The following is a 560,665-nucleotide window of genomic DNA, read 5'->3' on the forward strand; positions in this document are numbered from 1 at the left end:
AAATTTCCTTACCGCCCACCAGCGCTCAATGGAAGGAGGATTCAGCTTGTGCCGTAGAACCCCCTACCACCCACCTAGACTCTGGAAATGCCCACTAGTGGGCAGTAGGGACCAGGTTGACAACCCCTGTTCTAAACTCAGCCAGTGGATCTTCAATGGGATCCTACAGTATCATTGTTGGCATTCATCCATCTCTGGAGAAATTGGAGTGCACCTCCAAGAATGAAGTGAAACCGCTACATTAGCAGCAGCAGCAGCAGCCCAGGGCGTTACGCCTCCCCTAACACTCCATACACCCCTACAGTATAGGAACAGGAGAAATCATAACATATCCCGATGCAACTCGATGAATCATTGCTGTGAGCCATCCTTACAGTGCTAGGAGTTAAATAACTGATTGAAATGTATGTTGCTTCTCGGAGGCACACCATCACGCAGGGCAATCCATCTCTACCTACACAAAGAAATCTCAAGCCATGGGCATCAATTGGTTGCAGAGGTTATTATTTATTCTGCAGATACTGTAAGGAGAAAATTACTTCATGCTGGAGAGCCCACATTTAATATACCACATCGTAATCAATTACTTGAACTTAAAGCAAGCAGTGCAATGAAGCTAAAGGATGAATTTGCCTGGATATAAGTGTTTTGATTACATTTAAGTGAAGCTAGTTTTCTTAGCTGTTCGCCAGACAGAAAACAGGATTTTATAAGGTAAGGAACTGAATAGATGTCTGCCCCCAGTTAAACGTCTGCACGCAATTGCACAGAACAGGGGTATCCAATATGGTTCTTGCCAGATGTTGTGGACTACAGCTTACATCAGGCCCAACTAGCGTGGCTAATGGACAGGCATGGTGAAAACTGTACTATACAACTTCTGGAGGGCAACGCTTTGGTACAGAAATTCCATTCATTTTCAGTTGAGTTCTTGCTGTGCCAAAGGTTATGCTTAAGTTACTGAAAGTTAATTGCACATCATGTATTCTGTGAACTTAACTGCTGCAAGGATGATGAAAAAGGGTGCAAGTGTGTTATGTCTAGAATATCCAACCAGAAGCCAAAATCTAAGAAACTGAATTTAACATATATGAGGAGAAGGGCTTAGCTGGAGAGGTGTCAGGGAAGCCCTGGAGTTGCAGTCCCCCATGTCCACCTTGTTACTGGGTAGATGTGGGGGAACAAGTGTGACAACTATTGCGGTATCCTTGTGTTTCCTCTGGAGGAGGGAAAAGGTGGGCTGGGAAGGAGAAGCAACACAACACCTGAGACTTAAAGCTAGCAGGAGTCTCAAGATGTGGGTTAGCTTGGAATGCTAGAGTGAGGCGTCAAGAACAGGTCAAGCAAACATGAGAGGACTAGGGAAATTGAGAGCCTTGTGTGAAGAGGAGATTGAGGTTATGTGAGGGAGGGAGAGCAAACTTAGACACAAGGTGTGTTGGGGTTGCCAATAATGCATGGTTATGGAGGAACCAGGAGAATCGGACTAGAAGACTCTTTCTGGAGAATGGAAGGAGGATGGAAGGAAATAGAAGTTGCTTGGCAAGGCAGGAGTCTGAACAATATGCTCCGTTAGTGAGACAGAGAAGTGTCTGTAAATGTAAAGAAGCCTACTGGCAGAAGAAGTCTGCTGATGAACTAGGTTCTGAGCTCCTTCAGGAACTAGGGACCCACCAGGTGAACTGTGAGGAAAGGGAACTGTTTACTAGAGACTTTTGAAATATACTGAATAATCCTGCTTTTGGAAAACAAAGAACAAGGGTGTGGCTCATCATGGCTCAATCCCTAAACAAAATTGCCTGCCAACAAATGTAACCAGGATTCCCTTCTCATCAATGAAAAAGTGCTTACTATTATTTTTTTCTTATTAAGTGAGCAAGATTTAACATCACTTCATTTATCTACACTATACACCTTCCATTCCAATTGGCTGCAGTGACACCTGCTGGAGAGGAATGCAATTTCACCAAGCAGATCACAAGCGGAGAGATAATGAGGATGTGTCCCAGCGACTCCAACAAACAACCCGTCAACCCTGGTAGCAGACACAAACATCAGCATGACCCCCGGGGCAGCCCAGAAGGCCACTGTCAGCTCAGTTCTTGCAGCAAAATAATGGCTCCACTTCAGTGTGTTTGAAAATTGCTGCAGCAATAAACTCAATGGGAAATGATAAACACAACACTAGAGAGCAAGTTAACAGTCATTCAGTGAACATTCATGTGTGTACAGACCAATGAAACTATAAAAGGAAATAATGTTGTATTACATGACTTGCACTGCAATGTCCTTTAGTAACAGTTTTTCTCTCTCATAAACCAAAAGAACCCAAATTCTTTAAATGTGTTTTTACATCTTGATAGTGTCAATAGCTATCCTCTCTGCTGTTCAGATGTCCATATGCTCTGGAAGATAGGAGCAGTACAAACTGCCTGTAACTGACCACCTCCAAATGCACAATTACCTTCTTGCAGTGATGGTAGTTATGCAGTCTGGGATAATGTATTATCCTACAGTCGGTACAAAGAGGCATGTGGTCCTGAGAATACTAAGCCTCTTGCTGTTCTCCTCAAGTATGGAGCTTTCCAAATGGCAGTTTCCCCTTTATGTTTTGCATACCTGGTCAAATAGCTCCTTCAGAAACAGGGCCTGGAAAGTAAATGCAGAACACAATGATTGTGACATGAACATTGGTGGATTAGAGCTTATTGCAATTGAATGTGTTATCCTGAGCTGGCAGATATATATCTATATCAGAGAGAGTAGGGGAGGATGAAGAGGGGAGCAGGTGGGGAGTTACAGCGGGTATAAAGAATTAAGTCGTAAATCATAAAAATAGTTTACCTGAACTGCAAGAGATATGGTCTGAGTCATTTGTTTGCAAAGCTTGAACAAAATGTAAGTAGTGCCTAGGAACTAACTTTCTTCTCTACAGTGGGTTGTAGTCAACTGTGACACCAATAGGAATTGGACACATTCAGCCACATTATTAATTACATTGCCTAGCAATTGCAGCTAAGCAAATCAAGTGGACCTAAGCAAGCTGTGGGTCTCTTCTGACACAGGTCATATTCAGAGATTCATCCACAGCTTCATAAACCATAGTCTGTGAATGTGAACAACCCCCCGAGACAACATGTGATGCCCTGGCCCACTCCCCTTCCTTCCTCCCTCCCATTGCACACCAGTGCGGGATCCTGGTTTGCATCAAGCCAGAGTTCACCATAACACCTGATCCTGACTTATTGCCCTGGGTTCTTAAGGAACATTAAGGCAGAGTTCACCGGTTTGGACACAGCAGAGAACTCTGGCTTTAACGCACTGCAGGATCTCTGCACTGCAGCTGCCAGGTGCCAGAAAGGTAGAGGAGGGAGACAGAAGGAGCACATAGCAATGGTCCAACCATAACCCTCCATGCAACCAATATCTCTTGTGTGTCTTTATAGGAAATGCTGTTTTGAAAACTGAAGGAGTCTCTTGAACATGCGGCTTTAAGAACAGCCACGGGAAATAAAGGAACAATTGATTCATCATAATTGTTGTGGAAAAAATATTGGGATTAATACCGTTAATTTTGCCCTAAAATTCTATGTACACACACACGACACATATTTATGTATAGACTAAAAGCTAGTCTGTAGGCTAGATATACCTGGCAGCCGCCTGGAACTTGATTTATGATCTCTTCAGAGTTAAGCAAATTGGGAACACTGAAGTTAATAATATACATGAAAGATTTCTCCCCGCCTGACCCTAATGTAGTAAATTTGACTGATAAAGTGGCTTCTGTATACTTCTGTTACATTGTTTGCCATAAAAAGTCCGATGATAAGATTAATCTTCATCTAAAGGAAGCCCCATGGACAAGGTTATGGTCACCCAGATCAAATTATAGAAGAGTGATATACCTGTGTGGCTCTGGAGCAGATAGATGGGAAGAAACTAAGCACTACAGACAGGGGACCAAAGCATTCTGTAAGTGGATGCACAGAGGGAAGCGGTTCCAGGAAAAACCAACACAACAGTCCTTTTAACTGTGTAGCAACTGTTGCACAATGCAGCAGAGTTATGTGCTAGTGATGGTCTGTCCCAGTTAACAGTATATCTGCTGGAAGTGTAGCAGAAAAGATCATTCAATTTGTAACTTAAGGATAACTTCTGTTAGTGTTAAAGTCAAACAGCCAAGAGGGGTGGGTAGAGGTGTTGCTTGTTGACCAAGCAGAGTGGAATGAGCTTCACTGAGGTAGCACATGCTCTGATAGGTTGTGTAGTTCTGAGGGAGTTGTCCTCTGTATGTTTGGTAGAATGTCTTCCTGCTATGTACAAGGCCTGAACAAAGAGAGTTCTGTTTATTTCTTCTCAAATTATACACTGTTCCACGTGCCCAGTAAAGTCTTATCAGGACTTCGCTCTCTGCATTTGCATTATTTTAGTGAGTTTGCTAACAAAAGCACTGTTGATGGAAACCATAAGCCCTGGAAAGGAAACTGGGAAGCCGTCCTTCTAGAATGTATGCTTGAATAAAAGGCCAATCCGTGTTCAAAATATAAGAGCAAAGGGTCAAGCTGCAGTAAAACTTCAAGGTTACAGCAACTGCTGATGGATGATGAAACAACTTTAGTGAAGGTTACTCAAGGGGTTTGGGTAGGATGCCAAAGAAGCCCAGGATAAAATTAGATAATTGGTGTACTGGAAGACAACTTAGATGAATGCAAGTAATTATATTGCAGAATCAGTTTAAAGTAAAGACTTTCCTGATAAATAATTTTGAAAGTTGCTTAAAAAAAAAACAACTTTCATGCCGGGCAGAATTACAATGACTTCTTGGGCTGGATTAACCCTCTCCTTGAGTGTATGGAAACTCAAGGGAAAAGGAATGCAAAAGGGGGCAGTTTTCCCACTTCATGGGGGCGGGTGCTGCTTCAGCAAAGTCGCTGGTCTTTGAATGGTTTCTTGGGGGGCTCGTGCCAGAAAGAGGGAGGCTGCATATTCAAAATCATTCTTGCATAAATCTCTCCCCAATTCCCCACATAGTACAGTGGGTATGAGGTTAATAATCACAACCCCATGCTAAAGAACATACAGTGATACCTCGGGTTACATACACTTCAGGTTACATACGCTTCAGGTTACAGACTCCGCTAACCCAGAAATAGTACCTCGGGTTAAGAACTTTGCTTCAGGATGAGAACAGAAATCACGCAGCGCAGCAGCAGCAGGAGGCCCCATTAGCTAAAGTGGTGCTTCAGGTTAAGAACAGTTTCAGGTTAAGAACAGACCTCCGGAACGAATTAAGTACGTAACCAGAGGTACCACTGTACTAGTACAAACTTATATGCAATGTACAAATCAAAACATCATTTTTCCAAATTCTGGTTTCCCTGCCTTGTGCCCTTCTAGTCACAACCAACTATAGACTGAGTTAAAGGTAAAGGTAAAGGTACCCCTGACCGTTAGGTCCAGTTGCGGACGACTCAGGGGTTGCGGCACTCATCTCGCTCTATAGGCCAAGGGAGCTGGCGTTTGTCCGCAGACAACTTCCAGGTCATGTGGGCAGCATGACTAAGCTGCTTCTGGCAAACCATAACAGTGCACGGAAACGCTGTTTACCTTTCCGCAGGAGTGGTACCTATTTATCTACTTGCACTTTGATGTGCTTTTGAACTGCTAGGTTGGCAGGAGCAGGGACTGAGCAATGGGAGCTCATCCCGTCGCGGGGATTCAAACCGCCGATCTTCTGATTGGCAAGCTCAAGGCTCAGTGGTTTAGACCACAGCGCCACAGAATAGACTGAGTTACAGTAGGGCAAAGGAACTATGCCTTGCAAAGGGTGCTCCCACAATTCCCTCAAAAATCTCACCAATGCCACACTCTACCAAACTGTGAAGACCCCTCTTTGATTTTGATCCTGGGTCTATTTTGATGAAGAAAATTAGCAGCATAAGGAAATACAGCTTGTTCATATCAACATTTCTTCCAGACCTTTAATAATATGGGATACTTTTCTCCTACTCTGTTGAGTCCTTAATGCAGGGGCCTCAGGAGGGCATGAATGTTATTTTAAATCCCAACATCAATCCCTACTCAAATCTATTTCACTACCTCTTCCCCTTCTGGAAAAAAACGCATTCAACTAACACCTGGTCTGACAGATCTGACAACCTAATTTGATGTTAGGCAATCCCAAAATACTCGTCGTAAGGGCTTCTGCAAATTATGTTTAGCAACTCTAGAATGTTCATGTGACTTTAGTGTCATATCAGCCTATTACTTCAGATAGTCAGTTTGTATTAATGTTAAAAAGAATATTATAATGTCTTCTTCTGGGCTTCCAGTACCAGCCCAAAACATTTTGATGTAGAGCCGCAATTGTCTGCCCCACCCAAGTCAAGGTGCACAGGATGCAGGAGGACCAGTCAAGTTATTTTGGCATGTGAGGTTAAAAAGGGGGGGTGCCTGTCCCCTTCTATGGCAGCCAATCATTTGTTGCCCTGTCCTAACACACAAAAATTAGCTGCCTCAGGTGGATGCTTCACCTTGCCTAATGGTGGAGCCGGCCCTCTTGTGTTACACAGAAATTCTCGGGAACAGGAACCATCAATGTGCAGACCTATTCATTTAAAGAAAGCTAGAATAAAAGTTCAAAATAAGGTTGGCTGGTTAAAAATAGTAATCCTAACCTGACACAGCCTCTTTTCACACTTAGCTTGAACTTCTTTAATTATTCTTCTTTCCTTTCAAAAGAGATCCCTTCTTTCACACCTGAGTTTTTAAACAGTACCTATTACTACCAGAAGAGCTGGGAGGGTTTCAAATTCAATAAACAACTTTAAGTGGCAAAATGACTTACACTCATGCAAGCTGCAGCTGAGTCACTGTGGGGTTGTTAACAGTAGCAATCCTCTCCTTATGCTGAAGGGCTTGAGAGCCATCCATTTTTCTAAATTATGCTGACAGCTAGGACTGCTTTTGCTTTTCTTCTTCAATTTGCTGTACAATAATCTAATCGTTAGCAATGTGCTAAGAGCGCTTTTTAAAAAAGTGTCAGGGAGGGGATGACATGGCTGTGATGTTTCGGGGAGATTTCCTTTTGCTGCTACCAAGGTGTTTTCTTTTCCTAGAGGCGTATCTTGAACACCAGATGATCTGATGTAAGTCCCTAAGGTGGAGGATAGCATTTTCCTATTCCTAGACATGGAATATGAATTGTGTGGATAAGATTCACCTACCCCAAATCCAGAGCTACGCATGACAGCCAGTGTGGCGTAGTGGTTAAAGTGTCAGACTAGGACTCAGGAGACCTGGGTTCAAATCCACACTTGGCCATGAAGCTCATTGGTGACCTTGGGCCAATCCCTAACCAACTTCACAGGTTTGTTGTAGGGATTAAATGGGGGGGGGGAGAGAGAACTATGTAGGATATAAATGCAATAAGTAGGATATAAATGCAATAAATATATAAATAAGCTCGTGTGTATGTGAGTTTCCTCATTCAGTCCTATGGAGGACAGGTACTTGAGCGTGGGCCTGCCGAGTCCGTCCCCCCCCCACTGAATTGCACTGAAAAGCCTCTTGCTCAGCCATAGCAAATCACATTGAAAGTAATGGTCTTTTCTGCTGGACTGGATGTGAGGCATACTGAGAGTAGACCCACTGAAAGCAATGGCTGTGACTAGAGTGGTTAGGAGACCCTTCACAGAGCTACAGGCCTCAGCATCCTTAACAAATGACAATTCTTGGGATTCTTTGGCGGAAGCGGGGGGGCGGTTTTTTTTTTTGCAAAATGGCAGAGGAAACCCTCAACCCAAAAACCATAATCCCTTTTTAAGTACATCCCTTGAAGGAGGAGGAGGAGGAGACGACATCACAAGGTGGTGGCTCTCCAGCATTTTGTCTAATTTGGCCCCTAGACAGGGTTACAGGGATTTCTCGGATATGGGCATTCGGAGCTTGCTGGTTTTGAGCTAGTTCCCATGTAAGGTCCATGATTCAGCAGCAGCAGCAGCAGCAGCGGTGGCGGAGGAGGAGGAGGAGGAGGAGGAGGAGGAGGAGAAGAAGAAGAAGAAGAAGAAGAAGAAGAAGAAGAAGAAGAAGAAGAAGAAGAAGAAGAAGCCAGTTTTAGCTTGTAGGGAGAGGGTGGTGGTGGAATCGTGTATTTCAATACTTTCCCCGTATGAAAAATACATGGACAACTAGGCAAGAACCACCTTTTCTGACCTGCTAGGTTTTGTTTTAATGTGTTTGATTTTATTTTTAATGGAGTAGCATTGCAGCATATCTTCTTCCACCTGCAGTTTAATACTGTGCACACCACATGCTTCTCCTGACCTTGTGTCTCCCAGGTCCAGGTTTACTAATTTCTGAGCTGTTTGTTCCATTATCACTGATATTTAATCTGTTGGTTGAGCTTCCCAGCCTTCAACCTCGAATGAACACATTTTCATTTATTTTCCCTAGGATCTTGGGAATTCACTCTTTCCTGAATTCTCTGCCTTGTACATATTTAGAGGGAATGTCCTTGCAGATGTGACTTCAAAAGTTTGCTGCTCTGCGCAGCCATGAAACAGATGATAATGCCCCCCTGTGCCCCCTTCTTTTCCAGCTATTAGATCGAAACTAGTGTCATGCTGGCTGGCCTCCTGTTCCTATTATAACTTCATTATAATGTGTGTGTGTGATCTGTATTTGGCAATGAGTACCAGACTTCTTTACAGGGTCAAATAGATTCTGTGTGTAGTATACCCAGTTATTTTCAGAATGATATTAATTTTTTTAAAAAAACATTTATTTAGTTTAAAAGATTCATTTTTGTATGACCCAACATATATATAAACGTCGCCCAGACACCCCTACTCTTACACGGGAAGACACCCGAAGACACCAAAACCTGCATATATATATATATATATATATATATATATATATATATGCAGGTTTTGGTGTCTTCGGGTGTCTTCCCGTGTAAGAGTCGGGGTGTCTGTGCGACGTTTCGACGAGGTCTCACTCGTCATCTTCAGGCTGGTGCTTTCGGCTTCTTGTTACTGGAACAGAGCAGAATCTGGTGTTTGAGTTCCTATAAATACTGTTGAGGGGTGTGGTGTATAGCCTCCAACGTTCTGGGCAGAGAGGAAGTTCCTAGATTAGTGTGCCTCTTCTTCTTTTGTTCCTTAATTACTTGAGGGATATCTTGAGTGATTTCATGAGTGATATTCTGAATACCACTCATGAAATCACTCAAGATATCCCTCAAGTAATTAAGGAACAAAAGAAGAAGAGGCACACTAATCTAGGAACTTCCTCTCTGCCCAGAACGTTGGAGGCTATACACCACACCCCTCAACAGTATTTATAGGAACTCAAACACCAGATTCTGCTCTGTTCCAGTAACAAGAAGCCGAAAGCACCAGCCTGAAGATGACGAGTGAGACCTCGTCGAAACGTCGCACAGACACCCCGACTCTTACACGGGAAGACACCCGAAGACACCAAAACCTGCATTCCTGTACCCGTGAAAATCTACGAAAGCATATATATATATATATATATGCAGGTTTTGGTGTCTTCGGGTGTCTTCCCGTGTAAGAGTAGGGGTGTCTGGGCGACGTTTCGACGAGGTCTCACTCGTCATCTTCAGGCTGGTGCTTTCGGCTTCTTGTTACTGGAACAGAGCAGAATCTGGTGTTTGAGTTCCTATAAATACTGTTGAGGGGTGTGGTGTATAGCCTCCAACGTTCTGGGCAGAGAGGAAGTTCCTAGATTAGTGTGCCTTTTCTTCTTTTGTTCCTTAATTACTTGAGGGATATCTTGAGTGATTTCATGAGTGATATTCTGAATACCCCTGGGTGGGTCATTAAGTGTAGATTAGTTGCTAAAGCTTTCGTGTCTTGACCTCTTGAGCTTGTGAAGAGTTTTTCTGAGAAGATGGCTGTGCTGCATTTAGTTGTGCTCTGGCTTGGCTTCGTGTATAGGGGCGAGCTGTGATTTTGTGCCTAGTGCCCGCCAGATCTGTGTAGGGATTGCAGGGGGGTGCAGCATCCGGAGGTGCCACTATAGTTTGGCTACTGGATGGAGTCTGTAATATGTCTGTGGAGAGGGTCTGGGTTTGGGTCTGGTGTGGTTGATTGGTGACGGCGTTCTGTGTGCCTCTGGTTCTGGTGTCGGTTTTTGTGGGGAGGGCTAATTTCCAGATGTCTGGCAGGCGGGACATGTCGTCACGCTTGTTCATGTTGTGAGGGTGTTTCTCTATCTCGATGGCTTCCATGATTATTCTCTTGTGGTGATGTTCCATGTTAAAGAGCAATTTGGAATCTGCAAAATTAATTTCGTGTCCTGTTTCTTTCATGTGTTGGAAAAGAGAGGAAGTTTTTTCTTCTTTTTTGACGGCATTCTTGTGTTCTGCGATACGTGCATTTATTCGTCTGTTTGTTTGTCCAATGTACGTGGCTGGGCAGACTTTGCAGGGTATTTCATAGACCCCTTGGTTTTCCAGCTGGATTTTGTCTTTTGGGTTTCTGAGGATATTGGCTATTTTTTGGTTGGTGCAGAAGGCTGTTTTGATATTGTGTTTATGGAGGATTTTGCTAATTTTGTCTGTAGTGCCCTTGATATAAGGAAGGAGGGCCATGCCATTGTTTTCTTCTGTGTCTTGGTTTTTGGGGGGTGTTTCTTTTTGGATTAGCTTCGTAACCTTGTTTTTCTGGTATCCATTGGCGATTAACACATTTAAGAGATTCTGTAACTCAGTTGTCAAGTGGTCTTTGTCAGCCAGGCGTTTGGTTCTGGAGATGAGAGTCTTGGCTACGGAGTTTATTTGTGCAGGGTGGTGGTGTGATTGTGCATGTAAGTAGCGGTTGGTGTGTGTTTTTTTCCGGTAGATAGTGTGTCCTAGGGAGCCATCAGGTTTTTTGTAGATTAGGACGTCAAGAAAGGGGAGTTGGTTGTTGTCTTCTATTTCCATAGTGAATTGTATTTTGGGGTGTAGGCTGTTGAGATGTGTGAGGAAGCTATCTAGTTTTTCTTTCCCGTGTGGCCAAATTACAAAGGTGTCGTCAACATATCTGAGCCAAAGTTTGGGTTTGTGTTCTGACTTGTCTAAAGCATTGGTTTCAAAGTGTTCCATGTACAAATTTGCGATGACCGGTGAGAGGGGTGATCCCATAGGTGCTCCTTCTATCTGTTTGTATCTTTGTCCATTGTGGATGAAGTACGTGTTGGTTAGGCAGTGGTTGGTCAGTTCCAGAATGTATTTGGGGGGATTGTATTTGTTTTGAATGGCTGTCAAGGCTTCATTAATGGGCACTTGAGTGAAGAGAGATACAACATCGAAGCTCACAAGTAGGTCATCGGGATGTAGGTATTGCTTCTTTATTGTTTCTATGAACTGGAAGGAGTTAGTAACGTGTGAAGCGATGGATTCTGCATAGGGCTGAAGTTGCTTAGCGAGAAATTTAGCAAGATTTTGTAGAGGTGAGCCTATGGAGCTGACTATTGGTCTGAGTGGTGTTCCTTCTTTGTGTATCTTGGGGAGACCGTAGAGTTTGGGGCATCTGGATGATTTTTCTCTGGGGATGATTCTTAGCTGGATTTCTTCACTGATAGGAGAGGCTTTTATTTTGGATTTGGTGGTTTTTTCCAGATAGGTGGTGGGATCTGTTTTTATAGGTTGGTAGGTAGGGTCTTGGAGTAGATTTGATAGTTTTGCTTGGTAGTCCGATGTGTTCATCACAACAGTGGCGTTGCCTTTGTCTGCTGGGAGAATGATTATGTTGTTGTCTTTCCTCAGGTTGGTGAGTGCTTTCTGTTCTTCTTTGTGTAAATTGCTTCTGGGTGGTTTGCTGGAGCAGAGGATGTTGGTGACTTCAAGTCTGATTTTATTGGCTTCATCTGGGTCGATTTTGGTCAGGCTAGCTTCGACTCCGCATATGATGTTTTCCGTGGGGATGCGTCTCGGGGCGACTGCAAAGTTGAAACCTTTGGAGAGTACTTTGGTTTCAGTTGGGGTGAGGATCCTGTCTGATATGTTATGTACAGTTTGTTTCATGGGTTGTTGTGGATGGTGGCTGGGCTTCTGGCGTTTCTCTAGTTTGTAGAGTTTGTTGGTGTGTCTGTCTGTCTTATGTGAGGTCTCAGTTTCAGCTCTCCAGACGGCTAGTTGTTTGCATTTGTCCCAGAGTGCAGGGTGGATTTTGTTACATAGTTTGAGGTGAAGAGTGAGCAGCTCTTTGTTGGTTTGGTTTAGTAGGTATCTTTTCTTATGTATTTCGTTTCTGATTAGGGATAGTTCAGTTCGTTTCAGGATCCTTTCGGTAGCTGGGGTTTTAGAGTGGAATTTATACACGAAGCCAAGCCAGAGCACAACTAAATGCAGCACAGCCATCTTCTCAGAAAAACTCTTCACAAGCTCAAGAGGTCAAGACACGAAAGCTTTAGCAACTAATCTACACTTAATGACCCACCCAGGGGTATTCAGAATATCACTCATGAAATCACTCAAGATATACCTCAAGTAATTAAGGAACAAAAGAAGAAAAGGCACACTAATCTAGGAACTTCCTCTCTGCCCAGAACGTTGGAGGCTATACACCACACCCCTCAACAGTATTTATAGGAACTCAAACACCAGATTCTGCTCTGTTCCAGTAACAAGAAGCCGAAAGCACCAGCCTGAAGATGACGAGTGAGACCTCGTCGAAACGTCGCCCAGACACCCCGACTCTTACACGGGAAGACACCCGAAGACACCAAAACCTGCATTCCTATACCCGTGAAAATCTACGAAAGCAAATATATATATATATATATATATATATATATATATAATTAAAGATTTTCGTGGGTCACATAAAAGTACATATATTGTCTCTATTTTCAGTTCATAAAGTCCTTGTTACAGATCAGTTATATTCGATGTGAGACTTTAATGTTGTATACAGTATAAGGCTGGGGGAGGAAGAAGGGAGAGAAGAATATAGTCTGTCAAGTTTATTGCTTATAGCCAAAGGCTGCTGCAATGCATACAATGTCATTCAATAAAATCTATACTAGTTTGATACAAAAGCTTGAAACATTTACATTGTCAAAACATGACCTAATCTGCACAAAGCTATAGAAACTCCTTAATACTGTATACAAATTGAAACATTAGACAATAAACATTTATTAGCTAAAATCACTGCAGGGCCACTAATATATTAAAAGTAATATTAAATAATACAATAGACAATTATGCACAAAGTTTAGTGAGAAAGAAACAGCTTGGTGTAGATGGGGTCAAATAAATTCGTCTCCTTTACAGTTGATAGCGATCTCGGCTATATAATGTTTTCTAATTTTCTTGGCGGCAGATGCAAAAAGTGCTACACGCCAGGTCACATACTTATCTATGTCTGCAGGGAGATATAGAATCATGTCAGAAGGATTCTGGCCTGGGGACCTTATTATTATAGGTGTCAAAAACCATTCTCATGCTTCAGTATATAAGGGGCAGTGCAAGATATAATGCATAAGGTCCTCTAATTCAGGGCATCTCCTAATACAAACACGATCAATTACTGGTATGCCTCTATGGAGAAGAATACACTATGTATTCTTTTACATAGTGTACATGCAAGGTTTTTGTGTCAGCATCACGTGGGTGGGTTCTCTTTCTTTTCATTAATTAATTTTCATTGGCATTGAGAGAGGTTGGGAGGCCCAGGGCATGGTTGGTTGCCTTCAGTTGACTACAGTGAGGTGTTGGTTTTTTTTTGGGGGGGGTAGCCCAGCACATTTTTATTCATCTTAATCACTAACCTCTTCCAACTGAGTTCAAGTTGAGTTCTCCTCTTCTCCTCTGTAACATCTAGGGATGCTCACCTCAAGAATCTAATACTATCAGGGCTCCCGTCCCAAACACTGCAACAAAGGCTGTTAGGTATAAGAAAGAAGGCTTTAGTCAAAGCTCGCTCCTGTACAAGTCGGGCTACAGGTAAGAGCAGGTCTGCATGGAAATAACCTAGAACAGGGTCCAAGATGAAGCCAATAGCTCACCTGTTCTGCTCACCTGGCTGCCACACCTGATGTTCCAAGTGCTTGCTCTTCTATAATGTTGAGAGGGCTTTGGTCTTGCTCATACTTTTTTTTGAACTTTGGTTAGATGCCCTTACCCATAGCTATTGTTTATGAGGTTCTGAAATTCTCCAAAGGATCATCAGAAATATATCTTCACTGATTTTTTGTGTTTTGGAAATTAATACTTATTTTCCCCATATTAATATTATTTATTTCAACACATTTCTAAACCACTGAAAAAAAAATTTACATTCCCTAAGCGGTATGCAAATATACGACATAAAAACAATGAAACAGCATTATAAAAGCAGATTGTTGTTGTGATTATCTGACAATTTGATAAAGCTAGGATAATTATTCAAACACCGTCAAATGCATTCGCTTTCTTGAGCATGGTCTGCTGTACTCTGCATTTTCCTAGGATGATCAGTGCTGAGTGAGGTGGAACAATCCCACAGAGATTTAGAACTGTGAATATGCTGGTGGTTCTCCGAGCATCTTTGGAAATTGAATGCTTTCCCTACAATAGGATTATAAGATTCAGTCACTTCTCCATGCACAGCTATCCCTCCAGGGCCGAGTATGCTATTAGGCTCACACAGCTTGATCACCGCCACTACAAAAGCAACAGATAAATCAGATAAAGCACATTGCGTCCATTTATCTAGGCTCCCAAACGGTTCCTTTTTTAAAATCTCACGTTTCGGAGAATCTGAAAGGGGGCCAGAAATCAGCTGGAGCTGCACATTTTAGAATATGTTTTTAGAATACAATTAATGTTAAGAACTCTCCATCAGGGATGTGTGAAATATATTGGAAAGGTCCCCCGTGGGGAAAGGTTTTCACAGTCACTCCTGCCAAGAGACAGGGGACCTCCTTATGTTTATGTGTGGGGCTTCCCCTGCTAAGGAAATGAATAGGGAGGATGTGCTAAAGATGAGGCTACATTTCTTTGCACAGACATTTAACCACAATCTGATTCTAACTTGGCCTGTATCCTTGATTCACAAGGAGCGCAGATGAAGTGTCGGTGGGTTCCCATGAGGCAAGACACAGTGATAACAGCAAGAACCATTATTGAATTAGCAGAACTCGACAACAGGGGCAAAGCAAATGCTTATATACATTTCTGAAGGCCTGGGCCACTCCCACTCCCAACGTGATTGGCTGTCTAAACGTCCAAGCTCCAAATCATAACTCAGAGTTTAAGGGCCAATGGCAGAGGCCCAAATCTTGAAATGTACTGTGGATATCATGTATTGAATCAGAACACAGGGGTTCAGAATCCTTAGTCCAGACTCAAGCTCAGGCAAACACAGACCACTGAATACATAACAGCAGAGTTTACCCTTTTACTAGTCAGCATAAAGCAACTGCCTCAGGCAGGAGATGGTGAGGGCAGCAGCAGACCTTGGCTTTTGTTCCTGAAACCCACCCCTATCCCCTTCTCCCAGCCATTCCCCTTTGCTGTCACACAACTTCTCCTGGAGGCCCTTATCTGGCCTGCTGCCTCAGTCTCCAGATTTGGAAGCCTCCAATGGTCCCCTGTGAAGAACCTGGAGAGCTGTTGTCAGTGAGAACATGTCACTTTGGGCTGGATGAACCAAGGGTCTGACCTAGCAATTATTTAGTGTCAGGAGCTGGAGGACTCTGAAGAGAGTGGGGTGGAGGCAGGGGGCCAGGAAAGTGACCCAGAAGAGGGGACCAATGATTCATGGGGTTTGACACTGCCCACAAAGCAGGAGCCAGTGGAGCAGGCAAGTTAGGACACTCTGAGATGGAGGAAGGTGTGCCAGATGTGGTGGAAGAAGAAGAGGCTGTTCAGCCGACAGATGGGGCAGTAGTCTCCCCACCTTCCCCTGCTCTGCTGTCTCCTAGAACCAGGAGGGGCCTGAAGTGGGAAGAGCAGTGGCAACTACTGTACGGGAGAAGTGTCAGGTTGCAGAAGCACAACCCGTCAGAGGAGGGTATGTAAGCTGGCAGGGGGCAACTGCTCTGCAGGGCCTAGACCTATGGACAGCTGCCAAAAATCTAGAAGTGTGCATGCGTGTGTATCTGGAGCACTGTGGAAGCTGCTGTAAGGGCTTTAAAGGTAAAGAGTAAAGGGGCCCCTGACCATTAGGTCCACTCGTGACCGACTCCGGGGTTGCGGTGCTCATCTGGCATTTTTGGCCGAGGGAGCCGGCATACAGCTTCCGGGTCATGTGGCCAGCATGACTAAGCCACTTCTGGCGAACCAGAGCAGCACACGGAAACACTGTTTACCTTTCCGCCAGAGCGGTACCTATTGATCTACTTGCACTTTGACGTGCTTTCGAACTGCTAGGTTGGCAGGAGCAGGGACCGAGCAACGGGAGCTCACCCCGTCACGGGGATTTGAACCGCCGACCTTCTGATCGGCAAGCCCTAGGCTCAGTGGTTTAACCCACAGTGCCACCCTCGGTCAATAAAGATGTTAACTATCAGAAGAGTGCCTTCCCTGGCCGGGGAGGGTCAAGACATTTACAGGTAAAACACACTCTGATTTCTATCAATGTCTAAAAAGTGTAGAATGGCAGTTCTCAGCAACAGGCAGAGAGAAGTTTTATTTTCAGCTTTTAAAATAAACCTTAACTACTATTTTTAACATAAAAACTATTATTATTCCTATTATCACTTCTGCTATAACTACTACTACTATTATTAGTGGGATCTGCAACAAAATGCCGGAGTACAACAGTTCCAACTCATCAGCCAGCCAACTCTTCCTGGATAGTCTGTTCCATTCCATTCCGTTCCACTACCCTCTAATTTTGGTCACCCCCAACAGTCAGTCAGCATTCTTTAGCCACTAAGCCCACTCAGTCCTCACTGGCCTGCCTCTCCCTGCTGTTTGTGTTTTTCTCCCACCTAAATGTGTTTTTGTAAAATCTTGGGGTTTCCCCAAGCCCCTCCTTTTGTGCCGGGGTGCTGCCATTTTGAATACATAAGGGCCAGAACTTGGAAAGCTGAGGTTGCTGTGGTGGAGTAATCCTGTCTACGGTTTGTGAATGAGATTCCATGATGGATTGCCCACTACATCCACCACAGCCTGGGATGGAAATGGAGAGGCACATATTTCCCCCTCCCTTGTGTTGACTCCAATGGAAGGGGAATAATCCTCGATCCAGGGCTGGCATAGGTTTGGGTCAGTTTGTTGGGTGCCCCAGGGAAACAAGTGGGCTTTGCATTCTGGTGACTATAGGTGCCCTTGACATGTCACTGGAATGCTCTTCCAGCCTCCCATTGACACCAGCAGAACTTTCAGCAGGTATACCACAGGAGAGGCCTCTGGCAGCAGCATCCTGCCCACAGACCTCACTCTTCACCAATGGAGCAACATCATCTAGCCATAATAAGATTGTGGTCTAATTATTATTATTCTGCTGCTTTTGTTATTTACTCATTTCGAAATTGTGTTCTACGCAAGATGAGGGTTTGTTTTTTTTCTGACAGTGAGTATAAATGTCAAGTTAATCAAATGGTATCTGGAAGAATTTAACATACTTGGCACCTTCTCCTCCAAGAAGGCCCAGCTCTTGAATAGAAAAGATATTTTAGCCTGGGACTGAAGTGCATTGGCAGAGCGATGTGTGGAAGCTTCCAGCCTTCTCACTGCTTCAAATGCTGCTTGTACTTAAAATAAAGAGACTTCATTTCTCAGAACTATAATTCCATTTCCTCTTTGCCAACAGCTTGCTTTTTGGGAGGAAGAAATGTCCGTGGGAGAAAGTGCTGACAATTCTGTACGATATGATTAAAACCAGGAGCATCGATATATTTTCACATGTTTGGAACAGACAGGACCTACAACACTTGAGCACGACGGGAAGAGGTCAGGCCGTTCAGCAAACGTGTTGCATCCATCAACTAACCAAGAAAGAAAAGTTCCAACAAAAATTATGAGAAACCTTCAAAAACTTACATAACAGATGCTACATAACTCTGAAAACCTCCAGTCTAGACACAGGCTGACTTCCACTCTTCTTATTGACATCTCTGAGCAAGTAGAGCTTTAAACTAGAAGTACGCATGCAGATGGCCTCTCAAAATTATCCACTCTATTTGCAAGCAGATAAATTGAGTGTCGGGGGGGGGGTAACATTTCACCAAATTTCCCTTTGGGTAACAGAAATTCTCCAACAGGATGGGACTCTCGATTAGCATTAGCATTAAGATAGTTGTAGTTTTTTAAAAATTATTTTACTAAGCTTTCCTCCCCACCCTTGGTAAGGCAGAATCACCTAGTGAATTTCATGACTTGCCAGATGTGAACGAGCAGCTTCTGGCTCACAATCTTATTCATATCACCTCTTAGTAAGCCCAAGACATTTTGTCACCTGAGGCAAAGTTCTCCATGTACAGAAGCTAATTGGAGTGGCAGCTGAATCTTTCTGGTGATAGAGCCATTGCCACATCTGAGAAAAACCAGACTGGTTTAGGAGCTGCAGGAACTGCAGTATGTCACACACAGCTCTGTCCTTCAACGGAAGAACATGACTGGTGGCTCAGGAGGAACAGCTGGGCCCGCTGCCCCCAACATTTCCTTTTTCTACCTACTGGTAGGGCTGGCCTTGATCATGGCGTTCATTGTTCATTTTCTGAAAAAAAAGAAGTGCTAAAGCTCAAGATTGTAGTGGCTACCTGTTCCTAACCTAGTACAGTGGTACCTCGGGTTAAGAACTTAATTCGTTCCAGAGGTCCGTTCTTAACCTGAAACTGTTCTTAACCTGAAGCACCACTTTAGCTAATGGGGCCTCCCACTGCTGCTGCGCCACTGGAGCACGATTTCTGTTCTCATCCTGAAGCAAAGTTCTTAACCCGAGGTACTATTTCTGGGTTAGCAGAGTCTGTAACCTGAAGCGTCTGTAACCTGAAGCGTCTGTAACCCGAGGTACCACTGCCGTGGTGAAAGCTCTCTGCAGATGCTCAGAGGCCCTAATTTAATTTTCATTTTTCACAGGGTTTAAGTTATTCTCTGACATTAATTTTCTTCTGCCTTTGATTACGGTTTTCTACCATTCTGCTGCAACATGTAAAAGTCCTTCATTATCACGTGACTCCTCATCATATAGACTGTTTTCTCATCAACAATATGTTCCAGTGAACAAGGCATCCCCCACTACAATGCATTTGTTCCAGCAGCTGCCCTGATGAAGTGACAAATACTTTCTAAGCACTGCACAGGAAGGAGGAAAGCAAGTACAACAGCAGCTGCTCCTTCACTGGCCAGTGGGCCAATACCAAGGTGGTCTCTCCCTTGCCATAACCTTCTTTGCTGAGAGGCAGAAGGTCTAATCTTTCTGTGGCCTCAGGTCTCCTGTCTGGTGGAGTCAGAGTGTGCCAGTTCTTTATCATATTCACAATCTCAATTCCAAATGACACTTTGGCTTTTGAAAGCCTTCATGCTTTGGGACCTTGGGACCAGCCTGGCTAGCTCAACTGGTTAGAGCATGGTGCTGATAACACCAAGCTTGCAGGTTCAATCCTTGTATGGGACAGCTGCATATTCCTGCATCACCTAGCTACCCCTGCCTTGAAATAAGCATCACAGTCCCTCAACAAGTATGCCCACCAAATGAGGTTTGGTGCACAGTCCCACTTGAGAGGGTCTATTTTTAGCAGCGGCCCCTCAGCTGCCCTCTCCAGAGAAGTCCACCAGGCACCCTCTTTAATGTAATTCTGACACAATGCAAAAATCACTTGGGTTTCCTTTTTCCCTTCTTTACAGAATTTATATCCTGTCCATCTGAGGGTGTATGAACTGAGGGTGAGTTCCAGCCATGTAAAATACAATAACCAATAAGTCAAATGATGAAATATGTTTGGAATCATAGCCACCAGTCCTTCTGTTAATATTGGAATACAGCGGTACCTCGGGTTACAAACACCTCAGGTTACAAACACTTTGATTTAAGAGACTCTGCTAACCCGGAAATAGTACCTCGGGTTAAGAACTTTACCTCAGGATGAGAACAGAAATTGCACAGCGGCGGCAGCAGGAGGCCCCATTAGCTAAAGTGGTACCTCAGGTTAAGGATGGTTTCAGGTTAAGAACGGACCTCCGGAACGAATTAAGTTCATAAGCAGAGGTACCACTGTATCCACAAGATGCCCCAACCCCCCCCCCAGGCATATTGTGGATATATATACACAACCAGTTCAGAAAGCTTGTTGGCAGAGGCCTTGGCTCCCTGCTTTCAACTTTAGAAAAAAGGGGAAAAAATATTATTTTGCCTTGTGCTTTTAATTGATTTGAGATGTGCTCATCTATTTTCTGTGTTTAGTGCTTCCAAACTAAAAAGTATCCCAACTATAATATGTCATAGTTTGCTAATTGTATGTCACCTTCAACTAATTCTCTGGCGGGGTTGCCATACAACCGGAATTTCCCGGATATATCTGGAATCCTGCTGTTGGCACCAGTGTCTGGACGAAAATCAGACAAATGGCTGGGGAAATCTGGACATATGGCAGCCCATGTTGGCAGTGCCATTTTTGCTGATTTCCCATTTTAAAAAATAGCTCAAAAACAGCAAAAATCAACAACTTTGCCAACAACATTTCTGTCTGGATTTTGAAATACTGTTTGAAATATGGCAACCCTACCTCTGGCTCCTGAGTTGTATTCTTTTGTAGAATGCTTTCCTTGCCTTTCAATGAATGATTTTTGCCAGGCTTTCATATACCACCTTGTACCATAAGCTTAGATGGGTCCAGAGAGCCTTCACTTTCTGAAGCACAGCTGGAAAATACCTGCTGATGCTGAGGCAATCAGAAATAGATCTCTTGGGAAATTCTCACCACTTTTTTTTTTTTAAAAAAAGATACTCATTATTCCTATCCTCCATTCAGTCCAACACCTAATTGTCAGTTTGTGACATCCCCAAATTTTGAAATAAGGTGTACATTTCTGAATTACATAATGCTTACCATAGTATTTTTCGTTCAGTGCATCTTAATATAAATTACATTGGAACAGCTTGAGTCCTCTGGATTCTGTGCCAGCAAATACAGTGAACATGAATATGTATGAGCCAAGCACATTTATATTTTTTAAAGGGTCATTTCTGTATCGCCGCTCTATCCCTTCCCGAGGATGTCCTCGTTCCTAAGGAAGCAAGTAGGTGATCCTTGAGATGCTGCAAGTTGTTTTTTGTTTGTTTTTAAATCTGTCGCTCATAATTATTATTTTATGCACTCAATTTCCTCAGGTATTAGGAAGTTTCACGGTGGCCTTTTGTGGGGCATGGGTTTCTGGTTTGTTTGTTTGTTTGTTTTAAAGAGAAAAGGCTGGAGACTTGTGTTTTTGTAGTATTTTGTAATTTACAAATATAGTAGCTGAGCAGAGAGACATAAAAAGAGGCAATTCTACCCCATCCACCCACCTCCAGCAATATCAAAGCTTTGTGACATCTTACAATTGCTGTTTGGGCAGCTAGTTCTAAAAACAGGCAGTCTTGTTTCACAAAATGTTTTAAATGTGTTCTAAAGTGCAACATACAAATGTGGCACTAGATGGTGACAGCGAGCTATGCGAAATTCAATGTATTTTTCAAAACGTTTTTTTAAAAGCATTTTCACAGCGTTTTTTATATGTGTGCAGATTCCACCTCTTTTTCTGAGGACTGCAACCTACACACACTTACTAGGGAGTAAGCTCTGTTGAACACAGTGGATTTAGTTCTAGGTAAACTTGCAAATGATTTCACTGCACAGTTGCAGAACTCTTTGGGGGGGGGTTGTTCTCTATGCATAATAGCAAATCTTTTCTAGGGCAAGAACAGAATTTTCTGAACCTGTCATCTTCTTGTAATTTTGTGGAGGTGTGCAAGTTTCCAGCATCTCTCCCAGTTCACAAAAAGGCGCCCCTGTCCTCTCTGACATGGCAGATGCAAGGCTCCAACAGCAGTGCAGCTTCTTGGGGCTGAAATGCAGGACCCCCAGTCTGGGGTTCCCCCACTGCTGCTGACCAAATGACCACCCAGTGTACATTGTCCTGATACGGTTGTTTAGAAGGCAATTAATAAATCGTTAAGGATGATAATAGCATGGTCATTTAAAGGCGTGGAATTGAGGGACACCCTCAGACTGTTCAAGTCCAGGGTCTAAAATTACTTCGCTGTATCCCTAGGCCCCAGCATGCTGCTGTTTCTCCTCACACAGGTCTGACTGCTTATTTAGAGGCGCACTGTGGTGTTGCGGTGATGATTTTCTCCTATGATGATGATGATGATGGTTTTGCCCTTCCACAAACCTTGCCTTGGGTAATCTTTTGTGTGTGTGTGAAAGGAATTGTAGCTTGTTGTTGTGTAGTCGTTTAGGACTCTTCGTGACCCCATGGACCAGAGCACGCCAGGCACTCCTGTCTTCCACTGTCTCCCGCAGTTTGGTCAAACTCATGTTTGTAGCTTCGAGAACACCATCCAACCATCTCGTCCTCTGTCGTCCCCTTCTCCTTGTGCCCTCCATCTTTCCCAACATCAGGGTCTTTTCCAGGGAGTCTTCTCTTCTCATGAGGTGGCCAAAGTATTGGAGCCTCAGCTTCACGATCTGTCCTTCCAGTGAGCACTCAGGGCTGATTTCCTTCAGAATGGAGATTTCCTTAAGAATGTGGCTACACTCATACAAAACATTCAGGTGGCATCAGGCACCATCTTCCTGCCAAGAGAAACAACTGATTGATAGGTGTCAAGGCAAGAGCAGAAAGGGCTTGCAACAAGGCTGCAACAAGAGGGTTGCAAATGCACCCTCCATTTGTCTTTGTGAAGGATCTGCTAGGTAAGTTTGGGCTCAATGTTTTTTTTTGTTGTTTGTTTTCTGGGGCGGGTACGGGCGGGGGGGTGCCATTGGCTCCATCTCCCCATGAAAGATGGCTGGTTTCTCCCCCCCAGTGTGATCAAGATCCTTTCATTCTGATCGGGTTGGAAAGGAAGCTCTGCAGAGAGCCAAGGTGGTTTCTGACTCGGGGAGAGGGGGTGGGGAGGCGCTTCACACGCGCTCAGAGGCTCTCCTTTTGTCTTTCTCCTTTGGTTTTGGACTTTTGGAAAGGGGGCGTCCCTCATTGCTGGGAATAACCGCGCTCCGGCTCTCGGCCCCCTCCTCTTCCCGAGGGAGCCCCCGCCCGTCTCGCCCCCGTGACGGCCGCTCGCCGAGCTCCTGCGCCATTTAGCGGCGCTCTCCCGTCGCCGAGCGTGCGGCTCCTTTAAAGCGCAAGCGGCGCCTGGCTTCTTTGGCTGGGGCCGGGGCGAGGAGGCGCTGCTCCTCCTTGGCTGCGCGCTGGCCGCTTGGTGGCTGGGCGTGCAAGCAGCTCGCTTGAGCCTGCAAGGGGCTGCCCAGTCTGCAGGAAGACCCGCTGGGCTTGATCTCTGCCCCTGGTCGGTCTTTGGGGCTGGAGGTTCCAAGGGTTGCTGGAAAGCTGCTGCTGCTGCTGCTACTGCTGGCAGTGGCGATTTCCCCCGCGCGCTCTCTTTGTATGGGATTTAAGGAACCAACTCGCGCCACGACCACTCGACTCTCGGCTTCCTAGGCGGGATTGCAACCAGCTGCTTCGGCGGGGAAGCGGAGAACACCGACTCGCTCCTGGCGGATCCATGAGAGCGGTGAGTCCTCGCAAGTTTTCGTTTATTTGGGGCGGAACTAATGTTGGGAAACGCCGGCGATGGGAGCCGCAAGCGGTCGCGCAGGAAAGAGGCGGTGGAGCAAATGGTAGTCTTCGGGTATCCCCAAAGCTGAAGACCGTTCTGCCTCAGCTTACCTGGTCGCACGAGGGCTCTTTAGTAGGGAGCGTGTTTCCCTTTTAGGAAGCTGGATCTGCAGCTATAAAGGAGATGTGGACGCTATCAAGATGCCTGGTGGATTCTCTAAGCCAGCCTTTCCCAGCCTGGCGATTTGGGAGTACAGTTCCCATCAGCATGGTCAGTGGTCAAGGCTGATGGGAGTTGTAGTCCTAAACATCTGGAGGGCACCAAATTTTTTTTTTGGGGGGGGACTCTTCTAAGGTCAGTTCCTAGAGGGGGGGGAGTTCTTGGTTAGCCACAGTTGCAGATCCATAGGCAGTCTTCTGTTGCAGATCCTGGCTGACCTTTTCCTCCTGGAAGTGGGGTGGGTGGATTTTGTTGAGGAAACTTATGCCTTGATGCCCAGACCTTGATGCTGATCTTCGGTGCCGCTCCCTTGAGTCTAACTTGGGTGAGGATTTCCCAGTGTTGATGTTAACTCTGATCCATCTGGGGAGATGATCTGTGGAGGCATGTGCCAATCATGTTGAAAACAACTTGATCTTTCTGTAATGCTTAATCAAGGGATGGCAGCCACAGTCTTGCGAGGCAGTCACCAATGTCGCACTGTTTGTAGAATGTAGATGGAAATATTAGCAAGCAACTGCTTGGTATGGTTGGACCTGTGTTAAATGTTGCTCATGAAAAGGAGTTAGAACTGCTCAATGACGAAGACTTCAGAGGCAGCAGCAAGGAAAGCAGTGGCTGCATTGACAGGTTGCAGGAAGGACATCCTAACTTAGGTGACGGGGAGACCCAGTTGAACCTTGCAGTTTTAATCTTGCTTTTCTGACACAGATGCAGAGCAAACTACAGGTGGAAGCAATCTCCAATCACAGGACATTTAAGTGGCACCAGGTTAATGCACAATGACTTGATATTTCACATCTCAGATTATTATTGTATTATTACATTTATTCCAGCCACTTAGCAAGCGTCAGTATGTTACCTTTTAAAAATAGTATCATTTTATTGTTCGGATCATTCTGCGTTTGGCATCTGGGTATTTCTCTGAATGGCAAATAGATTCCACATGTGTGTTTTGTTGCGTGTTCAAATTACAAGGAAAGCCCCTTTTGTGATCCTGGCTTCCTGTTGTTAGGCTTCTCCATTCCCACCTTCTTCCTAAATGGCATTTGAGCAGATTTCTAAGCAAGGGTGTGTGTATATATACAGTATTGATTTAGAAGGAGCAAGAATTGTGCAAGCAGTTGTGAGTTTTGCTCTTATATCGGATACAAAAACCTGGTTCAACAACAGACCACCAGATTTTTAGTTACTTGATTTGTTTTCTGCCTTTCCATCTGGACCAGACCCACTTGGCTGCTTACAGTGAAAATAACATATGAAGGACTTGCTCCATTGCATAGGCTCCTTATGTCAGTGCTCAGTAGTCAGCTTATCACATTTTTCTGTGTCTGATTACTGCTCTTTGTGTTTACACTCTGAATATGCTTGTTGGCATTCATGTCAATTAACATTAGTAGAGTCCCTGCTACTGTTACCAAAAATATTTGTTCTCTTTGTAGCTGTTTGCAAAATGACTTGAGTGAAATGAGGACAGAGTGGGTTTAACAATTGAATTTAACCATACATATTCCTCCCTAACACCTGCAGAAATGGCACAGAGCCTTCTTTTCCTGTGGCTAGGATATGGTGTGGAGGACTGTTCCAGTCTGTCAAAAACTGACTCATTTGTGGAAATCCATTCTTCTGGAGCTCTCTGCATTTGATGTTTTTATGCGGCGGCTGTTGATAACTTCAGCATAGCTGATCTTTCTTGCATTGTCTTGGTTTTTCCACTTGCTGGGAAAAAATAGTTTTATAGATGGTGACACTGAATAAACCCCATATTTTATGTCCAGAATTAATTCTTAAATAACATAGCTATTTTAATAAAGTTATCTTTCCTCTGTGAAAAGGCACTTAATACTTATTTCTATTCCAAAACTACTATAATGTCAGTAGATGGTATACAAACTTATTCATAAAGTTCTACAAAGTCTTCTTCTTTTTTTAAGAGTCCCGGTCAATAATTTTTCCCCCACTTTGGTTTCTTCTTGTTGCTAAGAAAATAAGTTCTGAAATTTACACTAGCTGCAGAAACAGCAAAGGTTGATCCTCAGAAATTATGCTACTTGCTACAACCGTAATTGTATTTCTGGGAGATCCAGCTGTGGGATGACTGTTTGTTACTATCTTTCTGAAAAAATAGTGGGAAAGAGATTATCCCTGCCTGCAAGAATTTATTAGATTAACTAGATGGGACAGAGAAGCAGACAGACAGGATACGTACTCAAGAAAAAACACCTAGATGAGAAACCTCTTCTTGAGAATACCAGTCTCTCTTTATAAAGTTACATGGGGCTTGGAGTGGCATTTCATCCAGGGGACTAAACACTCACTGCAACCTGACATCTCTAAATCACAGTATTGAATTATAATCCATCAAGAGGTTCAGCGCTGTTACCTGTGGCTTCAACTGGGACAAAGGTGCTTTGTTTTATCACAGTCTCTGTTAACTAGCTTTCCAATGCTAGGATGCCTTTGTTATTCACAAAACTCTTGTTGACTATGATCACTGTTTATGATTCAATTATCACGGTTAATGATTGTGCTTTCTGAATTTCCTTTCCTGCTGACCTCACTGTTTACAACCTTACTCCAGCCATGTTCCCATAATTCTGTATCTCAGGATACAGATTCTACACTTTCTATATCTGCTGAAGTGGACTCATGTCCATGAAAGCTTATGACATCATTCATTTGTTAGTCTTTAAGATGTTACAAGACTAACACTTATCCAAACTGAGCCTATCCGAATTGAGCCTTCAAATTTTCTACAAATTTAAGTACTGTAAATGTGATGTAGGCTAATGAGCACAGTGTGTTCCATTTGTCTATGTCAAGATGTGTCTCTGGTCTAGAACGGTATTTGTTTCTTAAATTTGCTAATTGCATTTCTATTAAAAGGAACTCAAGGCAACAGACATAATTTGTGTCTTTTTTAAAAAAGAATCTCATAACAAAACAGTGTTAAGAATAAAATGTGACAGCATAAAGGGACAGGGATCTTTGAAGTGATTTGCTTTGCACTAAGACGCTAATCATGAGGTCTCTTGGTGAGGCTGCCTGGGATAATTTCAAAGTAAGATGTCTAAACTCAGGATAGAAAACCAGCCTTCTTCAAATGGAGACCTTTTGCTCTGTGACTGGATATTGATTGGCTTTGGGACTTTTATTCAGACTTCAAACTTTGTTTGTGTGTGTGTGAGTGTTGGTGCTGCAGGAAGAGCCCAGACTGAGAAGAAGTTTTCATATCTGGAGGGGAAAAAGAGGTAGACAGCTATGTTCAGAAGAATATACTATGGGAATAAGATGTGCCTTTGTTTCATATCTGCCGCTTGATTGTGGCCTCTCTCCTTAAGAGACATGCCTAGTCTGTAGTAGAAACTCCCTTTCCTAGGTATAGTTCCTTCTAAAGCTGAGTGGAAATGGGCTGGAGTCTTAGTCTTGCCTGTGTAGCAATTCCTAGCTGCTGTGCTGAGTAGCTGATCTGTAGTTTACTAATAAATACAGCTACTTGACTGCCTCCTGGCTACTGACTGCTTTCTGGCTCCTGCTGCTTTCTGGTATTGGGGAAGGCTCACTGCAAGGCTTCCTCACACAGTGAGTACGCTTCCCAGCTCCACAGATACCACACTGACACTATAGGAAAACCTTCCCTGCTGCAACACCTTCTGGTGTTCCCCACACTCTTGGGATTCCCCCTGAAATTTTGAGGTTACACACTTCCTCTCCCATCCAAGAAAGCCCAGATCTTTGTGGCTTTCCTTAGAAGCATCTTGATATTCCACATTTGAGAATGTATGCAGTTTTATGGTGTGAAAGGCAGGGTAGGAAGAGTCAGGTGAAGCCAACAGAGTTTACTTTTGTCCCCATCCTCCCAGACCTTCCAAGTGTCCCTATTTTCCAGGGACAGTCCCAGATTTACAAATGCCACCTCAGTTTCTGATTTGATCCTGGGATGTCCCGCTTTCCCTTAGGACGTCCCTATTTTCACCAGAGAAAAGTTGGAGTATGGATCTCCCACTTGCACCACAGTCCCAACCACAGTACTGCGGCCACCACCTCCAGTGACTGCTTTAAAAAGGTAACAACACAGAGATGCAAGTGCAAAGACTCATTTAACGTAATGTGTAGTTTGGCTGTCAGGCAGCCATCTCCTGTTGCCTCATAACGGGGCTGCTAATGGGCCCAAGCAATTACTTGGAAGCACGTTCCAAGTATATTTAAAGCAAAGACCATTCTGCTTTTTTGTGTGCAAAAAGGTTCTTTTTATAATCTTGCCACACATTCTACCCAATAACTGCTTGGGCCCCATTAGCAGCCCCAAGCAATCATTTGGAAGCACGTGCAGCAAGATCATAAAAAGAACATTTAAAAATATGTAGAATGGCACATTCTTTGATTTAAATGCCCTTGTTTGCCTATAGCTATTGGGACAGTTAAATAATAGACTTAATTTGCCAATAGCAGTAGGTACAATTAAACAATATGGACTAATTTGGAGGAGATGGTATTTCTAAGGAAATGATTTACTCCTGAACATTCAAAGATAAATTTTCCCGCCAAAAAGACCTGGCAGGAGGAAGGCAGGAGAGAAAGAACAATACCATTAACTCAGAGGGGTGCTGCTTTAAAGCTTCTGTTCTCTGTGGATTTAACCTCCAATATTCCTCAATTACAGGGCCAGCCTAAAGACATTTCGGTACCTGAGGCGAACCACAAAATGGCTCCTCTCCTGCCACCTGCCAGGGAACAAGGAGAGAGAATCAAATCAACCTTTGAATCAAAGGCCATGGGTGGGGGGGGGAGGGAGTTGTCTCACTTTGCCTCATGGGTGAGCCGGCTCTGCTCAAATAGCAACAGTTTGTGAACAGAGCAAGTAGGGCTGCCATTTTGGTTTCCTTGTAGGAATCTTACGCCTTTTTAAAAAAAAACAAAAAAACAAAAACACCTTTATATTATCTAGAAGTGAGACACTGTAGCTTTTCTCACTAGGAGATACCAGTGGTAGAGAAAGTGGTGCCATTTAAAGTAGAAGTGACTAAGGCTGAATGTGGCCCTCAAGCCAAAAACTATGAGTCAACTTTCCAGGGTCTAGCATTGGGTGTTGCCACCCAACACACTTGCAGGCGTTCCCCTCCACAGGACCCCCACCCACTGCCCTATCTTCAAATAATCAAATGATCAACCTTATCAGAAGAAATGAGGCTACCCAATATTAGGTGGGGTGGGTGTGTTAACTTCTCTGGGCCTCCCAGTGCTGTGTTTACTTTATTCATTTTTCTTTTTACCACTGCTTCCAAAATTGGTAGGGTCTTGGCATTCCAGATAAAAAATTCTTGGAAGGGTGCATCAAACCCCTGGGCTGGGGTCTAGCACCCCCTGTTTTAGATTAATAATAATGACACACACACGTATAAAATACACATATGTATTAATTCTCTTGGATGAGCCTTGGGGGTTTTTCCTATATCTTTGAGGCCCATGGAGGAAATGAAGAGAAGTGCATTTTGGTGATAACAGCTATCTCTCTGTGATGCTTGAAATTTTGGCTGTGTGGCCTGTGAACTGCCCGACTTCATCACTGCAAATTCTTTCTTTTTTTAGATACAAGAAATTAGACTCTACCTCCACTCTCCATAAACAGCAGCAGAGCCAAAGGGCTGACCCACAAAATTAAGAGCCACATTGTGCCATATTAAAGCTACACCGTTGTGTAGCTTGCAGGAATTATAGGTTAAATATGGAAAAACACTTGTGGAAGAATCATGCTGAATTATAGGGCCTAATTAGTGGGAAAGCCATGATCAGGTATCCAGGTGTCTTTTTCATCTGTTAAGATCAGCTGTGGGGAGGAGGCTGAGCAAAAAAATTATTTCCAGGGCTGTGGCACAGTGATGGGTGAGGGCTAGGCAGAGCTGATGCTTAGACTGGTCTATCACCCTCTATTCAGTAGCTATTGAAATTATAGTAATGGAGGATGTTAAGTTTTCTAGAGCAGTAAACTACAATTACCAGTTAGTCCTAACCTTGCTGGTTGTCACTGTGGAAAAAAATGAAACATGTTCCCTTTTTCAAGCAGTGTTTTCAGAGCAACCCTGCGGTGATATTTGATCTCATTTGTTTGTGAGGGTGACATGAGTCAGATTCTACCAGGTATTGCAAAGAAATTAGGTTTTGCAGCACCACCCTAATCAACACTACTCAAAAGATCGCCCATTGAGTTCAATGGAACTTCTTCTCAAGAAAGTAGATACAGGATTGCAGCCTTAAGACACATTTGGCCACTTATGAATTATATTTTCTACTCACTGCCATGCCACAGAGGTTATAACATTGGTTATATTTATGCTCCTATTCTCCCATTCTATAAGTAGTTCAGGGAAATTCCTGCGCCTGGCAAAAAAAAAAAGTTATCCTCAAAACCACCATGTAAGATATGCTAAAGTGAGGGAAAGTAACTGACACATGGTTGAGTTTCATGGCTAAGCAGAGATTTGAAATTGTCTCCTTGATCTTTCTCCAACACAGTATCCGCAGTCATAAAAGGCAGTGGTTGGCATGAACAAGAACATATGGCAACAGCTTTATAGAGGTTAGCCAATCACCCAGTTTCGTGCCTCTGAAAGTGATAAAACAACTCAATAATGGTTAACGATACTCTATATTAAATACCCTCATTACCAACCTTTCATTCAGCCAGTTTGCACAGCTGGCTATCCTGGGATAATTACCTCTGAACTTACTTAAACCTCTGTATTTTCAAAGCAAGAATGAGATGCTGAATTGATAATATTAACTTTATTATCTTTCATCGTCGGGTAAGTGAACCCATAGTTCATGGATGAATTGTTTCTTTTGGGTGTGGGTAGTAGTCAGGACAAAGATGAGTGCTTCCTTGTCAGAAACAACCTTTTATTTATGATGGTTTAAGAAACTGAATTATGCACTCCAGATTAAAACGGACTTTCTTAAACATAAGTACTGTAGATTTTCATGGAATATGATTTCCAGTAAAAAAATGCATGTGATCACAGCCAGATGTCACTAAGGACATAATTTAAAGGTTAACAATATTGTAGGGATAAAGGTTAAAGGTAAAGGACCCCTGGACAGTTAAGTCCAGTCAAAGGCGACTATGGGGTTGTGGCGCTCATCTCACTTTCAGCCAGCCTTTGTCCACAGACAGCTTTCCGGGTAATGTGGCCAGCATGACTTCTGGCACAACAAAACACCGTGACAGAAGCCAGAGTGCACAGAAATGCCGTTTACCTTCCCGCCGGAGCGGTCCCTATTTATCTACTTGCATTGGTGTGCTTTCGAACTGCTTGGTTGGCAGGAGCTGGGACTGAGCAACAGGAGCTCACCCCGTTGCAGGGATTCGAACCGACAACCACCGATAAGAGGCTTGGTGGTTTAGACCACAGCGTCACCTGCATCCCATTGTAGGGATAATACTAGCAAGAACATCTACATTAGCAACAGTTCCCATCCAAGTAAATTTTATTGGGAATAAAGGAAGGTTAGATTCTCTGTATCTTCCATCCATCCATAATGAATATAGTACTGCTGAATCTAGCTCCCCAGCTAATCATCTACATTAAGAGCTGAGAACACACCAGATTTCACTTTTACAGGTGAAGAGATGGAGCTGAATACCTGGGTAATTCTCTGCATCGCTTGGTTAGTCACTGATGCTGAATATGTTTAATTATGTTTCAGGGAGTTTATTGGAGTTTTTGGTTTATTTCAAATGATAAATAAAACAGATGTTAAGAGAGTAGGCTGAGATTTTTGCCTCCCCACCTGAAACACCTCAATAGTGTGGCAATACTGAGAACATGCAACTATTAGGTATTTATTTAGATCTAGCTGATTTCTCAGTGGTTTTCCCAGTAGTGATGTATGGAAGTGAGAGCTGGACCATAAAGAAGGCTGATCGCTGAAGAATTGATGCTTTTGAATTATGGTGCTGGAGGAGACTCTTGAGAGTCCCATGGACTGCAAGAAGATCAAACCTATCCATTCTTCAGGAAATCAGTCCTGAGTGCTCACTGGAAGGACAGATCGTGAAGCTGAGGCTCCAGTACTTTGGCCACCTCATGAGAAGAGAAGACTCCCTGGAAAAGACCCTGATGTTTGGAAAGATTGAGGGCACAAGGAGAAGGGGACGAGAGAGGACGAGATGGTTGGACAGTGTTCTCGAAGCTACTAACATGAGTTTGACCAAACTGCGGGAGGCAGTGGAAGACAGGAGTGCCTGGCGTGCTCTGGTCCATGGAGTCACGAAGAGTCAGACACGACTAAACAACAACAGCTGATTTCTCAGTGCTGTGTAAGGCAGAAGTCACACAGACCTTTGCTAGAAGGCTATCATCAAGGTGGCAGCGAATTAAGGAGCACTGTTTTGAGAAGGTTGTGCTGGGTCTTCAACAGGATTTTGGAGGAAGAACTGGCGACAGAGAAAGGCATAGACACAAAAGTGAGCAAGAGCAACGAAGGGTAAGCTTGAGGTTTAAGAGAAGGAAGGCGTTTATGAAGATAGGAGTGAAGAGATGCTGTCAGAGATGAAGGAAAGCATTAAAAAAGAGGATTAGAAGAGCAGGAACCTTGAAGTTGACACAGGCGATAGGTATGGTGGTTGCAGCTGTTGAAGATGGTTTAGCAGAGGCATGCTGGAATGAAGTGGGCAGTGCGCTGTGGGGGCCTTTGAGAATATAAACATGAGTACTATACACTTTGCCTCTGTTCTGAATACAAGTTGCTGGCAACCAGAAGAGGGCAGAGTGCTCTTGTGCTCAGGACGTGTTTGGGAGTTTCCCAAAGGGATCTGGGTGGCCACTGTGAGAACAAGATGCTGTTCCAGATGGGTTGTTGATCTGCTCCAGCAGACTCTTCTTATCTTCTCATATTAAACCTGATACAGTTACTACCACAAACATTTTAGAGCATCTTTGGTCACTTTGAAAGCATATGGTATCAGGTGCGCGTGCAGGAGCCAGGCCCTGTGACCAATAGGACTTTGCAGGACTGGGGCCTTCCTAAGTTTGTTCTGAAGAGGCAAGGCACAGCCTCACAGGTGAGGCCGATTGGTAACTCACAGCACTTGGTGGCAAGAGCTGGGAAGGGATATAAGGGCAGCATTTCCCTTCGGCTCTTTGCCACAGCAACACGCTTCCTGCCTTGCTGCGTTTGGCTTCTTGCTTCCTGATCGTTGAACCTTGGCTTCTTGACTCCTTGCTTCTTGATCCTCAAACCCCTGACTTTGTGACTTCTAGCTTCTTGATCCTTGGACCCCTGACTTTGAGACTCCTTGCTTCCTGACCCTTGGACCCTTGGCTTCTTGACTCCCGGCTCTCTGACTCTTGGCTTCCTGACTCCTGGATTCTGGACCCCCATTCCTGCTCCCACCCCACCATCTTGCCCCCGGTCCTGACGTCCCCAGCTGGGACTTCGATCGCCTGTGAACCGGACCATGACATATGGCTTCCCCCCCTAAATCCTGGAAACTGTACCCCTTACAAAGCTACAAATATCAGTAGCCGTATCAGGCTACAGTTCCCTGGACTCTTTGGAAGGGAGGCCATGTGCATTAAATTGTTTGCCATATCATGTTTAGTCATGCAGCTCTCTTAGAGTCTCCTAACTGTTAGATTAAAAGAAGGTGGCCCACAATTTACATTAAAGCAAGTCTTGTCTGGTGACAAGATATTTCTCCCTTCAAGGATTGAGTGGCATGCATTGTTTTGGTAAGCATTCCATAGCAGATGGTGATTATGATAAGGATAAATATAAATCTGGCATATTTCAAAATACAAAATGGCATGCTGGGCCAAAAGAAGTATGTAGTGATGGCTGGAACATAATGAGTGATGAGTTGCCTACAGGCTTCTATAACTGAGATTCTTTTCAAGCAACAATAAGTACCATAAGCAAGCATAATTCTTGCAAAGGAGGGGTCTCACCATGTGAACATATCCTTTCATAACGTCTAAGATTGACTACTGTTGGGTGCCCCATGTAGGGCTCCTGCTCATAAAGACAACTTGGAACTACATTTGGTTCAATATGAATCTGGGTACTGGAGGGCAAAAGCATTATTATTATTATTATTATTATTATTATTATTATTATTCCTTTGCAGCAAGCATACTTTTGCAGCAAGCATTCCAGGATGAATTCAGAGGACTCGTGCTTCCTTTCACAGCCTGGGTCTGTTTATAGTTTGATTATAAAAGTACCTCTATACCATTCTCTCGCAAAACGCCAGGGCACCGTGTAACAATGTAAAAACATGTAAAAGCAAATTGAAGCCATTGTTAAAATAGTTGAGACTGCTTTTGCATGCATGACCCCCCTTGGTAGCTATTCTGGGTTGTGGTGGGGGGTTTTTGGACCAAGTAATTTCAGGTTTGGAGGTAACAACATTGTCTTCTGTGAGGACCAGGATCTTGATCACAGTTGCCTCAAAGTCCTGGAGCATTCTCCCCAAAGAGATGTGAGGTTGCTCCTTCCCCATGGACTTCCATAAAAGTTGTAAAAGGTATCTGTTTCAGAAGGCATGTGGCTACTGACTCTAGAATTTGTTGTGTTCATGTTTGTTTGTTGGTTCTGGTGGCTTATGCTTTTCTAACGTATCATTTAAACAGTGATTGAATATGTATTTGTGGCATGCATTATACTTACTGACCATCATCTTGAGCGCAGGAAATAATGTTCTAACAATAATTTAACAAACGGGCTGGATTTCAATATTTCTGCTTTCCTACTTCTATTTATTTATGCAAGGTGCTCTTGTCTGAAGTGTCCTTCAGCACAAGCTGTCTTGAAAGCTATAGAGAGTGAGCAGTGCTTGGTGCATTGTACTTGATTCATTTGTAGTTTCTAGTGCGATTCTTGTGTTTCCTTTTTGTTAGGCAATGCCTTGAGCTGAAGTAAATGTTGTACAGTGGTACCTCGGGTTACAGACGCTTCAGGTTACAGACTCCGCTAACCCAGAAATAGTATCTCGGGTTAAGAACTTTGCTTCAGGATGAGAACAGAAATCGTGCAGCGGTGGCAGCAGGAGGCCCCATTAGCTAAAGTGGTGCTTCAGGTTAAGAACAGTTTCAGGTTAAGAACGGACCTCCAGAACGAATTAAGTTCTTAATCTGAGGTACCACTGTATTTGGATAAATGGGAGAAAATGATTAAGTAAGGTGGTGTTGAGAAGAGGAGGAAACTGAGGTGGAATCTGCCTGCCTACTTGCTTTTAATTTAAAAATGGATAAAACACAGAGTGCATAACTAGAACTCTTCTAGCCTTATCCTAAAATTTGCCCACAAAGTTTAGGATGGAGCTGACTCAACAACAGTTATAACATGCAGAGGGGCCATAGCTCAGTGACAGAGGACATGATTTTCCTGCAGAAAGCTCCATGTTCCATTTATGATATCTCCTGTTAGAAGGATTAGATAGCAAGTGGTGCGAAAGACTTCTGCCTGAGAGAGCTGCTGAGAGCTACTACCAGTCAGAATAGACAATAAGGTTTTGAGAGAATTCCTACGAAAATAGAAACGGGAGCAGAAATCGACAATGTTTGCTTATTCTTTCTATGTCTGCAATGGAAATCAATCCAGGGATACAATTGACATTTGCTGCTATGGTTGCTTTTAATTTGCAAATGATATGTAATTAATTATACCCAGCTCATTGGCTTGGCTTTGCACTGAAATGAATGGGGTGGAATAACATAATGATAACCATAGTTTACACGATTAATTATACAAGCCACATAATTTTGCTCTAGCAGACAGTGAGAAAAACTGCAGTAGAATGAAAACAGGGCTGCGTTCGGCAAATACAGGACAGAATTGAAGATGATACCTGTACTATTAGAAATCCCTAGTAGACAAGACAAATGGACAAATAGGTGACCTGGTAAAAAACAACTTCCTATGTTCCTCTTGAGCTTCTCTGTCTTGTCAGTGCTGCTCTCCAATAACTTTTGATCTTTAAGAGTCAGCAGAAGCTCTTTGTATTGAGTGTGTGGACCAGTAATCTCTGTCCACCAGATGGATAATCATCACACATACGGCACTTGTTGCAGAAGGAAAGATTGGCCCCACCTTTTCTTTTGGAGTCATATCCGCATTTCAGGTTCTGTCTTGACAGTGTTAGCTTTACATATAGGCTTTTAAAAGAGTGTCAGGAAAGTTTAAAAAATACTCTTCATTAATAGGTGGGCTAGAATTGTGATGCCTATATCCCACACATCTTCCCCTCTGGGCAGTGGAGCTTTAATAATTGTATGGCGTTTTCTGAGTTGAACAGAACATTCTGTCCTGCAGTTTAATGCTGGGGCTCTCTTTTCTTGAAGTTTAAGTCTTGTGAAGGACTTAATTCCTTCCTCACTGGCACGTTCATTCTATGGTTTTCCTCATATGCTGAAGACATACCTCTTTAACCTGGTCATGAACACCCGAAATGTGTGTTTTTAGGACCCACTCTATTCTTTCGATTTCCGTACAGTGGTACCTCAGGTTACATACGCTTCAGGTTATATACACTTCAGATTACAGACTCCTCTAACTCAGAAATAGTGCTTCAGGTTAAGAACTTTGCTTCAGGATGAGAACAGAAATCGTGCTCCAGCGGCACGGCAGCAGCAGCAGCAGGCCCCATTAGCTAAAGTGGTGCTTCAGGTTAAGAACAGTTTCAGGTTAAGAACGGACCTCCGGAATGAATTAAGTACTTAACCCAAGGTACCACTGTATTGTATTTTTCACATTGCTATAACCAGCCCTGAGATCTTATGGTGAAGAGAGGGTGAGAAATTTAATAAACAGCAACAACGTTATAGTGGTACTTTGAAGTCGAACAGAATCCGTTCCAGAAGTCCATTCGAATTCCAAAACGTTCAGAAGCCAAGGTGCGTCTTCCAGTTGGCTGCAGGAGCTTCTTGCAGCCAATTGGAAGCTGCAGAAGCCCCATTGGACGTTTGGATTCCAAAAACAGTTTGCAAAGCGGAACACTCACTTCTGGGTTTGCAGCGTTCGGGAGCCAAAACATTCAACTCGCAAGGCGTTCAGGATCCAAGGTCTGACTGCATTATTAACAACAATAACCAGTGGTTAACTGAGTCTAGGCACCATAAGATAAACAACTTAGGTAACCTTTTCATTAAATGGCGTTCTTAGGCACAGGAGATGCCTGCTGCGCTGCATCTTCCAACTTCCAACTTGTATAGTATTGGCTGACCTGTATTGTACTTCTTTTTATTCTTTACAGCAGGGAAGGGGAACTTGTGACCTTCCAGGTGTCTTGGCACCACAACTCCCATCAGCAACAGCCAGCGTGGCCAATGATCAGGGATTATTGAAATTATAGTCTGGCATCTACTGAAGGGCCCACCAGTTCCCCACTTCTTTTTAAATCTGTTACTAAAGCTGGGCCAAGGCTTTGCCAGAGTAATTGCCTTATTTCATCCCACTGGTAGACAATTTGCTTATTCGCCTACGTTGTGCTTTTCTTTTTCTCCTCCAGGGAAAATACCAGCTTTTTTTCCCCTTTTTGGAGGGGAGGGATTATTTTGCACAAGGAAATGGTATTGTAGGGGAGTGTTAAATACATCACCTTCCTGTATACTGCTGCTTCAGTCAAAGCTGCTTTGATTGAAAAAAAGAAAAAGAAAAATATGACCTGACCACTTGGTCCTTATCGTTGTTTGCTCCAGAGCAATGCAATTTGATCTGTTTTCAACTGCAATATTCAGTGGTACCTAGAATAATTCCAAGATTATTATTTTTCTTAGGGCAGATGCTGTTGTCCCAGCTGCACTGGTTAATTGAAGGCAACTTGGCCAGCTGCATCAAAAGCATTTAAGACTGCAGTGGAGTTCTATTGGTAAATTCATAATGACTCAGAGCCCTTAAGTGCTACAATGCCACAAATAAGCAGAATCTTAAATGCTTCTAATTTAGTTGACCTTAGTTGGTCAGTTGCTTTCCTGCCAATTGTTACAGCTTAAAGAAAGAAAATAGGCTGGCCCCATAGAAAACAATACAGTGCCTGGTATATTGCTTTGCTTCCAAGCAGTGCCATTTGGAACTAGGCATTCAGCTGCTGTAAAAGGTGTGTATGACAACATGGATCCTGACATTATAGAAAGAGAGAACTTCTGATTTAGTTGGCTTTGAGGTTTTTAAAGAATGTCCCTTGCTGCTCAAGTTGATGGCAATTAGAAAATGGATGCAGTAGATACAGAAAGCTATAAAAGCTGCACTTAAGCAAATAGAAATTACAGGTGGCTTCTACAGCTGGGATGGGTAGCAGTATTCTGAAGATACATTAAAGTGGGTCAAATAATAGAGAATGGTTAAAACCCCTAAATCTAATACTGTGTCCTATTGTTTTTCATATGTCTAAGGGGGAGAGTCCTTGAATAGCTTGTTTCTCCATGAAACATTTAGTCCGTCATAAGAGATGCACGTTTCATTCTCATTTTCTCAATTAATAAACGCAGCTGAACAGAGAAGTGTTCCTCTTCTCTTCTTTTGATCACCATAAACGAATGTTTAATGTCTCATAAGAGTAGGACAGGTGAGAGGAGCACCTCCATTTTATGTGATGTTCATTTCCTAACAAACATTTAAAAATAAAACTCTGTGTGAATTGTCCCTGTCATACCCCAGTTAAATTACCTTTTGCTCCATTCACAGAAAGAGAGTGGCATTCATGGAAGAGGTCCTTCCCCTCACAAAAGGATCCCTTCCATGAAATCAAGTTGGAGCAAGAGCCTGAGATCTAAGCTATTGTCTGTATGGGATCGTAAATTCCACCGTAAGACTTCTATGGCTTCTGTTTTCATCCGCTGGGCTATGGAGTTTGGCTGATGGTTGCAACTGGATGACTATCCTTCCTTTGTCTGATCCTGACTCTTTCCTTGGTAAAAGGGGTGCTTTTGTCCTCTCCCATTGTCTTGCTGCTGATGGTGTTTGGGATTTAAACCCCTGTTTGAGGGAAAGCCATGAAAGCTTGTGACTGCAAACATCCATTGCTGTCCTTTTCACTACTAGGCTGTGGAGTCTTATGGATTGTGTGGTCTAATTCTGGCTATATGCCTGATTTGTGGATGGAACTACAGTCTGTGCAAAGGTAAAGGTAAAGGTACCCCTGCCCGTACGGGCCAGTCGTGACCGACTCTGGGGTTGCGTGCTCATCTCGCTTAAGACACTTCCGGGTCACGTGGCCAGCGTACCGAAGCTGCTCTGGCGGGCCAGCACCAGCGCAGCGCACAGAAATGCCGTTTACCTTCCCGCTATAAAGCGGTACCTATTTATCTACTTGCACTTAGGGGTGCTTTCAAACTGCTAGGTGGGCAGGAGCTGGGACCGAGCAACGGGAGCTCATCCCGTCGAGGGGATTCAAACCGCCGACCATACGATCGGCAAGTCCTAGGCACTGAGGTTTTACCCACAGCGCCACCCGCGTCCCTTACAGTCTGTGTAGGGAGGTTTTATTGAGGCATTTGGGGCATTGTTGTGTGTTGATGGGTGCCTTCCATGCAGGTGGTGCCATCGGTGTGCACTGTTTTGATTGACGGGTAGCAGCCAAGTTGCCTGGGATACTGTCAGAGAGTTGCTTTAAGAAGTGAGAGATGACATAACTGGTCTTGTGCTTTCTATTTTATTTCTTGCTGTATTTAGGATTGTAACTATGCTTCACTAACATCCTGGTATAGTGACTGTCAACTTAGCCAAATTTTACAATTCGTCTGCCAACCTCTCAGAATCCCAGTCTCCCCCTTTTTTCTAGTTTCTGCCAAATTATCACACGTATAACTAAAACATAAAGTTCTACGTTTATAAGAATAGAATCTTAGAATTGAGTGTTGAAAGGGACATTCAATCTACCCCCTTGCAATGCATAGGTACCCTTGGTTTAAACTGAGTAGAAGTCTAGTACTGTAATGTTCTCATGAATGAAAGAATGTGGGTTTGTGAATAATGTACTGTTTCATTGGTTTAGTTTTATTGATTTGCCTTGATCCTTGGAAGTTCACAGTGGCACAATTTTTAAGCTGCTTACAGAACAAAATATAGGCCTACTTATAGTGACTTTCTTGTCCATTCAGGGAGGGGTGAGAATAGAAAAGGTATGGATGTCAAAGCTTCAGTCCAGCCTGTTTAACCAGCTCTATTTGGCTGCTGCAAGCTCATCCTAATTTCACATCTCCTGATAATATATCACATCATATACTGATTTGGAATTAGATGCTTAGTTTCATACAGCATAGCAGGAAAGGGTTGCAAAGGTGGCCTTTTCATTGGAATTAATATTGTGTTGGCTATTCTATGCTGGCTTGATTCCCAAGCCTTATCCTAGATGTTGTCTAAGTTACTATGGTTGCTGGTGGCACACAAAAAATAACACACACTGTTCATTTCCCAGCAGCCTAGTGAGTGTGTGGAAGCTTGTTACTTAGCTTCATATAATGAAAGAGTTCTGGGATAAGCAACAGTCAGGCTCTAGGAGCCAGACCATGAGTTTATCTTCTGGTGTGGGAAAAAGGTCTGATAGTAATTTTGAACATAAGCTATTATTTGCCCGTGTTCACCAGTCTTAAACATCATATGTTATTGTACATCATAATGTAATTGTAATTACTCTGGCATTCATTCTCTCTCGTAACTCCAGTCTACAAGGCAGCCAAATCTGTAAGTCTATGCAAATGGATTTATATTTTTTGAACTTAAAAAATCAATAAAAAAGCACATTTTTAAAAAATATCTGATGGTTGCCTATTGTGGTCCTGTGGCATTGGCGAAAAGCAATATAACTCAAGGTGAACAGCATAGGCTCCCTCACAGGAGGCAGTTGTTGGGAGAGCACAGGTGAGATTAAACTTGTGGGCAACCTGCTCTTTAACAGTTTGGGCGGCATGGAAAAGAGTCCATTTATCACAAAAACATTATTTTTCCACTAGAAATAAGAACTGTGATGCTTATTATTGCAAATAAAAAAAAATCACACACACACATTCTGAGTTAGGTTTATAAATAATATGTAGTATTCTGAGCATGCTGCGACCAGTACATCACTCAATGTACTTCAGTGCTTTCTGTTTGGAGTCTAAACCTCAGTGTATGGATTTATGGAAGACATTATCTTGATTTTTTGTTGCTGTGGAAACTAGTAATATACACTCAAGATGTCCCTGACTGTACTATTCAGGTTAAAATCTCCAAAAAAAAAAAAAGTTGTCATGAAATGTGACTCTACCTCTGAAGGGTTTTGAAGTTCATGAGGTTTCTTGATGCGAGAAAGTATTCAAATGTGTTGCTCTAGGGTCAGTGGGAGGGTGGGCGTATGTCTGTATCCCGAAGTCTCAGGAAAGTAGTGCCAACTCGATGGGGCCCTGGTCCCTTCTCCACCCATAAAATATGTTGGTAATACATCTGTAGCCACAGTGCTATTTTTCTTGAAAAAGGGGTGCCAGAACTCACAACGAACACCTACCTTGTTCTTTTATTGTGGCAAAGGAGCCCAGCTGAAAAGTGCCAGAACTGAATTCCAGTAAGTTCCAGATTTGGGGTGGGGGGACTTGCATGGAGCTGAGGTGCTGCTCCCCCCTCTACTGCAATCAGGGCCATTGTGCCCCAAGGCACCCGAGCCCCAAAGTTCCCAGGAGAACAATAAATCACACTGACACAGAATATTTGGTTTATGGGTTCAAATAGGCCACAACTTGATTGGTTACAGATGTGAGTGGTTTGGCTTAGGCACTGTGGTGAAGCCAGGCTATATCTTGAATCCTGCCCATCTGCAGGGAGTCCACGTAAGGGTAAACCACCAATGGGGGTGCCCTATAACTTATGTCAGATAGTGACGCCCCGAGGGGTCTCCTTAGGGGCTGCGGCATGGCCCCAGCCCACACCCAGGCCATGGGTCAGGATTCACTCCCTGGATCCCTTTAGCGGGATACCCTTACTGAGAGGGGCAGGTGAGGCAACAACCCCCTCCAACCAAACGAAGGCTTACCCAATGCCTAACCTCACAAAAGTTGTGACAATTGCTACTAGGTAGGCGAAAACCCAAATGGCCATTGCCAGTTTGCCAAGTGGGAAAAATTCCTACCCGGCCGCAACAACATGGTGAGCGACAACTGGCATAGAAAGGTCATATCAGAGCATAGCTGTCAACTTTTCCCTTTTCTTGCTAGGAATCCTATTCGGAATAAGGGAATTTCCCTTAAAAAAAGGAAAACGTTGACAGCTATGTATCGGAGCAAAGCATGAAAAAGAGGGTGGGTGGGTGAGCTGTGTAATCTGATGAAGAGGCAAGGAGGAGAGAGCCAGCTGGTCAGGCCGAGTTTAAATGGCCCGCTGCTATACTCACTCTGCCAGCTGATAGGCTGGGGCCGCCTCAAAATGCCGCTAACACAGCTGGCGATGACGTAGGGCTGAGGTAGCATACCTCCCCCCCCCCACGGAGGAAGACTTTGAGGCTCGGCTGCCTGTGTGCAATGCCGCCCTCCCATATAGAGTAGAGCGGATTTACTTTTAAAAGTCTTGCTGCGCCATTCAAGTCCCAATCCCTTCCTCTATCTATCTGCATAATGCTGTCTGAAGCAGGTCTCTTCACCCTGCTGTATGACAGAGCCAGCCCTGATTCCAGCTAAGCTCAGTCTAGTCCTGGTTTGGATGCACCAGGGCTGCTACCATCCTGTATGTGACTGTGTTCTACAGGAGATGGGATGGACGCATTCAAACTTGTCAATGAAATACCAAGCCCAGGTGTGTGTGTGTGTGTGTGTGTGTGTGTATTTTTGATAGAGGATAACATTCTGCCTACTGCAAGTGTGGTTTATCTTATACACAAAGTTGATTTTTGTATTTTGTGTATTTTTAAAAAAACTTCTTTTAATATTTGCATCAAAGGAATTTTTAAAAGGGGCTTTTGGAACTCTTCCCAAGCCACAGCCTTTTGACCCTCTAGTGTTTTTACCTGGCTGGAATGTGTCCTTGAATTCTTGCCATATTACTTCTTTGTTTACCCCCCCCCCGCCCTCACTTCTTCCTCTTCCTCTGTTACTTCCCTTGTTGAATTTTATATTGGTTAGGTCCTATATAAAATTCTATAACTATAAATGCTACACACACACACACACACTGGTACCTCGCAAGACGAATGCCTCGCAAGACGGAAAACTCGCAAAACGAAAGGGTTTTTGGTTTTTTTAGTTGCTTCGCAAGACGATTTTCCCTATGGGCTTGCTTCGCAAGATGGAAACGTCTTGCAAGTTTGTTTCCTTTTTCTTAAAACCGTTAATACAGTTGCAACTTGACTTCGAGGAGCAATTCATAGCACGCGGTGTGGTAGCCTTTTTTGAGGTTTTTGAAGACTTTGGTATTTTTGAAGCTTTTCCAAAACTTTTCCGACACCGTGCTTCGCAAGACGGAAAAAACCGCGGAATGAATTAATTTCGTCTTGCGAGGCACCACTGTATATGTATGAATGAATGATAGATAGAAAGCAGTTACTGTTTTGGAGTAAAATTTTTGAAAGTATCCCTGCCTTAGAGGTTCAGGAGGACAACCAACATTCTTTTTTCTTCTTTTTATTCTCGCAAGAATTCACTCCAGCGGCTCATTATTTCAGCTTAGCAGATGGGGACACTGAGGTGAACAGCAATTTCTCCAAGGTCGGCCAACAAGAAAGTACCAGGCTGACATGGAATTTGAATCTAAGTTTCAGTCCTGGGCCTTTGGCAAAGCGTTTATGCATTTATCTATTTTGGCAGACCTATCAGTGTTTTGTTTGTGATGCCTTTATTTATGCTCCCTCCACAACATTTTGACTTCTCATTTACCCACATGCTGAACCCTGGAAAAGTTTCTCTCCCTTCATTTCTCCCCCTTCATTTTAACTAAGTCAAAACCCTCCTCACAGAACAGGAAGGAAGATGTTAAATGAATAAATTCAACCATGAATACATTCCCATAAATAACTACTGCAAGATTGAGAAAAGAGATATGTGTGAGAAAAGCTGCTGTGAAAATAATAGCTAACTCCAGACTCTAAGGAATCTCAGAGCAAGGAATACTGAGAGCTTCCTTAGAATATATATATATATAAATGCAATGCGTTTCTCTGCCAGACTTATTTAAAAAACCCTCCAACCCTCTCAAGTTTATTCCTAACCTCTTATAGGAGGGGGATGAAAATGTCCAGCAGGTGGCAATATATTAACACACTGTGTTTTTTGTATTATTTCAGAACTTTGGTTGAAGAATATTCAGGATCAGACTTAAAAAATTAGGCTTATTGATGCAAAAGGATGTTGATTATTTTGTATCAGATTTTTAAAAATAAACTTTATTACCAAAGTGTTTTAGAGCAATTTAACTTGCAGCTTGAAACTAGTGCTTGTACAGTGGTACCTTGGTTCCTGAACAGCTTAGTTGCTGAACAAATCGGCTCCTGAACACCGCAAACCCGGAAGTAAGTGTTCCGGTTTGTGAACATTTTTCAGAAGCCGAACGTCCAACGTGGCTTCCGCTTGAATGCAGGAAGCTCCTGCAGCCAATCGGAATCCGTGCCTTGGTTTTCGAACAGTTTCGGGAGTCGAACGGGCTCTTGGAGAACAAAGGTACCACTGTACTTGGATTTAAGTAGATTTAGTCTAAGTAAACTATAATTGATTTTAAAATTCCATGTTCTGGTTTTTGAAGTGGGCTATAAAGGACTGGACAAAAAAGGACTGGCACTCATACTGTGTTCTTTATTTCATTTCAAATTTGTTTGGACTATACTTTGGATACTGCATATTTTCAGATGCCGCATAGTAAATTTATGGCATTTCTTTTACATATAAAATATAACTATCAAGTTCTTTGGGAAGTATTGTCAAATATGTGGAAATTAAAATTGGGTGACTAAACCCAATATGTATCAGTCACCTAGCTCTGTATTCTTTTGCTAATCCCCTAAATCACTTCTGACATATTTGTGACTTCGTTTCCACTGTGGCTTGACATTGATAGCAATGAGCATGGATGCTGCCTCTCTAGACATTCTCTGCTGCATCTGAATTATTCTCAACCTTGCAAAAGTGATGTATCAGATTGTTTGGGAGTCTTATTGACTGTCTAGCCAGGTGTTTAATGCTGCTGGTGCACTTGGCAGGGGGAACTGATAGGAAGCAAAAGAAGTAAAATCTCAAAATAGTATTAAAAAATGTTAAAACCCTTGCTTAAAGTTCTGAGACTTTGCTTATTCTTCTTCGTGAAAAAATGAAATGCTCAGCGCAAGTGGTAAGGTCAGGTAGCCTGCTGTCTTTCCAGTTAATAACTCCACTGGACTACTCACAAGTGAAATTCAGATCTATCCCAAAGTATTAGGAGTATATAATATGGGGAATGGATTAATTGACTGTGAATATGCTGCAGCACAAGCTAGAAGATTGCAGATTCAAGTTTTTCCTTCCCTAACAACATGAAATTGGAAAGAGAAGCAGATATGGGGGGTGAAAGGAGTAATCAGACTTTCTTATATCAAAGTTCAACATTTTAAATGAAAACTGGGAATCTTGAGTATTATGGTTCATTGGCCGAGGGCAGACTGCCCTTTCCCCATGGATGCCCATGGCAGTGGATTGACCACAAGGAAGGTAATGAAGAGAGAGAGTTTGGATTTGATATCCAGCTTTATCACTACCCGAAGGAGTCTCTAAGTGGCTAACATTCTCCTTTCCCTTCCTCCCCCACAACAAACACTCTGTGAGGTGAGTGGGGCTGAGAGACTTTAAAGAAGTGTGACTGGCCCAAGGTCACCCAGCAGCTGCATGTGGAGGAGCGGAGACGTGAACCCAGTTCCCCAGATTGCGAGTCTATCGCTCTTAACCACTACACCACACTGGCTCTCCACACCACTCTGGCTCTCCAGTGAAGATATAGATATGAAGATAAAGACATATGAGGCAAGATACTTGAATATATAGCAGTAAAGATTTATTTGTGAAAAGGCATGCTTAGGATATGATAATATACAAGCCATCAATATTTTCAATACCATTTTGTTGCCTCTGTGTTGTGAGGAGAAAATCATAATAGACTCAAGTGATCTGTGGGCATACAAATCGAGTCAGTGGTTGCACCATGTGTGGAACTACAGACCCTCCAGCAGGGGTAGCACACATGGGGTCCTCCATATGTTTTTTAGACTACTCTCCCATCATTCCTACCATTTTATTGATATGAGTGGTATGCACATTTATACATAATATAAATAATGAGCTCTCATAAGGATGATTCTTTAAAACATGAGGCCACTGTAATACTGAAACTTCATTCCTTCTGATGACAGTATAAATATATACATTGGCTACAAACAATAAAATCTGACTGACAGGCTGACATAAATATATGAAGAAGGGAGGGTGAAACATGAATGTAAGATAATTGATCCTGACTGAAAACTGAAAGTATTGTCTCTTAGCTGCATGTATATATTTTCTAGCCCTGCCACTATGCAAGTAAGCATCCTTTTATGCTGTCTTCATATGAAAAACAGAACAAAGTCTTGGGAGGACAGAGAGAAAAGGTTCTAAGCAAATATAAATTGGTTCAAGGTTGAACTCCAGAACGAACCTGGGGAAGCAAGGGGCCAAGTGTGCTAATTTCTAAAGTTGTACTTCAATGCAAAATGGAACAAAAGCTTGAAAGGCAAGCAAGGGCTAAGTGTTAGAGGATCAAGTGAAGGACTTGTGCTTTGTTCCTATGGCGATATGACCTCTCCCAAGGTAAGATGTTTTAACTATTGCAGAGTTTAAAGTGCTACACTGAGCTCGTTAGGCTACCGTGTTGTGGAAAGCTGCTTTATGGAGTGAACATAAGGACATACGACAAGGCCTCCTGGAACAGACCAAAGGCCCACCACAGTCCAGGATCCTGTTCTCACAGTGGCCAGCCAGATCCCTGTGCGAAAGCAGGCAAGCAGGACACTGGAGGGAGATTTAGGGGAGCGCAACCAGTTCTCACTGGGCACTGAGTCAAGAGGACACTGCGAGGTACACCACTACAATGACAAACAATGGAAGTTGAGAGGTGATCGTGGTCTGCTGAATTTTGGCACCGCACAGAGCGCTGCTGGAATTTGAAAGCCCAAAGTCCACAACAACACCCTCCTACTTGTGCTGCCCAGCAAGTGGTATTTAGAGGCATACTGGTTTTTTTATAGTGGAGATTGTACATAGCCATCACAGCGAGTAGCAATTGGTAGCCTTATCTTCCATAAGTGTCATTTTAGAGGGATAGATGAGCACTAAGCCTGTAAATATATTCCCCCCCATTACTCTTCAGTGGCTCAAAATGGGCAGGTGGGGCACCAGTGATATCATAACCACCATGGGCCCATGAGATTCAGGCAAGCCACATCCCATACAGTCACAATTACAACAGGTGCTCTAGAATGGATAGGAGCAAATCACATTTTCCCATTGGCAAAACATTGCAGTTCAAGTGTTGGGAATATGCTGTTTTCCCTGTTATCAAAAAATGCTGCCTGGAGAAAAGACTTTTGTTTTTCAAAATTGAAAAACCTATTATCCGGAAAGGCCTTTAGGTGCAAGTTGGCTGCTGAAGGTGTTATGTCATTGCTCATCTTTTTTGATGCTACAGATCAACACTTGCTGCTCTCCTGGAACTTGCTGATATCTGTTGACCCCCAAAGTGCTTGGAAGCAGGCAGGTGGGCTGTCGATAACGTCAGGTTGGGCTAATCTCTGGAGAGCTGTGTTGCTGCATGGACAGAAGGTTTTGAGGACTGAATGTTTATGTAACTTGGCTCAAGTTCCAACTGCTGCAACAGTCCACTAGGACCTAGCAACTAGGAAATCCCATTTGGATTGAAGGGAGCTAGTGCAAGACAGTTAATCTCTTATATCCCTCTGGGACACCTATCTGTTTCAAGGGGATATTCAGAGGAGAAATTTGAGGTGCATTTGTTATGGCCAGAGGGCCTGGGATTTTTAGAATTTAGAACCTGGATGCAGAATATGCTTAATAGAGTTTATTGTTTCGATTCCTCCCTCATATATAGCCCACAAAAAGACTCCCGTACTTCCTTCTAGAATTATCCTTCCCATCTCTAGCACAGACTAGCTAGCTTCTGACTCTGAAGTACAGGTTTGGGTCAATGAATGGCTCTGTCACAAACATTGTGGTGATGCTGATTGTGACCACTACTGATGTGGTAATTGCTATTGATGCGGTAATTGGTACACAACGTTTAGAAGACATCTGAAAGCAGCCCTGTATTGGGAAGTTTTTAATGTTTGACGTTTTTATATGTACCGTAAGCCGTCCAGAGTGCCTGGGGAAACCCAGCCAGGTGGGCGGGGTATAAATAATAAAATTGTTATTGTTATTATTATTATTATTACTGGCTTTCTTACCTTTTGAGAAGCACAGGATTACCACACTGCTTTCTGTTCAGTTGTTGCACAGGATGTGACAGCCTGTTGTTTAGAAAAGTCGTCCATGGGAATAAGTCAGAGATTATTTTTATCACACCCCTAGTTGTGTATTATTTCAGATTCCTTGCAAAGCAACTCTGCATGGCAACCGCTGCATGGTGGCCTTTGAAAACCACTCCTTTTCTTTGGGAAATGTATCTCTGTGCTGAGCATTTAATTTGGAGTGACCTTCTTGCCATGCAAGAAAGCCTAGTGTGGAACCCTAACCCCTCAAGCCCTTCAAAAGCAACTGCCTGCCACAGCTTCTCTGTTTTGATCTTTACTGGCTTTCAATAAAACTGATGTCGGGTTTCCACTAGGCGTAAGGTAAAAGAGTCGGTTTCTATGGAAATCCATTCAGCACTATTATATTCCCTAACTACTGCTTTGTGGAACGTTTTGCAGAAATTTGAATAACTCTTAATTTAATAGCATTCGGGTTAAAAAATGAAGTGTTTCTGACTGCCATGCAGCTGCTATGGACTTCATGTTACCCAGTTAATAGCCTGTTTTCTTTCAGTGTAATTTAACAGCAGGATCAAGAGAACTGGAACATGGGAGAGGGAAGAGAGTTTAAGGCTTTTTAAATAGTTTACTGTTGTATTTGAATGAGCCCTTCGTTGGTGCATCCATCTCAAACCAGTTTACTCTGGGGAAAGAGGGAAGTGCATATTATTCATTTCAAATCCTAAGGCATTCATGGCAAGAAATATAAATGCCAACTTTTCCACGAAAATGCATTTGTCTCTAACCTCTCTCTTGGTTTATGTGAAAGGAATGAACAGCATATTGTTACTGCAGTTTTTAAATTTACTTTTTGCATATGGTGCTTTGTAGTTGGGATGGGCAATTGTCCTCCTGTTCACACCTAAATGAGTCAGTGCTTTGCATGTCTTCCAAGCAAATGCTTACCAAGCCTCAAAGGGACCCTTGAGAAGTGTCTTCTGCTCCCTCCAAGACAAAGAAACTTAACCCAGGTGCGGGGGACGGGGACGGGACGACAAAGACAATGGGCACTTACCTAATTCTCTGGTTACAGATAGGACAAAGACAATGGGCACTTACCTAATTCTCTGGTTACAGATAGGTAGCCGTGTTGGTCTGCCATAGTCAAAATAAAAAAAAAATCCTTCCAGTAGCACCTTAAAGACCAACTAAGGTAGTTTTTGGTATGAGCTTTCGTGTGCATGCACACTTCTTCAGATATGTATTTTTTTATTTTGACTAATTCTCTGGATCACCTTTTCCTGTCAGATAATTGCTTAGCCCAATCCTGCTCACAAATATTCAAGGAGGGGTATTCAAAAGTACATGGTCAAGAAACCCTATTTAAAAGTCAGGCTATCTATTCCTTATAAGGGTTCAGTTCATTGGCTTTCAGCCTTCTGTGGTGCAGATGTCAACAAGGAACAGAATGTGACTGATGGCCACAGGTGCTGGTGAATTTCCAGCTGTGAACACATATTGGAACAGAAAGATTCTGGAAAATGTTTCTTGGTGTGCCACCAGCACTGCAGTTTTTATACTGAGGCTTACCTAAAAAATAGGGCCTTAAGGTAAAGTCCAGGGGTTTTCATTTATGTGCTGCAGCATGACACTGTCACATCAAGTACCCAAAGGACTTAGACCATACATAATTCAGACCACAGCTGAATGTGTTTCTCAAGGATAATACACAATGTAGTTGCCTGTAAATAAATTGGACAAACTGGAGAGCATGTTATTCATTGGCAAGCTGTGTTGTCTGGCTTGACTTGGATATTCCACATTAAAATTAGTTTTCTGATGTGGCTGCACCCTTGTAAAAATTGATTTATTGTATTTCAGAGGTTTTTACAGTGTATTTTGTCTGTGGCCTCTCATTCTGCAGGGTGAATTTATAGCAGGGTGGGTTTAATTTATAACTGCTGCTATAGGAGGAATTCCAAACGGATGCCTAAGCAAGCCGTGCTTATTGGGGGTCAAAAAAGGACTTCTCTCACCCCCTTCCTGCTTTCTTTCCGAAATCAAAGAGCTCCACGAGTTAAATGTTTGGTTTTGTTGACATTTTTTACTTATCCCACTATACTTAGAGGAGACATGCAAATCAGTTGTGCAGCTCATCTCACCTCATTGATCCACTGCTTTTTCTAGGTATGTGAGGGTGTTTTATCAAACTCACTGGGTTTCTGGGATGCAGGTTCAGTCACACGTAGCTCAGTCTGCTGTTGCCTTACCTGCTGCAAGGGGGTGAGGTTTGCTAGCGACTGCTGGTCTGTAACAAGTAGAAGCACAAATTGCTCGTTCTGCAGTTGGCCAGTGGAGAGGTACACACACACACACACACACACACACACACACCTACACCTCAGAATTTGACCGACGAAGGCATGAAGCATCAACTCTTGAGGGCATGATGATTATTACTCCTGTGCAATTGCCATCCATTGCTTGTTCCTCCTCTTCCTCTTCCGGTCCACCTCCCCACCCAGACTGACCTGATAGTGCACAGCCACCAATAAAAGCACAGCATCCAGCTGCCCCACTGGGAGGAAAAGGCACAATGCACAGGTCTCCCAAAATCACAATTGCAACATTTGTGGGGCTTTGAGGAAAATATCTGGAATATGAACCCTGTTAGCCTATAGCTGTTGCTTTATGGGTGGGTGTAGAATGGTTAGAAAAGTGTTATGTACTGACGTTCTCACCCTGGGCCAGCAGGGGGATACTGTAGATAGTTTTCACTCAGGTCCACACATGCAAATAAGGGATTGAAAGTGACGTTCAGTAATTGGATAGTTACAGAAAGTTGTTACAATTGTGTTGTACTGGAGCTCTATATTAGCAGGCTGGCTGAACCCTTCAGCTCCGTTCTATCCTAGCATGTGAATAAACAAGAGCTGTTTGAAGAATCGCTGTGTCGTCTGATATGTTCACCCACAACATAACAAAAAGGAAGTCCCGATAGCCTATTTTCTTGCTATCTTAACAACAACAACAAAACAACAACAAAGATGCTCGGCTTAGGAAAAATGAGAGTTGTCCCCCCCACCCCCGTTCTTTATAAAAACTTGAATAAGGTAAAGCAAAACAAGAGCATCCGCCAAAATGTTCTTTTGTGGTTCTGCACTGCAATGATTCGTTTTATTTCCACTGACTATACTGTCTGTTTGGGTACACACAAATTAATGCCTCATTTGGGAGCACTTGCCTCCTGACAGCTGAGAGAGAAGAATATGTTCACAAGTGTTAGGACCTGAAATATGAGGAATGTGCAGGAACAATAAATGTCTGCAGATGCTGATAGCTCCTCTGGAGCATGTTTGGCTTAGGAAGCCTCTGTGAAATCAGGACTAGAGTTTCCCAAACTTAACATGTTGGTGTTCCCATGGAGCAAAATCTCCTCCTTACTTCCAGCTGCTCAGTTGCGATGCAGCTAAAAATATATCATCACCTCCCATAGTGTTCCCTTTCTTATGCCAGCGACTGATGGAGATGTTCCAGGGGAATGCGATCAGTAAGTGGGAAACTGTGGAAAGTATTGTATTATTGTGATGTACCTTGATAAGAAGGAGGCTGGTGCGGGAAGGGATCCCAGGCTCTTAAAATGTTTGCCGCTGTGATTTTGTATTATTATTGTTAATATTATTGTGTTTTTGCTTGTGTCAGTGAAGGAGGTGGGAGGAAGGAAACCATGCTGAGGAAGGGACACATAAAAATGCAGAGAGAAGCAGGGAGTTACTGAAGTCTGGAAGCATCTTGGGTTGCAGTGTGTCCCCTCTGGAAATCTGATGTAGGGTAGAGGATCTGCTGATAGAAGTGCCCTGTTGCTGTCTTCCACCTGTGCTCACCTTTGACTAAATCAAATAGTGCAAGCAAGCCATAAGTCTCCAGATCTTATCTCCTCCTAAGGAAATCAGGACCTGTTGCCCCTGGAATGTCTCACCATTCAGAAGTCAGGAGCACATAGCGACTGCAGCCAGAGAAGAGTTCCTCCATTATCGAGCTGATACTTGCTATGCTGCTTTAACCGTGACTGAGGTGCCAGGGACCCTGAGAAATACAATTTTCAGGGCATTTGGATCTTACAGCAGCTCTGAATATATGTGAGTGGCGTGCAATATCATTTCAGTTTCACTCAGAAAAGCGAAGCCATTTCCTCAGCTCGTATAGCTGAGCCCAACTGTGAATAAAGCCCATAATGTTTAACCCTTTAGTACATGGTGTCGTTATCTGAATAAGTGTGAGGCTAAATGAAATGTTATCAACGTCGGCCTACGGATTCGACATGCTCTGTGACTACTGAATAACAAGTGCGACCTGAGATAAGCAGTGTACAGTGCATTGTGCAAAAAAAAAAAGCTTGCCTTCCTTGCTTCCCAGCTTCATGTTACAGGGAAGGCCGTACACATGAGTGACGGGCCATGCTGACTGCTACTCCTGCAGTTGATCCCTTAAGCCTGGAGCTTCAGTAGGAAAGACTGTAGCCAGGGCTGTCTTAAACATATGCGCTGCCAGTGTGCAAAGGTCCACCCAACATCCCCAAATTTAGTGCTGCCCACATCTATACCCAAGATGTACTTCTCCGCGGTTGCAGGTAAGGCCATGGTGGTGCCGGCGCCCTAGTCTTCTGAGTCTTGCTGCTGTCGCCCCTCAAGAACCGGGCGCCCGAGCTCCACAAAGGTGCACAGCTTCACATCCAGACGCTTTTAAAAGCTCCCCAGGAGGAGGAGGAAGAAGAAGAAGAGGGATGCAGCAGCCGTGCCGATGGTGGGCGATGCATCTCCATGCAAGCATGACTCTGGGGAGGAGAAAGCAGCCAGGGTGGAGATGGCAGCGGTGGACGGCTTGGAATGTCAGCTTGATCAAAATGATTTATTATTTCATAACAGGTAGATAGTTAAGAGCTTAGGCGGCTTCAGTGGCAGGTGCCGGGCGCCCCCCCAGAATTCAGTGCCCGGATGCCGCGCACCCCTTGCACCCCCGGGTAAAGACGGCCGTGACTGTACCTCTGTGGGAGAGTATCTGCTTTGTGTGCAGATGATCCCAGGCAGGACAGGGAAAGGCACTGGTCTGAAACTTTGGAGACTGCTGCCAGTCAGTATAGAAGAAAAAGAATTTGGATTTAATAATAATATAATATAAATTTTATTTATATCCCGCCCTCCCCAGCTGAAGCCAGGCTCAGGGCAGCTAACAACAATAAAACAGTACAAAAGTACAGCACAAACAACACTCTAAAATCATTCATTATAAAATTAATTCAAATCAAGCCACTGGCAACCATTGGGCCAGAGCTCCACGAAGATTTCCGAAGGAGGGAGTCAGGCTGTGCCCTGGCCAAAGGCCTGGTGGAACAACTCTGTCTTGCAGGCCCTGCGGAAAGATGTCAAGTCCCGCAGGGCCCTAGTCTCTTGTGACAGAGTGTTCCACCAGATCGGAGCCACAGCCGAAAAAGCCCTGGCTCTAGTTGAGGCCAGCCTAACTTCTCTGTGGCCTGGGACCTTCAAGATGTTTTTATTTGAAGACCGTAAGTTTCTCTGTGGGGCATACCAGGAGAGGCGGTCCCGTAGGTACGAGGGTCCTAGGCAGTATAGGGCTTTAAAGGTTAAAACCAGCACCTTAAACCTGATCCTGTACTCCACCGGGAGCCAGTGCAGCTGGTATAGCACCGGGTGAATGTGATCTCGCAGCAAAGACCCCGTAAGGAGTCTCGCTGCAGCATTCTGCACCCGCTGGAGTTTCTGGGTCAGTCTCAAGGGCAGCCCCACGTAGAGCGAGTTACAATAATCCAGTCTGGAGGTGACCGTTGCGTGGATCACAGTGGCTAGGTCAGGGCGAGAGAGGTAAGGAGCCAACTGCTTAGCTTGGCGGAGATGGAAAAATGATACCACCCGAAGGAGTCTCAAAGTGGCTAACATTCTCCATTCCCTTCCTCCCCCACAACAAACACTCTGTGAGGTGAGTGAGGCTGAGAGGCTTCTGAGAAGTGTGACTAGCCCAAGGTCACCCAGCAGCTGCATGTGGAGGAGCGGAGACGCGAACCCGGTTCACCAGATTACGAGTCTACTGCTCTTAACCACTACACCACACTGTAGACAGCGCTGAGCTTGAGAGGCCTATGCTGTGACACAGAATAAGGCAACTTTGTATGTCTACATTCACTTGATTTTTTGGGCGTACAGCAGGTCAGATAGCCAGAGGTAAACCCCCAATTTAAACCAAACAGTGGTTTGCCTTTAAAGCAGTAAGAATGCTCTGAAGAAAATACTCAAGAAATCTTTGACGATGTACAGAGGTGTATTTATGGTGTCTGTCACTTCTGGACAGAATAGATTTGTTGCCACCACCCACTCTTCCAGAAGTCACTTTGCCTCCCCTTGCCCAGGAATCCAGTCTGCCTTTTCTTTTTCTTATAGCCCCCACAGGTCTGTTGGCCTTTTCTCCTTTCGTATTTCCTTCACCAATACCTTGCAATAAGAATCTCTTGTTGTCCCTTTCAATCTGACACTGCTCTCACCCATACGTGCATATAATCACTTATTGGATGCCGATTGCATTCTTGTGTATTGGCCAGGCAGTTGACCATCATTAAGCAACATAATTTGAAGAAGTAATTCAGGTGCAGATTGTAGCTTGAGTCATAAATATGATGAAACCCAACAACACAGATTGGTTTTCTCCCCCCCCCTTCCTTTTATTTTTACCAGGGCTTTGTTGGGAAGACAAAATAATTCACAAAAAGACAATAAAGGTCAAGAAGTACTCTTATGAGTAGAGTTGGAAAACTTCATTTATCTACAGTTTTGTACACGTTACCAAAAATTCAGCAAGTATAACTCTTGTTTGTTAGCTGGAGAACTTCTCTGGTCCAAATCTGGAAGATTGGCTCTGCTTCATTTCATAGACTTGGTTTTCATTCTGTCATGTCACATGTTTCCTTCCCCGATGGGGCCATTACCCCTTTTCAGTAGAAAACTCTGCCTTATTCCAGGTTACCATTCTGTTTGTCTGTCTAGGCCAGGCATGTCCAAAGTCCGTTTCGGGGGCCTAATCCAGCCCATCAATCGATTTAATCTGGCCCTCGTGGCAGTATATACCCTCCGGTGAAATCCTTAAGGAAGCTCAACAACTTTGGCAGTTATCTATCAGGGGATCTCCAGTATTTTAGGCAAAAGTCTTTCCCATCACCTTTCACCTGATCCTTCCTACCTGGAAGGACTAGCAGCTGAGCCTGAGACCTTCTGCATGCCAAGCATGTGCTCTTCCCACTGTATTACGGTTGGAGAGGATGCGTTATGGTAAGGAAGAGAGAAGAGCACAAGAATCTGGCAGAAGCTTTATATAGTACAGGCAGAAATAACACCTTTTCTCTTGCTTGCAGCCCCCCTGAATTAAAACCCCTAATTTTATTAGATGCCTGCCTACCAAAAATTCTCCCCAAATTTGACCTTTTATTTCAAAATGTTTATTAAAAATGTTTCTAAAAAGGCGCCATTTGTTTTTAACCCATTTGTGTTATTTGTCATCAACGCTGAATATTAATTAAAAAGCTAATGGGTGTTACTAAATGTCACCCACTAACCAGATGACCAGTGGCTGTTAGAGAGTCTATCCTTCCATGACAGCAAGAGATCCATCCCAGCTGGCAGCTCCTCTGCTTTGCATTCTTTTCTCTTTTTTCTCTCCTCCAAATGGAAATTGTAATTGTAAAAAGTGTGAGCCGCTCAAAGCCCCTGGGATAAGAATGAGAAAGGAATACAAATGGAAAAGATCAAGCTCTTAAAACCAGAATAGCTGGCTCTGTGCAATTTACATAAAGTTTTCAATTGATTCCATATTGGGTAGTAGGGAAGGATCCTGGATACAGAAATGCATATATGTAGTGCTACTGTGAGCATCCACAAGCACCTGCCTGCCCAACAGATTGTTGGTCTGTCAGCTTTTCAATTGGGGGAGCTTATGGGTCTGAAGCCAAGCCTCATTCCTGCACAAAAATGGAAAAGGTAGGGTTTAACAATAATTTTCCCCATGGGAACAGGTAACAGGATATCTTAATTATGACATGTTTTAGTGAATGTAGAGTTCCTTTTGCCAGAACAAAACATGCTCAAGAATTTTCCCAAAGTGTAACATTTCTCCTCTCTAGCTAGCCAAAGCTGTGATTATTTAAATAGGTGTAAATTACTGAGACAGGGATGTAACAGTGTTCTGCAAAGTTGTCAAGTGATTCTGCAGCTTTGCACACTCGATCTCCATGGATAGAGAATATTTCTTCAATAAAAAAAGGCTACTGCTTGCTGAAACTAGCTTTCCGCCAGATGGGAAATAACTCGGTGGTCGCATAAAGTGCACCTCAATATGTAGAGTGATGGTGCGATGCACAGATTTCCGTAGACTGTTCTTTCAGAAATTGATCCTTTCGCCCTTGACAGGGAGAATACAAACATCCTCAGCATTGGCACCAGTAATTTTGCAAGTTGAAACAGCATCTTGCCTTCCGTGATGGCAGGGCCAGCTCTACTATTACTAGGATGAAGTAGTTGCTTCAGGCGGTAGATGCTGGTGGGAGTAGCTGTGAGTCATTGGAGGGCAGAGCTGTGTGTGCCAAGTGTTAGGTTGTGGGTGAACATATGAGACGACACAGCGATTCTTCAAACAGCTCTTGTTTATTCACAGGCCAGGACAGAACTGAACTGAAGGTTTCAGTCAGCCTGCTTATATAGAGCTCCAGTACAATGTAGCTGTAACAATTTTCTAAAACTATCCAATCACTGAACATCACTTTCGATCCCTTATTTGCATAACTATCTACAGTATCCCCCTGCTGGCCCAGGGTGAGAACTTCAGTACATAACACCAAGTGGTCTGGTCCTTGCCCCTTAAGCTATAGGAGAAGGGCATTAGGTCAGTGGTAGAGGACCCATTTTAAGACTGTAAGAACCATATGATTCAGCCTTTTGATGAATCATGCAAAAGGCCCATCTAGTAGTCTATTATGGACACATGTCCATGGGGAGCCCACAAGCAGACCCTAAGCACAATGGCACACACACCGCCTCTGATTTCCAGCAGCTGGTGTTCAGAGAAATATGTTTTGCATGCAGAAGGTCCCAGGTTCAATTCTAAGCATCTCCAAATAGGACTGAGAGAGGCACCAGTCTAAAACTTTGGGGAGTCACTGCCAGTCAGCACTGAGCTAGATGGACTGGTGTTCTAAATCAGCATCAGGCAACCTCTGCTATGCACAATTTCTGCCTTAAACCAGTTAACTGTTGGATGAGATCAGCCCCATTAAAGTGGGATTCTGGGAAAATATCTATAATGAATTGAAAAAGATGTTTAGATTTTCATTTGGGGGAAAAACCAGAATCCTTTCTCCTAGGTATCATGTCAGAGGAAATAAAAAGAATGGTCAGACCAATATTTATGTAAACAACTATGGCGGCAAGCCAAAAACTGGAAAAGCAGCAGCGTCCCAACTAAAACAGACTGGTCATCCAAAATGATGGAATACTTCCATATTGCCAAACTAACAGGGGGGATAAAAGGAGATATGGTCCAAAAAGTGAATAAGGAGTGGGCTATCTTTAAGGAATACATCAAAATTTATGTGGAAAAAGTAGAATTTCTGACAGATATTGAGAGAATCCAGAAAATGATTAGAGTGAAAGGAGAGTAAAGTCAAGATAGAAGAAGAGATTGAAGAAATAATGAAATGTGTTTAAGCTAGTTGGAAAAATAAAGTAGCGTAACAAGAACGGCTGGAAGTCAAGTCACTTGGTGGGTGTCCGTGTGGGGTAGGTGTGTAGGTATGTTGATATGTATAGTATAGGTAGGTAGAGTAAAGTAGGTATGTTTTATGTTATGAAAATAAGGTAGTGTGTTGTATATGTGTATTGTGTTTTATATGTTAATAAAATTAAATAATTTTTTTTTAAAAAAAGGGAGATCAGCCCCATTAACTATTTAAAATAGGAGGCTCTTATAGAGCAGAATGCCAGAGACTAAACACACAGCTATATGCTTCAATCAATTCTTTATTCAATAACCTTTTTCATGAAAACAGTTCCCATATCATACCACTTCACCTTTGACAATCCCCAGATCCTTCCAATGCTCCCTGCTTTTCTATGGGATTTGTCCGAATCTAATGTACATCCCTGGCAACTATTACTGTGTGCAGCTGTTAATATCCCCAGTGGACGAGCCCATGCATACAATTGATCTGCCCAGTGGTTTAAAATCTGGCTCTGTGAATCTGCTTTCAACCTCCTTCCTAGTCTTCTTTGTTGTTCTTAAATTTATTACGCTAGCTCTCCCAAAATGGTTGGGCAGAAGCATATAGATGGTTCAGAAATCCAACTGAGCTTTGTAGCCAAGCATATTTTAGGATCCTGTTTGTTAAATGGCTGCCAATTCTCGTCCCTACACCAGAGATCCGTTGGTACAATTTAGTGCTAGCAATTCTCCTTACTAGGACTGCTTATCTGGAGGAGAGAGGACCTCCCATTGACCTTAGTGAGAACTTTGCTCAAATAAACCCTGCCGCATCAAGCCTCAGGGAATGCTACTCAATAAATCAATTTTAATGAATTCATCAGAGATGTGACACAAACTCTGATTCAGTTCATATCTCCCACAATCTAATTATAAATCATTAGCTATCTAATCATGAAGGTAATTAAAACAGAATTAATAGCATACATCACTGCAGTCCCCAAATCCTAGGGTTACTTTGTTAAGCTAAATTATGGATGGCAAAAATTGATGGAATAAATATTATTTATGGGCCACTAAAACAAGGGAGGGATATGTATATACACCGTTGCTGTATGTAGGTTTTATTTTATTTGTTTTTATCATATATTTTGGAAATGTACATCCACGTTTTTTTCCTTTACATTTTTTTGGCCACCCCCCCCCAAAAGAGTGGGGCCCTAGGCTATAGCTTGTTTAGCTCATATGTCAATCCGGCACTGGTTGCCAGTGTTAAATAAATGGTGAATTAAAAGTTTATAATGTCATATCTTGACTAGTTATATAAGCGACATTATTACCCTGAATATAAGATGACTGTGTTGAGTTTTGTTGTTTTTAGCCGGGACCCATTTGACTATGTATGCTGCAGGGACATTGATTTGTTTTTCTTAAGAGAGCAGCCTCCCTGTGCCCAGCCACAAGATGGTTTTTGACAAACCGCTTTCAGAATTAGTTTGTGTTGGTCCCGTGAGGTTTCTGCTGTTTAAAGTTTCAGAAGCGAAGACATTAAAATCCCACCTAAATTAGTTCTTTGGGTCTTAGCATATGCTTTCCATGAATCCTAAGATGGGATTCTTGACGCTTAATGTACCAGTATAGGTACTTTTGAATACTGCATAAGGCACTCGCCGTTTAAATCATGTAAAAGTTGTTTTCCTTATTGCTATTTTGCATTGTTGATGCAAATTTCTTTAGTGCCAGGGCTTTGTACAAAGCCGCAATGATGCATGCCAGATAAGGATTTGGCTCCACCTTCTCAGTATAATACTTTTTCCTTCAAACTAACCTTATATGTTAAATGATGAATAAATGTGGATAACTTTCTGAATTGAATGCACCGTGGTATGGGAATATAGTTACTTTTATTATGGAAATGAGAAAATGAATTATTTTCTATGGGGACTTGCATTGACTATTAAACTGGGAGTGTGATATTCACCCTAGAATAGTACACATAATTTATTCACACAAAACTTTGCTGAAATATGCAAAATGACAGCCCAGAAAGTATCTCCTTAATTAACATTTCTAATTCTTTTTTTTTTAAGGAGCAGTTTAGAATATAAGGGTGTTAGGACGGTTTTGATTCAGGCTTCTGTGACATGCTAGTAGAATTGTGTTTCCCCACAGTAATCTTACAGGATTACATTCAAAAAGTCTGAGCATTGAGGCAATTCAATATGAAATTTCAGGCTGCAACTGAATCTGCAAAACAAGTCTCTCAACTGACTGATTAGACATTTTAAGCATTGGGAATAGATTTATTTAAAAACGATTGAATAAATTGGATGTACATAGAGTGGTAACTTATTATACAGAATAAGGACTATTGATTTGTTAGAAAATTAACTTTCTCTTGGCTGTGCTCCTGTAATTCTGCCCTGTTTATGCAAAGCAAGATTCCCCCACTGTTGGCAACGGCTGAGAAACACATGTTGCATAGCCAGCAATGAGAACCATGAAGATATGGATATGGATATAAGATATACATATCTGAATGGCAGGTACTTGTTTTAGAGAACTTGATAACTACCTGTATACAGGTAAGACTAATTCAGATTTTGTCTGCTTGTTTGTTTATACAAGTCAAATTCTGTTTTCTGAAAATTATGTAGAAGAATAGCTAAAGGGACCCCTGACCATTAAGTCCATTCATGGCCGACTCTGGGGTTGCGGTGCTCATCTCGCTTTATTGGCCGAGGGAGCCAGTGTACAGTCATGTGGCCAGCATGACTAAGCCACTTCTGGCGAACCAGAGCAGCACACGGAAACACCGTTCATCTTCCCGCCAGAGCGGTACCTATTTATCTACTTGTACTTTGACGTGCTTTCGAACTGCTAGGTTGGCAGGAGCTGGGACCGAGCAATGGGAGCTCACCCTGTTGCGGGGATTCAAACGGCTGACCTTCTGATTGGCAAGTCCTAGGCTCTGTGGTTTAAACCACAGCGCCACGCACACACCTCAATGTAGAAGAATATCAGCATCTAAATGACAGCAAGAATCAACATGCAAATATTATTATAAAATGTGTAATTTTTAGGAGCTTGAATTAGACTTATGTAAACAGACAGAAATTTAAGTCTAATGCTTGAACCCTTTTCTAAAGCTGTTGCCTGTTATGTAGCTGGACACTCGTACTCTGCATGCTGCTATGGCTAGTTGGTCCATAGGTGCCAACTCCCTGGGGCCCTGGGTGCCCAAGCACCCACAAAATTCCCCATGAAGGGACTGTGTACCCACAAATTTTGGTGCCAGGGCCATGCACGCTGCCCCGGGCATCCACGGCAGTGTGACACACCTGCCAGTCACAAACCCCAAATGTCCCACTACATTCATATAATCGTAACTGACTCAGTTAATACTTGCCTACTATTAAAGTAAGGTATTGGAAGAGAAGACAAAGTTAGATGTTCAATGGTGGTACCTGGATGTTCCACCTACCTTTATTATGAGAGATGTGTTGATCTGTAAGAGATACAGTGGTACCTCTGTTTAAGAACTTAATTTGTTCTGGAGGTCTGTTCTTAACCTGAAACCATTCTTAACCTGAGGTACCAATTTAGCTAATGGGGATCTCCCGCTGCTGCTGCACCGCCGGCGCACGATTTCTGTTCTCATCCTGAGGTAAAGTTCTCAACCCGAGGTACTACTTCCAGGTTAGCGGAGTCTGTAACGCAGAGTGTTTGTAACCCGAGGTGTTTGTAACCCAGGGTACCACTGTAGTAAGGTAAGGACAGATTTGTTTTACAGGTTAAAGGGTCTTGGGAGGCAGGATTAGGAAGGACTTCTGCTCCTTGAGTCCTTGAAGAGCAACTGCTAGTCAGACTCGGCAGCATTGGGCTAGATCCAGAGTGGGGAACCTTTGGCCCTCTTGGTGTTGTTGAACTACAACTCCCATCGTTCATAGTCATTGGCCATGATGGCTGGAGCTGATGGGAGTTGTCATTCAGCAACATCTGGAGGACCAGAGGTTCCCCACACCTGAGTCTAGATGGAACATTTACCCAACACGGCATATGAAGCATCTTCAAACATTGGTTATCTGCAGAAACCAATAAGAAGTTTCTGGCATAAAGGTTTATTGTTGTACAGGTGCTTAATGTAAAGCTTACTGAAGAAGATGGAAAAAGGGTGTTGTTGTTGTTGCTTGTTAAAAAAAAGCCCTTATAGAAAATGGGTGAATAACCCCAGTAATCAAGACATCATAGTACTTAACAATCAAGTTGACCTCAGTTTCAAGAGATACTTACAACCTTTATCAAGATGTCTGTGATGATGTGTTAGTCCCTATGGCTTACTTAGAAAATAAGTTATGCAGAACATTTTTATAGAGAAAGCTGTTAAACAAAGAATGCTGAAGAGGCAACCGTTTCCCTTTTGGGTATTGCTAACAGCTGGAAGCTATGAATATTCTTCCTTGATTTACTAGAATTCTGTTGAAAACTTTAAACATTTATTCTTTTTTACCATTGTTTTGGTGCAAAATGAAACCTGCTTGAAAAAGTAACGGAGGAGGGAGAGGAAAATTTTTGGGAGGGGCTTCCTGCTTATTATTATTATTAATCTATAACATTTATTACCCGCCTTTCACAATGGGCAGAGCAACATCAATTCAGCAAAACAGATAAATTGTTATAATTACAAACCCATTTGGCAAAAGCTATACAATCAAAGTGCTAGACTCACTTTGTGGGGAGGGAGCTCCACAATTTAAGGGCTGCCACAGAGATAATTTTTTCATGGGCTGCCATTTCCCACACAGAGCCTCTGAAGTGGAGGTTAAACATAGCCGTTGTGGCAAATACTTCAAAAATTTGGAGACATTTCCTTTCTCCAAAAAAGAAGCAAAAAATAAATAAATTGGCTCTTGTTTTCACAGAGAATATTATAACTGTATTTAATATTTTGTTTCAAGGAGACCCCCTCATGTAGAATTAAGGCTTATGCAAAGAGCAGAGTAGGGTGAAACCCCTCACCTCATCCTATGACCTTTTTTGTGTCCCTTAAAGTAACGCTCGATTGGTCTGCCATTTTTTAAAGCCACTTCATTGCACTAGTTTTGGACTTCTGGTTTCAAGGACTAGTGGTGTGGAAGTATGTTGAAAGGGAAGGGAGGCACAGCACAGCACAGCCACCCAAGTAATAAGCAAAAGATAAGCACGATTCTGATTAACTACTGTATTTTTTTTATACTGCTGTCCCTAATAAATGTCACATTTGGCTAAGAATAAATCTGGAGACTTCTAATTTTTTCCCTTTACCCCAGTAAAATACTTATCACAGAGCAGCCAAAATAACTTTCTGACCTTTCATCAAATCAGTCCAATCAAATTTCTAATGGCATTTTAAAGCTTCTCATAGGAAAGATGTTTCTTCACAATTAAGTCTCAGCAATATTAATAAATCTGATATCACATTAGTATTCCAGAAAAATCAAAAATTCCTCCCCCATACTCTCTGTTCCTGTATGCATCATGCATTCATTAATTAATTGATGAAATGGATTTCTCTAACAAAATAATAATGATAACAAGCTTTCCCGTAAAACCAAAAGGGTGGCTGTAGCTCCCTCGCCCCCTCGTCTTGACCGTGCTACCACTCAGTGGATTTGTAACTGGCTGACTGACCGAACCCAAAGGGTGCTCATCAATGGTTCCTCTTCATCCTGGAGAAGAGTGACTAGTGGGGTGCCACAGGGTTCTGTCTTGGGCCCGGTCTTATTCAACATCTTTATCAAGGACTTGGATGATGGACTCAAGAGCATCCTGATCAAATTTGCAGATGACACCAAACTGGGAGGGGTGGCTAACACCCCAGAGGACAGGATCACACTTCAAAACGACCTTGACAGATTAGAGAACTGGGCAAAAATAAACAAGATGAATTTTAACAGGGAGAAATGTAAAGTATTGCACTTGGGCAAAAAAAATGAGAGGCACAAATCCAAGATGGGTGACACCTGGCTTGAGAGCAGTACATGTGAAAAGGATCTAGGAGTCTTGGTTGACCACAAACTTGACATGAGCCAACAGTGTGACGCGGCAGCTAAAAAAGCCAATGCAATTCTGGGCTGCATCAATAGGAGTATAGCATCTAGATCAAGGGAAGTAATAGTGCCACTGTATTCTGCTCTGGTCAGACCTCACCTGGAGTACTGTGTCCAGTTCTGGGCACCACAGTTCAAGAAGGACACTGACAAACTGGAACGTGTCCAGAGGAGGACAACCAAAATGGTCAAAGGCCTGGAAACGATGCCTTATGAGGAACGGCTAAGGGAGCTGGGCATGTTTAGCCTGGAGAAGAGGAGGTTAAGGGGTGATATGATAGCCATGTTCAAATATATAAAAGGATGTCACATAGAGGAGGGAGAAAGGTTGTTTTCTGCTGCTCCAGAGAAGCGGACATGGAGCAATGGATCCAAACTACAAGAAAGAAGATTCCACCTAAACATTAGGAAGAACTTCCTGACAGTAAGAGCTGTTTGACAGTGGAATTTGCTGCCAAGGAGTGTGGTGGAGTCTCCTTCTTTGGAGGTCTTTAAGCAGAGGCTTGACAACCATATGTCAGGAGTGCTCTGATGGTGTTTCCTGCTTGGCAGGGGGTTGGACTCGATGGCCCTTGTGGTCTCTTCCAACTCTATAATTCTATGATTCTATGATTCTAATTCTATGGGAGTTAAATTGTTTTTTAAAATATTCTTGTTTTATTTAGGAATGATGTCTGAGCCTTATTTGACCATTTTGAAAATTACAGCCAAGCCTTCTAGCTTTCTGGTGAACCTATGATGGGGAGAAGGGTGGTATTCAATTATGATTCAATGGGAGAGGGAGTTTAAAGTTCTTGCAGGAGCAGCCAGGTAGCCATATGTGATTTCACAGATGGTGTGGGTTGGCCGGCAGGCATTGCAAGTTTGCTGTTCGTGAGCTGCAAGACTCCAGATAACACCAAGGCTGAACTTGCTCCAGCTATAGTCAGAACTGGATATAATTTGGTTTGGGGGCAAGCTTCTTTCTCCCTGTCCCCCACATGCCAGTGGTGGGCAGGGCCAGGGGCAGAAGTGGGTGGAGCAAAGAATGTAAATTTTACCTTTATGCAGCAGGTTAGTTTCCACACACACACACACACACACACACCCACACACACCTACCTCTGTTCTCCATTCAGGCAAGCAGGAGTCATAACCACAGACACATTTCCAGCCAGGCAAAAATATTCAAGAAAGGTGTGAAACAAGGGCTGTGAGGGTTGTGGCTTGGGAATAGAGGGTAGGGCAGTAGTGGAGAGGGGTCAGATAGTAAGGCTTTAAGGACCACATTTGGACCTTGGGCCTGAGGTTGCCCAGCCCTGTTCTGTGGACTGGGCCACCCTAGTGACTGGTGCATGTGGGTTCATCCTTCCCTTAGCTTTCTCAGGATCTTTCTCAGGGATGAGCAATCTTTATGCCATCCTCCTGATGATGAGGTTGAACTTCAACTCTCATCTTTCCTGCCCATTGACCCTGCTTTTAGGGCACATAGTCCAACAACATCTGCAGGCGACAGTTTCCACACCCTTGATCTAGTGCCTCCCTACTCTATAAAGCCATGACAGGTTGTAAAAAAATTGCCAATGGCAAAGACTCCAGAATTTCCAAAGAGGACCACTACCCAATGGTATGAAGTTCTAGGAATTTGACATAAATGCTATAGGTTCCCTTCACACAAGCCCAAAGTGACCAGCTGTGTGTTATCAATACCAATTGATGCACAGGATAAATATTATATAAAATATCAGACGCACAAACATTCCAAGTCATCAAGGGTCACTTGGATTGACCGTAGATTGCGTTTCCTGACTTCTGGACTTTGCTTGTGTGGATTGACCTTCGGAGTTTGAACTTTGGACCTGGCATACTGACTTGCTGCCAGGTAGGCCAGGGTTTCAGGATATAGTGCTGGAAAACTTCCTAAGTTGCAAGGAAGCTTCATAGGTTGAGGAAGAGCCACATGCGACCTGGTGCTAGACAGTTCATTGACTGAGGCTGCAATCCTATACTCACTTACCTGTTCCATTCAGGGGCTGACCTCAAAAATATGACAGGACCCACAGACAATTTGGAAAAAAAAATGGGTTCCCTCTTTGTCATCCATTGTTAAGCACCCAGGCCAAGAGGTGAGCCAGACATACAACAACAAAAGCCTGAGGTTCTTGAGCCTATTGTTGTCTATTTGACCATGTGTGTGTGTATACACACATTGTTTACAATTTAAAATTTTATTAAATTTTCTAAATATTTCTATTTCTGTTAACCTAACACAAACAGAGCTAAAATACCGAGACACCAAGATAATAATAGCCAGATAGACTGGACTCATCCTGTAAAATAAGTAGATAGGCCAGGCTTGCCATACTGAACTTAGTGGGACTTAATTTTGAGTAAACATGCATAGAATTGCAAAGTAAAGAGGCAAAAAACCATCACGCAGAAACACTTGGCTCTGTTAATTCAACCCGTAGAGTGCCTCTTAGAGGTAATGATCTGTAATGACTCACCATAGAGCACCATTTTGGGCATACGGAGCTGATTTTCAACTGGTTGTGTAGCAATGCTCAGCTTGTATTCATTATTGCGTATGATGAAATAGTGGTTTGTGCATGAACACTCTGTTACTTTCTGGTTCTTCTTGCAACCTCCTGCAGTTTTTTAAGCACATTATTTATCTTGCTAGACCCTTTGAGCCATGAATCATGTCAAACTTTCAGCCGAAGCAATCTTAGTCTTCTAGTTTAAAAAGGAAAGGAGGAAAAAAAGAGCTCTTTGGATTGTTTATCCCTCTGACTGACCTTTTGCAAATGCTCGAAGGAGATTTCTTTCCCTTCCACCATTGACCAGAAAGCACCAGCAAACATCTGCTGAGGCAGCAGGACCTGAAATTCAGCCAATACATCTTCAGTTTATATTCTTCCATATATCGTACTTATATATCTGACAGGCCTTTGCACAGCAGCATAGCTGGAAATAATGCAATGTATTGTCAGTGAGCTGTGTCTTACCCTTGGAGCAAGCGCCAACTGAAGCATCCAGGGAAAGCTATTTTTAATAGCATCATTAGAAGGAGATTTATCTTGAGCACCCTTCAGTGTAAACAGGCTGCAGGATTATTTAAAAGGCAATTAAGCTCACCATAGTAATGCTGTTGTTGTGTTGTTGTTGTTTTTAAAAATAGAAAATATTAACCAGGTGTGTGGACATTTTTTGCATGTATATTGACACACAAACTAAGTGAGCTACAGTTTAGGGCAGGCATCCCCAAACTCGGCCCTCCAGATGTTTTGGGACTACAGCTCCCACCATCCCTAGCTAATAGGACCAGTGGTCAGGGATGATGGGATTTGTAGTCCCAAAACATCTGGAGGGCCGAGTTTGGGAGTGCCTGGTTTAGGGTCCCTTAATTTCTGCTTTTACAGAATTGGGTAAAAAAACCAAACAGGTTAAAAAAGACATCATTCTGATGTGATAAAAAATATACTTAGAGGCCACACAATTATTAGCCATATTGTACTGATTATTCTTTGTAGAAATAACTGTAATTTATATTTTAAAAATTCATTAAGCCAGGTATCTATATGCTGCCAAACAGCACTGATGGCAGGTGAGGTCTGGTTCAAGCTGTGGAGCATCTTAAACTTCATATAGGTGATGGCCTAAGCAAGTCTTAGTTCAGTCCTCCTTCTGTAGTGTGAATCTACACTGGGTGAGAATGCATAAAATATTGAATGTTAGAATGATGTCTGAATGAAGTTAAGTGGTTTTAGCAGCAATGTTATTAAGGTGTATGTAAAAATGGATTGTTAACGGATGAAAATTTAAAGTTATAATTTATTAAGTTAAAGGATTAAGATAAAAACAAAGAGGGAAAGGAATTGCTGAATTAATTAATAGAACTGGAATACAAAAAAGGGAGGTGTGAGGAGATCAGGGAAGTAAGGAATTGAAATGTAAGGTACGGAAAGATTGATGTGTTTTTTTAAAAAAATGTTTATTATCTTTTTCTGTATTTTGTATTTTTATTTTTTTATTTCTTTCTTTTCTCTTTTTCTCTTTTTATTCATGTAATCTTTTCTTTGAAACTTTAATAAATATCATATTAAAAAAAGAGAATGCATAAAATATTTCCTCCCCCTCCCCCCTTAACAACATTCACACATTACACAAATGGTATGAAAGAGACTCAGGCACAAGGCCACGTACCTGGGAGTAAGTTGTATTGAGCTGAATAGGCCATTTTCTGAGTTTGTCAATCACCCAGAGGACTTAGTTATATGGATAGTACAGTATATAAATAAAATACATTAAAATATAAATTAAAAGGAGACGTAGGATCATAGAATTGGAAGGGACCCATCTAGTAATCATCTAGTCCGGTGCAGGAATCTCAACTAAAGCATCCATGACAGATAGCCATCTAACCACTGCTTAAAAGAAGGAGAGTCTACCACTATTTGAGGGAGCTCTTTCAACTGTTGAGCAGCTCTTATTGTCAGGAGGTTATTACAGATGTTCAGTTGGAATCTCTTTTCTTATAACTCGAATCCATTGGTTTGGGTCCTAACCTTGGGAGCAGATGCTCTCAGGGGCTCTTGTGTGGCCCTAGCCCCTTGACAGGGGTTCGGACAAGAGCATGGCGAGTCCCTGGATTCCTCTAATGGAATACCCTTGCAGCAGCAGCAGCATTGAAGGGGCAGGCACAGCCAATCCTTACCCCTCCACCAACCAAATTTAACCAATGCCTAACCACAGCCTTACAAGTTGTGACGATTTTGCTACGCAGTAGCAAAAAACCAAATGGCACTGACCAATCATCCAAATGGAAAAATTCCTACCAGGCCCCTGCCCCAAAGCAGACGACCCCATGACAGGCATAGCAAGGTCAACGCAAACAGCCCTAAATATAGGGAGGGTGGGTGGGTGATCCGATGCGTGCAGTGAAAAGAGGCAGCTCAACACTGCGCGCAGGGAATAAATAGCCCCTTGGCCGTGAATCATAAATTGAGACATCAAATTCTCCCCAATGATCAAGATGTGCCCAATAAGATTCGTGGCCATCCAAACTAACCCATCCAGCAACAGAAGAATGTCTTGTTTGCATTCTGCCCATTAGCCCAGCTTGCATGCCTCCCCAGCTTTCAGACTCTATTCTCGTACATCCTCTTGCAATTTCAATATTACATTATGATTTGCAACACTGCACTCTAGCTGCACAGTTACATGCTCATCTCTTTTCCCAATATACCTGTTTGCTTGTACAATGACCTTTCTGCTGGAAAATGTTGGTTCAGCGGATGCATGGTGCATACAAAACAAGAAGTGTTGTGTCTTCATTCTATTTCTGTTTGAACGCTGTTATATAAAGGTAATCTTTTTAAAAATACAGTATTTTTGCAGTCCATGTATACTCCAGGCAGTGGGGAAGGAGGGAAGAGATTAAATGTCTTCCACCAGCTGCCTAAACATATTAGTCGCAGTGAGGATAATATTTAATTTCACCATAGACCTCCAGATGTTTGAATTTCACATTGTGACCTTTTACTAAAAGTTCATAGTTTTGGGGGGTTATATGGTATTCTTTACCACGGTTAATTTCCACAAATGATTTAATTTAAGCCATAAAACGTTGATCAGTAGGTCTACAGGAACGAAATGAGCAATCTTCCACCTGTTCCTACTGCATTCATTCCCAAAATACCAGCTTAATTGGTCCCCACTAGAGATCTGTCATTATATCTGAAGTGCAAATCACTTCCGGCCAGCGGTTTAGCCTTCCCCTTTACTCATTAAAAGAACTTATGTCAGTGTACTTTAGGAAATGCTGCAGGGACTGATCAAATATAATCTGAAGGTGCTATTGCTGCAAGACTCACCCCATAAACCCAAGGGAATGTAGTTTGATATCATGCATTGATGATGATGATAAATTGTTGTTGTTATTGTTATTATTTCTACCCCGCCCATCTGGCTGCAAAACATCTCATGGAGAGCCACATGGCAAAGCCCACACAGTTGTGACAGTCACTCACCCCAATTTATCTATGACAAATGCAAACAATGGAATATTGAAATGACAAATGGATCATAATTCCATTACTACAGCAGGGACGCTGAAAGAAGATCAAATGACTAAACATAGCTTTCACTTCTAAGTAGCATGCAGTTATCCAGAAGCTTAAATTCTATTTTGTAATATCCACCCCATCTGGCAGAGTAAGATGAAAACAATGCTAAACACAGTTCTTTATTAACACTGGCCCAATAGCGACCCAGTAGTGTAAACCTGTTTGTTTCGTGAGTCATATTATTGCACCCAGGTCGAGTCACACCAGTTGACCCAGTAAGGCAGTGGCGGAAAGCTCAGAAAGGTTCCTCACTGCCTGTGTCCTCACTCACTGCCCTCTCCAGATGACCCAGTGTATAGATCTATAAACATTTCATGGAACTATAGACCAGGGCATTGTATTTTAGGAAAATTAAACTGGGGAGCAGCCACCACAAATGGGAGTCAAGCTTGGCACCCATTTAAAAGTGGCTCTGCCACCCACCCAGCACTGAAATGGCACATGGAAGGCATCTAAGGGAAGAGGCGATGAGTTATGTTGTTGCAGTGGTGGCAGCTGTAAAAAAAATAAAAAATTCTGCACAATTGTAGATGTTGGAATGGATGAAAGCCTCATTCCAATGGCCCCCCGGAATCTGCTACTGGCCCTGATTGTACCACATGGTATCTAGTGCTTTACAGACTACGGTATGTTCAGACAACTTCATTTTAGTTTATTAAGCCCAGATATGATCAAGCCTTTTGCTTGCCCCTTCACTCCCCCCCTTTGCCAAAAACTGCTCTGAGCAGGACTAGGATTGAATGCCACCTACAGGTTTCTTATCTCTCAGATAAACTCTCTGCACCCGTTCCTAGAGTTTTATCCATTTCCTGTTCTCCTTGAAGTGTTTGTATTTTCTCCTCTTCTTTAACATAATTGATTGCATCTTGCATCCCCCCCCCTCCATTTTTCTCCATGGCTTGGTGGGGGGAATTCGGGAGGAAAAGTGGTTTAAAAATAAATGTTGGCTTTCTTCCGTTTATTCTTCTGCTAGCTTTTTATAGAGATATTTTTAATCACTTTTTGATGGATCGGAAGCCCGTTTTACATATTGTCTCAAGATGCCACTTAGCAAAATCTGAATTTTACTTTTCCTTCCTGATTCTTCACAGTGAGTAGCACCAACAGTTTGAATCTTACCCAGAAACTAATTGACAAAGGGCAAAGTTCTCTCAACCATGAATTAATACGGTTTTTATTATTTATGCCTGTTAGTGATTTAGCTGCTATGTTTTTTACTAGTTGAAGTTTAGGAGTGTCTTATTCCATATAGTGCATATTGCACTTTTCTAATCTGGAGTTTCTCTGGTATGTATGACAGAGACAAAGTCTCCCAGGAATGCAGCTATGAGCAAACCTATGCCAGTAAAATGCACTTAAGGGGTAGCCATTAGTGCAACTCTATTCATAACAGGCAAAACACGAACTACCTGTGGATTTTGCTACCTAGCAGGAACAATATTCTTTCAAAGAGTTTTTTAAAATAGAATTTTCTGTGAAATAACCTCACACTGACTTAATGGCCCAGAGAAGTTAACAAATTACAAACTCACAGAATCTTTGTACTAGCAGTTTCCTGTTTGTGTAAGTTTAGGGCCTAATAATGTCTGAAAGAGAATGCCTTGCTTTGTGCAGAAGCATCTTATCAGGTGGGGCGGAGCTGCTATGCGAGCTTACCCACAAATTGGTCACTGTTGCTTATCAGGAGGATAGCGCAGTGCAAGTGCACCAGCAGAACCAATCCGGCACTCGTGCCAGCGTGTTTGCACCACACTGATCTCCTTGTTGCCCAGCACTCTTCTTCCTCCTGGAAAGCAACAGTGACCCACCTGCTAGGAAACTAGCAATGTTGCTTTGCCTTAACCTGCAAGTTACTTCTCTGCCCCTATGCTACCCCTATTTGCTAGGGTGGCCATTTCTTCTGATTTACAGGGTCACTTCCTCTCTTCAAAATGCAGAATCTGCCATGTGTGCCTGTGCAGAATGCCTAGTCAGAAGACTCACTGCTGTGGGTTTTTCTGGAGCCCTCATTGACAGCTCTGGGTTTTAGGCATTACTATCAGTTGGATACTCCTTTCTTCACAAAAACACCATTCCAGGCATGTGGGCAGTACTGGGCACACTGTAATGTTTGGCCAATAACAACTATGTGTCCAGCTGTTACAGGCTGCTTGAGCACTTCAAGAATGCTGCTAGGATGATTTCCAGTGTTTAGGCTGGAGGATGTTATATCACTTGAACAAACTATTCTCCCGTTCTGAGTTGTGTTTTGGGCCAGCGATGATATGTCATGCAGAGCGGAAATTCCTATTTAAAGCGTGGAAGCTTCTGGAGAAGGCCCATTTCTAGGTTCTCACACAGATAAACCAGATTATTTTTGTGTTTATCTGCTATCACACTTTTTACAAGAGAGGTTTGTTCCCTCAGGCTGAACAATGTGTCCCTTTCAGCTTTATAATCTCATAGAGTCATAACCACCAAACCACTCAAGTCAGTTTTTAATAAGAGCTGTGGTGGCAAATGACATATATTTGTATCATGGGAGAATCATCAAATGCCTCTGTGGAGGAGAAAATTCAAAAATACTTTACAAAACACACACGGGACTTAGCAGCTGTAGGTCTTAAAATGAAGTGAAGGAATGCAAAACATTTCTAATAGCGGTGAATTAGAATAAACAAGTTGAAGCTGATGTACCAAGTGTAAAATTAGTAAATGTTTTATGCTGCGTTCAAGTTATTATTTCCCAGTGAAGTTTATTGAAACTGCTGGGTACAGGTGCTATTTATGGGAGATCAAGTTCCAATAGGAAGTTGTGTGCTTGGATTTAGCTTGTCAGCAACTTAGATGTAGTCAGCCTGATTATATATATATATATATATATATATATATATATATATATATGTATGTATGTTTTGGTGTCTTCGGGTGTCTTCCCGTGTAAGAGTCGGGGTGTCTGTGCGACGTTTCGACGAGGTCTCAGTTCCAGTAACAAGAAGCCGAAAGCACCAGCCTGAAGATGACGAGTGAGACCTCGTCGAAACGTCGCACAGACACCCCGACTCTTACACGGGAAGACACCCGAAGACACCAAAACCTGCATTCCTGTACCCGTGAAAACCTACGAAAGCATATATATATATATATATATATATATATATATATATATATATATATATATAAACTTCTCTGCCCCCCCCCCAACCTCTTTATTGTAGAAGAAAATGTTTTCAATTACGATTCTGACAGTAACCCAGATTGGATTATTTCAATGGACTCTACATGGAGCTACCTTTTGAAGAGGCTTTGAAGACTTCAGTTCATTCAGAATGTGACAGTAAGGGTCCTAGTGGTTTACCCACACACCCCAGAACGTATTAGATTACATTTATTTTACAGCAGCTCCATGGGTTGTCAATTCATTTCTGGACACAATTCAGTGTGTCAGTGATTACCTAAATGACTTGGTTGCAGGAGATTTCTCTGATAACCAGCCTGCCCACTCCCCAAGAACTCATGGCGAACCTCTCTCTCTCTTCTTTGTATATGTGGCCAAGACATAGCTGATTTGGATGCAGAAGATGGATTTAGTGGTGGACTTTGGCTCCCAAATATCAGTGGCACCCTGTATGATGCTAAAATTTGGCGCCTCCTTCCCTCCTTGTGTTCTATTATTGTTGTGGTGCCTCCAGTGGTGATAGCACCAAGTGCGGCCAAACCAGTCATGCTAGTCTAAAACTGCCTCTGATGGATTTGTCTGTGTCTCTGACTAAACGCCCTCACTCACTGTTAGGTGGTCCCTTTCTCCTTCCTCTGCCCTTCCATTCCCTTTTAGCTGTCTGGGCATGATTTTTCTGTTCCAGTAGGCTTGGTTGAGAATTCTTTTGTGTTTGATTTTGGTGTGTGAGAGACAAAGAATGCCCCCTCCCTCTGTTCATATTTGATTAATTTTTGCTGGATTTTATTGTTTTTCGATATTTTAGCAGCCGCCTTGAGAGCTGCAAGTGCAGTGACAGGGTGGGCTGTAAATGTTTCAACTAAAGAAATCCAAAAGTGACAGCCAAATATGTTGTTGATTTCCAGGGAATGCATGTCTAAAATGGAGGGGGTACATTCACCGATTATACGAGATGCTTTGGATCAATTGCAGATAGTTGCAAAAGATCAGCTATTCTATTTTTAGCTGCTGCAGCTTGGAAAGAAAATGGGATGGCTCCCCATTCTCCCTCTCCCTCACACACACCCTCTTGATATGTCTATTTCATATCTAATAAATTTGCTTCACTATTACAAAGGCATTGTAATTCACATTTTGCAAGAGGCAGTTTGTTTGCCACAGGCCATCATCCATCAGTAAACGTCTCTCTTAACTGTGCTTCTGCTATCAAGCTAAGCATCATTTTTTATCCAACTTCATACAATCACTCGAGACATCCAGAGATTGTTCTCTTTCTGTGGTGAAAAAATACACTTGGCTACATATCTGTTTTTGCTCAGGCTTGTATGAGAAATGGAGTGATTGTCCCCTGGCCATTTTATACATTGCAGGACTGATATTTGCATCCAGAAAATATTATTGGAAAATAAAGGTTTTTGTTTTTTTCTAAAATGTGGGGGGAAAGTTCTGGAAGGAAATTCTAGAATAAACAGCTTGAGAAATTGTCAAGCCAACATTTCTCACCTGTCTAGTTACTCACTATTAGTTATGATGAGCATGACATTCCCCCTTCCCCTGAGTAGGACAAGACATAAACATGGTGCTGAATTTTAGAATGTGGCTTTTGGGGGCGGGTATTGGGTTACTGCTTTTGGTTTGATTTTATATGTTGTGGTATTTTTGTGAACCACCCTGAGACCTCTGGGTATAGGGCGGTGTATAAGTTGAATTATTATTATTATTATTATTATTATTATTATTATTATTATTAATGATAGAGTGCCTTTACAGGCTGTGTTCAAAGAAGGTTTCAGTGGATTTCCTGTATTGCCAGTTAACAATTCCAAATCTATCATTTGAAGACTGGATAGACTGTTAGAGGGAATGATGAGTAGATAGGGTAGGTCCCAGCTTCAGATCATGAAGTTACTGCAGGTCAAACCACAGAATCCCTACCTGTATGCTTATCAGCACAGCAAAAGTATAAGTTCGGGCTGTTCAAGCACTATTAAATAAGACAGATTATCTGTGCTACCTGCACCCTGCTACAGGTAAAGGTAAAGGGACCCCTGACCATTAAGGTCCAGTCGTGACCGGCTCTGGGGTTGTGGCGCTCATCTCGCTTTATTGGCCGAGGGAGCCGGCATACAGCTTCCGGGTTTTGTGGCCAGCATGACTAAGCCGCTTCTGGTGAACCAGAGCAGTGCATGGAAACGCCGTTTACCTTCCCGCCAGAGCGGTACCTATTTATCTACTTGCACTTTGATGTGCTTTCGAACTGCTAGGTTGGCAGGAGCAGGGACCGAGCAACGGGAGCTCACCCCATCGCGGGAATTCAAACTGCCGACCTTCTGATCGGCAAGTCCTAGACTCTGTGGTTTAACCCACAGCGCCACCCGTGTCCCTTACCCTGCTACAGAAGTAACATTAAATTGTACATAATAAGGGAGCATATGAGTGTAACGATTGCATTCTTTAAAGAGGTCACAAGAAAATCAGAATTGTGCACCACAGGAGAAGAATAGTTGAGGAAAAACCAGCAATTCCCATTTGATAGACAAGTCTGTCCTGCATTTTATGTAGTTGTGTGACTGGATCCTTTAAGCGTGACCAATGGGTTCATGAACTGAGTGCGTTTGATGCTGCAAGTCAATGTTCTTTGGTGGAGTGTTTTTCACACATAAGTGGGTGTAAACTTTTGCCACATTTAGCCTAGTGTATTGATCGCTGCTTTACTCGACTCAGTAATGGAGAGGACAGCAAAACTGTTGCACATGGGTCTTAGCAACCCAGCAGCTTTGAGTACCTCAAAATACTTCCAAGCATTGAACTACATTTTTTTTTTTTAAAGGAGAATGTTCATTACATTAGAAACTGGAGTTCATACAGATGCTTGAAGCAAAACTTAACACTACAGAAACCACTTGGGCTGCTTTGTATTGCGTCTCCTTGACAGGACAGGAGATAGCTTTAATATGGGTGCACTGATATAGCTGATCATGGCCTGAAAGGTATTTTGTTTTCTTTCATTTTTCTGTTCATTTCAGACATCCATTCTGCAATGCTTAGAAAAGACCTTCTACACATGATCTGACACAGGAACATTTTTATTTGGCTTGGATTTTCTTCTTCTTCCACAGGTTTATGATTTCCAAGCTGCAGAAACAACCCAGTATGCCCTGGGCTGCTGACTTTAATACCACTAGAAAGCAAAGTTGGATCGTAGAAATTTTCTATAACATGGGTAGGCAAACCAAGCCCCAGGGGCCAGATCCGGCCCAATCGCTTTCGTAATCCAGCCTGCGGACGGTCCGGGAATCAGCATGTTTTTACACAAGTAGAATGTGTCCTTTTATTTAAAATGCATCTCTGAGTTATTTATGGGGCATAGGAATTCATTCTCCCCCCCCCTCAAAATATAGTCTGCCGCCCCACAGGGTCTGAGGGACAGTGGACCCGGCCCCCTGGTCCACTGGTCTATAAGGATGAAGCAGATATTGTTGTTGTGTGTGTTTTTGTGTGGTTCTCTTTCTCCCTGTAAACATTTGTAAGCATCTAAGGGTAAAAGACCCAATGAAATTAATGGAGCTAACTTATTCATATTCATAAATTTCAGTGGGTGCAAAATTTAGCTGCTCAGTCTTCCAGCTACAGCGTGCCTGACAGATGACCACCCAGCCTCAGCTTCAACACATCCAGTGAAGGAAAGCTCACAACCTCCTGCCGCAAGTCTGTTCCACTGTTGAACAGCTCTTACCATTAGAAATTTTCTCCTGGTGTTTAGCCAAAATCTGTTTCTTGAAAATTTGGCATGGAAATTCTAAGAATGCTTCTGAGGTCAATTATACATTGCCACACACTTTCAAGAAGCTGTTATGATAGCTAAGAGGTTGGTTTATATGTAATACTCTAAGAATACCCTGATCCTGGGAAGAGATTTGGCTCTTTAGCACTTCTCTTGCTAGAAAGGTAAACAGTAAGTCAGCATTGGACACATACCTTTTGCATAGCGTAGGCAAACGTGATAAAGCAACTTCCTGTTTTCTTTTGATATTGTCTCCCTCAGTATTATATGATCAGATTTAGTCATTGGAATCATTGGAAAACAGAGTTTGACAATACAGAAGCAGGACAAGGTAACAAAAAATGGAAAATAGATGTATTGTATGGGTAAGATAAGCTTTCATCAAGCTGTGTTATTTAAAAATCTTAGCTGGTTTATTGTGTATCAAAATAAAAAAAAACCCACATTGTGAAATCTGCCAGACACAGGAAAACTATTTTACTCATAATATAGCAATCAAAAAGGACAGTCTCTGAGAAGAATAGAAATTCCTTTTCTCAATTTGATTTTTGCTAGGGAGTTAATATTGTTTTCTTGAGTCATATTTTGTCTGTATACCATATTTGTAATTTTTTGCAAATGGGGGGTGGGGTGGTGGAGGGGAAAATCCATGCTTCCTTGGGAAGGCAAGAGCACAGAAGCTTTACAAAAAGCACAAGTTATTCAATGGCATTAACAGCCTTGAGATGTAATAATGATGGAAGGTTTGAAGAATCTTCCCTTCTTTGATGAGATATATTTGATATACATGTCGCCAGGAGCTACTAGTTCATAGTAGTATAAAGAATGGCAAGCTTTTAGAGATACATGATACCAAGTCAGGGCATTGAAATATCTAGCACAGGGGTCTGCAACCCGCATGTGGCTCTTTTACACCTTTGCCGCGGCTCCAGGGTGGATACTAGCGAGGGAGGAGGCGCATCGTGCGCCCCGACACTCCCCACTGTGGCGGGCGCTGTACTGGCTGTGTCGTCGTATGGAGGTGGTGCGTACGTTAGTCATGCACCGTCCCAACGTCACCTTCCCGCCCGCCTGCTACATTGTAAGGGGCATGTATGGTGGTCACTACTACATTGTAAGGGGCATGTATGCTGGTCACTACATTGTAAGGGGGCATGTACGCTGGTCACTGTTTTGAAGGGGAGTGAAGAACACACACACACACACACACACACACACACACACAAAGGTAACTTGTTAATTTAACGTTTATTTCTATGAGGAGGAGTAATTCTATTAAAGGCTTAGCGGATTAGCGACTAAAAGGCTATTAGCGGCTTAGCAGCTTAGAAAAAGGGGGGAGCGGAAAAAAATGGAACACTCGCAAGACATTTTCGTCTTGCAAAGCAAGCCCATAGGGAAATTCGTCTTGCGAAGCAGCTCAAAAACAGAAAACCCTTTCGTCTAGCGGGTTTTCCGTCTTGCGAGGCATTCGTCTTGCGGGGCACCACTGTATTTACATCAGGCACTGATTATGATTTATGGTACACTGGGGCCCTGATTAATTTTCTATGGCATTTTGGGGCATTGATTATTGGGCATAGCACATTTTTTAATTTGTTTTAAATGTCGCAATGGTTTTGCGGCTCCCTTTTTTTTTTCCTTCGGAAACGGGTCCAAGGGGCTCTTTTTGTCTTAAAGGTTGCAGACCCCTGATCTAGGACATTCCCATGAACTCTGATCTCAAGACATAGATATTTTCCAGCCATCTTCAAGTATCTGAAGGGCTTCAGAGGCTAAGACCAGATCCAGTGGGTTTAAATTGACAGAAAAAGAATTCAGGCTAAACTTTAGGAAGAACTTCCTGATGGTGTGAGTTGTCTGAAAGTAGGAACCGACTGCCTCACAAAATGGTGGGGGTCTTCTTCTTTTAGGGTGGCTGCCTATTTGGGGTGCTGTATTAGTGGGCTTCCTGCATCAGTACATAAATGATGTCATGGCCTTGCATCCGGGTCCCAGGGTTGCCCTGACGAGGACTCAGATTCAAGTCGCTCCACTTAGGAGGGAGCCATCAACACCCACTTCTATGCTATCCCAGCCTGAAGATGTGGTTCTTCCATAATCCTCAGATTTTGAGGTTGACTCCCCTGCAACTTCTCCTACTGCACAACCATGCAGGACTATGTGACTGCAGAATGGGTTACAGACCCTTTAAGGATTGCAGATCCAAGGGGGCTGAGTCATTGGAAGGCAAGGCTTTGAATGCCTACATAAACCTTCAGATGACTCTAGTTCTGCCAAGACAAGATCTTCCAAAGTTCAGCCAGTAGGCTCCAGTGGGAGCTATCCAGGGTCCTGATTTGGCTTCATTTGCCTTGCTTGAAGAGACTGGCAATTCCTAGTACAGTGGTACCTCAGTTTACGAACTTAATCCGTTCCGGAAGTCTGTTCTTAAACCGAAACCGTTCTTAAACCAAGGTTTGCTTTCCCTAATGAGGCCTGCTGCTGCCGCTGCCCTTCCACCGTTCAGATTCCGTTATTATACCAAGGTAAAGTTCACAAACTGGGACACTACTTCCGGTTTTGCAGAGTTCGTAAACCGAATAGTTTGTAAACAGGGCTGTTCTTAAACCGAGGTACCACTGTACTTATCCATCGGAACAGGAGCTAGATTAGGTCTCTACCAAGCCTTTTTCAACTGTAGGATTGAGCTGCCTATAAATGCAAAATCAGGGAAGGAACTTGATTAGAGAACTTCTTCTTGCACAATATGTTACTGAACACCAAAAACAAATTTCCACACATTTATGGATGCATAGTCAGTGACTTTGTGTAAAACAGTGCATTTTAAAACATAAAATTATGGGGAAATTGCTCCTCTGTCCATCTTCTGCCCCTCATCAGCAATCCCCTTAAGTGCCCTTTTCACATCACCCCCTCCAAACTATTGCTCAGTAGGCCTTTCTCATTACCCGACATGCTTTTCAAAGAAACAGCTTTTGTTTTCTGTTTCAGTTGTAGATGTCACACATTCAGGCCTCCATACATTTATATTTTGCCAGGTTTCTTTTTGCGTTAGGTGGCAACACTCCTATTTTCTTCACGAAGGCCAGAATCCAACAAACCCTTTTTAGTGCGTGGTAGAGAGTTTTCAGGCACTTGTATAGTTTTCTGTCTTTTTGTGTGTTGGGGTTTTTGGGTGGGTGAAACTTCCAAGGCTGCATTTGAAATTTCAATAGCAATTTGAGAAGTGAAGCAAACTATTATTTGCCCCCCCCCCAAAAAAAGAGAGTATTCCCAGAGTCACTAGTTTTCACTACATTGACATAGCTTGGATGCTGAACTTTGGGCTCACGGTGGTTTGTAAAATGCAGAAAGTTTTTCAGCTAATTTCATTCTGGACTTGCCTGCTATGAGATGATGCCATTTGGTTTAGCCCTATCAGATGCTGGAGGTGAGTTTTCGAGTAATATTAAAAAATCTAGAGGTTGACTGCGTTAGCATGTAACACTAAACAGTGGTTTAGGACTACTTGGATCACCTTGTTACCACTGGGAGAAGAGTAAGGACAAATTGACTGCATTCACACTAATGCTAAACTATAGGTTAGTTTTCTGTGGGTGAGCTGCAGCAAGTCTGAGCTTACGTGCAGACTTCCTTGGAAATTAGCTTCCATCTCAAAGAATGTCAGCTTTTCCTGTTACAGGGGCCAGGATCTCTGCCTTGCTAGAAAATCTGGTCAGTTTCATAACAAGCCAACTTCACACCATGGGTTATGAAGCTGGGTAGTTTCACTAACTGAGTCTGTTTTAATTCAGGGTTCCTGTTTCACAGGACACAACAGGTAAGCATTATTTGAAACTGAAACAGATCTCTGCGGAAGTCTTCCTCCAGTGCACACAGGGGAAAGGGGAAGAGGGCAGGCTCCAAGCTGAGCTTGCTGCAGCTCTTTGCATTGCATTGCAATAAACCTCAAGGACCACCTCTCCCCATATGGACCGACCCAGACCTGTGGTCATCATCAGAGGCCCTTCTTCATGTGCCTCCTTCACAAGCGGTTGGGAGGGTGGCAACATGAAAGTGGACCTTTTCTGCAGTGGCTCCCTGTTTGTGAAGTGGTCTCCCTAGGGACGCTCACCTGGCACAATCATTATATATCTTTAGGCTCTGGGCATTATATATCTTTAGTCTCTATAACCAGGCCTTTGCACTTTACCTATTTGTGGCCTTTTAGAAGTGGTTAGGATGTTTTTTAATGCATTGATTTTTCCTCTTGGTTTTAATGTATCTATTACAGGAGGGGTTGTCTGTTTGATTGATAGTCATCCTGGGCTGCCCTGGGCAAGATATGGTAAATAACTACTTCAATAAATAATGATACTGACTTGCATTACATGCAAATACAGCCACTGTTTCCATACTTTTCTCCCAGCAGTAACAAAAGCAAGCAGAAAGTAGGTTGAAGTGCTTAAAATGGGTATTACAAAGTTCAGATACCTGGAAAGACTTGTGCCCTTGACAGGCGTGCTTGAAAGACCAGATTAAGCCCTTCATTTCCAATTCATTAAACATGAGATGAAATGTCACACCTGAAAGCAGCAAGCATCCATCCATAATGAAGTGTTACTTGCATAGTATGTTCCTTGACCACTTTGATCTGCAGCAAATGCAGCTTAAAATTAGGGTAGTGTTCAACAGTAGCTCAACTCAGAGCAGACATGACTAACTTAGGTTCCTTATTTCAATGGGTCAGTGCAACTAGGTCCTGAGTTAGGACTTAGTTGAACACAACTTGTGTAATTTTTCTCTCTCTCATGTAAGGCACATGATGACTTGACGCTGCCCATTGCCCATGCTGACCATCTGAAGCGTTGGAAGGCAGAATAAGGAAGCATGCTGCTTTCCTTTTGCTGTGTAATACAGGGAATAGTTTAGCTGGATCACAGACAGACCACAGAACTAAAAAAGCCTAAAGATGAATTGCTAATTAATTGTGTGTGCTTGCAAGAAAAGAAAAGAAAGCTCTTAGCAGATTAAGTGAGTGTAAATTGGGTATATTTCATGTGGCATCCATAAAAGTTTGATGATTTCCTTTTCCTTTTTTTAATTAAAAAAATGTTATTTGCTTGCTAAAACTGTAGTGATATGCATACTGCATATCCATCTCTTTTAAATCTGAATACCAGTGGAAGCAGCAGTTAACCTACCTGTCATTTGTTTCTGCATTTGGGTTGTACTGCATGCTATATTAAACATGCACTTGAAAGTGTGTGCATGGTTACAACTGCCTGCTGTCTGTCTTTTACAGAAAGCAACCATGGGGAGCTAAACAAATCTGGGACCACAGCATGGCAATGGGAATGTTAACACTACTTTCCCCATATCATTTATATTTTTCAATTCCCCAAACAGTGGTCAGTAAAACATAGGCACCATAATCAATACCATAAAATAATGGTTTCCCTTACATTTTTTGTCTGCAGTTGGATGCCTTTTGGAATTGGTGTCTGTCCCATTCATGTTTACTCATGCAATTAATGGACCTAATTTAGCAATGCTCATTAATTTCAAGAGGTCTCCTTTGAGTTTGATGAGCATTGGATAAAACCCATTGATGGCGCTTGCTTCCAGGTAGATGGATAGAGGACTGCAATCTTATAATAGCTGAGAGTTCTTAACTTCCAGTAAAACCAGCAGGACTTGCAAGCACTTAACTTTGACAAAATCAGGCCCAAAATCATTTTAAAAAGGAAAGGCTATTAAATCTGTTGCTTCTGTTCTATTATTCAGCCGTCTCACAGGGCTAAATACAATACTAATGGTTTCTGCAGTGAAGCATTAATGTCTAACTTTTGGTGCTAATTTGCATTTGATTTTAATTATATACTGACAGGCTGCTCCAGTTGGCAACATTTCCCTTAATTTGTACTGCCTTCTTACTCCTATTGCCGTGCCCTGTTACCCCCCCCCCACTCCCCTACACCAGGCATAGTTTATAAAGGGTAGTTTCAGCATCCATAAAGAAATGATTATATCATAAATATTAGCATATAAATGGACATGAGCCTAGTATAAATGGGATTTAAATCCATAGTAAAACTGGAACTCAGCCATAAATTCTTAACAGCACCTGCTGAGTGGAGTCTAGAAATTAAACTGGATTCTTACTGCGCTCCGTTGTGTATTGCCGATCTTTTGCCCACTTCATAGATATGTCATAATAGTAAAACATCTGCCTATTATGGATCTGCCAGAATGACGGTGTAAGAAAGTGTTTTACATGCATAATATTTTCTTTGAAAATAACGTAGGCAATATGCTATAGAAATTTCAAACTGCAGAAGAACTTTAAATTATTGGAAGTACAGTGCGGAATGAGAACAGGCAAATGACTCCATGATTAAATGGGCTCAAGATGTAGGCAAAAGCACCCCAATGAATGCATGGGGAAAGCTTTGGAATAGTGCGCTTAGATTCTCTTTGAATATGGCGGTACATATTTGATTTGCTATACAATAATGTGCAGATGGCACAATTACCCCAGCGGTAATAAAATAAAAACTATCCAGCTACATGTTAGAATGCCAGTAAAAAGGCGAGGATTTTTACTGCATGTGGTAGGAAGGAAAAGAAGAAGAAAAAGTTCTGGGAAATTATGAGGAATCAAATAGTGAGGGTTGGGAATGGATGAGAAATCTGATTTTATTTGAATTTTAATGAGAAACTACTTAATTTACATTCTTGGAGCAGTGTGTAAACCAAAACACAATCTTCCTTCAAAATTCAGACTTCTCTGAAGTTATCTCATTGAATGACATGTTCAAAAATGCATATATCTGGACAAAGTGTGCACCTTTTTCTCCATGGAGATTCTCCCCTTCCCAGTGGCGTAGCGTGGGGGGTGCAGGGGGGGCCGGCCGCACTGGCCGCAACATCTGGCGCGCTCGCACTCGAGTGCTAAAATCCATGGGTTAGGGGGCTCCAATTACTTGCTTTGCCCCGGGTGCTGACAACCCATGCTACGCCACTGCCTCTTCCTCATTTAATCCCCACAATAACTTTGTGAGGTAGATTAATCTGAGAGTGAGTGACTGGCCCAAGGTCACCCAGTGAGCTTCAGGGCCAAGTGGGGATCCAAGGCCTTGTCTCCAAGGGCCTAGTCCGACACTCTACACTTGCTCTCAAATAATGCCTGAATAAGGCAGCATTGCCAAAGGCTTTACGCTCTCTACCCCTCTGAGATACCAAAATGAAGGGAGTTACAAATTTACATGCAGATCAGAAAGCAGCTGTTTATCTCGCACTCTGCCCTGCAGCTGGGAATCATATCTGCTGTGTTGTTATTGGGTTCTCATAGTTCATCTCACCTTCTCAGGAGGAAGCATATTGTTATCTCCAATACCAAACCCTGGAAAGCAGCCTGGTAACTAGGTCGGAGATTGCCTCCTGGAATCACATTTCAAGGAAGCGATAGCGTGGGCATTGGTGTAGACATAAGCCGTTCCTGCATTTGAAGTGACGTATAGTCACCAGGCGTGTACTGTTGATTGATTTAAAACCCTCTGGAGTGAGCAGAGCTCCATGTTGTATTTTGATGAGGAGGCCTCTCAAAATGAGTACAGTTCCCCACTCTCTGGGGTCTTGCAAGCTAACAGCTGCAGAAGTAAGAGTGCTTCTGAAGAAGAACCTTTTTTTTCCCTTTTGTCCATTGAGGAAATTGTCTACATTTTCTCTGCGGTAATATGAACACAGAGGGACACAGGGAGAAAGACACAAACCTGGATCATGGGTATATGGACACAGGTTGCCTCTAGATGGTCAGTATTTTTCAGGCAGGATTCAAATGCATAACGGAAATTTAGATTTGTACAATTAAATTGCTGTGGCACACAAATTCTGTGTGTGTGGTATTGTTGTTGTTATTGCAGATAGGAAAGTGACAAGGAAAGTATGGAATAAATGACTGTTTGATGGGAAGGTATATAACCTCAGCACAAGCAAATGCCCATGAATGTTCAGTGTTCCATAACGTTCCAACAAATAAATCACAGTGGATGCGCAGTTAAGAGAGGACTTCAAATAGCATCTCCTTAAGCTTTTTGCTAGCAAATCAGGATGAATGTTCAAGAAACAAGCCATCTTGATTTGCCCAGGGATGCTAGCAAAGGAGGCCTGGGAGAGCAAAATGCACAGAAAGGGTGTGTAGAAAACTCGCTTCCTGGTGTCGCTTCCCATGAGGCTGTCTACCACCCGCTCTTTCTTGTCCATTGGGGACACGTCTAGGCATTTGTGCCAGCCACGGAAAAGAGTGACAAAATCAGACTCAAGGTTGTGGCCGCACAGCAGCCGTGTAGTCATGGTAGTCATCACAGTTGGCATGCATATATTTCTTCATGGCAGAGCTCTTTGGGGATGTTCCCCATGGTGCATTCAAGACAGGTCATCTCTGTACCTGTGACATAAATAATTGAACTGAACAACTGTACAGTCATTCTCTTGCAATGTTCAAAGAGTGTACAGCTTGTGTACTGTGTACACAGTAGTTGAGCTGATCAACAGTCTTTCACAAAAACACACACATGTGCAGAGGCAACTTGTACCTGCCTTCTGTGTAATGTATGAGTAAGACTTTCATTTTGTTCCTTCCTTTCCCAAACCAGAGAGTGTTTGTTGTAGTAATGTCCTATGCAAGTACAGTGGTACCTCGAGTTACAGACTCTTCAGGTTATGCATTTTTGGGTTGCGCACTGCACCGAACCCAGAAGTACCAGAACGGGTTACTTCCGGGTTTCGGTGCATGCGCAGAAGTGCCAAATTGCAACCTGCGCATGCGCAGACGCAGTGCTGTGGGTTGCGAACGCTGTGGGTTGCGAATGTTCCTCCTGCACAGATCACGTTTGCAACCCAAGGTTCCACTGTAACAATGTATAACTCTAGTTTCCTGTGTTTTAGTTATGTTCTAGTTTAGTCAAAACATTTTAATCTGTCTTTCAGGGTGGAGTCCTCACAAGATGGGTTATCACAATAAATTAAAAAGCAACATAATAACAGAAACACCAGAGCAAATTTAAAATAAAACAAACAGGTTAATAAAACCAGATGCCAACTTAAAATACTCAGCAAAAGGCCGCCATGTGCTTTGATGGAGCGTGTGCATTTTCTAATTCTGCACAGTCAAGACATTACTTTCCCACTGCTTAAAAATTAGCACTCAAACACTGTGGAGCTAATTCACGGCAGACCACAGTATCTACAAAATAGTGTTTTATCAGGCAAGGCATAAACTCCAGGCCTTTTCAAATGTGCAGACATAGTCCATTGTTCTTGCTTTTCCTGCCCCTCTGTATTGTGTATGGAATATCAGGTATTGAATACCTCTTATGAACTACAAAGTAGAATTGATTCTGAATGCCCTTTTAGTGCCCCAAATTCAAGGGATCAGAGATTCCTAGTCGCAACAGCAGAGGTTCACCCTATGGCCCAGACAAATGGCTAAGGAAGGCTAGAGCATGAAATGGTGCTCAGTTTTAACCCAGCAACAAACAGAAAAGAGGGCAGCCAAATTTTCATAGCATAACTAGGGGGAGTGAAGCTGTGTGTCTGGGTCTGGCAGAACTAGCCTCTCCTTACATGCATTTAGTTGAATGTCTGTATTACAATAGCTCTCTCTACAGGATTATGAACCTCAGAAAAAAACAGGGGCCTTGATGAAGGAAAGGAAGAAGCTTTGTGGCAGAAAGCTCCACCCTACAATATTTCATAAAATAGGGGTAGTCAAAATGGTGCCCTCCAGGTGTTGTTGGGCAACAACTCCCATCATCCCTAACCATTGGCCATTGTAGCTGGGGCTGCTGGGAGTTGTAGTTCAGCAGCATCTGGGTGGAGGAGTGTGCTTGCCTGAGGCTCTCTGTGGTTCATCTGCTCTTGCATGCTGCACTAAACTATGGTTTAGCACAGGCCTAGGCAAACTCGGCCCTCCAGATGTTTTGGGACTACAACTCCCATCATCCCTAGCTAACAGGACCAGTGGTCAGGGATGATGGGAACTGTAGTCTCAAAACATCTGGCGGACTGAGTTTGCCTATGCCTGGTTTAGCATGATTGCAGCCAAAGCCTTTATTTGATTTTACCTTTAATTTTATTTTACGATCCATCTTCTTTTGTGAGCGGCAGAAATAGAAGGGGTGGGGGAGTTCCCTTATGGCTGTTGCAGAAAATTATATTCTAACTGAACATTACCAGTTGAAAAGAACTTTTTTTGATTACTGTCCTGCTGGCTTGCAATCAGAGACCATGTCTGCAATTAGTTTCATTCACAGCTGTGATACATTTCATTTGGATGTGTTTTTTAAGATAGCAATATAAAGTCACTAATATCTGGAGTTCCCCAGACTGAACTGTGTTTAGTCAGAAGAAGGTCACACTGATTACACTGAGACATATGTCCAAGTGTTATTAGGATATGAGCCTCATTTTTACATTTCTGGTTCCTGAAATCTGAAATAATTTATGAAGATCCTTAAATGCACTGAAGTGTGTGTCTCCTTCAGCTGCTGTCTTTAAAAATAAAATTTGAAGATCGAGCCTTGCCAAATGTGGTATGGTGCAAAGCAGTGGGGATAATAAATGCAACATCAACCTATGTATTGTGCTAAAAGCATTATATAAAGACATGCTAATGATTTATTACTTGAGGCCTTTCTTTGTTTCAAATGCCAAATTAATTTGAAATTCCCCTTCTGTTCTGACAGATACTATATGGAAGGGGGCTCTGCATAATCCTGATGCCAGAAGCCATGCCACACTCTGTCATTGGAGAGCCAACGCAAAACTTAAATGTTTTGAGGATGTAGAAAAGAGATTAGCAAAAAGCTAGAATCCCTGTTTAGCTAAGTAAATAATAGTAACAGCAGCCGTTTATAGTTATCATTATTTGCCCTTTAAATTGTACAGTTTGTATAGTTTAACAGTGTACTCCTCTGCATTGGTTTTTTGGGAACTGTTTGACACTTAAGGACAACAGAAAAACAACAACACACACACACATCCTCTCAGCCCTCATTCCCAGATGAGGTTAAGGCAAAAGCTGTCCAGGAAAGGTAGGAATTTGAAGGAAAGGCAAGGGGTGGCCCTATGTGCATCTTCAGAGATGGAGCTCCATATGTCAAGACATTTCACCTTGCTGACTTTTCTGTTCAGCAGCCAGTTGAAGACATATTTTCCCTGTACTGTACCTATTCCTCCTGTTTGCCTGCCTGCCTTGGCATACCTTTGGTTGCCATCCTTTGAAACCTGCCCTACCATTAGGCAAAGTGAGAAAACTGCCTCAGGCAGCAAGCCATCTGGGGCTGGCCCCTGCCACCTTTCAAGGTTAGGTATTGCTTGACGGGTGTGTGTGATGCTGATTAGCCTGATTTCTGCCTTTGCCGAACATCAGAGAACATCAGACTGCCGGTGGCAAATTGCTGCATACAAATTACCATATGGAAATACAAATTGTTGTCTTTTGAAATCCCTAGGAGTGGGACAACCTTGATTACTACTATTACGACATTTGAACATTTATAAAAGGGCAAACAGCATGCTAGGACTTAATGTATGGGCTGGGCAAAGCAGATCTTAGATTAGCCGCTTCTATATTTATCATGTATGAATGGCTGCGGCAGGATAGGATGAAGCCAAGGTAAGTGAGAGAATGTGAATTAGATCTGCAGGCAGGAGCAGCAAAAAGCCAAAGGGACTGATAAATTATCCTTTGGTGCATTTTCCCAGCATGTGAGAAAAAGCTCTTGGCATAGTGAACGGCAGTCAACCCTTCCCTCCTCGCTCTGTTTTTGTTTGTTTCTTTTTATTGTCAAAAGCAGCCTTGTTTCTCCATGAAGCACATTGTTAAGAAGATCAAATATGCTCCTCCACCTAGTCTTTCCCTTTGGTAAAGCAGTGCTAGGATAGGGGGGTTCTGGTAATGTTGATCCACTGCAATGTCTTTGTCCTCCTGGCTGGATATAGTTAATTGCCTCCTCTGTGTTGCCAGATGTAGAAGACATCTGTGCAGTGCATGTACTGCTGCTTTGTGCCCTTGATCTGTTTTCCTTTCCACTGTGCTACTTCTGAGGAAGGCCAATTTCACTTTGGCTTGTTGGCACACTTGTTCAATGTGCCCAGGCCTATTTTGGCAACCTGGGCATTGCACGTTTCTGAAATGGCAGGCAAGCCATTCATGGACTTGGCCAGAGCTCTTACACTACTGGAGAAGCTTATCTAGATCCCAAGAGTTTCTGCAGCTGATCAGCTATTGCACAGCACCTTATGGATGCCCAGTAATTATAGCTCAGTAAGGGACGCGGGTGGCACTGTGGGTTAAACCACAGAGCCTAGGACTTGCCATCAGAAGGTCGACGGTTCAAATCCCCGCAATGGGGTGAGCTCCCGTTGCTCGGTCCCTGCTCCTGCCAACCTAGCAGTTTGAAAGCACATCATAGGGCAAGTAGATAAATAGGTACCGCTCCGGCGGGAAGGTAAACGGCATTTCCGTGTGCTGCTCTGGTTCACCAGAAGCGGCTTAGTCACACTGGCCACATGACCCGGAGGCTGTCTGCGGACAAACGCCGGTTCCCTCGGCCAGTAAAGCGAGATGAGCTCCGCAACCCCAGAGTCGGTCACGACTGGACCTAATGGTCAGGGGTCCCTTTACCTTTACCTTTACCTTTAATTGTAGCTCAGCATCTTTAGCTAGTTGGGTTTCTGAGCAAGGTAAATTCCTTGTGAAGTGCATTTCTTGTGTGCTTGCTGCTGCTGCTTCAGTAGCCAGGGGGCTGGTATTACAGAAATGGCTTCTCAGGCCCAATCCTGATCAGGATCAGCATCATGGGCCAAATTTGATAGGTGAGCATGGCCATCCAACTGTTAATCACATGATGACATCATTGATGCATGAAGGTGAGGGCCTGTTTCTGTATATTGCAATACACTCCCTAGAGAGAGACTTGGTGGCCATCAACTTTACAATTCTTTCAGTGCCAGGTTAAATCTTTCCTTTTTTTTTTACCCAGGATTGTTAAAGGGGTTACATTTTGTCTGTGGTTTTTAAAAATGATTTTTAGCTGTTTATCATTGTCTCGTGATGGGTTATGTTTTGTCTTTTACAATCGTACCTTGGAAGTTGAAGGGAATCCGTTCCGGAAGTCCATTCAACTTCCAAAACATTCAGAAACCAAAGCACAGCTTTTGATTGGCTGCAGGAAGCTCCTGCAGCCAATCGGAAGCCTCGGAAGCCCCGTCAGATGTTCAGCTTCCAAAAATAGTTTGTAAACCAGAACAGCCACTAAACCAGAATGCCGGGTTTGCGGCATTCGGGAACCAAAACATTCGAGAACAAACCACTGTTTTGCTCTCCATTTTGATACAGCATTGCTGGAAAAGTTAATGGTTTTCTTTAGCATGTATTTCAAAGCTACCAATCACGTAAGAACCAAACCAAAGCAAAACAACCAGAATGGATAATATTAGTCTGCTTTTATATATTTTGTAAGATGTATGGTGCTAATTTCTGAGTCCACGGATTATGAAAGGCCCGGGGAAAACCTTAAAAGTGAGCAAAAAAATTATTTACCAAAAGGCCAACATAAATGGTCTCAGCAGTCCACATAGCTGCTGATGGTATTGTTCAGTTCATTAGGCATACATAACAACAAAATGAAATACAGTCATACCTTGGTTTCAAACAGCTTAGTTGTCAGGTGCTCAGGCCCAAGAGGCAGGAAGATAGACCTTAGGGCCAACAGGCAGATAACAGGAATCAGGCAGATAGGAACCATACAGGTAGCAGGTAGCTCTCAGGCAGGTGGTAGAACTCTGATTGTGTAGGGTACATAAGCAGACTGATTGAGTAATCAGTCATTTTTAAATGAACGTAAAAGCCAATCTATGTCCTTCCCCAACTCGTATAGATTTTAAAAAAAAGACCAAGCCAGAAAAAGACATGGCTTTAATATTGCCACTTCTCTATATAATTTAAAATCAGCTTTCCCATTCTGCTCCTGGGAAATTTAGCTGAGTTAAGGAAATCTTTTGATATCTGGCAAAACACTCAACCTTATATTCCTATCATTTAGCAGAGATGAAAGCAAGAACTCTAATTGGAGCAACACATCACAGATCTAGTTATTTCCGCCCATGCAGGCCCAGCCACTAAGAATTAAGACCTGCTTATTCTCAGAGCTTTGATCTAACATGACAGAAACAATTCCCAGTTTCAATTAGGACAAAATCATCACTTTGCTAAACAGCCCATTAAACATTTTTTACAGCTCCTGACATGGCTCGCTCTATTAATTTTTAAATTGTACACGCAGAAAAATATATGCCGCACTGAGGATAAAATTCACCATTTAATTTAAAAACAAAAACAAACAAACATTTATATAGAACCTTCCAAGCATAGATTGACTTTTGCTAATTTGTTGTAAATTAAATGTCAGGAAGTACTCTAAATGAATGCAATTATATTTCAAAATATACTGGAAGGATGCTATTACTAAATTTGAGATTGTCATCTTTATTTTGTATTGACCTTTGAAACAAGCTTCTTGACATCATGTCCATCCTTTTTTTTTTTTTTTTGGTCCCCTAAATATCCCCACTTAAGTGGACAACTTCTGCAAAACCACCAAAACTCTGGCCACCCCCAAGCGGTAGCAGAATTCTAGGGGGTCATAGGTGCATAATCAGGGTTATGTTTCTGTTAGGAATTCAGGCACAGTAGAGACTGTAGTATTGTAAGGTATATGGTTTATTTTACACCTATACAGTGGTACCTCTGGTTAAGAACTTAATTCGTTCTGGAGGTCCGTTCTTAACCTGAAATTGTTCTTAACCTGAGGTACCACTTTAGCTAATGGGGCCTCCCGCTGCCACCGCACGATTTCTGTTCTCATCCTGAAGCAAAGTTCTTAACCCGAGGTACTATTTCTGGGTTAGTGGAGCCTGTAACCTGGAGCGTTTGTAACCTGAGGTACCACTGTATACTCCTGGGTCTAGAGAGAAGAAGAGAGTTCACAGCATTACTTCTCGAGAGGGCTTCGTTCCCTGCAGCAGCACAGCATTCCCGTGCCTCTGTCCGAGCCCGCCAAGGTGGTTCTGCCATGCATGGCCTCTGCCTCGCATCAACTCTGCCTAGTTCCTCCTCCTTGTTCCCAGAACACCTTGCTCAAAGCCTCTGCAAAAGGACACTTTTGTTCCTGTGGGCATAGCCTCTCTCTCTCTCTCCCCCCCCCCCCGTTTTAAATCCTAAACTTTTATCCACCCACAATAACCACGGCAACTTTGTTTTGCACAGACCCAAGGATCCTTATTCTTTGAAAAGTCGATAACTAGCCATTGTTTCATGGCTTGCATTCAACCAGCCCTGCCAGGCTAGTTTGCATAGGCTAAACCTAGAAATTTCCATGTTTGGCACAGTTCAAGAGAACTGCTGCAGCGTGTATTTTTCCCTTCAATTCCCAAATATTATTTAAATTATACCGTTTATCAGTTTCTAACATTCATTAACTCAGTTATGGGTGCCCTTACCCCAAATCTGTAGCAAAATTTTTAATATAGGAGCTAATCTTACAGGGGTAATGACACTGAATTACTATTTTGAGCGTGCCTTCTTTTGACTACCCTGAGATTATTTTCATTGTAGATTTATCCCAAATTTTGCCCCTTTCAGTCACCTATGGCACCCCCATGCCATTTCTTCCAACTTTCTTTTAGGATTTGTAAATTGCCAGAATCTTTGCCAACATGGTGCCCTCCGGAAGTCTTGAACTACAACTCCCATTATCCTCAGCCGCCATGACCTGCTGCCTAAGGCTGATTACTATTGTAGTCTGAAGCAGCTAAAGGCCAGTTTGGTGAAGAGTGATTTTAGGACTGTGATGCTAGTATCAATCCCTGTTTGGATAGCCCGATGTGAATACAAATGTTTCATTCCTGCCCCTGCCCTGTTCACTTCCATGGAGAAAGTACTGGTGGCTGGAGGAATAGTAGGGTGATCTGATGCGCTAAGTGCTGCTGGCCAGTCAGCAGCCATGTATCTCATGACCCATGAGCTTTCATGCTTCTGCAACTGCTTCATCATGTCTGCCACTAAAAAGCACCAGGTCCCATAGACCTCAGTTCCTGCTCAGAGGTGGGGTGGGTGATATTTATTCCTCAGCATTCCATGTCATCAGCTGTCTTTGCATGCTTCTCTCAACTTCAGGGATGGGGAATCTGCAGCCTTCCAGATGTTGGTAGACTCCAACTCCCATCATCCCTGATCATGGACCATGCTGGCTGGGGCTGATGGGAACTGAAGTCCAACAACATCTGGAGAGTAACAGGTTCCCCTTCCTTGCTCTACATCAGGCATAGGCAAACTCTGGCCCTCCAGATGTTTGGGACTACAATTCCCATTCCCATCATCCCTGACCACTGGTCCTGTTAGCTAGGGATGATGGGAAGTGTAGTTCCAAACATCTGGGGGGCCATAGTTTGCCTATGCCTGCTCTACATCTTCTTCTGAAGTAAACAAGAGATCCAAAACATGCAGGAACTCCATGTGCACATCGCTGAATACACTTGACTGAATACACCTGCCTCGCTGCTGCAAATATATATATAAGTATTTGACAAGTAGTAGCTAGGGACACATCTGTTCAAAGTTAAGCACTTAAAAAAAAGAAAACCCCCATTGATTTCTCTGGATGTGTTATGCATGTGCTTTAAGCTGTCTCACAAATCATGGCGGCTTAGAAGTGCTTCACTTTGGCTGGACCATTCCCCCAGAACAGGTTATAAAAAGTGTTATGAAATATTACTGTGATTTAATTTAATAGTATCCTTAAAGGCTTAATAACTGAACATTAACTGTTATAAAAATTAAGTATGTGGAACATACTGCTTTAAAGACATAAAAACGTACATTACTAGACTATTTTATTGCACCAGTGATCTTAAAGAGCATGTAGCACAAATTTACTTATTTGTTTTTAAGAACAAAGCGGGGGTGGGGGTGAGGAGCAGCTTACCTTACTTGTGAGCCAATAAAAACGTATTATTTGGTTTCAAGATTATTCAGGTTGCAATCCTAACCACAGTTACTAAGGAGTGGTCTGCAGTGCATCCAGCCGAAGAAATGGATGGGACTATGCCGTCATGCACACCTACAAACTACATCAACGCTCTAGTCACTGTTGTGACAAAAACCAGCCCAGTGGGTCCCCAGCTCCCTAGGCTTGTGGTGGGATGGATTTTATTATGATTGCAGTTGGGGTATGAAGGGTTAAATGCCCCTCTCTGCATGCCATGATGAATACTAACCCTGCCTCTCGCACACCTGGTATTACATTATTATTTTTTGAAATCCCCAAATGTAGTTGCAAGTTACGCATTTAGGACATTGTAACTTGCATATTTTCCTCTCGCTTTGAAGTCAGGTGTTTGGTGGTACAATAAATTAAAAGCCACACTTAAAGCAATCGTGAAGCTGCGGCTCCAATACTTTGGCCACCTCATGAGAAGAGAAGACTCCCTGGAAAAGACCCTGATGTTGGGAAAGATGGAGGGCACAAGGAGAAGGGGACGACAGAGGACGAGATGGTTGGACGGTGTTCTCGAAGCTACAAACATGAGTCTGACCAAACTGCGGGAGGCAGTGGAAGACAGGAGTGCCTGGCGTGCTCTGGTCCATGGGGTCACGAAGAGTCGGACATGACTAAACGACTAAACAACAACAAAGCAATGTACAATACAAACTCAGAATTGTATATTAGGGCAGCAGAGAAATCTGCGTAATACCTCCACTAATACTGGGTTTCATGGCTACTGGGAACTGTATGGTACCCAAGTTATCCCATAGGGTGCAACCCGCAGAATATTCATGTGTTTGGGAGCTATGCAGTCTTTGAGCTTCTCTGATTAAACTTGGAAAAATCCTTGAGCAAAAGTTGTACAGACCTTTTTTATACTCTCTCTAAGCCCTTCCTCTCCTATAGCCGTAAGTCTGCAGAAAGCGGTTGGGATTGGGACTGTTTCTGGTCACTTTGGTGGTTGAGGCGGGTTCACAGAGAGTATATAAAAAGGCATACCAAAACTTTGGTATGGTGGAGTCAGATAAGTTCCCTGGGTACTGTGGCTTTCCCTGTTTTGGAATTAGCCCTGTGGGCCAATAGTTCAGTTTTAAAGATCCCCTTTCGGAGCATTTTCATTGCTGTGCCTGCACTATGATGTTTAGAACTAGGATAAAGAGGATTTTTATTATTAGTGTGCAATTTGCTTAGTCGCTTGACTAAAGGCTCTCCCTCATTGAACATGCAAATCTCATGCTGAAAATAGAAAGCCATGATAATTCAGCTCAACGCTAGCTTAAATGGCATTTCACATTCTGTGCTTCACTGACATATTTAGCAAATTACATATTTTGAAGAAAATTAATGAGAAAACTTTTAAGGTGCCATATTGGGACAATGTTCTTAGCACCTATATTGTCATTTTTTAAAATGTGCACACACGTTCAGGCTACCTGTTGACATTATGCTAAACCATAGTTTAGTGTGACAGTACCAATCCACAGAGACCCCTGGGTTTGTGTACTTCTGGCGCTGCTGTGAGGAGGAGTTTAGAATCTATTGCTTCCAGTTTAGATTAATGGTGGATGGTTGTGTCACCTGAAAGCAACAACAAACTGTGGTTAATCACTAAGGTTTCTTTGAAATTAATCAACTTCAGACCGTAGGTTATGAAGTCGGCATATTTAAACAAGCCATTATTAGCACACTTTAGAGTTCAAATTAACCACTGTTTAGCATGCAATATTAGGCAGAAGCAAAGGCTTCTGTTCTCCCACTCACAGCTGTGGTGAAGGAGGACAACAGGAGGGAGCCTGCAGGTCTGAAGTTTTCTTCCGCACATTTTCATCACACTCAGTTATAGTTTAGTGCAGGGGTAGAAAAGCCATGACTCATGGGCATGCCACTTGCAACGGAACACCCAAAACTGGATGCGTCCTCCTCATGCCCTTGGCTTGCACAGATACCTCTTCTCCCTCTGGGGCATCTGTAGGTTTCCTACTTCCTCAGCACTAATACCTCCTAGCTGTGATGCCCCACTAGAAGTAAAAGAGGCAACTTGGCACCATAAGCTGAGACTTCCCTCCTTGTATAAGGATAACTATGAGAAAATATGGAATGAAATTAAAAGAGATTTAGAGGTGTGGTCTAACTTAAAATTGTCATTAATGGGCCGGATTTCTGTGATTAAGATGAATATGCTGCCAAAGATGCTTTTTTTGTTTCAAGCCCTCCCAATTATAGAGAATGTGAAATGATTTAAAGAATGGCAAAAAGCTCTTTATAGATTTATCTGGCAGGGGAGGAAACCCAGAATTAAATACAAATTACTTACGGATTCTAAAGAAAGAGGGGGATTCTCTCTATTTTGAAGCTGCCGCACTTTGTTGGATTAAAGAATGGATGAAATTAGAAGATACAGATTTACTAGATTTGGAGGGATTTGATAATGTGTTTGGTTGGCATGCATATTTGTGGTATGATAAAGTAAAAGCCCATAAAGCATTTAAAAATCATATAATTAGGAAATCGTTGTATAATGTTTGGATAAAATACAAAGACCTTTTAGAAAGAAAGACGCCCAGATGGCTTTCACCAATGGAGGCAAAGGCCCAGAAAAAATTAAATATGGATACCAAATGGTTGAGATATTATGACTTATTAATAGAGGAAGAGGAAGGCTATAAATTAAGACCATTTGAGCAAATTAAAGATAAGCTAAATTGGCTACATTACCACCAGATTAACGAATTGTATAAACTGGATAAGAAAAATGGTTTTGCCTTGGAAAAATCTAAGTTGGAGATGGAGTTGTTAGATACTGAAGGTAAAAACTTATTGTACGAGCTTTTGCTGGACTGGCATATGAAAGATGAACAAGTTAAATCAGTGGTGAAAGATTGGGCAAGAGGTTTAGGACATAACATAATGTTTGAGGACTGGGAAAGACTGTGGAAGAAAGGGGTGTAGTTCACTGCATGTACTTTGTTAAAGGAAAATATTATGAAAATGATGTATAGATGGTATTTGACACCTATAAAATTAGCAAAGATGTATCATAATTGTGATAATACATGTTGGAAATGTAAAGAAAAGGAAGGATCGTTCTTTCATATGTGGTAGACCTGCTCCAAGGTGAAAGACTTCTGGGAAAAGATTTATAATGAATTGAAAAAAATGTTGAAATATACATTTATAAAGAAACCAGAGGCCTTTCTTCTTGGAATAACAGGTTCGGAATTACCCAAGAAAGATGTTAATCTATTTTTGTATGCCACAACTGCGGCTCGTATTTTGTTAGCTAAAAAGTGGAAAACTCAAGAATTACCAACAGTAGAAAAATGGCAGATGAAGATGATGGATTGTATGGAGCTAGCCGATCTAACCGGAAGAGTCTGCGACCAGAAGGAGGAGGAACATCACGAAGAATGGAAGAAATTTAATGATTATTTAGTTAAATTTGTTAAGCTAAAATAACTGGAAATAGCGTCCAGATACTTAAAGGGCTTAGGATTGTATCTATGTTAACTGATAAAATAATATGTTTAATACAAGAAGAAGATTTAAAGATGTTAATGTTCATGTTTAGTTTAAAGGGTATTAAAATTGGGATTTGGGAAACCGTAATAAGGATATGCAATGAAATTCAACTAAGGGGAAACGAGGAAGTCGTTTTACAAAGTAAATAACTGTTATTTTCAATAAGGTTATGATTTATGTTTGTTATGTTTTGTTTGTTTTATGTTTTTGTTTGTCATTGATATTGTAAAAACTAATAAAATTTTTGCAAAAAAAAAAAGCTGAGACTTCGCTCCCTATTGCAGTGCTGGGCTGGAAGGACAGCTATGGTCTCCTTGTTTGTATATGCATGTGTGGGTTATGTTTTGTGAGTGTGTTGCATGCTGGCTAATCCTCAGTGTATCCAAACAAACGCCTGTGTTGCGAAGTTTGGCACCTCGCTTCATTCAAAGACTTTCAGAGACTCTGAGTCTAAGATTTCATTTCGAACTTGTTATTGTTTGAAGGAATTCTATAAAGATTGTCTATTACGTATGTATATGGTCATCGTGTTGCCTAATCTTCAATGTGGCAGTTGGGATGAAAAGTGTTAGCCATTCCTGGTAACACCTGAATATGCACACTGTGTTTAAGAAAGAAACTTGTATGCATTTTAATGAGGATATTGTGTTGATAAATAAAATCTAATGATAGCTGTTGTTGTTTTTCTAATTCCCAGTAGGGCCTGGGAGATACATTGCTCCAGAAAGGATCTGCAATGGATAAAAAAAGCAAGGGTTGCTTCTTACTGATTATTCTACTAAATGTAAGTAAAAGCAAACTGTGTGACAAAATTACTTCTAGTTGCATACTAAAAACTAACAGAAGGCTTTTAGAATTGCATGTGTATTGTTGTGAAATGGATTGATACTGTTTGCATTGTGCTAGTTCACTTTGTTCTAAAATCGGGCTCACCAATTCAAATGACTATGAACAGAAGTGATCGGGGGTCTCCTGGGTTGTTGTTTTTTACCTTTCTTGGGAAATACTTGTAAGGCAATGGTCTGGTTCACTTGGGGAATAACCATGGCTCAGTGCAGAGCTTCTGCCTTGCAAGCAAAAGGTCCCAGGTTCAGCCAGTTATCGATGCAGAGGCACCAGCTTCCGAAGGAGAAATGCAGGGAGGGGTGTTGGGTCCTGAAGTCCCGATGCCTCTAAGATGTGCACATGTTGTCAGGATGTTGGAGGAGTCGGTGTCAGGGCTGAATGTGGCAGCAGCACTCAGTGGCCAGCAGGTTCGTGTCCTCCTGCCACCAGCTAAGGGCTGCTTCCCTGCTTCTTCTCCGTGGCAGGAGGAGTCAGCCACTGAAGCCACACCGTGCTTGGCTCTACACTCAACCTCATCCACCCCCTTATTTTGGGGACATGGGGGGCCCAAAAAGGCTCGGCCCCCATGAGTTAGCCCCCCGTATCTGTGTTTGAATACAGCAGTGGTGGCATGAGTGACAGCTGAGTGATTGTGTAAGCCTAACCATGTCTACTCAGAGGTAAGTGCTGTTGAAATTCAGTGGGTTTTACTCCCAAGTAAGTGAGGTTAGGATTACAACCTTAAGTTCACGAACCCCTCTTCCTTAAGGAAAGGCAAGAGCGTACATTACTTGTGGAAAGTCTTAGGTCCAATCCCTTATATTTTCAGATAGGGCAGGAAAAGAACCCCTAGCTAAAATTTAGACTCAGTTGCTTAATCATATGAGTGACAGGACTGAAGTGACATTGGGACATAAAATGAGTCTGAAAGGGTAGTTGGTTGGTTGGTTTTAGCAGACCTGATTAAAAGCAGTTACAGATGGGTAGCCGTGTTGGTCTGCCATAGTCAAAATAAAAAAATTCCTTCCTGTAGCACCTTAAAGACCAACTAAGTTACACTGTATCTGAAGAAGTGTGCATGCACACGAAAGCTTATACCAAGAACTAACTTAGTTGGTCTTTAAGGTGCTACAGGAAGGAATTTTTTTATTTTGACTATGGCAGACCAACACGGCTACCCATCTGTAACTCAGTGTATCTGAAGAAGTGTGCATGCACACGAAAGCTTATACCAAGAACTAACTTAGTTGGTCTTTAAGGTGCTACAGGAAGGAATTTTTTTATTCTGATTAAAAGCAGTTATTCAGTAGTGCAACAGCCTTCTTCATTCTTAGCCTGCTTTTTTCCATGGACAAATTACAAGATAAAGTAATATAATTATGCTTGAGGCTGGTGGTAGAGAACTAGATAATGTGCAGTGTAATTTTAAATTATAGCTAGCAATAATTGGTTAGAATTACTTGCAAAATATAATTCACATTTGTCAGGTAGCGCTTGTTGGACCCACATGTGATCTGTTTTCACTGCAGTAAAATTACCTAAACTGTATTTTTTAAAAAAAAAAATCAAAAATCAGCTGCACAGTGTTAAAACTAAGTAATCTTGATTTTTTTAAAAGAATGATAGTATTGTTACGAAGGTTGTGCACCAGCCCCAATCTCTGCCGAATGGTAACAAGCTCCATTGAGCTCAGTGAGGCTTACTTCCTAGTAAATGTGAGGATTCCCTGTGGTACAGGATTTTTAATAGTGTTTCATTTTAATATGTCTGCTGAGTGGTTCAGTATCTTTATCCTTCTTTTAAAAATTGACAGTGAGTTGTAGGCTTCTCTAATATGACTACCATACACTTAATATATTCACACATGTTCAGTACCTTTCAGCTGAAATAAGTTTCTTTTGTGTGGAGAAAATACTTATTTTTATTTATTAAACTGTATGGAGACACAAGTGCAAGTAGATAAATAGGTACCGCTCCGGTGGGAAGGTAAACAGCGTTTCCATGCACTTCTCTGGTTTCAGTGTCCCATTGCGCCAGAAGCAGCTTAATCATGCTGGCCACATGATCCAGAAAATCTGTCTGTGGACAAACGCTGGCTCCCTTGGCCTGTAAAGCGAGATGACCGCCGCAACCCCAGAGTTGTCCGCAGCTAGACTTAACTGTCAAGGGTCCTTTACCTTTACTTTTTATGGAGACACATAGAAGAACGGAAGGTTAGCTTGTAATCACTTTGTCAGAGCCAGCTGATCCGGCACCTGGGGTGGCGTGCATGCCCTGTGCCCAGGGGCAGGGCCAGCTGGGGCAGGACGATCCGCGGGGCCTCCAGACTCTGCCTACCTCCGCCCTCTCAGCTGCCCTACAGCTTGGGGGACAGCGGCAGACAGACTGTTTGGGGCAGTGCAGAGCCTGCGAGCGCCCAAGCCACTGTGTCACTCCCAGGACAGACGAGTGGCTCAGGCGCGCTGCAGGCCCTGCGGTGAGTGCCGCCCGGCATTTTGTCACCCCCTCAGTGGTGACCCCCCTTCCTCTGCCCCGGTCAGAGCTGGACTCCACCTTGCTTTTAGGCGGGGACTGGGCTCCTTGTGGAGTTTTCTATATACTTCCAGATGTGCTGTTCTCACTGCCTGAATCCCAGGCATTGTGGAGTGAAATTCCCCACGCCTGTGGCGCAGAAACTCTTGACTTGACATTCAGGATTCATTGACTATTCATTCCTGCTAAATATTATGGGGAGGAGGAGGGAGTAGTGACAAGATGCACAAAACGTACCAAGCTACAATTTGTATTTGAGATTTGCCTTCTGTTTGACATTAAGAGATTTTCTGCCTTGCTCTGTTTTTTTAAAAGGGTTGGAAGGAAAACTCACCTGATATGTGGCATCTGCTTTAAAGGTCACAAAAAAATGATATTCCATATTATGCTTGCATTATTGATGGAGGCGCCTTTTCGGATGCTTGCCCATCGTCTGAAGTATTGGGGGGGGGGATTTTCTTTTCCCAGGATTTGTGTGTGATATTTTCATCATCCAAAGAATTGGTCATAAAGACCATGCCCCCATGTTGGGCAAAAGATTCCTGCACTGTAGGGGTTTGGACTGGGTGACCCTCATGGTCCCTTCCAATTCTACCTTTTGCTGTTGATTGTTAGTTACGAATTATTCTGAGAGTATACAATTTAGCAAGTCTTAATATTAATTCGCGGTGCGGGCAGTTCCTTCAATCTAAAAGACACAACTATCATCTTTTAGGTATAAAGTGGTTGCCAGCATTCAAAGAAATCTGTTTTTTTTTTTTTTTTTTACTCCATAGTAATGCACCTTTTATAACAATCATTTAATGCGTGGTGGCTTGGTGGTCGTATGTATGACGTCATTTACTTGTACTTTTAGGAGTGACATCATATGTACGGCTGCTAAACTGCCACATGGGACATCATTTAATCTGTTCTCTTCAGGAAGATTATTGCTGACCCTTTTCATCACATTTAAAAAACCCACTACTGTTATGAAGCTGTGAATCATTTATTTTTAATAAATAATAATTGTCTATATGCTCAAGGTATTCTTCCACTTTCTTATATGCGGTAACACCATTCATTCCTCTATTGAAAATATTGCCCTGGATGGTCATTATTTCAGGGAGTAATTAATCTCTTCTTGTTCGATATTATATGCAGTGACTGGCATTCAAAGAACTGTACACCCGAAGTGGTATTTGTCTTTCTCAAATACTAGCACTCGAAACTGAAGAAATTCTCAAGGGTAATTTATGCTATGGCATGGGTATCTGCTATTCAGAGAAAATGTAAACAAAGAAACAAAATCAACTGGGCATTCTATGCTTCAGGCAGCTCTTTGGATCTCAGTGATGATACAGTATTTTATCCAACCTGACCTTAAAATGGGTATAGTTTTCTTGGGATGGGGGGGGGGACACTACAAGATACAGAAGATGTGAATATGTATGTTGAAGCTATGCACTTTACTTTGGACAAGAGACTGTAACACTACTTTCTTCTCAAAACCCAAAGTGATGCAAGGAATGTTCCTCCCACTGCATGTATGCCATCTCAAATTATGAACTTAGAGTGGGAAAACAAGAATGCCATATACTTCAACTTATTCCATCAATACACTCTATTAAAACCAATCTCAGATACTGGCTTTTTGGTCCCTAGTCCCTCAAAAGTTAGATGGATGGTGACCAGTGACAGGGTCTTTTCTGTTTTGGCTCCCCCAACTTTGAAAAGCAAAGTCTGCCTGGCATAACTTTGATGGGTTTTAGTGACAGGTGAAAACATTATTTATCATGGCCTTTTTGATGTTGAATTTGCCTAGGTTTTGCTCTGCACTGGCGAGTCTGTTTTATGCTTGCATTTTCATAAAGTGTTGTGGTGTTTTATGATTTATGGTGGTGTTTAACTGTTGACTGATTTGCCGAATGAATGAATAACATTTATTCAAAATCCTTAATAAAAGGAAGCTGAAACACTCATTACCTACATAGGTTTCTCTAGGCTTTGAATAAATATTATGAGTGCTGAATGTAATACTGGAAATACAACAGTTAATGCGATTCCATATCATGTTTCAATCCCCAGGATATTTTTGTGGTCATCTAAAAGTATTTAGTCAAACTGAATACAGAGTTAGCAAGTAGGATGATGACATAGAATGCTTATTCTTTTTGAAAAAAGCTAGTATTTAATTCTGTAAGTGTTAATGCTTCCTCCTTGCACAACTGCAAACCTCTGTTTAAATCATTAAATTTTATAAAACCGCAGAGGTGAAGTGAATGGCTTATGAAAGAGACAGATAACCATATTTCCAAGACTCCTCATAGGAGAGCTCTACTCTAGTTTAAGCCAAGACTAATATAATCAAAGAGAAATATTTTAACACTGGCGGTAGATTCACCTGCTCACTTTTGTTTCAAAAAAGGCAAGTGCCCAAAATATAAAAGTAAACATTAAAATCACCTGATCTTTCATAGGTTGTTTTCAATGTGCATTTGCCATTCAGTCCTTGAACCACTGCCACTGAGGAAAGCACATAAATTTGACAATATTTTTAAACCCTAAACATGCTTTGCTCAAAACAGAAGAAGATGGTTGAAACAGACAAGTCAGCGGTGAATGATTGTGTCCACTGAGTTAAGATGTGCTCAGATGTGCACGCAAAACTCTTGTGTGGACAAGATGTCCTAATATGAGGGAAAGAAAGGGAATAACAGGAATAACTTGGCACTTCAACAGACCAGTCCTAGGTATGTTTACTCGGTTGGAAGTAAGTCCCGCTGATTTGAATGGGACTCCTTCTCTGGTAAGTTCGCCTAGGATTGCAGCCTGAGAGCATGAAACACCCTGATGCATTCAGTAAAAATATTTCATTTAAAACAAATGAATCCTGTGTATTTCAGGAGAGTAAGATAATTCTCATGTGCAGAGCGTTGCACACATGAATCTACTTCTTCCACTGAATTTAATGGGATCTGTGGGTTGAAATGGAACATTATGAAAATATATACTTATCAATTCCTAGTGCCTAACTCTTCACTGGTTGTAGGTCATGGTGCTTGCTATACTTTCTTGGTCCTGACAGCGGAAGACCATTTCCAGTCAAGCCCTCTTTAGCTAGTACCGCTGCCAACCTCTCTCATTTTCCCTTGATCATCGGCCTTGAAAACCAAGGCAATGGGTGGCCAGTGTGGCTGAAATATGACTGCCTGCAGGTCTGAAAGTATCCTCCTTATTCAGGAACAGGGAACCTGTGGCCTTTCAGATGTTGCTGGGCTGCAACTACCATCACCCTGTTCATGGGGCATGCTGGCTGGGGCTGATGGGAGTTGGAGTCCAACAACATCTGGAGATCTATGGTCACGTCTGCCTTGTGTAATTTCAATTTACCATTCTATTACTGCCCAGCACAAATTATATTAAGCACAGCCAACGGAGTGGAGAGAAAAAACCTCCTACTTTATGCCAGCATTTAGCTAATTACGGTACACTTTGTGGAAACTCATAAAGGCTTGCAGTCATTTCTGTTTGAGCTCTTTATCATTGTAAACTGATGAACCATATCAGGTCCTCTTGCAATCAAATGGCAAGAGTCTTTGCCTCTTCTCTATCTGCTCCCCTTTCTCTGTTCTCAGTGTTTGTTAGCGGTACATTTGAGCCTACACAGTACAGTGGTACCTCAGGTTACATACGCTTCAGGTTACAGACTCCACTAACCCAGAAATAGTGCTTCAGGTTAAGAACTTTGCTTCAGAATGAGAACAGAAATCGTGCTCCGGCGGCACAGCAGCTGCAGGAGGCCCCATTAGCTAAAGTGGTGCTTCAGGTTAAGAACAGTTTCAGGTTAAGAACAGAGCTCCAGAACGAATTAAGTACTTAACCCGAGGTACCACTGTATCAGAAGAAAAGAGGGAGGGCTTAGGTTTGGGGTGTTAGCAGAATGGCTGGTATAAAGGTGATGGAGTCCAGAGAGAAAAGAAAGTGATAATAAACTTTACGGAGGTAAACTGAACAAAACAGTACTGTACTTAATATGAGGAGAAATAACGCAGAGAAAAAAGGCAGGAATTCAGGCTTACACAGGGGGGAAATACCTTCAGAACCACTCTTCCCTCCAACTCCTCCAGCTGTCAAATCTCAACTGCCATCCTCGCTGACAGCTAACTCCCAATTGTCTAGAACCTCCAGTCAATCCGAGTCTGCCTTGCCCAATAACAGAATTAATCCCTTAAGTCACATATGGAATGGTCCCTGCTATTTCACTTCCAGCCGCTTCTGAACAGCAGATTACTCATTCCACGAAGGCTAGGGTCCCTTAAGTTGTCGAATCCAATAGTGTGCTTGCCAACAATTTAAATGTGTACCAGTGGGCTTTAAATCACAACAGTTTTCATTAAATGTAACACACACGATGCAAATTCATTGTATGGACAGAAAGTGAAAGCTGAATTACTCACAGGAGGTTGTCCTCTCACAAAACCTCAGAGTAGTAACCCCTTCAGTGTGTAGCATGCCGTATGTCTTGGAGCTGTGTTCTTTAGCCTTGGGTCCCCAAATGTTGCTAGACTGCTGCTCCCATCATCCCTAACCATTGACTAGCCTGGCTGTAGCTGGGGACCCAAGGTTGGGGACCCAAGGTTGACGAGCACTGTCTTGGAGAATATGAAAACTGGTAATTTAGATAGTTCAGTCATTGGTGTTAGGGAAATACCTAATGACAACATTTAAATGTGTGAACTCAATTTTTGCCAATGGGAAGATTTGGAGAGTCACAGTGGGCTTCCCCTTCCCCCTAAAATGTATTCGCAGTATGGAATTGTGTGTGTGAAATTCACTATGCCTTACCACTGCTCAGCTTCCATTCCATTCAGCTGCAGTTGCCACGCAGATTGCTTCCCCATAGGGAGAAGCAATAAAAACTCTCATAATCAAAGCAAGCAGTCCTTTGCACAGCCATATTTAATCCTGTGTTTTGTATGTCCTGGAGAGAAGGTACAACATGTTTTTGCAAGCAAAACATCAAAATCTCCATAGCAACATTTAAGTATACAATGAGATAAAAGTAAGAATGATGGGCACCTCGTGTTTTTGATGTTGCTCTCCTGGTTTTACTCGCATCCATTAACAGTTTTTCCTCTTTGCACAGAGAATGGCTCCAAGTCTCTCTTCTACTGTAAGTTATACTGATCCCACATTAGAGCCTATAGAAACTGAACATTCAGCAATACGCCAGAAGATAGTAGATTCCCAGTTCAAATGCTATGAGAGGATGAACAGGCAGCCTCCTTACAAGAAAAAAGGTAAGGAAAAGACAGGTGCTTTAAAATTACTTTAATGCATTTCTGAAATACTACCATGAAAAAACAGAAAAATAACCTGTGTGAATACCCACAAAAGCAAATGGATATATCAGCTTCCAAAATGGGGATGGGGGGTGGGAGAGATTTGCAATAGCTTTCCTACAACACCTCCAAGAACTTAATTTTGGAACTGAGCTGGATACATCCAGTGAAGCAAGATGTCTTCAAAACAGGCTTGTTGACAAAACCATGTTATCTGCTGGCTCTTGCTTCTCCACTAGCCTTTTAAGGAGTTGACGTCATTAGTTCACCATGCTTTACAGAGAACGTGGGCGGCAAACTTGCCGGATCATTACATTCCTGTGTTTTCTGTGGGTTTTCCCCCTCAGTCCTGAGTTGTGGCAGGGTCTTTTGTTCAAAAAAAGAAAGAAAATGCAACTGCAGCGCTTACCTTGCTGAGGGTGGACATGCAAAGTTTGTTGAATGTGGGCAGGAATGAAAGGACTACTGTGCCTTTAATTAAAAGCTTCCTCTTAGCAAGTTTTAACCCCACTCAGCAGATTGCAGCAATAAAATAAAATGTCTGGCATCTTTAAAGGATAGCAGCCGAACTGCTTCAGGCAACATCAGACTGCCTCAGGGAAACCTGCATTTCTGATTATTCTGAGGCATGTGAAAAAAGGAACCACAAGAAGTGTGCTGTCTTTGGGCAGTTTAATTGTGCACATATGCCAAAAGAAGGCCTTTGAGCTTGACCGTGTCAGTCATATCCCCGCTCTCACACTAAGGGTTTGACAGCAAGTCAGTTTCTTAGAAGTAAATACCACTGAATATAAGGGACTTGTTTCCATTTGGTGTGTGTAGAATAGAGATACTAACTTCACATTCCCCTCACAGAGCTAGAGTTCGCACTATTGTTGAACAACCAATCCATCTTTCAAAGCAACTCTGAGAATTTTAGCTATGGGAGGGGAATAGGGGTCCCTCAAAAACTCTCAGCATCCTCGACAAACTACAGGCCCTTGGGTGTTTTGGGGGAAGGCCTTTATAATAATTTTTAATAATAATAATTTATTATTTATACCCCACCCATCTGGCTGGGTTTGATACTGTTTTAAATGCTCAGTGCATTTTGAGCCAGAGAATGAATTCTGTGTAACTAGAAGTGACCATTTAGTTTTATTACATCGCTGTCAATTTCAAATGCCACAGTCAAGACTGCATTGCATAAAACTAAACTGAAGAGACTTTGCCGGATAGGGGGGGGGAAAGCGTCAGAAAAACAGTGATTATTTTAATGAGACAAATAACTGGGGATAACAAATAAGAAAGTAATTCCTTCCCCAAATAACATTATATAGAAATAAACCTTGGTTTACTCTTTTTCATAAAACAAGTATAATATCCAGGGGAGGGGAGGGACAAATACTTATTTCCCCTGGGTGAGAAACTTGGTATAGTGTATTGAAAAATGCAACTGTTTCTCATTTTACAGAATGGCAAATGTTTGCAAAATTAAAAACAAGACCTCTAATGTATCTCCCACCCTGCCGTGTTTTCATTGCACGTGGGTTCTCCTGCTGATCTTTCCCACTGATTTCATCTCATAGAAAACACATCCCAAAGTGGAGTGAAAACTGAGTATTTGTTGGAAAGAAAGATTATTTTCTGGGGAAGGGTGTTGTTAGATTTGAAACCACAGTGCTGTTATTGAAATGCTGTTAGGATTTATTAATAATCTGAACAAGTATTTTAGAACCTCTGTATTTCTAAGGGGAAATCATATGATTACACATAATGAGAAAAATGCACTTGGAAAAGGGAAAACTTAACACAGCTACAAAGTTTTTTTTAAAAATATTGTTGTTTTCAAGTACAACAGTATCTGCCTCGGAATGTTTGCTTGTCTACAAGCAGAGAAGTTCAATTTTCTTCCGTAATCATTGCCAAGTTTCTGTACCTTTTGTCATCGCCTAAAATCTACAAGCAGCCGTTATTCTGACTGTTATGTTTCTTTATGAACTTTCAGAGAGGAGGCTGAGTTTGCGGCAATAAAAACAACAAAGAGCTTTGTGGCACCTTGGAAACTAATAGATTTTATTATGGAATAAGCTTTAAAGAAGTAGGGTCAACTTCATCAGATGCATGAAGTATTACCCCAAGTTACAGAATAATTATGTAACATGGTTTGGAGAAGGGGGTTGTAAAACTGTGTGAAGGAAATTATATGCAGAAAATACAGGCAGTGGCATTGATTTTATTTTATTTATTTATATACCACCCTTCATTGAAAGACCACATTATTTACATTATTCACAGTGGTCATTCACAAAAGCAGATGCTGATGATAACATGGCAATCCTGACATTGGTAAGCTTCTTGACACATATAATGTAATAATTAAAAAAAAACCTTTGTCACAGTTCAAGCCACAGGTGATAGCACTGAGCTTCTTGATGAATTTGGTTTCATGTTAGAGTCTCCATTTTGTTGGAGTTTGTATATATCACAGCAGAATGCAGAAATAAATACCCTATCTATGTGAATCTAATGTGCCATCGAATCTAATGCACACCTCGGTTTTCAAAACTTTGGAACCAAAAAAGGATTTGCTGGTGAATGTAAATGTGCCATCAAATCTAATGCGCACCCTAATTTTTGTGACATAATTTGTCCAAAAAAGGTGTGCATTACCTTTGTGTAAATACGGTAGTCTGATAAGGCAGCTAGTTGAAAAGATAAAGAAACCTAAGGCATATTAATCATAGTAAGCTCACATGAAGCCAGCATGGAGTCCAGAGGTTACCACTAACACATGCTATGAACTATCTCAACGTGGAGCAGAAAGAAGGAAAGCCCCCCAAAAGCAATTTAAATATCAATAAGCCCAGGGGCATAGGAAGGGGGGCGGGGGGTGGTCTACCCCAGGTTCCATCATGGAGGGGGGTGACAAATTATCAAGGAACAATTACTGCCCTATTAAAAAAATGCCTGCTCCAAAGGTCTTATCTTACTACACTAGGGATTATATAGCTATATATGAAATTTCATACATATCAGTTAATATCTTGACCCTCCACAAAAATAGCTGTTTACTTGGCCGTTTTCCTATGTTGTGAAGGCTGAAATTTCAATTCAGTGGAGCACTTACTGTTCCCAACCCTAACCCTGCTGAAAGCCATCTAATGAGACTTTAATTTGATTTTGACATGTTTTTAGGAGGTAATTTAATTCTAGTTTGATTTTATACCAATGTTATATATCTGATGTTAGCTGCCCTGAGCCCGACTTCGGCTGGGGAGGGCAGGATATAAATAAAAGTTGTTTATTATTATTATTCCTTTGTAAGAAAATATGAAATAACGTAAAACCATTTTTGCAGGCAAAAAATAAAATAAAAATAAAATCAGGGGGGAGTGACAAGAAATTTTCCGCACCGCGTACCACTTGACCTTCCTATGCCTATGAATAAGCCATTACTAAGGAGGAATCCGAGAGGGAAGAATAGATTGCCTTTCTCTCTGTCACCCCCAACTGGGTCATGTAACTTATTGCAAGTGTTGTAGCTTTAATCCCAACACCTTTGAAGTTACAGGCATAGATACAACTTGTGTATCTACACCTCTAAGCTTTCATGCATCTGATGAAGTGGACTCAGCCCCAAAGGTTCCAGCGTGAACTTGTCTTTCAGCCTAACCACCTCGTGAGATTGTTCTAAGGATGGAATTAGGTGTGCCCAAGTCATATTATTGCAGTCTAATTACCTCACAGGGTTGTAAAGAGGATAAAAAAACAGGTAATCCCCACGGGTGCTATCCTAACCTTTTTGGAGAAAAGGCAGGATACAACATGAGAAGTACCAATGAGAAATATGGTGCTTCTAAGTTTAAAAACACTAGCAGCACAAGATGTTTCTGTGAGTCTTACAAACATTTAACAAAAGAAAGAAAAAAGAGAAGGCCAGTGGTTTCCCCACCACCACCACCTTTAAATAATACAGCTTGATTCTTTCTGAATTTCTAGGACTATTCTGCAACCGGACATGGGATGGATGGCTTTGCTGGGATGACACACCTGCTGGAGAATTTGCTGATCAAAATTGCCCTGATTATTTCCCAGACTTTGATCCAACTGGTAGAGTGTTTACTTTTATCTTCATTGAATGCAGAATGTGTTTAGTGTTTGAAAGTGAAAGGTGAATGCTATCCAAAATAATGGTGGTGTTGTAACTTTTAAAAATGGACTATAATATAGTCTTACCTTGGATCTCGAATGCCTTGGCTCCCGAACCAATCGGCTCCCAAACATTGCAAACCCGGATGTGAATGTTCCGGTTTTCGAACGTTCTTTTGAAAGCTGAATGTCTGACGGGGCTTTTGCGGCTTCCGGTTGGCTGCAGGAGCTTACTGCAGCCAATCAGAATGCACGCTTCAGTTTTCGAATGTTTTGGAAATCAAACGGACTTCCGGAATGGCTTCCGTTCGACTTCCAAGGTATGACTGTAATTAACATATATTCATAGCTTTCCTGCCTACCAACGCAGTGCCTGGGCAAATTCCTTTGCTTTATAGTATATTGTCTGACTTATCCATGCCTTCCCTTGAAACCGGCATAATGGAAGTGGCACTGTTTGTTTTTATATGCTGGTCTGCTTTTTATAATCATTCCATTTTTAGGCGTAGTGATCTGAACAGCAGCTGCTAAAGAGCTGGTTCATTTTGGTAAAATGCATGTCGTTATTCCCAGGGTCTCTCTCCTATATTTTACAGTCCAAGACAGATTTTTAAAAAGTTATTGGAAGAACAGAAGCAAAAAAGAAAAAGAAACCCACTTTATTAAGTCACTGATGCCTATTTCCCCATATTGCTGCATGAGTCATTCATTGAGATACATATAACCAATTACATAGATTCTGGAGCCTTTGACAAACATGTGGGTGTGGACAGATAGATGTGTAAAAAAAAAGAAAGAGTGAGAGTATGGAGTAGTGGTTAGAGTGTTAGGCTAGGACCTGGGAGACCAGGGTTAAAATCCCTGCTGAGCCATCAGATTAACTGGGCGACTTTGGGCTAGTCACAGTCTCTTAGCCCTACCCTACTTCACTGGGTTGTTCTGGGGATAAAATGGGAAGAGAAACATATATGCCACCCTGCGCTCCTTGAACAAAAGATGGTCTACAAAAGTAATAAATAAATACATAGTGGTCAGCCAGATGTGCCAATCTGAAAGTAGCATTTTAAGGGGAAAGTCTGTATGGTTTTTCAGTGTTGCTACTGGGTTGTTCTGTCTGGGGCCTCGCATTCAGTGGGTGATACACCAGCACACTTGCATGGGAACGTCTATACCTCCACTGACGTAGCCTGAAACGCAAGCTGGGGGAGAGCAGGAATACTGTGACCAAAAAACACATGAAATCAAGGATTTTGATTATTAGCAGTTCTGTAGAGCTGGACAACAAGTATGGTACCCTCTAGACAATTGGCTATGTTGGCTGGGGTTGATGGGAGTTGGAGTCCTAAAACATCTGGACGGCACCACAGTGGCTACCCCTAAAGTAGGGAATTTGTAACAGTTTCAACTTGTTATTCAGAAACTGAACCAACCCCCAACCCCCCCCAAAGACAACCATTGCAGATCCAACCAAAATCTTCTCGTGTGTGTGTGTGTGTGTGTGAGAGAGAGAGAGAGAGAGGGAGAGAGATAAGGATGAGAAATTTGTTCAGTTTTGCATTTCAAGCTGAACTTACCAAATTTGCATTTTTTTAAAAAAACAAAAGATTGAGCAAACCAAAACACAGCTATTCTTTGAAATTCTCACTCATCCAAATCTTACAGGGGCATAAAAGTACAGTGGACCCTCTGGATACAAATGTAATTCATTCCAGGGGTCTGTATGCACCCTGAAAAATCCGTAAGCAGAGGCACTGCTTCTGTCCACATGTGTGGTGCGATAGAGCGCTTCTGCTCATACACGCGCGGCGAAACCCGGAAGAATATACTTCCGGGTTTGCTGCATTCGCAACCCGAAAGTTTCGTTCCCTGAAAGTAACGTAACCTAAGGGTCCACTGTATACAAAAATGCATGTACTGTGGTAAGGTATGCATACAGGAATGTGTATATTAGTGAAAATAACATTCAATAATGTATTATGTATGGGGAAACGGTTTTGCAAATATAAGAATATTAGGCAAAACTGCATATAAAAATGTATATATTAGAAGAAATTAGCACTAAAATATTGATAAGTTTTCATCAGGACTTAAAAAAAGGAAACGTGTAGAAATGTAGAGAACTGAACATAAGATTCCCATCCCTAACTCCCCATACACACCTGTGGATGAATAGATGATAGATACACGATAGATGATGATAGATAGATAGATGATAGATAGATAGATAGATAGATAGATAGATAGATAGATAGATAGATGATAGATAGATAGATGATAGATAGATAGATAGATAGATAGATGATAGATAGATAGATAGATAGATAGATAGATAGATGATAGATAGATAGATGATAGATAGATATTTGTTTTAGATAACTGTCAGCATTGTCCTTCTTTTTAGTTTAGTAACACTTATTTAGATTCTGGGGTCTACATGTATTATGCATTTATCAATTACAAAGCATTTTTCAACGCCTTACACTTTTCCATGCCCATGTGCACACATGTGTTCTCTGTTCCCCTGCATTTTCTCCATTTGACACTCTTCCCTTCCCTCCCTGGCCTGCTCATTAACTTTTGTTTCAAATGGAGAGGCTTCTCTGCAGGTCAGTTTATCAAGTTTCACAGGCACAGATCACAGTTGTTGGGCAAGTTAGCGTATGGCTAGAAATGGACTTCACAGGTGACTGATCTTCACTGGAAGATTTAATCAAAAGTGGGTGAATCGGGGAAACTTGAAGTTGATGGCAAGCCAGTCCTTGCTGATGGAGGTGGTCATCGCTTGATGGTGCAGGTTTCACTGTAGCAAAGAAATGTGTTAGGTACGGATGCACAGGTCTTCAACTCCAATTTCTTCGTGCTCTGGAAAAAAAGTCATAGATTTCAGGACGTGTGTTTCTATGGTTTCCTGCTTTTCATAACTAAAAACTTTTCAGGGCATTCTCCATCATAGCTTGGATGTGCTATGTGTTAAATTAGTGAGATCTAGGGGCATCTTCAGGGACGCGGGTGGCACTGTGGGTTAAACCACAGAGCCTAGGACTTGCCGATCAGAAGGTTGGCGGTTCGAATCCCCACGACGGCGTGATCTCCTGTTGCTCGGTCCCTGCTCCTGCCAACCTAGCAGTTCAAAAGCACATCAAAGTGCAAGTAGATAAATAGGCACCGCTCCGACGGGAAGGTAAACAGCATTTCTGTGCGCTGCTCTGGTTCACCAGAAGCGGCTTAGTCATGCTGGCCACATGACCTGGAAGCTGTACACCGGCTCCCTCGGCCAGTAAAGCGAGACGAGTGCCGCAACCCCAGAGTCGTCTGCAACAGGACCCAAAGCAGTCATAGTTCAAGGCTGCAACATCATGCCCTTTATTGCCTAGTCCTGGTATAGACCCACGACCTCCTTTCCCACAGAAGAAACAACAATAATATTAGAAGTCGACAGTTTAATACAAATGCACATACTGCCCCCACCAGACTTCCTTTCTACACAGTGTATTGGGACAAATCTTCCATACTGAGGCAGTTAAAGTTATCATATAGCTCCTTATTATAGTGCTACAGAGCAGAGGGTTGTCAGGAAAAATTTCGTCTGATTGATTATCCTTGCTCATTGCCAGTGAGACAGGCTTGTTGAATAGGGTCTGGGGAAAAGAGATATACTGCTTAGGCTTCATAATTACTAGACCAAAGATTTTCTCCCTCCCTCCTCCACCCACCCCCTGGAGTCACAGGCATTTTCAAAGTGGCTGGAGCAATATACCTCTCCAGCCATTGGAAGAGAAAAAATATATGTTGTTAATGTAATGATCCCTTGGATAACAGCGCAAGGACATTTAGGTGAAATGTTGGTACATTCTGTTCTATCACATAGTCACCTTTAATCTCTGTTTAAGACTTCAGATGCTTTCCAGCCCTAGATAGTATCTGGCAACAGATGCGATGGAGGAGATAGGAGGAAAGCAAGTCTAGGGTGATCTGCAAGTTAAATTGATAGGCAGCCGAAAGACAATGTTCTTTTCATTTCTTGTGTTTTGCTTGGGCACGTATTCGCATTTGAACACTGGGTCCGCAGAGCTGCTGTGCTGAAGCTGTAGTTAATCCAAAAGACTTTTCCTTTGGACTGCTTGGAGTGTGCTTATTCCAAGTGTTTCTATATAAAGTTGTGTTCCTGGTCATAGGAAGAGAACACGTCTCCCTCAGTTTTTGGCTCGCTTCTTTCGTTAAAAGCAGAGGATACCGTCATGAAAATGAAATGAAACCAACCCGATTTTTAGATGGATATAGTCAAAGGGGGGGGGGGATGAATAGAATCAAACAATTCTGCCAAAACGTGAACTGCTCTTTAATAGGTTAGTTGGTAAACAAATAAAATAAATAATAGGTTAGTTAGTTGATGTGACTGCTGGATAGTGTTATGTGTGGTGTTGCAATGTGCGGCTCTAACAATTCCCATTGAAATCGATGTGATCTGTAAAGATGAGCAAAGCTACGTAAATACTTAGACTCATGAAATTATGAGAGTGTAAAGAACCCAAAGGCATTTTTAAAAAAGCTATTAAAGTTACACACTCCCACTCCACCCGCACTCATAAATTTCCTAGAAAATAACCCAATGTGTTTCATTTATTTATTTTATTTATTCGTGTATTATGCTTGTATCCTCCCTCAACTCCAAGGAGCTCCAAGTGGCGTTGATGGTTTTCCTTTCCTATTAAGATTGGTTAAGCTAAGAGAGAGTGACTGGCTCATGGTCACTGAGTAAGCTTCATGTGCCAGTGGCAGCTTGAGCCTAGGTCTTCCCAATTCTAGTCTAGCACTAGAATCGTTAATCCATACGTCTTATATTTTCTGCCTGGTTAGGTATACAAGACAGGACACATAGTCATAACACAGATCTCGGCGCTATAAAACCGCCAGCAGTTAACGCATATTATCAACCGAAAAAGCAAATTTAAAAATATTAAATATTAAAATACTATTTAAATGTTATATACCAAAAACTTTTCCAAGAACACTAGCCCACCAGAGCTCTAGGCCTTCTTCTGTGTGCCTGCGGAACAAAAAAAATACTAGACGAATTTATATTCCTGTTCTGCAGATGAATTTATGTTCTGGGAGTATTTTAATAAATAGTTCCAACTATTTTAATAAATAGTCCTGGGGAATCAAATGGAGTGGCTTAGTATTCAGGATGCATTCATTGCCTACATTATATGTATTAAACTCAAATGTCAATTGCATATTATGATTTCTGAGGGAAATCAGGACCCATCTACCTTACAATTTCATACGGTGCTTGTTACTACGGTTATTAAATACTTATTTCTAAGGTTATATTATACTAGTTCCTTTATGCAGAAACAGCCCTTAACTGCTTCAATAGCTTTCAACAGCCGGTATTGTGAGAATAATTCCACCCCCTCCCAGCGCCATATTTCCTCACCCACCTCCTCTTAATTTTTTTAAGTTAATATATAGATGGCATTTAGCACTTGTAAGACTCAGTTATATAGATAAAGTATCCTCTTCGGCATGCTAGATAGGGTGCAGGGTAATTGGCATAACTTTTCATACGTGATGGACATGTGAATTAGTGCAACCATTTTGGGAGAGGGTCTTTACAGAAATAAGCAAAATCAGGAAACAAGATGTAATCTATGCCTAGGTTTATTAACAATCTTCAAAGATTCCCAAATTATTAGACAAGGAACTTGTCGTTTTTCTTTTGGTAGCTACACAATTACCTTTAGAAAGGATTTGATCGCCTATATATCACAAGATGGAAACAGAACGTATGGACAATTGCTTTATCTGAGAAGCTAAGAGATTTCATGCCAGATCTAGCATGGTTTGGTATCTGGGCGTAGGGTTCTGGTATGAATTACAAACTCTTGCCTTTTTAATTCACAGAAACAGCAACAAAATACTGTGACAAGACTGGAACCTGGTTCCGGCATCCTGAAAGTAATCGTACCTGGTCCAACTACACACGGTGCAATTCTTTCACAAATGAAAAGCGTAAGGTAAGCTTCTAAAGTTTGATGCAACGGCTGCCACTATCCAAATTTGACTCCTACACATTTGCTGCCTACAATTTAGGATGCAATATAAAATAGTGCGAGCCCCTTCCCTATGTTTCAGATGACATAGACCTCAGGGACACATTCTACGCACTAGGTAACTATTGTTTAAAATTAAAGTGGGTACTTAATTGTGGATGCCAATGGCAAATCCCTGTAGTATCTAGGCAAAGAGAGTCTTGAGCAAGCCCACTATTTTTCTCAGCTTTGGAATATCCCGGGTGTGGGGAAGGGGGTTGTTTTGTAATGTAGCCCATTTCTCAACTTTGCCATCCATACGATAAGAGATGGTAAATTTACACACCTGATCAAAATAATCTCTTGTCACATTGGCACTGATGCCGCACATTTTCCTGCAAATTTTCCTGCAACATGGCCATACAGGTCCATGCTTTTGCAACTGAAGATCAAATTGCTTATTTGGTGTATTTCAGCGGCTGAGTAGACCAGTTGAGCAGGTAACCCATAACAGGGGCCCACTGTGCCTCTTGCCATTGGCAGCTCCCTGGATCACCTGCTGATTAATCCAACCCTGTTGATAACATCATTGTAGTTATTATAAGGTATGAAAAAGTTGGCAATGGCAGTAGATAGAGCAGAATTTTGCCAAAGGGCTACAAACTTCTACCATTGAGCACCATTTCATGTGGTAGGAAGCACTAAGGCAATCAGCATGTGCTAGACAAGTCTACCTGCTCAGTAGCACTGTGTGTTAGGGTAGCAGCTCCAGGATCTCTGCCACCACCTAGTGCCAGCCTCCAGAATGGCACTCAGCAGTTGAAGTTTGTTGCCCATCACTGGATAGGGAATAATCCTTCCCACGCCCCCTTTTTCCCCATTCTGTAAACTTGTAGGCTGCTGTTGGTTAGAAGACTTTTCCATTTTGTTTGTGACATTTAGACCCAGCTGTGGCCTAATACTCAGCACATAATTCTGTGGAAAAGTCTAATTAGATTGATAAATATGGCTTTTAATATTCTAATGAAATCTGTGTCCCTTTGTAAGAAGTAATGATATTCTATTCTCGGCGAGAACTCTGGCAATCATTTATCCTAAATGCAGAGACAAATAAAATAGAAATGATGTGCAGTAGAGCATCAAAATAGTCCAGGCATCTGAAACCAACTGCAATTTATCCGGGGGGGGGGGAGAAAGAGAGCGATCCCTTTGTAGATCCCTGTTTCCGCTGTGGTTTTTAATTATTTAGTTTCAATGAGAGTGGCTGAAACAAATTCTTCCAGCTTCAACGTGGTTATATGAAGAATGACTAGAGTAATAGTAGTTGTCAGGCATCTCTTCCCCCTCCCCCGCCCCCAAAGTACCTTGAATGAAGCAGGAAGTGTTTTCCTCGGTTCACTTGGCTTCATGATGAGCCACATCATCCTTCAAAAGTGTACCGTGCTTATAGCTATCAGTACCATACTATAGGGGTTTATTTTAGTAATATAAAGTTTGTATGTTTTGATCCATTTCCTTCCAAAATGTTATAGAATTCTGTAACAATTCATGATGGGATAAGGCTCAGAAATGATTATGAAGGGGCGTGTTCTTCCAGACCCATGACTATATATGGTCTTATAGCTCTTTAACTAAATCTATGTACATTTAAATCTTCAACACATGGAGGGATGTCAACTTTAGCATTTTTCAAATGAGAATATATATATCTAATATCTATGTCTCAAAAGGATGTCTAAGCAAACAAAAATATTGCCATTTGTTGCTTCTCTTTAAATTTCAGATGGTATTCATCCTTTACTATATGACTATAGTAGGACACGCTTTGTCTATAACCTCCCTGTTGATTTCCTTGGGAATATTCTTCCATTTCAAGTAAGTATTCTTTTCTTTCTTTTCTTCAATGACAGCAACCAGTCATCCTCAGTTCCATGCAATGCAACAATTCGCTCATCAGCCTACAGTGACTAGAAATAACCTTATTCAAATTCCATTTTGTTCCATCTCACTGAAGGTACAGCACCATGCCTACCTGAAATTATGCAAAAAAATTCAAAACAAATTCTGATGTGCTATTCTGTGTAACTGAAGATTGCCTACTGCTTTCCTTACCAAAGTAGATCTACAGCGCCACCCTGTGCATGTTTACTTGGAAGTAAATCCCACTGTACTCTGTAGGACTTCCTTCCAGGTTACATATGTCTAGCTCAAATAAATTATCTTACCTGTTGTAAATTGCACAAGCAGAATGGAGACACAAAGAACCTAGAACTTGCATTCTCCCCTCTCCCCACACCTCCTTCTCCTGCAAGTCTGGTAGGAGGACTTTGACAGTGTTTCTTTTCAGTTTCTCTGAATCTCAGCTTGCCATGCTGCCTAGATGAGGAATCGTGTTTTATTCCTAACAATGATTAGTTTCAAAATAATCCATTCTGAAATAATTTGTTATGAAGCTTACTGGTTTGGAATGAATTGCGATTCCTTGTTCCAACAGACACAACAAGCCAAGATTCAAGGAAACTGAAATTAAACGCTGCCAAAATCCTCCTCCCAGCTGCAAAAGAGGGGGAGAGTACATGAGCCCAAAAGTCTCAGTTCTGTTTCACTAAACCATGGTTTTGTGTGACGTACAGATGCAACCGGCCGTTCCATTCATGCACAACATGGAATGCAGTTATAGTGCTTCAGTTTATTATTCTTAAATAATTCTTTCCTGATCCAAATGAGGACTAAATAAAAATGTCTCCTCCAAATTCACTAGCCTATTTGCAGGTATCTAATTTGCGTGGAGCATTTCAGTGATTTGAGGAGGGAAAAATTCACTGCAGTGTTCAGGGGCCACTCACCCATGGTTGCAGGCATGGTGTTTTCTTCTTAATGTTTTCTTCTTCTTCAACAACAACAACAACAACAACATTCTTTTATTGCCTCCACAAACAGCATACAGTCCTAAACATGGGACTTATTTTGATCATTGGGCTAAAAGGTGGTTCACTGCTTGTCTGTTGAGTTTGCTCCTCTGATGAAAATTGCTTCATAGTTTGTGAGAATAATAGTCTGGATATTTGTACGTTCCAGACTTGCCTCTGTCCCTCCACCTTCTGGTAAGCAACTGCAGTTCACCTGCTCAGAAGCTAGTGTTACATTTCCTCCCACCCAGTGAGCCACTTCTGGTATATTCCTGTTCATGCTTTCTGCAGTCATTACAGAAACAGAAATGAATGGCCTGAGCATGAATAAGAAAGGACATGGGTATGTCTCCCAATAGTCTATTTACAGAAATAGGAAGCAGGGGATAGAATTAAATGGTCATAATGGAAGGAAGTCAGCAGCTTCTATTTAGTGTACTGAAGGATCTGCAATCAGGATTGAGCAGTGAGTTGCCAAGTTGGGTGGGTACCCTAAATTATTTAGGCTAGCAACTTCCAATGCAGGTTGTAAAGAACTTCAGAAGGAACTCTTCATGCTGGGATGAATGGGCAACAAAATAGCAGATGAAATTCAATGTAAGCAATTCTATCACTTTGTCCACGTTCTAGTCTACATATAGGAGCATTTTTTTGGTTGTTCTACTATCCCAACTACTGATGGCTAGTTCAAACATACAATAGCACTGCTGTTCTCTGTGTCAATGAGTCTAGTGATTTAATGACACAATAATTTGTGATTAGTTCAAGTAAAATTTTGGCTTTGGAGTGTGGAAATCTTGAAAAATAGGTCACTTCCTTGATTATGTTGGCCACAATCAAGCAGGAAATAAGTCTCTCATTCTTGTGGGATCCAAGAAGGAATAAAAACCATGCAGAATATGAATACAAATCTCCCTGACATCCAGGGAAATTCCAGGTTAAAATTCCTTGCTTAGTTGATTACCCATTCCTACGGCATTATGTAATTTCCATCTAAGTGTTCTGAAGAACATCTCCTTATAGAATACCTCATTTGCTGTTTGCGATTTGTATGTACACATAAATGTCACTTGGTATCAGGGCACCTTTCTGCCTGTAGTGTACAGTTTGAGCAGGTTTGAGAGGTCCTTTTAAGTGTGATTTGGAAAGCATGCATCTTTAAGCAAAATGTTTGGCTCCCATGGGTTCATTGCCAGCCATGGGTTTCCAACTGCCTGTTGCCAGATTGCATTCTTCAGAGATAAAAAACTTGCCAGCATGTGCTTGTTAAAAAGTGACATAAGAATCAAAACACTAATTTACAATTTGTGGTGCGTATCTTTCAGGAGCCTCAGCTGTCAAAGGATAACACTGCACAAGAATTTGTTTCTTTCTTACGTTCTTAACTCTGTGTTTACACTCGCCCACCTCATTGCAGTAGTGTCTGATCGAAACCTGGTAAAAAAGGACCCAGTAAGTATTCTTTCCTTTACATTGCTAGGTGGAGAATCTGTTACAAACAGGAGGGTTTTGAACTCTTGGGTCTGAAAGCTAAGAGGACAAATGTCTTGCCATCACAAAATCTTCCTTTAAAGTAAGATCCTAGTTTATTGTTCAGGGGGGGAATTTCATATTGCAAAGAACGTTGGACTGATCCACAAAACAGCCTTGTATCAAATTTATCCAATTCCATAACTCCTCACAGACCCCTAATGGGAGTACACCCCTTATGGAGTACATTTTCCTTAGAATGTGCCCCATGTTGTTGATTGGTGGTGAAATGTATAGGACATGGGTGAGAGACTGATTGCTGTGGTGCTGGCCCATATTCTTAATTGTCTTGCAAAAAGAGCCACATAAGGTCATGATCATCTGCAGGAATTTTAGTGGTTCAGAAAGGAGAAAGAACACCTTCAATACAACCCGATCCAATGCCTATCTACTTCCACTTAAGTTCCACTCAGTTCAACGCAGCTTACTTCTAGGTAACTGTGCGTCGGATTGCAGCCTTAGGCTACAATCCTCTGTCTATTGGACTTCTGAGTAGATATGTGGTACCGCTATCTATGCCACATATGGTAGTTTGCTACTTAGTGCTCTACGCAGTCAGTTCCCTTTGCCTCTTGACACATTCCCTTATAGGATAAAGCTGTTAGGTGTCTCATTTTTCCTAAGCCTTTAGTTTAAGCCAACAAATGTTTGTACATCTTTGTTAATGCACAGGCCAGTGATTCATATTACATTTACTAGAGGTCCATTTGTATCTCTGCGTGTATTAAGCTACAGAAAATGTTATGTTTTAGGAGACATTTTCCTCCATTGAGAATTCTCTAAAAGTAGCTTGCATTTGTTCCTAGTACCATGTTTCCAGTTTTATGCAAATAGTTGGATCAAAGTACTTTTGATATCTGAAGATAAATATGCAAGGTAAAATTGAAGATATTCAAGGTGAATTGTTGGTTTCATTGTGAGAACCTTTTGTAAATTGCTTGAGGAGCCTCTTGGGGCTGCAAAGTGGGGTGTAAATATTCTAAATAAAGAGAATAATGTCAGGCTTCTGGCAGTAAATGGCACTTTAGGAAGGCAATTATTTCTGGATATATGTAAAAAAAAGAAATCTAAAAGACCTTCTCCAGATGACCTATTTATTAGCATTCATCCTGATTTACTTGCATAGAGTTTACACAGCAGTTTGCTTCCAGTATTTACACTGAAAAAGATATACCAAGAACTCTGGCCACAACTTTCAATTTAAGGAATAATTCCTACTCAAGAGTTGAGATGAAAAACGTGTATATTCTGCTAAGAATCACAGTTTGAAGCTAGTAGTAAATTTAATTATAACATGTAGGTACGATGGTTTTAAAGTAATAGTAAGTTTGGATACAACGTTTAAGTACAGAAGTAATGTAGTTTCAAATATGCAGTGAGACTTGTATAAAACAATTGTTGTGCACTGGTATTTCATGTACCTTTGTACCATATCACTGCATGAGTCTCCTCCAGCACCGTAATTCAAAAGCATCAATTCTTTGGTGATCAGCCTAGTTGTCTTTGTCCATGGAGTTTTCTTGGCAGGGATACTGGAGTGGCTTGCCGGTTCCTACTCCAGGTGGATCACGTTTGGTCAAAACTCTCCACTATGACCTGTTCATCTTGGGTGCCCTGCTCGGCGTAGTTCATAGCTTCAAGCCCCTTCGCCACGGCAAGGCAGTGATCCATGAAGGGGTTGAAAAGCTTATATATATATATATATATATATATATATATATATATATATATATGCTTTCGTAGATTTTCACGGGTACAGGAATGCAGGTTATGGTGTCTTCGGGTGTCTTCCCGTGTAAGAGTCGGGGTGTCTGTGCGACGTTTCGACGAGGTCTCACTCGTCATCTTCAGGCTGGTGCTTTCGGCTTCTTGTTACTGGAACAGAGCAGAGTCTGGTGTTTGAGTTCCTATAAATATAAAGGAACAAAAGAAGAAAAGGCACACTAATCTAGGAACTTCCTCTCTGCCCAGAACGTTGGAGGCTATACACCACACCCCTCAACAGTATTTACTCCAAGACCCTACCTACCAACCTATAAAAACAGATCCCACCACCTATCTGGAAAAAACCACCAAATCCAAAATAAAAGCCTCTCCTATCAGTGAAGAAATCCAGCTAAGAATCATCCCCAGAGAAAAATCATCCAGATGCCCCAAACTCTACGGTCTCCCCAAGATACACAAAGAAGGAACACCACTCAGACCAATAGTCAGCTCCATAGGCTCACCTCTACAAAATCTCGCTAAATTTCTCGCTAAGCAACTTCAGCCCTATGCAGAATCCATCGCTTCACACGTTACTAACTCCTTCCAGTTCATAGAAACAATAAAGAAGCAATACCTACATCCCGATGACCTACTTGTGAGCTTCGATGTTGTATCTCTCTTCACTCAAGTGCCCATTAATGAAGCCTTGACAGCCATTCAAAACAAATACAACCCCCCCAAATACATCCTGGACCTGACCAACCACTGCCTAACCAACACGTACTTCATCCACAATGGACAAAGATACAAACAGATAGAAGGAGCACCTATGGGATCACCCCTCTCACCGGTCATCGCAAATTTGTACATGGAACACTTTGAAACCAATGCTTTAGACAAGTCAGAACACAAACCCAAACTTTGGCTCAGATATGTTGACGACACCTTTGTAATTTGGCCACACGGGAAAGAAAAACTAGATAGCTTCCTCACACATCTCAACAGCCTACACCCCAAAATACAATTCACTATGGAAATAGAAGACAACAACCAACTCCCCTTTCTTGACGTCCTAATCTACAAAAAACCTGATGGCTCCCTAGGACACACTATCTACCGGAAAAAAACACACACCAACCGCTACTTACATGCACAATCACACCACCACCCTGCACAAATAAACTCCGTAGCCAAAACTCTCATCTCCAGAACCAAACGCCTGGCTGACAAAGACCACTTGACAACTGAGTTACAGAATCTCTCAAATGTGTTAATCACCAATGGATACCAGAAAAACAGGGTTACGAAGCTAATCCAAAAAGAAACACCCCCCAAAAACCAAGACACAGAAGAAAACAATGGCATGGCCCTCCTTCCTTATATCAAGGGCACTACAGACAAAATCAGCAAAATCCTCCATAAACACAATATCAAAACAGCCTTCTGCACCAACCAAAAAATAGCCAATATCCTCAGAAACCCAAAAGACAAAATCCAGCTGGAAAACCAAGGGGTCTATGAAATACCCTGCAAAGTCTGCCCAGCCACGTACATTGGACAAACAAACAGACGAATAAATGCACGTATCGCAGAACACAAGAATGCCGTCAAAAAAGAAGAAAAAACTTCCTCTCTTTTCCAACACATGAAAGAAACAGGACACGAAATTAATTTTGCAGATTCCAAATTGCTCTTTAACATGGAACATCACCACAAGAGAATAATCATGGAAGCCATCGAGATAGAGAAACACCCTCACAACATGAACAAGCGTGACGACACGTCCCGCCTGCCAGACATCTGGAAATTAGCCCTCCCCACAAAAACCGACACCAGAACCAGAGGCACACAGAACGCCGTCACCAATCAACCACACCAGACCCAAACCCAGACCCTCTCCACAGACATATTACAGACTCCATCCAGTAGCCAAACTATAGTGGCACCTCCGGATGCTGCACCCCCCTGCAATCCCTACACAGATCTGGCTGGCACAAAGCACAAAACCACAGCTCGCCCCTATACACGAAGCCAAGCCAGAGCACAACTAAATGCAGCACAGCCATCTTCTCAGAAAAACTCTTCACAAGCTCAAGAGGTCAAGACACGAAAGCTTTAGCAACTAATCTACACTTAATGACCCACCCAGTGGTATTCAGAATACCACTCATGAAATCACTCAAGATATCCCTCAAGTAATTAAGGAACAAAAGAAGAAAAGGCACACTAATCTAGGAACTTCCTCTCTGCCCAGAACGTTGGAGGCTATACACCACACCCCTCAACAGTATTTATAGGAACTCAAACACCAGATTCTGCTCTGTTCCAGTAACAAGAAGCCGAAAGCACCAGCCTGAAGATGACGAGTGAGACCTCGTCGAAACGTCGCACAGACACCCCGACTCTTACACGGGAAGACACCCGAAGACACCAAAACCTGCATACATATATATATATATATATATATATATATATATGCTTTCGTAGATTTTCACGGGTATAGGAATGCAGGTTTTGGTGTCTTCGGGTGTCTTCCCGTGTAAGAGTCGGGGTGTCTGTGCGACGTTTCGACGAGGTCTCACTCGTCATCTTCAGGCTGGTGCTTTCGGCTTCTTGTCGAAACGTCGCACAGACACCCCGACTCTTACACGGGAAGACACCCGAAGACACCAAAACCTGCATATATATATATATATATATATATTTGCCTTTCCATACCATAGGCCATCCAAATTTTAAATCATGCCATCCAAATAAAATTTAATCATCAATTTAAATTTTAAGACATAGCTCAGAGCGTGTTATAAATTTCAGGCAAATATGATGGATTGCGTCATTTCTCTGTTCCCACCCCTGCCAAAGAAGAGCAGTAATACATTGGTCAACTGATATACATTACCTTGAGTGAGCTTTGGACAGTCTTTCAGCCCAACCTCACAGGGTTGTTGTGAGGATAAAATAGGTAGCGGGAGAACCATGTGCGTCACTTTAGGCTCCTTAGAGGAAAGAAATGGAAATGTAAGAAATTAAATAAAACAACGATAGGAATGGCAGGTAGACACTGATAACAAATGAGCTAATCATTACAATTAGTATGTCACTGTAGCTCAATTCTAATGGAGTTTTTTGTACAAAGAGGTGAGAATGAGAGGACAGAGTTTCTCTGTCTGCAGTTTGTTCTGTTAAAGTGCAAAGAGAAATTCCTGTGTAATTTATGGAATAAAAGACAAAAATTGATTTTTCTCTATTACCTGAGGGTGCAGCTGAAATGAGTACACAGACGAGAAAGGGAAAAGACAGTGCTGTACAGGCAGAAATATGTACTTCCGTTTTTGTTTGTTTTTACTAGGTAAATGTTCACTTTTTCCAATTGAAATTCAGCAGGAAACATTTGTTACACTGCCTCACAATGCCTTCGAGAACGGTGTTTTTTTAAAAAAACAACAACAACCCTTTCCTCATAGCAAGGCTGAATTCTAGGCCTTTGAAAATAAACTGGGGATCTCAGTCTGAACTTCGTTTTTACTTCAGTGATTTAAAAACACTGTGGTGTTCTCCCTCCCCACCACCGACCCAACACTGGATGTAGCTGAAGCCAAACATCTTGCAAGGAGCTTGTTGCAATTCCTAAAGGGCAGCCAGGGCCACCTCAAATACCTGAATAATTCAGGTGTGAATTTCTGACATAGTGCTGACCTGCAGTCTACTGGCAGAAACCTTCAGCAGACAGGGCTGAGATGTGACCTTACTCTATCTTGGGAAATAGACAGGCATCTATAATAGATCATGGTGTACCCAGATTTTCCTCAGAGAAAGATAAAAAGAAGTTAAAGGTAATTGAAATTGATAGCATTTGTTTAAGGTTTTCAGACCAAGCTAGCCACAGCTAAGTCCTACCATGACCAGTGGAACAAATAGGTACCAGTTTGGATATCCTGATCAGCGGAAGAGGTCTTATTGGTAGTGCTGCAGCCCTCAGAGATCTGTGGGGAGTGCTGCAGCCCTCATCTGCAGGGGAGGCAGTAAAAAAGCTTTCTCTCTGTGGCAGCCCCAAAGCAGTGAACTCCTTCCCCATAGAGGTGCATGTGGCTATCTCTGTCCAGAGAGGGGTGCAACTGGGCCACCAGCCAAAGCTGATGGAAAGCACTTGGTAACCTGAGCCAAGCAACAGCAGAGGATCCAGGAATGCCCTCAAGTTTCATACTCACTCCTTTAGGGGGAGTGGGTAACTCCATCAAAAGGAGACCACCTCCCATCTATCTGGTGTAGGGAACCACCCACTAACAGGGCCTGAGTCTTATCTGAATTGAGCTTCAGTTTGTTGACTCTTGTCTAGTTCATTACCGAAACAAGACAAGGGTCCAGCACATCCACTGCCTCACCTGTAGATGAAAAGGAGAAGTAGGTCTGTGTGTCACCAGCATATTGCTGACCACATACTGCAAAACTCTGGATAAACCCACTTACCGGCTTCATGTAGATGTTAAACAGCATAGGGGATAAAATAGAACACAAAGGAACCACACATTGAAGGCTCCATGGGGCTGAAGAGCACTCCCCAAGCACCACCCTCCAAGTGGGACCGGAGCCACCACAAAACAGTGCCACCTGCCCCCAACTCAGACAGTCACTCCAGACGGGCCCATAGCCAATGGTATTGAAAGCCACTGAGAGGTTGAGGAGTATTAACAGGGACACATTCTCCCCCCAACTCTCTCCCAACTGAGGTTGCCGTACTGGGTGTTCACAGCAGTTTCTGTGCCAAAAGTGGACCTAAACTCCGATTGAAATGGATCTAGAAAACCAGTTTCCTCTTAGAGCGCCTGGATCCATGCATCTCTTTTAAGCGACTAGGTGTGGAGAGCTCTAAGACAGTACCTGCTCTCCTGCTCTCAAAAAAAGGGGCTTTGAAGTTTGCCTGACTTCATTAACACTTGTTAATTTGGCTAGGACTACATGCCTAGAATACTATGGTTCCTTCAATTCTAACCTCTAGGTAGTCTGACACGTAGATTTTAAAGCAAGCGTAATTAAACACCTCATGCAGGAGGCTAGTCTTGACTTAATTGACTTTTGACACTTAATTACATGCATGAATCTAACTATCACAGGCACTAGTGTGATCTGAAAGTTAGACGGTCTTGCACCCCCAAATTCATAACACATTTTTAGTTGTCCACCTTGCAAATGGTGTTTTTAGTTCCTTTATTAAAATAGTTGAATGGTTTGTTGACTATTCTTCTTTTATGGGATCTTAGTTTATGTAACCTGCCCAGCAGCCTTAGGGTGAAGGATGGGTAAGAAATGCCATAAGAAAATAAAGTTAGTCCTGGCTAGTTTAAGGAACGTTGTTTTCCATTGGACACAACTGACGTTGCCTGGATCAGAGCCTTTTCCGTACTATTATTTTTCCATATAACTTCTGCTCACATTCATTTGTTTGATGAGCTTCATACAGATATGTTTCCATCCTGCTCTTCAAAGTCCCCAAGTCAGAAAAGATCTCCAGCCATGCTGTTCTCAGCAAAAGCATTCTCTTGTCTCTGTGGCACGTCAGATAAGCTGAGCAAAGCCTTATCACTCTCCCACTGCTTCTGAGAGCTATTTTGATCTGTCCCCATTTGCAGTAAAGTGACTCCAGCTGAGAATTTAGGTTCAGCCAGAGAGCGGGAATTGGGGGGGGGGATTCCCACAAGACTTTCTGCTAATTATACATACCCTTCTCTGTTGTCACATCCTCTCTACAAAGGGAATTGCATTAATTAACTGCTCTTATCGCTCTTAACTGGAGGGAAGTTTTTCAACTTCTTTATCTAATCTGACACACCATCCTTTTTATTTTGTAATTCTGAGTTTGCCGGTGGACAGACTGAACACTCTTCCATCCTTGTTGCAATATTTCTGCTATATATAAAAAAGTTGCCCCTTCCATATTTTTTTAATTAGATAAAACATACCAGATCACTTTAGACTTCTATCACATAAAAATATATATATATTCTAAAACGTTTGTCACCTTGACAGTTCTATTCTGAGTCTTTGGCATGGGTGGGTGACCCTGTAGCCTTCCAAATGTTGTTGGGTGCTAGTTCCAGCCGCCATGGCCAGTGGTCAGGGATGATGGGAGTTGTAGTCCTGTAACAAATGAAAGGCCATAGGTTCTCCACCCCTGTTCTACTGCAATGCTGTCCATATGAGACTTTACTAGGCTTTTTAGTACATTGCTAATAATATTACCCCAGTCTTGGAAACTATGTTGCTGGTTCAACTTCCAGCTCTTTTTGATATTACTTGCAGATTTAATACACACTACACCCTAGCTCAGAATAACTTGAGCTATACTAGAACCAACCTAAAACTGTCTAGAAGACTGCTGAAATTGAAATAAATTTCAATTCGCTTTTTCTCATTGATCTATTTGCCCTTTTTTCAATGCAAGGGTTACGCGTATATTAGGGTTGTTTTGGGTTACAGTTTGCAAAGAAAAGCAACTAAAAAGTGTGATATAATGAACAATGATGGTAATAATAATAAGCAAATCTCCTGAGTGGCATTAAAAAGGAAATATTAAACAATCCCTCAGAGTGAAATTAGAAAAAGTGTAATATTTTTATATTCTTTTGAAAAGTGCCACACTGAGTCTTTTAGCACAACAGGCCATTATTTGAATCCATATAGGAGATATATCTATATCTATATCTATCTATCTATATCTATATCTATATCTATATCTATATCTATATCTATATCTATCTATCTATCTATCTATCTATCTATATATATTATTTGAAACCAGGTTGGTAATGAGGCATGACTCAGCAGGAATTTGATGTTCCCCAGTTACAGTTACTTTTGATCTGTTTTAGTGAATCCTTTGCAAGGCAAAGTTTAAAAGATAGTCCCTTTTATATCCCAGTTAACATTCATTAGCCTTCATACAATCCACTTGTATTTGAATGCAAAACTTTTAAGATTTAGTGTTCACATAGAAGTTAAAGTATAGATAATTGCCATAAGGTTTCTGCCAGTGAATAGCTGGTCGCAACCCTCACCTCTTGTGGATGACATCTGCCTGGCCATAAAGGAATCCAGCGGTTGGGGACTTAACTTCTCCACTGGGCAAAGAATCAGACTGACAAAACTGCAAACTTGTTAGATTTTCTACTCCTACTTTCCCCTCATTCCTCTTCACTTTGTTTTCTCTTCCTCTTGGTTCAATCTTCATATTGCCATAGCTTGTGGTAGTGAGGAGCTCTTAGATTCATTGCTCCAGCTTAGGTTGGCACCTGGCTATGCCTCTACTTGGGTGTGGATAACAAGTCTTCGGTGGTCTTGTGTTCCAGTAAACCCACAAATTGCTACAATGCATTTTACATGGAACTGCCTTTAGAACGGTCCAGCAACTGCAGCTGTGGCAGAATACTGTGGTCAGAAGGCTAAGAGGGGTGAGACAGTCTGAGCGTCCACCTGCATTGGCTTCTGATCAGTTTCTGGGCCCAGTTCAAAGTGCTGGTTTTAACTGATAGGCCTTACATGGCTCAAGACCCCAATACCTCTCTTCCTGTATGAGCCTATATGGTTCCAATGTCATCTTCAGAGGCCTTCCTCCAAGTTCACCCACAGGTAGAAGTAGGCTGATCAGTTTTAGTGGTGATTGTGTTTACGGTGCTTGGAGTGGGGAGTGGTTCTGATGCTCGTGATAATTATTTTTAGAGGTTTGGCTGAGTCTCTCTTTCACACACACATACACACATTTAACTGTTTGTTACTGGGCTGTATTAAGTGTTTTTTGTGTAACTAATGAATGAATGAATAATAGCAGCATCGATTTATAAAAAATTATCCCATTCATTCAAGTCGCTCAGGGTGGCACGCATGAAGTTATCCCATTCTAACCTCACAATAACTCTGTGGGGTAAACTGGAGAAAGCGACTTACCATTAAGTTACCGCCGGGAGTCTACCTACTACAACACAGTGGTGAAACTCAAAGGTCAAATTACACATTACATGCCCTGCCATATAGATTTCCTTTGCTTTTTAAATGAAAAGCAGCTAGTGGAGATTGCAGTCAGGAGCACAGGATGGGTGTCTGAAAAGAACATTACTTACTTTTGCCTGCCATCTCTTCCCCCACCCTCAGAATCACCCAAGCTGTTTCCTTCCACTACTACCCTCCAAGAAGAAAGATACAGAACCCCATATCTTTACTTGAGGAGGGTTATTGTGAGAAAATAAGAAGAACTTGCTGGATCAGGCCAATGGCTCATGTAGTCCAGCATCCTTTTTCTAACAGTGGCCAACCAGAGGTCTGTGGGTAATGCACAAGCAGAACCTGAGCACAAGACCACTGGTCCTTTCAGTGGCTTCCAGCACCTGGTGTTCAGAAGCATTATAGTCTCCAACCATGGAGGCAGAACATAGTTGTAATGGCTAGTAGCCATGGTAGTAGAGAAGACAATGACCAGCAGAAAACCGATTGAGTAACTCACCTTGCCACGGGCCTGTCCTCCTTCTGTTATAGGAATCTCTCTTATTTCCTCCATATTACCAGCAGCTCTGCATGGCGATAAGATCTTTGATGTTCATCTGCTGTCACTAAATGAGTCATAGAATTTAGGAAACAATCTGGCAGGCAGAAACCTGGAAGCTTAAGTGGATTTCTTGAATCTGTAAATCTACATTTAAGCTCAGTAAACACAATATGCGACCAGTGTTTTAAAGATCAGCACGCTTAATAAGGCAAGGGCAGACTGACCTGGCTTCTGTAGTGTTTGCCATTGTGTTTCTTCTGGCATCTTGATGGAGGCGGTATTTTCTTCCAATTTATCATCATTAGGCTTTCCATTTGCGTCGGACTTAATTTCCCCCTTCCATTAGGCTTGTATGCTAAGGGAACATAGTTCAAAGTAGCCTTCTGGAATCTCATCCAGTTTTGAACAGTCACCAAAAAATATAGTGATTACCATTAATGTTTTGTGGAGACTGAGTCTCTTGGGAGAAAAGAGGTGTTGTAACTGTTAAAATAGATTTTGACACTGATCCACCTTTTCTATACTGTGTTGACATACTTAACTGTCCTTTTCATCAGCCTCAGGTGCTGATAACTGTTGGATATGATTTCTGCTTCTTCTTGTTAGAATAAGAAGTATTGGTCATCTATAGCAAGAGGATCCAGTTGATAATGTTAAAAACTAGTAGCCCCGTACACAATGTTGCTTGGGAATTCTAAGAAACCAAAAAATCAGCACATTTTTAAAATAAATGGTTAAAGATCAAGCAGTTTTGAAAGGTTTAGCCTGCCCTCTTGATTCAAAATGGTGTCCATTCGTACCCAAACATAGAGGAAAACCTCTTTGGTCTCAGGAATCATCATTCAAAATGACCTTTTATAGACAAATTATTTTGCCCTCTTCAGGCATTACAGAACCCTGACTATGTAGGAGGTGCAGAACTTTTAAGTAGGGATGAGAGGAATCTTTCCATGACAGGGCTCTTTGTGTTCTTATGATGTAGATTGCATAGGCATGTACTATTCTAATTCAGCCTGTAGCATTTTGGATAATGTTGCGAATGGCTGTAAAGATCCGTGACACACTGGTCACATCCATACCATATATTTAAAGCATATGACTTGCCTCCAAGAATCCTGGGAACTGTAGTTTGTTGGTGCTGCTGGAAATTACAGCTCTGTGGTGGGTAAACTACAGATCCCAGGATTCTTTGGGTGAAACCATGTGCTTTAAATGTATGGTGTGGATGCGACCACTGGGGGGGGTGGGAGGTGTTTAACATGGATAAAAAGTAAATAAAATCATCACTCTTGGGAGGAGTCCTCAACTTTCACTTTGCTAACTGAAATAGGTTTTAGTGAACAGCTCAAAATCTGAAAACAGGTAATGACATATGAACGGGTATAATACGTTCTGACAGAAAACTGATTTAAAGCTGCACTGTTGAGCCTTGTTATTTTGGAAAAGGTCTGTTGCTTATTTATTAGAATCTATGGACACTTGGAATTTAAGCATGCTGTCATAGAGCGCTGATCTAATAAGCAGAGGGAGCTTAGCGATCCAAACCCAACACAAACTCATTTAAGACTGAATTATATTGTCTGCGGAAAATCTCCTGATGTCTTATGATCTGAAATCAAATGACAAATGTAATAAATTGATGAGCCATTTTCAATACTAACAGACAGAGGAGCAAATTTTTCAGCAGTTGTCCATCAACATAGCTCAGTTGCTAGAGCATGGGGCTCTTAATCTCAGGGTTGTGGGTTTGAGCCCCACATTGGGCAAAATATTCCTACATTGCACTAAGATGACCCTCCTGGTCTCTTCCAACTCCACAGCTCTATGATTCTATAATTTACTAGAACTTCAGCACGGTTGATTTTTGAGACAGGTCACCAGGGGCATGTGACTGTTGAGGGCTTAAACAGATGTCTCATGTGACAGCTCTTTGCAGCTAACCTGTGATTTCTAGCCTGGTCTACATATGCAGTAGAACGAAGTGAGATTTCTGGCATAGTAGAAGAGTCTGTCTGTGGGGGATTGCCTTTCTTTGTTTGTTATTGCTCTCCCATATAACAAGCTTCATCCAGTTAAGAACTAGCATGACAAGGGAAAAGGTTCTGTCCCAGCTCATTTCCTGCTGCATTAGTTTTCTGATTGTGGAGTGTCTTGTTAGAGTAATGGAGCATTCTTTTTCCCCCTTTTTAAAAAGTGATTCTCCATCCATAAATTGAAATAAATACAGTCCATTATACCACCTTAAAACTTTTCCACTGCATTTCCACCTCACTTTGCTGCATGTGCAGACAAGTCCCATTGGAACACAGAAGATCCTTACAATGTTTATAGACTTAAGTGGATTTGCAGTGAACCAGTGCATCTTGTCATGTTGTTTTTCAGCATACTAGATACATAAGTAGTGCTGGATTGGCTCTGTGCCAAGCAAAATTCATTCAGGATACTGCTTTTCCTACTCTTAATTCCGATAAATTAACTACCTAGACACTTCTTCACATACCTAGAGCCGCATAATAACATTATACTGCATCCAGTGGTGGTAGTCAGAAGGCATCTAGGACAGGGCTGGCCCAAGACATTTTGGCACTTGTGGCGAGCCACAAAATGGCACCTCCCTTCCTGCTAGGGAAGAAGGGTAAGTGAAGATCTACATCAGTAACAAGGGAGGAATAAATATCTACCTTGGGATTTGCTGCCCCTGTGGCTCCTGCCCCCTGAGGCTGCTGCCCCACCTTGCTTCATGGGTGGGCCACCCCTGATCTAGGAGCACCACTAAGCTATACTGCCTAGCCCACCATGAAGTCCTGGCTCTGCTCACATTACTCCCTTTTGCTGAATAGCAATGATGCAGCAGCTACTACATCTCACCCTAAATGCTTATATGTAATTCAGCAACTCACAGGGTTTATATAGGATGTACAGGGTGAGTCCTTTAAAAGAGGCCCCGTGGATACAGAGTACACATGTTCCACGGGGCCTCTTTTAAAAGACTCACGCTGTATAATTGCAGCATATCTTCATTGCAACTTTCTTGTTCCTCTGGGCTGTTAGAAGAAGACATCTTCTGCTGAAATATAGGTGGGTCAGTGGGTGAATGAGTGAGTCATAGCAGCAGCAGGCTCTGACACTGAGAAGACTGGAAATGGGTTCCTTTAGCTATTGATCTTCCTCGAACTCGGCCCTCCAGATGTTTTTGGCCTACAACTTCCATGATCCCTAGCTAGCAGGACCAGTGGTCAGGGATGATGGAAATTGTAGTCTCAAAACATCTGGAGGGCTGAGGTTGAGGAAGCCTGATCTGGAGGGCTGCCTCTACAGTCACTTGGAAGCTTATTAGTATATAGTGGCTGACTGAGAGAGGCTAATTAATTAAAATGAAATTCCTTTTAAACCACTTCAGCATGAATGAAAAATCCTGTAAATATTTGCAAGTGAAGACTGATGTTTACCATGTCCTCAACACGATTTCTTTCAACACAGTTCATCTTGATGTATTGCTAGGTCTGAACTCTTCATTCTAATATTTTCTAATATATTTTCAAATTGATGAGACGCGACTCTAAGCGCTAGCCAGAGGCATCCCTCATGCCCTGTCTAATAGCTTTCCCAAACCTATTACACATCAAGAGACTAAGCTTCTCAGAAAGCCATAAATAACTCAGAAGATGGATGCAGAATTTAAAACAGAAAACAAACTGCAATCGCTGCATGTGACCGAGAGTATGGAAATACAGAAGACATGTAGGAACATGGGGCAACATAATGAAATTAAGTGTCCTAAAAGCTCACAGTGTCTGGACACACACTGAACCGTATGACTGGAAAAGGCCATCACATTGAGCTCTGATCAGCAATAAATACATCAGCCTCCAACAAATCACACCATGGAATCTAAACAACTCTGTATCACAAGCAGAGAGCTTATCTTCCTAAAGGACATTCGGATTAAGTCCTTCTGAATGACATAAAACAGTAAATTAAGCCACAAGCAAAGAACCCCAGGATTAGAAATCATTCAGATTTTAGGAAAAATTTCTTCTTTTTCCACCCATTTTTTTTTTAAACTGATTTGGCTCAGATTATAATGGAGCTGCAGGCCAGTTGGCAGAAATTTAATAGGATCTCCTTTAAGAGACACTTTAGGATAGTCATATGTGACCCAACTCTACAGAAAGACCCAGTCTGGTATAGTGGTTAAGCTGTTCGGCTAGAAATCTAGTAGAGATCTGGGTTCAAATCCCCATTTGGCCTCACTGCATGGCGGCCTAATATACCTCAGCCCAATCCACTTCACCGCATTGTTCTGACAACCCGCTTCAGGAGATGCAGAGGAAATGCTTTTGAATAAGCAATACAACCCAACTCCACAGAGAAAGCCAGTGTTGTACAGTGGTTAATTGGACTGGGAATATAGAGATCTGGGTTCAGATTCAGTCTCACTGCATTACTGGTTTAGTCAGTCTGCCTCGGTGCAGCCCACCTCACCAGGTAGTTGTGAGGGCAAAGGGCAGTAGCCCACCTATGCCACTCTGTGCCCATTGGCAGAACAATGAGACGAAATACAAATAACAGTAACTCACATGATGTACCTCTCAGACAAAATGGACTCCTCCAGATAACTCCCTCTTTCTCTATTTCCACTGCTTCATTCAACTCTGCTCTCATGGCTGCATTCAACTATTGTTGCAAAAGGCTTTATCCATGCGGACAAAGTAACACTGGGGCTTCAGTAGCGAGCTTTCTTTTGCAATCTTGTTTTATCAAGAGCAAAGGACAAGTTGACAAAGGCGTCAAAGGCGTATATCAGAAGTGGCCTTTTGCAGTTCTTGAATTACTGGGGGCACCTGCTCTCAATACCTTTTGTAGTGGTCCTCTTAGCTACTGTTCTTAGAAGGCTACCAAGTGGCATGATTTTGGATAAAACCTGAGGAAGTCAAGGGCCCAGAGTCCCATAATTTGAGAACCGACCTGTTGTTGATTGCTGAGTCTCAATGCCACTTTTTGGATGAAAGTGCTCTATTTACTACATATGCAGTGTCCGGATGGATGTGTGTGTCTCTAAGAGCATTACCTTTAAGAAAGAAAGATGCAGACATTTTGATAAGATCAGATCACCTGCATGGGGTACTTCATATGGTATATACACTTTACGTTGTTCCTTTTTGACCACTTGCCATATCCCAGCTGGCATCCATTTGGCCTGTCCCATGGTACAGTTTTCAGAACCAGAAGTTTCGTAGTAGCACTAGGTGATGTTGCTATATCCCATCCATGCCTTACATTGCAAAGAGATTAAGAGAGAGATGGGGCCTAAATCATTTGACAGGTGGTTCTCCGCATCTGTGTATGGTGGCCATGTGTCCTTCTTTACAGAGGACATTCCTCTATATGGAGGGCTGTCTAAGAACAGTCCTCTATTTGAAGATGTCTTCTAGTTGAAGAGCCGTCTGGTTAAAATATAAAGAAGAGAGAGCAGGGGCATTGAAACTGACAATCGATATCACCGTGGTGAACATTCTGAGAAGGCACATAGGTTACCTGGTCTTCCTCATCATGGTAACGTGCATTTGTGTTTAAATTATAGTCATTCTTTATAAACTTGCTTCTATATATATATAAACCAACATATGTAAATTGTATACAAATCTGTGCCCTCTTTTGCTTCCCCCTCCCTTTTGATGATGTATAAGTGGCCATCCTAAATAGGTCCATGGAACGAACAAACACGTTTTTAGATAATTGCATGTCTCCTTAGACCCAAATTTTCTCTTGTAATGATTTTTGGAGCAGCTGGCTGTCAGTCAAATAGAAGAAACTAAAGTTATCTACTGAAAGGCACTGTCGAGTTCACAGAGGCTGTTTATTGGCAGTTTTTAGAGACAGATATGTTTCGGTTTGATAAAGTCCCATCATGACTGAAGAGCAGTATGTACAGAGCTCTGTGTGTCTGTCAGTCACCGCAGTGCTCAACAGGCTATGATCAATAAGAACATGAAGAGGGTGTCTTGAACACCAGCTGGGAGACACATTCAGTATACAAAGGACAAGTCATAGAACATATTGACCAATGCTTTAGGAAAACAGTCTGGGGAAGATTTAGGGACCTTACATTTTGGCTGGTACATAAGGAACATGCAGATATTTGCTTTCTTCTTACATGCAATTCTTTTGTCTCAGTGCTTCATTTGTGAAAAGTAGGTTTTCATGGCTCATATCAGCTTGGAAGTTTCAGGCTGGGAATGCCCATCCAGCCTTATTCCAAAATGTATAGAGCCTGATTATTGATGCACTTTTCCCCATACTCAGTTTCCCCTACTTCATATTTTAAACAGGAATCCTGAGGTCTCGTGAGAGTTTCCTTTTGATAACTAGTCCATTTCTCCAAAACAGTCATACCTAACTTTGGAAATCAATTCTAGCTTTTAGAAGCAGAGCACCACTTAATGTTTATAATTACAAGAGGATCAGGAAAGGCAGATCAACGTGACCTTTGAAGGATCCAGCTAGCATCTCTCCAGCACTTTAGCTGGCCTCAAGGTCTACTTATTTGTTAGTTCTGCAGAACTTCAGAGTGAAGGAAAAAAATTCTAAAGTGTGAGTTGTTGGTAGTAGCTTTTGGAATTTTGGCTCGTTGTGCCTGATGCCTGGTGATTTAGGAGGTCCATGTACTCAATATATCTGATTTATTTGTAGCTCACAGTCCGTGGCAGTTGTTAAAAGATTCCAACAAACACCAGGCATGGAAAATCCTTTTGGATCTTAGCACCGATATTTTTGTTTGCTTGCTTACCTATGTCATTCATATGGTTGTCTGTCTACAGTTTAATGCTTTTCTGTTTGTCTGACAGGTAAGCTGCAAAGTGCTTCAGTTTTTCCACCAATACATGATGGGCTGTAACTACTTCTGGATGCTTTGTGAAGGCATTTATCTTCATACTCTCATTGTGGTGGCAGTATTTGCTGAAGAGCAGCGTCTGCACTGGTATTACCTCTTGGGTTGGGGTATGTGGCATTTCCTCTCCTTCCTGTTCTTTACTTTCTTCTGTTCTTCTTTCTTCTGGTTTCTAGTGGCTGGAAGTGTGAGGGCCCCTAGGCCAGCTGGTGACGGCCTTGCAGAGGGAGCAAGGTTTTAGTTTTTTCTGTTAAGTATTAGGCAGTGCTCCTGATGAATCACAAAACATAGTACTGATATTCTACTTTGAAAAATATTTGATTTAAGAGAAGACATAAGACACTTCCAAATTTACTGGTACAAAAGCCTCCCACAGAAATTGGAAGTTAAGGCACCTGGGCTTAAAAGTATGTGTCCTTTAAGCAGGACCTTTACACACACTACAGTTTGAATATTTGTGCTTGCATAAAATCATTAATTTATTTATATAATAATAATATTTTACAATATATTTACAAATACACACACCTACAGATAAACACATAGAAAAAGGAAGGGAAATGCTAAAGCCAGGTCTTGTGTATTGTTAATCGCAGTGTTCCTAGCAGTGATTATAGTTCAACAATACATTGTGTTTTATTGCACCAACAAATAAATCCCATTTCTCAATAAAGCAGTTGCTAACTTATCTTCTTTTCCTTACTCCAGAAGGGTTTTCTTCTTGCAATCTGCATACTTCAGGGAAGTTTTTAATATGTGACATTTTACTGTATTTTTCATCTATGTTGGAAGCCGCCCAGAGTGGCTGGGGAAACCCAGCCAGATGGGCGGGGTACAAATAATAAATTATTATTATTATTATTATTATTATTATTATTATTATTATTATTATTATTATTATTATTTTATAACCGTGATCACTCAGTGTGCAGAACCAGTGAGTTGGCCAGAAATATAGGGGCCCCTGAGAAATAATCACGCCTGGTTTTGAAGCATGAGGAGCAATGATTCCCTTGGCCTTTTAAAATGACCCCTGCATGCTATTCCCAGAAATGGTGCCTAGGATGGCTTGAGGTGGGAACAGTGGTGTTCAAGGAAAGCCTTTGCATTAGATGAATTGCTTGTTAGACAGATTGTCAGAAGAATTATCTCCTAGAGGCTACCACAGCTTCCAGCTATAGTAACTCCCTCCCATAGCATGTTATGCCCCACGTGAACCAACTGGAATCAGCTTAGCAAAAATGTTAGAGCAAATGGATTGTGCATCTCAGTAAGTTGGCCAAATTGCATAGTATGCCCAAAATATTTATTTTGACATTGGGTCCGATATATTTGACTAAAAACCTTGAGACAGTAGCTGGCTTAATCTTGTATTTGGTGCATTGTGGTAATATGCCAACCCTGCATGTATTTTAACATGAATCAATATCCATGAGAATGCTAATTGGGAGATGACTAAATGAACTATCTGAATTTTATTAAGGAGAGCTGTTAAAAATGCAAAACTGATTCCTGCCATACTTCCATGGAAGACAAACCATTGCCTGTTTTGCCTTTGTCATACTGACAGCTTTGCACATTACAGTTTCACTTCAGTAGATGTAAAACCACTCAGGTGGAGCAAGAAAGCAAGAGTTATCAGTGTTATCTGAGGCTGAAATTAGAACTGCTTGCAAGAAGAATGATCTTGTTTTTATTCAAGCAATCTGAATACAGATTGTTTCCATAAAACTTTCAAAAGTCGCTCCAACATCATCAGCAGTAATGACATATCACAGACATTAACATACCAGAATGCTGATGTTTGGATAAGTTTTGAAATCATTTGCAAGCCTTCACCCAAAATCCACATAACTCAACTACGTATTGGTTTTTTTTATCGAAAGCACATTCTAGTTTTGAAATGTTTATATGCTAACAAAAACGAAGTGTAAAAAAGTTACTCCGCCCGTGGTTTTTTGAAATGTGAAATTAGACTCCAGTCCTTTATATGCTTACCTAGGAGTAAGTCCAACTCATCTCAGAGTAGACGTGTATAAAATTGCACTCTCAGAATCATTTTCTGTCTTTATCCTCCAATCAGCCCAGTTACTGTTGCCAATACCGATGAATTTATTTTCAGTTACAGCAAAAATAGAACTAAAAAAAGAACTAAAAAAAGAACTAACTTAGTTGGTCTTTAAGGTGCTACTGGAAGGAATTTTTTTATTTTGACTATGGCAGACCAACATGGCTACCTATCTGTAGCAAAAATAGAGCAGTGCTTATTGCTTAAACCTGAAGAATACGAGAAGGCATAGATTCGGCTGAAAAGTTATGCCAAACCATGGTTTAGCATTATGGAGACAAGCACGCAGCAGCCTTGGATTCACACGCTTCCAGCTCCTCCTCCTTTACAAATGACAGGAGTTGATTAGAAGCTTTGGCCTTCGATTTCGAAGGAACCAGTTTCTCGAGTCATTCAAACCCAGGGACGGTGGTTTGTTCTGACTTGTTAGTTAAAACAAAGCAGGACCAAGTCAACTGTATTCATGTAAATAAAAGCAAAAGAACCCTGTTGAATCAAACCAAAGGTCGAACTATTAGTCCAACAGCAATCTCCTCTCTCCTACGCCCCAGTGGCTGCTTTTCAGAGGTAAACCACCGTCAGAACTGAAGCCATCATAATTAGTAGCTACTGGTAGCCCTGTCCTCCCTAATTTTTCAAGTCTCCTTTTAAAGGCTTCTCAGTTGGTGGTCATCATCACTACGTCTTGCAGTAGCGAATTCCATAGTCGGCTTTGTGCTCTATGTTGAATGTCAGAAAACCTAAACAGCAACACTTTCTTCAAAGGACTAAAGTCCTATGAAGCACATGTATACTTGCAGCACTAGCCTTTTGCCTTGGAAAACATATAAGGCAGGAAACATGCTTTCAAAGTGTGGAAGACTTTGCCAATCTACCGTATTGGCCTGGATACTAGCCGCACCTGAATATAAGCCACACCTTTAAAATTGATGGGGGGGGGGGAGAGGAAAAATACCTGAATTTAAGACACTCCATTCCTTGCTGCTCCTGGCTGCACACTGGGCATGGGGAGGGGGAGCTGCGCTGTGTTTCCCCTTCCTGGCCTTGGGGGAGAGGACAGGCGCCGCTTTGCTGCACTCCTGGCGCTGTTTTCCCCATGCTCCTGGCTGCATATCATAAGGTCGCGAATATAAGCCACACTGAAATATACTCAGAGTTGCAAAGTGATTTCATGCTCTTTATTCAGCTCATAGTGGTGAGGAGGAATGAATGAAAGTCCCCTCACAGTATCTGTTTTATATACATTATTTACACAATGGGCTGCACATGATTGGCTAATTCTGGAATTCTACTGTAAGCCAATCAGGTTGTGGATTCACTTCTATCTGGAGCAGGATTGGGTGGTTCATGCCAACCAATCAGACTGCTGCATTCTGAATCCTATTGTTCTAGGACCAATCAGACTGCTGCCTTTTGCATCCTATTGTTCTAGGACCAATCAGACTGCTGCCTTTTGGATCCTATTGTTCTAGGACCAATCAGACTGCTGCAGTTTGGATCCTATTCAACTCAGTACATAACACACACTTTAACTTTTCATGGTCAGAATTTGGAGGGGGGAATGTGAGGCTTATATTCAGGCCAATACGGTATTTAGAGGCATACGGCTCTGAACATTATTATAGAAAAGAATAGCTCTTAAAATGAGTGACAGCAGTTTGCTTTAAAATGGCAGTGTTTTATTTTAAAAAAAAAACAGACGGAAATCAATAACCAAAGAAAGTATTCCATGCTCCACTACACCTCACCCCCCGAATGTTAGTATAATCAATATCTGTAAGCAGTCCCTCCAACTGAATTCCCTGACATTTATTTATTTTTAGTTATTTCAGCATTTTTGGAGGCTTACCTCAACCAGAGCAATGGTTTGAGTGCAAAAACTTTTCACTCCTTCAGACACCCTGAGCCTGTACTTAATTTGACAGGGGCAAGCTTGTCAGGGCAGTGTTAAAAGAAAAATGCTTTGGAAAAATAACTGTATGTATGTGCTTGTCAGCCTTAACTCCATGGCTTGCCTCAGCCAGCAGCGCTAACATCTCTCGCACTGACAAGGCATATTCATTACAAGACTCGCTTGCAAAGGTTCTTTTGTACAGCCAGAGTAAGAAATATATTTACAGTTGGTGGTCAAGTTACCCTGACTGCATGCGCAACATACATTTAAAGCACAAACAATGCTGGGAACTATAGTGTGCTGGGAATTGTAGCATGTGGTGGGGTAAACCACATTTCCCAGGATTCTTTGGGGGAAGTCTCTTGCTGTGTTTCTCTCCCTTTAGTAAGAACCAACAAGATCTGGAAAGCTGCAGGTTCCTCACTCTTTAAGGCCTTCATATGTAGTAACTGTCTTGTGGGAACATTCTTTCTGCACTTTACGGACAGAGATAGGCTTGTTACTCTCTAATTCACATTTCTTTATGATTTTCATAAGGTTTTTTCAGCCTAACATAGATTGCATTACAAAAACTGAAATGTGATGCATATAATTATCCATTCTAGGGTTTCCTTTAGTACCGGCATCAATTCATGCTGTGGCAAGAACCAAATACTTCAACGATAAGTAAGTATCATGTTTGTTCTTTATAGTTTACTTAGCATTTCTTTATAAAAACAAAGCAATTTTGCTCTTTTAGTAAAAAATTTTCTCTCTCCTTCCAGTTGCTGGATTAGTGTGGACACTCACTTGTTGTATGTTGTTCATGGGCCTGTGATGGCAGCTTTATTGGTGAGAAAATCATTTCCTATTGCATTAAGAGCACTGTATTAATTATTATTATTACCATATTGGCCCGGAAATAAGCTGCACCCACAAATAAGTTGCATCTTTAAAATTTGGTGGCCCCTTCGGCCCCACACTTCCAGGCTACTTCCTGGGGGGGGGGCTGCTTTGCCGGCAGCATAAGGTCACAAATATAAGCCACACTTTAACTTTTCATGGTTGGAAATTGGGAAAAAGTGTGGCTTATATTCGGGCCAATACAGTATCTAAATCCAAGTAAATGGTACTCAGAGTGGACCCACTGAAATTAATAGGCCTAAATTAGCCATGGCCATTAATTTCAGTTGGTCTGCTCTGAATCAGACTAACATTGAATACAACCTGTTATTTTTTTCTTATTTTTATTTTATTAATGATCTTATTAATGATTACAGTTATGACTTAGTATTTTTATCCCCCTTTTCTGCATGGCACCCAACACCGCTAATAGCAATAATTTAAGATTATTTAAATTTTAAAGTAACACGGTAATGTAAAACTATTTCTGAGCAAACCTGGTTAGAATCAGAAGATGCATTGCAACCCTATGCATGCTTACTTGGAAGTAACTGCATAGGATTGCATTCTGAGACTATAAGCCTGCACACACTTAGCTGAGTGTAAGCCCCATTGAAAACAGTGGGGGCTACCCTATGTACGTGCAGCTGTTTTCATGTGGGGGATGTCTTTTAAGACCTTCAAAAAAACATGTGGAGGTCAGGCATGTGCAAACTTGTTCCCACCACTGCTCACTTAGTTAAATGTCTGGGTAGGGCTAGGTAGGACACCTGTCTGAAGTCCTGGAGAGCCACAGCTACTCATTGTAAAGCAGGGATAGCCAACATGGTGTGCTCTAGATACAGTGGATGCTTGGGTTGCAAATGTGATCCGTGTGGGAGGCATGTTCGCAACCTGCAGCACGCACGGGTTGCAATTTGGCGCTTCTGCACATGCGCGAGTGCCGAAACCCGGAAGTAACCTGTTCTGGTACTTCCGGGTTCAGTGCGGTGCGCAACCCGAAATCACACAACCTGAAGCGTCTGTAACCTGAGGTATGACTGTATTGGACTACAGTCCCATCATTCCTGGCTGTTGCCTCTGCTGGCAGGGGCTGATGGGAGTTGTAGTGCAACAACACCTTGGCTGCCCCTGATGTACAGCTAGATTTGAGCTAGGTTTTCTAATATAAGGCCACTTCCTGTGTTCCTAACGCAATCCATGCAAAGATGGAAATGGAACTGTGTAAAGAAACAGTTTTTGTGGCAGGCCTCAACTCTCTGCACATTGTCTTGAGCATAATATGAGCAAGTGTTTCCTTTCCTTCCTTTCTGTATAATCATGCTGTGTCTCCTCTTCACCCCACCACCTTCCTCGTTCCTCCTTGGCTGAATTTACATGCCTTTCTCAGCTTTTTCTTATGTGTTCTTCCTTCAGCTCCTTTTATTATCCTTGCAGTTTTTGTCTTCTTGTTAATTGGCCCCATGTGACCTTTTGAAGGAGCTGACTCATTATTTTGGGATATTTGTAGTTCCTGGTTGACTCCAGATACCTGGAAAGCACGGGTGGCAGCAGGGAGCTTCTCAATATGCCAGACATGGTTTCAGGAACATGATTGTATTGATTATGTGGTTATATATCTACAGCATTAGGCCAACATATTTTAACCCCAGTGGTTTTTGGTCCTTTCAAATGATGCAAAAGTCATCTCAGAGACTGGATTAATATTCAGGAGACAGGGAAAGAACTAAGGAACTTCCAGCTGGGAGTGGGTCTCTTACGTTTAAAGATGAAATTGTTATTTCCTCCCCCACCCTTCCCCACCCCCTAAATAGCAGAGGGAGAAAGCTTTGTTGCTGCTTCAAGTAGCATATTGGCTGCCCTCAGGAACCCAGAAGCTTTCCTTTTGAAATTTGGGGAATTAGGCCCTGTGTGAACAACTCTATTTAATGTGTTTATATGCCGTTTTTCATCACTTCAAAATAATCTTAAAGAAATTTAACATAAGAATAAATAAACCACATAATTAAATATCACATAACAAAATAGAAGTAATAGTATGATGTCAATAACAGAACACAGACATAAAACCAGCACTATAATACAAGACAGACTCAAAGTTCAAAACCATCTAACCCAAGTCTCCAAAAGTGATAGAAAATAAATTTAATATTTTTTTAAAAAAAAATGTGCCCAAAGTGTCTCACAACCAAATGAACAATAATAAATATAAGAGTTCAGAAAACATAAAGGTAAAGGGACCCCTGACCATTAGGTCCAGTCATGGCCAACTCTGGGGTTGCGGCGCTCATCTCGTTTTATTGGCCAAGGGAGCCGGCGTACAGCTTCCGGGTCATGAGCAGCACACAGAAACGCCGTTTACCTTCCCACTGGAGCGGTACCTATTTATCTACTTGTACTTTGACGTGCTTTCGAATTGCTAGGTTGGCAGGAGCAGGGACTGAGCAATGGGAGCTCACCCCGTTGCAGGGATTTGAACCGCAGACCTTCTGATCAGCAAGTCCTAGGCTCTGTGGTTTAACCCACAGTGCCACCCATTCAGAAAACATACTCCCTAAAAATAACCAGACTGAGTTGTACTCAGTGTGCCGCTAAGACTGAGGTTCCATCATTGAAAAGATTTCTCCTTGAGCAACACAATCTTCTCCCCCATCTCCTCCCCCAACACACCCACTAAATCTGTTCCCAAGATGATTTGGGGGTGGTGTGGGGCACACAGGAGCGAGGAGAGGGAGGAAATCCCCTTGCACTAGTGCTAAGATGTGCACTAATGCAATGCATTAGTAAGTTGAATACTGCCCAAAGTCAATAGAGAAAAGAAATCTATACCGTATTATCTAAAAACAGTACAAAAAAGGTAACCTAATTCAACAGCTAATTCAACTGAAAAAGAGAAAGAATGGCACCCAACACAGAAATAAAATGGTGGTATACAAAATTGGGGGGGGGGGTGCACTATTCCCATAGGACCTTCCACGAAAGCTCACCACCCAAGCATAAGGGAGGAATGGCCGGCCTTAATATGGATTGTAGCTGCTACCGCCAAGCAAAGCTCTTGAACGGGCTACCACGAATCCTGAAGCTCTTCCATGCCTGTGTATTGTTTCCTGCCTAGATTTTGATAGCTGTTTCTAATAGGATTGGAACTGGCAAGACTGGCCAAGTCAGACCATCTCTCTTAGCACAGTCTACACAAACTGGCAAGAGCTCTCCAGATTTTCAGGCAGGGAATCTCTCCTGCTGAGGATTGAACCTGGGACCTTCTACATGCAAAGCACCTTCCCCACAGCTTTATATACATAACCTGTGTAAAATCAGCATGTTGACACCCCAGAAGGTTCAAAACGGGATGACCTGGTATTTAGCTTTTGCCTGCAGACATGTGCATCATAAGCAGAAATACTCTGGCGATGAGTAAGGTGGAAATGGCAATGGAAGTAGCCTCTGTCTGTCTTCACAAAGTTAATTTAGTTTTCAGTTTTCCGACAGAGTTTTGATGCCTTTTTAAAACAATAAAACAATAAAAAAATATTTGGAGAAATAGTAGGTAGTCAGGCTTCAATGACTCAATTCATTTACCCAGAATGGAAACGACACATGATCGTTTTCCGTGTAACGGTCTGTGAAAGAGGGCTGCTGTGCTTAATGCCATACTAAATTTTATCATCTGGATGGGAATACTTTGCATGCCCTCTGGCCTCTCGAGAACCACAACCAGCTCAAGATTTATTGCAGCAGTCTGGTTTTTTTCCCCTCCGCTCTGGGATCCTAAAGGCCAAGGTTGGCTGATGATGTGCAAACCTTTTCCTATTTCTGAACTCCACCACCACTACGCCCAAGCTTTATGCTTTGGTTACTCTGCAAAGTTAAGCCTATCATCTTTTTTAAAAAGGAACTCTAATCACTCTCAGAAAAGAAATGAAAGAAAGGAAAAAAACAGGTGTGATGATTGCTGGCTTCAAATCCTCTCCTTTACTATCTGGCTTGCTCATTACAGCGCTGCCTTTCCAAAAATACATTGGCTATGAGCTCAGAAGCCACTGAAGGAGAGATAATGGTACTTGGGCTCAAAGCAGACATGTCTTTTCTTTTCTTAATTGGTGCCGTGTCTGTGTTGCTTCCAGAATCATATGATTTCGGCTTAAGCGATCTGAGGAACTGAGCTCACAAAACCAGTACAGGGCCCTGATTCAGGTTGTGGTCCCAATGGGGATCTGCTGTTTGCCCCCTGAATGAACCATTTGCTGTAAAACTGCATACTTGGGAACAAATGGGGCAAGGGGATTTTAAGCAGGAAACTAGTACAGAGCCACTGTCCAGAAAAGGAGTCCATTCTGGATCAGGGTGGATCTGTGGTCTGAACCACTGAGCCTCTTGGGCTTGCTGATCGGAAGGTCGGCGGTTCGAATCCCCGTGATGGAGTGAGCTCCCGTTGCTCTGTCCCAGCTTCTGCCAACCTAGCAGTTTGAAAGCCTACCAGCATGAGTAGATAAATAGGTACCGCTCTGGCGGGAAGGTAAATGGTGTTTCCGTGCGCTCTGGCTTCCATCATAGTGTTCTGTTGCGCCAGAAGTGGTTTAGTCATGCTGGCCACATGACCCGGAAAGCTGTATATGGACGAACGCCGGCTCCCTCGGCCTGAAAGCGAGATGAGCGCCACAACCCCATAGCCGTCTTTGACTGGACTTCACCGTCCAGGGGTCCTTTACCATTACCTTATTACTGCTCACATGCTTTGTCATCAAAATAAAGTAGACAGTTTAAGCACCTGTTTTTAAAACAAAAACAAACCCATAATTCTGCCTTTATACAGGGGCAGAGGCCTTTTTGTCCTTCTTGCTCAGTTCTCTCCACACCACTGGTCTTCAGCTGATGGGTTGGGACCCAGTGGATCACAGCCTGATCCAAGGTGGGTCACAGCAGGAGCACTACCACCAGTATATGGTAAAAGATTAAGAAATGAGTCCTCAAGTACATATTTGGATTATGAGTGAGTCCTGAAAAAAACTGAAGATGCCTGATCTACATTAACCAACAGTGGGTTTTTCCAGGATTTCAAACAGGGAGTCTCTCCCAGCCGATGCTGAGGATTGAACCTGGGCCGTCTGCATGCAAAACAGGTCCTCTGTCACTGAGCTATAGCCCTTCCCCTGAAAGACGCTTAGGGACTAAATGTGTAGCTGTTCGAAAATGAATTTTTGGTGCTGGGGGAGCAACCATCCCATGCCAAATAGCAGAGGGTAATTTTAGTTGGAACAATTACACCAGAAAGCTTGCGCCTTCCTTCCCATGAACTGTTGTCCTGATTCCCCCCAATTGCACCACACACACACAGACACCCCGCTAATTAATGTTAGAAAATGAAATTACTCAACTGCAAATGACATTTCTAGTGTCAGAAGTAGTGTGGCCCTAAGGTGGCAGATTTTTTTGAATAAGCACCAATTACGAGCATTCCTCAGCAACTTAAAGACTATAAAATTATAATCGCCCCCACAGCGCGCACGCGTGCTTTGTTTCAATGCTGAAAGGGGGGAAAGTGTACATTTGTTCTCTGGTTTCTATATATGTGTTTTAGTTTCTAATGTATCTGTGATTAAGTGCGGCACTTTTAGCAGAGAGCTAAGCTTCAGAAAGACACTTCAGATAACATGGTGTGGAACAGGGAAAGGAACATTTTTAAACAGTGTTATTTAAAAAAAAATACAGGAAAAACAAGAACAATTTATTCCTCCTGAATATTGGAGACGGTGTAATAGAGGAACAGACAGAGGGTGGCAAAGCACCTGCCTCTACATGGTTTTCTTCTCCAGATGTCTCTACTGCAGCCTTCCTCGGCCTTGTGCTCCCCAGATACCTAGAACTACAATTCCAGTCAACCCAGCCACCATAGCCAGTGGACAGGTGTTATGGGATTTGTAGTCCAACGTCTTCTGGAAGGCACCAGCATGTGCCTTGCCTCCTTACAGTCTTTGGCCTCTTTGACTGGGGACTATCCCCTGCTAAATACACTCAGTCGTTAGTTCTACGTTACCTGCATTTGGACATTCGGCAAAGTTTTCCACCTTCATCCAACCAAGGAGGATTCATACTGAACCAGATGTTCTACTGCTCCTGTTGGCTATTCCCCAGGGATCAGTCGACAGGGATTAGGGAGCATCCAGTTTAGGGATGCAGATAATATCTTACAGGCCATAAACTCAGTCTGGTCCTGAGAATACAATTTGCCGAGTCCTAAAATATGTGACCTAGGAAACTGGACCATTGGTCCATGTTATTTTCCCTTGCTCCCAGCTCTAGTCGTACTATTTATTTTTACAAAGTTCCAGAGGGTCAGCTTCATGTTTGAATCCATTTAATTTTACATATCAGTGATATGAGTTATGCACCGTTTTCATGTAATGCAATTTCAATTGATCTCGTTCCAAAATGTCTGTGGAAACAAAATATGTGTGTGCGTGATATTTTAATGTTTTACAAGTTCTGTTTTTTTGTACATAAAATAAATCTAAAATGATGGTTGATTAATAAAGCATTTGTTCTTACAGGTCAATTTTTTCTTTTTGCTTAACATTGTGCGAGTTCTAGTAACCAAGTTAAGAGACACTCATCGTGCCGAGTCCAACATGTACATGAAAGCTGTCAGAGCCACTTTAATCCTTGTGCCCTTATTAGGAATTCAGTTTGTCATTATTCCATGGAGGCCAGAAAACAAGCTTGCGGGCGAAGTATATGATTACATCATGCATATATTAATGCATTACCAGGTATGGGTCTAGTAACACTATGGTTTTTATGTTGTGGTTGTTATTTTTTTAGTTAGGTATGTAAAAATGGGGGAGAAATTTGTTCGGATATCTACCCAATTTGCATTTGCTTGAACCGTCATGTGAACTGAATCATAAGCATCCCTTTTCAATGTGTACTTCTCTGAATTTTGTGGTGCAGTTCATCAACCAAGCAATGCACACCAAGTATTAAGTCAAAGCGCACGCAAAAATACCTATCTCAATGAAAACAACATACCCCCCCCAAAAAAAAACAACCCATTGAATTAAAGGGAATTGCTTGTAACTTGCTATCCTGATGGTCTCCCGAGTTAACAAAGAAGCTACAAGGGGCTGAAATAGAGACTGCCTGTTGCCATTTAGAAATGTAATAGCGTTTTCTCTGCAGAATAACATCCTCATCTGGAAAATAACACCATGAAGTATCCCCTACCAGGTTTCCCATACTAGAAGTGGCTCTGAACTATGAGAGTCAATTCATCTCTAGCTCTTTACATCATCTGCCCTCTTTATGAGATTGTCCTTATCACATAGCAGTTTCAGTCAGAGCATTTGATGAGGATCCTGTCTCACTGTTCAGTAAGCTCATAAATGCTTTAGTAGCATGAGCTAGTTTTGTTGCAACAAATGGGGCAAAATTGCCATATGAAGAAAGTGGACAGCTTAAAAATAAGTGGTAAAAACAAAGTGGTCTGAGATCCACCTCTCTATACCCAGTTCAAATCCTATAGCTCCGCATTAGAAGGCTTGAGGAGTTCTGTTTTTGTTCATCTTGATGCAAACTGACCAGATCTCTACCTCCCTGATGTGTGTGCAGATGGGAACATAATTCTCCTTAGGATTCTGCCCTTCTCTGTATTTTGTGATACAAAATTCTTCCTCGAAAAATGGTCCCCATAATGTGGTTTTTGAAAAATGCATATTTTAAGATAAAACACATTTAGAAACACATCTATTGAGATAAAATATGCACTTCATTAGTATTTTGTGATAAAATAGAATTTATTTGTGCAGGATTTTTTTAAAAAAAAACACCATGATTACTGTAGAAACTGAATAGAACATACAAATGAACAAACATGTGAAATTGGTGTGGGTTGGAAATAGATTGCTCCATCTATTTGCAGTTACACAGGTGGTACTTAACAAGAATAAGCAAAAACAAAGTAAGTGAAGTGCTACATTATTCAGAGACAGGTATTTGATTAGATACAGATATAGAAATGTGGGAGACTGAACTCAAGTTTGGAAAAACAGGACACTTGAGAGAAATCAGAATTAGCAGATTCGCCCAACCCTGTTTCTTCATTTAGATTACATTACAGATAAATAATGGTATATATTAATTAAGGCACAGGAAGCTGCCTTTGTAACAGGCCAGACTATTTTTCCTACTATTTCCTATTATTGCTTAATTAGACATCTTTCTCCTCAGCTACTGTCAGAAGCAGCTCATCAGGTGAGACCGAGCTGCTTATGCTAGCTTCACAGCAGGTGGGTCACTACTGGTTATTGGGAGGGGCAACAGGGAAGTCAGCATGGTGCAAACGCACCAGCAGGAGTGCCAGATTGGCTATGTAGGTGTTTGTACTGCAGCAAACTCTACACCAGCTCATTCCTCCCCCTTCAGATAAGCAACAGTGATCTACCTGCTGCGAAGCCAACATAAGCAGCTTGGTCTCACCTGGCAAGCTGCCTCTGAGAGGAGGAGATGAGAAAGATCTGCCTGGCTGGCAAGCCGCTTCTGCTTGCTACCTGAGATGCCAGGGATTGATCCTGGAACTTTCCACCTGCAAAGCATGTACACTACTACTGAGCCATGGCCCATTCCCAAACAAATTTATATATTAATGAATTAAATCCTTGTTAATTAGGATTTATTAGCAATTTATTGACTTAAATAAGTGAAATGCAATACAAGCTGGGCAACTTAAACTAAGTAATAAGGCAAAGTCTTTATATGGTGGTTTAGAACATTCAGAACATTTCATATATTTTAGTCCAAGCCAAATGTAATGACACACCATAGTTTTATCACTGAATGAGCAACAAACCTTGGCGGAAAAGGGATTGCATGTGCTGCAATAATTCCATTATAATGTGGGTGTTAGTGCATGCATGGAAGTTGGGTGCTCACAATCCCAGTTCTGCCCTAGGCAGGGGCGTAGGAAGGGTGCGGGGGGGTGGCTCACCCCGGGTGTCACCTTGACGGGAGTGACAAAATGGCGGGCAGTACTCACCGCAGGGCCTGCAGTGCGCCTGAGCCACGCATCTCAGGCACCCGCAGGCTCTGTGCTGGCTGCCCACTGCCTCCCCCCAGCTGTAGAGCAGCTGAGGCCCTGCGCTGCGCCTCGTCCCTCCGTAAGGGCATGGTGCGCCCCAGGGCCTCAGCTGCCCTACAGCTGGGGGGGAGGCAGTGGGTGGAGAGTGTGGACGGGACGGGGGCGCAATGTGGCGCGGCGCTCATAGAGATGGCCCTTCTCTATGGGTGCCGCTTGCCCCGCTCCTATGGGCAGTTTGCCCCAGGTGCCTGAGAGGCTTCCTCTACCGCTGCCCCCTAGGGGCATATTAGCATCTGAATGTGTTTTTTCGCTAATGAAAATGGTGACACGTCATTCCCTAGATATGTGTGAGTCCCGACTGCAGATTTACTGCAACATAGCTGTAACATAATGTGGGAGTCTGACAACAACTTACTGTTGAAAAGCACTGCTTTGTCGTGGGGTAAATGAAGTTGAAATGTGTTCAGCGGTCAGATCATGGGAACTGTTTAGCTACAGGGCGAGTCTTTTAAAAGAGGCCCCGTTAAACATGTGTAGTCCATATCCACGGGGCCTCTTTTAAAGGACTCACCCTGTATTTCTCTCTGTGGGTGGTCTGGCATTTTTGCACCATCTTTCTTAATATCGTAATATAATATAGCCACCAAATATCTACAATATAATTACCAATTAAGCAAGGAGGACAGTAGTGTCAGGGTCAAACTGTCAAGCATTTACAGATCTAAATTCCATGCTATTTCACCCTTTTTAAACAATTCATAAACAGAGGCCTCTCTTCACCTTTTTGTACAATGTACAATGGCAAGGTTCTTTACTGTGCATGCATATTTATAACCCATTTACTGCTGTTCCCTTCTGTCTTGTAGAAATAACATCACTTTTGGACACATTTTGCCCTCCACATCAGGCTCCTTTTCTCACCTCAGACAAACTCCTCTACAGAACTGTTAACTAAAATCTAATTTCAAGGCCATCTGAGCAAACTCGTTGTCTTTAAGCCATGATCCCCGTTATCCTCTTGTGAAAGACAATATGGCTATATAACTGCAAATGAGAAGAGAATTTAGAGGGATAAGAGCAGGAAAGGAAGAAATTGTGTGACCCAAAGTGTCTTTTGTTAGAGAGGATAGGGGCACAAATGAGAAAGACCTGCGTTTTGGTGTTGGAAAAGTATATCTGTCTGCAGTCTGATGAACACCTGTAAATACTCAATTGAACACAATAAGATTTACTTACCAAGGCCACATGGATTGAATTGCCTTGTACTACACATTTTGGTAGTACAACATAGTTTACTATTGTGTGTGCCTTGTGAGGTGTCCTTTCCAAATATGAGCTTCAAGGGGGATGAGGATCATAGGAACACATGGGAAGCTTCCTGATACTGAGTCAGACTACTGGTTCATCTAGCTCAGTACTTGTCTACACTGGCTTGGCAGCAGCTCTCCAGGATTTCTCACAGGGCTGCCCGGGATTGGACCCGAGACCTTCTGCATGCAAAGCAGATGCTCTACCACTGAACTACAGCCCCTACCCTACTGTCCTTAAGGATGGTTGGGGAGAGAGGTTAACCCATTCCTCACGCAAATGTGTTCATGACAAAAATACTCTTCAAATCAGGAGTGAAGCTGCTACTGGCACAAACGGAAGCTTACGCCACAATAGATCTGCTTGTCTTTTAGGGGTCATACATGATGTATTTCTTTTTTTAAAAAAAACTTTATTAACAGACCAATCAAATCACATTAATTCCAAATTACAAAGCCAAATTTTAATTTTTTGTTGGGGGTGCCCATATTTCAAGTTCCAAAAGGGATCCAATCATCTTGTTGCTGCTGCTTTGATGTCCACAAATCTGCCCAAATGATGTTCACAATTCTATCCAATCCTTCCTTGTTGTTTTCCACATCTCTTCTTGATGTTTTCATATATTTTTCCTTTTTCTTTGTGATCTCTGATAGTCTCCACAAGCGAGTTGAAACCAATTGTAGTCCTGTGTGGGTGTTTCCATTCATCCAAGGGTCATATTCAGATGGCTGCAGCTTTTCATCACTTCCATAAATAAACACACTCTTGCCATCTACTCGTTAATCTTCACAGGTCTGTCACTCCCTTTCTCAGTCTTCTGAGGAGGTTCTGCCAGAAATACCATATAAAAACAAATCCATAGCTTCCTCCTCCTCAGTCATCAGTCTTTCGACAGAACCCGCCAACAGGGCGACTCCCTTTTTATTGCTGCACCATTCCAAAAGCCCTTATTCTTTTCCGGATCTCCATACACCAAACCTTTGGTTGATAATTCATTTCCACATAGTTTTTAATCTTCCCACTTAGGTCAGTTATGTGATGGTTCTTTTTGGGGAGGGGTTCTTGGGCAATCACATAGAAGAACATACGTGATGTGTTTCTGGTCCTTTTTTCTTTTCTTTTTGAGAATGCATAGCAGCTTTTAAAACCAATGTACCACGGATTTCCATCTCTCATTTAGTGGGTATGTTTCTCACACAAAAACGCCCACTTTCTTGATTCTCTTAGTTGAGGATATGCCATTGCTGGCTTTGATATGGGGGTGCGGGGGAAATAACCTGATAGATAACACTGTTTTGTCTTTCAACAATGAGAAGCTGTAATTGTAGGACAGTTTTCTTTAGCTACATTAAGAGTCCAACTATACAGCATGAAATGAAGGCGGCATTAAATTTTGTATCATTACTTTGCACCCTAAGCAGCCAAGGCATAGATAAAGAAAGAGTCTGAATAATTTTCTCTCTTTTCTTCTTCTTAGGGTTTACTTGTGGCAACTATTTTCTGTTTCTTCAATGGAGAGGTAAGCATATGAAACATTGGGACTTTATGTTATGGCAATTTACAAGACTGTTGTTCACTCTTAGTATAATAAGGAGACATGGGTGACTTTCTCCCAGCTCATGTCAGTTTGGCTTGGAAAATCATCCAAGCTGCTTCTTTGAAAATAACAGAAAAAAACACGGTTTCTGTTCCATGGAAGTGCATGTTAAGAAATTGCTGCTGGGAAAACTACATTTCCCAAGGGTCACTGGGGCATTTCTTCCTGGCAGCACACTGGTCAAGAGAAGGGAGAGATCTCTCTCCTTTCTTCCTTCTTGGGGCTGGAAAAACACCATTACTGCTGCCCAGCCAGGTATGTGCTCTTTAAAGGGGGAAAAGCCATTTTGGTGTGTCAATGCAGAATGGAGTGCTGCAGATATAGGGGGAACTTTTCTCCCATAAACTTTGTTAATGTATCTTAGGAGCCAAGTCCAATGGTTATTCTTCCTCCCCACCTTTCCAACAGGGCTCAGGGGATGGTGGGGGGGGATGTCATCCCTTGCACTGTCTTAAGCTGATTTATCTTAGGATCCAATGTCATAGACTCTTTTCGTTTTTTTGAATAAATCGTGACATTTTTGAAAGCTCTTTTTAAAAAAAAACAACTTGATTTGTGGCAGGCACTGTAAAGACACACTTTGAGAAACACAAGCCCAACATCCCTTACCACGTCTGGAAATAGTTGCATGACTGCTTGGATCCTGGCTGTAAAATATAATATCATAAAATGGTGACACAGAAAGTGTATGTATATGTCATTAATGTGTCTTAGTATTGACTGCAAACGTCCATTTGTATGATGAAACCTGTACATACAAATTCCTTGTGCTAAATATTCTGAGAAGCATTGAAAAGCTGGCTACATAGCATTCATGTTGTCCAGCCTTTCGTTCACACATTTAATATCTAGCACTGGCCTTCCAGAAGTCCATGGAAAGCACACACACACCCGCCGCCGCCACAAAAATCATTGAACCAGTGTTCTCTCACACTCTCATCTTGTTGCATCAATATTTTATATGACATTATGTTTAGATTCCTCCTCTACTATAATGATTAAAAAAACATTGGGGGAAGAATGTCAAACATCCCTTCGATATCTATTAGAAGTAATTCTTGAAAGGCCATGTAAGAAAAGGGGAGAAAGAAACTTAATGATGCTGCAAGATTATATGACTGCCTGCTGGAAAGCAAAAACTCACACTCCCCGCATCGATGTGTTCATTCAGTATCTCGAGAAGAGCAAAATTGCAACCACTACCTTTAACCCCAGACCCTGGGCAGAATGTGACAACAGACATAGAGTCTGTATAAGTGGTTGGGAACTCTGGCACTGCCCATTAAACTCTCATCAGCCCTTTTATAATCCTAAAGTCTGCAAGCTGAACTATAAGAATAGATGTTGGTGGCTCATGACAGGAGTGAGGAACCTCACTCAGGCCTGGGGTGGAATGTGGCCCTCCAGATCTCTTTATCAGGCCCTGGGAACTCTTCCCTACTCTCTCCAAGCTCATATCACTAGCCCTATTTTGCCACGCAAGTGTTTTTGCCTGACTGGAATGTGTTGAACTGTGCAACTGCCTCTTTGCTCGTCTGGATGGAAGACGGGGGGGGGGGGTGTAGAAACTAGTTTGCTGTACCAAGGTAAAATTTACACTTTCGCTCCACCTGCTTTTGCCTGTGGCCCCAGGAAGGTCCTTGGACTAAAAGAGGTCCCCCACCCCTGGCTCAGAGGAGATCAGTATCCAAGCAAAGCCACAGTGGCTGTTGTGAGAGCCAGTGTGGTGTAGTGGTTAAGAGCGGTGGACTCGTAATCTGGTGAACCGGGTTCGATTCCCCGCTCCTCCACATGCAGCTGCTGGGTGACCTTGGGCTAGTCACACTTCTCTGAAGTCTCTCAGCCCCACTCACCTCACAGAGTGTTTGTTGTGGGGGAGGAAGGGAAAGGAGAATGTTAGCCGCTTTGAGACTCCTTCGGGTAGTGATAAAGCGGGATATCAAATCCAAACTCTTCTTCTTTTTCTTGTCTCAAGAAGGGCATGCATAAACTGGGGGCCCCTTTGAACATCAAATTACCCCTGTTGTCTTTGTGTGACAGCTCTCACAGAACAACCCCAACATGGAAGTGAGGCATCACCAAAGGTTCCTCCAGCTGCCATGGTCTCCCTCTCCCAAACTTGGCATCATTTTCTGCATAATTAGGCTGCTCAAAACTGCCACATTGGGGTTTTGCTAACACACCAGTGCCAACAGCCACCATTCCATTTTGTTGCACTAGCACTGTAGCGACATGAGGAAGCCCTGCGGCCATTTTACAGGCTGCTATGTGCCTTGGACCCACCCAGGCATAACTGCCACAACATCCTCACAAACAGCTGCCTGACATAAAGAGATGCATTTTATCTTTTATTTATACAGGACGGCTTAATGAAATGAAAGCTAAGAGGAAAGGAGGAAATCCTAAAATTGCTTGTTGTCGTTTTCTAGCTATAATGAAGAAGCAGCCAATGACACATTCTTAGTGAAGGGGGAAATACAGTATGCCATCATTCTGAAGCTTTGCCAATGTATTAATTAGGATATACAAGTTGCGAGATAGGAATTCCTGTTGGAGCTGTCAACTTTTTCATTATCTGTTCTTACGCAGAAACCCAAAGGCCTAATTTCAGATCAGAGCTGTGCGTGAATACATTATCTCCCACAGACAGGTTTAAAATATTAAATATCCATACAAAATGTGTTTCCCAAGGCCTAAAGCATTTGGGTTTGCAATCTGTGTGTTTCCTTTGACTGGTTAGAATCCATACAGGTGTTTATAATGCAAACCTGTGCATGTGTGCTGAGAAGTAGGGCCCATTGAGCTCAGTGGGCTTTATTCCCAGGAAAGTTTGTGAGGGATCGCAGGCCTCAATCTGAATATTAAAAACTGCGTTTTATTGATTTATTGTTTAGAGCCTAGAACTAAAGCTTTAATATTAAGCTGACTACCAAGAATTGGGCTGAAATCCTTCAGTCGGAAAGGCAGTGGAATTTTAAGGCAATTAACATCTAAGCAAATGTGTTTCCGGTTAGGCTGTAAATTATTTTAAACTCAGATATCCCAGCTTTACTGATTTTTTGGCATAGGTGTTAGCATATATAGATTTTTCTTCTTTTCTAAAATATTAACTCGTATAAAAGGAGAGGGGAAAACCTGTTTTCTCCAGATGTGGTAGGATTACAGTTTATAACATAAACAGGATGGGGAGGAGAAGACAGTGGCAAAACCAGTGCATCAGCGGAGACAATTTGGCAGTCAGGCCAGTGCGTTGGCACTGCACTGCTGCCTAGCCCCCCTCCCTCCTGCCAAATTGCAGCAATGCTGCTGATGGGAGGTCAGGTAAGTACTGCCATTGCTTCAACCACTGCAGGACTTAGCTAGAGGGATAAATGAGTCTGTCTTGCTATAAACCAGCTCCTTATGTTCCTTCATTTTGGCAGGGCAAAACTGATCCTGGTTGTTGAAGGAAAATAAATTGGCCCCTCTGGTTGTCTCTTCTGGAATGAGGGATTTCCAGAGGCTCTGGAATTGGGAAAACAGAATAATCTGAATCTGAATTGTTTTATCCGACACCTGCACAAGTTCTCTTCTAATTATACAGTTCTCTGGAAAAAAACAAAACACCTATGTTATTATAAAAAAAGCCAATATATCTCTATAAAACCCAATATATTCTCTGACCAATCTAAAAACCCAATATATTCTCTGACCCAAAAAGAAACTTGACCCCCATGAAGTCTGCCCATAATTTCTCACCTCTAAGGGAAGGGGAAAACAATGTGCAATCTTTTTCCTGCCGACTTAGAAATCACATGGTTTTATCTCCCACCCCAAATTTGGATCCGATCAGTTTTAAACACAAAATTGATGTGTGTGTTCTTATTGAGCAAATTGCTTACTTGAAATGTGTCTCTTCTACTGATTACTTCATCACTTAAGGCCATCTTTAGATGTACATTACGTTTTCCCAATATGCAGACATATTGGCAGGCATCTGTCTGTCTCAGGAAACAATGAAGTCAAGCTGTTGCAAGGTTGCAGCACCTGCTGCAGCTGTAGAGACTGATACGGGAGAGACATGTTTTGTTGCAGCTGGGGCAAATAAAGGTGTCTGGTGTGCTGCTACAAATGCGCCACATAACAGTGGTGCAGACGTAACAGTGGCATCAACCTACTGATATTTTTCTGAGTCTAGGTACTGAACTTAACATTACACTATAGTTTCATAATAATCTGTGGTTTCTCTTATTGGAAGTGCTGAGAGTTGAGATGTTGCATGTCTTATGACCTGAGGTCAAGGCCAGGATCCAGGAACCACAGACTTCACATCCCAGTTTTACTAAGAACTCACTGTGTGGCATTTGGAAGCCCTGTCTACATAGGCTCCAGTGGTGCAGGCACTGCTAATTTTGCTGAAAACTGTGCTTCATGCTACTACTTCCTAAGCAAATAGAACTATCCCATATTTTTCCAGGGAGCTTTCAGCTATCAAACTGGCCTAAAGCAAACTGAGTTTGAGAGCAAAAAGTATAAACCAGAAAGAGATACGTCAACTTCCCCACCTTCCCCATTTTTTAGTTACACAAGAAGTTGTTTTACATAGTGTCACCCCACTGACCCATCTAGCTCAGTATTGTCTACACTGATTGGCAGAAGCTCTCTCTGTCTTCAGAATGGGGTCACTGTCAGCCCTACCAGGAGATGCTCAGGATTAGACCTGGGACCTTCTGTATGCAGAGTATAGGCTGTACCACAGAGCTATGGTCCCTCCCCAATAAGAATATAAGAGCCCTGATGGATCAGGCACAAAGTTCATCTTATCCTGTATCCAATTAGATGTCACTAAAAAACTCCCAAACAGGGCATTAAAGGCAATTGCCTGATGTTGCCCCCCATCCCAGCAACTGGTTTTCAGTGACATGGAAGTCCTATTTTGCTACCACAGCTATTAGTCATTTGATAGACCTGCATGAATTCTCTTTAGTCTACCTAAGCTAGTGGCAATCCCCACATCTTGTAGCAGCAGAAAACTCCATAAGTTAATTCCTGCCAGCTATTCTTGTCCCCGTGAGCTGGCATCTTAGTGCCATTAGTGCTTGCTTGTTGCTAGCCTGAACCAGCTATTTAGCTTAGTCACTTTCCCCCCAAAGCAATTCACGAAGTGGGGCAGAGCTGCTACCCTCACTTTCCAGCACGTGGGTGATTGTTGCCTACTGAGAGGGAAAGAGGTGAGGCAGCAGGGAGGCTGGCACGGTGCAAACACTGGCAAGAGTGCTGGGTTCGTTTTGCCCATGCATTTGCACCACACTGCCCTCGTACCTGAACTCCTGACCACCTGCCACCTCATTGTGCTTCCTGCCCTCTGCTTCCTCAGCTAGGCTGCTGCCCTCACATGAACTGGAGGATGTCATCTGATTCTACCACTAGTCTGTAGGTCCCTGGGGAAGCATCACATAGGAAAAGTCTAAAGCCAACCCTGGTTGAGTGATAATATAGTTTCTGTGTTCATGTTGCAGGATAACACAGTTGATTTTTCAGCACACTTTCAGAGAACCTAGAAGAATTCTGGTTTCCTCTACCAAAATTTCCATGCTGTGCCTTAGATTCAGTGCAACCAGTTAGCTTAAAGCTTGGGAGCCGCAGCTCTCCATTCCTTCCAGTGAAATTGTCCAGCTAGCCCTTGCCAGGTGCATAGAGATCAAAGTTTTGTTTTCTGGTATGGCTCAGGAAAGGAATTAATAATAGTGCAAGAGGAGCTCAGTTTCTCAGTGATTTATTGCTTATTACTGGACTGGTTTGCATGAAGGCAGAATCAGGTGAAACTGATCCAAAATAAATGGTTTCAAAAACAATGTTCCATATCTGCGTTTGGAACAAGTGATTCAGCCTTATTTATTCACAAATGTTCAGTACCAGAAAAGCTTTGTCTAGAACACTGAAAGAATAGCTTGATTTCATGTCTTATAAGCCAAGCCGTGTCAGATGTAAGTCCGATTTAATTCAATAGGGCTTACTCCCAGGTAAGTGACATGAGGATTGGAGCTTTAATCAATGGGAAAACATAATGTCATTTGTGTTCAGCCCTTGCATTGGAAGGTCTGAGGACATAGCAGTTAGGAAGCTAGGCGAGCACTGTACAGTAACTGGAAACTCATGATTCTACCCAACTAACTAAGTCCAGTGCCACCTAGTGTCTAAACTGTATGGTGGCGCTATCCACACAGCCCTCTAAGAGCATCAGTCTCACCATTACTGAAAGGGGAATGTCTATTGGCTGGCCGTCTCCTCTTTGTGAGATCAGTTTGAGAGGACCAGGCAAAAGTGAATGAACGCAAAATGACATTTATAATACAAAAATGGTGCCTGTACACCTGCTGCTACCATGTTGATGGTGTTTGTGCAGCCTGCCTGCTTTGCATAGATAATATGTGTTTACAGAGACTGTGAGGAGGAGATAATAAATTACTGAAATTTTATTTCAGTAGTTTACTGGAATTTTTTACTAGAACCTCAAGCTCCACCAACTGCTGTGGTACGAAATAGTGGATTGGGTTCTAACAAATTAACATATCTAGAAATAAGAAACAAGATGGCTCAAACAAACATTTCATTTTTACAACATCCTAATCCCTTCAGATATAAATTTGGATGTCTTCCTGGTTGTCCGCCCAAGCTTTTCAGCACCCTACTTTGGAGCAGGCTGGAGGCTTTTTGCTATTACTGTTGTGAGCCAGAAATCTTTGCAGGTCTGTTGCAAATATTAATCTCCTAGCCGACTCTGGCTTATATGCACAGGGTTTTAAAAACTCTTGTTTATTAATATTAAGTCTGATCTTTTAGCACAAAGCTTTCCCAATTAGACCGCAGTCCCTTAGGGAGATTCAATTAGGCCAGCATATTTATAAATAACTGGTGCAGTGCGTCGTAGCTGAGAGAGTAAGCCATGATATAAGAAGCCCCCTAGGCGCATAGGCAAATTCTCCATTCCTTTGCTTCACCTCTTCCCCTGCAATCAAGGGATTATGACACTCTCTTTCCATGTGTACTGTAAGAAATCCAGAGATAATGTGTGTGAAACATTTTGAATATTCAGAAGTATTATAAACAGTAGGGTTGTGTCTATGTAGAGTAGATTCACTGAAATTAATAGGTTAGTCAAGTTAATCAATTTCAGTGGGTCTCCTCTGAGTAGGACTAATGTCAGATAAAACCTGACAGCTACAGTCCTATATACATATATACCTGGACATAAGTCCCTTCTATGGCATTTACTTTTCAATAGACATGAGTAGGATTGCATCATATTGTTATCCCTCTGCCAGTTCATTCAGAACAGATGTATACTATAAACAATGCCTTCCTGGGGTGAGGAGGGTGAAACTAATGGGAGGCTGTGATCCCCCATCAGGAGGACATTCTGAAGCTACTTTTTCTTCAAAATACAGTTGCCTAAGCCTACTTTTTAAAAGTGCTTATAGTAACATGCAGTCAGATTCCAGTTGTGTTAGGTAGGGCTTTCTAATAGTAACGCTGGTGGGTAGGTAACCTTATGCACTGCACTGCTCATTTGCCTGTCACTCATGTTTTTTGGCATTAATTTCCACCATGAAAAGTCTGGCCAACAAATTACATTACAGTGGTGCCCCGCAAGACGAATAATAATAATAATAATAATAATAATAATAATAATAATAATAATTTATTATTTGTACCCCGCCCATCTGGCTGGGCTTCCCCAGCCACTCTGGGCGGCTTCCACAGAAACCAAAAAACACTAAAATATCATACATTAAAAGCTTCCCTGAATAGGGCCGCCTTAAGATGTCTTCTGAATGTCTGGTAGTTGTCCATCACCTTGACATCCGATGGGAGGGCATTCCACAGGGCGGGCGCCACCACCGAAAAGGCCCTCTGCCTGGTTCCCTGTAGCTTTGCTTCTCGCAATGAGGGAACCGCCAGAAGGCCCTCGGCGCTGGACCTCAGTGTCCGGGCAGAACGATGGGGGTGGAGACGCTCCTTGTGAATGCCTCACAAGACGAAAAACTCGCTAGACGAAAGGGTTTTCCGTTTTTGCGTTGCTTCACTAGACGAATTTCCCTATGGGCTTGCTTCGTAAGATGAAAACGTCTTGCGCTTTTTTTTTAAAGCCGCTTGAAGAGGCGCAGTTGCGACGGACCGTGCTTCGCAAGACGAAAAACATCGCAAGACGAAAAGACTCGCGGAACGAATTCTTTTCGTCTTGCGAGGCACCACCGTACATTTACATTTTTCCTCTCTTGCTTTTCCTCCAAGGAACTCAAGGTGGTCTCTTCCATTCCTCATTTTATCCTCATGTGAGGGAGGTTAGGCTGAGAGACTAGCCCAATGAGTTTTGCAGCTGAGTGGTGCTGTGGGTTAAACCACAGAGCCTAGGATTTGCCTATCAGAAGGTCGGCGGTTCGAATCCCCGCGACGGGGTGAGCTCCCGTGGCTCGGTCCCTGCTCCTGTCAACCTAGCAGTTTGAAAGCACGTCAAAGTGCAAGTAGATAAATAGGTACCGCTCCGGTGGGAAGGTAAATGGTGTTTCCGTGCGCTGCTCTGGTTCGCCAGAAGCGGCTTAGTCATGCTGGCCACATGACCTGGAAGGTGTACGCCGGCTCCCTCGGCCAATAAAGCGAGATGAGCGCCGCAACCCCAGAGTCGGACACGACTGGACCTAATGGGCAGGGGTCCCTTTACCTTTAGGCATGAACCTTGGGTATCCCAAGTCCTGAATACACCACACTGGCTTTCCAGTATTCATGGTCTGTTTGGGGGGAAATAAGCTAATGTCTTCCATAATCGAGAATTGTGCATTAATTAGACAGAATGAATAGAGAGATGATTTGTGAATCTTCAACAAAATGTGTGGTGTTTGGGGAAGCAGCCATTATTCAGCAACTGCGTTTTGAAATCTACATATGAACCACTTTGAACAGATGGAAATTAGGATCTCTTTCATATTGCTCAGTCTCTGCCGTTTTAACATTCTTCAAATACTTCATTTTGTATTTGAATAGCAAATGGTTAGACTCAGAATATATTATCAAATATTGCAGGGGGGGGGGAATCTATTAACAATGCTAACAAAGTGGCGCTGGTAATGCTTGTTGTATCCACAGTCTTTAAGGATCAAGAAATGAAGAATAAACAGCTGAACAAATGCCTTTCAGATTTGCTGCATTACTAGTTGATTCAATGCTTTAAAATTTCTATTCAGTTTAATTTTCAAAACATAACTTTCTTTTTACTTTTTTACTTCCTGACTGGACCAAAACAATCCTTATGCATATGTCTCCTTTTGCATTGTGGCCTTTGTTGATAACCAGCAACATGGTTGGCTACCTGTTGTTCTTTTCTGGACTTTAGCAGCTTAATCTGGGGAAACCATTTGCTCTGCCTCCACATTATTTACATTGCAATTCTTTGCTCAGAAGTAAGCCCCATTGTGTTTGGTGGGGCTTACATCCAGGCAGATCCGCATAGGACTGCAGCCTTCAAACCTTTTGCTGGATCTCATTTTAAAATAAATTGTTTTCTTTTTAAGAAAAAGAAAGATTCTAGCTTCATGGTTGCATCATGAAAATTAATATTAAATTCTTTTTTTTTGAGGGAGCCTTGGGCAAAATGAACTTCAGAAAAGGTTCATACTGTCAAAACTTATTTAACTAAGGAATAGCAAACCTCTTATGAGACCACATTCTTGTCAATGCCATTTTATGTTCTCCACAATTGACTAGACCAACAGCCAGTACATTGTAAGGGGGGGGGAATGGTGATGACCATAAAAACATAGCACTCAAGTCTACCTGTAGCAGCCTCAGTGCACATCCAAAGAACTCAAGAGTGCAGGGCCTCTGCCCATGAAAGCCAAAAGCTGATGCCAGACCTGATCTTCAGCAGCAAGAAAAGCTAAGCACGCTCATTTAATCCTTTTTTTAAAGCATGCACTGTGAGTATATGGAATACTGTAGAATATATACAATGGACTGGATCCAGAAAGCCCCATGCATGAATGGGAGGCATTTCTGCTCACACATAAAGTGGGTTGTCAACTTCTGCCGTTCCCAGTACCCCTTCCCACAGCATTCTGGAGGGTCCCTGGACTAACAGGAGCGTTAGGACTGCACTGGCATGCCAGTTCTTTGGATCTCACCTAATTTCACCATCACCTTTTGCAGTTATACCCCCAATGAAAGTAGCCACCATGCCAGCAGGTTTTTCAGAGGGAAGGCAAGATTTATCAGCCACTGTGTTAGAATCAATTCAGATTATCCCCTTATCTTCTATTGCACTAGCCTAAACTCTATTGTCTTATATCTGCAGGTCCAAGGAGCTTTGAAGAGGCAATGGATGCAGTATAAGACCCAGTGGGGTCAAAGACGGCGAGAACATTGTTCTACGCGATCTACCTCCTACACAGCCACTTCCATCACGGAGGTTCCAATTTATCCATACCACCACGACTCCAACAGTGAACAGTTTAATGGAAAGTATATAGAAGACTCTGAACTTGTTGCATTAAAATCTGGAGAGACGTCTGCTTAGCTTACGAATGAAGGACTTCCTATTTGTACAAGGAGGAGGAGACTTCAAGGCGACTGCAAAAGTGTGCACAGTCAGGTGCATATACAAGCAACAGATGGCAACAGCTCGAGTCTGAAAGAAACAGATGTGGCAGATGGCTCCAGTACTCTTAAAGGCCAATAGGTCCAAGGCTAGAGCTAGCCAGTGAGAAGCATGGAATTTCACTAGTTTCAGAACTTGACCATATGAAATGAGGGATGCACTCATAAAAACAACAACCATCCATTAGCTGTCCCATGACAACCTGGGAGATGCCATTGTTTCTATACATGGATCTTTGTTCTCCAAGCTGAGCTAAAAGCGTATAGGAGATGGTTAACAGCTATTGCATTAGATACTTTATTTTTACACTCAACCTTGGAACCATAAACATGAACTATTTCTCAGCATCCTGGAAAGAGTTTGTTCTTTGAATTTAAGTAAAAAAATCTTAAAGATTTTTTGCATTTAGAGCAAAACAATAGGAATCATTCCATTATATTTAAATCCTCACTGTCTCAAGAGGATTTCATGCAGTATTATTCTGACATCAAGCACAGTCAGAAATGAAGGTAAAATATTTATTGTGCCACAAGCATTCAAAAAGACTAGATTGCCTAAGAAACAGACGGTTCTGTCAGAGTATAATGAGCGGACCCAAAAGACTTCGTTCAGTATTCCATATACTGGTTGCTTGATATTAATCATTTATTGGGAAATTGTCAGCCATATTTTTCAGTCCAGCAGATATAGGGAACAATTTTTCTCTACAAATAAACTGTGAAATGTACTTCAAAATTAGTTTTTTTTTCTTTTTAAAATTGATACTTGTGATCTTCTAAATACTTACAATTTTACAGTTGCTTCTAAATATTCATCATTTATTTTGCTAATGAAGTCATAACTCTTAAGGATAAGGAATACATAGAGGGGGTTGTCCACTAGGTACATAAACTTTTGGACCCCATTCATACCTCGTTGCACATGCCAGTTCAATGTGGCTTCTAAACACACACACACACATTCAAATGAAAGAACCATATTGGAGGGGGAAGAATTTAGTGGGTTGCCCAATTCTGCATTTCTTTTCCTGTGGACTAACACATGCAAAAGTCAGAGGTTTCTACACACACATCCCATCTCTCCCTCCAGCATCAGACAAGCAAGAGGCATTATTACAGTTAAAGGACCCATTCAAGCCAGTCAAAAGCATTTCAGTCCCAGTAAATTTAGTCATACATTCATGTTCAAAGCACTTCCCATAAAAAAACCAAAATCTGAATTATTGAGATAACTGGATCCATAAATAAATAATATCATTATTATATTAACACTTGATTTGGCATATACCAACATTTAAGTGATTATCAAGGTCAGATAAGAATACCCACCTTCACATCTAAAAGTAGTCCCAAAGCTGATGACCTTAGTACCTAGTAACAGCTCCCCTCCCCAAACACATTACAGTGGTACTTCAGGATGCAAACGGGATCCGTGACTGCGCGTCTGCGCATGCGTGGGTCACAATTCACCACTTCCGCCCATGATGTCATTTTGAGCGTCTGTGCATGCGCAAGTGGCAAAACCCAGAAGTAACGTGTTTCATTACTTCCGGGTCACCGCGGAGCGCAACCCGAAAGCGCTCAACCTGAAGCATATTCAACCCGAGGTATGACTGTATTAAATTACTCAAACCCAATAGCAAGAAAACTCCCCTCAGAGTTCTTCAGGAAGCAATTCCATTATGCAGACTTTGGAGGGTTGGGCAAGGTAGGTGGGAACATGTGTTCCCCATGATGGCCAACACCAGAGTCTCTTTCCCCTCACAATTTGAAGCAACTCTCTTATGAGGAGAGCAAAAAACAGGGATCCGGCCTGGAGAAAGGGCATGTTCTGGGAAGGGTCCCAGGGACCAGCTAGAAAGGCTGGCTAATCCCATCCATTAGCCTTGGCGTTTTAGCATTGTTTGATCTACTTAAGCCTAACATACACTCATTGTCCTAAAGAGAACGCGAGGTAGTTGTATTGCTCCCAAGTGTTTGATGAGAGAGTATTACTGATTATTTTTCAGTATTCAGCAAATGGCCCAAATCTCTCAGGCAACTTTAAAGGTAAATTCTATTCACAAGGAAGTGTTTTGAGGGTTCTAAAACTGTTTTGTGGCTCTAAGTCAGCCTCTCCTCCAGCATTGCAGGAGGTTGGACTAGAAGACCCTTAGGGGTCCTTCCAACTCTACAATTCTATGACTCTACAACCTGAGGCCCTCTAGATGTTTTGGACTACAACTCCCATCACCCCTGACCATTGGCCATAAGCTTCTACACACAGGATGGGAGTTGATGCTCCTCTGGCCCATGTGGAACATTTTGCACAGCCCTCCCACATAATCTCATTTAACGTGTGCAGTACAAAGTGTACTGGTAGGCATTAGATTGCCAAATGTTAATCAAGTGATAGGAGGGTATTATAAATTGTCTCATTTCTGTGATCTGCAGTGAATAGAACGGCAGTGAACAGAACAATACCAGGCCATGATGAACCGACTTGAACAAAAATTCACAGAAACATTTCTGCATATTGTAAATTTGTAGTCACAACCCTATGCAGACTGTCCTGAACAGCTGAAAGTGTGCAATTTGTTAGACTACACCTTTTCTTTGAAGAGAGAAGAAAAGGGAAATTGGGCAGAGGTTTTGAGGTAAAAGAAACCAGATAATCCAACCAATGTTATTGAAATCCCATTTATTTTAACAGAAGTCGTTTAGGTATATCCATAACAATGCAATCTATATATGATTGGTAATGTCAACTCCTCTATGTTCAATGGGACTTACCTCTAGGTAAATGTGTATAGGATTGCAGTCTAAGTCTCCTTCCACAGAAATCAGTGAGATTTTAAAATGTGTAACTTTGGTTGGATCGTGGCCATAAAGTATGTTCCATCTGATGTCATAGTTTCTCTTCAGTAAATTATCAACCAATCGTACATGCAAAGTATATAATAAACTATATGCTTGCATTTTTAAAATTCATTCTTGCCTTGGCACTAGAATTGTTAGATTGAGATACTGGTGACCAGAATACATCAGATCTACAAAGATTCAAGTCACTGAGGTTGAAATTCAATTTAGTGGCTGGCTTGGTGAAGAAAATATAGCCTGTCAGATTCATTAAATGCATAATTACATCATACATCACAGAATGGGATCAGATTTGCTTGAGCTGCATCAAATAATAGGAAGTGGGGTTTGTTTGTTTTTTGTTTTTTACCAACAAGATCATTTTCTTAAACTTTATTCCTAACTTTGCTAGGCTGTAGTGAACAAAACCGAGAAACAGTTTAAAAATTCAGATCACCTTTACTGGGAATGTTATACTTCTGATCCCTTTTATCCTTATTGAGATTTAGCATATTGGTACAGTAGTTATATAACTTTTCTTAGTGCAAAAAAATGGGCTATTGAAACAGAAATGTACATAACGCATAAAAGTCCTGAAACCTGTAACATATTTATCTGTACGGAATTATTCACAGTGTATTATATCATTGGGAATTTATTATATTGCCATGTTTTTGTATGGAACAATGTTCAACTTTGTGATTCATCAGCTCATTCTACTCATTGAACTTTGTTCATATTACGAAAGATACTTCTGAAGATTATTATTATTTTTTGTACAATAGATCTGTTCTATATCAAAAGCTACTTCTGAAGGTTATCATCGCCAAAACTCTTCATCTTATAAACCTTTAATGCTGGGTGCAGTCTTGTAGACTATACAGTAAGATGAAATACCTCATGCTTACATAATATGTTCTTCATTATCAATGTATCATATTGCATTAGGGTGCCCTGGGACCCTAGGCCATAAAGTTAATGGTAATAACACTGAGAATGTGCAAAATAAACTCAGTTGGGAAGGACAATAGACCTACACCAAAGAGGTTGGTCAGGTTTCACTGTTGGAACACCAAATCTCAATAGTTCAGTCATGGACACCAGTAGGATCCTAACTCTTGTATAACTGGAGTGCTCATTTAAATGCTGTCGAACTAAGCTTTGCACCATGGTACACAATGGCTTATATTGTAAGATAAGCAAACATAAGGAAGTTTAGAAAATGAAAGTATTTCGTCCCTTCCTTTCTTTGCAGTCACCTGCAAACACAAATACACACATATCAGAGTCCCTTCTGGACAATGTGTGGGTGCCCTAGCTCACCCCAGCTAAGAAAGGCATTTTGCCTGATAGTTAAGTCTTTATTGACAAAAGCACTTACAACAATTCCTTCTGTGTGTGTGTGCGTGTGTGTGTGTGCGCGCGCGCACACACACACACACACATTACAGCCACTAGGCAGTTGTCCCTCATATCTGTGCCCTGCAAAGCAATTGCAGCAACAGTGAGAGCTCACCCCTCTGCCTGCTTATATAATAATTCAGGCTTCCTCAAACTCGGCCCTCCAGATGTTTTGAGACTACAATTTCCACCATCCCTGTCCACTGGTCCTGGGAGCTTGTAGGCCAAAAACATCTGGAGGGCCAAGTCTGAGGAAGCCTGTACTAATGGGTTGCACACTCACAACCTGAGACATCTCCTGCATGGAAGTTGCCTGCATGGTGGAGGAAGGTGGGAAATCTCTTGACCCTTCTGTCACCAGAACAGCTGCATCTTCCGCCACATCCTGTGCACCTTCCTCCTTCTCAGACTGCCCCGACTCTTCTCCAACTCCTGCCTTGTGGGCAGCACCCAACCTTATAAATTACTGGTGCCCTCTGCTGGGTCTCTCCCTTATCCCCCTACCTCAACAACACACTATTCGGAGCCCTAACAGTGGGATGGAAGATTTGCCTTAAATCAGACTTAGGATCCAAGACGAAGTTCACAGAAGAAGAGTTTCCTGTCCCCACCCCATCCTATGTTGTTCAGGAAGAATGTCCCCTGATTCTGTTGTGAGACTTTTGCAAGTGTGGGGAAATGGGGGTCAACTCCTTCCATATGTTTCCTTAAGTTTATCTTCGAGTTCAAGCCATTGTGTACAATGTGGGGATATTGCTGAAAAGGGGAATCCCATAAATACATTCTATCTCCCATATTCGTTCCTCCTTTTATTGGCAAAGAGCCTGAAATATGGGGACTGAAAATCGAAAGAACAGCTGTATCCTATACTGCAACTCTTCTGTGAGGAAAGGTTGCAACATTAGGAACTTCTATTTTTGAGAAAAGGTGAGGAAGAGGTGGCATGGTAGAAGTTTATAAAATCATCTTTTTCAGGCTTTTTATTGTATTTTTTTTTTTAAAAAAAGCTACCAAATACAAAGTTGTCTAATGCATAAAATGCAATGGAAAGGGTGGGCATTGTTGGTGAGACAAATAAACAGAATAAAAAATGCATTCCTTTTTTCTTTCATTTTTTGAGTCCCTGTATAACATTTCTGCAATGATCATCTGTTAAGCAAAAAAGATACATTGGGCATATTCTACAGTGATTCATAAACCAAGAGCATAATGAAATATGTATTCACACAAAATGGATATAGATGTTAATTGGGTGTCTCTGGACTCCGAGTTAGTTGTACATCATGTCAATATTGCAAGAGCAAAGGATTTTATAACCTTAGTATTGAGCAGGCTGGTAAAATACATCTGCACTGCATAAAACGATAAATTTCCAAGGTTACTGAGCTTGATAAGCTGACATTCAGTCTGTTAAAATTAATTATAATAATGTTCCTTTTGTTTATATCAACCAGATGTTTTTTTTAATTCTTATTAATTAACTGCTCTACTTTTATCCTGTCAAAATGTTGGTGGCTTTGTACAATGGGAAATGTTAATTGCTGATAGTTAAATTTGCTACTCCATTGCATTAGCAGCGTATTCAAATTATGTAATTGAACTAATCCATCAGACATACTAAGGCAGGTGCCTCAGGTGACAGGTGCCAGAGCTGAGAGTGGCAACAAGATTTTGGAGGGAAGAGTTTTGTGCCACACTTCCTGCCCTACATCCCCTAAGTGAGCCTTCAAGTGTTGTGAAGGACTCCTTCCTATCACCAGTGCTGACATCCAGTTGGAAGGGCACCATCTTGTTTTTCAGCAAAATGTCTTGGATGGCTAGAGAACCTCCATCACTAGCCCACTAACAAAACAAAGTGTCCTGTAAGAAAAGCCCCGTAGAGAGATAAGGCCAAGGCTCCATCTAGTCCCTACTCTGACTAGTCAGGTGCTTCTGATAATCATGAAGTCATGAGGTCACAAAGTCAACCATGCTCCTCCTCCATTTTGTGCTATAAGAAGCCCGCTGTTACAACCATCTTGTTTTATGCCACCGACACACACACACACACACACACACACACACATGCATTTCAGGAGAAACAGCCAACACTTTAAAGAGGAGGACTACTGCCCTCTGCTAGCTGTGAACATACCATCTTCCCCTATTGGAACCAAGGTTTTTAAATGGTCAGGGAGCCTCTCAAAGCACAGCAAGATCCCCACCTTGCAAGGTTGGCCTCCAACTCAGGGAGGGTAAACAGAATGGCAACAAGGGGGTGGAGCTAGCATACTCATCCCCACTTCCAACCCCACCATCTCAAGGAAGCCGACATGTTTTTGCTATGTCTCAACAAACCAGGTTGCTGGGATTCCATCAAAATATACCTGCTTGCAATACCAAAACAAACATAACTGATAGCAAACTTTGTAGGCTGATTAATCAGCATCTATTTGAATAGCTTTTAGAATGATTGTGGGTACATAGTAGAGAAAAATAGAGCCATGGTTAAAAAAACACACACCTCAGAACAAGGTATAGAAATAGTTGCATTGCGCCTTTGTAGTATGTTTCTTTTCATCTGCATTTATAATTTGTATACCGCCTTTCTGCATTGTAAACAGAAGGCTGTCTACAAGCCACAAAAATGGCAAAATATACAACAAAAGAACACACATCCTATAACAATCTGATCCAACACAAAACAAGTCATAATGGAAAATTTGACAATCAACATAAACAACTTAAGCCAATTAAAGTAATATTCAGTAATCCAATTCAAATAGAATATTAAATGACAAAATTAATTCTCAAACTATCAACAGATCAGAATTTAACAGAAAATCACTCCCAGCGATTACAATAGATCATCACTAAACTAATCAATAAAAACAACTGCAAAGTCGCTACACAAAATACCACAGACCATGTGAAAAAAAGCAAAAAAGCTGAGCAGCCAAGCTTCTAAAATTGCAAAACACCTCTGGTCCAGGTCCAATATCTAATCCTCAAGCAGATGACCCAAAAAGTTTATTCTCTGTGCTGAAACAATAATGATTTCAATATTGCTGTAAGTGGCCTGGAGTCATCTGTCCTAGTAGTGCACTCCATCTCTGGAGACTGGGCTCTCTGGCAATGTCATTACAGTCTCAGTAGTCTCTTCCTGGGCTAGGGCACCAAACAGAAATTGATGGTGTTACCAGCATCCTGTGTCAACAGCATCTGCATCTTTGCACTTGGCCTGGACTCAGGTCAAGGTCTTAAACGGTGTAGCGGAGAAGAATATGGACAGCCTTCCTAGTCCAGTATCAATCCTGCACCTGACTCCGGCCAACACATTGGTGGCTGTCTCACCAAAATACAGCAAGCAACCCGCCTTTCTGAGTTGCCCCACAAGAGCTGAATTCAGAGCACACAGAAATTTTTATGAAGCTTCACAATGTTAAAATGCATCCACCCTTTTACCGTCAAAATCTATTAAGTGAAATGAGAAGTAGAAGCAACATATACCGCCTATTGTTTGTGGGAGAAATTCTGTGTAATAATCAGCCGGAAAGAAGCAAGCAATATTGCAGAACTGCATACTCTAGCAAATATTCGTTCCCTAAATAAATAAATTTCTCAAGGTTGGAATGGCAATAACAGACAAATCCTTACTAATTTCATTTTTGCATGGCATTTTGAAGGGACCAAGAACTTTTTAACTTACTTAACTGCTCAGAGGGGATGAAGCAAATCTCAGTTGGTTTTGATCAAGAGAATACTTCTGCAACTTTTAAAGTCAGAATGCCAACTACCAAATATTGAAGTTTTGTCAATTGTTCTGCCTCATATATATATATATATATATATATATATATATATATATATATATATATTTACTTATTCAAAAAAAATTGAGGGGCTGCTTTGTTGGTAAAGTAGCTTCCAATGGCAGAACAAGAAAAAATATATACATTTTAAACATAAACTTCCTGTTGCATGAACCAGTGATGCAGAACCTGTGGACCCCACCCCCACCCTGGGTGACAGCTGTCATTCAAGCCATTATGTGGTATAAAAATCAGACCTACAACCTCCCCAACCACCTTATGATACATGATGGATGCTCTAGGAGTTGATACCACCAAACTGTTGCACCCATGTAGTAGGGCAGAACTGCAGAACTGCCTTCCCAACAGGGGCAGAGTGGCAACATATGGTGTCAGGTGGGTGTGGTTTGGGGAAAACAGCCTGGTTGGCCAAATTAGGACCCAGAGGTTCTCCAACCCTGTCCTGTGGTATCAAGTAAGAAAAGGAAGGTATCGATTTCATGCCTTCAGTATTCTAGTCCTAATATCTAAAAAAGGAAACAAGTGCTCCATGCCGATTTTCATTTCTGCTTCCTAAACAGCTGCTTATTCAAATGCTATTCAGAAACTGACATAAAGTTGCCTTGCTTTTCATCAGCAAAACTAAAAATAGAATAATGTATAGCCAAACTGGATTGTGCTTCTAAATATAATAATGTTAGAAATGTAAGGACCGCTCACAAAGGAAACGAATGTACTAAATATGGATGTTGTATCAACAACAATGTTGACCACCTCTTACGGTGAATTATTTTTACGGTGAATCTAATTTGAAACTCAGAAGTCAGGGAATTTGTAACAGCACAATCAAGTTCTAAAACCTTTGTGCCATAAATTGACACTTTTTTGGGAGGAAGGTAAAGAATTTCCTTGTGGATTGAAAAGCTGATTTTGTCTGGTTGCACAAGCTATACTTTCCAGACTGAAATCCAGTGAAGTGAAGAAGATGGAATGGGCATCATCTAGCTCAGAAGTTTCTTTCTTTTTGCATCTGTATCATAGTGGCTAATCAGAAGAAGTGTCCAACCAGAAACTTTTAAATTGAGCTGTTTAAATTGTGTCCCACACTCCCACATTATAAAAACTACTTTACACATATTCTCTTTCAAAGCATGCTTGAAACTGACCACTCTTTCTTCAGAAAAAGCAGCCATGGGATGGGGGCATGTAGGAATTCCAGCTCAGGGTAATGGTATGGCAGGTCCTCTCACTGAGAAATCAAACACCCACCATTTATTCAGTCCCTTCCTCAGAACAAATAAGGAAAAACTTGGGGAGTAAAATTATATGCTATTGAGGGTCCTGCAGAAAACTTATTTATTGAATATTCATCTTGCTCTGCTCACACAAAGCTTACGCGGATGTTAGGTTATTCGGGCTTCCTCAACCTCAGCCCTCCAGATGTTTTTGGCCTACAACTCCCATGATCCCTAGCTAGCAGGACCAGTGGTCAGGGATGCTGGGAATTGTAGTCTCAAAACATCTGGAGGGCCGAGGTTGAGGAAGCCTAAGTTACATCCAGTCTGTATTGACCATTTGTTCTGATTTGTTTGCCAGGCATTTAGATGATACTGAGCCTTCATCCTGATTTGCCTTCCTGTTAATCATTAATCACCCACATACTTTTCAATACATTTCCCTGTGTCACTTTCCAAAAGAATCACAGAAAGTCCTATTCTTTCTTAAAGTGGATTTGTTGCATGAAGGTGGCATGAAGGTGACAGAACCCTTTAATTCATTTTAACTACACAAACCTACAGCAATATGGGTTTGAATCCATCCTGCAAACTTCTTACAGTCTGTAGGACACCCGAAGAGTTTCTTAGACACAACTTAAAAGTTTGTGTCCTTTCAAACACTGTCGGACTACAAGGTCCCATTGCTGATCACTGGAGACTCACAACATATAGACGCCCCAGATTCCCCATCCCTGGTCTAAATCATGGGAAACTTGGAGCTGGAGCTGAACATATAGATATACAAATCCTTGTTTTTATTATTTAAATATTTATGAACAACACTTTCCTTTAAAATAGCGCTCTGTCATGCTCAGAGTAGCCACATTGAAATAATGGTCTCCCAGGGAAGGAAGCTCACACCAATGCAGCCCATTCAGTCATTTAATGGCATGGAGGATGTCAGTCAAAGGAGAGCCAGTGTGGTGTAGTGGTTAAGAGCGGTGGACTCGTAATCTGGTGAACCGGGTTCGCTTCCCCACTCCTCCACATGCAGCAGCTGGGTGACCTTGGGCCAGTCACACTTCTCTGAAGTCTCTCAGCCCCACTCACCTCACAGAGTGTTTGTTGTGGGGGAGGAAGGGAAAGGAGAATGTTAGCTGCTTTGAGACTCCTTCAGGTGGTGATAAAGCGGGATATCACATCCAAACTCTTCTTCTTCTTCTCTTCTTCAATGGCTAATTGCCATCTTCTACCTACATGGTTGCAGGCAGTGCGCCTTCAGATAACAGTCGCTGGGAATCTCAGGTGAGGAGAGTGATCTTGCACTCTAGTTCTGCTTCCCACAGGCATTCATCCAAATGACCACAGTGAGAATAGGATCCTGGACTCCATCGACCTTTGGTCTGAACCAGCAGGCTCCTCTTTTCATCGTATTGCATGGTTCCATCGTGAATGACTTGTGCCGCCTGACTGCAGTTTCTATTTCATGTTTTATTTTGGAAATCACTTCGGAGACCTTTGGGTCGAAAGGCAAGACTCAAAATGTTTTGAGTGACGCAAATGTTTTCAATGAATAAACAAGGGTCAAAGCTGGGACCGGTTTTGTTACTGCTTCTCCTGGTAGCCGCCTGCAAAGTTTGATTTCGTCTAATCTGATGCAGACTGCAGATGCAAATTGGGAATTGTGCTAAAATTGGAAGTCAAACCACACTGGGTAGGGGCGGATTCTCCCTGCTGCTACACTGAGCACTGGCAAACACAATAGCTCTGAGGTCTGAGAGTTTGGCACAGTGCATCTCCTCCTTTGTTGGAGCACTAGGCAGACACGACGGCATTGGCCCTGCAATATCTCGGGTGCTGTACAAGGCTCCACTTTGCTCTTTCAAGCTTTTCCTTCTGCCTGAAACATATGTGTATGGCAAGCAAAGCCTGGTGCCACTACTGACTTCCCCATCTGTTCCTTCCCTTTATTGATAGCAGAATACAAACACTGGACCTTATCATGGCAGTAGATAAAGCCAGGGCACAGACACTTACGCCTCTGAGAATATGCTGAGCAGCTCCACACATCCCCTGCATCCAATATATATTCCATTATTTTTCTATTGATTCCTACCCTCACAGGAATGGAGAATTATTGGATAAGAGACCACTCTTTATTCTTTTTTCATAGATATTCATTAATGTGTGGTTCGAGATGATCTTCTCTATAAATTTAGATGCCAAGACAATCTTCCAACATGTGTTTAAGGGAAAGGAACACATACTTATTTTATGTAAACCAAGCAACTGAATTATTATTGCTATTAGCATTTATTTACGTAGGACCATCAGTGAACACAGCACTGTGCACAATCAAAATAAGAATTCAATCCTGAAGGGCATATACTACAACCAAAAACAAATATACAATCAAAGTCAACAGTTTAAAATGCAGAATTCACTCAATCAGTAGAGCATGAGACTCTTAATCTCAGGGTTGTGGGTTTGAGCCCCACATTGGGCAAAAGATTCCTGCATTGCAGGTGGTTGAACTACAACTCCCATCATCCCTAGCTAGCAGGACCAGTGGTCAGGGATGGTGGGAGTTGTGGTCCAAAAACAGCTAGAGACCCAAGGTTGGGAAACCCTGGACTAGACAGTCCTCATGGTCCTTCCCAACTCTATAATTGGAAGGGCCACACCCAAAACAGCCACACCCAACCAGAACCAGAGCTCTTTAAACTTTAGGGACAAGAAGGATTGCTCATCTGATGGCTGATCCACGGCTGAGAGCCACAGTCAAGAACCCTTTGGCTCTCTCCCTTCAGCTCTCCTTTCTGGGCAGTGGTTCCCATAAATACCTGAGTTGTGAGAAGAACAAACACAAGTCCAGAATACAAGAGCTGTTTTGCTTCTTTCTCACCCCGGTCCCCTCCTCCCGTGAGCAGCCTCATAGAATTTTAGAGTGGAAGGGATTTCAGTAGTCATCTATTTCCACTCATTGTTCAGTGCAGGATCCAGCCTTGGAAGAGTCCAATTGGGTCTGCCACTGCCGCTCCCCGCTGTTTTGCCCCTGCCCCTTTTGGGAACCAGCAGCAATGTACAGCATTAAGAAGCCAGGTGAGCAACACCACAAGGACACCCCCCGATGCCCCCACTACTCCTAGTCAATACCTGGAGAGCCAACCATCTTCTGAATCACAGGAGCAGCCATGTCCTTGTCTATACTAAGTATCTCAGAGAGATGGAGGGCGCCACCACATCCTGCCACTTCCAGATTGAAGGAGAATGTTCAGCCCTGAGGGTGGCATGGCTCCAGCTGCATTTTCTGAGTGCCCTTAGTGGCTAGGAGGAAAGCTACAGCCCTCAGACCTCCCCACAGAACTCTAACGGGCAGTTTAGAGCCACACAAATGCATCCTGACCTGCACATGATCCAGGAAGACAGAAGTGCAAGTCACAGCTCTCCTACACATCCGTTTGTCCCGCGGCTAGAAAACACAGATCCTAGCAGTTTCCTTCTTGCCCCATTCCTTTCCCTAGGCAAACCTGCTCTTTAGTGCTATACCAGAACAAACATCAATCCGGAGAAAACTCAAATTGCTGGTTGAACTGATTGAATGCTAAAGAGTGCTATTCCTCAGGGTGGGAGTGGGGGGAAGCAGGACATGAGGAATTATGGATAAGTCCTCAGATCAAGTCATTTTGCTCCTCCCTCCCTCCCAGCACTTTCATTTCTGAAACATGGATTGGAGGCTGAAAGGAGTGTGTGTATGTGTGTGTGTGTGTGTGTGTGTGTGTGTGTGTGTGTTTATACACATACACACACATCATTTGTCCATGTTATCTGCCTCTGCCTTTTTTATGCCACACAAGGAGTGTGATCTAACACCACAAATTCACAAAGCAAAACCTTTCCTTGCCACCTTCACAGCTTTCTCAATAAGTGTTAATATCTTTCTGCCAAGCTGTCTCAAAATGTCCAACACTCCAATGGAAGAGTGTTATAACAGTTTGAACAGAGCTTAGTACTTTTCACAGGCCACAAAAGCCATCTGGCAACCAAACCGTCAACATGACAGCTCCTGAAGTCAGTTTTAGTTTTAGTTTATATATATTTCCCCGATGGGACCCAAGGCAGCTTACAGATAAAAACAATAATTGATTAAAGAGCAGGGAGGAGGGAAAATAAAAAACAACGGGTCATAGAGTCCAATGGTCAAACACAGATTCAGGTGCAATGCAATGAGGAAGATTCAAAGTCAAACCTTAAGGCCGGGTTCCTGTCTCTGAAGAAGATCCAGTGTTGGAATCTCAGGGTCACAGTCTGGTGGAGCTCCCAAAACAGTGAAGTCGTAGTCCATCAAGTGTAGAAGTTGAGCAGACAAAGAATCTTTGCCTTGCTTTGCTTCCCCTCTCCCTCCCAATCTTGTTTGAGGCACCTCAGCTTGCTCCAGCTGAGATGCTGTGCCTCTCGCCTTAACGAAGCATGTGATCCTCACCTGCCCTGAGCTCAATCCAGCTGAGTGACCACAAGCCTCTTCCTGAACCTAACGAGTCCCATGATCTTCACCTGATAGTAAGCTGGGCTGGGCTCTCTTGCTTGCCTCAGTCTCTTAAAGTGCACTTCCTGCTGTTCACAATGCCTCAGAGCCCATCATGTTGGCAGAGAAGGGACCACCTGCACCTCCACTTCTGGTGATGTGTCTACTGCCCCACTGACATTCTCTGATGTCCACTGAGTACCTCCTAAGCCCCCTGCCTCCCCTTCCCCATCTTCAGCTTGTCCCAGTGGGTACAAATCCTGGCTACACCCCTCGCTAGGATCCTCTTCACCTTCCTCGGTGTCCTGCCAGTTCATGACGCCATGGCTGTTTAAAGTGGTGTGATACTGCTTTGAATATAAAATATAGATGAGTTCAGAATCATGCCTTACCTTTTTATCATCTGTGCAGAGGTAGCTAAACTCTGGCCTGATCTGGACCCTCCAACAAAGCTTTTGGAGGCCCCAGGACCCCACCAATTTTGGCAGTAGTGGGGGGGGAAATAAAAAATGGACACAGCGTGTATTGTTTCCTTATTAGATTCTCTTATGAACTGCTTTTATCATAATAATCCCAACTTGGTTTCTATACAATAAAAGATTGATAAGAGAAGATAATATGCGGCTGAAAAAAGTAACAATACATAAACAATTTCATGATATGTACTTAACAGTACTAGAGAGATCCAGGTATAGAAAAATCGGAATGAGAGGCAGTTTGGTATAGTAATATTAGCAGGATTATTACACCCCGTGGCCTCTATTTGTGGCCGCTGGGCCCCAGATCAGGCCATGTGTCCTGCTTGTACCAACCTGAGAACAACGCCCCCTGCCCCGGGTCTGTCTCCAAAGCAATCCAGGGGGTGCAACTCAGGAGGAGGGTAGGGCTTGTGTGCCTCTGAGTGTGAGAATAAGGGGTAGCCACACCCACTTTTAGCCACACCCATTGCTATCATGTGCCCATCTCCAAAGGGTGCCCAAGGGTAAATGTGACCCTCAGGCTCAAAGGGGCCTATTCTTGTTCCACATCAACCTTTCCCAACCTTAGGTCCCCATATGTGGTTGAAGTACAAACAGCATGGCCATGGGGCTGGAATGAAGTGAATCATAATCCAACCACACCTGGGAAGCCAAGGTTGGGAAAGGCTGCTCTAGATAATGTTTTCTCTCTATGTACAAACTCATCGTCTTCCATTTTGTTCACTCAACCAGTCATCCCTTAGCACTGAGACATTCCCTCCCTCCCCCCCCCCCACAATCTCCATAGATTTATCAGTCTTATCATTTGCAGTTAAACCTTTTTCAAATAACAAAAGGCTCCAAAACTGGTGAACACTTCAAATTAAGTTGCAATCATGACTGCAGCCATCTGCATTTGTTTTGCACGATTCATTACTTTCAACTGCGTGACCTCATCTCTCAAACAGTTGCTGTGAAACACAGTTGCTCAGAAAAGTCATGTGTGCATATAATAATGGCAGGAGCCGTTCCGTTCTTCATGTTGGTCCTACGATAGCACGTCCAGGAATCAGCTAGGCAGTGCACATAACCACAACCTGTGGTTCTTGCAGCAATTATTTGGCTAAAGCAGGGAGAGAACGCTTTTAATTATGGCAACCAGAGGACCTGCTGGTGCAATTAAAAATTCCTGGCCAAATTATCAGTAATCCCTTAACCTAGAAATTCTAAGTGTCAGAATTCATGACTCATGAGTTGTATTAGCTTATTTATCTAATTGCAATAGCTCTGCACCCATTGTGGGCTACTAACAAACTGACATAACAAAAAAACGGTGATTGCCTTGAGGACAAGATGTAATTTAGATTTCACCCACAGGGGAGATATAATCTTACTATATTGAAAAGTGGGTCTTTGACTCTTACTGTGAAGGCATCATTTTCTCTTCTACTCTGTATTTGTCAGATGTTGTGTTGGTTCTGTTCTGCTGCAGGTCATCTGCCATCAAAAACTACATTATTTGTCTCACTACCCATTGTGGTGAAATTATGTAAGTTTTATAATTTATGTCAATAATTATGTTAATTGCCTTCCAATAGAAGTTTAAATCTAAAATTTTAGTTTTTCATCTCATCACATTTTTGGCTTTGAGGGTTTGAAATTTCCCCCCAAAAAACACACAACCATTTTGGCTTTGTCAGGCTACAGAAAAACCTTAAAGGCTCAGGCCAGCATTGAGATACGTCAAAACTAAAAACACCAATCTCTTCAGAACTTCATGGGCTTTAATATGATATGCTACATAATGGACTTACCGTACTTTAAAATTTAAACTTTTTCTCTAAACTAAAACATCCCAAATGGTGCAACCTTTCCCTACAGGTTTACCCATATTTTTCGCTCCATAAGACGCACCAGACCATAAAACGCACCTAGTTTTTGGAGGAGAAAAACAAGAAAAAAAATATTCTGAATCCCAGAAGCCAGGACAGGAAGCGGGATCGCAGCTCAGCTCCCTGGCTTCTGGGATAGCCCTGCGCAGCCTCTCCCTGGCAGCGGGATGAAGGCTCCTGTTGCCCGGGAGAGGCTGCGTGTGGCTAAGGCTCCCCCAAGAGCCGCGCTCCCTTTAAAGAGCACGTGGAGCATGTGTGCAGCTCTTGGGGGCTTTTCCCCGAGGAGGGAGAAGGGCTCCACACAGCTCTTTAAAGAGAGCACTGAGCAGAGTCTCCCACCTTCATTCGCTCCATAAGACACACACACATTTCCCCTTACTTTTTAGGAGGGGGAAAGTGCATCTTATAGAGCGAAAAATACGGTATATGGACCAATATAAACTTCTGTTTCCACATTTGTATGGAAGTAAGTTCATTAGACTTGCAGAATCCAAATAATGTGCTTACAGTTCAAATGGAAAATTGTGAAGCTTGTGCTAGAGTTATTTTCATCAAGATGTGGGAAATGGTCGATTTGGATGTTTGGGTTGTGAATTTCAGCTTTCTGAAAGTGACAATCATCGCAGGGCAGCCTTATTAAAGCCAATAGGAGGCTTTGGTTGGAAAAATGGATTGCTGGCATAATGAGTTACTCAGATTCCCCCCCCCCCCCAGGTCATTTTGTTTGCTTCTGCATCCTCTTGCCAACGAGTGCATTTTTTTCCAGAGCCATCTCAAAGGTTTTCTCTGTTCTGCTACAGTGGAAGAATTGATTCATTTGTGAAGGGAAACTTCGGCGGGGGCAGTAGGGGGGGGGACACAGCAAAAGACAGATATATCTATATTTTGCTAAAAATACCTTTTGGTTCAAACCACAAACAGCACATTGACAGTGCTAAAGTGATAATGTCGTAAGACAGAGGGAATCATTTTCAGTGTGTTCCAAATTCAATTTCGTTTGTGGCCTCTGTGCTTTATTTCATGTTTAGAACACTGACATTACATGATTCCTGCACCTTAATTTTTTCATTTACTGGGCTTTGCATTATGAGTAATGTGCGTAGCATGTAACGTGTGTTGTTTATGTGGTGCATATTTCATTTAGACACTTCTTCTGGTTGGCTATAAACATCTGGTCTGCAAAATGCTGATGAAATGCACAGCTCTCTCTCTCTCTCAGTTTACCCTATATGTTGGTGTTAAGGGCACCTGCTGAACTGGAAATGTGGAGTGTGATCAGCTGTTATTGCTAAGCAGAAACCAAACAAAATGGTGGTCCATGCCTTTTCCACCTGGGAAAAGACCATAGGGAAGTAGTATGACATCCATTTGTTGGTGAGCTATAATTCTCATCATTCTTGATCATTGGCCATGAGGCTGATGGTAGTTGTAGTCCAACAACATCTGGAGACCCAGGGTTAGGACGGTCTTAGCTAGTCCAAATATAACTGCACCTTAACTATGTGTGAGATGTCCTTATTTCATTCAAGAACTATAGCAACCACTTAGACCAATAATCTCGTACCTTCTGTTCTGATTGGGGTTCCCTTGCCACCCTCGGTTCCACTAGAGTCTTCCTTCATATTTCCATCTTTTGAGATCCAACAAGATCTGGGACCAGACCAGGATTAGAAGGAAATAATACGTTTTAATGTTCTGTGGTTATTTACTGAGAGCACAGCCAAATAAATATATGGAAAAATAGGGCGGAGGGCAGGAAGAGAATTAGTGTTAATGGATATATGTCCATTTATATGTAGATAATAATTTGACATGTACCATAGCGGGAGTCTGGGGAGCAGAGGGACTAGGAGAGCATTAAACGGAAACTAGTGCTCACATCCTCCTTCTCAGCAGCCCTTGAATGAGAAGCTTCCACTGGCACAATTCTAGCAATTTCAATTATATGCTACTCTGGCAGAATCAACTTATTGGGAGACTCCAATAACTAGAAGACTCCCTGGGAAATCTTCCATTGGCTTTACAGTGATGATGCCAGATCTCTATGTACATACATGTGTAGAATGAAGTGCAGATTGTTCAGCCTCTTGTACTCATAGGATTGTAATTCTCAGACAGTGAATTATAGAGACAGTGTACCTATGTTTATAGTCTCTTGGTGAGTAGCGTGGAAAGAGATACAAGAAACCAAGGGACTGCTGCCTGTGTGTTACCTTATCCACAAGAGATGCTGCTTCTGCACTGCAGAACACCATGCCCAGCAGGTGTGTTCAGTGCATACCACCACCTGGAGAGCACTTCCATCACATTATGAGATGTTCCACTCATCAGGTGTGCAAATTCTGCCCATCTTCATTACTGTTACTCTTCCAAGACTTGAAGGCAGATTGTCTGAAGTAGAGAGATTGCATGTACTCATGTAGACTCTGTGCACAATGCACAACTCTAATTTTCCATGTATATCCCTCATATTACACAGTCATCCTTCTGCTCACCGAAGGTGGTGGGGATGAGGTCAGAGCTAGCACACTCATCCCTGCCTCCTTTCTCTCAGATATTGTATTCCTAGGTCAGAGGAACAGCTGAAGAGGCCTATTGTTTAGGTTGCAACAGATAAGCCTGAGTAGACATGGGGAAAGTTGACACATGGGCCTGGTCCCTGCGTTTATGTCTTTGTTATCTGCCCTGTTGTTACTGGTTGAGTGACTGCTTTAAGTTTGGGGACTGTCTGTAAGCACCAAGAGGCCTACCACTCAAGGCCTGTGAGAGGCAAGTGTCATTGTCCAATATGAGCTGTAGATCAGAAATTCCTTCCAATTGCTGTTGGACTTCAACTCCGTCAGCGTGACCAATGGTCAGCGATGATGAAAGCTGTAGTCCAATGACACATGGAAGGGTATCAGTTCTCTAGCCCTCCTATAGATTGTGAATGATACATCTGAGTGGCTTTAGTCGGAAGTTATAGACCACAACATTTTCTCATCTAGGTCTTCCCTTTAGTAGATTATTTGTGGGTACCAGTCAGGTCCCATTGTGCTGCTTTTTCACTTCACTGGGTGGGAACTGTAGTCTTAAGAATTGCCTAGTGTAAATCCTCTGGTTGTGAGTCTCACTGAAAGAAAATTCAGCTGAAATGCCGGCATCAAAGCAAAGCACGCTTAGCACCTGAACCGAGTACAAGGTGGTTCATCTCCTGAACTCTTTTAAGTGCAGCATTTTATTCTGCTCTTTATGGCATAATCTTCTTCAAACTACCCACTGTGTGCAATGCTGCTGAGAAAAGAGAGCCTGGTCTTCTAGCCTCAGAGCAACCCTTCCAAAATCACAGCCGGCACAAACTTTTGAAAGAGGCAAAGTAGGGGACGGGAAAGGAGGAATAACAGGAGTGACTTAGAACTATTTCCAGCCAGGCTGTTCCAAGTGCTGATAGAAAAAGACTTTGTGGATAGCTGGGCTGTGAAAATGTGCTCTGTCTCACCTGCCTCAGAACCCAGCAGATCTCTCCACGATGTGCAAGGACTGTATTGTATTTCAACCAAAGTGGTGTGCTGCATTGAGCGCGCGAGCGCACACACACACACACACACACACACACACCAATATCACATTATATCACTGGGATAAATGAAAAAGGGAATAGATAGAAGAGGTAAAGAACAAGAGAACAAAATGAAATGAGATGGTGAGAAAGAGAGAGAAGCAGGAAAAGTTGGAGAGGGAATATAATAATGTTTGTGGCATTGTTAGGCAGACACCAGGCATTCATGTCTCCAGCTAACATTCATAGGGTGCGTTCCAAAGGATTCCATCTCACAGTGTGGCGTTTTAGCATCCTTTTAAAAGAAAGGCTCCCTGTGACAAGATAAAATTGCAGGAAAATGGAACAAGCAATGTGTGGGTGTGTGGAGAAATTCATTTGGCTGATTCCTAGCATGTCCTTCAATCAATCATCAATATCAGGGTGAGTTCCATCATAACAGGAATAAAACAATCAAATGTACCAAAATCAATTTTTAAAAGATAAAAACCATGATATAAACATTTTAAGTCAGTGCTTTTCTTTTTCTTCTGGTAAAAAATGAGGTGCCGGTACTCATTATTTGATCAAAGTGCCATTGGTGACAGTAGAAAATGGCTGACATGGGGAGCAGAAAAAGAGGTAATGAATATTGTCACACAGACAAAAAGCACTTGTCTTAATTTTAGTACAGGCAGATCCTCAGTCAGCAAAAGGCAGTGTTACATCAAAGCCCAAACATAAACCTGGGGAAAGAGATGTGTTTTAATCTGGTATCAAAAAGTCAATAAGGTCAGCGTCAGCTATGTAAGCACATAAGAGTCCAGCTGGATCTGGCCAAAATCCTATCTAATCCAGCACCCTGTTCTCACAATGGAGATACCTACGGAACTCCCCCAAGCAGGACCTGGGCACAACAAGGCTCTTTCCACTTGCAATTCCCAGCAGCTGCTACCCAAGTGCCACCCAGCTGCCTCTCAGAGGGAAGGCCTTCCACAGGCACACTGCTGCCACAGAGAGGGTCCTTGTCTATAATGAAAAACAAGCCCAATGCATTACTTTAGGCAGGGCACTCTACAGCGTCCCCCCCCCCAAACTGCCCTGGGTAGAACAGCCTTCTCCAACCAGGTGTCCCAAAGAAGGACTAAAACTCCCAACAGCTTCAGCTTAGTGTGGCTGATGGGAGTTATAGTCCCAAACCTCTGCTGGGTTGAGGAGGCTGCCACAGAACGGTGTAATGGCAAAGCTTATAATTCAGATTATAATCATTTGAGGATTTGAGGATTTGCCTTAAGGCATCTTCCTCTCGGTGTGTGATGGTGACGGGACACGAACCTGCATCTCTCTGTGGTGATTTTCTTCCCTTCATTATCCATCAGAAGGAAACTGGGAGTGGAGAAAAACTTTTGTTTGTCCCCTGCTGGCCCCTGAGAAGGAAACTTTTGCCTGCTTCTTCTGCGGGTAGCGGCAGGGCAGATATGAACTTGCAGGAGAGGGAGGCATCAGTGCAGACTTTTGCCTCCTTTGGCAAAAAAAATCGTAGATCCAGCACTGGGGGGGGGGGGGGGAATCTGAGATTGGAAGCACCAATAAATACCTTACTCCAAAGGGCATCTCATTGTGTTCAGCAGCGTGGGGGTGGCATTGAGGGTCCTTCTGAACTGGCACTGGGTGCTGCCGGGTTACAATAAAATTAACTCACTGGCAAAGTGGAATATGCCAAGAGAAGGGTGAAGAGGGTTTGGAGGGGCCTGGAAAGCAAGACCTGTGAGGAAAGGCTGAAGAAGCTGGGTTTGTTTAGCCTGGACATAAAATGGTGAAAAGAAGCAAGTTGCAAAGAGAAAATACTGGAGGAAAAGTATTCCTCCCATTCTAGCCTCACAGGTGTGTGTGTGTGTGTGTGTGTGTGTGTGTGTTTTAAATAAACAAAGTCTTTAGGAGGGGTAGAAGCTTTACTGAGTCCCAAGTGGGGTGTCAGTTTAAAATAATCTTTAATTATTTGCTACGGAAGATAAAGATGCACCCAAACTGAATTCTGGACTGGTTGAAAACCTGATTTTGCTATTGCTAAATTAATTAGAAGTGAAAGAAAGAAGAGAGGTGAATTTCATCATCATCGTCATCTGAAAAATACATGTTATCATAGATTCATTCTCTCTCCCCCCTACTATGACCATGAGCTGATGTACATTTTCAGGCAACAAAATAAAAGAAATTTGTCAGACTTCAGGTTACCCTGCTCTTGGAACACGTAATAGCAAGGCAAAAATTTAAACCTCCCCCCACGTGGCCCAAAGCAAATTGGCCATTTTCATCCGACGACGCAGCACGAACAGCTTCTCTCAATCACATATAATCATTCAGAGCTGTGGTTTTTCGAGAGGAGCAGAGGGAGACACTACATATGCCATTCTGAAAATGACCTTACAATCATACCCACCTCAATTATTGTTGAAAGAGTTAGGGTTTATTGTTTTTTCGTTTTCAAAAGGACTTATCTTAAAGCTCGTGTGTGTGTGTTTCCCTTTTGCACTTTTCAGAGTACTTCTGCTTTTCTTGTTGTTTACCTGCACTTAGATGGGCATGATTTACACGAAGTAAAGAATGAAAATCTGTGGAAGTGATGAGATGTTTCAGGTCCTGCCTGAAAGAGATGAATCTTTTCCAAAAAGGCAGCCCAAAATGTTCCGGGGTGTACCTTCCTGGTGTTGGTTCCAGTCAGAGGTGATGACGGTGTAAGTGTTCTGAGTCTGGAACAACACTCACAATGGGAGGCCCCTTCAGTCTCTCCTGGATGCAGCCATGAACTGAGTTCCTTTTTCCTTTCTCCCTTTTCCCTTCAGACTTTCGGCTGATCCTGTTGATTCCATGCTGGCACAGCATCTGGCTTTTCAAAAAACCCAACTCAAACCCTGACAGTGATTCATTAGGGCTCAGGAAGATGGTTATAATAATGCAGATAATTTGCTTCTTTAAGATGCAGCTAATGCAAAAATTAGCCCTGATGAAATGAGGACATGCACACCAGGCATTTGAATCCGCTTGAGCCACCTACTTAATTCTGAGCAATTCTGTTGCTCATTGAGCCAGATTAACTGAGCACAAATGCCAAAGTCAGAGGGCCAGGGGAAGTAATTTCAATTTCTGAACATGTTAGCCTGCGGCAATTGTTTTAAAGGATAAGGTGGGGGGGGCACGGGCGGACAAGGCCATTTTCCTCAACCAGGGCCAACCAGCCCCAGGTGTCAGGTGTTGGACAGGCAGAGACACTTCTGGATCAGCTGTGTGACCAGGTTTCCCACGGGCAACTAGATCATCCAACTAATCCCTGCATAAAAGCAGGATTGAAGTCACTGGCCATCAGCTGAATTCAATTGCACAGTTGATCCTGGCAGAAAGCAGCTTTGCCAGCCCTATGCTTTGCACTTTGCAGAGCTGGCCAAACCCCATCAGCAGTCAAACTGTCCAGAAAGCCGCTTTGAAATCACTGCCCATCAGCTGATGAGTGGCAAGTTCCACTCTGCCGGAACAGCTGTACATCAGAATTCTCTGTGAGCAGTTCAATAGGGCAGCTGATCTCTGCAGAAGGCAGCTTTGACGTCTGTACACGCGACACGTTGCCTAGCATAGGTCCTGAAAATCATCATTATTAATTAATTTTCTATACCATGTTTCATCCATGGATTTACAATATAAAAACACACAAATACCTAACATAGACCCTGTTCCCCCGTACACAATTTAAAAGGCCATCAATTGTTTAATTAGCCAAATGCCTGGGAGAAGAGGAATGTTTTTGCTTGGCACAAAAAAGATACGTAATGAAGGCTCCCTGGGGATAGCATTCCTCAAGCAGGGAGCCACCACAGAAAAGGCCCCTTCTCATGCGGAGGAGGCACACAAAGAAGGACCTCCGATGATGATTGCAGGATCCTGGTTGGTTCATATGGGGTGAGGTGGTCCTTGAGGTATTGTGGTCCTGAACCTTTAAGGCTTTATAAGTCAAAACCAGCACTTTGAAGTGGCATGCTGAAGTAGCTCGACCGAATATGTGGCGCAGTGGATTATATGCTCAAACCATCTTGCCCCACCCTCTGGAAATGACCATCCGCATAAGAATGGAAGCACTGGAAAGTGATGCCACCCACCCTTAACTCAGACAGCCACTCTAGAAGGATACCGTTGTAGATGGTATCGAGAAATGCTGAGGAGAATTAACGAGGTCACATTCCCCCCCCCTCCCGACAGAGGTCAACATACAGGGCAACCAAAGCAGTTTTTGTTGGAAAAGTGAGCCTAAACCCCAGTTGCAGTGGCTCTAGAAAGCAGGTTTCCTCCAAGAGCGCCTGGATCTGGTCCATAACTACCTGCTTAAGAGCTTTGCTCAAGAGGGGGAGGTTGGCAACTGGCTCCAAGGTGGAAACTCACCAGTCTGAACCAGTGCTTTTTTCTCGGGGGAGGCAGGGGTACGCATATCCCTAAACATTTTGTGAATCTAGGTTCGGCTTCATTGAGGGGCAGTATTTCAATATGAGTAGGAAAATTAGAGTCCCCCCATATTTTTTTTAAGGAAAAAAGCACTGGCCTGAAAAATTATTCAGAAGAGCATGCAGATTCCAACTCATCAATTGAATGTTTTCGAATTCTCAAGGTGGCAGATCCCATCCACCTCTACTTCATCCGTGTTGGGTAATGCTGGTTAAATATAGGCCTTCTGTTTTAAAGATGGGTATAGATTTTGAGCACTGTAACGTCAGAGAGTAAAACAAAATTACAGCCTTAGTGCTGTAATGTTGCCTGCAACAAAATCCAAATCATCACCACTGCCAAATAGACCTGATCAACATATGTTCTTGTGTATGTACTTTTCACAGAATTATGGCCAAATACACTGGCTGCCACACAATGCCAATCAATATTAAGGCCCTAAAATAAACCAGTTCCCAGAAAAAGGACTTTGCAAACAGCTTGAATATATATATATGTATAGTGGGGGTGGTTCTCCAAATTCTACAGTTCAAAGAAAGATATTTCTACTGACAGTTCTGCTAGCTTGAAGAAAGAACCGCAAAAAAAGTTTTGGCAGCAGTTGAATCATTTGGCTTACCTTAAACATACCAGCCAGTGTTGGCAGTTGAGGACCACGGAGCAACTCAGCGGTCAAGCTAATTCACAGAGGTGATGTTATTTCTATCCTTACATAATAATAATAATAAAGAACAAGCGAAAAGAAGTTGAAATGAGCCACAGCTCAATTTTAAGCCGGCAGGCAAACACACCAAAGAAATTGCAACAACAAAAAGCAACCACATAGTGCCTCTTCCTAAGCATATTCACTCAGAAGTAGATATGACCAGAATTCCCCTGTCCTTTTCGTCCTTCGCTCCATTAGTGGTGTAAAAAGTAAAGGTAAAGGGCCCCCTGACCATTAGGTCCAGTCATGACCGACTCTGGGGTTGCGGCACTCATCTCGCTTTATTGGCCAAGGGAGCCAGCTTCCGGGTCATGTGGCCAGCATGACTAAGCCGCTTCTGGCGAACCAGAGCAGCACATGGAAACGCCGTTTAACTTCCCGCTGGAGGGGTACCTATTTATCTACTTGCACTTTGACGTGCTTTCAAACTGCTATGTTGGCAGGAGCAGGGACCGAGCAACGGGAGTTCACCCCGTCATGGGGATTTGAACCGTTGACCTTCTGATCGGTAAGTCCTAGGCTCTGTGGTTTTAACCCACAGCACCACCATTAGTGGTGTAGTAGAAGGGAAGATCAATGGGGGGGGGTGTTAGCTCCAAGACATTCCCAAGTGCTACAAGGGGATGCCAGGAATTGAACATGGGGCCTTTTGCATGCAAAACAGATGCTCTGTCACTACGCTAAGACCCTTCCCCTATTGTTCCCATGAACTTTACGGAAGCTCTTTCATTGAGGGGGAAACGTCCAAGATTCTCAATAAAAACTGATTAGGGCATTATTTTTTTCCTGCTGCAGCACACCTAAGTTTTTACAGCCCCAAGCAACTCTCTTAGTGAAATAGAGTTAAATTCAGGAACCCCCCTTCATTCTTTCTACGCACTTGCAAGAGATGGGCAGCCAATCTGAATCTATGTGCCTCCTTTGCCTAAGAGCTGTGCCACTAATGTGATGCTCTCATCCTGCCTTTATTCCGAAGCGAGTTTCATCTAGATTAGGCCAGTAATCATTAAGGAAAGGCTACAAAGTAAGTCCGTAGTATTCCCACGACGACAGATGCTGAAGTAGCTCAACCAAATGTGTGGTGCAGTGGAAGTGGAAAAACAGGAACATTCCAGTTCGTAAGTCACATGCTGAACCAATATGCTACTCCGGCAAACCCAACCAACACATGGACTGGCATGGAAGAATGTTATAGGCTGACAGGGGTGCCAACTTGAATAAAATACTGGGGATGGGGCAGGTAAGCCTTGCCCCACATAATTGATCACAAGACGTGGCGGATACCATTTGCATGGCAATGCCCATTAACTGGGTGGGGTGGGGTGGCTGGCCCCCTCAAATATATTTGGGGGGGGGCAAAGGGACCTCAGTCCCTAGGAGTTTGCTCCTATGTAGGCTGATTTCTTTTCCATCAACCCCAGCCAGCATAGTAAATGATCAGAGGTGATGTAGTCAAATCTCTATAGGCCCACAGCTTCCCCACACCTGCTGTAAAGAGATATACAACAAAGCTAAGAAACATAAAGCAGATGTTATTGCAGGTTTGACCACACACACACACACACACACACGTACGTGTCTTGTAGCCCAGTAAACCTGGTATTTGGTTAGTGATTTGATGGCTGCTTCTGCCAAAATCTAACTCTTAAATATTCCCATATGCTGCTGTTTACAACCTGTTGATAAGCTGTGTCCCTAGAGTCCCCTAGCTATGAAAAACAGCATTATTACTTGCATGAAGAGGAATATTAATGCACATTACGGGCAGGGGGGCGTTGTTACTATTCAGTGGCCCACAGCAGTTTAATAAATGCTTTCTCCTTTATAGAAATTGATAACAGGTACCACATTATATTGAAACAAGAACTGCTATAAGAAAAAGTGCTGCCTTCTTGATACAAACAGGAATACAATTGCAGTATGCAATGACCCAAGAAAGTGAATTATTTCAAGCATCGCTCAATGTGAGCAGTAGCCCTCAACGTACATAAAAGCACAGACAGATGTCCATCTCTAATGGCAACATTAATATCCAGAGGTCCAAATTCAAGGCAAACTTTATTTTTCACAGATCCAATCATTATCTTGTTTCCTTTCTTTGGTTCAGTTGTTTGCTCTGCGTGAAATGCATTGTGCTGGAGCTGAGAAAAAGAATCTGCTTTGTGAGGGCAATTTTGCCAAGTGAAAGTCTATTCCTCACTAGTCACTTTCTTCCTTGAATTCCAGATAAATGTTATGGCTTCACCAAAGCTCAGCTTCACCTCCTGTATGAATTCTTCACATGGCGATTGAATAGATGAAGATGGCAGAGCTCAAAATCATTGCCCACAGAAGTTTTAATATGAGGATGGATAATTTTTTTAAATATATTGAGTCTCAGATTTTATATACGCTGCTGAAAAGAGTTATCTCCTAAGAAGCAGAGTTTCCTAGGGAGCATAAAGTAATGCTTGGAATATCCTTCTTGAAATTCTATTACTGAGTGGGATCCTGGGATCTCACACACCCTGGAGTGTCAGCAATGGTGTTTTGATGGTGGAATGACAGCCTCTTGGGATCTAGCTGGCATTGTCACCTTCCTTTTCTTCTAGGTATTTGAATAATCTGGGAACACGGATCTGTGCAATGGTATGGGGACAATGGATTGATTCTGTACTGTTCCAAGTATTGTTGTTTAAATGCCATTTATGTAATTTTAAATGCTGCACACACACACCCCCCCTTTGAGATCATCCATGATGAAGGGTGGAAAAAAAGTAAGCTACTAGAAAGAGATTCCACAAGCCCATGCATTAGTGTACAATATTTATTACTTTCCCATAATTTGTGGTCAATTCCTTTGACAAGACAGATTTCATTCTGAAATGAACTTACATTTGCAAGGAAATAAAAAGGCAATGAGCTTAAACATTACAGTAATATTTTGCTGATGCACACTCTTAAAGGACATGCACAATTCATAATCTGAAGACTCTGAACAAAGTTCTCTTTATATGGGTTCATAACCGCCTTTTGAGCAAAGAAGGGTGAAGTACTGCATTAGCAGCCCTTTAACAAAAAGACACAAAAAACCCCCACAAAAAACACCAACTAAATATATTAATATCTCAGCTTGTTTCCTTCTAATTTTGATTAGCCATATAGTACACAATTAAGGAAAATATACAGCCAAAATGGTACAACAGTGCCTTCCTGACAACTGAAGAAACAGAAAAGACAGTATAAAAATTGCATTTGAAAAGCCCACTGCACTGATTCAAAGTGCCTTCAAAGTCAATAGAAATACGGCACACATTTTCCCCATTTAACCAAACTCCATCAATAGTCCGTTAGAGATACCCTTGTTCTCTTCATTGGTTAAAAAAACAAAACAAAAACCCTGCAATCTCTCTCCTATTATCTTTTAGGCCTATCAATGTCGTCGATAGCTGCTAACAGTTTTTGTCGTGCTTTTTTGTTGATGTGGGTCCCCAGACAAACATTCACCAGATTAGTCAACTGCTTGGCAGAATACTCCTGGGCAAAGAAAGCAAATCACATTTTAGTTTCAAGCAAGCGGAATGACACTGCCCAGAAAATAAGAAATGTATTGCTAAAAGAAAAAGAAAAGGAAGAAAATGAACCAAGGCAGAACCTGTCACTTTCTGAAGAAATATTCAAAGCCACACATGTGGCTATTATTTGTGGTTGTGAAGCTTAGAAGGGTGTTTTGCAACAAGTACGGCAGATTATCACGGGGAAATGCTTACAGTTTTAGTCAAGCGTTGGATGGGATGCAGTTCTGTGAATATTTAAACATCTTAAGGCACTTAAAATTTATTTTCCATTCTTCGGGGAAAAATATGTGAAACTGGCTAAGACTGAAAACAACCATGAAAGCAGATACTAAGAAAACAACACTGTTTCGGCAAATCTGTTTTTAGTGCTTCTGCTCACAGTTCCAATTTAGCTTCACCTAAAAGGATTTGAGGGGGGAAATTCAGCAATATTGTACCTGATCAAAAGATGAACACATTTCTTAAATAGTGTTTTAAGAAGGATAATTGTTAACTCTTACAAAAACACAGAAATGTGCCAGGGCACAGCTGCCTGTTTAAACAGAGCTCTCTCTTGCTTTAGACACTGCCAGAACATTTGAGTGATTATTTAACAGAGGTAAAGCTTTTAACATTTCTCTTGGGTAAGGGAGAAGGGTGGAAATGCTCTCAAAGTGGGTTTACGCTCATCCAAGAAAAGTAAATGTCTAGCCAGATTGAGAGCAATCCAGGATTACTGACTCAGTGCAACATTTGCAAGTTTTTAAAAATAATAATAATAAAAATGCAACCATGCACCGTTCCAACCAATGTATGGTGAGAATAACTAGGATTCTAACTTCACTGTTTAGAAGCTGCAATAGTCTCAGAATGAGGAGTGTACAAAAATAGCACTTTTAAAAAAGGCTCACATTTAGCAGAGCTATGTAAGTTCCAATGCAGACTATTTGGATGGATAAAGAGGCTGAAACAAGATTTGTGGAAGAAGTCGCTGAGAGTTAGGTAGGGAGTTATTACCCAATGTTAAAAGAAAATAATCTGCCAAGACATTTTTCCCCCCTTTTGCTCTGGATGATTAATTGGTGACCTTTGGTGGGTTTGCGCACTGTGTGCCTCAGATGTCTTGTTGAGTGAGAAAAGTTATGCACAGCTCTGAAACATCCAATTCACTTTGTTTCCACATTTCCTTTGGTGCAAGCATATGGACTCCTTCCCAGCCTATTACCACCCAGAATCTCTTACGAGCTCACAGCTATTGTGCTACAATTATAGCGCATCATCAATAGAGCATAACATGATTGGGACTCATTTATGTTTACTTACACCAGCCTTGGACAACCTAGCATATATATATGGAAGCGATTGTTCCAGTTTTTGAACATTCTTTCAGAAGCTGGACGTCCGACAGGGCTTCCGCGGCTTCCGATTGGCTGCAGGAGCTTCCTGCAGCCAATCAGAAGCTGTGGTTTGGAAGTCAAACATTTAGGAAGTCGAACAGACTTCCAGAAAAGATTCTGTTCAACTTCCAAGGTAGGACTGCATTAGCGCACCCAAAGAACTTAACAGCTGTGGCCTCATGGATATAGATCTGATAAATCCTAAACCTACAAGTAACAGAAAAGAGATTGCTTTTTATGGAAGGTACTTGGAGAACATTTTAGTCCCTTAATTTATTCAGTACTGCATTTACATACCACCCATGTAATTAAGTTCCCAGGGCAGTTTATGAATCTACAGGCTTACAGTGATCTATTCTAACTTTCATGATTTTAAAATAAATTGATTTAATAGTTTAATATCTATAAGCTTTCATGTGTATAGTAAAACAAGGTATAAAAATAGTTATAGGATAAATAACCAGAAAATGAGAAAGCAGTTGTTTTTCTGACTGATGTATTATTCTCATTGCTTTCTTATACAACAACGCCAAAGTTATGGGTCAATTCCTTAATGATGCAACCAACCGCAGAAATGATCAAGAACTGTTCCTAATGGGCCTTCTAAACTTAGTATATTAAGCAGAAAGGAAGCAGTACTGGGAACAGACTGTTACAGAATGGAAAAGCACCAATCAAAAAGAAAGGGAAAAACACAGAAGCCAGGATAGGGGGTGGGGAGAGAGACACGCACCTCCATTATGCTAGGAAAATAGCTTCTTGAAATGAGCCCAACCCATTTCAGTTGTCAGACCCTTCTTTAGGGACTCATATCAGCCTGGGAGCCTATACCCTTCCTTGAAAGATTTAAACCCTATTTGGAAATCTTCCCTCTCATGTGATTACACACACACTGGCAAGAAAGTGCTGGGAAGTCGTCGTCCCCAGCACATTTTTTCTAAACCAGGGATCCCCATATGATTTCCAACATTTGCTGTGACAAATAGTAGAGGCTCCTAGCTCCAATCAAATGCCCTTCAGCTCTCAATATGGGGCCTGTAATGCGTCTGAGGAGGGTGGGGCTTGTCAGTGTGCCCCCCTATTCTCCCTCATGTGATTATAATGACATGAGGGAAATAAGCCTAGTGCTTATTCTCTCTCTCTCTCTCTCTCTCTCTCTCACGGGCCTTTTTATCATGGGGCAAGTGACTTCAGACCAAGTGGATAGGGAGGAGAGCAAGTTTATCGCTTTCCTTGCCAGCCACCTCTGCTTAAATTACATGGCCTCCACTGTTGCCTCAAGGATATTCCCCACAATTCCTACCCAATGAGAGGAACTAAAAATCCATGTCTTACCCTGTGCTCCTTGATCCAGCGTTCCATGTCATTTTCAGTCAAATAATAAGCCTTGATGTAGGTTTCAACAAATTCCTTATCCGGAATAGGTCTAATATCCGTGAGTTTCTCCAGCTTCATTAAAAATTGCTGAAAGTCCAGTTGCATCAAGGCACGCCCCTCGTTGCTACACTTTTTGACATTTGCGTAACTAAGACAGACAAGCAACAGATAAGTGTGCAGTCGTGGTTGCGCGGTAACTACTCTGACGTCCTCATCTTTGTGGGCACATCGCCGCAGAATGCAGTAAAGATATCAAGCTGCTATTGGAGGCTGATGTATTTACAGAGGACTAAAGGGACAACTCTCACATCACTTGTGAATACTCTTCTCTTGCCCTTCAAGACGGCAATTGGTTTGGAAAATGAATGGTCTGAATTTGAATCTAGGGAACAAGTATGGGGTGCACCTAAACAGCCCAAAGTGATATTAATACTTCTGCAGTGATAAATTCTCTTGGTTAAATTGATGTTGGAGGGGTTGTAGCTTAGTAGGAGAGCATCTGGCTTGCTTGCAGACATTCCCAGGTGAACCCCTGGCGTCTGCAGGTAGGGCTGGGAATGGTGCTGTCAGAAACCCTGGAGAGCCACTGCTGGACTGAGCTAGATGGGCCAATTGTTTGATTACTATGTTCCTAAGAACCTTGAGGTGCCGTAGCAGCTGTTCTGACCCAGTAATGAAGTGAGCAAGGAAAGGCTTCCCCTAATAAATAATATTGTTACACATGCACCGTGGCTCTGTGCTCAAGCTCAGTTCAAGAATTCTATTCCTCATGACTCCTATGCAAGGCAGCTGATGGACACACGTGGTGTGATCACTGCAGAACTTGAGATATAACCTGGAGACGATCTTCCCAAGGAATGGGGACCCTTGGCCCTCCAGATGTTGTTGGACTTCAACTCCCTTCATCCTTGACCACTGGCTATGCTGGCTGGATGTGATGAGAGTTAGAGATCCACAACATATAGGAGGCCTGAAGATTCCCCATCCTTGATCCAACTCAAGGCTAAAGCAGGGTCCACACAGTTCAAGCTTCTCTGATTAATTAGCTCACATCATCCAAATTTTAAGGTTTTACAAGAAAAGAGCAGGGTCGAACCATGTGCTACAAGGCAAGGAGAGGGACCCACAAAAAATTAGAAAAGGTGTCATTATCCACTTACCCTTCTACAATAGTTCTATTAGCTAGTCGTATACAATGCTCCCAAAGAATATTTGACACTGGCAATGGAATACGAACTCTCTTAGAAACCTCATTCAGCTGCCTGTTAAACTGTTCAAATTCCTAATAAAACATAAAGGGAATATTAGTCAGTGGTGGCAATACATACAAAACATACCTATCTAGACACAAAAACTCATTTATATAGAGGGAGCAAAGGGAGGCACAAATCACAATGATACAAAATGGAGAGAAAATGGATCTCATTTATCGTTATCATGAGGGTTGCCGCTAAACTCCCTTATCATCTAAAATGCTGTAGCTGAATTAAGATTTGCTTTTGGAACATGGGGAATGTTCATATGGCATGAAGTGTGTTCACGCTGCTACTTTATCCTTGGTCAGCCCATTGGTTCAGCTAGGTCTGCTCTGATTGGAAGAAGGCTTTGCAGGGTCTCAGGTAGGAGGTGGGTCTTTCATGTCACCTGATACTTTAACTGCTGATGCCAGGGTTTGAACCTGGAGCTTTCTGCATGGAGGCTTACCTAACTTAACCTAGGCTAGTATGTGCTGATGCTTCTAGTGCACTCCAGGGCATGCCACCACTTTTCATACTGTAGCTTCCATAGTTTTGGAGCAATTAAATAGTCCAGCTGGGTGTGTGGCAAGAACCTGGCTCATGCTGTGATATCCTGCACATATGTGGGAGTATCCTAGACCACACAGCTCATGGATCTACAGCTCCAATGATACTTCACAAACATGGATATGGAGTAGCCAATCCAGTAAATTCAACTTATTACTGAATCAGAATTGGCAGGATTTGTCCATCCCTAAAGAATACAAATATAAACTCATAAAATGCACTACATGCAACACATACTAAACATATTTTTATTATAGTCGGCCTGCGTGAAGTGTGAGTTACTAAGGAAAAAGTTAGTCTCAATTAAGGATTAAAATTGGGAAGAATTAGTACGGAATAGTAGCCTACAAATGGAATTCATAAAAATATATAATTTGGTGATTGGATAAAATTAATTCACATATCCCCAAGTCAGTTATTCTTGTCCAGGAAATGTAAGGACAACAGAAGACAAAGGCTACCATCCTATGCACACTCACTTGCAAGTAAAGTGGGACTTACTTCTGCTTATGATTGTACTAGTGAAGGACTAATGCTTACAGGTACGTCTGGGAACGCAGATAGTCTTTAGCAGATAGACATAAAACTCATAATGGAAACGAAAAGAGGGAAGGTAATTGCAGACGATTACTCCTCAAGGTCAATCTGACCAGATTCTGGCACCACCAACAATTAATTAAATTAAGCTTGGCTTTCCTTCTATATTTGTGGTCTCTTGTGACAGGCTTTTCATATTTCCAGCTAAGAGAGTCCCATCATGCTCTTTGTTAATGATATATACCAACTCATGAACCGAATTGAACTCCAGCAGGTCTCCTACTCTCACTGCTGGCAAGCTACCCACAAGTCTTCAGCTTTAATAATGGGAAAACAAATATTTTTAGCTCTAGCAACGCCAACAAAAAATTGGTTAGAGCAAAACATCCAGCTGAGAATGTGCTGCACAGGATATATAAGAAGGCACCAAGAGAAATTATTTCTGTCTTTGTTAGGTCATTAAAATGCAATGCAAGAAAAGAGATACTCACCTTTAAAAGAGAATCTACATAAATGTTGTGTTGTGACATGATTTCTTTCACATCCCATTTCACATTTGCCATTAGCAGCAGCATCTGTTCATAATCAATTGCTTTAGCAGCTACAATCCAGTATATAGGCTTACGGAGTTCACTGGCTGTTGAAACCGTCTGGAACGCAAGGAGAATCTGGTGTAATTAACAGCATTTTCTTCCTATGGTACAGGAAAACTTCAGATAAACTGCACAACATATCACTGTGTCATGCAGGTGATATAGCCATTCAGGAGAAATCAACGAATTCCACCCTTAAAAAATAAAAACAGTGGATGTGTGCAGAATCCTGACCTGTGAATAGAACTGCTGAAGAAAAGGTTTCTTGGCTGGAGGCATTACAGCATCAAGATGAGACTGGAGGAACTCAAACTGCTCAGCTAAAAACACTCTGAGAAACAAAAGAGAAAAATCCATTGTGACCTCGGTACAAATATTAGAAAAAGTTATTGCCTCCGGAAGATAATACAAGAGCCTTTTGGACCAGATCCCTGTCTACGTCGTATCCTGCAGATACAACTCCCAATATCTTTTGTGATGACGTCTAGATTTAACGGCTTTAAAAGGGAATTAGTCAAATTCATGAAGCATAAGCCGACCAGTGGCTATTAGTCATGATAGCCATATGAACACCCCCCACCCATCTTCAGAGATAATATGCTTCCAAATAGTAATTGCTAGGGAACAACAGCAAGAGAGGCCTTCTGCGTCCTGCACGCAGCTATCTCTTAAGGACCTGGTTTGCCCCTGACGCAAAGAGGATGCTAGACTAGGGAGGCCTAGGCTAGGGGGCTCAATTTTTTTAGCTCTTGCTCACTAATTTTACGAACCACATATCTCTGTAAGAAATCTCCCAATGGCGCCAACGCTTTGTCTCTGTTACAAAGTGATAACAAATGATTTCTGAATTAAAATGCTCCATTTGCTATGAGCACGAACACAGACAAAAATGTAAACAACAGAACATGGTGAAACAAAGCAGTTGGCAACGCAACCAGGTAACTGAATATAGCTGGAGAAGTTCAGGCAAGTATTTTGTCTGATATGGAGTGGCACTCTCAGGAGGCTGCGGTCCAGCGCTACCCAGTGGGCCAAAAGAGTTGCTCTAATATTGATCTTAAAAATAAGATACATTTTTAAGTCAAAAGGATGCAGAAAAGCTGGGAATGCATCCATTTTAAGCATCACCACAGACAGAGAAGGATGGGATTGAGGATAAATTAGTATAGTCTGAACCATGAATCCCTCGTTTAACCCCAGCGATTTATGCTCTTATCGTGCACAAAGCGTCATAGCCAATGACAGAAAGTTAATACCACGAAGACCCCACTTGAAGCGGTTCAACAATTGGAGGATGAATCTAAAAACGAATCTGCAAGTGTCCATCGTAATAATTAGAAAGAAACACGGTTTGACAGTCAACGCACAAGGATTCTGTGGCAACCACTCTCTCTGCCAAGCCATATAAAGTGCTGCCTGATGTCAAGACGACAAGGTGGCTGAGATGGGGGGTGGGAACCTTTTCCTTTCTTTCTTCAACAGCAGTCAGCGTTCCAGCGGCATCTGAGGAGACCTCCTGCAGAGGGAGGGAGGGAGGGAGGGAGGGAGGGAGGGAGGGGAGCAAGGAAGACAGGCATCAGAGTTATTGAAACATGATGAACACAGCCTAAGGTATTCAGGCAACGGAAACTGGCACGTCTCGTTTCTATCTAGCTGAAACACAGGGTCCTCTGGGGACTAAACCACGCTATTGCTGAAATTTAAGAATCCAGGAGGCAGATAATCTGACCACAAGAATCCACACACTTCAATGGGCTTCTAAAGGCCGGGAAGCCTGAGATTTGAGAAGCATAATTAATAAGACAGCTCTTCGTCCTCAAGGGTAGCAAAATGAACGTGTTCATTCAGGAACTTTATACTACTCACCTTCAACCCTGCAGCTGTTTTGTGGATAATCGAGGAATCCATTTACTAAGCTATGATTTTGTTAAATCTCACAAACACTGCATATATAAACAAAAATGTGGGGTTTTGGGGTGTGTGTTTTTTTTAAGCAATGGCCTTCTGGCTTTGTTCAGCAGGGAAGTCTGTTTCTGATGAAGCCTCACCTTCATGTTATTCAAATGACTACCTAGAAGAGAAACCTGACTGGAATGCATTCATCCCTCACAGCGGAAGAGATTCATCATGTACTAGAATTCTCTGTGGGTTTCTCGTCGCTCCAAGCAAATAAAATGCACAAAGTTTTAGGAAAGAATCAATTACTATAAGTAAGTTATATGAAACCAAGATTAGAGGGAAGAGAAACATGGGCAACAAATAAACAATGTTCTCTTGCAGTATTTGGAACAGGGATATATAACCCCAAAATTAATCTGAATGATTTACAGCATAGTAAGTTTTGATAAAGTCATTTTCTGTCCACATCCACAATAAAATGGAAACCTATATCATATTTAAAGCTCCAAGAGGAACTATTTTCTAGATACACTACTGGATAGCAGGTGCCAAGCAGATACATATTTCAACCACTATTTTGATTATACAGAATGACTGAGGCTGGGATTGAAATAGCTGTTTAAAGTTACAATCACCTGCACTAGCTCAATGGGTTTCTTTTTTAAAACAAACAAACAAACAAAAACAATGTTTTCTTTGGACAGCTGATCTCACTATACTTCAAACTCCCATTGAATTTCTACAGTGAAATACATCAATGAATGGAGGATATAGCAGATCAGTGCTTTTTCTAAAATAATGTTTATAGGTACTCTCACTTTGACTCAAGAAAACCACCATTTTATAGTTCAAATCGGGAAAAATAAATACAGTAAATGGACAAAAGTACAAAGATTAACAAAAGGTTTAGGTGTATGCGTCGCCCTGCGCCCCCCCCCCCCCAGAAAAAAGCATTGTAGCCGCTACTTATTTGTGTGGTCATCTGTGAGTTATTTCACTTTGTCATAAGTGAAAATGTGATCAGAGTTTCACCAAGTGGCCAATCTACTAACCACATTTCAAAAACAGGGATAAAGTGCCAGCGACATTTGGGGACCCTACAGGGAGGGGCAGAGTGATTGTAAAAATGGAAAAGGTGAGATCTTATTCCCAATGCTGCCTATGGATGGCATAGTTCTAACAGCTGAATACTAGTTCCACTAAGCAAGCAATGGCATATGCTAGTGCAAAACTTAAGACACCAAGTACTAAAACACAGGGATACCCTCTAGCATCAATTAAGTGAAATCTTGCAAACCAAGCAAAACTCTGCAGATTTGCAACAACAATAAATAGACCTGAAGATCTAAATGTTTTTAACGTCCAGACTTTTCTTCAGTCATAAAATATGTGCACCTTCTCTTAACAACCGCACTTTGTCAAAGTATTTATATTACAGCAAGCACCTCATCAAATGCATTGCTGTGCTGTCTCCCCTGCACATTAAAAAGATGGAAAGCTGTGCCCTATAAAAAGAACATTAAAGAATAAGACATCAAGAGTTTGCAAGGAGAATAACAAACAAACAAGGTGTTTGGGTCAAAGGGGTTGTTACTGCGGAGAAGGGGCCAAGCAGTTTGAGCTCAAAGACAACTCTGTCTATTCCACATCAGTAAACTTTAAAGCCAGAAACCTATTTATAAATTAAAAATGAAATGTGGTTCATGAGTGAAACACCTTTCGAGTGAGCAACAAATCACAGCACAATAATTGTTTGACTGCTAATGCATAACAAAGGCATTTAAAAAGAAAAATTGAAAATCCACTATGAAACAAAGAAACAGAAGATTGAAATTCTTTAAAAAAACCAATTTCTTTGATATGATTCTCCATGACCAGAATTACAATTTTGACCTTCAGTCTATTGGCTGCTTCAAATTACACTGAGGAAGAAGTGTGTAATGACTGGAATAATGTATTAAAACGAAAATTTAAAGTGGGCCATTTTTACCTGTGGCAAATTCAGATGCTGCAAGTGGGACTGTTCCAAATGGCAGTGTGGGCTACTTTCTTACCCCCCACCCCTCACAACAGAGACTGTAGCATGTGCTTGGATTATGGAAAAGAATTGGCATGTTAGCCTTTCCTACCAACTTCACCCAACTCCTCTCAATTTGCATTGCAGGGCCATCTTGAGTGTCCCACTGTCATATACAAACTTCTTTTGTTAATATTTGATTTTACTAAGGTATCTTCCATTAGAAACCCAAAAGGATTCTTGAGACACCTCTAATTTTCCCTGTTTGACCCACCTATCTCAGGAACCTAGGAAGCTGCCTTACAGCTGTATATTTAGTTGATATACTGATTGGAAGCGGCTCTCCAGAATTTCATTAAGGGTTGCTTCCCAGTCCTATCTGGAATTGACCCTAGGACCTTCTGCATAAAAAAGATGTTCTACCACTAAGTCTATGGTCCTTTTCCTAAACTCTGAAACTATATCAGAATGAGTAGCTCAATCTTGCTGTTGTCGGCATCTGTCTGTCTCGAGAGACAATGGAGGGCACCTCCAGAGGTGATGTTAGCAGCACCAAAGTGACCTTCCGAGGGCGCAAGCGTGGGCAGTGTGCATGGAGGTCCTCTTAGCCTCACTGATGTGGTCCAAAGAAAGCAGAGCAATATGTTTGGCACCAGCTGGGCTGCAGGAGTTACCAGAAGGAGGTGTACAAGGCACCATCCAACCACCTTAGGGACTCTTTTCCGGGTTTGAGAAGGGTTTACCCCTGACTCTTTTCTTCTCCCGAAGATATCCCACAACCATTTTGTCTCTGGGGACTGGCCACAATTCACTGGAGAATTCTCAGCTACTAAGATGACTTCAAAGTCTGCCCAGTTTCTTAGAGATGCCTTTGTCTTCTTGCCTGTGTTGTCCATTGGAAAGGACTTGCTAGAGCACAACAGGTAACGTTCAATTATTTTCCGGGAAGGTTCTCTTGGGCTGCATTGATAGGAAAGCCAAGCATCTCCCTCCCCTTTCTGCAGGGCCTTTCCTTGCATCAGGGGCTGCTCTGAATGAAGCTCTGCTACCCAGAGAAATGCCAACTTTGCAGCTCCTGTCCTAATTCACTGTTGGTGGGCAGAATGCAGGCACTACCATCAGTTGAAGAGGCCCCATACAGCGCAGAATGCCATTCATGCCACCCATGGCAGCAGGGGAGTCTATGAATAAAGAAGAGGTTGCATAGCATTCATGAAGACAGGGCTTTCAGTCTAACTATACAGGGACTGTGATGGAAAACAAACTTTCCAAAGGTCTGCTTTGCTTGGGGTACAGCAGTTTTGCAATTTTAAAGCCATAGATGTGTCAAGAAGACAGTGGCAAATAAACTACATTAAATCAGAGCATCCAACTGTTCGTGGATATTTCCACCAGCATTGAAAAGCCCCCCCGCTCTCAGTATTTTTTATGGCTGTATTGAAATGAGGCAAAAGTGTCTATCTATTGGGATTGAGGTTAATGGCTTTGTCTGTCTTCAGTGACATCAGCACATAGCCGGATCTCATTGGCTATGTAGTTCATGAAATCGTCCAGAGTTGCCAGAATAGCAGCAGAGCAATGGGAGTGAAAAATATGGGGTGGGTGGGGTTAGAGGAGATTAACATCCACAGAATTTAGGATTCTTTCAAGAAGTATATTGGTCCTCTGAAAGCAAGCTTTTGACCCCCCCCCAAACTGAAAGAGGAGAACATTCAGTACAGTCCAAGCAACAGTGCTCCAAAGTGACAAATTGATTTGATATAGAGTAAGAAAAGAACAAAGGCAGGCTTCTAGCATCCAGAGACATAAAATTCCTGAACAAACATAACCCATTGACCCAAAATGTCGAGGACATATACTGACTGCCTGACCCTTAATGACATTTTGCTTCTTTAGGGTATCGTTCCATGCTTCTACAATACACTGAGAAAGGTTTTTACTTTTGAGATAGCAAAAAGCAAGTAGACGTTGCAAGAAGCCTTTCATTATACAGCTAGCATTTGTGCCTTTGAAAAACACACACAAAAAATGAGGTGGGGGAGATTTTCTGTCTCAAGTGTTTCCCACTTTCAAAAGAGTGACATTTCCTTCTTTCATTTTCTCCTTCATTGAGCAGGAAAACAAGAAGGACCTTTGAGCAACTGTCAGGTTTACAGGTGCCATTCAGGTTGAAAAAGCATCAAGTCTCAGCAGCTTTTGTACTGTATCACTCCTTGTAATGAGAAAGGAGGTAGACAGATCATTGACTGGTACGTTACAAAGGCTTTTGGAGTATGCAATTTTCACCACTGGCCACAGGAACAAACTTGATGAAGAGCTCCTTTTCACATTTAGCAGTATTTGTACTACACACACACACACACACACACACACACACACACACACACACCATCTAGGAATATGATGCCATCTTTCTTTAACATACATTGTGAAACAAGTGGTAAAATCCAAGAAGTCTGGAACTAACCATTCACAAACAATAAAACCTAACAGTGGAGGCCCAGACAGATTACTGTACTCACCTGAGATAGAAATTGTTAATCTACTCAACCATACTGAAAATAACTGAGATGCAAGTTGAGCCAACTACTGGTCTCACAAACTGGATTCCAAGTATATAAATCCACTCCCAGTTTGGGTTACTCAAGTTATGTGTCCACATCCTAGATTTCCCAGGGTTCTTTTTTAAGGCAGCAGGCCTCCACTCGCACTGAATTACAAAGATGGATGTTAATATGAAAGATTCCTTATAATAAGTTTGGGTTCAACAGGATGAGACAAGCTTTTGTGGGATAACCAGCCTCATATAACCAACATGTTTAATTAATGCATGAAGGAAGAAGAAGAAGAAGAAGAAGAAGAAGAAGAAGAAGAAGAAGAAGAAGAGTAGTAGTAGTTTGGATTTGATATCCCGCCTTTCACTCCCTTTAAGAAGTCTCAAAGCGGCTAACATTCTGTGCCATAGAGTAAGCTGTCCTGCCAGGCTTAGTTCACCTTAAGAGAGACTAGGTAATCAAGACCTTGTCCCCCTTCATTCTACCTGAGAAGCTGAATGTGTGAGGAGATCTGAGCTGGCTACTCCAGTTTAGGACCGCATGGCTCTTACAAGCCACACTTGAGTTCCTATATCAATAATTTAGTGATTTTAAATCTCTGCTGGGGTTCTCACCAAAGAGTACTTGTCTCAAACTTGGATTTTGGAATTCTCCTTTTATACCTAATTTTTATCTTGCAACCAACATAGCATTTTTATTAATTAGTAGTGGGGACAGCAGCTAGTTTTCTGCTGGAGCTTCCACAGCGAGTCAGACTTCACACACACACACACACACACACACACACCCCTTACACCATATTGCAGCAATCATCTTTAAACTCCTATCCTAATGTTTCTTGTAATGAAGTGTTTCTAAATTGCAACAACCACTACTTTCCTTTTATATCTCCCAGTCGTAAAGCCCGGAAGAAATATTCAGCAACTTCTACAAACTCTTGGAGTAAGAATTCATAATGTGGGTTTTCTCTGACTTATACCAGAGAATGCAGTAACCTATTTAAGGTTACATGAGAACTGAGAATTCTTTTAAGGTTCCTGGAAGTCAAAGAAAATTCTACCTTAATAAATCCATAAAACTAGGGTCATATTCAACTGGCACATAAACTAGCCATAAAAAAATTAATGAGTAGCACAATCTTCTGAAATTTCACTCAGAAGTCAGTCCCCAAAAGTTCAAAGGTATATACTAGCAGCTAAGTATTAGTCAATGAAACAATAACACAAAGTTTTCATTAGTCCACTTCCTGTTTTGCCAAGTAGATGACAAAAGATATACATTACTCTTCAGCAATTCTTCCCGCTAAATATGAAAAGGAGACTGCTACTTTTCTAAAGTCTAATTATATTCAGCCTCGAAAATCTAAAAATTTATATCTGCCTCCTCAAAGGAGTTATCTGCACGCACTTCAGTGCAGAGCCATCAAAATATACAAGCACATGTACAGGAACTAATATCTCACCCTTCATGGTGATGGATGATGTTAATTAAAGCTTTATTTACTAACCAATGCTTTCCCGGGGCAAGAGCAATTTTGCAAAACCAAATGTGCCCTTTTTCTACTATCAGTCCTAAAAGTTGTCTTTCAGTTTAATGTAAAACAATCGATGAGAAAGAAAGAAGCAAGATATGGTTTCATAAGGACTCCACTGAGAACAATATGGCCTGAGTTTGAAGACACAACCGGGAATAGCAAGAGCTTTTTACCTATATACTGACTAGAGTCCAATTTAACACACAAAACAAACCTGGTGGGTAAAATGAAGGCCACATAATCAGTTTGGCTTCAAATTCTCCCATTACCATTACAACGTATGACAGTACCTGAAACCGAGTCAAATCGTTAGTCAGTCTAGCTCAATACTAAAATTCCTTCCAGTAGCACCTTAAAGACCAACTAAGTTAGTTCTTGGTATGAGCTTTCGTGTGCATGCACACTTCTTCACTTCTTCTTGTGTATCTGAAGAAGTGTGCACGCACACGAAAGCTCATACCAAGAACTAACTTAGTTGGTCTTTAAGGTGCTACTGGAAGGAATTTTTTTATTTTGACTATGGCAGACCAACACCTATCTGTAACTAGCTCAATACTGTTTACTCTAACTAGAAACAGTTCTAAAAGGCAATGGTGGCCGGTGTTCACTGACACTGGTGGGGTGGAAAGCAGGGAGGCCAACAGTAGGTGGCGCCAGAGCCAAATGACTGGCGGAGCTGACTAATTCTAGCTTTGCCTCCTCCCTGTTGAGTTCTACAAAGGCAACACTGAACTGAGCGCTAAGGAGGAAGAAGCTAACTGCCAGTCCCACCCCATAGAGTGGTTGTAATGAGAAGGCAGGTAGGCAGAGGCTGCTTGAGGGAAGACTGCAGTTGACTGGGCAGCATCCTACTGGCCCTAATAGGCTCAATCATTAAAATAATTAAGCTCAATCATTAAAATAATTAGTTTGTGGGGGAACACATTTGGTACAAACACCACCACCATCTAAGTTATAAAAACAATTTATTCTTAGTATCTCAATCACAGCATCTTGTGGTATTTAACTCAAATACTGAGACAGAACAGGCAACCAATTTTTTTTCAATGGATCGACATATAATGGGTAAAATAAATAAAGTAATTAGTAGTATATTCGATTTGGCTGCAGCAACAACAACAAACATTTTCACTCCTGCATTGGAATACCAGCAGTCATCCCTTCAAGATACAGTGGTACCTCTGGTTATGAACTTAATTTGTTCCGGAGGTCCGTTCTTAACCTGAGGTACCACTTTAGCTAATGGGGCCTCCTGTTGCCGCCATGTCACTGGCACGCGATTTCTGTTCTCATCCTGGGGCAAAGTTCTTAACCCGAGGTACTACTTCCAGATTAGCGGAGTCTGTAACCTGAAGTATTTGTAACCCGAAGGGTGTTTGTAACCCAAGGTACCACTGTATCTACTATGGTCTTACTTAAAATCCATAAAAGGCCTACATAAGGAAGGCCAGTATTTGAAGGTAATGTGCCCTGATTTGATCTTTCTTAAACTTGCAACATCACCACAAGAAATACATGCTATTCATAGCCATAACTATGTTTGTGGACTTCACTGCCAGAAACCCATTCTGTCAGGTCACAACAATGAATGGCCTAACACCAAAAACCCTTCAACAGTTACAATTGCCAGTTTATTTTGACATCTCTGTGCCCAGCACTCCACCCTTCATTTTCCATCCGGCATAGCTTGAAAGGATGTTACCATCCATTTAACTTATTTTCAACTCTGGTTGCGATAGACGGCATCCCAAGTTTAGCTCCGAGAACAGCAGACATGTCCTACTTTCCCCCCTCAAAAGTTCACCCTGCAAGATTTCCAAATGAGATTTTGGCCATCTCTCCAGAGCTTGGCCTCATGGAATAACTGAACTAAGACAAAATCTAAACACAATGATCTCCAGTTGCCATTCTTTGCTAAGTAATTTTTTGGAAACTGATAAACTGGTGTTTAAACAGTTGCTGTTGTTTCTAGGAGAACCAATTGTTCAATATAAAACTCAAATATCTAAATGACTGGACTTGATACATTACTTGATCATCAAGCCGCCATTTCCATTTCTGGAATCTGCTACCAAAAAACTACCAAAAAGATCGGCTGCTCCTTCTGACTCGGAAACTTCACCTAGTTCAAAATGTAGCAGCCATATTACTGATGCAACTAATGGTTGCCAGTTAGTTTCCAGGTCAATTTCCAGGAGCTCATTTTGGGGTTCAAACTCTAAATAATTTAGCCCCTCAATATCTGCAAATACCACCTCCTTCCCTTCAGACCCCCTGGGGAGAAGGACTCTTGATAGTTCTACTGCCCATAGTAGTTCAAGGTGGTGTCCCAGGAGGGGGAACTCTCTGTGGTAGCCCATAAGCTGTGAAATTCGCTCCCCAAGCCTCTGGAGCCTCTATTAAATGTCCCTAGCCTCTGACACCTGAGATACATATTTTTTCAGATCAACCCTATCTTTGTGACTATAATTTGTTTTAAATAGTTTCAGTATTGTAGTTTTTAATTGTTATAACCTGTCCTGGGACCTCATGGTGAAATGTGAGCAAGAAATTTAAACTGAAATAAAAAACTGAAGTCTTTCTCCAATGTGAGAGAGGGAAGAAGATATTCAGATGAGCAGCTTAAGAGGTGAAGTGACGCCAGAGGGGGTTTAATTGCCTATTTTCCACTTTTTTAGAAGGTGCATTAAAAGAATTAGACCCCCTTATCATTATCTGTATTTAGAATTAAATTCTCAATCCTTTTCCTGTGAACAGATGACCTTAGAGTTATCTTAATTCATAAAGAGTATGCCAGACTCCCTCAAATCTAAATGTAACAGGATCCAAAATTGCTTTTGTTTGATGCAACTCATTACTTTTTTGCCACTGATAAAATTGATCAAGAATTTGCCTAACTTGAAAGCAAAATTAGTCTTATTAAAGTTAATGGAGCAATTCACAGTCAACACTGAGCAGGAAGCCATCCAAAATACAGTTGGTCAAAAAGGTAATGGCTAGACGTCATTGCCAATGCAAGATTTCTCAGAAAATTAAGGAATAGAAAGAATAAAGGATCACGGCATTTTATATGCACAAATCTTTCCTAGAGAGTTGTAAAGTGTCAGTGGTAACTTTCTGGTTTTTAAAAAATCTGCTACAGAGAACAGCCTAGAATCTACTAAGGTAAAGGTAAAGGGACCCCTGACCATTAGGTCTAGTCGTGGCCGACTCTGGGGTTGTGGTGCTCATCTCGCTTTATTGGCCGAGGGAGTCGGCGTACAACTTCTGGGTCATGTGGCCAGCATGACTAAGCCGCTTCTGGCAAACCAGAGCAGCGCACGGAAACGCCGTTTACCTTCCCACCAGAGCGATACCTATTGATCTACTTGCACTTTGACGTGCTTTTGAACTGCTAGGTTGGCAGGAGCAGGGACCGAGCAACGGGATCTCACCCCGCCACGGGGATTTGAACTGCTGACCTTCTGATCGGCAAGTCCTAGGCTCTGTGGTTTAACCCACACCACCACCCGCGTCCCTAGAATCTACTAGGAAAACTTATAAATGCCATAGTCAAGCATTCAGTGACCCAATTCTAACTTGACGCTATGCCAAACCATGGCTTAGGTTGAACACGCAGACTGCTGGAGCAAAGCTCCCCCAGTCCTGTTGGAGCTGTGCTACTCTGAGCTAGCACTACACCCAGACCCAGACTTGTGCTTTGTTTCGCTCCAAACAAAAACCACAAGCCCATAAACCAAAGATTATTTTTAGTTTACCACTCAAAGTTTATCAGAAGCAAACAAGCCATGAGCTGCCTGGGTATAGATGCAACAGTAAGCCAAGTCATGGCTTAGTCATAGATGCTGTGGTGGCAGCAGGATCAAGGGAGGACCTCAGAACTTACCACTTTCAATACAGGAACCTGCATATGTGCTTGGCTCCCCCTAAGCCATGGTTTGGCTGACCATTATGTGTGAATGGGGTCGTTAAGCCTTCTGCTACCCTCAACACTGGTGCATTCAGGAAACTGTCAGAAGGGAGAACCTACAGGTGCACATAGACTCTGCTTCCTGATGGTCTGCTGAACATGCAAATGCCAGTGCTGGAGAGCACACAGAAACTGGGAACAGGAAAGACAGACTCACACCCCCCCCCCCACACGTACAGTGTACACATGGAGAAATACAGCAGCAAGTACTTTAGAAATGGCTTGATAGTCCAACTTGTTACCCCTTGGCAAACATGGCTCATTGTGTAGGGATGTGAGACAAAGCCTTCTCTGTAGTAATGTCTTGGTTTTGAAAATTCCCTTGCCCTGGTGGCATGAACAGCCACATCCCTGATGAACATCTGTCACTACTTGACATTTTTACTACCCCAGGTTTAAGATGGATCTAGTTAGCAGCTCTGGATTCTTAAATTTGAACGCTGTCAATTTTGATAGGTTTTCTGATCTTTCATTTCCTTTAGACTTTATGGGAAAAGGTTTCCAATTCTGATCTCATAAGAGCAGTTCTCCCCCATTAAGCATGTACAGCATAAGTTCACTGTAGTGAAAAACAAACTAAATGAAAAACAAATAAGATTTTCTCTCACATATGGGAAAAAACTAAGGTCCATTTTTCTGTTTCTACCCCTGGAAATCCCATTGCTCTGACAAGCTCCTCCGCTTACATATTAACTGCTCTCATTTTTGTTCGGTCTCAGAAATAAAACTGTACCTAGGCTGAAACACAATATATAGATTAAATATACTGTGGGAAGTAAAAAAACAACCACCTTGGTGAGTACCTTTTAGACCAGCCTTCCACAACCTACTGCCTTCCAAATGTACTGAGCTACAACTCCCATCAGGTGGCTGTTACCAAGCTCAGTTTTGGAAGGGGTGGGGGGTAATGAATCAGCATGCATAGTGAAGGTGATCACCCCCCAGAAAATGTGGGATGAAATGGAAGGAAACTTTGCTCACATAACCAAAGTCACTTGAATAGAGACACCAGGGATTAAACACAGAACCCTCTCCGGAAAAAGGAAGCCACAGCTTCCCCCATATAGAAGTTTATGGACTCTTGCGGTGCTTTACAAAGCACTTTTATCACATGGGTTTCACAGAAGGTATCTGTGAGCAGGAGCTATCAGGAATCTAGCATACATGGTTACATATCCTTCCTGGAGAATCCACCTTGGTTTTCCAATTCCAATGTGTTTTCTATATGCGTCTGTCCATACCTGGGTTTATTATGAAACCACACCCATAGAGGGGGGGAACTATATCAAAATGATCTCCCAATTAATACAGATAAAGCCAAACCAAGGCTGCCAGCAGCTCTATGGTGCTTGAACCAGGAACTTGTTCTGTTCCCTAGTACCATTCTATTGAAAGCAAAGAGCAGTGCACCAGAGCTGGTAAATAATTTGTCACCCTCTCCACTGAGGAAAGAAGTATTTGCCTGGTTTTATTGATCAGTTGCGTTTGCGGTTTCCCCTTCCAGAAGGAGCTTCATTTCTTAACCACCTGGGTTGTATTTATTTTCCAAGTAAGGTCTTCACTGAGATAAACTCCTTTAAATTCATAGGAGTTTATCTCAGTGAAGACCTTACTTGGAAAATAAATACAACCCAGGTGGTTAAGAAAGCCCAACAGAGACTCCATCTCCTCAGAGTCTTGCGGAAGAACAATGTCAATCAACATCTGATGATCTTCTACCGGTCAACAATAGAAAGTGTCCTTTCATACTGCATCACAGTGTAGTATGCTGGTTTGACATCATCTGATAGGAAGTGCCTATAGAGGGTGGTGAATACAGCACAAGATATTATGGGCTGTCCCGTGAATCCACTGGATGAAATAGCGGAAGAATGTTGCCTCAGGAGAGTGAGGAAAATTCTCAGGTATGATTCACACCCTGGCTGGCACTTTCTTGATCTCCTGCCCTCAGGCAGAAGATATAGAAGCATGATTAATCTCACCAACAGGGTAAAGAACAGCTTCTATCCGTGGGCTGTTAGGCTGCTGAATGAAAAGATAACAACAGAGCAACTGACTTTTGGGTTTGGTGGGTGTGCGTCAGTAAATGAGGGGAATTAAGACTAAGAGAGCTGAGTGGAGGGTGCTCATGTAATCTCACTGTATACAAGTTGTACAAGTGACAATAAAGTATTTCAAATTTAACCTGCCTAGTTAATTCCATTGCAGAATGTGAACACAGAATTGGTACCACATTACTTATTAGGGATATGTGCTTTTACGTTCTTTCAACAGTTGACAGGATAAACTGTGGTTCTTATACTGTAGATTCAATTCTTCCTGGAAGGAGGAGACTCATTTAAACCAGCTGCTGACATAAAAGAGATGCAGTGTATCACGGTGGTATGAATAATGTCTTAGCTAAAAACAACAACAGCCAAATTATGTTGGTGTTTGGCTATAAAAAGAGGCACACAAATAAATCAACATCTATCAAATATTTCCACTGGCAGCTAACATGCTCTCAGAGGATGAGAGATAGATGGCAAGGCAAAAGTGGTTAGACTGACTTTTGGGTAGCCATTTTAGTACTGTACCATACAGCTTTTATAATCACACTTGAGACCAGACCTTCTATTATTAATAACACATAGTGCACTGAGTTTGGAACAAATGCCTGTGATTCTCCACTGGAGAAAGGGGGAGGGGAGACAATTTCCATCCATTGCTCCTGCAGAACCCCATGCTCCAGGGCCCCCCGGAGTTCCACCCCCCCATACACACATAGTTGTTCCAGGGGGTCAGGGGCCTTCTGTAACAGCGTGGGGAACTGGAAACAGAAAAAACTTCTGGACTGATGGTTCCTACTAATGTGATTCTGTGAAGGTACCAGAGTTAAAATCATTAGGCTTTATTTCACATCACTGATACCAATTAATGTGGGTATCACATCATGAAGCACAGAGAGCGAGAACTGAACTGTCTCATGTTTGGTCTCTGCAGGCTTATAATCACTAAAGGTGCTGTGGCCGATTGCTGAAACATTAGACCCCAAAGGATGGGTATCTTCTGGAGGACAGTTGAGACAGAAGGATTCACAGGTAATGCAAGTGCTGTGAAAAAACAGGCAGTGATTCCTAAAGGAAAGATCTTCTGAATGCATTTTTTTTTTTAGCTTTCCATCTTTAAAAGTCATCTTGATGGCTTTGCTGAGGTATGGGTATGAAATATAGGATAAAATCCCAATTATCATTGTAAGTTTTCAACCACCACCGCTTCACCACAGTCTCATGCTGTTTCTGAAATATACACAGGCATCAACTTTGCCAAGTTTCCAAGTTTCTTCATTATTGTGGATCACCCAGTGGTCTGGGTCAAGAGGGACCAACAAGAGGGCCTAGCCCAGGGGTCTGCAACCCGCGGCTCCGGAGCCGCATGTGGCTCTTTTACACCTTTGCCGCGGCTCCGGGGCGGATATTAGTGAGGGGAGGAGGCGCATTGTGTGCCCCGACACTCCCCACTGTGGTGGGCGCTGTACTGGCTGTGACGTCGCATGGGGGCGGTGCGTGCATTAGTCTCGACGTTACCTTCCCGGTTTTGCGGCTCCCAGTTTTTTTTTCCTTCGGAAACGGGTCCAAGTGGCTCTTTTTGTCTTAAAGGTTGCAGACCCCTGGCCTAGCCTAACTGGCAGCTGGGGCAGTCAAGCCAGGATTGGTGTAATATGCTCAAGCCGTCTTCCTGGCTGCTGAACTCTGCACCAGCTGAAGTTTCCGAACCATCTTCAGAGCCATCTCCACAAACCATGTGTTGTTGTAATCTAACATGGATTTAGTGCAATTACTCAGGATGGTGTACATCTGGTACAGCAACCAATGCAAAGCAGAAATTCCTATTACTCTTCCATTTCAATTACTCAAAGTCCTACAACTTACCAGATCAATCAGGCTCTCCTGTATTCTGTTGAGTGTGGTTCGAAGCCGGCTGCTGCTGAGTCCCAGTCCTGTCGTTTCAAACTGGAAGTGAGAGGGAATTCTAAGCAACACAATTTGGATAGCATACAAATAATACAAAGGAATTTTCCCATTTGCCTACATTCCATTGCCACATTGGATAAAAGCTCAGCATGACATGGTATTTCAATCAAAATAAAAAATGGAAAAAGAGGTGGGATGGGGCGGGAAGGCAGCAGCAACACACTCAACATTGCACTCATATAAAAAGAAAAACTAAGTTTCATACACTAGAACGACCACACACAATTCATACCGGACACATGAATTATCCACTGTATTAGGGGATAATTTTTTTCCAGAATACTTTATATTGCACTTTGGGAAGCCATGTGCTTTGTATTCTTTGTGAGAATGGCATCAAATGGCACCAGACATCTTTGCCACATGAAGAACAAATTTAATGTAAATCGGAATGAAGAACTGTACTTGCTACTTAGTAGCAATTACCTTTGTGCTCTAAGATAACAAGTTACATAAGGAAGATTTCCTTTTGAAAAGATTCAGTGAAGTTACACCTACACAAACATTTGTGATTATGAATCAAACAGAAAATGTTCCAGTGTCATGATTCACAAAGACCCAAAGCCATTCCATTATAGGAATGAATTATACTAGCTCATCCTGTTGCAACTTACCACATTTTAAATTCAGTGGGAATTATAAGAGACCCAGACAGAGCTGCTCAGTTGACAAAACTATAGCGTGAGAACTAAGAAACATACATGCATTTCAAGGGTCAACTTCAACCATATTGTCAAAATATGGGTATGTGTTTCACACCAGGAATACATTTGTCAGTTCAGGAAGACACTCCTTTGCTTCGGATTCAACAGAACAGACCTTAACTATCATTCAAAAGCCACTCAAGCTAATGTACCTGTGCATTGGCCAAGTTACTCCCACTTATGTCCCACTGGGTAAGTGGCTTGAAGTAGACAAATGGGCTTGAATGATGGAAAAGGCTGAATATTTTAAATAGCGTGCCACTGTTACACGGGCAACTGAATATGGAAGAACACTTAAGGCAATCTGTGATTCTTTATAGCACACACATCTGCAGTGTGTGGGCTGAGATGACAGACTTTCACTTAGAGAAGTTTACAATAAAATTATTAATGTCTTCGGTCTTCCAAGGTTCAAAAACATTTCCTTTTCAATTTAGTGGGGTTGACCCTACTCAATGGTATCCCCAACACAGGCAGCTTATTGTAGGAGGGGGGTTGCACTCTAAGGCCCTCAGGGTCCCCTCCCACACTACAATTCTATCATTCTTTTATTCTACTGGCCTAAAGGGCATACCAAATTATTATTATTATTATTATTATTATTATTATTATTAGCAAAGTTGTTTGAGGTCTTCAGAGATGCTAGGTTATCATTTCATCTTTACAAGAAGGCTAAATTAAATTCACAGACCCTTTTCGTAAGCTGTATGTTTCCCATGGGAACTGCTCTTCAAAAAGCCAAACAATAAGGAACACTACAGTAGGAAACACAATGTTCAAAAAGCCAACTCTTGCGCATTTACCTGCCTAGCACTGTGTTGTTCTCTGCTAGATGTGGAAAGTGTAGAACTGGGTAAAATCTTTAAAATGCAAACAGGAGGTGCAAAGGGGGGGGGGTTAAAGAAAGAGCAGCAGAAACAGCCAATGAAAATCAAGTCAGTGTTAAAAAAACTATTTGCTGTTCATCTTTGTAAACAACCAAATCTCAATGTTATTACTCCTGCCAAAAGAACAGCCCTAGACAATTTGGAACCATGTGTGGATCTGTCAAGCAAATAAATGACTGATTTAGGATCCCATCCTGTTAAAGCTCGTGGGGCACTTGATTCTAGTATTTGCATTGCTTCTGGGATTCTTGCAACATGGAAAATATTGTTCCTTAGTACTAATATTCTGAACATACCTTTCAGATTTGCAAGTTATAAATGAATAAGCAAATGATCTGTGGCATGTGTGAAATGTATCCAGCTATTTAACACCTAGTTTCTCAATGCTGCGAGGTGCCTTCAGATTTGAAGGGTAGAGTGGGCACCTCCCTATATTCTTCTCCTAGTGTTATCTTAAAAGGAGCAAGAGGCCTTGATGAGCCTCATCCCTCCTTTATACTCTTTCAGTCACTGTAAGCAAAACAGCAGCATATCCCAGTGCCGCTTGGCACTCACATGCCATTGATTTCCATTGGAACTGCAGCTTACTCAGTCCTTATTATTACCACACAGCCACTACCCTGCATGTCTCATCCAAATTCCTCTTATTAGTCTGCCTGTGGGCAAGCTTGTGTAGGGTTGTTGTTATGGGTTTTTTATGAGGGTTTCTTTCCTTGGTCTTGTTATGACATTTTGAGAGAGCCTCCAAATTAAAGGAACATCATATCTGAAAAGCAATTAGCTGAACAAAATGAATTATTCTAGCGAAACCCCCATCTTCTCTCTCACAATATCACAAACCAGAAACCAATTTTTCCGTAATACTCAGATTGTTTCCTCATAACAACATTTCTTTCTCTATGACATCTGGGAAGCAGAGATAGGTGTAAACCCTCGCACAGACCTTATACCATTTACACTTCTAGAATTGCAAATTAATATTCCAGCTATCACTACCCCCTTATACTATTCCCCTTCACCATGCATGCACACACACTGATTAAATGGCAATATTTACTTACCGTGTCATTTCGGCCAAAAAACATATATATTGCATACATGTAGTAGTCAAAAAGCTGGGACATGAAGTGGATCACATCAAATGCAATGGGCTTCAAGATGTTCATCATCTGCATGTATTTGCCTTCAAAGACAAAAAAGAACACCACAAAAGTTCAACTTTCCATGCCACGCTGATGTCAAACCAGCTTTTATACATACTTATTATTAGTGAAATGCCCATACTGTACTGGTGGTTGGCAAGGTGTGTGCGAGTGGATGCTAAAAGGACTGAGTCTCTGTGTGCATCCCATGAAAATACAATAAACGATCCATGCTGGGCCTGCCCATTCTGCAATATCACACCCCCCCCCAAATATTGGATAGAATAGCAGCTATTTCCTAACATAACTGAAAGCAAAGGTCACCATAGGTTAGGATCTAAACCAGAGCTTTCTAAACTTTTCATGTTGGTTGCACACATTTTAGACATGCACCTTTCACAAACTACAGTTCCTAGGATTCTTTTTTAGGGGGTGGGAAGGGTGTGCTTTAAACATATGGTTGTGTGCACAGCCTAGATGTGTGGTGGAATGTTGCAAACTGGCATAGATAGGGCAACCTTGCCACACAACAAAGTGTTGGCAGTGTGAAGCACTTTCCTGCTCAGGTTTCCAGCCCCTCAGCTATCAATCAGTATTAAAGAGCCATGGAGCACTCTCAATTCTCACTGGGCTGTTTTGTGGTTCCCCCACTTAGGTTTTATTTCTAATACTATTGCGATTGTTGTTTTGCACTTCTGCAAATTACAAAGGCCTGCTAATACCTCTCCTCTTGGATGTGGGTGGCACCTACATAAAAAGTGGCAATCACAGCCTGGACATCAGAAATAGAGGTAATGATAATAAACCTTGCGAAATCAGAACCCGGAAAGTTTAAGCACGTTTATGGAAAAAATACCATACCACCGTTTTTAGCTTAAGGCAGCATCTCATTTATTATGATACATTGCACTAGCCCATGAAATAGCATTAAATCTGCAATGCAAACTGTTAAGGCAATGAAATGCCCTAATGATTTTATGTTCCTCGATTACAAACATCCTTCTAAGCCTTGGTAGCCTTGAACATTTCCTTAAATTTGGCTCATTATCCCTTTTTCTCTGGGCTTGCCCATCCTTGCACCTGTGAACAGTCCCAATGTTACCAATCACATTTATGGAGAAAAATAACATCTGAAGCTGTTGGTAACTGATATGTATGTCAGCAATTCCAATAACACCCAAGATAATCCCATGGGCCTGGATTTTCCAAACATCTCTTTCAATGAGAACATCTACTTAACAGAAAGGCTAGAAGATAGGACTTAAGAGTCTATGAGGAAGACAAGGAACTCTTCCCTAAATCTTGCCCCTGTAAAATCTTTTCTCCCTTAGATGCCAAGAACATTTCTCTATCACTACATCATTCTGCATCTTGACACTGTTCAGGCTCCAGGAACATTTCTTCTTCATTCCTTCCATAAGATAATGCCAATTTTTAAACTCTCTCCTATAAACCTAGTAGACAACTTTTTTTTTTTTTTTGCACTAACCAGGTATTTTGAAAAGGAACCACCAGAAAAGTCACCAACAGGACCATCAGCAGAGTGTGCCCCCCCCAAAAAAAATCCCCTAGAATAACCAGAAGGGAAGGGAAGAACATTATGAGCAGCACTTGCAGTGAAACCAGACTTTTACAAATATGCAATCAACTACACACTTTTTTGACAAATTGTTTGCCATTGGCACATATTTCTTGGCAATCTGGATTCTAAAACAAGTGTGATATTAAGACTTCCAGGCAAAACTATATGGGGTAAGTTACTTTTTAATATTTAAAAGCCTGCAACTTTTATGTTTTCGGTTTACTATATAATTTGTCAAGTGCTTATGGATGCGTTTAGAATAATTTCATGATAGGCTCTCACAGTAACAGGGTTTACATGGCCGTGGGTAATTCTTACATAGCATAGAATCCTACAGTTATGATTATCACAGTTAAAATTTCCATTACACGATGGTTCACTGGAAGACGTCTTTTCCAGCTCTCACAAGCTGGAACCATCAAAGGGGGGGGGCAATAGCTCACATTAACCTTATCTCAAATAGATTATGGAGGAGTCATCCAAGTCTGCCCTTAAAGTCTGGCAGAAAAAGAGATAACAGAAATGTATTTCTGCTTTATGTTTTGTGTGAGAAATTAGGCAGCAGAACACATAATGAACCATATAGCAATATCTTAGAGGTGTTACTCAAGGTGTTTGTAAATTGCAATATAGCTTCAAGAAAAATCGCAGTGGCCCATGCAAGATTGATTTATTTATTTTCATTGCAATTTACTGCTTGATTGTAAAAACAACAACCAAAAAACACAAAAGCCCAAAGCAGTTTTTAAAAACCTCAAAGCATCCCAGATTTCTAAGTCAGTGTTCACTGCCTTTTTCGTGCTTTTTTTTAAAAAAAGGATATCCATGCTTTTTACTCTTTGCGTATCTTCACCTAGAAATTTCCTTTCATGCTGGAGTTGGATAATGCATGAAAAGCCCAATTTCTTACCCTAATGTGTCTCACAGGGTTATTGAAAGGATATATAGATTCTACAAGACTTTTTGTGCAACAAAAGCACAACGGACATGCCAATTAGTAATTATCAAATACAGAATAGGGAAAAGCATTTTTAACGCCTTCCCCCGCCTTTAGAACACTGACATAGCAAAATATTTCATGGTAGGGTTAGTTTCAACAAATAACTTTTGCATATCCACTATTCTTTATTTAGGTACCTGTTTATAAAACCATGGCTGCAGTCCAAAGAGCCTATTAAGGCATATAAAGTTCAGGGATAGAGTCACAGAATTGTAGAGACCCTGAGAGTCATCTAGTTCAACTCCCTACAATGAAGGAATCTCAACTAAAGATAACAGATGGCCATCCAACCTCTGCTTACAAAACTCAGTTGAAGTCTCCCATGACTACTATATTTCTTCTTTTTGAATGTTTGGTATTCTGCTCTAGGAAGGCATCATCCAAGTCTTCAGTCTGACTTGGAGATCCATAGCAGACACACACAGTAAGGTCACCGATGTTTCCCTCTACCACAATTTTTACCCATATACTTTCTATCTGCCTTCCATGCTCCAGGTCATTGATCTGAGAGACAACACTTTATCATCTGTGCTTGATAATGCATTCTTTCAATAATCCCTAAATACACTGGAATATGGCCAGTTCTACCCCATAATGGCCAACCTAGCTAGGGATATCCTTTAAAGAAGCTATGAAGGAAGGAAATAAAGAACAACCAAAGAACTGGGAGTTCAGGCCCAAAAATCTTTCCTCACATTTCTGGCTTGTAAGTAATGAACAACATAATCTTTGCCAAATTAATCTAAACTCCGTAAAGAAGGAAGTGCCCGCGTTGATTTTTAGACGGCAATTCTGCATGTTCTTCAACCAGATGTGTCAACAGTCTTATTAGTTCAGAGAAAGATACCATGCGTTTGGCCAAGAAATATTGAGCAATATTTATCAAATTATTACCGCAGCATCCCAGAAGAGCTCAGAGTGCGTAGGTCATGCTCACAAAGGCAATGTTTTCCCAGAGTCTAACGAAGTTTCAGGTAACAGCATGGGGAGAACAAGATTGCTGGCAAGGATGCATGGAAATGAGGTTCCACACAACACAATTCAATTACATTCCCTCGTGTCCATCAGATGAAAATCCATTTACCTACATTGTAGATTAAGGTAATGACTTCGTGTGATAACTTTTTGTTCTAAGCATCGTAAAAGGCAATAAAAAGCCCCCAAACACCGAAGGACTTTCTGTTACACCAGTCAGTGGCAAAGCACATTTGTGGGCACGTACGTTGGCTCAGTACAAGTATTCTCCAAGGTTTGCATCCTAGCTAACATTAAGTAGTGGGCGTTGTAACCAAATTACAGCATGTCTGACACATCGCTGCCTGTTAAATAAAACCTTACATCCACAAGAACATAAGAAGAGCTCTGCTAGCTCAGGCCAGTGGCCAGTCTAGCCCATCATCTTGTTCTCAGTGGCCAAACAGATGCCTATGGGAAGCCTGGAAGCAGGACCTGCTCTCCCATCTGATTCCAGCAACTGCTGCTCAGAAGCACACTGCATCTGGTATGGAGACAGCATACAGGCACGAGGGTTTGTAGGCACCCTCCATGAACTTGTCTAATCTTCTACTGAAGCCATAGGAGCCAACTCCTAGGGGCCGGGGTCCCTTCGGCCCCCCAAATAAAACATTTGAGGGGGTTTCCTCCCAAAGTTGATGGGCATTGCCATTCAAATGGTGTCTGTGTGCCGCATCATATGATCAATTATGTGGTTATGTGGGGCGGGACTTACCTGCCTCAGCTCCATGTTTTATTTAACTTGGCATCCCTGATTGAAGCCATCCGAGTTGGCAGCCATCATTGCTTCTTGTGGGAAAGAATTCCATAGTTTATCTAGGCCAGTGATGGCCAAACTTGGCCCTCCAGCTGTTTTGGGACTACAATTCCCATCATCCCTGGCCACTGGACCTGTTAGCTAGGGATGATGGGAGTTGTAGTCCCAAAACAGCAGGAGGGCCAAGTTTGGCCATCACTGATCTAGGCTCTGTGCAAAGAAGTACTTCCTTTTGTCTGTCCTGAATCCATGGGATGTCCTTGAGTTCTATTATTATAAGAGATGGGGATGGGAATGCACTCGAGCCACTTTCTCTATACCACACATAATTTTATACACTTCCTATCATGTCGCCTCTTAGGAAAATAAAGAAAGTTGAACACGTGCCAGATATACTCCAATCAGCATGGATATTATATGCCAGACACTGGAAAGACTACAGAAAAACAGCTAAAATATGGGAGCAGTTGAGAGATAATTAAGCTAAAAAGGGTGGTGGAAAAAGGAGCAGCGCTATAAGGAGGCATCGACTGCCTGAGAACCCCCAGTTAATTACATTAAACAATAGCTAGGGACTGATTGCACACACCTGTGAAAATGTTGTAAGATAATGTGGTGGATTACTAAATGGGAATATTTTCATGAAGCCTTTTTGAAATGAAGCATATTCCATTCTTTGAATTAATCGTTATTACTAATTCTCCCCTCCTGGTGTGCTTTTGTCATGCTTTTCTTTTGTAAATATACTGCAGAATCTCTTCATGATAAATTATCTTGCAATCTTTTATCATTTTGTTTCACATCATAATTTTTGTAATTTTTGGTAACAAAAATATAACAGCAACGGCAACTCAGAACTATTCAAAGATGAGACCATGACACTCCTGCTATAAAGTTTTAAAAGCCAGGCAATTCTAAATATAAAACACACACACACTGATAAAACATGCAGGTTGTATTAAGAAAGCAAGAAACCATTTCACTTACCAACAAGTCTTATTACATTCAGTGTAGTGTTGGTCAAAATGGGAGCGTTCACCTTACTGAGGCAATAATCTGATCGCTTCCTGCTTCTCAAAGTTTCTCGAGAAATACTAGGTAGAAAAATTATTAGGTATAAGTGCATAGACATGGACCACGCAGATGGGGAAGTTAATGTTCCGCTTATATTTTGTTCTTGTCACTAAAGGAGCAGAGCATAGTAATGTTTTGTAAGTAAACACACTGCCATGCGGCCCCTTGGAAAGCTGACCAGAAGGAAATGCGGCCCTTCAGGCTAAAACAAGTTCTCTAGCCCAGATCGAGAAATGAAGGGGCTTAAGTATCCTTCCAAAAATTTGCATTCGGGGTGGATATGGCTGGCCCAATAATGGCAAGGCTTTGACTGGAATTAAGAAGTACTGGGAGTTAGGTAAAATGTTACTTTCATTTTGAGAGAATAAAATAAGAGATGGCTCCTTTAGTCGGAACAGAGTATTGCTTCCTAGTAGCCTCGGGCTTCCACACCTGTTTATCTGTCTTCTACAACAGGAATACATTTATCACCCTGTACCCTTAGTAATTAAGTCATACTGAAGTCATGCCTAATTTCAATTTTGCCAATTAACAAAAGGATGGGAAAAAAGGTCTTAGCCCAAGCGCTTAAAATGATAAATGGCTTTATTTTAGCTGGAGCGTGCAGCATTTTAATTTCTTCATGGAATAATTATCAGAGCTACAAAGGCCAAGCAAAGCTCTTGCTGACTTTTTAGCTATGAAGATCATTGCGGATGTAAAAGCTGTAACGCTAACGCCTCCATTGGCAAAGATCTATTTTCTCATTCCCAAAGTAGCATTCATTTGCCTCCACGTTGTTACTCATCTGCCTTGTAAGATGCTAAACGGAGTTGTGCAGCTTCCACCCATTTTAGATCTCCACCTTCTCTAATCAAAGAACACCAGAAGAGCCCTATTGGATCAGGTGAGTGGCGCACCTGTTCACATCCTGCTCTCACAGTGGCCAACCCAGATGCCTGTGGGAAACCAGCAAACCAGACCTGAGTACAACAGTGCTCTCGCCTCCTGCGGTTTCCAAGCAATTGAAATTCAGATGCATACTCCCTCCAACAGTGGCAGTAGAACACAAAGATATCAGATTTAGGAGCCTTTGACAACCTTTTATCCTCCATGAATTTTTTTTAAAACCTATCCAAGCTGGTGGCCATTGCTGGGAGAAGGACTGCCTGCTCCTATATGAACCTGGCTGCTCTCTAGACATAGTCAGATGCTCTGCTTTGGGTACCACCACCACCTTCAGAACTAATGCAGGTCACAACCAGATGTGGGGCTTTTTCCTGTAACAGTTTAAAAACATCCAAGGTGGCTGATAAAAAGCATGAACGTCAAATAGTGGTTTTCCAAACAGTGTTCTGGAGTTCCTCAGTTGACTATCAAGGGTTCCCTAGTGAGAAGATCAGTAATAGCAGACAAGCTTTGCTTAACCATCACTTGCCCATGACTGCCAAGAGCAGCTGTAGAAGCTTGCTCGCTCACTGTCCTTTAACAAGCATGCTCAGTTTACACAGGTACATGGTTAACAACTAACAGGCCTATGCAATTCTCTCTTTAAACTGAGGATGGCTATCCTGTGGCTATCCCAGATGCTGCTGGACTCCAGCTCCCATCATCCCTGACAACTGCCCATGCTGGCTGAGGCTGATGGGAGCTGGAGTCCAAAAACAACACAAGCCTCAGAGATGATGCATCCTTGCTTTTAAACAGATGGCATCCTAGAACAGAATACTCTGCACTACGCAGGGGCTTTTGTGGCACATATCTGGTACATACAAGCATGGTGGGAGCAGGTAGGGAGTGTTCCTCGCTAGGCAAATGTAGAAAGAGTTACCTTAAGATATGCATGGGGGGGGGGAGAGGCTTTCGAAGTCCCACTAAGGATGAGTTGACAGTATATATGTTTATGCTTAAGCATGTCAGAAAAAATAAGTTATGAAACGTGTGTTCAAGGTACCTTTTTACCGGGGCATCTCCAGTCTGTTCATCAACATAGTCTCTCTTCAGTTCTTCAGGAACGTCGCTATCGCTGTCATACTCTTGATAGGCACTCTTTTCCTGCTCATCCGATTCATACTATCAAAATAAACCGTAAACGCTTTCAGCTCCTGTGCAATAACTCAGAAGGCACATAAAATGCCTCAGTGGTCCTTAGACTTTAATTCCATACACAGAGCAACGTTGTCTGAAGTTAAGATACTGTTCCTGTCATTCTTTCCCTGGTGAATGGCAGATACCTTGCTCACCAGGCAAAAACTTCTTCTTCAAAAAAAAGACAACTACAGTACTATAGGTTTTTTACACAGCAAATAATATCTGGACTAGCCAGATTCAGTTCTAGATAGATAGATAGATGGATGATAGATAGATAGATGATAGATAGATAGATAGATAGATAGATAGATAGATAGATGATAAATAGACAGACAGCCTGAAACTTACACTCACTTTATTTACACAATTGTAACCTTACAATTGTGGGGGATTAAATAACTAAATGGAGAGCTGGGAAAACCCACTGTTCTCTGCTCCCCATTTATTCTCACACACACACACACACACACCACACACATACTGGGTCTCAGGGGGTTCTTCTTACAGGCTTTGGGAATAGAGGAGGGCTCTGACAGCATTCTAGGAAGGGGGCGTGTGGGCTCTGAGAGCGTCCTAGAGGCCAGTAAGAAAGGTGCCTCCTCACTTACCACACTCTGGGAAGGTCATGGGAAAGCCCATGGAATATCATGGGTCCCTCTCACGACCTCATGGGGGTAGGGGGCGATTCCAGGGGTTCCTGACTTTGCGTGATTTTGCCTTTTCAGGTGGGCCCCTGGAACTGAACCCTCCCCTAAGTGGCAGGCCCACTGCATTGAATGAGCCACAGGGTGGGACAGACAAGAAATCTAAGCAAAACAAGCATAATTGTGATAAATTGTTTGAAAGAAAAATGCTGAAAGCTGAACCACTACCAACAGCAGCTTTCAGTTAAGTAAGAGAAACAATGCAACTAAACGTTTGATCCGAATATAAGAGGCTGCAAAATGATAATAAATTGCAAACCACCATAATTTAAAATATTTGCTAAGTGCTGCCCAAGAAATTAAAGCCACATGTAAGATTAATAAAACTCATTTTTTTATGCCTGCAGATCTAACAACTGCCCAACCAAATTTGAGGAAAACATGCATATAACTCATTTTCTTCAGCGTTCTAGTTCCTTCCTCACAGAATGTTCTGTATCCCAAGTGTCACAGAGAACACAAAACAGAAAGAAAGAAAGAAAGAAAGAAAGAAAGAAAGAAAGAAAGAAAGAGCCCTGTACAAATTCATTTTCATGACAGCCTGATAATTCACTAATTATCCAGATCCTGGAGAGTGGGGATGCACCACAGCAAGTATTAACCAAAAGGAGGCAAAACAGCAAGCCTTGCAGAACTGCATATGTCTGCCTCCATAATAAATAGACTAGAACTCAGTATTACCATGGCAATCCAAAACAAGGTTGCAGAAAATATATACTACAACTTACAGAAAGTCACAGCCGGTTGCTGGTATATGTGATCATTGCGCCCCCTAGCGATCTGAGAATGTGTCAGTTCCGTGATGATAGGAGAACCAATCAGTTACTTATAGGAAAACATAACGCGACTCGCATTGTAGCAACAGAAAGGCCAATCCTTGACAGTGACCATGAATCTGAACATTAATTTCATTAGGAACTGTACAAGGAAAAAATTAAACCACCACTATGGGATTTGCTGAAGCTGAGGCTCCAATACTTTGGCCACCTCATAAGAAGAGAAGACTCCCTGGAAAAGACCCTGATGTTGGGAAAGATTGTGGGCACAAGGAGAAGGGGACGACAGATGAGATGGTTGGATAGTGTTCTCGATGCTACCAGCATGAGTTTGACTAAACTGCGGGAGGCAGTGGAAGACAGGAGTGCCTGGCGTGCTCTGGTCCATGGGGTCACGAAGAGCTGGACACGACTAAACAACAACATGGGATTTGTGTGGCAGAGGCTCATTTGCCCTTCAGCTATCGGCTGCTTTAGACAAGATGCATATGTAAACCGGGCAGGATTCCAGACAGGCCAGTTTTTTAGTCTGTAGCAGCAATAACAACAGAGAGTCTTATGCAGCCCTAAAGCCTAACAAAGTCATTGTGACATAAGCTTTCATGAATCAGAGCTCACTTCATCGGGGGCACGAAGTGTTCACCGGTGAACAGGTATACAATTCCTGTGTACCACAGAGGAGGAGAAATGTGTTTTTAATCTTATACAGAGAGTCTAGGTCAACCAAAGCACAAGTAAATTATCTAATCAACTGAATGCAAGTTTCAACAGATTTAGTAATGACCCACTCCCGACCTGGAATTTGCATTACAGAGTGAATCCAGTCTGTCCTGGAAGATAGCCCCCCCCCCCAATAGTCCTGAGAGGCCACTGCTCTGCTATTTTGTCACCCCAATCTCCCTCATAGACCAAGGTTCTAACTGGGTTCTTACAGGTGGGCGGGTGCGTCTAGGAGCATTTGTGTTAAGTAACCAGGATGCTATTCCCAACATGGAACCATAGACTTGTAAAGTTGGAAGGGACCACAAGGGTCACCCAGTCCGACCCTCTGTAATGCAGGAATCTTTTTGCCCAATGTGGGGCTCGAACTCACAATCCTTACATTTGAGATTCTCGTGCTCTATCAACTGAGCTGTCCTGAATCAAGATTTTGACAGTAACACCAGGCATGTCGACAGGGAATTCCCTGTTTGAAGGATTATTACTTTGCAACCTCCATTTTGAAAATTAACTGGTTAGAAATACCATGTCTCACATAATACTAAGAGCTCATCACAGTGTTCCCTTACCCCATTGGAAGCCAGCACATCCTCAGTCTCGTCATCTCTGTTGTTGGCTTGGATTTCAAAGGGATTCCCTCCATTACAGTACTGCTCAAACAGAGTTATGGTTCTTTCTATTTCTGAAGCAGGCTGCTTGCTTGGCGACACAGAAGGGGAACGGGACTGTGCCATGAACTTAAATTCCTATTAACACAAAACAGGTGATATATAGGCTCTGTCATGCAGTTTAAATATTGATCCACATAATAAAGGAGTGGTTTCTTGACAAGCACTGTGGTGTTTGCCTTTCAGCTAACATGGCTTTCCTTCTTTCATTTCATTTTATTTTTAAAGACTGCAAATGTAACCATTAATTTGATGCTTGTCTAATTCTAACACACTTGCCCAATTACTTCAGGCAAAACACCCCCTGCAGCTTGGAAATGAAAGACTTTCAAAACACATATTAAGTTCATTAGTGAAGCATCGTGATGAATTACGTTACGGCAGACTTTTTAAAAAGCAAATTATGAGAATTACAATGCCTCTGCATTTACAGCTGCTTAAAAATCAATCAATATAAATGGCTGCTAAAAGTGAATTTTAACAAGTTTTCTTTTTATCATAGCATCTGGTTTTATCACTATCTTAAATGCTGGAAATAGAATGGGATGCACAAATGCTGATTGAAGACTCTATTTGGACATCATGCAAAACCATTGTTTAGCATAACAAGAACAAACCACTGTTACCCTCATGTTCCCTATATTGCGCCCCTGCAACTGCAAGTTTGGAAGCTTTTGCTTCCAGTTTGATCACAGCTTGTCCCATCATCCAGATTTGACAAACTATGGTTCACCTTAACTGTGGTTCATCTTAAACAAGCCAAATTCAAAACACTGGCTATGAAGCTTGCTTGTTTAAAAAAACGATAACTAACATTACACATAGTTTAAGTTTATATAACATGCGGAACTGTGCTAAGCTTCCATCAGAAGTGATAACTTCCAGTCCTCACAGTCACACTAAATGAGGAATACGTGCAAGGTTCACTGCAGCTTGTTCTTATCAAACAAAACAATTGCTTGGAATGATGTTCAAAGGCAGCAGAAGGGCTGAATCCAGTAAACAAAAAGACCACTCCCACATATATACCTTGCCCCCAAGTTCACACACTGCTGTTAACAGGTAGGCTCCACAACAGCTGTCATGCTTCCATTTGTGCAAGACACTGCATAAAATCTGTAGCGAAAGCAAACCATCGCATTTGGATTTACAGCACAAGGTGCAAAAGAGCTTATTGGCAAGTGAAAAACACCTTGCACATCCAAGAACTTCTTTTAAAATTTGGTCCTTCCTATTCTGAATACAAAATGCATACGGTGCTTTAAGGTATCACCACACTGTGTTTTGTTTCCCTAGCACAACACAGTCACAGCAAATGTACAGCGAAAGTCAAGATAGCGGCAAACCCTTCAACAGTCTTGGCCAAAGTAGCCTTAACCATTTATGTTAAGCATTCGCCCCATTCCTGCTTTTTAACATGGCTTCGACTTACATGAAGCTGTAATATGCTGAAGCTTGATTTCACAGGACAAAGCTCCCACGTCTCGTTCTCCAAGAACATTCGCAGTTCTTCGAGGCGGGTTCTAAAACAAAGTTTAGTGTCAGCAAAGGGTGTAACAAGTCAACTATATTGAGAAATTAAGAACCTAGCTGCAGTTCCATTAAATCAAATTCTGCTATTCTTTAATAATCATCCGTTAATGAGCTAATCACGTCTCTACTACATGGTTCTCCAAAATGGATATCTAGCAGTCGCATAGGAGCCAAATGAGAAGGAAAGGACTGAGGGGTGAGATAAACTGTTTCCTACCCATGTTTTCATGAAGCTTAAGCAACAACAAAAAAGGAAATACCTACACAAGCCCTCCCTGGGTAGAGTGATGAACAGAGTAGTAGATCCTCTGCAATAAAAATATGCAAATTGTGTACCAATGGTCAGAACTGGGGAAATTTAGTACAGTGGTACCTTGGTTCTCAAACTTAATCCGTTCCAGAAGTCTGTTCCAAAACCAAAAGCATTCCAAAACCAAGGCAAGCTTTCTCATAGAAAGTAATGCAAAACGGACTAATCCGTACCAGACTTTTAAAAGCAACCCCTAAAATAGCAATTTAACATGAATTTTACTATCTAATGAGACCATTGATCCATAAAATGAAAGCAATAAACAATGTACTGCAGTCACACAATCAATCAATCAATCAATCAATCAATATCTGAACTGGTTTCCACACAAAACAAAAAGAGCTGCAAAAACAAAAACGCAAAATAAACAGCAAAAACAGACAGACCTCAGCGTAACACTCGGCCAGCTTAGCCCAGCCCCCTTCCTCCTCTAGGCAGGGCAGGAAGAAGCACCGCCGCAGTATGGAGGGGGGGATGGAATGGCACATGGGGGGAAATGGCGCAGCCCGAATGAACAGATTCCCCATGCCAATCCATGGACAGTCCACAGATCAGATTCTGAAGGCAACTGGGCCTGATCCGGCCCACGGTCCTCAGTTTGCTGACCCCCTGTTCTCAAGCTTTGGGGTCAATACTGACACCTAGTCACTTGGCAAGTTGATTATCTGTATCTTCCTGATAAGTGATGAAATCTTGGAAGCAGGCAGCAATCAATATCTCCTTGCCACTTAGAAAGGTATCGTCCTGCCAAGAGGTTACATGCACACTGCAGTTGATTAAAACTTGACAGATGGATATATGTATTCACTGGTCATTTTCACCTGCAATGTTAAACCTGTCAAGTTCAGTTTTGTTTTCAAAAAATCTCATCATAGAATTATGCACAAATTGGGAATTGTGGTTTTACAACAAGAAATCGTTAAACAAGTCAGCTCTATAACTCATTATAGATTTTATAATGAATTAATTTTTGAATGCTGTATTATTTTACTGTTGTTAGCCGCTCTGAGCCCAGCTTTGGCTGGGGAGGGTGGGATATAAATATTATTGTTGTTGTTGTTGTTGTTGTTGTTAGAAGCTGGCTCACTTAGCAACTAGCTATTACTTACTGTAAAAGCACAATCCACAGTTCATGTGTCACAATGCTAAACATGAGATTCTTTGAAAACAGAAATAAACTTGGTAGAAGTCTTCCTTCCACCTGTACAGAAGGAGGGGAGGGGAAGGCATGAGTCCCGTGTTTCACTCAGGCACGTTGTCACCCAGAAAGCATGCAAACCTAGCCAGTCTCTTACAAAACCAGATTAAAAGCCACAGTTCTCTATATTTCCTTTGTATGATGCAAAAGCACAAATGCACATTTTGTTCTGTTTCCAGAAGTTCTTTTTCCTCAGATCTAAACAGTCATGCCAAGAATTCAAGAAAAATGGGGGGGGGGCGGGAATTGGCGGCAATGAAATATTCTCAGACAAGATCAAAGCTTTAAAAACCAAAAGTCTTGAGTCTTAAAAAGAAAAATTAATTGGCAGTGCTTTCCAGGCAATCAATAAAAAACACTGCTTAAATAAAACAGCATAAGCTTTGCTAATATGTTCACCACTGTTCGCATATTGCAAGGAGAAATGTGCTCTGAGCTAATTGATATCCTTCTCATTTGGCTAAAAAGGGTGGGGAAGGGGAACTCAATTTTCAAAGGGTATGACATAACACATGTCTTTTTATCAAGAACTATAGAAGCTGTCCATCAATCAACAAGTGCAATTCAACAAGTATCTAGAAGAGGCTTTGTTTGGGTGGCCAACAAGATAACAGCTCTAATAATCTTCATCACTCTGAATCCCAGGAAGTTTGTTCCTATTCTAACTCTGCATTTTGAAACAGAGCATTATGAGCTTTTCAGCTCTTCTGCTTCTCACTCTCTGTCTTTCCAGAAGTCAATCTGTTGGTCTAGGCAGACCAATGCCTATGAACTCCTTGCATACATTATTCACTGGTTTACTATTTTTATGCTTTGTAAGCGGCCTTCTATTCCAAAAAGCGATTTCATGTAAGAGATTTATATTGTAATAAATGCAACCTCTGTTTTAATCCAAAATGGGACTTGCCCCTTTCTAACCACTATGCAAGACAACATTCCCATGGTATGCCACAAACCTAGGTCCAAGATCTGGAGAAATCACACTTCAGCTGGTGATATGTGTACACTTGTGTTTCCAGTAATGTATGATCAAGAATGAGTGTAGACTCAGCAACAAGGCATGCTCTGTTTCCAAGAGGCATGTATTACTTGAGTTCCCAAATCGCAGAGGCAAATCTACCAGTTCCTTCCTTCTGAATCCCTGAGCCACTCTTACCTGAAAGGTCCTTTACGAGTAAGGCTGTCAATTATCACCCCCAGCACTCAAACACTTATTCTCAAAAATAATGCTACTTCCCAATAAAATTGCTTAATACATTCAGTCTATGTCATAGGTTATATAAATCAATGTTCTTAATGGCAACTCTATATTACAGCTTTTTGATGGAATCACTGTATCTATAGCCCACCTGTCTACATATGTCAAGATGAACAAATGGAAGACAATGCTCTTTAAAGAGCTACCAACTGGGTAGCTCTTATGAACTAATACATCTACAAAAGTATCTAACGGTTCTTAATTAAAGCACACAATGAGGAGTAAGAGCCGTATCCACTTGAAGTCAAAAGCCTAAAACTCCTGAAAGCTTTAGGTGATTCAAGCTCTAATACACATACAATATTTTTACAGTCCAATGGAAATTGCTACATCTTCAAAGGGCTTTGTAGACAACATTAGCCCATCAAATCTCTACAGCACCCATTCAACATCAGTACGCAACAATCACCGTCAGTCCAAATTATTACCCAGTAGGTAAAAGCACTGAAATGGATCAAGTTTCTTCCTCAATAGGCTATGCAAAAACAATGATAAATGTTTTAAAATTACCTTTTGGCAGCAATTGCCAAACCCTGTATGTTCAACAGTCACAATGTTCTCCCTATATTTTCTGTTATGTGTTTGAAAATACAAGGCAATCTTCTCTGAAGCAAGCATTTAGAGATTTAAGCTGTGACATGTTTAAAGTAGACCACGGTACACAATGTGGTGCCCTCCAGATGTTGTTGGACTTCAGTTCCCATCAGCCCCAGCCGACATGGGCAACAGTCAAGAGATTATGTGAGCTAGGAGTCCACGGACACCTGGAGGGCACAGTGCTAGCTCTCCCTGCAATAGACAATAGCTCAAATGGCAGACCAAATGAAGAAGGTCCCCAGTTGAGTCCAGTTGTAGGTGTAGGAAACCTGTGGCCCTCTGGAGTTGCTGAAGTACCATTCTCATCATTCCTGGCCACTGGCCATGGTGGCTTGGGCTGATGGGAATTGTTTCCATTCAGAAACATCTGGAGGGCCAAAGGTTCCCCACGCCTGAGTTAAAAGAATCAAAGAGCAGGTGACATGGAAGACCTCCGCCTGAGACCCTGAGGTGCTCCTGCCAGCTGGATTAGACAACACAGGTGCACAGGTGGTCAAACAGCCTGCCCTGGTATAAGGCATCTTCCTCTGTCCCTGTGGCAAATCTAGCCTTGCTACTATGTAGTGAAAACAGTAGCTGGGAACCAGGCACGCGACAGGAATTTATGGGAAATGTTACTAAAAATATGTCCCCATAACACCAATGCATTAAAGTAAACTACAGCAAGCCCGCAACTTGCACACATTTAACTTGTTTGCATTCAACTTTATGTGTGTGGCAAATAGATAAATAGATATATCAATAGATGGTGGAGTTCTGAGAAAAATGACTTTGGCAATCCGACCTGCCAATGAGCCCAATGCATTTTAACTATACATGATCTTGGCTTTAGGCGCAATGGGGTCCCTTTACCTTTTACCTTTACCTTATGGAATGCAAACCCCCACTTCAGTTGCAGGCTTACTGTACTATGCACCTTGTAAAATAAAGTTTTGAGAAAGAACATTGATAAAATTTAAACATTTCATACAGAGCATTATTTTGCAAACATAAAAATGTTTTGCATTTATGGTCTGCACTTAACGACCTGAAAACCTGAAAGGGACGTCGACCTCCTACAACAACTAGCCTACTATTGTAGCTCTTACCTGTGATAGTTCTTGAAATAATTCACACTTTGTTTTCTAATGGATTCTTGCAAAACCTCCGACTTGCTGCCACAAAACTCTTCACCAACCTGCATCAGCCTACAGAAGAGGATTTTCTGATTATACATTCAAGTCAAGAATTAGATTATTCATTTCAACTACAGGTTGGGCTTCAGGTAGGCACTGTTGAAAGAGAAGCCCACATGGAACGGCCTGCATCCTCTTTTCATACTGTGGGCCATCTGTCTGTATAAAGCAGAAAACCAAAGGCAAGGGAGATTTCTACACAAGCAATTGAAAATATCTAGAACGCTGGAGTTTTGCACTCCAAACATGGATTGGATTATTCATCATCACTCTTACTCCCAAGGAGGAAAAATGGAAGCACTTATCAGGGTGAATGATACAAATTTCCTAGATTTGGTAGCGAGGAGAAAGGAAGATCTGTAGACTCACACTTTGGAGGGCATTTGTATTACTTATCAAAATTAACATTTCAAGGCAACCTTAAATTAAGCAAGGCATACAATTTCAGCTACTGTTCTCTGGAGAATACATTCTGTGATTCAGTTAGTTCAGCATTCTAATTACTAACAACAGTTAACACTTCAGCCTGTTTTATCACCATACTTCCCCAACCCTCATTCCTTCAACTCTGGAAGCTTTATTTCTGTAAAGGAACTTTCACAATTTTCTCAGCAGATTAAACATAAAATGGTGAAGGATCCTCAAAGAAAGGTATGCAGTTAAGACTCCTACTCGTCTGGTGCAGATGAGAACTAATGCTAGTAGACACTAAGATTGCTCCGATGCACATTAAGGCATTTGATTCTCCTAAAACATAGTGGTCTGATTTAAATCAGAATATTTGGAACATAAAGCCGATGCAGTTTCCTCAAAGTAAAGCAATGTACATAAGTTTATTTCGGCATTTCCTAACCTAGCGCCCGCCAGAGGTTTTTGGACTAGGCTTGTTTAAAGTACACTAAGAATGACTCAGATGTTGGAAAAACTAGTCCAGTTAATCAGTGAAGCAATTTTAAATAACACAGAAGTGAAGAAACAGCCATGCTATGACTTATGCTGCTGCCACAACCAAACAATATTTGAAAAAAATTCTTAGAATTCAACCCACACACAAAAAGCTTTATTGTGTTAACTTCCACTTTGTCTCTTTATCAGAACAAATGGCCCCTGAAAATACCTGCTGACAATATCCAGGACGAAGATGAAGTCATCGTATTTGAAGTTAGACATGTCTGTGCCAAGCAAATAGGTCTTCACTTTCAGCTGGACATCCTGCAGAAAAGCAAACATATTGAAATTGGGTATGTTTAGCCTACCAAAGATATGGTTAAGAGGCAATATGATAGCCGTCTTCAAGGATCTGAAGAGTTGTCACATAGATGACAGAGCAAATTTGTTTCTGCTGCTCCAGAGCATAGGCCCAAATCCCACAGGTTCAAAGGATAAGAAAAGGGATTTAGATTAAATGTTTGGTACAACGTCTTGACACTATGCACTGTTCAGCAGTGGAACAGATTGCCTTAGAAGGTTGGACACCCACCTACTGGGGATATAGCGTGGTTAAGATGGCCCTTGAGCTCTCTTCCAACTCTATGATGAAGCAGATGCCATCATAGCATTTGATGTATTTGCTACCTATGATAAATGGCTGAAACCTTTCGAGGGATACTCAGTCCTGGATCTAAACAAATCAAATAACCAACACTTGAGGAGTGGGTTAAAGTTGTTTATTCAAAGTTACTTCTAATTTGTGAAGAACTTGCAGCCTCCATATATAACATAGTCTGCATCTAACTGGTTTTGCAATCACATTGCTACCACTACATTTTATAAGGCAAAACATCCATGAACAAGAGGGGAGGTGTCATGAGGTTTGGGGAATCCTAAGGTTTGGAGAGGTACTGTTTGGGGTGGGAAACAGAAAACCAGAGGGACGCAGTGGGAAATGGAGTGCAACAGAGAATCAACAAGAGAAACATTCTTTCCCAAAGAATGTTCTATGTACTGTCCATTCAAGAGAAATTGACGTTTTCATCATTTCATGCTCTTTAAACTCAATTTTAAGAACATGAAAGCATGCGACAGAAACGAACCTATTTTTCTCTGATACTATGAACAACCAGAGATAATGGGGGGGGGGTTACATTCTTTCCTAAAAGTCCAATTAATGTTTTTCAAAAATGAGCATTTGCTGGGGGTGGAAAGCATTTTGCCAATTTAAAACGAACCTGCCATATTCGCGAAAGTCCATGTTCCAATTTCTTTTTCACGTAGCTGCGGTCAAAATTGGTCTCCTCAGCACCCATGACATTGCTTCCATCTGGAAAATAATGTATGTGTTTCACATGTAAGCTGACAAGGAAGAGGGATTCACTGTGTCTGTGTGTGTGTGCGCACACGCGCTTTATTTTAATGTGAGACAAAATTTCACATCCTTTAGGCTCACTTCACACTCCACGACAATAATAGCAAGCCCACACCCCAAATCCCATAATGTGGCAGAGACAATGCCGCCACACTGACCTAAAATGAAGGGCATTAACCAAGACTCGCTGATCTGGGCAGTGAGGCGATGATAGCAGGCCCACTCAACATGCACCACACCCACAATGTCCCACCACCCCCAATACATGGTGCCTCCATAGCAAAGGCATAAAAAGTAGTAACAATAAGAATAATGCTCTAATAAGGTGTGCCGCACAATCCTTTTGTGTGCTTACTCAGAAGCAGGGCTTATTTTCAGCCGGAACTCACTGGAACTCAGTTCCGGCACCTCTCAGGTTAGAAACCATTGCCATTCTAAAAGAACAAGGAAGGTGTTCGTGGTGAGTTCCGGCACCTCTTTTTCTAGAAAAATAGCACTGTTCAGATGTAATTCTCATTTTCTCCAGGAGGATTACTCGCTAAAAAGTTTGTTTAGGATTTCAGTTTCAGAGCGTTCACACAGGCTAGATATTCACTATTATAATGCTTCATTAAGTAACAACTGCGAAATCCCTCAAGCTCCTGAAATAGTAGGTTGAGAGAGAGAGAGAGAGAGAGAGAGAGATCAACTGTGCCTAACAATTTTCATTTACAAAAAAAAAAATCATAAATAGCATTTTATACAGGTTCTTTATTCCAAATCTTACTGTTTCCCTGATGGATATTGGAAGAGCTTTTGTCCTATTGTTCATACAGCCCTGACTACATTTTTCACATTCTGAAACTAACTCAAAATACATATTTTATTCAGATAATACATTCAGATAGCATAACCAGTTCCTACCAGAAGACGAAGGAGGTTCACCGTGATCATATTTTTCATGCCACTCCATGGTTCGGTAGTAACTGAGCATGACCTCCCACAGGGCTTTGCAGAGGTCAGCAAGGCAAGGAATGTAACTGTCTGACGTAATGTGCTAAGGAACATACAAGCAAGATCTGTGATGTTTTTCTTCATTCTAAGTTTTGTCAAATGCAAAATTTGTATGCAGAAGGAATATGACAAATACACACATACAACATCTGTACAATATGGCCTATATGCTGTACTGTTTTTAAATTGCTGTACTGTTTTTAACATTTGATTGGGAGCCGCCCAGAGTGGCTGGGGAGACTCAGCCAGATGGGCAGGGTATAAATAGATTATTATTATTATTATTATTATTATTATTATTATTATTAGCAGTAGTAGTAGATGTCACACACAATGAAAAGAATACAGTGGTGCCCCGCAAGACGAATGCCTCGCAAGACGAAAAACCCGCTAGACGAAAGGGTTTTCCATTTTTCGATGCACTTCGCAAGACGAATTTCCCTATGGGCTTGCTTCGCAAGACGAAAATGTCTTGCGAGTCTTGCGATTTTTTCTGCTCCCCCCCTTTTCTAAGCTGCTAAGCCGCTAATAGCCTTTTAGCCGCTAAGCTGCTAAGCCTTTAATAGCCGCTAAACCGCTAAACCGCTAATAGTGCTAATCCGCTAATCCGCTAATAGGGTTGCTTCGCAAGACGGAAAAACCACTAGACGAAGAGACTCGCAGAATGGATTATTTTCGTCTTGCGAGGCACCACTGTAATACAGAATGAGGGAAACCACCCCATCCCCTAGATTTTTTTAAACACACACACACACTTTTCCCCTTTCAAGCTGTGGAATGCCACATGGACTGCAAATAAAACAAAAAACTGTTCGCTTTCAGTAACAAACGAAATGGGCAAGTGCACATGCCAATAATTTAGTTTAAAGTATTAGTTAATTTTGTATTGGTTAAGAGGCAGAAGAGCCTAAACGCATTCAAGAACACTTCCAATTTGCCAAGAGATTGTACATAACAATTAACAGGGCTTTAAATACACCATTGATTTAAAAACGCCATGCTTTTTGGCACTCAAAAACTTGAAGTGTTCTTCCAGTCCTGCCAATAAAGCTAAATAAATTAAGGAGGCGCAACGTTTTAAACACTTCAGTGAAAGAAAGAATTATTTTGAAGTGTCCAAATAAGCTAGGATGCTGATTTGGTATATAAACCATTCTTTTCACGGAAAGGCTGCTAAGAGTGAATTCACACCACAATATTCTTCTCACACAGTTTTTAATGGATGAGATGCATTCATGCAGCAGAGCTAGAGAAAAAAAGTATTTGATAAAATCTCCCCACCCACTGCCCCCAGGGGGTCCCTCCCCCACTCATCCACTAGGCTTTCTTAAAAGCTTAAAAGCTCCCATTGACTTTTCCCCCCAACTAATTGCTGTGCAGAAGGGCCATTTCCAGGGTGGGTCAGTGCACAGGAAAGGAAGGGTTAACTCTTCCCTTCCAGCCATGATCCCCACCCCCACCAAATCCCCCACTACAAGGAAGCATTTAAAACGCTCCCATTGGCTACTAATCCTGATGACTATGTTCTAATGTTCTACCTTCATGGTGAGAGACAATATGCTTCTGAGTATCAGTTGCTAGAAATTCCTTGCCATTTTTTTTCTTCAAACGTGGCCTATACATGCAAACACAAAGTGTCCCAAGCCTTTATACGACTACGTACCATGCACAGGTCCTTGTACTGAAGCTTCTGAAACTTGGTGTCTGTGTTTCCCGCACACAGCTCTACGTAACCGAGAACAACTTGGAATACAGTGTTGTGAATGGCTTGAGTAAAGTGCATGTGCAGTTGGTCCATGGCTGTCTGAAGAGAAAGGATGGGGAGAGTCATCAATGCATAATGGAAAGCCAGTTCCATCTTCCTGTTCCTTAAGTCACAGACTGTAATTCTAGGCAACAGCCTTCAGACACTCAAGTAGCTTCCGTGGCACTTAGTGACTTTTTCAGCTTCAGGTGATAAGCCAGCAATGACCATACTTGGTTGGAGATAACTTAGACACATTTGCCCATACTCTAGGAACTTTTAGGCTATTGCATTGTATTGTGTGTAGGATTGCCTTTAAAAATGGCTCAGAAACTGTGGTTGGTTCGAAACAGAACCACAAGACTATTAACCAGGACTGAGCAACGCTTTACCAGCTGCACTGGCCCCCAGTAATCTCCCAAGATCCATTTAAACTGCTAGTTTTAAATGGTTTGGGACCTGATTAAAAGAAAGATCACCTCCCCCCCCCCTGCCACGTCTACCTAATTCTTATTAACAGAGGTCCTGGCATGGGTGTCCCCCACCAAGCAAAGTGAGGCTACAAAGGAGAGGAGGAGGGCCTTTATTGTGGTGGCACCACCAGACTATGAAACAGTCTCTGCAGAGAGGCTGGCCTGCCACCTTTTTGGCATCAGTGAATATCTTTTATATTCCGCCAGGATTTTAATAGTGTTTTGGGTTATTGTGACTTAGTGTGGTTTTAACCCGAGCTATAACCTGTTTCTGCTTTGCAGTCTGTTTGTTTTGCAGGGCAAAATTTTAGTTGTGAGTTTGTTTTTGCTTATTGCAAATTTTAATTGCTCTTATTATTGATCGGCGGAGATATCAATCTTCTCTTCCTCTTAGCCCAAGAACCAACGAAATAATAACTAAATAAATAACACACAGCCTCCGCTGAAACAAGATGTAAAGAGAAGGAGTAACGCTGGTCCTGGAAGCGGGAGAGCAGGTGTAATTTTGAAAAGTACCCTTTAGTGGGCTGTTTGTATGTGAGAGGCATGGGCCTATAAGCCTTACAAAAGAAAACACCCAAGGCTTAATAATGCAGCTGGAAATCAGATGAGCCGTAGATAAGGAAATGAATGGACTATAAAAGATTATTGCAAATGTGACACTAGAGAACAGTAAATCCTCTTGTGGTCTAGTCAAACACACAATTATCATATTTTCCCCCAAAACAGGGTTCAACAAATGGAGAGGTCCTTTAAGGAAAGCAGAACCAAGAAATGGAGTGAAGGAAAAGAATAAATGTGCAGTAGGTGATTGGCAAACCTGCCACTGAGCAAAAGCCAGCCAGGCTTGTTTGCCAACACAAGACACCCTGAGCATTCTTGCCCAGATATATTCTGCCTGCCAGCCAGAGAACTAGTGAGCATGTGCCATAAACATTTATATTTCCAACTAGGGAACACTGGATGCAATGCTAGCTACACTTAACAGCAAGATATGTGCATGTGCAAGGCATCCATCCTGGGTGGTTCAACGGCTGAACAAACCAGGGATGAGCGCACTAAGGGAGTAATCATTTACTAAGAACTGATTTTCTTTCAGTCGTGTTTTTATTTTATTAACTCCCAGGGTCTGTATGTATTCCATCACTAGTGTCTATTGACAGAAGCAACCTGCCTATAATCTGTTAGATAGTACTGAGTTTGCAGAGAATGTATTTGACCATTTTGGTTGTTTCTACATTATAAGCATTTTTCGCCACCAAAGCAGATAGCTCGCATGGTTAAGACAAGCTAGCCTGCTTCATAAGCAAGACGTAACAACAAACAGGGAATGCTCACCTGCGTTTTCCCAAGTAGTCTGTAAGCCTGCTGCACCTTGGTATAGTGGCTGATGTCAAAGTTCTTGCAGATTTTGGAAAGCGCGACATCTAACTGCTCCTAAAATGTCAAGTCATGAATATTCAGTAAAATGAAATAGCTATACAGATTGAAAAGATATGATTTATATGGAGACATTCATGTATCATAAGAAAGCAAAATGCAATATAATCATCTGAACAGATGAAGTGCCCCTTAGCCAAGGTATTCACTCTGTCAAAAAAATCAATAGACTGCATTCTCACCTCAATTTGCTCCAAAGTGTCCTGTAGTTTTGAATTCAATTCACTACGAAACAATAAAGTCCAACATTAGATCTTTTAGAACCAAGCCAACAAGTTATACAAGTGTTTCGGGCTGTGATGAATGTTGCGGTACATCAGTGCAATTGGGCAGATCTTTTATAGAATAGAGTTTCTGCCAGCAATGCTGTAAGATGACTGAAGAGACACACACCCCACCACCTGCCAAAACCACATCTCTAAAAGAGATCTATTATCCTCAAATCATCTCTGTAGGCCATTAGACACAGAAGCGTCCGTGCTCAAGTGAGCAGCTTATTTATTTTTATATAAGATTTCTTACCCACCCTTCACCTTATGGTCCCAGAACTACTTACAATAATAAAACATGCAGCTTTAGAAACAAATAAAGCTATTGCAATTATAAAACACATGAAACTGTTTCAAATGAAAAAGCCTACAAACTGTATGTCCCATGCAACCCCCAAGAATCCTCTCTGAATCTTAGAATCTTTCATTCTGTGACAAAATTTTGACATTTGCTCAGACCCTGAACAGAAATCTACCAAAAGCTGATGGATTTTCCAGATTGCAATTTTCCTCACATCTAGACTTGCATTGCATGACAAAACTAAATCAGGGAAAGGAAATAATTAAAGTATTATTATAAAACCCAGTTATTTCTCTCTCTCCCCCCCCCCCACTTTAAGCTTCATGATCACAATGATGCGCTAAGGAAGGCATTGCAAAGTAGCTTAATTTTGCAGCACAACTAAGCCACATGCACTGAAATGATGCCTCGCGGTTAATGAGCACTGTGTATTTTATAGGTGGTTTAAGCAACCAAAGTATGGATGTCTTTTTAAAGCGTGCATGCTGAATTTTATGCTGAATTTTAATACTTGTGCTCTGTACATTGCACTTTTCGGTTAATTTGTTACATGCATGAATTAATGAGAAAAGGTACAATGAGAAATCCTGGATGGTCATTCAATATTTTACAAGACAACCCACCCACAAAGAAACGTCTTAAAGCAGCACCATAATGTGCTACATATATCAATACTGCATAGTAAGAAGAACCTTGCTGGATGAGGCCAAAGACAGCAGCCAACCAACCAGGCACCTATGACACCTGAGTTCAACAGCACTCTCTTCACTCGTGATTGCCAGCAACTGATATTCAGAGGTATGATGCCTCCAACACGGGAGGGTAGAAGAGAGCCTTATCCTCGAGCTCAGAGCTTTCCAAACATTTCACGTTGGTGACACACTTTTCAGACTTGCATCATTTCATGACACAGTGATTCAGTTTTACTAGCAAACCAGAGGTTAAACTAACCCCTTTCCAGCTCAAGGAGGAGCATGGAGAGCATTCGCATGACACATCTACACGCTGCAGCCGACACACTTAACGTGTCACAGCACCATGTCTGGTGCCAGCCCCTGGCAAAATCATACACCTCTTTTCCCTCTGATGAGACTTTGCTGCTAGATGGTCTTCCGCGGTCTTATATGCTTTACCTTACAAAGGCACTTCTTCTGCACCACTGTTAGAGGAGGTCTTCGTTCTCATGCTCCAGGGAGGAATGGTACTGGAATGCAAAAACCTTCAAGCAATGTTGGCCCACCAGAGGGAGAAGAGGCGCCTTTGAAAGGTAAGCAGATGGAGCTCTGAGACGTAGGTTTTCTTCCCTACTATGGCCCTGAAAAGGACGCAGGTGGCACTGTGGGTTAAACCACAGAGCCTAGGACTTGCCGATCAGAAGGTTGACGGTTCGAATCCCTGCGACGGGGTGAGCTCCCATTGCTCGGTCCCAGTTCCTGCCAACCTAGCAGTTCAAATGCATGTCAAAGTGCAAGTAGATCAATAGGTAATACCTTCTCTGGCGGGAAGGTAAACAACATTTCCGTGCGCTGCTCTGGTTCCCCAGAAGCGGCTTAGTCATGCTGGCCACATGACCCAGAAGCTATACGCCGGCTCCCTCAGCCAATAAAGGGAGATGAGCGCCACAACCCCAGAGCTGGCCACGACTGGACCTAATGGTCAGGGGTCCCTTTACCTTTACCGCCCTGTAACTTCCTGAAAAGCTGGGTTGGGCCTTGAATTCATACAGGATACAAACCATGCCAGAAATAGTCTATGAGTGTTGTTGCATGCTGCCACTGACTATGGCTGGCGTACCCCCCCCCCACTAAGGGAAAGGCACCCTGCGCCATCACAGAGGACTGCAGGACACATATCTGAGTATTTGCTGGGTGCAGTCATGGTGAAAGCTACGGGAGACATATTCATTTCCTCTGCTTCTGGCATAGTACAACCAGAATGCAGTATCCATTTCAGATACAAAATATATACAATCCAAAAATTATTATTTAAAAAAATACTTGATCCATCTCTGACAGTGGGGAAAATATAGTCAGGAGGAGGAACAAAAGAAAAGAAGGCTTATTTTACAAGCCTCCTTTTGTTCTTGCCACTCTTTCCCACACCGGGCTTTTCACATATAGACCCTGTGAGAATAATTCATTCCATCTAGAGCTGATTATTTTCCACACAAATTGTTTCTTTGGTGCATCGTGTACTATAGCGAAGGGGAGTGATATACCTCAAATTCGCTTTGTTCATATCAAGAGCAAATTGACAGAATTCCACAGCGCACAGCTCAAATCCATAACACGTGACAAAATGAAATATAACAATCCCTGGGCGTAACAATTTGATCTTTCAAAGACGCAATTAACTGTGCCAACACGTTAATTCATGGCATTCATTTTATTCAGCCAATTAATTAAGGCATATTAAGAGGGCCCTGTTTGTATCCTTGCCTGCCTTAATCTGGCATGAAACAAAAGGGAGCAACATCATGCCAGCACGGAAAAAGCAGCAAAAAGTACAATCAAGAATATTAAAGAAACTCCAATTATGGATATATCTAATTTCAGTATTTACTTAAAGAATAAATAAATCACAATACACTTTGAGAGGCATGTCCGAGACAACATATTTATAATAATATTGTTTAACTTAACTGATTTCATTTTTTTATTTATTCTTATATTCTGCTTTTCTCATTTTTTGCAATAGAAAATCTATTGAAAAATGTAGCAGCAGAGCAGGATTGGGCCGGGCAGAGGCATCCATCTGCTACTACCTGCAAAATAACAGCAGCATCACTCTGCTAGCGTGGAGCTCCCCCTTCTCCTGTCTACTGGATGGCCGAAAGTGCTGCCAGCAGGACGCCCTCCCAGCAGAAAGCTCCCAAACAGGGCTTTCATGGGGTGGGACTGAGGTGGCCCAAGATTCATTGGATTCTGTGATGGCATCAAGCCCAATTCAGGCCTGATCACAGCACTGTGATTTGCTTCCTTGACCCCACCTGTGTGGAAGTGCTGTAGATCTGTAAAGCCCCAGTAGACCAGGAGGGAGAAGTTTAGATCGCTCCATAAGAAAGGAATATAAAATATAGATGGATGAGAGAAGGCCAGAGCTTAAGGGCCTCGTTCCGCCTTTCCTTCAGCAACAAGACACTGCAAAAGGAGTCCTACAGCCTGATTGGCAGTTGGGCCAGACAAGCAACTGGAAGGGGCCGGATTCTGGCCTCTCTTCTCCACTTAATTAGCTAAACTGGGGCTTTTCTCAGTGGGCTAGGCTTGCACTTTTGACTCTGCCAATATTTTTCATTTCTCCCGCTAACCTGAAGTACAATGCAATGAAACAGAACACCTGTTCAATAATTAAGCAGCATCAATATACAAATGTCACTAGCAAACCCATCAATGATGTATGGTTTTACGCATTTGAATGTCTGCAAGATTAATAAGGCTGCTGTGCATTTATTTCAATTACAAGAGTCTAGCCCATTGTTAAATACACAGACACATGTACACAGAGGTACAAAAGATTAATGGTGTGCCAAGGCAATCGGCTAAGAATTTTTATTTGTAAATATGCAAGAAGCATTTGGCACAGCCGCACAATTGTTGCCCAGACTATGCCCACCTCGTCACTTGGATGAACATTTGCAGCTTTCTCATACCAACGCTGAGCCCTAACGTTTTGTGGTGGCTCCAAAAACATTCTATCCAGCACCAGCAATCAGAACACCTAGGAAGCTGGGAAACAGAACTACTAATCACTGCCACCTCCCAGCACTTCCCTGCTCCCTTATCTTAGGAATCATCATGCAAAATTAAATTATGATAGATTAAGCGGTGGCCATATGCACAGCCAACAGATGAGCAACTTTCTACTGGAAAGCCCGGGGATTCTTAGAAACCAAAAAGTACTAAGATTTGGAAAGAGATAGTGTAATTTGTTAGATTCTAGGGCTGGTACACGCATATGCACAGACACACACACAATCTGTGGGCCCAGATCAGTACTAAATCTGGATCCTGCACTGAATCCATTGCTTTAAATGTGTTTTAAATTTACGGTGTGTATGCAGCCTCAGATGCAAATCCAAGTGCATCCAGATTATATGTGTTTGGGATTGCAGCTGTACACAGATACCAAGATGAACACAATATACAGCACCACTTTTTAGCCTTCAGTGGCAATCAGTTCATATTAAAAAGAAAGTGCTACCTTGCAAAACTGTTCAGCCATGTGGCGCTTTCTTTATGAGCAGCCGCTATGTGCAGCAAGTCAGGAAATTATACAGAAAGTTAATTGCACTTTACAGGCCTTTTAAAAACAAACACCACACACACACACCAAAACTTGTTTTTTCAAGATGGAAAATTAATCTCCAGTGCTGGGGCCCAGTAAATTATAATTAGTGAGGCGTTCCCTAAAGAATCGCACACTCCTTCATTGTCCCTGTGTGCCTGAAGGACAAAAATCAACTCTGGAAGACGCCTGTTGCGTTACCTGATGCAACTGTAGTGTTTGAAAGTGCTAGCTGCTTTCTGGCATTCCAGGCAGAGCTGGATAGCCCCAGGGTAATCCTCCTCCTGTGGGAAATAAGACGTAGAATAAGAACTCAACAACACTGACATTGAGTTTATTAAAGAAAAAAACCTGTGAGCACTGCATTTCCTGAGAGAAGGCTCTCTGATCTGCTCAAGACAGCTGTGCTTGATGTTTCCAGTCTTTGCAACCCAACAGTATAGCTCATTTGGTAGAGCATGAGGCTCTTAATCTCGAAGGTCATGGGTTCAAGCCCCATGTCGGGCAAAAAAGTCCCTGCACTGCAGGGGGTTGGACCAGATGACCCTCAAGGTCCCTTCCCATTATGATTCTGTGATTCTATCCTGCACTGCAGGGGGCTGGACTAGATGACCCTTGGGGTCCCTTCCAACTATACAGTTCTATGGCTTGCTGTGGGTGGTTATGAAAGCACAAACTATTGGCCTTCAGACACAGGAGGGGTAAGTCCACAACCCAGGAGGCTGCCAAACATTTATAAAATAGTAACAATTTCACCTCTCTCCCACGTAAGCCTAATCTGTGATTGGTTCTTCTTAAAAGTAGGCATAACAATTAAGACAGCTGATGCAACACAGGAGCATACAAGATCAGCCAAGGCCTGGCCTCGCTCTTCAAAGGGAGTTATAGCCCACAGATGGGCCAAGATGGCAGCCCCTAATACAGTTAGAATGCATGTGAACAAAAAGATGTTCCCTTCAATTACAATTAAATTATAGTCCGGTTATATTCTTACCTCCAACATTTCACTTAAGCGGACATCAGTTTGTTGCTGGAAATTAAAAGGAGGGAGAGGTCACTGCACAGCACACTAGAGAAATGATTTCTATAGTTGAAAACATGAAACTCTGCTCCTACCAGGGTTTTTATCGTTCTCAGAGATTTTAGCAGCCCCATCAGCAACTGGCGTTTTCGTTGATTGGCAAGGAGGCCCAAGCTGGCTTGAGTAAAACCCTCTTTTGCTGTGCTCAGATGTCTGCAGAAGTCAAATAATATATATTTTTTCATAATGAAAGAGTAACTCTCATGGAATACAATAAGGCTTGTGTATAAAAATGAGCAATGCTATGCTGTGTTCTAAAGCAAAGACCAGTACTGATAAACAATGCAGAGAAATTATAAAACACACACATATGCACGCACACATCTGCTCCAAACGCAAAGGAATCTCTTCACACACCCTTCAAACAATATTTGCAAAATACTGCTTTATTTTATACTAATTCCAGGCCACCTTTCCACTCACTGCCCATCCAAGGAGGCTTGCAACATATCATCAAATCACTCCCCACACAAAGAATACCCAATAAAAACCCTCAGCCAGCCAATTAACACACTTTTCATACCAATGACAAACCACAATACAGACTGTAAAACCTCAATAATGAATCAGCTACTCAGAAAAGGTATGTCTTTAGGGCAGGTTTCCTCAAACTCGGCCCTCCAGATGTTTTGAGACTAAAATTCCCATCATCCCTGACCACTTGTCCTGCTAGCTAGGGATCATGGGAGTTGTAGGCCAAAAACGTCTGGAGGGCCAAGTTTGAGGAAGCCTGCTTTAGGGCTTGCTGAAAGGCTTGAAGCATGGGAAACCAGAACAGATCAATTGGCTGAGAGATCAAAAAGCAACGGTGCTACCACAAAAGATCCCCTGCCTTGTGGCCACTAATCTCACTGATCTAGGAGGTGGACATATGAGGAGAGCATCTGTTTTTGATCACAATGTGTGGGCAACTAGTATGGTGCTAATGGTCAACAAAATAGCTTGAGCCCAAATCAAAACCTTAAAATTGGGTTCTGATAGGCACCTGCAGCTGGTCCAGTAAGTGTGTGACAGAATCTGAATGTCTCCGTCCCATCAGGGTGATGGCAACCATGTTCTGAACCAGCTTTAAACACGATTTTCAAAAAGTCTCCAAAGGCAGTCCAATGGCCACAGGTGGAGGAAACGTCACCTAACACTGTCCTTTGAGAATAACTATTTATGAAGGAAGAGTCGCCATAAAACAGTGCCCCCCTAAACCCACCCCAGAAGCATACAGTGGTATCAAAAGCTACTGAGATGTCCAGGAGAACACTAACATTCCCTCCCATGCATTCTCTGGTATATCACCCATCAAGGTAACAAAGGCTGTTTCCGTTCAATACCTAGGTCTGAACCCAGATTGGAGTGGATCCAAACAGAGGCAAACTCTTGATTCATATATCACACCAAAACAGGGTTAAGGACGATTAACTTTGATCGGCACAATGTCAGCCTTGTAAGTAAGCACACAGAAGTTACCAGCCTGCAAAAATGTTTACTAGCTTGTAGCTAATAAATGTAGCCAATAAAGACATTCGCAAGAGGTGAAGTTTTAAATTGCCTATTTTTGTCTAAACCTGAAATATATAGCTAAAGGAAAGTAGCAGCAAAAGTAAAGGCAGCTAGAAAACTACTTTAAAATGATACTTTTTTCATTTTGTAAAGCAAAACAAGCATCAGTAAAAGGGTGCACTATACCGTCTTCCATTTGTGCAAATAACAGCAGCTAATTGGAGGCTAGTCTGTAAGGATGTAACTCGTTCAAGCTCCTGCAGAAAGACAAAAGCAGCAATTTATTTCTCCAAGGATACAAAGCAATTGGCTTAAAAGGAGACGCCCTCTTACAAAATGTACCAATAATTTACATTCAGTCCATTCCTTTTAAAAAATAAAAAATAAAAATAAAAATTGAACATCATAGTAAGTAAAAGCTGTGTATTGATATGTCTTGGTTTAGGTCCATGTATGCACCAAGATGACTCACAGTACAATTCTGCACACACATAAAGCACTTGGCTCACATTGAAGCTTTGAAAGATTATGACCTCTATGGAGTTAAGCTCTACAATTTATAGACTTGTCATTCTGAAAATAAAATCACATTTCAAACTGCACAGTTTGGGATCCATTTTTATTTTTATTTTTTTGGTCATACTGGAAATCTCTAAATGGCAGAATTCAGCATTTGTTTTTTCAGAAACCATAAATAATATATTAAGTTCATGAGACAGGAAAATAAGAAAATAGGGCTGCTGGATCTGGCCAATAGCCCAGCACAGGGCAGCATCCTGGCCTCACAGTGGCAGACATATGCCTACAGGAAGACCACAGCCAGGTCCTGAGTGCAGCAGCACTCTCCTCTCTTACTTAAAAATAATAAACAAGCACACAGTGGATTTCATTAATTTACCTTGACATATGAAGGTTGTTTTTCGAGTATCAAGTCTGCAACTTTTTTAGATACCTTAAAGAAAACATTCAAGTTACGAAGCAGCAGATATAAGCAGGGTACTATTTTAAAAGAACAGGTTGACAGGAAGCACTTAGAACCTCTTCAAAAAAATTCAGTAAGTCCTCCACAACATTAGATTATATCTACATTAAAATATTTGCATGTAAAAAATGATAAACACTCCAAAAATGATGGCCATATATGAAGCAAATACATGAGAACTTACAGGCTCTCATTGGAAACCAGTAGCAGAATCTAAATTAACCTCCCACCCCATTTCAAATTGAAAGATACTCTTGAATAAAAATTGAGAGACATACAACAATGAAGCTTAATATAGTCATTTTACCTTGCCATTAATATATAATCATATATGATTCATCTATAAAAGAGATTTAAATAAATCCACATTTGTGGCAGAGATGCCATCCTAAAAGCAATTTACGGAATGCAGCAATGACTATTTGTGTACCAATGTTAATTTATTACTTTTCTTTTAATGCGCTGTATGTTTTTTCCTCTTTCCACTACTTCTGAGTTCCAGTAAATGCAATGCTAGTGCACCTGGTACTCAGCCAGCAAGGAACAAAATAAGCGTAGTTAAGCCATAATCTGTGGTACTAGAAGAGACACACAAGTCACGACACTGGATTCTTTGCCTTAAAAAGCATTAACATCTGCAAATTTGCCCATACCATCCAGATTATAATGTGCAGCCTCAAGAGAACTGGAAACCCTCTTCCCCCGTGTGTGTGTGTGTGTGTGTGTCCCATGCTTGCACAATTCAATGGATGCCTTTATTTAACATAAACTAGTCCACCCAAGCAGGCCAAGCCCAAACCTATAAGAGATGCAGAATAGCTAGCTAATCCGAACTGGCTAGTTCGGATTGGCCCTCCAGATGTTGATGAACTACAAACCTCATCATCCCACACCATTGGTCATGCTTGCTGGGGCTGATGGGATGTGTAGTTCAGCAACATCCAAAAGGTTCCCCACCCCAACCAGTTAAGGAACCATGTGAAAAGCAATTGTTCATACTACACCAGAAGTTGAATCTAGAGATTGCCCTTCTGTGAACGATAGGATTGCTGCCCTTTGTGGAAGGGAGAGCCAAAGGAGGTTCGCAATGGAGGAAAGGCGGCGTGGAGGCAAATTCCTGATTCCTCCTTTCCCCTGTTGCCCCCGCATGCCAGATGAAGGGACCCCCGTCTTTCCAGAGCAGATTTTTAGGGGGCATGGGAAGTGGGATGGGAAATCAGCAAAAGTCACATTATCCTGCCACCATTTCTTCAACAGGAGTGTCCCATATGTGGACCACTACCGTTGAGAAGTCTGGATCCAACCCCAAAGAAACGAAACTGCAACACAATCAGAGTCTGCCTTCTCCCACCCTGAACTTTAGATTTTGCTTCAACATAAAAACACACAAAGCTGTCTTATACCAAGCAAGATTACTAGTCCTTATACCACAAGCATGTTATCTGAGGTCTCTTTCAATTGGGCATACCAGGGATAGACTACTACGGAACCTTCTACATGCAGGGCCTACACCAACATTTCTCAACCTGGTGTGCAACATATATTCTTCAAGTTCCAAACTCCTGTTCAACATGGCCAATGGTCTGGAATTATGGGAGCTGGAGTCGAAGAACCTCTGGAAGACACCAGGTTGAAGAAGGCGGTCCCATGCTATGACATAGACCAATAGCTCTCCCCCACGAAATTCCCAACGCACAGGGGTACTAGAGGCTGCCCTTGAAGCAAGGAGGGACACATAAGATTATCTGAAGAAGGAGGAAAGAGAGCAAGGATTGGAGCACAAGCTAAGGACCAGACAGCAGCTAAACTCGGATAGAAAAGTGGTAGACAGCGGCCCTTGCTTCAATTAAAATTTACAGGTCCGCACTGAAATATGTGGCATTGTTTTCAGAGGTTGTGTTAAAGCCATCTCTCTCTTTTTTTAGTTCTAACAACAACAAAAAAGAGAGAAGTTTATGTGGCTCTCATTGAACGGATTGGAGAGAAGGGGAGAGAAAGCAGTTCCGACTCACAGCAGCTTGCTGTTGCTTGAGTTTGTCTCTGTATTCTTCCAGTTCTTGAAGACTAAGAACAGGAGGCAGCTTCTGCAGGTAAAGCATAAATAAATTCCAGTTAAATCTCCTGAGATAAACATCACACAATTGCTGAATTATTTAAAAGGCCCAATGAGCACTGGGACACCGCCCACCCAGCATCACCACCATGGGTGTTAGTGGGCTTTGGAGGCGTTCTACCAAAACAACAAAAGGACAGATAAATTTATTTTGAACATTAAAACAAAAGCAGATTCGGTACTATGAAGCCCAGCATGTGTGTGTACATCAGAAATCTTTGTCATTCTAATCCAAATAATTATCTTACCTCCAACTCATACTTAACAATGTCAAAGGAATCACTGGAAAAATAGACTTCTTCAATGCTGTTAATTAATTCTTGCTGAGCTTGAGGATCAGTTGGTTGTTCCCGCAGCTCTCTAAGTTCCTCCTTAAACACACAATAGGTTCAAATAAAGTGTTATATACTGGACAGTGATGTACTGCCAACGCAATTTAGCCTTCCAAAGGATATTTGCAATACAAACCAGGATGGAGGATTAGGTATGCAGCAAATGGGAACAGTATTTTCTTATGTTTTGAATAAAGAAACACTTTTTGACACTTTGTCTTGGCGAAATGTCGCTACTTTTCTTTCAAAATGCAGAATGTTTTTCTGTAAACCTTCACTACACCTACTGGCAAATTAAGACACTTTGCTTCTGGGTCTGCCTCTGAGGAACCTCAACTGTTTAGGCCCCTAACCCACACACACACACAGCGCGTATCATTCTATCATTTTTAACCAATTATGCAAAACTTGAAAGTGAAACTGTTCTGCCTTAAGAGGTGCCTCACAATCTGAGGCCCTAAAATGTAGCTTGCTTAGTTTGTGAGCAAATCTGTCACTGCCGTTGGAGGAAACCGGGTTTCCCTTCAGGCCTTCCAAAGTTCAAGCACTGACAGTTGAGGTTCCTCAGAGGCAGACCCAGAAGCAACGTGTCCCCACTTCACTAGGGCACGGGACAAATGTCTCATGCACTCTCTAAATGGTTACCAGACCAAACAAGTGGTCTGGCACCATCAACCACCTAAACCACAGGTTGTCCAATCTTGCCCCCCTTCTAATAGCAAAGGAAAAAAAGATTTTCACTGTCCCACGCTGCGTACCTTACAAAACATAAGCTAGAGACAGTTGCCTGGACGAGTTTTCTTTTACGCTGGCTAAACATTTGTAAAGATAAGTAAAGATACTTTACTTAGCAAAGTTCTGTCAGACTCCTTCCCTTCCCCAGGGCTACAACTGTTTTGCACACAGATACAGCCAACTCGGTCTTTCAGAGGATCTCCTGGGCGCTGCGGCTTTCCCAATCACCAAGGCTATGTTAAAAACCAGGGTGTGGGACATAGATCACCAGGAACTAATCTCAGCTGTGGAAAAAACATGTTCCCCTCTTTATTTTTGACTCTCTTGGGCGCAGGAATTTAACCTTAATTATTTACAATTTTTGTTTAACCCGCAAGAAGGGTTTTTTCGCTGGCTGGGTTCAATTCTAATCCTTCTAACCTCCTTTGGGGTAGGTTTGCGGGTTTGGCAGAAGGAGATAGGATCTGCCCATGCGATGCCCACCTGGTGGAAACTCTAGCTGACATGGCCCTTAAATGTAAAATGTATGATGATCTCCACCAACAATTTCTAGACCATCTATGTATTCCAACATGGAAACCAGAGACAGAGGTTATACACTTCTTATTACAGGTTAGAGACCAGGAGCTCACCAAGATAGTAGCTAAGTTCCTCTATTCGATTTTTTGCCGCCGAAGTACGCTACAGGATCCTGCCCTTGCTGGAGACCCACAGAGATGAAATAGATTGCTCTTCTTTTCTTCCCTTTGGCAAATGACTGTACTGTTGAAATGGCGACGAGATCGCACTAGCCTATTTATTCTGAGTGTTTGTATGTGATGCCAATAAAGGTTTGATGATGGTGATGAATAGCAATGGGGGGAAAGGGGGACCCTACATTTGCTGCTCTCTGTTGTCCTAAGAAAAACAGACCTGCTCTATTAAGGCAAAATGAAACAGTGGGATATTCTGCTAATCTTCCAGCAGAACACGGAGGGCCGATTTTGGCAGCTCCTAACACTATCATTATGTGGCCGTGCACCTACACATGCAATTATATATCTCATTAGTACGGCAGCCTCTATGCCGAGCAACAGTAAAGTTGCTAGTGGATAGTTTTAATATATTTTATGAGACACAGAGATATTTAATTTGTCACTTTTCAATTTCACACAGCTGCAGAACACATCCAACATGTTACTTGAAAACAGAATAATAGTTCTACAACATCTCAGATTTAATTAACAGTACCTGAATATTTAATAGACCTCTGCCTGAAATAAAAAAATAAGATTTTCTCTAGTCTAATCATCACAGTACGATTGCATAAAACATTAATTTGACTGCTCTAAAAGCTATTCCATTAATTTCTCAACTTGAGCTCACCGTGCATGACTAATTAACAGCTTAACCAAAGAGAAACCAATCAAGAAATAGAAAGCAGCAATCGCACAACCATCAGTTCACATGTAACACTAAGCAAACCACAGGGGAGAGAGGCTCCATCTCCTTGGTCATTTTGGTTGCCCTATGCTGAACTTTTTCCAACCTCGCAATATTCTTTTTGAAGTGAGGTGGCCAGTACACAGTATTCCAAATGCAGACACACCCTATAATGGCATTGTATTGGCAGTTTTATTTTCAGTTCCTTTCCTAATGATCCCTAGCATGGAATTTGCCTCCTTTTTTGCAGCTGCTGAACACTGGGCCAACATCTGCATCAAACTATCCCCTATAACCCCAAGGTCTCATTCCTGGTCAGTTCAGATCCCATGAGCGTAGATGTGAAATTAAGATTTATTTATTTTTGTCCCGGCATGCATCAAGATTGTGTCTGATTTTTCCGTTGCTACTGTGATGATACGGTAAGCCAAGTCATGGTTCCACTTAGCCTTATATGTGAACCTAAGCTGCAGTTAAGGTTTGTCCTATTAACGGCCTCAAAAAATAGCATGGTGGCAGCAGAACCAGAGGAAAAAGGCGGACGCAATCTCCTCTCTGAGAATATGCCCATTTGCACATTCACACTAAATTACACATGGAAGTTAAACACGAACTGGGCCACTAAAACCTCAACATTTGCACCAAAATGGAAAGGCGTGACCATTCTATGTATTACAAGACTCCTATATAGGAAGTCAAAAATATAAAGAGCAAATTACAGAGTCAATTGGATCCTTAACTGAACAGAAAAGAGAAGCTGAAAAGAACAATAGAAGAGGACTTGAACGATGTTTACATGCTGCTACTTTTTTAAAAGCAGGGGATTTTGTAAAGCAGGGGATTCACAACGGGAGGAAAAGAAGGAAAAAAGCAGTGTACAAACTCACAGAGTGCTCTGCTCCCACTAACACGAACAGTGGCATCGGGTGGTGTGGAAAATGCAGCTCTGTCCAAAGCAGCAAAACAAAACACCTCCAAACCCAAAATAATCTCTCCCCTACTGTTAACAAGTGGGTGCAAAGGCATTGCATTTTTTTTTTAACGAAAGTGCTTGTACACCCATCTATCCATCATAATAAATTGGGCCACAAAGGTCCGATGCCAATGTAACTTTCCTGTTGTTGGAGACTGCGCTTATACAATTTCTCTTTCTCTTTCCTATTTGAATCCTTTCACTTCCCACCTGAGACCGAAGTCTTAACTACAGACCAACTGCAGATGCAACTGCCTGTTTTGCAGCCTTGTGCGTTGATGTTAGCGCGAACAACAGAGTTCACGGTATTGGCCTAACAACATGTTCTCTTATACCATAGAGAGTCTTGGGGTACTATCTGCAGGAGATACCTCAATAGCATTAAACAGGGGAAACTACATTTCTAAACCCCAGAAACAAGAAAACTCTCAAAATTTACTTGTGCCAAAACAGCTCAGAGGTTACAGTGGAACCTCAGGTTACATACACTTCAGGTTACAGACTCCGCTAACCCAGAAATATTACCTCAGGTTAAGAACTTTGCTTCAGGATGAGAACAGAAATCGTGCTCTGGCAGCATGGCAGCAGCAGGAGGCCCCATTAGCTAAAGTGGTGCTTCAGGTTAAGAACGGACCTCCAGAATGAATTACCGGTAAGTACTTAACCCAAGGTACCACTGTATTTCTAAACCCCCCCCCCCAGGAAACCAGACATGTTCTTTGTTGAATGGAAGGATGTTGACACATCTCATTTTCTCCTCTCCCTGATCCTTGGTCAGGAAACATGAAGGCACCTCTTTTTCTCTCATGCTGCCTACCAGAGTCAAGACTGAGAGGCTGGTCTTAGCAGAAGGAGGGAAAGATAAGAAGCAGGAGGGTCAGAGGAGAATAGAAAAATGGGGCCAAGCAGGATGGTCCGCCCTCCCTGAAAACACTGAGCAGCAAATTGCCCAGGAGGACAATCAAATGAACTGTAACTATTCAAGTGGTGAATTTGCAAAGAAATGGGGGCTTAACTTGATTGCGGGGGAGTTAAGATTTAGAAGTGCTTTTGATTCAACTACACATCGCTAGACATAAAAACAGGAGAGCAAATTCAAATAATTGCCAACTGGTATGTGAATCTATTTTTTATGCATCATCTAAAATTTCAGGAATTAAACACACATACTCCTCTGAAACATTCTGAGTGCAGGTTCAGACTTTGGCTGTTTCAATTAGTTATATTAATGTGCCACCTTGTGGACGATCTATGAAATTGCAGTTTCAAAAAGCAATGCTAATATTTTGGTTTCTTAACAGAAAGCAAAGGTGATGGTCAACCTCGCAGAACGGAAGCTTCTACATAGCTCCACAGTAGCAACTCCTAATATATTTTCCATGGATGAAAATCCATGGACCACAGATCCTACAAGTGCCCCCAAATTTAACAATAGCCCATGAATAAATCCACTTGATTCTGGCAAAAGGATACCAAAAATGCCACCTTCTAAAACCAACCAATTATCACCCAGGGGTTCTTCAGAATCTAACACATATCTATTTAGCATAGTGGCTAATGAAATGTATCCATCAGTGACTGAGGTGGATAGAAATTTGTTTTATGGTGGATTTTGTTTTTTGTTTTTTACTATTGCGGTAATTAGATTTAGATTTTATTTGTTTTAAAAGTATTTTCTCCCCTTTGGTTTAAAAAGAAATCTAGATTTAATAGAAACTTGTTAAAACATGTTAACAAAAAATATTTAATGCCTTTAAAGTGAGACATGAACAATAAAACATGTGAAATGACAATAGGTTGCTTTTCTTCCTAAGAGAGAGAGCTGGGGAGAACGGAAAATATCTGCCTTCTGAGGTACAGCATTATGACCCAAACAATAAGTGTGGTATTCTTGTGGGATTCCTAATAAACCTAGGGATTAGAAAGTCAACACAGGCACAATTTAAAAAAAAAAAATGCTACCCTGGATCACACAAGAATAATTCTCCAGGTCCAACCAAATGACCCTGTTTGACTATTTTATGCCCTCAAGCTACTGGAGCTTGCCAATGTTTTCAGGGACAGGCAACCCCCAAATTGTGTGTCACTTCAAGAACCATCAGGGCTACTTCATCCCATTCTCAGAAGCCCCTTCTGTACCCACAAGTACCGTAACAGAGATCCTCTCTATTTCTAAGACCCTTAGAGTCGTTTTGCCTTTGCGATAGAGATCTTGGAGTAGTAGAATGGTGTGCAACTTCAGAATTGTGAGAATGCACACAGTTGCACAAACTGCTGTGAACGCTGCTGGATGCACCTGACCTTTCTCTACATCAGGGGTGGGAGAACGTTGTTGTTGCTCTCCAGTTCCCATCAGCCGCAGTCGGCATGGCCAAGAGTCATAAATTATAGGAGTTGAGACTCTTACTCAGGGTTGTGGGTTTGAGCCCCAGGTTGGGCACAGGATCCCTGCATCCCTGTTCCCCATCCCAGCTCTGAAGATAGCTAGGTGAAATCATGGGGAGTCTACACAGTCCCAAGCATAAACCAAGCCTTTCAGTAAGGAAGGTATGAAGTTATCCTAGAAGACTGATCCATCAACAATGGCTCAGATATGCCTTCTGCTGCGTTCCTGCTCAGCCTCAAAGCACCGTTGTGGATTTCCATCCTCCACAGTCCCCAGCCTACTCATGAAAGTGACTCACTTTTTTGCTGTGTTAATTACTAGCTTTTTCATGTCTCAACATATTAACACCCTCATGGGTGAGCAGGTAAACAAAACAGTCATTATGATTTACAGGGTTGCCTCTGATCTAAACAAACTCTGCAAGCATTTAATTAACAATCCTCAGGGATTCTGACCACCAGCTTCCTTGGGTACACAGAGAGGTCTCCAGATTTTCCTGAACTACTGTACAATTCCCACTACCTCTAATTATTGGCCATGCTTGCTGGAGCTGATGGAAGCTGCAGGTCAGCAACATCTGGAGGGGCAAAAGTTTGCCCATACCTGTTTTTGGTAAAAGAGTTAGCAGTAAGCAAAGATGTCGGAAGCTGGTGGCAACAGTTTTTACTGATTTTTTGTTTAAAACTCAAACATGAGTTTTACAAAGGAGTTTTTCATCACAATACAGTTTTAAAACCCCATAAAGAACAACACCATACCATAACAATTTCAAGTGCAGAACATAACTAAAACCAGTGCAAGCTACGAAAAGGAATTCCCAGCATCACACGGTCCTATTAAAACCAGTGTACTTAAAAAACACACAATTAAAACCGACAGTATCAATGTGGGTGCGTCTTTTAAGCCCATTCAAGGAGCAGGGATAATATGAGATCAAATTCCAAAATTCTGCAGGCAACTTGCTGATAATTCTTCTTTCAAAACAGCTTTCTCAGCACAGAAAGCCTATGGACTTCACAGATCCTAAGATGTCAGTATTGTCCAACAGACAGCGTGGAATCAGTGAACCTGCCATGGATACTATCAGACTGGTACAAAAACAACAACAACAACACTCATGAAATCCATGAAAATAAAAGAATTAACAGGGGTCATGCTTGCTGAAGCAAGAATAGCTGAGGCTTTCCCCCCATCAACTACAATTAGCAATCCAACTGCTGGGGAACTGTGATTTACAGACAAGAACGCTTGCTTGAAGTGGTGATACCATCTGGGTGGATTAGTGATGTCTGCACATTCTACCCAGGAGGACGTTGTTGGTATGGCCAGAAGACTTATGGTTTTCTGAATTAAAAAAACTAAACTGATAACCTCAAAGTGCTTTTTATTTGCCTAACAAATCTATATTTCCTAAGTCCTCCAAAGCGAGAACCAACAGGTGATTAAGTTAACACATTCTCCTGTCAATCCAGTCGTGGGCATTTTCTTCCAGAGCAACTTTACCATTAAAAAAAAAAACCCCCACAAAGGATGTCCAATCCTATAACATAAAAAGTGATAGATAAACCACTACCACACATACAACAAAGTAGATGGGAAAAATAGATCACCCAATGATGAGCAAGGCAGAATTTTGAAATTAAAGGTATGAAAAGCTGAGGAAGGAAGGAAGGAAGGAAGGAAGGAAGGAAGTTGATTTTAAATCTGGACAGCCTCTAGAGTTTCTTTTTTAATTCTGCATGCCTCATCCTCTTTAACTAAAGGCCACACAACAAACGTAGCCCAACTACCCAAACCACATTCCTAACTAGCATGAGGGAACAGCAAAACAAAGGGTTCAGGTGGCTTCGCCAAGCTACTTCCTCAACCTGCCTCCAGCTGTCCTTTGAACATGAATGAGTTGCTACAACAAATGTGTGATAAAGCCCAAGGAGCATTATTGTGCAAATGGATGGTAACAAGCATTATGCTCCCTATTCTAATCAGCCACCATCACCATCACAAGTTAAGGACACAGTGGCCCAGCAATCCGGGGGAACATATTTGTGTGTACATTCAAGGAGCTGGAGAGGAGTTGCCTTCTGCTGGTGGACTCTGGCCAATGGGGCACAGAACCTAGGAGTCAAACCGTTGGGCCATCTGGCTCAGTACTGTCTACACTGACTGGCAGAAGCTCTCCGGGATTTCGGGCAGGGATATCTCTCCCAGTTCTACCTGAAGATGCTGGAGATTGAACCTACAAAGCAGATACTCTATTACTATGCTATGGCCCTTCTTTTCAAAAAGATCAGACATGATGGGAGTTGTAGTTTTAGCAGCATCTGGAGATCCTTCCCATTCCTTGAAGATTAAAGGCAGTAAAAACTCTTGCTCAAGCTTTCTTGGAAAGTCCTCTTGTTTTCTGTTAAGGTTCTCTCTTTTCTGGCTGAAGCCATTAATACAATTGTGGTCTTTATACACTGCCCCAAATTACTACAGTCCAAAGAGGATTTAGCTCATTTTTTATCATGATATCATGATGACATTTTAATGTGTGGTCATCTCAGGCTCTATAGCATCTGTACGCCAACAGACATAAAGAAAAAAACAGGAAAACAATGTGAAATGGGGAGACCAACCTAGCTCCATCCATCAGCAAGAGAAGGAGTAGCTACAGGGAGTATGCTTTGGCCCTCCCTGCAGGAAAGAACACTAATAAGAACATTGTAATTAGAAGCAGTGGCTGAGTTTAGTTTTTTCCTCCTCCCTCCCAATCCTTTTGCCTTTCACATCATGTATTTTAGCTACTAAACTTGAGGGCAAGGCCTTTTCTTATTCCCGATTGTTGCACAATGCTTTGGGAGCCTTTTTATAAAAAAAATAATGAGAAGCAGGTAAAAATATCTGAAACAAATGTAGAGTCTACATATGAGACTTATACTAACTAGATCAAAACTGGTGACAGCAAAAGCCAAGTTGTTGCGATCCAGCAAAATTCTGCATAATCTGGTAAATGTTTGTTGGTTTCAGGAAAGAGTGGAATGAGTATCAGAATGTCCTTTTTAAAGGAGTCGCAGACTACTTAGAAATTATACCCAGTCAGGGCAGTGGTTCATCTACCGCATTACTGCTCATTAAAATTCACAGCAGCTTCCCAAGATTTCAGACAGAGCTACCTTTTGCTGGAGAGTGAACATGAGACCTTGAATATGCATGGCACACCATGTACCCTTCCACTGAACTGTGTCCCTCTTTGCTCACTCAGGTATTCATTTCTGCACAGGCAGGCATGAAGATTCTCTCACACAACAGTACAGCAGAAGAAACTGCATATTCTTCTAAGTGCCAACATGGGTGGTGAGTGCCAACAGGGCTGTAGCCAAAACAGACCCACTGAGAATCAAAAAAGACGTATCAACATGCTTGGAAGAATCCTTTTCACAGAAATAGAAACAAACAAACAAAAACGTTGAAGGCGGAGGGGAACTGATCATGCTAAGTGACCACAGAATGCAGAGTGCCTGTTGGGAGATGGAAAAACAGTGGAGTATTCTGGAAGGGGGCATGACTGGCTAGAAAACTGCACACACAGCCCAAAAATGGAAAGAAGATAAAGTCCCTACCAGAGAAGAATGGAAAATTAAATTGTTGGACTATGATGAAATGGCAAAACTGACCGGAAAGCTCAGGAATCAGGAAGATCAAAACTTTAATAAAGAATGGGAAAATGTTACCATTTATCTTGGAGACCACTGTAAGCAGTTGAAAACACTAACAGGATTCCAATAACACTTGTCATGTAACAAGAGATAGGGTCATAAAGGAGTCATAAAAAAATAGGGATTATTGAAAAAAAGATGCAGTGGAAAACGTTTAACAACAGAAACCATGCAGGGGAAGGTGGGAAGTCCAAAGATTCAGAGGAATCTTTTAATTGTGGATGTATTGTGGTATTATTATAACTTTAATTTTGTAAAACCAAATAAAAAATTACCGGTATTTGAGAAGTAAAACTGCACACACACACCCTTGAATAAACAGCAATTGAATAAAGCAAAGGAGAAACCTTTGTTCCTCCCATGAAAAAAATCAAAAATAGAATCTGGGATCTATTTGTATTGACTGCACAGACTTGTATCGCACACAATAATCCATGAACCTTCTAAGCAACTCACATAAGAATAAAAGTAAATATCAAAGATTCAGAGACTAGGAGCACTAAGCAGCCTCTGCATAATACAGAATCAAAAGATCAAGATCTAAAAACCGGAGCTCCAAAAGGTCTGAGCAAATAAAGCAATCTTCCCCTGATGCTTAAAAGACAGAGTGTCACCCAATAGGGTGCCAAAACAAAGAAAATCCTATACATCCCATAATCTCTCAATGTGGGGGGTGGAAGAAGGCTATACACTAATGATCTCAGTATTGTACGGCAGGGAGAGATACATTTGAAAAGAAACATCCCCTCCTGTCCTATTCCTGCCCAATCTAGCTTCCTCCTTTGAATGAACAGCCACAGAAGGTTTATTCATTCATCAAGTGTATGGTGTGGTTTGTTGCAAGCTCTGAGGCAGAGCACAAAAAAACAACAACTGAGAATACGCTGTCCTCGGTTTAAAGGACATCTCTTTTTAAAGAAAACTCACTGCTCATCAACACAATGACACAATCAAAGCCCAAGAGAACCACAAAACAATGACAACAGCAAAAACCCATCTCTTAAATTGAAAGAGGTATCTTTTGCTGAAATATTATAAGCAATAAAGCATGTACAGTTCAAAGAGGCTACCAGTGACTAAAAATACATCCTTTAAGTTAATAGGGGAACTTGTTTCACTGGCTTCCACAACCCACCAGAGATATACACCATAGGGTAGACAATGGAAAATAGGCAAGGAGGCAGAAGGGATAAGGGGCAACTACCCAAACATCTTCTAATACTTCCTGCTAGCCCAGAAGCGAGAAGAGAGACTTTGAATGGTTGGTTGCCCAGAAACCACACGATTCCCCGTTTGCTTCCTCTTTTCCACCCCAGTTTAGCTTTTGCTGAGCTCAGTTGGCATGAAACCAATCAGAAAGAATGCAACAGGCAATAGCATGGCCTTGCTTCAAAATGGTGGGAAACACAACCAAGACTCACAAAGCACACCAGGGCCTGCTAGCAGCCTTCCAGAGGCTAGATTCTGCCCACAGGCCACCACTGCAAACCATTAATGTGATAAATTAACACTGCAGTTTGAATAAGAAGCAATCACAAGTACAAGAGAACAAAAAATGACAGAAACTATGATAGCTCACAGTTCCTACTAGAATATACAGTATATCACCATACCTTGCTTGGAATTCTGAAGTTCTCCAGGGGGCTCAGATCATGAATACTCTCCTGAGGACTTTTCAGACCCTTAAGGGAGGAAAAGACAGTTTATGTAATACAGTCCGCAACCTCCACAGAAATACTTCAGAAATACTTTGGTTTGGACTCAGTCTGACCCTTCTGTTTCCCTCCCCTTATGGTTTTGATTCATGGGCTACTTTTAAAATGAGGCTGCATTTTAAATTGCATTTTAACCTGTATTTTAAATTGGTTTCCCCCCCCCCATTATGTTTTTACTGTAATTTTACTGGTGTTAGCCACCCTGAGCCCGGCTCTGGCCAGGGAGGGCAGGATATAAATAAAAATAAATATATATTATTATTATTACCCAGAAATAAGTTTGCAGGAGAATGTGTGTGTCAGCCATTTATTGCAGCCATTGCCAAGCTGATGCCCTCCGAACATTTTGGACTACAACTCACATCAGCCCCTGCCAGCACAGCCATTCTAGCTGGGACTGGTGGTCAAACAACCAGTGGGCACCAGGCTTGTGAAGGTTGATTTACTGGCACTGTGCAGGAAAATAACTTGATTCCTGCACTACGGGGGTTGGACTTGATGACCCATGGGGTCCCTTTCTCATCTACAGTTCTATGATTCACCTGAGTTCAGTGCTGCGGCATTCCCAGCTTCCAGCAGCTCTGGATCAAATGAGCGTCTGATTTGTTTTCCCCTCTGCTTCCAATCTGGAGCTCCCCATTTTCATTCTCAGTCCCACTAATGACTCCACGGTCCATTTTCGGGGCAGAAGAAGGTTGCCACAACCCATCCGTATTGCTCCTCCCCTGCAGCTGAAAGCCACCTTACCACCCATCCCTGGCTTTGGATCCCAGTTGTGAACAGTTGTACCTCAACCACTGCAATTTGTGATTCCTGCCCTGCCCTGCAGCTGTCGGACTAGAGGGCTCTTGGAGTCCCTTCCAACTGTACAATTCCATGATTCTGCAATTTCCTGAAAAGAGTGACTATGTGTGGTACCAGGTCATACCTTTAACAATATTGCACCTGAAAGTTATTTGAAAACACAGTGGGCTCTGTTATCCTAATCAGGCAGCTAATGGTATAACAAGTGTAAAAAAGACAAAATGCTGTCTACATGGCATTGGCTGCTAATAAGTTACTGGGCTAGATTCAAAGTGATGGTACTGGTGCACAAGGCCTTACACAGTTTGAGTCCAGAATACCTAAAAGATTGTCCCGCCCACTACAAACCAATCACTGTCTTCTGCTGATACCATTCTATTAGGGGGTCCATTCTGCACTATGTCCTTTAGTGTGGCAACACCTACCCTTTGGAAATCCCATTATATTTTCTATTGCCTATTCTCAATATTATATTCTCTAAATACATTATATTATCTATATTCTCATACGGAGCACCTTCTAAATATGCTCCTTTTTCAACAAACCTTCTAAATCATGGAACCTTCTTGATTCCAGCTGGTATCTGTATTGGATCTGAAAATATCTTATGTGCTATAATTGCTTTAAACTGTAAATTTAATTGTTTTATATATTCCATGGTTTAACTGTTTTATATATGTTTTTATTATATTGCAAATTGTTTTGGGATGCCTGTGTAAAGCAAATCATTAACAAAATAGATATAGTAATGGCCGATCCCAAGGAACAAAGAAACATTTACTGAAATAAATTATACTGTCTAACTCCACAGTATTTAAATTTAATATATATATTTAAAATATATATGAAAAGCAATATGAAATCAAACCTTTATTAGGCATTGTACAGATAAAACCATAAAAGAAAAAGTAACATATAAGTGACTTGAAGTATATGTAAGAAGGCAGCGGTTGGCTACAAACATATATATATATACACATATAGAGTCAGTGATTTTCCTTGTTAACCTGCTCCTTGGAGGGCTGCTACCAAAAACTCAGCTACCCCCGCCGTTACCCTTTGGTCAACGTCGGATAGGCAGAATCCCACACATTCACCTTGTTGGGGTTCCAGGCCACCCAGAAGAGGGGACAGCACGCGTTGACGGAGCGTACTGTACAATGGACAATGAAAGAGAATATGCTCTACAGTGTCCGGGACATTCATAGAGCATCTGCAGAGTCTCTTGTTTCTAGGGATGTTTTGATATCTTCCCCTGACAAAAGCTGAGGGAAAAACATTCAACCGGGCCAGCATAAAAGCCCTACGTTGGGCTGGGATTGTTAATTTAGTGACGTAGTTGGCTCTGCTATCTAAGATATTTAAATCATAGAATACGGGGGAGCAAATTTTGTTTACTGCTGCCATAATATTTTGTCTCTCAACATCCTTTAATCTAGTTAGGATATTATGGAAAATGTATTGCTCATTAGAATTGTATAGGGGCTCCAGCTCGATGCCTAAAGATTCAATCTTTTTTTCAAGGTACTGGTACCATCTTGATTTATAAGAGTCTTGAAGCAAATCAGCGAGCAGGCTTGATGGAGAGCAGCGAAAATGGCAGCGTAACCAGTACTTTATTGAGGTGGACCAGGCCCAGTATTCCATTGTGTGTATGCCTATTTCTGCACACATTGTTTCATATTTGATCACAGCTGGGAGTCCAAGAATACGTCTCAGAAAGCTGGAGTGGATCTTTTTTAGATCACTGTTATATGCTTGGACCCATAGTGGGATTCCATAGAGTATCTGGGCTTGCACTTTTGTTTGAAATATCTGATTGGCCGCAGGGATAAATTGATTACCTTTCTGATAGTAAAAACGAGCAACTGCTGATGAGGTGCACTTTGCCTGTTTTATGGCGTTTGTGCGATGATTTGCCCACCCTAAATTGCTCTGGAATAATATTCCCAGATACCTATAGATTTTTACTTGTTGGATTTCATGCCCTCTTATTTTCCATTTCTCTAGTTTCCAACCATTCGAGAAGACCAAAATTTTTGTCTTCTCATAATTTATTGAGAGTTTATTACATTCACAGTAAAGGATCAGAGAAGATATAAGACGTTTCAGACCCAGACTCGTTAATGATAGTAGAACTGCATCGTCTGCGTATAATAAGAGAGGAACTGGTTTCTGATTAAGTTTAGGGGCATGTGATTCTATTTTTTGAAGGTGATCTGGCAAGTCTGATAAAAATAAATTAAATAGAAAGGGTGCAAGAATACACCCTTGTTTTACCCCTTTCGAGTTTGGGATGTCTGGTGAAAGGTGACCTTTGGTGCTAAGTTTGACTTGACAGACATTGGAAGAGTATAGATTTTGTATTAAAGTCAATAAACGCTGATCAATTTTTAATTCTGCGAGTTTCCTCCACAGCTTTGGGCGGTCAATTGAGTCAAATGCACCACGAAAATCTACAAAAGCAGCATATATCTTAGATTGCCTTTGGGATTTATATTTTTCAACCAAATGCATAAGTATAAGGCAGTGGTCTAATGTAGAGCAGCCTTTAGAGAAACCTATTTGTTCTTTCCCTGGTAAATTTAGATTTTTCATCCAGGGAAGGAGTTTAGATAAAAGGTGCTTAGCGTAGATTTTCCCTATCACTGATAATAAGCTTATCGGTCTGTAATTCCTTGGTTCTTTTGGGTCACCATTTTTAAAGATTGGGATAATTATTGATCTTAGCCATATCTCAGGTATGATCCCCTCTTTGTCTATGAGAGTAAACAATTGAGCTAAGGGTTCTGCCCACCAATCTATATAGGTCTTGAATAATTCTATTGGTAGACCATCAGGCCCAGGAGATTTCCCCGATTTAAAATTTTTAACTATTTCTCTAATTTCCGCTTCTTCTACCCTTGGCCACTCCTGGAGTTTATTGATTTTGTTTTTAGTGATCTCATTTCCTTTAAGTTCACTGTGTAGATTGTTAAAGACAGAAGTAAAATATTGGTACCATTTGGATTCTGCAATTGGTGATTGGGTTAATTGATTTTCGGGTTTCAATCCTCCATACACTAGGTTCCAGAACGCTTTGTTGTTTTTGTTCTGAATTGAGTCGAGTAATTGTAGCCATTTTTGGGTTGCGTATTTCTGTTTCTTTTCGGCCAGAATGTGATGATATTTTCTTTTTTCATCAAGATAAGAGGGCTCTAGTTTAGTGCGGTTATTTTTAAATATTTGGCGCAGTTTTCTTTTTAGCTGGAAACATTCATCGTCAAACCAGGGGCTAGCGCTATGTTTAAGTATCCAACCTTTAGGTGGGGTACTAAGCTCTGCAAACATTTGAAAAATTTCATTATAGATTTTCGGAATATCACTGTGGGGATTAATGGTCTTTAAATTAGATAGTACTTGTTTTCTCAGGTTGGCTGTTAGCTTTTGCCCCACTGCTGCACTCATTTCCTGGGACCATTTTAATTGAGTCATTTGTTTGTGTTGAGAAGGTTCTATGGTATTATATTTGGTTATTTTAGTTTCGTCCTTTAAGTTAATAGACAACAATAATGGCTGATGGTCGCTTTCAGTACGCGTTCCAATTTTGAGGTCCATGATCGAATTTATAATATTATAAGGAACAAGAATATAGTCGATGACACTGCATCCTCGGGGGGAGAAGTATGTAAATTCCCCGCTTCTATCGAAAAGCAATATACTTTGAGAAGCAAAATAAGAGCAGCCTAATCCAATGAAGTACTGAGGACATACTATGTCATCCCTTTAATAGCAAAATCAGGAGTGGACACACAGAGATATTCCACATGTTTCTCTCATGCATTGCCAAGCAAGCATAGCTCTATTCTTTTTCAACTGGGATCTTTCCGGGACCAAATAATTGGGCAGTTGCAATCCCTTCAGAGCATTATATTTTGCAAGTTGATCAATGTAGCCCAGTCCACACACACTCCTGAGAAGAGGTTTCCTCTAATGTTTATTGTGCCTTTATAGAAAAACCTACCTCACATGAAACAAATTACCATAAAAACAATAGCATCTGTTTTACAAAGTTTACGGATATCTCTGTTACCCCATTCTGTGCTACACTTCCCCAGAAAACCTACAACCTCATTGTATGAGTTCACCAGCTTGGTAGGTCCTAAAGGCAGCTTTACTAGCGCAGATAACATATGTCTCCTTCTGTCATCAAGCACAGAAAAAGACATTGACAAGTATATATGGCTCCCAAACACCAATACCATTACATCACCCATAGAATTCAATGGATGGGAGAAAACCTCAAACCGACCAACCCACGGTCCACATGGATAACAGAAAATGTATCTGAAGACCAGGTCAGTCCCTAAGCCTAAGGATTTGGGAAGCATGCATTAAGAAAAAAATGTGGACAGCCCAGAAGGTGGTAGCTCCCCCTTTCTTTCAGGAAAGCCCATGCCTATCTCCTTCATTCACCAACTCCTTCCCACAATGTGTCCCATTCATTCATAAATCCTTCTCCCCACAAAGAAAGCAATGGAGAGTACCTAGCTATTTTTTACTCAAAGCAGACATAGACCCACTTGAAACTGAAGGGCCTTAGTCATCATGCTCTTCAACCTACTCTGGATGTGACTAGCAATGGATACAACGCCAATGCATGGCAAGTTCCCATCCCTGCTCATCCTTACTGGAAAATATCCCCTGCCCTCTCGGAAGCCCTAAGAAAACTCGACACTTGTATGCTTGTGAATTCCTGCCTTCCCCCTCCCCCACACCCCTAAAGAGGCTGAAATTTCCCTAGGAAAATTCATCACAATCCAGTGAGGCTACCACCTTATAGGCATTTATAAGGAGCAAGTCCCATTAAAAAGACAACAGAGGAAAAAACACGCACAGAAATTGTGGCGCGTGTATTTTAAAGGTTTCCCGTGTCTTTCTTTATGCGACACATTCACATGGCCACCCTGCCGCTTATTCCTATCACCCAAATGCCGCCCGCGTCCAAAGCCTTCTTTTCAGTTGCGGGGATTCTGGCCTTGTCCTACAACCGCAAAGACCACCCTCCCACGACGCGGAGACCCTCCCACCACCCGCCCTTGTCACCGCCGGCTCCGCTCTTTTCCTCGCCGCCCGTGCAAAACCTCCGCTCCCCTACCCGCTTGCCCTCCCGGCGGTACCTGTCGGGTCATCAGAGACTTGATCTTCTGCATGGCAACGCAGCGCCGGCCGCTTCACAAACTCCTGTCACCCATCGCGCTCCGCTCCCTCCGACACAGGGAAGCCATTTTGTACATCACATGATACGCTCTTTCGCTTTCCTGTTGCATTATGGGATCGGTAGTCCAGGAAGGACACGCTCCTTCCTACACTCTGGACCTGAAAACGTAAGATACACTACAACTCCCATTACGCTCAGCGGGACGTCTCTCCGCTCACCTCGAAGAGTAGACGTTCCAGGAGGGAGGAAGCTGCATAGAGATAGAAACAATTAGAGGGGCAATCTGATACATGGAGACGGAACTTCCTGGTTTCTTCCTGGCTGTCTGCGTCTCCCGACGTTAAATGAATGGTGACCCTAGAAAACAATCGGGATTTTAGTAGATGCAGCTGGGCTTGTTTGTTTTCTCGTTTAAACGTATCAAAATGCCTTGCTTCTGGCAACAAACTCCACTATCCTCCTATTTGGATGGGGGCCCTGAAATGTTTAATATTTATCATGTTTAATATTTCGGGTCAGAGATGGAGCTGAGGTTGGCTTGCCTTGTAGTAACAAATTCCCTGTACATAAAACCCAAACTTCAGACTGCAGCAAATCTGTTTAAATTACTCACTCTGATTCCTCCCAACCCTAATCCAGGATGCAGTTTCACGTCAAAGTCTTGCTTTTCTTAGATAAAATCGCATAAAATTGCGTTAGAAAAATGGTGAACTCCTTTGCTGCTGCTGCGCTTTGGTGGGGGATGGCTGACTCAATCACAGCTACCGTTAAATCCCAAATCACTCCATTTTTGGTGGGTTGACAGCTGTCACTTCCGCCTCGTGAGAGACCAAAGCAAACACGCAAACTTGTAATTCTGAGGTTGCGGCGGAGGGCGAGGGAGACGGGCACAGCGAAGCGCAAAGGTGCTGGGCTTGCCGTGCAAAGCAACGGCGCCTCCCGCCGACCAAAAGGACATTTCTTCTTTTATTCCTACTATAGTACTTTGTTCAGAGCAGATATCGCTTGACTTTAGGCTTGACGGTCCCAAAGGAGATCTTGCATGTTGAGTAGACTGTCCGGGTAGAAGTTGTAGGGCCTGGCAAGAATCCTTTGTGCAAGGATAACTATAAGAATATAGAAAGAGGCACATATATTTTAACATTAATCTTCCATGGTCCCCCTTTGGGCTAACAACCAATCTAAAACATTTATTATCTAATATTATAGCGAATATGATGTCCCAGAGCTGGCACAGAGATGAACCATAGTATGTGTTTAAAAGGAATACTTTTTGCACATGCACACACACAGCCCCTTTGGGGCTAAGAACTGATTTCATGCAGGTTTATTATATAATATCGTGGGAAACAATTATGTCTGACCATTTCTGAACAGAATAAGCTAGCTAACTGGCAAAACACTTCCATTTCTAACACTTACGAGCATGCACAAGTCAATACGTTATTCCTCCGGGTAGCTGTTTAGCTGTCAGCTGTAGGAAGGTGAATGTAACCTGTGTGCCTCTCTGGGCTCATTTATTTTTTATCAGTGTTGAGTGATTCATTCTGTATGCCCCATTTATCATGCTCTGTGTTTGCTGTGAATATAACCGGAGCGGGGAACTTAGGGTCACAGGCAATGAAGATGTCGAACACTAATCCAACAGGTGTTCCCACTCCCTCTGCCTTTTGTATACACATATTCAAATCACCTAAGGCAAGCCAGGGTAGGGGCTGATAAACTCGCTGCTGATTTCCCTAGCAAATAAGGCCCACGGCTGCTGGACCAAACTCTGGCTTCACATGCACACCAGAAAGAAAGGGCTGCTTGCATGAGACAGGATGCTTTCATGGAGCCCTTTAGCACCACATTTTGTGACTTGCAATGCAAAATCTGTGTTCTGCTTTTAGGTAAGATCTCAAATTTCTTCTTCTTCTTCTTCTTATTCTAATACAGTATGTATTTAATCCAAGTGTAAGGTTTTGTTTCAGTTCCATACTTTTGAATGTTTTTAGCTTTAGTAACTTTACCATTATGAAACAACCAGGAACTGTCAGTTTTCAAACCATGTGGATTTTTTTAATCCTGCAAACGTATATGATTTGTACAGAAAAACTGGAAATAGATAGAAGGGTAGGTAGGTAGGTAGGTACTAACTGCAGTGGGTAGTGTTGGGACAATCTTGGTGTTTTCACTCTGGAAGGCTGCAATCCTACACCCACTTACCTGGGAGTAAGCCCCACTGAATGCAGTGGATCTTACTTCTGAGTGTGCATATATAGGGCTGTTCTGTAATACGGAATCTTTCGTAGAGCCTTAGAAAAGCAGCAGGAAAATTTGAGGTATCAATTATTCTCACTGCCTTTTTGAAAAATACGTCATGCAAATAAGGTTGTTTCCTTTTCAGTTTTCCATATGTAATTGCCCAGTATTATCAATAGATCCTTCTGCCTAAGATATTATGGTTTTTGTATAAAGGAAAGTATACTTAGCATTAAAAATGAATGGCTTTTCATAAAACACCACACACAAAAATTAGTAAGATGGGCATTCAGCAAGTTGTATATGTTTCCCTAGGAGAAACATTTATTATCATTATTAATGAACTGTTAAAAAGTTGCAGTGCTTGTGAATGAAATAAATTTTATGGCTATTTTATGTACTTTTATACATTGTGATAGGGACGCGGGTGGCGCTGTGGGTAAAAGCCTCAGCGCCTAGGGCTTGCCGATCGAAAGGTCGGCGGTTCGAATCCCTGCGGCGGGGTGCGCTCCCGCTGCTCGGTCCCAGCGCCTGCCAACCTAGCAGTTCGAAAGCACCCCCGGGTGCAAGTAGATAAATAGGTACCGCTTACTAGCGGGAAGGTAAACGGCGTTCCGTGTGCTGCGCTGGCTCGCCAGATGCAGCTTTGTCACGCTGGCCACGTGACCCGGAAGTGTCTCCGGACAGCGCTGGCCCCCGGCCTCTTGAGTGAGATGGGCGCACAACCCTAGAGTCTGTCAAGACTGGCCCGTTCGGGCAGGGGTACCTTTACCTTTACCTTATACATTGTGATTAAATTGGCTTTTTACTTTCATTTCTCATGTGAGGTCTGATGTAGTCCATTAATATCTGCAAATTTGATCCCATTTGTGATGTTTTGGTTTCAAAAGATGACACATTTAGCACATTTTATCTTACTATGATTTGTAATAATTTACTTGATTACACGTCCAATATGTGTTGTGCTAGATGTAGAACGGGGAGCAGGAGGAGAGGAAGCTTACCATACCACCAAAATTCTCAGTTTTATAAACTTTTATAAACTTCTTCCAAATAACGAGAGCTGTGCACAAATGACAATGAGAATTCTCTACTTTGTGGACAGAGAAACTGGAGTGAAACCATCTCACAATTTTTTGTAGGGGGGCGGGGATCTCCAACAGTTCCTCAGGCTTACCATTTGCTGTGACAATGGCCCATGGCACAACAAGTCCCCCTTCCCAAGTTTCGTTTTGTTGCTGCCGCTCAAGAAGCAGCACCAGCCTGCCCACCATTTTGCATCCTCCATAATGCCCCAGACCAAACATTATTCCAGGCATTGCAGATGGGAAAATGGTTGCTGCCACACACAAAAAACTGGTGGGAAAAAATTGTAGAAAAATATGAAAAGTGGCCTTCTTTTTATGGAGCATATCAGAATAAGAAACATCAGTCTTCACTGGAGTTAGGAGAAAAAGAAAAGGACATAATTCTGATTGATCAAGGTTTCTGTCCTCTTAGCTCAACTGTCAGCAAACACCTCACTCTAGCTGAACCCACCTTGTGCAAAATTGTCCCACCACCCATCCATTTTCAGCCATGCACAGGTTCTTTACTTTATCCTGAATTAAATTACTACCACCAAGGTTCAGTATAAGATCCTTTAAACCAGTGCACAGATGATAAAGAGGAGAGGGGCTCAGGGTCAGATGGGAATAGGAGATTGTTTCAATTATTTCAGGGGCTTTATGGGTTAAAACCAGAATTTTGAAATGTATGCAGAAAACTACAGATAGAATACAGGAAGATGCAGCTGCCCATCACCAAAAAGCAGAACTGCTAAATCAGGGGTGGCTAAAAAGTCACCAAATTTCCTTTGGGGGGGGGGAGGAGGATCTTAAAGGTGTGATTTAGGCAGGCTCATCCCCTAGATATGCTATGGAGCAACACTGTTGCTTACCAGGTATTTTCTTATACAGAGACAGAGTACAGAGTGTTTGAATTCCTGGCTCTATTAATGAAGAGCTGGTTTACTGCTGCTGTTAAATTGTGTCCTGTGGAAAATGGGAGCAAGACTGAACTTAGTGCGGCTTCTGAGCAGTTGCGTGTAGGATTGTACTGTAAAACACTACCATTCTAATGGTAAAGCATTCTGCTTTACTTGGCTTGGAACTATATGCTCATAAGACAGGGCTTTTTTTCTGGGGGGAAGGCAGGGGTACGCATACCCCTAAACATTTTGTAAATCTTTGCACTTTTGTCCATTTACTGTATTTACTTTTCCCGATTTGAACTATAAAATGGTGATTTTCTTGAGTCAAAATGAGAGTACCCCTAAAACATTTTTTTTAAAGGAAAAAAAAGCACCGCATATAGATCACTAGAGAATTAAGCTTTTAGGATCAGAATGCGACCTGTACTTATTTTTGAAAAAGGAAAGGAAATCTTCCCACGGAGATCTTAAGTTTATGCATTAAACTCAAAATATGATGTCACGGTTTTTATTTAAACAGAAAAGGCTGCAGGATGTTTCTAGTCAACAAGGGTGGTGTTGTGCTTACTAATACTTAAAGCCGGATATAGAAGCAAAATGCAGCCTACGCTCTAGTTGGAGGTCACTTTGGAGAAGCCTAGCCTGTTTATATCCAATACACATAAACTGCCTTGAAGAGATAACCTGAGCCAAGGAAGGGAGTGGTTTGCTTAGAAAGCTTATTGCCTGTTGTCTCCACTCCTGTTTTACACCAGCTATACAGAAGATGCACAGGACTACGTTCTTTGTGCAGAGGGAAAGACTGTCAAATAACACCTGGCCACAGAAATCCTCCCTTGTCTGGAAGGAATAATACACTAAGGATGAAACTGTAGCCTTTCAAGAGTGAAACATGGTTGTGTTTAACAGATCTGCCAACTCTTGACTTTTTGGGGCAGGAGACAGATTTAAAGTTAATCTCCCTTCCATGATTTTGAAATCTGACCTCTCTGGCTTCGATCAGTTTCACCCTGGACTTCTCTAGATGATTTTTCAAACGTGCACTCAGGATGAATTTGTGCTATTGGTGATATGGGGTGGTCAAACACATTCCCTCATTCTAGTCTATTTGAGCCGTCAAAATGATCTGGACAGTCACGGTTCACACAGCGTCTGCGGCAATCTGTGCATGGTCTGTAGCTCCTTGCTGAAATCCTGTAACATTTCATACTACAAATGGTGTTTGGGATTTTTGGTCCCGCTTTTGTCACTCTATAGTGCTAGGGTGCCTTTGACAATGAGCTGAATTAATTTCACTATTTTATATTTCCTGTTCAGGATTCTGGTGTTCCTGTGGTTTGTGGAAACAAATGAAGGTTTAGTCGAGCAACTGCAGCTGTATTAAACTTATGATTTTTTTAAAAAAACGGTGGAGAGAGAAGCTGGTGCTATTGCACCCCAGAAATGTGCAGACTCAGGCCACCTTCACACCATACGTTTTAAGTGCTCTTATACAACTTTGACAGCCGTAGCTTCTCCCAAAGAATTCTGGGAGATCTAGTGCTGAGATGGTTAAAATTCTCAGAGTGTTTTAACAGTCCCAGGGAACTCTGGGAATTGTAGTTCTGAGAGGGGGCTAGGCATCTTTGAACAATGGCAGGCAATCAATCTTTCTTAGCTAGCAATTTTCAGCGGCTTTCCTCAGAAGCAATTCCACTTGAGTTCAATGTTATTTGCTAGTGAGTGTGTTTAGCTCACGATTACAGCTTTGTGTCCGTTATAAGAACTGAGCTGGAACCTCTGAAATCAATTACTAGAGAAAAGTCCACAGAAATACACGGAAGTAAGACAGCTCAACTCTTTCTTAGTTCATGTAGTGCTGCAAATGGGCTTAGTTATCGGCGGTATCTAGTTAAAACACGATCGTGCCAGGCACTAATTAAATATTTGTACTTGTATTTTTCTTATTATTTTGAAACAGTTTACCTTCCTTCCCAGCGCAGCTCACAAGGTTGCCTCTGAGGTGATACTTGGACCAAATTTTAAATCCCAACACTGTTCCCATAGCAAATAAACAGACCAAACAAGGAGGATTTGTTGTATATCAGCAACTTCCTTAATTCCTGCTTCCTTCTGGCTTTGCAGAAGTTCTCCCATAGTGATTATACCTGAATAAATCATCAGGTCATATTCATACAGAACAAATTTACATCCCCTGGAGGCAACTCCACCCTTTCTGACAGCAAAAACAAAAGGGTTCCTTTTCAGCTGTTTTTTTGCTTGGACGTTTTCCATGTCTGTAAACAGGGCAGGTTTCACAAGCAAGAGAAGCTACATAGAAACGTATGCTATGGTTGTATATATTATTAGCCCATACTCTGCAGTCCTGTATCGACTTCCCAAGAGGCAGGCGTACACAGGGTACTTTCATACATGGACTTGATAGAAGCACCCAGCCATTGTCCTGCTTTCAGCTGGCTTGGAATAGCAACTAAGCTTCCATTTAAATGGGCAGGTCCCCTTTCCCCAGCTCCCGTGTGACACACAGGGGCATTATTCATCAGGATCACTTTTAGTGGGGATAAGATTAAATAGTATTCCCCGCCCCCGTCCCCTGGCCACATTTCCCTACCTTCTGCAGTTGAAGGGGGCGCGGAGAGAAAATAAATGGATATAGAGACAATGCTACTCAGAAAGGGAAGAGTTAAAATAATAGAGTGTATGACAGACCGTATGGAAGGAAATGACTTTATGCAGGAAGAGCCATGCCATAGACCATATATACCTGGAGAAATTACACAGGATTTTTTTAAAAAAAATTAAATTACAAAATTTCCATAATACAGTAAAATTACAACAGCAAAAAATGCAAATCAGATAAGTAGAATACAGAGTTTGCGCTTAAAAGTAATTATTAGCCCTTATTGCCTATTAAGGATTTTTTTTTTTAAGGAATCTTTTTTGAATCGGGATGGGTGGGAACAGAAACCAAAAGGCAAAAACATCACGTCGATGCACTGTAAAAGAAAAGTGAATGAGCAAAGCATGGTTATTCCAGAGTAAATTTCCAGTGTGGAAGTAGCGACACACAGATGCCTGTAAATCTTAATGTGAACTGCTGGTCTTGCTCCAAGGGATCGTGGTAGCAGCCTACCCATGAACCAGGCTGAAATATGAGCAATGAGTGAATAAGTCTTAAGTGTCAGGATGATCATATAAATGATTGCTACAGGCCATGGTTCCTTCTCATTGTATTTCCATGTATTCTGGCTATAGCAGGCTTATTAGGTAGTAAATGATAAAATAAATTGCTGTGTTTAAACATGGGGTGAAGAGTTGAAGTAAGAAATGCTGACATCAAGAAGATTCAAAGGTTATTTAAAATTTGACATACTAATTTTACTCCCAGAAAGCTTTTGAGATGGGCTGCCTCTTGCCGCAGTGGCGCATAAAGCAAAGCAGGTTCTTCTTCATGGACAGCACGTGTTGCGGTGGGAGCAACCATGACATCCCCTGTTGCTGGATGGCCACAAATTTGATGGGGCACCTCCAATGTTGCAATTTTATTTGATTGACAGGGGTGCTATATAGGTCCCTGTGTGCAGTGTTGAGCTTCCTCTTTTCGCTGCGCACATTGGATCACCCGCCCACCCTCCCTTTATTTAGGGTTTGTTTGCACTGACTTTACTGTGCCTGTCATGGGGTTGTCTGCTTTGGAGCTGGGGCCTGGTAGGAATTTTACCATTTGGCTGATTGGCTGGTGCCATTTGGGTTTTGCCTACTGCGCAGCAAATTGTCACAACTTGTAAGGTTGCATTTAGGCATTGGTTAATTTTTAGTTGGTGCTGCTGCAAGGGTTTTCCGTTAAAGGAATTCAGGGGCTCGCCATGCTTTTGTCCGTATCCCTGACAAAGGGCTAGGGCCACGCAAGAGCCCCTGGGAGCATTTGGGGAAAGGTGAGAGCCTGGCACCCAGCTTTATTCTCTCCCCAAAATTGCTTACCCTTACTGACTTCCGCATGGGTGTGGTTATTAGTTCTGTTCCTACTTCCAAGATAGTCGTTAACCAATGCCTAAGCAACCACTCACATACTGTAATTCAATAAAGTTGTGGCCAAAATTATGCCAAAAACAAAAATGATGTGTTTTTATTCAGGGGTGTCTTGGGGGTCCTCGACACGCAACCATTGTTTGTGGCCTATTTGCATTGCAAATTATAATCTTTTCCCATTTTCAAAATTTCTTTCCCCCTGCAGGTATTTGTTCTGCCTTGAAGTTGACAGTCCCATCACATACCATCCGTGGTATTAAAGGGCAGTCCCTCACTCTCCCAGTTGACTACAATTTCAACATTACAGTTTCCGATATCCAGATAATATGGCTGTTTGAGAAGCCACCAACAACCCCCATATTTCTGATTGGCTGCTTGGTAAATCACTCAGTAGTTCCAGACTTGGAATATAGGCACAAAATTGCACTTAAGCCTCCAAATGCATCCTTGCAGATAAGATCTCTGAACTTCAGCGATGAAGGCAATTATATTATCAAAATCAATATCGATGGAAACCGAACGATACCTGCAAGTGCAAAGGTTCAAGTTACCGTGGATGGTAAGTAATATAAAATGTTGGAATCTAAAGGTTCAACCAGAATGGCTACATAGAGGTTCTGTGGCCATCTCCTATGAGGGTTTAAAAATGTATTAATAGCAGCCATTGAGGGTACAATTGGCAGCACACTGTGCTCTGGGGAAGGGGGCTATTTAACTCTTTTCTGTGGGCCCTTCTGGTACCAGCATAGTAAGCCCCGCTGGTGCCTGGGGTACCACTGGCAGGGATGGAGGTACGCATACGGGCAGCAACAGAGCATGCCCCACCAACAACCGAGATTGTGCAGGAGATCCTTATCTTCTACAGCATGTTTTGTTGAGCCCAGATTCCCCAAATGCAACTGCAACTATGGTAAGCCTGCTATTTGGTCTTAATTCCAGCAGAGGTGTTTTGAATCACACCAGGATTCCATAAATTGGATCCTGGCTAAGGGCTCATCCACACTTAACCTTTCCATACTTTCTAGATACAGGACTACTCTGTGTCTAAGCACTTCCTCCCTCCCTGCCACTTTCCCCCAGAAATCCCATTCTTTGACTCGGAACAAATGGCAATTCAAGTTTTCTGTGGATTGGTGTTTGCTCTGATTCAGCAGTAGAGAGCTGGTTTTTGAAGGGAAAGCACCCAGGACGACAACAACAAAGCGCTCAGACACAGAGCTTTAAGGCACATACCTGGATGAGGCCTTGTTCTGTTACAGGTAAGCAGAATAAGATGGCCGAATGCTTTATCTTGCTGAACAGACTGTGACAAGTTGGACTGCAAATATGAAAGTGCTGTTTTAAATGTTACCCACAAGGGGATGAATTCCTGAAAGGAGAAATGGGGAACTCTGTACATCAGTGGAAAAGGTTCTAATCTTCTGCAATTAATGTTGTATTTTGGGGAGGGGGGGCAGAAATTCACAGGACAGCATTCAGCAATATCACACACACACACACACACACAAACACACAAACACACACACACACACCAGGTGTATGAAATCGTACCACTCATTCTACCACCTCAGACACTTAACTAGCTCATTCCCTCTATTTTACTTTATATGGCAGACTCTGGGCTCCGACTGAGCTTCAAAGAGCAGGTTTTCACAGGGAAAACACCAGAACAAAAAGGGCTTGGACATGGGTACCTTGAATCGCAGGGAAATTACACTTCACACACACAAAAAGTATATTAGACAAAATCACACACGAGGAAACATAGATTAGGAGAAATTTGCAGCAAAATGCTGGTGAATTTTCATGTGGATTTTGAAGCACTGCTCACTGATGTGGAATACTTATCATAGATTGAAAAATTTAAGAAACCAAAAAAGATAGATTCACCCACTCCTTGCTGTTGTGCATGGTGGCCACATTTACTGGTGCAAATGGCAGAAATGCTTTGCCATCGGGAAAAGTGTGTTCAGACAGAGTGAAATGGCTCTGCCCAGCTACTAATGGATATGGGCAAAGCTCTCCCATACAAGGAAGGGGACTCTGATAGGGCTAAAGTCCACACACACACACACACACACACACACACACATACACGAGCTGTACTTGCATACATTTATACCCAGGGAGAGCGCTTTCCCACATTGTGTGAATGCATGGATCGCTGGGAAGCATTTCTGCCACCTGCTGCAGTGGGAGGTGGGGCTGCACAAATTTCCACAATGTATGCAGGGAGCAGGGAGCACACCTGTGGTGCTTGTTAATGGCAGGTTTGGGATTAGCCCACCTGGCCCCAGGACTCCCCTCATGTGGTATTCCCCCCCCCCACAGTGGCGGAGCAACATGCTGCAGCCCTCGGAACAGAGAACAGGCGGGGGCATGGCTGGCGCATGTCCTGAGGTTGCGTGGCATGTGGCGCCCGTCCTGAGATGGTGTGGTGCACTTTTGGGGGGGGCAGCTGCAGTGGTACCCTTTCCCCAAATGGTACCCTGTGCAGTGTGCTCCCCCCGCCAGTGCCCCCACATGGGTGGAGGGAAGTCAAGCAGTTATCCCCCGGTTCCTAAATTATTCAGCAAATAAATTGTAAACCCATTGGCCCTGCTGCCAGGGGACTCTGGGAGGGGGTTCTAGCAACATCTAGAGGGCCAAAGGTTACCCGCTCCATGGTTAAAATACATTGATCCTAACTTAAAAGATCTTTTATATTGCAGTTCCTGTCACAAAGCCAGTCATATACATTGAACCCTTTGCTGGAGTTGTGGAGTACAGTGGGAACATTACTTTGAACTGCACTGTGGAGGAAGGCACACGGGTCGCTTACCAGTGGTTGAAAAATGGAAATCCCATTGAAGCTGGCACTATCTATTCCTTGTCAGCAAACAACAGCACACTTCGGATTGTCCCTGTCGTCAAAGAAGCCATTGGGAATTACAGCTGTTTAGCAGAAAACCCAGTCAGCGCAATGGAGAGTGACGTGATCGTGCCAACGATATATTGTGAGTAGCATATAATGGAGACCATATGTTGCATATAGTAGCTGAATTGAGAGAATGATGGGGGGGGGGGAATTAGGAGTGATAGTGACAAATGGTAGCTCTTTGCCATTAGATTATCTATTTGTAATAATTTAATAATCATAATAATTTTTTATTTATACCCCGCCCATCTGGTTGGGCTTCCCCAGCCACTCTGGGCGGCTTCCAACAAAATATTAAAATACCATAATACATCAAACATTAAAAGCTTCCCTAAACAGGGCTGCCTTCAGATGTTTTCTAAAAGTCTGATAGTTGTTGTTCTCTTTGACATCTGGTGGGAGAGCGTTCCATAGGGAGGGCACCACTACCGAGAAGGCCCTCTGCCTGGTTCCCTGTAACTTGGCTTCTTGCAGTGAGGGAACTGCCAGAAGGCCCTCAGCGCTGGACCTCAGTGTCCGGGTAAAACAATGGGAGTGGAGATGCTCCTTCAGATATACTGGACCGAGGCCCTTTAGGGCTTTAAAGGTCAGCACCAACACTTTGAATTGTGCTCAGAAACGTAATTGGAGCCAATGTAGGTTTTTCAAGACCGGTGTTATGTGGTCTCGGTGGCCACTCCCAGTCACCAGTCTAGCTGGCACATTTATATCCCACATACAGCATCCTCCAAGCTGCTGAAGGACATATACATGACACCCACCCTCCCCTTTTTAACCTCACACCAGCCCTATGAGGTAGGCTAGACTAAGAGAGAGTGGCTATCCCCAGCCCATAACCTTTGTGACTGAGTGACTGTTTGAACCATAGTTGTCTGCAGCCCTGGGCTGCATTCACATAGAAATTTATTATGTTTCCTCCACTAACCCAGAAAATTATAGGCGTAAAGTGTCAACATTTGGGGCAGTATAGCAACATAAAGTTCTTTCCAACAATGTTCATGAGTGAATCACTGAGGTACAGAATCACACATGTGCAGAAAGAGTAGGGGAGCAGCAACGTTGTCCAACAACATTCACTGTTGTGTCACACTGTACCCACAGGTGTGAATGAAATTTAACACGACGTGCTTGTATAGCAGTCAAAAAGTTACATTTCCGTAGCACAACAGGTACTGTAGTGTGAAAGGAATGTTAGAAAACAGGACAGAAGCACTAACATGTATAATCGGGGAAACTAATACAATATTCCTCCCATCTGAATGCAAGCCCTAGTCTGCCTTTTGGACCATAGTAAACTTCCATCGAGCTCTCATGATGGCACCTTCTCATTATGACAGAAGGCCTGTTCCAGGTAAGGCTAAAGAGAATTGAAGTACAGAATGGTTAGAAAACCAATGTTTCACCTGTCTCTTTGTCCATGCAGATAATAATAATAATAATAATAATAATCCATCTGATTGGGTTGCTCCAGCCATACTGGGCAGCTCCCAACAAAATGTCACCCATCTGAATGGATACAACTAGAAACTAGATCAAAATTATGGCTGTTCCATGCTAGGTTTGTTATATGTGTTAATTATATGCAGTATTTTGGAAACTGGAATGATTTGACCGACAAGATAAAGGATAACTTTGTTTAACCAAGCTGTAAGCAAACCGGTTTACTTGATCCACTCTTGAAAGAAGCTTTGTTGACTTGGAAGGTGTTGGAAGCAAGTCAAAAACTGGTGACATTAAGTAAATATGGGGTTTAGAGATGAAACGATGGAAATTGAGAAAACATGGTGGGTACACTTCCAAGAGAAGAACTACCTTATGAGCCAAAATATGGAAATGCCATTTACAGGAACCAAAATTAAGGTGTATAAAGCCCAAAACTAAACACTAGCAACAAAATGGGCAGGAACAGAAGTGAGAATTATGTGAACAATTCCTGCTCATTTGAGGAGATCTAAACCACTTTAATACAAAAGCAAATAAACAATAATCTGTACCAAAGACCAAATACAGTTCAACCATACTGGTCTCCTTTGGTGGTTCAATAAAGCATCCCAACAATTTGTCACAATGAATTTTGTCTCTTAGCTAATATGCCTGAATGGTGTGATGAAACTACATATAAAATTAAAATACACACTAATACCTGATTGATAAACATTCTAAGCAGAAGTATAACCATAAATATAATAAACTCACTCACTACCCATAAAAATCAAGTTGCTGTGAAGAATTAAGAGTCATGTTGATGTAAAATGGTGGCCATTACACATAGTGGGATTGCCTAATCTGCAAATACGATTAGAAATGAATTTAAATATAACAATTTTGGAAATAATAACTGAAAAATTACTCAATGCATCTGTGCTCTCACCACAGGTAGTTCGAGAAATCTTCCAAAATTCTTCTTGTAAACATTGAGTATAGGCTATATAGGGTAAGGAGCTAGCAGCTGATGTTTGCCTTTGGACACCATTCATTAGTTTGACAGATATGAAGAATTGTTTGGGTGAAGGTATCATCACCACAGATGACCTATAACAGCAGGCTATAACCATGGATCATTTAAAACACCAATAAACGGAGCCTTGTGTTCATATTCAGCAACAAGGTGAGCAGGCCTTCAGAAAGCCATTTTGTAGGTAGACCTAAACAAATCTGAATGTTTAAATAGATCCAGATCAAGTACTTCTAGTCATAAAACTTTGGAAGATATTAATAGTGTTCTTCTTGGGACCATCCTCAGATATTACTGGAAAGTATGAAATAAGTATGTGAAATCCTGGCAGCACCTCCTCACTCATCCTTCCTGCCCCTAAGGCCATCACCATGGGCTTCCTAATACCACAGGTCAACTAATAATAGGAATAATAATAAATTTTATTATTTATACCTCGCCCATCTGGCTGGGTTTCCCCAGCCACTCTGGGCAGCTTACAGCATATCTGAAAATATACTAAACACATCAAGCATTTAAAACTACCTAATACAGGGCTGCCTTCAGGTGTCTTCTAAAAGTTGTGTAATACTTTATCTCCTTGACATTTGAAGGAAGGGCTTTCCACAGGGCGGGCGCCACTACCGAGAAGGCCCTTTTCCTGGTTCCCTGTAACTCACTTCTCGCAGTGAGGGAACCAGCAGAAGACCCTCAGAGGAAGACCTCAGTGTCTGGGCTGAGTAATGGGGTGGAGACACTCCTTCAGGTATACAGGGCTGAAGCCGTTTAGGGCTTTAAAGGTCTGCACCAACTAGCTTTTGCCAGACTCCTTGGCTCATCTTCCTGTCGCAGCTCTGAATGAGTCATAAGCATCACATATATATGATGGGATTTGGATTGACTGAATGCTTCTTTCCATCCTAGCCACATCCATGCCATTTACGGCTTCTCTCCCCTGAGAATCCTGGGAACCATAGTTTGTTAAGGATTCTGGGAACTGTAGCTCAGACTGCAGTTCCCAGGATTTGCGGAGGGATGGAGCTAGAACTTTCAAAGTGGTATAAGACTTGATACCATGCAGCACACTGCAGTGTCCATTACTACTACAACCATTGGTGCTAATTTGAGGCTTTCCATAATACGTGTTTTGTAACAGTGTTGAGCGCCAATGTGAACCTTCTATTTAGCTTTGGCTATGCAGTATTTGGTCATGAAGGCCAATCTGTCCTTCCTAGTTTTGCACTAAGCGATTTCCGTACGAAAGTACAATTGGCTTTTAGTATATTTGTTTTGCAGGTGGCACTGTGGGTTAAACCACAGAGCCTAGGGCTTGCCAATCAGAAGGTTGGCGGTTCAAATCCCCCCGATGGGGTGAGCTCCCGTTGCTCGGTCCCTGCTCCTGCCAACCTGGCAGTTCGAAACTACGTCAAAGTACAAGTAGATAAATAGGTACTGCTCCGGCGGGAAGGTAAATGGCATTTCCGTGCGCTGCTCTGGTTTGCCAGAAGCGGCTTAGTCATGCTGGCCACATGTATGCCAGCTCCCTCGGCCAATAGAGCAAGATGAGCGCCGCAACCCCAGAGTCAGCCAAGACTGGACCTACCTTTACATTTGTTTTGCAATTAGCAGACAAACCAAACAGACCAGGAGTAGTACTGATTTTTATTTTTATTTAATCTTCTAAAAACATTTTATTTTATTTTTAGATGAACTACTTCTAGCTTTTAAAGGACATTTTCAGAATCATTCTTCTCTGGCAGGGCTACCGCTTTTCCGATGCCGTTCTCCAAAGAGGGAACCTTTCCTTTTGACTCCGTAAATGCTATTTACTAAATGACTTGTAAAATAATAAATCACCACTTCTTAGCAACGATTTACGTCTCAGTGGGAACATGACCAATTGGCTCCTGTCACCACGAAACTGTTATCCATCTTGTTTCTGAGCAGATGGCAAGTATTTACTGTGAGTGACCTTTATTATTACTGCAGTTCTCCTGGCAGCAATGGCATATGGTATATGTGGACCCTGGAGCCAGGACTGGCTTCTTATTGGGAGAACTGGTAGCTGGCAAACAGGTTTTTTTTAAACTGTGCTAATGATAAAGTTCATATTGAATTATATGACTTGAAAGGAGAATTTGGTAGATGAGATCACTTCAGGTAAGGGTGGCCTCTGTGCTATTACACGAAGACCTTTTCCCTTGCTTGCCATTGGCTCTATGTTGGTAACTGTGCAAAACCATTTTATAAAGTAAAAGCAGAAACAAGGCAGGTGTAGATTAAATTGTGCGGCGAGTGTGATGAGGCATTTGTTTTAGTTCAGTAGGCAACCTGGGCTTTACTTTCATTGAGTTCTGGAACTGCCCACAAAATAGCAGGTCTTGCAAAAGTTATCTCTTTCTACACTGCACAAGATGGGGCCAGAAGGAAGAGCAACTTTCCCCCTTACATAGATAGCAGTACGTTTGCTGTAAGATGGTGGCCCCATGGTAGCACCCTGTTCTACCACAGACTCTCCCATTCCCTGGTGCTGACTAACCCTTTCTCTAGCTGATACAGGTGGCGCTGTGGTCTAAACCACTGGGCCTCTTGGGCTTGCTGATCAGAAGGTTGGCAGTTCGAATCCCCATGACAGGGTGAGCTGCCGTTGCTCTGTCCCAGCTCCTGCCAACTTAGCAGTTCGAAAGCACACCAGTGCAAGTAGATAAATAGGTACCACTGTGGCAGGAAGGTAAATGGTGTTTCCATGCACTCTTGTTTCTGTCATGGTGTTCTGTTGCGCCAAAAGTGGTTTAGTCATGCTGGCCACATGACCCGGAAAGCTGTCTGTGGACAAACACCGGCTCCCTCGGCCTCAAAGCGAGATGAGCACCGCAACCCCATAGTTGCCTTTGACTGGACTTAACCATCCAGGGGTCCTTTACCTTTTACCTAGCTGTCTGAACACCTATGTGCAAGCACATACATGTGCTGGCTTCATTCTGCCCTGAAGATCCAGGGTAACTGGAGAACAAATGCCCTCTCGTTCCTATCTGATACCTGAGATTGAGCAGGCTGGACCAGGAAAGGATGTCGGGTTGCTTGTATTTATACCAAACTCAGCAAATCCAGAAGCTGCAGACATCCTGCCAATTTCAGAAGCCCCATTTGCATATCCTCATTTCCTCCTGTGCCCAAAGAAGGCTCCGAAGCTTAAGTGCACCCGGTCATTGGCTCCAAACCAAGCCCAGGTAGTTTTCAGTTCAGCCACAGTCCCTGACAATATGGTTGCTTTGATACATATGGCCTCATCAGCTCATGTTTGCCCTTTGAAGATAGCAAGCATGCCAGCTCCAGGGGGCTAAGCCCTTTTGGGGGGCCCTATATTTTGGGGGGAGGCTGCCCCCAATGTCGCTGCTCCAGTGGCCAGCTTCTCCTCCTTCTCCTGCCATGGAGGGGAATGAGGGTTGAAGCAACCTCTCACTGGTGGCGGCACCAAGAGGAGGCAGAGGAGCAGCCATTGAAACTCTGCAACTGCTGCATTTGGCTCCGACCCCAGTTCCTCCCAATGTTTCCCCACCCTCTGCAATCGCCCTCACAAGCTGGTGCCTCTGGAAGACAGAGTCATATGAAGAAGTAAGGAATCCTTGGTTGATTGGCTAGGGTGCATCTCCTGGGTCTACAGCGCAATTGTTCAGTAAATAAAAACCCAGATGCACGCACCATAAACTCTATTTACCCTAGAGTTATTCCAGAACTAATTTATCTCTCTCCTCCCCCTGTAAATAGACATCTTATGTAATTTACCTTGATATGTAAATAGAGGAGTTTCACCCTTGTGTTTCACCCTGTGCAAGGTTCATACAAGTTTTTGTGGTTTTAGATCCACTGTTCTGTTGTGTAAAATGAAGAAATGGCCATTTATCCCAGCTTTGCTATAGTGTTGTATCAAAAGATGCTTGTTTAATGGGCAACGAAGTTGTCTTTGGTAGATGGAATTCAGGTCACATCTCCCTGGCACCCTGGGGGCTGAAACCAGAGCAAGCAGGGTGATTGAAAGAAAGAGTTTTGCAATTTGAATGTGACAGTAGTCCCGATTTGTACATATGCTTATGGTAAGTCAATACTTTTTAGAGGAAAAAACCAATGCCCTGGTTTTTTCAGATTTGGCTTGCAAGCAACCCCTTATGAGAGCTATGTTATTGTCTGAGTGGAATGAGGTCCAACCTAGATATGACATTAAATACGCCAATAGAAGTAGCTTTTCGTAGGTCTTTTTTCCTGTTAATAGCTACATTTGTGGGGAGGCGCATTTTCCATCTTAACTTGAAACAGGACAGTTTCAATTTATGGCTTAAGAAGCTGTATTGTTTCAACAAACCATAGTTTAACAGTTTAGGGTTAGGCGGTAAAGCTAAACTATGGTTAATCAGAAATGTCTGCTCTCTTCCTCACAGCATCCACAGAGGAGAGAAGGGGTGGTTGAAAGCCAGTGTCTCACTGTGGCTCATCCTCATAAAACTAAATCACAGTTTAGCAGTTCATGCAAAAGAGGACTCAGAATGGAAAGAAAATTTAAAATGCAATGAATCCAAAGATCATCTTTATATGGATTTAGAAGCTAGAAATAACAGAATGTGAAAGAGAAATATTGCAGTTGGAAGATCTGACAAAACAGCAGTCATTTGTTATGCTTTTCTGTTGAGTTTATATTCTCTCTCTTTAATTGTTATGTTCACACAGATGGGCCCTATGGACTTACCATAAATTCTGACAATGGCCAGAAGTTAGGGGATTATTTTACGTTTAACAAAGGGGAAGCAGTCCAGCTTTACTGCTCAGCAGATTCCAATCCACCAAATATTTTTTATTCATGGACCCAGAGGGCTGACAACTCCACGCGCCTCATTAAGTATGGAAGGTCCCTGGAAGTTGTATCTGAGAAGGTGACACAGAAAACAGAAGAATACAGGTGCAGAGCTCTCAACAACAAGACTGGGAAGTGGAAAGAAACCCACATATTTGTGATTATGATGCCAAAAGGTAAGAATGAATGCTCGCATGTCAACCTACAAGGTTTGTACAAAACTTCCAAGCCACTGTCTGAAAACTCAGCCAGACAATATCTTAGAGACAGAAAGGAAAGCGTCACCAAACTTGTTTAATCATAGTTCCCTATCACCAAAGGGGTCCTGAGAAGTGAAATTTTGTGGTTTCCACAGAGGAGAGCATTGTAATTCAATAGGTACAAATGAGACCAAAGTTTATAGATGTGCCCTTTATGAAAGTTTCGGCATCTTTAGCACAAAAAACAACACTGATGCAGTGACTAATTTATGTTGTAGGATCAATCAATATAACTATATTTACTTACTAAAGAATGACATGAAAGGGAACCTATATAGGAAGAAATCAAGGGTGATCTCTGAAATTTTCCTCTTTTCTCCACTCCTTATCCAAACTAGTGTTGTTAGCCTTTAATACGCGTTCTGTTCCTGGCGTAGAGGTAAATGGTATGTTAAGTAATTCAGCTGTGAATGAAACACTTGAGCCAAAGTTGGCAAGGAAACAGTAGAGCCAACATTGCTGTTATTCTACCTGCCCATGACGGCTGCAGTGTAACTACATTCCGGCCCTTGAACATCACAGTAGCTTAATGCAGTTATTAGTATAGCCTATCCAGACCACGAGGAGACTTAAGAGTTTCCCATTCATACTCCAGAAGCCTAAATATAGGCAGCGTTGATAAATCAAGCAACCTCTTCACAGAATGGTCTAGGATAGGAGTGGGGGATTTGTGGCTCTCCCGGTGTTGTTGGACTCCAGCTCCCAGGATCTCTGTTCAAAGGCCATGCTAGCTAAGGCTGATGGGACCTGTAGTCCAACAATGTATGGAGAGCTGGAAGTTCCCCATTCTTGCACTAGGAGCACTCAATGAACCTTATTGATGTTTGGAGGATGTGGAACTTTTGTTGGAAGCCGCCCAGAGTGGCTGGGGAAACCCAGCCAGATGGGCAGGGTACAAATAATAAATTATTTATTATTATTATTATTATTATTATTATTATTATTATTATTACTTACTAGAATGTCAGAGAGAGACCAAATGAGATCCATGTAAGCTGCTCTTCTAGTGGGATATAAGCGGATAAATAAATAAGAATCAACAAGGCTACAATACTATGCACACTTACCTGGGAGGGAGGGAGTCCCATTGACCCCAAGGAGATTACTCCAAAGTTAACCCATATGGTGCGTTGAACAAGAAAACTGCTAAGGTAAATTCTTTCCTATCAGATTATAGCTGATACAGAAATATTTTTTCTTTATTAATTAGTTAATAAATGTTTAAAATGCATTGTGTAAAATTGCACAAGTTCTGTCTCTTTCCCTGCCCCCCATTTTTATATAGAAAAAAAGATTTGTTAGAATGAGGATAACTCTTACATGCTGCCCTGTTATTAAGCATATATCTTTTTCACATTGCCATTACATTAATGTAAACTCAAGTTACTGTATTCAGATATTGCCTTACAGGACATTTCACAAGCTTGTTTGGCTTTGACAACACAAAGACCTGAGCCTTTATGCTTAAGATAAATACGGTCAGCAGCTGCTTATTGTACAAAGGGATTTAATATAATCACAGATGAAAGTTCTGTGTTTTCAAACACACTGAAAGGAAAATAGGTTACAATTTTACAGTGAAACCTATTCAGGTTTTTTTAAATGACGCCTAGGAAAGAAAAACATAATCAAAGGTTTTGCGTTGCGTAAAATTACATATTTCCTATTCATGGAAGTAAAATAGGACTCAATTGAATAGGATAATATAATAAAAGCACCAATATTACAGTTTATGGTAAGATCTGAAAAGCTAGCAAGACCTGCAAAATGCAGATCTGTACATTTTCTATTTTCTATTTACACTTTTAAGAATATATTGCCAATCATATCTTAGTTAACTCATACTATTTAAAAACTGAGCTCATATATACAATTACATGACATTGGGTTTGCTTCACATCAAACCAATATTTGTTGCTTATAAGTGCTATGAAAATAAAGAAGAAACCAGCAGGAACTTGTGGCAAGATAGCCAATCTAGTTTGTGTTAGAGAGATCTAACTGCGCTGGTTAGAGAGGATTTCACTGGGATTTTGCAGGGACCCCCTGATCTGTCTGTGGCCCCAATATGTAGCCCCCAGATCAGGATTATTCACCCTGTGCCTGACCAAACCAGATCCAGCCCTGGAACAAATCAGGGGGTGGGGCTAAGGATCTTTCTAAAAGGGTTTTTTAATTGAGGCAGGCATACCCAGGCCTGATGGCTCCTTAGGATCACTGGATCACCGTGGAGATCTGCTGGATTGGACTTCGCCTGAGGAGACCATACTTAGCCATACATACCAGAGAGGAGGGATCTGTAGCGTGGTAACATCTGGAGGACAAAATGTTCCCCACCTTATAACACAAAGTAGGTGTCAGGGTTCGGTTCTGCCCCAGACCGCAAATCTAAGGTCTCCTCAGATGAGAAGCAAGGAGATTTGGATAATCTCCCTGCTGCTAATGGTCCTGAGGAGCAATCAGATCTAGACTTTCCTGTCTCGGGACCAGAGGTTCCTACACCGGCTGCCTGAGTACCTGGCAGCTCTCAGATCCACTCCACCCCACCAGAGCCATAGGAGCAGAAGGGATGGCGAGCCAGACAGGAACTTCAGAGCGGTCACCAAAGGATGCTTTGATGTCAAGGATGCTTCCCAGCCAAAGGAACATTCCTTTGGCTGGGAAGCATCCTTGACATCAAAGCATCCTTTGGTGACCGCTCTGAAGTTCCTGTATATGGCAGGTAGTTGTTGTCAAATATAGCACATTCGCTTCTACAGCTCTGGACTCTATGGAGCAGTTGCAGCAACTGGCGGCCACGTCCCCTCAACCACTTTATTTCAGAATGAAGGTACATAATATCAGGATGAAATTAATAAGCGTATTTTGTCTAAGGATATAAATCACAATTAACAATGAGTTCTGTAATGTCTAACTCGTGACCTTCAGAGTTTTACAGTTTGTGACTAATGGTGTTATTGGTTTCTATGATGTCAATATTAGCAGACTTGTAAAAGGAGACAACAGTTTATGGCTCCTTATCTTGCAAAGCGAGGCCTCAAATGACTAAAATAAATTATTCATAGATATAGGGAGCACGCAGGAATATATACCCCGGACCACGGTGGCTTGTGCTTCTGCTTAGAGAACTATGTAGAACTGTCAGTCTTGTGACCGATCTCAAGGGCAACTTTCCTGAACTAAGGAATCGAAGCTCCATTTAGAAAATACTGAACAAGGAAACGTGTGGTGGGTTGTATATGCAAAAGATTTAAAACACATGGAGTCACCAGGTCATCTGCAGAACTCTTGGGTGGATTCAGATTTCTGGGAGCCTGTTGATCACTGTATTAACTTTGCACATTACACCAGAAGAGTGGAAGAAGAAGAAGACTGACTATCTGTGAGGGCCACTTTCCCCCAGTAATAGGCCAATGCTTCTCTCTGAACTAAAGCTCCCAAAGTAGACAGAAAGTTTAACTGTGTATGTCTTCCTCCTGGCTTCTCCCTCCCCAGTGCAGCCATTGGCAACTGTCAGTTTCAAAGGAAGAAGGGTGAGTTGGAGGCAGGGGAGAATGTTGCTTAACACTTTCCCTTCGGGGCTGTTTTCCTCTCAAAATTCACACACACACACACACCCCAATTTTCTTCTCTTCTGCATATGGAAGGGAAATCTATGGAGGAGTGGGAAGATGTGGATAGCCCTATGTATTTCCCCTGTGTGTGAAGGCAGTAGGAGGAATTTTGAGTGGCAAAATGGCCAGAGGGGCAAGGGCCTTCTTCCAGGTGGCCCACACAACATGAGACCTTGAGATTTCTCCTGCAGTGAGATGAACGAAGGGGACACTTCCAGACTGTTGCTATTTTGGGGTGGGATTCAATCACATACCAGCAAATTCAGGTTAAATTAAAGTTGATTGGTAGCTCTTGTGCAACAAAACCCACTTCCCTCCCCTCAAAAAAAGGAACTTTTATTTATTGTGATAAATAAAATGATGGAGAAATGCACTAGAAAGTGTGGGGGTGACCCTTGCTTTGAGGCAACATGACATAAACTCCCTGTAAACAAATTGGAATGAACACTCGATAAATAGCTGACGTCATCTAACCTCCCCACAAATTTTGGGCAAACGAATCAGGATGAATGCTCAATAAGCAGGTTGTCTGGATGCCACCACTGCCTTCACATCTAGAGCTCGTGTGACCCTCCACAGGAGATATGCACAGGTTCCTCCGTTCCTCATTATCCCTGGAGAATTGGGGGGGGGGGGTTCAGATGTGCAATTGCGCATTAATTTTCTACAGCTTCTCCTGGAGTATGGCCACACTCAATTGGGATGCTGGCTACTCTGATTGTTGTAAAGTTTCTCGACCCTATTATCAGTGCCAAAAATGGAAGTCTTTTATCTATTCTAGGGTGTATCATTGTACCGTTACTAAGAGTAGTTGCTCAAATTCGTTTGCAGTTTTGCGAAGCCATGGCTACAGCTTATTTCCCTCTTATTTGCTCTTAGTGAGATATGGGATTATATATATTTAACTAAAGACAGATGCTCTGAGAGACAAATATAACATGAGCTGGCACTCGGCAAAGGGCCGACTCATGTGTCTTGTTACAAAAGCTGTGCACATCATAAGATAGCACATAATATATTTGGGGTATTTACAGATATACATAAAAGGGTTTTGAAAGAAAGAAAGAAAGAAAGAAAGAAAGAAAGAAAGAAAGAAGAAAAGGGGGAGGGAGCAGATGCTGCAGTCTAAAACTGCATTCTTCATGTTGTTAACATTCATACTGAATCTAGCTCAGGGAAAACTGGTTCTGTGGTTATGCAGCAAAAACAACAGGGCACTGCGCTGACTAGCCAGTATCTGTGACGTCACAACCTCTCCTCCCCTTGGGTCCTCCAAGCAGACTATGACTCTCAGCATAACCTACATCACGGAACCATTACAAGAATAATATGGGGGTGGGATCAGCTCCTTGGAGAAAATACGGGATATAAATGTAGCACTTCACACAAAAATATGGCTAGAAGCAGAGAAACATAAGCAGTAAATGTCTGAAAACTGTCAATGTTGAATTGCTGGTAGGAATAACTATATTTAACAAAGCAAAAGTGGAAGTGACCTACATCCAAGACACACCCTTTATTCCTCTAATCTACGTATATATGTTTAACTTGATGACACATTTCACATTACCCCCCCACACACACACAATAAAAACACTGATTTTGCAAGGATTTTTTAAAATGTCATGTGCCAGGGTTCTTCCCTGATTTCCCCCAGGCGCCAGTCCACAGTCTTTAGGGTGTGGCATCATTTCATATATCAAAAACGCTAAAGGGAGATAATGAATCAGATGCGATGCTGAACATGTGCTCTGAGTTACAGTTCAATTTTTACTCGAAAATTCCTATGTCCACAGAAGTAACATTTGTCTCATCTCTGTGCCTCAATGTATTGTGGGTGATGTGGGTGTTGTTAACATGGTTTAATGCTATTTACCTGTCTCCTGGGAGCTGTAATTCTGTGGGGAGGGGGGGAAGGTACATGTGAACAAAAATGTATATATTGAGGTAAAATGTGCATAAAAATGGATATATTGCTGAAAATGCATACAAAAATGCATTATATTAGGAGAAATATAAATATAAGAGGAAATATGCTTTGGAAAAATGTGTTTATTAGGCAAGGTTGCATGCAAAATTGTGCACATGAATAGAAATTCGTACTAAAATGCTGGTCAATTTTCATGATGACTTCTTGAAATAAATTCAGAAACTGATGTGGAAATGTGGAAAACTAGGAATTTAAGATTGGACAAGTTAGAAACTGAAATGAGCAGATTCATCCGTCCCTAAGGAAAATACATGTGAAGTGAGCATGATAAGAAATTAGGGTAGGCATACGTCCGGATTTTCCCAGACCTATCCGGAATGCCGGTCAGCAGCAGTGTCCGGGTGGAAATCAGGAAAATGTCTGAAATATGGCAACCTCTATAAGAAGTGGGCTAAAATTCTAGGAAGATGCTGATAAATATATAATTAATTTGGTCTCCTACCTGGTAAGTAGATTTCCTTGCATGAAGGAATATAATCAGTTTACCTACTTATCCAACTCCTCTAACTTAACAAAAAATACTTTTTAATTCTGAACTGCTAAACAGCTTCAGTGAAAATGTAAATGAAGCATAAAGCAAATCCTATCTGAAAGTATAATGTTTAGCTAAACTATGTTTGTTTATATTTATTGCATTTATATCCCACTTAATGCGGTAAAGAAGAGTGCAAAGTACAAAATAGCTACAGATATTCACAATAACCTCAGTTTGTATTGTAAGTAGATGACCATTCTTAGGACCAAAAGCACTCACCTCCAAATTGATTTTCATATTGTAAGTTAGGCAAATCTGTCAGACATACTGTAGTTCAATTCCATCACTACTCAATACAGTTTGAAAACAAGTGAGTTAAAAGACAGATCTGTAGAAGTTATACAAGGTGATGACAGACACTTGTTACACAGTGAACGTTGAAGAGGATGTTAAACATCTATATATATATATATATATATATATATATATATATATATATATATATATATGCTTTCGTAGATTTTCACGGGTATAGGAATGCAGGTTTTGGTGTCTTCGGGTGTCTTCCCGTGTAAGAGTCGGGGTGTCTGTGCGACGTTTCGACGAGGTCTCACTCGTCATCTTCAGGCTGGTGCTTTCGGCTTCTTGTTACTGGAACAGAGCAGAGTCTGGTGTTTGAGTTCCTATAAATACTGTTGAGGGGTGTGGTGTATAGCCTCCAACGTTCTGGGTAGAGAGGAAGTTCCTAGATTAGTGTGCCTTTTCTTCTTTTGTTCCTTAATTACTTGAGGGATATCTTGGGTGATTTCATGAGTGATATTCTGAATATCATTGGGTGGGTCATTAATTACTTGAGGGATATCTTGGGTGATTTCATGAGTGATATTCTGAATATCACTGGGTGGGTCATTAAGTGTAGATTAGTTGCTAAAGCTCTCGTGTCTTGACCTCTTGAGCTTGTGAAGAGTTTTTCTGAGAAGATGGCTGTGCTGCATTTAGTTGTGCTCTGGCTTGGCTTCGTGTATAGGGGCGAGCTGTGGTTTTGTGCCTTGTGCCAGCCAGATCTGTGTAGGGATTGCAGGGGGGTGCAGCATCCGGAGGTGCCACTATAGTTTGGTTGCTGGATGGAGTCTGTAATATGTCTGTGGAGAGGGTCTGGGTTTGGGTCTGGTGTGGTTGATTGGTGACGGCGTTCTGTGTGCCTCTGGTTCTGGTGTCGGTTTTTGTGGGGAGGGCTAATTTCCAGATGTCTGGCAGGCGGGACGTGTCGTCACGCTTGTTCATGTTGTGAGGGTGTTTCTCTATCTCGATGGCTTCCATGATTATTCTCTTGTGGTGATGTTCCATGTTAAAGAGCAATTTGGAATCTGCAAAATTAATTTCGTGTCCTGTTTCTTTCATGTGTTGGAAAAGAGAGGAAGTTTTTTCTTCTTTTTTGATGGCATTCTTGTGTTCTGCGATACGTGCATTTATTCGTCTGTTTGTTTGTCCAATGTACGTGGCTGGGCAGACTTTGCAGGGTATTTCATAGACCCCTTGGTTTTCTAGCTGGATTTTGTCTTTTGGGTTTCTGAGGATATTGGCTATTTTTTGGTTGGTGCAGAAGGCTGTTTTGATATTGTGTTTATGGAGGATTTTGCTGATTTTGTCTGTAGTGCCCTTGATATAAGGAAGGAGGGCCATGCCATTGTTTTCTTCTGTGTCTTGGTTTTTGGGGGGTGTTTCTTTTTGGATTAGCTTCGTAACCCTGTTTTTCTGGTATCCATTGGCGATTAACACATTTGAGAGATTCTGTAACTCAGTTGTCAAGTGGTCTTTGTCAGCCAGGCGTTTGGTTCTGGAGATGAGAGTCTTGGCTACGGAGTTTATTTGTGCAGGGTGGTGGTGTGATTGTGCATGTAAGTAACGGTTGGTGTGTGTTTTTTTCCGGTAGATAGTGTGTCCTAGGGAGCCATCAGGTTTTTTGTAGATTAGGACGTCAAGAAAGGGGAGTTGGTTGTTGTCTTCTATTTCCATAGTGAATTGTATTTTGGGGTGTAGGCTGTTGAGATGTGTGAGGAAGCTATCTAGTTTTTCTTTCCCGTGTGGCCAAATTACAAAGGTGTCGTCAACATATCTGAGCCAAAGTTTGGGTTTGTGTTCTGACTTGTCTAAAGCATTGGTTTCAAAGTGTTCCATGTACAGATTTGCGATGACCGGTGAGAGGGGTGATCCCATGGGTGCTCCTTCTATCTGTTTGTATCTTTGTCCATTGTGGATGAAGTACGTGTTGGTTAGGCAGTGGTTGGTCAGGTCCAGGATGTATTTGGGGGGGTTGTATTTGTTTTGAATGGCTGTCAAGGCTTCATTAATGGGCACTTGAGTGAAGAGAGATACAACATCGAAGCTCACAAGTAGGTCCTCGGGATGTAGGTATTGTTTCTTTATTGTTTCTATGAACTGGAAGGAGTTAGTAACGTGTGAAGCGATGGATTCTGCATAGGGCTGAAGTTGCTTAGCGAGAAATTTAGCGAGATTTTGTAGAGGTGAGCCTATGGAGCTGACTATTGGTCTGAGTGGTGTTCCTTCTTTGTGTATCTTGGGGAGACCGTAGAGTTTGGGGCATCTGGATGATTTTTCTCTGGGGATGATTCTTAGCTGGATTTCTTCACTGATAGGAGAGGCTTTTATTTTGGATTTGGTGGTTTTTTCCAGATAGGTGGTGGGATCTGTTTTTATAGGTTGGTAGGTAGGGTCTTGGAGTAGATTTGATAGTTTTGCTTGGTAGTCCGATGTGTTCATCACAACAGTGGCGTTGCCTTTGTCTGCTGGGAGAATGATTATGTTGTTGTCTTTCCTCAGGTTGGTGAGTGCTTTCTGTTCTTCTTTGTGTAAATTGCTTCTGGGTGGTTTGCTGGAGCAGAGGATGTTGGTGACTTCAAGTCTGATTTTATTGGCTTCATCTGGGTCGATTTTGGTCAGGCTAGCTTCGACTCCGCATATGATGTTTTCCGTGGGGATGCGTCTCGGGGCGACTGCAAAGTTGAAACCTTTGGAGAGTACTTTGGTTTCAGTTGGGGTGAGGATCCTGTTTGATATGTTATGTACTGTTTGTTTCATGGGTTGTTGTGGAGGGTGGCTGGGCTTCTGGCGTTTTTCTAGTTTGTAGAGTTTGTTGGTGTGTCTGTCTGTCTTATGTGAGGTCTCAGTTTCAGCTCTCCAGACGGCTAGTTGTTTGCATTTGTCCCAGAGTGCAGGGTGGATTTTGTTGCATAGTTTGAGGTGAAGAGTGAGCAGATCTTTGTTGGTTTGGTTTAGTAGGTATCTTTTCTTATGTATTTCGTTTCTGATTAGGGATAGTTCTGTTCGTTTCAGGATCCTTTCGGTAGCTGGGGTTTTAGAGACCCGAAGACACCAAAACCTGCATATATATATATATATATATATATATAACCTGCATATATATATATATATATATATATATATATATATATATGTTTTGGTGTCTTCGGGTGTCTTCCCGTGTAAGAGTCGGGGTGTCTGTGCGACGTTTCGACGAGGTCTCACTCGTCATCTTCAGGCTGGTGCTTTCGGCTTCTTGTTACTGGAACAGAGCAGAGTCTGGTGTTTGAGTTCCTATAAATACTGTTGAGGGGTGTGGTGTATAGCCTCCAACGTTCTGGGCAGAGAGGAAGTTCCTAGATTAGTGTGCCTTTTCTTCTTTTGTTCCTTAATTACTTGAGGGATATCTTGGGTGATTTCATGAGTGATATTCTGAATATCACTGGGTGGGTCATTAAGTGTAGATTAGTTGCTAAAGCTTTCGTGTCTTGACCTCTTGAGCTTGTGAAGAGTTTTTCTGATTTTTTGTGCCTTGTGCCAGCCAGATCTGTGTAGGGATTGCAGGGGGGTGCAGCATCCGGAGGTGCCACTATAGTTTGGCTACTGGATGGAAAAAACCATAGCTCGCCCCTATACACGAAGCCAAGCCAGAGCACAACTAAATGCAGCACAGCCATCTTCTCAGAAAAACTCTTCACAAGCTCAAGAGGTCAAGACACGAAAGCTTTAGCAACTAATCTACACTTAATGACCCACCCAGTGATATTCAGAATATCACTCATGAAATCACCCAAGATATCCCTCAAGTAATTAAGGAACTAAAGAAGAAAAGGCACACTAATCTAGGAACTTCCTCTCTGCCCAGAACGTTGGAGGCTATACACCACACCCCTCTACAGTATTTATAGGAACTCAAACACCAGACTCTGCTCTGTTCCAGTAACAAGAAGCCGAAAGCACCAGCCTGAAGATGACGAGTGAGACCTCGTCGAAACGTCGCACAGACACCCCGACTCTTACACGGGAAGACACCCGAAGACACCAAAACCTGCATTCCTGTACCCGTGAAAATCTACGAAAGCATATATATATATATATATATATATATATATATATATATATATATATATATATATTTTATATATATATATAATATTTTATTAGGTTTTATCAGTAGAAAAGTTTAGAGAACAAAAAACAAAAACAAAACAGATACAAAATACAAGAATACAAAAATACAAGAATACAAAAATACAAAACATTAAACACATGTTTAGCTAAACTATGAACCGAAGTATCTAACAACTTCAAATATATAACTGGATTGAAGAAACCCACATTTTTTTTCTTAAACCCATCTTTTCTGTGTAACCCACAACACTCCCCAACTGTGCCAACAGCTGTTAGATATGAAAAGCAACACCAGCTGCATTGTTAGGTAAGCGTCACAAAGCTGTCGTGGGTGCATTCATTTTGAAGGGTGCATCGCACTGCAACAGCCTGCAAGGCAGCTGGCAAACGTGGATCCAGATCACAGATAATCTGGGCTGGCTTTCTCCGAGGCCGATGGTTGCCCCCAGTGCCAAAGCCAGGGAAGTTAGGAGGTTGGAGATTTGAAGGAGGGAGGTGCGCCCTCAACAAGACACTTTGGGGCAGTTCTAAGATGTTACTACAAATTTTCGCTTGTCATACAAGCGAAGCCAGAACTGAAGTAATTAGAACGAGGTGTGAGTGCCCTCTAGCGGCCGCATGCAGCCACAGCAAATGCAACTCATGAGGAACAGTTCCAACATTGAAAGGTGAAGAGATGTTTTAAAATAATGAAAGCAGAGCATAACAGGTTTGTAGAAAATAGCCTAGGGTTGGCTATTTCCATTCCTGGCTTAACCCAGAACGAAAGCAAATCCAGTATCCATCTTGTGAATCGACACTACCAAAAAGGAAACTGTCTACAAATTATATTTCATCTAAAAATCCATTACATTTGATTCCACAGTTTGGGTCTCGTTACTGCTGACTGACAGTGGCAGCCTGATTATATGCAAATTAAGGCATATGCCTAAGCACATTTATCTGCACAGTATCAGGTTGCAGTGACGTCTAGTCTCTCCCCCCCCCTTTCATATTTCACCATGAATGCACTCCTTATTTAAAAATCTGAACCCCACTTTCCACCATGTAGGTGTCAAAGCAACTGACAACAATAAAATGTGAAATGTGCAAAAACATAAATTAAGCCTCTAAAATTTAAAAACTTCAACCATTTAAAATCCAAATGCACAAATAAGCTAAATAAATATCCCATAAATCCTTTGCTTCGGGGAAAACAGCAGAGAGAGAGAGAGCGCGCACAGCAGGAAGTGGGCAGCAAATTTGCTGCTGCACATTTTGAATGTGCAAATGCAACAGCCGAACGAAGAGTAGAATGAAGAAAGTCAAGGCTATGCAACTCTTACCAAAACTGATCTCAAAATAGCTGTGGTCCTTGGTGTCAGGTGTTTGTTGGTGTTCCCCAGAACAGCTTCACTCCACGCCAGTGGAGGCTAAAGAAATTTGGTCAAATGGGACACTGCCTCACCAACCTCTCTGTCTTCAGCCAGTTCCCAGTCTGCCTACCTTTTTACATGCTAGCGGGTGACCTTGCCTCTCAGGTTCCTCCTCCTTAATGTCAGGGCTGCCATTGTAGAACGGCTCAGGGATATGGGGGGGCAGGGGACTAGAATTAGTTGCCATTGGCTCTGGCTCCACCTCCAATTGGCAACTCCTCTCTGCCTTCTACCTGGATGTGGCATTTGCCCATTCTTTTTTAAAATGTCTGTACAGGGGGAGAGAAAGAGTTAATAGGTAGACCAATAGAAAAGCCAGAGGCGGAGCCTACCTGTTTATAAAAGAGCTTAGCAAGAGGTTTGGATTGGTTGGTTTTAGTTGGTTGGGAAAGGCAGTTGGGAAAACAGTTGGCAGACCGTTGGAAATACAGTGGTACCTTGGGTTACATACGCTTCAGATTACAGACTCCGCTAACCCTGAAATAGTACCTCGGGTTAAGAACTTTGCTTCAGGATGAGAACAGAAATCGTGCTCGGGCAGCGTGGCGGCAGCAGCAGGAGGCCCCATTAGCTAAAGTGGTGCTTCAGGTTAAGATCAGTTTCAGGTTAAGAACGGACCTCCGGAACTAATTAAGTACTTAACCAGAGGTACCACTGTAGAGAGACAGTTAGTGCAGTTGGTTCTTGTGTGAGGGGAAGTAGAAGAGTTAGAGACAGGATAAAATAAGACTAAGAAGGTAAAGAGTAACGTTTTGAATGCAGTTAAAGTATATTTTTGTTTGCAGTAAACTACACTCTTCTTTGTTAACTTAAGAACCTGACTGAGACTAAGTGATTTACCGGGGAGGGTCTGGTTGGTGGCAGTGGATTAGTGGTGTACGGATCAAGAGTCTGTGAGACAACCGGGGGCTCCGTATGAATGCCACACTGGCCAACCCCAATGGGCAGCAACCATCATGGCCCCGTGTACATGTTCACAGAACACATTTGTTCCTACTGTCATCACATTACCCACAAACTCAAGTTTCAGGACCAGTTAAATCGTATTTAAGAATTATTTTCCACTGGTGGCATGCAGACACTAGAATGGAAGAAGCAATCCCCGGGATATTTACACTATTTGAACCAGTGTTGATGCTCTAGCTCTAGAGCACTGCTATGTGCAATGTTTTGCATTATAGGCCTGGCCAGAATGATAAGTGCAAATCAAATATCAACTTCTGTTCTTCTCTGACGCAGGACTGGAGCAGCTGGCTCAAAGAGAAAAATATTTGTCTCCACTAGGAATAATATGTGGAATTTCCTTATTTTTGATAGTATCAATGTTCCTTCTAGCGTTATGGAAAAGATTCCAGCCTCATAAAGGTATGTTAAATTAACGCCGGAATAAATTCAAAGCTTCTGTAAACCATAACAAAAAGGGTTGATTGTTCTTTGTCTCTTTTTCAGTTCTACAGCAGAAGCTGCAGACCAGGTAGAAAACTTAATTATCATTTGTCTACACGAAGCTTTTAAAAGGGGGGGGGGAACACAGCATCTTTTTGCTGCCTACGATTCCGCGCTGAATTTGAAATAATTGTATTTCTGTTTGATGTTTCAGGCCTGAAGCAGATTACAGAAAAGCACAAACTATTTCAGGTAATATATGATATAAAGAGTTAAATGGAAATAGACCACTTCAGAAGCTTTCAAAAGAATCAAAGAGAGGAGGACAGCAAAACGACAAGTTAGATAATGATTAGGTTTCTAAGCCTTTTCTTAAAAGCAGTATCTTGCAAGGAAGGGGGAGCAAACTGCAGTGGGATAGCGCTACAATTGGGAGTTGGGGGTTACTTGCTGCTTTTCTCATCTAAATTGCACCATGAACCTCCTATTTTTGCCATAAAGGAAAACACTCATCTGGAATCCCCAATGTGGAGCCCATGGGACAATGTTGCCCTTAGAAACCCCATTTGGTGCCTGCCAAGGCCTTCCTGCCCCTCCCTCAGTGGAGGTGGATTGCCTGCTTTGAGCAGGGCTTGCTTGAATTTTAGCATCTGTCTTTTTTGTTGTTGTTAAGAGTGTGTGTAGGAGTTTTGCCTGTTTGGGGAGTGTGAACTGGTAGGTATAGTCAACTCCTGCAGAGAGCAGAATTTAGCCTCCTGTTCTTTATCTGAGGAACAGAAAGTTTAATCCTGCTCCCAGTTATTACGATGTCAGATTATCGACAGGTGAGTGGTTACAACCACCTGCCAAAGTTGGCCCACAGGGATGGAGAAGATAAAGATGGGGTCCTATAAGGTGCCAAAATGGCGCCCCACTTCTGCAAATCAGACACTCTCATACTGAACCTGAGACTGAACCTGAGACGGAACACAATTGTCCATAATTATTACTTTCTCTTTATTTACATATCGGCACTTTTAGGGCATGAAAACGCGCTAGATGATTTTGGAATATATGAATTTGTTGCCTTTCCTGACGCTGCAGGAATTTCAAGGGTAAGTGCTTATATCTCTGCAGCATGGATATCTGAAAAGCCATTTTGCCGGCAGTATTACAAAACAGAAATAGCCCTTGGTTTAAAGGCTTCTAAAAACAGAAACATAGATATATTCATAAAGAAGGAAGGTGGTTCATTTTAGCAACTCTGAATCTGACTCTTGTGTTATGGTCTGTGTCCTCCATTGTTACTTCTTCATTCTGAGTGTGATAACTACTTCCCAAATCTTCTGAGCTTTTAGTGGCACTGAAAAGCTACACTATAAGGCCAGTCTGACATGGTGGTAGGAGTTTTGGACTAGGACTCCAGAAATTCATGTTCAAATCCCCACAGATCTGTAAAGCTCACTGGCTGCCGTAGGGCCAGTTTCCCTCTCTCACCCTAGCCTGTTTCACAATAGGGTGGTGTGCATTTTTTGCGAAGATAAAAGAGAGGAAGAAATAATGCCGTATGTGCTGCCTTAAGATACTTGGAAGAAAGGGATGGTACCAATGAATGAAATAAATAGCCAAATGCTACAGAGTGCCTTAATGTGTATAGATGAAAACTCACCTTGCCCAAAAAATAAATGAACGGATGCCCACATCACACACAGGCCCCTGTCTGTTTCCTTTGCTGTTTCTTCTTCATTCTACTTCCTCAATCTTGAGAACTTCAAGTCACACTGAGAAACTGCAGGTTCCCTAAATGTGCACAGACCAGAATTCATCCTGCTCAAAAAGGATGTTAGATCTGAGGCCAGTCTAGAGCTGGGAACAGATTCGCCAGCTTTTGAAAGGCCAATTCATGTCAACATGAAGCTGTGCCTTTGGTGTTATGAACCCAACTCCCTCCAACTAGAAGTCAGACAGGCATTGGCCCTGTGGAGTTTCAAATGCCTAGTTAATAGCATATTTCAGGATGCTATTTGCATTATAAATGCTTCTCTGAACATTTCTTTTCTCATGCTTAAATTTCTGAGATTTTAAATTTATGTCTTAAACATGGCATGTTGTATATTTTTGTCACCTTTTGCCACTTTGAGATCTAGATGGTGAAAAAATGGGATATGTGTTTTTTTTAATAAATAAATAAATAAGGCCTGTCCTCCCTCACTACAATCTATAGCCAGACAACACATTAAGCCAGGCTTCCTCAACCTCGGCCCTCCAGATGTTTAGAGACTACAATTCCCATCATCCCTGACCACTCGTCCTGCTAGCTAGGGATCATGGGAGTTGTAGGCCAAAAACATCTGGAGGGCCAAGGTTGAGGAAGCCTGCATTAAGCCAAACATTGCTTAGCAGCTGCTGCACCACACTGTCCTGTGCTATAAGGGCCAGGGAGGAACAAAATGGGTACAAATTGCTCTCTAGGAGACCATAAACCATTCATTGGTTGACCCTCTTGTGCAAATAAGGCCTACATCTCACTGGCTCTGTTTCAGGCTTCCATGTTAGTTTTGCCTATCTTGCTCAGAGAAAAACATTATTTCCTCCTTTCAGGTGTCAAGTTGGTCAGTTTCTGTCTCTGATACTGCACAAGGCCAGGATTTTAATGGAACAGTTTATGAAGTTATTCGGCACATTCCTGAACAATATCAAGAACGTCAAGAGTAAGTTGTGCAAACCTAATTTGTCAACCAGGTTGCACAATGAGACTGCCTGGCAGGGGTGGACTTTAGTAATATGGTGCCCTGAACAAGGACAAAATTTGTCCCATCCCCCCAATATTTATTGTTTTCACAATAATTCCAATATTATAATAATGGTAATTTGTTAATCATGATTTTATTTTATATCAGTCAATCAATCTATTAAAAAACATATAGCCTGGCGTTTTAATGCCATTGGGTATTTCCAAGAAGGGAAATACAAAAATCAGAATAATTAAAACCATCAAAATTATAACAAAGTCTTGTGGTGCCTTAAAGACCAACAAATTTATTATGGCATATGCTTTAATGGACTATAATACATTTCATCAGACACAACTAACACAGACTCACTAAAATGGTTTCCATTCTGGGAATTGTTAAGAATTACAGTAAATAAAATTTAGCAGAAAATATGAAGAAGCATCTGGATGACAGTGATTTTCATTCCAGAGAGCTCTCTCTTACATATATTTTACAAATGGTGGGTTTGGGTTTGGTTTTTTACCTCTCCAAACATTACTTCATCTGTGTCATGCTATAAGCTTACAGCACAGAGGACTTTATCACATTTATATTCTGCGTATGCATGACTTGAGTGTGCAACATTCTGTCCACTACACCCCACCCTACTTAACAGTTTGCAATGCTTAAGGAAATGTTTGCAATGAGGATATCCTGTGATATCTTAAGACATCGCTTTGTGGTGTTTGTTTTGCTGCAACACACTGCCCCTCTGGAATTTGTTGGTATTGTTTATGGAATGAAGTTTAAAAGCTTTACACACAGTCTTCTCAACCAGGAACTGTGACTCAATATGAGTTTGATTTTTTTTTCCTCCTAGAGGCACATGAAAAGAAAATGAAAGCATAGGGATGAAATCTGTTTTTGGAAATAGAAGAAGCAACAAATGCCACAGCATGGGAAAGGATCGACCTGTCGCTTCTAATGACAATGCCATCTCAAGTTTAATAAGCTTCTTTGCACATTTCTAATGTTATATATATATATATATATATATATATATATATATATATATATATGCAGGTTTTGGTGTCTTCGGGTGTCTTCCCGTGTAAGAGTCGGGGTGTCTGTGCGACGTTTCGACGAGGTCTCACTCGTCATCTTCAGGCTGGTGCTTTCGGCTTCTTGTTACTGGAACAGAGCAGAGTCTGGTGTTTGAGTTCCTATAAATACTGTTGAGGGGTGTGGTGTATAGCCTCCAACGTTCTGGGCAGAGAGGAAGTTCCTAGATTAGTGTGCCTTTTCTTCTTTTGTTCCTTAATTACTTGATTAATTAATTCCCTCAAGTAATTAAGGAACAAAAGAAGAAAAGGCACACTAATCTAGGAACTTCCTCTCTGCCCAGAACGTTGGAGGCTATACACCACACCCCTCAACAGTATTTATAGGAACTCAAACACCAGACTCTGCTCTGTTCCAGTAACAAGAAGCCGAAAGCACCAGCCTGAAGATGACGAGTGAGACCTCGTCGAAACGTCGCACAGACACCCCGACTCTTACACGGGAAGACACCCGAAGACACCAAAACCTGCATTCCTGTACCCGTGAAAATCTACGAAAGCATATATATATATATATATATATATGCAGGTTTTGGTGTCTTCGGGTGTCTTCCCGTGTAAGAGTCGGGGTGTCTGTGCGACGTTTCGACGAGGTCTCACTCGTCATCTTCAGGCTGGTGCTTTCGGCTTCTTGTTACTGGAACAGAGCAGAGTCTGGTGTTTGAGTTCCTATAAATACTGTTGAGGGGTGTGGTGTATAGCCTCCAACGTTCTGGGTAGAGAGGAAGTTCCTAGATTAGTGTGCCTTTTCTTCTTTTGTTCCTTAATTACTTGAGGGATATCTTGGGTGATTTCATGAGTGATATTCTGAATATCACTGGGTGGGTCATTAATTACTTGAGGGATATCTTGGGTGATTTCATGAGTGATATTCTGAATATCACTGGGTGGGTCATTAAGTGTAGATTAGTTGCTAAAGCTCTCGTGTCTTGACCTCTTGAGCTTGTGAAGAGTTTTTCTGAGAAGATGGCTGTGCTGCATTTAGTTGTGCTCTGGCTTGGCTTCGTGTATAGGGGCGAGCTATGGTTTTGTGCCTTGTGCCAGCCAGATCTGTGTAGGGATTGCAGGGGGGTGCAGCATCCGGAGGTGCCACTATAGTTTGGTTGCTGGATGGAGTCTGTAATATGTCTGTGGAGAGGGTCTGGGTTTGGGTCTGGTGTGGTTGATTGGTGACGGCGTTCTGTGTGCCTCTGGTTCTGGTGTCGGTTTTTGTGGGGAGGGCTAATTTCCAGATGTCTGGCAGGCGGGACGTGTCGTCACGCTTGTTCATGTTGTGAGGGTGTTTCTCTATCTCGATGGCTTCCATGATTATTCTCTTGTGGTGATGTTCCATGTTAAAGAGCAATTTGGAATCTGCAAAATTAATTTCGTGTCCTGTTTCTTTCATGTGTTGGAAAAGAGAGGAAGTTTTTTCTTCTTTTTTGACGGCATTCTTGTGTTCTGCGATACGTGCATTTATTCGTCTGTTTGTTTGTCCAATGTACGTGGCTGGGCAGACTTTGCAGGGTATTTCATAGACCCCTTGGTTTTCCAGCTGGATTTTGTCTTTTGGGTTTCTGAGGATATTGGCTATTTTTTGGTTGGTGCAGAAGGCTGTTTTGATATTGTGTTTATGGAGGATTTTGCTGATTTTGTCTGTAGTGCCCTTGATATAAGGAAGGAGGGCCATGCCATTGTTTTCTTCTGTGTCTTGGTTTTTGGGGGGTGTTTCTTTTTGGATTAGCTTCGTAACCCTGTTTTTCTGGTATCCATTGGCGATTAACACATTTGAGAGATTCTGTAACTCAGTTGTCAAGTGGTCTTTGTCAGCCAGGCGTTTGGTTCTGGAGATGAGAGTCTTGGCTACGGAGTTTATTTGTGCAGGGTGGTGGTGTGATTGTGCATGTAAGTAACGGTTGGTGTGTGTTTTTTTCCGGTAGATAGAAAAAAAAAAAACACACACCAACCGTTACTTACATGCACAATCACACCACCACCCTGCACAAATAAACTCCGTAGCCAAGACTCTCATCTCCAGAACCAAACGCCTGGCTGACAAAGACCACTTGACAACTGAGTTACAGAATCTCTCAAATGTGTTAATCGCCAATGGATACCAGAAAAACAGGGTTACGAAGCTAATCCAAAAAGAAACACCCCCCAAAAACCAAGACACAGAAGAAAACAATGGCATGGCCCTCCTTCCTTATATCAAGGGCACTACAGACAAAATCAGCAAAATCCTCCATAAACACAATATCAAAACAGCCTTCTGCACCAACCAAAAAATAGCCAATATCCTCAGAAACCCAAAAGACAAAATCCAGCTGGAAAACCAAGGGGTCTATGAAATACCCTGCAAAGTCTGCCCAGCCACGTACATTGGACAAACAAACAGACGAATAAATGCACGTATCGCAGAACACAAGAATGCCGTCAAAAAAGAAGAAAAAACTTCCTCTCTTTTCCAACACATGAAAGAAACAGGACACGAAATTAATTTTGCAGATTCCAAATTGCTCTTTAACATGGAACATCACCACAAGAGAATAATCATGGAAGCCATCGAGATAGAGAAACACCCTCACAACATGAACAAGCGTGACGACACGTCCCGCCTGCCAGACATCTGGAAATTAGCCCTCCCCACAAAAACCGACACCAGAACCAGAGGCACACAGAACGCCGTCACCAATCAACCACACCAGACCCAAACCCAGACCCTCTCCACAGACATATTACAGACTCCATCCAGCAACCAAACTATAGTGGCACCTCCGGATGCTGCACCCCCCTGCAATCCCTACACAGATCTGGCTGGCACAAGGCACAAAACCATAGCTCGCCCCTATACACGAAGCCAAGCCAGAGCACAACTAAATGCAGCACAGCCATCTTCTCAGAAAAACTCTTCACAAGCTCAAGAGGTCAAGACACGAGAGCTTTAGCAACTAATCTACACTTAATGACCCACCCAGTGATATTCAGAATATCACTCATGAAATCACCCAAGATATCCCTCAAGTAATTAATGACCCACCCAGTGATATTCAGAATATCACTCATGAAATCACCCAAGATATCCCTCAAGTAATTAAGGAACAAAAGAAGAAAAGGCACACTAATCTAGGAACTTCCTCTCTACCCAGAACGTTGGAGGCTATACACCACACCCCTCAACAGTATTTATAGGAACTCAAACACCAGACTCTGCTCTGTTCCAGTAACAAGAAGCCGAAAGCACCAGCCTGAAGATGACGAGTGAGACCTCGTCGAAACGTCGCACAGACACCCCGACTCTTACACGGGAAGACACCCGAAGACACCAAAACCTGCATTCCTATACCCGTGAAAATCTACGAAAGCATATATATATATATATATATATTAGCCTTGTTTAAATTATATATTGCTTACAGCTGCTGATTACAATTTAGACTGTAAAAGTTACAAATCCAACAATGAAATGTCTAAGTGTTAGCTATTCCATTACTGTATTCTAAAATATTGGATTGCTGCCATCTGTGCCCAATGAGAAGGATCTCTAACGCTTTTTTTGTTTTTGTTTTTTTAAAAAAGAACACTAAGATGAATGTGCCCTTAAGATTTTATATCAGCCTGTACTGTAAATAACAATAAATAAGTATATGTTAGCAGCATGATAGGTGTTTGTTAGCAAATACCTGCTTTTTCTAAAGTCAGTGAACATTGCATTAAGTGAACATTGCAACTGAAATAATGTATAAAGTGATTCTCTGTGACTGCTATATTTCAAAACTGTAAATATGTATGTATGTGCGTATGTATATGTATTCAGTGATGGCTAGGGCCTCCTAAAGGAGAAGGTACTACAAATCCTTTGCATCCTAACCCTAAACCATTCTCAGCCATATCTTCCCTTCCATCTTGGAAGCCCTACGTATTAGCCATGGAGAAACCTGGTTAGGAGAAGAAAGGTGATTTGCCCAAGGCTACAAACAGGGACAAAAGCAGGCATGACATTATTTATGTAATTACTAATCCATATTTTAGTATCTTTTTATAAAGTAAATAGCAGTCATAGCCCCCCACCCCAGTACCCTCACATGGAAGGAAGAGACTTTAACTCTTTTTCTTCACCACAGTTCTGATCTGGGTCAAGGGGAGCATGCAGCTACTGTAGGAATAATCTGGAGTCTGTTTTGACCCTCGGTGCGATGCAGAGATGGGGTGTGAGTTCAAGCCCCCAAATAAATCCTCCCCTTTGTTACTGTGCCCCTTCACCAAAAACATGATTTTGCAGAGACGAAAAAAATCCTTCCCCTATATGGTAACTACTGCAAGAACAGTACACACTAGACAAATTAAAATTAAAAATATTAAGAAGCTTGTGCATCTCTGTTCTCTTCTGCCATGGCCGCAAGAAGGAATTTGGAAACTGTAGGAGTTCAATGACAGTTAAACTAAAATGGTAGCAGAAACTACTTATCTGCCTCCTGCAGCCACACCAGAGTCCGCACACCCAGAGAAGATATCTAAATGCAGCCAAAATGTGGTACTAATGAGAGAAAAACAATCACCCAAAACTTTATTATAGACAGAATCTGGATGGGTTTTGCTGAAAGCTTAATTAAAATTTGCAGTGTCAATCAGATACTTTTGTGATGTTCAATATTGTTAAAGCACATGTTGAATTCAATATGTAACAAGTTTAATATGTTATGACGAATTTATGTAATAAATTTGATGAGATTTTGAATTTTAAAAAGGGATTCTTTTACTGCCTTGCTTGAAACCACACAGGTGGTTGCTTGGCACTCTAGTGAAAATAATCACAACTGTTTGGACCTCTTTGTTTTCTTTTCTGTGAACTGGATAACTTTCGTTGCTTTGGTTTTTCTCCATGTTATGTGCTCTGGTAGGATTGATACACTACTCCAGCATGCCAGGGTCAAAACAGAAAACCCTATAAGCTGCATGTAAGAGGCAACACGATAGAAGTTTATAAAATTATTCCTGGCATGGCATGGCATGAACACTCGAATTCATGGCCATCCAATGAAACTGAATGTTGGAAGATTCAGAACAGATAGAAGAAAGTACTTCTTCACACAGCATATTGTTAAACTTTGGAACTTGCTCCCACAGGAGACAGCAATGTCCACCTACTTGGATGGCAGCTAACAGATTGAGGTTGAATCCTGACAAGACAGAAGTACTGTTTTGGGGGGGACAAGAGGCGGGCAGGTGTGGAGGACTCCCTGGTCCTGAATGAGGTAATTGTGTCCCTGAAGGACCAGGTGCACGGCCTGGGAGTCATTCTGGACTCACAGCTGTCCATGGAGGCACAGTTCACTTCTGTGTCCAGGGTAGCTGTTTATCAGCTCTATCTGGTATGCTAGCTGAGACCCTACCTGCCTGCAAACTGTCTCGCCAGAGTGGTGCATGCTCTAGTTATCTCTTGCTTGGACTACTGCAATGTGCTCTGTGTGGGGCTACCTTTGAAGGTGAACTACAGCTAATCCAGAATGTGGCAGCTAGACTGGTGACTGGGAGCAGCTGAGACCATATAACACTGGTCTTGAAAGACCTACACTGGCTCTCAGTACTTTTCTGAGCACAATTCAAAGTGTTGGGGCTGACCTTTAAAGCCCTAAACGGCTTCGGCCCAGTATACCTGAAGGAGCGTCTCCACCTCCATCGCTCTGCCTGGACACTGAGGTCCAGCGCCAAGGGCCTTCTGGCGGTTCCCTCACTGCAAGAAACCAAGTTACAAGGAACCAGGCAGAGGGCCTTCTCGGTAGTGGCGCCCACCCTGTGGAGCGCCCTCCCACCAGATGTCAAAGAGAAAAATAGCTACCAAACTTTTAGAAGACATCTGAAGGCAGCCCTGTTTAGGGAAGCTTTTAATGTTTAATAGGTTATTGTATTTTAGTGTTTTGTTGGAAGCTGCCCAGAGTGGCTGGGGAAACCCAGCCAGATGGCCGGGTTTAAAAAATAAATTATTATTATTATTATTATTATTATTATTATTATTATTATTATGGCTTTAAAGAGGATTGGACAAATTCACAAAGACTGCTTTCAATGGTTACTAGTCATAATGGCTATGCGCTGCCTCCACAGCTGCTGGAAACCACAGGAGGGGAGCACACTCTTGTGTTCAGATCCTGCTCGAGGGATTCCCTACAAGTATCTGGTTGGATGCTGTGAGAATAGGGGGCTGGACCATAATGGGCCATCGGCGTCATTCAGCAGGCTCTCCTGGTGTTTTTTTTCCAGAAAAATAACTTACCATGTTTTTCAACCTCCAGTGCCCAAGGTTAGAAGGATCTGTGAAGGGCAGACCCCCAGTTATTGTATAAAATGGGAAATGTTATCACAGCTCGTTAGAAAACGAAACAACTCTTGAGTTTTGATTTCCACAGAAACGAAACCAAGTATATGAACAGGTTATGATGATATGATTTCAGAAAACCAACACCCAGGATTAAAATGAATGCACAAAGGTATGCCGTGAATAAAAAGAAAGTACATTTTAAAGCCACTTAATCTTTCATGACACGAAAACAGGTCAGGCTAACATTTTGACAGCACTCAGAAGCTGAAAAGACTGACTTAGCAACAAATGACCAATTCATCAGCAATGGCCACTCCTGGATTAGGATAGCCTTACTATAGTAATATCCACTCTTGCAACCTTGCATTTAGCTTACTCTAATGCACTCTATGTAGGGCTGGCTACCCTTGAAGACAATCCAGAAACTTCCACTAATGCAGAATGCAGCAGACAAAAGAGTTCACAGGTTTCTCTGTGCCCTGCTGTGAGTGTGAAGTCCACTCCCTGCAAGGCCCTTTGCCCCTGGACTAGGAGGCGGGGAGCAGACTCACCCTGCTCCACATAAGGGACTCCTGAGAGGCTGGAGGGACATTGCCCTGCTGTGAGTCCTAAATGTTTTAAAATAGTTTTTAATCTGTGGTATTTTAAATTTTGTTTTTGTGTTTGTTTTGTTCTTTTGGGCGTGGGATAAACAGCTTGGGATCAGTTTAATTTTAGTATAACTGTAATTTTTTGTTCGTTTTTCTTTTTTTAATTAGCTGCTACTGTTTTATTGGTTTATTGTATAGTTTGTAGAACATATTCTGTTCTGAAGGGGAGAGGGTCAGGGCTGCCTGGGAGTGGGCCCCAGCCAACAGAATGGCTGGGGCAGGTTCCATGGGGGGGATGCACGGGGATACCAGATCTCAGTGATCACGGGCAGGAGGAGGAGTTATGCTAAGACCAGACCATGTCATTACCGAGGAGGAAGGTTGAGTTGTTGTTTGAGGACTAACCCTGCCTCTGGGTCTGGTCTTGACTGGAAGGATACTGGAATCAGCAATGAAGACCCACATGACCTGAAGGTGGTGCTGTACAATTCCAGGTCAATGATTCATAAGACCACTGCCATCCACGACTTGATCGTTGATGGAGGACTTGACCTAGCATGTGTAACAGAGACTTGGTTGGATGAAGCAGATTGGCCTGTTCTCGCCGCTCCTTGTCCAGCAGGTTTCTATTATGCACAGCGACCCAGGTCATATGGGCAGCAAGCGGGGGGGGGGGGGGGTTTGCAGTGATTTCTAAGGAAGTCATTAGCTGACACCAGGCATCCTATTGGGAAGACCCAGTTTTCTGAGTGCATGTTCTGGAAGCTGGGCAATAGGGGCAGTACAGGATTCCTTTTGGTGTACCGACCTCCCCGCTGCACCAAAGATTCCCTGCCCGAGCTGCTTTAGATTGTGGCGCATGTTTTCCTGGAGATACCTAGTTTGGTTGTCCTAGGGGATTTTAGCATCCATGCCGACACGACATGTCCTAGGGTGGGTGCCACTACCGAAAAAGCCCTCTGCCTGGTTCCCTGTAACTTGGCTTCACGTAGTGAGGGAACCGCCAGAAGGCCCTTGGCGCTGGACCTCAGTGTCCGGGCTGAATGATGGGGGTGGAGACGCTCCTTCAGGTATACTGGTTGCCTTTGGCCAGTCTTGCCACCAGCCAGCCTTGTGACTTTGCTCTGTATTCCTACTTTCTCAGATGTAGGGTAGTTAGAGCATGGGGCAGCACCAATTTCCCAACAACACCCTTTGTGACATTCACTCCATGGTCAGGGGAAAGGACTCCTACACGCAGAAGCTTTTTGCAGCCAATCAGTCATGTGAGTTGCAGACTGCGCTGCAGTCTGTTTAATTTTACTATTTGTCTTGCATTATTGCTTTGATCTGTATTTTATAGTAGTTTTATTCAGCTATTTTAAAACTGTATGTCAAAGGTCACTTTGAGAGCTTGGTTTTAGTTGGAAAACACTCAAGAAGTTTGTGTAATAAATAGGGATGGGGGGGCGGAATTGATTACGTTTGCATTTAAAAGAGAATTTGCTTTGTTCACACTTTCCAAAACAACACACAAACTGAAACATAGGCACCCTTCGAAATTCACACTTCTCTGAATTTTGCAGTGAAGTTTTCCAGCCAAGTAGTGTGTACAAAAAAGAATATACCGTATTTTTCGCTCTATAGGACGCACCCAACCATAGGACGCACCTTGTTTTAGAGGGGGAGAACAAGAAAAAAAATTCTCCCCTCTCTGCGCAGCGCCCCTTCAGCGAAGCGGCAGGGAAGGCTGCACACAGCCTTTGCGCTGCCCCCCCCTGAGCTTGTGGGGCTGGCGGTGGGGAGAAGCGCTGCTTTCCCTCACCGCCAGCCTCAAAGTCCAGGTTGGGGAGCAGCGCAAAAGCTGCGCACAGCCTTCCCGCTGCCCCAAGCTTGTGGGGCTGGCGGTGGGGGGGAGCGCTGCTTTCCCCCAGCCCCAAATAGCAGGTTGGGGCTGGCAAGGAAGCCCGGGTCCCCCCCCCAGGCCCATGGACCACACATCTATTAGCAAAAATAGCATACAGACGTCTTCTATTGGGGAAAATGGTTTGCAAAAATGTGTATATTAGGCAAAATTGCATACAAACGTGCACATTAAGAGAAATTCTGATGAATTTTCAAAATGACTTTAAAAAATAAGTAAATACAAAAGCTGATGTGGAAATGTGGGGAACTGAACTTAAGATGGGGGAAATGAGAAAACAAACTGAAGGTGAGAGATTCTCTCATCTTTAGATTATCTAAAATGATAAATAAATATAAATTTCTATCTGCATCTGAAAAGCTCCTGACATAGATGTGGTATCTTGAAAATGATCCCTTGTCGTGCCTGCATGGTCTTAGAATGTGGATGAGCTTGAGCCATAAAAGTTCATACATGTATCCCTAACATTATATTGATTTCAGAGATAGAAACACATACCCCATCAGAAGCTTTCAAAGATTAGTCAGTAAAATTATCTGGTACTTATGTGATGTTTTCAATGGGTGTTACTGTACATATTACTCAGTGAATAACAATGGTTGAGGAAGTGGTTTTTTGGTTTTTTTTAAGCCAACTTGCCTCGTTGCTACTTGCAGATCATGTGACAGGAGTTGGCAAAAAAAAACCCTGCTTCTTAGTCCCTTGCAAAGTGATTTTGTAGATGTGCTTGTCTCTTGCAACTAACAGAAGAAGCAACTAACAGAAGAACCAAGAACAGAGCTATTTGGGTTTCTCTGACTGAACAAAATGTATTTATCCAGCATTTGTGGCATGGAGTCTGCATAACTATCTTGGTAAGTGATTTATTATAGAGATGAAGACTGATAAGATATACTTCCTCAAAAGCCAGAGAAAAGTGATATTAAAATGATTGTATCCTTTGTACTATATGGAAATAAATTTATGGGGCATCGGACTGTCTTTGTGAAAGAGTTCTTTTATAGGATAATTGTGTTTTATAAGATAAATACCGTATTTTTCGCTCTATAACACGCACTCAACCATAACACGCACATAGTTTTTAGAGGAGGAAAATCCGTAGGCATGCCACCCATAGACATTCCCTCCATAACACGCACAGACATTTCCCCTTACTTTCTAGGAGGAAAAAAGTGAGTGTTATGGTGCAAAAAATACGGTACTTATTGCAGCAACTCAGTATTATGTCTAACTTTTATTAAATTAGTTCTAAGAAACCAAACTGAAAACTTTGGGGTTCAGAAAAAGTATTAAGTATTCAAGTAACTGTGGATTTTTAAAATTGTTTTCTCCCTCTGTAATAGAGCTAGATAGCTGCCTGCATTTTTCTCCCCTTCCGAAAATTAATTAAGTAGTTTCCAAGTATTTTTAAAACACCCTTTTCACTTTTAAAATAAGGAATAGTCTGAGCAGTGCAAAACAAAGTAAAAAAATGATAAATTAAATTGGTGAAAAACATACAGAGTTGAGATGGAAAGTGTCACACCCATAATTGCTTTCGTTTTTGTTTCGTTTCCCAGAACTGCAGCTCTTCAGTTAAAATAGTTGGAAAGCCTGAGCACTTCAAGATAACGGTAAGCATTAATCTCTGAGTGCAATTCTATGTATGTCTACTCAGAAGTAAGTTCTATGAAGTTCAGTTTTCTCCCATGTAAGCCTTGCAGTCACAATTAATATTTATTAATGGATCGAAATGTGTTTTTAATAGGATCTATTACAAATCCATACATTGTTTCCCCTGCCCCTGCACCCCCACATTTTATATTCACAACAGCCCTGTGAGGTGGGTCAGGCTCTGAGATAGTGACTGACTCAAAATCACCTAGTGAGATTCGTAGCTTAAACCTGGGTCTCCTCTGTCCCAGTCCACCACTCTAACTGCTAAACTGCACTGTCTATGGTGTACGTATCTGGTTAGGTGCTACATATTGTGACTGGCCAATTGACCCAAGTCACCCAGAACTTCATGAGGCAGGGACCACCAACTCACCACCAGGGCAAAAAACGTCATTGGCGGCAATGGGTGTCAGGCTGGCAGCCAAGTTGGAAGGAGAATAGCAGCGACTTCTTTTGCCTGTATAGGGGCAGAGAGAGGCAGAGAGATGTATGTGAGAGTGAGAGACAGGAGTTATGTGAGATCTGAACCTTTTTAGTCAGAATCTCTGAATACTAATCTCCAATATCGGTCTATTTTTGGTATGTAGCCAATCCACACATATTGGTATGACAATATGTGTGGTGCACCTTAATGCACTTAAACAAAACAGCTTTGGTGTGGTGTGCACACACACCCAGAGCAAACATAGCTTGTCGGTCAGACCAAAACTCAACCTTCAGCAACCCAGTGAAGGTCCTTAAACTGGGAAACAAATGAGAACTTTATCAACCATTTTCTCTCCCTCTCTTTTACTTAATCTTTAAAAGCTTTGGAGGACCATGTCGATGCTTGGTACGATGTATTCTGCAACTGTTATTCACAGTAGCAACGTAAGAAGTTCTTTCTCCCACCACAAAAGTTTAAAGGATGTGACATTATACAGTCCGATGTGTCAGATTTTCTAAATGTTATTGAAAAAGTTAGACATATAGTCATGCCTCGGGTTGAAGTAGCTTCGGGTTGAGCGTTTTCGGGTTGTGCTCCGCGGCGACCCAGAAGTAACGGAACGGGTTACTTCCGGGTTTCGCCGCATGTGCAGACACTCAAAATGATGTCACGCACATGCATGGAAGCGACGAATCGCGATCCGTGCACATGCAGATGCACAGACGCGGGTTGCGTTCTGCTCTGGATGCGAACGGTGCTCCGGATCAGATCCCGTTCGTATCCAGAGGTACCACTGTACGTCAGGGGGTTTAGAATTGCACCCTAAGAGTACAGTTGTACCTTGGTTGTCAAAAGCCTTGCAACTCAAACGTTTGGCTCCCAAACACCGCAAACCCAGAAATGAGTGTTCCAGTTTGTGAACGTTCTTTGGAACCCAAATATCTGACCCTGCTTCCACGGCTTCCGATTGAGTGCAGGAAGTTCCTGCAGGCAATCAGAAGCCACAGCTTGGTTTTCAAAAGTTTTCGGAAGTCAAACGGACTTCTAGAACAGATTTCATTCGAGAACCAAGGTGCGACTGTAAGTCTCATTGGATTCAATTAAGAGTTATCGCTGACTAGAAACACTTTGAATTTTAGCCATAACAGCTTTGTGATTACTTGTGATTACTTCATCAACTTTGTCGTTAAGGTGCCGCAAGGCACTTGGTTGGTTTTGCTACAGAATAACAGGATTGCTCCTCTGGAAATTTGTTAACGTTGAAAGAGATCACACAGGCAAGGCAGCTGATTTGTAAATATCCATAGATGGCTAAAATATGCATGTCTATTGTGAAGTATGAGGTGTGTATTTCCACATTACAGATTACATTTCCACATAGCAGAGGAAGAAATACTTGTGCAAAATAGATTAATTGTAGTGGATCACAATATGCCAGATGAACGTGTGAATGAATGTCAGAATGGGCTGAGACACATGTAAGTGCAAATGCACCAGCAGGGCCAGACTAGTCCTTCTGCCAGTTCATTTGCACTGCATCGCCCGCCTTGTCACCTCACCCTCCTCCCTTTCTCATATGCAATAGCAACCCATCTGTTGGAAGACTAGTATAGCAGCTCCCCTCCATCCCACAAAGCACTTGAGTCAGATCAACCATTATTTTTATTTTTTTATTTTTAAAAAAATGCACAGAAATGATGGAAATGTAAACTCTGCAATAATTGAAATATTGGAAAATAAAAATAAATAGCCGAACAGCTACCCGAAGCAAATGTATCTTACTAAGCCCTAAATTCCCAAAATTTCCACCTAGTTAAAAGCTTACTGAATTCCCAGTCTTATAGAATACACATTGGGGTGGGAGGTTGTAAGCAGGGATCCGAGGAACTATGGTTTCTGCAGACTAATGGGGGAAATTGAGAAAGATGGAACCTAGGATCTACAATTTCATTATCTAGTACAGTGGTTCCCTTATGGGACGCGGGTGGCGCTGTGGGTAAAACCTCAGCGCCTAGGACTTGCCGATCGCATGGTCGGCGGTTTGAATCCCCGTGGCGGGGTGCGCTCCCGTCGTTCGGTCCCAGCGCCTGCCAACCTAGCAGTTCGAAAGCACCCCTGGGTGCAAGTAGATAAATAGGGACCGCTTACCAGCGGGAAGGTAAACGGCGTTTCCGTGTGCTGCGCTGGCTCGCCAGATGCAGCTTGTCACGCTGGCCACGTGACCCGGAAGTGTCTGCGGACAGCGCTGGCTCCCGGCCTATAGAGTGAGATGAGCGCACAACCCTAGAGTCTGGCAAGACTGGCCCGTACGGGCAGGGGTACCTTTACCTTTACAGTGGTTCCCAACCAGTAGGCCGTGGCTGATGCCTTAGATCCCAGCTCCCTGGAGATAAACCTATGTAACTGCCCTCCACTGGAAGCAAAATACTGGGAGAGGGAAACATGGATTTGTGGTCAGATCAAAAAAGGCTACTATAGGCAACTTATGCAGGGGTCACAATCCAAGCCCCCACATGCGTCAGTGAAATGTGCATAAGTCAGGAACACCCTGGAGAGCCCTAGTGGCTTATGAGGGGACATCCTCTTCAGCCTCTGGGGAGGGCCTTCTCGCAAGCCACTAGGGCTCTCCAGGGTGCTCCCCAATTCCAGGTTCCAGGCATCAGTGGCGAAGCTGCATGCTCCACTACCAGGGGTAGAGAGCAGGCAGGGGCATGGCTGGCACGCCCTGGGGTGCAATGCATGCCCGGGGGTATGGCATGCCACCCACAAGGGTGTGGTGCACCTACCAAAGGGGTGTGGCGCACGTTCTGGGGGCATGGCACGCTGCCTGTGGGGGCATGGCGCCCGGCACACAGGTGGTGCGCAGTGCATGTCAGGGACGTCACAATGGCACCCTACTGGAATAGTGGTGCCGGGGGTGGTCCGCTCCCTCTGCACCCCCGTTCCTCTGTCAGTGCCAGGCACTGCATGTCTGTGTGGTCACATGCAGGTAGATCGTGCTCAAGTTGGAAGCTGCTGGGGAGAGTTTAGGGTTGGTGTATAGGCACCAACTCTAAGGGGCCCAGGCTGCGCCCCACAATGTTGAGAACAATCAGTGAGGGAGGGGAGAATGCAAAAGCATTCCTTTGGTTTGAGAAGATTTTACACTTTTCAAAGTGCACTTTTCTGACTGGAAATTGCTGCAGGATTTCTGGGGAGGAAATTACTTCCATCATTGTAGATATAATGCCCAAAACTGGCAACCGAGATGGTGGTTCACATTAAAAAACAAAACACTGGGGGGGGAGGAAAGGGAGGAGAGAGTGAGAGTGATTTTCTAGCATTTTGTCTTGGACTCCATTGGAAGCCTGTTTGGCATCTTCTCCAAAGTAAAAAGGTAAAAGGTAAAGGACCCCTGGATGGTTAAGTCCAGTCAAAGGTGACTATGGGAATGCGGCACTCATTTCACTTTCAGGCTGAGGGAGCCGGCGTTTGTCCACAGACAGTTTTCCAGGACATGTGGCCAGCATCACTAAACCACTTCTGGCACGATGGAACACCATGACGGAAACCAGAGCGCACAGAAACACTGTTTACCTTCCTGCTGCAGCAGTACCTATTTATCTACTTGCACTGGCGAGCTTTCGAACTGCTAGGTTGGCAGGAGCTGGGACAGAGCAAAGGGAGCTCACTCCATCATGGGGATTCGAACCGCGCTTCTTCTGATCAGCAAGCCATAGTGGTTGTAATCTGTGGTCTAGGTCACAGTATGGTATAGGGAAGTGGGCAATGTGTAGTCTGAATACAAGACTCCTAGAATCAAATTTCATGAAACTGACTGAGCAGCCTGCAGCAAGTCCACTCTTCACTGTCCCTGCTCTGAACCATCACAAGATGGTTGCAAGAATGACCAAATTTACATTAAGAATTGTAAAGTATGTTGGCTGCTGCAAAATAGTGAATTATATTTGGTATATTTTTTCCAAATTATATTATTATTATTATTAAGAAAATTTGTTTTCATTTTTCCCCAACTTACAAAAGCAACATTTAGTAGGGCAATAAATGACTCTACTGCTTAAATTTTAAGCCTTGAAAAGAAATCATAGGCAAAACCGCTAAATGATGAAACAACACAAGTTTTTACCAAGTATTCCACAGGGGAACCATAGAAAGAATGTAGTTGCTCAAGGGAGCCATGGAGTAAAAAAAAGAGAAAAAGGTTGAGAACCTCTGATCTAGTGTATAGGGGACCCAGAATGGTCCAAATGGGAAATCATTTCAGGTAAAAATTGAGGGGAAATGTTTAAAATTGGAATGGTCTAAGCTGTGCAAGGGAATAAACAGAATGTAAAATAAAAATGCATTGATTTATAGCACAGAATGAGTCAAATATCTGGCCTTAAAAGGCTGACTCAGAGAAAATGGCTAAGAACAAATCTGAGGGTGGAATATGCTCAAAGCAATAAATCCCTTCTCTAAAACAAAGAAGGCAAAAAGGCAAACTGGGCTCCAAAGGACTTGGACCAAAAAAAATATATTGGGGGGAAATGGAGTTCAGCAAAAATAAAATTAAGCAAAAGAAAGCAAGTGACTTCTAACCATGAGATGCAGTATTTTTGATTCCTCTAGATCTCTACATTTTCCTGTCTTCTGATTCATTATTTTCGATTCATTATTTTCTCACATCTCACCTTTTTTCACTAACATTCCATTAGTGGTAAATGACAAATCAGTGGAAGGCCCATGTAAACATAGGAAGTTTATTTTATTTTTAATTAACGTGGAGGTGGATGGACATATTCCTAAGCCAAATAAAGTAAGGGCTTGATTATCTTCTATATCTTGTATTATTTCTCCTTAATTAAATTATGCAGCAGCCATGCTATTTGAAAATGAGTAAATGTTTCTTGGTTTTGGTTTTCTGGCTTTCAGATGTCATTTTAATAAGGAAGACCAACTAGACAGCACACTGAGAGAAGAACTCAAATATGGGGAAGAAAAGGTAAGCTGAATTAAAATGAACAAAAATATAGCAAGTGATTTGGGAGGTTATATAGGGCTGTGATTCGAGGACCCGATCCCCGCTTTGGGGGAATGAAGACACGTGACACAGTATATAAGGTTAATGGGCAAGAAAAGGCCACAACTTTATTGATTACAGCATGTGAGAAGGTATTGGCTTAGGCATTGGACCACAGCAAATTTGACTCCACCCACTTGGAGAGGGGTGAGTCTGATGAGGGGTTAACCACCAGTAGGGGGAGCCTGTTGATGCTAATACAACTATAAGCTCTCCCCTGATGTCACTGAAGGTTGTGCCATGGCCCCCCACCACACAGGCATTGGACAGGATCCACGACCGCCGGATTCCTTTAACGGAATACCCATAAGTGAAGCGGTAGGCGATGGCCACACCTTGCCCTTCCATACACCAACAACACATTCCAATGCCTAACCACCAAATACCAAGAAAGTTGTGACGATTGCTACGAGGTAGGCAAAAAAACCCAAGAGGCCGGTGCCAATTTGCCAATTGGAAAACACTCCTACCAGGCCCCCTGGGCAACCAACCATGGGTCCATAGCAAGGTCGAGCAAGAAGCTACGCCCTAAAGGGAGTGGTGGGTAGGTGACTCATGGAAAATCTGAAGCGCAATGGCAGGTAGAACTGGCGTGGCCACATTTGAGCAGCTAAACCACGCCCCCCACAGTGGCACCCAATTGGATGCCCACCTGGGAAGCGTGGCACGCCAGTGATGATGAGAGGGCAGGGGGCAAAATGCCCCCTGCGTGACTTGGGAATCGTCTCCCGCTCACAAACGCTCCCCTCTGGAAGGAGGAGAGGCTTTGCCATACGTCTGAAATTTCCTGGACATAACTCATAAACTTTGTTCAACAACTTTTGTGTCCGGATTTCCACTTTTTGAAATATGGCAACCCTTTGTTATAATGAGATTTAAACATCAGGGCTTTCAAATTAATTTCACTGAAAAATCTGAGTCTGATCTCCAAAAAGTAAACTTCCTTCCCACTAAATAGTAGCCTATCTATTTAAATCTTTTTAGATTTGTGGTGCAAGACATAGGAGAGGATTATGTAGAACAGTGTTCTTTGACCTTGGGTCCCTAAAGATTGGACAACTCTATTCATCCCCAACAGGATCGTGGGCAGTATAGTCCATTCACATAAAGAGAATCAAAGTTAAATAACACTGATGCAGATGAAGGGGTGTTTGCAAAATGTTGAATGTAGTGTAGAAAGAAAAGGTTTGTTTTCATTAACACGGTGTATTGCTTATTTTTTTCTTAAAAGGGCTAAAAACATCAAGAAAAGCAACCAGCTAGAATTGCCTGAAATAATTGAGGACTGGACTAAGGAACACGTAAAACAATGGGTGACAAATGAACTTAAGCTTGAGGAGAAACATGGCGACATCCTTCTTCATCAAGATGTGACAGGCGCCGTTTTGAAGCTTTTAACCAAGCAAGACCTCACAGAAATGGGTATAACCTATGGCCCAGCTTGCCAAATAATGCACGCACTGGGGAAAAAGGATGTTCCAGGTGAAAGCCCTAGCAATTCTTCTGGGCAAGAATGTAGCGCAAGGCCTTTTGATACAGACTCTTCAATTAAAAGTGAAGATGCAGGTGCAATGAAAGAAAATGGCAAAGAGAATTCAGCCGGTGCTGATGCGTCGCCAGCGTTTGCAAGATCTAAATCCACTGAGCCACCAGAATCTGTACTTGAAGAAACAAGAAAAGATATGGCTCACCAAGGAAATGGAAATAACCAGCTTCCAACTAGACAAACTTGTCTACCCTACCCTTTTGATGAGTTTCACATTAGCCATCGTTATATTCAACATTATGTCCTTCATATACCTGAAACAGGTCCCCTCAAACTTATTGATCCAGTCCATGAATTTAAACTCTTTACAAATAGAGAAAATGCAACAGAGGAGGATATGAAGATGAAATTTTGCAATGAGGTTTTCAGATTTGCTGCAGCATGCATGAACTCCCGCACCAATGGTACTATCCACTTGGGAGTCCGGGACAAGCCACATGGAGAAATTATTGGAGTAAAAGTTCAAAATAAAGAGAAATATATTAGCTATTTTGAGTTAATAAACAAATACTTTGGAGATGTTTCTGGTGTTGCAAAAGATTGCATTAGGGAACCTAGGTTTGTGGAAGTATTGCAACAAAACAGCATCCCATCAGAAACATTTGTTATTGAAGTTGATGTGGTTCCAAAGTACTCTAGTTGCCTATCTAAATATTTCCCTACTAACAACTACAGTTTTAAGACTAAAAAATGGGATCCATGTTTGTTTATAAGAGATGGTGCATCTTCCAAAAACCTCTTAAAATCTAATGATAAAACAGAACATAAATCATTTTTGGCCAAACTGGAGAAATTAGCAAAGGACAGAAAAGAAGCTGAGGAAAAACATGGAGAAAAAAGGAGGAATATGGATGGGGAAGGTCGTAAGCTGGTGAGCTTACTCACAGGCAACAGGGACTTGCTAGATAACTCCCATTATGACTGGTATATTTTAGTCACAAACAAATGCCATCCACATCAGACACAGCATATAAACTTCTTGCAGGAAATAAAGTTATTTGCTGTTCTAGAGTTTGATCCGGAATCAGCAAGCAATGGTGTCGTCAAAGCATTCAGAGAAGACCGAGCTGCAAACCTTCATTTTCCAAAGCAGTACCAGAAGCCTGGGAATTCAACTTCTGAAACAATTGAAGAACTTAATCTCTATCAGCAGCCAAGTTGGATTTTCTGCAACGGTAGGTCAGACTTGAACAGTGAAGCATATCAACCCTTGAGTCCTAAACTCTGGTAGCAGCAGAAGGCAGCTGAGGTTAGGAAACTGATCTCATTTCTATCCCATCCAGATATAATGCAAAGAGGAAAATTTTTGGTGGTGTTTCTCATGCTGTCAAAAGTGGAAGATCCAGGTGATCCCATGATAGAGGCTTTCTGTGCTTTTTATCAAGAACTTAATGGACTTGATGATATGCTGTGTATATGTATTGGGGCACAAACATACCCTTGCTGGAGAGATCTCCTGCGAGCCAGATTTATTGAATCAGACACACTAGCAGATAGGTGCATATCTCAATTGAGCCTACCAATGGTGAATGGTACTATCCAAAAACTAAAATCAGTGACCCAAACTTCTCAGAGACTTTTGCCATCAAAGGGGGGTTCCTTTACAATTCTCTCAAAGAAAGAAGAAGACTTTATGACTGCACTGGAAATACTATGTGAAAATGAATGCAAGGACACAGAAATTGAGAAAAACAAAGAAAAATTTTATGAATTTAAAAAATCCCAAGAAGAGCATTTTTATCGTGGTGGGAAAGTGTCTTGGTGGAATTTCTATTTCTCCTCTGAAAACTACTGTTTACCTTTTATTAAACGGGATGCATATGAAACGCTTGAAGATCTGATTGAAAGAGGATCTCAGTCTCCTAAACAGTCGCCCACAAAAATTATCAACCTTTATCATCATCCGGGTTGTGGTGGTACTACTTTAGCCATGCATATTCTCTGGGAACTGAGAAAGAAATTTAGATGTGCCGTTCTGAAAAATAAGACAGTTGATTTTGCAGAAATTGCAACACAACTGACCACGTTACTTACATATGGGACATCAAACAAGTTTGATTATTTGCCAGTACTGCTACTTGTAGATGACTTTGAAGAGCAAGAAAATGTTTACCTTCTACAGCATGCTGTGCAGTCTGTCATAGCAGAAAAGGGTATTCAATATGAAAATCCTATAGTTATAATCTTAAATTGCATGAGATCCCAGAATCCTGGGGAAAGCTCAAAAAGCAACAGCTTGAACAGTATTGCACTGAAACAAAAACTAAGTCCGAAAGAACAAAGGGCTTTTGAGGAAAAACTGAAAGAAATTGAAGAGCAGTATGATCATCCTGAAGATTTTTACTCATTTATGATTATGAAACGAAATTTTAATCAGCAGTACATAGAGAATGTAGTTAAGAACACTCTAAAAGGTTTGGATGTTAGCAGTAAGCAAGCTCAACTTATTTCCTTTCTGGCACTGTTAAATTCTTACGTCACTGAGTCCACGATTTCAGTATCACAATGCGAGGAATTTTTGGGAATAAGTACTAAAAAGGCTTACTGGGGTACAGAAAACCTGGATGACAAGATGGGAAACTGCTCCAACATTATAATACAGACCGAAGTGCAAGAACGTGGGCGATACAAAGGGGTACGTATTAGTCATTCATTGATTGCTGGACAATGCTTAGAGGAATTTAAACAAACTTACAAACTAACAAAAAGTAAGATTACACTCTTGTTGTTAAGAGAGAATTTATTTTATGACATGGGCATAGGGAGAGACAAACTTCAGCAGGATGTTCAAAGCATGCTGCTTATAAGGCACCGAAAGGAACATGGAGATGACGCAGACACTTTGTTTTCTCCATTAATTGAAGCAATTCAAAAAGAAGAGAGGAGTGTTGAAGTTGAAAGGGTGTTGACTGAGGCAACCCGCACATTTAGTCAAAATGTATTTATCAGCCAAGCCTTAGCAAGGCATTTCTACATCAAGGAGAAAAACTTTAATCGTGCACTAGAGTGGGCTAGAAAAGCTAAAAAAGGTGCCCCTAACAACTCATATATATCAGACACTTTGGGTCAAGTTTATAAAAGTGAAATAAAGCATTGCCTAGAAGAAAATGCTGAGAAATCTATAACTGTTGAAATTCTGAAACATTTGTTGAATCTTGCAAAGTGTGCCTCAGAGGCATTTAAAGAATCTCAAGAACAAACAGAAAATATAGACAGTGAAAAGGAATATTTTCAGAGTATAAAATACAAGAGAAAATATGAAACATATAATACATCTGGTTACCTTGGAGAAATAGAAACTGGTCTATATGCTATAGAAATGATTGAATCCATACCTCTGTTCAACAAAAAAGATGAACTCTCTAGAAAACACATAGTACAGTTTTTGTCAGGAAATGGGGGTATTCCAAAAGTCCCAGGTGATACAGAGAATGAAGAATACAGATTGACACTGGAAGAATATGCTAGTTATCTAAGTAATCTGCACACAAATTTGAAAAAAGCATTTGATTTTTTTGAGAACTACTTTGTTTTTTTGAAGCCGAAATATCCTGAAAAAGAAATTGTGGAGCTCAAAATACGGAGAAAGGTACAAGAAGTTTTCAACAAGTACGCCGAAACATTTTGCCGCTCTGATTCAGACTGGCTAATGAACTCAAAACTGAGTTCATCTTTGCAGGTGGAAAATTACAAGAAGAGTTTAGAAGCTTCCAAAGCTGACAAGTTTTCTGGAATTTTGGAACATCTCAGCAATCATGAAAATGCTATAAGCAAAATTGAGGACGTAGTGAAACAGTATACACTTTTGCTTGATCAGAGCTCTAGCAAATCTTTGCAGAGGTACAAACTGAATTTTATCTTGGCCAACATTGTTCTTCATTGCCTCAATCCAAAATCCAAGATGGTACCATCTTTTCTAGAACTGAAAGAACAGCTTAGAACAATTTTACAGTCAGTAGGTCTAGATTATCGATTTGCAGAACCATACTTCTTGGCTTCTTTATTATTCTGGCCTGAAAATCAAAAGCAATTAGATAAAGATTCCAAACAAATGGGAAAATATATCAATTCTTTGAAGAAGGCATTTAATAGGCAGTACTGGCAAATGTGCCGTTCCAAACAACCTATAGCATTTTTCTACCTTGGAAAAGGAAGCAATCTGAGCAAATTTATTCACAAAGGAAAAATTGATCAGTCTGTTACTGCTAAGAGTAGGGGCAAGTCAAGGCAAAAGATGAATGATGAGCTGAGTTCCCTGTGGCAGACTGGAGAGATATGGAAAACAGAGGACGCCAAACATCTTTTGCTTCGGCTGAATGGGAAGGCTGAAGATAATATCGTCTATGTCGATTACGGTATTGATGAAGACATTAGAATACCAGCATGGCCTGTTTTCTTAGGCCAGCTGAAGAGTGGTCGGAGTGTAGAAAGAGTATCTTTTTACTTGGGGTTTTCCATTGGAGGCTTGATAGCCTGTGACATAGAAATTATTTAACCCTCTTTGAAAATACATTCCATTGTACAGTACTGTAAATTTAATTTGACTTCTCCTTTGTCTATAGCAGCAAGAGACACATGGCATTTTATCCTAACACCAGATATAGTAATTGAATATATTTGGTTGTATCCAACTAAATTTTACTCAGAACAGACTCGTTGAACCTGATGACCCCAAGTTAATAATTTCAATGGATATATTTGATTGTAGTTGGCTGTAGATACAATCCTTTTCCCCCCTCTTTGTCCTGAAGGGCAAGGATGTCTCCTCAATCTGTAGTACAGCCAGATGGGTCAATAGCTGATGAACCAATGTCACGTCCTTGGGCAATAGAAGCTTTATATTAGAATGATTGAGCTTTAAGCATAAAAGCCAGGGATGAGGCACCTTTGGCCCTACAGATGTTGTTACACTACAGCCCCTATCATCCCTGGCAATTTACCATGCTGGCTGGAGTTGATGGGAATTGGAGTCCAACAATATCTAGAGGGCCACAGGTTCCCCATCCCTGCCATAGACATACATAGGCAAAAATATTTTTCTAATAAAGCTCATTTTAGTTTATCTTTGCAGAGGAAGAGGGAGGAGTCAAATGCTAACTGGGCTGGTAGATTTTGCTAACTAATAATATGATATTCCCTTCTGCCAGTCCAATTACCAATTCATGAATATAATATGATTTGATTATACCACGGCCTGTTGCACAGCATATGGCAATTTCATTATCTTTGCTTTAAGCATCTTGTATGTCATGTGTCCCATTGCAAAGACAAAGTATACTTTTCACAAAACCAACCCTGACTGAGTCAACATAAGAGGCTTCTGCAGTCAGTTTAGTTAATTTCTGTCTTGTACTTCATTTTGTAAGTCTGTTATTTCCCTGCCTCTCTATTGTATTGGATCCATACTTAGTCATGATTTAAGTGCCCCTGATTTAAATGCAGCTAATTTACAACACAATCCAGTGCATGTATATTCAGAACAGCTTTTCTTTTTCTTTTTGGCTATGCTATTTATCTGCTTACTTCTTATATATTCTGCTCTTCTGGTCACTTTTTTAATTATTAATTTTATTGTTGGTTGGTACCTACTTAGTTTTCTTTTGAAGATGAAGCAGAGAGAAAAATGGTAAATAGCATTTAAATTGTGTTCTCTTTTGTTGTAAGAAATAACATTCCATTCATCAATAGTATTATATCTATCTATCATCTATCTATCTATCTATCTATATAAAATAAGAACTTGATCTTGGTGGTCTGATTTTTATATTATAATCTGCTGGATTAATGAAATATTTGGGGGGGGTCACCTGAACAGTGAACATAGAAAGCCTATAAGAGAATGGAGTGTCCCAGGACAACAAAGAGAAGTTCAGCACTGGTTCAGCTGACCAAAAATATCATAGAATATATTTCCTTGGATATTACCAAAGGAAAATGGAAAGGTATTTGATAGGGATAATTAAGGGATGAAGATAAATCTTAAATTGGTATGAGCTGAATGACAGAGCTGTACCACCCATAGGAGAGTGGGAGAAATTCAATATGGTTAGGATTTTACTGTGAACCTATATCTAATTTGTAGTTTCCAAAACAATACATGAATGTCATTTGTAATTCGTACTTCTATGAATTTTGTGCTGCAGTTCTTCTGCCAAATAATGTACTGTATTCATAAATGTGCATATCGGGGAAAGTGTGAAAATAACATATCAAATGCATTATACTGGGGAAATTGCTTTTAAAAATGTCGACATCATGCAAAACTGCATACCAAAATGTGTATATTGGGAGAAATTTGCACTAAAATTCTGATGAATTTGCATTTTAAAAAATTCACTGATGCAGAAATGTGGAGTGAATTTAAGACTAGAAAAATTAGAAACTGAGAGGAAACAAAATTGACAATTGTCCATCCCTAATTAGCCCATATACTATACTATTAGCAAACTCGTTATCTAAGTGCTGATCCTCATGTAGCCAAAACAGCACCATTCACACATAAGAGGCATGGAAAAGTAGTACAAAAATCTTTTGGGTGCAGGCGAACCTTAAGAAGAGGCACAAAACAGCCCAGTGAGGACTGAGCATGGTCAATGGACACAGAATTTAACTTGTGACTGACTGCTGGAAGAAACCAGAGGGAAGAGAGAATGGAATGGAGTGGCTGGAAATTTTGAACATATTGCAACATTTGGTTGCAAGTCACATTCTTCTCCACCATTTGCCCCCCTGCCCTGTTTTTTTTTAACGCCTTTTCTTATATAAACCCAATCATAGATTGATAGACATACGAACGAATATATTACGAACTGAACTAATATGAGGACTAAAGCTCACTTGTATTAATCCTGACATTGCTCACATCTCTTATTCTGGCAGATAATGTTGCTCCTCCAAAATAGATTTGGCCTCTTTGGGCAGCTTTTGCCATCTAAGGCTTCAATGTTTCACGTATGGGGTCTGTATGTAAATCCACTGCCTATAGTAGGGCTAGCATCTGAATAAACGTTGTATAGGTTATCGAATAATCTATCTTGGAAATTCCTAAAAAAGGTTATCAACTTATCTGAAATGAGAGAATGCTATAGGGGTATAAAAGCCGTTTATGAAAAAGCCAGCTTAATCATAAACAATGAAAAAACAATTCATTTCTTTATAGAAAAAGGAACAAGGCAAGGCTGCCCCCCCCTCCTCTATTATTTACACTAACACTAGAAATACTACATTCGGAAATAAGAAGGGAAGAAGAAATTAAAGGGATATTACTGGGAAAACAGTCCTTCAAACTAAAAGCCTTTGCGGACGACTTAATATTGGTGAATAAACGTGTGTAGGTTTAGACCGCCACACTGTCCAATGCAGCAAACACCTAGGTAATGACACCTATCCTGTAGGTGTCAGTATTACACTATTATTTATGGCATTTTTAATATTTCAGTCACTTTTCTTTCTTGTTAACCATGTTCATATATGTCTTCATAGAATCATAACTTCAAGGGTCATCCAGACTAAACCTGCATAAAGCAATTTGCTGGACTCTTAGTGTTTTATATTCTAATGTAAATGCATTCTAAAATAGATGCGTATAATCATAATCTAATGAGCAAGGGTCACTGAATCTTCAATAACAAAACAGGCTGCAGTAAATTGAGCATATAGTTCAAATACGTTGTTTGGGGGGCGGGTCAGGGTGTCTTTCTTCATCCCTTAACATCTCTCGATTTCTGTGTATGGGGAAATATAAATCCCTCTGCTACCATCACCTATAGGTAAATTGGTTCCCCTTGTCTCATCTCACTTTTTATAAACCCAAATTTAGGTATTTGCACTATGTAACTCCTTGCCACATAACTCAGAGCTCCTCAATGTGACCCATTTCCAATGGCACTATTCCCTTATTAAAGCCTTCTAGAAGCTTCAATTTGAGATAGACTTAGGTGGGATGTACATACCAACACTAGCCACAGGATGAACTAATAACAAATATTGTTTATTAAAAGGATATGATTATATTTACACTGGGGTCTTAAATGCGCCTGATGACAGTTTCTAAAGACTCAAGAGACTTACACCATCCTCTAAATGGCTTTTACTTTAAGCCAAATTCGGTAAACCTCCACCCCAGCCAAAATAACTCATAGCACACTCCAACTGTTGGGAACAATCTGCCTCTAACCCCAAAGCTCCTCCAGTTGTACTTCTGACTGCTTGGATAGTTTATCTGGTTAAAAACCAAACAAGCAAACAAAAAATGATGGTGCAACCTTTTTGTGGGAAGACCTTTACAAAGAGTAGCCTCTTAGTCTAACCCAGTCAACAGCAACTTCCTAATCTTCACCAACAAGGAGTTATAGGATACCTGGGTATTTGGCCTCAACTGTCTACTTTTCCCTCTACTATCATATGTCTCTTCCTCAAACCTCCCTCATCAACTGGTTTTCCCAACGCCATTTCCCAATTTTCCGAGTTCTAAACTGCCCAATGGGCCTCCACAATGCTCCAGCTCTCCCCTCCAGGTCCTAAAAGGCAGTGGAGACAGGGGAAGACCTTTGCAGTTTTACTGCTGCTCAGCCTTACAAAATGCTACCTGTGAGGTTGGGTTATAATGTCTAAAGAGAGCTTGGCTTGCGGCTCCGAGAAAAGTGCTGAAATGAAACTATTGAAGAATAAGCATACAATATTGAAACCAGAGAATTAAAAACACAAAAGCAGCAATTAAAATCGCTACAACTGCAGTAGAACTATGCATTATCGATGCGCTTAAATAAAAATGTATTTTGTTTCTGTCTGAAAGAGAACAGAAAAGGAAGGCTAAGAAGCACCACCACTGAGAAGGACCTGTCACTCATTCTCAGTCATGTGATCATTCATGCTAGTTGCATGATGAAAAGGTCGAGGATCTTATAACCTCAGAACAGAAGAATATATGTCCACTCAAAAAATAAAGTTAAACTGATTCAAAAGAAAAACAGTTTGCTTTAGATAATGCAAAGTGCTGAATCTGTAAAATTATTCTCTTGTGCCAACCATGGCCATTCTGCACTGTAATTTAACTGTAATATCTCAGCTACTTGAAGACTGCAGAAGATATAACAAACAAAAACAGAACATGTTCCTGCTTCAGACTAACTTCTAGAGTGAATAAGCCCAGGGACCACAAGGTGGTGCTGATCAGAGAGGCTTTGGAGTTTCCGCAGAAAATAAAGTTCTTCAGCTTCAACTCATCATACAGTACAGTAAGCCCACAATTTACACTGTGCCTAAAGCCAAAACCGTGTATAGTCAAAACCCATTGGGTGCAATGGCGGGTGGGATTGCCAAAGTCATTTCCCCCCCAGAACTCCTTTTCTACCTCTTTTTAATTTCTTTTCATTTCTTTGCCAAGAGCATAAAGCTGAATGTGCACAAGTTACATGTGTGTAAGCTGCAGGCTTATTGTGCTGAATATCTACAGCTGTAGACAGGGCCAGATTTAGGTTTGATAAGGCCCTAAGCTACTGAAGGTAATGGGGCCCTTTATATGTCCAGCTGTCCTTTGTCAACAACAAATTGTCACTGTTGTTTGTGTTGAATATATGCTATATGGTAATTTATGGACCTAATAGGTACCTAAAGCCATTTGCACATAACAAAATATGTATTTTATCAAAGTAATTGTGATATTTTAGGGAGCAGGCTATTGCTTACATCATAGGAGCCCACACAAAACAAAACACTGTTGCTGTATGTAGGTTTTATTTTATTTGCTTTTTATCTTATATCTTGGAAAGGTACATCCAGGGTTTTTTCTTTAATTTTTTTTTGGGGGGGGCGCGAAGAGATAGGGTCCTAAGCTATATAGCTTGTTTAGCTTATACGTAAATCCGGCACCGGAAGCCCCAGAAAACAAAAGAGGCCAGAGCTAAACAGGCTGGGCAGATGCACGCCAAAGAGGACAGGGTTCCTGCACCTTTAGCAATGGTGTAAGTACACCTGTGGAAAATCCAGCTTCTGCATAACTATTAAAGGTACAGCCGATCTGTCCTCTTTCGCAGCTCTGTTCCGCTGCAGGAGGAAACTGTTGCAGACATGTGGCCTAGAGCTATTTTTGAAGAACATGCTTTCGCCAGGAATCTGAAGAGACAGGCAAATATTTCAGCAAATAAATACAAGGTGTCAAACTATTGGGAAGCCAAGTAGTAAGGGTCCCTTTCCCCCTCGGCAAGGTGTTGAGTCTAATCAAGGGTTAACATGTTCTCTGTTGGAAGACTGGAATTACCACAGCTGTGTTTCCTCACTAGTGGGACTGCCAGCATCTCAGCCATGAGAGGAATGCAGCTGGGCTCAGCTGTAGGGACTTACCCTTGCCTGAGGGAATATCAGGAGAAACATCTTTGGAGAGCTTCTCACTGGAGGGTTGGGTCTGAGTTGGAAGTTTGTAGCTAGGAAGTTATGAGGGGAAGCTGCCACTCGGTAGGTACAACTGGTTGAAATTAAGAAATCCTGGTTTTGAGACCTTCCTAAATTTCCTTCCTGAATTTTAAGCAACAGAGGTACAAAACAGCTTCACTTATCCTCAGACTTGTATTACTTAATGCAGGCTTCCTCGACCTCGGCCCTCCAGATGTTTTTTGGCCTACAACTCCCATGATCGATCCCTAGCTAGCAGGACCAGTGGTCAGGGATGATGGGAATTGTAGTCTCAAAACATCTGGTATTTACTGGTATTGCTTTTCAGTCATTTGGCTAAGATCAAGTGTATGTGTGCGTACTGGTATTCTTTTTACCCCCCATGAATTTTATGGTGATTAAATATATAGATATATGTCAGCTTAATATATTTATATGATGAAAGTCACCTTGTGTGGGCATTGCTCCCTTCGCTGCCTGCTATAGTAGCACTGTTAAAACTGCAAGGATCCGCCTGTGCCAAATTGCTAGATACAGCAGGTATGGCAATCCTGGGGGAACACATGCCCCCTCTTTCATTGGCTAGGGATTAAAGAAACATGGTTGGATTTATTCTGTTGTTGGTGGCATAGCAGGAGGCTCCTTAGTTGCACTCCACTTACCATTGCTCAAGACTTTATGGCCAAAAGTATCATTTTTATGGCATCCCATGAGGCAAGAGGTGATTTGGCCTATTTTGCAGCCTGTGAAAGGTTTGAATAATGAGCGAAAGGGATCATCCAGGCGAAATGGGGTTACCCAGAGAGCTGGGCTTGCTTTCTCAGGTTGTGTAGGATTTTTCTGTTCCATGGGCTTTATTTTTCTAAAGGCAGCAGATGTCCACCTACCCACACAAGTAAAATTCCAGTTGAGGCCACCTATAATGGGAATGATTAAAACAGAGACTGTGGTCAACAACTAGCTTGCTGGCCAATTTCTAGCGAAGAACTAATGTCAGCTGATTGTGGAGATTTTTTTTTGCAAATAATGCTGGATTGGTAGATCTTGATCTGATCTAGCAATGCATGCCTGGCATAACTTAACACATATTAGTCATGCCTTAATAGTTAAGAAATCTAAGTATGTATTCATGCTTTGCAGAATTATAGCACATTTCCCCTCTTTTTTAAAAAAAAAGTAGCTTAAGTGGATATAGGATGATCCTAAATACCATCTGGAAATATGAGACCAGCGTCACCAACCTGGGGCCCATGGGGCCAGAACAGCCTCTTATGACACCTGCAAAAGGTATTGGTAAAAGATTCCCTCAAGAAAATCACAATGCACAAGACGGGAGGGGGAGAGAGAGATGCACACACCATTTTGTGTTCCTGTCACTTTTTCTTCTCTTTTAGAAGTTTGTGTTATGCCATACACCCATGGCAGCCATTATGTGTTATGCTACATATAACAGTTATTTTGTGACTGGTGCCCCCAACACTTTTCAAAATTCCAAAAGTGACGCCTGGCCCAAAAAGGTTGGCACCCCTGAATTAGACCAAATGCTCAATCTTTTCGGAGGTGTAGGGGCATCTGAGATCAACAAGTCCAGCTTTATCATGAGGTCCTCTTAACCAGGCAGATTTGAGAGGGGATTCATTTTCTTATATCCATTTCTATATCTTTTTTTTTAAAAAAGAGCAACTAACCCCAAACAGGTTGTGAATGAATGAGACAACTTCTTTCTGGTAAGGCAACCCTGTATCAGGAAAATTTTAATGACTAATGTTTTACAATTTTTCAATGTGCTGTAAGCTGCCCAGAGTGGCTGGGGAAAACCAGCCTGATGGGTGGTGTGATGGGATGATGAGCTGCTTGTGCGCAAAATCGTAGTCCCTCAGAGTTTGCTCAAGTCCACAAACCTCTGTCTGTGACGGAGCCCCTCAAACATGGCTCCTCTAGTCACTGGCAGATTCCGACAGTGGCTGCTTTCGGAATCGCTTCCAACATAAAAGCTCCTTAACGGAAACACGTCTTCTGGACTCACGGCGTGACAGTTTCCGGCGAGGAGTGGGTCTCCCTATGGGAGGTCCAGAAACCTCCCCACTGTTCTCGCTGGAAGTGTCCCTGAGCTCTCCCTCCTGCTCGCTTTCCCTCAGAGACCCACCTCTCCCCCTGCTGGTTCCTGCTTCAGCTGCTGGGTCTCTCCCAACCTCCGTGAGCCCTTCCACCACCTGTCCCTCCGATGGCAGTTCCCTGACAGGTGGGGTATAAATATTATTATTATTATTAGTATTATTATTATGACTTACCTTAGTTGTTGTGAACAATTCCTTGTCCCAAGGTAAATCATCAGTTACCCTACTCTGGACAGCCTCACATAATTCTCTTAAATGTGTACAGCTACAGACAGATGGGGACAGCTAATGTTTTAAACAGATGGCTCAAACAAGTAAGCCAAGCTACATGCTGCAGCTGGATGTGGGATCTTTTCCCAGTGTCCGGCCAGCTGTGTTTTGCTGGGTCCAGCGATGCCCAAGCTTTCATAAATGTGAAAGAGTGGGCAGCAAAGTAATCTAATCTGCAGACAATGCAGATCTAGGAGCGGCAAGGAAGCGCTTGTGAGAGTAGGATAAAAAACCTCATTATTATTTTTAAATGGGAAAGTGGGCAAATTGAAGCATAACAAAACTGAGGGGGGCTCAAAGATATAAGGGTGGAATAGCTCCAATACAGAATTTCTGAGAAATTAATGCATTCATTGGAAAACCGTAAGAAAACTCTGTAAACATATCTTTCGAAAACTGATTTGGATCACGACCTTGGTGTGTGGAACTTCCTCGAAGAGTTGTCTTTTTTTTTTTAAGGAGGAAGACATGAACTGAAGTTATAGATCCTTTAAAGTGCTATAAGGTGTGCCTGCTTGTCTGCACAAGTAGCTTTGCTTCCATCAACCCCCCACCTCCACACACACACACACACACACACACACACACACACGGTATGCTGCATTGACAAATATGAACATATCTCTGCAAGAGGTTGTTTGGATTGCAGAAATAAGAACAATTCCTATGTAAAATGCCATATTTCAGGAGCACAAGCAAATTGGCACTTGACCATATACGGTAACTTGGCTCCGACTTCTATGGTTAGTGGTTATTTGGCCTTATCCTCACTATGTTCTAGAACTGCAGCCAGTACCCAGAGCCACAGAGTGGGTGTGCCTGGCAAGCATGGGCTGAGATGCCAACCACTGGAATGCATTTAATTTACCTTTTTTTTTTTTTAATGGCTGCGGCTGGGCTTCCTGGCCAGTCATAAGCAAAGATTCTTCTCTGGACTCTCGCCTGGCTCCAGCGCTTAGTGTTGTGGAAACTCTGGAACTGGTTCAGGATCAATTTGCAGCTGAGCTGTCTCACCATTCTAGGGATCGTTTTCCTGCACAAATTCCAGCAAGATATATATACAGAGCAGTCTTTTATATGAAATAAAGAGAAAATAACCACTGCCTATAACCGTTCCAGGAATGTCTGCATGGATACAGTCCAAATATAAATAAGGGACTGTCATATACCGGTGTGGTAGACAATATTTAGATACTATGCTCACTGGCAGGTGATTAAGCATTAAACCTTTGCTCCACATAAAAGGCAGCCTTCTGAGAGATAGTCTGCGGTTCTAAAGCCACGACTTTTTGAAATTCCTTTTGGCAGAAATGTCCTGCCTTTTGACTGTCATCAAAGTATGGTAAATGTCTCTGCACTGGTACTGGAGAAATTTAACAGCCAGCATCAGATTCTCGGCAAGGGAGCAGATGGCTCAGTTCTAAGAAAGTGCTTTGCACCAACAAGAGACAAAGTAGACATGATAGAAGCTGATATATAATGATCTCGTTCAGGTGCAGCTTTAATAGCAATGACAGTGTCAAACTATGAAGTGGAACAGGAAGTAGCTCAAAGAAGAAGTATCAACAAGTGCTAGGGATTTGGCATTCATCATAAATGGTTTCGTACCAAGATAGCTGTGTCACACATGCTGATCAAAACAAACAAACAAACAAAGAACAATAGAAAGATTTTGCACGTATTCAGATATCAAGAACTCAAAATCAAACGTTGCTGAGAAGATTAGTTAGGAATTCTTATCTACTTTGCCCACAGCCTGTTCCTATCCTTTTATTTCAACAATTTATATGTATAACTTAATCATTTTTAAGTGGTGTCCAGTGTGTGATTAAAAAAGAAATGCAGTAAAAAAAATCAATTAGAAATAACTATAAAATCAGAAATTTGTTGTTGTTTAGTCGTTTAGTCGTGTCCAACTCTTCGTGATCCCATGGACCAGAGCACGCCAGGCACTCCTGTCTTCCACTGCCTCCCACAGTTTGGTCAAACTCATGCTGGTAGCTTCGAGAACACTTTCCAACCATCTCGTCCTCTGTCGTCCCCTTCTCCTTGTGCATAACTTTAAATGTCTGCTGAAATAAAATAAGTTTTAATTAAATGCCAAAAGTTCAACAGGGAGGGGGCCTGGCTGGTCTCAGCTGGGAGGGAGTTTTCACAACATTAAGCCCACAATACTGGATGTGTGGCTCCTTGTGGATATGAGCCATGTGGCACAACTAACAATGGTTCCCCCAAAGACCTCATTGATTGGAAAAGGATATAAGAAATCAGTTGGTCCTTAAGCTGTCTAATGCAGATATTTTCACACTGTCTTCTGGTACACCTTGGGTACCTTAGAAACATACAGTATCATGGAAGATATCTGCACTGAGAATGGAGGGAAAGCATTCCTGAAAGAGACTTTGCCCGCAGTTCACAGGTAGGTTCTGCCTCTGGCTTCACATAGGGTGGAAGGTGAAGTGCCCACGTCTCCCAGCTAGTACTCCATGTGAACTGAGTGTGAACCTTACAATCCCCCTGTAGTGTGCAGGGAATCCATACAAGGTGCCCTGCATAGCAAGTTTGGGAAGAAAAACAACGTTGATGTAGGGCGCTGATAAGCATCTCTAAATTGCATTGCAGGAAACGGCATTGTTTACCAGAAGAAGAAGAAACCCTTCAGACCTTTTCTGCACATATTGTTCTTGTATCAAATTACAAGACCCTTAACAGCATGGGTCCAAGATACCTCCAGAACCGCTCGCTCCTTTATATCCCTGCCCAATCACTGAGATCTTTGAAGGAGTCGCTGTTGCTGGTCCCCCATGGCTTGGATGCATGGCTCCTCTCCACCAGGAGCTGTGAGTTCAGTATTGTGGGCCCAACTTTATGTAACTCCCTTCCAGGCCCCCTCCCTGTTGAACTATTGGTGCCTACACAGACACACACAGAGACACATTCCAGAAGAGATTTGTAACTGAATTCTGATTTCATAAATAAATTAAAATAGAGTGAATATGTGGAGGAGCATGAGCAGGGCTGCCACTCACCTCTGACTTCTCTGCATAGAGCCAAAAGACTGAAAATGGGTGCCTATGTGTGTGGAGCTGTACATGCATTGAGTACCCCCTTTCAGACTTATGGCTGCAGGCTGAAGATTGGGGTGGGATCTGCAGAGAATGAGGGATGGGGACAGCATGACCCAGCTCCACCCAGCTCCACACATCTACTGTATGCTTGGAAAATGTCTGAAAGGGACTCTGAATTATGTGTGTGCTTTGGATTGTGGCTTTTGTTTAATTCTAGAAACCGAGGAAGCAATCCTCCCTCCACTTACTTGGGGGAAAGCCCCACTGAATATAGCAGGATTTCCTTCAGAGTAGACATGATTAGGATTGTGTGGTAATATAGCTCTCTGTTGTGGTGTGGAAGCTTCATATCAATGGGGGAAAATGTGGTTTCTTAAGATGCATGGAACCTGCTACTACAAGACTCCCAAGGCCCAATAGCTTGATAGGATTTGTTCATTGAAAGGGTTTAACTATTTGTCTATGAATCACAGAAATGTCTTCTGTTTAACTCGACTAGTATAAACTCTTTTAGGGCATCTCCACCTTCAACACAAATGCTTCTGGAGAGAAGCCAACAACTAAATATGGCTGTGAACGAGGCATGCAATTGCATAATAGTCACTGGTGGGTGTTTTACATTCAAAAGAATCTGATTCTGGCTACTGTTGGGTACATGACTGAAGACAAGATGGTCTGAACATGTATAGCAAGCCTTGCATTCCTGTATGCCTGTATAATTCATTGAAGAATGTGAAAGTGAAAAAATTGGGAGTGTTGACGTTCGCTTCTTTTTGCAGTGTTAAAAATTCACATACCACAAATCAACAGTCTTTTCGTGGGCATTAAATTCACATGCATCCACCTTAAATCCACAGGCCTTGTGATTTCCTTTCATATTAAGCAGGAGGGGAAAAAAGAGGATGGCCTATTATGCTGCTTCTAAGCTAAACTTTGCACTACATAAGCTTAGTGTGGCATGACGCATTCCTTATCTAGAGATTTTCCATTGTTGGCCTGCATTCCATATAAGGGTAGATAAAAGACTTCTTCCAAGATACTTAGTGTGATGGTTAGCATTTATTGAGCCAAAAGAAAATGAGATGGCACTTCTCCTTTTTTTTCATTCTGGAAATCATTTTGGATTTTACACTTCAGCTCTTCTACATCAGAGTGTTGTTGTTTAGTCATTTAGTCGTGTCCAACTCTTCGTGACCCCATGGACCAGAGCACGCCAGGCACTCCTGTCTTCCACTGCCTCCCGCAGTTTGGTCAAACTCATGTTGGTAGCTTCGAGAACACTGTCCAACCATATCATCCTCTGTCGTCCCCTTCTCCTTGTGCCCCCAATCTTTCCCAGCATCAGGGTCTTGTCCAGGGAGTCTTCTCTTCTCATGAGGTGGCCAAAGTATTGGAGCCTCAGCTTTAGGATCTGTCCTTCCAGTGAGCACTCAGGGCTGATTTCCTTCAGAATGGATAGGTTTGATCTTCTTGCAGTCCTTGGGACTCTCAAGAGTCTCCTCCAGCACCATAATTCAAAAGCATCAATTCTTCGGCGATCAGCCTTCTTTATGGTCCAGCTCTCACTTCCATACATCACTACTGGGAAAACCATAGCTTTAACAATACGGACGTTTATCGGCAAGGCAATGTCTCTGCTTTTTAAGATGCTGTCAAGGTTTGTCATTGCTTTTCTCCCAAGAAGCAGGCTTTTTTTAATTTCGTGCCTGTTGTCACCATCTGCAGTGATCATGGAACACAAGAAAGTAAAATCTCTCACTGCCTCCATTTCTTCCTCTTCTATTTGCCAGGAGGAGATGGGACCAGTGGCCATGATCTTAGTTTTTTTGATGTTGAGCTTCAGACCATATTTTGCGCTCTCCTCTTTCACCCTCATTAAAAGGTTCTTTAATCCTCCTCACTTTCTGCCATCAAGGTTGTGTCATCTGCATATCTGAGGTTGTTGGTATTTCTTCCAGCAATCTTAATTCCGGTTTGGGATTCATCCAGTCCAGCCTTTCACTTGATGAATTCTGCATATAAGTTAAATAAGCAGGGGGACAATATACAGCTTTGTCATACCCCTTTCCCAATTTTGAACCAATCAGTTGTTCCATATCCAGTTCTAACTGTAGCTTCTTGTCCCACGTAGAGATTTCTCAGGAGACAGATAAGAATCAGAGTAGTCTCACAGAACTCAATGGAACCCTATTAGTCTAACTAGGAGTGGGGAACCTGTGGCCCTCCATACAGTTTTTATATTATATTTATTTATTTAAAACACCACAAGTATTGCAAACCATTGTACAGATCAGTCCTCCAGATGTTAATGGACTCCAGCTCCCATCAGAATAGCCAAGGGTCAGGGGTCAGCCTGGATAGCTTAGTTGGTTAGAGCATGGTGCTGATAATGCCAAGGTTGCAGGTTCAATCCCCGTAAGTGACAGCTGCGTATTCCTGCATTGCAGGGGGTCGGACTAGATGATCGTCAGGATCCCTTCCAACTCTACAATTCTATTATTTCTATCATGGGAGTTGTCAAGCAGCAACTGGAGGGCCACAAGTTCCCCACTCTGCTCAATACATTTAAGACTGCAGAAAACAATTGCATTTCTGGGGTTCCTGTTTTGTGCTTAGTCCCCAACAGGGACACATGATAAATGAAATTCCCATTCCAAGCAATTGCCATCATACCACTGGTAATTTGTAACACATGGTGAATATGTACAACAAGCAGCTAAGTGTAAAACAATGATATACTATTGTAGTGAGCCCTCCTAAGGGTGTGATTCTCTACCCAAGAAAATACAGCCCAATATATAGTTTATTATTTTGAACTCTGGCTTTACAAAAGTGCTACAATTGTTGTGTCTTTAAGGTGCTTTTGTCATCCCCTTATTACATGCGGTACACATTTATTTGGTTGCTTTCTACATTCATTATTGAATATACACTATTGCTACACATGGAGGTCACACAGCATTCATTTAAAGCACATGACTTTCCCCCAAAGAATCCTGGGAACTGTACTTTACCCCTCACAGAGCTACAATTCCCAGCACCCAACCCCTACAATTTCTGGTATTTTTTGACAGAGGTCATGTGTGTTACATGTGTTTTATATTGTTATAGATCTGGGGTGCCAGAGTCTGGGGGTGCAAAGGTGCTCATAATTCTAGGAAGTTAGTGAATGTTAGTAATTTTACTAATACTGGGGGGGGGGGGCGTGTTGAAGGGAAAGTACAAGCAGCTGCAGCAGTTCTCCTGAACTCTGCCAAACACGGAAATTCCTGGGTTTACCCTATGCAAACTAGTCAGGCTGGGCTAGCTGAGTGCAAGCCATTGAGAAACAATGGTCAGTCATCAACACATCAAAGAAAGATTCCTTGGATCTGTGCAAAAACGAGGGTTGCCAAGATTACCGGGGCTGTGTGTGTGTGTGTGTGTGTGTTGCCACACAGCAAAAAATGTGGCCCTTTTAAAACAGAGACGTTTGGAGAAGAGAAGGACCTGCTTAGCAGAAGTTCTTGGGAAGCAGAAAGGAAGGGGCAGAATTCAAAGCAGAGACCATGTGGGGCAGAACGATATTGACAGGCTGGGGCAGGGGCACAGGAACGGTGTGTAGGATGCCTTGAACTCCAATGCTGCACTGCTCTGGGGGGGGGGGACAAGCCCCTGTTGAGATGTGAACACTGTAAACTCCCCACTTTCCTTCATTGAAAGCTTCCAGTGTAAACAATACTTCTTAAAAAACACAGCAGTCTCCGTCGTGTCTTGATTCCCAATGCAAACGCAATCCTGGGTGAGCTCCTGGATCCCCTGGGATCTTGCTACTGCTCGGCAGCAATTGGGGGTGGGGGTGCACACAACCTTCCTAACAATATGTATGGTGTGCTTGCTGCCTCACATACCGAGTTTTTCTCCTTTTCTCATAACTAGAACCTGTGGGCATCTGTGGAAGCTGATTGTTGCCAGATCCAGAACAGATAAAAGCAAGTACTGTACTTCTTCATGCAGCACCTAGTTAAATTATGGAACCTGCTCCCTTAGGAGGCAATGATGGCCACCAGCTTGGGTGGCTTTAAGAGGGGGATTAAACTCAGTGGAGGACAGGGCTGTCAGTGATAACTCTAGCCACGATGACTAGGTTCTAGGTCCACCATCACAGCCAGTGTGGCTCTGAATATAAGTTGCTGGGAGTTGCAGGTAGTAAGTAGTAACCAAACAAACCCCTGTGTTGCAAAGAGAACGTCAGCAATGTCTAGGCCAGTGTTTCCCAACCTTTTTTGGGCAAAGGCACACTTGTTTCATGAAAAAAAATCTCGAGGCACACCACCATGCCAGATGGGGAAAGGTCACTTTTTACTTATGTAAAAAAAAAATTAAAAAATAGTAACAGCATAGAAGGTAATGGTTAGGCTAGCATCCCTCTTCCAAATATGCTAGGTTTTTATTTGCAGGGACTGTTCTACATGGGAAAGCATTCAGCACTGTCATTCTCCCATCTGCCATCTGAATTGGTACTATTCTGGGTCAACTTACTCTGCTGCATGTGTAGATGAAAATGGCACCAAGTGTGGGGGAGGGGGCAGAACAGGTTCCAGATACAGGATATTAAGCATACACGTACTTCAGATTGAACTGGTTGCTTGCTTTGCAAGTTTTCATTTCCCAAATGACTGCCTTGGCAAGCGCAATACCTACAAGGCTCAACGCCGGTCTCGCGCTGCCGCTTCCCACGCTCTCAAGGACCCGGGAGGAGGAAGGCGTGAAGGGAATCCCGAAGGCGCGAAAACCTCGCGCATGCGCAGGCCTTCCGCCTGCGACAGCCCAGTAGGCCGGCCGAAGCGAGCGGCGATGGGATGTGGGAGGGAGCTCGCTCGCTGCCCCGCGTGTGCCTATGTGGGGCACGTTACAGCCCCGTGACGTCAGCGCCACGCAGGCAGCCAGGCAGGCAGACGGCGAGAGCCCCGTGCTGGGCGGCCTCTCCTCGCCGCCACCGCCCCGCCTCTCGCCGCCCGACTCGCCCGCCTCCCTCCCACGGCACACTAGTGTGCCGCGGAACACCGGTTGGGAAACACTGGTCTAGGCAACACGATGACCATGTACATACGCAATAGACAATCTTTATAGAATTCATTCAAACCGTTACAAGTACAAAATGAAATCTTTGGTCTCAAAGTCTCTGAAATCTTTAAATGAAGCGAGGTACCAGGCTTCGTACGATGAAAGACAAGCTGTGAAGCTTTGTGTATTCAGCAAATATGATGTCCCAACACTGAACAGTGATTCCAGATATTGACTACTGTTTCGTAGAATTCTTTGTCAGCGTGGTGGGAGGATATAGAATTCCTTCATAAACCCATCTTATATCGAATGAATGTATGTAAATGAAAATATCAAATGCTGTGGAACAGTGATCATGTAATAATGTAGTCAGGTAGGCAGAGTGTTGTTGCATTCATGTTCTTCATGGAGGTTTCTCAAAGGCATCTGGGTTGGCCAGTGTGAGAACAGGACGCTGGGCTAGATGGACCATTGGCCTCATCCAGCAGTCTCTTCTTGCATTCACATGATGCTTATGTCAAGCATGTCTTGTTCTGTTTGTACCTGTTTGCCAGACTGAGACACTCTGGGTGTATTTGTTTGAACTTCACAGAATATCAGTGCACTATGATACTTTTGACTTATTATGCATGTGTGTGTGTGTGTGTGTGTGTGTGTATTTTCTAGAAATGCTGCATTACAAATACTGCACAGTTAAGTGGAGGATACAACAATATGGCGGTACCGAAAAGAAAAAGGGTACATTTCCAGTGCATTGCAAAAGGTGCAACAAAACGAGACCACGCCGAGATATTCCCGAGTCAGCAAAAAGAACGTTGCATTGAAATACACAGTCTTGTTCACCAAAGGCCAATTCTCAGCCACATGGTTCGCACCAAGTCTTCTCACTAAATGCAAAGGAAATTCCTGAAGTTCTGCAGGCCCAAATGCTGAAACTTGAAATAGTTAAAAAAGAAAAAAAATGTAGGCACAAATCACATTTCCACCAAGTGCAAGCAGTCAGCTGTTATTGTAGGTCACTAAGATACAATGAATTATTTTCTGCAGTTCGTGGAAAACATTAGGCAGCTGTAATAAAGTCAATGGCATTTCCTTCCTAACTGAAGCATTTGCTTCAGCAATCCGCCTGTTTTGCTTAAACGCCATTTCATGCTTGATAAAATTTCATGGAGTTTCTCTTTTACTTTTTAAAGTTCTACTTCCCTTTTTCCTCAGACCAAAACAAAATGTGGAGAAATAAAAATCAAATGCTGCTCCTCATCAAAGGGTGGAAGTCCTTAATGAAATAAACTGAAGAGGAAAGAGAGATGTAGATGTCTTTTTGAGGAGTGTATATGGAGAACGTTACTGAGAAAGAATGCAAAAATTTATAAATCCTTAAAATAAAACACCAAATGAAAGAAGCAGCATTCTCTTACAATATGAACATCTGTTTCATCGTGTTTGTCATTATTATTTTTACATCTGCCTATTGTCACCTTCCTATTTCCCTGTTGTTCCCCCTATTTTTATTTTTGCAGTGAATCAGAGAATACACATTGCCAATCTGTTTAACTCCATTTAAGTACTATTAAGCTTTATTTTGATCAGAAGATTGCAGATTTCAACACATGGATTTCTTTAAGAAAGGAATGTTAAGGGTACCAAGGATTCTAAGCAGGCAAATTAAAAGGGGGCAAGGGTTAAATTTGATAGCAATGCTTCTTGTGAGGTATCTAGCTCACCAGTTCGTACAACCCTCCAGTCTCCAACAAATGCTGAGGGTAATGTTGCCATTAGGTTCACCTGTAAACAACGTGTCAGCTGTGTCCAGTAGGGAGTGAACAAAACAGAACAGAAAAGGCAGAAAAGTACTTTGCTAATAGTGCAGATTGGCAGACCGTATAAACAAGACTCATGCATATCAAATCAAATATCTTTATTGCGGTCCATAGACCCACAAAACAGTTTCAAAACAAGATACAGTTAAAACAATGAAACAACAGACAAAAGAGACCGAGGTAGTCATTTTGTTATGTCTAGAGCGTGATGGTTTTTGTTTCTTGCAACCTCCGAAAGAAACTTTGCCACGGTCAGTGTAATATCATTTGACCTATCCTCCAGAAGGTATTTAATATGGGAGGCTTCAGATTTTCCCAGCAAATTTGCTAGTAAGAGTTTGATCAGTTGGTCCCTTGCTTGCTCATACTGCCCACAATGGAGTAGGATATGGCTCATGCAGTTGACGTCCTGGGAACATAAACAAAGCCTATTCTGGTAGGGGATGCCTCTCAGCCTACCATTAAGAACTTCCGATGGAAATACATTTAATCTAGCTTTGGTAAATAAACGCCGATAGGTGGGTACGGACAAATTCCTAAGATATGAGGCTAACTGAAAGTCATTCCCATATTGGATTCCAGCTGCAATCGGGCCACAGATTACATTGGATCTGGATGGGACTCATGCATATGGGAAATCACACAATCACAAGATACTTGTAGTCTTGAGATATAGTCCATGGCATTGTTCCTCTCCTCACCTTCAGTTCCCATATAGACATCTTTCTCAATTTCCTATTTCTTTTTTAAATGTTTTCACCTACAATCCCACAGAGAGAGTAATTGTGATGTACTATATGCAAGTATAACATTATAATGCAAAATAACGGGGGGCAGGGTGGGGACTGCAGGGTCAAGCATGCAACCTCCATCAGACAATAAGACACACACACCCCCGCCTCACATGTGAGGAAAGACAATGCCATACTTTAAACATACAAACAAACACACCCCTTCTTGCATTTTGCTCACTGTTAAGGATGTTTTGTTACTTGCCCAACAAATGGACTGCTTTCTTTAATTGCCTAATATTATATACTGTTCTTAAATATGGCCCTGTGCAGTTATCTCTGGGGGGAAATCAACGTATTAATAGCAACTGCCAATTCTTGTCCATGTTCTCCTGTTTGCTTTGATTTCTGGATTGAGCTGAAAGGAAGAGGGCTTTTCTTTTAAAGCTCTTTTCTGCTGCATAAATGCCTTCCCCCTTCTGCCACTGTAGCAACACCGCCTAGTTATACCAAATTGGCTAGGTGACACCTCAGCCCAGAGCCTTATAGACAAGTAAAGACCTTGTCATTGGCATTTTATACAGTAAATTTTTTTCCAGCCATGATGCCATGGGGCATCCCAGTATTTTCTGTGCTGTTCCCGCTAGTGCTAAGGTCTGCAAGAATATAACTGACACTTTTGACAGGCAGTAAATATCACGCAGCCCCATCAGAGCTTAGAAGACTTATGTTAAGAGGAAAACATTTCTGGACGTGAAGTTAGCAAAACAAAACAAAACAAAACTTCTCCCACTTTAACATTTTTTTGTGTCATGAAGCTAAGAATTAATCATGTCTTCTTGGCTGACAGGCCTACAAGCTTAATCTTGGATTTGAGGCCCAGCAGATGGTGTAACCTTTGGATCTGCTCCACTCAAGCTGTTGCTAAATCAGATTCTTGAAAGTACAAGCAGATTTTGGTTGCAGCATTTGGCTTGTCTTTATGTTTCAGGGTGGCTTTTTTCCCCTTGTTGGAATCCTTGATTTTTAAAATATGTTGTTGTGTATCATAGACTTCGTAACTGGTAAAGCCATCTCCCAGCACATGAATATGTGCAGGTTGGGGGGTGGGATTAGCTAGAGGAGGCACTTAGAGGCAAGGGGGTGTCAGGAGGGTGCTGGAGCCGTAACTGAAAATCAGACTTTTAGAAGTTGATGTCAATGGACCAAGTTCATCAATTTTGTTGAATTAATTATAGTTTTAATTGCATTTTGAATACATGTGCAATTAATTGTTACTGTTTTGAATTTTATTGAGTTATCTTCCTTAGTAGGTCGTGCAAACCATAATTCTGAATAATGATTTTCATAGGGTAGGGCCCAATGGGGATGTGATTATGGAACCAAGGGGGCTGTTATGTACTGAAGGTCTCACCCTGGGCCAGCAGGGGGCTACTGTAGATAGTTCAGGTCTACATATGCAAATAAGGGATCGAAAGTGACGTTCCGTGATTGGATAGTTACAGAAAATGGTGACTGTTGCATCCTAGTGGAGCTCTATATAAGCAAGCTGGCTGAACCCTTCAGTTCAGTTCAGTTCTGGCCTGTGAATAAACAAGAGCTGTTTGAAGAATTTCTGTGTCGTCTGATATGTTCACCCACAACTTAACAGGGGCAATGGCCCAAAAATGCTTGGGAACCACTGTGTTGAAGTAATGAGACATTTCTGTCATCATTTCTTACTTTAAAGTAAGAGGAACATGCTTTATGTGAACAAGAGATACATATACTACTGGTTATGTTCTGCAAACCCTCTAACATTTTTACTGTAGGATCTGGGATATGACTCTGCATGAGATCATAGAGCCTCAAAACATGCCCATGGCTCCCAAAACCGGGATGCCCTGATGAAGAGTACTCTTCTTAAACTGGCCCTCAGAATTGAACACAGCCTTTCAAGTGAAGTTTGACCAAAGCAGAATAGGCTATGCATCACATAGTTGAAAAACTTGGGGATTTGTGTACAAAGTTGGCAAGGAGCAGCAGTGAGATGGGTAGTCTTTCTGCCTACCTCCAATTCGGTATAATGATTAAATTGGCAAGGAATTTGAAACTCCCATCAGTTTCATCTTTACTTTGGAAAGTCTCCTCCTAAACCAACCTTAGCAGTTTCACTTCCGAGATAATGTGTATCATCTGACTTAAGTTCTGCAAACTGGGTGCAAAGTCTGCTAAGAAAAGCTGTGAAATTGCCAAATTGACAAATGTTTCTACAATTTCACCTCTACAATTTCACTTTTCCCAACTCAGGTTTTTTTGTTTTGTTTTGGTTTGGGTTTTTTTTTAAATCCTCAGCGAGGAGGTTTCCCCCAACTAGGGGTGTCACTATGTTGAAGGAGATTCAACTTGGTACTTAATGTACATTAAAAGGCTATGTCACCTTAGCACAACAAATCCACCTTTGGGGGAAAACAACCACTTTTTGCAATTTGGAAAGTGTTAGGGGTGAACAAGTTACTAATGGGAGTGTGTATAAACATCCCACAAGCAAAGGAGGATGAATTCATGATGGATGCTCATTGTTGTATAACCAATGCACAAATAAATTGGAATAAATGCTCAGGAAAGTCTGTCAAACTTCCACATAAGCTTTGTTCAGGATGTATCAGGATGTATGCTCACTCAATAGGTCTTCTGGAGGTCCGCTAGCTGTAAAGGACTTGAGGGGGGGGCTGTTTCACAGCTGCTCTTTACAGCCTGTTTTTTGAGTTTAAACATGATACCGTGCATTCTCTAGTCCCCATCTCAAATGCTGCAAAGATAAGACATGAAACCTGGAAAGGAATTTTTAACTTGTTATCGGTTTCACCTCAACCATTAAAGGGACTTCCCTCCACTTGCTACGAAGGCTGGAGGAAACTTCTCAGTTTCTCCCCTGCTCTTTGGAACCTTTGCAAGTGTTCTAGGTATAGTGAAATTAAAACTAAGTTTTCCAGGACCAGCTGTTGGATACTGAAGCTGTTCTTGGAAACAAAATAAGTGGAGAAAGAAGGCTTCTCTCCTCTGCACAAAAAAAGTAAAGCAGAAATCAAAACTTCCCTCACAGTCTGAAACAGATCTTTGTTTTATACTTCTCTTATTTCTATATCATGTAAGACACATTTTGCCCCAAGAGAGGTTATTTCCCCTATAATATGTATGCAGTTTATAAGAAAGGAATGTAAGCAGGAGGACCATGGAAGATGCTTCTAGGATTTTCCAGTGGGTGGTTCTAGGAAGAGCCTCTTGTGTGGCTTGGCCATAATTAATCAAAACCTGAAGGGCATCGCTGTGCTGAAGATCTAAAACCTTACTTCACTGCAAACATTCTAATTACTGTTGCTGACATTTGGCTTTCATTAAAGCGAGGGGGGAAACCTTTTATTACACATTCTAATAGCATAAAACCGGGGTGGGGGGTGGGGAGAACCGGTTTCTCAGTACAGGGCCGTCCCATTTCGGCTGGCATATTGTTTTGATTCTCAATACGTGTCAGGCATACAAAACACTCTTGAAACCAATACTATGAGAATTTTTAAGACCTCACATAATTATTTCATGCTGTCTTTGTGTAATTACTGTGCTGTTGTGTACGCGCAGCTTTCTTTCTTAATACACAGACACCAGGAATGAAAACTTGTTATGTCGCTGAGAAAACAGTGATCAAGAAGAAACTGAAGCATCTATTGAATGAGTTGGACAAATCTAAGAATAATTTTATTTGGGGATTGTTTGTTTATTTACATGCTGCCCATCATTTGAAAAACATTATCCCTGGGCAGATTACACTAAAAGCATTTTTTTAAAAAATGCAAGTAAAACTAACAGCATATAATAAGTCAAAGGGGTATCTGAAAGGCCTTGGAGAAGAAGACTCTAAGAATAAGAACTTAGTTTGAAGGCTTTGTCCCCAAAACCAAGCAAGTGTAATAAAGAATGAAGTAGACACCAGGTATCTACGTCATTCTTTATTCCCTCTATAGGGAAGGAATTCTATAAAGGGAGTGTCATAGTCAAAAGGGCACCTCCTTAGTACCCACCTGATGGCTGGAGGGATGGAGGACCTGCAGAGAGTGTTGAATTTGGCTTGGAAATGAACTGGCATCCAGCGGGTGGATAATATAGCATATGTTTGCAGCGTGTGTCCCAGTGAAAAGACCTGCATTTGCATTCTTTAGTAACTTCAGTTTCTGAACCACATGTAGCATGTCAACACAAGGGGGCTTGTGAAGAAGGCGCAGCAGAGACTGTACTTTTTGAGAATTCTAAGGAAAAACCATCTTCCGCAGAAACTGCTGCTTGCCTTCTATCACTGTGCCGTTGAGAGCGTGCTCACTTATGGCTTATGTGTGTGGTACGGAAGCTGTACTACCCGGGACAGGTTGGGGTTGTGCAGAGTTGTTAAGGCAGCAGAGAGCATTGTTGGCTGCCCACTCTCTACCTTAGAGCAGATTTATGCCACAAGGTGCCATAGGAAGGCACTGGACATAGTAAAAGATCCATCGCATCCTGGTCACTGTCTCTTTGAGCTCCTGCCGTCGGGACGGAGATACAGGACGATGAAGACAAGAACAAGCCGTCTTAAGAACAGCTTCTTCCCCAAAGCGATCTCGGCCCTGAATGGGAAGTCTGGACTTTGAAAGTCATCTAATCTTCCTTGCTGTTTTATACTGTATTGTTTTAATTAGTGTTTTTATAGTTGTTTTGATTTTGTGTGGAGTGCCCTACCTGGGTGGATGGAGCAGCCAAGTAATTTCGTTGTCCCCGAGAGGGGGCAATGACAATAAAGATATTATATTATTATTATTATTATTATTATAAAGTGAAATATCTAAATCACAAACATAAAATGGACAGCAGCACTGGCATATAAATGAAAAGGGGGTTGCTAAAATACATTAAGGTAATTTTTACTCCAGAAGAGGAAAAGTGATGCTATCATTAGTATCCTTAAACTTGTGCTCATGCCGCTTACTGATAAGAAGGTTTTGCTCTTCTAACGGTGCTTCGAAGTGTTTCAGATAATTATTTCCCCAGCAATTTGTACTTTTGCAGTCTATTTCTAATTATGTTGCATGGAAGGCATTCCTAGGGCTTCCATGTCGCATTTCCTTCTGAAATATTTCTGCTTCAGAGGCTGGCGTTAGATAAAAAGAATGGCAAGGAAAGGGCAGTTGCAATGAAAGAGGCAATCTTGAGAATTCTGTTTCCACCAGTAAGTTCCTATAGAACAGAAATAGGAAAGATATGCTGGAGCTGCAACGAAAGGTTGCAGTGCGGAGGGTTTCCTCTTCAGCCACTCCACTTCCTTCCAGTCCCCCAACCCTGCTGCATAGCTGGTACATAAGCTATGGCACTGACACACTGAACACCTGAAGTAGAAAAAATGACAGTATGAACTATGAACACATTCAAAGAGCTATGATAGACATTTATGAATGCTTCATAAATTAGGATGCTGACCTTATTGTGCAGCTTATTACACACACAAATTTTTATTATTCTGTTAACCAGATGAATTGTGATGGTGCAGCAAAACTGCTAATCTCTGTGATATCTAAGTATATTGTATGTTCCTACTGAGTCCCTGCTGCTAATGCTGTGCTGAAGAAATCTTTACATGTTAACAACACCATCTTGGCTGATTTTTTTTGCCCCAAAGCCAAACCAAATAGCTATATTTAAGGAGCTGGATGGAATGGTGGAGACATGTGACTCACTTAAAACTTTTAAAGAGTGTATTATTAGATGACATAATTACATTACAGTTCCCTTTTTCTTTTCTTTTCTACACCGAATAAGCTGCTTCCAAGCACGAGGGAATCGCCTCCCCCAGTTTCAGCATCTTTTGTAGTCAAAGTCAGATCCCCCCTACCAATAGGCTACAAGACCCTTTGCAATTAGCCAGCCAGGAACAAAAAAAAGGGGGGGGGAGATGACGTATTAGTATCAGAGGCACTGGACCTATACAGACGTTTGTGATCATTTGTATTCATGATGGTATCAGGGTGGTTATATGTGATTCCACTTTCAATATTGTTTGCACCTACAAAAGTGGACACACTACTTTGCTTCCCATCAGTGCGCAGCCTGTAAAAACTTTTTTAAATCCCGTAGCTTTTTATTCCACAAATATTCTGGCTTGTGTTTCACTTTTGTAGTGCTATAGTGCAAGAATGCCTCTCCAGTTGGCAATAATACAATTAACGCTGGTGAAGCATCACAGAACTAATAAAGCAGAATGATGTGTGGATGATCCAGCGAACCCACCACTTATTTCAACAGGTCTGAGCAAAATTTAGTTGAATTCCACCTAAGCTATTTATGTTTGAATTTGTATCCAAAGCAACACTCTGATGATGTAAAAAAAAAGTTACATTTTTTCCCCAATTATGAAAAGAATTATGGGTTGCTGCTAGCCCACTCAGTTGAAATAATTAAAGCTGGGTTATTTTTGCAGTTGAATCTCATGTCTTGCCAGAAAAGACAGGTGGTTTCTTTCCAAAAGCTCCCTTTTTAAAAAAAAAATCAAATTATTCTTTCCAAGGTAATCCCTTATTCCAGCCGCTGAAGAACTTTGGGCCCCTCCTTTTAATTCTGCATTTGTGATTCTTCGTGCTTGTGATGTTTTTGGGGTGGTTACATGCAATCCCACTTTCAATACTGTTTGTGCCTGCCAAAGTTTTGCACTGCTATTGATAACCAGTTGTTTCTGTCTAATGCATCCTTCCCCAATCTAGTGCCTTAAAGATATTTTGGACTACATCATATCCATGCTGGCTGGGTCTGATGGGAGTTGTAGAAAAGGCTGTAGAGTTTGGATTTTTGAAACATGTAGCTTAGGTCTCCGCAGTGCACTTAGGTAATTGTAAACTCTGGGCCTATTCCTCTTTCAGGGACAGATAGTAATGTCACTTCAAAAAGTGGTAAGCCAGGTATCTTGCATTTGTGGGCACTCCTAGTCATTTGGTCAAGTTGGACCCTAGGCTTCCTGTACAGAGACTTGCCTTGATGGTAACACTGAAGCAATCTGTCCATGTCGTTAACACAGATTTCATGGAAATAAATGAAAGCATCAATCAAAAAATGCAAACAAATATTAATAGCCATTCCTTAAAACAAAGCAAAGCAAATACAGCTCAATGTATTCCAAGTATCCAGCACAAAGGTAGTACTTGTTCTTCTAAACCAGATAATCACGGCAACTAATAACTTTTGGCTTTAATATAATGGCTCTGTAGACTTCAAAATATTGGCAAACGTTCTGGAAGCCAGATTCAAAACGATTCTCATGAGTCTTATTTCCCCTAAATGAGCAACACTATAAATATGCTGGTGTCATCCAAAGATGGAACACATTGTTAAAAATTATTACTTCAGGAAATAAAGTAAGCATCAGCAGCTTCAGCCCCTTTGCTGCTGCAAAGCCATTTGCTAAATACATCCCAAATTTCCTATACTACATATTATATCCATTCCAGTAGTTAAAAATAAATTTTCCTGGACAATGAGAAGAAATACATATATCCTGACAGTTAATGCTAGTCTCTGGTCTCGTAGATTTTCATGGATAGTGCCAGGAGTGGTTGGTGCAGCAGCAGCAGCTCCCCACTCATGTTGTCATTCCTGCAGAGGTGAGCCAAGCAGACTGGGCAGGATAACCCCGCTGGAGAAGAAACTCTGTACAGTATCATAGGCCTGTAGGAATCTGCTTTAAACCAAGTCAGACCACTGGTCCATCTTACTCAGTACAGTGGTACCTCGGGTTACAGATGCTTCAGGTTGCAGATGCTTCAGGTTACAGACTCCGCTAACCCAGAAATAGTACCTTGGGTTAAAAACTTCGAACTTTGCTTCAGGATGAGAACAGAAATTGCATGGTGGCAGCGTAGCAGCAGCGGGAGGCCCCATTAGCTAAAGTTGTACCTCAGTTAAGAACAGTTTCAGGTTAAGAACGGACCTCTGGAACGAATTAAGTTCTTAACCCGAAGTACCACTGTATTGTCTACATGGACTTGCGTGAGGGAGCAGGTGGCGCTGTAGTCTCAACTACGGAGCCTCTTGGGCTTGCTGATTAGAAGGTCGACGGTTTGAATCCCCATGGTGGGGTGAGCTCCCGTTGCTCTGTCCCAGCTTCTGCCAACCTAGCAGTTTGAAAGCATGCCAGTGCAAGTAGATAAATAGGTACCGCTGGTGCAGGAAGGTAAACAGTGTTTCTGTGTGCTCTGGCTTCTGTCCGTTACGCCAGAAGTGGTTTAGTCAAGCTGGCCCCATGACCTAGAAAGCTGTCTGTGGACAAACACCGGCTCCCTCAGCCTGAAAGCTGAGATGAGCACCGCACCCCATAGTCGCCTTTGACTGGACTTTATCTTATCCTACCTTACCTCACATGGACTTGCGAGGCCTACCTGGAGAGGACCAGGATTGAACCTGGGGCCTTCTGCAGGCAAAGCAGATGATCTGCTGCTAAGCTATGGCCCTTCCCCAAAGGACCACCTTGACCAGCTGGAAGATGAAGATGTGGTGGTGGCACATTTAGAGAAGAGCAAAAACGGAGGAGGAGTCACTAAAAAAGAAAAGAGCAAAGCGATGGGCAAGCCTTGACACAGCAATTTGGAACACCATGTGAAAGGAAGGGAAAGGCAGCATTTCCGCGGCTAGCTGCCACAGTGGTGAGACAAGGTGGGACCATCTTGGCTGAGAGTCCTGGAAGACCTGCTTCCTGCCTTGCTGACCTTTTCTCCACCTGATCAGGGAGGGGCCCTGACTGACTCCAGCTACAAAAACTGAGGCTGCTGAGCACACTCTTGGGTTCGAGTACTGTTTAGGAGGGTTGTTGCTGTTATTAATTTTTTGTGTCATCATTTTTAGATCCTATTGTGGTTTATTATTTACGTGGAAATGGTTCCGTTTTGTTGTGTACTTTTGATGTGTTTCATTTACTGTTTATGACTACTTTTGTTATATTTGTAATTCTGTAAATCTTTCCGCATTGTAAGCCGCAATCCAAAAGAAGCATACAAATAAAATGAGGAGGAGGAATGAAATGATTCATCAGGCTTCCTCAACCTCAGCCCTCCAGATGTTTTGAGACTACAATTCCCATTATCCCTGATCACTGGTCCTGCTAGCAAGGGATCATGGGTGTTGTAGGCCAAAAACATCTGGAGGGCCGAGGTTGAGGAAGCCTGGATTAACTGAAGGAAGGAAGAGGCTACATGCACACCTGATGACAGAAGCAAGATGCTTAAGAAAACAGATCTCAAAAAGGGCTCTAGTGATGAGAAGAGTTCCGAATACGTCCAAATAAAGAGCTCACCAAGGTTCTTGTTCTGAAGACAAGAGAACCCCACAGCACTGAAGACCCTTTGAGTCCATAGTTGGAGGTTTGGAGATGTCACAGGTTTTTCTATAGAGTTTCTTTGTGTATAATGCACCTGATTATGCTGGATGAACCTCAAAAAACCTTGGAATCTAGATAATTAAGACAGCCTGCTGCCATATGAACTTGCTTAGTTATATCTTCTTTGGAGGCCCTACTAAAACAGCACCAGTTTAGGAATTAGGTGGCAACTAAAGCCAGGGCCTTTTCAGTTGTGGCACCTCAGTTGTGGAATGCTCTCTGCCTAGGACCTTCCTTGATGGCCTTTTAGGCACCAGTTAAGCATGCAGCTCTTCACAGAATAGAACTTGGGACTTCCAGTGTTTTTCCTTCCTGGGTTTGGATGCATTTCTGCAAGTGTGCTTTGTTGTTGCTGTGTTTTGCTGCTGTTCAGTTACTATTTAAGATATTGCCATGAACCACCTCAAAAACTCAGGTTGAGAAATGGGATAGGAAAAACAAACAAACAACATCTGTCAGAGATAAAGCGCTTTGGTTTTAAAATGACATCTGCCTGTGATGTTATTTCCTTCCTGAACTTGATAGCGTAATTGTAGACAATGGTCCATAAGAAGTGAGTGTTATGCAGAACCTAGTGCATGCAGAAACAGGGTCTTGTATGTGGCTCACTTCCCCTGCATTTGCAAGAGGCTATTGCAGGGGTAGCTATACTGAAATGACCTCCAATCAGGAATCTGTGGCTACAAACACAGTGTGCTTGTTATCGTCCTTCTGACTTAACCTTTCACAAAATACTGTGTGTCTATAGACCCATCCACGATTTCATTTGTCACGGGGTTTCTAGTATTTTGAATTGATGCACTATTTTGTTTTTCTTCCTGCTGCTTCCCTGCGTACTGCAGAACTGAAGCAAAAGGGAATCTGCGGAAAACCCAAATACCCATGCCCACTTCTGAACCACTCCAAAAATAGCTCCTGAGTGGGATTTCAAGTGCATCTTCCTCCTCCCACCCAGCCTCACCAGGGCACTCCCTCTCTCTAGGCCTGGGGACCTCTAAGCGTAGACATTGTAAGTACACATTCCATTTAACATTGGGGGATTGGCAACACTCCTTTGGGGGTGGGTGCACGCTGCAAGAGGTTCTCACAACTCCTTCATCATGACACACAGCAGAAGCACAGCAATCCACCTCTCCCTCACCAAGCCCAGGCACCTCCAGGCATGCACTTGTTGCAAGGATGGATTTCACTTTAATTGTGGGAACTGCGGGAACAGGCTCTGTGCACCCCGTACTTTGAGCTTCTGTTCTCTGTTCCTGCATGTTTCATAGCAGGGAAGTCGCCCTTTCCCCCCCAGCCTCTGAGGCACATGTGCTGGTTCCATCTGTGGTGGCAGAAAGGGAGGTGGGGCAGGACGACATGTCTTCGGCCCCGGAAACATCAGTTGCCATATCCTCCAGCTTGGAGCAGGAGGGAGGAGTTCATTAGCACAATATAAAAGAAGGCACTCAAGGTGTTTATCAATGAAATCGGAGTCGAGAGTGGATTTCATGCTCTTTATTCAGCTCATAGTGGTGAGGAGGAATGGAAGTTCCCCCAGGATGTCTGCTTTATATACATTATTTACACAATGGGCCCCACGTGATAAGCTAGTTCCGGGATTCACCTGTAGGCCAATCAGGTTGCGGATTCACTTCCACCTGGAGCTGGATTGGGTGGCTCCTGCGGACCAATCAGACTGCTGCATTCTGGATCCTATTGTTCTAGGACCAATCAGACTGCTGCATTCCGAATCCTATTGTTCTAGGGCCAATCAGACTGCTGCATTCTGAATCCTATTGTTCTAGGACCAATCAGACTGCTGCATTTTGGATCCTATTCAACTCAATACATAACAATTAACTTCTGCATTCTTTAACTTCCACGTTCTTTGCATGCAGCAATGCTCACTGCACATGCCACACTGAGCCCATGCGGTCACACATCACCACACTTGGAGCGTGGGTTGGCCAGAGTTCAACTCACAGCTCGCTTTCCAAATCACAGGTAGAATTTTCTCATTGTAGGAGAAAATCAGGTCATGGCCTGCCCCAGAGAACACCTGTGCCCATGGTCCATCTTCAGCACCAGCACTTAAGGGTGGTGAATTGCCTTCTGGGATGCCTATCCTGTCTAGGCAGTCCAGGCTGAAGCTGAGGCATCAGAGCTGTAGCAGAGTTTACAGTTCTTTAACTGCCTCCTTTGGGGCAGGGTACTAGCAGGGTTGAAAGGAAAATGGGATCGGGGTCCAATTACCTTTGCTTTAAAATAAATGTTGAAAAATGCTCTCCACAATAATAAAAAAACACATGTTGCAGAGATTGCGTGAAACAGGCAAACTCGACCCTCCAGCTGTTTTGGGACTACAAATCCCATCGTCCCTAGCTAACAGGACCAGTGGTCAGGGAAGATGGAATTGTAGTCCCAAAACAGCTGGAGGGCCAAGTTTGCCTATGGCTGGTCCAGATATTGGCTGCAGGGGTTCATGATTGTAAAAAGCAACTCGCAGTTTCAAAGAAAAGAAGCACACAGAACAAACTGAGTTTTTGCAGGGTGGATCTGAATAAGCTTTCGGTTGGCCTCCACTATGCTTTGCATTTATAATTAAAGCAAATGTTACAAAAACCACAGATTTGTCTCCAGTTCTATGTCATCCAAAGGAACAAAACATCACAGAGCTGCCCCTCAGAACGTCTCATTGCAGTCCAGATGTTATACTACAACATCCGTCATCCCTGAACATTGGCCATGCTCGCTGGGGCTGATAGGAATTGGAGTCCAACAGCATCTAAATGACACTCCAAAAAGAACATCGGTTTACAAAACCTATGCGCTTCCATGGAAGGTGGGAATGCAGTGGGGGAAGTTGGTGGGAGGTTTTATGATTGCTGTAGGTGGATGGGTGAGTTTTTACTCATTGGTCACTTTTCCCATGGGGCTGCTCCTGCAGGAAGCCAGCTGTTTGTGGCCAGTGTATTATAGAGTTTGCTCTACAAGATAGGCAGAGGAAGCTGGGGAGCACATCTGGGAATTGCCTCTTGCCTTGTGTCGATAATGGTTATGCCTGATCTGGACACTAGTGGAGTTGTCCGCCAACAGCTGTATAGAAATAGAGTGCAAACTTGCGTTTTCCCCCACTTCCTGTAGGGGGCAGGGTGATAGTCTTTAACTGTAGGAAGGGGAACACCAACACACACACACACAACCAGCAGTGCTGTGAAAGATTATTGCACCTCTACCCCTCTTCCCTTCCCTTAGCTGGAAGAAGGCTGCCTTCTTCAAGCTCCAATGGGTGTTGCTTTCCAAAAGTAACTCTGTGTGTGTGTGTGTGTGTGTGTGTGTGTGTGTGTGTGTGTGTGAGAGAGAGAGAGAGAGAGAGAGAGAGAGAGAGAGATGCCTAACTATCAAAAGCTTCCTATCATTAGCTCCCAATGGTGAAACATCGATTGATCATCCCAGGTTATTCGCTGGCAATCAGCCAAACAAACAGATGTTTAGCCAACAGGTGTAACAATATGGGATTGCTAAATAACTCCTGGAGCATGGAGCTGGCACCCTAATTTCATTTTGTGACGACTCTCTCACGTTAAACCTAAACCTGGCTATTAAAATCCATCTTCTGCTTTCAACTCTGTACCACCTTACTGCGCTTTTTGGAACTTCCTACTCTAATACTGAAACCCAGTCATACTGTTTTGTCTATATATCCTCAGGTGAGTTGCCCTTCCCTGCTGCACCCTTTTAATGGAATTTCTCCTGTCAAGGCACAGCTTTCCTGCAGCGTCGCCTTATAGCAAAAGCATGATCAGATCTTTTATATAAAGATAATGATAGTGATGATAACCCACTCTTCTACATTCGCACTCAGGGCAGTTTACAACAAAATACCAATATAGGTATATACAGCAATAATGCAATAAAACAATCCCATTAATGCTGCAAGCAGCAGTTCAAAACCCAAGGCAAACAAAATATGGAGGCAACTGCAGAATAATCAAACACTAAAACTCTGTCAAAATATATTTTTATGACAGGTTTTATTGTCACTTTATCACAAAGCTCAGTCTGTGATTCTCAGGCAAAATCTTGCCATATCAAAACAATCCATGTTTCATGATTCCTCAATAAAACAATTTCGTAATTTGTGTAATCTCCTGTGGTTGTTTACATAACACTTTGTTACTAGGCTGATCCTTTTTCTCCTGCGGTAGCACCACTTCAAATCGCAGGTGAGGAAACTGTACATTTGCATGCCTACAAGACTAAGATCAGCTTGTCCTTGGTATGCCAGCTTTCCACAAGCAGGGATATTTTCACAAGGGGAAACATTCAAAGATGCAACTGCGGCAGGTAGGGGTGGGTGGGTGGGGGTGCAGTGCTTTTTCTAAAAAAAATGTTTAGGGGTAATCTCATTTTGACTCAAGAAAATCACCATTTTATAGTTCAAATTGGGGAAAATAACCACCACACATCCATATTCCACACTGCTTCACACATTAAATGCTCACTTCCGTCTGAGACTCAGGAAATACTGGGAAAGGAAATAAAGCCGCCATCAGAGGTGGTAACAACGAAACTGACCAATCACTGGGCTAGATTCCAATTCCTACTTCACACATTAAGCGCTCGCTTCCATTTGAGAGTCAGGAAACACCGTGACAGGAAATGAGGCCGCCATAGGGGGTAGCAATGGAATCGATGATTCACCATGCTATTCAACAGAACTGACAATTCGCTGTGCTAGACTAGAAGAAACTAAAATTTAAGTATTTTTTAGTTTCTTCACCTGTTAGATTCACAAAATGTTTAGGGGTATGCGTCCCCCCAGAAAAAAGCGCTGTGTGTGTGTAATTTAATTTTTCCTTAGATAACAATAACAAACAAAACAGAATGAATGGATACCATTTCAAGACCATCAGTCATTCAAGAATATAAACTTTCTACATGAAATGGAGCAACACAGTCCTATCACTTAACAATGAAGAAAGTCAACTAAAAATGTCCTCACCATGTATTGATGTAGATTGCCAACCATGTTCTTCATGTGAAATCTATGCAATAAAGCAAAAGCAATATGGCTTAGGTCCAAGATAACTGAAATAACATATCCCCATATATGAACCTGCCCAGATTTTGAGATCTTGGGGGAGGTCCCACGACCCTCACAGGCATGCTTTGTGGGAACGCAGAAGATGGCCTTCTTGGTGGCTGCTCTCAGACTCTGGAACTCCCTCCCCAGAGAAGCTAAACTGGCTCCCTCCTTGCTGTCCGTCTACCAGCAGATGAAGACTTTTTTGCTCTAACAGGCTTTTGGGAACTGACTGATTAAAGGGCTGGTGACGTGCTGTTTTTATTGTAATTATTTGTATTTTTTAAGCAGATTTTATATATGCAAATAGTTTTGAATTTACCAATGTCTAATTATTTTTTAATGATGGGGTTTTTTCGATGCTTCCTGTTTTTATCTGTAAGCTGCCTTGAGTCCTGTGAGGGGAAAAGACAGGTTATAAATAAACACATAATAATAATAATAATAATAATAATAATAATAATAATAATAACAACAACAACAACAACAACAACAACAACAACAACAACAACAATAACAACAACAACAACAACAACAACAACAAGAATGCCAGCTTTCATTAAGAACAGTCTTGGACTGTCATTCAGTTTCTTCTGCTTTAATAAATTTTCCATTAGTGCAATTAGCCATAATTGTTGGTACCACTTCTCCATCAAGTTATTTAATGTTTACCAGTGGTTATTTTGGCTGCAACAAAGAAAAATTCCAAGAGTTCCTTATGCAAATCAGCTTTCCCTGCTCCAAGGATGGAGGATCTGGCTTAAGTGGTTGGCCAGTTATTTGTCCAATCTCACTGGTTCGAGAAACCTCTTTATTCCACCACAAGTGAAAATAGTACGTTTCTCCTCACATCCCCACTAACACATTGGACTGAATCCTGAAATCCTATTCAAGGTGCCAGAATTCAGTTAATACCTGTGAATTAATTTAAAACAATTTTATTTAATGTGACCGGTACAGAGTTGAATGAAACTCCATTTGCTAGCCCACCCCACTTAGTGGAATCAATGGTGGCATCTAGTTGTACCCAAGTTGTTCTATCCAATCTTCTCAATTTTTGTAACAGCACCTTTCTGAAAGAGTTCATGATATATTTTTGTTGTATTATATTGTATTTTTGTTGTATTATACTTTCAAAACCTAGTCAATGGTCCAATAGCCTGCTTCTTGACTTTGGATATTGATAAGAAGTGCTGCATTTGGTGGGATTGTAGCCAAGTGTATCCGGTATTATTACAGTATTAAGCTTTTCCTGAATTTGAAGTTGAGTGTGCATTAATGGTGATGCTCCTGAATAGATATATTTTGCCATATAAACACCAAAGTCTTCCCAACACCAAAATTTCTGAAATCTTGATAGTAGAAGTGCGAGCATATATTTTTTTTCAGAACACATGAGTCGGCTCCAAGAGTGGCCAGGCTCAGTTTCATTAACCACCTATTATTATTATTATTATTATTATTATTATTATTATTATTATTATTAAATTTGTATATCACCCTTCACCCAAAGATCTTGTGGCAGTTCACCATGCCTTTCCTCCAGTTCCCCATACAAAAGTACAGCTCCCATGTACCTGGCCATGTGCCACAGGGTAGGATGGGAGCCTTTGGCCCTTTCCATGTATATCTGTCCAGATGTCCTGGTGCTAGTCCCAGGAAATATTCTCTTCTGTATACAGCTGCCCCATGTGGTGAGCTAACATGCCCCAGCCCTGGACTGGCTCCACCTACCCAGGCTGGCTATTGGGCTCTCTGAGACATAGAAAAGGCTTCCTGTTTTGGCTGCGATGCTGGATGAGCAATAAGGCCTTCCTGGTTTTGGTGTGTTTCTTGGCTCTGTCTTTCTGTCGCAGTGCTTGCTTCACCTCTCACAACTTGGACAGTATCCACAATGAAGCTATCCATAATCTGATCCTTGCAGAGTGTTGGTTGGAGGGAGCGAGTTTATTGTGACCAGTTAATAGGTGGATTGTGGGCCTGTTGAAACCACTGTAGATTTTTTTTTAAGGGCCTCTTTTCTTGCTTCCTAAGGTTGCAGTGATGGATCTTGTGCCAGCAAAGCAGTTTGAAGACCAGCGCCTCTGAGCATGAGTCATTATTTCCTCACTGATACCTATCTGGAAGTCTCATTACTTGTGCAGTATTATTTATACATACATTCTTATTTTTCGTTGGAACCAAGGTAACTGCTTGCATGTTTGACCTGCTCTTAAAAAAAAAAAGACACTGCTTTTGAAAAATATAAACTGTCCAGAAACGTAGCTGTGTCAGTCACTTGCAGTAAAAACAACCAAAGAGGTTTGACGCACCTCAAGAGACAAATGCAGCCACGTTTTGAATACAGATATGTTGTTTTTCCAGTCACGTACACAAATCCATTCGCACAGTAACATTATTAAAAGTGAAAACTGGAGAGGGGGAAAAGGGCAGTTAGTTGTCACCCAGTATTACCACATCCTCACAGCTGTGACAATACAATACTGTGACAGTTGGAGTATCAGTTACTGCTGAAGTAATAAATGCCACACAGTGAATCCTGGACAAAAACCTGTTTTACTTGTTGATGTGTAAATTAAGGCTATGTTCCTTTTCATTCAAACACTTTTTTTTTCCAGCCACAGAAATGCTTCACAGTTGACTAAGGAATGTTTGTCCAATTCCTTTAATAAGCCCTTTGATGTAGTGATGTAACAGTGAGTAGGCACTATTTAGGGACAACGGAAATACAAGGAGTCCTCATGGCAATCAAAGTGTGCTTGGGAAGGGCCATAGCTCAGTGGCAGAGCATCTGCTCTTCATGCAGAAGGTTCCAGGTTCAATCTTCAGCATCTGGTAGATAAAGGCTGGTAGATACTCCCTACTTGGAACCTTGGAGAGCCTCTGCCAGTCAGTGTAGACAAAACCCTGAACTAGATTGATCAGTGGTCTGGCTCATGGAATGCAAATTCCTATGGATGCAATGAATCTGAATCTGGAGTGCAGCAAGTAGGACAGGACCCTAGTCCAACACACTACATATTACACTATGCTGGCGTTCCAAGGCATTTGGGTGGGTGACTGCGTCATGGAACTGGATCCAGGCAGATACACACAGTTGTTCCTTCCTGGTATCAGTGTATATAAAGGTAAAGGGACCCCTGACCATTTAGGTCCAGTTGTGGCCGACTCTGGGGTTGCAGCGCTCATCTTGCTTTATTGGCCGAGGGAGCCGGCGTACAGCTTCCGGTCATGTGGCCAGCATGACTAAGCTGCTTCTGGTGAACCAGAGCAGCGCATGGAAATGCTGTTTACCTTCCCGCTGGAGCAGTACCTATTTATCTACTTACACTTTGACGTGCTTTCAAACTGCTAGGTTGGCAGGAGCAGGGACCGAGCAACGGGAGCTCACCCCGTCGCGGGGATTCAAACCGCCGACCTTCTGATCAGCAAGTCCTAGGCTCTGTGGTTTAACCCACAGCGCCACCCGCGTCCCATATCAGTCTATACAGATTTTTTTTTATTTGGAAATTTATTTCATGCCTTTCTGTTTCAAAAGAAACACTCCAGCGTAAAATGTAAAGACAATCAATCAAACGTTTAGAAAATGATCTACGTAGACCACTTAAGATGGGAATCGCAGCAAAAATGTCACAGAAAACTCAGGAGGCATTAAGGGGACATCAACAGCTTGATGGGCCAAATGCCTGTCAAAATAACAAGATGGGTTGGTAAAAGCAAAACCATCCAAGGTAGGGGACAGGTCTCCCTAGGCAGGGATTTCCACAGCCTAGTCTGAGCCAATGAGAAGGCTGTCTCCAGCATCCCAAGCAACAATGGTTCTGATGTTCAGAACCATAGGAATGCCTCTCCGATTGTTCTTCATTGGGCAGATTTACATGGGAAGAAGCAGTTCTTTAGAGCAGTGTTCTCTGACCATGGGTTCTCAGGTTAATAATAATAATAATAATAATAATTTATTATTTGTACCCCGCCCATCTGGCTGGGTTTCCCCAGCCACTCTGGGCGGCTTCCACAGAAACCAAAAAACACTAAAATATCATACATTAAAAGCTTCCCTGAATAGGGCCGCCTTAAGATGTTTTCTGAATGTCAGGTAGTTGTCCATCACCTTGACATCCGATGGGAGGGCATTCCACAGGGCGGGCGCCACCACCGAAAAGGCCCTCTGCCTGGTTCCCTGTAGCTTCGCTTCTCGCAATGAGGGAACCGCCAGAAGGCCCTCGGCGCTGGACCTCAGTGTCCGGGCAGAACGATGGGGGTGGAGACGCTCCTTCAGGTATACTGAGGTGGTTGGGGATGATGGGAGTTGTAGTCAAATGTTATTTGGAGATCAGAAGTTGAAGAGCACTACTTTGGAGAACCTAGTCTTCAGTACTGGGCACGAAACTATTCTCTGTACCTTGCCAGGAGCTGGATCATGTCCAACCCCCCAACCCCAAAGACCTTGCCTCTTAATCCAGAATTTTAAATAACCACAAACATAGAAGGGAACCTTTGTAAATACTTGGCCAAGAGGGTGCACTTATTGATTTTGCCTTCTAAGCAGAAATGGGTGGACATGGATGGTGGAGGATGCATATTAACGAATCAGAGATAAGAAAACAATGTGATACAGTATTCTGTGCCTGGGTGTGAACACGGCCACATCCCGGTGTTGCTGTTTTGAGGGGTTTTAATCGCAAAGTGTCTAATCAATTTAGAGTAAGTGGCAGGCATCTGGCCTAGTTCCCAGGGTCCGCTTTTCTCAGAGAAAAGAAAGGATTCTGCGAGACACAGACAAGAGGCATCATAGTGGCTTCTTGCATTCCAAGCATTGCATCAAAGATTAAGTTGGAATGGTTTTGCTGTTTGCTGAAATCTCCTAGGTGTTGCAGACTGCATCCCCTTTTTGGGATGTGGCAATCCAGGTGGAGTTTCTTTACTCAAGGAGACCTTTGTGTACAGAATGGCATTCAGAGCCTGTGAAGGACTAGGTGGAGATGGTATGGAATAAAAGGACATTTTGACTGTTGATTTTGGAAGGCAAGTGGCCGGGCTGCAGGGAATTTTGCACTGGAGCCGGTCCTGAAGAACAGGGCCCACCCAAGAACCGTTTTACATGCATTCCAGAGGGGAAAAGCAAAGATAATCTGCTTAGCCCGGACAAAACCTCTGCAGTTTGGGTGTCTAGAAATAACAAGCAGATAATTACATGTTATTTTTAGCCTTTCTTCCTTAATCAGGCTGTAATACATATAATGGCTTCGATCCAGAATTTAGAGAAGACCCATTGAAATCAATGGGGCTTAAGTTAATCATAACTGTCTTAAGTCCTGTTGATTTTCAGTGGGTCTACTCTAAATAGGACTCTAAGTCTAGAGCCAACCCATAGTATAAAATTTTAATACTTTGATAGTCAGCCTCTAGTCTTTGTCCTGAGTGCTAAGCTCGTGGCACAGATACTCAATGCATTGACCCCTCTATTTACCGCATTGCTTCATTTACAAGGGAGTACACTCCATCCAACACAGTCAGGTCTACTTCTGAGTAAACATGCAGAGAATTGTGTTTGACAACTCTCTAAGGGGCTCACAATGTTTCACTAGGACCACACCAACATGCCAATGAAACACACACACACACACACACACACACACGGGGGGGGTGAATGTTTGGTTGGGTTTGGGAATTTTTTTTTATTTTGTTGCTTTTGTAATTTTTACAGTTTTTTGTTTGTATTGTTTTATTGGTTTTGTTTGTTTGTTTAAGGTGTTATTTTGTTCTTAAGGGGAGGGGTCAGGGCTGCCGGGGAGTGGGCCCCAGCCCACAAAATGGCTGGGGCATGTTCCACAGGGGGGGAAGCACTGGGACAACCGATCTCAGTGATCACGGGTAGGAGGAGGAGTTACGCTAAGATTAGACCATGTCATTACAGAGGGGGCAGGTTTAGTCGTTGTCTGAGACTATTCCTGCCTCCGGGTCTGGTCCTGACCGGATGGATACTAGAATCAGCAAGGGATACCCACATGACCTGAAGGTGCTGCTGTGCAATGCCAGGTCAATGATTTATAAGACCACTGCCATCCATGACTTGATCATGGATGGAGGATTTGACCTGGCATGTGTAACAGAGACTTGGTTGGATGAAGCAGATGGGCCTGTCCTTGCCGCTGCTTGTCCACCAGGTTTCTCTTACGCACAGCAACCCAGGTCATGTGGGCGGGGAGGGGGGGTTGCAGTGATTTTTAGGAAGTCATTAGTTTGCACCAGGCGTCCTATTGGGAAGACCCAGTTTTCCTAGTGCATGTTCTGGAAGTTGGGCAATAGGGGCAGTACAGGATTCCTTTTAGTGTACCGACCTCCCTGCTGCACCAAGGATTCCCTGCCCAAGCTGCTTCAGGTCGTGGCGGATGTTCTCCTGGAGATACCTAGTTTGGTCATCCTAGGGGATTTTAACATCCATGCCGACACGACCTTACAAGGGGCCGCTCGGGACTTCATGGAAAGCATGGCCTCCATGGGGCTGTCCCTGAATAAGTTTGGCCCAACCCATAGCTGCAGACATGCCTTGGACCTGGTGTTTACCTCTATGGATGTTGGTGATCTGACACTATGTAAAAGCGAAACGAAAGAAGTGCCAGATCACTTCCTGGTGCAACTGGACTTCTCCACGACCCTTCCTCTCTGCAGGGAGGTGAGACCGATTCAGATGGTCTGCCCTGCCATTTAATGGATCAAAATGGTTTCCAGAGAGTGGTAGGGGATGCTTTATCCCATGTTGATGGCCTTTCAGCTGATTCCTTGGTGGCCCGCTGGAATGTGGAGTTAACCAGGGCTATTGACTGTTTGGCTCTGAAGCGCCCTCTCCGATTGCATGGAGCCCGGACAGCCCCAAGGTTTTCCACGGATCTGAGGGCAATGAAACAATCGTTGAGATGGCTAGAGCGCCGGTGGCGGATAACTCATTCCGAATCTGACCGGACACAGGTTAGAGCTCAATGTCGAGCCTACCAAGTGGCGATAGCAACGGCAAAGAAGAATTTCTTCACCGCCTCTATTGCATCTGCAGAAAACAGCAGCAGGAGACTTTTTCAGGTGGTTCACAATTTAGCGGAACCACCTGCAACATCGGGGCCCAGTACGGGCCACATGTTCTCCTGCAATGATTTTGCAAAGTCTTTTGCAGATAAAATCGCTCAGATTCAGGAAGAAGTAGACTCCACCGTGGGAGCAGGGCCGGGGTGGGAGAGTGCTAGAGACCTGTCTAGTCAAGTTGCGTGGGATCAATTTCAATCTGTTACCTCCGAGGATGTGGACAGGCTGCTTGGACGAGTGAAGCCAACCACCTGTCTCCTGGATCCTTGCCCATCCTGGCTTATAAAAGCTAGCCGGGAAGGACTGGGTGATGGGCTTCGTGGGGTGGTGAATGCTTCCCTCCATGAGGGAGTCTTCCCAGACCCGCTGAAAGAGGCAGTTATTAAACTGCTTCTTAAAAAACCATCTTTAGATGCGGCCATGATGGCCAACTATCGCCCAGTCTCAAATCTTCCATTCTTGGGCAAGGTGATTGAGCGAGCAGTTGCTGAACAACTCCAGGCACGCCTGGAAGAAGCGGACCATTTGGATCCCTTCCAGTCGGGATTCAGGCCTCATCATGGGACTGAAACTGCCTTGGTCGCACTGGTTGATGATCTCCGGCGGGCTAATAATAATAATAATAAATTTTATTTATATCCCGCCCTCCCCAGCCGAAGCCGGGCTCAGGGCGGCTAACAACAATAAAACAGTATAAAAGTATAGCATAGGGACAAAGGGACAAAGGTGAGAGCTGTTTCCTAGTTCGGCTGGATCTCTCAGCGGCATTTAATACCATCGACCATAACATCCTTCTGGACCGTCTTGAGGGGCTGGGAGCTGGGGGCACTGTCATACAGTGGTTCCGCTCCTTCCTCCTGGGTCGTGTTCAGAAAGTGGTGGTGGGGGATGAGTGTTCAGACCCCTGGGCTCTCACTTGTGGGGTGCCTCAGGGTTCTGTCCTCTCCCCCATGCTTTTCAACATTTACATGCAGCCGCTGGGAGAGATCATCAGGAGGTTTGGGCTGGGTGTTCATCAGTATGCAGATGATAACCAGCTCTACCTCTCTTTTAAATCAGAACCAGTGAAGGCGGAGAAGGTCCTGTGTGAGTGTCTGGAGGCGGTTGGATGGATGGCGGCTAACAGATTGAGGTTGAATCCTGACAAGACAGAAGTACTGTTTTTGAGGGACAGGAGGCGGGCAGGTGTGGAGGATTCCCTGGTCCTGAGTGGGGTAACTGTGCCCCTGAAGGACCAGGTGCGCAGCCTGGGAGTCATTTTGGACTCACAGCTGTCCATGGAGGCACAGGTCAAATCTGTGTCCAGGGCAGCTGTTTACCAGCTCCATCTGGTGCGTAGGCTGAGACCCTATCTGCCTGCGGACTGTCTCGCCAGAGTGGTGCATGCTCTGGTAATCTCCCGCTTGGACTACTGCAATGCACTCTACGTGGGGCTACCTTTGAAGGTGACTCGGAAACTACAACTAATCCAGAATGCGGCAGCTAGACTGGTGACTGGGGGTGGCTGCCGACACCATATAACACTGGTCTTGAAAGACCTACATTGGCTCCCAGTACGTTTCCGAGCACATTCAAAGTGTTGGTGCTGACCTTTAAAGCCCTAAACAGCCTCGGTCCAGTATACCTGAAGGAACGTCTCCACCCCCATCGTTCTGCCCGGACACTGAGGTCCACCTCTGAGGGCCTTCTGGCAGTTCCCTCACTACGTGAAGCCCTCCCACCAGATGTCAAAGAGAAAAATAACTACCAAACTTTCAGAAGACATCTGAAGGCAGTCCTGTTTAGGGAAGCTTTTAGTGTTTAATAGGTTATTGTATTTTAGTTTTTTTGTTGGAAGCCGCCCATAGTGGCTGGAGAAGACCTACATTGGCTCCCAGTACGTTTCCGAGCACAATTCAAAGTGTTGGTGCTGACCTTTAAAGCCCTAAATGGCCTCGGTCCAGTATACCTGAAGGAGCGTCTCCACTCCCATCGTTCTGCCCGGACGCTGAGGTCCAGCGCCGAGGGCCTTCTGGCGGTTCCCTCATTGCGAGAAGCAAAGCTACAGGGAACCAGGCAGAGGGCCTTCTCGCTAGTGGCGCCCGCCCTGTGGAACGCCCTCCTACGAGATGTCAAAGCGATAAACAACTACCTGACATTCAGAAGACATCTTAAGGCAGCCCTGTTCAGGGAAGTTTTTAACATGTGATATTTTAGTGTATTTTTGGTTTCTATGGAAGCCGCCCAGAGTGGCTGGGGAGGCCCAGCCAGATGGGCAGGGTATAAATAATAAATTATTATTATTATTATTTGAACGACTTAGTGCCTGCCATGAACTGGCAGAATGAAGGGAAGGAGGAAGAAGATCCCGGCAAGGGGTGACTGAGACACACTGGGGGCAAGTAGGGGATGAGGGAGGAAGTACTCACAGGGGTGACAGAGGATGGCGAAGGGATGGAAGTCTGCACAGGAACCAGAGCAGCAAGACCCATCTATATCAGGAAGGGTTGCTGTGATTCCTCTGCTGGAATAGGCTTGGAACAGGTGAGGGTCATGTTTCTCATCAAGCCTAGTTGCTGCAATCAGCAGGCAAAGTACAAAAGGGAAGCAGAGGTGAGGCACTGTGTCTGCTCAACTGCCCATGTTGATGGGCCTTGGCTTGGATGCTCCGGGACCTCTATGGGACTGTGCTTTGGGTTTGACAGTACACTGTATCCTGACGGCTGGCCTTCAGACTTGGCTACTTGGATTGCGTTTCTTCACCTTTGGACTTTGCTTGTGTGGTTTGGCCCCTGGATTTGGACTTTGGACTTGACATACTGGCTTGCTGTCAGGTAGGCAAGGGGTTCTGAATAGTGCCCAACCATGTACTTGATGGAACCTCCTGGGCCCTGAAATTAGCTGGGGGTGGTATTCAGCGGGTACAACTTGCTGTGTGGTGAAATGGAATAGGGTCTTCTCGGTAGTGATGCCCTTATCATGGAATTCCGCACCCCTTGGAGGTACAACTGGTCCCTCCTTGCAGTCTCAGGCTTCCAATACCTGGTCAAAATGCATTTGTTCACTGTCTTGGGTGAAAGTTGAGTGCTTGATTTAATATTTTTCCTATAATGTACTGCTGTTGTATTTTTCAGATTTGAAGTTTCAGTTCTATTGCTGTCTCAGTTTTAAAAATTTGTATATTGGTCTTTACTGATAGGCGATTTTTGATGTGATGTTTTGTGAACTGCCCTGTGATCTATTCAATGAAGGGCAGTCCATAAGATCGCAGTGAATACATCATATGTAGAATAAACCCTCAGCTGCTGGTGGTGTAATAACTTTACAAACCAGCTCCTAGTACCAACTGCCTGCCAGGAAGCTCCATTGCTGCTAAGCATGTAGGCATCAGATTTTGTGTTGACCTCCACAAGGTGGCTGGACAGCCCTCCTGCTGGTCACTGCTCTACCTACCAGCATATAACCATGTTTGCTTGGTTGGGCTACTGCTCCCAGTTACATCTGGAAGACCAGGAACAGGACCGCCACTTCCATTCATTCAAACGTAGACACAGAACTGCCCCAACCCATACAACTTGAGGGTCTTGATTAGATGTTATAGAATTCCAATCAAATAAGCATTCAGAGATACTTGTGGCCTTTAACCGATCATTCCTAAGTGCATTGAATACAATGAGTTGTAAGTGCAGGTGTAGGGAGAATGAGAGGAACTAAATTTAATATGACTTCTAAGAAGCAGATCACACAGGAATGCAATAATGTCTGAAAATATATAATAATATAATAATAATTTATTATTTATACCCCACCCATCTGGCTGGGTTTCCCCAGCCACTCTGGGCGGCTTCCAATGGAATATTAAAATACAATAGTCTATTAAACATTAAAAGCTTCCCTAAACAGGGCTGCCTTCAGATGTCTTCTAAGAGTGTGGTAGTTGTTTTTCTCTTTGACATCTGGTGGGAGGGTGTTCTACAGGGCGGGTGCCACTACCAAGAAGGCCCTCTGCCTGGTTCCCTGTAACTTCACTTCTCACAGTGAGGGATCTGCCAGAAGGCCCTCGGCACTGGACTGAGAGCCAGTGTGGTGTAGTGGTTGAGAGCGATAGACTCATAATCTGGGGAACCGGGTTCGCGTCTCCGCTCCTCCACATGCAGCTGCTGGGTGACCTTGGGCTAGTCACACTTCTTTGAAGTCTCTCAGCCCCACTCACCTCACAGAGTGTTTGTTGTGGGGGAGGAAGGGAAAGGAGAATGTAGCCGCTTTGGGACTCCTTTGGGTAGTGATAAAGCGGGATATCAAATCCAAACTCTTCTTCTTCTTCTACCTCAAAAGATGTAACATGCATGCAGCTGTACATGCATAGTACTTCTCCAGGTGATTTGAGAACCCTGAAAGAAAAAACTGATTTGCCAATCTCACAAAGTCCTATGCACATACATATAGTCAAATGCATTGGAGTTAATTTCAGGGCTTATCATAAATGCATGAAGGCTGAGTGCATCCCGTGCTATTTCCACTCCTTCACTCTCCATCCACGTACTTATGTAATGCCTGAAAGGGGCTTTCATCTCTCTGCAATTGATGACACATATCAACATGTAGGAACTTACTGAAAAGCATTGTGTGTGAAATTATGTGAAGGGTTATGAAAGTTCCGTCTGAAGTCTCATCTATGGTGGCTCATTTACACAAGACAAGACACCACCCTGATATTGTAATTACTGACTAATGAACATGTTTGTGTGAACTCTAGTCAAGAAATGGCACATCAGTGAAACCTGAACAAAGACAGAATTCCTTTGCTGCATTTCCTTGTCACAGAAGTTTAGGACTGACTGCAGTCAGGGGCGGAGGAAGGGGGTGCGGTGGGGGCAAGCCGCGCCAGGTGTCACCCCTGAGGGGGATGACAAAATGCCGGGCAGCACTCATCACAGGGCCTGCAGCGCGCCCGAGCCACGCATCTCTCCTGGGAGAGACGCGGTGGCTTGGGCGCATTCAGGTTCTGCGGTCTGCCTCCCCTGCCTCGGCTGTAGGACAGCTGAGTGGGATGAGGCAGGCAGACTCCTATGGGCAGCTTGCCCCACCCCTGGACACGCCGCCTCAGGCACCCAAGCGGCTTCCTCTGCTGCTGACTGCAGTAGGCTGCAATCATATTCCCACTTACCTGGGAACAATCCCCATTGAACTTAATGGAACTTACTTCTTAGTAGACATATATATAGCTTCCTTTTTTTTTTTTTAAGGCCCATGAGGCCACTTTTTGTTAACAGGGGAGCTTCTAACAGTTGACACATATTCGTTGTTTTGTATCATTTTATTTAAGCAATTTAAATACTGCTTAACTATAATAGTATTTAGCGGTTTTCAAAGATACAATGCAACAAATAAAAATCAGTTAAAACTATAAAAATCAAGCTTCAGTTGTTGCATTGCATGCTGGAGTTGAAAAGTCTGCAGTAGTCACCAGAAATTCAATAGGGGTCTGACCTGTCCAAACCATGCCTGAACCCAAATTGAAAGACATCAAAGTAATTTGTCTCCTCCAGGAATTCTGGTAACTGCTTGGCCACCACCCACTGCCCCACCTTACCCCCAAAAGGGGTACAGTGGAACCTCAATTTACGTACGGCTCTACTTACATACAATTCCAGTTACGACCTTCAGTAGGGTCCCCATCCCACCCCCGAAGCTGTGGAAGAGGTGCTGCCTGCAAGAGTCACAGCAGGGCACACTGCAGCCCCAAACCCCACCGAGGAACTAATCTGAGGAAGTCCAGAGAAGAACCTGGCCTGGCAAGGAAAGCAAGTGACCCTGGCCGAAGTGAATCAGCTCTTTACTGACCCTTGCCCCACCCCCAGCTTGCCCACCCACCCTCAGTGCACGTAAGGGGGGAAAAGTTAATCTTTTTTCATCTACAATACTGTCTTATTTATTTTATAGTACAGTACATTGATTATTGCCTTACGTTTATGGATCTATGGTCTCGTTGGAGAGTAAAATCCACGTTAAATTGCTGTTTTAGGGGGTGTTTTTCATCGTCTAGAACGGATCAATTCACTTTTCCATTACTTTCTATGGAAAATTGCACCTCTACTTATGTACGTTTCTTGTTATGACCGGACCTCCAGAACAGATTGTTTGTAAGTAGAGGTTTCACTGTATTTGGAACTGGGTGGTACTTATAAACTCTAGGATTCAGGTGTTGTTTTTCTCAGGAGTGGGCACACTACTGACTGCTTAAGTCAGGCATCACTCCATCACATAAAGATGCATATAATGACTCTCTAATTCCTTGTAATGTTTGATGCATTTACAGAACAGCAGCTGACAGCCCAAATAACACAGCATATATGGGTATAATATATATCTGCAATATTTTAAATTGTTAATTTCTACAAAACCAAACTGAGCAGCCAGAAATAATTGTATCCTTATTTTAACTCAAGCTACAGACATACATTTTAACATCTTATAGGGAGTTTTCAATTAAGTTTGTGGGGGTTAGCCCATAAAGTCTTACATTTCTCATGTCCCATGTCACAATTCACATTTTCATGACAATCCATAAAATGTTGAAATAACACTAGTCTCAGAAACACGAGTTGCTTTTGCAAAGTGCAATGCAGTCAATTTCTTTCATTTTTGCTATGGTCAAAGTGCTTGGATGATTCAGTATAACCATTTCCTAAATGCTCAGTACTTAAAAAAAATATATTAAAAAGGAAACCAGCGATGATGTTTTGCTCATAAACTTTGTAATTAATGTGTTGGAAAAGAACAGTTCTGGAATTATAGTGTTGGTATAATGACTCAGACTGCATTAGTTAGTGCATCAGCTTTTTTTCAACCCATACCTATGAACCAAAAGTATTCTATTGATGCATCAGTGGTGAATATTTAGAAACAAGATGGCCTTATCGAAACTGTGCAATGCTCAGTATATTGGATTTCCAGCTATTCTCTCTGCTCAGCCAGCTCAGGCTTCTCTGGCACCTTTAACACAGCAGTTGATAACCTTTTTTAGCTGAAGGACCACATTGCCTTCTGGGAAAAGCCTCACAGGGGCCAGAAGCAAATGTGGGCAGAGAAATGAATGCTAACTTTACCTTTGCACTGTAGGCTCATTTCTACTCATGCCCCTCTCTATCCTCTATCCAGGTAAGCATGAAGCATTATCTCAGAAACACTGTTGTTGTTTAGTTGTTTAGTCGTGTCCGACTCTTCGTGACCCCCTGGACCAGAGCACGCCAGGCACTCCTGTCTTCCACTGCCGCCCGCAGTCCGGTCAGACTCATGTTTGTAGCTTCGAGAACACTGTCCAACCATCTCGTCCTCTGTCGTCCCCTTCTCCTTGTGCCCTCCATCTTTCTCAACATCAGGGTCTTGTCCAGGGAGTCTTCTCTTCTCATGAGGTGGCGAAAGTACTGGAGCCTCAGCTTCAGGATCTGTCCTTCCAGTGAGCACTCAGGGCAGATTTCCTTCAGAATGGATACGTTTGATCTTCTTGCAGTCCATGGGACTCTCAAGAGTCTCCTCCAGCACCATAATTCAAAAGCATCAATTCTTCGGCAGTCAGCCTTCTTTGTGGTCCAGCTCTCACTTCCATACATCACTACTGGGAAAACCATGGCTTTAACTATACGGGCCTTTGTTGGCAAGGTGATGTCTCTGCTTTTTAAGATGCTGTCTAGGTTTGCCATCACCTTTCTGCCAAGGAGCAGGTGTCTTTTAATTTTGTGACTGCTGTCTCCATCTGCAGTTATCATGGAGCCCAAGAAAGTAAAATCTCTCACTGCCTCCATTTCTTCCCCTTCTATTTGCCAGGAGGTGATGGGCCCAGTGGCCATGATCTTCTTTTTTTGATGTTGAGCTTCAGACCATATTTTGCGCTCTCCTCTTTCACCCTCATTAAAAGCTTCTTTAATTCCTCCTCACTTTCTGCCATCAAGGTTGTGTCATCTGCATATCTGAGGTTGTTGATATTTCTTCCGGCAATCTTAATTCCGGCTTGGGATTCATCCAGCCCAGCGTTTCACATGATGAATTCTGCATATAAGTTAAATAACCAGGGAGACAATATACAGCCTTGCCGTACTCCTTTCCCAATTTTGAACTAATCAGTTGTTCCATATCCAGTTCTAACTGTAGATTCTTGTCCCACACAGAGATTTCTCAGGAGACAGATGAGGTGATCAGGCACTCCCATTTCTTTAATAATGACCGCTCCCCGCTTAAAACGGGGGGCGCCCTTTGCATGGACACACACAGCCCCTGGAGCGGCTCCATCAGCGTAGGCTTGGCTTTGCCTTCCCTCAGGTGGGATACCTGGAGGTCTCCGCCTACCTCAGTCAGTTGTCCAATCCCACCTGGGGGGAAGCGTTGCCAAGGAGACCAGGCCAGGTAGGAGAGGGATTACCTGCCCACACAATAGAGGGAGGATCTTACCTGGGAATCCTCACTTGGCTCCAGAGCTTCTCCCACCCTACCCACCCTCAGTTAATGTCTTCTTTTGCAGGTTTACTTTTCTTCATAGGTTTTGCAGGTTAACTTATCTTCACAGGTATGCGGGCGCTGGTACATTAAGGTCGCTGTTAAAGGGCCGGAAAGGAATTTCACTGCATTGGCAGGTTTCGCCTTTCCCGTAGCAAAACGTCACAACTTTGGAGGTATCAGGCCTTGGGCAGAATCCTTTAGTCCATCTTCCTCTTTGCGGCGACGACACCAGGGTTCCCCGTTAAAGGGGTTTCTGAAGGGAGGCTTTGACTGTACGCCGAAAGGTCGTCATTGCTTTCCGCTGCGGCGGCGGCGTAACGGGGGCGACTATCTCTGCTTGAACATATGTTCTCCAGAGCCGGCCCATCCCCCCCACACACACTGGATAACCCTGAAGCTCCCTAGGTCCCCGGCTGGGGACTGGAGAGGGAGAACGCCCAATGCCTGAGCCAAGGTCTACCCACATTTATAATTTAATAAAGTTGTGGCCAATTTAATCCCATTGCACGTTGTCTTGAGTCGTTATTCCACATGACGGGGGGGGACTGCTCAGGATCTGGGGACTCCGCCTGTCCACACAAACACTAGAGCCACGCAAAAACACACGAGGAGGGTGCAAACCAGTAGGTGTGACCTGGGAAAGTTTGTGTGTCTGGGAAGGGTATGGCCTGAGGAGAATCCCAAGGACAGGACAGCGAGGCCTGGAGGTCACATTTGCCTCCCAAGACTAAGATTCCACACCCCTGCTTGGTGAAAATTTGATCCACAGAAACTAGATGCATTTATCAGGTCATAATGGTAAATGGGATCACCTGGCAGTTGCCAACGTCCAGGGTCACCAACCTGGGCTCCAGATTGTGGGTGCCCAGCAGTGCCCATATGTTCTCTAGCTTTCCTTGATTCAAGAGTTTTGTGTGGCTCAAAATTTTGCATGCTTTCAAGCTAGCAGAAATCTGCCGAATAATAACGACCAAATATCACCTTACCTGTTATAAAGAGCTCATTCAGTGGTTTAGAAAATGCAATTGGTCTCTAAGGAAGCCATTTGAGCCTCGAAATGGGAGTAATTTATATAAAGAATCAAAGGTACTCCTAACATATCATTAAACTAGCAGCTGTTCTGAAAACAGAAATTTGTCTGCAGTGAAAATACTACCTGATTTATTTGTTTTGTATTTTAAAGGACACATGCAAGTTTTGGCACCGCCTAATCAGCCACCCTTAGCGCAGATGCAGGAAAACAGTTGAAAGTGCAATGAAACACCATCTAACTTGTAAAGATAAGGAGAAATGATAAAACAATAACTACAAAGCTGGCAGATATGATGCTTCTCTGGATTTACATGTGCTTTGAGCATATGATTAAAGAAATTAAGAAGCCAAGGAAATGCACAAAAGACGTATCTGTTCTAAACATTAATTAAAGGATTAAAAAAAAATAGAAATCAGCAGGTGTTCCTAAAAGTAAACACAGATCCATTCTGGGATTGTACACCTGTTAGCTTTGAGAAAGAATTATGGTTATTGCATTTATCGTTAGCAATCTGAAGGTGCATGTATTGTGGTAGATTTTCTTCCCTTGTTTCTCTAAATAGCACCAAATAGAAACTGGGGGGTAGGGAATGCCCACCATGCCTTCCCAAATGTTTATAATCCCCTAAAATGTTACCTAATTAGCAGAAATGGCCATGTGATAGCCAGAGTAATAAGATATGATCAAGCCTGTGAGATGTCAAACTGACTGAATGGGGGCACCTGGTTAACATCTTGCATTAGAAACCGCAAGAGACATCGAGGAATCTAATCAGCTTATGCAGAATTTGCTCATTAATTGGAAGGACATGGTCACATTGGGCATCAGAAAATCTCCTTTATTGCTGGCAGAGTTGCCGCTTTGAAGTGATTTGTGGCAATATGTAACACATATGAAAAGTCGTAGGGCAGCTGCTTTGCATCCAGAAGGTCTCAGGTTCAGTCCCCGGCAGCTCCAGACAGGGCTGGAAATATCCCATCTGAAATCCTGGAGAGCTTCAGCAAACAGTAAGGAGCTAGATGAACCAGTGGTCTGACCCAATGTAAGGCAGCTTCCAATGTTCCTGGAAATATACATGGGAAGACAGGCCGATTGCAAAAGGGAAACCTGAACGGTCCCTTTGTATATTTCCTGCTAGAATCAGAGTATTTGCTATGGTGTAGATAATAAACAAGAGGTTTTGGAGTGGGGTTCCTATGGCACGCAATTATTAGATCAATACAATGCTGGAATAATTAGTCAGGGTATAGAAAGAGCTTTGAATAATGGAACGCAAAGTGATATTTTGCGGTGTGGGGGAGGTAATAAGGCTCTTATCAACTGCAGGTGGGTCTTTACCCCCTCTTGAACTCCCTCCCAGTACATTGAACTCAGGAATATGCGCATCTTAAAAGGAAAGAATAGTGGCTGACAACCATTTAATGCTTGGGAGAGACTTTCATTTAAACTGTAAGCATTTCCCCCTCCTCTATAGTGCATAGTTAGTTAGGCATTGGGGGCCAGGATGGAGAAGGAGCTGAAGAGAGAGAAAAGTCCCTTTCAGTCTCTATTTCATGGTTTTCTCGGCAGAGAGGTAGCCCTCACGTTTTTGTCAACCAATGTCTCCTCTTGCCATCATTGTGTTTGGAATCCCCCCACTGGACTGACAGCATGGATTTCAGTTCCTCACAGCAGGAGACAAGCAGTATGGAAGCCAACTAGTAGGATGTCTTTGTCGCCATTTGACAATTCAGAGGAGGACAAAAGTTCTCCTGCAGGTTAGTAAGATGGATTTGCTTACTATTTGACCAAAGCAGATTTTATCCCTAAGATCGCCTAGCAGCGCAAGATGGAAAAAAAAAACCACTCAGGATTTGCCTCCATATTTGCTCTGTAAAGAACATGGACTTGATTTTTCAGTTAAAACCACATTTGCCAGCTATTCAGATTATGCCCATTATTGACCTTCATCTGTTGTGTGGCAATTCCTTATTACATTTATATTCCCCTCTTTTTCCAATGAACTCAAGTCTCTCCGTTGGCTCAGCTGGGACCCACTGCCATTTGGCTCCTCCCTTCCCAGGATGCCTCTGCTGTGACCATTTCACCTAATTCTCGTGTTATTTTCTTTCTTCAACACCATGACAGGGTTTATATACCTGGATAGGATTCTTGTTATGTACTGAGTTGAATAGGATCCAAACTGCAGCAGTCTGATTGGTCCTAGAACAATAGGATCCAAATTGCAGCAGTCTGATTGGTCCTAGAACAATAGGATTCAGAATGCAGCAGTCTGATTGGTCCTAGAACAATGCAGCAGTATGATTGGTTGGCAGGAACCACCCAATCATGCTCCAGATATAAGTGAATCCACAACCTGATTGGCTTACAGTAGAATTCCAGAATTAGCCAATCATGTGCAGCCCATTGTGTAAATAAGGTATATAAAGCAGATACTTTGAGGGGACATTCATTCATTCCTCCTCACCAGTATGAGCTGAATAAAGAGCATGAAATCACTTTGCGACTCTGAGTATATTTCAGTTCTGTTCCTTTTTCTTCCCAGTTCTGTTTTCCTTTGGAATCATGCCCCTTAAAACTGCAAACTTATTATAAAATGAAAGCTACCTCAAGTACTTTGGCAGAATATATTTAAGTGTAGTAAGGAAATGAATGAATATGTAAGTGAGAGGCATGCGTCCCTAAGCAGGGCCAGAAGAGTTCGTTCGCTGTTCTTCTGCTAACTGTACAATGTGAAAGAAGATTAGTGATGGCTGACAAGCTGGAACACTATATTCCATACCAGATTTTACCATCATGGAACCTTGGTAAACCCTGAGAGGTCTGTGGAGCCCAGTTTGAAAAAACACACAGATTGGTTTGGAACAGTTAAAGGCCATGATAGTAATTCCACCTCCACACCCTGCAAATTTATAAGTTTCCATTGTATCCTAAGCAAGGAAAGCACGAGAGATGCAGGAACACCTGTCATTTAGCAGTTAACTGCAATGATATCATGTTCTAAGTGGCAGGTGTTAAAGTAGTATGGTTACTCATAAAGGCTAAGAGCGTTCAAGGACTGGGTTACTACAAAATAAATGTTTGTTTGAGAGGGCAGCGTTCCGAGCTCTGCCCTTGCACACTGACATGTAAATCCTTTGGGAGCCCATATTTAATTTATGTTAATAAATTGGTTTGAGACTGAATTGTTCTTCGTGCTATTCCTCATTTTGATCTTGTATTTATTTTTGCAAACCAAATCCTTAAGAGAACCCTTTCAAAATAGAATGCTGAAACCAAAGGGGGTGACAACAGTGCGGTCACATCTGCACTGTGCATTTAAAGCAGTATCAAACTAGTTTAAATAGTCATGGCTCCCCTCCATCCCCAAAAAAACCCTGGCAACTGTAGTTGGTTAAGGATGCTGGGAGTTGTTAGGAGACATTTATTCCCCTCAGAAAGCTAAGGTTTGCAGAGTGGTTTAACAAACAATCCCTCTTCTTGGGGAGCTTTGAGAATTGTAGCTCTGTCAGAGGAATAGGGGTCTCCTAAAAACTCTCAGCACCCTTAACAAACTACATTTCCTGAGATACTTCAGAACTGTTCAAGTGGTATAATAGTACTTTAAATGTTGGTGTGGATGAAGCCCGAAGAAGAGCAAAAATCAGCCATTGTGGTATTCATTGGAAACTGGATAGAGGCTTGATTTACAGAGGTGTGATTTAGTAATTTTAGATGTTACACAATGGTTTTAGTCTCTCTCACACACACCCCACTCTTTATAGAGTAATGTATATTGCTTCATTCACTTCAAAGCATTGTTAAATTGGGGGACCAACCTGTTCAGTTTACTAAGTAGAACCCTTGATTTATGCTCCCATGTCCTGTCCTCATGGTACCACTGCAAGGTGAGGGCGTTAATATTGTAAAGGGTCATTCAGATATTGCAAATGAGTTACTAGCAATAGCTTTTCCTTAGGAAATGTAAATTGGGATTAAATTGTGATGGTGGGATGTATATCAGTATATCTTCTCCATATGTCCAAATAAGTATTTGGAATTTGCTTTAAATAGTGTACTGGCTAGAAACTGGGGCGGGGGGATTTGATTCAGTTTACCCTTTAAAAAATTATACCTAAGTCACAATTTTTGAAACAATATGTGAACCAAAACAGGCAACTTTTGAAATTTGCCGCCACCTGAATTTACAATGCAGTTCTCCCCCCCCCCCCATTCATATACTAAAGTGTACATAAGAATGCATATATCTGTGGAACTAATGTGAGTAGGTGAAATAGTAGGTGAAAGTACATGGCAAAAATGTGTATATTAAGCAAAATTGCATACACAAATGTGTATACTGGGGGGGATACACAAAAATGTGTATGAATTTTCATTAGGAGCTTTCTTTTTAATTGCAAACTAATGTGGAGAAGTGGAAACTGGAAAGATAAGAAACTGAAATAGATAGATTCACCTACTCATATGTAGAGAGGGCAGTAAGGGCTTTGGTTTATGGAATAACTGGGGACAGAGAGCTAAGTTTCCACCACTGATGTTTAAGTCTCTTCATCACTGAAGGTGCTTTCATAGTCTATTTGTGTTGCCTGTCTGTTCCAAAGAGCAGGAATATAATATAGAAATGCATGGACATTCATGCCATGTGCATTTGATGTCTGTGGTTGTAGATAAGTAGCCCATAGATTAAGTCAAACATCTGACTGTAAAAATTTCTATATGTTAAGTATATATTACCTTACTGCCATAAAATTCAGGAGATTGTCATCATGTCATTAAATGCCCATCGTAAATAGCCTGTTTCATGCAGAATTTGAAAGTGGATTGAGACTGAGCTTTTGATGTTGAGACATCTAATAAACCATACATTGAAGGAAAATTCGAAGTATCTCCAACTCGTTTTTCTAAGGGGGAGAACAACATCTCTTCCCTAAGAGTTATTCTCATTCCACCAGTTCATTACCAGACAATTATGCAAAAATAACAGAAAATTATTACAGGCAGATACATAGTGAAGTAGGTGGCAGTTTGTTCATTCCATATACGTTTGGGTACTGTGGGTTTAGGGACGCGGGTGGCGCTGTGGGTTAAACCACAGAGCCTAGGACTTGCTGATCAGAAGGTCGTGGTTTGAATCTCCACGATGGGGTGGGCTCCCGTTGCTCGGTCCCTGCTCCTGCCAACCTAGCAGTTCAAAAGCACGTCAAAGTGCAAGTAGATAAATAGGTACCACTCCGGCGGGAAGGTAAAAGGTGTTTCCGTGCACAGCTCTGGTTTGCCAGGAGCGGCTTAGGCATGCTGGCCACATGACCCAGAAGCTATACGCCAGCTCCCTCGGCCAATAAAGCAAGATGAGCGCCACAACCCCAGAGTCGGCCATGACTGGACCTAATGGTCAGGGGTCACTTTACCTTTACTTTTACTGTGGGTTTAGATGACAAAGTTTTCTTTCTCTCCCCTGCATAAAGAAGCAACTCCTAAGGAGTGTGTGCAGAGAGGGAGGGATTCTTTCCAGGCTAAGTCAGCTGTTTTCCAGGGACGTTCCTGATTTAGAAAAGCCATCCTGTCCCAATTTTCCTTCTGCTTTCATTGGAGAAATGTTGGAAGGTATGGAGTTATCCAACCCCTGAGCCATTTGAAGGCAATCCTGTATAGGGAAGGTTGTTGTTGTTGTTTTTACTGTTTAATGTTTTATTATGTTTTTATATATGTTGGAAGCTGTCCAGAGTGCTGGGGCAACCCAATAAGATGTGTGGGGTATAAATAGTAAAATTATCTTTATGGAAAAGATGTCCCTATTTCCATCGGAGAAATGTTGGAGGGTATGGGATCCCAAAATAGACTGTTTAGCCACAAGGTTGCTTGAGAAGGAAGCCAGTAGTGCCTTCCCCTCCTCCTTTGTTCCCTCTTGCCCCCCATTCAAGATGAGCTTTGAGAGCCATCAGTTATAAATAACATTTATTTTGTAGCTTTTATGGTCCCACAAGACTCTTTGTTGATCTTGAACTCAGCCAGCAATTGTTGGTGAAATGGTCTACATCAGCGGTTCCCAGTTCTACATGGACTTCCCGTGCTCCCTGCTACCCACAAGAAGAGATTTCCTGGACCATTGTTTTTGTTAATAATGATGATGGTTTTATTTATCACCCCTCCGCCTTCACCTTAAGGTCCCAGGGTGGGTCGCAACTCTTAAAAATACAACATTAAAAACAGTTTACACAACTTAACAATCACAAAAATTGATAGCACGTCTCAGCTGTCAAAGGCCTGGGTAAAAAGTTGTATCATTCACTTTAAAACTATAAAGTGAAGACACCTATGGAGGGAGGAGTTTCACTACTTTGGGGCTGCTTCTAAGAATACTCTCCTGAGCCATCACCACCTTGAGCTTTTGAGGGCAGTCAGTCATCTGCTGATCTCTAAGGAAGGAGGCAGTCTTTTGGATATCTGGAGCCTAAATCGTTTAAAGCTTTAAACACTAATGTGAGCACCTTGAATTGGCACCAGATGTGAACTGGCAACCAATGCAGAAATTTTAAAACATGGAGAATATTATATTTAAATGGAACCCCAGCCTAGCTGCTGCCTTTCAGATCTGTTGAAGTTTCTGAGTCATCTTCAAGGGCAGATTCAGCACATTGTAATAATCCAATCTGGAAGTTAGCGGAGTACAGTGGCCAAGTCATCTCTGTCCAAAAGGGGTCGTAGCTGGTGAACCAGCTGGACCTGGAAAAACAGGTGTTGAATCCAGGAGTACCCTGTAGCCTTAGCATTTATGTTCTACCTAAGCTTCTAGCCAACTCCACATTATGGATCTCATCCTGTCACACACCCCCCCCCCAAAAAGCTGGAGAACTGATAATAGGCAGGCTCTGCTATTGGGTAGATTGAGGAAACTGCCCTCAGGCAACTAATCTGGGATGTCATGAAGTTATTTAATTTATTGCTATTGGCTTTTTACTCTCAGGAGAGGAGAGCTGTTTGTAGGTTGTTTGTTATTTTCCTTAGGTGCTATGATAACTTTAGCCTTATTACTATGCATCTTGGCTAGTGGGTTGGGGGCAGGCATTTCCTGCTCTGTCTCAAGCACTGAAATTACTTGGGCTGGTCCTGGAACCATTATATTGCCTTGTACTACAAGTGAGAAACTTCTGTAGGGTTCAACAACTGCTCCAAATGTCCAAGAACTTGCAAATGCAAACTCAGAAGGGCCACCCACCTACCTCAGCAATGCACAGTACATTTATTTTGAACTCAGAGGCAATGTCCAGAAGCTGCTTCCAAGCACAGTTGCAAACAGCATCCATCTTTGACCTCTCTGTCTACAGCTCAAGAGTTTGTGCAGATGGAACCACCTGTGTCTATTACATTTCTGTGCATCAGCATCTTTGAATTGGAACCCCCCTTTCTATGATTTGACAACATGAATTTCATTTCTTGACTGTGCTGTTGCCCTTTAGTGCGCTGTCAACTCTTATGATGGTGGTCTTCATAATGAAGCCTTGATGGACATCATTAATAGGTATTATATAATTACTGAATCACCCACCCAGATGGTCACAGGTTTTTATAGCATTCTATATATAATATACAATTTATTTTTGTACTTGGAATGCCTTTACAATTCGTTTCTGCGCCCTCAGTTCTTTTTCCATAGATTCAGTTTTCACATATCTGCATTGCATTTACCAGATGGATTAAAAGGTATTAAAGAAAAGCCTTAAGGGATGTATTATTATCTCCATGCAAGGGAAAGTCGGCTGGTGTTAATGGGAGTTAGATGTCTATTGCCACATACAGGATGACAGTATACTCGCTGGAATGCAGATGGAAGGCTTTACATGTGGAAAACACACCTTCCTGTGCTCACAATGAACCTCTTTTTGTTTGGCAACTTGGCCAAAAGATTCTTAACTACTATTATTAAATAGGATTTAAGTCACGGGGACTTCCGAGAGCACTGCCTGCTGTTGACATGCTGGTTTGATTTAGAAGCATAATGCTACAAAACAGTTTATAGTTAGAGTACAGTAACACCCTATTTAAAAATAAATAAATTTAAAAGTATCCAATAAATTACCCTTATAGACAACTATTAAATTAAGGATTGGGATGGAGGTTGATTGTGGGACATGGAAGGCTATAAGAAAAGAGACACATGACAGAAGATTCCTTGCTCCCCAGTGAAGTGTAGTGTTGAGCTGTGAGGCTCACATAGAACACTGCAGTGAAAATGAATTTTAAAAAATTATGTGCGTGGTGCATACAGGACTGGAAATCATGCTTATGCAAGGAATGTGTTATGCACCTATGGTTGTGTTATGCAACAATGTGGGGATTAACTAAGGAAGCTACTATACTGAGTTAAATCACTGGTTTATGAAGCTCAGTACTGTTTGCAATGATTGGCAATAAACTTTCAGGATTTCAAAGAGGAGTCTTACCCAACCCTTCCCAGTGATGCAGAGGGATTGAAACAGGGATCTTCTGTAGCAAAGCAGGTGCTCTACCACTGAGCTATGGCCCCTTCCCCCAAATGATGCCCCTAAACCTTGTAAGAACATGAAAATGGTCATGCTGGATCCATTCTACTCTATCTTGTTTAGTATTTAAAAGTCTAGTCTAGAATTTCAAAGCATTCCAGTGTCGTGGTTGTGCGCGGGGACCTCTCCCTCCCAGCTGCAGCAATGTGAGCACACCCACACCCACCCAAAGCTGGGCTTTCCCCAGAGCATCACCCAGTGGAACATGTCAAGGGAAATATCCCTGTGCATGTATGGAAGTGCTTTCTGCTTGCGCACAGAGGTGGATTCCAGCTTCTTGTTTCCTCTACCACTAGCCAAAGATGCCTCTGGGAGCTTATAAGCAACAACTGAAGGTTATAGTTGGCACGTCTGTTATCCAGTTAATTGCCTCCTCAAGGTGATTTTCCATAAATGAATTGCAAACATCATTTACCGAGTTAGGAACCTAGGTAGCTGCCTTATGCAAAATCCATCAGTCAAGCATTGTCTACATGGAGAGGGGAAGCTGCCATGTATGCCATCTTGAACACCTTGGAGGAAATGTGAAATATAAAAGCAAAAATAAGTAAATAAAACCACCTGCTACCTGGTCCTTCTAACCAGAGATACCAAGGATTGAACGTGGACCTTCCACATATGCAGTATATTCTCTACCACTAAACCATGGTGGTTCTCAAGGGTCAGAACTGTAGTTTCACAAATCTTTGGGGCATCAGTGGATCATTGTCATTACACAGCCAAAGCTCACTTTATGCCTTAACAAGCAGCATAATTTTGCAAGAGCATCAGTCTATTTTTTATGAGGTTGGGGGGTTTTTGTTCAAATAATACTACTGATGTAGATTTTAATGTGTAACTGTTGGAGAGCTTGGATTATTATTCTATATTCAGTTTTGGTTTTTTCTGTACATTAATAACAAATTTAATATAATATCACCACCTCTGTCATTCAAAATGTTTATTTCTGATTTTAAGAACTTGGCACAGTATAATTAGGGTTAGAGAATGTGATGTCATTCAGATGTTGTTGGACTCAACCTCTCACCAGCCATAACAACAATAATAGTATTTATATGCTGCCAATCTGATTGGGTTGCCCCATTAGCAGTTGGAGTCCAACAGCTTATGGTGGCCAGAGTTTCCTCATCCTTGTCTTAGCTACTATTTTGTACTTGGCTCTGGATGATGGCCCTTCGGGTTCTACCACCACCAACATATCTCCCACAATGCTTCAAAAATGATACAAAAACTTCAGCACATTATTTTTTTTTGACATAATTGTAGGACATGCATTATGTCTTTAAGCATCTGCAGTGAATAACATCTGTGGCATTCTACAGCCACAGGACAGTTTTCCTACACGTGGAAATACTTTATGTATATATTGTAACATGAAAAAGTGCACATGGCTCTATTTGTTCTCATGTTGCAGCACCAAAACTCATTGTGCAATGTCACATGTTTTAAGTGCTGTTTTCCTGCATGGAACTTTATCTCTGTTTTTGCAGCTCTCCAAATAAGTTACATTAATTTCTTGGTTCCAAAAATTATTTTGGGAGAATCAGAAATGTTTGTATCGGCAGTTCAGAGCCTATTTAAATACAGAAATCCATGTTTTTTTCTTTTTTTATTCTTATTATAACATGGTGAAAGACAGCAGGCAGGAGTAGTTCATTTGCTTGCAAATTGTCGCTTCAAGAAACAAATTTCTTTCCTTTCCCCTTGCATGAACAAGCTGGCCATGAAAGAGTTCCTATTCCCCAGAATAGGAATATAAAAGCTACCTACCTGTTCCATTATTCACCTGGGAATAAAATATTTTCCAGATTGTATCCACATAATATTATGGTTCCCAATTTTATGCATGTTTATTTGAAAATATGCTTCATGGAGCTCATTGGGATTTACTCTTAAGTAAGTCTACAGGATTGCAACTATACAGCATGAGCCTATGCATGTTTACTCAGAAGAAAGTGCTACTGAGGGCATTAGGGCTTACTTCTAAATAAGTGTATACAATAGGATTGTTCTGTCTTTCTATGTCCCCCAGAATGGTAATTGTTGTGGTTACTATCAATATCATTAGAATACACTGGAGGCTGATTTATGGGGTGGATTATGTGCATCTGCAATAAAGAAAAAAATGAAATGCATTCATAGAGTTTCCACATACATTATTTCAGAAATCCTTACAGCAGCCATACATAGGTCAATATTAATTATCCCCATATTGCAGATTGGTGGAATCTGGGGCACCTAATGAGTTAATATCTGCAGTGAGATGTGAGTTGAGCCTGAAAGTCCCTGCTTCATAATAGCAAACTATTTTCACAGCAACCATGACCATCAAATTAATACTAAAGGAACCAAATTAATACTAGTGATGATTATAATATATGCTAACCATGACAGCAACAACAATCATTTATTTATTATTGCATTTGTACCACACAGAGCACTCCGGAGCAGTAATGATAATAAATGTACAGCGCTGAGCACTTGGTAGCAATTACAATAAATGAATAGTAATATTTTCACATTTGCGCAGCACCAAGCTCCCACAAGCAATGATGATAATAATAATAAATATGTTTGCATTTGTACAGCCCTGAGCACTGGGGACTAATAATACTAAGAGCAGCAATATTTGCACTGAAGCAGCAACAATAATATTTGTGCTGTACAAGGTACTTTGAAATAATAATATAATAATGTAATATAATAATAATAATGTATTATTATTATTATTTTCAGTTGTACAGCACTGAACACTCGGTAGTAATATTACTACTAATAATATAGCAGTAATAGCATGATCGCGCCTGTACAGCCCCGAGCACCAGGGAATAACACTGACAATAAATAACTTTTTTTTGCATTTGCGCAGCCCTGAGCACAGCGAGCAGCGCAAGCGTGTCGGGCTACCTCCGCCCGCGCTCCTCCCCGCGGCGGAGGGCTGCCTGCCTCCTCTCCCCCCCGGGCTGCCCCTGCCCCGGGGCGCCTGCTCCTGGCCGTTGCGCTGGCTGCTGCGACCCTTGCGGTATGTGACTGCTTTTGGCAGCGAGCACATGAAGGATTTCATTGAGTGTGAAGACAGAGAGCAGAGACAGAAAGCAGAAGGAGGCGGCCGCTGCCTTTGTAGTCGGGGAGGAATGCGGAAATGTTGAAGCACTATGTCAAACTTTTTTGAAACGGGGTCAAGTCACATTCAGCCAGCGTGGGAAACGGAGGGGGAAAAAAAGTGGAGGCGAGGTGGGGGGAAACTCTTCTACTCCTGCTGCTGCTGCTACTCCCAGACTGAGCACAGACTGAGCACAGGAGCAGAGAGAGAGAGAGAGAGGAGAAGCGGCGGCAGGCAAAGAGTGGCAGCAGGCAGGCAGCGTGGAGAGCTGGTGTAAGAGCCCCGCACTCTCGGGAGACTGATCGCTGCAAGGCTTTGATCAGCCCCAGAATAGTTAGCACAAACCTCTCTCTCTCTCCTTCTTCTCCCCCCACCCAAGGGAGGGGGGAGGAGGCGAGATCCTCTGTGCATTAAGGTGCAGCCTGCCCTACGGCTTGCAGGAAGATGCGAACTCAGGGCAGAGGCAGAGCCCCAGAGGAGACGCTGCGACTACCTGTGTGGCCCCGCCACGGTGCCTGCTGAGACCTGAGCCTGCAACCTCAGCCACCATCACCATGTGAACGCTTCGAATCCGGTTCGGTGCCGCTGCTTGGACCCATCATTCTTATGAGATGCTGGTTATTTAAGGAAAAAAGAGGGGGAGGGAAACCTCTCCCCCATCTTTTCTTGTTTTCTTTTCTTTTTCATTCTTTCACCCCCTCCCTTTTTCCTTTTTTTTTTTTAAAGCCCAGCTCTCCTGGAGATCACTTTAGGTGGGAGTTTTCCTCTGAAGACCGAGGCAGTTCCAGAGCAATATCAGGTACTTTGGAAAGTGCCCATGTGCTCTCCTGGGTAGACCCTGTAACTTAATGCTCCACCAATTTCCTATTTGGGGGTGGGGGGTGGAGAGAGAAGTGGGTGGGAACAGGAATCTTTTCCTCTCCCCCCCCCACCCCAAGATCTCGCTCTCCGCCTTTCAGACATTCCTTATTAATTTGCAGATTGTGCCGGATCGAGCCCACCCACCCATCTCGGAGAGGGGAAAAAAACCTTATTCTGCCTTTCTCCCATTGCGTGCATGCTGTATAAGGGAGCTGCTTTGGGGTGGTCCTCGAGCACGTTTTCTACGAAATGCCACGAAGGGCGGGTGTGTGTGCGCGCATGCATGGATGTGGGTGGGTGAATGAGGACTCATGCGGGCATTCTGGAGTCGTCTTGATCCTGGTCTGAGTATTTCGGGGGGTGGGGGCTGCCCGCCCGCCTGGGGAGGCGTTGTTCTTGTGGAAATCGCTTACCACGCATACTCGGCCACCCCCACCCTTCCCGATTCCTCCAGTTTGGGAGGGCGCGTTGCAGTGCGAAATGTTTAGGGAAGAGGGGCTCGCCCGCCTTTGCTCCGTGCAGTTGCAAGGCGGCCGGGCGAGCACGCAGGGCACCAGGCTCGCGCATGCATTCTTCATGTGACTTGGGAGGGGGGCAAGTTGCGGTGTTAACCGAGCTCGAAAAGGAGCTGGGAGGGAGGAAAGTAACAACGACCCCCCCCGACCCGCACCAGGATGTGCGTTTCTTATAAGAGACCGGTAACTTTCCACTGCCAACCGGCCCGTTTGCAGCCTCCGGTAGCGGCTTCTCGCGCACCTCCCTTGCAGCCAGTCTTCTCCGGGGCTTGCGGGCTCCCTTGCCTCAGGCTGGCAGGCGCGGCGGTGTAGCCGCAGGCCCCGCCCCCTGGCGACCCCCCACACGCAACTCCCTCCCCCCCCCGCTCTCCCCGCGCGCCCCGCGTTCCCGACCTCACACAGACACGCAGGCAGAGGCCGCCTGGTCGGTTGGGGGCGACCTCCATCCCAGAGGCACCCAGCGGCCCCGCCCTCCCCCGGGCCGTCCTCTCTTTCTATTGGCTGACGAGGCGCTTCCCTCAGAGGATCCTCTTCTTCGCTCGTTCGGGGGGCACGTGGAGCTTTTCCCCTTCCCCTCCCCACCGGCCGCCTCTTGCAGTCGCCACTTTTCGCTTTGCTGGGCGCGCGGCGCTATTCGTTTTGTCCACCTCAGGTTTTTTTATTTTATTTTATTTTTAAAAATGGTATATATATATCTATATATGTGTGTGTCTGTGCGTGTCAGAATGCCGGGACCTCAATTTCAAGCCCAGCAGGGCATGGTGTGAAGGTAAACGAGGCAGCAGCCAACCTTGCTCGGAAGCTAAAAGGGTGTCCTCGATAGGAGGTAGCATGGAAAGTTCCGTGGTGGGAGGAAAAGTGGGATATAAATATAAATAAATAACTTGGGAATAACAGAGAGAGAGAGAGGCGTTTAATATGCACATGGGTCCCTGTGCCTCACTATAAAATAGCCACAATAGGCCAAAGGTTTATGGGATGGGTTGTCAAAATGTTACTGTTCAACAGGCTTTTTCCCCTTTCTTTGGCATTCCCATCTGAAAATGGTGCAGGTGGTCATAGCAGTTACTTCCATAAATTGGAGGGGGGGGGGAATAATGTAAGCAGCCACTATGATCTGCCTTTGCTAGATGGTACCTTGTTCACATGGCTGGACTTATTTCTCTGGGCAGTTACTAGCTGGTTAGCTGGCCTCTATACAGTAATGCCTGAACTGGCTCAAGGAAGGCATAATGTGAAGGGTACACCTACCATTTCAAATTTAAGCTCTACTGCTGACAGTACTCAGTTATTTGTTGTTTCTGGCATATGCTCTAAAAATAATTTTCATATCTAAGTCTTGAGTTGGGGTTTTTTTGTTTGTTTTTTGTTTCTTGCACGTGTGATGCAGATGTAAAGTGTACTTTGGCAAGAATGTGCGTTCAGGTTGAAAAAGGCTTCTGTTTTGCATCCACCTTAGAAACATGGATGCATTTAGACAAATAGCAAAATATAGGCTCAAAGGTGCTTTTACACATGCCGCATGTGAGATTGCTCTAAGGCTGCCATAGAGCAGTTACTCTAGAATAACTGTTGTCATTGTTACTCAGATGTTTCCGAAGCTTGGGTAATAGAACTCAGCCAGAGGTCGAACATATGCGCACGCACACAATTACATGGTCTTCGAATGTCATATAACTCATATGTTACTAAAAATGAAATTACATGCACATGTGAAATGCAAGAAAACTATTTTCACAGAGGACCATTTCTCAGTGGTAGTGCACATGCTTTTCATGTGGAAAGTCCCAGATTCAATCTCTGGCGTCTCAAGTTTTAAAAAGAGGTAGCAGGTGATGGGAAAGACTTCTGCTTGAGACTCTGGAAAGCTGCTGCCTGCCAAAGTAGACAATATTGGGCTAGTTGGACAAGTATTTTGACCTGGCCTAAGGCAGCTTCATATCTCCCAAACAGAAGTGATAATGTAGGGCTAAAATAATATGTCAAAATAAGAACAATATCACACAATTGAAGGTTTTAAAAAACTATGTCAAATAATTGCATTTCAGAACAGAAATATAGTGTCTATAGTTACCACAGTCTTAATTTTGTATTGATCTGTTCTGGTTACCTGTGAAGACTAAAATTAGCATGCCATCCTCTTTACCACTATTTAAGCATTCTAAAGACCAGTTTTCAGAATAATAACAGTTTTCCCCCCAACACAATTTAAATCATGCTTGACTTCGCTGCCAAGATGATGAGGAAGACAATTTATTTAATGTATGAATTGCTTCGCAAAGCAATTTACAACATAATGGAAATATATATGAAACAGATACATATATAAAAAGTTTGAAAAATTGCATGTATGAAATCACACACACACACACACACACACACACACATTTTAAAACAACAACAGAACATACATAAAATCAATTCAGTACAGGTACCAACTAGGATAAATATCTCAGTTATTTCAATAAACGCATTTATGTTGTGTGCTGGTTCTCATCCATGTGTGAGAATTGGTGAGTAAATGTAAATATGATTTTTCTAAATCCAACCTGAATGTGATTGTTTTAGTTTGGATAAAAAGTTGGTGAAAGTGATTAGTAATTTTCTACTAAGTGAGCTTTTGAAATATAGAGAATATAGAGTATGCCTTCTTATGCAGTCACTAACAGGTAAATGACGTATAGATGAGGTATTAGCCATGCTCCAGACATAACTGTTACTACTCATCAATATTGTACTGGGAAGAGAGAAGAAAAATGTTGAAGCGAACACCTAAACATCCGGGTATTTTATGGTAATCGTCCTGTCTTGCTAAGTGTTTTTGTTCACATTGATCTTTATGTCTATGAGTAGACAGCAATTGGTAGTTGTTACTTATCTCTTGTCTTTCTCAAGAGATGAATGGTTTGCTGAATGGTCACAGCCATTTGGGTATAAGACTTTCAGACATTGACACCACTAACGTTATCACAAACATTCGTAAGCAAAATATTGTGAGCACCAGAAAAAAACAATGTAGTTTCTCCGGAGATAATAGTTATCCCTACCACAAACCAATATGTGAACAAGTCTAAAATGTGGGCACTGATAAGTGGCAACTGCCGTGCTGTTAGTGCAATGAGAGAACTACCCAATAATCTGGTTGATTCAGTTGAGTTCTCTCATGAGCCTATATGTCCATTCTACAACATGTTAAACCACTGTTACATACATTCTGTGCCTTACTGGAGTTCCATAAGGAGTTTTGAACTGCTGGTTACTTAAGGGCTCTATAACACACCATGATAAGATATAAATATCTATCTTTATGTGTTTTCTACTCATTTCATAATGCATAGCATCTGCCTAGTTCTTAGAACTGTTTGCATCTTCATCTAGCTTCATATCAATTAACATTGTTGTAGTTCTAGTAGGTGTCAACGGCTACTAGCCATGATGGCTATGTTCTGCATCCTCTGTCAGAGGCATCTTGCCTCTCAATACCAGTTGCTGAGAATGGAAGGTGGGCTGAGTGCTATTGCACTCATATCTTATTTACAGGCTTCCCACAGGCATCTGATGGGCCATTTTGAGAACAGAAAGCTGGACTAGATGAGCCATTGGCTTGGTCTAGCAGGCTCATCTTATGTTCTTATTCTTAACCTTCCTTCACTTCACCAAGTTCCCTTTCATCTCATGGTACAGATGGATGCTTCATACAATTTGCAAAATGCTCTTAGCATGGCCTTGTGAAAATTTAACATATGCCTCACCCTGTTCTGGAATATATTTTGAAAAAGTAGTTGAACTGGACATGGAGAGTTCCTCTTCTATGTTTCTGTCCCTGCTCAGTTTGTGACACTTGTAGCCCAATTCTATGCATGTTTACTCAGAAGCATCCCACTCTTTTCCTTAGAGTTAATTCTTAGAAAAGGATATGTAGAATCACAGTTCTAGTTTTTCTCTTCCCCTTCTAGCACACTGATAACATCTCTATAGAACAAGGCATGACAGGGCATGTCCACATTATAAACTTGATCATTCTTATTTCCAAGAATTCTGGGAATTTTAGTTCAGTGAAGTTAGTGGAAGCCTAAAGACCTGTAACCAAAATCCTCAGAAGCTCATAAAATTACAATTCCCATAATTGTTTTTGGTAGAACATGTGGCATTTACACAGTAGGTGTCTACATACAACAAATGGAGGGTGGCAGGAGCTCCATATCATCAAAATTGGAAGGAATAATGAAACATTATCTATTCTGTTGATTAAAATAGAAGTGCCATGAATTTACTTGAAGCTAAAATCAGGACAGAGATATTTCTATGATATAAATTTGAGTGTTTTACCTAAAGTTCCAAGGAAGACACACTTGATTTTAACTTTATCCTCCTAATCAGCTAAAATGTGCCATTTAGCTATTGGATAAGCTGCTGTGGTGTCATGGACTCTTCATAAACCTTTGAATAGTTCAAGAAGTTGTCAGCAACAAAGTTCTGTCAGTTGATCTTAAAATATGGGAAATGAAAGCCTACATTGGGGGAAGGAAGACCACATCCATTACATGGAGGCAGGATCTTTTGGCAACTCATGGGTGCTAGGAGTGGAAGGTGAAAGGTGGGAAGGAAACAAAATGAGAAGAGAACCAATGATAGAAGAAGGCAAAAAGTCAGAGAGCCCAGAAGGTAGGGTAGACTAGATGGAGGATGTAGAAGGTTGAGGGAATGAGAAACTTGTGTGAAATACAGACTTGTGAAGTCGTATAATACTTAAAAAGAAAGCTGTGTATTTTAGCACAAATGACAAAGGCAAGCAGATCTGCGAGGAAGGCTGTATGGAGAAAATAGTGAAAACAAGATTAGAGGAAAAGTAGCTGAAGGACAAGGGACACACCAGTTAGTAGATCCAGAAGCAGAGAATTCTGGTAGGGAGGTAAAAGGCAGGGCCAGTGTTGGGGAAAACCAGGGGGAAAGCTTACCCAGGGTCTTAGAGGCTGGTGGGTTCTAAGAGTCCAGGAGCAAAACAGGAGAGGCAGATATACACTTGATGAAAAAAACTCAGCTGCATAACCCAAGAACATTGGAAAAGTAATGCTAAAGTCTTGCTGTATATATTTTTCTAAGTTGTGGTTTTATTGCCATCCTTCATTAGCTTTGTCTAATTTGTCTTCCAGAACTGACTGCTTTGATTTCTGTTTTTTAATTTATTTGTAAAATGTTGGCCATTGTAATCTGTTGCCAACAGTTTGAGAATTGCTACATTAAAAATGAATGCAAATAATTGTTTTTCAAAATGGCTCCTTCATGATAAGATTAAGATTGGCTGTTATGAATAATATTTGATACTTGGTTATGCTTTGGTTAATCATTAGTATTTGAAAATAAAGGAAAGTTGTGATCTGTATGTAGGCAAATTTGTTGCTATTCATTACTTGAAAGATGGGTTTGCTGTAGCTAGTCATAATTAAGCATTGATCTTGCATAACAACTCTTAAATTAAGAGATAAGAGACTTGGCCTGCTGTTGCCACAGCTTTGCTGGATTACTTTGGTCAAGCAAAGTGACCTCTTGGTTTTCATTTTTCCTTCTTAATCTTAATTTGGTTGAGGGACGAGAAAGAACAGAAATCTATCTATCTGTACTACTATCTGGCTTCCATAATCTTATCATATTTTTTCATTTAGAAATGATCCAGTCCTCATCCAAATATGCATTAACAAGTTTTGAAATGTATTTGTATAAAAAATATACCACTTAATATATAAAAAAAATCTCTGAGTAGTTTACATAAAAACAATTTATTATTTTTTAGATGAATCCAGAGGAGGATCCAAAAAGTATTACTGAATGTTTATCATAATAGGGCAAGATACAGCATTAAAAGTCTTGCAGGCTGCAGTGGGAATGTTAAACGCTCTGCCATGATTAAATTTCTCCCACTTAAAGCAGTAAGATTTAACTGTGCTTAACGTTGCTTGGATTGTGCTCCATTTTTAGCCACAAATGATAAAATTAACAAAATATTATATTCGGTTTCAATCCAATAAATGGAACTACAGCGGTTATATATTACCTAATCTGAAAGAGCATAATATTAATGTAAAACTCAGGCTTTACTGGTACAGGCTTTTGTGAGATGGCTGTACCAGTAAATGGGATGAGGGGTTATATCAGCAATGAAAAATCAATTGCATGATTCAGAAAATGAAACTTTATATCCACCTAGTTAATAATGCATGTTCAGAATTTAAGTACTCATGGTCATTGTGAGCCATGTGTCCTAAAGATTTTGTCAAGTACTGCCAGCTGTGCAAGCAGTTGCTGAAATGGTCTCAGACTAAATCTAAGCCCAGCTCCTTTCTATTTAGTCTGAGTACATGTTGGTGGATCTGGACACTTGTCATGCATGTTATACCGACTTGCTGATTAGATTACATGGGTCTACCCTTGAAGATGTTTCAGAAACTTTAGCTGGCATGAGGCACTAGGCTGCTACCAATTTGTTTCTTAGACCAATTTAAGGTGACGGTTTTCCCTGTAAAGCCCTAAAACACAGTATTCTGATTATCCCAGGAAGTGTCTTATTCCGTGTGTTCTCCCTTGAGAATTGAAACCTGCAGATGAAGCCATCCAGGTTCTGTCCATTCTGGATGGTAGGTTGTATTTCACAAGAAACAGGTTTGTTTTCTTTTTTTCTGTAGTGACCCTGGACCTGAATTCCAAGAGGTCTTTCTCTTTGTTTGTTAAAGGCTAGGTGGACTTTTTAAAATTTTTATTTCATCAAACCTTTGGGGTTTGGGGTTTTAGAGGTACAGCTTGTGCTGTTGTTTTTCCTGGTGTATTAAATATATTTTTGTATATTTATTGCTGATTTGTGTTTGTGACTTGGCTTAGATGGAGCAGGAAACCCACATTTTGGTTTCAGCTTCCAGGCATATAATAGGCAAACCATGGTTTAGTGGTACTTGTCTGTTTAATTTTCTATCTGGTCAGAACTTGGGAGGTGTCCATTGGGAAAGACAGCAACACAGGTTGGTTGTTGCAGCACCACGGATAGCTCCTAGTGATCAACTCGCTCCAACAAGGGTTGGAAGCAGCAGTCCACTCCATCTTAGCTAAGGGCTTATCAACACTTAAAATTTTGCCCCACGCTTTCCAGGCACAGGCCCACGCTTTAATGCTTTGTGTCTAAAGTACTCTTTTTTTCACCCCAGAGCTTTTCTTGAAAAAATCTGCTTGGACACGGAGAGTGTGGATAAAAGGTCATTGTCGCCTTGTGGAAAACAGAGTCTCTTAAAGGGCCAACTCTAGCATAAAGACAGACACTTCTCCAGCTTTCCATGGCCTCCCACTTGGCATGTTTCTTAATATAAGAATGTTTTTGAACCAGCAAAAATATATTGCACCATTGGTCTTGTGTGATACTGTGGGGGGCACTTGGTTCCTCAGACCAGATGCTTTGGGGAGCTCTTTCAATGGGCACCTGTTTACCAGGTTTAATGATCTGATCACCAACATCTGGCTTAGGAACTTTGTCTGGCTCCTTAGCTGGTAGCACTGTAGCCCCTGACTTGGTGTTCTGGTCATTGCTGGACAGTCCCCCTGAGGCAGATCAGTGACCCTAACTGTGCTTTGTTGGTTGTCTGTGAATTCAGTTATAACAGCAAACCCCAGTTAGCCTTGAACTTGTACATCATCGCTCCCCATCTAGATTTAGCTGCGTGGAGGAGGTTAGAAACATTTTCTTCCATTTTCAGCTAACCATGGTTTATCTTTATGGAACCAGGAACTACCGCTTATCCAGACAAGCATGTTTAGTTGCCTCCTAGCCATGCAATACTTTCTGTGCCATTCAGCCAACCCACAGGTTTAGGGCAAGGACAGGAATTTCTCCCTAGCATAGCATTGTACAACATGGAAAAACTTTTTTAAAAACTTACTTGCAAGAGAACAATTTGTTAGCAGGCAGTTGCATCTGCTGAAGCACAGAAATATGTCTAGGATTCTTTATGTCTTCTATTATCAGATGAAGACTTAATGAGACACACATACCTCCCCAAACCTGCCTAACACTACCAGTTGTTTTAAATAACATGCCAGTTTCTTACTTGAGATCAGACAAGCAGGCACTCCTGACAGGGTGTTTTAATTGGTGCACCAAGACTGTGGAATAAATTCCTATGGAGATCTGTCAGGCTATCTCTCTTTTCATTTTTTTTGCTATCTATGGAATACTTGTTTGTTTCAATGTGCCTTTGATTTGTGAGTTTTCTGCCATTTTGCTGTGCTTGTTTTTTAATCTGCTGCTGCTTTACCTGCCATGTTTTTAATGATGGTTGTTTATTTCTGGAACCAGACTAAATTATTCTGAATGAACTGCAGAATGCACATTTCTTAATTTTTATAATAAAGTCCAAGTGTAACATTTAACTTAATTCAGTTCACAGAGCACAAATATTCTGTCCCCTTGATCTGCATCCCATTGCCTCTTGTAATTGCACTGTTGAAAGGGCTCATTTCACTTAAATGTGTGCAAGCCAGTTGTATTACATATGCCAACTAAATGTGCAGACAAAGTGTTTAATGGCAATATTCTATTATGGAAGCCGGTGGAGAGATACTCCTAATACTAATTATGTTCTCTTTGGTGGTTATTTTTTTGTCCCTTAGATCTCATTAGCTTTACAAAGATAATGATTCCAAAGACTACCATATAATTGCCACTGGCTAAGCAAGAAGGCTCACGTGGGCATTACTACAGTTCTGGAAGGGTGCAAGAACCATCCTGCAGGCTGGTCCATCTGTCAAAATATCTGGACACCCTGTTCCAATAACAACTAAGGACTGATTTGCACATAGGGAACAAGGGCAACAGCCACAGCACCTGAAACACCACAGAAAGAAACTGGGGAAGAAGGAAAGCGGTGTCACCATGGAGAAGGACAGCATGACCCTAGCTGATCAACAATATGAATGTGTAGCTGAGATTGGTGAAGGAGCCTATGGGAAGGTGTTCAAGGCCCGGGACCTGAAGAATGGTGGACGTTTTGTAGCACTGAAGAGGGTGCGGGTGCAGACAAGCGAAGAGGGGATGCCACTTTCCACCATACGTGAGGTGGCTGTATTGAAGCATCTGGAAACATTTGAGCATCCCAACGTGGTCAGGTGAGGAAGGTGCGGGGGGTGGGGGTGGCAAGGCATATGGCCAACTGTATCCCAGTTATACACTTTGGGTGTTCTGAGCATCATGTTTGGGGTATGTGGCTTGATTGAGCACTAGAATAGTTGTCTGAAATGAATTTGAAGTTTGCTCAAGTGTATGTTTTGCCAACCTGCCTAACCCACCTTTTCTTGAGCTCTGCCTCCCACGCATTCAAACATCCATCTCCAGAGGCATAGGTGTGTGACTTAAGTATTTGAGTGGATGGGCATGGAGCCACATGTAAGCTGTGGTCTTTTTCAGCACAAAAAAAGGAAGAATAGAAAGAGAGAAGCTCTTTTGTCCTGGGTATTAGTTGTGCCTAGTAAAAGCTGGTGCTATTTTAGCGCTACTAAACACTGCCTATGTGGCAATAAGAATCTTTTATACTAAGCAGGAAAATTCTGCAGTTTTAGAAAGCTCAGAATTTGTTCTTGGTTTCTAATGCTTAAAATGTTGAAAGTAATATGTAAAATTCAAAATGAACATGTAAATAAAAATATTAAAGGTTGAAATCTTGCTCAGCTGCAACCTTAATTCAGGCCACCAAAATCTCTGCCTGATTTTAGAAAAACATTTCCAAAAGATGCTCAGACTTGCCCTTCATGTCTCAGTGTGCCTAAGGATCAGTCTAAAGCATACCTTAAAATCATGGTCGGTCATGGGATAGGTGGTGGTCTGGCAAGTATGTTGGACACAAGCCATCTAGTGAAACAGAACCTCAATTGATTGACAGATGGTATAGAACTCAGCTGTATGTGGCCTGGAAGTACATTACTTTTTAATTTTTTAAAATAAATTCATACTCCGTCCTTCTTCCCAAAGGAGCCATTACTTGTTAGTCCACAGTGGTAGTCCCATTTCTGTCAGCAATTCTTGTTCTTCATCACTCTGAAGTTTGTTGATTGTGGGAGAAGTCAGAAAATAGAACTGACTCATTTTCATTATTGCTGCTCTGATACATGACAACTTTAGTTTAGTTTTGTTCAAAACAGTGCAAGGCTGCCTGTCAGCAAGCAGACAGTCTTGTGTGTTCAAATCTACATTATTTTCATTGTGTTCTTGCTGGTAATTGTGATAGCTGGGGAACAGGACTTGTTGACCACTTTCATGGGTGTAGTCTCAGTACTTTTAATCATACATTTCTTCAGATGAGTAACATGTTAGATATGTGATAATGTGAGGTTCAAGTCTGAATGGTGATTAATCATAGAAAATCGTGCCCGTACATACCAAGAATCATGATAGAATTTGGAAAGAATCAGGCTTGGGAGTTTTTGTGACATCTTCTAAGCAACTCTCAAGTATATAATTAATCCATTATAAATCTTCACATTGAGTGTGTTATTTTGGAATCCATTAAGATAAACAGTAACATTTGTGTTTACAAAGTAATTTTATATGTGCAAAGTCAAGTAGGTTTGAAAACCCTTATTTTCTGCCTTTTTTAGATGCAGTGAAAGATCTGTCTTGTCATTAGGAAGACTGGGTAAACTGTAGTTTGTTTAAGGTGGTGGATGGGATTATTTTGTGCAAAAGATAATTTCATCCCACCTAGTACTGCTGCTGATCAAACTCCATTTATTTCAGTAGAGTACAATCTAGTTAAAACCTGTTAATTATTACTTTCTGAGTGCAGTTTTCAACTAACTGTTCATCTACCTTATACTCATATATATCAAGCTTTTGTAGGAAGTTAAAAGTCTTGCTGAAATCCAAATACAATTAGGATCTTTTTCTACTAAACCACTTCTTTATTTAAATAAAGAAACTGTGTTGGTCTCATATGACTTCCTCCTAACAAACTCTGTTGGTTATTTGTAATACCATTTATTCTTAAACTACCCAGAAACTGTAAAATTGACATATTTAAAGGCCTTGTACAGTGACTGCATACAATTTATTTATAGTGATACCTTTGAATGACCAAAAATATTATAGTGGCATACAAAAAAATAATTGAAACATCTTAAAAAATAAAATAAAATCATAAAATACAAAATAAATGACCAACACTCAATCAAATTAATATTGTAACAGTTTAGAAGGCTGAATGTTTATTTCTTCTAAAACAAAGTTTAGAAGGCCCATCATCTTAAAACTAATTGATTATGAGGCCTATTTGTGAGGAGGTATCTCAGGGTTGTATCATTAATCTTCACTAACAATAAAATAAGAGAAAACATATTGCAACAACTTGTGTCATTCTCTATTACCCTCTATCTTCTATATCTTTAGATCAGGGTTTCCCAAACTTGGGTCTCCAGCTGTTATTTTGTACTACAGGTCCCATCATTCCTGGTCACTGGCCCTGCTAGCTAGGCATGATGGGAGTTGTAGTCCAAAAACTGCTGGAGACCCAATTTTGGGCAACCCTGTTTGGATCATATAGCATAGTATCCAACTAAGTTTTGGGTGTTCTCTTATTTTAGATAACTTTATAATCCTCTTATTTTGTTATATATCTTTTAGATTTTAGCCATTAACTTAAATACCAGATTGCCCTTTCAAATAATCAAATGAGGCCTGAGTCTCCATGTCCTTGCCATAATCCTCAATCTGATGGCCCTGCTAGGGTGAAAGTGCTGCATCCCCAGGTCCCTTTGCACATCCTGGAGCTTTGGACTACAGATGTTAACTACATCAACAAGATCATTTCACCAAGATAAGGCACAGAACGAACACCCACGTTTTAATTCCTGGAAGAACCTCAGGTAGCAGGACTAATAAAGCTCTCTGCGCAGGATCTTGAAGAAATGCTCTTTCATATAGCTTTCCTAAATGCCAAACACTATCGTCTAGGTACGTGCAGAACATAAGCAGCCTTACGTAATCAATCTGACCCTAGAAACATTCGCAACAGAATCTGCAGTTTAGAGCACTATGAGCTCCCTTGGAAAGAATTGTCCGGGTGTAAATGTTCTGTGTTTCACCTTTCCCCTACATAGAAAACCAATCAGTCTTTTGTCTAAATGTCTGTTTGGCATACCATGGACATAAGCACATCTTACTGTGTTTTGTTTTTTAAGAATCTTGACATTTCAAATGTATTTAGTAAGATAAACTTAGTGTATCCAGCCCAGAGTTCAAATGAGAAGATGAAATGCTTAATTAGCCTTTATTGTGCACAGTAGATAAATCTGGCACAAATATGTCCACTAGTTATGTAAGTTACTGCTGCTCTGCTTGCGGAAAACATGAAGTATACGTAGACAAAGGAGAGACTTTGCCAGGAATAAATGACATATTGGATTCAGGAAATTCCTGTGTGTAAAATTAGGAGTATTTCCTGCTGTAATGCATCTGTAAGAATTCTTCTAATTATACTTGTTGCATTCAGCTCCATTAGCTTTCATATACTAGAATCTGCATTTATAGAATATGACTCAGAATTGGGATATTTTAAGCTAAATTGCTACATTTTCAATGGAGAATTTATTTGTTTGGACCATAGGTCATAGCAAAAATCGTAATTTGCATTTCAATTAAAGGTAGTCACTGAAAGTTTAAAGCGTTCAGTGTCTTCAAGTTCTATAGGCAGATAATACCTATGTTTGTAGTTTCCCCTCCACCTGACTCTTGGAACTTTGTTTTCTCCTAGAAATATCGTGTTAAATGTTTTAAGGAGTTATTCTCTAAGCTTTGGGTACACAAAAAAGCCATACTAGAATGCAGTAATCTGAGCTCTGTGCTTGTTGCTTAGGAAGCAGCCCAAAATGCTGGTATATGTAGCTATTTCTAGTAAAATTAGTTATGTGTGATGGAAGCAGTGATTTCTAAGCTCACAAAAACACTTGGTGCACAGTTTCTTTTTTGGGAAAACAACCTATCTTTTTCCTTTTTTGTTTGTTAACTCCCAAGGCACCAATTTCAGAAAATTAGCTTCAGCTCCAAAATCATGAATCAGACTAAATGAGATATTGTATTACTAACAATGTCTCCTAAAACATGGGAATACAACCTCTAGGGAGGCCAAAAAGTATTGCTCCTATTCTTTGTGCAACTTTCCAAAAAAAAAATAGCCACAGGAGCTGAAGAAAATGGTTTTACAGAGCTCTTGCGAACCATATTGTTTCCTGTCAGGTGTGCCAGCAACATGGTTGGACCTCCCCATCCAATGATGGCCTCTCAGTATCATCACCAACCACTTTCCACGTGGTGTGATGACCATACAGAAGCTTTCACAACCTGAAGCTGAAGGGAGTTGCAGTCTAAACCATCTGGAGGGTGCCAGGTTGACAAAGCTGCCTTGCGGTATGGCTTTGTCTGAATGATGACACAACTTCTCTCACTGTTCCTGTCAAGCCACACCAGACTTCTGAAATAGGTGGGCAGGTCTTGGCATACATACTGCTTAAAGTTTTGCTTTGAGGTTGGGTGTTGCTGGTGCCTGATAGGTTAATGTGCCAAACCCCTCAGGACTCAATAGGTACCATTCGTTTCTGTTTTAAATACATGAAACGATAACACACACCCAAAAAATTACCCAAAAAAGGGACTGTTCAGGAGGCGCACTCAAAAGTGATGACCTTTGTGATGTAGATTGGCAGGGATTCTTGAAGACTCTCATTTGCTCCTTAGAGGATGTTCTGTGAAGAATCAGGCTCCAAACAATAAACAGAAAGAAAATTACATAAAGCATAATTGGAAGAGCACAGGAGACATGAAGATATGAAGATAAGTGTTTTCTCTGCCTCCCAAATATGTGTGTTTGTGTGTATTATTTATATATTTATGGAGAGCTAGAGAGAGATTTTCCTAAGTGCTCAAAGCAGTTCACATATAATTATCACAACAACTCTGTGTGGTCACCATAATTATTCCCTTACTGTAGACCGTCTGAGGCTAAGTCTAAGAGACAGCAGCTGAGCTGACATTTGCACTAGGGACTTCCAAGCTCATCATTTATATTCCTAACCAATATTTGACATCCCTTTTTAGATGGTAGTTAGCATCCTTGCTGTATGGGGAAGAAGCTGAAAGTATTTCTTCTTTCTGCCTGGAGCCTTGATCATAGAATCATAGAACTGTAGAGTTGGAAGGGACCCTGAGGATCATCTAGTCCAACCCCCTGCAATGCAGGAAGATGCAGCTGGTCCATACAGGGATTGAACCTGCAACCTTGGCGTTATCAGCACCATGCTCTAACCAACGGAGCTATCCAGGCTCATACCTTGATATGAGAATACCAGAATACCTTGAACGGCATATATAGCTGCTGTGGAAGTCTAGTTAGTTGAACAGTGTAAACAAACAAACAAACAAACAAACAAACAAACAGAATAACATTATTGACCTCTTAAAATTTAGCTATGATGGCTCCTTCTGGGATTGCCTTTTGTCTTTTAACATTAGGAGAAAGACATTTGTTGTGAGCATCTTAAGTGGCATGTCTGTTTTTTGTCTGTCCCTTTAATTATCTTCTAACTAATGTCTGCATTTTGTGGTGTTCTCTTTTTTGAAGTTAATTGTTACTGTGGTAGGTTTTCCTACCCCTGCCTGAACAGCTGTTGAACTTTGAATTCCTTATGGTTGCTGTTGTAGCACACGTGGACTGATTTTTATGCCAATTCAGTGTTGTTCATAAGACCCCATAGCAAGGTTTCACTGTCATCTTGGATCCAAAGCAGTTCTTTCATGTGATCTTGTGCCTTTTGAAGACAACTGCTTTCATACAGTCAACATTTCTTCCACATGTTAAATGCACAGCAGTGAGCATGGGCATTTATATTATAATGATAATTCTATTGGGTTTTATCTAATGTAGCAGTAGGTAAAATGTTCCATTAGTGCAAGGATTTATGCTTGCGCAAAGAAACTTTTTCCCTACCTGAAGGATAGTTGTTGTGTCCTGCACACATGCAATAACAGATGCCTGAATACATAGCTAGTTAACCCTATACTCCCTAAATAAGTTGCAACAAGGCAATGAGCCTCTTGCACGTTCGAATCCACACGATGGAGTGAGCTCCCGTTGTTCTGTGCCAGTTTCTGCCAACTTAGCAGTTTGAAAGCATGCCAGTGCAAGTAGATAAATAGTTAACCGCTGTGGCAGGAAGGTAAACGGCATTTCCGTGCTCTCAGGCTTCCGTCACTGTGTCCCATTGGCACCAGAAGCGGTTTAGTCATGCTGGCCACAAGACCAGGAAAGTTGTCTGTGGACAAACACCAGCTCCCTCAGCCTGAAAGCAAGATGAGTGCTGTACCCCATAGTTGCTTTTGACTGGACTTAACCATCCAGGGGTCCTTTACCTTTACCTTTTGCCTGTTTTACATTCCCATAATATATACAGGCAGTCCAGGACAGTAAATTCCTTGACATAGCCCAAGAAAGAGTAGCAAATCAGAGCCTTTTATCTTTTGGGGTTTAAGGGTATTTAGGATGGTCATTTACAGTAAAAGAAATTTGGCACTGCTGTGTGCAGGAACATCTGTCTGTATCACTATAGGACTGTAGTGCCTCCCAAATGGCTAGCAAGCTTTCTTAGAATTAAGAAGGATCATTACTCTTGGTGCATTTTTTAGAACTCCATTTGTCAGCAAAACATATGTGTGCTTTACTTTGTGTTATCTACGTAAACTCTACACATTTTGATGCAATGATGAACAAGTGGTTTTAAAATATTATACATATGGGCTTAGAAAGGCACAAGAGTCATATGTAATTAATATATAGCGTTTTCCTGAACCGAAAGAAGACATTCCTTTGCTTAGATAAATTATTCAATAAATATGTTCCATATTATAATAGCAATAATGTTGTAATGAAATAAGCATTGGTAACATTTTGAAGTGCTATACATTTGAGCTGAAAAGCACTTGCTATTTATAGGAAAAAATGTTTTGTCAGTTTCCATGGAGAATGGTGTAGTGTGGTTTTAAGTTTTCCTCTGAGAAAAAGGTTTTAAAAGGAAATATTCATATGGCCAAAACTCAAAATGCTTCTCAATTAACTGCCATAGTTCCTGACTTACAATAGGTTTTTTCATAAAAGTGGTAGACTGACATATTAGCTGCATACAAATAAATATAAATAACTACATTGATATTAAGATCATTTCTGCTATACAGCATTTACAAGTGAATTGGTGCCAATGTCTTCATTGGTCCAGTTTGCATGTCAGGGTAAACCATACCTAATTGTTATTTGCTGTTAACACACCTTTCAAGGCTCTTTTGTCTCATCTTTGCTAGTGTGCAGAGGAAACAAAATACAATCCCTTGCTTAGCATTACAACTGAACCAGAGATTGTGGTTTGTTTTGCTCCAACAAAACATGATTAAGGCAAGAGCAAACCTTGGCTACAGATCCTGGTTCTTTGGGAGTAAAAGCAACCAGAAGCCTGGTTCAGACATAATGCTAAGCCAAGGGTCATGGTTTATTTTCTCTGAGCACGAGCATAGTATAATAGAATTGTAGAGTTGGAAGGCATCCAAAGGTCATCTCGTCCAACTCCCCGAAATGCAAGAATTTCAGCTAGACCATATATGAAAGATGGCCACCCAGCCTCTGTTTATAAACCTCAAAGCAAAGAGAGTCCACCAGCTCTCATGGGAGTCTGTTCCATGGTTGAACAGTAGGATGGAAACAAGTGACCAAGAGCTAGGGATTCACAGTAAACTATTAACTATGGTTTACCATTATATGAGAAACAAGGCCAGTGAGACTTTTACATATATTAGTGTACTTGGCAACACACAAATATGTTCCTGATTTTAGAAGAGATAAATATATATTTCCCAAATTATCATACACCATCTTATGTTGGACTGTCAGATCTGTGCCAAGTAACAGAAGAGCACAAAATCCCATTTTTATCGTGCCACGGAAAGTATAATTTCTGACAATTTCCAGGGACAGGATTTATCATGAGCCCTCTGCATGATAGTATGGCTGGGAGTTGGATTTTAGGGGATCAGGCCTAAACTGGAAGGGACCTAATCTCAGTGGCAGAGCAAAAGCTTTGCACGCAGAAGTTACCAGGATCAATACCTGGCTTATTCAGATGCAGTAATTAGGTAGCAGGTGATGGGGAAGAGACATGTGAGGCCTCTGGGACCCCAAAGGGCTACTCTGAGTGGACAGTGGATTGTTTTTCTTACAATGAAGTGGTATATAAATTTTAGTAAATAAATGTTCACTTGTCATTGTCAGTGAAGTTACCACAGCAGAAGTCATTTCTAATAAAAGTTAAAGGGCACACGTAGACCTTTAATTCTTGTAAACTCTTTTGTTGATCCTGGAGTTTCCACTGAAAAACTGAGTCAACTAATTTGGGAAGGAACCTGACTAATATAACCAAGTGTGCATGTAGGTTATGATCAGAAAGTCACACAGTTTTAAATAGTCATTTTTAGCTTTATAATACAATTCTATAATTCCTAGAGAAGGTGGGGCTGCTGAAAAGAGAACAATAGGAAAAGAAAACAGATTTTGGTGTGCCCATGTTGTTGTAGGCATTCCCCATGTTTGTTTATTGAAGATATAAAATGAGTCATTATCACTTTATTTGAATCTTGTTAATCTAACCTCAGCAGAATGAAAAGACTTGCTTTAAAATCGGATATATATATTTTCTTGCCATGAAGTGTTGGGTAGTTTTAACATATGTAGATGAAACTCTACAGATGAAACTTGGGTAATGACTCAAAGTATCTGTTGCTGTTTAATATTTCTGAGGAATTCCCCTCTCAGAATTATCATGATATATACTGGCTGTGTCAGCTTTAATGTTTCCCAGACTAGCACATTTCTTCTCCAAGAGTTGTGTGAATGCATTTCCCTGCGCATGGGTTTTGTTTCTCTCAATCTTTCAAGCTAGACTTATAGTGTAAATGGGAGTTCTGGAAAGAGGAGGGAGGATTTTGCATCTTTATCCCCCCCCCTCCACATTTGATCTGGTAGTTTGCATACAGCTGCTGAGTAGACAGTTACCTTTGAAAGGAACATTTGGCTGGTTTAATTTGATTAGAGCAAGCCACCTCAATCATTTCTTAACTAATAGTGCTTTCATTTTTGCCTGGCAGTAGGAGTTGGGAAAGTACTTACTGGTAATAAGATATTGGGGGAAATTACAGAAAGTGACACAAATGAACTAAATGATAGAACAGTTTAAGTGGAGTTTTTATTTTATTTTAAGTCTACACTAAACCCTGCTTTTTAAAAAAAAGCTTTTAGAAAGCAGATTAAGTTAACAAATGTACTTTCTCTCGGACAGGAGGGGAACCCCAGCAAATTAAGATCAGTTTGAACGTTTCAACAAGAGCAGAGATATTTTGTAATGCTTCACTTCAAAATTTGAAATAAAAATTGTGGAAAGATAAACACACACACACACACACAGAGAGAGAGAGAGAGAGAGAGAGAGAACACAAATTCACACTCTTTCCTACCTTTTTGTTGGATAGCCCAGTTGTCAAAGCACTGCATCAGAAATCTCACTTCGAAATTTACTTTTAAAAAGCAAGATTAAAAGGCAGTTTATTTTATTTTATCCCCATACATATGATTAACAATCAGAGTTATCAGAGAGAAGCTGCCTGATTTTATTTCCCAATGAAATGAACTTAGTGAACTGGAGGAGGAAGAGTTTGAGATTAAAGAAATTAATTATGGGAAATTAGGAAGCGCTATTTTTTAAAAAAAGTCAACAAAAGATGGAGAGGGTGGACATACTGCACATTTGTGATTAAAATGGTTTATAATGTAGAAGTGATTTTAATACGTTTCAGAAAATTATCTCAATTGCAAAAAAAGTAATTCTGTATTTTACAGCAAGATTACAAAGTTGGGAGGGTAGCATTATTTCTGCTGTAGCCTTGTTAGAGACTTTGAGTTATTAATTTATTGGATTTTTGTTCTGCCCAGGCAGTATAAATATGCAATATTAAAATCAGTTAAAACAATTACAATTGGGATAACAGGGTGTTTCCTAAAAATCTGCCACGTATTAAAGGACATGGTAAAGAGTTGCTTCTTCAGGATATTCAGAATGACACATTCATAATTGGAAGTTTCCTTATTTGACTCTATTTTACAAATTAAGTATTATCCTTTCTGTAGTTCAGCGCTTCCATAAGAAAAATAAATTATTTTATCAGTTAACAATGCAAAATAAATTTTATTCTTTTCACATTCATAGAATCATAGAATCATAGAGTTGGAAGAGACCACAAGGGCCATCGAGTCCAACCCCCTGCCAAGCAGGAAACACCATCAGAGCACTCCTGACATATGGTTGTCAAGCCTCTGCTTAAAGACCTCCAAAGTAGGAGACTCCACCACACTCCTTGGCAGCAAATCCCACTGTCGAACAGCTCTTACTGTCAGGAAGTTCTTCCTAATGTTTAGGTGGAATCTTCTTTCTTGTAGTTTGGATCCATTGCTCCGTGTCCGCTTCTCTGGAGCAGCAGAAAACAACCTTTCTCCCTCCTCTATGTGACATCCTTTTATATATTTGAACATGGCTATCATATCACCCCTTAACCTCCTCTTCTCCAGGCTAAACATGCCCAGCTCCCTTAGTCGTTCCTCATAAGGCATCGTTTCCAGGCCTTTGACCATTTTGGTTGTCCTCCTCTGGACATGTTCCAGTTTGTCAGTGTCCTTCTTGAATTGTGGTGCCCACAGTACTCCAGGTGAGGTCTGATCAGAGCAGAATACAGTGGCACTATTACTTCCCTTGATCTAGATGCTATACTCCTATTGATGCAGCCCAGAATTGCATTGGCTTTTTTAGCTGCCGCGTCACACTGTTGGCTCATGTCAAGTTTGTGGTCAACCAAGACTCCTAGATCCTTTTCACATGTACTGCTCTCAAGCCAGGTGTCCCCCATCTTGTATTTGTGCCTCTCATTTTTTTTGCCCAAGTGCAATACTTTACATTTCTCCTTGTTAAAATTCATCTTGTTTGTTTTTGCCCAGTTCTCTAATTTGTCAAGGTCGTTTTGAAGTGTGATCCTGTCCTCTGGGGTGTTAGCCACCCCTCTTCCAAGCAATGCTAGTGATTCTATGAAAAAGTTGTATTTTGATTACAGTACATAATCAAAAGCTGCCATAGAATTTAATTTTTCTTGTGCATTAATAATGCTTCTGGGACTAGATATTCCCTCATTAGCAACCATGGTTTTGCTCCTACCCTTTGAGACAACATTTCATCACTTCACTAAGCCATGGCTTTTTAAAACAAGCTGCAAATTAAGCTCTCACTTAAGATACAGTAAAACTTGCCTGCCACTGTCAATCTTAAATAGGATGTAATGTTTATTGATATCAATTGATGTGTCTTCCACATATGGAGGCTTTGCCTAGCTGCCTTATAGATGGTTGTGCCAGCCATAACTCATCTGTGAATATCAAAAGCCCTTCAGTGCATATCTTGCCCCATTTTCTTCATTCTTCCAACTCTACCCCCCTCAGTTACCTAAAGGTCTGCTGCCTCACAGTTCAGTGAGACATATCTACTCAGAAGTACGTCCCAGTTATTTCAGTAGGACTTACTTCCAGTTCCTGGTAAGTATGTATAGGACCGTAGTCTAATGACCCCGCCCACTGTTCTTTGCAGGGGCTTATGCCTGGTTCCCAGAATTTCCCTGTAGTACCAACACTTTGTCCTCAAAACTCATCTTTCTTAAAGAAGTCATAACTCCAGGGGTGAGGAATCGCAGGCCGGGCAGGAAGGTTTCTCATTCTTCTCTTGAGACTCTCCCCAGTGAACTCCGCTGAACTTACTTTTGAGTTGAGAAATACAGAATTGCGCAGTGAATTTATCTTATCCCAAACTCAATATTTAAATATGTATGTACTGTATATTTTCTCTCAAAACGAGTATTTAAATGTGTATTTTTATTAGTTTATAACTGCTGATAACATTTGGAGATGTATGAAATCTTTAGGATAGCTAATTTCTGATCTATGCATTAACTGGGAAGCATGGGTCGAGTCATTTCATATAACAATTTGCAAAGAATGAATTTCTCAGACATCCCTCGATTCACAGTTTGTGCCTGGTCAATCAATTGAAGAAGACATCTGAGCAGAAAAGTAGATGCGTGCTGAAATTATTATTGTTCATTGAATAGGTCCAGCTGCCTCCTAGGATAAAGTGTTGCCTATAGTGACATCTCACTAGGCATGCTTCTCCTTAAACTATTAAAAAGAAAGAAAGAAATATACCTCCAGACAAAAATGATTAAGAAGGGTTGGCATGTCTGGGAAAGAGTGATGTACTGAAAAAGCAAGAAGGGAGGGATGGAAAGAACACATTATTGGGCGCTGTTTCCTTGATGCCTAACAATGAGACCTTTTACAGGGCTGGTGACATGGTGTGTTAATGAGGCCCTGGCCTTTATAACTCTTTGGGCACAAGCTGTGGAAGTGAAAATTAGTTTGGTGGTTTCAGCCTAGTCCCTACCAGACATTTGTCTCCATCCCCAAACCACGGTAGAATTTGGCAGTCAGGACAATGACACCTCAAAAAAAGTCTAGGGCTAGAGGAATCAGTACTGTGGAGATGCCCAAAGGCAAAACTGTGTACTGAAAGATTGCCCAGGCTGACCTTACTGGGTTGGCCTTGATCCTGAGCTGTTTACTTCATTTTCAAAAGAACTCGCTTGTGTGCACGCTGCCATAGGAATAAAACAAAGAGTATAATCTGTCCAGACCTCATCCTATGAACCCTCTGCTGCCCAGTAAGATGCAATATAACAACTTCCTTGCTGGTGCAGTGCCATCACCTGTATATTACCTTGTTCACGCCTCCATGCATACCTATTGCGTTCTCATCATTTGATTACTCAGCAGCTGATGACTAGCAGCTGAAAGTGTGAACGTGACACCACTGGGATATGTTGACACTGGATGGTCTGAAACTCCTGTCTGGTAAATAGACAATGATGGTTTGTTCATGGGTGCAAGTCATTTCTTGGTTCTGCAGGTAGGGTGATGGACATACATGTGAGAATTGGCTCTGAGCTGTTCTGCACATTACCAAGTTTCTGATACTGTTCTGTGTCAAGTGAGGTACTGCATGTTTAAATGGTCCACTAAATCAACATCTTGCTGGCCATGCAAAAATAGCTCTACCCCAGACTTCCTCCTGACTTGCTTATATTCCATATGCCGGAAGATTGGGGTTTTGTTTTGTTTTTTGTTTGTTTGTTTGTTTACATAGGGGGTATTCAGACAAGCAGTCCCTCATCTACAGTCTGAAGTAGTGCAGTCTCAAAACCACTGTATGATGTGATTTACCCGGGATATACAGATCAGTTTCCTCAGAATATTGTTTTAGCTCAGTGGCATGCAAATAGTTTTGTCTCAAAAACAGCCACCAGTACCAAATGGAGTTGTAAAACAAGAGAGGGGAGGCCAGAAGCATCTGGTCAGGTGGGATGGAGCTGGTATGCTAGTTTCCTGGCAGGTAGATTGCTACTGCTTAATGGGAGGAAGAGGGGCACGAAAGGTCAGCACAGTGCAGACACACTGGCAGGAGTGCCAGACTGACTCCACCAATGCTTTTGCACTGCACCAACAGGCCCCCTACCTGTATCCCTCCCTGTAAGCAGCAGCTGCCCACCTGCTAGGAAATTGCCACAACTCTTCCTTACCTGCCTGATGAATTGTTTCTGGAACAGACTGGGTGCATTTTTGCACAGAGCCTTTCTTTCCCTCCAGAGATCTTTAGACTCCTAAAAACTTGAGGCCACAGGTGATGCCTTATTGGTAATGCTGATAATTCCTTGCCACTGCCAAGTAAATGGCAAAGGGGCAGGTAGAAAGGGAGAGAGGAAGAGGGACTGCAGCTGGGAACCCGACATTTCTCCTTGATGTTTCTCTTGCCTTTCTTAATTTTAATTGTTGTAAAGAATGAAAACATACAATAGGTTGTATTTACGGCATTCAGTAGGCAAATCTTGTATTAATTTGGATGCATTTCTCTTTATTATACCTGCACATAATGTAGCCTTTTGAAGCAAGTTTTTCACATGTTCTGGCTTGTTACAAAGTTATAATAAGCAGAAAATGGGTGGGTAGGAGGGGGAACCCAGAAGTACTTTTGAGTAACTCATTATTCTTAACATAGTAGGCAACTGTTATGGAAACACATCTGTAGGATTTTCACAGTGGATATAAAAAGGATACAGTTTGTAATAAAGAATTCTTACCCAAGCAAGAGGGTGTTTCTCATGGTGTTGTCTGCTTCTTCCAGAAATATTTGGCAGAGACATTGCTAGAAGTTGTTTTGTAGTATTAAGGCCTAATACATGTTCTACTTAAATGTGCTCAGTTTAGATAGCATTTGTGGCTGCAGTTGTAGATATTTATGCTCAATTAGAGACAGAAGGGTAAAGGGTACTTGTTCAGTTTACTGTCTTCAAAATATTTCAAGATCTTCAGAATGTTCTTCCCACTATTGTTAGTTCAGAGGTGCTGACACTGGGTATACCTACTACAGTTTTAAACCAGTTTTAAACCTGGTATCTCCCGGAGAATCCTAGCAAGTGTACTTTGGACAGAGTGTTGTGCTTAAAGATCCCTAGAACTACACATAAACTCCATCAGGAGTTCAGCTGAAAAAACCGCAAATTGTATTCTTAAATTCTTCAGAGCACAAGGGGGCTTCTTTGTCCCCGCAGCTCTAAAATTATACAAGGCCAAAACTTTGGCACAACTCCTGTATGGTTCCTTTTTGGGTCTGCCTTCCTCTGCTTTCTCCCCCCTTGAGAGAGTTCAATCTAGACTTCTTAGAGCTCTCCTCCAAGTCCCCAGATGTGTCTCAAACGCATGGGTGAGATTGGAAACGGGGATGATGAGAGTGGAGGCTAGCATTTGCTTAACATCAATATACAAATGGCTGACATTGAATCTGCTCCCCCGAGGGATAGCCCCACTGATCCTCTGCTACCAATTCTAGTCAGGCTGGCAGACTGCAGTTCTGAACACCCTCCAGAAACTGGGTTTTGCCCCTCAAGCCCTTCTAAGTCTGGGCTTGGACCAGGCAAAGAATATTAGATACTGAGAGACAACAGGACTGTGCAAGGTGCCCCGACTATAGAATTGGAGAAATCGAGAGATACATAGCCGCACTGGCAGCATATATCTCCTTTCTCGTATCTAGAAATGCAAGAAGGGCCTTTACACTTGCCAGAAGCGCGGCTCTTCCCTCGCTGGTCCTGGATGGAGCCTTTAGAAAAGTCCCCTATGCCCAGAGACTTTGCACCTGTCCATTGGGAGAGATAGGAAGCCCAGAACACTTATTCTTTAAATGTTCCTTTTACGAAGAGGCACACAGTAGGTTCATTGATCGCCTACTGGTGAGGCTCACCGACCTCCCGCAAAAGCAAAAACTTGACCTTTTGCTGTTAGGCAAAGACCAGAAGAAGACCTGGATGGTTGCCAGATTCTGTGTGCAAATCTGTAGACGCAGACCATCGCCCAACTCAAAATAGTCTGGCATGAAAATCCCCAAACCCGGTTCCATGGGTGACTCTGAGTCAACTCCCTAGGATAGTTTATTGTTGCACAGTGTGTCTAAATTCATTATTGTACATTGTTTTAATTGTCTGTTTTACTGAATGTTTTTATTTGTTTTTAGTTTTTATCTGTTTTAATTATCAGTTTTGTTTTTTATCCACTTAATATTCTATTCTCTGACTGCTGGTCTATGACTGTAATAAACTGATTAATTGATAATTGAATCCCTAGAACTATAGTTACTTGGGAGAGGGCATTCATGTTAATACAGCTAAATCCATAATATAGTCTTAGGATTGGGTACACATAGCTTCTTTGCACACAAATTATATACAATGGCTGCACCCACAGGTTGGCACTCCCATGGATAACCATATTGTGTGAACTGGTTAACCATGCATATTGGCATGTAACAACTCCCACTAATGCAGCTGCTAGAAGTGCTTCTATGTCTATGGGAACAGTTGCTGGCTATATTTGTGATTGGCTAACCTACACCATATATTTGTCTTGGGGAACTAATGCCTGGGAGACAGACTGATGTGTTCCTAAAATGTGTTTTGTGAAGGAGTGAAACTTCAGGGTTTGTGTACATGTTGCCCTGTTGCTGTATGTAGAACCAACAACTCCATTTGTAATTAGGTAGCTACACACTTATTACACACTCTCTAAGGAGAGGCTTGAAGTAACTGAGAACTCTATTTTGCTGTGGACAGATGCTGATGGCTAGTACTCTGGAGTAAATGAGAACAAAAGCCTAATGTGTGCATAATTCCACAATGACAAGACCAAGCTTTAATTGTTTTACCTTCCAATCTACAACCTGGTTGTGATTAAGTACTTTGATTTAAATGAACTTGTTGAATTCTATGAGACTAACAACCTGATGCACATTGCTCTCCATTGACCCACATTGTATTGCTGAGAAAGTGGGCATAGTGTTGCAGCTTAAACTGTATTAAAACAAATTATATAATTTTATCTTGGTTGTGGAACACTAGGTAGCCCTACTGAGAGTCTTTGAGCTCCACATAAGCCCTTTGTCAAGAAAAAGATATTCAGAAGATCTGCAGGTGTGCATTCCTTTGTCTTGAACAGAGGGAGTTAGGATTTTGAATATGTTACAATATTGTACACTGAATGCATGCACTTGGGAAGTGGAGTCACACCTGCTACCCCTCCCCTCTCCTCCCCATTCAGCATCGCTATTAAAAGAGCCTATTCATGTACAAACAAACTATACCTGCATATGCTCTGTATAAATGCAATTAGAAACCATGCTTTAGATAGGCATATCTAAAGTCTTCTAGATGTTGTTCTGAATGTATGTAGAGAACACATGTAGGTACATATGCAGAGGCATTATGACTCTGAATACCAGTTGGTGGGAATCACAGGTGGGCAGAGTGCTCTTGCACTCATGTCCAGCTTGCAGACTTCCCACAGGCATCTGGTCAGCCACTGTGAGAACAGGATGCTGGACTAGGTGGGCTGTTGACCTGATCCAGCAGGCTTACCTTACGTTCTTCGGTTTTAAAAACACATTCATTGGGCACCAGTGGAAATGATCCTGCTCCCCCCCCCCCGATTCAATGTACAGTGGTGCCCCGCAAGTCGAATGCCTCGCAAGATGGAAAACCCACTAGACGAAAGGGTTTTCCGTTTTTGAGCTGCTTCGCAAGACGAATTTCCCTATGGGCTTGCTTCGCAAGACGAAAACGTCTTGCGAGTGTTCCGATTTTTCCCTGCTTTCCCCCCTTTTTCTAAGCCGCTAAGCCGCTAATAGCCTTTTAGCCGCTAAGCCTTTAATAGCCGCTAAGCCGCTAATAGCGCTAAGCCGCTAATAGGGTTGCTTTGCAAGACGAAAAAACCGCTAGACGAAGAGACTCGCGGAACGGATTATTTCCGTCTTGCGAGGCACCACTGTACAGTCGTACCTTGGAAGTCGAATGGAATCCGTTCCGGAAGTCCGTTTGACTTACAAAATGTTTGAAAATCAAATTGCAGCTTCTGATTGGCTGCAGGAAGCTCCTGTAGCCAATCAGAAGCCGCAGAAGCGCTGTCGGAAGTTCGGGTTCCAAAAGAACGTTCGCAAACTGGAGCAATCACTTCCGTGTTTGCGATGTTTGGGAGCCAAAACATCCGAGTTCCAGGGAGTTCAGGATCCAAGGTATGACTGTACACAATTATAACAGTCCTCTTGTACTCAGAACCTGACAGTTTGAATTGACAAACGTGTTCCAACAGATTCACATGTGGGTAGCTTTAAATGGTATTCCTAAGGCATGGCATTGAATTATTTGGATCTCAAAATATCAAGGCAGATACCTGTTTAAAAAGTATATTATACAGTTCAGTAAAAAAAATATGAAATTAAAATAAAGCAAATAGCTGTAATGTGAAGTTTTTATTGTTTGATGTTTTACTGTGGTTTTATACTTTGTTAGAAGCTGCCCAGAGTGGCTGGGACAACCCAGTCAGATGGGCTGCATATAAATGATCAATAATAATCATCATCATCATCCCTGGATACCAATTGCTTGATATAATGAAATATTGATATGTATAATATTTGTGCTTTCAAAGTGTCTCATAGAGTTTATGAACAAATTGTGGTTGCCATCATTATTCAACCTGGTAGCATGGCCTGTCTGGTGGTAACTTTCTCCAGGGCAGTTTTGGAATCCCAGTCATGAATTCCCTCCCCACTGAATTGTTGCTGCTGCCACCTGCCCCCAATCACATTCTTTCCATGGACAGTGAAAAACATATTTATTTCTCTGAGACTTTGGGGAAAGTGGCCCATTATTTATTTCTGATGAATTGTGTATAGCGTGGATTAAAAATGTAACAAAACAAATAAATTAAAAGTCCCCCCTCACACTTTCCAGAAAGTAAAATAGATATTTGGATTTCAAATAAGCTTTGTAACAACTCTTGAGTTCTACTCCATATTTGTTTGCTAGGTGCATACAAATATGCCGGGGAATTATCTCATGCAGATCTCATTGAAGCCCTGTTCCTTAGCAGTGCTCTCTGTACTGGAGAGGACCCTGGTGGATTGTGCCCTTGGATTTTTAGCCTGTCCTACACACTCAGATTCTGCAGTGAGTACTCAAAATACTCAGTTTGACAGGGAGGTTGATCAGTCACTAAAAGAACCCAGCCACAGAAACTTGGCCAGAACAAATCATCCTCCACTTGCTTGCCATGCACATGGGTAGAATAATAATATCAAGCCAAGTAACTTGGGCAAGATGTTAAAACATATTGTAGTTTAATGTTACTTGTTAATTAAACTTATACCACTTTTCCAGTTGTGTATTTCCCAAGATAATTCATCATGACAACATTATATGATGAAACAGAATGCACAACAAAAATAAATGAATGAAAACAGTAACAATGCCACCAACCCCCAAATCACTAGCACTATACAGTCAGGAGCCAGAGGTGTAAAACCCTTTACAGCCAAGGGACCTGGCAGCCGTAAGCATTTGATTGACCTCTAGAAGAAATGTGCAGAATATTGATGGTGTTCACATTCTACACAGAGGAATCTTTTTAAAAATTCTGCATTAGGTGAAAGAGAGCTTTGCCAATGTATTAAATACTTGGCAAAAAAGGTGTTTAAAAATTAAGTAAATGTTGTTTAACAGAAACATACAGTTGGAAATATTTTTCAATGTTTATGTTCAGATCTCATACCTGCCTGGCTCCTCTATGTTTGTTTACTGTGATACATGATTTATATAAATATATTGCAAATTATTAACTCCTGACAAATTTCAGGGAATTTAAATTTAACTAGTGACTTCAGCACATAGTGGTCCTGCTATGCAAAGGCACTCCGTCCATGTTCCTTACCTAACTGAATCTAAGAAGATCTCTGCAGGATCAGACAAAAGGCATGAGCACAGTAGCAGCCTCTTGCTCACAATCCCCAGCAAATAGTGCTCAGAGACATACTTCCTCTGATACCAGACATGGCACATAGCCATCATGACTCAAAGTCCTTTTTTCCTCCATGAATTTGCCTATTCTTATTTTGATCCTTGAAAACGGGCTGTTTTACCTATGTAGGAAAACGGCGCTGCAAGTGCACCGTGATGGAGGACCTCTGTAGCCACCCCCAACAACACGATCTCATGATGGAAGGGGAGGGAACAGCTGCAGTCGCCTGCGATTCCTGCGCAATGTTTGCCATCTTGCCAAAGGTTGCAGGCAGCTTTACCTGCAGCAATTGCATGTTGATTGCCCTATTAAAAGACAAAGTCCAGCAACTGGAGGAACGTGTAGCTACGCTCCAAAGAATTAGAGAGCTGGAGCTCTTCCTGGAAGCAACAGAGCACACCGTCCCCACCAAGGAGGAGACAGGGGACTCCCCTGAGAAGGAGGCTTGTTCACCAACACAGGAGCCAGATATATGGAGAAACGTGACTCAAAGAAGTAGGAGGCCCAGGGTCCACTCTGATTGTCTAGAAATACACAATCGCTTTGAGGTCCTCTCCCCTAGCATGGAAGACGAAGAGCAGACTCCATTTGAGGATCTCTCCCTCATTACAGTCGATCAGGTATATGAAGACGAGCAGCAAAGTCAGTCCTCAGGGAATGTGCAGGTGACCTTGGAACGGACAGCTCACGGAAGAACCCCGACCAAACCCAAGAGGAGGCGTGTAGTGGTGATAGGGGATTCCCTACTGAGGGGAACAGAAGCAGTGATCTGTGGGCCTGACAAGATGTCTCGGGAAGTGTGCTGTCTCCCCGGGGCTAAGATCCAAGATGTAACTGAACGACTGCAAGGAATCATAAAACCCACTGACGAATACCCCTTCCTCTTGGTTCATGTGGGAACCAATGACACTGCAAGCAATAGCCTCCAGAAGATCAAAAGAGACTACGAGGCTCTCGGCAGGAAATTGAAGCAACTAAATGCACAAATTGTCATCTCGTCTGTCCTCCCAGTTGAACGACGTGGCCCAGGGAGAGAGGGGAAAATAGTGGAAGTGAACAGCTGGCTTCGCAAATGGTGTAAACAGGAACGGTTTGGATTCTTAGATCACGGACTGCAGTTTCTTGAAGATGGACTTCTGGCAAGCGATGGGCTGCACCTCACAACGGTTGGGAGAAATGTTTTTGCCAAAAATCTCAGAAACCTCATCAGGAGGGCTTTAAACTGACTAATGTGGGGGAGGGAGACAATGCTCCTGAAGGTAGGAGTCTATCAATTAATGAAGATGATCATCCAAATGTCATAGACCAAATGGAGCAAACAGCACGCGGACCTAGTGGTGGGAGGAAAAAATCCTTAAATAAGAGACACGGGGGAATGATTAATGGACTTCAATGTCTGTACACTAATGCGCAAAGCATGGGAAATAAACAAGATGAGCTTGAGCTCTTGGTACAGCAAACTAAATATGACATAATAGGCATCACTGAAACCTGGTGGGATAAGTCCCACGATTGGAATGTAATAATGGGGGGATACAATCTATTTCAGAGAAACAGACCAGACAAGAAAGGAGGAGGAGTGGCGTTATATGTCAGGGATGTGTATACCTGTGAAGAGATCCAAGATTTAGAACCTCAAAGCCAAAGTGAGAGTATTTGGGTCAAAATTAAGGGAGAGAAGAATAACAGAGACCTCATTGTGGGAGTTTACTATAGATCCCCAAGCCAAACGGAGGACATAGATGATGCCTTCCTGGAACAGATGGCCAAGCATGCAAAAGGAAGGGAGATAGTAGTAATGGGGGACTTCAATTACCCGGATATTTGTTGGACGTCAAACTCAGCCAAGAGCATAAGGTCAAACAGATTCCTCACTGGCCTTGCAGACAACTTCATTGTCCAGAAAGTGGGAGAAGCAACAAGAGGAACAGCCATTTTAGATCTGGTCCTAACCAATGTTGATGACCTGGTTAGTGGGGTAGATGTGGAAGGATCATTAGGCGCGAGTGATCATGCTCTTCTGAAGTTTACTATACAGCGGAAAGGAGCAGCCAAGCATACTAGGACTCAATTTCTTGACTTTAAGAAAGCCGACTTCATAAAACTTAGGGAAGTGCTGGGTGAGATCCCATGGACAGCAATACTTAAAGGAAAGGGAGTTCATGATGGCTGGGAGTTTGTTAAGAGGGAGATAGTAAAAGCACAACGACAGGCAATACCAATGAGACGGAAACATGGAAGGTGCCTAAAGAAGCCAGGGTGGCTATCTAAAGAACTTTTAACTGAATTAAGATTAAAAAAGGATGTGTACAAAAAATGGAAAAGGGGGGAAACCACCAAAGAGGAATTCAAACAAATAGCCAGCACGTGTAGACACAAAGTCAGAAAAGCTAAAGCACAGAATGAACTCAGGCTTGCTAGAGAGGTTAAAAGCAACAAAAAAGGCTTTTATGGGTATGTTCGTAGCAAAAGGAAGAACAAAGAAACTGTGGGGTCACTCAGAGGAGAAGATGGTGAAATGCAAACAGGGGACACAGAAAGGGCTGAACTACTCAATGCCTTCTTTGCCTCAGTCTTCTCCGATAAAGAAAACAATGCCCGACCTGAAGAATTTGGAGCAAATGATTCAGCAAAGGAAACACAGCCCAGAATAACTAAGGAGATAGTACAAGAATATTTGGCTAGTTTAGATGTATTCAAGTCTCCAGGGCCAGATGAACTGCATCCAAGAGTATTAAAAGAACTGGCAGATGTGATCTCAGAACCACTGGCAGTCATCTTTGAGAATTCCTGGAGAACAGGCGAAGTCCCGGCAGACTGGAGGAGGGCAAATGTTGTCCCTATTTTCAAAAAGGGGAAAAGAGAGGACCCAAATAATTACCGCCCAGTCAGTCTGACATCAATAGCAGGGAAGATTCTGGAGCAGATCATTAAGCAAACAGTCTGTGAGCACCTAGAAAGGAATGCTGTGATCACCAATAGTCAGCATGGATTTCTGAAAAATAAGTCATGTCAGACTAACCTGATCTCGTTTTTTGACAGAATTACAAGCCTGGTAGATGAAGGGAACGCAGTGGATGTAGCCTACCTTGATTTCAGCAAGGCATTTGACAAGGTGCCCCATGATATTCTTGTAAAGAAGCTGGTAAAATGCGGTCTTGACTATGCTACCACTCAGTGGATTTGTAACTGGCTGACTGACCAAACCCAAAGGGTGCTCATCAATGGTTCCTCTTCATCCTGGAGAAGAGTGACTAGTGGGGTGCCACAGGGTTCTGTCTTGGGCCCGGTCTTATTCAACATCTTTATCAACGACTTGGATGATGGACTCAAGGGCATCCTGATCAAATTTGCAGATGACACCAAACTGGGAGGGGTGGCTAACACCCCAGAGGACAGGATCACACTTCAAAACGACCTTGACAGATTAGAGAACTGGGCAAAAACAAACAAGATGAATTTTAACAGGGAGAAATGTAAAGTATTGCACTTGGGCAAAAAAAATGAGAGGCACAAATACAAGATGGGTGACACCTGGCTTGAGAGCAGTACATGTGAAAAGGATCTAGGAGTCTTGGTTGACCACAAACTTGACATGAGCCAACAGTGTGACGCGGCAGCTAAAAAAGCCAATGCAATTCTGGGCTGCATCAATAGGAGTATAGCATCTAGATCAAGGGAAGTAATAGTGCCACTGTATTCTGCTCTGGTCAGACCACACCTGGAGTACTGTGTCCAGTTCTGGGCACCACAATTCAAGAGGGACACTGACAAACTGGAACGTGTCCAGAGGAGGGCAACCAAAATGGTCAAAGGCCTGGAAACGATGCCTTATGAGGAACGGCTAAGGGAGCTGGGCATGTTTAGCCTGCAGAAGAGGAGGTTAAGGGGTGATATGATAGCCATGTTCAAATATATAAAAGGATGTCACATAGAGGAGGGAGAAAGGTTGTTTTCTGCTGCTCCAGAGAAGCGGACACGGAGCAATGGATCCAAACTACAAGAAAGAAGATTCCACCTAAACATTAGGAAGAACTTCCTGACAGTAAGAGCTGTTCGACAGTGGAATTTGCTGCCAAGGCGTGTGGTGGAGTCTCCTACTTTGGAGGTCTTTAAGCAGAGGCTTGACAACCATATGTCAGGAGTGCTCTGATGGTGTTTCCTGCTTGGCAGGGGGTTGGACTCGATGGCCCTTGTGGTCTCTTCCAACTCTATGATTCTATGATTCTATGAACTGGAACCTGTCCTTGTGTCTGAGGAAGGTTTTTGTTGCATGAAAGACTGATAAAGAAATAACTTTAAATTGGCATATTTATACTACGGGCAAGGACACAAGATTTGAAACTGTTCTAGGCTACTTAGAATTTGTATAGATGTACCGATAGGATGAGGCAGAATGGGTTGGTACCTTTATTTCTCAGTGTGTGGGGTTTTCTCTTTGCATGATGAGCCTACCACTTCTCAATTTCAAAGAGATACCTAATGTATTAGAATTTTTTTAAAAATGGATTTGGTAAAGGCTTCATAATTCATTTTTGTGACTGCAGCGGTAGACACATATCTACTTTTACTGCACTAGTTTCCAAGGCCAGATAATACATAAGCCATGGCAGAGAAGATGCAAAGGACCTTTCACATGGTGATGGTCACTGAGTCATGTAAACAGTTTCATGCTGGAAGGGAGAGTTCATGCATGGATTGTTTCTGCTCCACCACAGTTCCATGAGTCCCCTCCTCCAAAACTACGGTGAATTCACAAGTAGCCATTTTGTGTGAGCAGCTACATTCACAGCTACCGCTACATCTAGACAGACACATGGACAAATCCAGTATAATTGCAAGCCATTATTCTATACCAGTTCTTTTTCTGTACTTTTAAAATATATGTAGTGCAACTATGTTCCTGTCATTCTTCAGGCTACCTGAGCTAGCTTCGCTGAAGTCTAGCATCTCTCACTGGATTTGCTAGAAGATACCATGTTATAAAGCATCATCTGTACAATAAAATATTACATTGCTTAAAAAAATTAACAGATCTTTAAATTCACCCTTTAGTTATTTCTCTGTCGACTCTTTGTCTACTGCAAGGTAGAAGTACTTCAGGAACTCATCTTCCAATTTTCCTTTAACTTGAAAATGAATGTGGCTGAAGCCTGTAAGCTAGTGCAAGCCCTATTCAGCTCTGGGTTAATTGGGGCTTCTCTGCTTAGCCCAGGTAATCTCTGAAATGGCAGATCAGAATCTTAACTGAAAGATTACTGTGCTTCCACTTACAGGTTGGTTTGGCTCTTTGTTCTTTGGGATATTAATGCTTACCCAATTTGCAAACTTCCTTTGATATCTGAAGATGAAAAAGTTCTAGACAAAGGCAAAGCATTTTTCTTAACTATATTTTTCTTAACTGCATTGTGACCTCTCTGGTATTATAGAATACACAACCTACTTACAAGGGACAGATGGTATCTTCAAGAGAGAAATTAAAGTTGTAGGAAGCAGTTGAAAGTGGAGCCTAGAAAGAGTGCATGTCTAGGGCAGATTCAGCTGTGTAGTATGTACCGAGTTTGGAAAAGTAAATTGCTACTTTCACTGGATCTTCCCTTTCTCCATAGTTTATGCTTCTTGGAAAGGGTGATGATGGGGGCAAACTGCTTGATAAACCTCCCTTTCCCTTTGAACATACCAATAGCTGTACAGAGAAGCAAAGTGCTCAAGGACATGGAGCAACAACTCCCCTATAAGGAAAGCCTACAGTATTTGGATGGGGGGAGAAATTAGTAGAGGGGCATGATAAAAGTGCATAATATTATACATGATGTGGATAAAGTGGATGGATATAAGTTTATCTCCTCTTTTAATGCTATTATGTGGGGTCATCCAATGAAACTGAATATTGGAAGATTCAGAACACACAAAAGTACTTCTTTACATAGCAGACAGTTAAACTATGTACCGTATTTTTTGCACCATAACACTCACTTTTTTCCTCCTAGAAAGTAAGGGGAAATGTCTGTGCGTGTTATGGAGAAAATGCCTACGGGTGGCATGCCTATGGATTTTCCTCCTCTAAAAACTACGTGCGTGTTATGGTCGGGTGCGTGTTATAGAGCGAAAAATACGGTAATTGTCTCCTGCAATATGTAGTGATGGCTGTTGTCTTGGATTACGCTAAAAGGGGATTAGACAAATTCAGAGAGGATAAGACTCAGTGGCTGTTAGTCGCAATGGCTGTATTCATCCAACTCTATTATTTTCATTGCCATGATCCTACACTTTGTCAAAGGGAAACTTCCCACCGGAGTAGAATTCATATATTGAACAGATGGAAAGCTCTTTAATCTGAGTAGGCTGAAAGCAAAGAGTAAGGTTACCGTAACTTCCGTCATAGAGCTTCAGTATGCTGATGACAATTTGCAAGCTTTCCCAGAATCTTACAAAAAGCTTGGCCTATCACTCAACATCCAAAACACCAAAGTGCTGCACCAACAAGCACAAAACAACCCCTCTGCAGCGCCACAAATCCAACTCATTGGTGTACCGTTGGAAAGTGTCAATCACTTCTCCTACCACAGCAGTTATTTTTCCATAAGGGCCAACATTGATGTTGACATCTAGTATTGCCTGAGCTCTGCGAGTGCAGCTTTCTCCCAATTGAAGTGCAGAATGTTTGAGAACCAGAACATTCGCAGGGAGGGAAACCAAAAGGCTTGTTTACAAAGCTATTGTACTACCAAGCTTACTGTATGCCTGTGAAATATGGACGACTTGAAAGATTTCAGCAATGGTGTCTCCAAAAATTTTTTACCTATAACTTGGGAATGCAGGGGAACTTGCCTGATTATCATCTTCCAAAGCAACTACTCTATTCTGAACTTTAAAATGGAAAGCGTAATGCTGGTGGTCAACAAAAGAGGTTTAAAGAATCAAAGACTCTCAAGGTAATTTGTGCTTCCACTGTGGAAGAACAAGTAGATCCAGAATTGGCCTCCACAGTCACTTACAGACTCACTGTTAAGACCGTGTTCTTGGAAGACAATCTTATTCTGCTATGAGTGATCACCAAAGAAGATTCTGCTTCCAGAATCAGTGGCCGTATGCCTCAGAATACCTCTTGCTAGATATCTGTGTGTTTGGTACCCAGATTAAGCAGGATTTTTCTGCATGTCATGTTTCATAATAAATGAAAGTTATTTCAAAGGACTCCTTTGCAGTGTTCGAAACTCCCATTGTTCTAGGTGCATTTTGTGACCGGGAATATCATTAGTGTGAGCAGCTCCTGAGCTCTGGGCGCAGTACTGTGGCTAAGATTTCATATTAAAACTGCAGAGTTGAAGGATGAGAGGACCTTTTTCTGCCTTCCAACTTCCAGCTACTCCGAAGACTGGAGAAGAGACCCTCTTAAGAATATTAGGGGGTGGGCAGGGGAAGGACAAGACAATGTGAAAAATGAATATAATATTTTAGCTGCAGTTCATTCATTTTCAGCTTTGTATTATAAAAAAAATATTGCCTAGACATTTGGTTTTGTGCCCATAATCTAGGTTTAAGGTGCCATTTAGATCCTAGCTTTCATATCTCAGTTTCTAACACTAATCTTTTGCTGGTTTCCACCCATTTACTTAGCATTTATGTGTTTTTCCCCTTTCTTAGGTTGTTCGATGTATGCACAGCATCCCGAACAGACCGAGAGACGAAACTAACACTGGTGTTTGAACATGTTGATCAAGACTTGACCACTTATTTGAATAAAGTTCCAGAGCCTGGTGTGCCTAGCGAAACTATAAAGGTATCAAAGAAGGGTAGGGGAGGTTTGTACATAATTTTATGGAATAATATGCTAAAGACAAACATACAGCGGAAGCATTTTCAGGACAACTTCTATCTGATTTAGAGGAGATTAAATTAATTACTTCTCTCTCAAATTCAGAGGCATTGGTTCTTATAAAAATAATTTATAATTAATTATAAAAAATGCTCTTCATCATGGTTTCAGCTCCTGGGTTGAGAACAAGTGGTTTGAATAAACCAGTTTGCAGTGTTCAACTAAAATCACAAACTACAGTTAGTTGTAAATCAGAATCAGAAGCTTCTAGTCATCCCCCCCTTTTATCTAAAGGCTGGGTACATATGGGGAAAGGGGAGAAAAGTGTTCATGAGCCTGAGGCTTCCCATTGCTTTTGCTTGTACCAGCAAACCATGGTTCACATCTGAACTGGGCCTCTGTATTTATTATCAGCCTCTAGTAAAGAACCATAGCTCAGCAGTAGAGCTCATGTTTTGTAGCCAGAAGCCCAATGGCATCTCGGGTAGGTCCAGAAAGAGCAGGGAACTGCTTTTTGGAAAGTTGCTGCCAGTTGATTGGGGTAGCCAAAGTGCTATCATTCAAATGTTGGTGGTCTGCAATTTTCATCATACCAGATCTTTGGTCATGGTTGTAGAAGGTGATAGGAATTGTAGTCCAGGAATATCCGGAGAGCACAGTGTTAGCTAATCCTATTTTACCCAGTAGTAAACTATATGGAACAATGGTCTGACTCAACGCCAAGCAGCTTCATATATTTATATGATTTTGTTATTTATTTGCTATCCAGAATATTCCTGTGCTGTATTTTAGTGCATTCCATTATCATGTTCCTATGACTCGTGTTTATGTGTTTTTGATAAGTCTATTAGATAGTTGGAAGGCAGAAAGAGCCTGTCCAGTTTTGTCCAGTATAAGAGGCAGATAATAATAATAAATTTATTTTATTATTTATACCCCACCCATCTGGCTGGGTATAAAGGCTTGGGCAGGCATGGTTTTTTTATTTGATTCATATATTTTAAATATTTTGATCTTTCTGCAAAATGCTCATGGTGGCTTGCAGTTAATATAAGAAATACACTAAAACGATGAATACACAAGAGTTGCCAGCAACAAATTATCATGTCCTTAACCAAAAGCTTGAGAGAAAAAACAGGCATCACTCAATGTCTAAATGATAAAAAGTAGGCACTAGGCAAATATTTATTCAGGGGAGCTCTCCATAGGAGGGGGTGCCACTACAAAAAAGGCCCTGCCCCAGGTACAACTCAGTCTCTGAAGATAAGAATGCTCAGGGTAGGACTTGAGATCTTAAAGAATGGGCATATTCATATAGAAGAGAACATCCTTCAGACACTGATTATAGGTCACTTAGAACATCATAAGTCAAAGCCTAGGACCTTGAACTGTATTGGAAACAAATTGGAAATCCTTTGACATCTACAAGATATGGTCATTACATATACATCTGCTATAAAAAAAGTAAAGCCAGCATGCCATGTTTGAGCAATGGGTACTGTCTTTAATGATATACTCAGTGGTGGATGCTGTGCTCCACTATAACTGTGCAATAGGGCACGGGACCAGGCTGCTAGTTATTGCCAGCTCTAAAGAATGCTTGCCATATTTTACCCCATTTCGGCAGCTGTCCATTGTGAGGTTTGCACAGTCTAAGTGGAATGGACTGCGCGTCTGTTGCCCGTTCTGTATGCTTTGCATTTTCCATTCTGTCCATAAAACAGGCAACACATGACATCATTGCATGACAAAGAATCAATTACTGTGAAGATCTGGCTTCTCTGAGAATGTCAGTTTTCAGTGTTGAGGCAAGAGCCATTTGCCATCTGTCACTGATGCTCATAATCAGTTGATCATATTTGAGTATTGGCACAATGCACAAGGTGAAAAACTCCAGGACAGATATATATAAATAACAGTGAAATAAACAAAAGCTGAGGAACCCCAGAGTTTTAAAATCATGAGCGTTGCTAGAATTTAGCAAAAGGTGAAGTCATTGTATGTAAATATTAAAATCATTATTTCCTGAAAAGTACATGGATATTTTACATTTGCCTATTTGAAAAACATAGTGAATGTGTTCTGTTACTAATTCTATTTTTACTTTTAATTCTACTGCTGCTTAATTAAGTGCCAACAATCTGGTAGACACTTTGCAGGAGCAACAAAGTCCTTTTCTGGCATGCTAAAGCTACAGTCCTGTGTAGTTTTAAGTGGAAATAAGCCCCACTGAAATGAATAAGACTTCATTCCAAGTACAGGCAGCCCCCAATTTACATGGGGGTTGCATTCTGGGTCATTGTGTGCTTGCATGAAATCAGAAACCCGCTGAAAAATCTTGCAAACGCCCCTTTCCACCCCCGTTCTGCCCTTTTAGTGATATTTCAGTGATGTCTTTATGACGTTTCTGGTCACTTCGAGGTTCGTTGCTGTGTGCGATCACACGCATATTTCTCACACCTAAAATGGGAGTTGCCTGTAAACAGCATTGGATTGTTAGCATTCAATCCTACTTATAGGCTTAATTGGAAGTGAATTTTACTGAAATCAGTGATACTTAAGTTAATGAGATCAAATTGTCACCAACCTTCTCCAAGATGAGAGCCTGCACCAAACAGCCTTGCATAATTTAACCCACATAGTTGTGGTTATCATATGCTAATTTGAAAATACCTTCACCTACTGTCGGCAGGGGGTGCATGGGAAATCTCCACTTATATTCCATAGGTTTGTCAAATCAGAATTTCAGAATCAAGCACAAGACATCATTAAGGACCTGTGATAGCTATTTGCAGATTAGTAAGGAGCTATAGGATTCTGAAATCAAGGATACCATATTATGTAACTCATTTTTTGGGTCTTTGCAAAAACCTTTAATGATCAATCAGGAATAATGCCATTTCCATATGTGAAAAAAATGAAATCCTTGCACTTACAAAAAAAATAGCAATATCCTGGGACAGTTGTTGTTTCTTATCAAATCCATGCAAGCTCTTTTGGAGGCTATTGGGAAGAGACTAAGAAAACCCAAGCAAACATCTTTTCCAGTTATGAATTTCATCATCCCCCCCCCCAAGTATATAAACAGTTCAGTAAAGAATATACTTAACTCTCTTATTGAAATCAGACAGATGTGGAGGTGCTTAACTTTGGTTCTCATTCTTTGAAGACGACAACACCAAAGAACCACATACACAGAACAGAGATTCTCCACTTCGTTTCTCCCTACGTTTGCACACATTTTCACAACTTTTCCCTCTCTCTTCGTCACCATTTCTGATAACCAGCGTGCCAGTCCAGTTTCTGGTTCCTCAGGTTTCAAATCAGTATACATAGAACTGCCTTTATTTTGTGAGTTTTCCCCATTTTTAAAATAAACTCAAACAAAGTACACATTATGGGAAAGTTAGAGTGTTGCTGCCAGCAAACAGAAAACTACGAATGAAGACATGAGTGAAATAACAGAGATGCACTGTTTGGGTGCTTAATCCTTTAGATACTTAACTGATAAGATTATTTTCACTTCAGTAAAGCGGATCTGATATTACAGAATCTAAGAGACATCCACACATTTGGGCAGGGGAAGCATATAGTATAGCCCTCCTGGAATTGCATTACTCCAGAAGGCAGGAAGGTCAGAGGCTAAATATTTCCCCTATATATTTAAGCTCCATACCAGAGCCATCCAAAGGGGTTTTTTGCTCCCTATAGAATCATAGAATCATAGAATCATAGAGTTGGAAGAGACCACAAGGGCCATCGAGTCCAACCCCCTGCAAAGCAGGAAACACCATCAGAGCACTCCTGACATATGGTTGTCAAGCCTCTGCTTAAAGACCTCCAAAGTAGGAGACTCCACCACACTCCTTGGCAGCAAATTCCACTGTCGAACAGCTCTTACTGTCAGGAAGTTCTTCCTAATGTTTAGGTGGCATCTTCTTTCTTGTAGTTTGGATCCATTGCTCCGTGTCCGCTTCTCTGGAGCAGCAGAAAACAACCTTTCTCCCTCCTCTATGTGACATCCTTTTATATATTTGAACATGGCTATCATATCACCCCTTAACCTCCTCTTCTCCAGGCTAAACATGCCCAGCTCCCTTAGCCATTCCTCATAAGGCATCGTTTCCAGGCCTTTGACCATTTTGGTTGCCCTCCTCTGGACACGTTCCAGTTTGCCAGTGTCCTTCTTGAATTGTGGTGCCCAGAACTGGACACAGTACTCCAGGTGTGGTCTGACCAGAGCAGAATACAGTGGCACTATTACTTCCCTTGATCTAGATGCTATACTCCTATTGATGCAGCCCAGAATTGCATTGGCTTTTTTAGCTGCCGCGTCACACTGTTTGCTCATGTCAAGTTTGTGGTCAACCAAGACTCCTAGATCCTTTTCACATGTACTGCTCTCAAGCCAGGTGTCACCCATCTTGTATTTGTGCCTCTCATTTTTTTTGCCCAAGTGCAATACTTTACATTTCTCCCTGTTAAAATTCATCTTGTTTGTTTTGGCCCAGTTCTCTAATCTGTCAAGGTCGTTTTGAAGTGTGATCCTGTCCTCTGGGGTGTTAGCCACCCCTCCCAGTTTGGTGTCATCTGCAAATTTGATCAGGATGCCCTTGAGTCCATCATCCAAGTCGTTGATAAAGATGTTGAATAAGACCGGGCCCAAGACAGAACCCTGTGGCACCCCACTAGTCTCTCTTCTCCAGGATGAAGAGGAACCATTGATGAGCACCCTTTGGGTTCGGTCAGTCAGCCAGTTACAAATCCACTGAGTGGTAGCATAGTCAAGACCACATTTTACCAGCTTCTTTACAAGAATATCATGGGGCACCTTGTCAAATGCCTTGCTGAAATCAAGGTAGGCTACATCCACTGCGTTCCCTTCATCTACCAGGCTTGTAATTCTGTCAAAAAACGAGATCAGGTTAGTCTGACATGACTTATTTTTCAGAAATCCATGCTGACTATTGGTGATCACAGCATTCCTTTCTAGGTGCTCACAGACTGTTTGCTTAATGATCTGCTCCAGAATCTTCCCTGCGGTAATTATTTGGGTCCTCTCTTTTCCCCTTTTTGAAAATAGGGACAACATTTGCCCTCCTCCAGTCTGCCGGGACTTCGCCTGTTCTCCAGGAATTCTCAAAGATGACTGCCAGTGGTTCTGAGATCACATCTGCCAGTTCTTTTAATACTCTTGGATGCAGTTCATCTGGCCCTGGAGACTTGAATACATCTAAACTAGCCAAATATTCTTGTACTATCTCCTTAGTTATTCTGGGCTGTGTTTCCTTTGTTGAATCATTTGCTCCAAATTCTTCAGGTCGGGCATTGTTTTCTTTATCGGAGAAGACTGAGGCAAAGAAGGCATTGAGGAGTTCAGCCCTTTCTGTGTCCCCTGTTTGCATTTCACCATCTTCTCCTCTGAGTGACCCCACTGTTTCTTTGTTCTTCCTTTTGCTACGGACATACCCATAAAAGCCTTTTTTGTTGCTTTTAACCTCTCTAGCAAGCCTGAGTTCATTCTGTGCTTTAGCTTTTCTGACTTTGTGTCTACACGTGCTGGTTATTTGTTTGAATTCCTCTTTGGTGGTTTCCCCCCTTTTCCATTTTTTGTACACATCCTTTTTAAATCTTAATTCAGTTAAAAGTTCTTTAGATAGCCACCCTGGCTTCTTTAGGCACCTTCCATGTTTCCGTCTCATTGGTATTGCCTGACGTCGTGCTTTTACTATCTCCCTCTTAACAAACTCCCAGCCATCATGAACTCCCTTTCCTTTTAGTATTGCTGTCCATGGGATCTCACCCAGCACTTCCCTAAGTTTCTGATGTTTCTGGAGATACAGATCTGCTGTTAGGGGTTTTTTTTGGGGGGAGGGGTTAGTGACAATGGATCAAGATCATTGTGATTTAAAATAAACTCTGGTTTGTTAAGCATGCCAGCTTCATAACCCATGATTTGAAGTTGGCTTGTTTTGCAACGAAAAGGAGTTTATTGTAAACTGTGATTCCTGATTTATACATGACGAAAGTGAAACTGAATATTGTGGAAGGAAGAGGCTTTGCTCAGTCTCATACAGGCTTCTGCGCATAATGCTAAATCATTGTTGAGCATGAAAGGCATCTCCCTACTTACACAGACATTATGTTCCCAGACTCTGTGCATATATGGGAAATCACATAAAGTGGGGAGGGCACTGTTGAGAGAGGCTGGGAAGCGTACCTCTCTTGGCAGATCTCACCCATCCCACTTGCATTCCCGGGCGGTGATGTGCCCTTGCACATGTGCACCCACCTGCCCAGCCTGCCTCCAGTGATCAGAAAGTTGAATGGTGGGTCAGTGGTTCCCAGTGCCCATCACCACTGTGCAACCTCTTGGTGCTCTCCCTGTTAGTCTTGGGAAGTTTACGGAGACAGTTCCCTTATCTAGTTTCTCCCCCATCCCCAAGAAATAACGTGGCTGCATGCTTGTGGGGTGGCAAGGAAGAGGAACAAAATGGCCGCAAGCGAGGGAAGAATGGGCAGGTGGGTGGTCAGAGGCATGGAGTCCCCCCTCCATACTGGCAGGAAGAAAAAAGCCAAGGAGGGTAAGTGAGTGGGGGTGGCAAGACACTTGGAACGACCACGCAAGCTGTTTCCCTCCAGTTCTCTCCTGCTCTTTTCGTGGCTCTCTTGGCACCATTTCCTGGTTCCAAAAAATTATGCATTTGGCAGCAACACACGTAATGCTGTTGCACAGAAGTGGAATGCACACAAGTGGAGTGTTTGTTTGTCTGTATGTGCAATCCAGGCCAACGTGTATTGAGCTGAGATTTTAATTTAGCCAAACGACATGTCAACCTTGCCTTAGTTAAATTTCATCAGAAATCCAGTGCCCCCACTGTAATACTGAAGTATCACAAAAATGCTTAGCTTTGTTAGCACTGTACCCCCCCCCCACAAAAAAGGTAGTGGATTGGTGTTAAATGGACATTTTGATGGTATACAGGTAGATATGCTCGCATAAATGCATAGAATCAAGAATATTGTTAATATGTTCCAAGTATTTTATTTCACTTACTCCCGAAAAATTGCTCTTATTCTTTTTCACATGAAATGTGCCCTAGATTTACATTTTGACTAGCACTGAATGCCATTTTGACCAACATAGCTGATGCTATATGTAATCCATCTCAGCATACTTGGTGCAATAAATTCGGCAGACAAAATACATACCATTTGTTTTGCAGTAGGACAGTTCTGCTGTGCAGCTGCAATTTAGAAATCTCAAAAGGCTTCAGAATGTTATGTTACAGCCATTAATGGAGATTCCAAGGAGTTTTCCATCCATTTTTATTGCAGGAGGGAGGTGGGGGGTGGAAGTGGGGGTCAGAGAGCTGTTGGAATGAGAGGGTGTGTGGGCTGAAGTATGAATCCACATAAAATATTATTTCGTTTGAAATTAACCCAAGACATCCCTGTTTGGGTAAGCAAAGAATATATTGTGTTGTGTGTGTAAGAGAGAGATGGAGATCTATTCTAATAGCACTCCTCCCTCTGTGATACAAAGGAAATAGCTGCCGCCCAAGCCTGGACTCCACAGTTCAATAGAAAACATTCCAAAAGAATGCATAGGATGTTATAAATATAAAAAGGAGTTTAATGAAAGAGCATACAGATGTCTTTCATGTATTTTAAATTGGAAAGACTAATTCTGAAACTATAAGAAAAACAACAGTGAGCTACGAGCCATATGCTTCAGATTACTGAAGTATGACTTACACAGGCCTGTCATTCAAGGAGAAGCAACACAGACTAAAACAGGAGATGTTGAAAGGAAAAAAAAGACTTGTGGGAAGTCAAACCATCTCTAAATATGTGTTTTATTATCTTCGGGTGTTCTTTGCTGAGTTACCACCATGATTAAAACCAATGCCCTGGCACCAGGAGGATGGGATTCCTTTAAGTTCCTCTTCCTTCCCCACATATCAAGGAAGGTACATAACAGACTTGACTGCGTAGTGGTGCAGTTTCAGCAAAAGAGGAGCAGCAGATAGAGAGGCGGCTTTGCAGCCAGCAATGCCACATCCACATTTGAACTCATACTGTGCAAGGGTGTTAAAGATTGATTTGATACCAAGATTCTGCAAGGTGCTGTGCAAGGAACAGAAATCACATAGTTGTGGCCAGGGGGCTTTCTGTCAGCACTGAAGGGAAGATATTTGCAAGGAAGATCGGAATTGACAATGAGGAACAAGGGCAAGAACATCAAAACGCAGTGCAAACACAGTAAGACCCAGTTCATATATTACCATCTGAGGCATGGCTGCTCTCATGCTGCCCTGGTAACCCTGGAGCCTTCTCTGCACAGGTCTTCCATGGTGTAGGACTAATGTGAAAACAATGTAGTGTGAAAAGAACTAGTGGATGTGGGTCATGGTGATAGGGCTAGGCACATGAATAATCCCCACACCAGTTTTGCTGGCCTGCAGGGGCATGGCCCCTGTCCACATGACACACTTCATACATTACTAAGATGGTATAGGTGGAGTCACACTGCTTTGACTCTCTACCAGTGATGTAGGGATATGAATTGGGTCATAGGTTATAGTTGATCAGGGAAATCTAAAGCACAACATTATTTGAGAATCTTCTGAACCTCGCAACTCAGTTAAAAAGTGGATGTTCCTCCTCCCCTCCGTTTTTTACACACATCCAGCATTCCATGACCACAAAGCATGATCAGTCTCCATTGGCCTCTTTTGGGTTTCTTTTCTTTTTTAAAAAAGGATTTGTTGTACTTCTGCAAAACCTGGGGTTCCTGCAGGCCTGCACTGGGTTACCTCAACCACTCTGGTCAGCTTCCAACAAATTAAAACATCAAACACAACAAAGCATCAAACTCTTCTATGTCAGATGTCTTCTAAAAGTCAGATAGTTGTTTATTTCCTTAACATCGGACAGAAGGGCGTTCCACAGGACAGGCGCAACTACAGAGAAGGCTCTCTGCCTGGTTCCCTGTAACCTCACTTTTTACAATGAGGAAACCACCAGAAAGCCCTCAGAGCTGGATTTCAGTGTCTGGTCAAAGGTGGTGCCATTTTGGTTACCATAAGTATCAGCACTCAGTACCTAACAATTGGAAAGAAAGAGAATAATGATTTACATGCAAGATGCCCCAGGTTCAAGCTCAGCGTTGCCGTTAAAAAACCCTCAAGGCGTAGGACTGGGAAGGAGTTCAGGCCAGTTGATCTAGAGGTCCCAAAGATTGGATGCACAAATGTTCCAAACTTGGCCTGTTAACGTGGAATCCTCCATCTCTGCCTGAGTCTCATAAGGCAGGTGGAGAGCAACTTGCTGTATGCCATCTTCTCAAATTTGTTAGTCAGCCAGGGTGGACTTGCACATCTTCCAGTTTATCTTGCAGCCTGAGAAAGCTTCAGGGAGCACAATGCCCTGCGAATTCCCTTGGGAAAGGCTAGTCCCGAGTAGCTTAGTTATGCAGACAACCAGCTCCAAACCAGACATGTTATTGGATATAGTCCTCAACACACATATATAGTACAGAATATTAGCCTGGAGGAAGGTGGTTTAGCTGGGCTGATTTCCAAAGCTCTGAAACTGCTGTGCAAGGCACTTTTGCATTAATCCACAATGGCCAGTGCAGCTCTATTCATGTGTAAGTTCTGGTTCCAAAGTTCTCAAATCTGTTGGTATGAGCTTGCAAGGCAGCAGAGGAGATCAGGGGCAAAGGGCAGGACCAACAAGGCTAGACTCAGACCTCTCCCATCTCCAAAACCAGCCCACTCATATTGTCGCATTCACAGTGGGCTGGGTGATTACTACAGCTGTGTTGTAGTAATCCCTTCCAAAGCACACAAAGCAGTAAATTACGTTTTTGGATTATGATCCAAAGTTCTCCAGGCAAAGCAGTGCCAATTTTGACCTGCAGTGGTGAATTGCATGGATTTTGCAAACTGGCCTCATTTTTTTCTGTACTGTACAATCATGGAACTTTTACTGATTTGATGTGCACAGGCCATAATGTACCTCTAGAAGAGCAAAGACGTCCTGTTGGCTGCAGTAAACAAAAACTGCAAAGGGTAGCATACTTCCCGGGAAGGTTGTAAAAAAAGCAAACCCAGTCTCTTTCTGGAGCATCCAAAAAATATCTGAGCAGTCAGAAAGAAATTGTTAGTTCATGAGAACAGGTGGCAATTGTATTTTGAGTATTTTATCATTTTCTTCATTGGCTAACTTGCTTTCCTATCACGTGTTTTCTTACTTGTGCTTCTACTTTTAAATTAATGGAAAGACTGTCGGTCAGTAGTAGAGCATCTGCTTTGCATGCAAAAGTTTCCAGGTTCAACCTCTGGCTGGGGAAGTCTCCTGCGTGAAATCCTGGAGCACCACTGCCAGTTATTGTAGGCAGTTCTGAGCCAAGTGGACAATGAATATAATTACCCTGCTGGGTCAGACCCAGCATCACTGCCTCCGATGCAGAGGCAGAGCACAGCCATCGTGGCTAGTAGATGTTGATAGCCTTATCCTCCACAAATTTGTCCAAAGCCATCCAAGTTGGCAACCATGACTGCTTCCTGTGGGAACTAGTTCCTCTGTTAGCTGAGCGCTGCCTGAATAAGTGCTTCTTTTGTCTGTCCTGACTCTTCCAACTTCCAGATTCTTTGGGTGCCCAGGAGTTCTAGTCATATTGCCTCTTCCTCGCCTTTTCCCTAAAATGAGAAGCCTCAGGTGTGGAAACCTTTCCAAATTGGGAAGTTTCTCCATCCCCTTGATCATTTTGAGTACCTTTTTTATTTTCAGTTCCTGCATAGTGATTCCTAGCATGGAATTTGCTTTTTTCACTGCTGCCGCACAATGGGTCGGCATCTTCATTGAGCTATCCACTACAACCCAAGGTCTTGATCCTGGCCAATCACTGCCAGTTCAGACCCCATGAGCAAGCAAGCGACCATTTCACGTGGGGATTCTGTTCCCGGCCCCCACATAGTGCATATAAGCATGCCCTGTTTCATCCCCATTCTGTCTTCTTCCAGATCCAAAAGGACCCATGAATCGGTGATCACGTGTGAATTGGACTTACCTAAATGGTCACCACCTATACATGAAATAAAGTTTTTTTTGCCCCTTCATGCATCAGTTTATACTTGTTCACATTTTCCTTCTTCAGAGCTAGCAAAGGGCATTTTTATTTTTGTTTTAAAGGAAGAGAGAGAAAATTATTCAGGATGGCGAATTGCACCACTTGCGCTTAGGCAGTACAGTTGCAAAAGCACAGGTCCACATGGTCCCTGAATATGAGCTGTGGCGAGGTTTGTCAGCGCAGACACAGCTTGAGAAAAACTTGAAGCCACAAGCCTGCAATCAAAATTAAGTAAGTGGACCCTCATGCAACAAACTGGAGGCCTTAAATTTTATGGGTCCTCCCCACACACGAAACTGATGAAGGTGACCCTGATGAGCTATTTAGTGAAGTCATTCTGCATTGTGAACAGCAAACCAAGAGTATTTCTCCAGCAAGAACAAGAAAGACCCACCTCACAGTGATTGATGAGAAGGTTATAAAAGTGCAATGAGCTGGAAAGTCATCATCTTGTCTTTTCCTTTTGCCACCGGAACGGCATAGCAGAGAGATCTCTTTTCTTCTGGTTCTGCATAAGGAGAGGTTACATGGCATGGAAATGTGTTACACCCAGCTGCTCACTAGTTTGCAGGGCACACAGTAAATAATACTGTTTAGTATATCTAAGGCACAAAAGAGAACAGCACTCTTTTGATGGTGATTCCTAGCCTCTTTCATTTGCTTTCCAGTTTGCTTCCAATTCATTGAGTGGCATTTTGCAACAGTGCATACTTTAGTGTGGTGGGTTCTCTGATTGGTGGGTTGTTGTTGGGGTCCCCCCCCTTAATTGGCATGAGTAAATGAAAGGTTACTTAGGCCCTGGTGTAGCAGAGGCACTTCAGTTTGCTTAAAGTTGTTTGCTGAACTGAGCAATATCTAAATTAACCCTCTGAATTCATTCTGTGTGAGCTTCATTGGTAGCGGGAGAAAGCCCCAATTGCTTACCACCATCAAGATTTCTTTGGCACAATGGTATTTTATTTTGAAAATAATACATTGTTTGAAAACTTGCTTTTTTCATCTTTTAAGGTTTCATTCTATTGATCAGTTCCTAGGGCAAGCTCAAATTATTTTGCGCTTTTTTCTTCTGAATTTGAAAGTTGTGTTGAAAGTTGGTGCAGTATACCGACCTTAAAACTTATTCTACATCTGGAAATGTATTATTTATTTAATACATTTAATACATTTCTATACCGCCCTTCATCTGAGGATTACAAGGCAGTTTATATTTGCCACAACTTCCTCCTCACTCGGAAAAAAAAAACTTGCTAGTTGGATTCCTGTTCCTCTTACCAAGCTTACCCTTGACAAATTTACCCTCTATATTTCTTGGGGATGTCCCACAGTTCAGTGGGGCAGCATGCAGAAGGTCCCATGTGCATTCCTAGTTAGACTGGCAGAACTGTGAAAAATCTTTTAGATTTTTGATACAGTGAATATATCAACGTCATATAAAGTCAACTGCCTTATACCAAGCCAGACCTTTGGTCCAGTTAGCTCAGTATTGTCAACTCTACACTGACTGGCAGTGGCTCTTCTGGGTTTCAGACAGGTATGTTTAAGCCCTACCTAGAGATGCCGGATATTGAGCCTAGAACCTTCTCCATGAAAAGCAAGTATTCTCCACTGAGCTCCACAAAGTATTCCAATGTGGCAGACTCCCTCTTCCCCTCTATGATGTTTCTTTCCCCATACTTTCCAAGGAGTTGATCCACAGAAAGAATTAGCTTTGCTCCTGCTTTCTGGCCCACCTGTTTTCCTCTCATAATGGGATGGGCAGAGGAAGAACAGAGAACTCTTCCTCTGGTCCATACATTGGGAGAAATGTACGGTGCCAGGGAGCAAAAAGTTACCAGAATGCATTTGTGGACAAAGGTTCATCTTCGCCCCTCCATCATGTGGCTTTAGCGTGGACTCATGGGAAGTAGGTGTGGTTTTGTAGAAACAGTGGTTACTTAACTTCTCCCAGTCAACTCTATATTACTTTATTCAGGGACAGTGAAGAACAAGCTGTTTTATTGCATGACCTTTCTCAGTTTCCCAGGAACCTAATCCCTGAAAAAAATAAGTTCAGCCCAAGCCCAAGGGACCACCTCCCAGCGTTATGGCCACAAATGTGTACTTACCCATAACAACCTATCTTGAATAATAGTAGGGCAGCCCTAAGCAGATTCTTCTAGGTCTTAGATTGCAGAGTTTGAGAACCTCTGGTCTGAGCAAGTTAGACTTCACAGAAAGGTGTTCCATATAAGAAGCTTGTAAGGTTTGCACATGGTTTGTACACTGCAGGTTTGTACACTGCGACTATGATCAGTCCCCAAGTCTATTTTCATAATTCAAATGCCTCGTTGAATTTCTGCCGGAGTTGTCTTACGAAAATTGTGTCGCCCTAGTCCACCTGAATATGCAGAGTAAGGAGGTGGTGAAACATTCAGATGCTCTTATTTGAGTAAACTTGATCTCCTGATCTGAAGCTGCTTGCAAATGTTTTTCCCCCTCCCCCCTTGGTGCATTGTTTCAGCTTCCTAATCACTGACCAGCTGTCTTGTTAGTGAATAGAGCTGTGGGCCCCTTGCCATGTTTCATGTGAGGTCTTGGCTGGGTGGCCAAGCAGGCAGCCTGCAGCCACTGTCAAAGCAATTCAAGAGGTATTGGCACAGCAGTGCCACCATTAATTTCTGCTTGTCACATGCTGTCATGCAAGTTACACCAGAGAGGAAATGACCGTTGAAAAAAGTGTGCTTGTGGCACTTTGTCCCCTCTAGACATTATCCCTGAGGTTAAACAAGTGGATACAATTAGCTGCTGTCCACAAACAGCTGTTAGGAAAGAGAAGCCCAGATCTGGGCCCCATAGCCATGTGTCTTTCCTGTTGGTGAGGAGAGCCTGCTATCAACATCTGCCATACTTTAACCCTTCATTGAGGTGTTAATTTCGGCTGTATAGAGCCAAATCGATGACTGGCGGCAATCCTATGTGTGTCTGTTCAGAACTAGTCCCATTAGTTCAGTGTGACTTACTCCTAGGTAAGTGTACGTAGGATTGCAGCCTGTGAGCTGTAGTTCTGAATCAGTAGACAGGATACAGAGTACTGAGTGGGTTAGCTCGAGATGCACGGCCAGTAAAAACACACTACTCTGTATTTCATTCCCAGAAATGTGCCTGTTTGCAGTACTACTTAGTTCAGGAGCTTTAATAAATGTATAGTTCTCATGATCACATTTACTGGTTTAAAACAAGTATTTATTATTCAGGAAGACCTCTGGAAATGATAAGTAACTAGGAGATTCCTAAATTTCCTTTCAGCAGGCTTAAGAAAGATTCACTAAAATCTTTTGGTGAATGGCCTGGTAGTCATCTGGCAGGATGAAGATAGTATGTCATATCTTGGCTGATGCTCACATTCAATTTTGGCATGGTAAGATCATCACCATGTTCTCCTTTTTTTTATCTCATCGGTTTGGAGTGGCCTGTATATTTTCCTGGAAAGAGTATCAAGAGTATAAGGGAGACTTATGGAATGGTACAGGTGACAAAACAGGTGCATTTCCCCCCATTTGTATGCATTTGAACATGTAAAAGACAGAAGCAGTAAACATGATCACCAAATATCTGTGAATATTCTGTGTTGCTTTGGTTCAGATTTTAATATTTATTGGTCGCTATAGTGATCCGATTCATTTAAAAAAAAAAAATGCTACAAAACTCAACCCTTCAGTTGAGCAATTAAATGTCATGTGTGTAAATTATCATGTTGGATTAAAGCAGATGTGGGAATCCAGTGACTCCAGATGCTGGACTCCCATCAGCCCCAGCTGGCATGCTCAGTGGCCAGGGATGATTGGAGTTCTACTGCAACAGCATCTGAAAGACCGCAGGTTCCACACTCTTGGATTAGATAATGCATTTTGAATGTGAAATTGATTAAGGAGGCTCAAAAGCCTTGAGAGCTTGCAGGTCAAAGCTCTTGTGACTGTGCCAAACACCCCTGTCACCCTTGCATTTAAGTCTTGTGAACTCTGCAGGTGTGAATACAGGAGACGGCACCTTTTCAAGGCACTGCTCTCAAGAAATTTGCATCAGGTTTTTAATAAATCTTTTTGGTTTTATGATTCCTCATGTTAAAAAACTGTTCTGGGTGCTTTATGAGTAGAAGAATAGTGTATAAATAATATATTATTTACTAACTACATGCTTTTAATTGTCAAATGTTAATAGCCTATTTCTGTTGTGCAAATTCTAATAACATAGAGACTTGTGTTTATCAGCTTGCTCATAATCCACCCTATATGAAAAGTTAGTCTTACTAATGTAATTCCTGTTGATTTATGAGGTAGAGTGGGACTACGGGAGAGGAGGAGGAGCCCCTGGAGCTGCGTGAGTCCTCTGGCCACTTCATGTGTTTACAGCAAATTTCTGCAGCAGGAAGCTTTGTGTATCTAGATGTTACCCATATGAATGGGACTCTTGAACTTCCAGGGTCTTTATTCCGTGGAAAGCCTCCATGAATACACAAGGCTCCCCATTGCAGCACTTTCCTGCAAACATATAATAATAATAATTTATTATTTATTCCCCAGGCACTCTGGGCAGCTCCCAACAGAATTAATGATGTTGATGATGATAAAAATGTGCATTAAGAGGGCTGTTTGTGTATCTAGGTACACAAGCATAGGTACACTTATCAGAACCATGTGCATGTTTATTCAGGAGTAAGGCTCACTACCTTAAATGGGGCTTACCTATTGTATATATATCCTAAGTGTATATATAGGGTGCCCTGTCTATATATTTAAGCTGTGCAAAAATGACATACTTTGTTTCTCATAAAAACTCTCAATTGCTTACCCTTAGGACATGATGTTTCAACTCCTACGAGGGCTTGATTTTCTGCATTCGCACAGAGTGGTCCACCGTGATCTGAAACCGCAAAACATTCTAGTCACCAGCAACGGGCAGATAAAATTAGCCGACTTTGGCCTTGCAAGGATCTACAGTTTTCAAATGGCTCTTACATCTGTGGTAAGTTTCAATGTGTTCTTTCTTTAAATCTAATTTCAGGATTTAGTTTTGCATAGATGTTCTTTGGTCGTTATTTTAGAACAACTAAATAAAGCAAAAGATAGGTATTACTATTTGAGAAGCATTACAGTTGAACTTTATCTGAAGCGATTGCCATTACTGCAGGGTGGTAAATTATTCCTACAAATTGCTGAATCTGACTGCTCAGTCCTGTACTTGTTTCCGTGGAAGTAAGTTCATGAAAAGTCCAGTGTACAAAGAATCAAAGCCTGATTGACATTCCAAGACGATATACAAAGGTGGACTTCCCTGAATATTATGCTTTTTTTATCTTTTCCTACTTCATTAAACTGTTTTAATATGCAGCGACTGCACATTACACAGGAGGTATAGTACAGTTGGCATTTTTCCTCCCCTTCTGAATCACATCTTGATAGTGCTTAGAAGGAGGCCTGTGAGTTTCTTAAAAGATAATGTAGCAGTTGCTGCTTTGCTCAGCAGGCAATGTGAGTAGAGTGCACAAGAGGGAGAAAAATAAAATATGGCACCATGGGCTTGTTTACATGACTATTTGTAACCTGGTTGTGCATCAATTAATTGTCGTTTGTTTATGGCATTGGAGTAGGAAAAATGTGAGATGATCAGATATTATTTCCTTGGTCTTGTAGTGATATTTGGGTGATCATATTAGTCAAACAGGGGACGCGGGTGGCGCTGTGGGCTAAAGCCTCAACGCCTAGGGCTTGCCGATCGAAAGGTCGGCGGTTCGAATCCCCGCGGCGGGGTGCGCTCCCGCTGCTCGGTCCCAGCGCCTGCCCACCTAGCAGTTCGAAAGCACCCCCGGGTGCAAGTAGATAAATAGGTACCGCTTACCAGCGGGAAGGTAAACGGCGTTCCGTGTGCGGCTCTGGCTCGCCAGAGCAGCGATGTCACGCTGGCCACGTGACTCGGAAGTGTCCCCAGACAGCGCTGGCCCCCGGCCAATAAATGTGAGATGGGCGCACAAACCCCACAGTCTGTCAAGACTGGCCCGTTCGGGCAGGGGTACCTTTACCTTTACCTATATTAGTCAAACAAGAATTTAAAAATATAAACGGTCCACTATGTGTCCCATTTTCAGTTTTTTTAAAAAGATTGTGCTCTCCAAGCATGAGCAAAAAACCCCGCCTGCCTCTCAAGCAAACCTTGCAGTTCTAAAATGTGCAAGAGAATTTGTGGCAGATCTGAAGCTTAAGCTTCCTAGTAATCTTAAAGGGCAGCTCCAGAGGCACAAAGGAACATATGAAAGCTGCCCTATACTGAGTCACACCATTAGCCCATCTAACTCATTGGCAGTGGCTCTCCTGGATATTAAACTGGGAGTCTCTCCTCATGCATGCAAAGGAGATGCTTCATCACTGAGCTGCAGTTCTTCCTGGACATCCCATATGGCAGGGTCTTATTACAGAAGTGGCCTTAACACTATATGCAAATGATAAAGAATACCCCTAGCTTATAGCTACAGTCTGCTTCTTAAATAAACAAGGTCAGGTCCAGGTATATATGTTGGCATGTGGAGTTTGTCTGCTGCAGCAGAAGTTGACTTTAGTTAAATGAACCCTTGCTTGGAGCATACCTTTAGTTGAAAGGTATTCAGACTAAGGCTTTGGTATAAAATAAGAAAGCTTATGTTTACTAAAGGAAGTACACACTTGATAGGAAAGCATTCTGTAGTCCTAGCTGCCTATCTGGTTGGAGAAATGGAGAAAGCTATGCTTGTCCCTTTATTCTCAGAAGACAAATCCAAACTGACCGCTTGCCTCAAGGTCCAGAGAAAGTGTGTGGGGAAGAGCAGGAAACTGTAAACAGGATGCAACCTAAGACTTACTGGTCATCAAAGAGCTAAAGTGGTCTGCATAGAGATAAAGGTACAGAGATAGGAAGCTGGAAATCTTATCTCTCTTAACCCATGCAAACCTCTCTCAGCCAGCTGACTTGCATCCAGACTTCCAACAGCAGTTGGGAACAATGATATAGAACATTACACTGCTGACACTGCTCCTGTGTACCACATGGATCCTGTGGTTTAGTTGCACATTGACACAGCCAATGCCTACAATCTCCATTCATAGTATAATAGAACTGTAGGTAGCACCTAATAGGTCATCTAGTCCAACCTCCTGCTCTAAATCATTATCATTTTCCAGCTAATGGTTCCCTTGCAGATATCTGTCCAAACTGTCCAAAGAAAATGACTTCGCATTGCTGAGCTTATCTAAATCATCAGGAAGCTCTTCCTAATGTTTAACCTAAACTCTTCTCCCCAGAGTTTAGAGTCTTCGCTTCTGTTCTTCACCTTGAGAGTGAACAATTTGGGAGTCACTTAACAGATGTTTCTATACAGGACTGAGTACCTCATGTTCTAGGAGCTGTGCACATAATGAAGTTATAGAAAGTCCCCTGTCAGGGTTATCATTATGATCAGTCGACATGTGAACTCTCTGTCATTTCCTACAGCGGTGCAGTATATTGAGGCCAGATAAAGAATTATTTCTTGAAGTATCAGTTCTTTCCCAAGATACATCCTCATTCTCTGACTACAAAGGAACTCCTCTAGTGGAACAGAAAGAGCCGTGAAAGTAAGGCAGCATAAAGAACTGATCCAGCCTAGTTGACTGGGTGCTGCAAACCGATAACTTCAAAGTATTTTAGCTGCAATGATTACTTCCCAAATAGTAAAGCATTCTTTTGGCAGGTAAACCTTCTGGGCATATTTCTGTCATTTGTAATCCCTTGATGCTTCCTCTGATAAATGAATGGAAGCCTCAGAATAAATCGACACATGTTTATGTAGAGAATACCAGTCCCAGAGCTAGGAAATCGGAGCAATTGATAGTCCTATGTTGAACATCTGGGCCTGTTCTCAGAAGCAGAACAGTGGGGACAAGTATTCAGTGTCATGTGGAGTTAAACTGTTCTGCAAGTGTTGGTGCTGGCTCTTGGGAAAGCTTTGATTAGAAGAGGTGGGAACTGTTTGAATCTTTGGAGAGCTTCTGCCAATTGGATTTGATTGTGCTACACAGGATAGGCCGATGGCTTGACTTGATATGGTGCAAATGGACATGATAGGTTGCTTCATTCGGGGGGGTATAGTAGAAATGGCACCAAAAATTGCTATGAATGCAGCGAGCTAAGTAATTTATTTATTTTGGGGGGGGGGGTAAGGTACAGCCCAGTTTACCCAGTTTATCTAAAGCCACAATGTTGATATAATCAGACGTTGTTTCAATGACAGTTTGGTTTACATGCTATTTTATTCCAAGAATGGGGAGCCCTTGGCACTCCTGATATTGTTGAACTACAACTGACATCAGCCTCAGTCAGCCTGTCATGGAACAAGTACCTTGCCAGAAAGGGTCACCAACATAATTAAAGGGATAGCCTTTTATTTATTTATTTTTATACATTCATATTGTGCCTTTCTTCCATTGTGGAACTCGGTTGGGGGTGTATGTGGTTCCCAGGTTCTTAACCTATCCGAATACTGACCAGACCCTGTCTTGCATAGCTTCAACAAGGTGGTGGCCTCACGTGCCTTCAGGCCATACGCTGAACCATCTACATATTCTGCAAGTTTACTCTTACTAATAAATCAGAGAAGCTATGGCCCTCCAGATGTTGCTGGACTAAAACTATTTATCATCCCTGATCAGTGGTCATGCTGGCTGGGACAGTTGGGTGTTGGAGTCCAGTTATATTTGGAGGCTTCTCAGATTCCTAAGATCATCAGTATACAATCAGGTTCATATAATCAGCAGAACAGTTCATATATTAACATATATAGTTAATATATGTCTATTCAACTATATTTTTCATCTCATGTGTGATTTCACTCTCCTTTACTGAAGATATACCATTTGCTGTATTTGTATGGCACTGCTATGGTTAACGAATACCCAATCTGAAACTTCAATGCAACAAAGGCATGGATAGTTTTAAACAATTTGTTTCATTACAAGCTATCTTTACCTTATGTAATTCGAACGGTAGAAATTTTAAATAAGTAGAGTCCCATCCATCGTATCAGTTCTTGTGGGAAAATATGCTTCAGTGACTTACTGGCACTGGCTATGGAATGTGGCATTTAAAAGTACCTTTTTACAGTGGGAAAGAATTTGGTCGAGAATAAACAGTCTGACCTTGTTAAATGGACCAAAGTCTGTACAGATCCCAGTTCCAGAAAGCTAGTTTCTACTAGACTGTGAAAGAAAGCTCAGTTTGCAATTAATGCCATTAGGAGTGGGAAGGCTTTGGAGAGTCCTGCGCACTGTGTAAAGCTAAATGTTTCACATCAAAAGTGTGGAATTAAAAAGCCATATATAGCATTATTGTCTTGATATAATCACGTTTGAGAGACGTGATTTATATTTATATTTGGAAATAGAAATTGAAAATTATTATTATTAGTAATAATAATAATAATAATATTTTCCACCCCCTTTTGTGGAATGCTCTCCCCAAGGAAGTTCCGCTGGCCTTCATTATACACCTTTAGGCGCCAGGCAAAAACGTTCCTCTTTAACCAGGTCTTTGGCTGATTGACATCCAATGCCCTTTTAAATGTGCTGTGGAAGGGGGATCATTGGTTTGTTTCTGTTCTTATTTTTATTATGCATTTTGTGTTTTTTATATTGTATGTTGTGAACTGCCCTGAGGTCTACGTGCATAGGGCAGTATGAAAATGTAATAAATAAATAAAAATATGAGAATCCGGACCATAGGAAGCAGCCTTATTTCAAGTCAGAGTACAGCTCTGTAGAGGTGGTTCAGGCAGGAGTCTTCCCCATCCCTACCTAGAGATACCAGGGATTGAACCTGAAAAATGTATGCTCTCTCACTGAAGCTGTGGTATACAGAAGTTCTTAGAAAAATACAGATCTACTTCGTTTTGCAACACTAGCAACAGAACTCTGAGACATCCCAAAGCTCTTCAGCTGTATAGATTAGGAGTCATATGATGCAAGAATCTGCAGAAATTAATTTACTGTTTCAGACAATTATCCTGAAGGGATCTTCCTAAGTAAACATTCTAAATATCAAAAGAGTGAGAAAATAAAATATATACTGAATACTTTGATAAATAGTTATTTCCCCTAATGAATATGTTAATTCACATTAAACTTCCACCCTACATCTTCTACATTGAAGACAGACACAAAGGATTCATTCAGCTTCTCTTCAGTCTTCTTTCCCCCCTTTTGGACACCTTTGACTCCCTTGTTGTCCAAAGGGCCAACTGCCTCCCTTAGCCGGTTTCCTGTTCCTAATATATTTAAAGAATTTTTTTATTGTTGGTCTTTTAGTTTTAGTCAAGAAAGTGAACTGTGATATATTAACATAAGGTGGTTTCAGCTCAGTACAAGTCAAGAGTTAGGGTAGAGTTTACCTTTGGCCAAGTTTAAAGGCCGTATTAAAACAAAACAAAACAGGAACAGCAGCAAAGAATACTTCTTTTGAATCTCTGCATTGTTTCCAGATTTTTATAACCAGTGTAAACATTACCTGAACTTTATCTGAGCTTCCTGAATTGCCTTTCATTTTGTAACACCAGCATTTACCATTCAAAGGTTGACATAGTTGCCAAGAGCAAGCAAACCTGCCTCACCAAGCAAGCTTAGCATTGAACAGATTGTATATTTGCAACCATTCTCAATGGAGTAACTTTCTGAAAGCTACAAGCACAGTAGAAGACTGCAAACCAATAGCTTCTTGCCTTTCCCATCCTTTCTAAATGTGATTTGGGTTACTGTTGGACAACCAGAGTCATCATTTGACTTTGACTGGATATGGACATCTTACCTCAACTCCCCAATGCTTTCAGATCCCGGCGACTAAAGTGCTTTCCCCTACAAGGCCCTTTGCTATTTCTGATTTAAACTAATCAGATTGTAGGATCATCTTTCTACATAGGGATATCACCAGCTGGATTGAGATCTAGGAAAGTTCCCACTGATTTTTTGTTGTTGTTGAAATCACTACAAATGACATTTACATATGCATAGCCTGACCTCCATAACTGCACCAGTGCTTAGACATAGATTTGAATATACAGAGCATTTGGCCTCTCAGAAGAGAGGAGGAAGTGGTGCAGTTTTAAAAGGAAAACCTTAATAATCACAGGCACAAGAGGAGAAGGAATGGAGTATTGATTTGCCATGGTAGCCCTAAATTTAAATGTTTTGTCTCCTTGGATCTCTCTTTGGTATCCAGGTTCCCTTAGCCTAGGTGTGTGTGTGGGGGGGGTGTATTCAGTTTCCTAATTGATCATAAGGCATTCGATTTTCTTTTTATATCCCTGCTGCTTGGTTTACTGCATAGCTGAAATTCTTTCCCAGTGAATATGTGAAATATTATAGCCTGGATTAGCAATTAATGTCACAGATGACATACCTTTGTTCTACGCATTACTGAAGGTAGGTGTCCAACAAGGAACTTTTCCATCTCAATGATTTTTTTTTAAAAGCCAACCACAAGACATTCCTAATAGGTAAAGACAAGTGGGAACCCGTGAAAAAATTTCCATTGTTTGTGCACTTTGCTCCTGTCTTTTACATTGATGTTGCTGCATTCCCATCCCCTTTCCGTGCATGTGTGAAATACGGGGTCTTCTTTTAGCTCTGGGATTTAGATCCCAAATTTCTGTTCATTGCATGAACAATTCTGGTGCTTTTGATGTATCTGAAATATATGAACTACATAAGATGGCACAGACAGTGGGAAGGGCTGTAGCTCAGTGGTAGAGTGTTTGCCTCGCATGCAAAAGGTTTCAGGTTCAATCCCTGGCATCTCCAGGTAGGGCAGAGAGAGAGACAAAAACAAAATAGGACTAATAAAATAATACTAGTTACTCTGACCTGGTTTGCATGTCACATGAAAGCATACTTAAAATAAACCATGGTTTAATGTGGGCAAGCAGCGGGCTGGTGGTGGATGTTACTGAAATATTGGACCACCACTGCTCCTTCTGCTACCGGGAAATGTGTAATGGTCTGGCTTGTCATGTTGCCTAAACCTAGGCTTGTGATTTGTTTCCTTCAAACTAGCCACATTCAGTAAGCCAAGAACAAACTTTATACGTATATTTTGTAGTAATACTACTAGCGTTATGCCCATATTGCATGGCCTTAACAGTGGGGGATTTGGAAACTACGGCAATTGCTCAAGTGTCCAGAAAACGGCATGGGATTGTCATACTAACTGGTTTTACACATCAGTCATAGCTTAGTAGCAAGTGAAGCGAATGAAGAGTGAGCCTGGTTTGTTGTTGGATCCTGGGGGAGAGGGAATGGCTGTATGCGTCAGTAGATTAGCCGGCTGATTAAGAAAAGGAAGTATATGTTGTAATTGCATGTTGATGAAAAGAGTTTTTAATCTCCCATTGCTATTATATCTGGAGCATGGGGGAGGGGAAACATGGGGGGAGGGGGGGAGAATCTATTTAAAATACCAGACTAATTAATACATTCAAGAGAATGTTACAGACATATTTATAAGCCCTGGAATTTCCCCTACTGTTTAGCTCTGCTTGCAGCCATGCATAATGGCAATCTGTGGTCCATTCCGTATCCCAAAGAGCAAGCGGGTGGAGGTGCAGGGTGGGGAGGGGTGCAGAGAGAGCTCCCTCAGTCCCCTCCCCTCTGCTGCTGGTGCTTTCCCCCCATGGCTTTTCATGTCAGGACTTCCATAATTAAAGGGAGGAAAGTAAATTAATTACATGAATATTAAAAGGTTACTCATCCGTTTTAACATTTGGTCACTAGTTGGCTAATGAAAAGGAACTCGGGGGGCTGGAGGCCTGCCATGCTGCTTCTCCGCTTTCTTTAGTAGGCCACATGCTGAAGCAATGATTGTGCGTGACAGATTCTGGAAACAAAGAGTCTGCGCGCAGCTCATCCAGACGGAGCATGCTTTGCTAAATTGCACCAATAGCAGGGTGGCCTACAGGCAAACAAAATGGTTAAACAATACATAATAAAAGTTTTTATTTGGTATTTCCTGTGAGGCCGTGCCAGTTGCCAAGGGGTGTTCTCTATTTCCACCTCTCTACACCCCCCACCCACCCCCCAAAAAACTTTGGTTGTATTAATTGTTGACCACAGCTGGCAAAGAACCAAACTAGCAGGGACAGATAAGGAAGGAGGGGAGGGGAGGGGAGGGGTGGGGTAATGGCATCTGGACATTGAAGAGCAGGGGGGGAGCACAAAAAATTACAGCATATATCTGGAATTTTCCAGCTAACGATGTGCGGATGTGGTAGTGCTAGAGAAAAAGAGCCAAACTGAGACTGCTTTGTTCGGTAAGAGAGAGGCCCCCTGTAACATTCCTTTTAGCTGTGTATATTTTGGCTTCAGTTGTGCAGTGTTAACTATATGCTGTGTATGGAGCACATCAGTTGTTAGCTGCATGTATATATAGAGATAGATATATTTTGTTGCAATCGATAAAAGACCGTCTATGGCACATGAAAAAATTGGTAAAGGGACACCTGGAGCTGCTTGGGGTGTTTTGATATTTGTATAATATTAAGGGTTGGGGGCAGATGCAAAAAATGCAAGACTTCACAGCAACAGCTGCCTTTAGGGGACACACAGATGCAATGAATGCTGCCTTTTTAAAACCCATCAATGAAGTGAAAGAATTTAGAGCTAGCTGATGTAATGAAAAGACCAGTGACTTAACATAGTTGCTTGGGATAAAAATAGGAAGTGAAGAAACTGATATAACCTTTTCTGTTCTGTTCTTTATTCCTAATCATTAAGCAATTGACTCTTTCTTAAACAGGGAAGTTTTACAGTATGCTGAGTGATTATTCACAATAGCCCTATCACCACCACCCCTGGCAGTATTCATAGCAAGAAAACTGGGAGCCAAAATGATTTGCTGTTGTTGTGGGGAAGACGCTGAAGGAAACCACAACAACTAATTCGAAATACGCTGTTAAACTGCAAAAAAAAAAAAACAACCCCAGAGAAATTGAAAGAACAGAAACCAAAGGTTAAGAGTCTTAAGGGTACCATATAAAATGCGTAGGCGTAAAGACGTCATCGACCTACGCCTCGGACTGCATGTTAAAGTTGCCAGATTTAGTAGCCTCCAGGAGTATCCGGCCCTCAGAAGTCAGGCTAGGATCCAAGGAGCTGCTTTCGGCATTGCCAAGGAGCTTCAGCATCCCTGTATAATTGTTGTAAACTCCGCCCTTTGAATGGGAGACTCCCATACTGTAACACATATTGCTTTTTGAGAGCCCCCTCCTTTTCATTCTGTTTGCCATGCTGCGTAGGGGGCTGACTTTTAAGAACTACTGTTGGAGAATGTTTGTAGCTTAGTGGTGGAGCATCTGCCTTGCATTTAGAAAGTCCTAGGTTACAGCATCTACCAGGTAGAAGTGGGAGAGATTCCCGTCTGAAACCCTGGAGAGTAGCTGCCTGTCTGTGTAGACAATACTGAGCAGGGATGGATCTAATGGTCTGACTCCATATAAACGACAGCTTCTTACGTTCCTACATTCCTTGAGTGCCTGTAGTTTCCTGTTTCCATCATAGTAGCAGTGAAAATCTACACAGGTTTGCTCACAAGTAAGTAGATAAATAGGTACCGCTCCGGCAGGAAGGTAAACGGTGTTTCCGTGCGCTGCTCTGGTTTCACCAGAAGCGGCTTAGTCATGCTGGACACATGACCCAGAAAAACTGTCTGCGGACAAATGTCAGCTCCCTCGGCCAGTAAAGCGAGATGAGCGCTGCAACCCCAGAGTTGTTTGTGATTGGACTTAACTGTCAGCGGTCCTTTACCTTTTTTTTAAGTCTTTCTATATTGAGAGGGGCTTACTGCATAGGATTGCTCTGCCAGCCTTTTCTGGTCTGTGGCACCCAGTTCAGACACCTTAGATGATAGTTTGCCCAAATCAGAGCTGTCAGATCTTCGGATTTTCTCAGGATTGTGGGTATTTTCCTAAACCCTAATTGTAAAATGTTAAAACGCTTAACATTGCAGTGTACATAAAATTTAGAAAAAAGAAAAGAAAAAATATAGAATTACTTACAGTCCAAAAGGCTTGTACAAAATAAAGCAGGGAGAAGGAAGAGAAAACAGGAACATAATATGCAAAGATGAGGTCAGCTCATTGTCCGCTCTGTGAAACGCTTCCGATGCTCCTGAGTCATTTCTGGTTATTTTGTTTATTATTATATTAATAGCCCACATTTCCTCCAGGGAGCTTAAGGTGGAATGTATGGTTCTCCTCCGCTCCTCCATTTTATCCTCACAGCAACCCTTTGGGGTAGGTTAGTCTGAGAGACTGTGACAGGCCCGGGACTACCCAGTGAGCTTAATGGTTGAGCGGGGATTTGAACTCTGGTCTCTCAGGTTCACACTCTGACTTCTACACCTCACCGGCTCTCTTTCCGTATCAGCTCCCACTGAAGAAACATCAGCCACCTGAGCATTTAGCCAGCAACTTCCATAACAAAACTCTGGCTGTCACCAAGGAAAGGTAATGGGCAAAACATTTTGGAAAAGTAGGCTTCGTGATTATGAGATGTTACTTACTTGGGTTGTTGAAATCACAAACAAGTATCACAAGGTGTTGGTCCTGTCCCATCTAGATTGCTGAAAGGGATGGCTGTTTTTGCAAGTGCTTGCCTGCTAAGCCTTTCATTTCATTTCATTTCTTCCTTTCATATTCCTGTGCTAACCTTGAATGATGAAACACCATTGGGAAAGTGTGCGGTAGAAGTTGGGAAGGGGGAATGGGGAAGAGCCAAGCAGGGGTAAAGACTGCCAGTCTTTTCCTTGCAGGGCTTCAAATATCTTTAAGAGCAGCATGACAGGCAGGCATTTAACAGGTGAAGCTATAGCTGGCTTGGAAGTTTAAATTATAGGAAAACTCACTGCAGCCAAACATTGGCAACCCTTGCAGCCGTACATGCAGGGGGATTGTAGGGGCTGAGCAGGTGTGGGAGGAAGCCACAGCATGGAGGCTGTAGAAGTTAGATTGCTTTATAAATTAATGTGCCCATCAAGTTTTGTAGTTGGGAAAGGTTGCAGAACATGCAGCAAGTTTGGTTAGCAAGTAAAATTTCGTAAACGTTTGAGGAAAGCAATCAGCAGATGTGTAAGGCAAACTGGGAATAGAAGGGTGACTTGTTTGCTCTGCTTTGCTTCTCCAAAAAAGGAGAAACTGAAATCTGTGAGGTGCACCTAACTCCTCTCTGTGTTGAATCCTCCCTTTTTGCTTCAGTCTGTCTTTAATTTCAAGACCAATTCCTTTAGTGAGAATATGCCAGGAGGAGGAATCACCACCACCAGTTCCAGCAGTGCTCATTGGCTAGGCAGGAAGAAAGCATTTCTTCCTAAATTGGATGCTTCCTTCTCTCCTGCAGACTCAGTATGCTGTTTCACAACCCTGTAATCTAAAGTCCATTGTTTGCTTCTTGGGAGAACCTTCATGCTTTGTGGCAAACAGAGGGGGGGAAAGAGGGAGTGTGCTACCTCTGGCACGAGTGACCTTTTGGGAGGAGAGAAAGAGAGCTCTCTCCTGTGACCCTGATAGTCTGCTGGGAGTCTACTCTTATCCCAGCATTCCACGGCTGCCACAGCCTGACAGGTTTATGCCCGGAAGGGGGCAACTGTGCTTCCATGGGAAGGCATTTCCTTCCTAAAGCTCTTGTGCCCACAGTCTCCAAAGGGTTAACAAGGGAGCTACTTTGAAAACAGAGGCAGAAGGTCATTGGCGGCAACAGCAAAGGCTTGTGGAGCCTGCCATCGAGAGCCTTTGACCCTGCATTTCCCACCCAGGGGATTGTAAACATTGGCTTGCAGCCAGGGCACTCTAAAGAACTCCTCTGTCCTACATGGTTACAGGTTTTAGTGGAAACTGCAACACACCAGAGTTATTTCTGCATGTCCCGAGAACACTTCTGTTCCAGGGGAAGAGATGGGGTTGTGGGGGAAAGGGAGAGAAATGTGCCATCGCTATGCTGGAATTTGAAAGCACAGAGATAGGCTTGTTTCGTGGTGCTTCACATGGAACATAGCTGCCTTTCTCGAAAACTTCCTCAACTTGGAGGAATGTGTAGAATGCTGTCACTTTATCAGTAGCCATAAGAGCCCTTTTTATCTGGTGTTTGTTAGTAACTAGCAATATCATTCTTATCTTGCTGCCCTTTAGCTGGATGTTATGCTCTCGGACATGAGAACTAGAAACATGAAAGCGCTTATTACCTTGAACATTCTTTGGCATTGCCTTTTTGTCATTGACCCTTCAGCATGTGAAGAGAAGGTGATTTTCCGAAATGCATAATAAACAAGCCTGCTCCGGACGTAGCTAAACAGGTTTTAATTTCAAGTACAATGGTTGCAACTTGAATTTTAGACATATCAGAAGCTGTGATGGGAAATTTCTTCAGGATTTTAATTAGAAGGAAGGCCAGATGTGGCCTGGCCCCTTACTTTCTGTTACTGTTTTTACTTTTTTGCCAATTACTTTTTATTCATTTTCCAAATTTATAGCACATCAATGCCAAATTAAAACTAATTTAATCCATTTTTTGTCTGTTACTGTTTTTAAAAGACTAGAGGGAAGCTATGATTTGACTAAAATTTGGGGAGTCAGGAAGTGAAGCTTGTGGGTTTTTAAATTTTAGGATTCCAACTTTTCCCTCATAATTTGTTCATTGTCTTTGTTGATCTGTTAATTTTAAAACTTGTTTGTTTGTTTGTAAATGAATGGTGTGGTTTGATAGTTTAGATGGCTGTGCATGACTCCTCAGTTGTTCTTCTCAATCTTGGGAACCATTCTGCTAAATTTGGCAACTGTTGGTTCAGTTTGGAACTTTTAGGTCTATCATCTTGATTCAAAATGGTGTTAAACAGTATTCAAACATAGGCAAAAACCAACTCTTCCATCTTGGGAACTGTCATGCCACATATGCTGATAATATCTCAAGAAGCGTCTGGATGGACAGACAGACAAACCACTTTCCAAAATGCTTAGAAGATCAACCAATAAGGTCTCTAAGGCATGCTTGGAATTAGTATGTGGTATCTAACAGTTGGCTGTGGGTGTTACAGCTTCAGATAGGCTTGACAGAGGACTAGAAATAAATGTGTTGGCCTGCTTCTGTGGCTTTAGATAGAATGCATTATCATCTACCAATGTCTGTAGATCAGTCTACTGTTAAAGCACAAGAGTATGGGTTTTTTTAAAAAAGGAAAGGAAAAGGAAAATCTAGCTGAAGATGCAGAAGATGGTGATTAAATTTGATTAGATTTATATCCTGCCTTTCCTTCCAAAGGAGCACATGGCATCAAACACACAAGTGATCAAACATCTAACAACAATTTCAATGCAGAACATGTCTATTTTAAAAGTCCCGTCTTCAGTATGTGTTGAAAAGGCAACAGAGATGGGATCCCTCAGAAATGAAGCTTGTGTGGTCAAGAGTAAACATGAGGAAGTGAGGCCTAGCTATGCTTTGGCCAACCAGTGTACTTGATCCTATCTGCTTGCTCGCTCTTGGTTCTAGCAAGAGAAATCTTTGGTGACCAGTGCCATGTGGGCTTTAGGGTGGCCAGATGCAAAAATAGAGCAGGGCACCTGCCCTTGGCTACTTGTGTAAAATAGGGAATGCCGTCTCCTGTTTTGCATCTGGCCACCCCCAACTTCACTATCTTGTGACCTGCACTAGTTCATCATCTAGATGAAGTCCGTATTACTAACCTAATACTATCCGTTGCACCGCATACCACTGATTGCAAGGAATGCCAAGGTAAATATACTTGCCTCATGCAGAGTAAACTGTGAAAGCTATTTGAATGCATACTTCTCCCCTCAAATTTCCCGTAGGGTGCCCTTTCTCATGAAGACCTCAAGAAGTAACCTCTCTGCTAGGAAGAGTTATCATGGTAATTCCACACCACAGAAAAGAAAGAAACATGAATGAACTATATATAGTTGCTTAATGGGCTTTCTCTTATTCATATATATATATATATATATATCTCCATTCCTATTAAAAATGGTTAGATTTTCTATAAATGAGTGCAAAACAATCTTTGAAATATACTGGTAGTCTTACTTATGTAATCAGGGCTTGGTTAGAAAATTTAAACTGCAGTTCTGTCTAGTAACAATTGCATACACGTGCGTAATGCATGAGACTTGATGAAAAAAAATCACTATATCGAGATGAAGTGCCTTCCGCTAGTGTTTATATATACACATGTTCATGTGCATTGAGATACCTAGAAATACTTTAGAACAGCACCAACATTCTAGGGATGTGGTTCTTCCTAGAAATATAGCATAAAGTTCTGATTAGTGTTTTGGTTAAACCATCAAAGGAAACAAACAGTTCTTATATTTAACTCTCATAGCTTTTCAATGTTTCTTTCCTTTTCAAGATTCAGATGTTCTAATGCAGCACATAAAACTGTGCTTATTAAATTGGAAGTGCTGTGGAAGACAATAAGAAAATACAGTTGAAAAAATAATTCTCACACACTGAACCGTAAAAGTAATCTATGCCCCATAGAATCAAAAGTAGTGTCAGGGGTGGGATTGCCTTCACAAACTAATAATTAGAAAATATGGTTTCCTTTCTAATAACATTGTTTGAAGTGAAAGTTACCAAGTTCAGAAACAATTATTTTAGTTTTGTTAAAAAGTCCTAGAACTTAGTTGCTGTGGTGAAGATGGTGCAAGGAACAGTTAGGGAAATATACAGGTTTTCCGTATCCCAGAGAGGTGAGAAAAGCAAACTGTCAAGTATAGTAATTTTAGTCTTATTAGTGGAAATCTGAACATAGTTGTTCAGATAAATACTGCTGAGTTTAATGGTACTTTCCCCCTAGTAAGAATGTTTAGGATTGCTGTCTTACAAACCGTTGCAAATTATCTTTTCTCAAGTATAATTGAACTTGAGGTTATCAAGATGCCAGGTGTCTATTGATGCTGATGTGCCCCCACCCACTATTATCATTGACCATTGGGTATACTGACTAGGCTGATGAGACCCTTAATCCTACAACATCTGAAGAGTCACAGGTTCCCTGCAGGCACAGCATTGGACTAGAGTCTACTTTATGTACAAGGCTATCTTTATGAATGAATTCATTCTTCAAAGAGCCCCGAACCATATAGACTAACTGCATGAATGCACTATCCTCCCTAAAGGTCAAGAGCAGTTGACAAGACACAAAATGTTCCTTTTGAGCATACAAAGTCTTACAGTGCTGGCTATCTTCTCATAACATGAAATCAGGTACAGCATTAACAAACACATCAGTGAAGGAAGAAGCGTAAACCAAGAAAGAATCCACGCCTCTGTTCTTTGTTTTGGTCTTATTCTTTGTATAGAGCCCTTTCATTTGTTAAAAAAACCAGCAAGATAATTGCATCATAGAGGAATCATAAATAATTATAGAATTGCAGAGTTGGAAGGGACACTTAGAATCATCTAGTCCAAACCTCTGCAGGGCAGGAATATGCAGCTGTCCCATACAGGATCAGACCTGCAACCTTGGTGTTATCAGCACCATGATCATGATTTGGTAGATCAGTTGTTGATTAGCAGTTGTGGAACAACTGGATAACTGTATGTGGAAATCCTTTTGATTTGCTTTTATTTTTTATGTTTGTGATATATGAAATTGCTGTACATTAAATGGAGGTATTCCCCAAATACTCTTTTCAGTGCCAAATGCCTGGTGTCACACTTTTGCATTATTCTCTCTCTAATCTAACCATGAATTAAATGGAATCATGTGATGAATTAAACATGCTAACCAGGTACGTCAACACTCTGTTTTGGGTAATGTTAAAGCCTAAAGCTTTGGGTTTATGTTACAATGCAAACTCGTACCACAGAGAGAAGGCACAGAAAAAAATTGATTAACCATTTTGATTGCAGCTGAGATCCTAAGAAGCTAATAAGAGAGTTTCTACTGACTCCAGCAGAACTAGATTGCACCTTTAGGCTGCTATACTAAACACCCCTACTTAGGGAATAAGCTCCATTGAGCATCTAGGTATAAGGATTGTGCTATTGTCAACCTTGCCATTTGGCTCTGCATTACCTATATAGTTAAGTCTGTACAGTCATACCTTGGAAGTCGAACGAAATCCATTCCGGAAGTCCGTTCCACTTCCAAAATGTTCGAAAACCAAAGCGCAGCTTTTGATTTGCTGCAGGAAGCTCCTGCAGCCAATTGGAAGCCACGGAAGCCCCATCGGACGTCCGGCTTCCAAAAATTGTTCGAAAACCGGAACACTCACTTCCGGGTTTCGATCGTTGGGGAGCCGATTTGTTCGGGAGCCAAGGCATTCAAGATCCAGGGTACAACTGTATTACTATTTAAAAACAGATCTTATTCTTAGGAGGGGACCTGGTTTGTCCTTCCTTCAGCATGTCCTAGCAATCAGGGGCACTTCTACATACCCATAATGATGCAATGCCATTGTTTTCTTTTAGAGATGAAACATCCCTCTTTTCTGGCTTACCTAAGCAAACACTTTTGTAAGTGAAAAATAGAAATAAAACCAATGCAGAAGAGGAAGTTCTGCTCTGGTGTTGAGCTCACCATATCCTGCCTTCAGAATAATTTCCATTTCTGCTTATCTGTTTCTGTGAATGGAATGTCCGCAAATATTTATTTGGTTTCTCTGGTGAAAAAGGGATGAGGCAGAGGGAAATGATCTTCATGAATCAGTCACTGCAGATTCACTGCATCTCTCGGAGTTGTTTGGGTGTTTTTTTTAAGTGAGAAAAATATCCTGTGGTTATTCTTTGCATGCAAGTTCCTTGAAGGCAAGCGGAAACATTTTACCATTCTTAACATACAGATTACACACCCTGAGAGACCCCTCCACACTGAAAAATTACACTGAAGCACGGCAAATCTGATGATTGAAATGCAACCTGCTCTTTCCCTGTAAAAATTGTGTGCAATTTCTAAATTAATAATTTTTGCCTCCCCATTTCTCTAATCCATTACCCACCTTATAACATGTATCTAAATATATAAAATACAAGGAAGAGCAAGCTTGCAATGCAAGGCCTTTCCAGGGTTTTATCTCTTTTGAGGTAATGCTTCTAAAAGAAAGGAAATTACGTATCCTGACATTCAAATTACAGCACTGGTTTCTGGGAAATGCTCTCCCCCCCTCCCCCCGCAAGGTTTCATGCTGGCAACAGGAATTGCTGTGTGGAATGAAGGTGTGCAAATGTCTTTGGCATCTTAAGGCTGGTGCCCATGACATCACTGGTGAAAAACTACACAACTTTTCCGTTCACATCCCGTTTTGTGAACTGTTTTAAAATTATCACAGTTCAAGGATGCATTCCACCCAGCCAGAACTGAGGATGTGAAACAGGACCAGTGAGTGGTGCATTCTGGGAATATAGCCTGAGGAGGTAGAGGGGAGGTGCCTAGGTAGAGCCTATTAAGCTCTCAGGAATCTACCTAGTCTGCTAGAGAGTCACACTCAGCTTGTGGGCCTGAGGGCCCCCAAACTTGCTTTTGAGTGTTTTTCTTCTTCAGTACTGTGAACATTATCATGGCTGCTCTCTGCAGCAAGACACACACACCCCTCCCATGGAATCTGTTTGCATAGATGGAATACTATACAACTGGGACTTGGTTGTAGCTCACATGAGTGTTGTGACAATAACGTGGGAAGACTGTAGAAACAGAAATCACAGCTGCACCTTCCCCCCTTTTCTTTAAAAAGAAGCACATTTGAAAATACATACAGTGATACCTTGGTTTTAGAACAGAATGTGTCCCGGAAGTCCATTCGACTTTCGAAACGTTCGGGAACCAAGACGTGGCTTCCAATGGGCTCCCGATTGTGTAGGCATGCCGGAAACAATAGCAGAAGCCGCATCGGACGTTCAGCTTTCCAAAGAACGTTTGAAAACCGGAACACTCACTTCCGGGTTTCGATTGTTCAGGAGCTGGAATGTACGAATGCCAAGGCGTTCGACAACCAAGGTACGACTGTATATGCTAACAAGAAGAAAGTACTCAAAGTGTAACTGCTTACTGTGAACTTCCTCCCACAGAAAAGGGGTGCAGCATGACTGTCACAAAAGTTTGTGAAACATCAACTAGTATAACATTCATTCCACCATTTTTTCTGCTTCTTCCCTGAAAACAATAAAGGGAATAAGCAAACCATAAGGGATAAGCAAATCTGTCGGTTTTGGTTCCTCCCAGTTTCTTATTTTTTCCAGTCTGAAGTTCAATTCTCCAGATTTCCACATCAGCTTGTGATTTCTTTTAAGCAAAATTCCTCTTGGAACTTCAGCATTTCAGTGCCCCCCCATACACATTTTTATGCAATTTTGCTAATACAGTATAATGCATTTTTGTATTTTGTATTTCATGAATATATGCATTTTTATATGGAATAAAACCCTAGTATATGGGGTTTTGTACACATTGCTAAGCTGGAGAAGTACATTACAAAATTTGGAGAAGTGTGAATTTTGGAATGGCTGCCTTTTGGTTTGCATTTTGTTTGTGGGGGCAAATTAGGTAGGTGTGCATGTAAAAGTGAACTGGGCTGAATTTCTCTCCCATCCCTAGTGTGAACCAGTTGTGGGCCTAGGCCACTGTGTAACACCACTTCAGTCATGTGACAAAAGCTGAATGCTGTGGCTCAGTGGCCGTGTGCCTACTCAGAGAGCTAACACAAGTTTACCAAGGAGCCTCATGCATGAAAGAGTCATTTGAATCATCCTAAAGAATCACTAATTTAACACCTTCCAAGCTCAGAAAGTGAATGGGATTATAGTTACACCATCCTGCTGTTGCAACACCAGTTTAGATGGTCATTTATGTCAAAAGTTCAACAGTCTCAGCTTTCTTTTGCCCTTAATTTATTGAATTGTTCCTAAAACAGATGTTGTAAGATCAAAGTGCTGAAAGGGCTTTTAACCAATTTGACCACTTGTGTAAATATCCTTGAACTCCCCTCATTTATCCCTTCGACATATCCATTTTATATATGTTCTGTATGTTTATTCTGATTTCAGGTGGGTCTGATCAGCAAATTAAACTGATGTGGGTGAGAGGAGGAGTCTTCCAGAAAGCTCATATCATTATTATAATAAGAAGGCTGCTTTTAGCATTCATTTCTAAATCTTAGCAGTACATTCTCTAAAGCTCCGATAATAGTTTCCTTTTCACCCTAGTAGCTTTAAGTGTTGGTATATCTCACATAACAAACTTTATTTCCAAGTTTTTCCATTTATAAATTTATAACAATGTTGTTTTAATTTTAACTGCCCAGAAAACTAAAAACATATCTGTTCACCCAAGTCTGTCCTCACCAATATTAACTTGTCTGTCACGTGGCAGATGGTATTTTCATTTAAATTTTGTAATTACTGTATAGTTTTGTTTTGCTGGTTTTATATGTTTTTATATTTGTAAACGGCTTTGGATACATGCAATATAAAGCAGCATATAAATGTTTTTTGAAATATATAAAATAAATAAACAGCACCTAGAACTCAGCACTTATAAAAATGAAAGAGCTACGAGCCACTGAAAGTCTCCAGTCCAGCAATGCATTTTTGTTTTAGCCAGTAAGTAGCCCAGCACGGTAAAGCAAAGGAGTCTTTTCCTTCTCCTGGTAATTATCACACATATTCTTTCAGATATATTCACTTTGCTGAATCCCACTCTGCTTTTTGTTTTGCAGGTTGTCACTCTATGGTACAGAGCTCCTGAAGTTTTGCTTCAATCCAGTTATGCAACGCCAGTTGATCTTTGGAGCGTTGGCTGCATATTCGCAGAAATGTTCCGTCGAAAGTAAGAAATGATTTAATTTTTTTAACTGTGGTGTGACAAATGCTAAGGATTTGCCACAGCTGTTGCTGGCATCCCATTTTAAAATCTTTACATTTGTAAAGGCCCATTTGTAAAGAGATGTGCTGGGTTAGGCTGCTACGGCCATGTCTGTCTTCCTCATATTCAATGCCTGTGGCAAGCACATGTTGGAAATAAAGAAGATGGTGGTGAATGCAGCCATGAGGGTTTCAGGCAGTGGACTAGCTTACCGTATTTTTCACTCTATAAGATACACTTTTTCCCTCCTAAAAAGTAAGGGAGAATGTGTGTGCTATCCCAGAAGCCAGATCCCTCTTGCTGTTCTGGCTTCTGGGATTCAGAATAATTTTTTTCTTGTTTTCCTCCTCCAAAAACTAGGTGCTTATCGTCTGGTGTGTCTTATAGAGCGAAAAATACGGTGACTCATGATACTTGGCCAGTTCTCATTACTGTTGCTCCCTGTCCACCTGCTCATTGAGGCTCCATGCCTTGCTTTAGTGTCTATAAAGGAGGGCTAAAGGGTGTTTTATCAGAGTGAGACATTCTGGGCGAGGTGGTCAGGAGAGTGGTTTGCCGCAATGGCTAGAAAGGTTGCTAGAACTAAGCTTTTTCTAATCTTAAACATTTCTAGCCTCGACCATGGCACAGAAACTCTCCAGGCTGCTTCACCCAGGATGCCTGCAAGGCAGGGAAGAGGGAGAGAAAACACAGTTGCAGCTGACTCAAATATGGCAGCAAAACAAGGCGGGGAAGTTGAAGTGGAGGGGGAGGAGGCAAGACGTGTGGTAGTGGCAGGGGGAATAGGTGGGGCAGTGGGCAGTGGCAGCAGCAAAGCGGGGGGCCCACTGCCCTATCAAACCTGGTTCCAGCCCTGAGTTTTGAAGATCTGTTTTAAAGTTTTCGTTCTGTTATAGCATTGTTCCTGCCCATTGTTTTGTTCTTGGTATATGTAAATCCAGATTGCTGAGATGTTGATAAAGGGGACCTTTGTAGAACTCTAGAAAGAATATTGAAGGTGCCACAACTGGCTTTAGGAGATCGTTTTTCCCTGCATGGAACAAAATTTTTAATATCTTGAAAAAGAAATGGCAGGACTCTCTTTCGATTGGAAACCCCAACTTTTGATTAGGCAATATTCCCTTTTAAAAAATATATAGTGGCTCTTTAATTACTCTGTAGTGAAAGAAATACACTGTGCATCTGCTTGGGGAAACTTTCATCTGTTCTTATTACAAATCTGCTAGGATTAAGCCCACTGAAAACAACTGCCAGCCAAGTCTGTGCACAGTGCAGTCTAGCACAAGTAAAGTCCTTTCCACAAATGCTACATAACACCTCACAGGTGATGGTGATCATTGACCATATGTTGCATGTGAATAAAACTGTAATTTTTGGGGAGGAATCCCTTTGTTATTGTTTGCTGCAGCAGGTACTGTCTTAAAAGGAGCATTCACTCATTTGAGTGAGAGGAGGGTAAATGTTTCTTGGTTGCTGCCATCTGTACTTTTTAAAAGCTTTATATTAAAAATAATGATCATCATTTTTTTTAAAAAAATATGTTAGCTGATTAATTGATGGTACCTCTTTAGTTGATCAAAATATTTTTGGTGAATCAATCTGATTAACTCAGTAATTGATTCAACATTTGTAAGGTTAATTTAGGGATAGTCTGCTTTCCTTTTTTAAAAAATAAAGTAAAACTTTCTGATTTCAAAGTAGGCTTGAGTGCAAATGTTTGTATGTGAAACAGAGTTAGATAAAAATAGGCTATCTTCTGGAGCTTCCAGAAATAGTTTTACAATCCTGGTCTTAAAACCAAGGAGAAAATGGTTGAAATAAATAGAAGTGCAGTTGACTGGGCAGCTACCAACCACGTTCATACCCTGGTAATCTACAACTTCATTGTTAACTATTTGATATACAGACATTGTTACAGTACTGCACTGAATATTTTCAACTCGGATTGTTGTATTTATATAGTTTTTCAATAGCTATGGCCTAAGATGTGTTATTTCTCTAAAGGCACGCTGCAGGAAAACAAAAACGAAAAGCTGGCAATATTATAGTCTTAGTATCAAAAAAACTGTGAAGTTTTGCAAACACCCATGGATTGTTTCTGAAGTGGCTATTTAAATGCAACTCTTACTTCTGTTAGCTTTATCGTGAGCTGCTTTTGACTAGTTATTTTAGGATGGAACTTTGCCTGTTGGGTCAACATTGAAACAAACTGAATTTGTTTGTTTTATTATCATGGTGACTTATACTTCCTTTTTCTCATCTCCTAATTGTACACATTATTTAAAGGATTTCAGGTGTGGCTTTGTTCTTCTGTACTTTCCCACTGTTTGGTATGCTGCTGTTGAAGCCATTTTGGTGGGAAAAGAATTTCTGTAGAACTACGTATTCTCAAGAGGGCCAGTGCATGAGGGGCTTTGCTGTATTGCCACATTTTGCAAGCCATTTTAATGTTCTCTTAATGCTAAATGGTTAAACTCTGGAACTGCATTGTGTCCACCTCAGGCAAAAAAGACCACTTTTTTTAAAAAAAATGGTCTAGGGGAGGAAATTTCCATCTGAGTAGTCGTCTAGAGGTCACATGTCTGTGGTGGATGGGACCTGAGGCAAAAGTGGGTAAAGCAACAAATAGCCAGACAGGTATAAACACTGAAGGAAGGTGTGAAGTATACCTGGTGACTGGTGTATCTGAGGAGAGGGTGTGGCCTGGGGACAGTCCTGAGGGCCAGATAGAGAGGCCTTGAGGGCCACCAGGCCAGTGGCACCACACCCCTGGTTTTAGGGAATGTAGGGCCAATGAGGAGAGAGAACTGGCAGAGCTAAAAAGCAGGTTGCCAAGAAGGCAATTCAGAAGCAGGAATGGGAATGAGGCAAAGAGAAGCTTGATATGAGAAGAGACTGGAGGGGAGGAGAAGGCAAAGGTATGCAGGGAGAATTAGAAACTGGGGAAGGAAATACAGTCATGCCTCATGTTGCATCCGCTCCAGGCTACATCTTTTCAAGTTGCATCCTGCGGCAACCCAGAAGTACCAGAATGGCACTAAATTGCACCGTGCGCGGACGCGGCACTTCTGGATGCCAACGCTTCGAGTTGCAGACGTGCCTCTGGGATGGATTACATCCATAACTCGAGGTTCTACTGTACTCCATTGACTAGGCATTGAACAAAAGGTCAGGGTCTTGGTATTTATGCCTTGCTCAGCCAATCAGGAAGGCCCATGCTGCTTTTCTTTAGTGAGATGACTACCACATGAACTGAAAGAATGCATGATAAGGTGGTGTGGCCTCAGCCCACAGCTGGCACATGTTGCTGACGTGCCCCCCAATCTGTCAGCATGTCTGTAGAGCTTCTCCAGGTGAAGCCAGGTGTGCAGGCCTCCTCCTTACACATAGATGGGCTGCTGTAGATGTTACTTTCGGCATACACCATGACAGAAATACTCTAGCATAGCAAGTTTGCGCTCCCAATTTCTCAGAGCCTAATTTCCCAGAGTCGTTTATTTACCATAACTTTAAAAGTTTGGGGAATAGTAGGAGCTTGGTGACCGGCTGAGAGTAGTCACTCTCATAGCAATAACAAAGGAACCTCATATATGCTTTTATATGAAGCCACCGCTATTTTGATATATTGGATGCTAAAGGACAAGTGTGTCTCCTAAGCTATCCAGAACGCATTAAATTTCTGCTGCATTCAAATTATATTCTGAAGTTGAAAACCTTGCTTTTAGCTCTGTTTGTGTATCCTGGGGCAAATACTTGGAATAAAAAATATCGCTTTTCAGCAGACCTGTATGCCTTGCTGCCCTTTTGTCTGGTAGGGAAGCATGATTCAAGCTGTCATTGTTATTCTGTTACATTGAGAGGTCACTGGGTTAAATTAGAGGCCTGTGTTCATTCAGCCTTGATGGTATGAGTCCAAGACTCCAGAAGAAAAGCTGAAATAACCAATCTAATAGGCTGGCCACCTGTCCAGTGGTGAATTAAAATTCAGACCAGGACTAGCTTGAAAGTACTAGAAGCCTCCAATGCATCTATATGCCCATGAAAGATAGAACAAAGGGTTGGGGGATGAGCTTAAATGCAGAAAAAAATAAAATCTAGATGTTTCTCAAGAGAAGGGTTGCTCTTCTATTGTAGATAATCTATACTGTAGTGAACGTTTGGAAACATCTCTTGGTTAAATTTTTCTTACTTTTACTAAAATAGTTTTGAAAATGGATAGCACCAGGTCCAACTCAGTTACAAGAGATTTTGGGTCAGTAGTAGCAAAATGAGATCTGAAGTCGGTATGGATACTGATTTAGAATATTAAAATGGCTACTTTTTCTCTGAATTAATAGGGAAATGGTGGGATCCCCTTGTATTTACATTTTTCTGCTATGCATATTTTACAAAAACCAACCAGATAAATTGGGACATTATTTTGTTCTTTTTCTTAGCTCCAGGAATGATAATGGTAATATTTTATTATTTATATGCCACACATCTGACTGGGTTGCCCCAGCTACTCTGGGCAGCTCCCAACAAAAAAAGAGTAAAAACACAGTACAACTTTTGTCTTGTGTTTCACTACAAAAATTTTACCTCACACCTGAGTGCATTTAACTTAGGTTACATTAGTGCTTTCTTTGTGGGGCTACCCATAAGGTTGTCCCAGAAACTGCAGCTAGTGCAAAATGCAGTGGCTCATCTACTCACTGGGGCAGAATGTCACCATCAGGTTCTGTCATTGCTGAAAAACTTGAAATGCCTGTCAATTAACTACCAAGCTAAATTCACCCTTATGCAGCTTGGATCCAGGATACCTAAAATACTGTCCTATCCCTTCTATATCATATCAATTCCTGTGCTCTGCAGAAGAGGGTCTCCTACAGATACCACCTCATCATGAAGGCCATTCCATAAAATGTTGGAACTGAACTTTTAGTGTGGCAGCGCCTGTCCTTTAGACCTTTCTCACACCGTATACCAGAGGGACACTGTCTTTATTTTTATTTTTTATTTTTTGGCTGCCTATTGAAGATCATTCTCTTTCAAGTGAGGGATTGTCTCGTTTAAGTGAAGATCTTTTAGCCTGCTCTCTAATCTGCAGTTGCCTACAAACTGTGTTTTTATATGTTTCACTGTTGATGATTTTATTGTTAAATTACTTTAGAATGGTTTATGGGAAGTGCTTCATAAATGAAATAGATAAATATATAAACTTAAGTAAGCTGCAGTGAAATCATTGGGATGAAGGGGCAGTTTCATCTGAAAAGTTTGGTGTTGGCTGAGGTGGTGAAGGCACCATGAGAGTTGTGTCTCGGTCATGTTTACTTTTCATGTGAATACTCTGGCACAGCACATGGCTCAGCTTTAGTTTACCACCTCATAAAACGTGGGGTGGTGAACAAACAGGTGGTAAACCTCTTGTCATATGTCTGTGATGGGTCAAACAGTCATCTTCCCAAATAAATCATCCCATGGGGCTTAATCTCTTCAACTGTTTGTTTGAATCTGTCCTATTTCCATTTGAGCATGTTTGGGAAAAGTGCGCCCTTTCGTCTTTCGTTATTTTTGCTTCAACTCATTGGTCTACTCTTGTTCTTCCTTCAGAATTGCACGTCTGACATGTCTGCGGGATATGCTCTCATTCATAGCAATAAACATTTAAATACAATTAGATTGGATTATGATTGTTGCTGTCTTGGTGTTTAACTGGTGCTTCCCTCAGCAAATCTGTTATGTGTGGACAATGTTACCTTCTAAACAGCTTAGTTCAACAAGGTTTCTTAGATGCAGGTGAATGGGTGATTAAAGATACGTGTACACATATATATGATGTCCACATTTTATGTATTTGCAGGAAACACTAACACTTCCTATAGCTGTCATAATGTGTGGTGTTCCCCTGAGGAACCAGATCTATTCTGTGAAACATTTAGGAGTTAGAAAAGAGTTCCATGAGGCTAATAATTCCATTTCATTATATAAACAACTGAAAAATATTTCGTATTAGTTTCCTTCTTCCTTCTGTTTTTTGGCTTGTTATCTTCCCAAGGGCCTACAGTTGAGCTGATTGATAACCGTTAGTCAAATCCAGTAACTGTATCTGTCTGTGGTTGGAGAGGGGTGTTGAAGTGGATGCCAGACTTATTCAGTTGTGGTTTTTTTCTTCAAGCTCCCAATCATGCCAGGCTTTGTCACAATAGTAGATATGATGGGCAAAGGAAACCGTTGATAAACCATAGAAACCAAAAACTGTTACTTGCCCTAACAAAAGCAAAGAGGGGAGGGGGAACGCCAGCTTGGCAGACAGGATTTTTTTTTATTATTTTTTTTTTGAGAGAGAGATATTTTAAACAAACGGCAAAGCAGTGACAGAATTCAGTTGTGTTGCTAAGCACAAAGGCAGCATTTGCTAGAAATGATGCAGCATCAAACCTTTTGTGAGAGCAGGAGAGTTGTAACATACATACATACATACATACATACATACATAAATGTGTTTGCGAGAAGTGGTGAGCAAAGGGGGTTATTCATTTGTTTTTGGTCATGTTCTTTTTATGTATTTTGTTAATTTTAGCTTGTATTTTTATGTTGTGAACTACCCTGAAATCTGTGGATGAAGGGCAGTATACAAATTTAATGAATACAGTGGTGCCCCGCAAGACGAATGCCTCGCAAGATGGAAAACTCGCTAGACGAAAGAGTTTTCCGTTTTGGCTTGCTTTGCAAGACGAAAATGTCTTGCAAGTTCCTGCGGGTTTTTTTCCTCCCCCCCCTTTCTAGGCCGCTAAGCCGCTTATCAGCTGATCCGATAAACTGATAAGCCGCTAATAGTGCTAATCCGTCAATGGGCTTGCTTCGCAAGACGAAAAAACCGCTAGACGAAGAGAATCACAGAACGGATTCTTTTCGTCTTGCGAGGCACCACTGTAAACAAACAAACAAAATCCTCAACTGATAGCCTTGATCTTTGTAAATAAGAGTTGTTGTTTTCAAAGCTCCAATTGGTTGTTTGTTAAGTATAAATTTAAGGCAATCCGCTAGGAAGTTACTCTGCACAAATTCTATTGGAATGGATGGCAGCTTCATGGGAAAATGGCCATTTCACCCATTGAGTTCAGTTCCTTTATATGTGCAATCTTATACCCACTTACTTGATAGGGCGTCGTCCCAAGGAATTCAGTGGAACTTACATTTGAGTAAATGTGTGTAGGATTGCACTGTTAGATTCTATTAAGATCTTTTGAGAAAGCCTACCTTTCTGAAGAGATAAATTTGTTGTGTACATTAAGAGCTGTTGTTTTGTTGAAGGAAGTTATATTGAAAATAACAAATGAAAATAAGTCTGCAGTCTTAACTACACTTGCTTAGAATCTGCAAACTTCACTAAAATCAATGAGGCTTACTTCCATGTGAATGTCCTTAGGTTTGGAGTGAAATCTAACCTACTTAAAAAGATAAAGCTTTGTATATTTTGACACTTTGTATGTCATGCTGACATCTGAGACTGTTTGAAGATGAAATCTAAAAGGTCAGAGACCCAGCTCTTAGGAAAATAATTTCGTCCATCATATCTATATCTATATAGATCTATATCTATATCTATATGCTAGTTTGAGCTGATTAAGAAACATCTTACTTTATCCAGTATAGTAATGAAAATGTATATATGGTTCTCCAGTTTACAAGAAGCTGCCAACAAAATAGTTTCAAATTCCAGACAGGAGTGCAGAATATTCTTCCCACTTTGGGATCATTTAATTCAAACTGAAGATATTTCAAAATGCACCTTGTGTTTAGTTTTTCTAAACAAAAAAGTAGTTTACATGGGTTAAAGGAGGCAATTGTATATTTATAGTTATAAATCTACTAGTTTGCCCCCCTTTTATCAGATTTGTCTTAGCAACTCCCTCATCAAGCCTTTTTGTTTTATTCATTTTAAAATTATTTTAAAGCATAAGGTTAATAGACATTCAGGCATGTGGAAAATCAAATAGATATCTGAAAAAAGATAGGACAGCGGGACATTGACAGCTGAGGCAAAAACATAACACAACTCTGAAATATTTTGCCATCTTGTACCAAGTAATTACAATCCTGAGCCAAATTTGCTCAAAGGGAATGAGAAGGAGCACAGTGTGGGATCTGATGCTGTTTAGACATTTAAAGAATTATATATTTTTTCCAGTTCATAAGCACATCACAGCTCCTTTGATACTGGCTACCTCTGTAGACGCCACATCGTTTCAGCCAGAGGGACTGTGAGAACATTTTATAGCCTGTAGATCGGTGTTACTGCGGACCATTTTGCGGAATCTAGGAGTAACTCACAATATTCCAAGGCAGGTGGTGGGGAAAAGAGGACTGAAATGGAATGTTTCAGAAGAGTGATATAGGAAGCTTTCTTTTACTGAGTCAAACTATTGATCCATCTATCACAGTACATATTATCTACACTTACTGGCAGTGTTTATCCAGGAACTCAGGCATGGAGACTTTTCCCAACCTACCTGAAAATGCCAGTTATTTACATGTGCTCTTCTACTGAGCTATAACCTTTCCCCATAAGGTATATGTTTTGTTCTCTGCTAGTCCTTAGTTCATGACTAGATATGTGGACTTAAGTTCATCATTCTATGGGCTTAAGCTACTAGCCATGATGGCTGTGTTCTGCGTCTAAATGCCAGTGGCTGGCAATCACAAGTTGGGAGCGTGCTGTTGCACTCACGTCCTGCTTCTGGGCTTCCCGTAGACATTGGGTTGGCCACTATGAGAGCAGGACTAGATGGGCCATTGGCCTAATCCAGAGGACTCATTTAACCTTCTTATAGGGTAGATTGATTGAACCTTAGGAGAAATTTATTGATGGCAAGAGCAGTTCAAGAATGGAACCAATTACATTGAGGGGTGTTGGGCTCACCTTCACTCAAGGTCCTCATCGAGAGGCTGGACACATTGGGGCTTCTCTGGTTCAGAATTTCTTGCATTGACCAATTATCTTACCATGGTGTACTTGAGATCCATGATAATAAGACTATTATCCAGACATAGTTGTCTGGAGCAGTTTTTTCCTTTTTCCATGACAGCAAGCTGGTCATCATGACCAGGTCAGAATGTATGTTAATGCTCAGCGACGAGCTATTCTTATCTTGCTGTGCGTCTCGCAAATAAAACTGCCTATATATTGAGATCATCATTATGCATTACTTTCAGAGTGCCTGACACATTAGTTAACACTCATAACAATGCCTTGTGCTCAGGCTTAAAAGAAAAGCAACAGCCAGCAGATCGAAGGCATATGGAAAAGAGAATGGGAAGGATGAAGTAGCATCTTGAAAACAGGTGGCTCCTATTTAGCCCTTAGATGAAAATCACTTGGCTTTTCAAATACATATAGAGTCATGTAAATAACTTAACATTTATTTCCTCCCTTTAACTCATTATTTCTTGAGGCACTTCAGGTATATTTAAGGAGTATTTTTAAAAACACGTACAAGCGGCCGTGACCATTTTGCATGGGGTTCCATTCCTCCCCGCCCCCTGTCGATGGAGCATGCATAAGCCTGCCCTGTTCTGCCCCCTTCCGGGTCCCACAGGATGTGTGCAAAATGGTCACTGCCTGTATTCATGTTTCAATATAAGACAAGATCAAAGTACGTCATAATTTTGATGTGAAATCAGACTCCATGTAATTTTGTCAAACAAACTTATTTATTTAAATCAGAGCAGCCAAACTGGATGAACTCAACACATTGCCTAGTCCTTCCTGCTGAATACTGTATATTGTATTGTTTTGAGCTCAAATCACTATGGTATATACTATGAACAAAATATCAATTTTCTGTCTGCTGTCACGAGAGCTCTTAATTTCTTCTGCACGTGTTTAGTAAGCTTTGATAAGGCAAAGCAGCTGCTCCAAATTATATATTTTACCTCATCTTGCTTTCATGGCTTTTATGCCAAAACCCAGACAGCTGGTATAAAAGTTGAAATTTCACCTTGTGCTGCATAATAGCATGGTATTTAGTGTTGTAACAGTTTCCGATGCTTTTATTGTTTTGAAAGTCTAACCTTCTTCTGAAGCCCTTTGCTAATCGTCCATATTCCGTTACATATAATTTCAAACGTTTGCTTTATCTAGTTTTTAACTATAAGTGCAGGCCACACTGTGAGCCATTAATTATCACTTGATATAAGCCACAGAGGTGGTACCAAGTATACCTTGATCAACAAGCTGGGCAAATTTAAAACGTACATGAGTGGAAAACCAAATCCGGCATTCACACTGTTACTCAAAGCTATGCCTGTTTAAATTAGGTTACATTATTTTTGTTTCGTGGCAAAATTCATATATTTTTTAAAGGAAGTGGTAGAGAATAAGGAAAGATCAGTGCTGTTGATGGAGGATGCTACCCCATTACCAGCATACAATTAAGATTCTGTTGCCAGACCAGTTGGATTCTGTGTGTTTCAGGCAGCAAAAGGGCATTCTCAACCCCCTTAATAAAAAGTACAGTAGACAAACCCAAGAGACCATTTTGGTTTTTTAAGGGTTACGTGGACAACATCTGCCTTTAAAGGGAAAGAACCATAGCACAGTGGTAGAGCATCTGCTTTTCATGCTGAAGGTCCCAGGTTCAATCCCAGGCATCTCTGAGTAGGGCTGGGAATGCCCTGGGGAGTTTGAAACCTTTCCCCAAAGATTCTGTGTTGTATTGTCCCAGCATGTGTGGCTTAATCCATGATTCATTGCTGCTTATAAAGCATTTAGCACAGTTTTTAATTCTATTTTTCAAAAACCGGTGTTTTAGTGATAGAAACAGAAGATGGTGTTAATTGTTCTTCTACAAGGTACTTGTAACATTTGAGGTAACCAATAAGTTGACTGCTTTTGTTTCTTTCTTTTTTTCTATTTGCTTTTTGCTCTGGTGTTAGAAAGGCCTCAAGTAGGTAAGAGTTAACTTCCTTCATGCTTTCATTCATGTGTGCAAAGGCTTTCAGCTGATACAAGTAGGAGTATGTTTGGTTAAGCAAAGTTTATTCCATGAGAAACTGACCTACTGGCATTAAACATTTGCTGTTCAAAGGTTTCCCATCATAGCAGTCTGATTAGAAATATTTTCAGTTGGTGAGGCCCAAAGCAAATATGTCTCAAACTTGGAAGGTAGAACTAGGTGTTTTTAAATAAAAAACATTCTAGTATGTTAGAAAGGAATGGTCTTAATATACAACTGGTGGGACTATACATCACTCTGACAGCCTCCTATTCAACTACCCCTCCATAGTAAATTGGCACCTCCTCTTCTGCTGTGACAAGTATGTTTTGATCAGTGAACTGATCAGTGGTTGAAGACTTAAATTTATGAAATGGTCATTCCAGATCCCTTTCCACAAATGACCATTCGGATAACCTGAATACTGTCCCATTGCCAGTTTTGAAATAACATTGGCCTTTGCGCATGGAACGGGAGGCACCTTCATGCCCTTTGCATTATGTAGCAAAATGTCTTGGACTGGCCCTGTTTTCCAAAGAAGCAGTTCACATGGTTATCTGAGAATCATTGGGTGATGTACAGCACATTTTCCAAGTGAAAGAGGAAAACAGCTGTCATCATATTCACTTAATGCTGATGTTAAATGGTCCTTACCCATGATCAGATTGCAAGTGAAATAGGAGAAGCCAAATATAAGATAGTAGTTTCTTGGGCTAACACGAGTTATAGTCCACAACATCTGGTGAGTAGCCACATTGGGTAACATATTGAATTAGAATGGAGGTCATATTTTGATCATCTGTAGAATTTTACATTACGTTTCGTTTCTGAATTGTTTCTGTTTTAATTGTGCTTCTTTTTCCTCTAACCATCCAAAAGGAACCTCTAATGCTGTTGTTGTTTCCAGCTAATTCTTAGAATTCTGGAGTTCTCTGACCAGCCAGAGTTTGTGGAGTGTCAGCTGGTAAAAGAAGCGCTACATAGTAAAGTGAAGTTCTTCTTTGTGAAAAGTTCCAAACCTTTAAAATTTTGCTCATCTCTGTAAGGCCAAAAGAACAAACAGTCCTAACTAATGTAGGGATCAACACAGTTTGGCACAAACTGTTCATCAAGACTCTTAGTTGCTTTGCTGTGACAGAGTAGCACAGTTAAGCACTCTGTGACTGGGATGGGGGACCTGCAGTCTTCCACATGTTGTTGGAGTCCAGCCAGTAGGGCCTGTGGTCACGGATGAGGGGAGCTGGGGTTCAGCAACATCCAGAGAACCACATGTTCCCCATCCCTTCCCAATGCAGAAGAGTCACTGCATACTTGTAAGGGAACCACAGGTGCATATTCTTTTCCATATTACCTGGTGAAAAGGCAAACAAGATTTGAAAACCGAATCACAGCTTTTTGCATCGGCCTCCAGGAGCTGCACCAGTAAAACTACAAAGCAAGTTTCAGCTTTACAAGATTCCTTATCGCGCATGTAAATAGCTCATTTGGATAATGGCCAAGGTGTGTAATCTCACTCTTTGATTTTTTAAAAAAAAAGTTTTTCCCCCTTAGAAGGGAAGCGGAATCTAAGCAGACTTGACTATAATCTTCATGGATTCCTTATCTTGTTTCAAGGTTCATTACCTACTGAAAGGGTTGACATAAAAATACAGTGTCTGTATTCTTTGTCACCTCCCAGCTTCCCACACTGATCTCTCTAGAACAAATCATATGACCCTTTGCAAATGGCAGAATGAGAGCTAAGAACCCCAATGTTTCCTTATAAAATGGATGCCCGGTAAAGCCGTCGTTTGATTGCTCCATTAGCTTCTCCACTCACCAGTCAGCATGCAGCAAGGTTTGTACATTTTCTAGCACACCAGAGTATAAATTGAACTAAGAACAAGCCAAACAAAACACTGGAGTGACCCAGTGAGACGGATTTGATTCACATCTGACCATGCGAATCAACCTTTCTGTCTGTCTGTCTCTATTTTTTTTTTATAAGCCACTTTTTTTCAACAGCTCAGAGTGCTCAAGAAAGAATACAAACTATATGCATGAGAACAGTATAAATCAAAGAGCAAAACTAAAATTAAATAGAACACAGCTGAGCCAGAATAGCAACTTAGAATCAGTCAGTCGCTTGTCTGTTGACATAAAAATGTATTGCACCCTTTCCAAAATCTTGCAAAAAACGGGCTTTCTTACCTCAGTGCATTCCAGGGTCTGACACTCCACATAGAAAAAGCCTTTCCCCCAGCTACAGTTGTAATGATCAGACAGTGCTCAGGGCTACCACCCCCATCTTAATAGATGTATAGCCTCATATGGAGCATGTGTGGCAAGACAGTCCTTTGAGTATGTGGGTCTCATGAAGAGGTTTAATCTTGAAACCAGAGCCTTTGCAGATCTGCAGCTATTTAAAATTTGTCCAGATGTAACTAGGGGGCTCATCCACACCCACAATTGCCCCACCACTTTCCCCGGAGAAAACCTGTGGTTTAGTGCTGAATTGAAACAAACAGCAATTGAGTTTTCACCAGATTGCTGTTGGTTCTGATTTAGCGCTAAAGAGCAGGTTTCTTGGGGGAAGGCAGTGGGGGAAGGGAAAAACCACTTGGAACCATGCTTAGAAAGCATGGAACAAGTGGTTCTAGGCACAGGACATCAGAAGCATGGACGAGTCCTAACATGGTGCCCTCTAGAGGCTATGGAACTCCACCTCTCATCAGCTCCAGGCAGCATGGGTCACCCCTGATTTGGAATGTATCTTCCAAACACCTCCATTTATTAAATGGCTCCAATATCTGTTTTTCTATGGAAATAACTCAGTAATAACTCGGCTTTGCACCCCAGTGAGTCTTGTATTTCTTGAGCTTGAAGCTGTTCTGTAGTCCTCTCTTGAAACTCACAGGGAAGGATCAAGAATCCCACTGGATACTTCCAAGCTTTTTTACATATGGCTGAGGTAGCTTTCTGGACTATGCATTATGTTGTTATTATTTATAAATCATGCTTCTGAAAGAGATTGTGCATGTATGCCTCATGGGTATGTATCAACATTCACTTTATTCTGGATAATAGTATCTCAGACAACTCTTTCCTGTTCCAGCAACAGCTCATCTGGCTATAAACTCTACTTCCGCTTATACATGTATATGTAGGGGGAAAGGCAAACATAAAGTGTATATCTTAACAGTGAATGTTTTTAAATGTTTGCAGTAACATGTGAAGGCTGTAGCCAATCGCAAAGGAAGGGTGACCATTGTTCATGCATCTGTTGAATGTCCAAAAATGCAGACCTACCCTAGGCTGTGTGGAGTCCATAATTTCAGACATTCTCCAGATGCAAATGGGATCATAGACAGTTTCTGCTGTTTGGACATTTATCTGTAACAGATATATAATACATCATTTCTGGGTGATAACATAATGTTTCACAATCTATAAGAAGGGTCCTGGCATTGAGAAGGTTGTTTTGGCTGTTTACCTATACTTTTATGCCTTACAGCCAGGGTTGTGCCAATAGCCATGTCTGCCAGGGAAATTTACCTACTGGGATTTGGTTAGCAGGCCTTGTTCATTTGACTTTTGGAAGCACATCACTGAAAACATAACCACCACCAAAACCAAAAATCTTTAAAGACATTAGAAGCAAGAAACCAGCTTGGGAGGTGGTGGAGTGGTGAACTTCATTAGTGGTTTTTAAACAGAGGTTGAATGACCACCTGCCAGGGATTCTTCCGTTGTGATTCCTGCATTGCAAGGCGTTGTATCCTTGGGGGTCTCTTCTAACCGTAATTCTATGATACTTTCCAGCTTTGTGCTCTACTGCAATTGGACTTGGTCACATTGAGCTCAGATGCAAACTTAACACTATCAGATTCCTGCCATTTCAGTGTGCTGGATGTTGTGGTAATTTTTTGTGCCATTTCAGATTAAACTCATATTGACAGCTACAAAATGGTAGGCCTATTTCTAGAAGTAAGCACACATTCAATAGAAATTTCCCCCCATCTAGCTGTGGCCGAGTCATTCTTTTTTATTTTTGGTAAGGAAATAATGTTTGCTTGTAATCATGCTTAATAGCGACATTCAGATGAACTTCCTCCTGCACTGTGTCTCACATCCACTTGCACAGACATAGTAACTGAAAGGAAAGAAGAGGAAGAAGTATCTGACCACACCGAGAAGTTTCATGCTCACAGAGAGACAGCCTGGAGCCAAACAGAGCTCATTACAGGAGCTTGCAATTGACAAGAAGTAACTCAAAGTGGGTCCAAATTATGCAGTGCTGTCAGCTGTGGCTTGTGAAAAAATTTCCCCATGGTTAGTTTAGAGCTGTAAAAACGAGGCTGTATCTCAAGATCCTGAAAATATTGAGGATTTTCAAAGCAATCCCTCACATTTCAGCCAATTATTGTTTACAGGTATTCTGGAGGGTGTTTTCCAATTTTTGCATTTTTGTGTACAGCACAAAAACAGAACTGAGGAGAGCCCAAGCAACATTAGAGAGGGATTTTGTGAGATTATCTCACTTTGGGGCTGTGACATCTGCTAGTTCCTTGCCTGCCATTTGGACTCCCTGGGGTCAAAACACAAAGACCTTCTACTGGAAAGCAAACTAGGGTACTTGACATTGTGCTGTCATTATTTAATTTTGTGGAAGATCCAGACACCCGCATTCAGTAAGCGTGTCAGTTCTAGGGAAATCACATGTTCCCAGGATATATAAGCTGCAGTTTGCTGGGAAAATATGATTTCCCCTTGTCTGGTAGATCTGTTTCTGCTTGGTGGTTCCTCCTCATAATGGGAGGTTTCAGTTTTAAATATTCAATTTTAACATTGTTTTTATGGAGGCTAGACTAATCCAGTAGTGAGGGACCATAGCTCAATGGTAGAGCCCATGCTTTGCATGCAGAATGTTCCAGGTTCAATTCTAGGCATTACCAGTTTAAGGTCAGGTAGCAGCTGATCCCAAAGATGTCTTCCTCAGAGCTAGTTAAGAAAACTGTGTTTTGTTGTTTTGTTTTGTTTTGTTTTGTTTTGTTTCAGATGTCATATTACCATCATTCCTCATTGTGTTGCTGTTGGTTTCCACAGTTCAGGAAGGTTGAGCTTGGAGCTGTTGCTTCAGTAATAAACCTGTTCAGACTGAGAGCTTATCAGAGGAGCTGGAGGTTCCACCCCTTCCTGGTTCTTTGTCAGGACTTGACTTACACATGCTTCTCCCATCTCTCAAGTAGCTAGTTGAGCACTTTGCTGGTGGCATTGAAGCTCCTGCCTGGAGTGTCACCTCCTCTAATCCTGTGGCCCTGGGGGGTGATTGGCAGGGTGTCTGACGGTGGGGCAGGAACCAAGGCAAGCAGTATTGAGACCTCTGGTCCTGGGGTGAGAATGTCCGGATCAGACGGCTGTTCACGGAGGGAGGGGGAAATAAAAATAGAGAAAAGCCAATCCCACTGCTGCCTGTCTAATTCACCCTCTTTGTAACCTGGAATTTTTTTTTACAGACCACAGAATAGAACCACACACATCTTGGCAAATAAAAGCAGTTGTTCCTCAATAAAAATGTTATAAATTCTTCCATCTTACAATTCTGTAGTGAGTTGCTTACATAGTCATTGGACTGTGGTGGGTTTTTTTAAAAAAAAGAATGCTGTTATGGAGTTCCTGTCATTTCCTTGAAGGTGACAAAAATATTGGAAAGTTGACGACCACAAGCAGACATTTTAATTGGGTGATATGAGTGAATTTGCAACGCTCTTTCGAAAATATTTGATGCTGGATTGTGGAGAAAGTAAGAACATCACGAGAGGCAGCTACCATCTTAGCTGGCCATACTGTACTAACAATGACAGAATCCAGATATTTGTGTTTGGAAGTTATTTCTCTTGGTTTTCATCTCTGGCTTCCAGCCCAGAATTTGAGGCTGCTGTATTGGCAGTTCTAGAGGGTCCCACGTGGCTCTCCGTAGTGTATTTGGATTAGAAATGGGAGGTCTTGTTTTTCTCCTAAACACTAGTTTCCCTTTCCTATTGTACATACTTGGTGGATTTTGTCATGCTGTGAGGTGGTTTCCAATGAGTTAATCTGTTGAAAATGCTTTGATACTCATGCCTGGCTCAGGATGAGTCATTCTTAAGGAACTAAGTATAAGGCTTGCAAAAATAGGCTTTCTACCTTTAATGCATGTGGCTTCCTTGTTGCAGAAGACATAAATAGGTTCCTCATATTCACAATTAATTTTGTTTCTATTGTTTGGATAAGGAATAGCCCTGACATTGGCTTGTATATGGAATGTAGCTCTACTCATTTCAAATGCACAACTTATGGAGTTGCTGTCAGTGGCACTATTAAACCCAAAGCATTTGTTTTAGTCTTATGAGACATGCATAGAGCTTCTTTTTAAAAAGACTTTTCAGCTCCCACTTGGGAGAAAAATATTATGTTGGAAATGGTTTGGGAAGAGTGGATTCTAACAACCAGCTTTTTCTCTCTCAGTGAGCATTGATTTTTACAGTCTCCAAGTGGTGGGAAGCAACTGAACTGTCAGAAGGGTCCAACAAACCCCGCAGCTAGCATATGTTGGATGGATTTCAAAATGTATTCTTTTGGTTGGTCAGACACTGAAGAAGCTAAAGGAGCCAAGACTGGGAAATACATAGGAAAGCTAGATGAAGGATGTTTAAAAAAATTACTTCAATTACAGAAGGTGTTTCTGTTTTTCTTTTCAGGGCACTTTTTCGTGGAAACTCGGATGTTGATCAGCTAGGAAAAATCTTTGAGTAAGTAATAGCTTCCTGCATTTTTTTCACATAATTAATTTTTAGTGCAATAAGTGCACAGGAATCATTCATCTGTTGCTGAGTCCAGATACTGCCCTTCTAAATAAAACTTCTATCTTACTTTCCAAGCACTAGATATGCCTTTTTTATAGGAGGGGCAAATCCCTTTCTTCAGATTGACTGCTCTATAGAATGTCACTACAGGAATGTCACCAGCGTCTGTTGCCTATTGTCTTTAATGATGTTGGTGACAGCAATGCAAATCCCCCTCCCCACTTAGTGAAATTCTATTATTTCACTTTTTTAAGAACAAACATGTTAGCAGTCTCTTCCATGTCTGTGTTCCATGAGAAGTGCCACAATTCTGGAATCAAATGTTCATCCTACAATTGTATTGAGTCTTCTTGCTTTTTAATTTCATAAAGTGGCAAGGCTTCCCCCTAGTGCCTTACAATTTCAGGAATTTTTGTACAGTGTATTTCTTTTCTAGGTGTACCCTAACCTGCTATGCTTTTGTTCCATACTATGGCATAGCTGTGATGTGGTCTCCTTTCTCTTCCTTTTCCATCCATTCTCCTTACCTTATATTCCTTGCCTTTTTAGATTGTAAGCCTGAAGGCAATTCCCCCATCTCCGCACTTAAATTGATGTGAGCCAATTGGCCTGCAAAGATGGGTAGATGGGTAGCTGCATACTGGCTGGTCCTTCATCCCTTGTAGCCAGGCCGTCTCCTGTGCATACATTATATAAGGGATGAGAAACTTCTGGCCATCCAGAAGTTGCTGGACTCCAGTTCCTATCAGTCCTAGCCAGCCTCACCAGCAGTCAGGGGTTGGGAAAGTGAAGAGTCCGAGTACATCTGGAAGGCTACAGGTTCCCCATCACTGCTTTATGTGCAGATAATAGTTTGTACCACTGCAGCAACTGGCACTGGAGTACCCAGTCTTGGGACAGTTTACGGAGGATTGCTCCTATTGAATAATAGAAATTCTGGGCTCCTTTGGGAGAAAGATACAATTTTAATAATTAAATTAAATTAAATTAATCCCCTTTGGCACTGCAGTGGTCCGCTGCTTGATACCATTGTAGTCAAAATGGGACTTTATTTTATGATACATATTTTAAAATCCTAATTCTATTTGTTTCCCCTAGTTAAGTCAGTATAGTGTTTTAAAAATTGGGATTGAACAGCAAGTAGCTTCTGCTCTAGTCTGCTACTTAGAGTTCTCCGTTGTTTGGCACAACAACCTGCAGAAATGAAAAGAAAGACTTCCCGATGCCTTTTTAACACACTTTTTAGGAAACCCTTTCTTCAGCTGTGGAAGAATGACCAAGCTCTGGATAGCATAGGCCATCAGTCTTGAAGAGCGGCTGCATGCATGAACTGCAGACATGAATGGTAGAGAAGTGATGCTCGGCAAACTCAGGATGGAGAATAAAAACAAACACTGTATTAACAGGGAGCTTAAGCTTCTGCTAGGCATTAGTGTGCAAGCCTCTAAGCACTGACTTCTTTGTTCTCTCCTTTCTGTTTCTTATGCTCATTTTTATGTAGTCTTTCTTACTAGAATGTGCACCAGCCCAGGCAACATGGCCGATGGTTGTTTTTAACCATCAAGCAAGGAAGCCTGGTTTGTTGGGGATTCTTTGTTTGTTACTAAATTTATATCCCACCTTTCCTCCCAAAAGAGCCCAGGGTGGCGATATATCACCGGAAATCTTTAAAAATAAAAAAGAGTGGCCCATATATAACATAAACACAGGATATTTTAAAAGTTAAAACATATATGCTCCAGATCCACACATGCAGCAGACTTCTACAGCATGCATCAGATGGGTAGATGCCCACTGAATGCATTGAAGAAAGAGGGTGAAAGGGAGAAAAAGCTCCTACTCTTTACTGTGCTCATATTCTTCCCAACCTCAGTTTTACATTTTTTATTTCTTACTGTTGACAGTTTAGTAACATTTTTATTTAAGCGCTATTCTGTATATTCTGTCAGCAATATTCCAGTATGTTGAGAAGGCTACAGTATGTTGGGGCACTTTAGTTTAGAGAAAGGTAAGTAAAGGGGGACATAATAGGAGATATCTGAATTTATTGGTTATTTATTTAGTATAAAACAATGCATGGTATTGAGTAATTGGATAGAGAGCTCATAATAGTAGAACCAGGGGTCCATTCAACAAAACTGAATGTTAGAACATTCAAGACAGATAAAAGGACATTCTTTTCATCTAGTACATGGCTAAACTATGGAAAGCAGCTGCTGCAAGATATAGTGACAGTAACTGGCTTGAATGGCTTCAGATTTGCAGGGGGATAAGGCTACTAATGGATGTGGATGGTGCTGTGGTCTAAACCACAGACCACTTGCGGATCAGAAGGTCGGCAGTTCGAATCCCCGCAACAGGGCGAGCTCCCGTTGTTCAGTCCCAGCTCCTGCCCACCTAGCAGTTCGAAAGCACATCAAGTTTAAGTAGATAAATAGGTACCGCTCCGGCGGGAAGGTAAACAGCATTTCCGTGCGCTGCTCTGGTTCACCAGAAGCGGCTTACTCATGCTGGCCACATGACCCAGAAGCTGTCTGCGGACAAACGCTGGCTCCCTCGGCCTATAGAACGAGATGAGTGTACAACCCCAGAGTCATCCGCGACTGGACCTAATGGTCAGGGGTACCTCTACCTTTTAAGGCTAGCAATGGCTGCTGGTCATGATGGCTAGATTTTACCTCCAGTACCATAGGCAGCATGCTTCTGGATGCTTGTTGCTGGAGTATACAAATGGAAGAATGCTGGGACACTTATGGCCTTTTGTTGTTGGCTTTTTGGCTTCTCATGGGCATATGGTTGGGCAGCTCAATTACAACTCCCATCAGCCCTAGGCAAGCATGGCCAATAGCCAGGGGTGATGGGAGTTGTAATTCAGAAACATCTTGCGAGCCAAAGGTTCCCTACACCTTTGGAAGATCACAGCAAGGAAAGGAAATCTTATTTTCTCCAGACTAATTTATTCAGTTCTGAAAAGCCACTTTTTCAAAGAGCTTTTTAGAAAAGAGTCAAACAGTGCTTTTGCCAAACTTATCACTGTCCAATTTTAAAACTATCATATCTGTTTCTGGAGATTTTTATTTTGGACAACACGATTTCAATAGCTGGTTTTTGTCTTTACCAAGTTGGCTTCCATTTCCTGTGTGCTCTGCCCCACTGTATATGACTCATCAGCATGGCTAATTTGTCATGCCCCTGAATAGCTTTTCCTGCACAGTCTAGAAAAAGTCAGCCCTCAGTGGTTTGGTCTTTTTGGCGCTGGGAATGATCCCTTCAGTTCATTTATATATGGCTTTACTAGATAAAGAATGCTTTGATATGTGCACTGTGTGTTTTTTCATGGCATAAGAAGCATGGCTGCAATCCTTTAAAAAAAAAAAAGAATACAAATTATTTATGACATTTCTGGTGGGGGAAATGAGCCAGGACATGGCTGAGCAGCCAGAAAACAGCTTTTTCTATTTGTTTCTAGTGGGTGCAATTACCTGTGTGGAAAAGAATTTTCCCCATGAATCCGAAAGAGAAAATGCTATGCCAACTTGAGCAGCCACAAGACATTCATTATTGCAAGTCTTCTTGCAGCGGCAGGGAAATGGCCAAGTCTCTGTTCCTGCTGTACTTTACTATTTCTAGCATTTCTCTTGCTTCAGAATAAGCTTAGTAGCACTTTCCTGTTTCTACAACTGGCAGTCCCAAAAATCTAATTGATAGCACAAAGATGCTGCTTGCATCTCCGAGTGGGCACATACATCACGATTTGTTTTCTGCGGACTGGAGTAGGACCAGGAATGGGCAGAAGATAGATCAGGCTCTAAGTGGGAGATCTCTGGGTGCTTTGAAGTATGTTTACAAGGGTTCCTGAATCGGAGCTGTTTAACAAATATTGATGTTGATGTTTTAATGTTATATTGATTTATATAACCTAGGTTTGATTATGCATTCCTTTTATATTGTACCTCACTCTGGGATCATTTTAATCAAGGGCGGTGCAGAAACCTTTTAAATAAGTAAATAGTAATGGCGACAACAAAATTAGTACTCCCAGCTTTCTAAGGGGGGGCAGGAATAGAATTCTGTACAGAAGGACTGTGCCCTTGGTTCAGTTCTGGTGCTCAAAACAAATTTCTGGACTCCGAATAATTTAATTCTAAGTGCTTTTAGCACTCGAGTCTGGTTGGGATTCTGGGGGGGGGGGGGGAGTGGATTCTGTAAGTCTAAAGCCTGCCCATCCCTGGAGTATGTTATCCATGGAAATACTAAGCTTACACAGGTGCAATGCATAAAAAGAGATAAAGCAAAGCATAAGGTAAGAAGCAGCTCCTTTCTCTTTGCAATGAGATATGTGAGAGGAAACAGAGCTTCCATTTTGGTTGTATATATCCACCTCCTCGAGACAAACTGTTGTGTAATTCTTTCTGTCCTGTTTCAACTCCTTGCCCTACAGTTTCCTGCAACGTTTTAAGCGAGAGCCATTTCTGCCTCGCCTCTCATTGCTCTTTTTGTGATGTTGCTTATAGAACCAAGGGAAGTGCACCAAGTGGTTCAAGAGGTAGCAAGTAGGAGTGGTCGCTGTAATTCCCAGGGTAATTGTAAAGTTCATTTGGGATTATAGAATCCTAGGGCTGGGCTGGACCAAAAGGCTATCTGACCCAACTTCCTGCTGTGATGAAGGGCCATCCCTCCACCCATCTGCTGCTTTCCCATACCTTTTGTTTATTTTTCTCATACATGGGCAGAAGGGCAGCTGAACAACCAAATGTGTTGAGCACCTAGGAGAAGCGTTGTAAAAATACCAGGGCTGCGGTCCTGAGCACATTCGAGTGGAAGCAATTTCCATTGCAATCGGTGTTGACATCATCAGTGATGTTGGTTTTCTGGGAAAATTTGAGTGGGAAATTAGAATGCACATTAGGATAATTTGTATAGGGAAATTTGCATGGGAAAATGTTCAGTTTGCATCAGAAAAAATTATCATATCCCCTAGAGTGTATTCTGATTTAGTATGTTGACGTTACTTGCATTTAGTAAGTGCAGCAAAATAATTAGAAATGGCCAACCTCACTTTATACTGTATTTGCATTTGACAGCCATTCATTGTGACTAATAAACTTATGAAACATGGAATTTTTCTGTGGAGAAATAAGCACTGGAAAGGTGTCCTGCCCACATCACTGGTCATCACTATTTACTGCTATATTTTTTATTTATTTGTAACTAGTTCTCAAGGTGTTGATTCATACATATTTACATGAATTGTGGTTAGGTCATGTGTTTTGTGTATCTGTAAGAAGCTTTACAGCATGCTATCTATATGTTGACTGCATAATCTTGTATTGCCCCGCACTTCGGGGATACATGCATGTAGCTGCCATCATGTATGTCAGTCCTGGAAGTGTGATAATGAAAAACAGCAGTTGTGGGAAGCTGAAGTAACTCACCGTCAGTCACCTAAAAAAATACATGATGAATACATGCTATTAATAATAAGTATTCTTATTATTAGGCACTTACTGTATGTGTGTGTGTGTGTGTGTGTGAGAGAGAGAGAGAGAGAGAGAGAGAGAGAGAGAATGAATGAATGAATGAAGAAAGGAAGGAATGAAAGATAGGACAGTCCCCTTCCAAAAACTCAAATCTTAATAAGAATGTGAAATACAATACAAAAGAAGAATGGAGAGGGAAGAAGAAAACAAATAATAAATAATGGCATCACTAGGCGTCCACAGTTAATGTATATGCAAATACTTAAGCCTTTATATTCTAAACCTGCTCAACCTCTACTGTAAATTAAAATAATAAACTTATAAAGTATTAGGGTTGTATTCAATTAAGTTTTATTCAGAGAATATTTTTTTCTGTAAACTGCCCTGACACCTGCGGGTATAGGGTGGTATATAAATTCAATAAATAAAATAATGAAATACCTACTGGAATTAATGACCCTGTTAGTTGTGCCTATCGATTTTAAAGGATCTACTCTGAGTAGGGCCATTGCAAACTATTTGTGACATTTCTGGTGGGGAAAATGCATTGAATACAACCTTTCCTCTCTCATTAATTGTGGTTATAGTTTTGTTTCATTTCCTATTGATTTCATTTTTAGTTATTTTCACTTATATCCTGTTCAAAACCTCCCAGCAGTTCACCTGGGCCTCCCAGGCAGCCTCTCTCCTCCGGGCTGGGCTTTAATAAGATACCAGCATCTAGTGTGTTTTGTATTCTCTGTTTTTTTCCTGTGCTTCTTTTGCCTCTCAGCTAATCCTGTTATAAGGACATTCAGATGATGTTATGTGTTTTTATATTACATTGTGGAGCCATTTTAAATATCACGGGGGAAATTCTGCATTAGTGTAGGTTTGGATTTTTAAAAAAACCTGACATAAATAAAGCCGCTATGATAAAGACAGTTGCAACAGAGGACGTTGAAAGCTATATATTTTTATTTCTGACTGTACGTTTAATTTGCTAGTAAACCATGCATACAGGACTCATGAGTTTGCACAACGGTCACAACAAAATCAACCTGCTCATGGGTGGTCTTCAGCACTAGGAGGGATCTGCAAGGTTATCCTGTGCCTTGTGGTTATTGGGTAGCCAAAATCAGCACTCCTGACACCTGCAGAATCCTCCACCTTGAGATACAGTAAGAGCTTCACTAGACATGCTCACTAAAAGAACGGTTCCTGGGAAACTAGAGCAGTGCTGCCGCCTTGTGGCGCAACACAAACATTTCCTTCTTGTTTCCCGGCCTTCCACGTGGCTTTGTGCCTCAAAAGAATACTAAACTCAGTTGCAAATGCCAGTTTTGCTTATAATCTGGTATGAAATGACAGCTGAATATCTCAATGAGGCGTCCATCAGGGACCCCTGCTTCCCTTGCTTTCTGCCTGCAGCCCTGTTTTTTAAACCTTCTGCCTTGTCCACTTAATTCCCAGCTGCAAACAAACTTTTAGGTACAGTATGTATAGCTTCATTTGCCTACATTCCCAGGCAGGGATCTCCCATTCTTCTCTCTCTCAGTTGTTTTTCAACATTGTCTGTTTTGGATTCTAATCTCTTTGGGTACAGACACCTGTACATTTCCCCTTATGTGGCCATAAGCTGCAATGCCACTGAAAAATAAGAACAGTGATAATAAGTAAACTCTGATATATCCTGATACATTGAGGTTTTTCTGGTTGCAGTCCTAACCTACTAGCCTTGGAGTGATCGCCATTGAATTCTAATTGGCTTTTGCTTTTTTAACTTTGGGAGTGGAGGGGTGGAGGATTGGGGGGGGGGCATGGTTGGCTCAGCCACTAGGCAGACTGAATCAGCTGCTTCAGGCAGCAGAAGCCCCCAAGGCGACAGCCCTGCGGACACCCCACTTGCTCCAGCAGAGAAGCGGTGCCGGCGTCAGCTGAAATCGTGTGAGGTCTTGCTGAGTGTGCAAGATCTCACATGATTAGCATCAGCTGCATCAGCGATGGCACCAGTTTGGGGGAAGTGTGCTTTAGAGGGATAGTGCCAGGCTGTGGCACAAAGTGCATTTTTCAAGTGGGTGAGATATGTCATCAGAAGCGCAGGGGTGTGAATGAAGCAGTAAGTAGTGGTGCTTTTCTTGGAGTTAAATGCCTGATTCTTTCTTCCTTTCTTCCTTGCAGTGCAATTGGGCTTCCCAAAGAAGAGGACTGGCCCAGTGACGTTGCCCTCCCAAGGAATGCTTTTCCTGCTAGAGATCCACAGCCCATTGAGCTTTTCGTAACAGATATTGATGAACTAGGCAAAGACTTGCTGCTTGTAAGTGTCTGCTCCACTGAATCTTTAGAAACTAGCTGCTGCCAGTATCACGTGACCCAAACAAAAAGCAATATGCTTTATACCTAGGGTTAAGAACTTAATTCGTTCTGGAGGTCCATTCTTAACCTGAAACTGTTCTTAACCTAAGGTACCACTTTAGCTAATGGGGCCTCCAGCTGCCGCCACGCCACCAGAGCACGATTTCTGTTCTCATCCTGAAGCAAAGTTCTTAACCTGAGGTACTATTTCTGGGTTAGCGGAGTCTGTAACCTGAAGCGTCTTTAACCCGAGGTACCACTGTATGTGAAATTAATAGGAGTAGTGATGATGGGTGAAAATGTCAGAACCTCTGATTATATCTTTTAGAAAATATCCATAAATGAAGTGTGTCAAAATCCTTTCTGCTCGTTTTGGATATTAATAATTATCGGGGGGTTTTCTCTCCTTCATGGTGTATTGTGGCTGGGCTGGAAGCAAGGACACAAAACCTCAGTTTTCCCATTATTTTCCTTTAATCGGAATAAAGGAACTGCTGCCATTCTTTGCTAAGCTTTTAAGGGACAGTATCATAAGATGAGCCTTGCTGTTGTCTCAGACTCCACAGTGCCTTCTAATTTATAATTGTCTCATTTTCTCTACATACAGAAATGTTTGGCATTCAACCCCACAAAGAGAATATCAGCTTACGATGCCTTATCTCACCCTTATTTTCATGATCTGGAGAAATGCAAGGAGAATACAGACTCTGATTTGTCATCCCTTCAAAACTCCACTGAGATGACTACACCATAAGGCTGCTTGAGGTCCAACTTACAGATGAACAAAATGTAGATGATAAGGTCACCATTGAGGGTAAAAAAACCATAGCTGTCTGACTGAAGGTTATTCCCCAGAGGCTTTATGGTCTGGGTGCTTCTTCGGGATGATGACCTGCTTCTCCTCGGAAAATGACCAAGTTGCCTTCATCAAAGCAATTGCAAGAGTCAAGGTTTCCAATGACTCCCTCTGTGGCTTGATGTTTGTTTAGTTGACCTGAGGATCACCAGGTGAAGAGAAGCTGCTGACCAGTTTTTGCTGCCATTTTCTTCTTCCTTACATTGAATGGTGCCGTCGTGGATTAGAGAAATCCAGTCTCACTACCAAAACCTGACTTAACCTCGGTGTCTAGGTGCTGAAGTCTGATTCGGTACTCATTTGGAGTTAACGGTGATAGTCTATTTGCTTTGCTTAAAAAAATGATTTCAGAAAATTCCTTCCTTAAAAGCAATATTTAAAAGAATGACATTGAAAATACTGAACCTCTATACAGCCTGCAGTTAAGAGAAATGTGTACAAACACATCTGGCTATTGTAATCACACAGGAATGTCCTTCTCTGATAGGAAACATGAGATGATAATTACAGCATTTTGTTGCTACTCATAATAACTTGTGTCTCTAGCTTAATGCACAAGGGTATTATTAACAAGATTGTGCACATATGGAAAAGGGAAAAGGTGGAGTGTTTTTTTTTTAAAAAAAGAATGTAAGGATCACTTCTCTAGTCTACTGATGTTATTATGTCAGTCATCGCAAAGTGTAACCTCTTTATTCATCCTTTCATGATACTGCTGTACATCTTCAGCAGTGATACATTTCCGACATCTATTATGCCCAGTTAACATGTTTAAATGGGTATACGAAAAACCAAGTGTTCCTTTAGTATTACCTCCATATTATTTTCAGTGAACAATGAAAAAGCATGTGCTGAAATGTTTTCCCTGTCTTCGGAGAACAAATCTGACTTCACAATCCTATTGTCACTTACCTGGAAGTAAGATTCATTGAACTCAGTGGGACTTACTTTTGAACTGACAGGTATAGGGTTATAGTGCAAGGATGCAATCCTGTGTGCTTTTTCCTGGGAGTAAGCTACATTGAGCACAATGGGACTGACTTCCGAGGAAGCATGCATAGGATTGTGTTGTTAGGAGGCAAATGCTCGCTACAGCATTGCTTAACATACAAACACTGAACGCCTTACCCACAATAAACCTCAGGCACTGGAGTACACGAATTGTCCCTGCATATCAACCTCAGATCCTTTACATTTCATGTAATTTAGGATATTTTATTTTTCTACACCGTGAAGCAGGAGGAGCCCTTCTGAATCACCGTTTAGATTGATCGCTTTGCTATGCTTTCTCTGCCAAACATGCCAGCCAGCTTTATTCAGTAATTCACCTAGCTGCCTTATCACAAATACTTTAAATGTTACATTAAATTTTGTATATATTTTAGTTTTAAGGGTTTTTGGTTTTTTTAAAAAAAATAGAATTTTAAAAAGAAAATTTATTTTTGTAGTATGGTTTTGATGAAATATTTTTAATCCACGAGAGAAAGATGTACTCCTAGCCTGGTTCTACTGTAGTGATCCAGATGTAACTCTAGGGAAATACTGCCCAAATGTGTTACAGCTGTAACAACAGCAACAACCAGAGGGATAGGTGCTGTTGGAAATAACTGGTGGCTAGTACTGTTAACACATACAATAATTATTGCTGTGCTAACCCATCCTTTTGTTTTGTTTTTGTCTTTTCAATTCACTGGGGGCCGAAATCTATGGGGCAACTGAGTAGTTCTGTCCTTGGGTGCAGTTTTCTCCCAGGGGACAGGCTGACCAGTATTAGACCCCTCCAGCATGGGGACAGGTGGCTTTTAACCCTTTGTATTACCAAACAGGATTGGGGCTCTCCCCCCCAAAAAATCTGTTAAAATGGGACCTTTCTTTGCAGTGGCGTAGCGTGGGTTGTCAGCACCCGGGGCAAGGCAAGTAATTTGCACCCCCTAACCCGTGGATTTGCGCCCCCTAACCCGTGGATTTGCGCCCCCTAACCCCCAGATGTTGCGCCCGGTGCAGCCGGCCCCCCCTGCACCCCCCACGCTACGCCACTGTTTCTTTGCAATGCAAATTACAAGTGCAGGGAAGCCCGATCCAGATCAGAATGAGAGCACATAGGGTTAAAGCCCACTAGCCCCATGCTTGGTTGCCAATCAGAATAGGGAGGCCAGCACTGGAAATGAGGACCTATACTCAAGGGCAGAACTATGCTGGTAAGGTCACTTGTAATTTGGCCCTGAACTGTATCAGCCACTCTCTTCTGTCCTTGCATGTTCACTTGTAGGAGATTCCTCCAACATTTTCTGGTGCATTCTCCATGCAGCAGCAGGGAAATGGAAGGATGTTGGTGTGCAAAAGTTCTCCAACACAGTGGACTTTCCCCCCAGGTGCTGCTGCTCATCCTAAAGCCTCAACTGAAGTGTAGCGAAAGCTTTCTTTTGGGTGTGCCCTGAGCATCGCATGGCACAAAAGGTTTGCTTTAGGTGCAGTGTGTAGCTTCACTTTGCATGCTTAATTTTCCTAGTCTTTAAGTAGTGGGCACGTAGATGCCCAGTCAGAGCAAGGGGAGGGGGTGACCCTTTTCTACCACCAAAATCCCATGGTGTGATCCTGACAAAAATTGCCCTCCCAGCCCCCGTTGCTTTTTCGGGCACAAGGGAAGGTGCTATTGGCACAAACAACAACTGTGTGGTGGGGTTTTGATTTTACTCAATATCACATTGCAAGAGTAAAGGAGTAAAAAAAAACCCCACTGTAGGCCTGATCACTCCCTGCCCCATACAGATGGCATTCAGAACTATAAAAAATTAAGCTCACAGGACCAAACTATGCTTTCATATGCTCCTCTGATGCAATTGGCGAAGTGTGAAGTTATTCTGAGTGCTGCCACTAGGTGGTGCACATTTCCAGAATTTTGAAGGAAGCATCCCTTTTTTATGTTCCTATAAGCCAAAGGTCTATGATCAAAACACCTTTTACAAAAATCAATCAATGTATGTAGCCATGATTGCCACTATCTCTATGATACTGTTTTTCTTATCTCTGAAAGAAGATACATACAGCCCAAATTAGCACTTTCCAGGACCTGTAATGTTTCCATAATCGAAGTACACCTGCATCTGGGAAGGACTATTGGGGGTGCACTGTAAAAAAATAAGAATGCTATGCTATGGAAGTTTTCTGCCACTTAAAACACATCTAAAAGTTAATTTCCAGAAGCTGAAATCATCCATTTGTCATAGTATCCATAACAGCATGTCACTAAAACTTAACGTGCTGATAGTTGATTTATGGTAGTCACGGGGCATAGCAACGTCATGACTTTAGGTCATGCCAAGTCCCAACATCTCACAGTTCATAGATGCAAAAGCACCTTGCGTGACCAGTCGCAAACCTCAGTCTCTTTCTAGTCTACCCAAATTGCTGCCATGTTTGAGGTGTAACCAAGCTGCCCAAGAGAGGATTGGGGAGACACCACAGCTCAGAGCACAATCTTTCCATATGAAGAGTCTCTGGTTCAGTCTCTGGCAACTATGGAGAACACTGCCAGCCAACATAGATGGGAGCAGGCTAAATAGACAAATAGCCTGACCTGGTATAAAGCTGTTTCCTGGGTCCCTGATTAGAGAAGGAACCTTTCCATACTTCCCAGTGTACCCCCAGTTACTGGCATATTAATCCTGTCATTCAGCTGCTTATATTTTTGTTTGACTATCCGCTTTAAAAGTGTGTTCCCCACCCCCCGACACCAGGTGCCACAAAATGTAAGTTATGGACCTCCGTAAGCTTTAGGATATGTATCTTTGTGAATATCTGTTCATTCAGCACAGGAATGGAACTATAAATGCTTAGGGCACCTCTGCATAGGAAGCTCTCCTGCCTCCAGTTAAAATCTTTGGCCCCAATCCAGAGAGCCCCTCTAGAACGCACAAGGGCTTGGGGTGACCAGTGGGACTCCTTGCTTTTTCCACTTCTAGCAGCAGTTCCTTATGCTGCACTGGAAGGTTCCCTGGTGTCTGAGGATCAGTTTTTCAGGCAGTTGTGATGAGATGCAAAGGAATCAGCCCTTGCTGTACACGCCAAGCCCACCAAACACAGCTCTCTGGATTGGGATCTATAGCACCAAACCGGGTGTTCAGGAGGAGTCTTCTGTGGGAAAAGAAAAATATTTTGCAGGATAGGGCATCCCTGTGAACCCAGACCGTTCAATGAATTTTGTGGGATATTGCATCAGCTACATGGTTCTTGCCATTTGCCATGCAGGTGGGATAGGTCAACACAGGCTCTGACTACTGAAGCATGTGCAGTGTGCAATCCGAGGCATAAAGCCCTAGGATATGTTGTACTGTACACCAACATCCTCTGCCCCATTGGAAGGTAATACCCTGAAGCTCTCATATCATTTAGTTCAGCTGCTTGGGTTAGCAGAAGTCACAGACTGGCCCTTTGCTTTGTTTGGTGTCATAGATCAGCCTTGTTTGGATTGTCCACCTGCATTTTCATTTGCCAAAATCTATGGTCGTGTTGCCTAATGTATTGTGCTCCGTTTCTATATTTATATGAGATACTTGTTTTAGAATAATGTTTTATTTGTACAAAGGACAAATCTCTTGGCTGCTAGAAACAATGCCTATTTTAAAAGGTGGAATAATTAGATGTGCTGTGATAGTTTTCTAGTTAAAAGATAATGTCTCCCTGCAAACTTACAAACATTATCAGGACTTCTATATAGATACATACCGGCCATAAAATGTACATTATGCTTTAAAAGGTCAGGCATTTTAACTGTGTTTGCTGTGTTAAATGAAAGTGAATACAAAAGCATGCAGTGCTTTTGCGGTGTCTGCTATGTGAAACCTTTCTAATTAGTATAGTTCTGTTTGAACTGAAGTTTGGATGAGATCCGCTAGTACAATATGTGGATTAGAAATTCTCTACCAGTACTTTCTGTTAGATGTTCTCTCATATTCTGCTTTTGGACAGGGTGTTAATTAGTTCCATCCCACCCCGCTCAATTTCATTGACTGGTATTGGGACATAATTTCAGGTATTCTATATCTGTAGAGATACAATGTTGAGACCAGAGCTTTGGAAGGCAGTGGACATTGTCCACAGTAGGTATACCTAGAGAATGGGTGAGTACCTTAGTCATAATAAGATTTTAGCACATAACTCTGTGCTTGTGTTGCTCGTTCCCTCTGCATTCTGCCCAATGTTGCCAACTTCCCTTGTTCATAACATTGCCACAAATGCTTGCAAATGTGTGGTTCAGTGAGAATCAGCAGTTCAGTGAGGTTCAGCAGTTTCCTAGCATATAACATTCCAAACTTTCATTGTCAGCAAAGGGCTCTTCGCAAAATGGCTACTTCTGTCCAACCCATTTTTATCAAAATGTAGGGGAAAGACTATTCTAGGGGTACCCTACGATTACAGGTTCTTGTCCATGAATGCTTAAGTTGCAAATTCCCAGCAATGTACCTTTTTGCTATTTTTATTCATTTGCTCTGAACCAGTGGTGTTCAGACAATTGCAAAGGTCCTCTTTTATGAATCAATGAGAACTGCTGGCTTTGTCATGACTTCAGGAGAGGTAAATCCTCACACTTTTTTGATATTTTGCTCTGTAGTGGTCACTTGCTATTCCTGCTACTGAATTTGGTCAAGCACTTTAATCCTAAGCACAACTACAACCCACTGAAACCCCTCCAAGTACTGTGCTAAGGATCAGGGTGTTTCAAAAAGTGTTCCTTACACTAGCACAAAGCCACGCCTCTTAGTATTTATATTATGAACAACATAATGTAGAAAAGTGCATGGAGGTCGTGCAGGGAAATTATATAACCTGTTTATGCAAAAACAGTATTGTGCATGTCCTGTTAGTACTGAGCTATGGGTAGCCAAGCATGTGGGCAAATGAAAGCAGATTTCCCATCATGACCGAGGCTAGAGTTGTGATGGTGCACTGGGGCAAATCCCATAGGCGGGCCTAGGCGGAATGTAGAAAGCAAGAGCCATAGAAATGTAGCACAGCAGAGGTATAGCTGAGCATAGTTTGGGGAACAGTTCACCTGAAGAAGACTGGGTAAGATTGGGTAGGAGCAACAAGTAAAAAGAAAGGCAGGCAGATGAGGAAGCTAGAAGACTGGCAGGCAGAGAGACCCAAGAATAGTGACAAAAATTGCCTTAGGAGGAGAGCTACAAAGCCACATAGCAGAGCCAGAATTTGGTTGTTGTCAAATCAAAGAGAGCCCTGACCAGGAAGCAACTGAAAGCAATGAGGGTCAGGAGGAACTGGTGGGCTGCCTGCAAGGACCCATGCTGGAACCTTGGAAGAGAAAAATTGACTCACCACAAGAACAAGGAAAGGAGGGTCGCCAGCATGGACAGCTGCCTTATTCTGAGTCAGACCATTGGTGCATCCAGCTCTGTATTGCCTACACTGACTCAGCAGTGCCTTTATGCATTTCAGACAATGGTCTGTTCCAGCCATCCTTGGGAGACGCTGGAGATTGGAACAAAGCAGACTCTCCACCACTGAGCTTTAGCTCTTCCCCAAGAACAATAATGAGAAACACACAAGGTATTGTGCAGACAAGCTGCATTTATTACTTAATCACTTGTTCCCAATGCATTTGGGTTGCTTTTCCTCTAGGGGATTTATCCAGCAGTTAGCTCGATACATACGGCACCTCTTGCATGCAGTGGCGTGCTATTGTCTCCAAACATTTCTATCACTTCCAATGGGTCGCCACAAGGGGCACCAGTGCACACTTTGGGAAATTAGTTCAGTTAATTCTTGACAATTAGCAGAAGAGGTAAAGTAGGAGTGAGGGGAGCCATGCATGTCCAAGCAAGCATACAAGAACTCCCGGATTGTGGTCATTGACCTAGATGTAAATATAACTTTGGAGGAACTCATTTATAAAAACTTAAAAGTAGCCAAGTAAGCAAAAACCTTGGGTAAACCTTCATTAGGGTAGAGCAGGATTTTAGTAAGTTTTGAAAGCTAATGATTAACGGATGCTAAGGCTATGGGAAATTGTGGTGCTAAGGGAAAAAAGACTGTATTTCTGTACTGCATGCAGAAGGTCCCAAATTCAGTCTTGGGTATCTTCATTTGAAAGAATCGTAGGTGGTTGAACAAGGAAAGAGTCTGCCTAAGAACCTGCAGAGCAGCTGTATTTCTAAGGCAATAAATGCAAAAACCATATGACTGAATCCATGGGCATGACTTGTTCAAACTATTTTTTTATATAAGCTCTGGATCTAGTAACAAAAGTAATTCCATAGCAATTTACCTTTTTTGCACGGTGTGACATGATAACTTTAAATGTATTTCACAACATGGAATCAAAACCCAGGGACACTGCCATATTAATACAATTTGTGTGTTGGAACTTTCATACAGAGGGGTTTGTTTTTCCTCGCTGTAAAAGCATAATGGCATCCTAGAGCAAGGCTGCAGTTCTAACCCTCCCTCACCTGGGAGTAAGCATGATTAGGCTCACCTGTAGGTTATGTTTTTAAACCTACTGTGTCTAGCACAATGTATAAGTTAATGGAAGGTACCAATGAATAGTCTTGACTGGTGCTGTTCAGCATTTCAAGCGTTTTCATTAGGCACTTTAGAATGAGCTTGTCCAAAGCCATTTCAGGTCAAACCTGAAACACTTAAGGTGTTCAGTTCTCTCATTAACCTGGTTTTTGCATTTGCAGGAGGAAATCCTGTTTTCCCTGGAGCGAGGGAAAGGAACCTGTCACCCTCCAGATGTTGCTTTCCTAACTATTGGCCATGCTGGCTGGGACTGATTGGAGTTCAAGTGCAACAATATCTGGAGGGCCACAGCCTCCGACCCCTTCACACCTTGTTCAGAGCCCAGATGCTAACAGTATACCCTGGTAGGTTCTGATATACAGCAAAATGAGTATTGGTGCAGCAGTAGAGGCAACACGTTGCATGCAGAAGGTCTCAAATTCAGTCTTGGGTATCTTCATTTGAAAGAACCATAGGTGGTTGAACAAGAAAGAGTCTGCCTAAGAACCTGCAGAGCAGCTGCCTGCCAGAGTAGACCATCCTGGGCTAGATGGTCTGAAGCAGAATAAGGCACCTTTGTAAGTTCCTAACAAATTGTTCTACTGGCTAAAAAGGAAAGCACTTAAAGCCCTGCCTAAGCCTTGGAGGGCCACTTGGACGGTGGAGTCAGCAGCAGAGAGGCCAAGGCCCTGACTCGCCACCCTGCAAAGTGGCCTCCTTACAAATCCTGTTGCCACTGACTGGTAATCACATAGTACCATTCAGGAGGGCTGAATTTATATGGCGGGGGGCTTGCATTTTTAAATAATAATGATTTATCCCATGCTCTTTAGATCTACTAGGACAGGGGTTGCTCTCCAGATGTTGTCAGGCTCCAACTCGCATTTGTCCAGCAACATTTTTCCACTTTTTATTCTTCTGATCCAGTACTGCTTTTTATTTTTGAATGATGTGTTCACCTTAGCAAGATCAAATACCAACTGAGGTCCCCATTTTCTCCACATATTCGGCGTGGCCTTCCTGAAGAGCCATCGGTAATAATCTGTTCTCCTTGACTCTGCACGTCATGCCGTGTCCCTCAGTGCCATATTGTAGTGGTCTACCTAAAATGCCTTCCCCTTCAGCCATTACACCTTTGCTTTTGCCACATATTGATGACAGAATAGCGTATATGGTGGGGAACACCTGCATTCCACCTCAGCCGCCTGCTGTTTAGACCCTGTTATAATATCCCCCCTCCTGCTAAAGAGCGTTGTGTGAAAGGCTGTGTGTCTGCGGGTTCACTGTGTAAACACAGAAGGTTGGTGCCTGGGGCAGAATTTGCCCTGAGAACCTGAGTATTCATATAATATTATATATATATGTAAAAATCATCGCTTCAAAGACCTGTTTTATAACTTGAAATCCAGAATGTGGGGAATATGGTGCATTCTCTTAGAATCAGAACACGTTTTCATTTGTACATGTGCCATTGAGTAGTTTTTATTATTATTATTATATAGTCATGTATTTTTATTTCCTCACAAGTTAATATTCCTTCAGTCCTAGGGCCTGAACATGCAAATATACAAAAGCGGTATAATTGGTCGCCTGCAATTAAGCTAAATGCTTCAGTTGGTTTCAGCTGTGGTCCCAAGTACAGCTCCATCGTAATCGTAATTCTATGCAATAGCCTTAATCCAATGGTTCTAATGGAAGTCTAGAACTTCATGGTCATGGAGTTTCACATCTAAGCACAAGGAGATCACTCTGTACACGACAAGAATCTCCTGTCCATGCATTGATCCCTTCATGGAAGAGAACGGGAAGGTTCTGCACACGCCGGTCTTTAGATTTAGATTATGGACTGTGTCCCCTGGTTCTAAACTCTGGGTGCTCAGATGTGTAAGCAGAGCTCCCATGTAAATGGATCTCCCCATTCACTTGAACAAATGGGAGCAGCACTGGGCTATCCTATTAAGGCGAACTGATAAGAGTCTGTGTGCATGTAGAGTTCCCATGCTTCAGTTAGACTAATGGAGTGATCCTAAAACTTACTTACCCAAATAAATGTTGTTGATTGAGCATCCCAAATGATACAAAATGCAGCTGTATCCTACAAATCATCCTACTAAAGTCAATTCCTCTGGCTCAGCTGGCTTGGGCTGTTACAGGAATAGAATAAAATCTCAATCCTCAACCCATTTATCCTTGAGTAGTTTCACTGACATTTCTTGAAGTCAACTGACTTTTCTACAGGATCATTGCAGTGCAAGTCATTTCAAGACGACAGTTTCAGGGTCTCGACCCTAAGCATAGTTGCTCTTCAACATCTTCCATTGAAACTAATGAGATTTACTTGGGAATAAGTGTGTTTACAATTGCAAGGGAGTATTTGCAGTCTCAGGTTCCTGGTTCGTAACTGACTGATGCAGTGAGGACACATGGTTAGTAACAGCACTTGGACCCAATTGTTGGGGTCAACATTTGTTGAAAAGATGGACATTTATATCCAAGTTATTTTATCTGCAATGTAAATGATTGCTATTTTAATTGATGTGTGCTTTTCTTTACTAAAACGGATACTACTATTGGCTTCTCAGAGTTAAAAACAAGTGTAGTATATTACTAGCCTTTTTAGGGAACGTGTCAGTAGCTGCAAGTGTAGAAGGTCTGTGTTTTTACAATATAGGTTGCCTTAAAATGTTTTAGATATGCAAGCTGCTAATCTGATTGTAGGGACTAAATGTTAGACAGGATATAAAGTACATAATCTGAGTGAGCCGCATAGTATAATATTTGCATTTTGCAACAGAAGAGAGAAAGCTTATTGGACGTAGTATTTTTTAGGTCTCATTTGTTTGTTTTGGTTTTTTTAAATGTATGTAAACTTGAAAGTTTTGGTAAAGCGAAATGTACACGTAGAACAGTAGAGTGGAAAAGGATCGTGCTGGAAATTAAAATTAGAAGAAAAGAGCTTGATTTATTTTCTGTGTTTTGTTTTGACATTGTCACTAGAAACTAGTCAGTGACGGATACCTAAAGCCGTTTCACTGATTTCTTGTCATTAGAGTAAGCCTTAGGTATCATTGTACATAAAGGTTTTTGTAACAGAAGGAGAGAGGGCCGTTGTGCTTGGATCCTGCTTACAGGCTTCCCACAGGCACCTGTGGGAAAAGGATGCTGGACTAAATGGGCCACTGGCCTGATCCACCAGGCTCTTGTTATGTTCTCTTAACTATGACTTACAAAGCATTCTGTGTTTATTGATAGGATTGCCAGCTTACCACAAAAGCTTTGACTAGCCTGCTCCCGTTTCTTTATTAGTGGCATGATTTGCTGAAATCAGCAAATGACCCCTTTCTCAGCACTGAGGTGAACATTATCACTGGCTAATGCTTGTAGATCAAGCCGCTGGTTAAAATGCTGGCAACCTAATTGTTGAACCATAAATGAAAGCCACGGAGCTAGAAGTAAATATTGGCATCTGGATATAAAAGTCTGTATTTCAAAAGTACCATTTTCATGGTTTAGGCTTAGTTGCAAGAGTTCATGCCTACCAAAATACTGATTCATTATGTGTATCCTTGTATAGGCGAATGGTTGGGGGAACATATTATGGTGAGATTTGCTGTTAAATGGTTTTATCTTTATTTTTGTGATATTCTTTACCAAGATACTAATCATTGTAAATTAGGGGGGGTGTTAAACTAGCAAGTGTCAAATTGGGAGTTTTTAGGTCATTCTCAAACAAATATTAAGTGTACTTTGAACTTGATGCCCTGAATAATTTCCTGTAAATCTGCAATGCAGCAGGGACTCATCATATTCTGAAAGACATCTTTTTGTAAGGGATGCTGTTTTAAAATCTGAAATACCTGTGAATTTATAAAAGCCTTGGTGTACAATGTTATGGTGTTTTAAAAAAAACAGATTAACATCATCTGGTTCCTGTGATTTATTATTATTGTTATTTTTCACTAGTAGATGCTCCCTATCAACTTTAGTGCAATCTGTCTAAACTAAAAGCAATGTAATATAAATGTGGTCTTCAACATGGTATCTCTTAAAATAAATCAGAGAAATTTCCTGACAGCTGGGGGGGGAACACCAGAATCTAGATGCAAGTATGGTGAACTTGCCGGACTCCAACTCCCATCAGCCTCAGCCAGCATGCCTGATGGTCAGGGAGGATGGGAGCCATAGTCCACCAAAATAGAATTGTAGAGTTGGAAGCGACCCCAGAGTATCATCTAGTCCAACCCCCTGCAATGCAGGAATCTCAACTGAAGCATCCATGACAGATGGCCATCCTACCTCCACTTGAAAACATCTGGAGAACCACAGGTTCCCTGGCCCTCACCTAGATAATTTTAGAATATGATCTGAACAAGGGTGAGCACCAGTTTAAAAATTGTGAGCCCGGTGCTCATCTTGTGTAAACAAATGAAGTGAGTGACCCTATGAGCCTCAGCAGTGCATGGGATACAATGGGGAGGTCACAGAGCTGGCATGTGTCTCCTTGTGAGAGATATTCAGAGCCTCCTGAGAAATATCTTAAAGATGGAAAGGTTAAACTTGAGATCCTTGGTGCAACGTGTGGAGAAATAATTGCCAGCTGATGCTTTTCAATCGCAAGCAGGCAGAGCCTGACAGTTGTTTTCATGTGCCAAGCTTATTTCATGTGCAACAGCTCACGTCTCTGTGCTGCTGCAGCTAATGAAAACCATTAGATATGAGTCAGTGGAACTGTAGCAATTGACACGAATAACTAGACTATCCTAGCCAAGGCACTGTATGTAAAACTCCCATGTACGATTTCATCCCACACAGTTAAATGTTTAACTAACTGAAAGCTGCATAACTTTTCAGCAGGAGGGAGCCTTTTTCAGCCTGAGGCCTGCATGCCTCATAAGCAACTTTCTGGAGGCCACATGCCAGTGGAAGGAGAGACCAGAGACAAAAATGGGTACAGCAGTGGATATGACTCTTTCCTTTGTATAGTAGACTACGTTCCACCCCTGTAAAGGCCAGAAGTTTGAACACACACACATTCACCTTCCATTCAGGAAAACAATATGTATTATCACATTTTAAGGCGTAGCTGTCAACTTACAGATTTGAAAATAAGGGACCAGCAGCCTCGAAAATAAGGGATCAGCAGCCAAAATAAGGGATTTTATTCAACCAGCAGCCAAACGAAGCCTCAAGCCGTGGTTCCCATAACGCAGCAACCCAGCAAAGGGGATGCAGCAAGGAAAACCACCGTCACCTCTCCGCTGGGAAGTGCTGAGCAAAGGCGAGTCCCCAGGCAACACGGCCGATTTGATCGACACAAGGCATGCGAGCTCCACCCCCCCCCCCAGTCGTTCTTAGACTCCTTATTGGGTGAGCAACACAGCCAAGCAACACAGTTGGAGCCTCCCTCCTCCCTGGCTGGCAGGGAGGGAGGGAGAGGAGCTGCTTCCTTTGAAACCCGGAAAATTTAAGGGACATCATCAATAAGGGACAGCAGCGGGACATGGCGCTGGGATAAGGGACTGTCCCGCCAAATAAGGGATGCTTGACAGCTATATTTTAAGGACACATTCCAAAAGCATTCAAGGAAAGCCTGTGAGGGACATGACCTGAAGAGAGGAGAGCCAGTTAGAAAGGCTTCCCTCGTGCTTGACACCCCACTCCTGACCTAGCAACATAATATGAGCTCACTGTTCATACTTAGTACTTCAGCCAATCTGGTTTTAAAATCAATTTCCCTAGACACTCTCAAGCCTACCCAGACTACAGTTTTCTTTTCAAAAATGTGTGAATTCCATGTGCTTACTCACTGCTGGTTAAAATGGTTTGCGCTTCTCATTGAGCTTGTTCTGATCTTCTTTGGGTCATTGCACATACACTGAAAAACATCATCATGATATATCTCATACTCCTTTTATATGTTCTAGTTTTCCAATATCCAGTTACATCAAAGAGTTACAAACAGTAGCAGTTGGGCATACATAATACACTATGGACTCCTCCAGACCACCTGTTTGTTCAGCATTTATCCCAATTTGAGTGTGCAAAGCTTTCACAGTGTTTATACTACACCCAGTGTTTACTGATCATTCATTCTGATTTGTTTATGGGATGAATGCAGTGCTTTTTTCTGGGGGTACTCACGGGTACACAGTACCAACACTTTTTTCCCTAGAAGAAAAGCACTGGTTATATTGCAATGAACATTCATACTGATTTGGACGGCCAGTATAATATGGTGGTGAGCAGGCAGGCACACACACCATACATTTAAATCTATCTGACACCACTTTAAACAGCCATGGACTCTTCTCAAACATTTCTGGGAGCTGTAGTTTTTTAAGGGTGCTGAGAGTTGTTAGGAGACCCCTATTCCCCTCACACGGACGCGGGTGGCGCTGTGGGTTAAACCGCAGAGCCTAGGACTTGCCGATCAGAAGGTCGGCGGTTCGAATCCCCGCCACGGGGTGAGCTCCCGTTACTCAATCCCTGCTCCTGCCAACCTAGCAGTTCGAAAGCATGTCAAAGTGCAAGTAGATAAATAGGTACCGCTCTGGCGGGAAGGTAAACGGCGTTTCCGTGCGCTGCTCTGGTTCACCAGAAGCGGCTTAGTCATGCTGGCCACATGACCTGGAAGCTGTACACTGGTTCCCTCGGCCAATAAAGCGAGATGAGCGTCACAACCCCAGAGTCGGCCACAACTGGACCTAATGATCAGGGGTCCCTTTCCCTTTCCCTTTATTCCCCTCACAGAGATCCAATTCACAGGGAACTCAGAGAACTGTAGTTCTGTGGGGAAACTGGGGACCCCCAACAACTCTCAGCACCCTTAAGAACCTACAGAATTCTTTGGGGGAAGCCCTGACTATTTAAAGTGGTATCACAGGGATTTAAAGTTATGGTGTGGATGTGCCCAAGATGCTAGACGGATTGTGGCCTACTGTAGGTGCCCTAAGCTGGCCTGTTGTCCTCAGAGGCAGCGGAAAAACACTTCTGTTGTCAGTTTTGAAGTAAGATTCAAACTGTCAGTCTGATCAGTTTTGCTTTTTTCCCATATGGGAAGGGGGGGGGGGCAGAGAGGCATCATCTTTTCATTTGGCTCAGGCAGCAAAGGCTGCCTTTGATAGGCCCTACTTATTTTATTCATCTCTGCAGACATCCTTGTCCCCTGCCAATTTGCAGTTTGCAGCTTCCAAATCATTCCTCTGGCTGTACATTTTACTCCATGCATACAGTATTGCTAGGCTTGCAGCCTCCAGAGGGGCCTGCGGGCTGCGACTGACAAGAGCCTAGCCCATGGGTAGGCAAACTAAGGCCCAGGGGCCGGATCCGGCCCAATTGCCTTCTAAATCCAGCCCGTGGACCATCCGGGAATCAGTGTGTTTTTACATGAGTAGAATGTGTCCTTTTATTTAAAATGCATCTCTGGGTTATTTGTGGGGCATAGGAATTAATATACAGTATATATATTTTCCAAAATATAGTCCGGCCCTCCACAAAGTCTGAGTGACAGTGGACAGGCCCCCTGCTGAAAAAGTTTGCTGACACCTGCTCTAGCCTAAAACATGGGGAGACCAGATGGTTGGGAGAAGGGTGGCCTATGTAGCCTGGGACCTTCTTAAGGGAAGACCCCGCTGGCTTGCTCGGCAGTCGCTGCAGGCCCTCTGAACCTCTTCCCCCCAGACGCTGCAAGAGGGAGTGTGTTTTTCCAAGACCTGCGAGATGTATCCTGACGGCAGCACCCAGTTTTGTTCCCCATATTGGGGGTATGAACACAATCACGTGCATGAGGCGCAAGCGAGGGGGCTGCAATGTAGAAATCCCTTAAGTGGGTGGGGGCGAGGAACACCTCAAGCGGATAGGGCGGAGAGTGGGTTTCCTCCTCTCCCTTAAGCAGTTGCATTATTCCATATATTTTTTCCTTCATGCTCCCTTTCTCCCACGCCCGCCCCCCCATCCCCTCCCTCGCAATTACTGGTAGTTCTTTCTGACGAAAGGTAAATGTGACGCAGCCTGACCCTGCCTAAATCTGAGGCTCTTTTTATGCACCTTTACCCCTTTTCAAACCAGACTGCTGTTTTCGCTTGCAGAATCGGTCTTTGCTCACAAGTGCTGCACCGCGACCCGCGAGCCTCCCAAGTCCCTCATTCAGACACGCCGAACTCGTCCACCCATTCCCAGCAGCGCGCTTTTGCAACCCGACTCCCGAGTGTGGGCAAGGAAGGAAGGGCAGGGGCGCTTCGAGGCCTGCCACTGAGCATGCTCGCAGTGCCACTGAGCATGCTCGGTAGCGTTTCGATGGTTAAGGGAAAAAAAAAAAACCAACAACTTGACGGGTAGCGGAGAAAGGGAGCTCAGCTAGGCCGGTGCGGTTCTGACCGGGCGCCGGGCGCCGCAGGTTTTTTTGCACGCCATGGGCAAAAGGGATAACCGGGTGGTGAGTAAGTCGCGCCGCGCTGGAGGGGAGGCCTCTGGGGGGCGGCGAGGCTCTGGAAGGAGGCCCCACGGCGGCTCCTCCTGGACTGGGTGGGGATGCTGGACCCGGGAGTCAAAGACTTGGGGCGGAGGGGAGGCAGGTTGTTATGGTTTGGCGATCACCTAAGAAGTTTATTTGGGGGGACGGGGACCTGGTGTTGGGATGGACTGTGCCAGACATGCACACGGCAGGTCTTTCTTTCTCCACCCCCCGGTTGGGGAATCCGGGATGGGGAGGCGGTCATTAAAATATATATTTATTTATACCCTAATGGGGATCGTGGGACCTTTCTGCGCCCCATTGGACTTGGAGTGTCTCTGAAGTACGTAGGTTAAAAAAACATGATTTCCTCCTGCAAGTGGCAGGTGGCAGCCAGGGGATCTGTTGGGCGTGCAGATCTAATTGCAATGTGGCAGGAACTTAACCGTACGGGGCATTTTGCGTAAGGGTTGCGACCCTGTTTCCTAGTCCCTCTGATGTTTACACTTCCACTTTTGGGATCCTGTTTGAATACGTAATTCCGGTGCTTTCTTTGGGGTGCTTTTTTCACCATATGGGTATAGGGTTTTGATGTTTTGAGGCTGGCCAAGTAAACCTAAAGGCAAAGCAGGAGTGACTAAATGATATCTGCAGCTGTCCTAAGCAAAAAAATAATAATTGTATTCAAGTTGAACCAAGGCCATTCATGGCTATTAGCACAGATTGGAAATGTGAACGGTTGCACTTCGTGCATTAGCATAGAAATGTTCTGAAGTGCCTGGGGAGGAAGGAGGTTTTAGTGATCTCTGCTAAATAGAATTCCTTTGTTGGGTAAAGGCAGATAGCTGTAAGCAAGCTCAGGTTTCTTTCTGAGATTTGATGCTGAAAGGCCCCCTCCAGGGTTTTGTTTTGGTGTTTGTTTGTTTTTTTGCAGGTGTACAGTATTCTAAAACCTGTCATTGACACAATAAGGTGTATTTGTGTGGGATTTATACAAGACCGTCAGCACATCATTCCACTTCATTAGCTGTTTGGAAATGCTTCCCCACTGTTACTGCTTTATTACCATCTGGAGAAGCACTCTTGCACTATAGTGCAACAAAAGCAGGCAACACACACTGGAACACTAGTGGTATAAAAAAATTACAGGATTTCAACAGGAAGCAAGGGAGGTGCGCTATTTGGAAATGAAGCATTATGTCTACCCCAAAGCTATTGCATATGCAAAGAATGTTGAAAGTAGGGTATCATCATGAGCACAAATAATAATAAATGCACAGTAAAGAGAATGTCTGGAGGGGGCCTTACTCGTACAGACCTCTAGAAGTTGTTAGATACGAGTAACTAAGGCCCCTTCCAGACATCCTCTTTACTGTGCATTTTTTATTATTTGTGCTCATGATATTATTTATTTGTTTATTTATTTATTATCCCTTATGGGCTGTGTTAAAGCTATATATGTAATTTGTGGCATAGTAAGAACATGGCAATCTCAATTGATTTCTAATTTTGTACAAGTTAGGCACTGTCCAAATGCAAAATCTCTGGCAGCCTTTCTCAACCTGTGGGTCCCCAGATGTTTTGGGACTGCAAGTCCCATCACCCCTAGCTAGCAAGGCTAAAGATGAGGGATGATGGGAGTTGTGGTCCAACAACATCTGGGGACCCACAGGTTGAGAACCACTGGAAGGGCTTGTCCATGCAGTAGTCTGCCTTATGGTCATTGGGGCTGTAAAACTTAAACCAGAAAATGGCGAAGAGGAAATACCTGCTGCTGAGGTAACTCAAAATTATATTGCTGAAATAAAGAAAGTTTCAGGGTTATTTTTGTTCTGGTACTCAAAATCAATTCTTGGGCTGGCTCAGAATTTTTTAATTCTTAGTGAAAGGTCTTTTGTACCAGGATCCAGTTGGTGGCACTCGAGGGGCTAGCAAAAAACGAAGTAGAAATCCTAGGAAGCTGTGTTATTCCAATTCAGACCTTTGGTCCATGTTGCTCAGTCTTGTCTACACTGATTGGCAGTGACTCTCCAGGTTTCAGACAAGAGTCTCTCTCTGCCCAGCCTGGAGATGCCAGGGATTAAACTTGGGACCTTTTGCGTGCAAAGCAGATGTTCTGTTGTTGAGGCATGATCCAGTAGATCCTGCAAGCTTGAAACCTGTCCATTCTTGTTGTAAACCAAACTCAGAATTAGCTTTGTGTCAGAACACTTCCTCATCCCTTCTCCTTCTCTTTTGCACCGTAATTAAATACTTCCTTCAATCACAGTTTTCCGGTTTGGATGTAATGTGGAACTGTGGTTTTAAAAGCCCTTCAAGTATTGACTTATGGGGCAAGACTGAAAAGAAAAGGGAAGGGAAGAGGAGAATGGAGCATTGCAGGGGGCAGAGAATAAAACTAGGTTATGTCTCAACCAAGCCACCCTGTCCTTCAGTAGCCCAAAGCAAGTTAGAACCTTTCCATGATGTGAGGATAAATAAGGGACTTCTGTGGGCCAAATGTTCAGTGCTACTGAGTTGTATGGTGCTCTCAAAATTTGCCCAGGCTATAAATATTATCACTAATTTCTACAGCCTTGGTTGTGTGCCAATGTTTCTTGAACAGAATGATTTCCAGAGGCTGAGTGTACACAGCTTCTGCCAGAAAATGAGACTACAGAGAGAAAAGGCAAAATGAATGACTGTTTAGTGCTTGTTATGTGTTCCATTTAAAAATCAACACTCTTTGATAGTCAGAGAGCAACTGGACTTGGAAAATAAAGCATTGGTTCCCCCCTCAGAATTTTGTCACAAAAGACAAAACAGCAAAATCAACCCATAAGGAAGTCTGTGCACTTGTCTTCTAAGAATCTGCTAGCTGCCTGAAGAAGACTGTTGTTGTTTAATTTAAAAATGCTTTCATTTCTCTCTATAAATAGGAGGTTGGGTGCTATTTTAATGTCAGCAAAGTGGAATGACTTTGAATTTATCACTTTGTAATCTTTCAGGCTTATATGAATCCCATAGCGATGGCTAGATCACGAGGTCCTGCTCCATCTTCAGGACCTACCATACAAGACTATTTGAACAGACCAAGACCAACATGGTATGTATGGCCATAATGACTTTCCTCCTTTTCCAGAGCCCTTTTGTTGTGAAGGAGAATGGGACTTCAGTTCCGAAGGCCATCACCTGGTTTGCATGTAACTCTTAACCATAGTCAAGTGTTATGTTGGTTTTAACTATGGTTTATCCAAACAATTCAAGTATGTTAACTACGAAAACGACTTTTTCAGACAGACTAAAGTTTAGAGTAATCACAGTTTGTTTTGGTTCAGACATAACAACAGACTACAGTTAGTTGAAGGTAGAAGCAAATGCTCCCAAGCTCCTTATTGTGGTCGTACCAAAAGAGGAGCAGGGACAAAGTATAGTTTATTATCACATGCCAGTGCAGCCAATAATAGGCCAAGTGAATCCCACGGAATAATTACTTGCATCTAAGTCATACATCCCCAAACTCTCCCCTCCCGATGTCTTGGAACTACAACTCCCATCATCCCTGGCTAACAGAGCCAGTGGTAAGGGATGATAGGAATTGTAGTCCCAAAACATCTGGAGGGCAGAGTTTGGGGTGTATGATCTAAGTAGCCTCAGTAGGTTTTGGCTTGAAGGCAGTTGCCCAGACTAGATAGATAGATAAATAGATAGCTTGGATCATAACGTAAGTTAACAAAAGGAAATTCATGAAAGGTAACTTTCCCATGGCCACCTCCCTCCTGCCATTCACAGTGCCCCATCCCATATTTTTTCAGGATTTCCTCCCCACCAACACTACCTTCTGGAGAAGATTTTCAGGGGTCATCAACTTCCTTAAGTTAACTTAACTAGGGTCCAAGCCTGTTGTATCAGATATGGTGAATTTACAACTGGCTGCCTTGAAGATTTTAATAAATCAGGGCTTTATATTGTTTTGTTTGCGTTAAAGGGAAGAAGTAAAAGAACAACTAGAAAAGAAGAAGAAGGGTTCCAAAGCCTTAGCAGAATTTGAAGAAAGGATGAATGAGGTTTGTTATTGGTTTAACTTTATGTAGATAGATTACTTAAGATTTTTTTTCTCTCTTGCTCTACTCTCAGAAGCATAATGAAATTGTCTTGTTATCCCACCCCAGCCACCTGCCTGCCCTTTTACTGTATTACTTTAAAACTGTAGCAGAGTGATAGGAACTGTTGCTTATCTCATCCCTTGCCAATCCAATATTATTGCTAAATGCTGTTTCCCCCCTCCCCAGGAAATGATAACATCTAATTTGTATGGCCTCCATTTTGCAAGCTTCCACTGTGAAAACTGCAGATTGTTCTGCTCAGCAAGAGCTAAAATGGAAAGCTCTGTCAGACCTTGAAATACCTTTGAAATGTATTCAGATAACTCTGACAAAGCTATTAGGAGCCATTGTGCTACGGGAACATAGTGCCCACGAAGGAGCGATCACTACCAGCAAACATAAAATTCTTGCCAGAAGCCTTAAAAACCGAGGAGAAAGGGAAGAGTAAAGGGAGGTTAACAGACATAGCACTTATAGGTACGCATTCCTAGGAACAGCCGCTGTAGCCCAGTATGTGAGGACAAAGCCTTGTTTTTTTACACTAGAATAATGACCTTTTGGAGAATGAAGACTTATTAGTGACACCAAGGGATTTAGATGTTCAACATTTCTTAGGATGGGTGGAACGCTATGTAACTTTCTCCAAGTTCTTAATAATATAGCTTTAAAAGTTTGTGAGAGCAACTTTTTAAGAAAAATATTCAGGAGAGAGAAAGGCTGAATATGCTTCAGACTGCCCCAACCCCTTTAATAATATAATGCTAGTATTGTTGATATTGTTAAGAGAAAATGCCGGTTATTTTTGTTGCTTTATGGTTTGTTAGGTTTTTTTTAAGCTTTTACTATTTTGTTATGCTTCTTTTTTATCATATTTGTGGGGTTTTTTATCATATTTGTGGGGGGGGGGGTTAAAAAAATATTCAAGGCCCGACATACCATACCATTTTAAATGACAAAGATTCTTGTGGCATCTCAAAGACTAAGAGTGCAATTCTGTGCACATCTACTCAGGCATAAGCCCTGCTGAGTCCATTAGGACTTCCACTCAGGTATGTGAGTACCCTATACCTGTAAGTCCCAGTGAACTAAATGAGACTTACACCTGAACAGAGGCATCTAGGGTTGCACCTTAACAAATGTATTGTGGCCTACGCGTTCATGGACTCGAGACCACTTTATTGAGCAGACCCTGCTCCGTGGAAGTTTCAACCACAATAAATGTCCCAGAGGATTCTGTGCAGTTCTTCCAGCAACAATCTTAACACAGCTTTCACTGCAAATTCCCCATCAATAGCCTTCGCGTATCCATGGCTTTGAGTAGATGCTTATTTGTTGAAGGGAGGAGCTGACTGCCTGCTCTGCGTGAAATTACAACTGATTACTTCCAATGTTTTTGTTTTTTTTCAGAACTGGAAAAAAGAACTCGAAAAACACCGGGAGAAATTGTTAAGTGGAAGTGAGAGCACGTCAAGGAAGAAAGAGGTAAAGCAGCTTTAGCATATTTATGCAAGGGCAATCGGGTCTGGATCTTTGAATAGCCTTTGCTGTTTGGCAGTGCGGCAGTGCAACTCCTACCAAAGAACACATCACTGAATGTAGAACCCTAACTTCATTGGTGACACACACACATGGACATACTAATTCTGGATTATTTATTTCCTTTTAGAAGAAGAAAAAGGAGAAGAAGAAATCCAGTAGGGTGAGCAAAGATTTCAGGGTGTTTTTCCCCAATGTACAAGTTGATAAACATTTTAACTTAAGGGAGTTAAGTAAACATGTGCAAGGCATTCTTCTCCAACCTTGAGTCCCCAGGTGTTTTTACATCATATACCTATCTCATCACCCCTGACAATTAGCTTTGCTGGCTGGGGATTATGGGCATTTGTCCAACAGTATCTGGAGTTCCATTGTACAGGAAAGCTGGTTTAAAGGGAAAAAAATGTTTTTGAAGGCTGTTTTATGTGTTGTTAATACCTCATCTTGGCTTTAAACCCAAACGACGCATCTTTAGTTAAAGAATGTATCCTAATATCAGTGTTTAGTAGTCAAGAGAGTAATTGTAGGGGCCATCTTCTTGGGCTGTTCATTTTTGTATTTATCTAACAAATTCTGCATCTCACAAATTTACGTTTTGTTGTCTTTGGTCAAGTTGTCTCCATCTTCCTCTTCCTCATCAAGCTCTGATTCTTCCAGTAGTTCTTCTGATTTTGAAGATGAGGTAAGAATGCTGTTAACTGAAACTGTCCCATTCTGTGAAATTGTGCCAGTTCCCCCTTTTCATCTCAATTATTTTGATATGTTTGCATTCGAACGTAGGGGAAAATAAAAACTCCAGTGTGTGTTGTTTTGATCAGGAGGAAGGCAACCTTGTCAGGAACAGGTGTTTTTTTCAAGTCTTCTACACCCTCATCCTAAGTACATTGGCTTGGATTGAGTTCTTGTACATGGGATACTACATATGGGATGCTCCTGCTGGTACAAGTGACTGGGTGGTTGAAGGATTTCTGACCATTTCTCCTGCAGCCCCCTGGAAACCTGCTCCAGACCATCTGGAACTACATTGAAGGAATGGGAGTGGGGGCTGCAGTCGAAAGGAGAATATCAATATTTTTGCCTCTTTCCCTTCCCCTCCCTCACACGGAAGCCTCTGCTACATTGCAGGCCCTTGCACATTTGAACAGAGGAAGGAAAATGTAGTCCAATCTGGTAATGAAAACCTACAGATAACCATGCCCATAGGAAATGAGTTAGTCAGGATACTTAACAGGCTCCTGAATTTTGGGTTAGAAGGGAGAAGCTCAGTTGTTGCCATGCATAGATTGTGGGCTCCCAGCCATTATTCAGAAGTAGATCTCATCTATTTCATCCATGTATAGGCTCTCATCTTTGGGGAGGGTCTTCTATTGACTCTCCCAAGTCCTTCCTTCCTTAGTCTTCTCCAAGCTCATCTCAACTAGATAACATGGTAGAGGCTTTGCAAAGAGGTGAGGAGAGGGAGCTACAGCTCAATAAAGTCAGTAAAAAGCCTGTGGCGCTCCTTCAAAGGGAATGACTATTGTGTTTAGCATGTGGGTGTAAGAGACTTAATGCTTTTTTCCCCAATTCAAAACTACTTATGTTATTTTTATATGGAAGAGCAGAAACAGGCTGTTAAATAAACAGCCAGCAAAAATGAGCATTCTGTGTGTGGAAGAGATGAAAATGTTACCTCGAGGCAGTGCATTGATTAAGTTGTTGAGGGCCCTTAAAGTATTGGTGTGCCTAAATGTAATGAGCTCTAAGCATCGTTGCAGGATTAAATGTTTAGCATGCATTGTTCTTCTGAAGATGGCAAGATAGAGTGCTGCAAAAGCTTAAAAGGCTGTGTCCTTATTAACACTGTGCAGGCCAAAACTGTATTAGGCAGCCATCTCATGTATTAAAGCCCCAGTGACTGCTTCTTGTCTGCAAAGTGGCATCAGGTGGGGTAATTTGCAGAAGAGAAGGCAATTACTGGAGTGGGTGTTTACCTTTCTCCACCTGCTGTTTGTCTCCTGCAACCTGCCTTTCCCCCCCTAACCTAGGTTCCAGTCCTGTATAAGATAGAAATGTGGATATCGCTACCCGGCTGTGTGAAAAGTAGGTTGGAGGAATCTTAGTGGAAAGATGTTGAGGGGTAGGCACCCTCTCCTCTGCTTCCAGCTTCTTCGTTGCAAATCACCTCCTCCTCGTGCTCCCTGGCAGAAAAGAACTGGTTGTTGAGCTCTTCGGTACACAAGATGGCCACGCAAAGTGTAGTTCTGGCCTCAGTTTGGCTTGTCACAGAGTAGAATTGTGATGTACAAAGCGAGCCCTTGGCCAAAACAATGCGTTCAGTGTTGTTGTTCAACAAAGAGAAATGCAAAAAAGCATCAAGGGAGTTTTAAAAGCTTAAGCACTCTGAATGGAAACCGAGACCAATCCACTCCATGGTTTCCAGAGACAAGTGATCCAACTAAATATAAAAAAAACAGCAGCCAGAACAACAATAAAATGATTAGCATTAGTAGATAAAACATCAAATCACTGTGCTGGGGAAAGTCTCTGGTAAGGGTTCCAGCAGAACCCTTCAAGGTTTTGCAAACTAAGAAAAACAGGATCCAAACTAGCTGAGCTGCAATAATTAGTACATTAATAGTTCAAGTTAGTGTGAGCTGAATTTGTATCTTTTTGTACTGATACTGTCGATACAATATTATATCCACTTATCTGGGAGCAAATCCCCATTGAACTCATGTATGGATTTTTAAACAGGTGTTTATGCAGCTATCAGTGTACTTTTATGGGCTGCATCTGCCCTTTTAATTTTTCACTGAAAGATTATGCTAATGACCTTCTGGATGTTTAAACTTGAGTCAACGAGGCAAGAACTGTAGTGTTTGGTTGGACAATGAAAACTGTTGGATTTAATCTTCATGACTAAAAATCAGGTTGCCTGTGTAAGCTTCAGCCATCCTTGTGTAGCAGTACAGTCGATGCCCAAATGTTCCAAGCTCAGTGCTTAGATAACGATTTGCCGTGAACAAAATCAAACCGTTTTCTTAAAATATTTGTGGCTAGGATAAGAAACAAGGGAAAAAGAGAAGAAAGAAGAAGCACCGCTCCTCACGGAAATCATCTGAAAACTCTAGTTCAGATTCTGACTCGGACGGCAAGGTAAAGTGTCCTATTGTATTAGTCACCTTGACATTTTCCTAAGTAGCGGTGTGAGTAGTGGTACAGAGCCGCCCACCCAGCACTTGGTGGCATTGCTACTGTTAACCTGGATGATGCTGGGGTGGAGTAGCAGTGAAGATGGTGCCATGTGGTGGCACTGGCGAGAGAAGCGGATTGGTGAGAGATCCTACTGCCCCACCATACACATTGCTACTGAAGATACCTTAAAACTTCGTAGAATCTCATGGCACCTTAAAGACATATAGTTCATGGTGGCAAAAAATAAAAGAAAATTATGGACTTGATTCCGCTTCATCAGATGCAGTATCTTAATATCCCTGCTTTTGTTTTCCAGAGTGATATTTCCAAGATCAGTTAGAAGTGGGTGGGTGGTACATTGTGGGTGTGTGATAGCATGTCACAGGGAGTGTGCCGTTCCCTTCTGTCCTTTTGTCTAGATTCACCTACTGGCAAATGTAGTTGCTGACCAACTAAGAACAGCCTTACCCCCCCCCCCCCCGTACTGTAAGAATAATACAGCAGCTGTTTCTGCATGACTGGAAGCTTTGTTATGAGCATCCATCTTCCAGAGTACCAATAAATTGTTAACTGTGCAAGAGTCATATTTCTCATCATAGGAAATGTTTAGCCTTCAGGTAGCATTGATTTTATAACCACTGACAGCACAAGGGCTATCTTTTATACCATAACTACTTTTCATCTCTTTATTTAGGACAGCTTAAAAAATAAAAGGGCAAAGGAAGACTATGAAAGAGAAAAGGTAAAATACTTTCATAAATTGTAAAACAACAACAACTACCTCAAGACTTAGGGTTCATGTAGAAGCTTAGTGTCTCTATTCAGAGCACTTGTCAGCTGGAATTTGATTATCCAGATTTTCATAAGTGCTTCTTTCGCTGTTGGAAATAAGACTTTGACAAACAGGGCAAACTTTTCTGAACCGTGAATGTCAATGAGCGTCCTAATGGGCTGGGCTTTTTCTGAAAATTGTGGTGAAATTCTCACTTCTCATCAGTGAATTTCTGCCATTACTTATCAAAATGGCTAGTTATTATGCACCTTTATTTGTATAAAGCAACTTTCAGGTTTCTTATACTGCCTAGAATCTGTCTGTCTCAGGAGACAATAGAGGAATGTACCTCTGGGGGTGAAGCCAAGCTGTTAGAAGGTTGCAGCTCCTCCTGGGGCTGTAGACCGATATGGAAGAGACATGTTTTGTTGCAGCTGGGGCAGACAAAGGTGTCCAGTTGTGCTGCTGCAGATGCACCATGGCGCTTCTTCTCTCTGCGCTCCTCCCAGTGGTCATTTCTCCTCTGGTCACTGCTATGAATACATGAATGCATTTTGTCCTCTCAGGTTTTAACTTTTAATTTTTAGCTTAAAGTCTCGTTGCCCTTGAATAAATGTTCAAATGAATTTTAAGCCAGTTGTTCGTAATACAGTGGTACCTCTGGTTACGAACTTAATTCGTTGCAGAGGTCTGTTCTTAACCTGAAACTGTTCTTAACCTGAGGTACCACTTTAGCTAATGGGGCCTTCTGCTGCCGCCGTGCTGCAGTGCGCGATTTCTGTTCTCATCCTGAGGTAAAGTTCTTAACCTAAGGTACTGCTTCCGGGTTAGCGGAGTCTGTAACCCAAAGTGTTTGGAACCCGAGGTGTTTGTAACCCGAGGTACCACTGTATATTCCTCTGATTGTTCAGTACACAAAATGTTGCTTTTATCTTTCATAGGATACCAAAAGCCTTGAAAGGAAAAGGAAAAAAGCAGATCGTGGGGATGGCATGTTATCAACAGAGTCCTCATCAGAATCAGAGCACACAGAGGAGGTTGGTATGCCTATAAAGCCAAAAGCTAATGTGAAAACAAATGAATTCAGCAAATAAATATCCTGTTCAACTTGTCCCTTCAGAGATATGGGAGCTATTTTGTCATATGTGCCATTCCAGGTGAATGTGAATGAATAAATCATATGAGCAGGACATCCTTCCCACCTGGATGTTCCTAGTATGGGCCTCTGTGGATGCTTTTTAATTGCCACACACACACCATACCTGAAAAAGTAAGAATTGTGAAGCTGTGTACAGAATAGCATACTTTATCGTTGGAAAAATGAAGATTTCTGCATATTTGAGAGAACAGGAAATGTTATTTCTCCACAGTAGTACTAGACAATATTGGTATTTTGCTGTTGTATGTGTATTTCAGCATATTTGAAAATATTACTCTGCTCCTCTCCACATAGGTACCAGCAAAAAAGAAGAAAACCAGTGAAGAAAAAGAGAAAAATGTAAGCATTTTCCTGCTTATCAAATAACCTCCAACAAAAACTGATTTTAAATTTAAGACTTGCATAAATATGTGTTGGCACAAACTCCTCCTGGAGTTTCTCTGAGCAGAATTTTATTTATTTATTTATTAAATTTACATCCCTCCCCTTTCTCCCAAATGAGCTGAGGGTGGCAATCACCTGACTGGCTGCATTGCTTTATATCCTACTTATCCTGACTTTGTATATGGCACAGAAATAAGGACCTAAACAATGAATTTGCATTGAATCAGACCATTAAAGACAGTGCTGCCAACTGTGCTTGCTTGGCAAAAGGTTTCCAAACAACATCGCCTGGATTTTTAGCTAGATTTTTCTCCAGCTTATTTGATATGCCCAGGTTTGACACTGGGGCCTCAAACACTGTTTTGCTTAGTAGGTGTCACTCTCTATTTGGTTTAATTTCAGAATAGCTTTGGTTAATCCTGCCTTTGAAAACACATATGCTTAGTCGGGGCCTATATCTGAGTGAATCGACTGCAGTATCCTGTGACCGTTCATGATATTTTACATTTTCTTAAAGGATAAAACAAAAAAACGGAAGAAGCACAAGAAACATGGCAAAAAGAAAAAAAAGAAGACGGCCAGCTCAAGCTCTTACTCAGAATAACTTCAGTCAAGACTCTCTTCCCCCCAACACCTTCTTATCAAAAGTGCAATGAGACTAGAGAGAACTGCAACTGTGAAAATTACTACAAAACTTTACCAAACTGCATGAGTTCTCTTGTGTATTAACAATATTCTAAACTTTCAGCTTGCCCAGTGCAGTTGGGCTGGAAATAGCCATTGTTGTTGCCTGATGCTTAAATATATGTAGTATTCCCCACTCCCCTCGTCCCCGGTGACTGGCGTTAAATGTTTTGAAATAAGCCCTGCACATGGCTTAATGATGTAACAGCAGTGCAAAATAGGGTTGGTACAAGAAAAAGGTTTGCCCATTACAGGGTCTTTGTATGTGCACCCTGCACCCATGGGTCCCCCTGCATTTTAATGGATTCACACACGTAAACAACTGTGCATGTAGGTCAGCCATTTACTGTAATGACTGGGCCAGCCCTTACGGACGGGACACCCTGCCTGTGCACCTCTTCCCATAAAGCAAACAATGAATTTGGGTGTTTTTATTTTTGAGCGGGTGGTTAAATTTTCATTATATTTTTTTACAAATATGCAAAATTCATTATCAAAGATGAACACAGCATAGCAACTCCTGTGACATTTCATTACTACTGATGCCATTTTTTGAAACAGGAATATGTCAGTAACCTGTACAAATGTCAGTTTGTGTGTATGTATCATAATTTTGCTCTCTTTTTTTTAAAGTGGGGGGGCATGGATGTTTGTGTTCTCTTGGATCAGACAGCTTATTTTGAATCTTTGCAAGCAGCACCAGTGTTTGCTGATGCTGTTGCTGTGCTTCCAAGGGTACTTTAAGCAGCCATTTTTCTTTCTGAATAATGGGGTAGATTCCACCGAGAAGACCTTTCCCTGTGAAAACTAAATAGGACCCGCAGAAGAGCAGTTGTGTTGATGACTGGTTACGGAAAAGCTAGATGCGATTGGGGACAGTTGCTTTTGTTAATTTACATGGCCACCCCATTCACGTATAATAGTGTGGAGTGTCTAATTTTTATAACAAAAACCACATGTGACTGAGGAGAGCTGAAATGTGCAAGCCTTCTCAGTTGTGCTTCATTGCTCTCCCCCCCTTGTCTGGCTCACTTCTGGTATTGGAGCTGAGCCGGCGGAACGGTGCATAGAGCAACAAAACTTGGAGAGGTGACACAGGAGGGTGGAGGTGGGTGGGAAGAGAGGCTACCCCCAACTTTTGCTGTTTAAAAAAGACCCTACCCTCCTCTCCCTGTCTCTTTATGCATGAACAGGCACGCGAACAAATGCGATTTGTCTGTTCCCATCTAGTCTGGTCCTTGGTTTATTCGGAACCTGTAGCACATGCTGCTGGGATAAGCAAGAAAACACCAGCCTAAAGTGGCATAGCTGACACCCCAAAAGTGAGGATTTTACCCCTGTTGAATCAAAATAATACTGAGTACTTAACATTATTTGAGGTGGCATTGAGTTAATTGATTTCTTTTCCCCCCCCCCCAGCAAACACTGTTGCATTTATTATTATTATTTGTGTTGTCATTAAGGTATTTAGAATTAATGTTCTGCATGATTTTGTCCCATTTTTAAATTAACCAATAGAGAAATACAGTTGCAATCGATGGGATTTTTTAAAAAAATTATGTTTCACATGCAGCATTACTTACAGATTTTTATTGCATCCATGCCTATGTTTTAAATGCACACTTGCTGAAGATATTTAGCATGTAAAAAGCTGAGGGAATGATATCCAACAGCTTCATATTGAAGCTGATTTTACTCTACACAAGTTCCGTGGCAGACCTGTTATGCAACTATGTCTTGGTATTCAAAATTACTGCCAGACACATAGTAAAGATAATGTTTGAAAAAATTATTCATTTCTGCATTGTCTCTGTGTGTCTCTGTGTGTGTCAAGGGAGAGGCAGAGTGTGTCCAAACAACTGTATTGGTTGTTTTTTTCAGAAATAAAGTGTAGCACCATATGCATGCTATGGTAACAAGAATAGCCGAAATGAGCTATATAAATTTGCCTCTCCATAGGGACCAGCCCTAAGATTGAGTAATGCTTGCTTCTTCAGCTGCCCGTTAAGCAGATGAGCAGAAAAATACAGTGATACCTGTACAGACGCTTCAGGTTACGCGTTTTCCAGTTACAGACCGCGGGAAACCCGGAAGTACCAGAAAGGGTTACTTCCGGGTTTCACTGCTTGCACATGCCCAGAAGCACCAAATCATGTCACACACATGCGCAGACACGGCGCTGCAGGTTACAAACGCTGCGGGTTGCGGACGTGCCTCTGTCACGGATTACATCTGCAACCCGAGCTTCCATTGTATTAATTTGGGTCACTGCAAAGGTAGAAAGTAAATTGTTACTATTGTTCTCAGAAAGCCTGTTTTGTTAGGCTTTTCAGAACACAAGGAGAAAAAGCAGTGGGTCTCAAGGTTGGATACCTCCCCCCACCAGCTTCTTGTGGTGCAGAAGTTTTTTTAAAAAGCAAATTGCTGTCAAGATGGCGTCCAGTACTATGGTGGGATGTACTATCTTGTGGGAAATCCTAAGTTCCTTTTGACTCAAAGCCATACATACGTAAAGTGATCTTGGGCTGTCTAAAACTGGTGTAGGCTATACACAGATTACTTTTCAGATAACTATGTGTAGCATGAGGATTACTTGGAAGTTTATCATTGAATTCTTTGAAGATAACAGTAATACTGCACAGCTTCCTTGGAAAACAGTGTTTTCTTACCATTTCTAGCCATAGGGCAGAATGAACAGAGATTCTAGACCAGTGGTTCCTAACCTTTTTTTGGCCATGCCCCACCTAAGCATCTCTAAAATCCTGAAGCACCCCCCCCCCTGACATATAATTCTTATTATTGAAAAAATGAACTCATATTCCCATAGAGAACGCCTAAAAGGCCATCCACTGTTAATAACACATTCTCTAATTGCCCCCCTTTAAAATCAAATTGCCACCCTGTGGGGCGTGTGCCCCACGTTGGGAACCACAGTTCTAGCCTCTGTACTGTAAGGTGCGGTCCCAAAACCTGCAAACTAAAAATGAGCCCAATACATCTGGCCAAAATCATGCTGAGTCGCACCTAGGCTCACACCAGCTTTAGATATCGGTGGAAAGCGAATTGTTACAGGTGAGAATTTAGACCTGGGGATCCCTGCACATGAAAGCATCATTGAAACATGCAGGATTTTGTCAGCAGCCAAGTAGAAAGAATGGTGGGAGCAGCTGGCTCCAAAGGACAAAGAAGTTACTTGCTCTTTTTGGGGGGTCTTAATTACAGCTTAATGCTAGCCCCATACAAATCAGTGGGGCGGGTAACGAGGGTCTGGGGCGGGGGTGTCGGTCTGGCGCTATATATGCCGTACCATATATTCTCCCTCCTCCAGTTTCTTTTATTCAATGTCCATAGTCCCCACGGTAACCAAACCAGCCAAGCAGCCCGCCTTCCGCCCTGAGTTTCCTTCCCTCGGGCTATTCCTCCTTGGTTCACTTCGGACCCTAAAAACGCCACAGACAAGGAGCAGAGTGACTGAGGGAAGGGCGAGCCCCAGGGCGGCAAACGTTGCCAGCCTAAAGAGAGCCTTAAGAGGGTCGGGAGCGCCCGCCGCCTTCCATTGCGCCTCTCGCGTCGGGAGCGGCCGGCCGGGCGGAGCCTCCGTTGCCACGGCCACCGCGTGGCGGCTTGTGGCGTCCGCGGTCGCCCGAGGAGCCCCGAGATGAACAGGAAGAAGCAGCAGAAGCTCGCCGAGTCGCTGTGCAGAACCGCGAGGCACTGTGAGTGGCAGGCGGGCCTTCCCTTCCCCACTCCCGCCAAAAAAATTGTTTTTAAAGATGGCTGTCCCCGCAGCATTTGCCCTGACGCTTTTTACACGCGGTCAGTCCGTTCAGGGCGTCGGAGCGAGGCCACCAGGGAGCCCCGGTTGACACGCGTGTTCGTGGGTGCGCCCACAGGGGTGTTGTTGAGCGGATAAAGCAGGGCCCCGCTGACCTCCACAGAGGAAGGCAGCGTAGAAATGCAATAATGAAAGCATACACGGGGGCCCCAAGGTCCACACATAGTTTTAGCAGCGTAGGATATGGCCCTCAACATTGGCTGGGAACCCAGTTTCAGCAACTCCTAAGAAAGGCAGCAACCCCAAAATTTCTTTTTCAGGTTGCAGTTCTACCGTGGGTGTTTTCCCCATTGATAACTTCTGAGTAGACATGCACAGGATTCCACCATGGAGCTAGAAATCCAGTGTATTCCTTTGGTTGCTCAGAGGAGCCCATGTTTTCCAATGCCCATTGTGTGCTGTTGTTTTTAATTTGTCACCATATCAACATGGGTCTCCTCCCAGGTGAATGTGCTCTCTTGCTTTTTGAGGTGCGTTTGGTGACAACACAGTGCCCTGTAGGCAGAATGTCTTGTCTTGCAAGGTTAGATCCTATTTCTCTTTCAGCTCAATTCCCCTGGTGTCTGAAGCCTTTTCTTTTTAAACAAGCTTTCGGTTTTATGGCTTTTTTGGCTCCGAGATCCCTATTTTTAACCCCTATTTTTAATGCGGTTTTTTCCCTCCTGGATTGTGTTTGGCATATATTTAGCGTTTTAAGAGGTATTGTGGGGGTTTTGTTATGCTTTGTTAGCTGCTTTCAATATCTCCTTTGGGAGGGAAAGGGGGGTAGAATTGTTTGTTTGTTTGTGTGTGTGTGTGTATAAAAACATGTTGTCTGCCACATTGCAGCTACCCAAGAGTTGTAACTAACTTTCAAAACCATGCTAAAGACCAGGTTGTGACTGAACCCCTTTCAATAAATGTACTGTTGTTATGAAGATATACAGCGCAATCCTAGAATCCTAGCACATGCCTACTCAGAAAGATCTGCAATGTCAAAGAGGCCTGAGCAAATAAAAAGGTCTGTATCTGATGCCGAAAGGATTCCACCCTGGACAAGACTTCCTGGGGAAAGCATAACAGAACAGGCTATAAATATTGTGGAGATTTTTCCTTTTTTACCACTCGCTTATTGCCATAACTTCTATTTTATTTCATAGTCAATAAATTTGAAGTGGAATGTCTTATAAAGCTTTTCAACAATTTGGGGGTGGAACCCAGCGACCGGCATGCTGCTGTTGGTTTGGATCGTAACTCCTTTCGAAATATCCTGCATGTCACATTTGGTATGACAGATGACATGATTATGGACAGAGGTAAGATTACATAAATTCTTGCAAAATTGTGATATATGTAAAACATCTTTTAAAATAGCATCTCGCATAGTTTTGAAAACATTTCTATTCCAGTACCCTATAGTTATTCACAACATCAATATATGATCAATTCAAATATATGAACAATTATTATCAATATGATAATAATTGTTCTGGTATTACATTAAATGCTTTACTGTTTCTTACTAATAACAACCCATGAATATGCATGAGTAATAGGTAGGTACTGGGAGTACTGTTTGTGTTTGCCGTTTATAATGTGGTTTTTGAGCAACTCAAAAATGGCACCAATACAAATATTGCTATACAAGTTGCTATGTAGCTCGGGGACCACCATCCTTTTGGGGACAGTGGGGGAACATTTGGGAGTCTGAGAAGCTATTGTGGGCACAACATACACTGCAGTCATTGAGGCACACATGCTTCACATTCACTGCAATTGTGCATGCTTGCATGCTCCACTGCCACTGGCATGCACATTCCCCACCCCCACTCCAACAATTAGGGTTACAAAGAATATTCTAACTTATTTCGAGTCTAGTTTGGCGGGGAGGGAAGAGAGGAGTTGATCTTTCTGGACAGTGCACTATTTATGTATGCATGTGAGGCTCACCTCTCCCAAAGGGTGTGGGAGAATGTGACACGTTCAATACCAAGATGAAAATCTGCCAGGCTTGCATGTTGAGCATGCTGCTTTATGGAAGTGGTAAAGGTAAAGGGACCCCTGACCATTAGGTCCAGTCATGACCGACTCTGAGGTTGTGGTGCTCATCTTGCTTTATTGGCCGAGGGAGCCGGCGTACAGCTTCTGGGTCATGTGGCCAGCATGACTAAGCCACTTCTGGCGAACCAGGGCAGCGCACAAAAGCGCTGTTTACCTTCCCGCCGGAGCGGTACCTATTTATCTATTTGCACTTTGGCGTGCTTTCGAACTGCTAGGTTGGCAGGAGCAGGGATCGAGCAACGGGAGCTCATCCCGTCCCGGGGATTCAAACCACCGACTTTCTGATCAGCAAGCCCTAGGCTCTGTGGTTTAACCCACAGCAATTTACAACCATCAGGAGCGATGCCTCAACACCTTCCACATGTGCTGTGTCCGGAAAATTTTGGGCTATCACAAGACAGGACAGAGTTTCAAACAAAGATGTGCTCTCCAAAGCCCACATTCTCAGCGTGTTCACACTCCTGTCTCAGAGACATCTGTGCTGGCTTGGTCATGTCCACAGAATGGAAGATGGCAGGATCCCAAAGGACGTGCTCTACAGGGAGCTGGTTTCAGGCACCATGCCTGTTGACAGACCAACTGTGTGTTAAAAGGTGTCTGCAAATGTAACATGAAGGCTGGCAACATCAACCCTGCTGTGTGGGAATGCTTTGCAGATAAAAGTGCCTGGAGACAGAGAGTCAGGTGATGCATCCCTAGCAATGACCAGATGAGGAATGGCCGATGGGAGGAACACAGAGAGAAGAAACACCATGGTGCGTCTGCAGCAGCACAACCAGACACCTTCATCTGCCCCAGCTGCAACAAAACATGTCTCTCCCGTAATGGTCTCTATAGCTACAGCAGGCACTGTAACCTTCCAACCGTTTGACTTTACCTCCAAAGGCACACTCCTCCATTGTCTCCTGAGACAGATGGTTGCCAACAGCATAAGGCATTTATACCCTGCCCTTTAGCCAACAAAACCATAAGAGCTATTTAAAATAAATTGGTACTAAGCCAAACCTCACAATTCAAAAAGATATGGCACACAAAGAAAAAGAAATGGGAAGATGGAAATGCAAGCTCAAGAACAATCGCTTCAAGTTATAGTTCTTAACTGTTCCTCCAAACATTAACTTGCAATAATTCAGCTTTTTCTAATTTGCTGAAAATGTCTGTTCAAAGTAGCAATCTTCCCCCAATATCAGTTTATTGGCATAGAATAGTGGAGACATTTGCATTAGACACATTATACTAACTCATTTTGAGCAGTAGTCTAAGTCCTTGCTCTGTGCAGCATTGTGTAGCATGACAAGAACATTTCTGTTGCTCTAATGAGGCAATTTAGATGAGTAGCAGTTAAAGTGTAAAGTACACTACAGCTGTTAAAATGTCATCAGAAGCTATGGTTACTAAATTACATAACCGTGTTTTTAAAACTCCCACTTGGTGACACAGAATTGTTCCAGCATTATGACTTGGATCCAAATGCTACTTTAGGTTTACAAAGAGGTCACGGGCCCTGTAGGATTTGTTTTTCTTTTGAACAAAAGACCCCCTCCCCTCCTCTGTATGCCACATCAGAAGCTGCTTTTGAAAAACCCCTCCGTTTCAAATACAAGTAGCTATATTAAAGGGGAAGCTGTTTTTTTGAGAGCTACAAATCTAAAGTTCCTCTGGGTCCAAAGAACTTGTGGATGAAGAATTGTTTTGAAATTTCTAAAGGAATTCTTGTGTATTTGAACCATATAGTTTGTAAGACACAAAGACATTGGGTGAGCGATTGAAGAAAGGTAAAGGGACCCCTGACCATTAGGTCCAGTCGTGAGCGATTACTTTGCTGAAAATAATTTACAGTATTTTGAAATATACCATAACTTTTCTTCTCCTTTCAGTGTTCCGTGCTTTTGATAAAGACAATGACAGCTGTGTCAGTGTAACAGAATGGGTAGAAGGTTTATCAATATTTCTTCGGGGGACACTGGAGGAAAAAATAAAATGTAAGATTTCCGTACCATTAGCAGGTTTTTACGCTAGTCTTAAAATCTAAGACAATTTAAATGACAAGTGTATTGCTAAAGTATGCGAGCGATTTACTTTTAAAAATAGGAATGTTTCATCACTCATTTTACTACATTTTTATCCCGCCTTTCTTTCAAAGTGCTCAGGTGGCATGTGTGGTTCATCAGTCTTGTGCTTTTATTGTTGAAAACCCTGTAAGTAGATGAGGCCAAATTAAACTTAGGACAGGCCCTAAGTTTAATTTAGTTTATATGATGATCCATTTTCCAGCTGTGAACCAACATTGCTTCACAATGTTGTTATTTGCATCATAACAAGAGAATACAGTACAACAAAACAATAAGGATCAATCCTTTAAATCAATGGGGGGAAATATTGAGACATTTTGTTTTTGAATAGGGATTTGAACCCATATCGTCTCTGTTTAATTCCAACACTACAAAATTCCCTGACTGTGAACCCAGATCTTATGAACCATCCTAGTTTGTAGTTTAGGTCCTTTAGGTAAGAATGAGAAGGCCGCTCTTATAGCCACTCCTTCTGCAGCTGTTTTTACAAAGTACTTGTTGTCATGTATTCCATCACCAACTATACTGCCTTCACTACCATAGAGTATATATCATTTTGGGAATGGCCAGTCTACTGTAATACTGAGTTTGTTTTCAAAGAATTTGCTTTCCAAAATCTGGTATTGTGTCTGAATATATAAGGCACGTAGATAAAATGTTTCCTGTTATCAGTCTTAGGATTCACTTCATATTCTCTCTCTCTCTCTCTCTCTCTCTCTCTCTCTCTCTCTCACACACACACACACACACACACACACACACTTCACAAAAGGTAGGTGGTCCTGCAGGAAATGCAAAAGAAAAGTAAATGTATGAATAAACAGGAAGTAAGTGTCTAGCTTGGGGGTGTATAGAGTTAGGTTGATTTAAAGCCAATATATGATATTTGACTATAAATATGCAGCAGCTTATTTGGGGGAGGGGGGAATTCCACAAAATGTCTAAAAATTGGCTTCAACAGAGCAGTTCTTGGTTTACTTACTTTAAATATAACCTAGTATCAGCTAAGTTCTCTCATTATGTAAAAGTGCTTTATTTGATATGTATGCCTGCTTTACATTAAATCATTTGTCCTTTCCAAAGATTGTTTTGAGGTCTATGACATGAACAGTGATGGATATATTTCACGGGAGGAAATGTTTCATATGCTGAAGAACAGCCTGCTAAAGCAGCCATCGGAAGAAGATCCTGATGAAGGAATTAAAGATTTAGTAGAAATTACTTTGAAGAAAATGGCAAGTATTGTAATGTAAATATATAGTTTCTCATGCTTTTGTGCTCGTATCTATAATGTGCTCATATGAACTGTTGGTTTATGGTAAGAGAAGCTCTGCACCCACATTTTTACAGATGAAAAAGAAGCACAAATTGATTCAATCTCTCCAAGAATACCTAAAAAGATAATTCAGCAGACCATCTCCTGAGTACAGTACAGTGGTGCCCCGCAAGACGAAATTAATTCGTTCCGCAATTTTTGCCTTCTAACGAATTTTTCTTCTTGCGAAGCACGGTTTAAACGGTTTAACAAAGTCGCAAGACGTTTTCGTCTTGCGAAGCAAGCGCATAGGGGAATTCGTCTGCGAGGCAAATCGCGAATGAAAAAACCTTTCGTCTAGCGAGTTTTTTGTCTTGCGAGGCATTCGTCTTGCGGGGCACCACTGTATACTAATTGGCAATACCAGGTCAAAGTGCTTGCAAGAACTGGAGCAAAATACTTCTAAAGGCATCAGCAAGGCAGAGAAACATATACAATAGTAGCGAAAAGCATTTCATTATACTATGCTAGCAAGCTGACAGTGCATTTGTATCTCTAGTCAAAATAAGCCCATTGGGTTCAATGAGGCTTAGTCAGTTAAATGTCAAAATAAAAAAATTCCTTCCAGTAGCACCTTAAAGACCAACTAAGTTAGTTCTTGGTATGAGCTTTCGTGTGCATGCACACTTCTTCAGATAAGAAGTCAGTTAAATGTATATGCATCCTAAATGCAACTGAATTAACTAAAAATACCTGCTTTTGCAGGACTATGACCATGACGGCAAACTCTCTTATGCGGATTTTGAAAACGCTGTGAGAGATGAAAACCTCCTTTTAGAAGCATTTGGACCATGCTTACCTGATATAAAGGTATTTATGCAATCTATAAATGCCAGAGTTGATACAATCAGAGGCAGGTGAAGCTTGTGGGCTGCCTAGTCATGCTGTTACGGATACCCTTCAGCTTGTGCAATATGCTGACACAATCTGCTTGGAGAAACTGTTTACTAGGCATTTGCCTTTCCTGATTATTGAGATCTGCCAGACGTGCGCTGGGTGTGTAGAGGTAGTGAATGTCTCCTTGAGATGATATGGTTCCCCTTTTAAATAGCCAATAGCACTAGTAGGCTCCCCTTTTAAATAGCCATTTTTTGGGGGAGAACTACCACCTTGTTTTAAATATTCTATTCTTGGGCAAGGTGGTGGTGCAAATGACAGCTGGACAACTCCAGGCAGTATTGGATAACGCTGGTTATTTGGATCCATTCCAAAGTTTTTCTTCCTAGTTTTGGGAAGAACAGCCTTCCTTCTTCTGAATATAAGGGGGGGGGGGCACAGCTTTATCAGTTCTCTGCAACCTCGGAGGCTTGCAATATCATAAACCATAGTGTCATTCTGGGTGGTTTGGCTGACCAGGTTTGACACAGGTGGAATGTAGCTGTGGTGACAATGATTCTCAGAGGCGTTGAGGGTGGGACACTAACCACCATGGATGGAAGTTCTTGATAGGGTTGCACTCCCCCCCCCCCCAAAAGAACCAAGTTTGCAGTTTGGGACTACTGCTGGCCTCTGGGCAGTGATTCAAAAGAAACAGAAATGCCTCCAATTTCCTGCCAAAAATACCACACTGTACTTAGATAAAAACTTAATAAATGCTGTCCCAGAGCAAGTTGTATGGAGCCTGAAGAACATGTTCACATTTCTACAAACTGTTAAACAGTTTGCAAACTCTGTTAACACCTTTCTGTTTAGGTGCCTTGGGGGTCATACTTGGCCATGGCATAGGGCTACATTTCAAAATACAGTATTTATTTATTTTTAAAGTGAAAAATCAGGATAGAAAGACGTTTGTGGTTATGGGTGTTTTCAGAAGCACAAGCCCAGAAATTCCCAAGTACAGTCATACTTGTTACGTTCAGTTCAGGTTACATCTTTTCACGTTGTACCCCGCGGCGACCAAGAAGTAACGGAATGGGTTACTTCCAGGTTTCGCCGCTCACACATGTGCAGACGCTCAAAATGATGTCACGCACATGTGCAGAAGCAGCGAATTGCGACCCGCAGACATGGGTTACGTTCTGCTCATGTTGCAAACGGGGCTCCAGAATAGATCCCGTTCGCAACCAGAGGTACCACTGTAACACGAAAAAACTGTGGTTGTTTTTTAATTGATGGGAGCCTCGAGAACAAGTTGTGATATGACATGGGAGTTTGCTGTTCACATTGGAAGGAGCAGAAATCCCACTGAGGCCTGCACATTAAATGCATAATAAAGATTCCTTGATATAAGAGGAAAGTATTAAAAAATTACTGTTAAAGTATAGTGTTAATGTTTTAAGCTTCAGAGGTATTTTATATTGTATAAGACTAATCATATAATAAATACTTATTTTAAAAAACATTCTCATTTTACTTTACAGTGCAGAATGGCATTTGAATCACAAGCATTCCAAGATAGTCCCGATCTGTAGCTCAACAAATGACTTATACTATGTGAATGTCCTTGAAAAGGATACCATTAATCTTTTTAAGTAAAGGCAAGTCAGAAATACTTTTCTCTATACCTTTTCCTCTATTTTCATAATGCCTTCATTTCAATATACTTGCTAGAAAAACCAGTAAGACATTAATGGAAAATATTTTGATGTGTCTACACTCTTGTGAAGCAATACATTCATAAGGACTACAAAAACAATGGAACAAGGTACATTTTAGTTGAATTTCAGCATAATTGCTAAGTTTATTAAATAAAATGTACAAAAATGCTTTAATTATGCCAGATCAAGCCATACTTTCTAGTAAGAACTATATTCGTCGTCTTTGCTTTAATGTTGGCTTTGCTTGACTATTCACTGATATTCCACCAGATAGATCTGGAGTTTGAACTGGAGTCTGAACAGGAACCACAACCTAATATGGAAAGAGGAAACTAAACTTAGTACATTTTAATTATTCATTAAGCAGTTACTCTAGCTAGATCTTCCAGACAGTTAACTGAACTAGCTGTACAGCAGGGAGTCAAATAAGCAAATTTTCTAATGACTTGCAGCTATTTCTCGATTTACATTTCACCCTACAAATTGTGTCACTAATTATTTTTAGAACCAAAATAAAGAAGGTCCTCTAGGATACGAAGAAACATGGTTTTTGCTAATAATTTTTAGACCAATCTGCAGCCATAAACAAGAAGTGCCAGCAAGCTAGTAACACAAATAGTCAACTTTACAAACCTTCCCTTAAGCTGCACAGTATTAACATTTAAATGAAAGTTCTCTAATGCAAGAAGAATATGAGGCACCTTTGTCCTTCATTCCTCTCTCAAGTAGCTATGCTTAAGAAATCAACATAAGACATAGAAGAGCAGCTTATCACCTTAAATAAACAACTGCTATCCAATTTCAGAACTACAGACCACATATTTTGAAAATATAGCATACCTCCTTTAGTTTATTACGAATCAAGTTTGCTGAGGTATTCAATGACTCATCCTCCAGGTCTATTTTAGGTGTTTCTGGTAACCTTGGACCAATAATTATTTCTTCACTATTAATGTCTTTTCCAAAAAGGGCAAGTTTGTTGTCTTCATCTCGTCTCCTCTTTCGTTCCTGCAGCTGAGTTGTTCGAGGCATAAATCTGCCAAGTCCATTAGTACAAGGAACCTTTCTTTGCGGGTCGCAGTGGGTTAATGTATTGTGAACTCCTTGCTGAGCCATTAGCGTCCTCTGGCCTGAACACTCAGCTGCTTCAGCACAGTCACTAACATTCCGAGGTGCTGCTAACATACTCTGACATTGCTGTCCTAAAGGAGATGTTACACTTCTCAGTGGCAATTCATAGTAGGATGATTGCTGAGGATGACCAAGATGTACAGATTGATTCCAGTTACTAGTGGCCGCCTGAGATGTACAAGATCCAGAAGCATCTAGCTGCACAGCCTTCTGAAAACTTGTACTGGAATTCTTTACCTGCAGTTGATCTTAAACATAAAACACAAGCCGTTAACATTTTGACTACCTAATATTTTTACACAAAAATACTTTTGAGTACGACTGTGCTACAATGGAATAATTTGGCTTTAATACTGGCATTTGTATTAGAATCATAGGAGTTGGAAGGGTTCCCAAGGGTCATTTAGTTAAATCTTCTGCAATGCAGAAATCCTGCTCACAGCGACCCTGGATGGGCTCAAACCACCAACCTTCTGGTTAACAGCCAGATGCAGTGACCCGTTGTGCCACTGAAGGCACAATTCAATGTTCATATTTTAGAGAGGACAAGTACTAGTTTTAACTACTATGCTAATTCTTAAAAATTTTCATTGGCAAAATGGAAATGTTCCTCCCAAAGTAGAGGTGTCGCCACAAACACCGCCAAGGAGAAAAACTGTTTAAACTTTCCACCTATTGAGGACTTAATCCTGCTTGTGAGGGAAGAGGCATGTGGCACCAATTTACACTTCAAAAAAGTTCATGTTAAATGCAAAGGTGTGTTAAATATCATATTACTTTGGCCCTGAGTTTACCCTGGAACAAATCGCAATGGAAGAGCCAGGTTTGTTTTATAAAGTTGCTGCTTGCCACCCTACACACTTTAGGAGGAAGAGCAGGATATAAATTAAATCGTAATAATGGCTACGTACAAGAGAGTCAAAACATTTTTCTACTAGACTAAGTAGCCAGTGGATAGGGTTTCCTTCATATTTTATATATGACAATTGAGCAATAGTTCTGTCAGACTGATGGCTAGTATGCTTGTAGTCTAACAGCTTTATACATCCGTTAAAGGCAAACGATTGTTTTAATAAACTATTATTCAAATTGCATCCTGCAGATATCTCTGGCACTGGTTGTGCTGTTTGCCTCTACTCGTTCCTTGTAGCACAGCATACTGTGGTGGATTTGGAGTAATACAGAATGAATTCAAATTTAACTAAGCATACAAACCGAAGACATTTAATTTTAGGGAAGTATACAGACACAAACCTTTGCTATTAGTTGCTTTTGCTATATACTTCCTCCTGTCTTGTAGTTTCTCTCTCGTCTCCTGTATAGTCTCAAATTCTGGAGCATAGCACACATGCAGCAAACTGCCAAAGAAACTCCGTTCATCCAGTTTTCTTTTGGCTATCCTAACAAAGATGAAAGTTAAGTCAGACATTAAACACTATCAAGTTACAGCAGCAAACATTTTAAAATTTGTTTGCTCCTAAAACAAAGTTCAGTTATGGCATCACAAAAATCCATTTAACTTACACACAAATATTACTTAACAAAAAAGTCAACACTGAGTTACTATAGGGTCGTGGGGGAAAGGAAGATGGGCTATTTTTGAAAAATTACAAATACCTTGCACTCTGTATTTTTTGGAACTTGATCAGGTAAACTTCTGTAAACTCTTCTGCTGGATAGTCATCTAGTGGGTTATATTCTTCAATGGTTCCATACAATGCAAATTGCTCAACTAATTCCTTCATAACACCCAGGGCAGGCACACCTTGTATTAACAAATATCGAGATTCTAAGTTGATGGTATAAACCTGAAAAACCACAGCCACATTAATATTTTTTGCCTCAGTTACAATCTCAAGTACCTGCTTGTTAAAATATGCTTTTAAGTGTTATACTATTCTGAACTCAATCATCCATAGACAGCTCTAATGTAAAGCAACTCAATTAGTATGAGTGCTATACAGGAGAAGCAGAGCTTGTTCATTTAATAATGATTGCCAACTGTAACCAAGATATTAAGAACAAGCCTCATTTTTTTAGCTGATACTACCCTAAATTGGTTATATAATATTTGAACAAATGTTAGTTATTGGTCAGTATACAAACGATGTAAATAAATAGGTATTTTAATAAATTAATTACTTGGTAAGTACCCTTAGGATAGCCCTTGTTCACCCAGAAATTGAAAATATTTCACCAACTATAGAATTACAAAGGTCATGGTGGTTATATGTCACCTTATAGATCATATGTGCTGCTTTTGGACTTCCCATAGGCATAATTGGTTGGCAACTGTGGGGAGCAGCCAGGATGTTGGACTATTTAGGCTTTGGCTAATCTGCGGGTGGTGCTGTGGTCTAAACCACTGAGCCTAGGGCTTGCCGATTGGAAGGTCGGCGCTTCGAATCCCCGCAATGGGGTGAGCTCCTGTTGCTCAGTCCCAGCTCCTGCCAACATAGCAGTTCGAAGGCATGTCAAAGTGCAAGTAGATAGATACTGCTCCGGCAGGAAGGTAAATGGCATTTCCGTACGCTGCTCTGGCTTCGCCAGAAGCGGCTTAGTCATGCTGGCCACATGACCCAGAAAAACTCTGCGGACAAACGTCAGCTCTCTCGGCCAGTAAAGCGAGATGAGAGCTGCAACCCTAGAGTCGTTCGTGACTGGACTTAACTGTCAGGTGTCCTTTACCTTTAATCCAGTAGGGCACTTATGTTCTTCTAACTTTTGTGCATGTGTGGCATTTTTTGCAACACCCCTGAAGCAAGTTACAGTGGGGGGATGTCAATGGATATCTGATGCAGAGATTCTTGAAAAGAACACGGTACCTTTTTCTGATCCAAGATAATACTTACTTTCTTAAGCAAGAATGCATAATCAGGATAATTTAGTTATGTCTTACAGTTGAGAGTTCCTAGAATACTAGGAAAATGTAATACTGAAGTGAGCTTACATCCAACCCTCAGTATAAAAGTACAATAAAACATCTCAACAAATATATGCCAATCCTAAAATACCCCTCTTTGGAGGACTGCATTTGCCACAGTTTATTCATCGTATACAGATATAGAATGATCTATGTAGGGAGAAACAGCATCACCTATACTTGAATTTAGATTTGACAATTAAAGAAAATAATCCTATCAGTACACAATTGCTTCTGAAGAAAGACAGCCAAGCTGCAAGTAACAAATCGCTCTTCTGGCAAAGAAGTATTTTCATAAAGCAAAGTATTTGCTATACACTATGAATTCCAAAGGAGGGGCTACTACAGAAGGTGGTCAACCACCAGCACAATCTGTATCTATGGGAGCTAGAATTACTCCCTAGTTCCCTTGAAAAGGAGATTAGACAATTTCACAGAAAACAGCTGTATGAGTGTCTTCTTCATTTAGCCATGAGAGCTAAATGGAGCCTCCACACTCAGAGGCAGCACTGTATATCAATAAGCACTCTGGTCAGTGACCGAAATAAATCTATTCATTTGATTGTATATCAATAAACAGCAGTCACTGGAGGAGGAAAAGCTACATGCCTTTCTTGCGGCTCTCATGAGCATTCGGCTGGACATTAGGAGAAACATACAAAAATAACAAGAGCCTGCTGGATCTGGCCAGCGACCCATCTGGTCCAGCATCCTGTTCAGTTGACCAACCAGATGCTTGTGAGAAACCCACAGGCAGGATTCGACCACAAAGAGCACTCGTCCCCTCCTGTGGCTTCCAGCAACTGGTATTCAGAAGCATTACTGCTTTCAACAAGATGCTGAAGGGAATTCGGTCTCATTCGGCAGGCCATTTCCTCCTGTCAACGTGGTTCGTTGACATTCTCTCAGGATCCATCCCTTGCTTTATTTGCGGTGTAGTTATGGGGCTTGCGTTTATTTCAGCAAAGTCCAGTCGTGTCAACTAGCACCCAACGCGCCCCCCTAGATTGCCTGCAGCCGCTTAGAGATCTCCCACTGTTTCCAACTGATTTTGGTCGGTCATTTGTGTTAGCATACCGCCTTCCAGAGGGAGGATGCCAGAAGACGTGGGGAAGGGAGCTGCGCAAACACACGCAGGTAGGCGGGCCCAAGCCGCCGCCCCCCCCCCGCGCTTTACCTTCACCGCGCGTGGCCTGCGCCCCTCGCGATATTTGGCGCGCGAGGCACAGATCGATTGCTGCGCGTGGTGCTGATAGACGCCGCCGACTTCGCCTCCGCCGCTCTGGTCACCAGCCGCCGCCATCTTCCCGTCACCCGCCTCGCCCTCCCTCCCCTGTCGCACATTCCAAACGCCACTCGTCTTCCTCCCGCCGTCTCCCCGCCCCCCTCCCACAAAAACAACCAATCCGGTAGAGCTAAATCAGGTATAACGCGCTCTCATTGGAAGGCTGGGGTAAGCGGGTGAAAGTTGAACCGAACCAGGAAACAAAACAAGGAGCCGAACCGCTTCAGCCAATCACAGCGAGCGGGCAAAGAGGGTGGGCCGCTCGAGAAGCAGGAAGGAACAGCGGCGGCGGCGGCAGCAGCAAGTACATGTCCTGCGGCCCTTAGCGCGAGCCGCACGGGGCTCCGCGCGGTCGCAGGGCCGGCGCCTGCCATGTGGGGGGTGGGAGGCCCCGGGGCAGCCACGGCCTCCGTCTCCTTGAGCGGCGCCCGGGACTGCTTCCTGCACCTGCCGCCTGGCTTGGCTTCCAGCCTCCGTCTGCAGCAGGTACAGGAACGCGGGGGAGGGTGGCTTTATCCGGGCAGAGAGGATCATGGGAATTCGCCCTGGCTCGTTTTTCTGAGGGCCTTTTCTATCTCCTCAGCCAGCCTCCCCCCCATGTCATGTCGCTATGGTAACGTGGGCAGCCGTCTCGTTCACACGTTTGCTCTCCTCGTCGTCTTCTGGCGACGTTCAGTCGCCCCCTTTCTTTCCCGTCAGCCTTGCCAGCGTCCTGGCGTCCCGTTGCTATGGCAGCAGTGGGGAATGGGGGGCTCGGGGGAATCCTCTTTGCCCTCTTGGCGCTGTGGGGTGTGGTTCTCAGGTGACTGGGTTCAGGATACAGTGGGGCCTGTGAGAGACTTTATTCGCAGGGCAGAAGGTAGAAGAACACAAAATTAAAGGTTCTTGTTATGTCATGCTTATTATGTCGCCACTGCAGTTTTTAAGAGTGAGAGAACCTGGCATCCTTTCTTTAGCTTCCCACAGTTTGTAAAGGAACAGGTGTCCCATATCTGACACTGTTGCTCTCTTTCACAGACATGCGCACACGGGTTGAACCTTATATAGGGTACAGCAGCTACTACATCACATAGGGTACAGCAGCTACTACTTACTCTTCTGTAAGGGTCCTGGTAACACTAGTGGGACGAAGTCTTAACTTCAGTGCAAAGAAGAATTATGTGAAATGATTTTTCCATTCCATCTTGCAGATTTTCTTGAAATGGACTACCTACATTGAAGTTAATTAAAAACTCAAATTATTGAATTTATCTGCTTGCTTCATAAAGGAACAAAAATATGCTTTCTGCGTCTAAATAAATGTTCTCAATAAAAACAGTTTAAAAGATTATTAAAATCAATAGTAGCCAAAAAAGATATAAAACATGGGTAACTAATGCACTTTCAGTGGTACACCCTTGATTCATGGAGGATATTGGTCAGGCTTGTTAAGCTTCACTGTTGCCTGTTAGTGGCCTCTGTAGCATCTTTCTTCCCCATATATATTACCCTTGCCAGAAGTCTGAACTGTTCACTTGCAGAGGGTTCCCCTACTCCACCACTCCGTCCATTTTATCTCCCTCTCTTCCTGCCACCCCATCCACCCTTCTTTTCTCCAGTCACCTCCCACTTGCATAAAATTAGGCAAAGAGTCTCATGTTCCCCACCCCTGAAATGAACTGTACATACATCTTTGTAGATGAAGGCACAGTTTCATAATGTTCTCTTGTCATTAACACCTGCTGCAACATTGTTAGGTGTTTTGCCATTGCAGTATATTGGTGTTGGGAATCCTTGTATAAAACGTACATGTTCATATGAAATAAGGGCTGAAAAGCATTTGGAATTTCTACATGATGAGTTTACAAACTGCAAGACTGTTGGCCTGGTTCAACAGTTGGGTACAAAGTCTTCAGAGTTTGTGGAACTCCACCAACCACAGCAATTCTTCCATTTGTTTCAGTAGAGGGATCTGACTGTCTTTGTAGACATCTCTTTGGACACATGGGTCGTTTTCTCAATTGAAGTAGATGAGGGAGCCCATTCATAGAAAAGCTCAGCACATGCATCCAATCAAACACAGAACTGCACTAATTTCATTCCCCAAAAATCAATTTTTTATCATAGAATTGTACGGTTGGAAGATACCCTGAGGGTCATCTAGTCCAACCCCCTGCAATGCAGGAATCTCAACTAAATCGTACATGACAGATAGCCATACAACCTCTTAAAAATCTCCAAGGACGGAGAGTCCGCCAGCTGTCATGGAAGTCTGTTCCACTGTCAAACAGCTCTTGCATTTACTTATTTGCTCGAACATAAAAGATACACTAATCACATTAGTGTTCCAAAATAATGTATGTTTTCTACAAGATTAATATCCTGTAAATAAGAATTCTGTACAGAAATGTGTCATATAAAGTTTCCCTTTGCTGAATAATTCTTGATGCTATTTGCGCTCTCACATATAGATAGCTGGAAAAAGAATTATGGGTACTACGGGCTGCTATGCTATTTAACATCTATCTGTTTTCTGTGGCATTAACAGGATCAAGCTGTGAAAGCGTCTTGGGGCAATCAGCCTGTTTTCTTGGGCTGGACAGAAATCAGACATTGTGGTCAGCATGCTGGAAATGTTGTAGAAATGAACAGACAACTTGCAGAGAAACTTGGCATCAAAGATGGGCAACAGGTTTGGAATGTCGACTTTTATTTTCTTGCCTGGACTACAATATTAAACTAGGCAAATATATTTCATAATCATTGGTCTCCATCTGTCTACTGAGTAATGTCAAAATTGTTTTTAGTAAAGCTTTTGCAAATAAGGGTTCACAAACCTGAATTGCAGGAGCTGGTGTTTAACATTTAGGGTAATACTGAAAATGGGACAAAAATATAGAGCAAGTAACTTTTGAAATGAGTCTTTTTCTATGGCTTCTATTCATTTGTACATTTTTGTTTGCTTTGTATCTGCAAAATATGTAGGCCCCAGTTTCAGGTTCTTTGTATTCAGCTGTGCAAAGGCAGCTGTGTGCAAAGATCTCAATGACAGATGGAGAGTACTGCTAGTTTTGCCAGTTGCGATCTGTGATGGGAAACAGCAGTGACTGGAATCAGCCTTCCCTCTCCCCAAAAGTTTATCAGAACTGAAAGTACTTGTTTGAAAGCTTGTTTGAAAGTACTTGTTTGAAACCAGCACAACCCCTGGTTCTAAAAGCTGGAATTCCCCTTACCTTGCCTGGCACAGCATTTCTACAGGACCTAATCAATAAATATATAACATTGAGAGCTGCTTCCATGCATGAATTACAGCTGTTCTATATCAGGGTGATTTGTTCATATTTAGTGAGTTGATTTTTTCATGAACATGAACATGTAAAAGTATCTTCTATCCAACTTTTTAGCATTTGACAATGTCCTGAACCAAGTCGCAAACTGCTTTTTAAAGGAAAGCTGGGAAATGGTTTGTTGATTTTCCAAGGGGAACAAGCAATACTGCTGAACAATAAATGGTGAAAAACTTATAATGCAATTTGGTTACATGCAAGTGCTTGTGGTTTATCCCCATTGTCAGCAACTCCATGACTCACTTCATCTCCACTGCATTGTTTATGTAAATATATTGAGAGCATTTTTTCAAAAAGATTTATTGTCTGGCAGATCTTCCTCGAGCCCTGTTCTCAAGTCTTGTCCTGTCAGCAAGTAGAAGTGGAACCCCTCTCAGCCGATGATTGGGAGATCCTGGTAATACAGAAATTTAAATTATTTAGCTCTCCTAATGTTTTTAAACAGGGTGGTGTTCTTCATTCCTGTCCTCTCCCACTCCCCCCCCCACTTCTGATGTTTTTTCTGAGTGTTTCCTCTTGTTGTTTTCCTTATGGTTCAGATCCAGTTTAGTATACAAATTTCATTATGAAACACAATTGAGTTCTAATATGAAATGTTTTCTAACCTTCTGCAATGTATTGTAGGAGCTGCATGCTTTCTCACTTGAAAGCCATCTTCTTGACCAAATTCGAATAGTGTTTCCCAAAGCTGTCTTCCCAGTGTGGGTAGAACAACACACTTGTATTTATATCCAGATTGGTAAGTGTTCATGCAAGTCTTCCTACAACATTGCAGGAATAATTGTAAGGTGGCATATGTATTAACTTGGCCTTCTTTAATTCCAGTTACTCTAAAACCTGCTGCTCTTTACGGGAGACTGGAAGCTCGTACAGAGCTTTTCATACGCCCCAAAGTACGTCAGTATGAAGGAAGTTCCACCATGCTGCCTTCCACAAAAAGTGACATCTTACAGGACAATGTTCCTAAAACCATGTTGGATTCAAGAGCAACAACTGAGGAATCATGTGCCAAAAAAACTAATTTAAATACGGGAGTCCAAGAGCCTAAGCCAGATGCAAAGGCGTCATTAACTGCAAGCGTCCTGCCAAACATATGGAATTTAATTGGGAACATTTTCTCCTCTGACAAAGAACAGGAGGCTTCTCGTGACACAGGTGAACTGAATGCTGCCAAAGATGGGCTGCTAAACTTGATTCACATGGATTCTGTTTTCAGAGTATGCCAGATTCAGCCCCCCAGTGTGCAAAATACATTGGCAACATGCACGTTTCAGAAATGCAACGCCATTCATGTATTTCCATGGAATCTAGAATTCCCTGCTTTAGAAGCTAATATTAAAGTGTCTTACGGGAAAATCACTACACTGCTCTCTCCAAGACAGCAGCATCAAGAGTCAAAGCAGAATGTAATGTCAAAGAAAGAAAAACAGATGATCAATGGAGAAGACAAAAAGCAATCCAGCCCTAGTAAAAGTCAAGAATCCAATGAGATATCTATTGTACAAATAATATGGAATGGATTTGAGGATCTAAAGAGTGCTATAATATGTAATAACAACATGGAACAACTGCATGTCGGAAGAGTTTGGGTTAGTCCAATTTCAGAAGCCTACAGAAGATTAAAGATTTTAAGTCAAGTGTTGAATCGTTGCTTAATATTACATTTTTTTAAAATGGTTACTTGGAAATAAGATCTACAGATTATAGTGGATTATTTTTAAAGAAGTGTCCACAGGATCACAGTGGTACCATCTCCAAGCCACAATAGTTGTCTTATAATAGTTCCATTAACTTCAATAGGATCTATTCTGAAAATAATAATAACAACAACAATAATAATTCCTAAGTTATTTGTACCTCACCCATCTGATTGGGTTGCCCCAGCCACTCTGGGTGGAGCCCAACATACAGTTTCAAACCATCTCTTTTTAAAAAATATACTTGTCTGGTTTGTTTTATTTAATTGAAATCATTATACTCCCTTACTAACTGAAACTGAGGAGGCTTAAATTACATTTGATGGATAGTCAGGGTATTTGAAATCTTCAGGTACATTTGAAATCATAAAAAATTAAGTCATTCTTAAGTTATACAAACTTCAAGTACAACCATGGTGGATATACCTTTGAAGTGTGAAATGTGTAGAATAGTCTTCAGCATTTATTCTTTCATATTTCTTGTTTTTCTTAACTTTATTTCAGATACCAGAAGGGTTGAGAGAGAAACTACACATAGAAATGCATTCAGCTGTTAGAATCACATCAGTGAACTTGGATCCTAAAATTCCATCATCTATTAGATTGTATCCCAAAAAATCTTTAGTGAGTTTGCATTCTTGACTGTAATTATTTGTTAAGCTGCTTCCATGTGTCTTTACAAGTTGGTGAAATTCATATTGCATTATGCTATTATTTGAGACAATTTATTCCAAAGGCATTATCAACCTATGGTTACCAGTTCTTCATAAGAATATAAGGAGTTTATTTAGACCAGGGGTAGGCAACCTAAGGCCCAGGGGCTGGAAGCAGCCCAGTCACCTTCTCAATCTGGCCCACAGACGGTCCAGGAATCAGCATGTTTTTACATGAGTAGAATGTGTCCTTTTATTTAAAATGCATCTCTGGGTTATTTGTGGGGCCTGTCTTGTGTTTTTACATGAGTAAAAGGTGTGCTTTTATTTAAAATGCATCTCTGGGTTATTTGTGGGGCATAGTTCTTATTTCCCCCCCCCCCAAATATAGCCTGGCCCACCACATGGTCTGAGGGATGGTGGACCGGCCCACAGCTGAAAAAGGTTGCTAACCCCTGATTTAGACTGTTGAGGAGCAGTAGTGTCACAAGTGAACTAAAATGGTTATTGCATATACAATTAAGAGCTTGAACACTATAAAATTAAATATTTAAACTTTTTTTTCAGTATAGATTTTTCCTTAGGAAATAATAAAGAAGATAATCATAATTTGGATAAAACTGGGGCCACTAGTAAATCCTCAGATAATGACTTGCCTCAGTTCTTAGCACTTCTGACCCTTGTATACTTGAATGAGCAAATGTTCATTGTGTGAAAGTGTTAGGAATATTTACTGAACTAACAATGCTTCTCATCCTTTCTTCATTTTAGAATAAAGATATCAGTGATGATGAAATTAAAAATGCCTTTAATTTGTGGATAGAGGATTATAGCAAACTTCCCCTGCTAATAGCAGGCACGAATGATATACAATTAGCGCTTAAAGATGGTAAGCTGAACTGCCCTTAGCAGTGATTGTGAATATATTTCTACCCAATTATGAAAATATATTTGATTTTTTTTAAAAAAATCACTAATTAAAATCATTAGTTATTTATCATTGTCTTTTCAATCTGTTACTTAAGTATTGTATTTAAATAAAGGTGCTTCCAATAAATAAAGATCCATACTCTCACCTATGGTCAACCATTAAATGGGTCTTTGCCAGTGAATCAAAGTGTAATCAAAGCTTTTAGCCACAAAAATACTTACATACACATTGAAACCCTTTTGCATGAGCTAGGGTTTACCAGTGTATAATACAAGATCTACAAGGTATTAAAATTTACTATTTTGTATCAGACGCAAATTGATGTGTCCATTATGTTTTGAAAGGTATGGAGGACTTTGTCCTCAGTGTCATTACTTCTGAAGAGGAGACGGCAAAAAATATTTACATCCTGAGTCCCAGCTTGTTGCAGAAGACAAATATGCAAGTAAATATCACTTATTTCAGGTATCCAATAACTTAAATTATATCAACAGTGCAATTCTGTTTATTAGGGTATCTTTTGTATTCGTTTTGGTTTTTGACTCATTGTACATGAAGCATTGCAGGAGAGGAGACTCTTGTGATAATCTGTTCATAAATTCAGTCACAATGAACATAATTGGATGATAAATTCAAGTTCCCTTAGAACATTAAAGAAAGGTTTTGCAGCAACCTGCCCCCATCTTCCAAAGCAAGCTTGTAGTTCTCTCACTTCCTGATTTTTGAAGTGTGTTTATTGTTTTCTAATTTTCAGTTTTCTATATTGTAATGACAACTTTAATTTTCATTGTAGAATTGATGGAGTGAAAACTGTACAGCAGCTTTCCTGCTTCTACTAACCAACCAGATGTTTTGGACTACAGGTCCTACTGCCCTTGACCATTGGCCATGCTGAATGGGACTGCTGGGAGTTGTAGTTCAAAACTTCTGGAGAGTATTGGGTTGGGGAAGGCTGCCATAGAGTCTGGATGGACTTGGAATACAAGGAAATCTGAAAATCACTTGGTATTTTAAATGTAGTGTAGTAATTAGATACTATTTGGCTATTTACCCAAAGGACAAACCCACTACAATCCTGAGCTTCTTGGGAGACAAGTTTCTTCTATGTGATTTCTTACAGTAAAATCCCATTCTGAATTTTATTGGCATATGTATTCAGTATTTCTCTACTCTCTCTCTCTCTCTCTCTCTCTCTCTCTCTCACACACACACACACACACACACACAGAGAGAGAGAGAGAGAGACAGCATGTTCTAAAAAGGCACCCTCACTAAATAGTGACTGTCTTCTTTTGTGTAGGTTCTGGTACATCCTGTGACCTCAGTAGCCAATGGCAGTGGTGCACAATCTTCTTGTGAGCAGCTTCTTCCATGGTTTGGTCTGAACTGTTTGGGGTGAGACATTTTAATACTATCACAAATTAGAATAAAAAAATCAACAATAAAAAGCTGTGTGCAAAAATAAATATTAAATGTGTAATATAAATATGAAGCATTTTAGATGTCAATAACGTCTTAGCTAAAGAGAACATTAGATTAGCCGTAGAGTACTGTCAAGATTTAAACACACATATAGTTCTAATCTCATGACTCAGAAATTGGGCAAGTATTTGGCACACCTGTGCCCTCTAATACAGGTTTTGCTGGTGTGGTTGGTCTGTCTGAACACACATAAAATGGGGTGCAGCAAATAGTTGAAGTCATATGTAGGGTGCTTCACATACATGGAAACTTTTTCAAAATGAATGTTTGACATTCTTAATGGCAGACATTATTCTGCAGTTGCCGCCAGTGTGTGCAGTACAGTAGCAAATATTGCAACTGGGTCATTGGCTACAGTTCTATAAATAATCAAGACAGAGAGTACTCTAAAATAGCCAAGCTTTTAATTTTATACAATTTAATTTGACTACAGTACTTTGAGAGGGCACTCAATTCTGTTAACATTTCCATTGCAGAGGAGTTGATAATTTAGCCGTATCTTCTTTGAAGCATGTATCTCACAGCCTTTTGAAACGACCACTGTCTCAAAAGCTAGCTCCCATATCTGCAGGGCTATGCAGTGGAGGTATCCTGATTACTGGAGCAAAGGTAAAACTTTTACATTTCTCTGTTTTAGCACCCAATAAATTCTGGGTTTTATCATTAGTCCAATTCAAGTGGTTGTCAATCTTTCTGAGCATGTGAGTACATTTAGAATTTTGAGAGAGTGCCATGGAAATTCCTCCATCTGCATGCTTCTCTCCCTCCACCCTTGGATCACTCTATGTGCATGCACACATAGACGATTTGTTTTTCCAAGGGCTATAAACATTGGATCTGGTAGACTTGAACAGATTGCTTTGAATCTTCATGATTTTACACCATCAGGTTAAATATTACAGAAATAGAAAACCCATAGTAGCAAACTTTGATAGTTTTTCAATCTGGGTATTATTTTAGGAGTTTTTAGCCCTGATTTATTTTACAGGGAAGTGGCAAGACAACTTTAGCAAAAGCCATCTGCAAAGAAGCATTTGATAGACTGGATGCCCATGTGGAAGTAGTTGACTGCAAAGCTTTAAGAGGTAATGGATACAACTGTCTCCCTTCTTGTAGGATGTTCAGAATACAATTAAACTAAAAGGATAAGTTACCAAGTTAATTAGATCAGACCTTTTCAGTGACTCCCAGCTTGTGGTCTGCTCTACCCAGGGAGACATGCCTAGCGCCACCCTTATCTGTTTTTGGGCACCAGGTGAATACTTTTTTCTTAATGGCGGCATTGTGGCCCCTTTTAGTTGAGTGAGATCAGCAAGTCCTGATCTGTTTTATCTGTTCAGCTTTGTTTTTAGATTTTTATTGGAAGTTCTTTATTTGGTTTTAATGTAAGTTGCTTTGGGTCATTTTGTGAGAAAAGCAACTAACACATATAATTAAATAAATACTATTCCTAGTGTTTTTGTTTATCATAGCAACAACTGGTAAGAGTTTGGGCTATATTGAAAATGTGTCTTCTCTGTAGCCACCCAGTACGTTTGAACTTGGGTCTTATGCCCAAACCCTGAGTCCCACCCTACTGGTTTAATATTCACATTTTAGGCCTTGCTGTTATTAGATTGGTCACATAAGCAATTAGGAGCCAGAACCTTCCTGTTTTAAAAAATCTATTTCAAAAGCAGCATCAAGAATATTGTCTGGGCCTTTCTTCCCTCTTTCCTCTGCCCACCTCACCCCAGTTTGAAATATGTGATCTATTTATATTATTATGTATTATGTCTCTGATGTTTGTACTGCTTCATTTTGTGTCAATTAAGATGCAGTCCTGTGCACACTTAACTGGGGAAAAGTCCCACTGAACTCACTTTATTTTATTTATTTATGTAAAATAGGCTAGTGTATTCATCACATATTGCTGATGGAGGACAGGCTGAGAGAATGGCTTGCCTGTGACCATTCTGTGAGTTTATGGCAGCAGAGTGATTCAGACTAGTGAATTATATTATTCTGCACCAGCTTTCCTTATATGTTCAGCAGATAGAAGATAGGAAATATCTTAAAGGAGGTCCACAATAGGGTAATTTTAAGACCTCTTGGTATAATGAAAATGTCATATACAAGCTAGTCTCTGACCCATAATCTTGCCAAATCATAGATTGTATTGGAAGTTGGCACGTTTTTCTTCTGTGTTGTTCTAATCACTATATTTGTTTTTCAGGAAAGAGATTAGAAAACATACGGAAAAAACTGGAAGAAGTTTTTCTAGAGGCAGGATGGAAACAACCATCTGTTGTTTTGCTAGATGACCTTGATCACATAGTTGGAGTACCCCTTGCTCTGGAGCATGAGAACAGTCCTGAAGCTGTCCAGAGTACTCGCCTTGCTCATGGTAATGGTTTACCAACCACCATTACTGAGTTGTTTTTGCTTTAACTGTCCTGTGATTGGAAACATCTGACCTTTGCAAGGTCCTGAATAGATCACAATGTGTTGTTCATAGCTTCATGAAAGCTAGCAATATTTTAAACTTTGAAATGAATTTCCCACGCAATGTGGAGAAAACCACATTCCCTGCTCCTCTTGATCTGCACGGATCAACTGCAGAATGGGGAGCTCTGTTGCTTGTTTGTAGATGTGCTCTGATATGTGTGTGAAAGAGTATGCAATGGCCATGGCTGTTCTTTTTGCTACACCCACTGCTGCCATGCAGCCCCCGGGCTAAAAAGAATAGCCACCTCTGGAAATGTGCCCTGGCCCAAGTAATATTGATCTTTAGCTTTTGAATGTTTTTGAAAGAAACAGCATAATCCAGCACTTGCATAGTCTTAGTAATCAGCACAACTCTACATAGTGTATCTGTATTTGCAGGTTATCAACAATATGTTCAGCATTTGGTACAATGTTATGGTTAAGGTTATGATTTGCTCTTGCATATTAAAGCTGTAATTCTTTATATGGAAGTAAACCTATTGAATTCCAGGGGACTTACTTATGAGTAGATAAGTATATGCTTGTGCTGTAATACTTCTGGATACAGTGTGGGAATGTGCTTTGTTAGGTTATTAACAGCTGATACAAAGAAAATTTCAAGCTTCTGGAACTTTAGTGGAACAGACAATGCACCCAAATAAAAGAAGATGCTGTTTCTGTAACACTAAAATTGAGAGGTAGCTGCTATTTTATATGGCCATCAATCCATGAAGTTTGAATTGATTTGTATTTCTGTTCCTAGTTTTGACAGATATGATAAAAGAAGTTATTTCCATGCACAGTTTGATCGCACTCATTGCCACAAGCCTATCTGAGCAGTCACTTCATTCTTCCATGATTTCTGCTCAAGGAATTCACATATTTCAGTGTTTCCAACATATCCAGGCTCCAAATCAGGTAAAAGCAATAAATTATGTTTTAATCAAAGCATCTTAAAACCATGCAATCTAATTCCCAGTAATTTTGTTTAAGATCTCGGTATAAAATGTGATACTGTATGTTGAATGCACATATCTGCATTTTATTATTTCTTCAGAATCTGTCCGTTTTAATTAATTAAATTTGCCCAATCTTCTTATTTTTCTTCAATTCTTTGAAGTTAGGCTACAGATAAATTTACTGTATTTTTTTCCAGAGACAAAGATGTGAAATACTTCATTCCATAATAAAAAATAAACTTGACTCCAATATAGACAGGTTTTGTAATCTTGATCTCCATCTAATTGCAAAGGAAACAGAAGGATTTGTAGCTAGAGATCTGACAATGTTAGTTGAACGTGCTGTACACTCGTGTGTTTCTACCAAAGGAACATGTAAAAAAGAAGGTATGTATAATAATTTTATGAAGTATTCAGAAAAAAATGTGCATAATATAATGTAATATTTTGGTGTAAAAAATCATAAAGTGAATGTGTTTATCCATTTTAACAGATTTGATTCTGTCAACAACAGACTTCCAAAAAGCTTTAGAAGGTTTTACCCCAACATCTTTGAGAAACGTTAACCTTCATAAGCCTCAGGAGTTTGGCTGGGACAGAATTGGTGGCCTCAAGGAGATACAGCAAGTGCTTATAGATACTATCCAATTGCCTGCCAAGGTACTTTTCTCTTACAGTTGTGTCTGCCATTGGTAGGTGTTTGTAGGAACACAGACCTTTGATGGTTCTGGCTTGAGGGGGTGACAGCTTCTTATACCAAAATGGACAAATATGCACCCATAGTACAGCCATTTCTCATTCATATGTAAGTTTGCAGAAGCTGGAGAGGAGAACGGTGCAGCTTCTCAGCAACGGTATGTTAAAGGGCATAAACTAGAAGATTATCCCTGACGGTTATGCGCAGAGCTGAGGAAAGAATGAAGATGCAACAGCTGAGGATTATTAAGGCAGGAAGGTTCACGAAGAATCCTGGGTGGCTTAGCTACCTCAGATCATGCACAGTGTGGGAGGCAGTTATCTGGAGTTGCCAGCAGGGAGCAGCGGTGCTACAGACCTGACATCCTGTAAGCAGCATGACAGCCAGACCCAGGGACAGTGCAGGACAGTGTGGGCACATCAGTGAAGCCAATCAGGTGTCCTGCATCTGCCACGTTCTGGTACATGGCAGTGGTGCTGCTCCCAGGAGGCCAGGTTAATAATGGCACCCCTCTTCATCGGTGGCTGCTAGGGGTGTATTTTCCTTATCTTCAGCTGCCTTGCATCAGGCATAGTGAAAAAATGCATACTTCTTATGTGTGCCAAATATTCCAGTTTAATGGGGCATTCTTTGGACTCTATGAACGCAGACTATTTCTTGTTATAGCCAACATATCAATATGAGGTAGAGAAGGTATGTGTACATATGTGTATATGTGTAGGGATCCGTACACACCACATTTGAAGTAGTTATGAACATGACCACAGAAATAAAACTCAGTGTGTTTTGTTTTTGTCTATCTGAATAATAGACAAAAATAGGGATGCAGGTGGCACTGTGGTCTAAACCACCAAGCCTAGGGCTTGCCGATCGGAAGGTCAGTGGTTCAAATCCCCACAACAGGGTGAGCTCCCATTGTTTGGTCCCAGCTCCTGCCAACCTAGCAGTTCAAAAGCACGTCAAAGTGCAAGTAGATAACTACCGTATTTTTCGCCCTATAAGACACACTTTTCCCCCTCCAAAAATGAAGGGGAAATGTGGGTGCGTCCTATGGGGCGAATGCAGGCTTTCGCTGAAGCCTGGAGAGCGAGAGCGGTAGGTGCGCACCGACCCCTCTCGCTCTCCAGGCTTCGCGGACCTCTCCTCAAGCAGCGGGAATGCTCCCGCTGCTTGGGGAGAGTTGCCGGCATCCCGAAGCCTGTGCGCGCTGATCTCAGCGCGTCCAGGCTTCGCGGATCTCTCCTCAAGCAGCGGGAGCCACCGCTGGGCTCCCACGGCTTGCAGAGAGCTGCCTGTTTGGGGGCTGGGGTCGGGGGAAGCTCGGGCTGGCCCAGCCCCGCGCCTGGGGGGGGAAATAAATTTTTTCCCTTTATTTCCCCCCCCAAAAAAACTAGGTGCGTCTTATGGGACGGTGCGTCCTATAGGGCGAAAAATACGGTAGGTACCACTCCGGTGGGAAGGTAAACGGCATTTCCGTGTGCTGCTCTGGTTTCGCCAGAAGCGGCTTAGTCATGCTGGCCACATGACCCGGAAAGACTGTCTGCGGACAAGCGCCAGCTTCCTCAGCCAGTAAAGCGAGATGAGCGCCGCAACCCCAGAGTCATCCGCAACTGGACCTAATGGTCAGGGGTATCTTTACCTTTATATCAATAATATGTATATGGCTCTTTGATCATTATTGGACTGTTTCATAATGCTCATGCCCCAGCAGACTAAACTGAAGCCTGGAAATGCAGAAAAACACCCAACACCTGTGGATGATAAAACACTTATGCAAATGTTAGTCTATATATAGATGCATTTAGTCACATTTCAAAATAAGCATAGAGATGTTATGGTGACTCATTGGTTCCACCACAGATATGGATTTTGCCAAAATTGATATTATGCTGCATATCATAATAGTAATTATGGAACTACATGAATAATAATAGGGTTAGGGTTATGAATTATTATTATTATTCATTTCGTTTCTATACCACTTACGGTAATATTTTTAAAGAAAAAAAATCTCAAAGCGATTTACAATCTGCATTGACACATCAAAGAAAACAATCCAGAATAAAGCATTACTGATTTAAAACATTACTGAAGAAAGTCAAGTATACACTCAAAGTAACGTAATTAACAGGATATTAAAATATTACCTTAAAGGTTTCAAACAAAACATGACAAAAGTGGTCAATGACGGAGTGCACATTTAACACAGCAAAGTTAACAAAAAATAATAATCTTAAACATTTCAAAAGAAAACATTGCTAAAGAAAGTCCAATATAAAATACACATTTAAAGCAAGATAATAAAACATTATCAATAAGCATAGAACATATCTGCTGCTGTTGCTGCCAGTCCTGCCAATGGTGGTTCATAGTGGGTGGTGGCTATGGAAACTCAGGATCCATGACCTCAGTCTGCACTAAGAGACTTCCAAGATGATCTCTGGCCTCTTCAGCATACTGAATCCAATTTTTCACATTTAGCTACCCCGCTCAGAGGTTCTTAAACAGGTGTTATTAAGGGATCATATACTTTTTAAAGCAGACACAATTTCTAAAGACTTCATATGTTTTCAGTATCCAGAATTATTTGCAAACCTGCCCATACGACAAAGAAGAGGAATCCTACTATATGGGGCTCCAGGAACAGGGAAAACTTTGTTAGCAGGTGTAGTTGCCCGAGAAAGTGGAATGAATTTTGTCAGCATCAAGGTAAGAATGTAAGATTTTTCAGAATTTATTGCAGTAACTGAAAATACAAAGATGTGTTCCATAAGTCAGAATCCAATAAGGTGATAAAAATTATATGCTACAGTTTGTCTTTCAGAAGCCCTCATATGTTTTAGTAAATTTATTTGTTTGTGATGCACACATACATATGGAATATGAACACATCTGGATTATGACCCATGGTATTTAGCCTAAAGAAAATAGTCCAACTTTTTTCTACAGTCCAAATCAACACAGTCCAAACAGCAACCTTAAACCCTTGGGCAAAGTAGCTTCATTTTTGCCATAGATTTTTTTTGGGCACACTACTTAATGGGTTTCAATTCCTTTCTGTCCTTCTGTGTGTTTGTTCTCCCCCTCCCCCTGCCTGCCCGCTCTTTAACAAGCAGTGTTAATGTGATCCCAGTAGAGTAGATCATAAGTAGAAACTACTGGACCAGTCTCATGTTCAAGGTATGTTCCTTTAGAAACCTATATTTTGTAATGTTTTTAAACAGTCTGTAATTGCCATAGCCCAAACAGTACTTTGTTATGCCACAGTTTATACACTTTACTTTATAAGTATTGATTAATTAAATAGCTCAGGTTGCAGAGAGTATTCTTCTCTTTCTCTCTCTTTTTTTTACAGGGACCAGAACTGCTCAGCAAATACATTGGAGCAAGTGAACAAGCAGTTCGAGATGTATTTAACAGGTTAGATCCAGATTTATGGTGTTGCTGATAGATTCTGTTTTTGGAAGTAGTGCTGAAAATAGATGCTGGATTTGTAATGTGGAGAAGAAACAGGCTTAGTAAGTGTAAGTTGGGGAGGTGTGAAATAACAAGACTTGCTGATATCACATGTCCAATCTTGGCAGGGTCAGTTTATTCCTTTTGTCCTAATTGTGTTGTATTTATTGCAGAGCACAGGCAGCCAAGCCTTGCATACTTTTCTTTGATGAATTTGATTCCCTCGCTCCTCGAAGAGGTCATGATAACACTGGTGTAACTGACCGCGTTGTTAATCAACTGCTGACTCAACTAGATGGAGTAGAAGGCTTAGAAGGTAATGACCAAATCATCTCTGATTCTTCCAGCAAAAGGTTAAGCTGACATTTTATTAATAAAGTCCCTTTCTTTTTCTAAGGAGTTTATGTACTAGCGGCCACTAGTCGCCCTGATTTGATTGACCCTGCTCTGTTGAGACCAGGCCGATTGGATAAGTGTCTGTATTGTCCACATCCTGATCAGGTAAGAAACAAAACACTGTACCAAATATTGAAAGGAAGACTCACTTCTATGTGGATTAATGTCCATTCCATGCTTTCGATGGCTGAGTTTCCATGAACATAAGATGAAGTCGTTTTGAAACAGATTCAAGTTTGATTCTATTTTTCTATTTTATTTTTTCATTAGATTGGTGGTGGTAGAATTCTATGTCAAGGCAATGAACTTGCATAGTCTAATGATTTCTCTCAGGCCTTTCTCATCTTAGGTTTGATGCTGTCATCTGTAGGCATTGGTGTGTGTATTCTATGATCTACAGGTGTGTTAAAAAGAAGATCAGAATGTGGTAGTGGGTACAGAATCTGGCTTCCAAAGAATCTCATCGTGCTATTATAAAAAGCAAGTTGCAAGTCCCTTATGGTTGAGAAGAGATGCTTGAAAATGTATAGAAAATTCAAAATAATGTTTACATCACTGGGTCCTTCCACATGTTGTTTTACCTTCTCCGGTGCCCTTTTCCTTATTGGAAAAATACACAGAAGTCTGAAAAACAAAACATTAAGTACTGTCTAAGGGCAAGAAATCAGTATTTTATTAACAGGGTTACTTCTAATTTCCTTAGGCTTCCCGACTGGAAATTTTAAGAGCACTGAGTCATTCTCTCCCTCTGGCACATGATGTGGATTTTCAGCATTTGGCAGAAAAAACAGAACATTTCACAGGAGCAGACCTAAAAGCTTTACTGTATAATGCACAATTGGAGGCCGTGCATGCTAATTTTGGTTCAACCTTGCCCCAGGTAAGTGCACTGAAATTTAAAGGATTTCCTTAAAAATCCTTAAGAGTTTGCTACCCATAACATTTTTGAATGGTAAAATTATTTCTCACTAATAATTTTAGGCTGCTTTTCCAGGCAAATAACAAATCCCAAATGACTTGCATTCCAAATATCCGAAGGAAATACAGTAATATAACATTTCAGACTTAAACTAAAACTCATCAACATTCCATTTATTTATTTTTTAACAGGGCCAAAAATAATGCAACTCAACCAAACCATCATGCTTTGGAAGGCCAGTTGAGAAAGAGTGTTCTTCATGGCCTTATGGAAACCCTGAGACATAGAAATTTGATGCAGGTCCATGGGAAGATTCTTTCCCTTGTGGCCACTCAGCTTAGCAATCTAGGGGATGGGCATACCAGGGGAGACGCCAAAGCAGATTTTAAAGTGCAGGAAGTCCAGTAGCTTGGCCACAATCTGAAACTGGTAACCTGGGCACTAAAATACTTAATATTCCAAATACAGTGGTACCTCTGGTTAAGAACTTAATTTGTTCTGGAGGTCCGTTCTTAACCTGAAACTGTTCTTTAGCTAATGGGGCCTCCGAGCTGCTGCCGCCGCACGATTTCTGTTCTTATTCTGAAGCAAAGTTCTTAACCCAAGGTACTACGTCCGGGTTAGCGGAGTCTGTAACCTGGAGCGTTTGTAACCCGAAGCATTTGTAACCTGAGGTACCACTGTAATTTGGCTTTTCAAGAGTGGTGCCTAGAAATGTTAAGGTGATGTGCAGCGATTTGATTGTGATATTGTTGTACGATGAGATCCAAAGATCTGAATTTTAGGGTGCCTAAGGATTTATGACTGCTTTTATTTGAACAGCAAATTTATATACCGAGGATCACAGGGCAGTTTACAATTTAAAAAAACACAAAATCACATAACCTAATAAACAAAACAATAACCCCCCCAGTTTAAAAGGCCATAGATTGTTTAATTAGCCAAAAACCTGAAAGAAGAAGAATGTTTCTGCCTGGTGCCTAAAGATATGTAATGAAAGCACCAGATCAGCCTTCCTAAGGAGAGCATTCCACAAACAGGGAGCCACCACAGAAGAGACCCATTCTTGTGTTGCCACCTTCCCAACTTCTTGTGGGGCAGGCACACGAAGAAGGGCCTCAGAAGATGAGGGTCCTGATTTGTTCATATGGTGAGATGTGGTCCTTGATGTATTGCAGTCCTGAGCACACTGCTAACTTCAGCACACTGCTAGCTCTTCCCTGCCAGAGGACCAGAAGATAAAGAGCCACACAGACATCCAGAATGAGGGAAGTGCTACGGAGTTGGAAATTCTAATTTTGTTAATTTCCATCCGCAGGAAATAGGTTCTAGCTCAGATAGCGATCTCAGTCTATCATCGATGGTTTTCTTAAATCAAAGCAGTGGATCAGATGATTCTGCTGGAGATGGAGAAGGAGGCTTGGAGCAATCTCTAGTTTCTCTTGAGATGTGTGAGCTGCTTCCAGAAGATCCAAGGTCCAACATCTATCGTCTTTACTTTGGCAGCTCCTATGAATCAGAGCTCGGCAATGGAACTGCTTCAGAAATGGTAGCTGGCTGCTTTTGCTTAATTGATGCTGTAAACATTCTAGCATCTAAATGTAATTGGGGAGAAACAGTGCTAATTCAATCTATGCCAGTACTGGGTGACAGATATAAATTCTGAGTAACATAAACTTAAAATATGAACTCATTCTTCCTTGACCAAAAGCAGCAACAAGTCCTTGTCTTTTTGGGAAAACAATGAGGACCTGTCCCATCCCCATGAGAATTGATCCAGGGAGAATCCCCTATGAATGCACAGTATTTAGAAATGAAACATATTCATATTTAAACTTTCATATTACTAATAAGTTATCTGATCAACAAAATACTTCCTAAAGCTTATATTGCTTGATAAATAACTTTGGTAATGTAACTGTTGTTGTGAAAAACATAACTGAAATATTAGTAACTGAAACCACAAAATTGATTACTATAATAATAACAGTATTATGTACCCCACCCACCCACTTGTCTCTACAGAGTTCTCAGTGTTTCTCGGGACCAAACTCCATAAATCATGATTTAGCTAGCATCTCTCTGAAGGATTTAGTATCCTATCAGACCCCAATTCTAAGAACAGCCTTACAGGAAGGTTATCAAGAACTTAATCAAGAGCAGATAGAGCAACTCAGGGCTGAAATCAATGCTATCAAGGCCAACTACAGAAGCAAAAATGGGGTATGGAAGACATTTTTTTGTTGATTCTTTTGATCTTTAGAAATGTTCTGTTGTAGAAGTAGTAATAGTAACTACTGCAAAGTTTTGCTATTTCAAAAGAAGCATAGCCTCAGAGAATGTCCTGAAGCATTCAGACAAACTCACTGGCTCGGTTACGACATACATCAAACTATAGATTACAGACCTTAACTATGGTTAGTCAGGACATCCAGATTGGTAGCCCATGGTTTCTGCAAACTGTGGTTTGGTATTATTTTCTGATTGACAAACCGTGATGCGCTTCCTCTTCAGGTCACCATGCCATGGAGTGGAAATCTCTGCAGACAGAATAATTGCATAATTGGCCTGTTGTCAGTTGTGCTGGAGGTTCCTTGACTTCACTATCCCCCCCCCACACTGCGTAGGGTTGCCAAACAATAGTAACGAAGCAACACATGCCAATTTACCTGCAGAAAGGATAGACAATTGGGGAAGGCAGGGAAGAAAAAGCACAGCTTAAATCATAGTTTGCCTGTATACATAAGTGTATACATTGTAGTCTGGTCTCTAGTCTATGGTTACTGCAAATCAAAGTTAGCCCCAACTTATAAACTGGGCCATTGTCAATATCAGGGATTGAAAAACAGTCTTTTATAGTACTTTCTCTTAATGTGATTTTTTTCCCAGGAGGAAGTCACTCCTCCGTCATCAGTACCCAGCAAGAACACTTTAAGCATTACTCAGCTTCACCTGATAACTGCACTTGGAAACACAAAGCCATCTATTAGTCAAGACGACTGGAATAATTTTACTGAACTGTAAGTACCTTGTGTCAAGGAAATCACACAAATTATTTATTAATATTAAAAATATGCTCACACGTGTTCCGGAACAGTTGCTGTTATTAGTCTATTGCCACACAGATACCATTTTCTGTCTTAAGGTGTCTACACATCCTGAAGACTTTACTGAAGTGTAGTGTGGCGAGAGGTTTCAGTGAAATTGTATGAGAAAGAAGCTGGTACGTGGAGCCCTAGAGGCTGCGCTACCAAAGCCTGAAACATAAGTTTTATTATCTTACAGATTACTGATAGGCACTCGTCTAAAATGGCTGGAGATTTTCTATCAAATGCATATGAAAGTTCTTTTAAATTCCTTTTCAATGGTGGGCCCTAAAGGTTGTATCCAGTGGTGTTCTGTCCACTGACAGAAGACTTTCATCAGCAGAAAGGGGAGGCTGCCCACCCCCCAAATCTGCTTGGGGATGGTGGTGCTAGAGGAACCTCTGAAACAGATTTGTAGGGTGGGGCTGCAAAAGGGGGGGGAAATTGCTTGAAATATCTTCCGTCAGTGTGGGCACCATTTGCTATCACTGTAAAATGTTTGAAATACCTTTTTAAGCAGGGATGATTATTGAAGTCATGGTCATGTTGACCTGCCAGCAGCTGTACTGCTGTATGATTCCAGTCTCACAGCTCCTGCTTCCAGTTCCTCACTGTGACGTCCAGGAATATGCTTATCATCTCCCTCAGTTGCCCTTAGTAGTGGCAGCAATTTGTACTGTTGACTGACTGACTGACTGATTGATTGATTGATTGATTGATTGATTGCATTTCTATCACGCCTTTTTTCCTCTGAGGAGCTTGGGGTGGCATACACAGTTTTCCTCATTTATCCCCCACAACAACCCTGAGAGGTAGATTAGACTGAGAGACAGTGACTGGCCCAAGGTCACCCAGTAAGCTCCATGGCCAAGTGAGAACTTGAACCCTGATCACCCAGGTCCTAGTTCAGCACTCTAACCACTATGCCACATTGGCTTGCTAGCTGCTTCTGCTTCCAAGAGAAGTCTGCCGAAGCTTGCCAGTGATTGTTAACAAATGTTGTAAAAAAGTTTTCTGTGGACGTTAAACATTTTCTTAGTTAGAGGTTATTTGCTCTGATTGTTATTACTTTAAAATTCTTATTTAACTATAATGAATTTGTTTATTGTTTGTTAGTTTTCCTGAATGGGGAAGAGGGAGTTGAAGAATGCTAATAAAAATGTTAACTGCTACTTTGAAATGTTTTTGCCAAAGAAGCCTCTTAGGTATTTCTGGTTTTACTTAGAATTTGGCCTTCTTTAGATTTCACCTGAATATTTTTCTTACAAAGCATAGTTCTGGTGGTAATGCACTACTATTGTTGTTTTTTAGCTATGATAATTTTCGCAATCCAAAGAGGAAAGGGCCCAGTGGAGCAACTTTCAAACCAGGACAAAAAGTGACATTAGCTTAATTGCTGTTTAATGCGTTTATGGTGATTATCCCAAAATATTTTTTTTAAGTAAAGTATTTCCATTATTAAATCATATTAAAATATATACCTGCAGCTATGTTAATGCTGAAATGACAAATAATAGATTTCTTTAAAATTGTTTCAAAATTGTTTTACATAATTTTAGTTTTCAGATTATGTCCTCTTACAAACCCATAATAAAATATTTGAGATATTATTGGCTGCCTTGTGTTTTAAGTTGTTTTAATTTCCTATTTAGATTAAGCTATCATCTTGGACTGCCTAGAGCTCTAGCTGGCTTCAATTCTGATAGCCACCACACCGAAACTAAATATAAAACTGTATGAAGTCATATTCACCCTTCCTATTCATAGTAGACTTATAAAATCCATGTTGTCAGTATCAGAATTAAGTTACCATTATCTTCAAGAGGAAAAGGAGATGTGCATCCTGTATTCTTGGGGTAGCACCCAGTGTGACCACCTTTCTACTCCTGGCTTTCTTTATGCAAGTAATATGCTAGAGAGAAGGTGCTTCGCAAGATGATGCTACCAATTCAATTGGATTTATCTATGCTTAGGCGTGTTGTTGTACAGAGAATCCCATTATTTGTTTCCAGAATTTACAAAGAATTTTAAGCCGCCATCTAACACTGTTCTGCAACCTAGGTCAGCTTCAAGTGCTTAGAATATTTATCAGATTGTTCCCATTTTTCCCATGACACTGATATGTCTTCAGTGTAGCCTGTGGGAGGTTCCCTGGTTTTCATTTCATACAGTCTCTAAAGGATTAACAGTTTATATTTAGTCTTTTAGACATTCAAAAAGAATGGTTGTGGTGTCAGTGTCCCTTGGGACAGCAATAGTTGTTGTAGCTCCACATGATGTAAGCAGAGACAGTATCTTTTTGTAAATAGGGAGCCAATTACTTCTATTTATTACTGATCTTTGCCAACCTGGTGTCTTCCATATGTTTTTTACTACAGCTCCCATCAGCCCCAGACTGGCAAACACCACTAATCATAGAATTGTAGAGTTGGAAGTTCCCCCAGGAATCATCTAGTCCAACCCCCTGCAATGCAGCAATCACAGCTAAAGAATCCCTAAGAGATGGCCATCCAACCTCCCGAGGAATTGCTTCATCAAACAGCTCTTACTGTCAAAAAGTTCTTGATGTTTAGTAGGAATCTCCTTATGAATCCATTGCTTCAGGTTCTAGCCTCCAGAGCAGGAAAAAAACAAGCTTGCTCCACCTTCCATGCAACAGCCCTTTAGATATTTGAAGATGGCTACCATATCAGTCTCCTCTTTTCCAGGCTAAATATACCCAACTCCCTCAAGCATTCCTCATAAGACTTGGTTTCCAGAGTCTTTATCATCTTGGCTGCCCTCCTCTGCAGATATCAGAATTCATCTGTATCTGAAGCCCCAGCAGATCAGCACTCCATTACTAACCCATCTCAGTATCATAGTATCACACTCTGCCCATGTGGTATGTTAAAACCTTAATTCAGTTTCTCAGTATTTATTTCAGACGGTACCTGCTGACAACCCAATATATATTTCCTTTCACTGACCTAACAGCATATGAGTTGTCAGGTGGTCTTCTCAGTTGACCTATCCAACAGACCTTGAGTAACCTTCCCATAATTATTTCAGAAAATAATGGTTTTAGAAGCATATAAACTCTCAAATTTGCACTTTGTGGATTAGTATCTGGAATTACCATTTTAGCAATAAGTAGATGTCAAACTGTTCTGAATAGTAGTAGCATCAGGACCTTCCTTTGATGTAACCCAAACTGTTATATGAACCAGTATATATACTATAACCATGTCTGGCAGTATCAGCAAGTGTTTAATTTACATAATGCCATATAACTGCTTCTAAAATGTAGTAACCTACTATGGTCTTAAATCTATCAAATTACAGTAACTTAGTTTCCAATTCTTGTAGCTGAAAACAGCATTCTGCAATGACATCTGACTACAAGATCTTAACCTGGCTTGTTAAGATCAATTATAGCTGCCTTTGTTTGGCAAGGGGTATGATGGGCCCTCCTGTGGTGGTTGGGGCATTGGGCAGGATCCATCCCAGGGGTAATCAGGGATGAGCTCTGTGTTCCCCACTTGGACATAGACTTAAGGGATGTTGGGATGTTGATTCAAGACCCAGTCACCTTCGGGACTTGCATGCCTGTAACACGCCCAGGTGGCAGGACAGATCTTGCCTTTCTCTCTCTCCCCCCCCCCCCAATCCCTTAACATTTTTCCAGAGGGTAAGCTAGGTGAATGGATCAGCCAGCAGTGTAAGTGTTTTCAAAAGAACTAGACACATACTGCAGTCTCAGCTACATCAGATTATAGTACCTTAGTCACAATTGGCTGTAGCATGAGATGTTCCCATGAGAAGAAATATACCCCCGTCACATTTTATTCAGTCATTAATAAATCTGAAGAACAGTTGATGATGCAGTTTTGTCAGATTTATTTTACACAACTGTCAGTCATTGACCAATTCCTAAATACTAGCTGAAGTATATTTTATTGGAAATATGTTACTTAGGCGGATTCAGGTTTGAAGGCACTGGGTGCGATTCAAACAATTTTTATTTAAAGTAGACCTAACACATTCATTACTTTAAATAGATCTACTCTGAATAAACCTTAATTTATCGACACCCACTATATGTTGTGTTTAGTTATTCTCTGATTATGGGAACAACAACAATACAATAAAAAAATAAAAACAGCAATAATATGTGTTGTTTATTAAATTTCTATACCACCATTGTAGGATCACAGTGCTGTTTACAATATAAAAATACAGCGCATGATTTTTTTTACAGCTTTTATCAAAATGCCAAGAAGAGGGTACTTTATGTTAATATTTCACTTTTAAAGAAAAATGTGACTGCATGCTTCTTCATTCAGAGAAACTTCCATGCAGTATTAGCATACAAGTAGCTAAAGTAATGGAAGCTGTTTTCTGCTTTGATTATATTGTTATCAGATCAAGTTCCTAATCCAAAGTGAAGACAGAAGCAAACAAATCGAGAAAGCTGCTCTCAATAAATGTTTGAAGAAAAAGTGATTTGATACTTTTTTGTGTTAACAAGTGTTTATGTACCGATAAGAATATGGTATCTTTTCTTTTCACAGGGTAGATTATTTCCGAAGGCCTATGACTTTTCCTAGCATAATCTTTCCTAGGCTATTATGCAAGCATTATATGGTATTAGCTTGCTATTAGATAACAGTCTGTCTGTAGGATAGATGTCTGTTTACACATAGCAATTATCCTTGACTGACCTCGCAAAAAAAACCAGTGACTTGCTCCAGCTGGAATAGATCTTAAGATTCCTTAAAAGAGAGTGAACACGGGTAGACGCAGTCACATTGAGGGATAGATGAGCTGCCCATAAATTCTGTCTGGGGAAATTTCAGTCACAGGTTTTTTCCCATTTACAGTAAAGTAAATATGTAACCAAAATATTGTGCTGGTTTTTGTTTCAGGGTATTCATTTTAACTTTGTGTACTTCTTCCATAAATAAAGGTTCTCTATTTGATGTGGAGTAGTATAAAAAACACAAGAACAATCAGAATTTCAGAGTTTTAGATGCATGCATACAGTTATCTGAAATGTAACCATTTTATTTTCTGTTAATCCAATTTTCTCAAGGTAGCAACAACCATCTTACACTGTTGCCCAGGAATAAGTCTCATTGGATCTTACTTCTGAGTAAGCAGAGCAATCTTATGCACGTCAGTTATGAATACAATTTGAGAAGAGGAATTAACAGTTGCAGCATTGTTGTCTGGACCTAGCTTCTATTGTATAATATTGTCTATTTCAATTTGCTTTAACATAAAAGAAAAATGGCTCTGACCTGACAACAGTTGTCTGTAAAACTCTCTTTCTGAGAAAGTGAAACAAGGCTCTTAGGCATGCATTCCTATGCCTGTTTAGTGTCCTATTTTTTAATAGGCACATCTCACAAATGGGGAACCACCATGGAAAAGGACAATATCAAGTACTCCCCACTAGTACACCACCAAGGCCTTACCTGCCACTTGTAGGATCTGAGATGGATTGATTTATTGAGTTTCTATCCTGCCCCTCCACCTGGTTGATAATGGATAAGGCACACTTTTAGGCAGTTTGGTCCCAAGCCGCCACCTAACTTCTTCCTCCAGTCCACCTAGTTGTAAAACACGTGTTCTAAGTTCCTAGCATCTTGAGTGAGAATAAAATTCATCATTACCAATCCAAGGCAGTAGGTCAGGAACTTGAGATGTTCATTCTGCTGAGTGAAGCATGTAAAGAAAAGCCTGAGTGCTATACCTAGCCAGGAAGGTCACTGGGTGACCTTGGGCCAGTCACTGCCTCTCAGACTAACCCCAGCTCGCAGGGTTATTGTGGAGATTAAACGAGAAGGAGGAGAACCTGGAGAAAAAGGTGGTATTTAAATGCAATTAATATTAACAACAAAACAGGCAGCAGGAAAGAAACAAACTGAAGTAACCAACCAAAAAATATTATTCTCTACACACCTTTTATATTGATCAAGAACTGAAGGTAGGTGGGATGGACTTCTGCATTAACTTAATTGCTGGCAGACATACATAAAACATGGACTATGAATTACACTATTCCCATTCTCAGTTGTTGCCATCTGTTTTGTCTTGAGAGACAATGGAGGGTGTCTCTTGAGGGTGAAGTCACACTGCTGCATTATCAGCACTGAAGTGACCTCCTTTGGGTGCAAGCCTACGCAGTGTGTATGGAGGCCCTAGGCTGC

At 42.0% G+C, this 560,665-nt stretch overlaps 9 protein-coding genes and 2 long non-coding RNA genes across 23 annotated transcripts; 7 read left to right on the plus strand and 4 right to left on the minus strand.

The window, feature by feature from the left end:
* The first annotated feature begins 23,257 nt into the window (after window positions 1-23,257).
* CALCR (calcitonin receptor) lies at window positions 23,258-166,453 on the plus strand. 5 transcript variants are annotated; one of them, XM_082194161.1, is made up of 14 exons: window positions 51,862-51,907; window positions 52,303-52,496; window positions 98,557-98,643; window positions 106,345-106,498; window positions 110,522-110,632; window positions 116,579-116,691; window positions 118,490-118,581; window positions 120,941-121,067; window positions 138,234-138,387; window positions 142,845-142,905; window positions 143,004-143,070; window positions 149,670-149,888; window positions 154,977-155,018; window positions 165,424-166,453. In XM_082194161.1, the coding sequence occupies exons 3-14, from the start codon at window positions 98,596-98,598 to the stop codon at window positions 165,643-165,645; spliced, it is 1,410 nt and encodes a 469-aa protein (XP_082050287.1). In that variant the 5' UTR covers window positions 51,862-51,907; window positions 52,303-52,496; window positions 98,557-98,595; the 3' UTR covers window positions 165,646-166,453. The 5 variants fall into 5 exon arrangements, with proteins under 5 accessions (XP_082050286.1, XP_082050285.1, XP_082050289.1 ...); XM_082194160.1 differs by lacking the exons at window positions 51,862-51,907; window positions 52,303-52,496 and adding an exon at window positions 23,258-23,669; XM_082194159.1 differs by lacking the exons at window positions 51,862-51,907; window positions 52,303-52,496 and adding an exon at window positions 23,258-23,669 and having other exon boundaries at window positions 98,560-98,643.
* A 14,926-nt stretch (window positions 166,454-181,379) lies between these two features.
* LOC309515911 lies at window positions 181,380-184,414 on the minus strand. 2 transcript variants are annotated; one of them, XR_014212721.1, is made up of 4 exons: window positions 184,343-184,414; window positions 184,061-184,238; window positions 183,412-183,497; window positions 181,380-181,452 (listed from the first exon to the last, which is right to left on the minus strand). It is a non-coding gene; the product is annotated as an uncharacterized lncRNA (long non-coding RNA). The 2 variants fall into 2 exon arrangements; XR_014212722.1 differs by having other exon boundaries at window positions 184,061-184,406.
* Window positions 184,415-193,350: 8,936 nt separating this feature from the next.
* On the minus strand, window positions 193,351-269,817 carry VPS50 (VPS50 subunit of EARP/GARPII complex). The gene is made up of 28 exons (XM_082194144.1): window positions 269,664-269,817; window positions 263,599-263,667; window positions 252,688-252,810; window positions 252,339-252,410; window positions 250,243-250,296; window positions 249,531-249,601; window positions 247,886-248,003; window positions 247,764-247,799; window positions 246,971-247,053; window positions 242,098-242,140; window positions 241,814-241,912; window positions 239,922-240,062; window positions 238,169-238,301; window positions 237,129-237,220; window positions 236,078-236,172; window positions 234,874-234,972; window positions 230,322-230,412; window positions 228,791-228,967; window positions 225,885-226,003; window positions 223,865-223,971; window positions 218,444-218,565; window positions 215,690-215,770; window positions 201,171-201,319; window positions 200,038-200,134; window positions 199,702-199,860; window positions 198,029-198,150; window positions 196,827-197,016; window positions 193,351-194,074 (listed from the first exon to the last, which is right to left on the minus strand). Exons 1-28 carry the CDS (start codon window positions 269,694-269,696, stop codon window positions 193,955-193,957), a joined length of 2,895 nt encoding a protein of 964 aa, XP_082050270.1. The 5' UTR covers window positions 269,697-269,817; the 3' UTR covers window positions 193,351-193,954.
* A 1,282-nt stretch (window positions 269,818-271,099) lies between these two features.
* Window positions 271,100-305,488, plus strand: HEPACAM2 (HEPACAM family member 2). Its single transcript, XM_082194179.1, is given in 11 exon segments — window positions 271,100-271,549; window positions 271,552-271,596; window positions 278,155-278,508; window positions 280,661-280,945; window positions 288,023-288,322; window positions 301,592-301,717; window positions 301,802-301,826; window positions 301,953-301,990; window positions 302,759-302,832; window positions 304,319-304,428; window positions 305,312-305,488. Coding segments are annotated over 11 exon segments (1,389 nt in total). The 5' UTR covers window positions 271,100-271,527; the 3' UTR covers window positions 305,322-305,488.
* Window positions 278,366-280,856, minus strand: LOC309515915. The gene is made up of 3 exons (XR_014212725.1): window positions 280,771-280,856; window positions 279,183-279,318; window positions 278,366-278,475 (listed from the first exon to the last, which is right to left on the minus strand). It is a non-coding gene; the product is annotated as an uncharacterized lncRNA (long non-coding RNA).
* Window positions 305,489-315,028: 9,540 nt separating the features above from the next.
* Window positions 315,029-328,778, plus strand: SAMD9L (sterile alpha motif domain containing 9 like). Its single transcript, XM_082194104.1, is given in 5 exon segments — window positions 315,029-315,197; window positions 315,903-315,956; window positions 321,341-321,410; window positions 322,720-324,262; window positions 324,266-328,778. Coding segments are annotated over 3 exon segments (4,821 nt in total). The 5' UTR covers window positions 315,029-315,197; window positions 315,903-315,956; window positions 321,341-321,396; the 3' UTR covers window positions 327,530-328,778.
* Window positions 328,779-388,829: 60,051 nt separating this feature from the next.
* On the plus strand, window positions 388,830-490,112 carry CDK6 (cyclin dependent kinase 6). 4 transcript variants are annotated; one of them, XM_082194196.1, is made up of 8 exons: window positions 388,830-389,991; window positions 399,218-399,712; window positions 426,820-426,955; window positions 442,965-443,132; window positions 462,880-462,989; window positions 480,724-480,774; window positions 488,469-488,604; window positions 489,250-490,112. In XM_082194196.1, exons 2-8 carry the CDS (start codon window positions 399,480-399,482, stop codon window positions 489,394-489,396), a joined length of 981 nt encoding a protein of 326 aa, XP_082050322.1. In that variant the 5' UTR covers window positions 388,830-389,991; window positions 399,218-399,479; the 3' UTR covers window positions 489,397-490,112. The 4 variants fall into 4 exon arrangements, with proteins under 4 accessions (XP_082050322.1, XP_082050324.1, XP_082050323.1 ...); XM_082194198.1 differs by lacking the exon at window positions 388,830-389,991 and adding an exon at window positions 390,993-391,220; XM_082194197.1 differs by lacking the exon at window positions 388,830-389,991 and adding an exon at window positions 391,228-391,337.
* Window positions 490,113-505,285: 15,173 nt separating this feature from the next.
* FAM133B (family with sequence similarity 133 member B) lies at window positions 505,286-519,057 on the plus strand. Its single transcript, XM_082194214.1, has 11 exons — window positions 505,286-505,450; window positions 508,456-508,553; window positions 509,436-509,514; window positions 510,961-511,035; window positions 511,220-511,252; window positions 511,703-511,771; window positions 514,132-514,227; window positions 514,961-515,008; window positions 515,980-516,075; window positions 516,492-516,536; window positions 517,099-519,057. Exons 1-11 carry the CDS (start codon window positions 505,427-505,429, stop codon window positions 517,183-517,185), a joined length of 750 nt encoding a protein of 249 aa, XP_082050340.1. The 5' UTR covers window positions 505,286-505,426; the 3' UTR covers window positions 517,186-519,057.
* Window positions 519,058-520,613: 1,556 nt separating this feature from the next.
* Window positions 520,614-529,238, plus strand: CLXN (calaxin). Of its 2 annotated transcripts, none has more exons than XM_082194216.1 (6): window positions 520,614-520,981; window positions 522,240-522,395; window positions 525,018-525,122; window positions 526,296-526,447; window positions 527,233-527,337; window positions 528,888-529,238. In XM_082194216.1, exons 1-6 carry the CDS (start codon window positions 520,924-520,926, stop codon window positions 528,936-528,938), a joined length of 627 nt encoding a protein of 208 aa, XP_082050342.1. In that variant the 5' UTR covers window positions 520,614-520,923; the 3' UTR covers window positions 528,939-529,238. The 2 variants fall into 2 exon arrangements, 1 of the variants encoding a protein (XP_082050342.1); XR_014212700.1 differs by having other exon boundaries at window positions 520,617-520,981; window positions 526,296-526,461.
* RBM48 (RNA binding motif protein 48) lies at window positions 529,177-534,458 on the minus strand. Of its 2 annotated transcripts, none has more exons than XM_082194188.1 (5): window positions 534,296-534,458; window positions 531,813-532,003; window positions 531,450-531,595; window positions 529,905-530,443; window positions 529,177-529,377 (listed from the first exon to the last, which is right to left on the minus strand). In XM_082194188.1, exons 1-5 carry the CDS (start codon window positions 534,419-534,421, stop codon window positions 529,273-529,275), a joined length of 1,107 nt encoding a protein of 368 aa, XP_082050314.1. In that variant the 5' UTR covers window positions 534,422-534,458; the 3' UTR covers window positions 529,177-529,272. The 2 variants fall into 2 exon arrangements, with proteins under 2 accessions (XP_082050314.1, XP_082050315.1); XM_082194189.1 differs by having other exon boundaries at window positions 531,813-531,960; window positions 534,296-534,436.
* A 181-nt stretch (window positions 534,459-534,639) lies between these two features.
* Window positions 534,640-556,081, plus strand: PEX1 (peroxisomal biogenesis factor 1). 3 transcript variants are annotated; one of them, XM_082194124.1, is made up of 24 exons: window positions 534,640-534,889; window positions 536,931-537,074; window positions 538,043-538,126; window positions 538,354-538,468; window positions 538,555-539,318; window positions 539,931-540,050; window positions 540,851-540,968; window positions 541,355-541,455; window positions 542,311-542,405; window positions 542,969-543,101; window positions 543,481-543,577; window positions 544,708-544,878; window positions 545,722-545,876; window positions 546,115-546,304; window positions 546,411-546,577; window positions 549,189-549,323; window positions 549,970-550,034; window positions 550,244-550,386; window positions 550,468-550,571; window positions 551,170-551,346; window positions 552,704-552,934; window positions 553,411-553,608; window positions 554,275-554,405; window positions 555,783-556,081. In XM_082194124.1, the coding sequence occupies exons 1-24, from the start codon at window positions 534,776-534,778 to the stop codon at window positions 555,862-555,864; spliced, it is 3,834 nt and encodes a 1,277-aa protein (XP_082050250.1). In that variant the 5' UTR covers window positions 534,640-534,775; the 3' UTR covers window positions 555,865-556,081. The 3 variants fall into 3 exon arrangements, with proteins under 3 accessions (XP_082050250.1, XP_082050248.1, XP_082050249.1); XM_082194122.1 differs by lacking the exon at window positions 534,640-534,889 and adding an exon at window positions 534,999-535,016; XM_082194123.1 differs by lacking the exon at window positions 534,640-534,889 and adding an exon at window positions 535,132-535,262.
* Window positions 556,082-560,665: the final 4,584 nt, after the last annotated feature.

The sequence above is a fragment of the Podarcis vaucheri genome, assembly GCF_965113315.1.
Source record: "Podarcis vaucheri genome assembly, chromosome: 12".
Lineage (NCBI taxonomy): Eukaryota > Metazoa > Chordata > Lepidosauria > Squamata > Lacertidae > Podarcis > Podarcis vaucheri.

Excerpts from the sequence above, each read along its gene's own strand:
- FAM133B (XM_082194214.1), top strand. The coding sequence starts at position 505,427 with ATGGGCAAAAGGGATAACCGGGTG. Across the intron at positions 514,228-514,960 it reads ATTCTGACTCGGACGGCAAG|GACAGCTTAAAAAATAAAAG; the intron begins GTAAAGTGTCCT and ends CTCTTTATTTAG. Across the intron at positions 516,076-516,491 it reads AATCAGAGCACACAGAGGAG|GTACCAGCAAAAAAGAAGAA; the intron begins GTTGGTATGCCT and ends CTCTCCACATAG.
- CLXN (XM_082194216.1), top strand. The coding sequence starts at position 520,924 with ATGAACAGGAAGAAGCAGCAGAAGCTCGCCGAGTCGCTGTGCAGAACC. Across the intron at positions 520,982-522,239 it reads GTGCAGAACCGCGAGGCACT|TCAATAAATTTGAAGTGGAA; the intron begins GTGAGTGGCAGG and ends TTTATTTCATAG. Across the intron at positions 522,396-525,017 it reads TGACATGATTATGGACAGAG|TGTTCCGTGCTTTTGATAAA; the intron begins GTAAGATTACAT and ends TTCTCCTTTCAG.
- CALCR (XM_082194159.1), top strand. Across the intron at positions 106,499-110,521 it reads GCCTCCTTACAAGAAAAAAG|GACTATTCTGCAACCGGACA; the intron begins GTAAGGAAAAGA and ends CTGAATTTCTAG. Across the intron at positions 149,889-154,976 it reads ATATATTAATGCATTACCAG|GGTTTACTTGTGGCAACTAT; the intron begins GTATGGGTCTAG and ends TCTTCTTCTTAG.
- CDK6 (XM_082194196.1), top strand. The coding sequence starts at position 399,480 with ATGGAGAAGGACAGCATGACCCTAGCTGATCAACAATATGAATGTGTA. Across the intron at positions 480,775-488,468 it reads CAGCTAGGAAAAATCTTTGA|TGCAATTGGGCTTCCCAAAG; the intron begins GTAAGTAATAGC and ends TCTTCCTTGCAG. Across the intron at positions 488,605-489,249 it reads TAGGCAAAGACTTGCTGCTT|AAATGTTTGGCATTCAACCC; the intron begins GTAAGTGTCTGC and ends CTCTACATACAG.
- RBM48 (XM_082194188.1), bottom strand. The coding sequence starts at position 534,421 with ATGGCGGCGGCTGGTGACCAGAGCGGCGGAGGCGAAGTCGGCGGCGTC. Across the intron at positions 532,004-534,295 it reads GCAGGCCACGCGCGGTGAAG|GTTTATACCATCAACTTAGA; the intron begins GTAAAGCGCGGG and ends GTGGTTTTTCAG. Across the intron at positions 531,596-531,812 it reads CAAAAAATACAGAGTGCAAG|GATAGCCAAAAGAAAACTGG; the intron begins GTATTTGTAATT and ends CATCTTTGTTAG.
- PEX1 (XM_082194124.1), top strand. The coding sequence starts at position 534,776 with ATGTGGGGGGTGGGAGGCCCCGGGGCAGCCACGGCCTCCGTCTCCTTG. Across the intron at positions 540,969-541,354 it reads ACAATTAGCGCTTAAAGATG|GTATGGAGGACTTTGTCCTC; the intron begins GTAAGCTGAACT and ends ATGTTTTGAAAG. Across the intron at positions 543,102-543,480 it reads TCCTGATTACTGGAGCAAAG|GGAAGTGGCAAGACAACTTT; the intron begins GTAAAACTTTTA and ends TTTATTTTACAG.
- VPS50 (XM_082194144.1), bottom strand. The coding sequence starts at position 269,696 with ATGCAGAAGATCAAGTCTCTGATGACCCGACAG. Across the intron at positions 263,668-269,663 it reads AGTCTCTGATGACCCGACAG|GGTCTGAAAAGTCCTCAGGA; the intron begins GTACCGCCGGGA and ends TCCTCCCTTAAG. Across the intron at positions 237,221-238,168 it reads TGAACCTCCTTCGTCTTCTG|ATGGAAGCAATGTCATGGGT; the intron begins GTAGGAACTGGT and ends ATTATTTTCCAG.